We start from the raw sequence: 576,716 nt of genomic DNA, 5'->3' as shown, positions 1-576,716 counted from the left end.
AACATTAGAAACGACTTATTTAATTTTAGCTTGTCTTCCCCGAACACGGTTATTGTTTTTTCCGAGATTATCCAGAGGTTAAGGTGGTTGTGTTCCCCTTCTCTGAAATCTTTGGAAAAAATTAGGAAGAGGATCAACAGATCCCTAGCAAAGCTGTTGGAAAAAATAGGGGTTGGGTCCTTTAGGCATAAAGAATTGGAAGGAGGTACGGAGAGGGCTTGTATAGGGATGATGGTGTACACCTATCGGAGATAGGTTTAGATATTTTTAATGCAGACATGGTTGACTGTATTGAGATGGCCGCGTTGCGGGGTGTTGTGTGACAGAAGGGGTTAAATTTTCCCCCTTCTGTCTTTTGGAAGTGATGAGTTGAAATCTGAAGTTATTTATTATGCAGCCTGAGCCGTGGTGGCTGGGTTGTCACAAGTGTTATATATTTTATATTATATTTATCGAAGTTTTAAAACCAATAATAAACGGCCGCGGCCAAATTTTTGCCACAAGTACAGTTGTCTGCTGTTTTTTATTTATTTGATTTGTATAAGTACATAGTTTATAAAATACTGCCTACTGTCCCATGTAAGGAAAAAGGAAGGCTGAATAGCCCCTTTTTCCTCATGGGAAAGTGGCAGGATAGAGTTAGTCAGGTTCAGTCAATTTCCCCCCCCCCCTTTTTTCCTCAGGGAATAGAGAGTGTAGTAGAGTGAGTTATTCCTGAGGTAAAACACCTGGAGTGGGCGGTCCTTTAGCTATGCAGAGGTTAGAGCACCTATGAGAAGAGAGCAGCTGGAAGAATTCTCTAGAACCCTTGGGGACCCTATTTAAAGAAGGGATCGCCTCAGAGAGGGCTCATTCGCCTCAGAAGACTCGTCAGAGCAGTTCCCCAACCCCCCCTCCCTTGTCGCGGCTGTTGTTATGTGGTGGGTCACCTTTGCAGTTGCAAAGGGGGACGGTTTTTAAGTATATGTGGAAGTGATGAGTTGAAATCTGAAGTTATTTATTATGCAGCCTGAGCCGTGGTGGCTGGGTTGTCACAAGTGTTATATATTTTATATTATATTTATGAAAGTTTTAAAACCAATAATAAACGGCCACGGCCAAATTTTTGCCACAAGTACAGTTGTCTGCTGTTTTTTATTTATTTGTATAAGTACATAGTTTACAAAATACTGCCTACTGTCCCATTTATGCATTGTCACTTTGTTTATATGGAATTTGACACTATGCACGGTCACTTTTTTCAGAATGTGATATACATGAATTGATGTATTGAATTCATCTGGTATATAATGTCATTGCACTGTGCACTTTTTTTATTTATTTTATTTGCATAATTGATTAATTAATTTACATAATACTGAGATTTTTCAATAATTTATTGGGAGAGCGCTGTCCCCCCCCCCCCTTTTTTTGTCTACTTTTTTTGTCTACATTTTTAAACACGTGTTGTTTTAGGATTAGCTGCTCACTGAAATATTAATTTTATAAGTGATACTTTCACCAGTTAATTTATTATTTATTAGCACTGTGGTTCCTAGGCGCAGTCACGTGATTCCTAAAATCACCTTGTTTATTCCATAAAATACATTTTGACCGCACTCTAAGGTATAGAGCAGGGGTCTTCAAACTATGGCCCTCCGGTTGTTCAGGAACTACAATTCCCATCATGCCTACTCATGACTGTGAATGTCAGAGTTTTACAATGCCTCATGGGATGTGTAGTTCCGCAACAGCTGGAGGGCCATAGTTTGAGGATCCCTGGTAGAGGATAAAAGATAGTTAGTTCTGGTACAAGTCATTGAAAAGGTGAGAGTTCCCCAAAGAGGAGGGGATGTCTTTTGTTTCCTTTGTAAGAGGGAAATATTCTGGATTTTTAAACTCCAGACCAGAATACCAAAGGGGTTGAACTATGAGTGGGATGTTACACACTACTATGAATAGCGATATGATCGCTCTTCATCTCAGCTCAACCTTATCTCTGACAGTTTTTTTTTGGTATTTTGGTACTTTGTCCATGTACAGGAAATGTTTATATACAGTAGATGTCTCTATGCTGCGAAGTGAGATTGGATAGATATGGATGGAGTTATTTTGGGGTTTTCTATAAAGGAAAAATAATAATATTTTTTTCTTTCTTTATATAGAGAATTTATTCTTTTGTACATATACAGTTAGAAGGGTTCTTTGTGTTTTAACCAATTGGTCCTGCTAAATATTCTTGTTTGTCGCTGCTTCTTTTTTGTCTGTCCTCGATTGTTCCCCATAAGGATTTTTATTAGATTCATATTTATATGTTTTTTAATCCGTATTGGGGGTCAATTGAGGATATGCTAAGCCGCTATCTAAATGTCTACATCAGCTTCAGTTTGCACAGTTTGTGTTCTGTATTTTTCTACCATTAATATTCTTTACTCAATTTTTTTTTTTTAAGTTTTTCATTTTTCTGAATAGCAATTGTATATACCATATTTACCATTTTTTGTGCGACTGAGATGATTGATTCATCAGTAGGTCTATGGGTTTATTTTACACAATAGACGAGATGTGAATACATTTTTGTATTTCTTTACACTTTATTTGTACATTTGTATGCCCATATTCTAGTGATGAGTCTACCAAATTTCTGTATTTTGTGTACTATGTTTGTGTATTATGTTGTTATTAATATAACTGTTGTTTGTTATTTTGCTATAAGGATTGCCCCTGATCATCTATAGCAGGGGTGTCAAACTCAATTTCATCAGGGGCCGCAACAGCATTATCATTGCCCTCAAAAGGGCTGATTGTACCTGTAAGACTAGATGTCAAGAGCCCCCCCACCATCAGAAGTCAAGAGTACCTTCCCTTACATCACAGTGCACCCCCCTAACCTTGTGCCACTGCTGGGAAGAAGCTGGAGGTGTTGCTGGAAAGCAGGAAGTGCAGGGTCTGGAGGAGAAATGGAGGAGAGCTGGAGCTCTCCTGAAAATGCAGGAGAGGTGGGAGGGCTACATGAAATTCCCCGGAGGGCCGGGTTCCGCCCGTGGACCTTGTGTTTGAGACATATGGTTTATAGAAACCTATTGAATATGCTAAACAGTGTAATTTTGCACCCATTGTGTTCAGCTGATTTTATACTATTTAGGTGATACACCTAGAGGTGCATTTTAGGTTATGACTAAGAAAATTTAATTTGTGAAACGTCTCAACTGTTGTGGCTTGTCTGTATCGGTATTGTCATGATTCGTTTACAATAAGAATAAAGAGAAACATTTTATTCTCTATACCCTGGAGTGGGTCCTGCCAACCCTCTGGCACATCTGCACACATGTGGGCTTCACCATACATCTGGGCATGCGCAAAGACAGATAGCAAGGAAATGACAAAATGTCCTCAGTCTTTGCCCACATGCAGATAATACCCTACGCATGCAGAAATGTGCTCAGGGCACTTCTGGGACCCTTTGGCATATCTGCACATGCATCATAATTACAGCATAAGAAAGGGACGGCGGTATGAAGAACAGGAGCTTAAGATCCGCTTTAGGCCCCTTTCACACATGGAGTCCGCAGGCGGACTCCGTTTTTCTTAGCGGCAGATCGATCCGTCAATCCCCCGCTGAGCAGGTGGATGACAGCTGTGTCTCCGCGCTGTGTGCAGAGACACAGCTGTCAGGTCCTCATTCTTTTCTATGGGGGAATTGGATGGGAACGGACCGTCTGTCCGTTCTCATCCGATGGAAAATAGGGTTTCCATCCGTCTGGTTTTGACGGATTGGATCGGATCAGATATCAGCGGACATGTCTCCGCTGATATCCAATGCCCCATAGAGATGCCTAGGGCGTCCGTTCAGATCCGCCAAAAAAAACTGACAGGCGTATCTGAACGGACTCCATATGTGAAAGGGGCCTAAATGTTCATGGAGCTGAATTAAGCTATGCCTTTATATGTGCCTTTTTTAATGGAAAACACTATAATTTCTATTTGTGTGTCACAAGTGCAGAGACTAAAACGTATATTGCTCCTTTTATTTTTCTGAAAGCTAGGCAAGGCCAGTGCAGTATAGCAGTATATAGTCTATTATAGTGGCCCCAAACTGCTGAACAGATGGCCAGAAAATGCCCATATTTAGTCAGCTTTTGAAAAGGTCAGATGTTTTTTTTTTTTTTTTTCTTACGCTCTTTTAGTGAAAAGTCCCTTTTTAGACATCCCTCTCCTCCATCCTTTTGATATATATCTCCACGGATTCCTCTTTTCATGACTTTCCAGCAGTGCATAATTTCCTCTCTCTCTGTCACTTCAGTGTTTTGTAGACCTGTCATACTATATAATATATTATACCATACGCCGCTTTTGTCTGCCACAATATAATTGTATTCACCTTAACAGAAACGCATTGGAGACAAGCTTGGAATGTTACAGCTCATGTACAAGCCCATTAAATATACACATAATAATCCTTTGTGAAACTCAATCTGGCTTTTTTGAAATCGCAGCAGGAAGGTGCTCAACGTGGAGGGGAGACACATGCCGGAGAATGGAAGTCTTTCTTGGAATAATAAAAGTTGAAAAAAAGAAAAAAAGGTGAACAGCGATTTAACAGGAGATGCTGGTTACTATGGTGATGGAACTGTTTTCTATGTAAAGATAAGGAGCTGCTTTAAGCCAGTGCATTGTCACTCTGTGAATGTGAAGCTACTTATGGAGACGCTAAGATTTAGAGATGGAGAGACAAACTCTGAAACTCTCGACCTCTAGACCCCCCTACTGCCTCTTCCAGTTTGTTGTAATGGGACTCCTGCATATCGTTAAAGCTGAACTCCAGGCACAAAAACCTTAAAGTGATTGTACACGTTAGTTTAAGAGAAAAAAAAAAAATATCATACCTGCTCCGTGCAGTGGTTTTGTACAGCGTAGCCCCGATCCTTCCTCTTCTTGGTCCCCCCCCCTCTCCGACGCAGCTCCTGGCTCCCCCTTCTGCCGAGTGCCCCATAGCAAGCCGCTTACTATGGGAACACTTGTGCAGGCTCGCTCCCAAGCCGGCTAGGTGTGTCTATAAGAGCATGGCTTGACCCCGCCCCCCTGCTCCCTCCTCACTGGGTGTGACTGACAGCAGCCAATGGCTCCCACTGCTGTGTCTGAGCCTATGAGGAGGGAGAGACCCAAGAAAGCCACTTCTCTCTTCTCTTGGGCACAGTGCTGGATTGAGATCATGCTTAGGTAAGTATTTTGGGGCGGGGAGCTGCATACTGAAGGTTTTTGACCTTAATGCAATAAGATAAAAAGACCTTTAAAGCTTAACTCCACTTTTGTTGAGAAAAAAAACTTTTTCCTCTGGGTGATCTCTGTACATTACAAGGTCTTTAACAAACTTTGTTACAGATTCCTACCTTTTGTTATTCCGAATAAATCCATGTTTGTTCCTCTGTGCTGAATGGGTCTAATGGGAGTGCTTTCATAATTATCTGTCAGCTGTGGCAGCTGCAGGAACTCTAATGAGGAAATCTGCTGCATCCCTTTAGATGTGTTCCTATTGGAAGTATCTGTCATGTACCTGGGTGGTCCTTGAACTGGGAGGTTCCCTGTTCCATAGCTTGCAACCTTATCTGTTGTGCCACAAAGAAGCTCTGGAGTTTTTGCAGTGATTTTCCAGCCTGATGCTTTACCTTTGGACTCACTAGCTCCACCTGCTGCCAACTGTGAACAATGTACAATTTAACCAGCTGTGAACAATTTCCAATTTACTCAGCCTTCAAAATGCAGCACTTCCTGTTCCTCAATGCCCGTTTGTTTGTAATATCTTCCTGGGTGTGCTGCTTGCTCTTTGATAGACTTTCGTGTATGAACTTTTGCCTGTATTCTTGACCCCTCTTCAGCCTGCCGAATCTGTACTTCACCGCCAGCTTGTGTATGACTTCTGCCTGCCTGACCATTCTTTGGACTACGTTTGGATACCGCTTTGCCCGATCTGTTGCCAGCCTGATCCCTGACTACGTTTTCGACTGAATCCTCAGCACTCAAACTCCACTTCGGACTTTACCTAGCCGGTACCTAACAGTATCTCACCAAAAATGGCAGGGGATGCCAGAAATCTGACTTGTATCTTAGTGCAGACTTCTGGGAAAATTGGAGAGCCAATCACACAAGCAGGAAATTATGTATCTAGGGTGTGGTCAGTACACATTCTGTGTACAGAACACCTATAGGTAGCCATATTGCATTGCATTGCATTGCATTTCCAGAAAATGACAACAGCTGCAGATTGAAAATTACAATTACAAGATTTGTGTTGCAATTGTATAAGCTATATTGTTTTTTTTTATTTGCTATTTTTTCCCCACGAAAGTGGAGTTACCCTTTAAGCTTTCATGTGAATATATCCCTCTCTACCACAAAGTATAAAAATCCACTTTGTGAGTGCCAAATGCCTTTTCAAAATCAGGTATTATCTTGTAAAAGTAGCAGTGACATCATCACTGTGCCAGTGCAGAGAGCAGAGCTGTGGGAGGGACTTGGAAGGCCCCACCTACAGCAGACTGAATGCAGGTAACTACGGGAGGGAGGAGACAAGACCAGTCACCCTGCACAAAGAGAGAGAGCAGCAGTGATTGGTCTTTATTACAGGAAGCTCCTGTACAGAGGCCAAGTCTTACAATGGATTTCTGCATGTGGAAGAAATACGCAAAGCAAACCTAGATTCCAGTAGGACTACACAAGGCTTTTGTATTTGGACAATATTTTCTTATCCTGGAGTTTTGCTTTAAATACACTTATGTACAACATCATTATAGAAATGTTGTATTAGCTCACCATTCCCCAGATGTGATGGGTGCATTTTTTCAGTTTTTTTATGTTTTAATTTCACCCGGTGATCCGGGAACACACTTTCTGTCCTGTCTCTATGGAGGAGCATTGTCACCCTAGGACAGGATTTGTGTTATGACTGCAAAATATCTCCTTCTCTCCTTATCTCTATAATATAAGGGTGAATTTTGTTTCAGTTCATATAGGATAACTGGAGAGGCTGTTAACATTGTTTTAGATTTCAGTTAAGTAAACCAGATGTTAAAAGGACACAGAATTTCTGGCAGGATCAACAGGCATTGTTCTGTACTCAAAGAAGATGTACTTGGCCTGAAAATGAATGCAACCACCACAAATATTAAGTAATGCTACATATATTTATAGAGCAGCAACAATTTAGACAGCACTTTACATATTGTACAGTCACATTAGTTCCTGTCCTCCAGGAGCTCACAATCTAATGTCCTTATCTCACATGCATAGTTACACATACTAGGGCCAATTCCAACTGAAGACAATTAAATACCATCATGTCTTTGGAGTGTGGGAGCAAATCCACGCATGCACAAGGAGAGCATGCAAACTCCAAGCAGACAGCATCCTGGCTGGGATTTGAACCAAGGACCCCATTGCTGCAAGGTAGAAAGGCTAACTACCAATCCACTGTGCTACATCTAAGAAGTGGCAAGCTGCAATACATTATATTTTTGTTCTTTATCTTAGATGTATTTTAACTTCAAAACATTTCCAATTCTGTCCAAAAAGTCTTGTGATCCAAGCATCCCTGCTAGACAACACAGTTGGGTTCCTGACCTTACTTGGAGTTAAAGGGATATTAAAGTTTCCTTTTTTTTTTTCTTTAAAAATAAGAAACATGTCATACTTACCTGCTCTGTGAAGGGGTTTTGCACAGAGCAGCCTGGATCCTCCTCTTCTCAGGTCCCTCGCTGGCTCTCTTGCCCCTCCTTCCTGTCAAGTGCCCCCACAGCAAGCAACTTGCTATGGGGTCACCCGAGCTTCAGCTCAGTGTGTCCATTCCGACACATAGCCGTGGTTCTGCCCTGCCCCCTCTTTCCTAATTGGCTAACTGGCTTTGATTGACAGCATCGGGAGTCTGAGCCAATTAAGAGGGAGAGCCCCGGACGGCCGAGGCACTCGTGCACATCGCTGGATCGAGATGGGGCTCAGGTATTAGGGGAGTTGAGGGGGGGGGGGCTACTGCACACAGAAGGTTTTTGATAGAATATAATGCATTAAGATCAAAAACCTTCTGCCTTTAGAATCACTTTAAAGCAAAATTTAGCTGGCCATATACTATACAATCTGATTGTGCAATCTCTGTACAATCTTCTTTAGAGTTACCAAAACTATGAAATAGGAGGGAAAACCTGAACAATCTATTCTGTTTGTATCAAATCAAGCAGGCTCGTGCACTGCACAGTTGATGGTAGCTTTAAAGGAGATTGTACAATCAGATTGCTTATGCCTAATACAAACCACTAGTTTTTTTACGTTGAACAAAAAAAAACTGACAGCTCCGGTCAGAGCCTCTGTACTAACAATCTGATGTTAGTTCAATGATCTCCCCTGCTGTTCTAATAAATTCTGATGGGGGGCAGCCCCTTGCCAGAATACTCTAGTCAGCGCTCTCTGCCATTGGCTGAGAGCACTGGTCAGGAGTCGGTCAGCTGCTGGTTTTCAAGCAAGCTCGTCTAACAGAAGACAGCCAAACAGCCAGCTTCTGTCGGACCGGCTGCCATACACATGCGACGAATGTCGGCCATTTTGTTTTAAACAGGCCAATGCCGCCCAACATTCGGCCTGTATGTATAAGGCTTTACTGTATGGTCACCAGAAGGTTTGTACTAATATAAATAATAAGTAGAGGTAAAAAAGGACTTGTGGGTTTGACAATACAACACAAAAGGTTATCTATACATCTAGTACCACTAAAATGACATTCTTTCACTCTATATATGTTTTGCCTCAGCCATGGATGCAAATACACATATTATTTTTACCTTTTTATAAAGCAGGTCTATTCATATACCAGTACTAATAAACAGTTTTTTTTTTTTCGAAAGCCATCAAAATATCTGAAATTTCACTAAAAAGATAAGAGAAAAGGAGAAAGGAAAACCCATTAAAAAAACAATTAAAGTGGCTGTTAGCCATGCCAGAACCTTGCAACAACCCCCACTGCTATGTTAAATAGTGTCCCCAGTGCATTTTTTTTTTTTTTTTAAATGCCACTGTGGACCTGATTTCAGAGCACTCACGTGACCGGCCGTCTCTCTCGAGCTGAGAATCCCCTGCTGACGTCAGCCAGGAGGAGGAGTAGAGAGGAGAAAAGAGGCAGCCGGTCATGTGAGCGCCAATTGGCGCTCTCAAATCAGGTAGCAGTGGATGACGCAGTGGATGACAGAGGCACGTACACTGACCACGGTGTCAGGGCTTAGCAGCCATGATATACCGTGGTCAATTTACAGGGGGAGGGCATAGCCAGACAGGATCAGCCAGGTATTTCAGGTGATACAGGGGGCCAGATTATACAGCACAAGCACTTTGCTGTGTAACATGCTTTTAAGGGAACAGGATCCAATTTTTTTTTTTTTTTTTTAGGGTAATAAACACTTAAATAGGATTATTTCCCTTCACTGATATGTATGTGTGGATATATTGTAGGTTTAAAGTGGAATTTCGGGCTATGCCTAACTTCTCTTACAAATGCTCCCTCCTCCTTCTAACACATGGGTGTCCAACCTTTTGGCTTCTCTGGGCCACATTGAGTGTAGAGAAATTTTCTCGGGCTGCATATAAAATATATACTATAGTTAAGGTATATAAGTAATAAAACGCCGCTGCACCCTTCCTGCGCTGCTGCGCCCCCCCCCAGCACTAATTTAACACAACTAATGGATGATCTCCTCCGAGGCGGCATCTGCCTACAGTTAGTTGGAAGCTGCTGTGGCCGTGCCCCCAACTCAACTTCCTTCCTCCCCAGCAAAAACAAAATAAAAAATTGTCAGGGGGCAGTGGGCCGCATTGCCTGCGGTTCCGGGCCGCAGGTTGGACATGCTTGTTCTAACACCTATTCTGACTAATCTGCGTAAGAAAGATCTGTACAATATACCTACCTATATCCAGGCCAGTCCAGTGCAGTCACATATTCTCCCCTGTGTCAGCCAGCAGCAGCTGCAGGGGAAAGGAGAGAGCACTTAACCATGGCTGGTAATGCCTGTAGAATGGTGAAAGTCACCCATGGGCTCCTACAGCCCATTCATTTTTGGCGCTCCCTCCTCTCCCCTGCAGCCGCTGCTGGCTGACACAGGGGAGATCATGTGACCAGACTAGAGCAGCCTAAATATAGTAAGTATATAGATCTTTGGTACACAGGTTAGTCAGTATAGGTGTTAGAAAGTGGGAGGGAGCACTTTTAAAAGTAGTTAGGTTTTGACCAGAATTTTTCTTTAACAAATATCCTTTGCATATTGGCGAGGTGTGGTAGGAGGTTGTGCCTTTTGCCCGCCTATTTTTTTACCTAATAGTGTCCCTGTGACGGAAGTGTAGGTAAGACAGAACGCACATGGAGAGCAGGAGTGCCAACAAAGCCTTTTATTGAACGGTAGCGGGTATGTTCACAAAGAAAGGGCCAAACAAAGGTGCCCGGGGTCAGACCCAACGTGGGTAGGACAGAGTTGCAGATAAACGGGTTAGTCCATAACAAGGGGCTCCCAATAGAATGGGCAAAGTCCTGGCCAGCGAGGGATTGGGTCACACACAGATCAGGGCAAACAATGAGGTGACAAAGTTCAGGCAGAGTTCTGGTAGGCCCAGTGTTAATCCACTCACCAGCAGGCAGATACAGGATGAATCCAAAATCCAGGTTGTAGGAAGGGACAGGGTAAATCCAAAATTCAGGTTGTAGGAAGGTTTGAAGAGGCCCACAGGAACCAATAGGGGATTCTGTGTTCTCTGGCCGCAGCTCAGAGCCACACAGTCTTCCAAACAGCAGAGATGAACTACACACAGGAGAGACTCTCACTCAGCTAAATATATTAGGACTTGTGTCCCAGCAGGTGGGACAGGCAACTCCCAGCCTGGCGTCCAGTTGCCCCAGCAACCAGCCCCGCCCCCCTCTATTTGAGCCCACACAAGGAATGTGTTCATTGTCCACAGTGAGCATGAAGGCGGAGAAGCAGACATTCAGGCACCTTGCTGGGGAGGGGAGAGGGACAGCACAGTGGGGGGGGGGGGCAGGCAAAGGAGTGAGCAGCCAGGGGGGAGAAAAGAATCCCATGCTGGGGAAGATAGTAAAGTACTGGGGGTGCAGAAGAGAGGAAAAGAAGGGGGGGGGAAGTAGGATCCGTGACAGTCCCGCTTTCTCATCTCAAAAAAGTTGAGAAGTATGCTTGGAGTTCCACTTTAAAGGTACCTAAAATTTATTTTCACTTTTAAAGTAAATGTGGAGAACCCCCACCAAGTGTTTGTTATGTGTTTTCATTCACACAGCACCTTATGATAATCAAATATTTTTAACCTTTTTTACTTGCAAAAGTTTTTTATTTTGTAAGACATATGTAGATTAATAACATACAATCTCAGGAAATATTGCATAAGAAAGGTATACAATGTGTCATATACAGAGCCCACTCGGGAAGGGACTTTGTAATGAAAACAATGGCAACAATGCAATACGAGATAGGCATGGTTACTAAAACAGTATTACTAAAACTTCTGAGGATCAGAACAGAATCCCAGCCCGCAAGCAAAGCACAGAAAAATATAACCGTGGACCTCCATGTAAGTTACAAACGCCCTCTGTAAACCAGGAAGGGGAACCCCCCCCCCCCTGAATCTTATGAACTGGGGTTGCATATAATCACCCTCTGAAGATATAGGTCCTGAGAGAGGTAGATACCCTATAAGCCACAAGAAAGGAGGAAGTATGGAATATCCGAAAGGAAGAAAAGGAAAGGAAAAGAAGGAAAGAACACAAGAAGAGAAAGGGGATAGGAGAAAGGATGGAGATGCTGGAGTGGATGCAAGAAGGGATCGGGTGGAGAATATTTTTAACCTTTTTATTTGTATCTTTGGAGCAGGTTTATACATTAGAGTATAGAATTAGAATAGCTTCCAATGTCCAAATAGAGGACAGAGTGAGGGACAATTTTCTTTTATACTCCTCAACATACATGTACTGCCCAAGCCTTGATCTTTAACCCTTTGTTAGAACAGACAGTGTAAGCATCTGGTTTATAACTGATAATGAGATCTGCCAGCACAGTACAGGCAGGATTATTAATGGAAAACATAGCTCCACAGTCCCCTCCTTTACATTACATAGAAGGGAGAAGCTAAGTAAGATTGTGCAGTAAGTAATAAGATATGCAGACATTTTTAAATCTATCTTTTGAAGTGATGCTATGCGAATGGGGACATGTAACAGATATAATGTAGATGTTATCCCAATTTGGCTGCAAATATGGAAATACACTTTAAAAATAGAATAGAGATAACAAAATGTAAACTGCTTGTGGTTTGTTTTCAGCAGCTTTGCCTATGATGTAATCACACTAGATTATTACTGCAGGTCCATAGTTTTAATTGCTGGCAGTGTAGCAGCCTGTGCTACTGTTACTTTTGAGATAATTTTATCCGGATTTTATCCAGAGCCCTAGAGGATCCATCTATCCCTCTAGATTCAACGTTCCAGTTGAGGATAAAATGTGTAACCAGCCAAGCTGCCAGGAGGCATGCGATGAATGTTTGTCGTAGATACCGGTGCCCAGCCGATGAGACTGAATCCCAAAACAGTGTATGCTGTGAACGGGCACAGTGGTCACCTGCCTAAGGCCAGTGACATGACAAATTATGGAAAATGGAAGAGCGCAAGATTATCAGAGGATCCTGGAATATACTAGGCTATGTTTATATGTATTTCATTGCATTTATTATTATTTATAGTATTTTAATTTCTCCTTCCTCCCTTTGTATCACCCATTAACCTTTCTGTTTCTCTTTTAGATTTCACCGGCTCACCCCTACTGATAAACAAAGCAATCAGCATACTTCATGAAGGATGACTGCAAAGAAAAGTACTTAGAGCTCCAGGCAAACGGCTAAATGTGAAATATTATATGGGAGCTTTTTGAAATGTCAAAGGATTTGTATTTCTGTCCCCCCATTCCTGAGATTAGGGTTAGATTCATGTTATGCACGTGTACGCATTCCTAAACTCCCATGGAGCTGCACACAAAACACAATGCTTTGAAGAAAATGTGCTGAGTGCCATTAACTCTTAAAGTATAACTAAAGGCAAAACATTTTTTTTTTAGTTTTGGACAGTGAGGAGGGATTAGAGACCCTGTACATTTTTATTGTTGTCTGTGCCCCTGTTTAAAGAGGTTGTAAACCTTGGAAAGAAAAAAAAAAAAAAAGAAAACCCTCTAAGAAAAAGGCATAATACATTGCATACTAGCTCATTATGTAATACTTAAATAGGTGTGAGTACCTGCGCTCAGGAAAATCGGCACACTGAATCTATGTATGAGAATAAGCTGCTGCTGCTGATCAAAAAAAGGGGAAAACTTTTTTAGAGATGTGTGTGTGTATATATATATATATATATATATATATATATATATATATATGCAGGGCTTTTTTTCTCAAAGAATAGGTGCAGGCAGGGCCGTCTTTAAGGCAGGGCAAAAGGGGCAGCTGCCCTGGGCCCCATCATTGCTGTGGGGCCCAAAGCAGCTGCCTCATACTTGCCAACTATCTCTGTTTAAATTCCCTTAAAGTTTTAGTCCAATAACTGCCCAGCTCTGCCCTACTGCCATGTACAGATGACTCACCTGCAGACCCTGTGTTTACCTGTAAATAACCTGCAATGATATGTAAATTGTGTGGCATTAATATGTAAATAGCCGCGGACCAGCTGAATTGATATGTAAATAGAGGTAGCATTCATATGTATATCATGACTCCCCGAGGTCATATCCACCTTCGCTTCTGTTGAATGCTGCCCACTGGGGAGGTAAGTGCTTTGTGCCTCCGCTGTGTCCTCCCCTCTCAGTCCCCCACTCACTGGATAAAGGGGGTAAATGAGCCGGTAGTATCAATCCCTTCCTCAAATAGGGTGGATAGAAAGGGGGTGGTCTGACCATACACCAATACTTAATGCTGGCAGCAGTAGCGTGGCAATAGCGTAGGCTCCTGGATTCCTGGGTTAACCTAATTAGCTCCTCCCACGGGCATAGCCATTTAAAAGAGAATCTTCATAGTGTAGTATATTTAATGAAGCTTTATTGCGTACAATAAAATTACACTTACAATTACAATGTGAAAGTAATCGTCTATCTTCCTGGTGGTGGACGCCGGTCTCATCCTGTGCGTTCCAACCACCGGAACCGGAAATTTTGTCGTACATAGGAGCAACGGCTTGACGCGTTTCGCTCCTCCAATCAGAGCGTTCTCAAAAGTACCTGAGGATCTGTAGTGCAAAAATCTCCCTGCTTCTGCTTCATGCATTCTGAGGATCTGGGTCACTTTTGCCTCTCCTGCTGCTTCTTGAATATTAGCTAATCAGTCATCATCAGTCATGGAGGGAGAAGTTGGATGAGGGGGGAAGCTCCTTTTTTCTGGCGTTTTTTCGGGCGTATTTAAGGCAGTATTTCTGACGTTTTTTGCAGGTGTTTGGAGGCTGGCATTGACATCTAACAAACGCTTGTAATCTGCCAAAAAAGAAGCTCATGTACTTTTTTGAGCTTCAGGCAATTTGCTTCAGGCGACAAAACTCTCATATGGGAACAGGGGCCATTGAAATGAATGGGATTTTGCTTGTTGGGAGTTTTGAGACTTCAGAGATGAGCATTTTACAAGCTGAAAAACGCTTAGGTGTAAACAGGGCCTTAGGCATCTGTTTAATCTAATCTATTCTGCTTTCTGGGAATGAGTGGGATACTCCTCTGGCTAAACTAGGTACAAATGGGACACTTTGAAGAAAAATGCCTTTCAGCTCTGTCTTGACGCCGGCTGGATGCCGACCAATGTCCGCTGATGCCTGAAAAACACTGACTTGCTGTACTATACTTGAACTTGACTTCTGACACTCTGGTTAGCTCAAAAGTCCCGGACTGTACTGAGAACTGACTTCTGACTCTCTGGTTAGCTCAAAAGTCCCAAACACTGCTCCCTCCAGTCCTTCCTGACTGAGGTAGCTTCTGTAAACTGTTTCTGCTGCTGCAACTCTCAACACTGTACACTGCACGCTGTACACTTTAACACTTCAGGCCCCAATTGCTGGCACCCCCTCTGTACTTCAGGGTCCTCTCACTAGGCACCCCCTCTACACTTCAGGGTCCTCTCACTAGGCACCCCCTCTACACATCAGGGTCCTCTCACTAGGCACCCCTTCTACACTTCAGGGTCCTCTCACTAGGCACCCCCTCTACACTTCAGGGTCCTCTCACTAGGCACCCCTTATACACTTCAGGGTCCTCTCACTAGGCACCCCCTCTACATTTCAGGGTCCTCTCACTAGGCACCCCTTCTACACTTCAGGGTCCTCTCACTAGGCACCCTCTCTACACTTCAGGGTCCACACACTGGCACCCTCTTTGCTCTTCAGGGTCAATACTGGCTCCCCCTTTACACTTGCTCCTGCACCAGCTAGCTAGCTCCTGGATCCCTATGACCTTCACCGGAGTGGACCCCTCTCTCTAGGCAGACCCCCCAGGGGCACTCTGCAGTACTCACGAACTGGGAATGCTTTCCTGAAACTGGACCCCTCTCAGCTCTGTTGGTCCTCTGCACCGGATCCTCTCTGCAGCTCAGCTCAGCCTTCTGTCCCCTCTCACTAGGCAAGCCGCCTGGGACACCCGATTCCTCTGACAGGAGGAGAGACAGCCGCACTCTCCCTCCTGGGACTCTGCTTCCCACCAAAGATGCTGCGTCATGTGCTCCCCTCAAACTTATACCCACTCCCAGAATGCTGTGCGGCAGAATCTGCTGTTCTGGGGTAGATACAGGCCTGAGTGTGCCATTAGCTGGGTTTCCTCCACTGCCCAATGAGAACCCTCTCATGGAGCACAGTGGGAACACTCCCCAATCTCAACAGCCACACTTGGGAGACATGACAGCCCAGCTGAAAATCATTGCCCTGCTGATAAGCAGAGCAGACAAGGCTCACTATACTTTACCGAGCCCCTACATTGTAGGGTTCTACACATACTGATGTGATTTTTTTTTTTCTTCTAGTACTGAACATGATAAAATAATAAGGACAATATATAAACAATTTACGTTCCCTCTAACACAGATACAACTAGGGAACATTTGCTTCAAGCACAAACTGAATCTTCAGCAATTGTTAATTTGTTTTCCTATAAGGTGCAAAATGCAGGCAGCTGGTGTTGGAAGTGAAGGTTTATTGTATTTTGATAGATATATTTCTCTGCTGTGTGGTGTAATGATTGAATTACTTCCTGTAGTTCATAAAGCAATACTTATTGGTAAAGAAGGAAGGCTGGCAAGTAATGGGGTAAACGCTAGCTAGAGGGGTGCTCACAGCCGTATAATGTAATGTCTTCTATAAATCAGCATGGGATAAACAAGATGTAATTTGTGTTCCTCAACATCCAAGCTATCCACAATTTCAAGAGCAAAGTCAGACAATGTGCATAATTAATCCATCAACTGGTAATGTTATCCAGCAAGCTCTGCAATGGCCCTGAGTCAGAAAGTCCACTCAAATTTATTTTGAAGTGTATGTTTTGGGAAAAAACACATTCCAATCAATTTTAAAGCAGCAATATGGCTTGGTAATTTATATATTGGCTCCTTAAACTGTAAATAAACTCTAATAATGAATATACTGTATATATATATATATATATATGCCTTTTGTTAAAGCGATTGTAAAGTCTCATTTTTTTTCCTATAAAAATAACAAACATTTTATACCTACCTCCCCTGTGCAGTGGATTTACACAGAGCAGCACTCTTAGGGCTGGTTCACACTGGTCCAACATGTGCTCAGACTTCAAGAGCACAAGTCACATGACCTGTCAAAATCAATGCTTCCCTATGAGAGCTGTCCTAACTAGTCCGACGTGTTGGTCCGACTTTGAAAATGCCTCCTGCACTACTTTGGTCGGATTCAGGCACCATTTCAGCCCATTGATTTGAATGGAAGTCGGAATCAACATCTTAACTCATCCGACTTGTGGCATGCTCTAAGGATCTTTACTGGATCCCACGCCTAAAAACGGCATGAGGTCCCCACCCCGAGACCATACCAGATCCTTCAGGTTGGTATAGATTTTGAGGGAAAATGCCATGTAAAAAAAAAAAAACAGCGTGGTTCCCCCCCCCCCCATACCTGACACTTATCTGAGCATGCAGCCTACCAGGTCACATGCCCTCAACATAGGGGAGGTGGATGCTTTGGAGTGGGGTGTGGGGCTCTGCGCCCCCCACCCCAAAGCACCTTGTCCCTATGTTGATGAGGAAAAGGACCTCTTCACGACAACCCTGGGTGGTGGTTGTGGGGGTCTGCAGAGAGGGGGCTTATCAGAATCTGGAAGCCGCCGTTAACGAGGGGCCCCCAGATCCCGGCCCCTGTCCTATATGAATGAGTATAGAGTACATTTTACCCCTTCAACCCCCAAAAAAGCAGTGTAGTGTAAATAAAAACAAGAGAAGGTTTTGACAAGTCCTTTATTAAAAAGTAAGAATGTCCCCTGTCATAGCTCTAACATGCTTTCTTTCTCCGATCTTCTCCCTCAGGTGCTATGTTCTAACTCCAATCTACTCCCTCTGCTGCTGTTTTCTCCACCACTGCTGTCTTCTCCGCCGCCAACCCGACACTGGCTTCTGCCGTTGTGTCATCTCCCATGTCTGCCAGCTCTTATATAGTCATGGGGCATGGCCATTCATTGATGTCACCATAAGGCTCTGCCCCTTGTGAAGTCAGGTGATGGGCTGCATACTCGGATAAGGGTCTGGTATGGATTTTGGGTGCAGGAGGGGGGGCGGGGCTGAAGGAGGACATGGGGGGGGCAGAGGAGAAGCACACAGGTGGGGGCCGGAGGAGGAGCACACAGGCGGGGACGGAGGAGGAGCACACGGGGGGGGGGGGGGGCGGAGGAGGAGGACACGGGGGGGGGGGGTCAGGGGAGGAGGACACAGGGGAACAGGGAGTGATGATTGGTGCAGCGGTGGGGACAGTTGCAAGCACTGATCTCCCTGTATGGCTTTTCAGCTGACAGCTGCGGATGTGAGAGGAGGAGAAGCGGCTGCTAAATTGAAAGCTATACAGGGAGATCAGTGCTTGCAGCTGTCCCCCCCCCCCCAATGGACTGATCATCCTGACCATCAGCCAGGGACAGATCATCCATGGGTGCAGTGTGGGTCAAGGTGGCCCACCCTCCAGGGCCGTGTTTAGTGAACACCCTGGATGGATGATACGCCATTTTGCATTATATAACCTTTTTTTTCTTGGTTTAAGATAACGTAGCAAACAATAATCCTTGTAAGGAAAAATACCAGGTACATTTTGCACCGATGAATATTTTAGCAGTTCTCCCTCTTCCAGACATTCAAGAATAAAAAGTTCTGGTTGTCAGATGTGCCAAGTTTTTTTTTTTTCTAAGAAGTTGTTTTGACTTGGGGTAAACTTTGTGAGGACGGTGCATTATGATTCACACAAAGACTGTGTTTTTCTCCTTCCTCTGTGAATTTGGCTGTGGTCTTCATCTTCCAGTCTGATCTAATGCAACCAGACAGCAGCGTATTTCAGAGATGACTCATATTAATTGACACAGAGGCTCTCTCTTTATTTTCCTCCCTTTACCCAGAATTCGCACCAATTTACTGCTGTATCAGATGATGAAAGACGATAACTGATGGCAGCACAGGAGAAGGTGGAAGGGAAGATTTAAAAATATTAATTATAGTGGAAGTGCAGCATCAGTTTTCTAAATGTATTTTATGTACAGATCTCTATTTATGTAAAGGCCAATGCCTCTTAGAACTAAAGTTTAGTTGTTTACACGATGAACCCTGTGTTGGTATATTTTTTCTACGGGACTCCGTAGGTGAGATCTCTCCATGCACACTCTTGGTTTTAACCAACTACTGTGGCATTGCAAAGAATAATGATGCTGTCACACTTGCCATGAATGAAGTGTATGTTTTGTACTATTCAATTAAAGTTTGTATGAAAAAGAAAAACGGGAGGCTTGCAATTCACTGAATTGGACACCACACTGCTCCCTATAGCAGCCAAGATTGGACAGCTCCTGGAGCGGGAAAGCACTCTGACAGCTCTCTGTTCCCATGTGAATTTACTATGTGGCCTGGGTCCTAACAGACCAAGGACTGGTACTGATCTGCGGTCCGACGGGTTGTGGACCTGTGCTATATATCAAATAGAGGTCTACTCTGTACTCTGTATTTATACTCTACAGCAGTGTTTCTAAACCTTTTTTTAAGCCACCCTTTAAAACTATGGACCATCTCGAAGCACCCTCAAAAACTATGGACAGTCTTGAGGCACACTTTCAAATTAAGGACAGTCTTGAGGCACCCTTTCAAATTATGGACAGTCTTGAGGCACCCCATCCTAAAATGTAAATACTATTCTAATAGTTTTACATAATGCAGCAACATCCACACACATAGGAGACCCAACGTTAGAGGTGAAAACTAGTACTGACTAGTATTCCAATGTTTCTCTTCTTCCTCAGTTTTTCCCAATCACTCAGCTAATGTGACCCCAAAGCTGATGGAGAGGGGCATTGGAGGGTCAAACAAGGATGCTGTGCAGGCGACAGACGTCCTTCTTATCAACTGATGATGTCATTGGTCATTAGGAGGTTGGTAGCTAGAAGGACGTAATGGTGCACAATGAAAACATGTGGCTTTGTGTAACAAAAAGGCAGGCTTCATCCACCCTCCGCCTTGTATGCAATTTTTGGGCAATTTTTAGGCATTTTGCCAAGGCACACCTGAAGAAACATCAAGGTACCCCAGGGTGTCTAGGCACCCTGGTTGGAAAAGGCTGTTCTACAGCACTCCATCCTGTAGACTGTGCATAATAATTATATAAACACCATAGCACTCCACTCTGTATGCTGTATAATGTGTGTTCTTCATTGCTTACACTGCAATGTATGTAATACATTTTGTATATTATGTATGTAATATACTCCACACTACTCTATCCTCTTCACTGTGTTATATATACTTCAACCACTCTATTCAGTAGATTATGCTGTACAGTGTCTATATACTCCACAATGCTCCACTTTGTATAGTGGTATATCTTAAATATTTAATGCTGCTCTGCTCCACAACACCGTGCTGTACGTTACATTCTCCACACTGCTCCATTCTGTACATTTTGCTTTATGCTCTATGCTGCTTTCTCCTGTACACTATACCAGGGCTCAAAATTTGCCAGGCCTTAAGTGTTACTCGCCACCAGTTGCCCCACCCAACTCCTACCCTGCCCGCCCCTAATTCCGCCCCTAAACACGCCTTGATAAATTGTCTCATAGAATGACACTGTTAAATATTTTTGCATTATTGCAGAAGTTATAAAAGTAAATATTAATAACAACATTATCAGTGCCCATCAATGCAGCCTACCAGTGCCCATCAGTGCAGCAGCATCAATGAAGCTTATCAGTACGGCCTGATCAGTGCCCATCCGTGAAACCTCACCAGTGCCCATCAGTGAAACCTCCCCAGTGCCCATCAGTGAAACCTCCCCAGTGCCCATCAGTGAAGCCTCCCCAGTGCCCATCAATGCAGCCTCCCCAGTGCCCATCAATGCAGCCTCCCCTGTGCCCATCAATGCAGCCTCCCCTGTGCCCATCAATGCAGCCTCACCGTGCCCATCAATGCAGCTTCACCGTGCCCCTCAATGCAGCTTCACCGTGCCCCTCAATGCAGCTTCACCGTGCCCCTCAATGCAGCTTCACCGTGCCCATCAATGCAGCTTCACCCGTGCCCAGCAATGCAGCTTCACATGTGCCCATCAATGCAGCTTCACCCATGCCCATCAATGCAGCTTCACCCGTGCCCATCAATGCAGCTTTAACTGTGCCCACCAATGCAGCTTTAAAGTGGAGTTCCACCCTATTTTTATACTTACCTCCATCTTCTCGCTCCGGGTCACCTGAAAAATAAATGGATAATCGCATATTTTTTTTTTTTTTACTTACCTCGTAGCGAAGAAAATATACTTACCTTACTTCCTTCTTCCTCCTTCCTCGGCCGCGGCCCGTCGTCACTTCCTGGCTCTGCAATGATTCCTGGGAGCTGAACGTCATAGCTCCCAGGAATCATTGCGCCTGCACCGGCCCCGACGTCAGTTCCGGGTCGCGCGCGTCATCCCCTTCTAAACAGCTTCTGGGCATGCCCAGAAGCTGTGGAGGGGTGACGCGCGCGACCCGGAAGTGACGTCGGGGCCGGCGCAGAGCATCGTGGGACCACAGAAGGCGGAAGAAGACGCCGAAGAGGACGCGCTGGCTTCAAGCTGCCCACATCTGAGATGGCAGCGCTGGACAAGACGTTTGCAAGGTAAGTATTTCGTCTTGCAGGTAAGTGCAACCCGGGACAGATCAGAGGCTAGCCATTGTGGAATGCACTAGCCCTGACTGTCCCGGGGGTATTAAAAAAAAAAAAAACAAATCCTGGGTGGAACTCCGCTTTAACTGTGCCCACCAATGCAGCTTTAACTGTACCATCAATGCAGCTTTAACTGTGCCATCAATGCAGCTTTAACTGTGCCATCAATGCAGCTTTAACTGTGCCCAGTAATGCAGCTTTAATTGGGTCCAGTAATGCAGCTTTAATTGGGTCCAGTAATGCAGCTTTAATTGGGTCCAGTAATGCAGCTTCACTTGTGCCCATCAATCCACTTACCAGTGCAGGGGAAGAGAGAGGAGAGGAAGAGGAAATCTGGCCGGATAATCACAAAGCACGATCGTTCCGCTGTAACAGCTTTCATTGTAATTGCCGGGCGCTCAGACACACACAGTCCCGCCTCCTAGCCCGACTCCTTTGATAGACGTCACACGTCCTGGTTGGCCAGGTGTTCTGTCTATCAAAGAAGATAGGCTAGGAGGCGGGACTGTGTGTGTCTGAGCGCCCGGCAATTACAATGAAAGCTGTTACAGCGGAACGATCGTGCTTTGTGATTATCCGGCCAGATTTCCTCTTCCTCTCCTCTCTCTTCCCCTGCACTGGTAATTGCATTGACAGGCATGATCCCCGCTCGATGGACCATCGGCTTTCCTCTTCCCCTGAGCGGCACCCGGCCGGAGCAGCCCCACGCTCGCCATAAATAATTTTCCACTCGCAAAATGCTAGTAGGCGAGTGGAAAATTTGAGGGCTGCACTATACCATACATTATGTAATGTTCGCTGCTCCAGTGTGTACAATGTGTTATATAATATATACTTTAAAGCGGAGTTCCGGCCTCAGAAATGGTTTGGAGATAAAAATACCCCACGGGACAGTCAGGGCTAGTGCATTCCAGAATGGCTAGCCTCTGAACTGTCCCAGGTCGCACTTACCTTTTAGAAGAAATACTTACCTTGAAAATTTCTTGTCCAGCGCTGCCATCTCAGGTGTGGGCAGCTGAAGCCAGAGCGTCCTCTTCTGTGTCCTCTTCTGTGTCCTCTTCGTCCCAGAATGCCCTGCACCGGCCCCGCTCATCACTTCCGGTGCAGGCACATCATCCCTGCACAGCTTCTGGGCATGCCCAGAAGCTGTTTAGCAGGGAATGACGTGCCTGCAACGGAACTGACGAGTGGGGCTGGTGCAGGCACATTGACTCCTGGGAGCGTTGACGTTCAGCTCCCAGGAGTCAATGCAAGCAGAAAGTGACGGCGCAGGCCATGGCTGCAAAGGGAGGAAGCAGAAGGAATGTAAATATACTTTCTTCAAAAACAAGGTAAGTAAAGAAAAAAAAAATCGTCACTATCCATTTGTTTTTTAGGGGATTTAAAGTGAGCGGATGGCCCAAAGGTGTTTTTGAGGCCGGAACTCTGCTTTAACATGCTTCATCTTGAATATTGTACCTTATGCAATTTACTCTTTGCTGCTTCGTCTTGCACGCTGTGCTGTGCATTGTATACTCCATAATGCTTCACTCTGTAGGCTGTGCTATATGTTATATACCCATACGATTAGGTCTCTTTCACACATATGATCCGTTCAGTTCATCAGTTCAGTCACGTCAAAATGTATCAGTTTTTCATCCGTTTTTCATCCGTTTTTCATCCATTTTTCATGCATTTTTCATCCATTTTTTGTTACATCCACTACCAATGCAAAAACGGATGAAAAATGGACCGTTTCTCCGTTTACATCCGTTTTTATGACGGATGAAAAATAGGACATTCATCCGTTCGAAAAACTGACATTGACGGAAGCGGATGAAAAAGGATGTTAATGGATGATCATTCGTTGTCATCCGTTTTATATAGAAATGTACTGAAATCCATTTTTCATCCGTCAACGGATGGATGAAAAACGGACAAATGGACCGTATGTGTGAAAGGGGCCTTAATCATTAAACTATAATCACCAAGGCTGTAACTAGCATCAGGAAAAAGAAAGAGCAACACCGCTCCAGGTGGAAGTAATCATCTTTCTGATGACTGGGTGCTGGACCAGTCCGTGGTCTGACCATGTGATCCAAAGTAAAATGAAGGTGACTGCATTCCAGAATGCAAAGAATGGAAATACTTATTCCATAAAAATCATCAAGTGTCAAAAAATATTCATGATAACATCACGATACAGACAGAGAATGGCATGGTTGGCGCGTTTCACGAATTGCTTCGCTTAGTCATAACCTACAAGCACCAAATGAAATGTTTATCTTCGGCAGCCTAATTAGCCACCAAATATTTTCAGATTTATTGTGGCTATTTAAGAGTTAATTTCACAGGTGCTTTTAGGTTATGACTAAGCGAAGCAACTTGTGAAACGCATCAACAATGCCATTCTCTGTCTGTATCGTGATGTTATCGTGAATATGGTTAATGGTTTTTATAGAATAAATATTTTCATTCTTTACATTCTAGAGTGTGGTTACCTTTTGCATCATGTCATGCTGCCCTAGGAACATCTGAATATAGACTCCCCTTTTTTATTAGCTGCATCAAATATTTGATGTGATTATTTTTATTTTGTTATTTTAGTATAAACAAATGCTATTGAGGCATGGCGTTGGCGTTATATGCAGAATTACATTCAATTTTACAGAGCTCTAAACAAGAGATAGGAGAAATGATTTCAGAATTACAGAGCTATAAAGAGCCTTTTTACTACTCTTAACATCCTTTGCACCCATTCCATCTATACATCTATTGCTGAATTTAACTATAAATGTCCAGACATAGTCAGAAAATGGAAACAAAATAAGGAATAGCCCCTCCTCTGGCCTTACCACTCCAATGCCTTTTACCTATTCCACCATAGATAGTGGGGTAGTGCCAGCCTTGCCCCTGACATTATGGGACATCTTATGTAGCACTGCCTCCTTGAGGACTTCTGGACTATTCCCCCCTTTGATCCCCCTGGGTTACCGTTAGCAACTGCAGCATGCACATTTAACTCTTTACTCCTTGGCTCAGTCAATAAACACTCTAGGGGTTGTAGTTGTTTTTGTGTTTTTTATTTAATTTAGGGATGGGAGAAGAAAAGAGTGGGATACTCCAAATTAAACTATTCACAATGGATGAGGACTCCTGTCTGAAGATGCAACCAGGCTGCAGATCCACCTTGCCACTAGATAAATCAGGATTAAGTTTCTGTAAGATCACTTGTAAGGAAGACTATCTTCGGGATACGCGCCTAGTATCTCCTTTCACTCCACAGACTGACACCCGTCCTCTGACTATCCTACACCGGGGTTGCCCCCTCTCAGGTCAGGCCCATAGACACGATCCCCTTTACTCACGATACTGTTTTTCGAGTGTCTCCAGTGTCTAAACCCCTTCCAGTCAGCTCTTCTGGACCTCTGGGTTCAGCTCCTTTCCTACTGGTCCCCAGGCCGACTGCCTGTGACTACGTGCCACCAATGCAGAGGAGGAGACAGCCGCCACCCTCCCTCCGGGACTCTGCTCACCAGCCAAAGACCCTCCACACCCCAGAATGCACTGAGACCACCAGTCTGTGCCAATCACTGACACTGTATCAAAGCCTGTGTACCCATTGGTCAGGTTTCCTTCACTGTCCAATGTGCCTCCCCATTAAACCAGCACGGAACACTCCCTTGACCAAATGAATCACACACTGAGCACCATGAGCAGACGTAACTCACTGATCCTGCTCTCTGTTAAGCAGAAAGCAATATAGAATTTGCCTGCTGCTCCTCTGATAGGCAGATAGAGCCAAAATTATATTCACTGTCTAGCACCTACCTGCTACACTTAGTTAAAAGGTCTCTGTATATATAGACTGGCTGGAGTCTGCCTGGGGAGTTGGCCAGAAGAAGCAGTAAGGACTAAGGCAACAGAGATGTCATCTTTGAGGAACAAGCATCTAGAAAGTTCCCCCTAGGGAGGAAGCAAGGAAGGAGAGGTGTAGGACTAATGTGACTACTTTCATTCCTTGGGTATGGGATGTAGGACTCTGGGAAACCCCTAAAGGTATGGGCTGCTCCTTGACCCAACTCTCTTCTCTATTATCTATTTGCAGCTGAAGGAATGTGCCATCAATAATGGTGACTGAAAGTGTGTTAATATGCAATCTGTATCAACTGTGTTCCATTAAAAAAAGTTAAAAGGCTGTTGTTGTGTGGGCTCTTCCTTTTCTGAACGTTAAGATGGGAACATCTGAACATCTTCTGGAAATGAAAAGTTTGCTGAATGAGGCTGCTATTGGGATCCCTTGCCCTACAGCCCGAGGAAGGTATAGGACAGACTACTGTTGGGTGGGGCTGGTTAGGCCAGGACAGGGGCCTTCAGCATCACCTAAAACTATTTTTTACATTTTGTTTTTGGGTTCAGGTACAAGGTGATGGTATTTTGGGGGTACCAAATGGGGGTTGGGGTCTTAGGATATGGCTTCATGGACTTCCCAGGAGCATGAACCTGGTTGAGACCCCAAGTTGCTATCTTTGTTCCTATGTCACCACTAGCAGTGTTTGAAAAATATTTATTGATTTATAAATGGGATTGTAAATAAATTGTGTACAGTTCTTCTTTGAAATGGACTGAATACTTCAGTGTCTCCTTACTTATTTGTCAATAAATTCCTAATAAAAGATAAAGCAGTCTTACTATGAGTACTTCTCTGGCAATCAGCTTCTCGCTCCAGGAGCTGACGGAACAGACAGAAAATATAGCCGCTAAGTGAGATACAAGAGGACAGGACACTGTGTTTTGTTCTACCATAAGTCATCACTCTGATAATGTTCATCTCACAGAAAAAACTGCCAGTATCTGAGTTAGCAATGAGAGACTTTTATCATCTTCATCCAAGTCCCATCATTTAGCAGATGACATTACATTGCATTTCGTCACTTATACCTTTACAATGCTAAAGTGGTGCAATTAATCTGCCTAGCAGGATGTCTGCTTTCCTTTTTCTGCTACAGATGAAAGATTAAATTATACAGAACACCATTTTTTAAGGAGAAAGTCAAAATAAACAGATCAATTTACAGCTAAAATGCAAGTATAAGGATAGCTGCATAGCAAATGAATTCTCGGGAGTGGATGAGCAAGAAAGGGCCATCACATGCAATGGCAGAAAAACACTTTGTCCGAGCGTCCATAGCTACAGGGGGTGGGACAGTAAGCAATCGCTCAGAGAACTTGCAGTAGTGATTGGTCACCATTCCTATTCTAGGAACCACTGGGGAGAATTGTACTTTAGAGGGGTAGGCAGGTAGCTAAGAAAAGATAAATGCCTGAAATATACCACACCATTCAATATATACCTGGGGATCTGAACATGTCATATTTTCTTCTGTGTCCAGAGCTTAGCATTAGATTGCTAAACAACATAAACTTTACAGACTGGCGGTTATTGCATTTATATATTTTTTAAAGCAACTTGATATGAACTGGGGTTCTAATTTAGAGAAAATCTAAATTTTGTTTAATTATTATTAATATTATTATTTGATAAACATGAAAAATAAATTGGCTTGATGTAAATAATTGTACCAATATCTAAGTGTAGCATTGTCGCCATTGGGCCTGCTGTGTAATGACTTCATGGGCATCCTCTGATTACCTGCAGTCACTTAGGGACAGTTCACACTTCCATCCTTACTCCCAGTGGCTTTTTACTCAATAAACAGTCCAGGGGTTCTGGTTTTTGGTATTTATTGTGGAACTTTGATGGGAGAAAGGAATAGTGGGATACTCAAACTTGAACTATTTACAGTTGATAAAGACAACTCCACTTCTTCAGATGAGGGGCAGCAGCCTCCTCCCTCCGGGGCCCCTCTCCAGCTGAAAGACCCCAAGCACATGTGCTCTTTACATTTTTACAGTATCCCAGCATGCACTGAAGCACTTTTCTCAGCCAATCACCAGGGCTGTACTAAATGCCTGTGCATTAATTTGTCAGGTTTCCTCCCACTGTCCAATATGCCTCCCTATTGGACCAGTGTGAAACACTTCAGACAAACTGATTTGCACCTGAGCACAATGAGCAGACCTCACTAGCAGATCCTGCTCTCTGGTAGGCAGAGAACAATATAGATTTACTTGGCAATCTTTCTGGTAAGCAGAGAAGATCCAAAACTATACTCTCTCTCTAGCTCAAGAGGGCGCTACATCAGAATGTTTTTAAAAAAACTTGTATCATTTTTAAATACATAAGTATTTTGCTAATTAGACATACACAGCCTGCTGCATGCTTTGCAGTGCTACACAATGATTGTGCTTTATTGCTTTTTTCACAATGCAGATCATTAAGCTGTCCAACTCGTTGGAAATATTGCTCTTCCTGTGTGATATCTTTTTTGCAACAGTTTTTCAGAGAAAGAGAGAGAAAATAGAGATGGCGAGAGAGAGAGAAAGAGAAAGAAAAGAGAGAGGGAGAGAGAGAGAAAGAGAAAGAAAAGAGAGAGGGTGAGAGAGAGAAAGAGAAAGAAAGGAGACAGGGTGAGAGAGAGAGAGAGAGAGAGAGAGCAAAAGAAAGAGAGAGAGACAAAGGACGCAGAGAGAGAGAGAGCGTGAGAGAGAAAAAGAGAGATGCCAAGAGAAAAAGAGAGAGAACGCACAAGAGACAAGGAAAGAGAGAGAGCAATAGAGAGGGAGAGAGAAGTATAGAGAGAGAGAGAGAGAGGGAGATGGAAAGAGAAGGCGAGCTCCTTAAGAGCTCTCTCTAGTTTTTAACCAAGAACTCTATTTTTTTTTTTTTTTTATGAATTTAAAGAGAAGAGAAAGAGAAATTTTAAGAAAGAGAAAGTGAAATGGGGAGAGAAAGGGGGAGGGAGCTAAAGAGAAAGGGGAGAGAGAGAGAGAGAGAGAGAGGGGAAGAAAAGAGGAGAGAGAAAAAAGGGAGAAAGAAAGGTGGGGAGAGAAAGATAAAGAGAGAAAGTTAAAGGGAGAGAGGGGGCAAGAGAAAGAGAGAGACAGGGAGACAAAAGAGAGCGAGAGAGAGTGGGAGAGAGAGATAGAGAAAAAGGGAGATGACAAGAGAAAAGAGAGAGAATATGAGAGGAGAGAGAGAGCAATAGAGAGGGAGAGGAAAGAAAAGAGAGAGAGAGAGAGTTGGAAAGAGAAGGAGAGCTCCTTAAGAGCTCTATCTAGTTGTTAACCACTTTAATACAGGGCACTTCCCTCCCTTCCCGCCCAGGCATATTTTCCCCTTTTAGCGCTGTTGCATTTTGAATGACAATTGCGCGGTCATGCAACACTGTACTTACACCAAATTTATATCATTTTCCCCCCACAAATAGAGCTTTCTTTTGGTGGTATTTGATCACCTGTGCGATTTTTACTTTTTGCTAAACAAATAAAAAAAGACAGAAAAGTTTGAAAAAAAAAAAAAGTTTTTTTGTTTATGTTATACAATTTTGTAAATAAATAAGTTTTTTCCTGCACTGATGAGCACTGATGAGACTGCACTGACAGGCACTGATGAGGAGGCAATAATGGGGTGGCACTGATGGGGTGGCACTGATGGGGTGGCACTGATAGGCGGCACTGATAGGCGGCACTGATAGGCACTGATATGTGGCACTGATAGGTAGCACTGATATGCAGCATTGGTGGGCACTGATAGGCGGCACTGCTGGGCACTGATAGGCGGCATTGATGGGCACTGATAGGCGGCACTGATGGGCACTGATAGGTGGCACTGACGGGCACTAATGGGCACTGATAGGCAGCACTGGTGGGCACTGATGGGCACTGATGGGCGGCACTGATCGGCACTGACGGGCGGCACTGATCGGCACTAATGGGCACTGATAGGCGGCACTGGTGGGCAATAATGGGCACTGGTGGGCGACACTAAAGGATGGCAATGATGGGCACTTGTGGGCAGCACTGATAGGGAGGACACTGGTGGGCATCACTGATGGGGAGGGCAATGGGGGGCTCCCTGAGCCCTGATTGCCATCCCTGGTGGCCATAGTGGGCATCCCTGGGGTCATAGTGGGCATCCCTGGGGTCATAGTGGGCATCCCTGGTGGATCTAGTGGCATCCCCCCCCGAGAGTCTGCACTGGTAATCAATGATCTGATTACCAGTGCCGCCCCCCCCCCGTCAGGGGAGCCGCCGATCGGCGCTCCTTTACTCGTGCCTGTCAGGCACGAACTAAGGAAAGCCGATCAACGGCTGTTCCTGTTTTACTATGTGACCAGCCGTGATTGGACACGGCTGATCACATGGTAAAGAGCCTCCGTCAGAGGCTCTTTACCGAGATCGGAGATGCAGGGTGTCAGACTGACACCTCGCATCACCGATCGCCGCTCTGCGCGCCCCCGGGGGGCGCCCAGAGCGGTGTTATCCTGCCGCCGTCATATGACGTCCGGTCAGGATAACTCAACCACATTCCCGCCGTCAATTTGTAATAGGGCGGGTGGGAAGTGGTTAAACGAGAAATCAGTTTTTTTTTTAAATTAATTTAAAGAGAAAAGAAAGAGAATTTTAAAGAGAAAGAGAAAGGAGGAGAGAAAGAAAGAGAGATAGAGAGAGAGAAAGAGAGAGAGAGAAAAAGAGAGAAGGAGAGAGAAAAAAGGGAGAAAGAAAGGTGGGGAGAGAAAGTAAAAGGGAGAGAGGGAGGAAGAGAAAAAGAGAGCGAAAGTGAGAAAGAGTGTAAAAAAGAAGAGTGTGAGAAAAAGTTAGAAAGAGAGTGGAGATTGGAAAAGGAGGAAAAACGTATGATCTCATAAAGAGCTCATATTCGGAGAACAGCTGCAGCATGAAGGCGAATGGGAAAAGAACAGAGCACTTCCGACAGTCCCGTGGAGTCAGACAGGGCTATGTCCAACTCTTTTCACATGTTTTTACATCAATGAACTGGCTGTAGCTCTAGAATGACATTGAGGTGAAGTTCCTGCTGTATGCAGATGAACTCCTACTACCGTCACCAACAGAGTGAGGCCTACAAGACAGCCTGGAAGTGCTGGAGAAATACAGTGTGACATGGGTGCTACCTTAACCTAAAGAAAACAAAAAACATGATGTTCCAAAGAATGAACACAAAACAAATAAAGAGGCCCTCTTTTACCAAAGCTTGTTTCACTGTACTTCTCCTATGGATCACAGGAGTGCAGGAGTGCAGTTCCTCCACCCCAAACTCACTCATCCATGTCTTTATGGACCTTGCTTTGTGTACAGGTGTGCAGTCATGTTGGAACAGGAAGGGGCCATCCCTAAACTGTTTCCACAAAGCTGGGCGCATGAAATTGTCCAAAAAGACTTGGTATGCTGACGCCTAAACCCTCTTTCACAATGGGTCCTGACCTCAACCTTATGGAACACGTTTGGGATGAATTAGAGTGGAGACTGTGAGCCAGGCCCTCTCACCCAACATCAGTGCCTGACCTAACAAATGCGCTTCTGAGCAAATGCTCAAACATTCCCGTAGACACACTCCTAAACCTTGTGGACAGCCTTCCCAGAAGAGTTGAAGCTGTTATAGCTGTGTAGCAGTATCCCCGTAGGGCTTGCTGTATGATGACTTGTTGGGCCTCCTCTACCAGCAAACAATCACTTAGGGTACAGTTCACACAATTATCCTTACTCCCAATCGCTTGTTGCTCAAACAGCCCAGGGGTATTGGTTTTTAGTATATTTTGTGAAACTTGGATGGGAGAAAGAAATTGTGGGATACTCCAACTGGAATTATGTACGTTGGATAAGGACAACTCTCACTTGGCCTAACCAAGTTGTTTGTGGAAGCAGTCACACTGCTTAATCATACTGCCACTTGTATGGAATGAGTTAAGTCTCCTTGCTCTCTCCAGGAATAGACTTGGTGATCTACATTCTCTTCAGGACAGTGTTAATTTTGGCAGCAAATTTCAATTTAGTTTTAGTCTTAGTCTTAGGACTAAAATGGCATTTTAGTTTTAGTCCAATTTTAGTCTTCTGCAAGAGTTTTAGTTTTACTCATATTTAGTCGACTAAAACATCTTCCATTTTAGTAGACTAAAACGTCCTACATTTTAGGCGACTAAAACTCATTTTAGTCATCTAAATGGTCATGGTCAGGTCAGAGAGGATGCCTGTAATGCTGCTGGCTGCAGTCAGTGCAGTGAGTGCACACAGTGCTGCTCAGAGTGCTGGATGGGGGTCTCAGGTTTTAGGGTGGACTCTGGTCTGACTCTGAACTGAAGTTGTTGAACAGGATGGGCCGGGCGGGCCTCAGCGGCCTATTCGCACGCACACAGTCCTGGATGGATGGCGGAATCGGTTGCCAGTGGTGACAGGTGAGTGGTCTGAGGGGACTCAGGGAGGCAGTAATAGCTGGCCTGGCTGTTAACTCACAGTGGGTGCTCTGCTCTGGATGTGGTGGTGGCCGGGTGCCAGTGCCGTGTGATGAGTCGGGCCTGGCGCGTCTGGCTGTAGTGCTGCAGCTGCAGTGCTCTGGTGAGGTCAGGTGACTGGTCTTGAGTCAACTCTCTTGTAGTAGTCCACTCCTCACGTCGGACGTCACGGGGCATGCCACGCCAGATGCCACACAGGCGGAGCTCCGTGAAAACCGGAAGTTGGGTAAACGTCCCTGCCTCACATTCTCGTTTATTTTTTGTTCGTTAATGAAAACGGATTTGATTTTTGTCATAGTTGTTGTCATTTGACGAAAATGTGCTATACTTTGCGTCTCGTTTTTCGTCAGTTGAAAAATGCCGGTGACGAAAGCGGTGACGAAAAAGTTTTCGTTGACAAAATTAACACTGCTGTAAACTCCATTGGCTGTAATGTCATTGCAAATATTGCCTGAATATATTACCAACATTAAATATTAGGGAAAAATATAAGAAAAGCCTTTTTCTGTATTGTTTAGTTTTCAGCAGCTTAGTAGATGCCCCTTACTTATGCGTATGCGGTGGTGCAATAAATGTTTAAACTTTAATGTGCTATTGGAATTGTGTTGCCGATATAGAAATGGCCAGCAGAGGAGTGTTAATTTTGATGATGTCAATTTTTTATTTAGTTTTAGTTATAGTCTTATGACTAAAATGCCATTTTAGTTTTAGTCGTATTTTAGTCATCTGAATTGTTTTAGTTTTAGTCGTATTTTAGTCGACTAAAATTGTATTAATTTAGTCAACGAAAACGTTTTAGTCGGTTTTAGTCAACAAAATTAACACTGCTTCAGTACACTCTCCAGCACCCCCTTTACTGACACCTATCAAATGACTCTTCTAGCTGCAGGGGTGGCCCCCCTCAGGTCAGGCCCCTTGACACAAATCTGTACTCGCTGTAATGCAGAATCAGATCCTTTAGTGTCTCCCCTTCCAGTCAGCTTTACAGGACCTCCAGGTTCAGTTCCTCTATATCTCTTTAGGCCCTCAGGTCCACTACCTTAGGCAGCATGGCACCTCTGCAAAGGAGGCGGTAGCCACACCCTCCCTCCAGGACTCCACTATCCAGACAAAAGACCCAGTGCACATGTGCTCCTGGCATTTATGCAGTATCCCAGCATGCACCGAGCCACTTTCCCCTGCCAAATCACCAGGGCTGTATTAAATGCCTGTGCACTCATTTGTCAGGTTTCCTCCCACTGTCCAATATGCCTCCCTATTGGACAAGTGTGAAACACTCTGCAGACAGACTGAGTTGCACCTGAGCACATTGAGCAGACCTTATTAGCAGATCCTGCTCTCTGGTAGGCAGAGAACAATATCAGGGGCGGACTGACAACTCATGGGGCCCCCGGGCAATAAGAGATCATGGGCCCCCTGTGTCCCTGCCCACACTCAAGCCACACCCACACAAACCCCGCCTACATCTTGCACTGCCCACATTACATTTGTTCGTCACAGAATTTCTCTACACTATGTTCAAATAAATGTTTATTATAGAAAAAAAGAAAAATAAACTTACATTAAAAAAGTGCAACAATGGTACATTTCCAAAAATAAGGTTTTCATGAATTAACACAATATAACAGGTGTAACAAATGTGTTCTTAGCTGAAAAGTTTAATAAAAAAAGATACAAAAAAAATAAAAAGCGCTGACCAGCATGTTACAAAATTATGGCCCTAGAATTGCTCTCACTCCGACGTTCCTGACGATACCATACATATGTGCCGCCATTATTGTTTTCATGCGCGTGCTCGTCCTACATAACACCCTACCTGAATGTTCTTTACAGTCTTTTTTAACAATTTTTATTTATTTTATATAATTTCCACTGACCACCAATGTAAGGGGGCCATTCCTCCCATCGACCACCATTGTAAGGAATATTCTTACCACTGACCACCAATGTAAGGAGCATTCTTCTCACTGACCACCAATGTAAGGGGCATTCTTCCCACTGACCACCAATGTAGGGGACATTCTTCCCACTGACCACCAATGTAAGGGACATTCTTACCACTGACCACCAATGTAAGGGACATTCTTACCACTGACCACCAATGTAAGGGGCATTCTTCTCACTGACCACCAATGTAAGGGACATTCTTCCCACTGACCCTCAATGGAAGGAACATTCTTTCCACTGACCACCAATGTAAGGAGCATTCTTCCCACTGACCCCCAATGTAAGGAGCATTCTTCTCACTGACCACCAATGTAAGGAGCATTCTTCCCACTGACCACCAATGTAAGGGACATTCTTCTCACTGCTCACCAATGTAAGGGGCATTCTTCTCACTGACTACCAATGTAAGGGACATTCTTCCCACTGACCACCAATGTAAGGAGCATTCTTCTCACTGACCACCAATATAAGGAGCATTCCTCTCACTGACCACCAATATAAGGAACATTCTTCCTACTGTCCACCAATGTAAGGAGCATTCTTCCCGCTGACCACCAATGTAAGGAGCATTCTTCCCACTGACCACCAATGTAAGGAGCATTCTTCCCACTGACCACCAATGTAAGGAGCATTCTTCCCACTGACCCCCAATGTAAGGAGCATTCTTCTCACTGACCACCAATGTAAGGGGCATTCTTCTCACTGACTACCAATGTAAGGGACATTCTTCCCACTGACCACCAATGTAAGGAGCATTCTTCTCACTGACCACCAATGTAAGGGACATTCTTCCCACTGATCACCAATGTAAGGAACATTCTTCCCACTGACCCCCAATGTAAGGAGCATTCTTCTCACTGACCACCAATGTAAGGAGCATTCTTCCCACTGACCACCAATGTAAGGAGCATTCTTCTCACTGACCACCAATGTAAGGAGCATTCTTCTCACTGACCACCAATGTAAGGGGCATTCTTCTCACTGACTACCAATGTAAGGGACATTCTTCCCACTGACCACCAATGTAAGGGGCCTTCTTCTCACTGACCACCAATGTAAGGGACATTCTTCCCACTGACCACCAATGTAAGGAGCATTCTTCTCACTGACCACCAATATAAGGAGCATTCCTCTCACTGACCACCAATATAAGGAACATTCTTCCTACTGTCCACCAATGTAAGGGACATTCTTCCCGCTGACCACCAATGTAAGGGCCATTCTTCCCACTGACCACCAATCTAAGGGCCATTCTTCCCACTGACCACCAATGTAAGGGACATTCTTCTCACTGACCACCAATGTAAGGGACATTCTTTCCACTGTGGCCATGAGTGGCACTGGGCAAGAAGGAACACTCATTCAGCCTGGCTGGTAATTATAGACACACACTAAACTGTGTGATCAGGCCAGCCTTCAGACATTTTGAGGGCCCTTACACAGCTTTAGGCCTGCCCCCTGGGCCTGACCGCCGACTTTCCCTAGGGCCTGCCCACTTGCCATTCCCCTAAATTCACCCACTGGCCAAAGGTATACACAACATTTGCAGTTTGGGGGCAGTAAAGCCCCATATTTGATCCCTATTTTAACTCCCCCACCACACCCTCTTTAACTTCAGTGGCCAGGAGTGTACATATGTCGCAGTCGCAGCAGGGATTATACACACTGTCACACAGGTGTAGCGCCTGCCAAGTGTGACCTAATCAAGTGAATGGGGCCACTCTGCAAAGGCCCTGCAACTGTGTGCAATGCATGCAGTTTCTGCATGCTAGCGTTGGATCCAAAGAGGTAAAGCAGTTGGTGTGGAGGTGATAAAACTCCTCCTCACCACCTCCTTTACCCTCTCTTTCACTGTACTGCACAAGGTTGCAGAGCGCTTGCAGAGCAGCCCCACTCACTATAATGGGTCACACTTTGCAGGTGCTACACCTGTTAAGTGTGACAGGGCGAATAATTCCTGCTGTGGCATGTGTACACCCCTGGCCACTGCAGTTAAAGGGGGGTGCGGTTGGGGGTGGTAAAAACAGGGCTCAACTATGGGGTTTTACCGACTCCAATCTGCAAATGTAATCAAGTCCTTACTGTGTGAGATGGAGGGTGAGAGAGAGAGAGAAAGAAAGAAAAAGGGATGGAGGAAGAGAAAAATAAAAAAAGAATGGAGAGAGAGAACGAGAAAAAAAAAGGGATGAAGGGAGATACAAAGAAAGAGGGATGGAGGGCAAGAGAAAAAAAAGAGATGAAGAAAGAGGGATGGAGGGAGAGAACAATATAGGCATTAGGCACAGCTCTTGAATCTAGTGTTAGGATTTTATGTTGTGCAATTTGAAGAAGAGAGAGAGAGAGAAAGAGGGAAGGAGAGAGAGAGAGAGAGAAGGAGGGGGTAGAAAGAAAGAGGGAAGGAGAGAAAGAGGGGTGGAAAGAAAGGGGGAGGGGGGAGAGAGAGAGAGGAGGGGTGGAAAGAAAGAGGGAAGGAGAGAGAGAGAAGGGGGGGTGGAAAGAAAGAGGGAACGAGAGAGAGAGAGAAGGAGGGGTGGAAAGAAAGAGGGACAGGGGAGAGAGAGAGAGAGAGAAGGAGGGGGTGGAAAGAAAGAGGGAAGGAGAGAGAGGGGGGTGGAAATAAAGAGGGACGTGGGAGAGAGAAAAGGAGGGGGTGGAAAGAAAGAGGGAAGGAGAGAGAGAAGGAGGGGTGGAAAGAAAGAGGGAAGGAGAGAGAGAGAAGGAGGGGTGGAAAGAAAGAGGGAACGAGAGAGAGAGAGAGAAGGAGGGGTGGAAAGAAAGAGGGACAGGGGGGAGAGAGAGAGAGAGAGAAAGAGGGGGTGGAAAGAAAGAGGGAAGGATAGAGAGAGAGAGTGGGTGGAAAGAAAGAGGGACAGGGGAGAGAGAAAAGGAGGGGGTGGAAAGAAAGGGGGAAGGAGAGAGAGAAGGAGGGGTGGAAAGAAAGAGGGAAGGAGAGAGAGAGAGAGAGAGAGAGAGAGAGAAGGAGGGGTGGAAAGAAAGAGGGAAGGAGAGAGAGAAGGAGGGGTGGAAAGAAAGAGGGAAGGAGAGAGAGAGAGAGAGAGAGAGAGAGAAGGAGGGGTGGAAAGAAAGAGAGAAAGAGGGAAGGAGAGGAAAAAAAAAGGAATGAGAGAAAGAAAGAGAGAAGGAGAGAGAGAGAGAGAGAGAGAGAGGGAGGGGGTGGAAAGAAAGAGGGAAGGAGAGAGAGAAAGAAGGAGGGGTGGAAAGAATGAGAGAAAGAGGGAAGGAGAGAAAGAGAGAGAAGGAGGGCTGGGAAGAAAGAGGGAAGGAGAGAGAGAGAGAGAGAGAGAGAGAGAGAGAGAGGGGGGGTGAAAAGAAAGAGGGAAGGAGAGAGAGAGAGAGAGAGAGAGAGAGAGAGAGGGGGGTGGGAAGAAAGAAGGAAGGAGAGAGAGAGAGAGAGAGAGAGAGAGAGAGAGAGAGAGAGGGGGTGGGAAGGAAGGAGGGAGGGGGAGAGATAGATCTAGTGGCTCATCTACAAATCTCTGCAATTAATACATTGGCACAATTGTGGAAATGCAAGCATATCAAATTGTGAAGGTCACATTAAAAATGAAACATTACAAAAATAATTCAACATACTGTACTGTATATGGTTCACTGAAAATACACTTCTTGCCCTCTAGGTAAAAAACGAAGTGTCTGTTAGAAAGCAAAGTAGTTTTTGGGAAAAAAAAAAAGCAAAGTAGTTGAAGAACTTTTGTCACATTGTTGTATATGAATATTTTAGAAATATAGAAATCTTATTCTAGCCATACACAGTGTAGTTTTTTGTGAACACTGAACAGTGCTATCTCTGACATTTGCTGTGGGGAATGATCAGGCTGTGCACGTGTGATAGAACAGTCATAGTAAGTAGATGTAAACATGTCCCTTCTTATCTCAGAGGGAAGATGTTTGTCTTTAGATAAAATACAATCGTTTTGCTACATGCATTTTGGAACACAGCCACATTTACCTCAGAGAGAAGTATAAGCAAGATATAGAATGACAGATTATATCACCTCATGCAGCAGTTTGCCTCGGTCCTGCTCTGAGGTCTCCTGATGGCAGTCAGGCAGTTTCTCTCGGCCGCACAGTGAAGAGGAAGGGAGGGAGGTGGGTGGAGCCACACATTCCATATTAGGCACAGAGCAGGACGAGGAAGATCCTCCTCGCTCTGCATTCTGGGTCCTCTCCTCGCACGTCACTGGTTGCTAGATGCTAGGCGGCTGGCCAGCCTAGCAACCAGTCTAGCACACACTAAAGTTGCTACTGCAGCGTCCTGAGGGATCAGATGGGGAAAATTGCTACCCTGCGTGGGGCCCCCTGGACAACTTCCCAGCATGCCCATGCAGAAAGACAGCTCTGCCGGGCCCCCCCCTGACTGCGGGCCCTCGGGCAGTGACCGAAATGCCCGAATGGTCAGTCCGCCCCTGAACAATATAGATTTACCTGCAATCCCTCTGGTAAGCAGACAGGATTTAAAAACTATACTCTCTCTCTCTCTAGCACCCACCTAGGAAGGTGTTACATCTGCAAAGACTAAGACAAGGCAAGCGTCCAAATACTTTTGACCATATAGTGTACCTCGTGCCAGAAACCAGTCAATCAGGAGGTTTCAAGCCAGCCATTGAGGCCCTAAAAGACAAAGGCATGCAGAGCCTTATTTTCTATTAGGAGACAGCTGTACCACCCCACAGTTAGAGAACACAAACTCCCAGGTGTACAGCATTTAGGAACCAGTGCTGCAAAGCCTGCACCAGCATCCACCAACCCAGCAATTCCTGTCACCTCACTCCCAGGGACATATCCATAGTTACCAATGGATACAGGAAATTACCTAACTCTGTTACTAAGTGCTTGCTCTCTCTCTTTCTCTCTCAGGGGCCCCTCTACATCTCTCCTCTGACTGTCAGGCTAGGTCCCTAGGTATTCTGTGCCACAGGTCTGGTCACAAAATGCAGGGAGCCAGCTGCTAGTGAAGGGGACAAGCATAACACCCCTTCACTACCAGAGCAACCAGCACCCTACGCCAGTCACCCATTCCCTTGCTGGTTGGCTGCATTAAGCTAAAGACACATATATGGTTGTCCCTAGCAAATGCAATATAGCCTATACTAGACAGAAAACTACATGCTGGACTAAAATGTACTGTATCTACTCATTGGACATGCCATCCAATACACCACTTTAAAAGAAACTTCGGACCAGTAATTATACAGTTATTGATAACTTTTCTAAAGAAAGGCAACCTATATGAACAGTTCCTAGCAGGCGAATTCTTGTACAATGTGCTTTAGTGCTCATAGGGTAGTCATACCTTAATAACAGCAGAGAGTCCTTAGTGTCCATTAGAGTCTATGATTAGTAAATAATCCACAAGTGGTAGCCCAGAGTTCATATAGTCTATGTTTGGCAAAGATTCTTAAAAGGCAATCAGTCCATCATTGGTAGTTAAGAATCCTCAGGTTCCCAGTCCCTCAGGGAACCCAGAGGGGACCCCGGCATCATAACAGCCTACATCTTGTCAGTTTTTTCACCAGCTCTCTTTTGGGCACTGAAGGGCCACTTTTTATGCTGATTTGTGGAAAATGAGTGGAAAAAAATAGCCAATCAATGCCCCAGATCCACCACGCATCAACATTACAACAGTTTCACAAGAAAGACATCAGACTTGACCCAGATAACAGCAGTCAGCACTGAAAAAAACATTAACTCTTCTGTAGGCACCTACAGACAGGTAGTGTGTATTTGTAATTAAGGTGGTTGTAAAGTCTCCACAATAAACTCCTATGATAGGTTCTCTAATAGGACAATAGTAATGGCGGTGTGTTTGTTTTTCAGCAAAATAATCTCTAAATACCTTTTCTGTGCAGTCGCATGGTTTTCTTAGGTCTTTCTCCCAAGCAGGAGGACTCCAGTGGGAGGGGCCCAACACAGACCGTGGATGCTGCAGAGAGAGCAGGATGATGGAAAGTCAGTTCCCTGACAGGAACACAGGAACAGGAAGGATCACCCAGGTATTATACTATATGGAAAAGGATAAATAACATTGCAAAAAATTACTGGTACAAAAAAATATTATGGAAGGAAGCAAGGAAGGGTCAAAGGTAGGAAGGAAGGATCGATCAAAACAAGGTCCCCACATCTCTCCTCTATGCTGGAAAAGCCTAAGATAAAAAATAAAAAAAAAATTGATCTTAGGCTTTCCAGCGAAAAAAATAAAATAAACCAAAAAAAGGCAGTGTTTACATCTTCCAGCAGCGAAAGTGAAGTCATGGTGCCGCTTTCAGCCTCGGGTGGGGTCGTAGAGATGGCCAGGGACCGGTGTTCTGACGAAAAATCCAACTTACTTCCGGTGAGTGTACACCAGGAATAATTAGAGATTTTGACCAGTTGGTGTTTTCACAGAACACCAGCAGACTTTACACTGCAGTACACTCCGGTAGATGCTATAACTGGTGAAGATTGTTAGTCCGCCCGCTAGTTGTCGCCGCCTTGAAGGCGGCTATGTTTTTTGGTTATCAACAGGCGAACTAACAATCTCCACTAATTATAGCATCTACAGGAGTGTAAAGGCTGCCGGTGTTCTATGAAAACACCAACTGGCCGAAATCTCAAACTATTCCTGGTGTACAATCAGCGAAAATAATGTCATTGGAGTTCTCGGCAAGTTGGAGTTTTTGGCAGAACACTGGGATTCATTCTCCCACAGCCTGTAAAAGCAATAAGTGGCTAAACAGCCACTAAGATGACTTTTACATGTGAGGGAATCGCTGGCTGAAAAATAGATATCTGGATGATGCCTGTAGCTGCAGGCATCATTTTAATATCACTACTTAAAGCAGGGCTCCACCCAAAAGAAAAGTTTATCTGCCTTCTTCCCCATCCAGTGCCACATTCGGGAGGGAGCGGGTACCTAGCTTTGACAGGTACCCGCTCCCACTTCTGGATTCACCTGGAATTTCGGCCCCCTTTTCCTTCCTCTGCCGCCAGGCCATTTACAAACTGCAACGCGCTTTGCGCATGCGCAATAGGATAGGGAACTGGCTGTGAAGCTGCAAGACTTCACTGTCGGCTTCCCTTGCACCTGAAAGCTGATGGAAAAATTGGCTGGGGTGAAGACATCGCTGTATGCCTGGACAGGTAAGTGTCCTAATATTACAAGTCAGCAGCTTCAGTATTAGTAGCTGCTGACTTTTAATTTTTTCTGAAGGAGTCTGGACCTCTTCTTTAGTCCAGGACGTCATACAACCTCCACCTAAGAAAAAGTGGTTAACCCAAAAGACTGAGGACATCTGTTGGCAGAAAGAAAATACTGTGGGGGACAGGAGCTACCTTTTTGTTTAAAGTGGTTGTAAAGCCTAAACATTTTCTGCCCTAATGCATTCCTTGTATTAAGGTAAAAAATGTTTAGGTATCAGCATCCCCTCACCCCCAATTTTACTTACAGTATCTCACAAAAGTGAGTACACCCCTAAAATTTTTGTAAATATTTTATTATATTTATCTTTTCATGTGACAACATTGAAGAAATTACACTTTGCTACAATGTAAAGTAGTGAGTGTACAGCTTGTATAACAGTGTAAATTTGCTGTTCCCTCAAAATAACTCAACACACAGCCATTAATGTCTAAACCACTGGCAACAAAGTGAGTACACCCCTATGTGAATACGTCCAAATTGGGCCCAATTAGCCATTTTCCTTCCCCAGTGTCATGTGACTCGTTAGTGTTACAAGGTCTCAGGTGTGAATGGGGAGCAGGTGTGTTAAATTTGGTGTTATCGCTCCCACTCTCTCATACTGGTCACTAGAAGTTCAACATGGCACCTCGTGGCAAAGAACTCTCTGGGGATCTGAAAAAAAGATTTGTTGCTCTACATAAAGATGGCCTAGGCTATAAGAAGATTGCCAAGACCCTGAAACTGAGCTGAAGCACGGTGGCCAAGACCATACAGAGGTTTACCAGGACAGGTTCCACTCATGGTCGACCAAAGGAGTTGAGTGCACGAGCTCAGCATCATATCCAGAGATTTTCTTTGGGAAATAGACGTATGAGTGCTGCCAATATTGCTGCAGAGCTTGAAGGGGTGGGGAGGGGGAGGTTAGCTTGACAGTGCTCATACCATACACCGCACACTGCATCAAATTGGTCTGCATGGCTGTCGTCCCAGAAGGAAGCCTCTTCTAAAGATGATGCACAAGAAAACCTGAAAACAGTTTGCTGAAGACACACAGTTTAAGGACATTGATTACTAGAACCATCTCCTGTGGTCTGCTGGGACAAAGATAAACTTATTTGGTTCAGATGGTGTCAGGCATGTGTCGCAGCAACGAGGTGAGGAGTACAAAGACAAGTGTGTCTTGCCTACAGTCAAGCATGGTGGTGGGAGTATCATGGTCCGGCACTGGGGAGCTACAGTTCATTGAGGGAACCATGAATGCCAACATGTACTGTGACAAACTGAAGCAGAGCATGATCCCTTCCCTTCGGAAGACTGGGCCGCAGGGCAGTATTCCAACATGATAATGACCTCAAACACACCTCCAAGACGACTACTGCCTTGCTAAAGAAGCTGAGGATAAAGGTAATGGACTGGCTAAGCATATCTCCAGACCTAAACCTAAAACGAAAGATGGAGGAGCTCAAGGTCTCTAACATCTACCAGCTCTGTGATGTCGTCATGGAGGAGTGGAAGAGGACTCCATGCCCAAGAGGGTTAAGGCAGTGCTGAAAAATATTAGTGGCCACACAAAATATTGACACTTAAGGCCCAATTTGGACGTTTTCACTTAGGGGTGTACTCACTTTTGTTGCCAGTGGTTTAGACAATAATGGCTGTGTGTTGAGTTATTTTTAGGGGACAGCAAATTTACACTGTTATACAAGCTGTACACTCACTACTTTACATTGTAGCAAAGTGTAATTTCTTCAGTGTTGTCACATGAAAAGATATAATAAAATATTTACAAAAATGTGAGGGGTGTACTCACTTTTGTGAGATACTGTACCTGAGCCATCTTCTGAAGCTCTTCTCTCCCCTCACTTCCAGGTCTTGCTGGCTTTGCTGGGGCCATTGGCTCCCAGTGCTGTCAATCAAAGCCAGTGATGAGGGAGCAGGGGGTGGGGCTGAGTCCCACTGTCTGTGTCAATGGACACAGCAGCGAGGCTTGGGTGGGAGCACGCACGAATGCACCCATGGGAATTGGCTTCCCATGGGGGCACTGGACAGGAGAGGGGCCCGGAGTGCCTGTGGGGGACCCAAAAAGAGGAATTTCATAGCTGCTCTGTGCAATGCAATTGGTAAGTAAAGAAATGTTTACTAATTTATTTCTTTTTTAAATGTACCCTTACAATTCCTTTATAACCCTGCTGGAGGACAATTTAGAAAAGCAAATAAAATTAAAAATGGCCTGGTGTTGAAATTTCCAAGTCCTCTCTTGCAGGGACCATTTTTTAGATTTTTTTTCGTGTAACAAGCAACAGACTTGCTTTAATTATATTATATGCACATGTAAGAGAGAATATTTCAAAGTATCATATAAAGATGATTTAAAGGCAAAAACAACAGTAACATCAAAATGTTTTGGATCAGACCAATCGTCTGGTGAGTATCTGCCCCCTTCCTGATTTGGCCTATATAATCTGGTGCATGCACGAGAAGAACCGCACTGAAATGTGTTCAGGTAAGTGATACTTCCTTTATTGCTACTGTATACGTGGGGTTCTATAGGTGATCGGCTAGTGTCGTGGGCAAGTGCGTCATAAGCATAGCGTTATCTGATTGCTTGTAGCTTCTGATTGGTCATGTCCATGTAAGGTAAACTTCCTCCAAGATCTAGGTGTCATCATCTTGGGTGCAGTCCTGAACTGAGGAGCCATCTTAGTTACAGGAGCTTCACTCGATGGGAGGGGGAGCTGCTAGTGGCCATTTTGAGTAAGGAATAAAAATTTACATGCACATGTACATTTATTCACATGTACAAATATAGTACAAAAATAGACATAGAAAAATAGACATTTTACCTAATCCATCGCAAAAATACCTGTTCACTAGAAACAAAGGGGTATATTTAGTAAAGCTAGAGAGGGCAAAATGAGTCACAATTCTGCAGAGAAACCAATCAGCTTCCAAGTTTATTGCTAAAGCCTAATTAAACAAGCTGAGGTTAGAAGCTGATTGGTTTCTCTGCAGAATTGTGACACATTTTGCCTTCTCTAGCTTTACTAAATAAACCCCAAAGAGACCCTGTCGCCAAACCATTCCAACAACAATCTTTCCACAAATTATATGTGCAGTCAATGTATTTTATGCATGTTATTTATCTACAAATGCCTCCCTTGTGTAGACATCCAAAAGCCCTGAGACTTTTGCTGGGAGGCACAATCATGGATGTGATGCCAGCAGCCCCAGCAGACTCCGAGCTGTCACTCATGTGACACTGTAGTATTCCCCTTTACTCCCCCTCAGCAGAGATGTATAGTAACGAAGTAGAACTACTTAAGTACTGTACTTAAGTACCGAAATGCGGTATCTGTACTTTCCTAGAGTAGAATTTTTTTCTCCTACTTCTACTTTTACTTCACTACATTTTTTCGATAATTTCGATACTTCTACTCAAGTATTTTTTTTTTTGTGCTGCATCGTTACTCGTTACTTTTAAAAAAATTACCACTGCCAGAACAGTAGATGGCAGGTTACATAAAGCTCAAAAAAATGTGTATAATGTCATTTGTAAATCAGCGCATACGAAAATAAAGGCTGTGTATAATAAAAGCTGCTATACCAAATCTTTCCAATAAAAAGAAAATATGAAACAAACAAATAAATTGTGCTACAGCGCTTAAAGTGCATCAAGAAACTACTAACAAACACAACTTGGCTGTGCGAATAAAGTGCCTGTGCAATCGATATATCATCGTTGCCCCCAGTGCCCTGCCCACACTCCACACAGTATCAAAAATAAAGTGCTAAAGCCTAAATGCAGTGAAAATAATTATTCCCACAATGTAACAGTAAATTCAATTCATATAAAATATGACAATAAATCACAATAAAATAAGTTATGAAATAAGTTAGGTCAGGTGCGTGCAACAAGTTGAAGTGTGTAAACCTATCTATAACGAAAAGTCCATAAATGAATTCCAGTGTGCAAATCTAAAGTGTCACTTCACTTGTCAGATGCTTCCACCTCCTTCAGTGCTCGAGTGACCGACCAACACACTTAATGGTGGTGGCACTGGTGGATAGCGTCTGGGTGGCACTGGCACTGACTGCACTGGTTCAAAAAGCCATATATATTTAATTATTTCAATTCTCAATCCCATAGGTCCTCTCCTCATAAGATATTAATAACTTAAGATTAGGTGATGAACTTCTTGGCGGCCCTGGCAGGATGACGGGGACACCCGCCACTTCTGGAGCCGAGCCGCTGTGATTCTCCAACATGTGACAAAGTGACAGCCAGGAGATTTAGTGGCTAGTAGTGCTCAACAATATCGCTTTTATATATAAAAATGAAATAAAATATACTGACTCACAATTTAGTAGTAGGTAGCGTGTAGCAGTAGGCAGCACAACTCAATTCAATCAATCCCACAGCCTCGCTCGCGCCGCGGCCCGCGGAATCACTGTCATGATCATCAAGTTAAGACCGCACAGAAGGAGCCATGCTGCCGTCTTCCCGCTCGAGGTCTCTGCCTCTAGACGTGTTGTGTGTCACTCAGACTCCACCCCTTAGGGCCCTTACTGAGAGGAGTTGTGACACGGGCGGCAGGACCCGGAGCATTTTCTTCGTTATCTCATCTTCTTCTCTATGAGGTGAGTGAGGTGGACCGTGGAGAGGGCCTAATCCTTGCCATGGCAAATGTGCCATTTGAGAATCAAATAATCAATATAAAATATTAATATATTATATACACACGGGTCATGGGTGGCTTTTTTGAACCAAGAAGAGTGAGACTGACGGCTATGATGATTATCCGACCATCCATGGTCCATGGACCATAAGTGTTGTGTTGTGGTGTTGCCTGTGCTTCCTGCGGCCTGCCTCTGCCTGTGCGGCTCTGCCCGCACTGCAGTGGCCACTGGCAGTGGCACTTGACTTGAGCAAAGCAAATGAGCACTACTAGTGTGAAGGACAGGTGGTGGAAGCATGTTCTGACAAGTTCTTATAATGAAAATAATATAGACAGCTTTTTGAACCAGTTCAGTGCCAGTGCTACTAAGGTGAGAGGCAGAGAGAGAGGCTATCCAGTCCACCACTTTACTTGAGCAGATCACAGAAGAAAGGTGGAAGCATCTGACAGCAAGTGACAAGCACTTCTTAGATTGCACATTGGAATTCAGTTATGGACTTTTCGTTATAAAGTTTAGTTTACACCAGTGGCGGAGCTAGACTTTTAAAACAGGGGTGGCAAAGGGGTGGCAAGGTATTATTTTGGGGGGTCAATATACATGCGTGTGTGTATATGTGTGTGTATATGTATATATGTATATGTGTGTGTGTATATATATATATATATATATACACATACATACACACACACATATACACACACTTTTATAAATAAATTTAAACAAACATTCTAAGCGTTATTAAAACATTTTTAATTAAATAAACAATTATCAAAGTAAACATTATTCTTTTAAGGCCGCACACCGATCACAGGGCTCTGCTCTAAAGGGGGATCTATGGCATATATCCCCTTTACAGCAGGCCAGGGTGAGGTGAGGTCCTCTATATAGACCCCCCCCTTACAGCAGGCCAGGGTCCTCCCCCAGACAGTCCCTCTCAGTCTCCGCACCGACAGGATTGGGTTAGGGAGCTGAGCAGCCAGGGGCAGAAAGCAGCAGACACAGCGGCGGCAGCCATGGCAGAAGCACTGCACGAGGGTGATTAAGGTGTGCCTAGGCACACGCCTATGAGTAGGGCTGCACAATATTGCCCCCCATCAATGTAGGGACCAGCATGCCCCCCCCATCAATTGACGATGTAGTAACCAGCATCCCAACCCATCAATGTAGTGAATTCGCATCGCATTCGGACACAACTCACACAGGAACCTTTTTTGGGTCCGCAGCAGAATCTGATCTCATGGGTGTTCACACTATGCGATCCGATTCATGTCCAAACTGACAGTTCGCACTGCGATATGCCAACTGATCTGGGGGGGGGGTCATTAACTTTGTATTGACAGCCCCAGTGTTTCGCATATGGCAGTGTGAACTATCTTAGAGTTGAATGTGATGTGGGAACCCGCAGTGGATTTGCAGGGTTCCCGCATCGCATCTATGTGGACCGAGACTAATTGATTATGTTTTTGTAGGGGGGGGGAGTGCACTTTGTACAAAATGACTTTATTACCTCAGCTATGTACATGCTAATGAAACATTTAGTGCTGGTTCACACTGGTGCAATGGAAGACATTGCATGTGATTCGGGGGGGAACTGCTATGCAAATCACATGCAATGTCTTTGCGATGCGAATTCAGCCATACAGATTGTATGGCTGAATTTGCATCGCATTTGGACCAAAGTCATGCAGGACCCTTTTTTTGGTCTGAACCAACATCAGATTGCATGGGTGTTCACACCTAATGCGATCCGATTCCTGTCAGAATTGACAGTTCACACTGCGATATGTAAACTAATCTGGGGGTATCGTTACCTTTTGTATTGAACACTCCCAGTGATTCGCATATGGCAGTGTGAACTGCTTGCGAGTCGGGTGCAATGTGGGAACCCGCAGTGGATTTTCAGGAGGAGTTATGGTTTCCTTTCCAAGTGTCGGTTCACATTGCACATTGGTGCGATGCGGTAACCCTGCAAATCCACTGCGGGTTCCCGCATTGCACCCGACTCGCAGACAGTTCACACTGCCATATGCGAATCACTGTGGGTGTCAATACAAAGGTAACGATACCCCCAGATTAATTCACATATTGCAGTGCAAACTGTCAGTTCAGGCAGGAATGGAATCGCATAGGTGTGAACACCCACGCGATCTGATTCTGGGGCAGACCAAAAAAGGGTCTTGCATGACTTTGGTCCAAATGCAATGCAAATTCAGCCATGCAATCTGTACAATCTGTATGGCTGAATTCGCATTGCAAAGACATCGCATGTGATTTGCACAGCAGTGTGGTGCGAATCAAATGCAATGTCTTCCATCACACCAGTGTAAATCTAAGTGTCTGTAAAAAAAAAAAAAAGTTGAAGTCCTGGAAGCATTAGACATGCATTTGCATCTCTGTTTTCAGTCAACTTCGAACACCCCAATTCCTGCCAGTGACAAAAAAAGTTTTACACTGTCTGACCTGCTGCTGCTCTGGCTCTGCACACAGGTCAGGGTGGTTGGGGGATGGGTGGGTGGCTGGCTCCTCCGAGACCTCTTGTCCTCTTCCACTCTCTGCACTCTGTCTCAGTCTGCAGCATCCCCCGACGATCTCCTGGCTGTCCCCCACGGCATGGATGTGTGGCCCCGCCCCTCAGCTGAATTCTTCAGGGAGGAGAGGTGGCCGGAGCGCCTGTCACTATCCTCATCCCCACAGCTCCAATAAAGCACCATGATCCCGGCCAGCACCTGACTCCTCTCCTATAGCCGCATCCACTGCCGGCAAGGATCCATTCTTCACTGCATTATTGGAGCACAGATGTCCTCCATTCTGCAGTGCGAGCTGTGTGGGCACCTCCAGGGACAGACTGCTGAGCCTCTTATGGGGCCCCCCCTCTGACGCCGCACCGCACGAATGGTCAGTCCGCCCCTGCACACAGTCACAGAGAACTTGCTGCACAGCTCGTTCAGCTAATGTTATGAGCATAAGCGAGCGGGGTGGCAACAGGGGTGGCAAGGATGTCTTCTGGGGTGTCAATTGCCACCCCAGCTAGCCCTCTAGCTCCGCCACTGGTTTACACACTTAAACTTGCACCTAACTTATTCACAATCACAACTTGTTTTATTGTGGTATTGTCATATATATTTTATATGAATTACATTTACATTGTGGGAATAATTTGCACTGCATTTAGCACAGACATGCCACTTTATTTTTGATACTGTGGGCGATGATTTTGAATACAAGAAGAATATATGTATATATAATTGCAGGCACTTTATTAGCATTTTTAGCACAGCCACTTTGTTAGTAGTTTTTGATGCATTTTTCACTTTAAGCGTTGTAGGTTTGATGAAGCTGGCCTGGCACATCATCATCAATTGAGCAAATCAAATCAAACCGCGATTAAGAAGACTGCGCATGCTCCTGTTCTGCCTTTTGATCAGCTGAAAAGATGGACGAACCAAAAACACCACCTTCTACCCCTGGCCCTTCAACTTCAAGTGATCTGCCTGGCTGTGAGAGTGAGGAAGCTCAGGAAGGAGACCACCCCTGGCTTTAAAAGGTACATGCTTTAAAAGGGGAAGGGAGGGACATACTTTATCTGTTTTTTGTTTACAAAAAGTTACAGCCTAAGGAATTGTGATTGTCCTTTAGGTTAATCATTTGAATAAATAATTTGAAATAATAAAAAACAATATGATGTTCAAACTTTTGACTTCTTTCTTTAATAACTGCATAACACAGTACTTGTACTTCTACTTTCAGTACTTGAGTATAATTTTTTTTTCAAAACTACTGGTACTTTTTACTTTTAGTACTTAAGTAGCAAATTTTTTGAAAAAACTACTTGCAATACTTAAGTAAAAAAAATGTTGAATACTTTAGTACTTCTACTTAAGTAACTTTTTCTGCGAGCACTTCCACTTCTACTCAAGTCACTTTTTGATCGAGCACTTGTACTTTTACTCAAGTAGAATTTTTGAATACTTTATACAAGTCTGCCCCTCAGGCAGCTACATAAATCATGTGAAAAAAACATATGAAAAAGAAAAACATAAGTAATAATATTTTTAAGTTGTTGACAAGGGCTCTTTAACCGCTTCCGGACAGCCTACCGCATATATACTGCGGCAGGGTGGCCCAGCTGTGCAAAATCACATACATTGGACACAGCGGGAGCCAATCATCAGGTCCGGCAGCCGCGATGGCCGCCGGGATCCACTGATCGTTCGGAGGAAAGGCAGAACGGCGGTCTGCCTATATAAACAAGGCAGACTGCTGTTCTGTCAGAGAGTAAAAGAGAGATCTTTTGTTTCAGCCAAGCTGAAACGCATATCTCTCTTTTTGTCCAGTGCATCCACAACTCCCACAGTTAGAAAGCAATCCCTAGGAGCACACTTAATGCCTTAATCACCCCTGGTGTTACCCCTCCCCTACCAGTGTCATTTATACAGTGACAGTGCTTTTTTGTTTTTTAGCACTGATCACTGTATTGGTGTCACTGGTCCCCAAAAAGTGCCATTACTAGTAAAAACAATAAAAAAAAAAAGTCCATAAATCTATACCATAGTTTGCAGACACTATAATTTTTGCGCAAACCAATCAATATACACTTATTGGGATTTTTTTTTTTTTTTTTTACCAAAAATATGTAGCAGAATACATATTGGCCTAAATTTATAAAGAAATTAGATTTTTTTTTACATTTTTTATTGGGTATGTTTTATAGCAGAAAGTAAAGAATATTGTTTTTTTTTTTTTTTTTTTAATTGTCAGTTTTTTTTGTTTATAGCGCAAAAAAATAAAAACGGCAGAGGTGATCAAATACCACCAAAAGAAAGCTATATTTGTGGGGGAAAAAAAACATCAATTTTATTTGGGTACAGTGTGGCATGACCGCGCAATGGTCAGTTAAAGTAACGCAGTGCTGTATCACAAAAAATGGCCTGGTCAGGAAGGGGGTAAAACCTTCCAGGGCTGAAGTGGTTAAAATTCTTTCATTTCTTGTACAGTTCATTAGTTTTGTTGTAGCTATGTTCCAAGACTATCTATATTTCCTTTGTATCTGTTGATTTTATTTACTTTGCTCCGTACCTTTGGACATTGCACAGCCTCAATACTCATTTAAAGATTGCAGTGTTCAATCCTTTGTGCCAATACTTAGGAATTAAACATCTCTTGTATCTTTTGTACTTCTAATTTCCATTGTAATAGCTCTGCTACCTCCCATGGCAATCTCTGCAAATCCTCCTGTTATTGTGTTATCCTTCTTAAAACTGTAATGCTCCTCTGTTGCCTTTTGCTAAGATAGTTTCATTTTTCTTGTAGCCTCCCCAACATGAAAATTGTATTTTTACTCATTGCAGGAATTAAATACTTAAAGTTGGTAAAATATCGAAATTTTTTTTTATTTTAAGGCTGAGTTCACACTGAATTTGTAGCGGTTCGCAGCATGGAGTCTGGTGCGTCCCCGCTCACCGTTTCAGGTCTGAATTTTTGACTGAATTCGGACCTGAAATGGACCAGAAGATGCACAGGACTTTTCTGCAAGCCATTCCGCAGCCAACACGGACCTGTGTGAACCAGCTCCATTGAAAGCCAGGCACAGTCTCCTGTCATGCAAATTGGAATGCGGGGAAACCCACATCCATTTCGCAATAGCGTGAACCCAGCTTAATGCTTTGCGTACATTAAGGTACTATTTCTGCCCCCCCCCCCCAACCTTCCTGTCTCCTCTCCCAATCCAGCACTGTCCCAGATGCTGTCAGTCAAATCCAGTAAATAGGGAGCATGGGGCATGGGGGAGCCACTGGCATGGGTGCCACCTCAGCACACAGCTTGCTAAGGGGGTACTAAGACGAAAAAGGAGCCAACAGTGTCGGGGGAGAGTGGGGGGAGGAAGGGGCACCCGAAGAAGGTGTAAGGGACTGCTCTGTGCAATATCATTGCAAAGAGCAGGTAAGTATAACCTCTTTTTTCTTTTAATTAAATAAATGGCAATAACAGAATACTAGTGTGGTTGAGAAAATAACATTTCATTACATGGACTTTATCACTTTATCATTTTTTTGTGATTGAAAGATTCAAATTTGAGGGCTGGCCTACTGGAGTCCGCTTAAGCTGTTGAATTGTTAACTTGTGTGAAGTATGGTAAGCTGCTGAATTTGAATAGAAGTTTGAAATACAATAATTGAGAGAATATTATTGTTTTGATATTCTTTGAAGTATATTTTGACTTAAGTGTTGTTTTTTATTGTTTCAAGTATGGAAAGATGAATTTACTGCCCTTATTCCTGATGAAGCGATGTCTGTTAAATCAGTCCGCGAAACGCGTTGAATGAATGGGCTAAGCTCAACGTATATTCATCTACCTTTTCATGCATTTTTTGTGTATTTTATGTATTTACATGTCTGATTTTAATATGTAATTTTGTAATAAACATTTTGGTATTTTACTATTTATGCTTACCTTCTTACTGTGTATCCGATCCTACAAAGTCCCATTACCCAACATGATCGTAACTGCAGACTGGGACCAGTCGGCCAGCCCTCGAATTTGAATTTAGATTATAGGGATGTGGACTGGATACAGTGGACAGAACTGATTATCAACCTTTTTGTGATTGATAGATTTTGAGAAAAGCTATTTTAGTTGATTAAATGGTTGGGAAAAAAATCTGCCAATTCAGGAGTTATCGTGAATGTATACAGTACAGTAAATTCCTACTTCCTTCCAGCAAATGAAGCAGAAGACATTTATTACATTTTTTTTTTTTTACCTTGTGTTGAGAATTTTTTATTTTACAGAGGTCAGCAGCTCAAGCTAAACTGTGTACACATACTGAAATCCAACACTGGGGAACAAAAATTCAGCTCTGGCTGCAATACTTTTCCTCTCTGGCACTCTCCCCTACAATAGATCCTTTCCTCCACTAAATGTTTTTAGTCTTCTAGATTGATTACATAGTTGGTGAGGTTGAAAAAAGACACCAGTCCATCCAGCTCAACCTGTGGTGAATGTGTGTGTGTGCATTTGTTTATGTCGAAAATGCATTGTATATCCCTGTATGTTGTGATCATTAAGGTGCCCATCTAAGAGTTTTTTAAACAGCAATCCCTTCTGATACCACTGCTTGTGGAAAAGAATTCCATATCCTTACCGCTCTGACAGTAAAGAACTCTCTATGCAGTTTAAGGTTAAACCGCTTCCCTTCCAATTTCAGTGAATGGCCGCATGTCTTTTTAGATTCTCTTTCAGTTTCACAAAAGATTTTTCCCTATCCTAGGGTCAGCAGTATGGAATTTGTACATCGATACCATATCCCCTCCCAAGCGTCTTCTCTCCAGAGAGAATAAGTTCAATGCTTGTAGTCTTTCCCCATAGCTGAGATCCTCTAGTCCCTTTATTAGCTTTTTTGCCCTTCCCTGGACTCTCTCCAGTTCCAGCACATCCTTCTTGAGAACTGGTGCCCAGAACTGGACGGCATTATCAAGTAAATCCCCTTTTTAATGCGTGCCAATATTCCGTTGGCCTTGCTTGCAGCAGCTTGGCATTGCATGCCATTGCTAAGGCTGTTGTCTACTAGGACCCCCAGGTTTTTTTCCATCCTAGATTCCACCAGAGGTTCTCCCCCTAGTGAGTAACTTACTGTCGTATTTTTTGCACCCAAATGCATTACTTTGTAATATCAACAAATACTCAGATTGAGCCATTTATCCCATCCTCTATATCGTTAATGAAGAAATATAACAGATTTGGTCACAGGACAGATCCTTGGGAGACCCCACTTACCACACTGGACCCTTCTGAGTACTCGCTACTTATCCTTAAGTGAAGGGTCTATCTGCCCCCTTAAGGGGAGATACCATGGCACCTGCACTTACAAACAGTGATGCAAAGAGTGTCCCTGACAACAACACAAATAAATCAGCTATTAAAAAAAAAACTTTAAAAAATAAAAAAGAACAAAACTGACCACAAATCATTGTCGTTTACAAAGAATGTGTGTGGGTAGCCTTTTTGTTGATCATGGTCATTTATAGTACCAAGCTCAGAATTACACATCATAGTGTAAGGACACCAATTGCCCATCTGCACCTTTGTACTATTTGGTTCCCTGTCTTGCTCTGGCTGCTTGGTAAGAGGATGTGCAACCAACCTCCATATCCATAAAGAAAAAATAGCAGTATTTAGCACTTGCACTTTATTAACTGTGGATGTGAACAAAGTAATTTTCTTAATAGGCATCTTTGAGTGCCTGGAGGCCCTATTTTTCTCAATCATAGATGCTGGCATATGCATGGTACCGCAAAGAAGTGGGGCATAAGAAATGCTTTAGCAATAAGTGCGCTCTCTCACTTTTATTTGTTGACCTTTGGTCTGTGAGTGAGGGGCTATCAGCAAAAGTGTAGTGTCTCTGCCCTGAGCTGGCTAAATGTAGTATATAGCTCTGTTGAGCAGCAATTAATTCTTCAGGTCTGTTTATAGTTTCCCTAAGCCTGGTGGTCAATTACTCCTGTCTGCTGCTTGTGTTCCAGCAATAGTGTGGGAGGGTCAATCACTGGAGTTATGAATAGTTATATTACCTTTGGCAATCCCTGTGAGGTTGGCCCAGAAGGTGTGGCAGGAAAGAAGATAAATATTTGGGAGGATCTGATCCGAGCTCTCTTCCCTTGGGGTATCTCCCCTGGAAGGGAAAGCATTAGGGATGTGTTGCAGAGAAGCTATTGCTACTAGGCCTCTGCATGTGCCGAGGGCCTGAAGGAGACTTCCCTGAAGGAAACTTGCCTGTGGAAGCTTGGCTGGAGAAGGGTCCCTTTTGACTGTAGCACCAAGTATGGAGCTCCTCTTGAGGGTGTGATGCCAGATGTTGCTGCTTAAGGACTGTGACTGCTGCATAGAGTCTCGAATTCACTGGCTGTCCCCTCTTCAATCAATTTTATTTTTGAGGCTGCTACTACAGGGTCTAATACTACTGGAGCAGGATTTTTCAGGAAACGCTCCTCTAAGATTTATGTGCCTTTGTATATCCTTGACCCTCAACCCTCTTCCTTGCATTTTGTTCAAGATCTGCAAATCTTAAAAATACCTTAACACTGGAGCTTGAATTTGTTGGTGCACTTCTGGGTCTGAACACAGGGTGGGCAGCCTCTCAACAGGCCAGGGGGACCTGTATATTTCCTGCAGCATCTCTGGGAGTTATGGCTACACAATTAAGGTGGATTTGGGATCTGTGATATTGTTTTGCTATATATCTTTTACTTTGCTTGCTTGTCACTGCAAGCCACTGCTAGTCACTGCAAGCTGCTCTTTAACCACTTACCTACTGGGCACTTTTACCCCTTCTTGCCTATGCCAATTTTCAGATTTCAGCGCTGTCACACTTTGGATGACAATTCCATGGTCATGTGACACTGTACTCATATAACATTTTTATCTTTTTTTTTGCACAAATAGAACTTTCTTTTAGTGGTATTTAATCACCACTGGGTTTTTTATATTTTTTCTAAACAAACGAAAAAATACAGAAAAAACTTTTTTCAAAGTTTGTTATAACATTTTTCAAACAGGTAGTTTTTCTCCTCTGTCACTGATAAGTGGCACTGATGGGCACTGATGAGGCAGCACTGGTGTGCAGTGATTGGGCGGCACTGATGAGGCTGCACTGATAGGTGGCACTGAAGGGCACTGATAGTTGGCCCTGATAGGCAACATTATTAAGCAGCACTGATGGGCACTGATAGGTGTCATTGATGGGCAATGATAGGTGGCACTGATGGCCACTGATAGGCAGCACTGACGAGGAGGCACTTAAGAGCATTGATTGGCAGCACTAGTGGGCACTGTTGGGACTGCACTGATAATCAGGACACTGATAATCAGTGCCCTGACTATCAGTGTAGATGTCCCTTTAACATGAATAGGTTATCGGCTCTTTTATCCCTTCCTCACGCTGCCAGCCAATAACTGGTGTGTGTTTACATCCTTGCTAAGCTGACATTGGACATAGCTGATCAAGTGGTAAAGGGTAGCTGGGACTGGCCCTTTACCCTGATCTGTGAAGAACTCAGCGATCACAGAGCGCACCGCACATGTGCTCCCAGCGCGATCACAGGAGGATGTCCATGGACACCCTCCCGGAAAGTAAGCCCAAGCTGTAGCCCTCTTTTGGCTAGAGTGCGTGTGGGAAGGAGTTAAATAGGTCTTGTTCTACCTCTGCCTTTTTCCTCATTTCAGATTCTGTATGTAAGTGCCAACTAAACACAGCTACTGCCCACATCTCTCTTTTACTTAACCCAAAACTTTTAAGACTAAATTAAAAAAAAAAAAATCTGAGACTCTATCAACCAAGCTCTGTTCAAAAGAGAAGCATACCTAGCAAGCTCCCTTACAACAGACATCCAATGACTGTTTCTGGCCCAGGTAGGCAGGTTGCACACCCCCTTCTGAACAGCAGAAACATCTGCAACCTTAAATTTCCTAAACAGCTTACACATCATTTTTCTTAGCTCAAGGAACAGAAAATGCTACAGAAAAAAGGTCTGCTTCAATTGGACCTTAATTGCAAATCCCAGACGATCCCCAAATTGTTTTGCTTTGTATCTTTTAGTTCGCTTTGCAGTAAAGCAAGGAAGCATAAAATACATCTATGCTGTACAGTATATTATTATGCTTTACTAAACAAGAATGCTGTACTCACACAAACTACTTACAAAGTTAGGAAAACAATACACAACATACAGAGTATTACAAATATGCATACAATATACACATGCACAAGCTATCTAGCCTTCTTAGAAAACGAGTATGGACTATGTACGCGATAGGGATACACTAAAAGGTTTTTCCCTTCCCTGTACACGTTTGCCTGTTGCTTGTCGAGAACCCAACTTGTCTTCTAACAGAAGCTTGAGAATCCTGTTTTAACCCCAAACGTGCCATTTGTCCTTCCCTGTACTCGGTTGGATAAACTAAAATGTACTTAATTTGGGTTGCCAGTTGAGTGGGAGATTTACTAAAACTGGAGCACTCAATAGCTGGTGCAGATGTGCATAGTAGCTAATCAGATTCTAAGGTCAGCTTGTTCAATGAAGCTTTGACAATATAACCTGGAAGCTGACTGGCTTCTATGCAAAGCTGCACCAGAATCTCCCCCATAGTATCATTCCAGGCTCCCTCCTTTCACACACTTTCTTTGGTTTTATGGCCCCCCTTCCTTTGTTCTTCCTGGAATTGACTACAATGCCATCAGCAAGAAGCTTGGTGAGAAGGAGACAACTGTTGGAGCGATTAAATGGAAGAAACTCAAAATGACCATCAACCCCCTCGGTCTGGAGCTCCATGCAAGATTTTGCCTCATGCGGTAAGGATGATCATGAGAAAAGTGAGGGATCAGCCCAGAACAACACAGGAAGAGCTTGTGAATGATCTCAAGGCTATTGGGACCTCAGTCACTAAACAAACCATTGGTAACACAATACACAATGAATACCTGCAGTGCCCGCAAGGTCCCCCTCCTCAAAAAGGCACATGTACATGGCTTTCTGAAGTTTGCCAATGAACATCTAAATGATTCAGTGAAGGATTGGGAGAAAGTGCTGTGGTCAGATGAGACCAAAATTGAGCTCTTTGGCATTAACTCGACTGTGTTTGGAGGAAAAAAAAATCGAACTACTGTATGACCCTAACAACATTATCCCTACAGTCAAGCACTGAGGTGGAAGCATTATGCTTTGGGGCTGTTTCTCTGCTAAAGGTACAGGCCGACTTTTCCACATTGAGGGGGCCAAAGGACGGGGCCATGTTTTGTAAAACCCTGCATGAGAGCCTTCTTCCCTAAGCCAGAACACTGAAGATGGGTCGGGGATGGGTCTTCAAGCATTACACTGACCCAAAACATACCTCCAAGGCAACAAAGGAGTGGTTTAAGAAGAAGCTCATTAAGGTCATGGAGTGGCCTTACCAGTCTCCAGACCTTAATCCTATAGAAAATGTATTGGGGAGTAGGGATGATCGAACTTTTGAAAAGTTTGGTTCGGCCAGAACATCCGAACTTCCCGAAAAGATTTCAGAACCCCATTGAAATCAATGGGACCCGAACTTCGGTAATCAAAAAACATAATTTTTAAGCCCTAAAACCCAATAAATGCCCCTAAAAAGTCCCTAGGGTTCTGGGTCATGCCCCATTAACTATTAATCACACAAAAAAAAGTTCTTAAAAATTGTCATTTTTGATAAAAAAAGCCAATTATTGAAAAAAAAAAGAGAGATTTTTTGATTTTGATTTAGTATCTGGGGGGTCTAAAAAGTGTACATGTGAAATTTCAGCTCTGTAGAATGTCCAGAACCATGAAAAAAAAAAGATATTTTTTCAGTAGAACAGGGATGTGGGACCCTCCTTTTACACCTATATGCTCTTTTTTTTCTGGTTCTGGACATGCTACAGAGCTGAAACTTCACAGGTACACCTTTTAGACCCCCCAGACACTAAATCACACAAAAAAAAGTTCTTAAAAATTGTCATTTTTGATAAAAAAGCCAATTATTGAAAAATTAAAAAAAAAAAAAAAAAAAAGAGATTTTTTGATTTTTACTTTGGATTTCATATCTGGGGGTCTAAAAAGTGTACATGTGAAGTTTCAGCTCTGTAGCATGTCCAGAACCATAAAAAAAAGATTGTTTGTATTAGAACACTTTCAGCTCAGGGGGTTAGCTTCTCTTCTCGGTTTTCACACCTTGCCGGTTTCAAAGCAGGCATTTTTTTGGGTTCTTTGCAGTCAGGAAAAACATCTGAACTTGTGTATAGTGGTACTGTGCACAAGTTCTGATGTTTTGCCTGCCTCCAAAAACCCCCCCAAAATGCCAGCAAAAACACACCTGGGCATTTTTTTTTGACGCTAGCGTTTTTTTTGGCATTTTTTTGGGTTCTTTTGAGGCAGGCAAAACATCTGAACTTGTGTATAGTGGTATATATACACACATAATTATATGTATATAGACACCTAGCCATATATAGGTGTGATAGTAGCAGAAATATATTACTGTAAATGATTTCATTAGCGCAAGCATATATTTCTGCTACTATCACACCTATATATGTCTAGGGGTATATATACAGACATATATGTGTATATATACCCCCTATACACATGTTCAGATTTCATGTCTGACATCAAACATGTCCTCAAAAAAGCACTGGCAGTGGCAACCCCTGCAGCATGAAAAATGCTTGCTGGTGAGAAGCCATATTCCTGTCCCGAAGCAACTCAGAGAAATGATCATTTCTCTATAGCGGTCACCCTGCTATGGAAGGGTTTTGTCACCCTTCCATAGCAGTCACTGTCAGTTAACCCTACACTACACTACGGTCCCCTTACACTTAACACTTTCCCTACAGAAACTAAATTTTTGAAGCTAACTTAAGTGTAAAGGAGCACTCTAACTACACTAGATATCCCTTTCCTCACACTAATAAATGCTAAATTACACTTTTAAAGTAAAATTAACAGAATTGCTTCCACTCTCTTCCATGTCCAGTATAACAATGCTAGGAATATGGCGGGGGTTATCTTATATACTGGGGGGCGTATTCACTAATGATTGGTCTAGGGACCCCCTAGTCACTCCAATCACATTCCTAGCATTCTCCTGCCCCCTCAATTGGCTTTTGCTAATGGTTCTGGTCCTATCACGGGCTTTTAAAGCCCATTTCCTGAAGCATTGCATTTTGGTCGGTTCTGGTTGCCAAATTCCGAACTTTTTGGGCAAAAAGTTCTAAATTCGGCCGAACCTCGAACACCCAATGTTCGGGCCGAACCGATGGTGGACCCGAACCGTTCGATCATCCCTATTGGGGAGCTGAAATTTCGAGTTGCAAAGCAACAGCCAAGAAACCTTAAAGATTTAGAGAGGATCTGAAAAAGAATAATGGACCAAAATCCCTCCTAAGATTTGTGCAAACCTGCTCACCAACTGCAAGAAACGTCTTATCTCTGTGCTTGCCAACAAGGGTTTCTCCGCTAAATACTAAGTCATGTTTTGCTTGGGGATCAAATAGTTATTTTACTCACCGAACTATAACTCAATTTTTAACATTTGTATCATTTGTTTTTTTCTGGATTTTTGGTTGATATTCTGTCTCTATTATTTAAAATACACATATGCTAAAAATTATAGACCCTTCATTTCCTGTAGGTGTTAATTAACTGCAGCAGAGAAAAATCAGGTATCCTGACCTGGCAGACAGGGTTGTGCGGCAGAGAGCTGTATACCTTTCAGGACTGAAGGAACTGGCAAAAAAACCCTTTAGCAGATAAAACAGCTCCCATATACTGTATGTATTTTATCTGTGCGTTTATCTGTTTGCCTGGAGTTCAGCTTTAGAAGATAAGAAGTAAAGTGCGAAGACAAAACAGCACAGATATTGATGACGGCCAATGTGGGAAGGTTCTCACGCTTTGATTTTTTTGTTTCCAAGAAATAATTTCTGACCTGTTAAGCTTTCCCAGTGGGAGCCTTCGGGGACCCAGCGGCTGCGAGAGTTAACAGAACACAGAGGACTCTGGGATGAAGCTGAGACTGGCCCTGGATGTATTTTTAGATTCAGACAAGGTAATTCTTTCTGCAGAATTCTCCCGCTCCCCACAGTTCCAAATCCTAATAAGATCATACATTAAGGCTGCTGGATGTCTCCTCTTATTTCCATTTCCAGGGCTGGGGGTCTCATTATCAAACTAGAACACATAGACCTGTGAAAGATAAGGATTCCTTCCACTTGAGTTTTGTTATTTTAAGCATGGTAAGTGTGGCTCCCTGACAGCTGTGACGTGGGATTTAGGCTTTGACAGGCGGGCGTAAAACACAGGAGTTTACTACTGACACACATAAATGATCGGAAAGGAAACATGGGACCTGTCGTTGTTGACTTCTCCTTGGACGTACAGTATCTGACAAAAGTGAGTACACCCCTCACAGGTTTGTAAATGTTTTATTATATCTTTTCATGTGACAACACTGAAGAAATTACACTTTGCTACAATGTAAAGTAGTGAGTGTACAGCGTGTATAACAGTGTACATTTGCTGTCCCCTCAAAATAACTCAACACACAGCCACTAGTGTCTAAACCGCTGGCAACAAAAGTGAGTGCACCCCTAGGTGAACATGTCCGAATTGAGCTGAATTAGCCATTTTCCCTCCCCGGTGTCATGTGACTCATTAGTGTTAAAAGGTCTCAGGTGTGAATGGGGAGCAGGTGTGTTAAATTTGGTGTTATCGCTCTCACTCTCTCATATTGGTCACTGGAAGTGCAACATGGCACCTCACGGCAAATAACTCCCTGAGGATCTGAAAAAAATAATTGTTGCTCTACATAAAGATGGCCTAGGCTATAAGAAGATTGTCAATACCCTGAAACTGAGCTGCAGCATGGTGGCCAAGACCATACAGCCGTTAAAAACCAGGTTCCACTCAGAACAGGCCCCTCCATGGTCGACCAAAGGAGTTGAGTGCATGTGCTCAGCGTCATATCCAGAGGTTGTCTTTGCGAAATAGATGTATGAGTGCTGCCAGCATTGCTGCAGAGGTTGAAGGGGTGGGGGGGTCAGCCTGTCAGTGCTCAGACCATATGCTGTACACTGCATCGAATTGATCTACATGGCTGTCGTCCAAGAAGGAAGCGTCTTCTAAAGAAGATGCACAAGAAAGCCCGCAAACAGTTTAAGGACATGGATTACTGTAACCATGTCGGATTACTGTAACCATGTCCTGTGGTCTGCTGGGACCAAGATAAACTTATTTGGTTCAGATGGTGTCAAGCATGTGTGGTGGCAACCAGGTGAGGAGTACAAAGACAAGTGTGTCTTGTCTACAGTCAAACATGGTGTCATGGTCTGGGGCTGCATGAGTGCTCCCGGCACTGGGGAGCTACAGTTTATTGAGGGAACCATGAATGCCAACATGTACTGTGACATACTGAAACAGAGCATGATCCCCTCCCTTCAGAGACTAGGCCGTAGGGCAGTATTCCAACATGATAATGACCCCAAACACACCTCCAAGAAGACCACTGCCTTGCTAAAGAAGGTGAGGGTAAAGGTAATGGACTGGCCAAGCATGTCTCCAGACCTAAACCCTATTGAGCATCTGTAGGAAATCCTCAAACATGAGTCGGAGAAGCGCAAGGTCTCTAACATCCACTAGCTCCATGATGTTGTTATGGAGGAGTGGAAAAGGACTCCAGTGGCAACCTGTGAAGCTTTGGTGAACTACATGCCCAAGAAGGTTAAGGCAGTGCTGGAAAATAACGGTGGCCACATAAAATATTGAAACTTTGGGCCCACTTTGGACATTTCCACTTAGGGGTGTACTCACTTTTGTTGCTAGCGGTTTAGACATTAATGGCTGTGTGTTGAGTTATTTTGAGGGGACAACAAATTTACACTGTTATACAAGCTGTACACTCACTACTTTACTTTGTAGCAAAGTGTCATTTTTTCAGTGTTGTCACATGAAAAGATATAATAAGATATTTACAAAAATTTGAGGGATGTACTCACTTATGTGAGATACTGTAACTCATAGTTACATAGTTGGTGAGGTGGCAAAAAGACATCAGTCCATCCAGTTCAACCCATGATGTGTGTGTGTGTGTGTGCGTAAACTGTTACCGTACATCGTATACCCCTGTATCTTGTGGTCTTTAAGGTGCCCATCTAATAGTTTTTTGAAACTGTCAATGCTCCCTGCTGATACCACTGCTTGTGGAAGAGAATTCCACATCCTTACTGCTCTGACAATAAAGAACCCCTTACATAGTTTAAGGTCAAATCGCTTTTCTTCTAGTTTTAGTGAGTGGCCCCATGTCTTATTTTATTCCCTTTCTCTGAAAAGTTTGTTCCTTATACTAGGGTCGCCAGTACAGTATTTGTACATTGATATCATATCCCCTCTCAAGCGTATCTTCTCCAGAGAGAGGATAAGTTCAGTGCTTGTAGTCTTTCCTCATAGTTAATGTCCTCCATTCCCCTAATTATCTTTGTTGCCCTTCTCTGGACTTTCCCAGTTCCAGCACATCCTTTGCTAGGACCGGTGACGTCACTACGCTAAGGAAGCAGCGGCCATCTTCCGGGCTTCAAACCGATCTCTAACATCATTACAGATAAGCTGATTCACCATTCATTTTTGTGAGTGTTTTGGGCTTAAGTTTGTTAATACATTTCTGGTACTTAATTACTACACTATGAGCATATTTTTTGCCTTTGGGGATGACTACTGATCGTTCTACCCTGAGCATTTGTTATATGAAATCCCACTGATATACTGCTCTACCCTGAGAGTGCTAATTGGGAATATCTGGAGGAGTTTTTTTGGTGGATTCTATGAGAGCCTTATATTATCATCTGGATGGTAAGCGGCAGTGTGATTGGGGACACTCTTTTGGTGGTGGTGGCACTCCATACGACCAATCAGCTGGACCTTACTTGAATGGACTAGTATTCGGACTTTTAATAGCGCTGCATTTCCTTTCTATTATTGTTTTTATATATTTTATCCTACATATGTGCAGCAGCTGTTTTATATATACCTGTATTTGAACCTATGGTTTGGTATCAATTGCTATTGACCTAAGTGCAGCTTTCTTTTAGATATTCTGTTGGCTTGGCTTGCAACGGCTTGGCATTGCATGCCACTGCCAAGCCTGTTGTCCAATAGGACCCCCAGGTCCTTTTCCATCTTAGATTCACCCAGAGGTTCCCCCCCTAGCGAGTAACTTGCACTCGTATTCCTGACACCCAAATGCATTACCTTACATTTTTCAACATTACACCTCATCTGCCATGTAGTTGCCCACCCCATTATTTTGTTTAGGTCTGCTTGTAAGGTTACAACATCCTGTATAGATGATATTGGCCTACTTAGCTTTGTATCATCTGCAAATACCGAGATTGTGTTGGATATCCCATCCTCTAGGTCGTTTATGAATAAATTAAACAGGATTGGTCCCAGGACAGATCCTTAGGGGACCCCACTTTTCACACTCGCCCAATCCGAGTACTCCCCATTTATCACCACCCTCTGGACCCGCCCCTGGAGCAAGTTCGATATATTATATCAGGCTGCTTTCAGGGGATTCCACATCTGTAAATAACCCCAAAAGCAGAGACAAAACACTTCAATAACAACAAATCACAAAATGGCAACTTTATACTGGCTTGGTTATCTCTACCTAAATTGGCTCTATGAGCCCAGGCAGGAGAAGAGCAGAATAATGACTTTCTCAGACCTATCTCTTCCATCCCCTGACACCACAGGCTCAACTACAAACACTGTACCTAAATCAGTGCTTAGTGGCTTAACTCCCAAGTTAGACTACCCCGCACACACACTACATACACAGGGCAGGGCCCTGAGCATGCGTGTGCATGCCCATATGGCACCAGTAACTTCAGTACTTTGGAAGAAGGATGAGGCCTTGTATCTTAGGCTAGCCACTTTAGTTGGTGCACTTTAAACTCCTGCTTGGCAAAGTGAAAACTGTTGTATGCTGACAGTATCCGGATAGCGAGGCTAACACTGTGACTGCTTAGCAGGGCTTCAGCAAGTGAGGGCAAAGTGAAGTAACTTTGTCTGTGTCCCTTTTTCCTGTAAATGGGCAAGTGCCCTCTCACCAATCCTGCGGTCAAGGACCAAAATGAACGTCCTGGAACAGGCTTCTGGTAACCCGAATGGTCACCTCACCCTGGAACGCGTCATGCTGTCAGTGCAGGTGCACCTGGATTTGCACCTGGGATCCCCCTCTCTCAGTCTGGATGTCTTCAACTGGCCGTGGATGCCTGGAACAACAAGGTGGACTGACCCGGGAGGCAACAGCCCCCCCTGCATTCAGTCTCTTCTCCTGCCTCATGGTGACTCCCCTCTCCCCAGCAGACAAGAGGATGTCCCTGATCCGTTCCTTGCCAGAGAATCCTGGGGTGTGTAGTCCTGTCCCTATACAAGACTTTGGGGCTGTTTTTTGGTGGGTACTACATGCCACAGAATGCTTTGCTGCTGATGATGATTGGCTCCCTTCCCTCTGCCAATGAAGATGCAGGGGAAGGGGCAGAACAAACTGAGTCAGTGTCAGTGAGGAGAAGGAGAGGGGAGAAATCCCCCACAGAGGCTGACAGGCACTTTCTCCCCAGCTTGACATGGCCACGGGATTGTGAGGCATCCGCTACACTTGTAGTTGACCTATCTTTAGGTAGGCAATCCTACCTTCAGTCCATCATGGATGCTGCTGAAAGACTCATTCGTTTTACAACTGTTCAGTGTCCATTTCCCCCTTTATTTATTCACAAAGCTATGTCACGCAGTGATAGGGACACAAAATGATATCCTTTTCTCCAAAAATAATCTATATACTTTATAATTGATACAATCTATAACTACTTAAAGGCCTTGTAAATGAGCTAGAAGTGCAGAGAGTGAGCATACGAGTGCAGAGGCAGATCACACGGATGCGGGTTGTTTATTGAGATATTTGGATATGCAGAAGGGGATCCAAGATCACAGTATGATAAAGCTGGGGAGAATAAGCAGGATTCCAGGTGGGCAGCAATGAAGGGCAAAGTCCAGGGCTCCGGGGAGACAGAAAACAAAGTCACAGTAGCGATGTGGTACAGAGGGATACATGCAGTGGCACAGGGCAGCAATTCAGATTCAGTAGGGACATAAAACAGAGTCACGGGCAACAATATCGCTTTGAAGGATATGTCCAAGGAAATAGGGCAAACATCCTAACACTATGGGGACACAAAACACAATAGGCAGCAATATGACATAATATAAGCATGTGCAACTCCGTGCTTGGATTACAAATGTGTCAAAATAAATGAGAAACAAAGCAAAAGAGAGCCGCTACCACAGGTTTAAAGATGCACAACCTCCAACAGGCATAAATATACAATGTGCAGAGCTATTAAAAATGTGTGAAAACATTATATATATATATATATATATATATATATATATATATATATATATATTTAATAAGAAGTGACCAAAGATCAGCCTTTTCCAAAAAAAAAAAAGAAAATCAGTGCTGAAGTTGGAGTAAATGGGAGTGAAGTTAGAGGGAAGCCAGAGGTATTGGCATGATCACATCATTCACCACTTTTGGCTTTTAGTTTGAGCTCGCTGGCTCCTTGAGTTGGGATGTGCTCTCCCGTGGCCCCGGCAACCCAATGTTTGGCATTAGGTTGCATTGGAAACTGGCCCAGACCCCATCTGATACAGCTGCATCAGGAGTGTGGCTAGTGACAAGCTCTTTGTCTCCAGTAGGCACAGCGCTGGAAGAAGAGTGTGCTGTGCTCCTGGTGGGAGGAAGTGTGCGACTGGTGTGTGGTGGATCCATACTTGAGTGGTGTGGGGCAATGGGAGATGTGCAGGATTCATAGGGGGACAGGGTGCCCATGACAAGTCCTGTAATCTATTTTTTATAAAATGTTTTTTTACTGTGTTTTTCTGGTTCTGTGTAATGTTCTTGAGATTCTGAACCTCTCCTTTTTCCTCCCACTTCTGTTTATTTGATAAGAGTAGTGCATATTAATTGCAGACATGTGCACTGCTCTATGCACACCACAAATGCCATAGTCCACAGTTTATAGTCTGTAGACTATCTGGGGGGCAAGCAAGACTGGATGAGTATCTTCCTACTTACAGTGGAACCATGGAGAACAAATGTAGCCATCCTCTAAAAACAGGTCAGATCACAGTAGCAAAAAAAGGAGGCTGAAAGCAATAAAAGGTATTTTTTTGAGTTAATAGTATTTAGTGCCCTTAGTCAGGCAAATTTTTTGGCTCTGCTCTACTCAGTGGAGTGGTGATAGGTTTTTTTGGTCTGGGCAAGTTTTTCTAAGTTTGGTGCTTGATTAGGTTTCCAGAAGATAGAGTAGGAGGATCAACCACAGAGTTATGAATATTTATCAAATCTCAGCCAATTACTAGGAAGGGCACCCAGAAGTTGTCTGGAGAGATGTTAAATGTTTAGAAGTTCTGTTCAGATTGTTCTTCTCCTGGGGTGGCTGCCCCTAGGATGCAGACTGTGTACTGAGAGCTGATGTTTAGGCCAGCAGGTACTTGGCCTAAAGGAATCTGGCTTGAAAGTTATCTGCTGAAGGGCATTACCTATGATAGCTGACCTAAAGAGGAGTGTCATTTGGAAGCTGGAATGTGTGACACCCTCAGGCTTGGCCTTAGATTAGCTGGCTACTACCTCTTACCCCCAGCAAAGGTTGGAAAAAACAAGAATTATTTCTAAAAAATTTTTCTCCTGCTGATTTCTTCAAATGTTTTTGAGTGTTCTGCACACATACCGCTCTCCTGTACAAGTTTTCAGCAATAAATCCACAAAAAGACATCCACTAGACTGAGCCTACACGTGTCAGGGTGCTTGGAACTGTGTCTGGGCCTGGCAGCCGCTGTACTCTAGGAAGGGAGACTTGGTCATTCTCAGCGGCCCCTTCAGGGGACAGCACTACATGTGGGGGCTCGTCTGGGATATCCCAGTAGTATATGCTTCAATTGTTTATAGCAAACGACAAAAGACTAATAAGAGGATTAGTGATGATTTGTGGACTGTCCAGTTTGAGAATACAGGAGAGAGTTGTTCTAGTGCCTGATAGCTGAAACTGAATTTTGCAAGGAAAACAGTTGCCAGGGATGGGTGCATTTTCGACTGGGTAGTGAAGAGTTAACCTTTGGTTGCGGGTGGAAGTTTGCCATGAGAGATCTAGACTTGCCTGTACTGGCCTGCATCAGAGATGTTGTGTCAGAGACTACACTGGAGAAACAGGTGCTTTTGCTGTTACACCTGTGGCCTGTGTTGTGGAGGACCTGGAGGCTGCTGCAGAGAAAGTGATGAAGGGACTGACCCAAGGTCACCAAAATTTGCAGTAGAGCAGCTGAAAGGGGACATTAAGGAGTGGGACACTTCAGAGAGGTCTCAATTTTGAGTTTTCCTTGTCAGTGTCCCTGACAAGGAAAACAGGGGTGACAGATACCACGTGATCCTTTTGGCATACGATGCCGGCTGAAAGCTAGGGTAGAATGAATGTTAAATGAACACATACCATTTGCAAAACAACAGTGGAATGCAAACAAGGACAAAATAACATCAATTGCTGTGTACAATCCTAATTTCATTGGCTAAAAGTCCTAAATTCAAGGTGTCTATTCCACATAATTTTGTAAAGAATTGGAAGACAAAAATAAATATTTATTCAATGACTTGTTAGAGCAGATTAACAACATCTTTGAGCCATACAAGAACATTGTAATTAATTTCTACCATGCAAAGTTTAATGCCTTTATGAAGCCATTGGAACTTACTGTTTAACTGAAATTTGTTGCATAAGACAATAATGATAACTTAAATAATATACAAAAGAGTGAGCTATTTTCCATGTAGGATAAGCCGCCCAGCCACGCAGGGCCACTGGTAGGGGGGGACCACCAGCCCTCTTGTAGGGGACCCGAGCACACAGGGGGCCCACACAGGGAGGGGGATTAGTGATGGACAACAAATACAGAAATCTTTCTCCAGCACCTGAATCTGATCTCTTTCCCTCTCCCTGCTACCAGCTTTTATCTGTTGAGAAAGAGACAGTCATCTCTCACTAATCCCCCTCCCTGTGTGCCCCCCCCCCCCCTCCCAGCACTGGCTCTGATGTTAGCTCTGCTCCTGAGTTTATTTGTAACTTTGTTTCTTTCCCTCTGTCTCTCTGATCCCGGAGCTCCAACTGCCCAGCCTGTATATTTTTTTCATTTCATCTTCATTTTCATTTATTAACATAGTTTTTTTTTTTTAGATTTAGCAGGCATTATGTTGAATTTCTGTCTGATAATAGTGATTTTGTTGTAATTTTAGCTAAATATATCTTTCATATTTTCTTGGGGGGGGCCCTGCCACGTAGTCTGTACGGGGCCCCTGTGATTTCTAACAGCAGCCCTGCAGCCACACATGACCAGCACTGAGGAACCCATTGTGGGGATCAGGACGGAGGTTCTGTGAGATGACAAAGCTTTAACTGGCTGATTTTATTTATTGTTCTGGTAGGTGCATAGTGGTGGTGGATTCTACACACTGTGGATGCACTTTAAGTCTATTTAATTGGACCAAAAAGCACTTTCCTGTGGATTGCTATGAGGTGGATATCACAGTGTTCTATCCATGGATATTAGATCCACCTATAATTTAGGATTAGCTTCTTTTAGACACTTCAATACATGAACTTTTGCACTTTCATATTTATAGCGGATAAATTAGTATTGAACAAGTCACCAATTTTCTAGGTATATATATAATTCTATTGACATTAAATTTTCACCACATGTCGGTAACAACCCATGCAATCCATACATACAAAGAAACCAAAACAAAAAAGTTCAAAAATTAAGTTATGTGTAATAAAATGGAATGACACCGGGAAAAAGTATTGAATGCGTGAAGAAAAGGAGGTCCGAAAAGGCATGGAAAGCCAAGACACCAGCTGAAATCTATCAGTAATTAGAAAGCAATCCTGCCTCTTTTCAGTGCAAATTAATATCAGCTGGTTCAGTTTCATCCGATGCCTCTTTTAAAAGGTGCCTCATTACCAGGGTGTCACACAAGAAACATATTATGATGGGTAAAAGCAAAGGACTCTCAAGACCTTCGCAGCCTTATTGTTACAAAACATACTGATGGCATTGGTTACAGAAGTAGTTCTAAACTTCTGAATGTTCCAGTGAGCACTGTTGGGGAGAAAATCTGGAAGTGGAAAGAACATAATTTCAACATAAATCGCTAATGACAAATTATCAGAAGAGTTGTCAGAAGAGTTGTCCAAGAGCCAAGGACCACCTGTGGAGAGCTTCAGAAAGACCTGGAATTAGCATGTACAATTGTTTCAAAGAAAACAATAAGTAATGCATTCAACCACCATGACCTGTATGCACGCTCACCCGCAACACTCCATTGCTGAAGAAAAAGCATGTTGAAGCTCGTTTAAAATTTGCTGCACAACATTTAGACAAGCCTGTGAATTACTGGGAGAATAGTCTGGCCAGATTGAACCAAAATTTAATTCTTTGGATGCCATAATACATACCATGTTTGGAGGTCAAATGGCACTGCACATCACCCCAAAAAACCATACTAACAGTGAAGTTTGGAGGTGGGGACATCATAGTGTGAGGGTTTTTTTCAGCATACGGTACTGGCAAACTTCATGTCATTAAAGGAAGGATAAATGGAAAATGTACCAAGACATTCTTGATAAAAATCTACTGCCACCCACCTACCAGGATGATGAAGGTGAAACAAGGATGGACATTTTAGCAGGAAAATTGTCCTAAACACAAGGCCACGGAAACTCTCAATTGGTTTCAAAGAAAGATACCTGCTGGAGGGTATTGCCTACAGTAGCTGGCCTAAAGAGGGGATCCACTTTTCACAGAGCATTGTCATGTGGAAGCTGATATGGGAGCCAGCTGTCCTTGGACATTGTGAGTAAGACTTCGATTGTGGATCACAGCTTTGCATGTGGTTGGGGAAGTAACTGCCAGAGGTTGTTATAAGGAATGAGACTGCTCACATGGAGTTCTAGATTAGCTGGCAATTCCCTCCTACATCCATCAAAGGTTGCTAAAAGAGGATTCTGTTTAAATGTTTCTTCTAATGTTTTGGAGTACTCTACACACTTATCCCTCTCCAGTTCAAGTTTTCTGCAATAAATACACAAAAAGACATTCTCTAGACCAATAATGGCGAACCTTGGCACCCCAGATATGGTTGTGTGGTGTAAAAATAAGGTGGACACTATTGCTGCTGTGCCAGGAGAATGGTCTGCTGAACAGCCTATAGACCAGGGTGACGGCTGTTGCAGAGATTAACCCTCTCATAACAGAAGGTCCGAGTGAGTATGAGTGTGAATGCACAACAGAAAGTTTGCCCACAATGCATGAAGGAGTTGAGGATGTAGTGTGTCTTGTGAAGACAGACATGCTAAAAGAAATGTTAGGATCATGTAATGTACAGCCAGTGTATATCTTGCCGTCTTCTCCTGGCTCAGGAGAACTTGTACCACAGGGTACTGCTAATTGGAGTCTAATATTACAGGCTGTACGGTGCAAAGGTTGCCAAGAATGGGGTTATGTGATGCAATGTTTAGTGTTAATGCTGAAAGTTGTCTCACAGTGTGCTGGGTTGCTTTCTACTAATGCTGTTTGTGAAAAGCTTTCCGAAGCACTGTTGGACAGGTCATAGGTATTGGAAATTCCAGAGGTTACAGAAATGGTTAAAGAGATTGGTGTGGAAAAATGTGGTGAAAAAAGTTTGTAGGTAGGATAGTCACTATTGCAGTGTTGGTCAACAGGGTGCAATGTGCAACGTTGGTAAGGTCCCATAGGATAGAACTGCTTGCCTGTACGTTTTTCCTCCTTAGACACTGTCCTAGAAAACAAGGGGACAAGAGTTCCTGATGATATTGACAATAATGAGTTGTGGATTTCTGTGAAATTGGTTGCCAAGGGTAACCACACTGGTACTAGCGAATCTGAAAAACATAGGGTGCTGGTTAAGGTTGATACAGGTAGTGAAGGGGGTGGTTCCCTGCCAGATGTGATAGGAGTAGGCCCCCCTACAGTTTCAGAAAAGTAGTCCTGGGGATGGTAGGGATCAGTGGGACCCCCAAGGGTCAGGAAGAAGTGCTTGTGGAAGCATACCTAGAAAGAAATGTAGGTATAGTGCCTCTTTAGAAAGGTCAGACAGGTTTGGACCCCTGGGGGTGGTAGCTGGCACAGAGGTGCCAGTGTGAAGAGTTGGTATGTTTGTTTGTTTGTGTTGGTCTATCACATACAATTCCAATAAAATACATTTACATTTTTTGGTTGTAACATGAAAAAGTGTGGAAAATTTCAAGGGGTATGAATACTTTTTCAAGGCACTGTACATACTCCGAAACAGTCCCTTTAACATTTTTATCAGGAACAGTCTTACCACTACATCTGGTGTTTCTCTGGGTGTATCTCCCCACATAGCCACATGGTAAAATCACAAACACCCTGCTAGGTGTCACAGGCCTCTGGACACCCAAGCCCCTTTTGTAGGGACGTTGAGCCACCTCTTCACTGTAGCTCCACCACCAAGATGACACCGCATTCTCCCAGCAGAACTTTCTCAGCACTCTACAACTGGCTGTAGTAGTTTCTCAAAAAATTCTTTTGACGTACTATATCTTTAAGGCTTGCGACTAGTGATGAGCCGAACACCCCTGGGTTCGGTTTGCACCAGAACACTGCGAACAGAGGAAAAGTTTGTTTGAATAAACAAACCCCATTGAAGTCTATGGGACTCGAACCTCGAAAATCAAACGGCCTCATTTTGAAGGCTTAAATACAAGTTATTGCCCCAGAAAAGTGTATGGGGGTCTGGGTACTGACCTGGGGAACATGTAGCAATGCAAAAAAAGTTTTTAAAAACAATAGTTTTTAAAGGAGCAGTGATTTACTGATTTTAATAAGGCTTAAAGTTTATAATATAAAGATGAAAAATTCCTTCAAATATCGTGCCTGGGGGGTCCCCTGAATGTGCCTGTAAAGTAGTGCATCTCTATGATGTATGTAGCCTGCTGCAGCAATACTGACATTTCTAAAGCAAAAAATGTCATGTACAAATATACATACAAATTTCAAATCGCATGTACTTCTCATACGGGTGCAGAAAAATTGGGCCTTGTTTGTTGGTGGTGCCTGAACACTATAACCCCTCTCAGTTACTCTTGCTTGGCGCAGAAATGGGCCCTGCTGTTAAAAAATCCATACAAATTTGACATCACATGTACTTGTCATACAGGTGCCAAAAATTGGGCCTTTGCTGTTGGTGGTGCATGAACACCGTAACCAAGACCTTGCAGTTACTCTTGCTGGGTGCAGGACCTGCTGGTAAGAATTCCATACAAATTTGAAATTGCACATGCTATACACGTGCCAAAAATTAGGCCTTTGCCGTAGGTGGTGCCTGAGCACCGTAACCAAAGCCTCGCAGTTACTCTTGCTGGGTGCAGGAACGGGACCTACTGGTAAGAATTGCATACAAATTTAAAATTGCATGTGCTATACAAGTGCCAAAAATTGGGCCTTTGCGGTAGGTGGTGCCTGAACACCATAACCAAGGCTTCACAGTTACTCTTGCTGGGTGCAGGAATGGGATCTGCTGGTAAGAATTGCATACAAATTTGAAATTGCATGTGCTATACAAGTACCAAAAATTGGGTCTTTGCGGTAGGTGGTTCCTGAACACCGTAACCAAGGCCTCAAAATTAATCTTGCTGGGTGCAGGAACGGGACCTGCTGGTAAGAATTGCATACAAATTTGAAATTGCATGTGCTTGTCATACAGGTGCCACAAATTGGGCCTTTTCTGTTGGTGGTGCATGAACACCGTAACCAAGGCCTCGCAGTTACTCTTGCTGGGTGCAGGAACGGGACCTACTGGTAAGAATTGCATACAAATGTAAAATTGCATGTGCTATACAAGTGCCAAAAATTGGGCCTTTGCGGTAGGTGGTGCCTGAACACCATAACCAAGGCCTCGCAGTTACTCTTGCTGGGTGCAGGAATGGGATCTGCTGGTAAGAATTGCATACAAATTTGAAATTGCATGTGCTATACAAGTACCAAAAATTGGGTCTTTGCGGTAGGTGGTTCCTGAACACCGTAACCAAGGCCTCAAAATTAATCTTGCTGGGTGCAGGAACGGGACCTGCTGGTAAGAATTGCATACAAATTTGAAATTGCATGTGCTATGCAAGTGCCAAAAATTGGGCATTTGCGGTAGGTGGTGCCTGAACACCGTAACCAAAGCCTCGCAGTTACTCTTGCTGGGTGCAGGAACGGGACCTGCTGGTAAGAATTGCATACAAATTTGAAATTGCATGTGCTATGCAAGTGCCAAAAATTGGGCCTTTGCGGTAGGTGGTTCCTGAACACCGTAACCAAGGCCTCGAAGTTAATCTTGCTGGGTGCAGGAACGGGACCTGCTGGTAAGAATTGCATACAAATATGAAATTACATGTGCTATACAAGTGCCAAAAATTATGCCTTTGCCGTAGGTGGTGCCTGATCACCGTTACCATGGCCTCGCAGTTACTATTGCTGGGTGCAGGAACGGGACCTGCTGGTAAGAATTCCATGCAAATTTGAAATTGCATGTACTACACGGGTGCCTAAAATTGAGCCTTTGGTGTTGGTGGTGCCTGGACACCGTAACCCCTCACAGTTAGCAGGGCACAGGGACAGGGGCTGCTGTTAAAAATGACAAGTGCAGAAAAATTAGGCCTTGGGGGTTGGTAGTGACCTAAACCAAAAACATTTGCTAGCAGATAAAAGTTAGAGGAATAGGATAGGCAGCATATGCAGTCTTCAAGGGATGGCAGACCCCTAACAAATTCAATAGTTAATCAGCATCAGGGGCCTGATAGCTCTTGTTGATCCAGGAATGGTTAATTTTTATAAAAGTCAGCTGGTCAACAGAATCTGTGGACAGATGCACTCTTTTGTCCATCACAAAACCCCCAGCAGCACTGAACGTCCGTTCGGAAAGCACGCTGGAAGCAGGACAGGCCAGTAGCTCCATTGCATATTGAGCAAGTTCTGGCCAGTAGTCCATCCTCAAGACCCAGTAATCCAGTGGATGCGCAACTGGAAAGGTCTCCAAGTCTGCTCTTGCGCCTAGATAATCATGCACCATATGATGGAGACACTGGCGATGGTTGCTTAAACCTAACAGCCTTGGGTGCTGCTGAGGACAAAAGAACTGTTTAAAAGCATCGGTCAGCCAGCCGCCTTCTCCACCGCTCCTCCTTTGGCTGAACAATGCCTCATAAACACGTCTGGAGAATGTTGACCTCCCAGTGTCTGGAAAGGCGATACACAATTTTTTTTTCAAGGCCTCCTCAAGATGTATCATCCTCTGCTCCCTCTGCGAAGGCAGGATGAGCTCTGCAACTTTACCCTTGTAATGTGGATCAAGAAGAGTTGCAAACAGTAAGTATCCCTCTCCTTGATAGCACTAATCCAATCTGCTCTTGTGCCTAGATAATCATGTACCATATGATGGAGACGCTGTGGATGGTTGCTTAAACCTAACAGACCTGGGTGCTGCTAAGGACAAAAGAACTGTTTAGTTAAGGCATCGGTCAGTCGGCCGCCTTCTCCACCGCTCCTCCTTTGGCTGAACGATGCCTCAGAAACATGTCCGGAGAATGTTGACCTCCCAGTGTCTGGAAAGGCGGTACACAATTTTTTTTTCAAGGCCTCCTCAAGATATTTCATCCTTTGCGAAGGCAGGATGAGCTCTGCAACTTTACCCTTGTAATGTGGATCAGGAAGCATTGCCAACCAGTAATTATCCCTCTCGTTGATAGAATGAATCCTCGGGTCCTTTCGCAGGCTTTGCAGAATCAGGGAGTCCGTGCAAAGTAAGTTGGAGGAGGCATGAGCTTCTGAGTCCTTTGGGTCACTAAGGATGACATTGTCAGCAGGAGTAACCTCTCCCCAACCACGTACAACTCCTGGGGTTTCCGGAAAATCAAAACCATCCCTTGAAGACCGCTGTATGCTATCCTCTACATCCATGCTGCCAAAATCCTTGTCCTCCTCCTCCTCTTCCTCCTGTGTGTTTTGTGGCCCTGCAGGAATGATATCTGCATTAAGGGGGCTTTGTGAGGATAGGAAGTCCTCCTCTTCCTGCTGCTGTTCTGCCTCAAGTGCCCTGTCCATGATTCCATTCAGCGTGTGCTCCAACAGGTAGACTAGCGGGATAGTGTCACTGATGCATGCATCGTCCCGGCTCACCATCCTTGTGGCCTCCTCAAATGGTGACAGGACAATGCATGCATCCTTAATCAAAAGCCATTGGCGTGGCAAAAAAAAAGCCATGCTACCCTGACCCTGTCCTTGTGCCATACTCACACAGGTACTCATTGATGGCCCTCTGCTGCATGTGCAGCCGCTGCAGCATTGCCAACATTGAGTTCCACCTGGTGGGCATGTCACAAATGAGGCGGTTGGTGGGCAGGTTGAATTCCCGTTGAATGTAAGATAAGCGAGCACTGGCATTGAATGAACAGTGGAAATGGCTACAGACTTTCCTGGCCTGCTTTAGGAGATCTTGGAAGCCCGGGTATCTGCTCAAGAAACGCTGCAACACCAGATTCAGAACATTTGCCGAGCATAGAACATGTGTCAAGTGTCCCTGTCAGAGGGCGGAGAGAAGGTTGGTGCCATTATCGCATACAACCATTCCTGGCTCAAGCTGTCGTGGCGTCAACCATCTCTGAGCCTGCCCTTGCAGAGCTAACAGAATCTCTGCACCGGTGTGACTCCTATCCCCTAGACAGACCAATTGAAGCACAGCATGGCTTCTTTTAACCTGACTGCTTGCGTAGCCCCTTGAAGGCTTAGGGAGCACTGCTGCAGCAGAGGAGAATTGCGCAGAAGAGGACATGGAGGAGAGGGGGAGGTGGTGGAGTAGACAGATGTGGCAGAACCAGCACCAGCTTTTTGGAGGCGTGGTGGCAAAACCAGCTGCAATACTGAACCCTGTCCTGCATCCTTCCCAGCTGCCAGCAGAGTTACCCAGTGCGTCGTGAAAGAAATGTAACATCCCTGTCCATGCCTGCTGGACCAAGTGTCAGCAGTAATGTGCACCTTCCTGATGACCGTTTTGTCCAACGAGGCCAAAACACTACCTTCCACATGACGGTAGAGAGCCGGAATAGCCTTACGCGAAAAGAAATGCCTTTTTGGGACCTGCCACTGTGGTGCAGCACATTCCACAAATTTGCGAAATGGAGCCGAGTCTACCAGATGAAAAGGCAGCAACTGTAATGCTAGCAATTTGGCCAAGCTAGCATTAAGATGCTGAGCATGTGGATAGCTGGGACAGTAATTCTTTCTACGGTTCAGCAACTGGGGTAGTGAAATTTGCCTGCTGCTCAAATCAAGCAGCGGTGTACTGCTAGCAGATTGGGTGCAAGTCTCTGTGCCACTCATTGCTATTCCATCATCCCTCTCAATGCTGGTGTTTGAGAAGGCATGAGGTATAGTAGGGTTAGAGATCGCAGATGAGGAGCAAAGTGATGTATGCTTGTTTTGATCTGGTGCCTCTTTCAGGTGCTGTTGCCAATGAACTGCATGGCAGTACAACAACGCTGCGGTCTACTGCACAGGTGCTGATAAAAGCCCACAATAAATTAAATTTTTGGAGTTCGCAGGGATTTTGCAGCTTCTTGCATCTGTGGAGCTCTGTGCTGTGACACAATAGGTTGACTACTGCTATGGTGGCCCCTGGAGCACATCCTGCTTCGTTGGAGTTGTGCGTCCTCCTCATCCTCCTCCTCCTCCTCATCCTCCTCATCCCCCTCTTCCTCTTCCTCCTCTATCCTGTCAGGCACCCAAGCAAGTTATAAGAACTTCTAAAGCGCAGGCAGAAGAAAAACTAGCTCAGTCTATGAAAAAGGGGGATAAGACATTCTTCAGATATATAAATGAAAAAAGGAAATTAAAACAAGGAATAACTAAATTAAAAACAAAGGACGGAAGGTATGTAGAAGAGAATAAAGGGCTAGCCGACTGCCTTAATGAATACTTCTGTTCAGTTTTTACAGAAGAAAAAGAAGGAAAAGGACCTCCACTTGAAAGGATGACTGATGAATCGTTTGATGCATGTGTCTTTACAGAGGAAGACGTTCTAAGATTGTTGTCTAAAGTGAAGACAAATAAGTCACAGGGTCCTGATGAGATGCACCCAAAATTATTAAAAGAGCTTAGTGGTGAGCTGGCAAAACCATTAACAGATTTATTTAACCAATCATTAGTAACAGGAGTCGTCCCGGAAGATTGGAAATTGGCAAATGTCGTGCCCATTCACAAGAAAGGTAGTAGGGAGGAATCGAGCAACTATAGACCAGTGAGTCTGACATCAATAGTAGGCAAATTAATGGAAACCCTATTAAAGGATAGAATTGTGGAACATCTTAAATCCCATGGATTGCAAGATGAAAAACAACATGGGTTTACTTCAGGGAGATCATGTCAAACAAATCTTATAGATTTTTTTGACTGGGTGACTAAAATAATAGACGGTGGAGGTGCAGTAGACATTGCATATCTAGATTTTAGTAAGGCTTTTGACACTGTCCCACATAGAAGACTTATCAATAAACTACAGTCATTGAGCATGGACTCCCATATTGTTGAGTGGATTAGGCAGTGGCTGAGTGACAGACAACAGAGGGTTGTAGTCAATGGAGAACATTCAGAACAAGGTCATGTTACCAGTGGGGTACCTCAGGGATCTGTACTGGGACCAATTTTGTTTAATATCTTCATAAGTGATATTGCAAAAGGCCTCGATGGTAAGGTTTGTCTTTTTGCTGATGACACAAAGATATGTAACAGGGTTGATGTTCCTGGAGGGAAACGCCAAATGGAAAAGGATTTAGGAAAACTAGAAGAATGGTCAGAACTCTGGCAACTGAAATTTAATGTGGATAAGTGCAAGATAATGCACCTGGGGCGTAAAAACCCAAGGGCAGAATATAGAATATTTGACACAGTCCTGACCTCAGTATCTGAGGAAAGGGATTTAGGAGTAATTATTTCAGAAGACTTAAAGGTGGCAGGACAATGTAATAGAGCAGCACGAAATGCCAGCAGAATGCTTGGATGTATAGGGAGAGGTATAAGCAGTAGAAAGAGAGAAGTGCTTATGCCGCTGTACAGAACACTGGTGAGACCTCACTTGGAGTATTGTGCGCAGTACTGGAGGCCATATCTCCAGAAGGATATAGATACTCTAGAGAGAGTTCAGAGAAGAGCTACTAAACTAGTACATGGATTGCAGGAAAAAACTTACCAGGAAAGGTTAAAGGACCTTAACATGTATAGCTTGGAAGAAAGAAGAGACAGAGGGGATATGATAGAAACTTTTAAATACATAAAGGGAATCAACTCGGTAAAGGAGGAGAGCATATTTAAAAGAAGAAAAACTACCACAAGAGGACACCGTTTTAAACTAGAGGGGCAAAGGTTTAAAAGTAATATGAGGAAGTATTACTTTACTGAGAGAGTAGTGGATGCATGGAATAACCTTCCTGCAGAAGTGGTAGCTGCAAATACAGTGAAGGAGTTTAAGCATGCATGGGATAGGCATAAGGCTATCCTTCATATAAGATAGGGCCAGGGACTATTCATAGGATTCAGATATATTGGGCAGACTAGATGGGCCAAATGGTTCTTATCTGCCGACACATTCTATGTTTCAAGTAGAGTCAGTGACCTCATCATCCCCTCCCTCCATGTCACTGGAGCAAACTTGGCAATATGCTTCAGCTGTGGCAACATGACTGCTCCTGCAGCTCCCAGCTGCTACATCCTCACAGGCTTGGCCTTTGTCTGTCCCAACATGGACAGTATGGGGCCCTCACCGTTCCCTTCACACACTGACCCCATCAGGAGGGTAATGGGTCATACACACTATAAGATTTTCTGAAGACTTTTTCATTTAGACTTACCAAAACTATATAATATGAGGTCAAACCTAAACACTTTCAATTTGTATGCAATCTGGCAGGCCCTTGCACTACATAGAAAAGGTAAATCTGAAGGAAATCTAACCACAAAAGTTGGATAGTGTGTATCCAGCTGAAGACCTCTTACCTCTAATTCTGGCTCTAACATATACCCAGCATACACCTGAACCATTACTGTGTCTGTTTCCGAGAAAATCTGGCCTAGACCCAGGGCCGGCGCTACCTGTAAGGCGACCCAGGCAGTCGCCTAGGGCGCCAACTCAGCAGTTGCCTGGTCGCTTTTGAGATGTGTGTGAGTCTCAGGGCTGACACCAGGCTCCAGCATCGGAAATCTTCGTAGCGGTGATGCCGCGCATGCGCATTGGGTTTCCCCTGCCGATGACGTCAGCCGGCGGAGGAGATGGGGCGGGGGAGACCTAATGCGCGAGTCAGGAAGTTTGACTCAGCGCCCGGGGTAGGGAAATCTAAAAGAGGGAGCTGCTTGTGTTGCTAAGCACTGCTGCCGCCTGTCTAGGGAATCTGAGGCCTGCAACTGGGAGATCTGAGGAGACATGGGTGCCAGCAACAAGCCCCTGTGGCTGTGTATGCGGAGGAGCACCAGGGGTTCCAGATCATCCAGGTGAGGGGGCTGGGGGGGTCACATGACTGACATAGAACTACAACTCTCAGCGAGCCCCGAGCACGTCACACACCTTCGGGGGGGGGGGGGGGGATCCAATATGTTCTGATAAAGACTTCACTATTATAAATAGTTATAGGAGACTTACTCACTGTCTGAAGGGGTTTTAACCCCTCCACCACCGCTATCCATCATAGGTTTTCCCTGCACCACCGCTATCCTTCATCTTAGGCTCCCCTCCACCTCCGCTATCCTCCATTATAGGTTTTCCTGCACCACTGCTATCCTCCATCATAGGTTTTCCTGCACCACTGCTATCCTCCATCATAGGCTCTCCTCCAGCACCGCTATCCTTCATCATAGGCTCTCCTCCAGCACCGCTATCCTTCATCATAGGCTCTCCTCCAGCACCGCTATCCTCCATCATAGGCTCTCCTCCAGCACCACTATCCTTCATCATAGGCTCTCCTCCAGCACCGCTATCCTCCATCATAGGCTCTCCTCCAGCACCGCTATCATTCATCATAGGCTCACCTCCAGCACCGCTATCCTCCATCATAGGCTCTCCTCCAGCACCACTATCCATCATAGGCTCTCCTCCACCACCGCTATTTTTCCCCATAGACTCTCCTCCACCACCTCTATCCTTCATCATAGGCTCTCCTATGGATAGTGGTGCTGGAGGAGAGCCTATGATGAAGGAAAGAGGTGGGGGAGGCGAGCCTATGATGAATAGCGGTGGGGGAGGAGAGCCTCTGATGAAGGATAAAGGCCTAAGACAATCTTGCTTCCGAATACAAACAGGGAGCACAGGATGTTTCCCCACATTCACTAAACTAAGAGAAAAGGCTATTGCAAAGTGAAAAGTCTATTTTTCTTATCCAAGAGGTAAAAATATTTTTTCCCCCTAATAACAACACACAGTATATGATTAAAGAAAGAAAAATTTCCCTTCATATTGTAATTCTCTTCTCACATAGTGGGCCGGCAATTTTTATTTTGCCTAGGGCGCCAAAAATCCTTGCACCGGCCCTGCCTAGACCACCATTTTAAGCAGTGGCACGGGCTCGACCTGCTACAATATAGTGTATACAATATACAGTAGCAGTATTTTGTATATGATGCTGGACTCCTGTCGAAGGGTAAAAGCTTGTTTGAACCAAATGCCATGCTCATCCTTAGTTGTGCCAAATGATGTCCTACAGGTGTGCAGTAAGTCTCTTCCTTTTTATTTTTTTTTTATGGTGTCTATGAAGACACATTCTGTTCTGTAATTTCTGTCCTATCTCATCAATGTAACATCCTTGGTTGCACTTTTTGCATTAAATGAGGTACACACCCCCCTTTACTGGAGATGCAGTTGTTTGATGCTGTAATATTGAAGGTTCCTTTTCTGTCTGTGACACTTTTTAATGAAATGATTTGGCTGCACAGTTTGGAGCAATTATTGTTACAATGTCTGGTTCCTTTGTCTGCGCCCATGTAATCAGAATGAAGTTTTCTGCTGATTAATTTATGTCTGAAGTTGCCTGAAGGCCAGCATTGAGGGTTTGGTGGAATTTTCTTTCAGCATTACATCCTTTTTTTTTACAGTTTTCTTAACATTCTCCTAATGCCTTGTGTGTCAGTGCTGTTTGGTCCATAGAAGAAAGGAGTATACCCCAAAAGTTGTCCTAAAAATTTAACTGTGGGTGCAAATAAAAAGAGTATCACAAACAGTAGTCAATTATGCTGTTGCAAATGCTCTAACACGGCTACAATCAACCTAAGAATGACCTGCATGGAATTTTGAGCTGTATGATGAACATCAATGATAACTATATAAATGACAGCACAGTTAATAGGGATCTACCCAGAATTGAACAGATAGAAGGGACCTTTGGACCCTTTTTTTTTGGTTCAACCAAGTAACAAATATGGTCTTGCTGACCTTTGGCCTGTGAGTGAGCAGGTTATAAAGGGGGTCAAATATAACAATGTTAGGAACTATAAACCAGGTGGAGACAGAAAATTCAGTTAAAATCACACCTTTAATGAAATAGCAAAAAATAATACAGTACAGGAACGTATTCAAAAACTGAAGCCATGGTTTGGATGCCAGAGCGGGTAATCAGATGAGCCGGAGCCAGGAAGCCATAAATCAGCGGTGTAAGGGGCCAAAGCAGGAACAGGTATCGGAAGAGAAGTCAGCCAGGCCAAGTCATACACAGGAACACAGACAGATATCATTGACCATGCAAGGGTGAGGAGAGAATGAGCTAAGCAGCTTAACCAGTTCTGGACCGGAAGGATTTGCCCCCTTAATGACCAGGACATTTTTTGCTATTTGGCACTGCGTTACTTTAATGGACAATTTCACAGTCATGTGACACTGAACCTTAATAAAATTGATGACCTAGCTATTTTTCCTTACAAATAGAGCTTTCTTTTGGTGGTATTTGATCACTTGTGTGATTTTTATTTTTTGCGCTATAAACAAAAAAAAGAGAGCCAATTCTGAAAAAAAGCAATATTTTTCATATTTTTCACATTCTGCTATATAACATTCCCCCCCCCCCCATAAAAAATCGTAATGAGCGTCTTTTGATTGGTTTGCGCAAAAGTTCTCACGTCTACAAACTAGGGGAAAGATTTATGTCATTTTTATTTATTTTATTTTTTTTACTAGTAATGGCGGCGATTTGCGATTTTTAGCAGGACTGTGACATTGCGGCGGACAGATCGGACCCCTAACTGACATTTTTTACACTTTTGGAGGGACCAGTAACATTACTACAGTAATCAGTGCTGAAAATATGCACTGTTACTGTAATAATGTCACTGGCAGGGAAGGGGTTAACCTAGGGGTGATCAAAGGGTTAATTGTGAGCCTAGGGGAGTGTTTTCTAACTGTGGGAGGAGGGACTTGTGAAATGATCATAGAGACCTGTGATCCTATATAGAAGGATCACAGGCGCTCTGTGATCATTTCAGAGAGAACAACCCAGTAGGGATGATCGAATTTTTGAAAAGTTCGGTTTGGCCAGAACATCCGAACTACCCGAAAGTTCGGCCCGGATTTCAGAACCCCATTGAAATCAATGGGACCTGAACTTCGCTAATCAAAAAACACAATTTTAAAGCCCTAAAACCCAATAAATGCCCCTAAAAAGTGCCTAGGGTTCTGGGTCATGCCCCAGGGACTATTAATCACACAAAAAAAAGTTCTTAAAAATTGTCATTTTTGATAGAGAGCCAATTATTGAAAAAATTAAAAAAAAAAAAAAAAAAGACATTTTGGATTTAGTATCTGGGGGGTCTAAAAAGTGTACCTGTGAAGTTTCAGCTCTGTAGCATGTCCAGAACCAGAAAAATAGAGATTGTTTGTATTTTGTCACTTTCAGAGCACCAATATGGCTCCGCTCCCGTCAGCATTTTTTTTTTTTGCTGCAGGCGTTAATAGTGCTTTTTTGAGGACATGTTTGGAGTCAGGCATGACATCTGAACATGTCTATAGGGGTATATATACACATCCATGTCTGTATATATATACTACACCTGCGCATATATAGGTGTTAAAGGAGCAGAACACTATACTTGCGCTTATTAAATAATTTGAACTAATATGGCTAGGCTCCTAACACCTATATATGTGTAAATGTAAAATACATATCAGTGTGTGTGTATATATATACCCCTATACAGAAGTTCAGATATTTTGCCTGCCTCCAAAGAACCCAAAAGAATGCCCAAAAAAAACGTTAGCGCCAAAAAAAAAAATGCCCAGCTGTGTTGTTGCAGGCATTTTTTTGGGGTTTTTGGAGGCAGGCAAAACATCTGAACTTGTGTAGAGTGGCATATATACACACATACTTGCATGTATTTTTACACTTGCACATATATACAGTGGGTACGGAAATTATTCAGACCCCCTTAAATGTTTCACTCTTTGTTATATTGCAGCCATTTGCTAAAATCATTTAGGTTCATTCTTCTTCCTCATGAATGTACACATAGCACCCCATACTGACAGAAAAACACAGAATTGTTGACATTGTTGCAGATTTATTAAAAAAGAAAAACTGAAATATCACATGGTCCTAAGTATTCAGACCCTTTGCTCAGTATTTAGTAGAAGCCCCCTTTTGATCTAATACAGCCAGGAGTCTTTTTGGGAAAGATGCAACAAGTCTTTCACACCTGGATTTGGGGATCCTCTGCCATTCCTCCTTGCAGATCCTCTCCAGTTCTGTCAGGTTGGATGGTAAACGTTGGTGGACAGCCATTTTTAGGTCTCTCCAGAGATGCTCAATTGGGTTTAAGTCAGGGCTCTGGCTGGGCCATTCAAGAACAGTCACGGAGTTGTTGTGACAAGAAATGGAACAAGTGGCGCAAGCTGTTAGCACTACATAAAAACGATAGTCCATATAGTAGCACATCAAGGCTATGATAAAGTCTTAAGGTGAGATGAGGAAATAGTCTGGATGCTCAGGGCCAGCCTGTTGGGGAGCAGAAGCGATCTCCAAACATGCAACAAACAAAAGAGAAAACAGGCACCTCTGAGTTAAGACTGCGATTTAATATGGCAAACAAGTAATAAAAACTTACATCAAGGTAAGTATAAGTATAGAGTCCTTCCGGTGTCCATGTGGAGGCTGGGGCTTGGAGTCATCACTGTGGGTCTGTAATCTTCTCCTCTCTTCCTCTTCCTGTCCGACTTTGAAAAAGGAGCGCGCGCTGTTTCCCCCCACAGTGCGCATGCTCGGAAACGCGTCAGTCATTACGCCGGAAGATCCTGTGGACAAGCATCACGGCCACCGTGCGGCCCAAGCCTCCATCTCACTGCGGTTTCACCCTGCTGTCCAAGCCTCCATCTCACTGCTGTGACACCCTCCACTTCCTGCTGGTCAGGAAGAGGAAGAGAGGAGAAGATTACAGACCCACAGTGATGACTCCAAGCCCCAGCCTCCACATGGACACCGGAAGGACCCATCTTGTCTGCTTATACTTACCTTGATGTAAGTTTTTATTACTTGTTTGCCATATTAAATCGCAGTCTTAACTCAGAGGCGCCTGTTTTCTCTTTTGTTTGTTACGGAGTTGTTGTGAAGCCACTCCTTCGTTATTTTAGCTGTGTGCTTAGGGTCATTGTCTTGTTGGAAGGTAAACCTTCGGCCCAGTCTGAGGTCCAGAGCACTCTGGAGAAGTTTTTTGTCCAGGATATCCCTGTACTTGGCCGCATTCATCTTTCCCTCGATTGCAACCAGTCGTCCTGTCCCTGCAGCTGAAAAACACCCCCACAGCATGATGCTGCCACCACCATGCTTCACTGTTGGGACTGTATTGGACAGGTGATGAGCAGTGCCTGGTTTTCTCCACACATACCGCTTAGAATTAAGGCCAAAAAGTTCTATTTTGGTCTCATCAGACCAGAGAATCTTATTTCCATCTTGGAGTCCTTCAGGTGTTTTTTAGCAAACTCCATGCAGGCTTTCATGTGTCTTACACTGAGGAGAGGCTTCCGTCGGGCCACTCTGCCATAAAGCCCCGACTGGTGGAGGGCTGCAGTGATGGTTGACTTTCTACAACTTTCTCCCATCTCCTGACTGCATCTCTGGAGCTCAGCCACAGTGATCTTTGGGTTCTTCTTTACCTCTCTCACCAAGGCTCTTCTCCCCCGATAGCTCAGTTTGGCTGGACGGCCAGCTCTAGGAAGGGTTCTGGTCGTCCCAAACGTCTTCCATTTGAGGATTATGGAGGCCACTGTGCTCTTAGGAACCTTAAGTGCAGCAGAAATATTTTTGTAACCTTGGCCAGATCTGTGCCTTGCCACAATTCTGTCTCTGAGCTCTTCAGGCAGTTCCTTTGACCTCATGATTCTCATTTGCTCTGACATGCATTGTGATCTGGAAGGTCTTATATAGACAGGTGTGTGGCTTTCCTAATCAAGTCCAATCAGTATAATCAAACACAGCTGGACTCAAATGAAGGTGTAGAACCATCTCAAGGATGATCAGAAGAAATGGAAAGCACCTGAGTTAAATATATGAGTGTCACAGCAAAGGGTCTGAATACTTAGGACCATGTGATATTTCAGTTTTTCTTTTTTAATAAATCTGCAACAATGTCAACAATTCTGTGTTTTTCTGTCAGTATGGGGTGCTATGTGTACATTCATGAGGAAGAAGAATGAACCTAAATGATTTTAGCAAATGGCTGCAATATAACAAAGAGTGAAACATTTAAGGGGGTCTGAATACTTTCCGTACCCACTGTAGGTGTTGGGAGCGTAACCATATTAGTGCAATGAAATGATTTCATTAGCAAAAGTATAGTGTTCTGCTCCTTTAACACCTAAAAATGTGTATGGGTATATATACATATAAGTGTGTGTTTTTATATACCCCTATACAGAAGTTCAGATGTTTTGCCTGCCTCCAAAGAACCCAAAAAAATGCCCAAAAAAACGCTAGCGCCAAAAAAAATCTCCCAGGTTTGTTCTGGCAGGCATTTTTTTGGGCATTTTTTTGGGTTCTTTGGAGGCAGGCATGACATCTGAACTTCTGCATAGGGGTATATATACACACCTACACATATATAGGTGTGAAAGTAGCACAACACTATACTTTTGCTAATGAAATAATTTGCACTAATATGGCTAGGCTCCTAACACACCTATATATGTGTAAGTGTAATATACATATAAGTGTGTGTGTATATATATACCCCTATACAGAAGTTCAGCCTGTTTTGCCTGCCTCCAAAGAACCCAAAAAAAATGCCAGCGCCAAAAAAAAATGCCCAGGTTTGTTCTTGCAGGCATTTTTTTGGGCATTTTTTGGGGTTCTTTGGAGGCAGGCAAAACATTTGAACTTCTGTATAAGGGTATATATATACACACACACTGATATGTATATTACACTTACCCATATATAGGTGTTGGGAGCGTAACCAGCAAAAGTATAGTGTTCTGCTCCTTTAACACCTATCTATGTGCAGGTGTAGTATATATACAGACATGGGTGTGTATATATACCCCCTATAGACATGTTCAGATGTCATGCCTGACTCCAAACATGTCCTCAAAAAAGCACTAGCAACGCCTGCAGCATAAAGAATGCTGACGGGAGCGAAGCCATATTCCTGCAGCGAAAGTGACTTCAGAGAAACGATCTTTTCTCTATAGCGGTCACCCTGATATGGAAGGGTTTGCTCACCCTGGCATAGCAGTCACTGTCAGTTCACCCTACACTACATTACGGTCACCCTGGCACTTAACACTTTCCCTACAGAAACTGATTTTTTGCATCTAACTAAAGTGTAAAGGAGCACTCTAACTACACTAGATATCCCTTTCCTCACACTAATAAATGCTAAATGACACTTTTGAAGCACATTTAACAGAACTGCTTCCATTCTCTTCCATGTCCCTGTATTACAATGCTAGGAATTTGCCGGGGCTATCTTATATACTGGGGGGCGTATTCACTAATGATTGGTCTAGGGACCCCCTAGTCACTCCAATCACATTCCTAGCATTCTCCTGCCCCTCAATTGGCTTTTACTGATGGTTCTGGTCCAATCACGGGCTTTTAAAGCCCATTTCCTTAGCATTTTGGTCGGTTCTGGTTGCCGAATTCCGAACTTTTTGGGCAAAAAGTTCTAAATTCGGCCGAACCTCGAACAGCCAATGTTTGGGTCAAACTGATGGTCGACCCGAACCGTTCGATCATCCCTACAACCCAGCATCACTCCCACGAACCGACGTACCCCTACGTTGATTCACGCAGCCGAGCCAGACTGCCGCAGTATATTTGCGGCGAGCGGTCGGCAAGTGGTTAAAGAGGTTGTAAACCTCAGAAAAAAAAAAAAGAAACCCTGAAAGACAAAGGCATAATGCGTTAGTATGCATCCCATACTAGCTCATTATGAAATATTTACCTTGGAACGAAGCCCCTGCAGCACCACTCACTCACTCACCAGTGACACGGCTGACATGTTCAGCCATCTTACTTCCAGATTCGCGTCCTCTGGCTATCTGATTTACCGGAGCCGCCATGATGCCACTCCCGCACATGCGCGCAGAAGCGGCCATTCATGGCACACCGCTCTGAAGGAATGGCACGGGTGGCTGTTCATTTAGAACACATGCACCAGTGATGTCACTGGCTGCATGCAAAGTAAATGTCTCCTAAACAGTGCATGTTTAGGAGATATTTACAGCAGACTGGCAACTTTCAGCCCAGGGGGCAAGTATAAACCAGAGACCCTTGGTGCAGCGAATCTGCATCGTTCCCACTATCCCTCTACCCGGTCTCCTCCTGACCCCATTCCAGGCTGAAGCCCTGCTCCAGGTATTCTCTTTTCACCGGCTGAATCCGGGTTCCCAACCTGGCCAGCAGGGGGCAGTTGGGGGAGGAGCTTGGACAGCTCGGTTGAGGCTGGCCAGGGCAGGAGAGTCTCAAGTGGGGCGTGGAACCGGCCTCTGCTCAGACACAGTTTACACCATCTATGCTGGGGGGGAGGCCTGCGCTCTGTCCTTGTCTTCATCCCACACTCAGTAGGTCAGTGGTGAGGAATGTTTACTTCTCTTCACCAGGAATACTTTTGGCATGTCTGTGGCAGAAGCGGTGTAGCCTTTTTCCAGGACATCAGAGCGGCCCGGGGGGGGGAATTGCCCCCTGCCCCCTGGCCCAGTCCTCCCCTGGCCTTATCATAGGCTTACCTATAGATACAAGCGGCAGAGGAACCTTTATTTCCTCTTTAAATAGCCAAAAGGGGCTTGCTGTAGGCTGGGTTAATGAGGCAGAGTAATGGTAACCATGTGAGTCACTGTGGAAACAACTAATTAACAGACAGCTGAGCAGATCTGAGCACTGAAAGAAAAGAGCTGCCCATAAGTAGCAGAAGCCAGCCCTGACAAACACCTTATTCTCCAACCTCTTTTGTGTAATAGAGACGTAATCTACTTCAATAGATCAGGTATATCAGAAAATTCAGAGAAATTGACTCATAATCTCCTGTTCCCCTGTAAGCTTGTAATTGTGGATCCCTTAGTGGAGGTCAGAGAATTAGTAGAAATTTTGATGTTCTGAAAGATGGAGAACAGTTTCCACGGTAAACTGGTAAGCACTTCAAAAGTTATTTTTACAGTAGTGAGTGGAAAAACCTAACATTTTGATGAGGAATCCACAGTGGACATTCACTCACCAATAATTGGCCTTATTCATTTTGGGTGAATTGATCCACTCATCGTCAAATGTCCCATCAATCTTGGACAATCTATGCTACTTTAATTAGCGTGCTTCTGAAAGTACGAGGACATTTGACAGATTCCTAACAACCTATTTAAAACAAGCAATGTTAAATCAGAAAATTTCACAATGTGTCCGGGACTGAACTTTAATCTTTTATGAGTGCTCGTTGTTTTCCCCTCAAGCGGATGGAATAAATCCCATTCATTGTCATCTGCTAAAACACAGATCCCCTCTGGAACAAATTCATGGTTTCAATGTCGTCATCACGCTTGCTAAAAGGTGATCACCTGATGTTGTTCAATAATGGACAAGCTGATTGTGGCTTTAATCCACAGTAAACAGCATACCGGGCGGCTTTGCGCTGTTCATCTCTCCTTGTAATCCCATGTTTAATCATGTCTACCCAGACATGTTTATGAGAAAAGCTTATTATTTTGGGAAGCTTCCAGGTTCTGCACAGCACAGCACTTGATTTTGGGATAATAAAATCCAAACATATCAAGTAGTTTAAAAGTACTGAAGAAAAAAATATTTAAATATGTTTATAGTGCTAGGTTTCATGAGAAAAACAAAGTAAGTACACCTGTAGCACTCAAAAATACTTAAAGTCTCCTTTTTAAAAAGAAATAAAACATGTTATACTTACCTCCTCTGTGCAGTTGGTTTTGCACAGAGCAGCCTGGTTCCTCCTCTACTCGGGTCCCTCGTTGCTGCGCCTGGCCCCTCCCTATCGAGTGCCCCCACAGCAAGCAGCTTGCTATGCAGGCATCTGAGCTGAGCTGCAGCTGTGTCCATTACAGCTTTATTCCAAAATTGATTCAATCCATTATTTTCCTCAAAATTCTACAAACAATACCCCATAATCACAACGTGAAAGAAGTTTTGAAATCTTTGCAAAGTTATTAAAAATAAAAAAAAAACAACAAAAACCACATGTACATAAGTATTCACAGCCTTTGCTAAATTTTTTGTTGAAGCACCTTTGACACCAATTACAGCCTCAAGACTTTTTGAGTATGATGCTACAAGCTTGGCACACCTATTTTTGGGCAGTTTCTCCCATTCTTCTTTGGAGGACCTTTGAAGCTCCATCAGGTTGGATGGGGAGCGTCGGTGCACAGCCATTTTCAGATCTCCCCAGAGATGTTCAATTGGGTTCAAGTCTGGACTCTGGTCAGGCCACTCAAGGACATTCAAAGAGTTGTGCCGTAGCCACTCCTTTGTTATCTTGGCTGTGTGCTTAGGGTCGTTGTCCTGTTGGAAGATGAACCTCCGCCCCGGTCTGAGGTCTAGAGAACTTTGGAGCAGGTTTTCATCAAGGATGTCTCTGTACATTACTACATTTATCTTTCCCTCCATCCTGACTAGTCTCCCAGTTCCTTCCGCTCAAAAACATCCCCAAAGCATGATGCTGCCACCACCATGCTTCACTATAGAGATAGTATTGGCCAGGTGATAAGCGGTGCCTGGTTTCCTCCAGACATGATGTTTGCCATTCAGGCCAAGGAGTACAATCTTTGTTTTATCAGACCAGAGAATTTTGTTTCTCATGGTCTGAGAGTCCTTCAGGTGCCTTTTGGCAGACTCCAGGTGGGCTCTCACCATACAGGCCTGATTGGTGGAGTGCTGCAGAGATGGTTGTTCTACTGGAAGGTTCTCCTCTCTTCACACAGAAATGCTGGAGCTCTATCAGAGTGACCATCAGGTTCTTGGTCGCCTTCCTGACTTAAACCCTTCTCCCCCGATCGCTCAGTTTGGCTGGATAGCCCGCTCTAGGAAGAATCTTGGTGGTTCCAAAATTGTTCCATTTATGGATCATGGAGGCTACTGTGCTCATTGGGACCTTCAATGCTGCAGACATTTTTCCATTTTTCTGTAACCTTACCCAGATCTGTGCCTCGATACAATCCTGTCTCGGAGGTCTACAGACAATTCCTTGGACTTCATGAATTGGTTTGTGCTCTGACATGCACTGTTAACTGTGGGACCTTTTATAGACAGATGCGTGCCTTTCCAAATCATGTCCAATCAACTAAATTTACCACAGACGGACTCCAATCAAGTTGTAGAAACATCTTAAAGATGATCAGTGAAAACAGAATGCACCTGAGCTCAATTTTAAGTGTCATGGCAAAGGCTGTGAATTCTTATGTACATGTGATTTTTTTTTTTCGTTTTTTTATTTTTTATAAATTTGCAAAGATTTTAAACAAACTTCTTTCACGTTGTCATTATGGGGTATTGTTTGTAGAATTTTGCGGAAATTAATGAATCCTCTCTCCCAGAACAAATCCTCTACAAATATTATCCCCCAGCACAAATGATCTCCTCCATCAATACCTCCTCTCAGTGCAAATGATCCCCCCCCCCCCCAGTCTCCCCACCCAGCAAAAAATCTCTCCCATTCCCCCAGCACAAATCTTTATACCTTCCCCAGTCATTATGTCCCCCAGTACAATTTTCCTCTCCCTCCCTGAACTTACAAACTTCAAATACAGCGTGGTAAAATTTCGGCCAAGCTCCCTCTTACCTGTCAGAGCCGAGGAGGAGCCTGGAGGCAGCTTCCCAGGGCTCTAAATTCTAGCATTTGACCTGTAGCCGGCAGGGACACATGCTGGCTGCTGCAGAGCTGAGCAAACATGGTATTGGGGACCTGGGACACCCGCCTGGAAATGAGGAGCACCTGCCCTGGGCACCTGACCTGCCCTAGCAACACCCTTATCTATTCACATGTCATCTTCATATCAAAATCTGGTGTACTGCTTGGAGTTTTCTTTTAAATTTTGAGGAGCAGAGGATATTCTACTTCCTGCACAGCTAAAAAGTGTAGTCAGCATGTTTTGATTATGTAATGCCTACTTTCCTGGGCATATCCACCAAGTAGCTCTTTGAAGAGGCCTCTTCCTATAGTGGCAGGCAGTCCCCTCAATTTCCAGGCAATAGGGTCCGTAGTGCTTACCCAGTGTAGAGGAACAGTATTTTTCTGCAGGCCCTGGAGGCTGGAGCAAGAGCTCTTGAGACTGCAGCACAAGTGCCGCATGCTTCAATTGATGACCTTGAGAAACTTCCAGAGTAGGATCAAGATGCCCAAATTGGTTTAGCTCTTTAGGCAAATGTCTCTTATCTGCATTCATGTAAAGTGATTGTAAACGATCACCTTGTTTCAGTTCATTTTAAAATAGAAATGAAAGTCAAAACATTTTTGTATAGATATAAAAAAAATAATAAGAAATACCTCTTTTTAAAATAAACGATCACATTCCCTCTGTTCTCAGCTGCATAAAAGCTGGGGGAGGAAAATCAGCAGCAGCAGCACATTGGGCTTCCCAATGAAATGGCTGTGCAGTAAGGGGTCAGAACAAGTCTGATCATTGTAGGAGAGTACACTGAGTTCCCAGCATAGCTAGGGAACTGACAACATAGTACTCTCCTGGTTAGTGTGGTAAATTTTTAATAGGAAAGCAAGGCCCGAAGCGAAAAAAAAAAAAAAAAAATAGCGCAGGGCAGACATGACCATGTGAAGAGGGGAGAGGGGGCAGGTGTGGGTTAAAATAAATTGTTTTGATTTGGGGGTATTCAGGGATTGGTGTATCAAGTTTGGGAGGGGTTGAGGTACAGTTAGGAGGGGTGGCCCTTAAAATTTGGAGGTCAGTGGAAGTTCAACGGACGAAGGAAGAAGACGCTTGGTCACCCACCTTTTGCACTGCAGAGCATCTCACCTCGGCTTCTCTGGTTCGGCTGCGATGGCGGAGTTGGACGTTTTGCTGGAGCAAATCAAGGCCGCTGCCGCGGTGAAGGGGACTGAGTGGCTCCGGGCCCAGGTCTCCATGTTGATGAGGGTTCAGGACTCTGCCCAGGAACCAGAGGGGCTTGCGGTCCCGCGGGCTCGGCGGTCACGGCCTCCGGAGCGTTTTTCACCGGACCCTTCCCCTCGAGCTCAGCGTCATCCTAGGAGCCCCGACAGGGACCCTTCAGGGCCGCCGGCTAAGCGTGCCTCCGCTGCAGCCGTGCGCGCCTCTGGGAGGAATCCTCTGCAGGGACGGAGCTCTGGGGGTGGTGGGAGAAGGCGGCCTTCGGTCTCTCCCCGTCCCTCTCGCCGAGGAGCAACTGGACTGGCGGGCTCCCCTACTGGCGATGCTCCGGTCGGTGGGGAGCCTCGGCGTGGGAGTGGCTTCATGGCGGTCGGTGGCAGCAGGGATCGGCGGGACTCGGAGTCGGCCTCGGCTGTGCGCGGAGAGATGACGTGGCGGGGCAAGTCACGTGGCCGGGTCATCGAGAGTTCAGCTGGATCACGGAGGTCTCCGTCGGGCGGAGCTGGAGTAAGGGGGCGGGGACGCCTGTCGCTCGGCTCTACAGCTTCCGGGAGTGCGCCACCTGGTGGACGGATGCCAGCAGTGTCCGGGGACGATCGTTCGGAAGGCGAGGTGTCTGGATCGGATGCTGAAGAGGATGTCGGTGTTCGGTCGGCGACGAGGGAGGCTGGATCGGCGGCTGGGGGCGCCCCCCCCTGGGCAGACAGGTGAGGTCACAGTTCCTTCTCTGGCTTTGACTGATTTGGGGGGCTTGTTTGATGTGGGGGGTGGGAGTCCTGGGGTGGCTCGAGGGGGAGGGGCGTCCCGGCCGGTGGGGGTGGGGACCCCGGATGGGGGTGCTGATGGGGGCTTGGGGGGCTTCCTCCTGGGTCTACGGGACCTCTTGGGGCGTTTGGCCCCGGGGGCGGGGGCCGCTTGTCTCCTGCGGCGGCTTGGGTTCCTCCGGCGTGGGGCTCAGACACGGAGCCCGTGGGGGCCCCCGGGGCTGGCGGGGCCGTCTTCCGCGGGGCAAGTTGCGGGGTTGGCTGCGGCCCCCCAAGTTGTTGGTGCGCCTGCGGTGGCGGCAGTGACGGCTGGGGCTGCGGGGGACAAGACCGGGACGGCGAAGGAGGGGAAGGCGGACGCGGTTCGCCTGGACGATTCAGCAAAAGGTGAGGTATATGTTTGTTTTGAGGGCCCATTGGGGGCACATTTGAAACAGGAAGTCCGTGAGAAGATCTGGAAGGGTGAGTACGTGGAAATCTTCACGCTTTTGCCCCTCGAGAAGTTCAACCTGGACAGGGTTAAACCGGAGGAGCGCAAGAAGGAGGACGAGGAAGCGCGACGCTATCGGCTTATCCCACGGACGTTCACCAATTGGCTGCAGGCTTTTGCCATTCTGGCGGGCGTCATAGGGGAAAAGGCGCCGGAAAACTGCTCGGCCCTTTTCTGTTACATGGACGCTATAGGGGAGGCCTATCGGGTTTATGGGGGGTCGGCCTGGTTGCGGTACGACGAACAGTTCCGGCAGCGGAAGGCGGTTAGGCCGTCATTACGGTGGGACCACAAGGACATCAGCCTGTGGATGCGGCTCATGTCTTCTGCGAAGGCTCCGAATCAGTTTTTTCAAGGGGGGGGGCGGTGGTTCTGCGACCCCGGGACAGCCGGCCGCAAAGAAGAGGGGTTTCTGCTGGCAATTTAATGAGGGTTCCTGTAAATTCGGTGGCACCTGTCGCTTCAAACATGAATGCTCCGGTTGCGGAGGTTCCCATTCCTTGTCCCGGTGTTTTAAGTCCGGTAAGGGGCGGTCCGGAGAGCCTTCGCAAAAAGGGGACGACGCCGGTGAGGGTGGAAAGGCTGCGGCCTTTTCTAGATAGGTACCCCGATAGGGCGGCTGCCCGACTTCTGGGGGAGGGTTTTGCGGTGGGTTTTCGTATCCCTTGCTCTTTGGCCTCGGTGCCTCCGGTGGCAAGAAATTTGCGTTCGGCATTGCGCCACCCTTTGGTGGTGTCAGATAAGTTGAACAAGGAAGTGGCTCTCGGTCGCATGGCGGGCCCGTTCTCTGAGGTGCCGGTGCGAGACTTGGTGGTTTCGCCGTTGGGGGTGGTTCCCAAAAAGGAACCCAATAAGTTTTGCCTCATTCACCACGTCTCCTTCCCAAAGGGTGGGTCCGCGAATGACGCCATCGACCCGGATGCCTGTACGGTGTCTTACATTTCCTTTGACGCCGCGGTGGCCTGGGTGCGTCATTATGGGCGGGGGGGCCTTGATGGCCAAATCTGACATAGAGGCGGCGTTCAGGTTGCTCCCGGTTCACCCGGATAGTTTTCGGTTGCTGGGCTGCTGGTGGCAAGGGGCGTATTATGTGGATCGCTGCCTTCCTATGGGCTGCTCCATATCTTGCGTGTTGTTTGAGACCTTCAGTTCCTTTGTGGAGTGGGTGGTTCGGGATGTTTCCGGTGTGAATTCGGTGATCCACTATTTGGACGACTTTCTGTGTGTGGGCCCGCCCTCTTCCAACGGGTGTGCGATCCTGCTTGCCACTTTGCAGCAGGTGGCGGGGAGTTTCGGCATTCCTTTGGCCCCGGACAAGACGGTAGGCCCGACCACGGTGCTCAGCTTCCTGGGCATTGTCGTGGATTCGGAAGCCATGGAGTGTCACCTACCGGAGGATAAGTTGGGGGCTTTGAGAGCTGAAATTGAGGGGGTGCTGGGCTTGCGCAAAATTCGGTTGCGCAGCTTGCAGTCGTTGCTGGGTAAATTGAATTTTGCCTACCGCATTATGCCCATGGGCCGGGTTTTCTGCCGACGGCTGTCGGCGGCGACTTCGGGGGTGAAATTGCCCACTCACTTCGTCAGGCTCAACAAAGAACACAGGGATGACTTGCGTCTGTGGCACGGTTTTTTGGCCACGTACAATGGTAGATCCTTGTGGTTGGCCGGGCCGATTAGCAACTTCGATTTGGAGCTGTTTACCGATGCAGCTGGTTCGGCTGGGTACGGGGCTTTTCACCGGGGGGGCGTGGAGCGCCGCCCCTTGGCCGGGGGAGTGGCAGGTGGCGGGGCTGGTAAGCAACTTGGTTTTGCTGGAACTGTTCCCGGTGGTGGTGGCTCTGGAGATTTGGGGGGCGGAGTTCAGGAATTTGAAGGTTCGCCTCCATTGCGACAATCTCGGGGTGGTCCAGGTAATCAACCGCGCGTCGGCTTCTTCTCAGCCGGTGGTGCGCCTCCTCAGGTATTTGGTTTTGCGGTGTCTACAGTTGAATGTTTTCCTGTATGCTGTGCACATTCCGGGGGTTAAAAATGATATTGCTGACGCGCTGTCTCGGTTTCAGTGGGACAGGTTCCGGGAGTTGGCACCGGCAGCGGAGCAACGCGGAGTCCCGTGTCCGGAGTGGCTATGGGGGATTGCCTTGGGGTCCTCGCTGGATGGATCAGGAAGTCGGTGAGCGAGTCCACGTGGTCGGCGTATTGCAAGGTATGGTTGGAGTGGCTGGAGGTGTTACGGGTGGCATCGGTGGATCCCCTGGGTCCGGAGGTCAGGTGGGTGTTACTTTCTTTTGTTTCTGATCATTTTGAGAGGGGCTCGTCGGCTTCCGCTGTGGCACGCAAGTTGTCCGGCTTGGCCTTTCTGTTTAAATTTCTGGGTTGTCAGGACTTCACGAAGGACTTCTTGGTGAGACAGGCGTTGAAAGGCTATTCCAGGGCTCATCGGAGGAGGGACTCTAGGCGCCCGGTGTCCTTCGCTCTTTTACAGGACGTTTGCATGCAATTGGGGGTGCACTGCGCCTCGTGTTACGAGGTGGTGTTGTTTAAGGTGGCCTTTTCTCTCGCTTTTTTCTGGGCTTTCCGGATTGGGGAATTGGTCAGCTCCTCCCGGACGGTGCCGGGGGGCTTATTGGTTCAGGATGTCTCTGCAGGTCGGGAGGGGGTTACTATCCTCCTTCGCCGGTCCAAAACGGACCAGAGTGGCAAGGGGGTCCGTGTCCGGTTGTTCGCGGTGCCGTCTTCGCCGCTGTGCCCGGTGGGGGCGGTTCAGGCTTACTGGGCAATCCGCCCTCCGCGGCCCGGTTCATTTTTGATGCACGCGGACGGGTCGTCGTTTTCTCGTTTTCAATTCATATCGGTGTTCAGAAAGTGTGTGCGCTCTTTGGGTTTGGATGCCAGTAAGTTTGCATCTCATTCCTTTCGGATCGGGGCGGCCACGGAGGCTGCGCGCTGGGGGTTGAACGAGGATGCGGTAAAACGCATTGGGCGCTGGGAGTCTAGGAGGTTCTTGTTGTACGTACGTCCGCAGCTGTTGGTGTAATGTATGTGCGGGTGTTGGTTTTATCGCTGGGGGGGTGGGGGGCCCGGCTGGTTGTCTGATTATTGGTTGGTGTTTTTTGTCCCCTTTTCTTGTAGGTTTGGACCCCTGCCTCGTTTGGATCTTGGGACACTCGTATGTTTTCTGGGGGGCCCGGAGAGCTGATGTGCGTCCTAATGGTAGACAACTTGGTTTTTCTCGGCAGGAGGCTTGTGTCAGGTGGATGGGGGTGCCAGGGCTTACTTGGGGCAGGTTCCTTCCGGAAGTGCATCGTTTCGCCCGGTTAGACAGGCAGCCAGATGTTTTGGTGCTGCATGCCGGGGGCAACGATTTGGGGGCCAGGTCCGCGGGGGCCTTGATCAGGGACATCAAGTTGGATTTCCTGCGGCTGCGCACGGCTTTTCCGGCGCTGCTTATAGTTTGGTCGGATATGGTGGCCCGCACGTCCTGGCGCATGGCCAGGTCGGTCGCGCGGCTTAATAAGGCTCGGATTAAGTTGAACAAGGAAGTGGGGCGCTTTGTGTGTCGGAATGGTGGGTTGGTGGTTCGCCACTTGGAATTGGAAGTGGACACATGGCGGTATCTGCGGGGTGACGGAGTTCACCTCAATGCGGTGGGTATAGATTTGTGGGCTCTGGGATTGCAGGATGGGATCCAGCGAGCCTTGAGGGTTTGGAAGGGCACGCAAGGGTAAGGTGTCACCCTTGGGTGCTGGTGGAGTTTTGTTGGTCTTTGCTGGCGGGGGAGGTGAACAGTTTAGGATAAGGGTATGGTTGGGACTCATCGTTGGTATGGGTCCCTATGGTGCATTCCATTTAATGTCAGTTTAAATGGAATTCAAAATGGTGGCACTGCGGGGAGTGGTTTGTCCTCGAGCCGGTGACGCGGCTGGAGGCCTATCAGGGCACAGGTCCCGCAGTGCAGGATTTGGAATTATTTGGAGGTGCCTCAAAGACCAACAGGCTTAATGACTGATTTGTTTTATGTTTTTTAAGGAATGTTTTTTCTCCTTATGTTAATTTTAAGGTAAAAGGGTTAATAAAATGGCTGCTGTGGCCAATTAACTCCAAGCACGGTGTGGTCTCAATTATTTAGGTAAAGAGAAAGGTTTATGGGATGGGGGTGGAGCCTTTGGCGTTAAGCAGCCTAAGAGTTTGGGGGGACATCTATTCTACATTGGTCAAGCAGAGGGACTGACAGGGATACCAGGGATTTCACATACAGGAAGCAATACAATGAGAACAGGATACTTCCACATACAAGTAAATGGTACAGCAGGCACATATCAGGAATATGAAGTGTTGGGGTAACAACACTTTAAGTAATTACCTATTCTTGGAAATTCCTGTTTCTTCTGTGTCCTAAATTATTGACTGGAACCTGGACAATTGCAGATTGTCATACTGTGTTCTGCAAATACTACATTATTGGCCTGTCATATTGAGTATGGGCTCCTGTGAGGTCACTTGTCTGCTCTTTATTATAAATATACTGAAACAGAACTAGCCTAAACTCTATTCTCAGAAGCCAACAGCCCCTCCGCTGACACCCAAACTGGAGTATCTGTACGCTGACTTATTACCTTCATTTTCATGCTGTTACTGGATTTGCAGCAGCTATGTATCATGCTTGCCCAGGAGACAAGTGAGAGGCTTGTGAATTAATCATTAGAAAGGCTTCACAACAGGATACGTTGTTGTATCTGGGTGTACCTTTATGAATGTTCCTGCAAATGACACCAATGTCTAAGCAGAGGACTAAAAATACTTGTACCAGTTGAGTATCCAACTGCGCCTAATTGCTGAGAAAAAAAAGTCACTAAAGTTTTGTGGATAAATTGCCGTTGGAATTCTTAGAATAAATGAGGATTAGAATGAATTTACATTTCACAATTTTACAATGTGAAAGTGGGACATTTCAGCCCCATCCACTACCCAAAGGAACACATTTAAATGTAAAATGAAGCTTGGTCATGATCACTCCTGTCTACCTACTGATGGTTCTTCGGCACACGTTCTATGTAAAATGGAAGGCTAAGATCCTTTGCAATACTATTATTACAGTCTATATACTTCTGTCCTGGGAACAACCACACCCCTCGTTTCTTCTGCTGCTGTCAAAGGTAAGACAGCAACAAGTAAGGTGTGTAGCACCCTCCCAGATAGGCTGCTAGGAAAGTTAGGTAAATTTAGTCCTGTTTGGCTACCAGTTCTTGTCCAGTAGGGGACATTCCCTTCCAGGCAGCTCAGTGGAAAATCTACCTAAGTTTCCTGAGGTCCCAGCTTCTGTTGTGCTGGGGGGCCTACTTGCTAAGACCTACTACAGCTATACAAGGGATTTTCTTCTGGATGGTTCATTAAAGGAAGTCTTCAGATATTGGAGGGTAACATCCAAGTATCCAGGGACACTGTAAGTACAAATCTCTATGCAGGATCCTAGTGTCTACGCCTACTGCTGCAATTCCTTGTATATTAAGGCTAAAGTGTACCTGGCCTGGAACATTGCATATGGTTTCTCAGTGCTGTCCATAGCTGGGTGTGTCATTGTTGAAGGCACTGTTCCAGGGAATAGCTTAGGGTAAACAGTATCTTTTGCTACTGATCAGGGTTCTGGAGTATCCTACAGCTCCCTACATCCTATCCCAGTTATTCAGCAATACATTTAAAAGAAAAGCAACTCCTAGACTGTTTATTGAGCCTTGATAGTGACTGTTGCTGTGTGCCTGGCTGCTGCCGAACTGAACTGGAAAAGGAACTCGCAGCCTTTTCATAGGTGAGTGCTACAGGTGAAATATCCCACATGGAGTCACTGATGGCAATATAACTTGATTAATGTATTTACTATTCCGAAGTCTAATAAAGACAAAAAGGTTTTTGGGCTCAAGTTGGGCTTTAAAGTGTACAGTATGTCAGGATACTAGTGGAGAAACACGAGGTTGCAAGGGTATGGAATTCACAGCAGCAAACGTACTTTCAATAAAGTAACCGCCAGCACCTGAGTCTACCAACGCCTGAGTAACCACTGAACCCGCTGCCCAGGAGAGGACAACTACGATTAGCGGTTTATCGTTATGGGAAATCTGGGACGAGTGAATTCCACTTAAGATCTTCCCGACAGGACCTTAGGTGCAAGTGTTTCCCAGACGGGTAGGACAAGTTTTCAGGAGATGCCCACCAAGGCTGCAATACAGGCACTGGCCCTCCCTCCTCCTAAAGACCCGCTGGGCCTTGGAAAGGTGAGTGAATACCAGCTGTATGGGTTCACAGCCAGACGCACCATCCCCTGAAGGCGTGGAAGGTAAGGGAGGAATGGTTGGGAAAGAAAATGTAGAAGCCAATCTGGTAGGAGGCCTCCGCAGGCACTCCTTAAGCGTTGGTCTCTCCCTGAGCCTGGTATCAATCAAAATCGGGAAAGAAATGAGAGCCTCGACCTCATCAGGGAGATCCTTGGCCACAATCTCGTCCTTCAATGCATTGGAGAGCCCATGAGAGAAGACAGCCTCCAGACCCTTATTATTCCAGCCAACCTCTGCTGCCAGTGTACGAAATTCGATGGCATACTTACCATCGGTTCGTATACCCTGTTGAATGGACAGGAGCAGCTTAGCAGCAGAGGCAGAGAAAGCAGGCACATCAAAAACCCTATGAAAGGAGGCAACAAAACTCGGGTTATCGAGTTTCACAAGATTATCGTTCTCCTATAAGGGATTTGCCCAGGCCAAGTCCTTGTCTGAGAGCAACGAGATTAGGAAGCCCACCTTGGACCTATCAGAGGGAAACGCCTCAAAAACCATCTCAAAATAAATGCCTCCTTGGTTTATGAAGCCATGACACTGACTCAGTTCACCCCCTTAGCGCTGCGGGAGGGGGGCTGAACCAGTCCTCCCTCTGGTAACAGCGACTCCAGCTTCATCTGCAGGAGCAGGAGCAGCAGCCGGTGCAACAACAGGAGGAACCACCAGCCTAGCAGCATCAAGAGCAAGGTGTGCTGTGCATGCAAGTAACGTCTGCAACGCCTGAGCGAACTGACCCAAAAGGTGATCTTGTTGATCGAGTCTGGTAACCAGCATGGGGAGCGTAGGAGCAGCTGCATCGTCAGGATTCATAGCCCTTGTGTACTGTCAGGGTGCAGGAAACCAGACCACATGGGGATTCAGGTAAAATAAAGCAGTTTGTTGGGGAAAACAACAATAATTGCACAGCAAGAGTGAGGAAAAGAGAGCAGGAACAATCAGCATCATCAATGTGCGACACCCAGGCAGCAGGAAGTGATGATGCAATCAGAGTCTATAAGAGGCAGCAATCTACACATGTCCAAGGTGGCTGCGAACAGGAGGGCAAGGTAAAACCTTGACACTACCAGGATGAGTGTGTCTGATCATCTGGCCACGCTGCGAAAGCAGGAAGGATTCTATGGCGAAACAGCATCTTTAGTTAAGTATTCTTGTTGTATTTTCTAATATTATTACAGTTGCTATCTGTATCTGTTATTACCTAATTAAATGTTATCTTTATACGTTTTTGTGTGATTTCTCTTTGAGCAGCTCAAATACAACCCCAAAAACGTAAATTATCACATAACCATGATAAAATATTTGGTGTCAGAAGTGGGATTTTTGATTTTTGTGAACTAGAGATACGAATAATAGAGAGGGGTATGGCAGGATTGTGCTGGGTTCAATATTTCGTGTTTGTATTTTAAGCCATAATACATTCAGAAAGCGCAGAAAATGTTTCAATTGCTTAGCTGTGCTAAAAGAAAGATGCTAGTAGGTGATCGGCATGCAAACCCATTCTTATGTTGGATGAAACCCCATTGCACTTGCAAACCTTACCAATCAGTAAAGGATTTGTTTTGGTTTGATAAAATGGAGCGAAAGATTGATGTATAAGTGGAATGGTTGTATTGTCAGGAAGCTTAAATCTGTGATAGTAAAAAACATTGGACTCTGGGCTGCAGGCATTTTTACTGCAATTAGCTTTTTTGAGGTTTGGAAATGATGAGCTCAGATTGTGATTTCTGCAGAAACATAAAGTATGTCTGTACAGTATGTTCCAATCTAAACATTGAGCTTTTTATGTTGTTTTGTTTTTAGCTAGCTAATGTTAAGAAAATGTTACTTGTATGAAGGCATGATTAATACATGTTGTTTTGTCTGTGGTAAAGAAGCAACCAAAGCAAAAATATATAATTTTGACTTTGGAGGCAAATCATGTTTACATAAAATATAATTTTATTAGAAACATTTATAAAATAGTATATATTTTTTTCACATAATGTACATAAGTTTGTTGAAATATCAAATACAATCAATAAAATCAATTGCTATATAAGGTAGTACATTCAAACAACAAGATGTAAATTTCCAAAGACGCAATGCGTTTCACAGACAGTCTCCACTTCCTCAGGAGCTATCTATGGTAAATGTGACAATATTACCTGAATTAAAGACAAAGAAGCAATCTTATGGAGTCTTAAGTTTGAACAAGCAAGCATTGCCTGAGCTCTTTTGAGAAAACTGATTGTGGCTTCATTTGTGGGTAGTGATTTCAAGCAGTCGTCCACATAACAATTCTTGTCCACAAATTGTCTGACATCTGACCCATACTCTGACTCTCCAACTCTAGCAGAGTAAATAAGTAGCATAAATATCAACCGCAGGGGAAGGACTGTTGCCAAAAATGTGCACCCTCATGCGGTATTCTGTGATGTCTCCGGAGGGGTTGTTGTCCCTGAAACAAAGAAACCTCAGAAAGTTTTGGTGTTCTTCTTTAACAAAAAAGCAATGGAACATTTGTTGTATGTCTGCCATGAATGAAACTGAATCTTTGGGAAAGCGGAGATGTACTCCTAACAGTCTGTTGTTAAGGTCAGGACCAGAGAAAAGGACATCATTTAGGGAGACACCCTCATGCTTGGCGCTGGAGTTGAACACTACTCTGATCTGCCCTGGCTTCTTAGGGTGATAGACTCCAAATATGGGTAAGTACCAGCATTCCTCAGAGTCTTTGAGGTTTGTGGCCTAAAGGGAAGAAGTGCAACCCAGCTATTAGACTTGTATTTCTCTATGCTCTTTTCCATAACTTCCAGGAATATCCTCAATGGACATTGCTACCTGATTGTCTTCCTTTGCTCTCCTGAACACTGTGCATCCTAAGTCGTCTTGGTTACCGTCATAGGTATTGCTGTCACAGAGGGAACTTAGGAAAGGAAGAGGTACAGGGCTGCTATTTGGTAGTTTCTTTATGAGAATGTGATTTTGACAGGGCTGGAAAAGAGAAGGAGGACCACTCTCTAGTGTACTAGTGAGCAAGTTATTAACATATGTCGGTTTGTGTGCGCTCCCTAGACCCACCCAAGATCAAGTTTTTGGGCATATGGGGCATTGTGAGGACCATTGACCTGCTTTCTTGCTTTGTGGGCTTGTAAGATATCCCTCCCTAGGAGTAAGATTATCTGAGCCTGATCATCTATTTCTGGTATGATATGTGCTATGTGATTCAGGTGAGTCTGGTGAACTGCTGCGTCTGGTGTGGGAATCTCAGATCTGTTGTCTGGGATCTGATTGCACTCTATTATGGTCTGTAAGGGTAGGCGTGTCTTACCATCCATAGATTCAATTTGTAGGCCCTGTGTTGCTTAGGGCCAGAAGAAGTGGGATAAGACACTGGAAAAATGAAGTTGCTTGTCTGTCTATAAAATCCACAAACTCTCTAAAGGGTGGAAAAGGTACATTGTGTTTTCGTTTGTAGTTACATCCATGAGCAATCCATCTTTCGTGCAACTCAGGACATTTTTGTGCTAAGGAGTTAATACCTCTAGCAGAGTCAAGATAAGAAAGGCCAGGTAAGTCTCCTTCTGCTTTAGCAACTTGTAACTCTATACACAGGTCACTGAATTCTCTGAGTCTTTGGTAACCTCTACTATGTATTTTTGAGAAGTCCTCTATCCTTTTAAATAGTGTACTCACTAACGCCTCTGGTGAGCCATAACATCTATCCAGTCTGCTCCAGAGGTGTATAGTAACTAAGTAGAACTACTTCACTACTGTACTTAAGTACTGAAAGGCGGTATCTGTACTTTCCTAGAGTAGAATTGTTTTCTCCTACTTCCACTTTTACTTCACTACATTTTTTCAATGATTTCAATACTTCTACTCCAATATTTTTTTTTGTGCTGCATAGTTACTCGTTACTATTATAAAAATTACCACTGCCAGAACAGTAGATGGCAGGTTTCATGAAGCTCAAAACATGTGTATTATCAGCGCATACGAAAATAAATGCTACTGTATATATAAATAAAAACTGCATTTGAAATAATAAAAAACAATATAATGTTCAAACTTTTGACTTCTTTCTTTAATAACTACATAACACAGTACTGGTACTTTTACTTTCAGTACTTGAGTAGCATTTTTTTTTCAAAACTATTGGTACTTTCACTTTCAGTAATTGAGTAGCAAAATTAAAAAAAAAAACTACTTGCAATACTTAAGTACAAAAAATGTTGAATACTTTAGTACTTCTACTCAAGTCACTTTTTGATCGAGCACTTCCACTTCTACTCAAGTCACTTTTTGATCGAGCACTTGTACTTTTACTCAAGTATGGGTTTCGAGTACTTTATACAACTCTGGTCTGCTCCAGATGTTTGTAAGTCCTGTGGTTTATAATAATGTCTCTGATCCTTTTGGCATGCTCAGCAGAATCTTTGCCAAGCCACTTTATGAGGAAATCTATCTGTTCCCTGCAGGATAGATCTAGACCTTTGATGGCACTCTGGAAAAAAGATCGCCATGCCCTTTAATGCTGGGGTTGATCACTAAATTTGACAAGTCCTTGGCGGCTCGTACCAGCTTGCTGCATACTCCCTTGGAGTGAAAGCATGTGCTTGATGCTTGTATGAAGGCTGAGCACCTTGCTGCGTAGAAGGTTTGGTTGGAGCTGGATAACCTGGATCTCGGTCAGATTTTTCTTGCTTGTAGCACTGGGGTTCAAGGTCGGCTTCTTGCTGCTTTATTTGATGTGACTCACTGACGTCATGTTTGATTTCTTGCTGTGGAGTACTGCTTGGGTTGGAGTGCTGGTAGACATAATCTGAAGTGCGCTGCATGGAATCTTGGCGGTCCTCCTCTAGACCCAGTATGCTGCTACCTACTCTTGGCTCATCATAGACAGCTGCTTCTATTGCTTATGCTTCTGCAATGGCAGCAGCAGCAGCGTCTCGGTCCACTGCCAGCCTCTCCATGTTAGCTTCTAGGATAGCCTGCTGCATTTTCAGAGATGCCTCTTGCTGAGCTAGTTCAGCCTCCAGACATACTCTTTGTTGTTCTTTCTCTTGCTCCATGCGTACTCTCTCCTGCTCTCTCTTGTTCCACGCGTACTCTCTCTTGCTCTATGCATACTCTCTCCTTCTCTCTCTCTCTCTCTCTCTTGCTCCTGCCTCATCTTTTCTGCTTCAAGGTGAGCCTTTTCTTTTTTCATCTGCAACATTTGGTCTGCGAATGCGGCCATGGCCCTCGCTGGTTCGGCTTTTGAACGGGCGATTGCTGCTGCATTTGCGACAGATAACTTGGATGAGCTTGCTCGCGATCGTGTTTTGTAAGAAGGTGCTCCACTGTGAGACATGGCTGCGGGGGAGAAGCTGTCCTGCTGTGTAGAAACCGCTGTATTGTCGAGTGCATGACAGGGCGCATCTCTGTGTAGCCTGGCTGCTTGCTTTACCTGCTGAAGGCCTGTTTCATCTAAGGCTTCTGACTGTATGAATACTGCGTACAGTCTTCCAAAGTCAGTTTTTCTTCACCCCAGAGTTTAGCAAAAATGTCACTGTTCTGTCTCTAGGACAGAGAGCTAAACCTTCCTGCTCCATAAACTTCAGATACCATATTTCTTTTGATCTCAAATTTATTAGAACAAGCCGGGTGAAACTACAAATTGATAAAAATAAACATTAATCAGTACAATATTGCATACAATAAAGAAACAAAGATCTATAATAGAGGATGGGATATCATTTTTTAAGCTCTCTCAGGGGTGATGGCAAGAGATTGAGAAAACATGTCTTGCTGCCCTGCTGTAGCTTCTCAAAATGGTGTCTGATTAACTTCCTGTAGAACTTCTACCCATAATGCTCTGGTTCCTAACAACTTTATTAAACACATTCTGAGTTTACAATATTAAAGACAGTAGATGGCGCCTGCACTCTGCATATAACTAACTTGTGTGAATCAAGAAAAGCCAACATGTTATTTTAAACAACATAAACACAAGTTATCAGAATAGAAGTCTGGTGGACAGAACACCCCTCACATTTTTGTAAATATTTTATTATATCTTTTCATGTAACAACACTGAAGAAAGAACACTTTGCTACAATGTAAAGAAGTGAATGTACAGCTTGTATAACAGTGTAAATTTGCTGTCCCCTCAAAATACCTCAACACACAGCCAATAATGTCTAAAGCGACGCTGTAACCAAATAAACTTGATGTCCTTTTTCCCCACAAATAGAGCTTTCTTTTGGTGGTATTTGATCACCTCTGCAATTTTTTTTTTTTTTTTAACTATAAACAAAAAAAGAGTGACAATTAAAAAAACAAACAATATTTTTCACTTTCTGCTATATAACATTCCCAATTAATTTTTTTCATTATTTTAGGCCAATTTGTATTCTGCTACATATTTTTAGTAAAATAAATTCCATCAAGAGTACTTTGATTGGTTTGCGCAAAGGTTATCGTGTCTACAAACTAGGGGAAAGATTTACGTCATTTTTATTTATTTATTATATTTTTACTAGTAATGGCGGCGATCAGCAATTTTTATCGGGACTGCGACATTGGGGCGGACAGATCGGACACCTAACTGCCATTTTTGACACTTTTGGGAGGACCAGTGACATTACAAAAGTAATCGGTGCTAAAAATATGCACTGTTACTGTACTAATGACACCGGCAGGAAAGGGGTTAAAACCAGGGGCGATCAAAGGGTTAAATGTGTCCCTAGGGGGTTCTTTCTAACTGTGTGGGGGGATGGATTTATGCAATGAACACAGGAACCAGTGTTCCTAAATAGATGTAACACAGGATCCCTGTGTTCATTGCTGACAGAAAAGCATTCTGCCATGTTTACGATGGCAGACCGGCATTCTGTCTTCACGGGGAGCTATTGCGGGTTCCCGGTGGCAATCACAGCCTCCAGCCCAGCAGATCAGCTTCCCCTCTGGCCAATGGGCGTGAGCGCGCCTCCACAAGCTCTCAAAAGAAGCAAGGTACGGGTATGTCGTTTCGCGGGAACCTGCCGACCTGACGCCGTATATGTACAGACACTGGTCGGCAAGTGGTTAACAAAAAAAATGATTTGTAGCTGCAGTTTATGACTGCATGTGTATAGATGATCCCTTACATGTTCTGTGTGAGGAAGAAGAGAAGGACACAGAGCTTGCATTTTCCAGCTTTCCCCTCAAACCCTTAAAAAGATAGTGTCTGTGTAAAGCAGGACATTTTTTGAATTTCTAAGAAATTAGTTATATAACATGTAACACGTGATGTTCAAATGTGGGTGATGTAAGGGATTTTGTAAGGCAAAAGGAAATGTTTAAATATTTTTGAAAAATAAAATCTTTTTGTTAGTTTTTACTATATACTGTAACTCTAGGATCATTTGGAGCAAAGAAAGGAAAATGGCTTGAGGTCGACACTCTTTAAATTCCTGAAAAGCAGCGATAATTATTTCAATTAATTAAATGATTAGCTCTACATTCCAGCCTACTGGGTGTGGAAATGGAAGAAGGCACCACCCACAGATAAAACCATGTCGTACCCTTTTAATAGCAGCAATTTGAGTAAAGGCCAAGCTAAAATTATTTTACTTAAAGGGGAGATCCACCCAAAAGGGTTTGCTCGGCTTGTTCGCACCCTCCACTGCTACATTTGGCACTTTTTTGGGGGGAGCGGGTACTTGATTTTGACAGGCACTCGCTCTTACTTGCGCTGCATGGTGATCTATGACATATATGCCCCCCCCTCACTGCCTTCTGGGACCTGTTTGTGTCCCAGAACACGGAGGGACCATTCAGAAAGTGCAGCATGACTTGTGCATGCCTGAAGGCTTCTCTGATGGGAGAGCTGGAGCTGCTGATGTTTGAGGAGGACTTAGATTTTGTGGGGATAACAGAGACTTGGTTTGACAGCTCTCGTGATTGGATGGCGACCATTCAGGGGTATTCCCTTTATCGCAGGGATAGAGAAGGTAAAAAAGGGGGAGGGGTATGTCTGTATATTAAGAACAGTGTACAGGTAAATATGAGGGATGATATTAATAATGGAGCTATGGACGAGGCAGAATCCCTATGGGTAGAACTTAAAAAGGGAAGGCACTATAGGGAAGGTAATATTGGGCGTATGCTATAGGCCCCCCAACCAGAGGGAGGAGGGGGAGGCAGACCTCCTTTTACAGATAGGATTGGCAGCAAGGATGGGAAATGTCATTATAATGGGGGAGTTTATTTATCCAGATATAGACTGGGCAGAAGGAACCGCGCATTCAGCCAAGGCTCGGAACGCACCAACAAGAAACAATGTGGCACTTGACCTACTAATTACCAACAATACAGACCTGATCACAGATATAGAAATATGGGGCAACTTAGGAAACAGTGACCATAGGTCAATTCGTTTCAGTATTAATCATAGTAATAGGAAACACAAGGGTAATATAAGGACACTGAATTTCAAAAGAGCCAATTTCCCAAAACTGCACTCTTTGCTAGAAAATATCAAATGGGATAGAACCCTTGGAACAAAGAACACGGAGGAAAAATGGGAGTGCTTCAAGAGCATACTTAACAAAGGGATTGGCCAGGGCATTCCAAAGGGAAATACATTTAAAAGAGCAAAACTAAACCCTGGGTGGCTAAACTCCAACATAAAAATGCATATTAATACTGAAGAAAAGGCCTTCAAAAAATACAAGACTGAGGGGGTCATTGGCAGCATTCAAGCATTACAAAGAGTGTAATAAGAAATGTAAAGACGAAATCAAGGCGGCTAAAATAGAACACGAGACACATATAGCGGAAGAGAGTAAAAAGAACCCCAATAAATTATTTAAGTATATAAACAGTAAGAAAGCGAGGCCAGAACACATTGGCCCCATAAAAGACGACAAAGGAAATAAGGCAAAAGAAAAGGAATTGGCAGCACTCCAGGTTGAGTCAAAATCCAGATTTATTGACTGGACATCCAAATATGACAATCGTGACAAGGTAGACGAGTTTCACACACTGACTGTGTGCTTAATCATTAGTAATGATTAAGCACACAGTCAGTGTGTGAAACGCGTCTACCTTGTCACGATTGTCATATTTGGATGTCCAGTCAATAAATCTGGATTTTGACTCAACCTGGAGTGCTGCCAATTCCTTTTCTTTTATCAAGTTTTCACAGAGGCGAGCCGGGGCATGCACCGGTGTGAGTCATCAGGCAATCACACCACCTTGAGCAGTGAGTTCTTGTCTTTTCAAAGGAAATATGGCCACAGAAGACAGAGAAAAGGCGGAAGTGTTAAATCATTTCTTCTCTTCAGTCTTCACAAAAGAATCGGGGGGCTACACTAACCCAGCTTGTAAGGCTAAACTAGATAATACACCTCAGGAAGTACTGCCATGGCTAACAGAAGATAGACTTAGAACTAAAGTGGAGAAACTTAACATAAATAAATAACCGGGACCGGGTGGCTTGCACCCGAGGGATCTTAAAGAGCTTAGCCAGGGGATTGCCAGACCATTATTCTTGTTCTTTAAGGATAGTCTACAGGCGGGTATAGTGCCAGCTGATTGGAAAAAAGCCAATGTGGTACCAATATTTAAAAAAGGGCCGAGATATATCCCGGGTAACTATAGGCCGGTCAGCCTAACATCAGTAGTCTGCAAGATTTTGGAGGGGATGTTAAGGGACCACATACAAGACTTTAGTAATGAAAACGGTATTATCAGTAGTAATCAGCAAGGATTCATAAAAAATCGTTCTTGCCAAACCAATCTATTAACCCTCTACGATGAAGTGAGCTGCCACCTAGATAAAGGTAAGCCTGTGGATGTGGTGTATCTGGACTTTGCAAAGGCCTTTGACCCCGTTCCCCACAAAAGCTTACTGTACAAACTAAGGAAGGTAGGTATGGACCATAGGGTGAGTACCTGGATAGAGAACTGGCTCCAGGAAAGAGTCCAGAGGGTGGTGATTAATGGGGAGTACTCGGATTGGGCGGGTGTAGAAAGTGGGGTCCCCCAAGGTTGTGTCCTGGGGCCAATTCTGTTTAATTTATTCATAAATTATCTAGAGGAGGGGATATCTAGTACAATCTCAGTATTTGCGGATGATACTAAACTAAGCATGCCAATATCTTCTATGCAGGATGTGGAAACCTTACAAGCGGATCTGAACAAAATAATGGGGTGGGCAACTACATGGCAGATGAGGTTTAATGTTGAAAAATGTAAAGTAATGCACTTGGGCGTCAGAAACACGAAAGCAAGCTACTCACTGGGGGGGGGGAACCTCTGGGTGAGTCTAGGATGGAAAAGGACCTGGGGGTACTGGTAGACAACAGGCTTGGCAGTGGCATGCAATGCCAAGCCGCTGCAAGCAAAGCCAACAGAATACTAGCTTGTATAAAAAAGGGGATTCACTCCAGAAATAAAGAGATTATTCTCCAACTCTACAAGACTCTGGTCCGGCCACATCTGGAGTATGCTGTGCAGTTCTGGGCACCGGTCCTCAGGAAGGATGTGCTGGAACTGGAGAGAGTCCAGAGAAGGGCAACAAAAATTATTGGGGGAATGGAGGGCATCGGCTATGAGGAAAGACTACAAGCACTGAACTTATTTTCTCTGGAGAAGAGACGATTGAGCAAAATGTGCAAATACTGTACTTGCGACCCTAGCGTAAGGAACAAACTTTTCAGAGAAAGGGAATACAATAAGACACATGGCCACTCAATAAAACTAGAGGAAGAACGGTTTAACCTTAAAATACGTAAGGGGTTCTTCACTGTCAGAGCAGTAAGGATGTGGAATTCTCTTCCACAAACAGTCATATCAGCAGGGAGCATCGATAGTTTCAAAAAACTATTAGATGGGCACCTTAAAGACCACAACATACAGGGGTATACAATGTACGGTTAACAGCAAACACACACACACATCATAGGTTGAACTGGATAGACTGGTGTCTTTTTTTCGACCTCACAAACTATGTAACTATGTACAGTAACTGTTGATTTCCCTTGCCTGCAATGCTGGAGCCTGCACCCGAAGCGGATGAAGGAATCGGCTGGGGTGCTGACATTGCGGGATCCCTGGACAGGTAAGTGTCCTTATATTAAAAGTCAGCAGCTACAGCATAATTTTTGTTTCATATGGAGCTCTGCTTTAACAGCATAAAATTGGACAATAGTGAATGATTACACTGGAGATGAATATGTATATCTAATTTGTATTGTCCTTATTTTGTAATTGTAATGAAGTGTGTTATTCTGGAATAAAACACTTATGATTTTTAATTTTTCTCATTAATACAGAAGGAACCAGGTCTGTTTCTAGACGTTAAGAAATTTCCAAGATCTGTTAGTTGCAGTGGCGTCACTAGGGGGGGCCAGAGGGGCCATGCCTCCCTAACATTATACTTTGAACCCCCCCCCCTGTGCCCCCTAACAGGATCCCGGCCACCTCCTGCTTTGGGATGGCGGATGGGTTAGCCCAGATTGCGGGATCCCGACTGGCCATTCTCGAGCATCACTGTAAGGAGCAGAGCAGTCTGGCACTAGAGAAAGCGGAGCGGATGCTTCCTGTATAGTTCCAGCTCCTGTCACTGGCGGGGTGATACCATATGTACTCCTTGTGACAGAACCCCAGCATACACCTCACAAAGAGTAATGTTCCCTTAAAAGCCAGGGCCCATTAACAGTAGGCAAGAGGCTAGCCTGCAGTCCCCTCCAAAAGCCTTTGTCCAGGGTGAGTCTGTCATACTCCTCCTCTGCCTGTGCAAGGAGGGATACAGGAGGCAGCAGCTCTGCTCTCTACTGCAGCCGCATGCTTCCTCCAGCACTCTGTTGGTGTCCCAGTGGAGTCAGCAGTGCCCACCAGCAGTACCCACGAGCATTACCAGCCAGCAGTACCCACCAGCAGTACCCGCCAGCAGTGCCCGCCAGCAGTACCAGCCAGCAGTACTAGCCAGCAGTGCCCACCAGAAGTACCAGCCAGCAGTACCAGCCAGCAGTACCCACCAATACTAGGGGCAAACTGGCACCATTACTAGGCTTTATTACTGCATAAACTGGCACCATTACTAGAATTTAATATTGCATATACTGGCACCAATACCAGGGGCTAATACTGCATAAACTGGCACCAACACTAGGGGTTATTACTGCGTAAACTGGCACCAATACTAGGGGCTATTACTGCGTAAACTGGCACCGATTCTAGGAGCTATTATTGCATAAACTGGCACCAATACTAGGAGCTATTACTGCATAAACTGGCACCAATACTAGGGGTTATTACTGGGTAAACTGGCACAAATACCAGGAACTATTACTGCATAAACTGCCACCAATACTAGGGGCTATTACTGCATAAACTGGCACCAATACTAGGGGTTATTACTGTGTAAACTAGCACCAATACTACGGTCTATTACTGTGTAAACTGTCACCAATACTAGGGGCTATTACTGTGTAAACTGGCACCAATACTAGGGGCTATTACTGTGTAAACTGGCACCAATACTAGGGTCTATTACTGTGTAAACTGGCACCAATACTAGTGGCTATTTCTGTGTAAACTGGCACCAATACTAGGGGATATTACTGCATAAACTGGCACCAATACTAGGGGCTATTACTGTGTAAGCTGGCACCAATACTAGGGGATATTACTGCATAAACTGGCACCAATACTAGGGGATATTACTGCTTAAACTGGCACCAATACTAGGGGCTATTACTGCATAAACTGGTTGCTGAAATTGCTTTAAACTATAAAGAAAAGCTTTTGAGTCTTGTAAGCTTGTCTTTTAAGTGTTCGGTTAGTACAATAAAAAGGTATCATTGCATACCGCATTACTCTCATATTTTTTAACCTTATTTATATATATATATATATATACATACAGTATATACTTTTTTAGTTTTTTTCAGTGATATGATCTAGTGGTGAAAATTATGAGTGCCCCCCCAATTTTGACTGCGGTATCATATGTGCCCCCCATAGATTGTTCCTAGAGTCGCCACTGGTTAGTTAGGATTGAACAAGCGACTGAGATAGAAAAATCAGTATGGATTTGCTGATGTATAATCTTTATACACAAATGTGATGAATCTGTGAATGTCATTTCAACCAGGGTGAATTAATGACAACTTTTAATGGACGTTCTTTAATGAAAATCCACGTAGTAATAATTAATTATTTAAAGAATTGATATGAGCTCATTAATCTGGGTAATAGAGGGTGTGCTCATGAATCAAAAAAAAAAATTGCCATATGTTTTGTATTTTGTGGAAAGTGTTTTGTGTAACGTATGTTTGGTGCTAACCATTCATTTATTTCTAGGAGTGATACCACACTAAGACCTTAATATATGGCCGACTGAACAGAACTAAAGAAGAAGACCACAACTTTAATGGACAATTTGCGCTGTTTTTTTTTTATTATTGTTACATGTTTATGTGAAATATGTGAATGTAATGAAAGTCTCTGTTAGAACCGATTGTAAAATAGAGCAGCTAATGGGGATGGGCCGTACATCCCCCTGTTTGGTTCGCACCAGAACATCTCGAACAGGGAAAAAGTTCAAGCGATCTTATTATGTCCAGATTCCTGTGCTAAAAGCGGTACATTCTTTTGCATGGAAATCTGTTGTTTTACATTTTAAAACTCACCTTCCCCTGCGATCCCCCGCAGCCCTTCCCCACTACCATCCTCCCAGCCGATGCCGGCACCTGTCTTCTGGTTCCCTTCCCTGCGAGCATTGCACGCAGGGGGGTGGAACGGGCAACAATTTAAAAATTGTAAATACTCTAAATGACATGATACAAAGTTGTGATCCTAACGGATTACACTGTATCATGCCATTTGACCACAGGATTGCACCTGGTGACTTTTCCAGTGCCCTGCCTGTGCTTTTCCAGTTCTTTGTGCCTGGAAAATTGAGAATGACCATGGCATCCAAAAAGCGTTCTTTTTGCACAAAAGAGCTTTAAGACAAACTGGAAAATAGCGCCAGCGAAACGGAGTTACTTGAAGAACTGAGCGATAGCGATTTGTGGGATAATTCGTAATCAGGTACGGAAAGTGACGACAAGGACGATTCTGATGTCTCTTTCTGGCACATAGCTCTGTTGGAAATTCTGAAGAATCATTTGATATACTTCCCAAATTCCACAAGCTACAGTATGTGCTTCCTTAACCATACCAGGCCACATGCCCTCAACATGGGGGGTGGGTGCTTTGGGGCAAGGGGGGGGAGGGCCTCTTTCCGACAACCCTGGGCTGTGGTTGTTGTAGGCTGCGGGTGGGGACTTTAACAAGGGGGCCCCCAGATCCTGCCCCCTATATGAATGGGTATCGGGTACATCATACCTATCCCATTCACCAAAAAAGTGTAAAAAAATAAAAAACACAGTCCTTTATTAAAAAGAAAAAAGAAAAAAAACATAGTGTCGCTAGATGTAAATCCATCGTCAATCACAACACCCGCTACAAAATTGCAAAAAACGCTTTGCCGACGTGACATCATCTGACGTTAGAAGGGGCGGTGCCACCAAGGGATGTAGTCGGGTGGCCTCACCCCTTGCCTATAAAAGAACTGTCAAAGCTGAAGAGCAGACATATGGCGGGTAGCCTCTTAAGAGGCAAAGCGTTTTTCAATTTTTTCTTTTTTTCGGGTCCAGCAGGCGTCGTGATTGACGATGGATTTGCATCGAGGAACACTATTTATTTTTCTTTTTAATAAACGACTTGTAAAAAACTGTTTTTTACTTTTTTTACACTTTTTTTGTGAATGAGTAGGGGTACGATGTACCCAATACCCATTTGCATAAGGGTGGTCTGGGGGTCCCCTTATTAAAGGGGTTTCCAGATTCCGATAAGCCCCCCCCCACCCGCAGACCCCCACAACCACAGCTCAGGGTTCTCGGGAAGAGGCCCTTGTCCCCGTCAACATGGGAACAAGGTGCTTTGGGGGGCACCCTCCCCCATGTTGCTGGCAAGCAGCCTGGTATGGTTCAGGAGGGGGTGGCGCTTGATCATCCCCCCTTTCCTGACTTGCCAGGCTGCATGGCCAGATAATGGTCTGCTATGGATTTTTGGGGGGACCCCATGGCGTTTTTTTCTTTTTTTAAATTTTGGTGTGGAGTTCCCCTAAAATCTATACCAGATCCAAAGGGCCTTGTATGGATTTTGGGAGGGGCCCCACGCCGTTTTTTTCTAAATTCTGTCATAGGGTTCCCCATTAACATTTAAATATAGGGCACTTTCACCCCCTTCCTGCCCAGACCAATTTTAAACTTTCAGTGCTTATTGGTGTCTATGGGAAATCTTGGTCAGCTTGGCATGGCACTGCTCCCTATCTTTAACATTGGCATCTGTGGGAAATCTTGGTCAGCAAGACATGGCATGGCTCCCTATATTTAACATTGGCATCTATAGGAAATCTTTGTCAGCTTGACATGGCACAGTTTACGAAATATAAGTGACAGTGTGGCAGCACCTGAAAAGCCTTCTAAAATGGCAGATGGTTAAGTCTGACAAGTCTGTTTCTGACAGGTACACAGCATGTAGGACTACAGAAGCCAGAGTAGCAGAGCTGTGGCCACATAGCCCCCGCTCTCTCCCTCTCTATCTGTCTGTGCTCCATGCTCTGTGTCAAGTGTGCGCTGTGACAAGTGTCAAAACCTCAAATGTCATGTCAAACTGCTAAACTGACAGGAAATAGCTGAGATGTATGTCTTGCTTAGATAGAAAGAAAAGTTTAATTTCAGTACTTTTGTATATGCACTTGTGATGTGACTGTTGATAGATAAGTGATGTGTACGCCTATTTTCGGGACTTGTCAAATGGGCATTAGCCGGGCTAAGTCCCCTCGCTGCAGCGAATAAAAAAGGTTTTTATATTTTAAAAGTGGAGTATGCCTGTTCACTACACTGACTGCACTAAACTGTCTAAACACACTACCCACTAATTACCTGCCTAATCCCCATTAACACAGACTATTCACGGCTGCCATGTAAGCAGCAGCCTTTTATAGTGTAGGGCGTGGACTTAGCCTCTGAGCCATGATTGACTAAAGGCACTCTGCCCTTGACCAATCAGGGCTCTCACAGTACATAGTTTGAAATTGGGCCTATAGTCTGAGACAGATTAGTTAAGGCACAGAATAATGTAGCATTCAGGTGGTAGATGGGTGAGTGTCCTGTAAGTAGAGATGGGTGAACGGTTCGGCCCGAGCATGAGTTCGGACCAAACATTGGCTGTTCGCCAGTCCGATGAACACCCGAATTTTCGAGACGTTCGACCGTTTGTTTAGCCCGCCGAATGACCACAATTCACTGTGTCACCGCACAGTGCATTGGAAGCCCTGATTGGCTGAAGCAATGAAAGCTTTGCCCAATCAGGGCACAGAGCACTGTCAGAGCTATGATTGGAGAATAATGATGACTCTATCCAATCATGCACAGTGTTTGCATTACAGTGTTTGTACTGCACAGATTTGGTTTGCGCTGATAGTTTTTTTGTTTGCAATCATGGCTCATTGCCTTTACTCCTGCCCCACACTATAAAAGTATTGTTTCAATAGCAGCCATTTGTAGTGTGATATCGGCTTGGAGAGAGATAGGACAGGGCTCTAGTGCTACTAGAGAGTTATGGTGTGCTATAATGTGCTATTCTGATTCTATTGTCAGTGTAGAATATCAGTTTAGTGTGAATCCAGTGATAGTTCAGTCAGTGTGATTGTAGTGACCGTTCATTTTTACGTTAGTGTCAGTTTGTTTTCTCAGGGCAGGTTTAATGCAGCATAGTTCAGTGCGTTAGTGCACGTTTAACAAAGTAGATTTCTGTGCGCTACTGCACGTTTAATTCAGTATATTTCTGTGCATCACTGCACATTTACCACAGTATATTTCAGTGCATTACTGCTGGTTTAATGCAGTAAATTTCTGTGCATTACTGCACGTTTAATTCAGTATATTTCTGTGCGTTACTGCACATTTAACGCAGTATATTTCTGTGTATTAGTGCACATGTAAAACAGTATATTTCGGTGTGTTATGTGCCATTTAACGCAGTATATTTCAGTGTGTTATGTGCTGTTTACCGCAGTATATTTTAGTGCATTACCTGCCGTTTAAAGCTGTATATTTTAGTGAGTTAGTGCATGTTTAATGCAGTATAGGTCAGTACATTAGTGCACGTTTAACACAGTATATTTCAGTGCGCTAGTGCACATTCAACACATTATATTTCTGTGCGTTACTGCACAATTAACGCAGTATATTTCTGTGCGGTGCTGCGCGTTTAACGCAGTATATTGCAGTGTGTCCATGCAGTTTTAGTACAGTATATTGTAGTGTGTTGGTGGAGTGTGTCTTTCTAGTGAGTACTCAGGTTAAAGTGCACCACTTTCTATTAATTAAAGTGCAACTACGTACACATTTCCACATCTTCATTACATTTTGTTAATAAACATCTCCCCATCATGTCTGGGAGGCCAAAAAGGAGAAGAAGACATTCCCATGGCACTGTGAGGAAGCCATCATCGTATGTGTCCACAGGAAAAGGTGGACAGGGTCATTCCTTAGGCAGGGCATCAATTCCTCTGTTAAGTTATTTTTTCTGTGCTATCCAGCCACAGCATGCAGAGAAGGTGGTGGACTGGCTTACTAAACCATCCTCATCCACCTCATCCTCCATCACCCAAGCAGAGACTAGTGAGCAGTCCACTGCAGCTGCCAGAGTGGCTAAATCTGCCTCCTAGTCCATAGCTATTTTTGCCATAGCCCCAGCATCAGGCATGGAGGCGTCAGCTGAGTTGTTTTAAATACAGCAAAAGCTACTTGCTCCTTGAAGATGCACAGCCATTACTTGATTCAGATGTTGGCTCTGAGGTTAAGGAAGGTAGGAACACGAGCCTGCTCATGTTCTACAGAGAGAGGAGAACACTGGTACACAAATTGGCAGTTATGTTTCCCCAGCTGCAGCGTATTGCCAAGTTGAGGATGGAGGAGATAATGATGATAAGCTCACTGACGTGACTTGGGTGCCGGATAGAGCAGATGAGGAAAGTGAGGGTGAAGCACAACCCCAACAAGGCAGCCATCATGGAAGAGTAGAGAACAGCCACCCTATTCCATCACATTGTGAAGCTATTATCCCCAGGTCAGGGGCGTAACTACAGGGGTTGCAGGGGTTGCAATCGTTACCGGGCTCCATGCTCCAGGGGGCCCGGTAGCAAACCAGTGGGTGAACTTCCAGGATCGCAAAGGTCACACTTGCGACCAGACCCTGGCATTGCACCACTGTGGGGAAGCCCCAAGATTGCAGAAGTGGGCCCACAAGATTGCAGGAAGGGGGCCCACTGCAGAACTTGTGAAAGAATCCTGCTGCGGGACCGTAATAAAAGGCCATGCAACGAGTGTAAAGAGCCCCAGGATTAGTGGGAAGAGCCCTGGGCTGGAAGGTAAGGGCCCCGGCCAGGGGTCTGGGGGGCCCTTCATGGTTTCTTGCATCAGGGCCCTGAAGGTTCTAGTTACGCCTCTGCCCCAGGTCCACTTCTCGCAGCTCAGCTGTCTGGGCCTTTTTTAGCACATGTGCAGCCGATCGCACTGTTGTAATTTGCAAACATTGTCTCAAGCACATCTAGCAAGGCAAAAACGCCAGCCATTTGGGTATCACATGCTTGACAAGGCATTTAACCTCCCTCCACTCAGCCTGTAACTGTCCGCTTATCACTGTAAATCTGTGTTCAGCACTTATTGCTAGGTGGAACCATTCTGCCTTCCTTTTGGTTCCCTGAGGAATGTTTAATCAGCAGAACCACTAGACCACTCCCACTCTCTCTGAGGTAAAAGTTTTCTATGACTCAGATTTTATATACAGAGCAGGAAGATGACTGCTGAGAGGATTTCTAAATTATAAAGTTTTAGCACCCTTTGGTGAGCGGAGCGAGGTACGCAATAAGAGTGCATTATATATAAAGATGTATATGTTCTTAGACATAATTTGTGTCCATGCTGTTAGTTTAAATATGCTATAGATAATCCAAAGTATCCTGCATGTTGGCCATGTTTCTTTATATGTTTAATGTCATTTAGATATGTGTGCAGACAACTGTAACTTCACATTTGTAATTAACCTTGTAACCCCCTTTTTGGTGATAACTGTAAACAAATGTATTGTATGTCGTTTACAGTTTTCACGGTGCAACGGTGCTATGGTGCTATGGTGTTCATGGTGTTAAAGAGAATAACGTTCAACCCTCCTGCACACCTTTGATGCATAAGAATAAAAGTACTGCACCCGTCAGAAGCTCTCCTCTCGTTTTTTAATCAATGCCAAAGGGGCCGCTACAGTGAAAACTCGTCGCTGCGGTGGAGACCCGACGCTGAAGTAAAAACCCGCCACTGAAGTGAATCATCGGCTGCGTCGCAGTCTTCATCAAACTGTGAGTAAAGGCTTCCTAACGCCCCGCAGGACACATGCGGACGCCATCTTGGCAACAGAGACTTGGCTGAAAAGTAAACGTGTCACGTGGACTTTTAAATATAGCGGGCTCTTTATATGTGAACTGGAAGCCACCCTTAATTAGTATGCGAGCCAAATAATTAATATTTTTCTAAAACAGTGATTAAGTTATTATTTTTGTGTTTAGAGGCCTAGTGTCAGATTTAAAACAACGCTATCTTCCAAGTTCCTAATCCACTAAACTGCAGCTAGTTACGTAAAGGGTTAATTGTCTGGTTAGGAAGTGTCAGCAGTATATTCGTTTAAAACATTTTGTCGTACTGTATGCATTGTTTGCTAATCCTTAGTTACAAGTGTAAATGCCTGTTTTCTGTCATAGGCTTTAGTAGCAAGTTTGAGGCAACACTCATTCAAGTTAGGTTTCAGGCACACACACACTTGAAAGGCAAAGGCACACTAGAACAAAATGTTGTCACCTGCTGAAGAAACAGACAAGCCCACACAGTCACAACAGGTGCGGTCCAGCTCCAGAGAGCGAAGCCTAACAGAAAAGGGCAAAGAAATGCACGAAGAAACAGTTAAGAAAAATGAAAAGGCATTCAACAAGGTGTACAGCTCTTGGAAGGAGCTAGCAAAGGAATTTAGGACAAAGTTAAAGGATTTCTGCTCAACTGAAGATCTTAATACAAGATTGAAAGAGATTAAAGCCAAAGAAGCGTTAGTACACCAACAGTATGAGTCCATGTGCCGAAATAATTCCACTACCCCATACGTTGTTAAGAGAATGGATGCATGCGCCGCGTTAACGGCTGAAATCTGCAACCTCATCAGCAAGCGGCTAGAGAATGTAGATGAAATCTTTACCGATCAACTTGAGAAGGAAAAGGTGAGGATGGTGCTTAATAAGGAAGAGCATGAGTCAGTCTTTGGAAACTCAGAAACAGAAACTGTCCTCTCAGAGTCATTACCAGACTCCAACGCAAGCTCGAGAGCCACTTCCAGATCTAGCAAACGCGCAGACGCAGAAGCAGATCTTGCAGCCAAGATAGAACAGGCAAAGCTGAGCAAACTGGAGGCAGAAATTAAACTTAAGTTAGAAGAGAAAAAGACAAGACTGCAACAGCTACAAGCAGAAAATGAAGTCAAAGTAGCTGCAGCAAGGGTGAAAGCCTACCACTCCTTTGATAGTCTTGAAATTTATGAACAGGAGACAGACCACAAGGTGCAATACCTCTGCCAAAATAATAAACCTCAAACCTCTTTGAATCCAAAAGCTGTGCCATTTCAACCTTCAAATTCACCACTTGAGGTGTCAAGACCACAAGAAGAAGTTAATCTAACTACAGGACTTGCAAGTCTGCTCATCTCCAACCGTCTCCCTTTACCTGAACCAACTGTATTTACAGGTGATCCTTTGAAGTTCATAGATTGGAAGATATCCTTTATGGCACTGATTGATCAGAAACCACTCCCTGTGTGCGAAAAAATGCTGTACTTGAAGAGGTATCTCGGTGGTGAAGCTCATAAGGCAGTGGAAGGATTCTTCTATCGGAATTCAGAAGACGCTTATCTAGGTGCTTGGGGAATCCTACAGGACAGGTATGGAGGTCCATTCATAGTGCAAAGAGCTTTCAGAGAAAGGTTGGCTAAATGGCCAAAGATATCAGCAAACGACCCTGTAGCATTAAGAGAGTTTGCGGATTTCCTTCAAGGTTGTGTGGAGGCCATTCCTCATGTTAAAGTCCTAGCTATTCTAAATGATTGTGAAGAAAACCACAAGCTTCTCAAGAAACTGCCTGAATGGATCGTGCGCAGATGGAGTCGCATTGTTGTGGACGAGCTTGACAAGTCTCAAGAATATCCAACCTTTGCTCGCTTCACAGAGTTCCTGCAAAGGGAAGCCAAGATTGCATGCAACCCCATTGCCTCTCCCTTTCTCCTCAGTACCAAGACTACAGATGAGAGAATTCCCAAGAGAGCCCAAGCGCTCAACACAAGCACTCAAATGAAGCCCTCCACCTCCAACGTTCCAGAGATCTCAGCTTCAAGACCAAAACCACCTTGCCTAGTCTGCAAAGACGAAACGCACGGTGTCGCTAAATGTCCGACTTTTGCAGCAAAGACCATCGATGAAAAGAAGGCCTTCATTCATGAAAACTACCTCTGCTTTGGTTGCTTAAGAAAGGGCCACACTACAAAAAACTGCAAAGTAAGACACACGTGTAGCATATGCAGTCGACGTCATCCAACCTGTTTGCACATACAGAGAAACACTGAGCCTGTCAAAACATCAAACGATGATCCAGTAGGCATGGGAAATAAGGTAACGACAACGTTCCCAAAGTTATGTCCCATACTTTGACAAGACATACTTCTGCCACATCCTGCATTGTTCCAGTTCTGTTGTCAGCTATGGCAGAGCCTCAGAGGGAAATCCTCACTTATGCTTTACTTGACACGCAGAGTGATTCGACCTTTATTCTGGCAGACCTGGTATCGAAGTTAAGTGTGAGCACCAAGCCGTCACAGCTAAAGCTCAGCACAATGACAGCCGTTGACACAGTAATATCAAGCCAAATTGCTCATGGTCTGCAAGTGCGTGGCTTCAACTCTGAAGCTCAAGTCCAACTCCCTCAAGCCTATACGAGAGATTTCATTCCAGTAGATATGTCTCACATCCCCACTAAGGAGACTGCACTCCAGTGGTCACACCTCAAACACTTGGCAAACAAGTTACAGCCACTTCAAGACTGCGAAGTAGGACTGCTGATCGGTTACGACTAGTGTTGAGCGAACACGGACTGTATTATTCGTGTTCGTACCGAATAATTGGATTTTTTTTACCCGAACACGGACACGGACACTTTACTGTATGTTCGGGTAAAAATCCGTGTTCGGTCGTTTTATTTCCGGGTTTTGCATGCTTTGGCGCTCTTTTCATGGCGGGCTTTCAACAGCCAATCAACAATCGTTTAACTGGTGTGCCTTAAGCCATCCCAGCCATGCCTGCAAATGTCTTAGTAGCTGTGATTGGCCGTCTGAAGCATGTGACCAAGTCTTTATAAGTTCGAGGCAGCCGCCGCAGCAGCGTCATTCTGCTGCTTAGCTAAGGGATAGAGCACACATCAATGTGCTGGCTGCTGATTAGGGAAAGATAGGCAGGAAAAAACCATTTGTGTCCGGATAGAATTGAGGGACAGGTCGGAGTGTTTAGGCAGGGCGAGTTGTAGGCATTTTAGGGATAGAGTCTGCTGAATTATAGGGTCAGTGTCTTCTACAAACTACAATCGATATTGCTGTGTGGGGGGTGGGGTGAATCTGCACTCAATCCTGATCTACGATCTCTTCTCAATCCTGTTAGGGACAGAGTCTGCTGAATTTTAGGGAAACTGTGTTCTACAAACTACAATCGATATTGCTGTGTGGTGTGGGATTGGAGATAGGCAGGTGTCAGTGATCCACATCCATTTTTCTGTGTGTGAGCTGCAGTGAACACAATCTTTTTGGGCTGCAGTGAACACAATCTTTTTGGGCTGCAGTGAACACAATCTTTTTGGGGTGCAGTGAACAAAATCTTTTTGGGGTGCAGTGAACACAATCTTTTTGGGCTGCAGTGAACACAATCTTTTTGGGGTGCAGTGAACAAAATCTTTTTGGGGTGCAGTGAACACAATCCTTTTTGGTGTGCAGTGAACACAATCTTTGTGGGGTGCAGTGAACAAAATCCTTTGTGGGGTGCAGTGAACACAATCTTTTTGGGGTGCAGTGAACAAAATCCTTTTTGGGGTGCAGTGAACAACATCCTTTTTGGGGTGCAGTGAACACAATCTTTTTGGGGTGCAGTGAACAAAATCCTTTGTGGGGTGCAGTGAACACAATCTTTTTGGGGTGCAGTGAACACAATCTTTTTGGGGTGGAGTGAACAACATCCTTTTTGGGGTGCAGTGAACAAAATCCTTTTTGGGGTGCAGTGAACAAAATCATTTTTGGGGTGCAGTGAACACAATCTTTTTGGGGTGCAGTGAACACAATCTTTGTGGGGTGCAGTGAACACAATCTTTTTGGGGTGGAGTGAACAACATCCTTTTTGGGGTGCAGTGAACAACATCCTTTTTGGGGTGCAGTGAACACAATCTTTTTGGGGTGCAGTGAACACAATCTTTGTGGGGTACAGTGAACAGAATCTTTGTGGGGTGCAGTGAACACAATCTTTGGGGGGTACAGTGAACACAATCTTTTTGGGGTGCAGTGAACACAATCTTTGTGGGGTGCAGTGAACACAATCTTTTTGGGGTGGAGTGAACAAAATCATTTTTGGGGTGCAGTGAACAACATCCTTTTTGGGGTGCAGTGATCAAAATCCTTTTTGGGGTGCAGTGAACACAATCTTTTTGGGGTGCAGTGAACAAAATCCTTTGTGGGGTGCAGTGAACAGAATCTTTGTGGGGTGCAGTGAACACAATCTTTGGGGGGGTACAGTGAACACAATCTTTTTGGGGTGCAGTGAACACAATCTTTGTGGGGTACAGTGAACAGAATCTTTGTGGGGTGCAGTGAACACAATCTTTGGGGGGTACAGTGAACACAATCTTTTTGGGGTGCAGTGAACACAATCTTTGGGGGGTACAGTGAACACAATCTTTTTGGGGTGCAGTGAACACAATCTTTGTGGGGTGCAGTGAACACAATCTTTGGGGGGGTACAGTGAACACAATCTTTTTGGGGTGCAGTGAACAACATCCTTTTAGGGTGCAGTGAACACAATCTTTGTGGGGTGCAGTGAACAACATCCTTTTAGGGTGCAGTGAACACAATCTTTGTGGGGTACAGTGAACAGAATCTTTGTGGGGTGCAGTGAACACAATCTTTGGGGGGTACAGTGAACACAATCTTTGTGAGGTGCAGTGAACACAATCTTTGTGGGGTGCAGTGAACACAATCATTGTGGGGTGCAGTGAACTCAATCTTTGTGGGGTACAGTGAACACAATCTCATACTTCTGAAGATTTGAGGGTGCTGCCTGTTCCATACTCCCCCTACTCCTCATCTAGCCTTTTAGGGGTACAAACAATAGTAATTGGGGCCTAGTGTGGTTGTGTACGTGTGATATACATACACTTTTTTTGGATCATATTTTCTATTCCGCTATTTAATCAAAAACCTTTGGGGATCAGTTAAATTGGGGGATAGTCTGTGTTGGTACGTGTGAGAGAGATCCACCTTTCCAAGTTGTTGGGGTTCATCTCATACTTCTGAAGGTTTGAGGGTGCTGCCTGTTCCATACCCCCCCTACTCCTCATCTAGCCTTTTAGGGGTACAAACAATAGTAATTGGGGCCTAGTGTGGTTGTGTACGTGTGATATACATACACTTTTTTTGGATCATATTTTCTATTCCGCTATTTAATCAAAAACCTTTGGGGATCAGTTAAATTGGGGGATAGTCTGTGTTGGTACGTGTAAGAGAGATCCAACTTTCCAAGTTGTTGGGGTTCATCTCATACTTCTGAAGGTTTGAGGGTGCTGCCTGTTCCATACTCCCCCTACTCCTAGCCTTTTAGGGGTACAAACAATAGTAATTGGGGCCTAGTGTGGTTGTGTACGTGTGATATACATACACTTTTTTTGGATCATATTTTCTATTCCGCTATTTAATCAAAAACCTTTGGGGATCAGTTAAATTGGGGGATAGTCTGTGTTGGTACGTGTGAGAGAGATCCACCTTTCCAAGTTGTTGGGGTTCATCTCATACTTCTGAAGGTTTGAGGGTGCTGCCTGTTCCATACCCCCCCTACTCCTCATCTAGCCTTTTAGGGGTACAAACAATAGTAATTGGGGCCTAGTGTGGTTGTGTACGTGTGATATACATACACTTTTTTTGGATCATATTTTCTATTCCGCTATTTAATCAAAAACCTTTGGGGATCAGTTAAATTGGGGGATAGTCTGTGTTGGTACGTGTGAGAGAGATCCACCTTTCCAAGTTGTTGGGGTTCATCTCATACTTCTGAAGATTTGAGGGTGCTGCCTGTTCCATACCCCCCCTACTCCTCATCTAGCCTTTTAGGGGTACAAACAATAGTAATTGGGGCCTAGTGTGGTTGTGTACGTGTGATATACATACACTTTTTTTGGATCATATTTTCTATTCCGCTATTTAATCAAAAACCTTTGGGGATCAGTTAAATTGGGGGATAGTCTGTGTTGGTACGTGTGAGAGAGATCCACCTTTCCAAGTTTTTGGGGTTCATCTCATACTTCTGAAGATGTGAGGGTGCTGCCTGTTCCATACCCCCCCTACTCCTCATCTAGCCTTTTAGGGGTACAAACAATAGTAATTGGGGCCTAGTGTGGTTGTGTACGTGTGATATACATACACTTTTTTTGGATCATATTTTCTATTCCGCTATTTAATCAAAAACCTTTGGGGATCAGTTAAATTGGGGGATAGTCTGTGTTGGTACGTGTGAGAGAGATCCACCTTTCCAAGTTGTTGGGGTTCATCTCATACTTCTGAAGGTTTGAGGGTGCTGCCTGTTCCATACCCCCCCTACTCCTCATCTAGCCTTTTAGGGGTACAAACAATAGTAATTGGGGCCTAGTGTGGTTGTGTACGTGTGATATACATACACTTTTTTTGGATCATATTTTCTATTCCGCTATTTAATCAAAAACCTTTGGGGATCAGTTAAATTGGGGGATAGTCTGTGTTGGTACGTGTGAGAGAGATCCACCTTTCCAAGTTGTTGGGGTTCATCTCATACTTCTGAAGGTTTGAGGGTGCTGCCTGTTCCATACCCCCCCTACTCCTCATCTAGCCTTTTAGGGGTACAAACAATAGTAATTGGGGCCTAGTGTGGTTGTGTACGTGTGATATACATACACTTTTTTTGGATCATATTTTCTATTCCGCTATTTAATCAAAAACCTTTGGGGATCAGTTAAATTGGGGGATAGTCTGTGTTGGTACGTGTGAGAGAGATCCACCTTTCCAAGTTGTTGGGGTTCATCTCATACTTCTGAAGGTTTGAGGGTGCTGCCTGTTCCATACTCCCCCTACTCCTCATCTAGCCTTTTAGGGGTACAAACAATAGTAATTGGGGCCCAGTGTGGTTGTGTACGTGTGATATACATACACTTTTTTTGGATCATATTTTCTATTCCGCTATTTAATCAAAAACCTTTGGGGATCAGTTAAATTGGGGGATAGTCTGTGTTGGTACGTGTGAGAGAGATCCACCTTTCCAAGTTGTTGGGGTTCATCTCATACTTCTGAAGGTTTGAGGGTGCTGCCTGTTCCATACCCCCCCTACTCCTCATCTAGCCTTTTAGGGGTACAAACAATAGTAATTGGGGCCTAGTGTGGTTGTGTACGTGTGATATACATACACTTTTTTTGGATCATATTTTCTATTCCGCTATTTAATCAAAAACCTTTGGGGATCAGTTAAATTGGGGGATAGTCTGTGTTGGTACGTGTGAGAGAGATCCACCTTTCCAAGTTGTTGGGGTTCATCTCATACTTCTGAAGGTTTGAGGGTGCTGCCTGTTCCATACCCCCCCTACTCCTCATCTAGCCTTTTAGGGGTACAAACAATAGTAATTGGGGCCTAGTGTGGTTGTGTACGTGTGATATACATACACTTTTTTTGGATCATATTTTCTATTCCGCTATTTAATCAAAAACCTTTGGGGATCAGTTAAATTGGGGGATAGTCTGTGTTGGTACGTGTGAGAGAGATCCACCTTTCCAAGTTTTTGGGGTTCATCTCATACTTCTGAAGATTTGAGGGTGCTGCCTGTTCCATACCCCCCCTACTCCTCATCTAGCCTTTTAGGGGTACAAACAATAGTAATTGGGGCCTAGTGTGGTTGTGTACGTGTGATATACATACACTTTTTTTGGATCATATTTTCTATTCCGCTATTTAATCAAAAACCTTTGGGGATCAGTTAAATTGGGGGATAGTCTGTGTTGGTACGTGTGAGAGAGATCCACCTTTCCAAGTTGTTGGGGTTCATCTCATACTTCTGAAGGTTTGAGGGTGCTGCCTGTTCCATACCCCCCCTACTCCTCATCTAGCCTTTTAGGGGTACAAACAATAGTAATTGGGGCCTAGTGTGGTTGTGTACGTGTGATATACATACACTTTTTTTGGATCATATTTTCTATTCCGCTATTTAATCAAAAACCTTTGGGGATCAGTTAAATTGGGGGATAGTCTGTGTTGGTACGTGTGAGAGAGATCCACCTTTCCAAGTTGTTGGGGTTCATCTCATACTTCTGAAGGTTTGAGGGTGCTGCCTGTTCCATACTCCCCCTACTCCTCATCTAGCCTTTTAGGGGTACAAACAATAGTAATTGGGGCCTAGTGTGGTTGTGTACGTGTGATATACATACACTTTTTTTGGATCATATTTTCTATTCCGCTATTTAATCAAAAACCTTTGGGGATCAGTTAAATTGGGGGATAGTCTGTGTTGGTACGTGTGAGAGAGATCCACCTTTCCAAGTTTTTGGGGTTCATCTCATACTTCTGAAGATTTGAGGGTGCTGCCTGTTCCATACCCCCCCTACTCCTCATCTAGCCTTTTAGGGGTACAAACAATAGTAATTGGGGCCTAGTGTGGTTGTGTACGTGTGATATACATACACTTTTTTTGGATCATATTTTCTATTCCGCTATTTAATCAAAAACCTTTGGGGATCAGTTAAATTGGGGGATAGTCTGTGTTGGTACGTGTGAGAGAGATCCACCTTTCCAAGTTTTTGGGGTTCATCTCATACTTCTGAAGATTTGAGGGTGCTGCATGTTCCATACTCCTCTTCCTCATCCTCCCTTTAGGGTAGGAAAAAATTTAATCGGGCCTAGTCTGTGTTTGTACGTGTGAGATACACAGTTTTTTATCCTATTCCGCTATTCAATACACACCCTTTTGGTGTAAAAAACATTAAATTGCGGCATAGTTTGCATATTTGACATTTGCATATATTGTGCCTTGTTGCGCTGTTTTGGGTACTCCACCAACATGGCCAGTGGCAATGACGCCATTCTCAGCTTAACTATCCCACTTCTATGCCTCCTTGAAAAAACAATTTGGGCGATGATGGAAGAGGATGTGGCACAGGATGAGGAGGAGGAGGAGGAGGATGAAGAGGTAACATTTCAAAGGCTTTCAGGGCAGTCATTCGCAAGGGGCTCCGAGGGTGGGTTCCTGCACACACAAACGCCAGGGACACAATTGTCCAGCAGGGGCACAGTTCTGGAGGATGAGGAGGATGAGGAGGAGGAGGAGCTGGAGGAGGAGATGGAACCATGTTCACAGCAGGGTGGCACCCAGGCCAGCTCATGGCCATCACTGGTGCGTGGCTGGGGGGATACAGAGGACACGGACGATACACCTCCCACAGAGGACAGCCTTTCGTCGCCTCTGGGCAGCCTGGCACACATGAGCGATTACATGCTGCAGTGTCTCCACAACGACCGCCGAGTTGCCCACATTCTAACTTGTGCTGATTACTGGGTGGCCACGCTGCTGGATCCCCGTTACAAGGACAACGTACCGTCCTTAATTCACTCACTGGAGCGCGATCGCAAGATGCGCGAGTACAAGCGCACGCTGGTAGACGCCATGCTGCTGGCATTCCCATCTGACAGCGGGGCCACAGTGGAAGCACAAGGCAGAGGAGGAGGAGGAGGAGGTCGCCAACGCAACCAGGGCACCGCCAGCACCTCAGAAGGCAGGGTTAGCATGGCCGAAATGTGGAAAAGCTTTGTCAGCACGCCACAACAAACAGCAGCACCAGCAGCTCAGATGGAACGTCTTAGCAGGAGGCAGCATTTTACCAACATGGTGGAGCAGTATGTGTGCACACGCCTACATGTAGTGAATGACGGGTCTGCCCCCTTCAACTTCTGGGTCTCCAAATTGGGCACATGGCCTGAGCTTGCCCTTTACGCCTTGGAGGTGCTGGCGTGCCCTGCAGCCAGTGTATTATCTGAACGGGTATTTAGCACGGCTGGGGGCGTTATAACAGACAAGCGCAGCCGCCTGTCCAGAGACAATGTGGACAAGCTCACGTTCATTAAAATGAACCAGGCATGGATCCCACGGGACTTTTCCGTACCTTATGCAGAATAGCAATGGATACCGACCTTACCCACCCATTGTTCCATTTTTGCTCTTTCTCACTCTTTTGGGGTGTACCCTCATTTAAAATTTTTGAAAAGAAGCAGTGTTGGCTACCTCGTCCTCCTCCTCAGGGCCAGATTAATGTAGGGGCTATTGGAGCTGCAGCTCCAGGCCCCTACCTTTTATATAGGCCCCGGGTTGGCCATATTCACTGTTACCGCTCTTCTGTCACTTGTAAACACAGAAGTCTGGCTTCTATGCTCGCTTCCCCAGGCAGCACCCTCAGAACCTCCCCACACAGCGTGAAGGCCGGACAAGGAGGGACAGTTGGCGATGCATGGATGTGTTTATGGGCTTCAGAGACAGCATCCCATGTTGAATTAGGCATGCATGGCTGCACCCTTCCTCCTCTGGGTGCATGGCAAGGCACGGCCCTTAAGGCCCTTCAAAATCCTCAGCACCAAGCCCATGATGCTGTTAATCCGGCCCTGGTCCTCCTCCACCGCCGCTTCCACCTACACCGCCCATAGGTGTGCGCAGCCTATTGCATTAAGGTGTGCACCCCAAAGTTGAAATACACATGCATGTGTTTGCCAGCAGGGAGAGTAATGTATCGGGGCCATGTACCTGTAGGCAAGGAGAAATAGAGCAGAGCAGGTCCCAGGGAGATCTTTCCCATCTCCTCACTGGCAATGCTATGTGCCCTAGGTGATTAGGGTGTGCCCAGGCACACCCAGCACACCCTGTGCGCACGCCTATGTCACCGCCACATCCACCACCACCTCAACCTCCCTCCTACTCCATATGGGCCTCGTCCTTCAGAGATGAAGAAGAACATTGTTTTATTTTTCTGTTTTTTTTTGTTGTTTTAAGTTATTTCCCTATCCACATTTGTTTGCAGAGCACTTGCCATGCTCTTAATTACGTTTTGCTGCCATTTGCAGCACTCTAGCCCTTTCCTTTGGTGTTTTAGAGCCATTTTAGTGCCTTAAAGTTCGGGTCCCCATTGACTTCAATGGGGTTCGGTGTCCGGGAAAAGTTCGGTAAAAGTCCGGGACACGGACCCGGACTTTTTTTTAAAGTTCGGCCGAACCCGTCGAACACGGACATCTAGGTGTCCGCTCAACCCTAGTTACGACACAAAACCCAGCCGACCATGCATCCAGGGGTCTACATGTAGCAGATATCTCCCCCTCAAGTTGGTTATCTGGACCTAGTTTCCTTTGGAAATCTGAAGTGCACGCATCTTCAAGCTCTTTGGCAGAGCTAATTGTAGGCGACCCTGAAGTCAAGCCCATTACAACCCTTGCATCACAAGCCAGCGAACAAACTGATATTCTAAATCGTCTGAGCAGGTTCTCCAGTTGGTTAATGCTCATTAAGGTGATTGCAAGAATCAGGAGAATAAAAATGAAGACGCATCACTGCAGCAATCTTGTGTCTGTGGAAGAACGTAAGAAGGCCAGGGAGGTAGTGATAGGTTTAGTTCAACAGCAAGTTTTTCCCCAAGAGCTAAAAATTCTTCAAAGAGGAGATAGTTTTCCAAGTTCAAGCCCTCTTAGTTGCCTTGACCCCATTCTGGTTCAAGGACTTCTTCGTGTTGGTGGAAGGTTGTCAATATCAACTCTTAGTCAAGAAACAAAGCACCCAGTCATCCTCCCAAAAGAAGGGCACATTACCCAGTTAATCCTGTCCCACTATCATGCAGCCACTCATCACCAGGGCCGCAGCCAAACTCTAACAGAACTCAGAGCAAATGGGTTTTGGGTGCTTGGTGGAAGCAAGTCAGTTGCCAAGTTAATACATAAATGTGTACAGTGTCGAAAGCTCCAGCGTCCCACAGAGGAGCAGCGTATGTCAGAGCTCCCTGAAGAACGTGTAGAAGTTTCAGCTCCCTTTACATACTGTGGTATGGACTGTTTCGGTCCCTTTATCACCAAGCAAGGTCATAAGGAATACAAGAAGTATGGTCTCATCTTCACATGTTTCTCCTGCCGTGCAGTCCACATCGAAATGCTTGAAGATTTATCTACAGATTCCTTCATCAATGCCTTAAGGTGTTTCATCAGTTTAAGAGGAGCCGTTCGCCAACTTCACTGTGATCAAGGCACAAACTTCATAGGAGCAAAGAACGAACTTAAAGAAGCCCTGAAGCAATGTGACACCAAGGCACTAGAGACTTTCCTAGCTGATAAACAGTGTGAGTTTATCTTCAATGCTCCTTCCGCAAGTCATGCAGGTGGAGTCTGGGAACGTCAAATTAGAATCATTCGTAATGTACTAAATGCTACAACAGTCCAATGTTCAAGTAGACTAGACTATGCTTCTCTTAGAACATTATTTTATGAAGCCATGGCCATTGTTAACAGCCGTCCTTTAACTGTTGATGGAATCAATGACCCCAAGGCACCAGAACCTCTAACTCCAAACCACCTCATCCTGATGAAATCCAAGGTTGCATTACCTCCACCGGGGAAATTCGTAAAGGAAGATGTATATGCAGCTAAACGGTGGCGTAGAGTACAGTATTTAGCAGAACAATTTTGGAGTCGGTGGAAAAGGGAATACCTCATGAGTGTTTCCACAAGACAGAAATGGCACACACCTCGACGTAACCTCAAAGTAAATGACATTGTCATAATAAAAGAAGATATGTCTCCCAGATGCCAGTGGCAACTAGGACGTGTAATTGAAACTTCAATAGAAAAGGATGGTCTAGTTCGTCGAGTCAAGGTGTTAGTAGGTGACAGAAGATTGCAAGATAAGAAGGACTATGCATCCACACCTTCAATTATTGAACGTCCTATTCAAAAGCTAGTAGTCCTCATAGAAAGCAAATAAGTTCAGTTTTAGTGATACACAAGCATACCACCACACAAGACAGTAGCCAGTTACAGAGGTACCTATAAGCAAAATTGTGTACGATGTGCCATGTTTTATAGCGGCCATGGTTATGTTCTGTAAATTATGTATGACTCTTTAAGTTATGTTCATCATTACATAATTTGGTGGGAGTGTAACTGTCCGCTTATCACTGTAAATCTGTGTTTAGCACTTATTGCTAGGTGGAACCATTCTGCCTTCCTTTTGGTTCCCTGAGGAATGTTTAATCAGCAGAACCACTAGACCACTCCCACTCTCTCTGAGGTAAAAGTTTTCTATGACTCAGATTTTATATACAGAGCAGGAAGATGACTGCTGAGAGGATTTCTAAATTATAAAGTTTTAGCACCCTTTGGTGAGCGGAGCGAGGTACGCAATAAGAGTGCATTATATATAAAGATGTATATGTTCTTAGACATAATTTGTGTCCATGCTGTTAGTTTAAATATGCTATAGATAATCCAAAGTATCCTGCATGTTGGCCATGTTTCTTTATATGTTTAATGTCATTTAGATATATGTGCAGACAACTGTAATCCACCTTGTAACTTCACATTTGTAATTAACCTTGTAACCCCCTTTTTGGTGATAACTGTAAACAAATGTATTGTATGTCGTTTACAGTTTTCACGGTGCAACGGTGCTATGGTGCTATGGTGTTCATGGTGTTAAAGAGAATAACGTTCAACCCTCCTGCACACCTTTGATGCATAAGAATAAAAGTACTGCACCCGTCAGAAGCTCTCCTCTCGTTTTTTAATCGATGCCAAAGGGGCCGCTACACAGCCTGTTGGCAAAAGCACCTGAAAGCCACACAAAAGGGACGCAGTTTTGTTCCCCCTCCTTACCTCAGTCTACCCCCGCTATAATACCTAACCTCTCAGCAGCCTCCACTGACAGGGATGATGGTATAGCGCAGGGTGTCCCTGGTCCTTGTAGGAAAAATGGGGGTAAATACTAGGTGAAAATCACCTAGTAAAGGAGGGGATTAAGTATTCACTGACTCACCAATTAGGTGTGGTAATTGCCTAAATAAGATACAAACAAAAAAAGAAGGGACAACTGTATAGTACAGGCTGTGAAAGATAGGCAGTAAATTTACCCACGCAGTGTAGTGTACAAAAAGTTTATGGAAAAAATGTAAAAATTATATGGAATATGATCCATTTGAAAAAAATCCTACACCTTCCAACAATTAGACAATGACAAAACATACAAAATAAAAAATATTAAAAGCAATCCGAATGATAATCCAGTGTATTTGAACAAAGTTGCCTATTTGAAAATCAGCAAAGGTGTATGGAACCAGTCATATATTCAGTGCAGTTACTTCTATCATGAATGCTGGAATGAACCAGCAGGTTCTGAAGAAGTCCGCTGGTTGGTGGACAAAACGCGTCAACGGAGTGACGTCATCACACCCAGAAGTGTAATCAGTGTGTGTCCCCATGCCCATTGACACATGTAAAAGCATTAGGAAAATAGCCGGCCGGCTCTACCGGCATTGAATGATGGCAAGAAGGACAAAGGAACCATTTAGGTGATTAGTCATTACAGCTTGGCACTGGATTGCCATCAGCAACCTGGACAACCTGGAGAGATGCTGGAAACTGGAACCAGTATAGGAAGTTGAAGCAGGAAGCAGTAAGTAGATCTATACTCCAGCTATAACACTACAGCCTGCGGGTTTGCTTTAGTCTGCTCAGCTTGGCTCCCTTCCTGTCTGCTTGCATATATGTCTCTCATCCTTTATATGCATGATACATGCATTAACAGCTTGCTTTATATGCCTGTCTACTTGGCTGAATCTCTATATTCTTGTTGATGAACATCACGCACTGGAAAACCAGCATCTAAGTGGATGTCTGAAAAAAGTGTCAAACAGGAAAATAACTGTTTAATGATGACATTCAATTCCAACTGCTAACTGCCTCTTCAGGACAGTTTTAGCAGCCCTGCATTTTCATCCATACAGTATCAGCTACCTACTCTATACAATAAGCCTTATTTCCTTAATCCATTGAGGATGGAGCTATTTATTCAGTGAAATTTAGTTACCTATTGGGGACCTTACCTTATACGAATTGCTGGTTTATTCCAGCACTCATGATAGAATTAACTGCACTGAATATATGACTGGATCCATATACCGTTTGCTGATTTTTAAGAAGACAACTTGGTTCCAGTACACTTGATTATCAAACAGATTGCTCTTAATATTGTTGTTTTGTATGTTTTATCATTGTCTAATTGTTGGAAGGTGTAGGAATTTTTTCCAAATGGATCATATTCCATATAAATTCTAAATTTTTAAATAAACTTTTTTGTACCTTGCAGCACATCTACCAGTGGCACACCACCAGCTGTAGAGTATAGCTGGCAAATTTCGCTGCCCCATCTGCTGCAGTTATAAAACAACTACAGTCACTGCCACTTACATGAGCAGCTTCTAAATGCAAGCTTGTCAAAGCTGCTGGCTTTACAATGTCTGCCTTTCCATCTAGTGGATTCTGCCCCCTTCTGTGACTTTGCTGAATGTGCTGTAAGACAGTCGCTATTTCTTTTTACGTAAGGCTATTCCAGCTCTATACCATCACGTGGAAGGCAATGTTGTGGCATCGTTGGGCAAGGCAGTCTGCCGCAAAGTCCACGTTACTGCTGACATGTGATGCAGCAAGCATGGTCAGGGATACTATGTTTCATTCACAGCACACTGGGTAACTCTGCTTGCAATTTGGAAGGATGCAGGACAGAGCTCAGTGCTGCAGCTTGTTGTGCCACCTCATCTTCATACAGCTAATGGTGATGATGCGAGATTTGTCAGCTCTACCCCCTCCTCCTCCACCTCCATGCCCTCCTCTGCTGAATTGTCCTACGATGATGTCAATGAGTCAGGCTAAAAGGTGTCATACAGTGCTTCAGTTGGTGTGTCTAGGGGACAGGAACCCCACTGGAGTAGAGATTCTTGCAGCTCTGCAGGGGCATACCCAGAAGTGGTTCACGCCATGCCAGCTGGAGCCAGGAATAATGGTGTGCGATAATGGCACAAACCTCCTGTCCGCCCTTTAGACAGGGAAGGTTGACACATGTGCCTTGCCTGTCACATGTCCTCATTTTGGTGGTGCAGCATTCCTAAATAGGTACCCAGGGTTGGAAGATCTGCTAAAGCAGGCCAGAAGAGTCTGTAGCCATTTCAGGTGGTCAAACACAGCCAGTGCTTGGTTGGCTTAAATTCAGTAGGAATTCTACTTACTTGTAAACCGCCTGAATTGTGACATGCCTACCAGATGGAACTTGACTTTGGCAATGCTGCAGCGGCTGCACATGCAGCAGAGGGCAGTCAATGAGTATCCGTGTGAGTATGGCACAACGACATCCTCAGGCCGGCTCGGCTTTTTTTCCCCACGTCAATAGCTGCTGATAAAGGATGCATGCACTGTACTGTCACCATTTGAGGAGGTCACAAGGATGGTGAGCTGTGACAATGCATGCACCAGTGTCACAATCCCTGTTGTGTTCCAGCTGGAGCAGACTCTGCGTGGCATTATGGACAGGGCACTCGAGGCAGAGCAGCGGGAAGAAGAGGAGGGCTTCCTTTACTCTCAAGGCCGCTTTATGCAGACACCATTCTTTCTGTGCCACAGAACGCACACGAGTAAAGGGAGGAGGAGAATTCTGGCAGTTTTGTAGGCATTGAAGCAGAGGAAGACATGCGTCGAACATTAAGAGATGTTTTTCTATCCCCAAAACCCTTGGGAGTAGTACGTGGCTGGGAGGAGGCAGTTGCAGATACTGTAATCCTCAGTGAGCCCAATGAGTCTGCTTCTTATGCCTCCACAAACTTGCATGGGCTCCCTTATGCTTCAAAGCCTGCAAAAGGACCCAAAAATATGTGGCATCAAGGAGAAGGATCACTATTGGTTGGCAACCTTCCTTGACTACTGTTACAAGGGGAAAGTCTCAGAACTCATCCTGTCCCCACAGAGGGTGCAAAAGATTAAATTTCTTTAGGACACTTTAATGAGGAGTTTATCTAATGCTTTTCCTGACTCTGGTAGGTTACAGTCTCATGGAAAACGTAGTTTGAGGCTTCTGTTGGTCAAGAGAGAAGTGGTGGAGAAGGGGGCCGCCTAAGTGATGCATTTCACAATTTTTTTAGTCCTCGCCGCCCAGGGCTCTCAGGTTTTACATCAGCCTCTGCATCATATGAGGGACGATTAAGCTTTCCAGTTGATGATCCACTGGGTTACTGGGTCATAAGAATAGACTAGTTCTGGCCAGAACTTGCCCAGTATGCAATTGAGCTACTGTGCTGCGCTTCATCTGTAAATGAAAGAAGTTTGGAACCACCAGGACTCTTTCTAAAGTGGGCTGTCCGGCCAAACTGAGCAATCAGGGGAGAAGGGCCTTAGTGAGAGAGCTACAGCATTTCTCTGTTGGGAGAGGAGAACCTTCCATAAGAACAACCTTCTCTGCAGCACTCCACCAATCAGGCCTGTATGGTAGAGTGGCCAGACGAAAGCCACTGATCAGTAAAAGGCACATGGCTGCCCACCTGGAGTTTACCAAAAGGCACCTGAAGGACTCTGACCATGAGAAATGAAATTCTCTGGTCTGATTAAACAAAAATTTAACCTGGCCAATGCCATCTCTACAGTGAAGCATTGTTGTGGTAGCATCTTGCTGTGGGGATGTTTTTCAGCAGCAGGAACTTGAAGACTAGTCAGGATCGAGGGAAAGAATGAATGCAGCAATGTACAGAGACATCCTTGATGAAAACCTGCTATAGAGCACTCTGGACCTCAGACTTGGGCGAAGGTTCATCTTCCAACAGGACAACGACCCTAAGCACACAGCCAAGATAACAAAGGAGTGGCTATGGGACAACTCTGTGAATGTCCTTGAGTGGCCCAGCCAGAGCCCAGACTTGAACCCGATTTAACATCTCTGGAGAGATCTGAAAATGGCTGTGCATCAATTCTCCCCATCCAAGCTGATGAAGCTTGAGAGGTTCTGCAAAGAAGAAACTGGCCAAAAATAGGGTTGCCAAGCTTGTAGCATCATACTCAAAAAGACTTGAGGCTGTAATTGGTGCCAAAGGGGCTTCAACAAAGTATTGCACAAAGGCTGTGAATGCTTATGTGCTGTACATAATATTTTATTCCTTTTCAAATTTTTAATACATTTTCAAAGATTTCAAACAAAATTCTTTCCCATTGTCATTATGGGGTATTGTTTGTAGAATTTTGAGGAAAATAATACATTTAATCCATTTTGGAATAAGGCTGTAACATAACAAAATGTGGAAAAAGTGAAGCGCTGTGAATACTTTCTAGATGCACTGTATACATAGTACAGATGTGCCACTTTACAGGTAGACTAAGGGGACCTCCAAGGTACTATATTGAAAGGAATTTTTCATTTTTATTGATAATTCTTATTTTTATGCTTTCACTTTAAGCATCAGTAAATCAATGCTCATTTAAAAATGATGTTTTTCACAAACTTTTTTTCATTGATACATGTCCCCCATGACCACTGTATGCCCAATTGCTTTCATATTAGCCTTCAAAATGGGCACTTTTGCTTTTTACAGTTCGGATCTTATAGACTTCAATGGGGTTTATTTGGTTCGCACCAGAACTTTCGAACATCGCATAATTTGGGACCAAACGGGGGGTCGTTCGGCCCATCCCTACTTGTAGCTAGACGTGCAATTCGATTTGGTCAAAATAGAAATTCAGACAAAGTTTTGGTTATTTGGACAATCTCCAAATTAAATAGTAGCAATTTTTCCTTGAAATTCGTTAAAATCTGCTTTGTTTATTCATTTTTTAATGAATTCCAAATTTTCTGAACAATTCGAATTGGGATCAGTTGATAAATAAACTACTGATTCAAATTCTGTGCAAAGAATAGCTAGTTGTTGGGAAGCTGGCTGTTGTGTCCTCAATAACCGATGACTTATCAGCTGTCACGGGGCTTCCCCAATGACAGCTGTAATGTAAACAAAACAATGCCGGCAATAGAAAATTCTGAAAAGAACAGCGCCAAAATTAACAAAAAAAAATAAAAAATGGTGTGGGTTCCCCCCCCCCCAAAATCCAAACCAGACCCTTATCTAAGCATGCAGCCCAGCAGACCAGGAAAGGGGGATGAGCAAGCTCCCCCCTTCCTGAACCATACCAGGCCACATTCCCTCAACATGGGGGTGCTTTGGGGCGGGGAGGACCCAAAGGGCCTGGTATGGATTGATATGGTTCCCCACACTGTTTTTTTTTTAGAATTTTCTATTGCCAGCATTGTTTTCAGCTCTTATCAGGGAAGCCTGCTGACAGCTGATGAGTAGGGTTGAGCGGACACCTAGATGTCCGTGTTCGACGGGTTCGGCCGAACTTTAAAAAAAAGTCCGGGTCCGTGTCCCGGACTTTTACCGAACTTTTCCCGGACACCGAACCCCATTGAAGTCAATGGGGACCCGAACTTTAAGGCACTAAAATGGCTCTAAAACACCAAAGGAAAGGGCTAGAGTGCTGCAAATGGCAGCAAAACGTAATTAAGAGCATGGCAAGTGCTCTGCAAACAAATGTGGATAGGGAAATAACTTAAAACAACAAAAAAAAACAGAAAAATAAAACAATGTTCTTCTTCATCTCTGAAGGACGAGGCCCATATGGAGTAGGAGGGAGGTTGAGGTGGTGGTGGATGTGGCGGTGACATAGGCGTGCGCACAGGGTGTGCTGGGTGTGCCTGGGCACACCCTAATCACCTAGGGCACATAGCATTGCCAGTGAGGAGATGGGAAAGATCTCCCTGGGACCTGCTCTGCTCTATTTCTCCTTGCCTACAGGTACATGGCCCCGATACATTACTCTCCCTGCTGGCAAACACATGCATGTGTATTTCAACTTTGGGGTGCACACCTTAATGCAATAGGCTGCGCACACCTATGGGCGGTGTAGGTGGAAGCGGCGGTGGAGGAGGACCAGGGCCGGATTAACAGCATCATGGGCTTGGTGCTGAGGATTTTGAAGGGCCTTAAGGGCCGTGCCTTGCCATGCACCCAGAGGAGGAAGGGTGCAGCCATGCATGCCTAATTCAACATGGGATGCTGTCTCTGAAGCCCATAAACACATCCATGCATCGCCAACTGTCCCTCCTTGTCCGGCCTTCACGCTGTGTGGGGAGGTTCTGAGGGTGCTGCCTGGGGAAGCGAGCATAGAAGCCAGACTTCTGTGTTTACAAGTGACAGAAGAGCGGTAACAGTGAATATGGCCAACCCGGGGCCTATATAAAAGGTAGGGGCCTGGAGCTGCAGCTCCAATAGCCCCTACATTAATCTGGCCCTGAGGAGGAGGACGAGGTAGCCAACACTGCTTCTTTTCAAAAATTTTAAATGAGGGTACACCCCAAAAGAGTGAGAAAGAGCAAAAATGGAACAATGGGTGGGTAAGGTCGGTATCCATTGCTATTCTGCATAAGGTACGGAAAAGTCCCGTGGGATCCATGCCTGGTTCATTTTAATGAACGTGAGCTTGTCCACATTGTCTCTGGACAGGCGGCTGCGCTTGTCTGTTATAACGCCCCCAGCCGTGCTAAATACCCGTTCAGATAATACACTGGCTGCAGGGCACGCCAGCACCTCCAAGGCGTAAAGGGCAAGCTCAGGCCATGTGCCCAATTTGGAGACCCAGAAGTTGAAGGGGGCAGACCCGTCATTCACTACATGTAGGCGTGTGCACACATACTGCTCCACCATGTTGGTAAAATGCTGCCTCCTGCTAAGACGTTCCATCTGAGCTGCTGGTGCTGCTGTTTGTTGTGGCGTGCTGACAAAGCTTTTCCACATTTCGGCCATGCTAACCCTGCCTTCTGAGGTGCTGGCGGTGCCCTGGTTGCGTTGGCGACCTCCTCCTCCTCCTCCTCTGCCTTGTGCTTCCACTGTGGCCCCGCTGTCAGATGGGAATGCCAGCAGCATGGCGTCTACCAGCGTGCGCTTGTACTCGCGCATCTTGCGATCGCGCTCCAGTGAGTGAATTAAGGACGGTACGTTGTCCTTGTAACGGGGATCCAGCAGCGTGGCCACCCAGTAATCAGCACAAGTTAGAATGTGGGCAACTCGGCGGTCGTTGTGGAGACACTGCAGCATGTAATCGCTCATGTGTGCCAGGCTGCCCAGAGGCGACGAAAGGCTGTCCTCTGTGGGAGGTGTATCGTCCGTGTCCTCTGTATCCCCCCAGCCACGCACCAGTGATGGCCATGAGCTGGCCTGGGTGCCACCCTGCTGTGAACATGGTTCCATCTCCTCCTCCAGCTCCTCCTCCTCCTCATCCTCCTCATCCTCCAGAACTGTGCCCCTGCTGGACAATTGTGTCCCTGGCGTTTGTGTGTGCAGGAACCCACCCTCGGAGCCCCTTGCGAATGACTGCCCTGAAAGCCTTTGAAATGTTACCTCTTCATCCTCCTCCTCCTCCTCCTCATCCTGTGCCACATCCTCTTCCATCATCGCCCAAATTGTTTTTTCAAGGAGGCATAGAAGTGGGATAGTTAAGCTGAGAATGGCGTCATTGCCACTGGCCATGTTGGTGGAGTACCCAAAACAGCGCAACAAGGCACAATATATGCAAATGTCAAATATGCAAACTATGCCGCAATTTAATGTTTTTTACACCAAAAGGGTGTGTATTGAATAGCGGAATAGGATAAAAAACTGTGTATCTCACACGTACAAACACAGACTAGGCCCGATTAAATTTTTTCCTACCCTAAAGGGAGGATGAGGAAGAGGAGTATGGAACATGCAGCACCCTCAAATCTTCAGAAGTATGAGATGAACCCCAAAAACTTGGAAAGGTGGATCTCTCTCACACGTACCAACACAGACTATCCCCCAATTTAACTGATCCCCAAAGGTTTTTGATTAAATAGCGGAATAGAAAATATGATCCAAAAAAAGTGTATGTATATCACACGTACACAACCACACTAGGCCCCAATTACTATTGTTTGTACCCCTAAAAGGCTAGATGAGGAGTAGGGGGGGTATGGAACAGGCAGCACCCTCAAACCTTCAGAAGTATGAGATGAACCCCAACAACTTGGAAAGGTGGATCTCTCTCACACGTACCAACACTGACTATCCCCCAATTTAACTGATCCCCAAAGGTTTTTGATTAAATAGCGGAATAGAAAATATGATCCAAAAAAAGTGTATGTATATCACACGTACACAACCACACTAGGCCCCAATTACTATTGTTTGTACCCCTAAAAGGCTAGATGAGGAGTAGGGGGGGTATGGAACAGGCAGCACCCTCAAACCTTTAGAAGTATGAGATGAACCCCAACAACTTGGAAAGGTGGATCTCTCTCACACGTACCAACACAGACTATCCCCCAATTTAACTGATCCCCAAAGGTTTTTGATTAAATAGCGGAATAGAAAATATGATCCAAAAAAAGTGTATGTATATCACACGTACACAACCACACTAGGCCCCAATTACTATTGTTTGTACCCCTAAAAGGCTAGGAGTAGGGGGAGTATGGAACAGGCAGCACCCTCAAACCTTCAGAAGTATGAGATGAACCCCAACAACTTGGAAAGGTGGATCTCTCTCACACGTACCAACACAGACTATCCCCCAATTTAACTGATCCCCAAAGGTTTTTGATTAAATAGCGGAATAGAAAATATGATCCAAAAAAAGTGTATGTATATCACACGTACACAACCACACTAGGCCCCAATTACTATTGTTTGTACCCCTAAAAGGCTAGATGAGGAGTAGGGGGGGTATGGAACAGGCAGCACCCTCAAACCTTCAGAAGTATGAGATGAACCCCAACAACTTGGAAAGGTGGATCTCTCTCACACGTACCAACACAGACTATCCCCCAATTTAACTGATCCCCAAAGGTTTTTGATTAAATAGCGGAATAGAAAATATGATCCAAAAAAAGTGTATGTATATCACACGTACACAACCACACTAGGCCCCAATTACTATTGTTTGTACCCCTAAAAGGCTAGATGAGGAGTAGGGGGGGTATGGAACAGGCAGCACCCTCAAACCTTCAGAAGTATGAGATGAACCCCAACAACTTGGAAAGGTGGATCTCTCTCACACGTACCAACACAGACTATCCCCCAATTTAACTGATCCCCAAAGGTTTTTGATTAAATAGCGGAATAGAAAATATGATCCAAAAAAAGTGTATGTATATCACACGTACACAACCACACTAGGCCCCAATTACTATTGTTTGTACCCCTAAAAGGCTAGGAGTAGGGGGAGTATGGAACAGGCAGCACCCTCAAACCTTCAGAAGTATGAGATGAACCCCAACAACTTGGAAAGGTGGATCTCTCTCACACGTACCAACACAGACTATCCCCCAATTTAACTGATCCCCAAAGGTTTTTGATTAAATAGCGGAATAGAAAATATGATCCAAAAAAAGTGTATGTATATCACACGTACACAACCACACTAGGCCCCAATTACTATTGTTTGTACCCCTAAAAGGCTAGATGAGGAGTAGGGGGAGTATGGAACAGGCAGCACCCTCAAATCTTCAGAAGTATGAGATTGTGTTCACTGTACCCCACAAAGATTGAGTTCACTGCACCCCACAATGATTGTGTTCACTGCACCCCACAAAGATTGTGTTCACTGCACCTCACAAAGATTGTGTTCACTGTACCCCCCAAAGATTGTGTTCACTGCACCCCACAAAGATTCTGTTCACTGTACCCCACAAAGATTGTGTTCACTGCACCCTAAAAGGATGTTGTTCACTGCACCCCACAAAGATTGTGTTCACTGCACCCTAAAAGGATGTTGTTCACTGCACCCCAAAAAGATTGTGTTCACTGTACCCCCCCAAAGATTGTGTTCACTGCACCCCACAAAGATTGTGTTCACTGCACCCCAAAAAGATTGTGTTCACTGTACCCCCCAAAGATTGTGTTCACTGCACCCCAAAATGATTGTGTTCACTGTACCCCCCAAAGATTGTGTTCACTGCACCCCACAAAGATTCTGTTCACTGTACCCCACAAAGATTGTGTTCACTGCACCCCAAAAAGATTGTGTTCACTGTACCCCCCCAAAGATTGTGTTCACTGCACCCCACAAAGATTCTGTTCACTGCACCCCACAAAGGATTTTGTTCACTGCACCCCAAAAAGATTGTGTTCACTGCACCCCAAAAAGGATTTTGATCACTGCACCCCAAAAAGGATGTTGTTCACTGCACCCCAAAAATGATTTTGTTCACTCCACCCCAAAAAGATTGTGTTCACTGCACCCCACAAAGATTGTGTTCACTGCACCCCAAAAAGATTGTGTTCACTGTACCCCCCAAAGATTGTGTTCACTGCACCCCACAAAGATTCTGTTCACTGTACCCCACAAAGATTGTGTTCACTGCACCCCAAAAAGATTGTGTTCACTGCACCCCAAAAAGGATGTTGTTCACTGCACCCCAAAAAGGATGTTGTTCACTCCACCCCAAAAAGATTGTGTTCACTGCACCCCACAAAGATTGTGTTCACTGCACCCCAAAAAGATTGTGTTCACTGCACCCCAAAAATGATTTTGTTCACTGCACCCCAAAAAGGATTTTGTTCACTGCACCCCAAAAAGGATGTTGTTCACTCCACCCCAAAAAGATTGTGTTCACTGCACCCCAAAAAGATTGTGTTCACTGCACCCCACAAAGGATTTTGTTCACTGCACCCCAAAAAGATTGTGTTCACTGCACCCCAAAAAGGATGTTGTTCACTGCACCCCAAAAAGGATTTTGTTCACTGCACCCCAAAAAGATTGTGTTCACTGCACCCCACAAAGGATTTTGTTCACTGCACCCCACAAAGATTGTGTTCACTGCACACCAAAAAGGATTGTGTTCACTGCACCCCAAAAAGATTGTGTTCACTGCAGCCCAAAAAGATTGTGTTCACTGCAGCCCAAAAAGATTGTGTTCACTGCAGCTCACACACAGAAAAATGGATGTGGATCACTGACACCTGCCTATCTCCAATCCCACACCACACAGCAATATCGATTGTAGTTTGTAGAACACAGTTTCCCTAAAATTCAGCAGACTCTGTCCCTAACAGGATTGAGAAGAGATCGTAGATCAGGATTGAGTGCAGATTCACCCCACCCCCCACACAGCAATATCGATTGTAGTTTGTAGAAGACACTGACCCTATAATTCAGCAGACTCTATCCCTAAAATGCCTACAACTCGCCCTGCCTAAACACTCCGACCTGTCCCTCAATTCTATCCGGACACAAATGGTTTTTTCCTGCCTATCTTTCCCTAATCAGCAGCCAGCACGTTGATGTGTGCTCTGTCCCTGATATAAGCAGCATAATGACGCCGCTGCGGCTGCCTCGAACTTATAAAGACTTGGTCACATGCTTCAGACGGCCAATCACAGCTACTAAGACATTTGCAGGCATGGCTGGGATGGCTTAAGGCACACCAGTTAAACGATTGTTGATTGGCTGTTGAAAGCCCGCCATGAAAAGAGCGCCAAAGCATGCAAAACCCGGAAATAAAACGACCGAACACGGATTTTTACCCGAACATACAGTAAAGTGTCCGTGTTCGGGTACAAAAAATCCAATTATTCGGTACGAACACGAATAATACAGTCCGTGTTCGCTCAACACTACTGATGAGTCATTGGTTGTTAAGGACATGGCAGCTGGCTTCCCGGCCTGCTGCATAACAACCAGCTATTCTTCACACAGAATTCTAAATTGGTGGATCATTTTTTGACTAAACTAATTCTAAAACAAACCAAAATGAAATGAAATTAGTAACATAATAAATCTATATAAAAAATGAAACCAATTTTTTTGTTATGCACATGTCTACCTGTAACAATACTTAAGTACTTAAGCAGAGAGCTAATTTTTTCTTTTAGTGTTAAGCCAGGCCACTAGTGATCATTGATTTGCCTGTTCAAAAATCTATAATGGGCTATATGGGCACTGTTGTTACTTATGAAATGTTGGACTGACAGTCTTGGTGACAGCTACCTTGACGTCAACCATAAGCATGTTGAAGAAGGAGATAAATGCTTTTGACAGCAGAAAATGTCTATAAAGGCTTTGCCACTTATCAGCACGCATTGCAGATGAACTATTTGTGCAAGTTCCACCTGCTATGATGGTTACGTATCTCAACTGTCTGCACAAATGAGCTAAAGTTCCATTGGCCATGGTGGTCATCTATCTGCACATCTATGATTTGTTAACTGCAATAGTACGGAGAATAAAATTGACTTTGTATTCTACAGTTTTTTTAGTTCTACAGCATTGCAATTTGCTGTGTTGCAGCTGCAATCTGATCATCGGGTGTTTTATCTGCTGTCCATCACAGGACTTTGACAAGCTTCAATGCTTCCCAATTCCTGGAAAGGAAAGTTTGATGTTCATATCTGCTCCTGTACTTTTAAATTCTTGAAAGGAAAATGTTGGTGTTCTTTTGTTAGTCCAACACAATTCTGTTATATTTTTGAATTTTGGATATTTTTATATTTTCAGCTCTAACATAGCCAAAATGAGATTTAGATTTTCTGTGTAGGTAAATCAGACAGAGAATGTAGGTAGATACATACACTTCATATCCCCTATTTCCCTTTTAAGATAAATTTAACGGGGGGGGGGGGGGGGTTAACATAATCAGGTACTTTCTTTCTACTTTTGACATGTTGTATTTATGTACAGTCTGAGACATTATATGATATTTCATATAATTTTGCATATTTGATATTTCCTTAAAGTTGTCTCACAATATCTAAGAAAGCCTCCAAAGTCGAGGTGCCTTAGATGACTACATACCAAAGGAATGTTATTAAAACTGACCAAATCCTTTAAAGGCCATGTTGCTAGCAAGGGGGTTGGTTGCTTTATTACACACAAATCCTATATACTACAGCTATACTTTGGAATATTCAATTTCTACCAGGGCGAGCAAGTGCTTGGATCTGATCATCTGGCCATGCTGCAAAAGCAGGCCAGACACAGTGGCAAAACAGCATCTTTAGTTAAAGAGGAACTGCAATCTGCTCACATTATTTTAATAAAAACATCTTTGCCATTCTGAAGCTTCCCTCCAACCACTTTGCATATTTTTTTGTATATACTGTGATTCTGTACTTGCCAAATATGCTGCAGAAATTTTCCTCCACTAAATCTGGCTGCAGTCATTTTAACTGTGGGCAGCTGAAGCTGTTGACTGTTCACTTCCTGGATTTAAACAGACACACAGAGGCGCACACACATACACATATATACACACACATACACACACTGTAGAGAGGCTAACCCTGGCCACTGTGTGTGTTAGCAATCTACGCCTGGTTTTGATTAAGTTAGGCCTGCTGATTGCACACCTGTGGGCTGGGTTCATAATAATCCCAGGGTTAGCACTCAGAGCTCCCAGTTGGAGACAGCTGCACCTGAGGAGTCAGGAGGACTCCAACCGACACATACAAGGTCTGTGTATGGGAGTCAGGAGGGCTCCCACCATTCCTGAGAGAGAGAGAGGCCACAGTTGGCAGCCAGAGCGTACAGGTCTGCAGGAGGCAGATGTAGTCCGCAATAGCGCAGTATGAAGCTGATCCCAAGGAAGCTACAAGGGAGCTTGACAAAGGACACTTGTGTTGGTCTGAGGATCAGACCTTAAGCCTAGGCGTGATGCCTGAAGCAGCCGTGTAGCATGTGAGTAAGCCAGGAGGCTGAATTTAAGAAATATACAGTAATGGTGGAACCCCTGTGAGGGAAAATTGCTGTTTTGTGAACTTTCTTTATGCCTTTAAATAAAAGTGGGTTGCCGTGCCCTTAAAAATGCAGTCTGGACTGGCACTACTTCTTCAAATCGTATGCACCACTTGAGTTGAATCGCGCCGAAATGTTACAATTGGTGGAGGCAAGGCTGTCTTTAACACAGTGCAAAAGGGGCAGCTGCCCTGGGCCCAGTTATTGTCATGGGGCCCTAAGCAGCTTCCCCTTGAGCCTGCACTGCTCGCAAATAGTTGATAAGTGGATTCGGCAGGGCCCAAGAAAATGTTTGCCCAGGGTCCAATCATTATTAAAGACTGCCCTGGCAGGGCTGTCTTTAACACAGGGCAAAAGGGGCAGCTGCCATGGGCCCAGTCATTGTCATGTGGCCCTAAGCAGCTTCCCCTTGAGCCCACACTGCTCGCAAATAGTTGATAAGTGGATTCGGCAGGGCCCAAAAAAATGTTTGCCCAGGGTCAAATCATTATTAAAGACGGCCCTGGGTGGAGGAATGCTATGGGCACAGATGGCGGTGGTCCAGATCCTCACATGCCTGAAAACGTGAGTGTCAGAGACTGTCTGTATTGCTATTGCTGTGTGAGCAAAGAGTTGTGTGTTGTCTCATCCTTAAACAGTGAATATGTTTGTGCAAAAGTGTCTGCTGTTACCACTGGCAAAAGGAAACCTGTTTGGCCTGCAGTGGATGTTGGAGAGTCCAAGAAAGCTGCAATGTCACCCTATATCCATGTGGGGGCATCTGCAAAGTTGAATGTTGTTGCCCGTAGCAACAAAGTAAAGGTCAATCGTGAGACCTATGGTAGAGGTTGGAGTGATCCTGATGAGACTCCTAGCTGGTGGGCTCAAGAGGAACTGTTACAGCCAGTGGGAGAATGCTGGAGAAGGTTTGTGGGGAGAGTGCGGTCCCCCATGGCAACAATGGACGAAGTGTCATCTGGATGGAGGAGTTCCAGTGGAGAGAACTATAATGTCTGAGAATCTGTGATGCCTAGGTGGGCATCTGTTGTTTCACCCTGTGACCCCATGGGGAAATGCACCAGAAAAAAGGGCCACAGAGGAATGGTTCCTGCAGCAACGCATGCAAAGTGCAAAACACACTGCTTGGAATGGTAAGACTGGGTAAGAAAATACAATTTTCAGCCCACTAGGGGCGCCGGACCTACTGGTGACTATGGGGGGGGGGGGGTTTGCACCCCACGTGAGGCAGGCAGAGGCGCCGATTGGCGGCCTTCTGGGGGTCATCGGGGTGCAGAGCAATGCGCCCGACACTCCCCACTTTAGTGATGTCCTGGCTGTGATTGGTCCAGACTCCAGCCTGGACCAATCACACAAGAGGACATCCTGGGTGACGTGACGCGTGGGGGCGGTGCGTGCGTCAGTCACTCACCGTCCCGGTGTCACGTCATCACCTTCCTGCCCGCCGGCACCGTCAGACCAGAGGAGAGCCGACACGTGAGGAAGAAGACAGAAGAGGAGGGACTCGTTCGTTCGTCTCGTGTTCTTCTCGGCATCGGCAGCGTCTTCTGTGAGTAGTCCGACTCAGCAGTAGGGATGATCGAACGGTTCGGGTCCACCATCGGTTCGGCCCGAACATTGGGTGTTCGAGGTTCGGCCGAATTTAGAACTTTTTGCCCAAAAAGTTCGGAATTCGGCAACCAGAACCGACCAAAATGCAATGCTTCAAGAAATGGGCTTTAAAAGCCCGTGATTGGACCAGAACCATTAGCAAAAGCCAATTGAGGGGGCAGGAGAATGCTAGGAATGTGATTGGAGTGACTAGGGGGTCCCTAGACCAATCATTAGTGAATGCGCCCCCCAGTATATAAGATCGCCCCCGCCATATTCCTAGCATTATTATACTGGACATGGAAGAGAATGGAAGCAGTTCTGTTAATTTTACTTTAAAAGTGTCATTTAGCTATTTTTAGTGTGAGGAAAGGGATATCTAGTGTAGTTAGAGTGCTCCTTTACACTTAAGTTAGCTTCAAAAATGTAGTTTCTGTAGGGAAAGTGTTAAGTGTAAAGGGACCGTAGTGTAGTGTAGGGTTAACTGACAGTGACTGCTATGGAAGGGTGACAAAACCCTTCCATAGCAGGGTGACCGCTATAGAGAAATGATCATTTCTCTGAGTTGCTTCGGGACAGGCATATGGCTTCTCACCAGCAAGCATTTTTCATGCTGCAGGGGCTGCCACTGCCAGTGCTTTTTTGAGGACATGTTTGATGTCAGACATGACATCTGAACATGTGTATAGGGGGTATATATACACATATATGTCTGTATATATACCCCTAGACATATATAGGTGTGATAGTAGCAGAAATATATGCTTGCGCTAATTAAATCATTTACAGTAATATATTTTTGCTACTATCACACCTATATATGGCTAGGTGTCTATATACATATAATTATGTGTGTATATATACCACTATACACAAGTTCAGATGTTTTGCCTGCCTCAAAAGAACCCAAAAAAATGCCAAAAAAACACTAGCGTCAAAAAAAAAAAATGCCCAGGTGTGTTTTTGCTGCCATTTTTTGGGGGGTTTTGGAGGTAGGCAAAACATCTGAACTTGTGTATAGTGGTGTATATACACACATACATATATTTATATACACACCTAGACATATATAAGTGTGATAGTAGCAGAAATATATGCTTGCGCTAATGAAATCATTTACAGTAATATATTTCTGCTACTATCACACCTATATATGGCTAGGTGTCTATGTACATATAATTATGTGTGTATATATACCACTATACACAAGTTCAGATGTTTTTCCTGACTGCAAAGAACCCAAAAAAATGCCTGCTATTAAACCGGCAAGGTGTTACAGCAGCGAAGCCAACCTCCTGTGCTGAAAGTTTTCTAATACAAACAATCTTTTTTTTTATGGTTCTGGACATGCTACAGAGCTGAAACTTCACATGTACACTTTTTAGACCCCCCAGATACGAAATCCAAAGTAAAAATCAAAAAAATCTCTTTTTTTTTTTAATTTTTCAATAATTGGCTTTTTTATCAAAAATGACAATTTTTAAGAACTTTTTTTGTGTGATTTTGTGTCTGGGGGGTCTAAAAGGTGTACCTGTGAAGTTTCAGCTCTGTAGCATGTCCAGAACCAGAAAAAAAAGATCATATAGGTGTAAAAGGAGGGTCCCACATCCATGTTCTACTGAAAAATTATCTTTTTTTTCATGGTTCCGGACATGCTACAGAGCTGAAACTTCACATGTACACTTTTTAGACCCCCCAGATACTAAATCCAAAGTCAAAATCAAAAAATCTCTCTTTTTTTTTCAATAATTGGCTTTTTTATCAAAAATGACAATTTTTAAGAACTTTTTTTTGTGTGATTAATAGTTAATGGGGCATGACCCAGAACCCTAGGCACTTTTTAGGGGCATTTATTGGGTTTTAGGGCTTAAAAATGGTGTTTTTTGATTACCGAAGTTCGGGTCCCATTGATTTCAATGGGGTTCTGAAATCCGGGCCGAACTTTCGGGAAGTTCGGATGTTCTGGCCGAACCGAACTTTTCAAAAGTTCGATCATCCCTACTCAGCAGCAGCACGCGGTGACCACCTGTGAGTGAGGTAAGTGAAGTGATGCCTCAGGGGGGGGGGCCCGGCCAACACACTGCTTTGAAGGGGGCATGCACGCACTCTGGTCTCTGCATTGATGGGGGGGCACGGCAGACAAGCTGGTCACTGCATTGATGGGGCATGGGGGCACGGCATGCTGGTCACTGATGATGGGGGCATGGCAAGCTGGTCACTGCATTGATGGGGGGGGGGCACGGCAGACAAGCTGGTCACTGCATTGATGGGGCATGGGGGCATGGCAAGCTGGTCACTGATGATGGGGGCACGGCAAGCTGGTCACTGCATTGATGGGGGGGGGCACGGCAGACAAGCTGGTCACTGCATTGATGGGGCATGGGGGCACGGCAAGCTGGTCACTGATGATGGGGGCACGGCAAGCTGGTCACTGCATTGATGGGGGGGGCACGGCAGAAAAGCTGGTCACTGCATTGATGGGGCATGGGGGCATGGCAAGCTGGTCACTGATGATGGGGGCATGGCAAGCTGGTCACTGCATTGATGATGGGGGCACGGCAAGCTGGTCACTGCATTGATGATGGGATGGGGGCACGGCACGCTGGTCATGTCTAAGGCCTACATACACAGGGTATCTGTGGCCTATAAATATTAACAGCCTGTGTACAGTATATATCTGTGTTGGAGTTACTTCATGTGCAGACCTTTACTAATTTATGAGAATTCAGTGTGCAGGCTCTAAATTATTTTACTTTTTAAATGGCATTGCTTTTCATAGGACAATTACTCCTCTTCAGAATATTAACTTTCTGTTTTAATAATTTTACTGAGTTTAATACCATCTTATACCAGGCCGCTGTGTGCCATTTAATATTAATAAATATATAGTGCCAGGCCAGCAGCCTGCTTAGCAGTGAGTGTACACAATATAAGACAGTGCAGGCCAGGCCAATTACATTGTACATCAGGTAAAGTGCTATGCTAACTTAGCATAGCACTTTACTTGTGTACAATGTAATTGGCCTGGCCTGTACTGTCTTATACAGTATTGTGTACACTGCTAAGCAGGCTGCTGGCCTGGCTGGCACTATATATTTATTAATAGTAAATGGCACACAGACAGCGGCCTGGTATAAGATGGTTCCATCATGGTTATGGACTGGTGGCATGATGAGAAGTCCTTGTAGTAGTTCTGGCCTCATCCAGGACAGGGAAGGATGCCATTTTCCATTCCAGTTCACAATTTTGTGCCGGTCTATAACATGAAATACATTTACGTTTTTGGTGGTAAATAACATGACAAAATGTGGATTATTTTAAGGGGTAACTATAAATACTTTTTCAAGGCACTGTTCCTTGGTTACTGAACTTTAACACTTGTGTGACGTCAAAGTCACGCAATTTTTTACCGCATTTTTTGCCGCAAATTTTTCTTTTTGCACCCCCCCCCCAAAAAATTTTGAGCACCAGCCGCCACTGTGGCCAAGGGTAACCCCACAGGTGGTAGTGAACCTGAAACACAGATAGTGCTGGTTGAGTCAGATAGAGAGATCAGTGGGCCCCCAAAGGTCAGGAAGAAGTGCTTGTGGAAGCACAACCGGAAAAGGATGTGGGTGGAGTGCCCCTTTAGGAAGAAGGTCAGACAGGTTTGGACCCCCGGGGGTGGTAGTAGGCACAGATGTGCCAGTGTGAAAGGTGATGTGTTTCTTGCGCGAAACAAGGGGGGGGGATATGTAGAGAGGCAACCCCGGGTCACTGTGTGTGTTAGCAATCTACTCCTGGTTTTGATTAAGACAGCCCTGTGGATTGCACACCTGTGGGCTGGGTTCATAATATTCCCAGGGTTAGCACTTAGAGCTCCCAGTTGGAGACAGCTGCACCTGAGGAGTCAGGAGGACTCCAACCGACAGACACGAGGTCTGTGTATGGGAGTCAGGAGGGCTCCCACCATCCCTGAGAGACAGAGAGGCCGCAATTGGCAGCCAGAGTGTACAGGTCTGCAGGAGGCAAATGTAGTCCGCAATGGCGCAGTATGAAGCTGATCCCAAGGAAGCTACAAGGGAGCTTGACAAAGGACACTTGTGTTGGTCTGAGGATCAGACCTTAGGCCTAGGCGTGAGGCCTGAAGCAGCCGTGTAGCATGTGAGTAAGCCAGGAGGCTTTATTTAACAAATATACAGTAATGGTGGATCCCCTGCGAGTGAAAATTGCTGTTTTGTGAACTTTCTTTATGCCTTTAAATAAAAGTGGGTTGCCGTGCCCTTAAAAATGCAGTCTGGACTGGCACTACTTCTTCAAATCACATGCACCACTTGAGTTGAATGGCCCCGAAACGTTACAACACATATATACAGACAGACACACTCACATCACTGCTTGCCTGCACATTTCTCCTCTCTTCATGAATACACATGGATCTCTGCAGTCTCCTGTTATCTCCGCCCTCATCCAGCCCCCTCACGCTCTCCTTGGCTTTCCTATGACTAATTCCTCCTCCCTTTCTTGGCAAACTCTCACAACAGTTAAAGAGAGAGCTGTGCATGATGTGATTAGTCTAGGCTTTTTTCCAGACAAGAAAGAGGATGTGGGCTGTATAAGGTATTTACTGGCAGGAAAAAAAGTGTTTTACTATCCAAAGTTAAAACAACAATTGCAGAAGATTTATTAGATGTAAAGATGAAAAAAGGACTGATAAGCCACTTTAAGTATTCTTGTTATATTTTCTAATAATATTACATTGCTTATCTATATCTGTCATTACTTAATTTAAAGTTAGTGTTATATATATTTGTGTGATCTCTCTTTGCATATCTCGAATACAACCCCAAAAACGCAAACTATCATGTAACCGTGATAAAGTACCTTGCCATCGTTTATGCCAATTCTAGACACCAAATGTCATTTTATACCTAATCCTTTCTGTTAATCACTTTGTATGCTAAATTGTGTTACAATTGTCAACCCATTTTATGCTTGCCTTGTTACCAACCATATTGAGTGACAATATATTAAGTTTGCCTTTAGTACCTGGTTTTATTTGATATAGCTCTACTATTGGGTACTGAGTAGTACCTTTTAGTGATTTCTTGTGATATTGTATGTTTGCACATTCAACCAGGTGTGTTAAAGATGCTGAAGTTCTTGAGAAAGCCGAGGCAAAGAACAAAGGATCCATCCTATCCCAAGTGCTACATAATACACTGCTAAAAAAAATTAAAGGAACGCTTTTTTAATCAGAGTATAGCATCAAGTCAAATAAACTCCTGGGATATTGCTCTGGCCAGGTAAGTAGAAGAGTGGGCTCTTAATCAGTTTCAGCTGCTTTGGTGTTCATGAAACTTATGACAGGTGCACTAAATGGGCAACAATGAGACAACCTCCAAAACAGAAATGGTTTTACAGGTCAAGGCCACTGACCTTTTTTCTGACTGTTTTTCACTAGTTTTGCATTTGGCTAGAGTCCGTGTCACTACTGGTAGCATGAGGAGACACCTGGACACTATAGAGCAGTGATATTGAATTAAAATTTATGAAGGTCAATAACATTTTCTTCCACCCGAGGTCCAAATCATGTATTTGACACTCAATGGCACCTCTGCACAATGGCGAACGTGGCATGTTTTTATGGGTGCCACACCGCATGGTGCCACAGTACCATGCAGCTTGGTATGGCGCAATAAAAAAAACAAAAAAAAACATCAGGGACTTATTTTTCTGCGTTCCTTCTTAAAAGGCAGCTCACCGAAATGCGCCACCTACACGCGTTACGCAATAATGTGAACCTAGTCTCAGATCCTTCACAAACCTTTTTAATACATCAGTGTTTTCAGTCCCCCTGCACATCATCCCCCCTTCACGTTACAGTACTCACCCATTTTATTGCACCCCCTTTCACATAACTGTCCTCACCAATGCTATGCTGCCTGTAACATCGTTCAGCATGAGCGGCTTGGTGATGGTCTGGGGAGGCATATCCATGGAGGCATGTACAGACCTCTACAGGCTAGACAATGGCACCCTGACTGCCATTAGGTATCGGGATGAAATCCTTGCACCCATTGTCAGACCCTATGCTGGTGCAGTGGGTCCTGGGTTCCTCTTGGTGCACGACAATGTCCAGCCTCATGTGGCGAGAGTATGCATCCAGTTCGTAGAGGATAAAGGAATTGATACCATTGCATGGCCCCCGTGCTCGCCTGACCTTATAGAGCACCTCTGGGACATTATGTTTCGGTCCATCCAATGCCGCCAGGCTGCACAGGAGCTCAGTGATGCCCTGGTCCAGATCTGGGGTGAAAGACCCCAGGACACCATCTGTCATCTCATTTGGAGCATGCATACAAGCATGTGGGAGCCATACAAACTGAGTACCATCTTGAGTTGCTGCAATGAATTTTCAGCAAAATGGACTAGCCTTCTACATTATTTTTTCACGTTGATTTTTGGGTTGTCTTCTGTTTTCCCTTTGTGATCTGGCCAGTAACACACTTCCTGTATTATATAGACACCACTCTGGATGACACAGGGGGCAGATTTGGCAGCATTGTCAGTCTGGGGGGAGTATTAGACATACTACCAGATATAAATACAGTAACAAATTGAAGCTTAACTCCAACGAATACTTTATAGCCTATATACAGGAGTATTTAAAAAAATATGAATATCATCAAAAAAAAGAAATGTATTTCAGTTATTCAATTCAAAAAGTGAAACTCGTATATTATATAGATTTATTACACACAGAGTGATATATTTCAAGCATGTATTTCTTTTAATTTTGATGACTCATGGTGTCACACTTTAATAAGCTAATTCAAAACACCTGTAAAGGTTTCCTGAGCCTTTAAATGGCCTCTCAGTCTGGTTCAGTAGGTTACACATTCATGGGGAAGACTGCTGACTTGACAGTTGCCCAAAACACAGTCATTGACACCCTCCACAAGGAAAGTCACAAAAGATCATTGCTAAAGAGGCTGGCTGTTCACATAGTGCTGTATCCAAGCATATTAATGGACAGTTGAGTGAAAGGAAAAAGAGTGATTAAAAAAGGTGCGCAAGCAACAGGGATAACCGCAGCCTTGAGAGGATTGTGAAGCAAAGGCTATTAAAGAATTTGGGGGAGATTCACAAGGAGTGGAAAACCACTGGTATCAGTGCTTCAAGAGCCACCACACACAGATGTATCTAGGACATGGGCTACAACATGAGAGATTCACAAGGAGTGGACCACTGATATCAGTGCTTCAAGAGCCACCACACACAGATGTATCCAGGACATGGGCTACAACCGTAGTATTCCTTGTGTCAAGCCACTCCTGAACTAGAGACAACGTCAGAAGCATCTTACCTGGGCTAGGGAGAAAAAGGACAGGACTCAGTGGTCAGTAGTCAGCTCAGAAGTCCAAAGTCCTCTTTTCAGATGAAAGTAAATTTTGCATTTTATTTGTAAATCAAGGTCCCAGAGGCTGGAGAAAGAGTGGAGAGGTACAGAATTCAAGTTGCATGAGGTCCAGTATGAGGTTTCCACAGTCAGTGATGATTTGGGGAGACATGTCATCCGTTTTTTTCGTTGCCGATACTGATATTTCGCCGATCGCATATCGGTACCGGACAATATTGGCCGATATTTTCACACATGTAAAATTTTCCCAAAAAAACACAAATTTCGACACAAATCTCTTAACAAAAATGTTTATCTTTATCTATTAACATTTATAACATTAAGTGCTCGTTCTTCACACCTTAACTGCATAAAAACTGATAGGAAAACTTAAATTGCAAGGAGTTGGTCATTAGCATTTCACATCATCTGATTGTGCATTAATGTATAATAAAGTGCTGCAGTAGTGGACTCACTCACTGCAATATAAAAATTTTAATTCACTACTGCAGGAAAAAAACTAGGCAACAACAAAAGCTACACAATAAAATACACATACACACTGCACAACTGCTATAAAAAGAGCAAGGCAACAGCTACACATGTCACAGTGGATGGGACTGGACTGGACTTTGAGTCAGTGGAGGACTACCTCTGTTTGCAGTATGGAACTCACTGCAACTACTGCAGTGCAGTCCGTGCAATACTGCTAGAAGAAAAGCAAGGCAAGTAGGCAACAGCTACTGGAGTCAGTGGAGGACTATCTGCACTGCAGTATGGCACTCACTGCAACTACTGCAGTCAGTGCAATACTGCTAGAAGAAAGGTAAGGCAACAGCTACACAGTGGATTGGACTGTGTGTACTACCGCTGCAGTAGGGCACTCACTCACTGGAATACATTTAAATCACTACTGCACTACTGCAGTAGTGATTTAAACTTATTGCAGCAGTGAGTGGCGTTCTACTGCAGCGGTAGTCCACTGGCACTGACTCCAATCCACTGTCTATGTCTATTTTTTTTTTTTTTTTTCTATCACTTTTGCACTGACTGAAGCGCAGCGCAGTCAGTGCAAAACTGTTAGAAAAAAATAGATAGACACAAGCTAGACAGTGGATTGGACAGACTCAGTGGACTGGTGGACAGACACTACTATAGACTAGCTACACTTTCAAATCAATACTCCCAGTTAAGTAGAACAATATTATAGTGCAGAAAGCAGAACATTTCAGCATGTTCACCAGTTAAACGGCTTCTTTTCTTTTCATAAATTGCTGCCACTTCACTAAAAACACGCTCACTTGGTACTGAGGAAGGAGGAGCAGAAAGGTATCTTCTAGCATGAGGAGCAAGTCTTTTGTAACGTGCCTCATTTTCTTTCCACCACTGAAGAGGATCACTTCTTCTGTCAACTACTGGTTCCTTCAAATAGAGATGAAGTTCATCATCCAGGCTCATTATTGCGAATTCTGATGAATCCTCTGCATGAGGCTCCAATAAAACGCTGAACATTGCATCTATTTGACCACAATGAATTTTCTCTTCTGTCCGTTGTCTTTTGGGACATTTTTCTCCTGCATCTAGCTCTTCCACATCAGAAGCCTTCTCTTTGTTATAACTTTATAAGCAGCTACAGCAAACAGTTTTTTTTTCTTTTTGAGGTAAAGGTTTTACATAAATAAATAAAAGCTGAACATTTTAAGCACCCCTGCCATTGTTAAATGGTCTGCCTCATCTCTATAATTACAGGAGAGCTTTTCTGTTGAAAAACAACAGACTTACTGACTGGATCACCAGATGAAAATAGAAAAAAGGAAACCTAAAAAGAAAACTTACACAGCCATCACATTTAAAAGTTGGTAAGCTGCAATATAACAAATGTTTAATTTTGGGTTTAATACTGCTTTGATGCAAAGCCAAATTGCTTTGCAAATTTTTGCTGTTTGTCTAATTCTTGCAGTAAATGGATATGTGAAGAACGGAACAATTTGTTTTGTTTCATTTTTGAATAGACATTACCAATTTTATTTAGTTGATTCGTTTTGGAATTAGTGTAGTTTAGTTTCATTTATTAATTTTCTAATAAGTTCCAAATTTGTAGAACAATTTGTATTTGGATCGGTCAATAAATCATCAAACGATTCGAATTCTGTGTGAAGAATAGCTGGTTGTTAACCACTTGCCTACCGGGCACTTTCAACCCCTTCCTGCCCAGGCCAATTTTCAGCTTTCAGCGCTCTCACGCTTTGAATGACAATTGCACAGTCATGCTACACTATACCCATATGAAATTTTTATCATTTTTTTTTCACACAAATAGAGCTTTCTTTTGGTGGTATTTAATCCCCTCTGGGTTTTTTATTTCTTACAAAAAAAAAAAGAAAAAAGACAGAAAATTTTGAAAATAAAAAGTTTTTCTTATTTTCTGCAAGTAAATTTTGAAAATAAATAAATTTTTCTCCTTCACTGATGTGCGCTGATGAGGCGGCACTGATGGGCACTGATAGGCTGCACTGATGGGCACTGATGAGGTGGCACTTATGGGCACTGATGAGGTGGCACTTATGGGCACTGATGAGGAGGTACTAATATGCCGCACTGATGAGCACTGATAGGTGGCACTGATAGGCGGCACTGATGAGCACTGATAGGCGGTACTGATGAGCACTGAGAGGTGGCACTGCTGGGCACTGAGAGGCAGCACTGACGGCGGCACTGATGGGCACTGAGAGGCGGCACTGCTGGACACTGATGGGTGGCACTGATGGACACTGACGGGTGGCACTGATGAGCACTGATGGGCAGCACTGATGGGCAGCACCATCAGTGCCCACACTCAGTGCCCATAGTGCTGCTAGTCAGTGCCCACCAGTGCCTAGAAGAGCAGGCACTGATGGGCACTGACTGGCAGCACTATGGGCACTGATTGTGGGCACTGATGGGGGGCACTGATGGCGGGCACTGTGGGCACTGATGGTGGGCACTTATTGTATTTTATTTACCTCTTGTGTAATCCGGGCACTGGTGATCAGTGCCCTGATTACATTTTTCTGTGTCCCCTAGACGCTGATCGGCTCTGCTCTTCCTCACACGCAGTCTCTGTGAGAGGAAGGAGAGCTGGCGATGAGAGATGATCTCATATGTTTACATTTGAGATCATCTCTCATTCCACGGTCCGATCACGTGGTAAATGGCTGCTGTGATTGGCCATTCACCACGATCTGTGATTGGCTGTGTCCAAGGGACACGGCCGACACAGATTTTATCCCGATGCGCGCTCGCGGGAGCGCGCGGGGAGGCTGTCACTGGGAGGCCGTTTAAAGACGGCCTCCCGGAAATTAGAGCCCGCGCTGTAGCCGTCTTTCGGCTATAGTGCGGGCGGGAAGAAGTTAAGGAGCAGGCCGGGAAGCCGCCTTCCTCGTCCTTAACAACTGATGACTCCTCAGCTGTCAGCAGGCTTCTCCGCTGACAGCTAAAATGTAAACAAAAGAATGCTGGCAATGAAAAATGCAGAAAAAAACAATGTGCCCCCTCCCCCCCAATCCATACTGGGCCCTTCATGTCTGCTATGGATTTTAAGGGGAACCCACGCCAAACTTTAAAAAAAATCTTGTGGAGCCCCCCCCCCCCCAAAAATCTATAGCAGACCCTTATCTGAGCATGCAGGCCATTCTTGAGTTCTTTCTCAGAAAAAAAAAATGCAGCTGACTTGACTCCTCACACACTCTGAATGAAAAAGGGCTCTTAGAAGATGTAGCTCAGGAGGTGTACCTATGTCAACAGGAAGGGTTACGTGTGAGAGGGTGTCTATGGGTCAGATTAAGTTTAGGGATCAACGGGTGTGTACATTCAGTATTTGCATTTGTTCCTTATGCTGAAACTCCATCTTGAGAACTCCCAGGATCAGTTTTCTTTTTTTGTTGTTAATTTTTTATTAAGAGGTTTGTAAATTTTACAAAAAACAAGCATACAAATAAGAAAAAAACACAAAAATGCAAAATAAAAAAGAAAATACCATAAGCAGCATCATAATCCTGAGCAATTCGGACATACAAATCACGTTAAAACATACAGTGCCTTGAAAATCTATTCATACCCCTTGAAATTTTCCACGCTTTTTTCTTTCATGTTACAACCAAAAACGTGAATGTGATAGACCAACACAGAGTGGCACGTAATTGTAAAGTAGAAGGAAATCGATAAATGTTTTTCAAAATTTTTTACAAATAAATATCTGAAAAGCGCGGCATGCATTTTTATTCAGCCCCCCTGAGTCAATACTTTGTAGAACCACCTTTCCCTGAATTACAGCAGCAAGTCTTTTTTGGGTATGTCTCTACCAGCTTTGCACACCTAGAGAGTGACATTTTTGCCCATTCTTCTTTGCAAAATAGCTCAAACTCTGCCAGATTGGATGGAGAGCGTCTGTGAACAGCAATTTTCAAGTTTTGCCACAGATTCTCAATTGGGTTTAGGTCTGGACATTGACTGAGCCATTCTAACACATGAATATGCTTTGATCTAAACCATTCCATTGTACCTTTGGCTGTGTGTTTAGGGTCATTGTTCCGCTGGAAGGTGAACCTCTGCCTCAGACTTAAGTTTGTTTGCAGACTCTAACATATTTTCTTCTAAGATTGCCTTGTACAGTATTTAGCTCCATCTACCTTGCCATCAACTCTGACCAGCTTCCCTGTCCCTGCTGAAGAAAAGCATCCCCACTACATGATGCTGCCACCACCATGTTTCATGGTGGGGATGGCGTCTTCAGGGTGATGTGCGGTGTTAGTTTTCTGCCACATATCATTTTGCTTTTAGGGCAAAAAGCTCAACTTTGGTCTCATCTTATCAGAGCACCTTCTTCCACATGTTTGCTGTGTCCCCCACATGGCTTCTCGCAAACTGCTATTAGGACTTCTTATGGCTTTCTTTCAACAATGGCTTTCTTCTTGTCACTCTTCCATAAAGGCCAGATTTGTGGAGTGCACAAACTAATAGTTGCCCTACTGACAGATTCTCCCACCTGAACTGTGGATCCATGCAGCTCCTCCAGAGTTACCATGGGCCTCTTGGCTGCTTCTCTGATTATTGCTCTCCTTGCTCAGCCTGTCAGTTTAGGTGGACGGCCATGTCTTGGTAGGTTTGCAGTTGTGCCATACTCTTTCCATTTTCGAGTGATGGATTGAACAGTGCTCCGTGCGATGTTCTAAGCTTGGGATATTTTTTATAACCTAACCCTGCTTTAAACTTCTCCACAACTTTATCCCTGACCTGTCTGGGGTGTTCCCTGGCCTTCATGATGCTGTTTGTTCACTAAGGTTCTGTAACAAATCTCTGAGGGCTTCACAGAACAGTTGTATTTAAACTGAAATTAATATAACACATGTTGACTCTATTTACTAATTCGGTGACTTCTGAAGGGAATTGGTTCCACTAGATTTCAGTTAGGGGTATCAGAGTAAAGGGGTCTGAATGCAAATGCACACCACAAAAGTGTTGCGTTTATACTTTTGTTCAGTGTATGTAGAATGTACAATAATTGCAGAGCCCATATGTAACGCTCTGGGGTTTGATTTAGTGAACTGGATTTGCAGCTGCAGAATTTCCACTCAGTAGTCTTGTAGAGATGTGTTGAATCACCTTATCCAACTCTCCTGACTCATCATAGTGGCTCAGCCCGCTTCAGTATGCACATACAAAAACACTCAGATAAGATGTTGCTGGAGTGATAGATATCTATGCAATAGTATTGAGGTGATATACTGAAGGAATAGGCTTGAGTAGTGATAGCAATTAATGATAGGCACTCAGGTAGTAATGTTGCAGGAGCGATAGCAGATGGTGATAGATAGTATGCAGGAGGGTTAGCAATCATGTACAAGTAACAGGTGGTAGGGGATAGCAGATAAAGTGTACAGGAGATGCTAAGTTAATGCAAGGATATAAGTTACAGGTGGTAGTAGGCTCAAGAGCTAGCAATCTAGGTAACGATGCAGGTGATAGATATTGTAGTGCATATATCCTAGAGTTTAGCAACAGTTCTTAATATGCAAGAATAGATAGCATGTGACTTGATAGGAAGGGATCCCCTGCGGGGTACTTATCACTAGCTGGTAAGCGAGGTAAAGGATCAGGTAGCGAGGTAAAGGATCAGGTAGCGAGGCTTCGGTCAATCCAGGTATAGGAAGATAGCTGGAGGATTCGGCAGCGTCAGATAGGGATGTATAACGAGCAGTTGCACGAACACCTTGTGAGTGCACACCGGCGGTTGAAATAGCCGCGCAGAGCGGCGCCTAGTGATGACGTCATCAGATGTTAAAGAGACATGCAGCTATATGCGTTCCACCTACCTGAATGGTGGAACGCAATGCGGAAGTAAGAGGCTAGAAAGGTATTGAAAGTACCAGGATCTTACACCATATTGTTTTGATGAGATTCGTTTGGCCCACCATGGATAAAGGTCATTTGGATCAGGCCTTACTTTTCATTTGAAACCTATTCAAAAGGGGTTGTAGATTGTATTTTAGATAATCTTCTACCTGAGACTAAACCCAATCCTCGAGGTATTTAGGATCTTTTTTATTCAGATCTGAATACCTATGTATCGAAAAGTTGTAACTTACTCTGAGCTGTTGACTGATATTTAGACTGTCCTGTTAATATGATCAGACATAGCTATCCTTAATGGAAAATACCCCAATTGCCAGATTACCAGTCCAGGTCTGGCTACAATAACTGCATTTTTCTGATCCTTTTCTTGTATAGATGATGATGTCTTTTTAAAAACAGACTTGTGTTTATCTCTCCTTTAGGTTCTACTGGATCATTGACTAAACCTTCTTCTGAACATTTCCTGGTCCAGAATAAAAACGTGCCTAGGTGTGATCCAGACATTGTTCCCAGTCTATAAGTTGACGTTTTGCAGCCATTACACTAATGTTTTGAGTGGCTAATGTTTTGAATGGTGACTGCTTGTATGTTTCAGTAAGTTTTGGACTTCTCATTACTAATATAATTGCACAAATTACAAACACACTAGCTGAATAAAAGAGGGAACAAAAACCAAAATCTCCTTTCCAGCTGGTCCGTAACATTTTCTATAGACACACTAATAGCGGAGTAATATAAATTAGCTGCTGAAATAATTCATTTTTACCTTGGTGGTCTGCTGGGCTGCAGCTGTCCAAGACTGGAAATACCTCCATTCCTTAGTCATTTATTTGTAGTTTTAGAAACACATCACATTAATAACATATACAGTCATTACTGAACCTGTTTCAGGGCCTCACACTTGCTGAAAGAAGAACCCAGACGCCTCATTATTAAAGTAGAAAAAAAAAATACATTCCAACTGAAGATTTAGTTTAATTCACCAATAATCTTCAATACATTAAAACAAAAGATGTGCAATGTATTCCCATTCCTTTTCTTTAGAATGCCATAGCCTGAGAAGAAAAGCCTGGCCCTTGCCAGCATGGTGCTGAGAAGAACCCTTGCTCTCTGCATAAAAGCAGTGGTCTGCAGAGGTCTGACCAGGGCCGATCCTAGGGTCACAGGCACCTGGGTGCAGAAATTTTTCTGGCGCCACCACATGGGCGTGGTCATCTTACTAACTCCTCCCCTTTACATGTTTCTATGGCAATGGCTCAAACACAGAGATGCTCCCCCAAGAAGTCTTTCCTTACCCCGGGACCCTCCCACAATCTCTTAACAATAAACAAATTGCAGTAAGAGAAGCAGAGTACTCTAATGGGAACTGGAGGGGGGTCTCTCTAATGGACACAGAGAGGGCATCTGTTAGAGAGTCTGTTAGACAGAGCCCCCAGACAGGAAATGGTAAGAGACTGCAGACTTGATACAAGAGATGGTCAGAGACTGCGGATATGATACAAGAGATCAATGCATTGATGCAGCCTCATCAGTGCCCACCAAATGCAGCCTCATCAGTGCCCATCAAATGCAGTCTACCAGAGCCCACCAAATGCAGCCTACCAGAGCCCACCAAATGCAGCCTACCAGAGCCCACCAAATGCAGATTACCAGAGCCCACCAAATGCAGCTTACCAGAGCCTACTAAATGTAGCTTACCAGTGCCCACCAAATGCAGCATACCAGTGCCCACCAAATGCAGCATACCAGTGCCCACCAAATGCAGCTTACCAGAGCCCACTAAATGTAGCTTACCAATGCCCACTAAATTCAGAATACCAGTGCCCACCAAATGCAGATTACCAGTGCCCACCAAATGCAGCTTACCAGAACCCACTAAATGTAGCTTACCAGTGCCCAACAAATGCAGCATACCAATGCCCACCAAATGCAGCATACCAGTGCCCACCAAATGCAGCTTACCAGAGCCCACTAAATGCAGATTACCAGTGCCCACCAAATGCAGCTTACCAGAGCCCACCAAATGCAGCCTACCAGTGCCCACCAAATGCAGCCTACCAGTGCCCACCAAATGCAGCTTACCAGAGCCCACCAAATGCAGCTTACCAGTGCCCACCAAATGCAGATTACCAGTGCCCACCAAATGCAGATTACCAGTGCCCACCAAGTGCAGCCTACCAGTGCCCACCAAGTGCAAGCCTACAAGTGCCCACCAAATGGGGGTTAAGAGCACTGAGGGGGGGGGGATAAGAGCAATGGGGGGGGGGGGGTTAAGGGCACTAAGGGGGGGTTAAGAGTACTGAGGGGGTAGGAGCACTGAAGGGGAGGTTAAGGGCACTGGGGGGGGGGGGCTGGAGAGCACTGGGGGGCCAGCAAAAGAAGTTGTATAGGCGGGGGATGGGGCAGCTGCATATAGATGAATTGACCTTTCCCTATTCTTCCTGCAGCTGCTGAGAGGGGAGAATCAGACATTCCGCGGCTGCAGGAAGACTAGGGAAAGATGAATTCCTCCATATGCAGCTGCCCCATCCCCCGACGTGCCCTACTGTCAGGCTATATGGGGCACATCCCCTCACACATGGAAATGCAATTATTTAGTACATATAAACTGCTAAATACCTTTTCTCATCAGCAGTATATAATATATACACTGCTCAAAAAAAATTAAAAGGAACACTTTTTAATCAGAGTATAGAATCAAGTCAATTAAACTCTTGGGATATTGATCTGGTCAGTAAAGTAGCAGAGGGGATTGTTAATCACATTTCAGCTGTTTTGGTGTTAATGAAATTAACAACAAGGGCACCAGATGGGCAACAATGAGACAACCCTCAAAACAGAATGGTTTTACAGTTGGAGTCCACTAAAAAATTTTTCCTACTCATCTTTAATGACTGTTTTTTACTAGTTTTGCATTTGGCTAGGGTCAGTGTCACTAAAGGTAGCATGAGGCAGCACCTGGACCCTATAGAGGTTGCACAGGCATTCCAACTCCTCCAGGATGGCGTCAATACATGCTATTACCAGAAGGTTTGCTGTATCTCCCAGCATAGTCTCACAAGCATGGAGGAGATTCCAGGAGACAGTCAGTTACTCTAGGAGAGCTGGACAGGGCTGTAGAAGGTCCTTAACCCATCAGCAGAACCGGTATCTGCTTCTTTGTGCAAGGAGAAAGAGGTTCAGCACTTCCAGAGCCCTACAAAATGACCTCCCTTAGAGGACCCTGTGCTCACTGCCCAGCACCATGGAGCTCAATTAACATTTGCCATTGAACACCAGAATTGGCAGGTCTGCCACTGGTCCCCTGTGCTTGTTCATCAGTGATGGTCTGGGGAGCCATATGCATGAAGGGATGCACAGACCTCTATGGGCTACACAATGGCACTCTGACTGCCATTAGATATTGAAATCTTTGGACCCATTGTCAGACACTACGCTGCAATCAAGTATTAAATGCAGATAAACGCAAAACTCAAAAGACATATAACTTTCAAACACCACCTAGGATTTGTGATACATATCCAATAAGAGGGGAGATTCCATGTAAAAGAGAACGTGGAGCCAACAAACGTCCCTATAGGATGTGCTGTTTTATGCGATACACTTTTTATATGTTGTATTTTCATGTGTTTTTATTATTTTGTCTTTAATAAATTTATATTTTTTATGATTTGTTTTTCTTTTGTTGTTTTTGGGCAAATGAAAATCCTGATCTGCCTCGCCTACAGGGTTTTCCCTGTGAGACATGGTTTATTTCTAGATGTAACCCTATTACAGTACTCCCTTTCCTCAGCATTTTGCACCAGGCAAAGCCTCAGCTATTGACCACTGGTCCCAAAATGGTTGCTGGGACTGGAAGTTTGTGTGGCTAGCCTATGTTGCTAGCTATTGGCTTAGATCAGGGGTCTCCAAACTTTCTAAACAAAGGGCCAGTTTACTGTCCTTCAGACTTTAGGGGGGCCAGACTGTGGCTATTGGGATTAGGAAATGTCCTGGAATGAGTGGGAGTAAACAATGTCCTATCTTTGGTATTAGGGTAATTATTTGTGCCCCATCATTGGTGTCAGTGGGAGGAAAAGTGCCCCATCTTTGGTGTCAGTGGGAGGAATAGTGCCCCATCATTGGTATCAGTGGAAGAATTAGTGCCCCATCATTGGTATCAGTGGAAGGAATAGTGTCCCATCATTAGTGTCAGTGGGAGGAATAGTGACCCATCATTGGTATCAGTGGGAGAAATAGTACCCCATTATTGGTGTCAGTGAAAGGAATAGTGCCCCATTGTTGGTGTCAGTGCACAAATTATTGCTCAATCATTGATGTTAGTGGGAGGAATAGTGCCCCCGGGCCACAGTTTGGAGACCACTGGCTTAGATAACCCTATTAAAGTCCTCCCATCCCTCAGAATTTTGCAACAGTCAAAGCCTCAGCTATTGGCCACTTGTCCCAAAAAGGTACCCTAAATTCTTTGTTTTGATTGTCTTTTGGCTATTTTACTGTTCTGTAATTGTGCTTTCATTTTAATATGTAGCTGGAGTTTCCCATTACCCACAGAAATCTGTACATCAAATATGTGGCTGTTTCTGAACACAGACATCCCAAGCTACCCGCGACTTGCGGGAGTATCCGGCCTTTGGCCGGCGGCTCACGGACACCCGCAAGTGCCGTGCAATCTCCCGCCTGCCGCGGGAGACTTAGGATGTCTGTGTCAGTGACAGAGCCACCAGCAGTAACTGCCAGCAGTACCCACCAGCAGTAACCGCACCAGCATTACCCGCCAGCAGTTACCGCCAGCAGTAACCTCCAGCAGTACCCGCCAGTAGTAACTGCACCAGCAGTACCCGCCAGCAGTATCCGCCAGCAGTTACCACCAGCAGTAACTGCCAGCAGTACCCGCCAGTAGTAACCTCCAGCATTACCCACCAGCAGTACCTGCCAGTAGTAACTGCACCAGAAATACCCGCCAGCAGTAACCGCCAGCATTACCTGCCAGCAGTAACCGCCAGCATTAACCGCCAGCAGTAACTACCAGCATTACCCGCCAGCAGTAACCGCCAGTAGTAACCTCCAGCATTACCCGCCAGCAGTAACCGCCAGCAGTAACCGCCAGCAGTAACTGCCAGCAGTAACCGCACCAGCAGTACCCGCCAGCAGCAACCGCCAGCAGTCTGCAAAGTAAGTAGAAAAGGTATGTGCATTAGCGTGTGTAAATTGTTGCAATATGTTTTTTAATAACTAGCTGTGTTTTGTCATAATATGTCATGTCCTTGTTCATACATGTATGAATAAGGACATGACATTTTCTGGCTGCCTAAGTCATATATGCTAGAGGTGCAACTAGCTCCCAGCACATAACTGTAAATATCCCAGCATCTGCAGTGTTTCTGACTCCTACCCCCATTGACCACTTCAAATCACTGAAGTGGTCATGGTGGCTAGAGTGTTACTTTAACCTCTCTCAGAAGAAGTAAACCTCTGTATACTGATTGCATTTCATTTGACCATCCTCTAGTTGTGTTAAATTAGTGCAGGGGCGCGGCGTGGGGCGTGGTGGGGATTGTCACCTCCCTGAAATTAGTTTTTGCAGGTTGGGATGCCTGTGAACAGCCACATAGACTGTGGCCTAGATAGACAGGGCTTACAGAGGCAGAACCCAGTCATCCATTACACATGTAAAACATGAATTATTACAGTAGGTTCCAGCCTGCCAGCCTGTCCAATACTTTTTGGTTCTTGTTGTTGGAGGCACGGCACAGTCATTGTGATTTCCTCGGTGCATTGTGTTCTTCCAATTCACCCACTCTGTACACCTAGATTTGAGCTCCTAGCACAGTAGGGTGACCATCTGTCCAGTTTTTCTAGTGACTAGGTTTAGGTGTAGTGACACAGATTGGACAAACTGTCTTTTACGGTCTCTCCACCTCCAGACTTGGCATGCCTTGTGTGACATCTGAGAGCTTGTTAGTGCAATACTAAGGTCAATGTCACACTAATGATACTACTGATGGTGACAACTCGCCAGTGGCAGGATTGCTGTACATTTTACTATTATCATACAGAAGAACATGCAACTAAAATGAAGTGAATAAAAACCACAAGCTAAAAATCATCTGAATGATTGATAAGCTGTTGAATGTGGTAGAATTGTTTTTGATCATTTCTGGTTAATCAAATATTTTTTGTCATTTTTTTAGTTATTTTTAAAAAAATTTAAAGTTAGCAGCTACAAAAACTGCAGCTGCTGATTTTTAATAATAGGACACTCACCGGTCCCAGGATCCAGCGACTTCCTCACCCGGCTGATTTATTCACTCGTCTTCTGTCTCCGCCACCAGCTAACTAACCGTGGGCTGCCAGCTGTGGCTGCTTGCGAATGTGCGAGCTGCACCATATTGTGAATGCGTGAGCTGCACTATGTTATCTGATTGGTCCCGCAGCTTTCTGGAACCTGTGATGTGTCTCAGAAGGCTGCGGGGAAGGAGGGGGGCCGGACTTCCGCTCAGATCATCACAAGGATTTGACCAAAAGTGGGGGAGTAGATACCTGTTATAACCCCCCCCCCCCCAAAAAATAATAATAATAATAATAATTTAAGTGCTATATGTGAAGGAGGGGTGGTAAAGAGGAGGAAGAGAAGAACTTTCCCTTTTGGGTGAAGTTCCACCTTAGTATTTTCAGTTGATTGCAAAGTGTGGAATAGTACTGTGTATGTTGCATCTTTTGACATTTTAATCAATCATAAATCATTTGTTTGCAGTCACTCATACCTAAATTGATCACTTTTTACTACATGTAGACAGCCAGGGGGGTGGTAGGGTGGAGGTAAAAGCAGGCAGTTGAGCCACAGTCCTGCCACCTCCTGACTACCCTTCTAAACAAAGCAATGCAGCCGTTTAGGGCAGTACCCATGCCACAACCACAAAGCTTTTCTTCAAAGCCATGATAAAAGTTAAATCGAATGCCATATTAGGCAGACAGTACCACTGCGAGCGCAAGCCTTTCAAGTTAATGCATGCTGTTGTGGAACAACATTTTGAGGGCTGAAGCAGGCAGTGAGGAGGCTACATTTTGGCTTATCATCACCTGTCAAACGCCCTCTGAATAGAACCCCCCCCCCCCCCCCAGACTGCTCTTTAAATGGGCAGCAATGTACGAATGTGAATGAACCCTAGGAGAGCATTATTCTTTGTCACTAGGTTAACCAGGCAAATGGAGGGAGAGCAAGAAGTAAATATCTGACCCAGCTTGTAGGAAATCTGCTGGGATCTAAATGTTTGAATCTATTTGGTTGTAAAGGGTGACATTTCAGGCCCACTTTCCCCTTTTCTTTTGTCTTCCTTAACCTTCCTGTTCAGCCTTTGTTATGTCTGCTTATAACCCTGTTATCTGGGTGGACCATAGAGCTGGAAAAGGAAGATAGAAAAAAGAATGCCAATTTCAAAGTGAAAAGCAATACTGTACACTTTATGATTCTAACATCTGAACTTGATTCAAAATAAACAGCCAGACACTCCCAATCTAATCAGTCATTTTGTGTTTATTTAAAGGGAACACAAGGAAGCCAGACAGGATGCTTTGATCATTCAGCTAGCTGAGTGCTGGGCTGACATTTTTCATGGACTCCCTCCATCGACCTATCACGCGATACATCTAAGACCGAGGTCTTTTAGAGAGCAGAGCGCACAGGCAGGGGGATGAGGAAAACATTTGCTGAGCAAATGAATGGAATCTATCGCTTCCTGATACAGACTTGGGTTGTAGTGAACCATGTTTACCAGCACAATCTAGCTCAAACCGTTGGGCTCCAGACTCCAGGCTTGCTCTAGAGTAGTGATGGGCAACTTAGATGATATAAGGGGGCTTTAGTGCAGCCCATGGCATCATGGCATCATCAAAATTGTTTAATTGTTGGAATACATTGTTAATGTATTTTGTGCAACAACTATATCAGCCAGTAGATGGCAGTATTTATAAGTTTGTAGCTGCTTTATGGTAAACTATGTTTTTCTCTATAAAATAAAGTTTCCTGTTTGCAGCTAAGCAGCAAAGGCATTCTATCAGAATACTGCTACCTATCAGATTCTGCAACGGGAAGTGATGTTCGGACGAGAACAACTTAGTGCGCATGTGCCATGCGTTCCAACGTGGCCACTATGCATTCCAATAAGTTTCCTAATGTGACAGAACACAAAGCAGCGGCGTACATCTTCTTACACCCACGCAAGCCTTGAATTTTACATTTATTTTTGCAGTAAACTCTCCTTATATACCAAATCCCAATATAAAATGTATATTATTATGGTATTCTAGTAAATATAGCGATAAACCTGCAGGTAGAAGGTGGCGACGGCCATCTTGGTACACCCCGCACTGCTCAGCGACAACTGAATAATTAATGAAATAGACTATTTCACTTGGTTGCGGTAAAATAGTGTATTTCAGTATATAAGGTGAGGGGGGCTGTATATTGTAAAGGGTTCCATGGTGGGGGGGCTGTATAATGTAAAGAGTTCCATGGGGGGCTGTATGAATGTAAATGGTTGAATGGGGGGGGCTGTATGAGTGTAAAGGGGTCCATAGTGGGGCTGTATAATGTAAAGGGTTCCATGGGGGGCTGTATGAATGTAAAGGGGTCCATGAGGCAGCTGTATGAATGTAAAGGGTTCCATGGGGGGGCTTTATGAATGTAAAGGGGTCCATAGGGGGGCTGAATAATATAAAGGGTTCAATGAGGGGGAAGCTGTATAATGTAAAGGGTTCCATGGGGGGGGGGCTGTGTAATGTAAAAGGGGCCATGGGGGAGCTGAGGTGTGGGGGGGGGTTGTGTAATGTAAAGGGGTCAATAGGTGTGGGGGGGGGCTGTGTAATGTAAAGGGGTCCAGAGGTGCAAGGGCTGTATAATGTAAAGGGATACAGAGGTGCTGCGGCTGTAAATTGTAAAGGGGTCCAGAGGTGCAGCAGCTGTGAATTGTAAAGGGGTCCAGAGGTATGGGGCAGTGTAATGTGTAGGGGTCCAGAAGTCTGGGGGGTGTGTAATGTGAAGGGGTCCAGAGGTAGGGGGGCTGTGTGATGTGAAGGGGTCCAGAGGTACAGCGGCTGTGTAATGTAAAGGGAGTCTTCCTACATTTTACCCACAGTTATAGCTGCAGTCCTATAGATTTCTATTAGATTATGTGTTTTTTTCTGCATTTTCTGAAAGTGCACCAGTCCCGCATGCTGCATCTTTGGCGCACTTTCAGAAAACAGGAAAATTATTTTTTGGGGGGAGGGGGGGGGCTGACACCATGTTTTACTGCACCAGGTGACACCAACCCTAGTGACACCACTGGCAGTTACATGTATTTCTGTTTGGTGCCTCAGGTCAGTCAGCGCTGTTTTTGCAGAGGAGGAGGAGGAGGAGGAGGGGGGGCTGGCCTCCGGGGGGGAGCAGAGGGAGGAGGATTCTTTCAGGTTTCGGGCCACAGTGTGCGGAGGCCCTACATGTGACGTCACTTGACGACCCCTCAATGTGTTGTATGTTGACTGCCCACCCAAAGGAGGGGGGGGGTGTGTGCCAGATATAGGATCCATCCCGGGTGCAAAATGCTCTAGGTATGCCTCTGCACCCACCCAGACACCCAGAGAAAAGCTAAGAACCCAGTCATAGCCCGCTAGGGCAGATAAGAGCAAGATACAGCACTAGAAAGAAGACTGCAAAAGAATAAAAAAACAAGGAGGTTTAGAAGACCTAGACGATCCGTGGGAAGAAAACTCCTCAGAGGACGAAGATACTAGAGAAGTAATACCAAGTCAATCTGAACCCTTCAAAAAGAAATCACACAAATTCCCGTCTTTGAATCAAAACCCTGCGATAGCACTCTTCATTAAACAGACTACCAAAGACATCGAAAAAATGAGGGACGATCAACGTCACAGCAACTTAACCCTTGGACAACGGAGAGCTCTAAAAAACCTCAAATCCAATGAGGATATTGTTATCAAACCATCCGATAAAGGAGGTAACGTTGTAGTTATGGACAAACAACAATATAAAGCAATGTGCCAGAAAATATTAGACAACATAGCATGCTACAAGAGAATCTCACCTGTCCTGATCAACAGATATAATGAAGAATTTTATTTAAAAGTAGACAGAGCTCTTAACGAGGGAGTTATTTCAAAAACACTATGGGAATTCATTCGCATAGCTCATCCCCGTACACCCACCCTGTATGCACTTCCAAAAGTGCACAAGAATTTGGAAGATCCCCCTGGCCGACCGATCGTGTCAGGAAACGGTAACATCACTGAGGCAGTCAGTCAAGTCATTGACGCATACCTGAAGCCACATGTCCAAAATTTGGCATCTTATACAAAGGACACCATCCACCTACTGCAAACTCTGGAAGGAATGGTTGTTCCAGCCAACGCGTATCTTTTAACCATAGACGTTGAGTCATTGTATAATAACATACCTCATGACAAAGGACTTACCGTAGTACAACATGTTCTCCGCCAAGAAAGCCTGCATGACATACCGTTTCAAGATTTCATAATTAAAATGCTTGAGTATATACTCACCCGTAATTACTTTTCCTTTGACGGCTCGTATTACTTACAGATATGCGGTGTTGCGATGGGGACAAGCTGTGCCCCATCGTACGCAAACTTGTATTTAGGTATGTGGGAGCAGGAGTTTTTGGCATCTAAAAACAACGCACATCTTTGCAAGTATATCTCGCTATGGCAGAGATACATAGACGATTTGTTCATCGTATGGGACGGTCCGGAAATCCTCATTGAAGAATGTCTAAACAAAATGAACAATAACACCTACAATTTATACTTCACCAGCTCACATAGCAACCAGGAGGTTACCTTCTTGGACACTACTATAATGAAGGACACAGATGGCCAATTCTACACGAAATTATTTAGGAAAACAACCGCCGGCAATACCATACTGCATGCGGAAAGTTTCCATCCGACTCCTCTCAAACAATCCATCCCCCACAGCCAATATTTACGTATCAAACGGAATAGTTCCAAGTATGAAGACTTTCAAAAAGACGCCGATGCTCTCACTACACGCCTACTAAAGAGAGGATATACAAAATCCTGCCTTAAACGGGCATTCAACCGTGTCAGAACGTTGGATCGACAAGACCTACTATACAAACCTTCAACCCAACGTAAACAACAAAATACAAACGAGACGAGAGTAATTCTCACCTTCTCGAGCCAACATCAACAAGTGAGAAAAATACTTGATAAAAACTGGTCCATACTTAGGGAAGATGACCTACTTAAGACCTTGGTGCCACCCAAACCTCTCGTAACCTATAGGAAAGCAGGTTCTATCCATAACTCGCTCGTACACAGCGAATTTAAAGAGTGTTACCACAAAGACCCCTGCAAACAGAAAGGCACCTTCCCTTGTGGAAGCTGCATGCAGTGCAAAGTAATACCCAGAAGTGTCTCAAAAATTCTCCCCAACGGGGACATTTTTGAGCCGAGGCACTTTGCTAATTGTCGTACCAAAGGAGTGGTATACATGATGAACTGCCAGTGTGGAGCCTTTTATATAGGCAAAACACGGCAAGAGTTTGGCCGTCGAGTCAACAAGCATGTTGAAACCATGTCTATGGGTAATTTCCATCTCCCTCTTGGAAGACATATGACCCAAACACATGGCAATAAAATGCCCAAAATCTCTTTTTTTGCACTAGATAGAGTCCATATCCCCCCTCGTGGGGGAGATTGGAACAAAATCCTATTACAACGAGAAATGCGGTGGATCCAACGTTTGCATGCCACCTCCTTCCCAGGATTAAATGAGAATGAGAGCTACCGGGCATTCCTGGAAGGCTTCTCATCAGGAAAAACCGACTAAAAACCTTCATTGTTCCATATATTTTTATTTCTATTTTTATCTTTATCATTTTTTATTTATCATTATATTATTATTTTTCATGTTTTTTATTTTATTTTCATTTTATTTTTTATTCTATATTATTTTTCTATTTTTATCCTTTATTTTTGATTTATTTTTCCCGCATTTCACACATTGCGGGGAACCATAACCCATTCCTTTCTTTTGGGTCAAATCCATTCCCATTCCTGCCCCGAACCTATTTTTTCCCCCATTGCCTCTCAGTGCATGATTGCTCCTTACTATCCAGGAGGATTCTCCTTTATTCTTGCCTAAATTGCTTCGTTGACCTTATAATAAAGAATTTAATGATTTTTAAATACATGTAGACATGTTCAAATGTTATTGTGTCCTAGATCTTCGGTGATTCTTAGACCCATGTTTGTGGGAGGAAGATCGGGTCCTTACTGCCCATCCAGCCCCTTGTACCCGGCACGGCAAGCCCCCCCTGGTTCCCTCCAGGGGGGGCACATTCTGGGAGTCAAAGCAAGATCTGATGCTTTCGCATCCACCCAGCACACGCTGGGACAGTTCGGCTCCAACCCCCGTGTCGGCGGCATCTGAATATGTATCCACCGCGTCATCTCACTGACAGGCTGCGCGCGCAGCCTGTGGCACGCACACAGTACGTGCGGCCGCAGTCAATGACCTAACATCGGCGTCGCCCGGCGCTTCATTGCGCATGCGCGACTTACATATAAAGACGGCCGGGGATCCACAGGACTTCACTCCGCTCCAACCAGCGAGGAGTGAACGTCCGAAGCCAGCGGTCTGCACCTGCCTAGACTCTTCAGCCTCCTACTGCTCCCTCAGGATACCAAGTAAGCCACGCTACAGCGCCACCTGTTGGCCATTTCTAACACATTCTTTACATACTAAAACTAGTTATTTTTCTCTCCTCCTGTCAGACAGAGTTTCATACATCTGTGGCAGAGGACAAGCATTTACAAAGTAAGTTGCCAAATTGTGGCACAGCGCCACCTGCTGGCCAATCCCAAATACTACCTATATTATATTAAAATGATGTATTCTTTCTGCCAGACAGAGATTCAGTGACCCTGCATCCTCAGTAAGAGGGTCAGTTCCTCCTACTGATCTCGGAATCTGTCAAATCCAAGGACCTCTCCTTTAAAACTTCCAGTAAGCCAACACACTCATCATACCGACTATTTATTACATCATTATTTCGGAAATCCCCTTTTTCCCTTCCCTTATTGCAAATTATTATTTTTCACATAGGATTATATGCTTACACCTTTGGGACCAATCGGAGGACACCAGTGTCTTTTATCCCTTTCTCTAAACGTAAGTGTTGCTTCATACCTACCGTACTTCCAGGCCTCTTTTCTGTACACGCCAACCTTATATACTGAAATTTTATCCACTCTCCTTGGGAAACCAGGAGTATTTGTGGTTACACATAGAAGCTTGGGGTTTGCTACACACCCCAGGACCCTATTCATCCCTAAGAGGCATTATTCGTATACTTGAGGTAATTTTGGAAATCCAATTTTATTAGCTTAAACATGGCACTAAACAACACATGCCTGCATAAAACCAACCTTCCCCCTTCTTCAGACCAATAGGCCCAAGGATCCAGTAACAAGCCTGGGGGGCACAGGACCTGAACCTCTCTTCCCCCCACTTCCCCATGGGCACAGATGTTCCTGAAGTCTAGGTACACAAAAAGAAAAGACGATGTTTATTTGTTTGTTTTGATATATTTCTCACAACAAGTCACTAATTTTTTGTATTTTTCACTTTTTCACTTTATAGAAAATGGTGATGTTTTTTCCTTGACAAAGGCAATATATGCCGAAACGCGTCGGAACCCTAGTTCTACAACCAGGAATCACCATTTAATAAGTAAAATGGTTCATAAATTGTCTATTGTGTAATACCCATTACCTATGCAACCAATGTTATTCTTTTGTTGTTTTTTTACTTTTATATGTAAACCTTTCTTAATAAAATGAATAATAATTAACCTTGCCTATAAAATCCCACCTTCTCTTTTTTGGCCTGAGGAACCAAACTTCTTTTTCGAAGAACCCAGTCATAGCCCGCTAGGGCAGATAAGAGCAAGATACAGCACTAGAAAGAAGACTGCAAAAGAATAAAAAAACACAGCAACACAGCTGCAACAAAGCTTTCATTTGCAAATCTGACAAACCAGAACTACCAGTCTTGGAAATTGAAAATGAAAATGCTGCTAATTAGAGAAGGTACGTGGAAATATTTAAATTAAGTCAGGCCAGAACACCCTTAAAATGAGTAAAGAAAGATCAAAAAGTTCAGTGCCCAATCTCTCCTAATGTAGCACTACCCCTGAAGGAGCTGCTGGTAACTGGCTCTCCTACTTCTGCACAGCCAGGCAACACGCATTCTTCGCTTGCATCCAGACACAATAAGTCAATCCCTTGGCTTTGTTTTTATGTTTTATTAGGGGTAACAACTTGGATGGGTGAAGGGATTTATGGGATACCCATCTCAAATCAGGAACAACAACAGGGGACAACTTTCTTCCTCTGTACAAAAAGATTCCAGACTGCTTTACCTGCTAGCTCAGTGGGGATCGCTCCATAGATCCCCGCTGAGCAGGCAGATGACAGGTCTGTCTCTGCTCTGTGGGGAGATCAGATGAAAACAGAAAGCATGTCAGTTTTTATCCGATCCCATCCGATCCAACCCACTGGAGGGATGGCAAACGTATCGCCATCCGTCTTTTTTCATCGGATCCTGTCAAATCAGATGCCAGACAGGTGTCAGCGGACGCGTGTCCGCTGACGTGCGCCTCCCCATAGAGGAGAATGGGTGGCCTGATCAGGTCCTGAAAAACAGGCAGGCAAACCTGATCGGTCTGGTTGTGTGAAAGGAGCCTAACACACTAGAGGGCATTACACTTGCATATATGATGATCAAATCATGCATATATGTAAGTGTGAAACTGCTAAAGATCTGTGGGAAGGATTACAAAAGGTGCATGAAAGAGCTAATCTCAGCAATAAACTGTATTTGATTGGAACACTATACCAAACCAAGCTGATGGAAGACCAGGATATGCAGGATTACACAAGACACACCTTGAAAGTGGTTTTACGTCTAAGAGGTATAGGAGAATAAATGATTTTCATATCTTAGCACTATTACTCATTGGTTTGCCAGAAAGTTATGAAATGCTTGTCGTAGCACTTGATGCACGTCCAGATGATGAACTGATATGGGAATATGTTATGGGCAAGCTTGTGAAAGCATTAATAGTGACAGTGCTTGTGTTGCAGAGTCTGCTTTAAAGACAATAAAAGGAATAAAAACAGTAACATGCAACAAGGAAAACATGAGTGTTTTGTGTGCAAGAAACAAGGTCATTTAAAAGCAGATTGCAGAATCTGGAAAGCTAGAATGCGAAAACAAACTAAACTACAAAAGGCCAAAAGTGTGAAGGAAGATAATGAATATGTTTTTCAATCCAAAGTTGCACCTCATCTTTGCAGGCATGGTGTGTTGATTCAGGAGCTACGAGTCACATGACAGAAGTTTCTTTATTCACCTTGACCAGAGTAAAACAGAAAAAAAACACCACAGCTAATGGGCAGATCATGGAATCAGAAGGAATAGTAGAGGGTTTTCTTTACTGTCCTATTTTCCAGAGTTTCACCAGAAAAATACCTGTGAAAAATGTCCCTGTTCTTAAAGTGACAATCAAAGATGACAACTGTGCCATCACAAAAGGGGATACCTTACTTGCAAAGGCTAAAATTACAGATGAACTTTATCAGCTGAACTGCAACGAGGTGGTTAATGTTGCCAAGGAGGAACAATCAAACAGCATTCACACATGGCACAGACAACTTGGGCACAGAAGTCCTGACATAAATAAATTAACTGGGAATGACAATGCAATTGGAATAAAAATTAGTCCATGTGATCAAACAATGAAATGCACCAGCTTTATAAAAGTAAAAATGACAAGCCAAGCAAAGTCTATGTGTTCATCCCAAAAGAAAAAAGTACAAAATTGGATGCTTACGTAAAGGAAGGTGTACTTGTGCGGTACAGACAAGTAACACAAACCAGGTAACCATTAGTATAAGTGTAATTGTTGATGACACTTCAGTGTCTTCAACATTTCATGAACTTACACAAACACTTCAAACTGAGGGAAATTTCACATCAGAAATAGGAATTAACGCAGACAATTCAAATGCTGGAAAAGTTGAAACCAGGCTACAAGAGGCTTTAATCAGGAAATCCGCCAGAGGCGATAAAGGCATCCCAGCCAAAAGTCTGTCCTATGTTGCTCGCTTAGCATTAAAACCAGAGCCAGATTCATGGGATAAGATGCAAGGACTTCCAACTCATGAGAAACAACAGTGGATCAGATGCTTTGACGATATTGTTAATGTATTTTGTGCACCAACTAAATAGTCTGGTAGATGGCAGTGTTAAAAGGTTGTAGCTGCGGTATAGTAAACTTTATGTCTTTTCTCTGTATAGTAATTTTTTTCTGTTGCCTCTTTGCAGTTAAGCACCCATGGGGACTGTGCACTGTCTGTCTGGGCTGTAGTAATGGTTCAGAAAGTGGTTGAAAACTGAACATACTGCATGCTTGGAGATTAGGTGCTTTGCATTCAAAGACACTCAGAGACATGAGACATTATAAGAGGCTGCTAAAAATCACTTTTAATTACAGTTTATTTAAAAATCATTGATCCCTACAGCCCCTAAAAAATACTGGCATCATATTTTATTCTCAGCAAGACCTAAATGTTAGAACTGAAAACAAAAATTCATGGGGTAAATGTGAGTCTTCCATTGGTAAGTATGTACTTTTTCATTTAAGAAGACTGAATCTTTAGGTCCTTGCATAAACTTTGTAATGACTGGTTCTCTTCAACCAACAAGACCTGCTTCACATTTCCATCAATTATACTTCTGGTGTCAAATCTTAGAGCCAGTCCAAACTTTTTACTGCAGCAACCAGCCCATCTTTATTGGTTTGTCTCCTACCCAATAAAATGCATCAGCGTCTGGAAACATGTTGAAAGGGTTGTATGGTAACTTTACAAGAGAAATTTTGGACATCCATATGCCTGTAATATTCCTCTAACCTGGCCTTTTGGAAAAACACCTTACAGCCAAGTTTTCTTTCAAGAACTCTGCTAGGCACACAAACCACTTCATTTTTTTTTTTTTTGCTCAAAAACGAACTGCTTAGCTTTAACAATATTCCTCTGCTGTAACTGTCAGGTAAAATTACAGAAATTTGAATTATTGTTACTCTGTGTATCACCATCCTTCTTACCATGCCATGGCTGAGCAGGAAAAAAAAAACACATTTTCTTGGATGAAAAAAATGAAATTTCTGCTCAAAACACCAGCCAGAGCAGTTGTACCACATATGGGTGGTACACAGTGGGCAAAAAGATAAATGCTCATGTGCTATGTCCTATCAATTTGCTGAATGACAGCTTTTGTGCTCTGAATTTTGTATTTGAGGAACCATCTACCATGGTGTGATGCACATTCAGGCTTTTAAGAACTAATACAAGATAGGGTTTGATAAAAATTAAAAAGGTTCTGGTTTATTGAACCCCTTCACCCCGACTTAACGCAAATATGCGTCCTTCGGCTTCAAGGGGTTGTATCGGGGTGATGCCTTCAGCTGCAAGCATCACTCCGGTACCTTTTTTTAGAACCGATATTCGGCTTTCTTATTATAACAACCAATGGGGCTAATCAACTATTAGGCCATTATCACAAGCAGTGGGAGGGGATGACCCCCCCCCCCCCTCCCGTAGAATGCATGAAAGTAATAAACCTCGAGCCTTTAGAAAAAATTTTCTCAACTCCAGTCCTCAACAGTACCCCCAAGAGGTCATGTTTTCAGGATTTCCCTCAGTTGAAACGGCTGTGGTAATTACTAAGGCAGCGAATGATCGAATCACCTGTGCAAAATAATGGAAAGCCTGAAAGCATGACCTGTTGGGGGTACTTGAGGACTGGAGTTGAGAAACATTGCTTTAGAACCACTTTAAGTAAATTAAATTTTCCCAAAAGAGAAGTCATTTCAAAGAACACATAATCACTATATACAAATTAGTACTGTCAAGCTGGTAAAGACTTGTTTAACCTTAGGTCCTTGATGAGGATATGTGGTCACAATTGAAGACTGACAGAAAGAAGAGTTAATCGGAAAATGTTGAGAGGGATCTTTACAGTTACAGCACCAAAAAGGTACAAGACATAGGATTCCAGATTACCATGGCCATTAAGCCTCCAAACATTCCTCAGTCATAATCAGGAGGGCTCAGAAGTGTACCATGATTAGCTTACCAGGCAGGGCGATTTTAGATATGCATCTTTATCTGATGTTCAGGTTCAATTCTTTGTCACATGCCAGCAGACTTTTTCCTTCAATGGGTGTACAGTGCCAGACAGGACCATACAGTGAAGATCTCTGGAGTGGGGCTGAAGATAAGTACTTACCGTGTTTCCCCGAAAATAGAACCTACCCCGAAAAAAAGACCTATCTCTGTTTCCTAAGATGGCCGCAATATAAGTCCTACCCCTAAAATAAGCCCTAGTAAAAGTCCTTGTAAATTCATGTAATCCACATTGTAAAAGGATTATTTAATGTCCAGTGTTTGTCTTTATGTAACATGATTGTAGAAAATACCTTATTTACAGCGCTGCTTGGTGCTCATGGGACCCGCCGGAGCTCTCCTCCTCTCCTCCCGGCTGACATCAGTGGCCCCTCCCTCTGCAGTGCTCGGAGGAGGGCTGACATCAGCAGATCCTCCCTCTACAGTGCTAAAGAGCAGAGCTGACATCAATGGCCCTCCCTCTGCAGTGCTCAGAGCAGAGCTGATATCAGAGGCCCCTCCCTCTGCAGTGCTCAAAGCAGAGCTGACATCAGCGGCCCCTCTCTCTGCAATGCTCAGAGCAGAGTTAACATCAACGGCCCCTCCCTCTGCAGTGATCGGAGCAGGGCTGACATCAGCGGCCCCTCCTTCTGCAGTGCTCAGAGCAGGGTTGACATCAGCGGCCCCTCCCTCTGCAGTACTCAGAGCAGAGCTGACATCAGCAGCCCCTCCCTCTGCAGTGATCGGAGCAGGACTGACATCAGCGTCCCCTCCCTTTGCAGTGCTCAGAGCAGGGCTGACATCAGTGCCCCCTCCCTCTGCTGTGATCAGAGCACAGCTGACCTCAACGGGGATCTTGACATCTCGTTTGGCAATGCTTGGAGCGGGGAAGAAGAGCTCCGCCGGGTCATGTGAGCGCCAAGCAGCGCTGTAAATAAGGTATTTTCTACAATGTTACATAAAGACACACACACTGGACATCATATAATCCATTTATGGAGGGGATTAACTGCTTTTACAAGGACTTTAACTGGGGTTTATTTTGGGGATTACGGAGATGCTGACTCCTAAGCTGACAGGGAGGGAGAGGGGGAGAGAAGAAAATAAGCCCTAATGCATTTTTTGTAGCCAAAATAAATATAAGACCCAGTATTATTTTTGGGGAAACACAGTAGTTAGGTTGCTTCAATTTAGGGGGGTTGGGGAAACCTTAATAAAAGGGACTAATTCGCTAAAAACAGTGTTTTATGGAGTTCTCTGGTAAAGCTGATACAAAAAAAAAAAATAATGCAGCTCTATAATCATTAGTACATCAATCATTTTTATTTTTTACATACAAGCAGTGTAAGTACCTGAATGTGACCTGATATCAGCCTCCATGTACAGCTAGGCTGGTGTGTCAGAGGAAGAATCAATACAAGAATCCAATCAGTAGCATGCCAATAGAAGGAAAGAGCAGAGTGTCCAAGTGATGAGCTCATCACTGTGCTGCTTCTCCTTTCACTGTCCAGTCACAGGCTTGGGGCTGGTGCAGGATGGCCTGTATTCAGAGAAAGTGCATTTAATGATGTCACCATCAGACTGAGTACATCTGGTGAGGGAAATCTCTGCCATGAAGATTCATTTTGCAGCAAAAGCTGTTTTTTTTTTTTTGATTGGCTTATAATTTTTATTTTGGGCTTTACTTCTGTTTTAATATCATTTATGTACTGACTATTTAATTTTTGCACTAGGAATAAAAAAAGAAAAATCCTTACAAGCTTGGAAGTCTGTTGCAATGTTTACTGAGAGCTCAGTGCGAGTATCATTTTCTTGTCATCTGTCATCCCAAGGATTGAACTGACAAGCCCTTTTTTCCATCTGGAAGAATACTCATTCTCTTTTTTATAATGAAAATGCTCTCTCTGCAGCCAATTTGACTTTGCCTTTTTTTACATTTTTTTTAATTCTCAAGTCTTTTCTAATAAAATGGAGCTAAAATAAAATAGTGAAGGAAATGTGTTAGACTAGAAAGTGGCATGTTTAGCTTTGCTTGGTGACATATGGGGCTTGTGCTATGATTCCTTCCACTCATAGAAGGGGGAGATGGGAAAGGGTTGGGATGCTTTTTAAAAGGAAACTCTGGAGTGTTTGAAAGTAACTAAAAACCCAAATGAATGACAATATATTTGCTAAAGCATTGTGTATCATAAACAATTACCTTTTTTTTTTTTTTTTTAAATACCGTTTTCACCATTTATTCTTTCTTTGTCAAATCTTAGTTTTTCTGATCTCCTGCAAGCTCTTTGCAGCCTCTTCATGTCCATACCTCTGTAATATGTACTAAAAGGCCGACTGTAGTGTCCATTTGAAGCCTATGTCATAGGGTGTCATCACAGAAGCACAGTTGCGAGACAGGGATAGAGTGTTGTTGTCACCCTATAACAGGAAATGCTTGTTCCTGGCAGGATTGCCAGGTGTTATTTTAATAAATGCTGCAGATTTAAAATAACTAACAATGACGTTTAAATTTTGCAATGTGAAAGTGATATTCAAAAAAAGATATTTTTTTCTCCCTTTTCAAATTTTGCTGAAATACCTTATAGGGTATGCTTTACCCCGATTTTGCTAGGTGTTCCTTTGTGTCTGTATAAGTTGGTCCTCCTAGCGCTGGCAGGGATCTACAGATTGAGGGTGATTTTTTTCCTATGTAAGGTTCTATGGAGCTACCCTTCCATGCACTATCCCTGCTCGTACCTGCAGACGCTGCATGGGTCCATAGAGTTATCTGGGTGACAAACCACTCCCGATCCCCCCCCCCCCTCTCCTCTCTCTTTCTATGTGCATGCGTTGTTCCTTCTGAACAGTGCACATGAGATAGTCAAGGCATGCGCTTTTCTTCTGGAAGTTTGAAGAATACCTGATACCAGGAGCATGCAGTGCTGTGCAGATAGTTTGGCGAGTGTATATGCTGTACACACATACCCTGCTAATATTGCATAGAACAGTGCTTAACCCCTTCTCATCTAAGGGTAAAACAAATCTAAATGCCTAAGCACAATTTTGCAACTTTGATATGTGTTAGAAAAACCGTTCATATCATCATAACTACTTTGTGCCTTGTTATACCTTGTTTTTTTTTCAGGACAAATTGGGCTTCCATTTGGTAGTAAATAGTTATTATTATTATTATATAGGATTTATATAGCGCTGACAGTTTATGCAGCGTTGTACAACTTGAGGGTAGACAGTACAAAATACAATACACTAGGAACCAGAGGGCTGGATATCTCCTAAATATTTTTTTTATTATCAAAGTAAAACTGGCCCAAAATAGTAAAAAAAAACATTTTTTTTTTAAATTTAGCTGTATATTTCTTGTTACTACAGTAACCTACCAACAAGGAACAACCCAAAATCACTTCGCCTGCTCCTGACGATCACAAGGATACCACAAATGTCTATGTTTTTTGTTGTTTGTATCCGTAATCCAGCCTAGAAGCAATAGTGCACATCTTTATTTATGTAGCAGGTTTTCCAGGCCTGTGGCCTGATGTGGGTCTGCCATTGTTACCGGTTACCTCTCTAGCCCATGTGAGCTGTGACCCAGGGTGTGAGAACTGAGACATGGACAACTCCGGCATCTTTGTTTGGTTGTTTTATTGTATTCGCCCGTTAGCGCTGCCTTGACGCCAGCCAACGCTAGCCAATGCTCACTGACGCTTTAAACACACTGAAGCTCTGAAACTGGTGCTGGAACCTCGACTTTAAGTCCAGAAGATCCAGGACTGTAGAACATTGAACGTCTGACACTGCTTGCACTACAAAGTCACTGACTACTCTCTCCAGCCTTGCACTGGCTTGAAGTAGTTTATTGTGAATTCCTGTATGACTGAAACTCTCAACTGATGCACTCACACTGTGCACTAACTCTTCAGGGCCCAAACTGCAGGCACCCCCTTTACACTTCAGGGTCCTCAACCTAGGTACCCCCTCTATCACTTCAGGGTCCTCTGACCAGGTACCCCCTTTCCAGCTAGCTGATACTTGGATACTAGAACCTTCTCCGGAGTGGTCCCCACTGACACTAGGCAGACCCCCATTGGGCAATCCTCAGTACTCACGACCTGTGTAGGCTTTCCTGGGACTGGACCCCTTTCGCTCTCCGCTGGTTCTGGGCACACCGGATCCCCCTCAGCTCAACTCGGCACTCTCTGGATTCTTAGGCAGCACCCGAGACATCCACTTCCTCTGACAGGAGGAGAGACAGCCGTCCTCTCCCTCCTGGGACTCTGCTTCCCGCCAAAAGACCATAGACACACACAGCGTGGCTCTGCTCCCTTCTAATTGAATTTGATTAGCAGCAACAGGGGCCAATGGCTCAGAAGAGCAATTCAAATTAGATTATAAATAGAAAATAACTGTTTTACAGCTCCCAAAAAAAATCTTTATTGAACATCTAATGTGTATTTTTTGTGCATTAATATGGTGTAGATGGCGGAAAAGATGATTGACACTAGCTTTCATTTTGTTCAGATGGCATCTGCATTCAATGTACAGTCACTGTACTAATGACACTGGCTGGAGAGGGGTTAAACAGCTAGGACGATCACCCTGTTAACTGTGTGCCTAGCCAGTGTTTGTGTGTACTGTGTGCTGCTTTTACTAGGGGAAGTAATGGATTCTAGTCTCTACTTTGCAGGAACACAGAATCCATCGCTTTCCCCCTGTGAGATACACCTTGTTTACATAGGCATATCTCAGTCCTCTGTGTATTACTGATAATCAGCGGGTGCCGGGGAACATTGAGTGCCGGACAACTGCAGAAATGGCCTACCAGTGGAACATGCATGCCCACTGGAATATATATATACGCGAACCGGGGCACAGCTGCCGCCCTGTAGCTCTTTAGCAGTATAACTGCTATGGGGTGGACGGCAAGTAGATAAACAGGACACTTTAATGTCACTAACAGAAAGCAGCAAAGTTTCAGGGCCACAAAGGGCCTTTTTCTCAGGCAGCAGTGACAGCGACTGGCAATACCCACCTAAGAAAGAGACTGTTAGTGGCCTCGAAACGTCACTGCTTTCTTTTGTTAACATTAAAGTGTCCTGTCTGTATATCTAAACATTGCATGTCGAAGCACATAAAAACACACATGACGCATGCCAACGCTAACAAAAAAATGCAGCACTACACCCATGCATGGATCTAAATGGGCACCTTTAAAAAGTTATTGTTCTATTCGTTATTATAGAATTTTTATACTATTTAAAAAATATATATATATACAATGTGGATGTATACATACCAGGATTAAACGTTTCCCATTTTTGTGTATTTTATAAAGTGTAACATTTGGCATCCTATTCTCCGTGCCTAATATTAATTACAGCGAAGGACGTGCAGTCATAGTTTGCCCAGCACGTCTGCTATCACCATACAGCTAATCCTGTTTTTCAGCCACTAACATCTGGAAGGGTTTAAGACGACTACTCGTAGGTTTTCCTGCTTTGAAAACTTCTCCTCTTCAGTCAGTCCAGGATTTCCCGGCCAAAACAATTTCACTTTCTCAGACAGATGGCTGCACTTGTGAGCCTTCCCCTGGCTCCACATCAAGACTCTGAACACCTACCATGTTTTCCTCTTTCCTTGAAAGTTCTCTAATACATTCCCTGAGTAGTTCTTTCTGTACACATTAATGCAATCTGCTGGCCTGGATTTGTCGGATATCTAGGCATGGGCCTAAGGGAGCAAAGCTGTTTTGTGGATGAGCCTATTTACAAAGCTGGACAAAACTATTTTGATTTTACAGCATTTAGGCTTTTTTTTTTTTTTTTTTTTTAAAGGGACCCTGTCACCAGACCATTCATTTCAGCAGAAAAATTCTCGTAAAATTAGATGTGTATTTAACATATTTTATTCATGTGATTTAAACCCAAAGCCCTGAGACTGCTGCTGGGTGCCATCTTGGTTGTGATTTCAGCAACACCAACAGGCTCAGAACTTTAGAACTCTATAGTATTTCCCTTAACTCATCCCTGGCAGCTACATAAAAGCTTGTGTAGTGAGGTGAGGGGGCATGGAGTTGCTGGGCCAGCTTGGAGAGTTATCAGCCACCCGCAGCAGAAGAGAGGGCTATGGCATGCAAGAAGGGAGGGGGCCCCTGCTAGGTAAATTACTCTTCCTGAAGTAGTCAAATGCCCTAGACAGTTGATAGACACATTGCAAGTGAATGCAAAAAACATTTATGGCTCTTTCTCGGCCCACAGCACAAGATGGCGGACTCTAAGGCCAAAGCTAAGGCTCCACCAAAGGCCAAGGCGGCACCAAGGGGCAAAGCAAAGGCCCAAGCACAGATCAAGAAGATACCTTCAGAACGAGCTAAAGGTGGCCTTTTAGGATTCTACAAGAACTTGAGTGGTGGATTCAAGCCTTCAAGTCATGTTCTGGTTCTAGATGGAAGGACATCTCCTTGGTCGTCTCGCTGCTATAGTTGCTAATCAAGTTTTGCTTGGACATAAAGTGGTTGTTGTCAGATGTGACAGTATCAGCAATTCTGGAAACTTTTACCGCAACAAACTCAAATACCTTGCTCTCCTGCATAAAAAGTATAAACCCAAGCCCTTCCTGTGAGCCATACCACTTTAGAGTACCTAGCCGCATCTTCTGAAGGACTGTAAGAGGTATGCTGCCAGACAAGACTAAGGGAGGACAGGCTGCTCTGGAGCAACTGAAGGTCTTCGATGGTATCCCACCTCCTTAAAATAAACGGAAGCATATGGTGGGCAAACACTTAATTCTGCAAGATTAGCGCCCCTTTCACCCTGGGCGGACTCTGTCAAGCGGATCCACCTGCTTAGCCGGGGATCTCTCCGCTGATCTCCTCTAAGCAGGCGGATGACAGGACCGCTCTGCTCATGCAGAGCAGACTTGGACATGGCCCCGCTTTTTTTATGGGGTGGTCAGATAGAATCGGACTGCCTGTCCGTTTCCATCTGATTGTCTTCCAATCCGATCTTCTAGAGCCAGTGGTGCTCAACATTCCTAATCCCCCGACCCTTTAATACAGTTCCTCATGTTGTGGTGACCCCAACCATAAAATTATTTTTGTTGCTATTTCATAACTGTAATTTTGCTACTGTTATGAATCTTAATGTAAATATCTGGTATGCAGGATGTATTTTCATTGTTACAAATTGAACATAATAAAAGCATAGTGATTAATCACAAAAACAATATGTAATTATATATATATTTTTATATTATATATTATAATATATTATTATTATAACAATAGCTTTAATAAAACAAAAGATGATACATGGCAAAGTTCAGTCAACACAGTTCCCTATGATTTACCATTCTCTGTGTTATTATTATTTCAGTTACTTATATAGCACTGTCAATTTACGCAGCGCTTTACATATACATTACACATTCGTCCCTGCCCTCAAGGAGCTTACAATCTAAGGTCCCTAACTCACATTGATCGTAGGGCCAATTTTATACAGGATCCAATTTACCTACCAGCATGTCTTTGGGGTGTGGGAGGAAACCCACGCAGGCACAGGGAGAACATGCAAACTCCAGGCAGGTAGTGTCGTGGTTGGGATTTGAACCAGCGACCCTCTTGCTGCTAGGTGAATGTGCTAACCACTACAGCACTGTGCTGTGTTGTTTTTTTTTTTTACATACCTGTTACTATCACAAGGGGTCAGTATTCACACCAACCCCAGCTGAATATAAAAAGACCGATCAGCATCCAGATTAAAATCCCATTGTACAGATATTTTTTTTTTTTTTACAGTAGTTCATGATTTTATAGTACATGATTTTACATTTACCCAGTAACTATAATTCATGAAATGTAATTTTACCTCCAATACTGCTGCTTTCTAAACAGTAGCTGCTCTCTACACTGGTCCGCATAAGTACATTATGGCGCCAACCCTGTTACATACACCTGTATTTGTACGGGGTGTATGCAGAGTTGTATAAAGTACTCGAAACCCATACTTGAGTAAAAGTACAAGTGCTCGATCAAAAAGTGACTTAAGTAGAAGTGGAAAAAAATTCTACTCTAGGAAAGTACAGATACCGCCTTTCGGTACTTAAGTACAGTAGTGAAGTAGTTCTACTTAGTTACTATACATCTCTGGGTGTATGTGATGGGGTTGGCGCGATGATGTCATCACGCCGGGTACTCGTATATGGGCGTATCTGCATGTGGGCGGACCCGCCTGGAGATGGATGGAGAAGCGGTGTCTCGGTTCCTAAGACCATCGGAAATATGAAGCCGCGACCCACAGGTTGAGAACTGCTGTTTTTTAGACAGATGGGGAATGGATTCTCAGCCATCTGTTTTTGGCGGATCGGATGCAGGTGGGTATAAACGGACAAATGTCCGTGTACATCCACCTCCCCATAGAGAACAATGCATGGTCTAATCGGGTGCGCCTGAAAATTGGACAGGTGGACCCAATCCGTCTGTAAAAGGGGTCTTAGAGTGGTTATAAAGGTAAAATGGCTTTTTATCTTAATGCATCAAGATAACAAAATACCTTCTGGGTGCAGCAGTCCGCATCCTTCTTACCTGAGCCCCATCTTCATCCAGAGATGTTGCATGAGAGACTTGTATATTAAAAAAGAATAGCGCGCAAATGCAAAAGAAATTACTACCAAATCTGAAGACAATCCATAAATAAAAATGGGGATTTGGTCCCACCATATGGCAATATCGTGCTCAAGCCCACTACTGCGTCAAAGTACCCCATTATCAGTGGGAGAGACTTGGCTGTCCTGGACTCTCTCTCCTGATTAGTTGAGACAAAGCAGCCGGCACCATTGGCTCCCGCTCCTTTCACTCAGAGTCAGTGAGGCAATGAGGGGAGAGAGGGGGTGGGGCCGAGAAGCTCCGTGTCTGAATGGACACACAGAGCAGTGGCTCGGCTCAGGTACCTCCATAGCAAGTTGCTTGCTGTGTGGGCACTGTTCAGGAGGGAGGGGCCAGAAGCGCCAGCGAGGAACCCAAGAAAAGTAGGATTGGGGCTGTTCTGTGCAAAACCACTGCACAGAGCAGGTACGTATAACATGTTTGTTATTTTTAACCCAAAAAAAACCCAAGACTTTAGTATCACTTTAAGCATAAGAAGGCACACAGACAGTAGTGAACAAATCTGTCCCTCAATAAATAAGAAAATATCCAAAATATAGACTGAAGTCCATATGCTGTGGGGAGTATGGTAATCTCAAAGCGAAAGCACTGAAAAGGTGTAGAATTCCAGGCAAGCTGGAGTGGAGGAGAAGGGGTGGGGGTGGGATGAGAAGGGTTAGGGTGAAAATGGGGCTTAATCATGTTAGATTAGACAGGGCCTTTAGGTGTGGGGAACAGCAAGGGGGGTGGAAGGAGTTATATGGTAGGTAGCCTGGTAATCCTCTCTGCCCACCTACCCCTATGCCTTTGCCTTACTGCCATAGTGAATACAGCAGTTGTCCGGATACATGTACAGCTGACAAAAAGAGGTACAAATGTCCAAATAGAGATAGTCTTGGCTAAACAATGGTTCAAAAGAAAGTAGCTATAAGACAGGCATATTCCGCAGTGGTTTAAAAGTGGGTCCAGGACCAGATTTTGGTGAATCTGGAAAGAATGCCTAGTGTGATCAAGACCAATTCTTCTATTTCTGCTATTTTGCTAATCCTCAGGAACCAATTCTGGACCATTGGGATGTGAGTGGAGCCCCAAAGCTTGGCTGCATTCATCAAATTCTTTGCTAGAGATTTGAAGTACGCTCTCCAAGAGAAAGAAGTGTGATGCAGGAGGAATTGGGCAGTTATGTAATTGTTAAAACATTGTAAGGTGTAAGCAACTAAAGATGACTTGCAGTCCATTTTATAGCAGAGCTCAAAGAGTGGGGGAGGGGGGGAGCACAATGAGCTTTCAAGTGTGCTGTGTAACCTAGGGGGTTACTCCTCCAAATTGTATAAAAAGCCAGTTTGATCCTCTCTTCTCTGAGCCTCCCCTTCCTCCATTGTCCCCTAACCATCTCCTTATAAGACAGAGCCTTTGGAGTCACTCTGCACATGCTCAGTTTGGTGTGTATTGCTAGAGAGAATATTTTTTCTTGGGAGGGTGCATGTAGTTAGCACAGGGCCAATTAGCACTGTTCAGACAGAGGGTCAGGGGGTCCTGCAGCTTCATAAAACAGTAAGAGTAGAATGAAAACTCCTCCTACAAGCTTTAACCAGACACTGATAGAAGTCACAAGACTGCTTTATACTGCTGATAAGAAAAGGTATGTAACAGTTTATATTTACTAAAATAATTGTATTTCCATGTTTTGTGTACTGTGAGAGATCAGATGTAGTGAATGCGGGGTCCTGGGTCAAGTAACACTTTAAAATGATATTAAAGGCAATTTTTTATATATTTTTTTAAATAACAAACATGGTATACTTACCTGCTCTGTGGAGTGGTTTTGCACAGAGCAGCCCTTATCCTCCACTCCTCCACTGGTGCTTCTGGCCTCTCCCACCTACCGAGTGCCCCCACAGCAAGCTGCTCTGCTTGTCCATTCACACAGAGCAGCTGCCCCCTCTCTCTCCTCATTGGCTCACTGGCTGTTATTAACAGCAGTGGGAGCCAATGTCTTCCGCTGCTGTCTCAGCCAAAGTGGGGGCCCAGGCTCTTGTGCACATCACTGGATCGCGATGCTGCTCTGGTAAGTATTGGGAGGGGGGGGGGGGGGGGGAACTGCTGAAAGGTAAAAAAAACCTGAGCCTTTAGAACCACTTTAAGTCTGCTCATCTGGCTGCTAGACCATGCTGTGCTGGCAGAGCTGTGTAAATCTCTGTATGTCAGATTTAGAAACACAAATCCATTGGCAGGTAAAACAGCCTCTATAGTTATATGTATCTCATCTGTATATTTAGCTGTCTCAGCTTTCATTTAATTCTATTAAAGCGTTCTGATTTCTGCTAGTAATGTTTTAGAATAACATTTAAGTAGGATGCTATGTTATTCTTCTTTTAATTTTGAAACAGATTTGGTTTGATTTATTACAATTTATAAGATCTGTACACATTGTCACACTTTATAAATAGCTGGGAACATATATTGACACATCTTGCGAGTGAAACAAAGTATGTCTGAACTTCCATCTCAAGTGACAAAATATGAATATGGAGGAGCAACTGTATGAAATGTTATCGGCTTGTCAGAAGGGAGAATAACAGTCTGCTCGTTAGTTCAGAGAGAGGAGAGTGGGAGATCTGGTTAAAACTAATTGACTCTCAGAAGAATGAGATATAGCACATCTGGAACAGAACCCAGACCAAACAGCTAAACTAAAGTTGAAATACATGTACGTGAAATGTTTTAACTGCCAAAAAATTGCAGTTTAGCCATTTTTGTGATTTAGACACTCCTACCACACGGCATAGCCACCGCTTTCCCTGTTACAGTTAAGGGAAGCAGCTAAATACAGGGATGTAATACATACTGTATAAGGAAATTGTTTTACCTCCAAAAAGATTTGTATTTGTGTCTATCCAGTTCTAAGATGTTCACAGCTGTGCCACTCAGCGCAGTCCTAGCTGTCCTAGCTGGCTAATGTTCAGCAAAATAGGCATCAACCCCTCTAGGGTAAAATGATATCCAGCTATGATCTTCAATCTTCAATAGTGACTTATAGATACTCCATATATGGGAAACAAAAGGAAATTCCAATAGTGCAATAACGTTTAACATAAATTTATTAGAACCAAAATAAAAAGCCTACAAATATTGCACTCACATTATGCGCAGTGTAAAATTGCATATAATATATAGCGTATAATCAGCAGTGTCTCATCCGACTGATGTTAACTCTGGTTTTGCTGGAACGTCACTTCAGGTGCTGTGTATTGCATCACTTCTGGTTGCTGTACAGCCACGCCCCAATGTGTTTCGTCATTACGACTTTGTTCTAGGATCCCTGGATGCCCCATCCTGGGGGTTGATGCCCCTTTTGCAGAGCATGAGAATGTGAGGCAATCGTCTTTGGTGAGTTGTGATACCCTATGGGGGAGTGTTGACACGACCTTCACGTGGTGTGGTGGAGAGAACTCTAGCAAGACCATTTCATCACAGACACATTTTATTTTATATATGGACTCACTTTTACTGGATTTTATTTACTTACTGAGCTCACTGGGTGATATTATATCACTATTCGTTTGGCATGTGCCTATAATGTTCTGGTATAGTGCCACTATTTACCGTGTATATATGTGTGTTCATATTTTTACTGTGGTAAATATGCTGATACTTAACTCATTGATGTCAAGCTCACACGTGAAGGTGGGCTTTCTTTGGAGGCACCACACTTACACACTCCTTCGTTTTTGCTGGAAGGCCATTCTATAGAGCAGGGATCTTCAAACTACAGCCCTCTGGCTGTTGCAGAACTACATGCCCCATGAGGCATTGTAAAACTCTGACATTCACAGACATGATTTATCATTATGGGAATTGTAGTTTCGGAACAACTGGAAGGCCATAGTTTGGAGACCCCTGCTATAGAGCAATCCCAGCCCAGAGATCAAGCTTTCACTAACAGCTCCAGGGCTCGTATTATAGCTCAACTTGTGATTGGTTATCACAATTATCATTATCACCTTGCAACCATAACCCACCCCTATACTCTGTTTCTTCACTGAATGGCGAAAAGGAAAGACTGGAGATTGGCAAAGCATAGAAACGTAGGTATAAAAAAAGGTTTTATATCTAGTGTCAGCGTTAAAACATATCTATGGTCAAAATGTACAATCATATATAGCCCTGAGGCCATGGCACTTCCTGCACACTGTCACATGGACAGGGCTGTCAATACTAATGCTGCTGCTGTCACCCACACAGTTTCTCTCCCTCTCCCCGGCTGCCAGTGAGCAGAAGAACGGCCATGTGGGCAGAGGAGGAGAGAGAGGACAGAAAACATTTTGCAAGGGCTGTATTTGCAGACTCCACCCACTGTTCAGGATACATGGGACACGGTGATTGGGCGCAGTAAAGCCCACTGTTGTGCCCAAAACTTCAACTCGCCAAAATCTCCAACTGCTTCACTTCCGGTGACTCTACAGCAGCAATAATTGGGTATTTTGACGAGTTGCTGTTTTACAGAACACCAGCAGCATATACACTTTGGTACAGGATGAGTTGAGTGATTTTACAGAACAGCAAGTGGGAAAAAAGTTGTCGTCGCCTTAGTGGTGGCCATTTTGTTAGTAGCGGATGGGCTAACAATGTATACGCTGCCGGTGTTCTGTGAAAACAGTAACTCTTCAAAATCTTCAATTATTGCTGCTGTAGAGTCATAGGAAGTGACATGGTTGGAGATTTCGGTGAGTTGGAATTTTTGGCAAAACGGCCACGCCCCCTTCAGGACTCCTAGGAGGAGCAAAGATTTGAGTGGGGGAAGTAGTCCGCTGAGAGACTGGATTCAGTGTTGTAGATCTGTGTGGGACTACAAGGCCCAGAAGCTGAGTGCTAGAGAGAGAAGAAAAAAGAAGCAGAAGCCAGTGCTCGGGGCAGTCTCAACGGGAATGTGATAGTTGACTACTGGTTTGCCGCAGTATCAGGGAAGGAGAAACTAGACTACTCCTATGAGTAAACCCTATGGGTGGGGCAAAATCTGTTGGGGATGTGTCCTGGAAGGAGTCACGCTGAAAATGCTTTTACTTTCCTTTACATCTGGGCTGCCTCCTGGAGTGTAGCATTTAATTTTCCTATTCCCCTTGTATTTACACAAAGCCTGGATGGCGTCTCATAACGTCATCATCTACAACCAATATGAGTCACCACAGTATTACAGGACCACTGCCTGGAGCAGTGCCCAAAGTCTAGGGTTTTTGGTCACCCAGAGACTAGGTTGCCACATCTGCACATAGGTCACAGATGCCAGAGAGCCTTACTCACCAGTTTGGTGATAGATCGTCAAAGCCAGGTCCTGAGTCACCACTGACAATGCTGGTTCCACCAAATCATCGCTAATATCATTAGGTCTTAATGCTTGAGGGGTGTCGTAATCATACACTGCATATGCTGCAGGCCACAGATTCCCAGCCTATCTCTTAAAGTGACAGTGTTACCCCCCAACTTGGGATATGTACTTACGCCTGTACTGTGGGATCTGCTTTTACTTGAGCCTTCCAACGCATAAAATTTGGGTCCAAATGGTTAAAGTACATTGGCCGGATGGAGTTGGTTTGGGGAGACTGAAGGACCATTAGCTTCCAGTACTACCCCCTTGGTTAGAACCTCCCTAGTTTCAGGGTTCAGATGAAGAGATTTTTTTTTTAATTTGTAGGGTTAAGACAATATATTAACTTCTATGTTATTGCCTTTCTGCATTGTTGGGAATATTTCCCATATAAATCCTTCTTTTGTAGCCTTGGTGTGTCAGAGGGTGTGGCATTGCTGGAAAGGTCATTGTCATTTAGAATCAGAGGACCCAAACATTAGGGGTAAGCACTACACATGTTTTCATTTCCACATTGCCAATCATTTCTAGCATTTCTTTTATTACTCTGAATAATCTTGAAGTCTGTAAACTTACTTTGGGAACATCCCCACACATTTACTTTCTTGAATTCTGTGGCACTAACTATGTCCTGTAAGCACTGCTGAAGTCACATATTTCACAGAGCCTGCCTTCCAGACTACAGAGGTGCTGAGAGGAGGAGCAACAGGAGGAAGAGTCAGTACAGGAATCACTGCTTGCAGGCAGCAAGGTACCATTGGATATATCGTTCTTAGAAATGGAAACAGCAGAGAAGAAGCTGCAAAGGAATCCAGGAAGTTGTGAAAAGAGAACATGCAGAACTCGTAGCATGAAAGGAGATTTTTCAAGTAAGATGATATTGGATTGTCAAATCTAACTATAGTTTGTATTGCTATTTTAATACTGATGATATAAGATGACGGTGTGTGCTGTGACTAGGATTTGGCAAACGGTTCGGCCCGAGCATAAGTCCGGGCCCAACATTGGCTGTTCATCTGTTCGACGAACACCCAAGTTATCGGGACTTTTAACCGTTTTTTCAGCCCACTGAATGACCACAATGCACTGTGCCACCGCACAGTGCATTGGAAGCCCTGATTGGCTTAAACAATGAAAGTGTTGCCCAATCAGGGTACAGAGCATTGTCAGATTCATGATTGGAGAAAAGAATGATGACTCTATCCAATCTTGACTCATTGCTCTTAGGCCCACTCCACACTATGAAAGTATTCTTTCAATACCGGCCATTTGTAGTGTAATATCGGCATGGATAGAACTGGACTCTGTTCAGTGCTACTAGAGAGTTAGAGTGCTATAGTGTGCTATTGTGATTCTATTGTCAGTGTAGAATATCAGTTTAGTGTGAATCTAGTGATAGTTCAGTCAGTGTGAGTGTATGACCATTCATTTTTACTTAAGTGTTACTTTAGTGTGAATCTAGTGATTTAGTTTAGTCAGTATGAGTGTAGTGACCTGACCATTCATTTTTACTTTAGTGTCAGTTTGTTTTGTCAGGGCAGGTTTACTGCATTATAGTTCAGTGCAATACTGCACGTTTAACGCAGTATATTTCTTTGCGTTACATGCCGTTTAACGCAGTATATTTCAGTGTGGTATGTGGCATTTAATGGAGTATATTTCTATGCGTTAGTGCACATTTAATGCAGTATATTTCAGTGCGTTACTGCAGTTTAATGCAGTATATTTCTGTGCGTTAGTGCACGTTTAATGCAATATATTTCTGTGCGTTATTGCATGTTTAACGCAGTACATTTCAGTGCGTTCCTGCACGTTTAATGCAGTAGGTTTCTGTGCGTTACTGCATGTTTAACGCAGTATATTTCTGTGCGTTACTGCACATTTAATGCAGTATATTTTTGTGCGTTAGTGCATGTTTCACGCAGTGTATTTCTGTGTGTTACTGCACATTTAACGCAGTATATTTCAGTGTGTTACGTGCCGTTTAACGCAGTATATTTCAGTGCGTTAGTGCATGTTTAATGCAGTATATTTCTGTGTGTTACTGCATGTTTAACTCAGTATATTTTTCTGGATTAGTGCACAATTAATGCAGTATATTTATGTGCATTATTGCATGTTTAATGCAGTATATTTTTAATGCGTTACATGCCGCTTACCGCAGTATATTTCTGTGCGTAAGTGCACGTTTAACGCAGTATATTTCTGTGCGTTCCTGCAAGTTTAACTCAGTATATTTTGGTGCGTTAGTGCATGTTTAACGCAGTATATTTCGGTACATTAGTGCATATTAAAGGCAGTATATTTCAGTGGGTTACATGCCGTTTAGCGCAATATATTTCAGTGCTTTAGTGCACGTTTAACGCAGTATATTTCAGTGCTTTGCTGCACATTTAACGCAGTATATTTCTGTGTGCTACTGCACGTTTAATGCAGTATATTTCAGTGCGTTACTGTATTTTTAACGCAGTATGTTTCTGTGCATTAGTGCACATTTAATGCAGTATATTTCCGTGCGTTGGTGCAGTTTTACTGTTGTAGTGTGTCGGTGGAGTGTGTCTGTGTGAGGACTCAGGTTAAAGTGCACCAAACACCACTTTCTATTGATTTAAGTGCATCCACATACATATTTCCACATCTTGATTACATTTTGTTAACCACTTGCCGACCAGTCACGTTGACTGTACTGCGGCAAAGTGGCTCGATTCCGTCCAGTGACGTAGACCTACGTCGCTGGACTCCTCCCCCTGTAGGCGGCGCTTGCGCGCCGCCGGAGGCACACTCCCGCTGTTTTCAGTCACAGCGGGAGTCAGGCCAGGGGAGGAGCGGCGGCGATCGCCGATGCTCTTCCCCGATCGTCGGGGAATCGAGTTTGGAGATCCGTCCGCTTGTGTAAACAGAGTGGGCGGATCTCCTAAGTGACAAGGAGTGACAGATTGCAGTGTTTAGCATAGCTGAACATGTGATCTGTCCCTGTGTCACTCAGTCACCACCCCCCACACACGTTAGTAAGCACCAGGCATACATTAACCCCTCCCTCTCCAATAAAGTTAACCCCTTCCCTGCCAGTGTCATTTTTACAGTAACAGTGCATATTTATAGCACTGATTACTGTAGAAATGTCACTGGTACCCCCAAAAGTGTCAAAAATGTCAGTCAAGGGTCCGATCTGTCCGCCGCAATGTCGCAGTCCCGCAAAAAAAAACGCAGATCGCCGCCATTACGCGTTAAAAAAACCCTACCAAAAATGACAGAAATCTTTCCCTTAGTTAGTAAATGCAATAACTTTTGCGCAAACCAATCAAAATACGCTTATTGTGATTTTTTTTACCAAACATAGGTAGCAGAAAACAAATTGGCCAAAAATTTAAAAGAAATTAGATTTTTACATTTTTTTTGGGGGGGAATTTCATATAAAAAAATGTTAAAAATATTGTTATTTTTTCAAAATAAATGCTCTTTTTTTTGTTTATAGCGCAAAAAGTAAAAATCGCACAGGTGATCAAATACCACCAAAAGAAAGCTCTGTTTGTGGGAAAAAAAGGACGTAAATTTCGTTTGGTTACGGCGTCGCACGACCGTGAAATTGTCAGTTAAAGTCGCCCAGCGCCGAATCGCAAAAAGTGGCCTGGACGTAAGACAGCAAAATCCTGCAGTGGTAAAGTGGTTAATAAGCACCTTCCCATCGTGTCTGGGAGGCCAACAAGGAGAGGCAGACATTCACATGGCACTGTGAGGGGGCCAGCAGCGTATGTGTCCACAGGCAAAGGTGGACATGGTCAGTCCTCAGGCAGGGCATCATTTCCCTTTGTTTAGTGATGTTGCCCGTGCTATCCAGCCACAGCATGTAGAGGAGATGGTAGACTGGCTAAGTAAACCATCCCAATCCTCCATCACCCAGTTTGCAGTCCACTGTAGCTGTCAGAGTGGCTAAATCTGCCTCTTAGTCCACAGCTATTCTTGCCATAGCCCTAGCATCAGGCATGGAGGAGTCAGCTGAGTAATTTGAACACAGCATCAGCTACTTGCTCCTTGACGATGCACAACCATTACTTGATTCCGATGTTGGTTCTGCGGTTGAGGAAGGTAGGAACATGAGCCTACAGAGAGGGGAGAACACTGGTACACAAATTGGCAGTCAGGTTCCCCCAGCTGTAGCATATTGTCAAGTTGTCTCCAGTGGTAATGAGGATGGAGGAGATGATGAGGTCACTGATGCGACATGGGTGCCGGATAAAGCAGAGGAGGAAAGTGAGGGCGAGGCACAGCCCCAACAAGGCAACCATCTTGGAAGAGTAGAAAGCAGCCACCCTATTCCATTACATTGTGGAGTTATCTTCTGGCACCCTTCCCACTGCTCAGCTGTCTGGTCCTTTTTTAGCATATGTGCATCTGATTACACTGTTGCAATTTGCAAACTTTGTCTCAAGCACATCAAGCATGGCAAAAACACCAGCCATTTGGGTATCACATGCTTGACAAGGCATTTAACATCCAAACCACCCGTTGGCAAGAGCACCTGAAAACCACACAAAAGGGACACAATTCTGTTCCTCCTCCTCAGTCTACTCCCACTATACCTCATGACCTCTCAGCAGCTTCCACTGACAGGGATGATGGTATAACGCAGGGTGTCCCAGGTCCTTGCAGCACATCTGCCAGTAGCACACCACCAGCTGTGACTATAACCGGCCAATTTCTCTGCCCCATCTGCTGCAGTGAAAAAAAAATACAGTCACTGCCATCCACATGCCTAGCGTCTAACTGCAAGCTTGACAATGCTGCTGGCCTTTTATGTAAGGCCATTCTAGCTTTGTATCATCACGTGGAAGGCAATGGTGTGGCATCGTTGGGCAAGACAGTCAGCCGCAAAGTCCACGTTACTGCTGACATGTGGTCCAGCAAGCATGGTCAGGGATACTATATTTCCTTCACAGAACACTGAGTTACACTGCTTGCAATTCGGAAGGATGCTGGACAGGGCTCAGTGTTGCAGCTTGTTTGCCGCAATGTCTCCATACAGCTAGAAGTGATGATGCGAGATTTGTCAGTTCTTCCCCCTCCTCCTCCTCCTCCATACCCTCCTTTGCTGAATTTCCCACGAACAACAAGTACCCCCTAAGCATTCAAGGGGCTATTCAATGAGTCAGGCTAAAAGGTGCCATGCAGTGCTTCAGTTGGTGTGTCTAGGGGACAGGAACCACATCAGAGCAGAGATTCTTGCAGTTCTGCAGGGGCAGGCCCAGAGGTGGTTCACGCCATGCCTGCTAGAGCCAGGAATGGTGGTGTGTGATAATGGCAAAAACTCCTCTCCGCCCTTAGACAGGGAAAGTTGACACATGTGCCATGCCTGGCACATGTCCTCAATTTAGGTGGTGAAGCGTTTACTAAATAGGTACCCAAGGTTGGAAGATCTGCTAAAGCAGAACAGAAGAGCCTGTAGCCATTTCAGGCTGTCATACATAGCCAGTGCTCGGTTCGCTGAAATTCAGCGGGAATTGCACCTGCCCGTAAAACGCCTGATTTGTGACATGCCCCCCAGGTGGAACTCGACTTTGGCAATGCTGCAGCAGCTGCACATGAAGCAGAGGGCCGCCAACGAGTACCTGTGTGAGTATGGCATTTCATGGCCTCCGAAACTGTGATAGGTAGTGAGGAGTGAAATCAACAATTTACGCCCTTAGAAAGCCTAAAGATAGTGATTGGTTTTCTGGGTCTTATACGCAGATAGACTGCCAAAGAGTCTCACACATGTGGTATCACCATACTCAGGAGAAGAAGCAGAATGTATTTTGGGGTGTCATTCCACATATACTCATGGCATGTGTGGGCAATATATAATTTAAGGAACAAGTGTGTGTAAAAAATAAAAAAATAATAATTTTCCCAAAACTTGCGGCAAAATATAAATATTCCATGGACTCAACATGCCTCTCAGCAAATAGCTTAGGGTGTCTACTTTCCGAACAGGGATCATTTGGGGGGGTTTTGTGCTATCTTGCTATCTTAACATTTCATGGCCTCCGAAACTGTGATAGGTAGTGAGGAGTGAAATCAACAATTTACACCCTTAGAAAGCCTAAAGACAGTGATTGGTTTATGGGGTCCTGTATGCGACTAGAAAAAGTATCACACATGGGGTATCCCCATACTCAGATGAAGCAGCAGAATGTTTTTTGGGTTGGATTTAACATATACCCATGGCATGAGTGAGCAATATTTAATTTCAATGACACCTTTGTGTAAAAATGACAATTTTTGTCACTTTTCAAACACCTGTGACAAAAAAATGCAATATTCAATGGGCTCAACACACCTCTCAGGAAATTCTTTGGGGTGCCTACTTTCCAAAAAGGGGTAATTTGGGGTGGTTTTGTACTGCCCTGCCATTGTAGCACTTCAAGAAATGAGATAGGCAGTCAAAAAATAAAAGCTGCGTAAATTTCAGTATATACACCATAGTTTGTAGACACTATAACTTTTGCGCAAATCAATAAACATTGGCTTATTGAGATTTTTTTTTAACAAAGACATGTAGCTAAATACAATTTGGCCTTAATGTATGACAAAAATTGAGTTTATTGGATATTTTTATAAGAAAAACAGAAAATGTAGTTTGTTTCTCAAAATGTTTGTTTTTTTTTCATTTAAAATCGCAAAAAATAAAAACCGCAGAGGTGATCAAATACCACCAAAAGAAAAGCTCTCTTTGTGGGAAAAAATGACATAAATTTTGTTTGGGTACAGCATTGCGTGGCTGCAATTACCAGTTAAAATCACGCAGTGCCAAAATGCAAAAAATGGCCTGGTCATTTAGGGGGTAAAACCTTCCGGTCTAGAAATGGTTAAGTGGCTGCAAAGAGTTGAGGTTTATTTTACATTCCATAATGAAGGCTGAAGGAGTTAAGTTTAACCCTCCTTTATGACTTTCTTTCTTTCTTTCTTTCTTTCTTTCTTTCTTTCTTTCTTTCTTTCTTTCTTTCTTTCTTTCTTTCTTTCTTTCTTTCTTTCTTTCTTTCTTTCTTTCTTTCTTTCTTTCTTTCTTTCTTTCTTTCTGCAACACAAGGGAGGAAGGGGTAGGGAACTCAGAACATCCCTATTGACTTGCTGTCCCACTGACTCCATCCATTTTCCCGCAGCAAACCTTTCCAAATGAAACAGCATCTCCATTAGCAAAAGAAGCCTCAGTGATCCTCTTGATTCTTTCCCAGGCTCTCTGCTAGTTCCTCGTCCTCAGGATCTCCAGTGGCAGAGTCACCACTGGTACTCCCTCTCTGGCATTACTTCTCCTTCCAGACTTCTGTCCTCTGTGAGGCTCCCTGATCCCACGACCTCCCGCAGCAGGAACACACTAGACAGGCAGACTTTTTCTGCTCCAAGGCATTTGCACCAAGCACATGAAAAGGTGTTCTAGACCCAAGGCTGAGTCACACAGCTTAGAGTTTTTTGTTTTTGTTCTGTGCCTGTGTCCAAGTCAGTGTCTATATGTCTAGTGTATCGCTTCTCGGCCTTTTGGCTAAGATCAAGCGTAGTATCTGTTCTTATCAGTGTTGGAATGGAACCTGAAGGTTAGTATCGGTGGTGGCCGAAGTTAACCGGGGCGCTCTGGGCGTAACTGGAGGACCGGAGTAGGCCAAACCAGAGAAAGCCGGATGGTTCCAATGCCTTCCTGATTTGAATGGGTCCGCCCCTACCAGTTTGAAGGGAGCAAGAGGGCTGGTTCGTCGTGGAGGCCAGTCTGTATTGCTCCTGGATGTAATTGGTGAGGAATTAGGATGGCGGTGGGAGGGCCTTTCCTCCTGGGTTGAATCTGGCCTTGCAAAAGGCTTGTCCCCAGTTGAAGGTAGGCTCACCCTAAGCTGTCCACGTTCCAAACCTCCTGGTAGGTAAGGGCTACACTCGGTCTGGTCATTGGGCCGGGGTAGAAAAAGCCCGTAGTGTATGTGCCCCTGGGGTGGCAGCCCAGGGGTGCCTTAATTCTCACTGGTGAGGGGCAGCTCGCCTTGAGTTTTTCGGCACCATGGTCACTGCACCTACGCACACTTTTTTAAGCACCTGCCTCTTGGGCAAGGCCTTTTGGCTTCGACCAGAGGAATTTTTATTCCGGCCGGAAGGCCTGCCTTTGTTTTTCACTTAGGCACTAATTCACCTCTCCACTTCCACTCCCCCACTTTTTTGTTTGTGTGTGTTTTTTCATTGTAGTTTGTCACTTTTCTATCACCTTTTTTTTCACCTGCACGACTTGTAGGGTGTGGGTCCTCGGGCCCTACCTTGAGTCTTGGGAGGGGGTGGATATGGCCTTTTGGCTTGGTCCGCCCTCTCTCATGGGGTCTCCCTTCGGGGGAGCCCCACTTAGTACTCGGTGGGGGCTGTTTCGGCAGTCCCCCTGAAGAACGGGGTCAGTCTGGTTTCGGCCAGACAGACCATGAGTACCTTAAATCCCTGTCAGGAGTCTTGCGCCCCGGGGGATCGAGGTTCGGGTCCTACCTCTTCGGAGGGAAGACCATTTGTTTGCACACCCTGTGCACTTTTTGTGTTCCTCACGTTTGTGTGTGTGCACTTTTTTATGCACCGGGTGAAGTCTTTTGAGTGTGTTTCACACGCTACGGGCTTTAAAAAAAAAAAAAAAAATATGTCTAGTGTATCATTTCTCCCTTTAGTTCAGTTTAGTTTAGGTTATGTTGGTTATACGATCCATTTTGTATGTCCCCAAAAATGTTAAAATCGTTATAGGTAAAGACATAAGTGAAGAGTCAGTTGTTTGAACAAACAAGCAAAAACAGCCTGTTCCTTTAAGAACTAAAAGAGTGGCGGATGTTAGCTGTGGCTGAGACACCGTGATAAGGAACAACCGGTGAGCCGCCCCAATGTCCAGACAAAGCTACGCTACTCCTAAGCGAAACACGTTGATGTCACAAGCGTCACATGACGCCACCTCCAACATGTCTAAGATAGGGAGTAAACCCAAGCCAGGGAAGGTGAAGCGGCATCTGAAGCTGGGGAACCACTTGTCTACATTTGCAGGTTTAACAAAGCGGAACTCATGCAGGAATTGCCATTTGAGAACATAACCTGCCAACAATGCAGTGAGTGGTCCCAAAACAGCAACCGGCAAGGGTAATGTAAAATTTACCTTCTATGATCCTGGAGTAAGGACTTTTACCTTGAAGTAAGTAACTGCGTGACGGGGATACCAGCGTGAACAGTGACACGATAGTCTGCATGGAACTTGCGGTTAGTATAAGCTGAAAGCAGCACAGTATGCCTAGTTCCTATCTACCTCATCCTTGCATGCATATGGTAGCATGAGCTGATACATGTTCTAAAAGTGATAAATGAGTGAAGTGGCTCGCCTTTGAACTATCGGCTACTCTATTGAGGCCATTTCCAACTGGGTCAGTTTACCCCAGTATATACCACTCTAGCTTCCGGGAGGGGATGATGGTAAACGGTATAATTAAAAAGCAGTGTAACAGGAACCAACACCAGCCTGTTCTGGTCTTTCCACTGCACGTCATCTTTGGAACTGTGTGACACCCTATTGGAACTTTGACATCTCACATTGCATGGACTACAGTTGAGGCAACTTGCCCCCATTAGAGCCCAGCATTAGTTTATAGCTTCCCCTCCAGTTGCTCAAAAAAAAAAAAAAACATTTACTAATATTATTTTTGTAATTGTTAAAAAGGCTATATTGCCGTGGTTGAACCACGTGTGTATGAAACTTTCGGCGTCCGGACGATTGTTTGTTATACATGTTACATGTTTTATGGTCACTGTTTTTGTTTTATTTGTGTGGCTTGTTTGTCATGTCCACAGGTCCACAACTTGTTTAGTAGTCACTGTGAATACCAAGGTGGTTACCTAATAAGCCTCTCATTGAATTCAATACATGAGGAAGCTTAGCATGTTTTTTGTAATAAGTATTAAAAAATGAAATTTGTTAACCCAACCACTGCACTCTGTGTCACTCATATAGCCATCTTTTTTCCTCTATCTTCCCTAATAGAGGGTGTGTAGTTTATTTGCTGGGGCTTTTGGCTAGAATTACACTACCCTAATTGGTAGGCGGTGTATTGGGCATTTATAGCATTGACTATTTGATTAGTAGCCTTGTTTTTCATTTGGTTTTCTATATGAGTCGCATACAGTAGCTTCATACCACATACCCTCTCCAGGTTGCAGTCTGGGGGAAGTGAGAGTTCACAAGGTCCCCCAGCATGCACCAGTGGCAGTAAACATGCTACTGGTTGACCAGGGAAAATTTAATATATATAAAAAAGTGGTGTCTCACTCTTTTACCAGATGTACCAGTGAGACCTACTGAAAGCAGGGAGAAACATCAGCAACACAAAATTTAGAAGAAAACCAAATGAGTAAACAATAAAAACAGGTTAGGCTGTCCACCAACTAGCAATACTAAATTTAGATTGTCACCCTGCTTAGGGAAGGGTGGTTACACATACATTTTAAAGCTGTACTTCAGGCAGATATAAAAGACCCCAATGAATGAAGCTCTGTAACCATTAATACATTATTATATGTATTTCTAAAATGCAAGCAGTGTAAAGCGGAAAAAGCAGTACAAGGATCCAATCAGTTTATGTGCTAACAAGAATCATGCTGATAAGAGGAAAGAACAGAGTGACATAAAAATGAGTTCACTGTGCTGCCTCTCCTTTTGCTGTCCAGTTACTTCCAGGATGACTTGGGCTCAGAGAAAGTGGGTTGAAAGATGCTGGACACCAGCCAGAACACTTAACATCAGAAAAAGTAATTGTGAATATTGCAGAAAAAGTTAGTTTTGCTATTTTATCTTTTAAAAGGATACTCAATTTAATTTTGATATTTTTTGCTAAAGTTCTGCTTTAAAGGGCGCCCTCAAAGACCAGCCTGACCTTTTTCAGATGATTGGGTAGAGTCCGGCCACCAGAATAAGAAACACTTATAATTGGTGCAGTTTTTTCTTTTAGTAATACTTGTGAGTCTGTTCTCAATTAAACTCCAAATTCAGAGAAAAAAAGACACTGTGCTGTAAATGTTTCTATTCTGATACTGTAAAAGCCAAGGTAGAATTGTCATCAGGTAGATTAAATACTCTCTCCTTGGTAACCGAGAACTTTAGGTTTTCATGCAGTGTGAACAAAATTATTATTATGGCAACCAATCAGAAACCATCACTGACAATGCTCCTCTCTTGTAAACCTAAATGTAGTTGGCTCTTTTAGCTTACATCACTTTGTACAGCCCTGCTTCTGTTAATTAGCTTATTAGCTAGATAGATGGTCATGCATTTTAATGTTATATCTTGGGGTTTGTGAAGCTTTTCCCTACTCCAATAGTACAAAAATCAGAATGCAACTGTCAATTCTAAATGGTATATTTAATGGCGGGTAATTTCTGGCAGATGATCACTCAGACTGTCAGCGTATCCTGGAAAGTGTACCAGCCTAATGAGGAATTACATGCCCATTTTGTAGCCAAGTGGACATGATCCATACACACTGATCCCACTGCCCAGTGGCTTGCAGCGACATAACCAGATCATTATGTGCTGCTTTATCTAAGCAAGGGAGGGGACCAGGAGGAGTGCAAAGTACTGTACCCATAGTAAAGGATCAGTAATCAGTTCCCACCTGCTGTAATGTAATGAAAAGGGGGGGGGGGTTGGTCTCGAGGCCCCCCTTGCCTTTTCCTCATGGGTTTGTGGAGGCTGCAGTTTTAAGCCCCCCCAAGTGTAGGATATTGAGGTTCTCTGATAGGTCAGCAGAGTCAGGTGACCCTAGAAACATTCCACAATCTTGGGGGTCATTCAGGATAGGTCAATTAAGGTCACCTGACCTATGGAAGGTTCTGGAATTTCAGGGGTCCCCTATAAAAAGGGGTTCCAGGCTCAAGTCATTGCCAGTCAACAGAAGGAATCAACCAGGACAGCTCGTGGCAAAAGGACTATAATACATTTGTCCTGGGTAATCCTTCTGGCGACATGAAGACCTTAATCTGGCAGCTTTTGGAGCTGACAGGAGAATACCTCTCCATTTACCTTAGAATACCTTAGAATTTCCCCAATTGGTATAATTCCAAAGAAAGAACCCAATAAATACAGACTGATAAAAGACCTGTCTTTTCCATATGGCAGCTCTTTGCATGACTAAATAGACCCGGAATTGATATCAGTATCTTATTCATCTTTTGAGGATGCAGTTTATAAACTAAGAATATTGGAAGGGGGAGCTTTGTTAGGAAAGGCAGATATAAAGTCAGCTTTCAGGCTCCTTCCAATTCATCCAGAAGGTTTTAACTCATTGGGCATTTATTTTAATAATAAATATTATGTTGATAAATGCTTGCCAATGGGATGCTCTTTAGCATGAAATTACTTTGAGAAATTTTCCACATTCATAGAATGGGTAGTTTCAAAAGAAACCAGTTCCAGATTTATTTTAAATTATTTAGATGACTTCCTATTCATGGGTACAGCACATTCACAAGAATGTATTATGCTACCTAATACTGTTTCTGCTATCTGTGATTATTTTGGAATACCAATGGCACAAGAGAAAACAGTGAGCCCAGTAACATACCTTGAATTTCTGGGTAAAACCATAGATACGATAAAGATGGAATTTAGAAAAAATCAAGAAAATTACACAGTTGCTACGCACGTTTATTAGAAAGAAAAAAAGTAACCCTTAAAGAGATACAGACTGTACTAGGTCTTTTGGCTTTCGCAACTAGGATTCTACCAATAGAAAGGGTTTTTTTCAAGAAGAATGTATACCATTATACCAGGTTTAAAGAATCCTTCCTCTCATGTTCGCCTGAAAAATGAGGTAAAAGAAGATATGTTAGTCTGGCTGAATTTTCTAGAACACTTTAATGGTAGAGCGATTTGGCAAGACGAATTCGAAATGAATAAAGCGTTTCGCCTTTTCACAGATTCATCACGGTCGCAAGGTTTTGCGGCCATTTGGAAAAAAACATTGGTGTGCAGCTAAATGGCCAAAAGCATGGATTTATAAGGGCATCTGTAAAAATATTGTCAAAAGGAGGGTGCAACAAATATTGTGACACTAGCAGCGCTACAGAATAAATCCCATGAATGGTAAAATTGTCTAAAACATCATGGCTAAAAATGGTTGGTCAACGAACAATAAAATATAAAAGCTAAAAGCTAAAATATTGTGCTATTGGAACTTTTCCCAATTATAGTATCTGTGGAAATTTGGGGTGATCTATCTAGAAATAGAAGGTTGTTGGCAAGTACCGATAATAAAGGGATATTATTTGCAATAAATTGTCTCTCATCAAAGTCACAACCAGTTATTAAGCTTTTGAGATATGTGGTTTTTAAAAGTTTGTCTTTATATATTTGGATTAAAGCTCGTTATGTTCCAGGAAAAGAGAATCAGTTGGCAGACTCGCTTTCTCACTTCCAGATGGATCGCTTCTTTACCATGATTCCAGAAGCAGATTTATGTGGAGTACCATGCCCTCGTCTTTTGTGGGAGCTGATTTAGTGTCTGATAACATTCAACAATCCACTGTATATTCGTCCTAAGCGATTTGTTTGATATTTGCAGATCGCCCCTTTATAGCTTGGATTCTCGGTCACTCATACATATTCTGGGCTCAGAAGAGGGCATCAGTTAGAAGTTATTCAATAAACCTAAGTCTGAATCCTGCATTATTTCAGGTGTTTGGGAGTGACGAGAGAGGAGTGATTTGCAATTTTAATTGAGTCGTTTATTTGATCATTGCCCTCAACCTGATGTTCTATGGGGTAATGATATTGGCCAATTGATAACTTTAGATCTGATATTTTATCTGATAATTTTCAGCAAACCCTGAAGCAATTACATATAATATCTCCTAGTACAGTGATTGTATTCTCGGAGATTATACAATGACTTCGTTGGCTTGATTTATTCCTATTGTGACCTTTCAGAAAAGTATGAAATTGTATTAATAGGAATCAACAAAAATTTTTAGTACATCGAGTAGGATTTTCTTTTTATAGATTTGAATTTGGAGGGAGGGTTGCCAGAGCTTTACCGGGACGACGGCATACACCTGCCTGACATAGGTCTAGATATCCTCAACCTTAATTTTCAGTTTTGCATTAAAAAGGCCGCGGGCTGGGGTTTAGGCACCAGGTGAAATGTTATTACATCCCGCCTGCCATTTGGAGAAAACTGATAACCTTTGTTTAAAGTAAAGGATTTTAGGCTCAAGCCATAGTGGCAGGGCCATGTTTTATCTTAGATATACAGTATATAAGAGTCATAAATGCTTTGTGTGATTATTCTGGTTATGCTGGAGCTTGTGATCCTCCTCTGTGGTTGTATCTTGTATCCAGTAGTGGTATCTCACAGAGGTATATATTTCTCACATGATGCATATATGAGAAAGACAATAGAGGGAATCCATATAGCGTAATTCTATTTATTGTAAAAATGTTTAAATTAGTTACACTTACAGTTACAAGAATACAAGCAAATTGCCAAACTGGAAGTAGCGCACCAGCCATTGGTGATTGGTAGCTGCTTTTATATTCTAAATCCCTCCTTCTACACTCGCTCTACTTCTTGTTAGATACTTCCTGTCACTAATGATGTAATTTCCGCTTCCTCCTGTGGCCAACTTGTGGCCACATCTTAGGTGTACTTGGCTTCGTATAATTAAAATTCACTTAATCTCTATATTACCATACCCTAAACAGTGTAACGGTGGGTTTAAATGTATTCTATTTAATCAACACATCTGTATGTTCCCCCAAAATATCCTCGTATATAAAACAGTAAACGATTATTCCCATAAACTAAAACAATGTTATTTAAAATTGAACCCCCTAGTGGTATTCATTGATAATACAACTATCCTACCAGGGGTGTCCAAACTATGGCCCTCGAGCTGTTCAGGAACTACAATTCCCATGAGGCATTGTAAATTTCTGACATTCAGAGACATAACCAGGCATGATGGGAATTGTAGTTCCTGAACAGCTGGAGGGCCATAGTTTGGACACAGCTGCGTATAAACCATATATATTTATGCATATTACCCATGGTTATAAATATAATCTTTATAGCCCAATACATATATGAACTTATTTACCCAATGTAAACATATATGATACCTCTTATACAATAATACAATTTTGTTAAAGCAATTGTATAAAAATGAAATGTTAAAGATGTAAAATAAAGCAATTTACATCTATTTCAACATTTAACCCGCAAGGGGCCATCATTTCTAACTGGTAAATCCCCTTGGAATCATTTTGAGAGACAGCTTTTTTCATATTTGTCCCACGCCAAAGTCTTTCTATTTTATCTATGCGACAATATTTTACTTGTAAAGGATCTTTATGGTGGCAAATTCTGAAATGTTTAGAAAGGCTGTGTTGGGGGAAACCCTTTTTTATGTTATTAACATGCTCCCTCCCTTAACCTGACCCTTAACTCTATCGTTGTTTTGCCTACATATTGTAGGCCACAACTACATGCTAGAAGATAAATAACTACTGCTTGTAATAAACCTCTTTATTTCATACCTTTGTCCTGTACTGTTAGATTGAAAGTTGATGATTTTTTTATTATTTTTTTTGCAGGTTCTACATGCTAGACATCTCCCACAACCAAAACAATACTACCTGGTCCAAGAACGTAACTACTTTTTTTGATGGATCTGGTATACTTTTAACTAGTTTATATCTTAGAGTTGTCAGCCATCTATAGACAAATTTGGGTTGTTTTGGGAGCACTTTGACTAACGTTTGGTCTGTTTGCCTCAATGGGCCAATTTTTCTTCACTGCTTTCTCTGTTGGTCTATACTGTATTAATGTCTACTAAAATGAATCCGTAATTCAAATTTTTCTGAAGTTTCGTTTTAATAAATCTTCATAGTTCTTGCTTATTCTTTAACTTTCTCTAATGTTTGTCTTGTATAGTCCTTTTCCAAAAACCTTTCTACTAATATTTCAGTTTATTTCTCAAAATCCTGATCTTGGCCACAATTCCTTTTTATGTGCATTATTTGACCCTTTGGAATAGCACTCAATCATTAAGGGTGATGTCCACTTTTGACTGGAATTTAACCATTCCGGTTCATGTCCTTAAAATGTGAGCGTGTGCATATTCTATTCCCATGTCTGTATATTCCCAGATCCAGATAGTATACCATTTTAGTGCTATAATTCCCTGAGAATGTGATGTCATACTTATTTATATTTATTTAAAAAATGCCAACAATGTGTCTTTAGATCCCTCCCACACTACAACACATCATCTATATACCTTATGTATATTCTCAGCTCCCAGGTTTCCTGTATATGTCTTCTGCCTCCCATTTACTCAGAAATATGTTGGCTACCATAGGGGCATATTTAGCCCTCATAGCACCTCCCTTTTTCTGTGTATAGAAGTATTTATACACACCGATCAGCCATAACATTATGACCACCTACCTAATATTGAGTATGACCCCTTTTGCTAAAACAGCCATGACCCTTTGAGGCATGGACACCAAAGTAACATCCACATGAATGGCAGGACCCAAGGTTTCCCAGTAGAACATTGCCCAAAGCATCACACTGCCTCTGCCAACTTGCCTTCTTAGACTGCATCCTGGTGCCATCTCTTCCCCAGGTAAGTGACGCACATGCACCTGGCCATCCACATGATGTAAAAGAAAACATGATTCATCAGACCAGGTCATCTTCTTCCATTGCTCCGTAGTCCAGTTCTGATGTTCATGTGACCATTGTAGAAGCTTTTGGCTGTGGACATGGGTCACCATGGGCTTCACAGCTCCAGACAAAACAAACTGAGATTCCCATTTTTTCTGATTTTACCACATCAACTTCATGGACAGCATTTTCACTTGCTGCCTAATAAATCCCACCAATTTGCAGATTCTATTGTAATGAGATATTCCCTTACCTTTACCTGTCAGTGGTCATAATGTTATGGCTGATCTGTGTATATACTGCTGATGTAGTGCACAGCTCATGGGGGAGGTGCACTTAGGTACTTTCACCTTGGGTGATTAATGGACCTTGTCCCAGCACTATTACAAAGAAAAAAAAAAAAAAAAATATATATATATATATATATATATATATATATATATATATATATATATAAACAGCGCTAACTCATAAAAATGAAGCAGCTAGCACACTCAACTGACAAGTGTTAAAAACCAAATAAAATAAAAATAATGTGCAGTGCTAAGAAAAAAATATACTAAATAAAGATGTATATTAAATCAAATATGGTTAATACTGGTGATGTGTGTGATCCACAGAGGACATCAGATCCCAACACCGACAGGAAAGAAAACGAATTGCGCTCACCGGAACAAATGGACCCAACTTGCCATGTGACAAAAGGGTCAGATAGGCTCATACAATGCTTCTATATGGGACTCTTTTCACATAATTTTGTTCTGTGCAACCCTCTTGTCAAAGAACTGCTTAAGATGGTGCTCAGAGCCTCTAAACATGAAGGTTAATCACAGACAATGTTTGGCCAGATCAGGCAACAAATTCTATTGGAGAGCCCCATTCCAGTCACTGTTCTGGGGGAACAGTTGATTGGAAAGATTAAATAAAAATACCTGCCCCTGTTACTGTAGTTTAGGGTCTCCTCTTCATCCCCTTTGTGACAGCACTGAGCGATAAGGCCAGAGGATGGCTGGCTTATGTATGCACATTACGATCAGCCCATCCCCCGAATAGGTCATTGATGATGAGACGCATCAGGAGTGGCCTGTTCATGACAACATCATGCACGCTTTGCCATTGTTCATGGCTCTGCATCTATACGAGTCGCCAGCTTGCTGGAGTCTTAAACTGGATTGATTTGCATTGATTACAAGTTACTTAGAGGTTACACACTGGGATCCGCTGCTGAGTGACAACTGCTTTTTATTAGATGCTGGCTCCTCATGCTTTATCACATGCGTTTATGAACATTATAGCTTATGGTCCAACACACTTGGTAAGAGGTGCACGCCGAGTGTTTATGCCTGGTGGTGGATCCTTTTCTCATCTTCATTGCACATTGCACCTTCTGGATGATCAGATGCCACCCAGGACTGTTTATAATTAACATCAATTTTATACATATTGTTTTGTGGCTCTGCATTGTGCAAACTCCTTTTTATGCACGATCACTTTTGCACGTTTGCACTTTATATGTTGATTTGTTTATTTGTTTGATATTATTTAGCAGCTCTGCTTATAATTTTTATATTATTGTTCATGAGCTGGTATCACAGTTGTTTAAGTGGATGCTTGCTATTTCACAGTTTTATGACCTAGCGTGAATTGTAAGGAATTTAATGCACATCACAATGTCCTTTAAGATTAATAGAATAAAGTATGCTGTCAGTCTCTGGGGGAAAAAAGGGCTAAATCATAATAAAGGGTTAGAACCTTTGTTCAATTTTAGGGCCCTTTACCCCTGTGCATGCATGTTAACATAGACATTATCATACATTGTGGTGCCCTTCACTGAGGCAGCCCAGTGCTGGGACAAGGACTTTTAGCATCCGAATTGATAAGGCAAAAGTCCGCCACCCACATGACATGTGAATCACTTCAGCAGTGTAGGTTGCAAGTCCTGCCCTTTTTGTACCCCCTAATGTTGAAGTGGCCGAGCTGGTCTCCTCTTTTCCGTACCCCTCAACCTAGTTCATTTTGGAAGAGTTAACAGCGCACCTGAACACATTGAAAAAATACACTTGCAGTGGTTACCAACACAAACACTTCCTACCAGCTTGGCTGGGTCTTCAAAGCAGTTATGAGCGGAGAATGCTTATATCTACCTTGTGTTTACCATTAAATAAAAGCCTCTATAGTTGGTAATACATTATTTAACTCCTCTAACATAAAAGGGCAACATTGTTCTTGGTCTGAGCTGTGTAGCAATTACAGTACATCCACAAGTCCTCTCCAACCAGTAAAAGCATATACATACTTGTTTCTCTCTTTCTCTGTAAACTCATTTTCCTGGCTCAATTTGCTGCGCTTGTATGGTATGTTCTGGGATGCTGGAATGGGTATAAAAGGATTTCTCTTCTTTAAAGTGCTGCCTTTTCATCACACATAATAGCCAATATATGTGTATTCCCATATCTCTGGTAGCTTTTTCCTTCTGAAGCCAGTGTTTGTAGAATAAAAGGAGAAATGACATTGATTTATTCTCTACACTGTCATGTTTTAGCGTCTGTCATCGAGATGGCATCCAAGAGGGTGCTCTATCTTTTTTTTTTTTTGGCTGAAAAGATATACTCTGGTCAAACATGAAAATGTGCTATTTAAATGGACCCAAGGTGCAAAACTTGCTTGGTAATTAGCCCCAAATTTCTATTTCACCAAAGTCTTATTGGACTATCAACATTTAAGGGAGGATTAAAATATTGTGCACTGCATGTGAGGGGCAGACCCTGGCATATGCAAAATGAGCAAGCTAAAATTGTAAATTTGTAGTCATCAGAAGAGTATCTGCTTATATTGGTGACCAGAAGGGTAAGAGCATTTTTTCCCACCACCAATGTTAGTGACATTCTTCATACTAACTACCAATGATCACCAATGTAAGGGCAGGCCCCCTTACATCTCCCAGCACCCGAGCACCAAAAGCCAGATCCTTGAATTGTCACATAGTGGATGGCTAAAGACCATACAAATTCTGATTTTAAGAAAGCTGGCATTTGCACAAGATCTTTGGAGATTCCATCAGGAGCAACATAGCAAATTAAAAGTATATTGTAGCAATTTGTGTTGCCATTTATTCAACACTGCCTTACTTTTTGTATTAGCCAGCACATGTACTCTTTAAGCGTAGCCCATGTTAATAGGTGAATCTTTTTGAAAAAAGTAAGTTTACTACGTATAAAAATAAAAAAAAACAAACGCTATGCATTTGTAATAAATACATATCAAAATCCAGATGTCGATGACTCTTCTCAAATGTGCTTCAGAAACCAGTGATATGCAAATATATGGCAAATCTTGGGTAAATCTGCCATAGCGAACCCTTAGAAAAAGGCAACTAGATATCTTTGCAGGCAGGGACAGCAGGAATAGTAAATAGTAAGAAATTAGTCATGGCGGTGGGGCTAAATAGAGGGAGCAGAGTGGGAGTGGGCTGATGATGACAGTATGTTCTCCTTCCTTCACAGGCATAAACATAAGCACTGGAGGTAGCTGAGCTAGTGGCATTGGAATAGAAGTAGCAGCACTTGCAGCTGTAATAACCAGACCCTTGATCTTGGAGGGGCCCAGGCAAAGACTAAGTTCCTTCCTGGAGAACCAATTGAAATGGGACTATGTGACCCAAACATCAGGTCAGCACAACACTATGGATGAAAAATGTGGCAGTGTGAAACCAGGCTATGTCCCTAGGAGCATAGCCTATGGCAGGGGCACTCCAAAATATGCACTGGACCCATGCTTCTGGACCCATAACTACTTCCTTAAACCACAAGCGTTCACGTTTAAGCATCCACCAAAAAAAAAAAAAAAGAACCTCTTCAGACACTTGAATCCTGCCTGTATGTCTTACCATCAGTCAAGGGTTCATGCCACCTTTATACGAGACCACACATTATTTTGGCTTAGTTATCTCTGACAAAATCAAACAACATTTTCTTTGTTCTATCAAAAGGAATATTTAATCAAATTTGAAAGATGACAACTGTGACTTTTTGCCACATACAAACATCTTTATGGTTATGTTTCTTTATTCAACACTTTGAACAGAGCTAACCTAAGGACGTCATGTAACTCTTATTTGTACTAAGGAGAAAATTTGACCCTCATGTATAGAAGTGTCAGAAGAAAAGTCTGATTTGCCCAAAGCCATCAGTTAACTTCCCCCTTTTATGTTTCTAGGAGAGGTTGTTAAAGGAAAAGGAAGAAACAGATGCTATAAAGAGCAACGCAGTTTTCTTTCAGACTCTTTTACATGCAAGGACCTGTGTTGTGTGATTTTGATGTTTGTGTCTGTAAGTCACTTATGAGTTCAATTAAATTTTATGCCAGTTTATACCTTTGGAAAATGTGCTTCAAGACTTCAGGTTTGAAGATTGATAAGGAGGTCAAATACAAAGTGATCATTCTGCATGTAGCTCGATAGTAGGTATTTCTTATGGTTTCTTACATATGCATATAGAAAATGTCTAAATGCATATTTAGGACAGTCCATTTCAAATAGATTTTAGTCCCTCAGTCACATGATATATGATGCTAGCAACCTCTCTTTTCCAGTAAGATCCAAGGAACACTGTATCACTAATAACCCCAACTACTCTGGAACCTTCCTCCCGAAGATAAGCTCCAACCACATCAATCTACTGTTCCACTATCCAGTGAGAGTATCTCCATGGCCAATAGGAGCCCTCTTATTGGATAGTGATATTCTTCGTTTTTACAGAAGCCAAGATCAAATTATATACCGTATGTTGGTTTGAATTTTTTAACATCAGACACACAGTCCCTTCTGGAAAATGCGATGTAAACAGATTATCAGACTCAACTTGACTCTGAGAGCAGGGTTCTGGGTACAATGCCAGCATGTTATGTCACCCATCTGTCCGTGTATATATTGCAGTGTAATTCATTACAACCCATTAGATGCTTGACAGTCTATAGGTAGGTAAAGGTTAATTTATTGAGGTCATGGCATACCTAGAAGAAGTTGGATGCAGCTAGAATGTGACCCATTGCTACTAGAGACAGTCTGTGTTATAGTACATCAAATTATTCAACTGCCTCTATGTTAGATCTAAATAATAAATGTGATTTTGCAAAACTGGAGACTTTTTCAAAATGTGTGTTCATTTGGAGTGGGATCTTCTTGAATCAAGAAAAGCTTAAGGATAAACCTCACCAAATAATATATATATTTTTTTTTTAGTGAAGGGGCAGAGCCTAATACTCTTCTTGGTCTTCACAGCTGTCCAGGACCCTGGACAGCAATAAAGACTAGGTGAGAAACATCATCTATCCCTTACATATTCATCACAGGAAAAACCTAGCCTCTCAGCTGAACTATATATGTAGCTGGCCTCTAATTTCTCTATATATTCATATAGAAAATCTACAAGAGGGCACATAATGCAGTATTTCTATTCCGTGTATCCTTAAGTAGATTGTCGTAGGATCTGAGGTTGGTAACAGGAATGGGTTGCCTGAAAAGCCAAGCTTGGTCACATCGGTGCTATGGGTATGTGGAGATCTACCTGACAACAGTAGATCTGGCAGGGCATTAAACTCACTACATAGGGAAAGCCGTTTGGGTGGAGCTGCCTATATAAAATCCTGTTTTTTGCAATTATTAGTTTGAGAGGTGGGGTCTATAAGTATACTCTACATGCACCAATTTGTACTGTGCCCAAAAATACTTGATATTTGCTCAACCTCAAAAAGAACTTCTTAATCTTTTTAACCAAGGTACCCTCTTCAGCGTCAGCCAAGTTGTCAGATACCTGTCTTAAATTTTCTTTGTTTCAATGTAAATTATATTTATGAATTTCTAAACTCTGCACAAAGAGACATTATGAAAATGTTTTTTTTTTTTCAATTAAGACAATCCTACTTCAGTAATTAATTGACAAATAAAGCCCCCTATTATTTATGAACTGGTAAAAAGGTCATCTGAGCCTCCCTCCAAGAACCACATTCCCCTGTTCTGAGGTGTAAGCTCACTTCTACAGGGCTGAGGGGGAGTTCTAGTGGATTTGACACTCTCTCATTTAACCAATTTATAGATTGGGAAATTTACCCCTGGCTGGATGAAAGCAAAAGGGAACGAATGCCTTGAAGGCAGCTTTAGTGAACAGGTAAAAATTTCCAAGGACGGACAATAAATGGAAGGGGAAACTGTTGATCTGCCCTATTGGTTGAAGCCTATTAGACCTCTTTTGTACATCTTGAAGTGACTTGACAGCTTCATATACACTTGGTTGGCAACCACTAGTGTAGAGAAATTAGATACCAACCAAGCCAACCTTACATGAATGTCTGGGTAGATACAGATTTCAAGTCTTGTTTGCATTTCATTTTAATATTAAAGGTCCACTCCAAACAACATAAAATTCAGTAGGAATAGCTAGGCAGCCAATGTTCAGCAAAAAAGCCAATGATAAACCTAATGTTTCAGCCTTTGGCCCCAAAGGCCTGCTTGTGAAACTGGCATTTCTGTGTATGCTGTGTATGTTTTAAACCACACTATCCAATGCAAACTGTGTGATCTGAGCCAAAAGTAGACCAACCAACTTTAATGAATAGAATCAAGAAGTTTGGAAAATTTGTTATGAAAATATCTGCAAGTTTTGTTCCAAATGAACGTAACCTGACCCTATGTACTGTATTTTACTGATCATTTTAGCCTTGACTTGAGTTCTCCTTTAAAGTGAATACATGTCGGACTGCCCTATACAAGGACACTTTTAGTGAATTCTGGCTCCTGAAATACAATTATTTCCAGCATGCTGGTAGAAGGCTGTGGCAGATGCCACAGACTTTGGATGCGCTTGTCATTACCTGTAGATATTCCAGTGATTGTAAGCAAATTTTAAATCTTTGTAGAAAAGCATAAAAAAACACAAAGCTCTTCTTAATGCATATACTTGCGTGGAAAACATAAAAAAAAATCTCATTTACTTTCACCAGAAGTAAATCTGATGACAATGAGTCATAATACACAAGTGGTGCTAATATATTTATAATCTCCATGAAAATATATGTATATAAACAGCAAGTTGTATAGGAACACTTATGTATTATAACAATATTGAGTTCCCTACTTTATATTATAAACATTTACTAAGTCACCTGTATGTGTTCTACAAAAGTACTTGACGTGTGACATCATAAAGTAACATAACTCCTCACTGGCTCTTAAAGAAAGAAAATCCAATTAAAAATAAGTCACATAATTAGTCTACCTTTAACTGCACATTCCAAATGTGCCCCTCCCTCTGCAGCAACTTGTCAAATGTAACTGTAGAGTAGGGCACAGAGGTGGTCCATTGTAATTATCTCTGATACTACCAATAGCCATGAGTCTGGAAAGGCCAAGGAGTCCTTGGGGTTGAATACCAGCCGAAGCCCTGCCATTAGTGGGTCAAGGGATGTTGGGCATATCAGAGGGAGTTGGTTACTGGGAAAGCATTACTTGAAGTTTCTCTGTGAGTGGACCAAGCCGGATCATCATTTAGGCAGTTTGGCCCCATTCATTTAGCCTACCCTTGGATGGAAAATGTGGGAGTAGCACGAAGACTTTATGCATCTTCTGGAACTACTTGCATCTCCCTGTCATTGGATGCTGAACTCTGTGACACCCATTTGTAGGTGACAGGTCTCTTGTCTCTCTATATAGGAAATATTTCTCTGTACTATGCTGAACCCTTAATGCTGAGTGATGCCACCGTCAGGGGATGGCTGAATTGTGTAAATATACTTGCTCTTACTGATTCAGTAAACCATTAAAAAAGGCAATCCTGCGTTGGACTCCTTCTTCCCCTATATGGGGACATCTCCTGGAAACAAAACTTGTGCCCAAGTAGCAGAGCGGGGTTTGTTGGTGTTATGCTTTAAGCATGTGTGCAGAGGGCTGTCAACAGCCAGTCAAGCTAGGACTGGTCACCCGGTAGCTGTCCCCACATACAAGGGAGAGTATGTTGGTTCACCTGGGAGGCCCCATGTCCAAGATATGCTGCTAAGACAAGGTAACTATCCCTGGGTCTAGGTGAGAACAAGCTAAAGAGAAGACATGCTTCCCTGCTACACAACATAACCACATCCTCCAGATGTCACTAAGAGTTGGTTTTAGTCGGGCCTGTGTATTTGGCTCTCCCATCATGCTTTGCAATCTGGCGCATAAGCTGCAAAGAGCAATAACCTTACTTGATACTTATGTTGGGCTAAAGACACAAGTAGCTACTACTGTTTGGGCGTCACTTTTTCCAACCAGGGTTCCACCAGAGGTTGCCAAGGGTTCCTTGAGCAATCATGGATTGATATTCCTGCTGACTGCTTAGTTGTGTGGCCAACCTCACTTGGCAGAGCCAGCAGCATGGGACCAGCGAAGCCTCTCTGGCAAGTGTATACTATTGCCAATTATCTTTTTATCTGTCTGTAGGGGGGGACTTCATCACTAACCACCAAAGTAAGAAAAATAAGTAGGAAGGATCTTTCAAACTGCCCACCAAAGTAAGGAAGCCCTTTCCGCTTGACCACCAATGTAAGGGTGCACAAATTTCAATGCAATGAAGCACATCACCGCCAACCAGTAATGTAAAGCTGCATGACATTGAAAATGTTCTCCACTGACCACCAATGCTACAGGTTTCATTGCTACAGGTTTCATTGCTACAGGTTTTGAAGGGATGCTACAGTTTCCATTGTCTGCGAATATTTCTTGTTCATTATCATTATTAGTTTTGTTTCATGCTGAAAATAATTTTGTGGTATATAGTGGGCAATTTTTACTATATTGACAACTCACCGATGATGCTAATGAAACGTGAGCTGCAGATACAATTTTTAGCAGAGGTTTGCAAGGGCTTTACGAAGCCTTCCAGCTCATGCACCTGATTACAAAGCAAGATGGGAGAGGATACAAGCACTGTGCTGGCCCTGCGCAGGGTGGACAGCATATATCCAAGTCTTTCTTGCATTTCAGGTGTGCAGTTATATTAGGAGTGTTGCTTCCGAGGGAGGGGGGAGGTTGAATATAAACCTCCCCATATTACATAGCTTTTTTGCTGTAAAGACTGTGACACTTTTTTTAACTTGTAGTTTATTAACATTTTTAGTACCATATAAAGGTAAATGTTCTTATTCTTTGTGTCACAGTCCTGCCTCTTGACATATGCCCAAACTCTTTGTGAAGCTGAACTCCAAGCAGGTATAAATATAACACCAACAATTTATGGATTCATTAGGAGAGAGAGGAAGAGAGAGTGGGCTTCATCAGTTTACTGCTGCTCTTTCACTTTCCAATTACAGGCTGGGGGCAGGCTCTCTATGTAGTGTACTTGGAGGTCCAGCGTGTGGAATATACAGTTAAATATGTGTCACAAGACTGGCTGCACAGTAGAGAAAGGGGAAATATCATCTGAGTATTGCTGCCTTGTTCACTGTCAAATTGCAGGCTAACGGAAGGTCTTAAATGTGCTGTAATAAAGACTACGGAGCAATGTGTAAGGAGGTCTACAGTCTAGGAACTGCCCCTGTTGTCTGTCAGGGAATGGCAGATTACAAGGCTGCACAGAATCACAAATCCTTTGGTAGGTAGGAAAGTTTACATTGTACTTTGAAGATCTGTGCATTTAGCAATCTGCCCAGATTTCAGATTTATACCTACAATAATAAATTGTAAGAGCTGCAGTGTAAGAAACACTCAGTGAGACTACAGTGCCTTTCATTCCTGCTTTTTTCCTCCATTTTTATTGTACCACCCAGTGCAATCACTTATTCTTTCTGCCCAATTGAGAATTGCAGCTGGTGTGCAGAAAAACATAGCCATCCTTTATGATGGTATTATGAAATGTTCATAATTCTCTATTATCTGAAAATGCTCTCTTTTACCCGGAGTTCTTCTTTAACATAATCTACTTTATACATTACTACCTCATTATATATACCTTTTCTGTAAAGCACAGAGGCCAGCCCATACATATTGTCACACATAGACTAGATACTTGACACTGAATCCACATAGAAGGCAGGGAGTCTACGCCCACCATTGCTTTTATTGAATGGTCCCATTTTCTTCTTTCTCCTCCGCTTTGAGACCACCCATATTCCTTGTCAACAGTCCAATTAAAAAATAATCTTCTCACACTAGAAATAAAAATATTGCTTACAAACAGCTAAGAAAGTACGCGCAGATGACCATTAAAGTCCATCTCACTGAAGCGCCTTTAGCGCAGTTCCAGAAATGTCATTCCACTTTTAGTCCTTCTTGTGCCACAGTTGGCGTTCTCATCACACACTCTTCACCTGGGTGATAATCTTCTCCTGTTCTTAGGCACTGGAGTTATTCTACAAGAGAAGGGAAGAGAAGAGGTCATTAGAGGTTTATTGATTGCTGGTTATAGAATGCATTGAGGAAAGCACTCCGTACACTTGTGCACTAACAGCCAAGGTTATCGGCCAAAATAAAATAGAGCTTCCTACAAAATTGGATAACCTGAATCAGTTTCTTATAAGGAAAAAATACTGTTGAGGTTAAAGAATAAGCACACCTTTGTGAAAAGTTAACTGGTATGTTGTTCCGCATACCCATTTGAGTCACTGGGCTACAGTGCCTAGGGCACTATGGGTGGATTATGGTAGACATAAACCCTGTCTCATTAAGCGAGCAGAAATGGATTCCATTGGCCAGAACAGAATGCTTGGTGATTGTAGCAGTATTAGTGCTATTGTAACAAGAACAATTGACTACTGTCCTTGATACTTGGACCTTGAAGAAGGGGGTAGACCCCGAAAGCTTGTCCTAAAAATTTGGATGTTAGTGCAATTAAAAAAGTATCAAGCACACTACTCAACTGTCCTTATTGGCCAGAATATCAGCTTATTCTGGGCATTGGAATGCATTATCGTTAAAGCAGTCAAACGGCCTAAATGCATCTAACATGTTTAGGTACATAGGTAAACGCTCCTCTTCTAATACGACTGTAAATGCATACAATATGTGCATGGACACATAGGCTACCATGAAGGGTGCTTTTACAGGCTGAAAAAAACCACCAAATGCCTGTAAAGTGGCATTTTTGAAGTCAAGTGTGCATGAAGAGGAAGCTGATAATACAAGGTGACCATGCATTAGAACAATTGGGAGAGAGAGAAAGAGCATTGTTACCTTATAGGAGGAAGTGCTAAGTACCTTCATGGATTCCTCCTCAGATTATTAAGGAGGTTCCTTGAGCAGTAAGCAGTGGTGAATTTATTTCCCACTGCCCGCCAATGCAAGAGGAAAAATTTCCACTGACTACCAGTGTAAGGCATCATTCCTGTACTGAAAAGTGATTATAATGTCTTCCTTGTTTTGATTTTTTTTTTAAATAAACATGTTATACTTACCTGCTCTGTGGGGCCCAGAACTGCCTTTTATGGGGTCCCTCGCTGGTGCTCTTGGCTCCTCCTCTTCTTTGTGAGCCCCCATAACAACCTAAAGACTCACTCCAAAGCTGCACTGCTTGCATCCATAGACACAGACAGCATGTCTTGGCCCTGCCCCTGCTCCCTTATCACAGGATTTGACTGACAGTAGCAGGAGCCAATGGCTCCCACTGCTTTCAGCCAAGGCTATGAGAGTGGGGAGAAGGAAAGGCAAAGCGCTGGTTTGAGTGAGGATTAAAGTAATTATTGGGCATACTACTACCCAAACAGTTTTTTACTTTCATGCAGGGAATGTGTGAAGGTAACAAATATAAACTTTTTTAGGTTTTAAAAGCACTTTAATGTTAGGCAACACCACAGTTTTCACTATGTACATTTTTTATCATACCATTATTAATTTCATTTTAAGATTCTTACTGAAAGTAATTTTGTTGTATACAGCAAGTGGTGTTAAAAAAAATTCTGCTCTGGGTGCCAATGACAACACATTCTTTGTTCTCCTATTTAAAACTTTCTACAACTTAGTGATCCCACAAATGTACCGTGAGCTGTGGGTAGTTTTGGCAGGGGTTTCTGAGATGAAAAATGATTTCAAGGCTACATAGGCTAGAATATCACTTTTGAGTGGACTGCCTCTTTAAGTGGAGAGCTTTATGGTTCACATTTGGACTCACTGACATAACCCACTGGTAATCCGGTCTAGTAAAGGTTCAGGTATAATAAAGATAAATTAAAATTGGAGTATTTAAAAAGTCAAATACCACTTAGTTTAATTTTGAAGCCAATTGAAAACTCCTGAGAACGTAAGCGTTTTATCCTGCAGCATATACAACTTTGCATTATGCAACAATTTCTCTATTTGGTGAAATGCTTTTTATTATTCTCCTATTTTATTTACATCTCAGTCACATAAAAGGCACTGCCTTCCCTCTCTGTACTCATTTAAAATTCTGTTTCATGGCAAGCGAGTAGTGAGGGACCAGACACCAAATGCAGGAATCAAAATGATTAAATGAAGTCACAAAATTGTCTTTCCACAAAAAAAAAAAAGGGGGGGGGGGCTTTCAGAGCAGCATAAACCTAAATTGAAAAATACTTCAATGTATTTTTATTTTTTATTGTTATTGAAAATGCACATTATATATGAATTTATTATTATATTAGTATTTCTGTAAGTATGTCATTGTCTGCAGCAATGGTGCCAAATATCACTGTTATGTTATTGTGATAGGCCACTGGGAACTTCAGATCTGCATACTTGTTCCAGGTCTAAAATATGCACTGTTACTGTAATAATGGCAGGGAAGGGGTTAACTTTATTGGTGATCAAGGGGTTAAATATATGCCTGGTGCTTACTGACGTGTGTGGGGGGAGGGGACTGTGTGACACAGGCACAGATCGCAGGTTCAGCTATGCTGAATCCTGTAATCTGTCCCTGCCTGTCACATAGGAGATCCGCCCGCTTTGTTTACACAAGCGGGTGGATTTCCTCACTCGATCCCCGATGATCGGGGGTAAGAGCGGCGGTGATCACCGCCTCTCCTCCCCTGGCCTGACTCCCGCTATGTTTGAATAAAGCGGGAGCGAGCGTCTGGCGTCGCGTGCGCATCACCCACAAGGGGAGGAGTCCAGCGAGGTAGGTCTACGTCGCTGGATGGAATCGAGCCACTTTGCCGCAGTACGCTCCATGTGAGCGGTCGGCAAGTGGTTAATTTACATCATGCTGCCCTAAGTATATATAAATTATAATATCTTTTTGTAAAGGCCCCATGTCTTTGTTTTAATTATTCTCCCCTTTGTTGTGTACTCAGGGCCCTCACCAAGTTCTGTAAGGTTATATACAGTAGCTACATAGTTAATCCGGTTGAAAAAGGACACAAGTCCATTCAGTTCAACCAATAAAAGGGATTTTTGTTTTTTACACAATCCTATATACACAATCCTATACAGTTGAAGGCAAAAAACCCCAGTAAAGCATGATCCAATTTTCTCCACTGGGGGGATCCTTCCTGGTCCCCCAAGAGGTAATCGAATATTCCCTGGATCAACTTTACGTAAAAATTATAGTATCCAGTTATAATATGTGTTTCTCAGAAAGAATCCAGGCCTTTCTTAAAATAATGTACTGAGCTGGCAAGAAACATCTCTTGAGGGAGTCTATTCCACATTTTCACAGCTCTTACTGTGAAGAAGCCTTTCCGTATTTGGAGATTAAATCTCTTCTCTTCTAGACATAAAGAGTGCTCCCTTGCCCTCTGTGATGACCTTAAAGTGAATAAATCAACACCAAGTTCACTATATGGACCCCTTATGTATTTATACATGTTAATCATATCCCCCCTTAATCTCTTCTTCTTAAGAGAGAATAAATTCAGTTCCTCTAATCTTTTCTCATAGCTGAGCTCCTCCATGCCTCTTATCAGTTTGGTTGCCCTTCTCTGCACTTTCTCCAGTTCTCTGATATCCTTTTTGTGAACCGGTGACCAAAACTGAACTGCATATTCCAGATGAGGTCTTACTAATGATTTGCATAGGGTTAAAATGATCTCTCTCTCTCTGGACTGGAGTCCATGCTTCTCCTAGTACAGTATACCTTATTTGTCACATAGTTGCCTAATTATTCCATGCATTGAGGTCGGCTTGTAAGTTGGAGACATCCTGTAAGGATGTTATTCCACTGCATAGCTTGGTGTAATCTCTAAAGACTGAATTGGTACTTTTTATATCAGACCCTATATCATTTATAAATATATTAAAAAGTAAGGGGCCCAACGCTGTACCTTGGGGTAAACCACTGATAACCTTAGACCATTCAGAGTAAGAATCATTAACCACTACTTCTAAGCCTGCAGACTTTACCTTTCACATTAGCCGTGTGTGGGGAACTATGTCAAACACTTTGGCAAAACCTCCTCATAAAATAAAATGAGGTTAGTCTGACAACTTCTTTCTTACATGAATCCATGCTATCTGTTACTTAGAATATTTTTTTCCAGCAAGAACTCATTTATATGGTCTTTTATGAAACTCTCCAGTATCTTCCCAACTATATAAATTAAACAAACAGGTCTATAGTTGCAGTTCCTTAAAAAAAGTATTCATATCCCTTCAAATTTTCCACATTTTGTCATGTTACAACCAAAAATGTAAATGTATTTTATTGGAATTTTATGTGATAGACCAACACAAAGTGGTACATAATTGTGAAGTGGAAGGAAAATGATAAATGGTTTTCAGCATTTTTTGCAAATAAATATGTGAAAAATGTGGTGTGCATTTGTATTCAGCACCCCCTAACAGGTTTTCTTGCAAGATTGCCCTGTATTTGGCTCCATCAATCTTCCCATCAACTCTGACCAGCTCCCCTGTCCTTGCTGAAGAAAAGCATCACCACAACATGATGCTGCCACCACCATGTATCACAGTAGGGATGGTGTGTTCAGGGGGATGTGCAGTGTTAGTTTTCCGCCACACATAGCGTTTTGCTTAAGACCAAAAAGTTCAATTTTGGTCACATCTGACTGGAGCACCTTCTTCCACGTTCCACTTGCTGTGTCCCCCACATGGCTTCTCAAAAACTGCAAATGGAACTTCTTATGGCTTCCTTTCAACAACTGCTTTTCTCTTGCCACTCTTCCATAAATGCCAGATTTGTGGAGTGAATGACTAATAGTTGTCCTGTGGACAGATTCTCCCACCTGAGCTGTGGATCTCGGCAGCTCCTCCAGACTTACCATGGGCCCCTAGGCTGCTTCTCTGATTAATGCCTGGCCTGACAGTTTAGGTGGGCGGCCATGACTTGTTAGGTTTGCAGTTGTGCCATACTCTTTCCATTTTCAGATGATGGATTGAACAGTGCTCCGTGAGATGTTCAAAGCTTGGGATATTCTTTTATGCCCTAACCATGCATTAAACTTCTCCACAACATTATCCCTGACCTGTCTGGTATGTTCCTTGGCCTTCATAATGCTGTTTGTTTACTAAGATTCTCTAACAAACCTCTGAGGGCTTCACTGAACTTCTGTATTTATACTGAGATTAAATTACATACAAGTAGACTCTATTTACCAATTAGGTGACTTCTGAAGACAACTGGTTCCACTAGATTTTAGTTAGGGGTATCAGAGTAAAGGGGGGCAGAGTACAAATGCACACCACACTGATCACATATTTATTTGTCAAAAATGTTAAAAACCATTTATCATACCATATATTATTTTTAAATATAGGCACCACATTAGCCTTATGCCAATCCAGTGGTACTATTCCAGTAACTAAAGGAGTTTTGAAGTCAGGAAGGTTTTTTTTTTTTTTTATCTTAATGCATTCTATGCATTAAGATAAAAAGCCTTCTGTGTGTGTAGCAGCCCCCCCAGGCACCCCTAATACTTATCTGTGCCCCCTCTCTATCTAGTGATGTCTATGAGTCCCTCGCCATCCTGGGACTCTCCCTCCTGATTGGCTGAGATACAGCTGCAGCGCCATTGGCTCTCACGGCTGTCAATCAAAGTCAGTGAGCCAATCAGAAGAGAGAGGGGACGGGGCCGAACAGCAGCTCAATCTCTGAATGGACAAACGGAGCTGCAGCTCGGCTCATGTGCCCCCATAGCAAGCTGATCACTATGATCATCATAGATCATCTGATATTTACCCCAAGGAGCCACCAGTGCGTCTGTGGCGTCGACCAGAAGATCCCACGACCTGGCTACAAACATCTGAACCTTCTCGAGAAGCAAACAGGTCTACATCAGGTGTTCCCCACTGTACACACAGGAGGTGAAACACCTCCGGGTACAGGGACCACTCCCCCTGATCCAACACCTGACGACTCAGGTAATCCGCCTGACAATTTTCCACACCTGGGATGTGCACTGCAGAAAGGGCTGGAACAAACTTTTCTGCCCAGTTCAGGATCTCGGCCACATCCCAGGTCGCCAAGACACTCTTGGTGCCCCCTTGATGATTGATGTAAGCCAAGGCCGAGGCATTGTCCGATTGAATCCGGACTGGACAACCCTCTAAACAATTTGCCCAGTTACTCAGGCAAAGCTTTATCGCTCTGAGTTCCAGAATATAGATCAGAAGTCTGGACTCTTCTACTATCCAAGACCCCTGGACACACAGCTTCCCCAGCACTCCTCCCCAGATGGACAGGCTGGCATCTGTAGTTACCACAGTCCAATACAGAGGGAGGAAGGACATATAGTGCTAACAAGTGAAGCCACCATAATAGAGCAGTCCTAGTGTTGTGACTCAACGGAATCATAGTGTCCAAGGACTTTGTTCCATCTGACAAGAATCTCCCTTTGTAAGGGTCTTGTGTGGAACTGAGCAAACGGAACCACCTTTAAGGTTGATACCATTAGACCCAAAGCCCTCATGCAAGTCCGCAGAGAGGACAGATTGCTGGTTAACAGCAAACGAATCGCCCCCTGCAACTTTTGCAGCTTGTCCAGGGGAAGAAAAACCCTCGCCAAAGTGAGTCTAGAGTCAGGCCCAGATAATCCAGTTTTAAGGAAGGTACCAGGACAGATTTTTTAAATTGATGTTCCAACCGAACATCAAGTCCGTACAGTGATAGTCAAGTCGCCCAACAGGGCTGAATGTGAGTCTGCTCCTAAAAGGAGATTGTCCTGGTACCCCAGTACCGTAATCCCCAGTTGTCACAGTAATGCCAACACCGAAGCCAACACTTTCGCGAAGACCCTGGGGGCAGAGGCAAGACCAAAGGGTGACGCCACAAATTGATAATGCTCTTCTCCTACAGTGAAGCGAAGAAAACGCTGGTGTCTTGCGTAAAAAGGGATGTGTAGATATGCGTCCTGTGTAGAGACGCCACTACCATGCGAAAACTTCTGTATCTGCACAAAGCACTTTAGAACCTTGAGGTCCAGGATTAGACATACTTTGCCTTCTTTCCTGGGCACAGTGAACAGGTTTGAATAGAACCCCTGAAAGCGCTCCCGAGAAGGAACTGGCACAATCACCCCTTTTGCGACAGCAGATCTTGTACCGTCTCTCGTAGATCCCTTAATCGGTCAAGAGATAGGCGTAGATTGGACGAGAATAACCTGTCCGACGGTCGAGACCAGAATTAGATCTTATAACCCGATCGGATCAGTTTGTGGACCCATTTGTCCTGAATCAAGGAAATCCATGGTTCCGGAAAGAAGCGAAGACGTCCCCCCACCCCAGAAACACGTGAGGGCGTCCCTTCATGCAGACAAGGATTTGTCCACAGATCCAGAATGGCCTGTTCTCGGCTTACCCAACCATGTCTTCTTGGAACCCCCAGAAGACCTGAATGGCTTAGCTCCTTTCTCCTGCGACCCGGAGGTACGAAAGGGCAATAAATGAGCAATAAATAAATGCCCCCGTCTATTACGCGGTGCCTTGCCCTTGGTAAATTGGGGTAGAAGAGTACTCTTCCCACCCGTAAGGTCTTTGATCAACTCATCCAGGGAGTATCCAAACAACCTGTCCCCCATAAAGGGAAGGACAGAAAGAGCCTTTTTGGAACCCTGGTCCACAGACCAGCTTTTTATCCCCACTGCTGACACTCTGGCTACCATTGGACGTGCATCCAGCGACGCACCCCATATATATATATATATAGAAGGGCTTGGACCATTTGGTCTGTTAGCTCTATCAGGCTCGGTGAGAGCTGCTCCGTTTCCAAGCCACCTTTTAGCAACTTTAAGTGATGTGAGTATCTGCCAAATATAAAGTGCAAAGTGTATATTTGCAATAACCAATAAATGTTCATCAACAGTAAATAATAATAATAGATGAGATAAATATGTGAATATAAATAATGTAAATTGTCCTTATATTCATCAAAAACCCTTGTGGTAATAAAGTGCCTGTGCTAATAAACAAATATGCTGACAATCAAATAGATAATAAATAAATAAATAGTTCTTGTGAATAAAGTGCTTGTGCTTCAAATTGATTGTGCAGATCACTCCGTGCTCCCCTCTTGTGTCCCCACTCACCGGACAAACCAGATGATAGATCTTCCTTTTAGCAACTTTGCCCAGTCTGTAATGGTCTGTGACATCAGAGTGATCACAAAGACCGGTTTTAGTATTGAGCCCGCTAATATATGCAAATGGCGGGTCAGAGACTCAATCCGTCTATCTACGGGATCTGTAAATGCCGGGCACTCCTCCACCGGAACCACAGTAAAATTGTTTAATCTGGAAACTGGATGATCCACCTTTGGGGGTACGGTCCATCTAGCGGATACCGTGTCCGCGATGGGGTAGCGCCTTTTAAAGTGCTTAGCACCACCAAAATTTGTTTGATGCGCCCCCACTGTTCATTGACAATGTTGTCAAAAAGTTCCGGACAGGGAAAAACCTTGCACGACTTCTGGGATTTGCGGGTGCCAAAATACACCTGCATCCCTGACGCTGTAGAATCATCCGCCATTTTTAAGGTTTCCTGCATTGACACTATAAGTGCATCCACCAGCGCGCTTTCTCAGGTGCTGACGAGGATATATCCTCGTATATAGGATATATATTTCAGTAAAAGCAGACAGGGGCTGTGACCCGGTGGGTCCTGCAACCCCACTGAGGGGGTCTGTAGGTGAGATTGGATCTGTTTTTTTGCAGCCCCAGAACCAAAACGGCTGCACCAGCGGTACCACAAGTCTCAGCCCTAGCACAGCCTGCAGCAGGGTGAGTGAGAAATACCTACAGGGACCCCAGTAACATACCACCAAAAAGATATGGAGGGATACAGAAACGTTCTGTGCAGAGAGAAAATATGATCTGAGACAGGAACAGGAAAAACCTGGGTCATGAGCTAGTCATACTAGCTTCTCCCTTGCTGTCCAGCTAACGCATACTCCAAGAAAATGGCCGCCTCATGCATTCCTATGGAGAAACTACCAAAACATGGCCTCATGGCCTGTCTCAGCCATCTGGACCTCCCCTCCACATTGGCTAAGACACAGCAGCGGCGCCATTGGCTCCTGCTTCTATCAATCAAAGTCAGTTAGCTAATGAGGAGAGAAGGGAGCGGGGCCAAACTGCAACTGCAACCGTGTCTGAATGGATACACAGAGCTGTTACTTGGCTCGGGTGCCTCCATAGCAAGCTGCTTGCTGTGGGGGCATTCAAAGGGAGGGAGGGAGGGGCCAGGAGAGCTGAAGAGGGACCTGAGAAGAGGAGGATCCAGGCTGCTCTGTGCAAAACCACTGCACAGAGGAGGTAAGTATAACATGTTTGTTATTTTTATTGAAAATAAACAAGACTTTACAATCACTTTAACCCCTTCTTTGCTGCACTGCACATGGGACCTGCTTGGCAGCTGCTACACCCACCAACTATGACAAGGCAAGTAACTCCTGCTGTGACTGCGACATGTGTACACCACTGGCCACTGCAGTTGGGGGGAGGGGTGGTAAAAATATGTCTTACAAAATGTAAATTTATTCTTACTGTTCTGAGCCCCCTATAAGGCTGCTTTGACACTGATGTGCTGCGGTTTACCTGCACCGCGGGTGCAGGTCAGTGCATCTGCAACCTTCCTGGGTTAGCTGTGCTTTGCCATAGACTTCTAGTATATCCTGCAGGTGTGGTGCACTTCCTGAAAGTGCAGCAAAACTCCTGCATTCAGAAAGTGCACCAAACCCGCAGAATATAATTAAAGTCTATGGCTAAGCACAGCAAACCCGCAGGAAAGCTGCAGGTACACTGCATTGGACCCACGGTGTGGGTAACCGTAGCGCATCAGTGTGAAAGCAGACCTATACTATTATGCCCAGTGTATTGCTTCACACTGACCTGAAGACCTCTTCTTTCCTGCTACTGGCACCTCTCTGGAGACCGCTAAGAGGTTAAATGCAGTTGGAATCACTCTGCATGGGACAGGAGCCAGCACTACAGAGGAGGTATTGGTTTTTGCGGCTCCTGATCTCAACTACAGCTCCAACATTACAAGTAGTACCTCTGCATTGCACTCTGTTTAATGCTCTGGAATGGCGGGTCAGCAAGCCCAGACCGTGATCCATCAGTCACTTGCCTGATGAAGGGGCCCCTTGCGTGGCCCTGAAATGTTGCTACATATCTATTATGTGACCACAGAATAAAGCTTTGGACCCTTTTGAGGAATCCTTAGTGTGCTGATGGCATTTCTTCAATTTGAGTATTCACGGATTCCAATCTATGGTCATTAGAGCACCCAGCATCACTGAACTGCTAGTTATCTTAAATGTGTGCGTGAGGAATATTGCGTTTCTGTCATTCACCTGGCCCCAATCTACTGGTTGCTGACCCCCCGCCTACATGCTTAGACCAGACTTTTTTGCTAATAATATATCTGAAGAATTTTTGGGGGGTTTGTCCTACTTTTTTCAGTAATCTGTCGAATTTTTGCATCCTTGATTTCCTTTTTACATATTCTGTTATATTCTGTGTAACATTTAAACAATGATAGTGTTCCTTCATTTTTATATTTTTAAAAACCCTTTTCTTATTAATTATAGCTTTTTTAACTTTGGCCATGAGCCACATAGGTTTTATCTTTAGCCTTTTAAACATATTGTCCATGGTAATATATTTTGCAGTGAGTTCACATTCAGTCTTTTTGATAAACTACCATTTCTGTTCTATGTTCATCTATGCAAATATTTCCTCCCAGTCTAAGTCTTGGAGAGCAGCCCTCAACCTTGGAAAATGTGCTCTCTTAAAGTTGAGTGTTTTTATACTTCCAGTATGCGTTTGTTGCATACAGCTAACATTAAATGAAACCATTTTATGGTCACTGCCCCCCAGATGTTCTTTAATATGAACATTAGTAATAAGCTCTGCATGGTTTAGGATTACCAGGTCCTGCTGAGCAGAGCATCATTTCTAGTCGAGACCTCTATGACTGTACTATAAAATTGTCTTGTACCAGGTTTAAACATTTTTGCCCTTAAACTGTCCCTGCAGTACCATTACTCCATTCAATATCAGGGTAGTTAAATGACCCATTATTATCACTGTCCCAGCCCTTGCAGCCCTTTCCATCTGGGCAAGCAACACCTCCGCCTCCAGTCTCCACCCCCTTTTTAACACTGGGAGGTGTATAACAAACTCCAGTGATTAATTTTGAACTACGCACACCCATGTACATTTCCACCCACAATGCTTTAGCCTCACCACACTCTCCATCAACTAGGTCCTCTTTCACACTTGCTTTAAGATCACTTCTCACACAGAGACAAACACCACCGCCTTTCCTTTTTACTCTGTCTGTCTGAAAGAGTGCATAGCCAGAATTATTAATTACCTAGTCCTGTGCAGAATGAAGCCAAAATTCAGCAATATCAATTAAATCATAGTTCTCTTTATGCAAGTTTCCAACTAATCTATTTTGCTTGGCAGACTTCTGGCATTGGTGAACAAACACTTTAATTCATTATCACATTTTGCGCTTGTGCTTTGGATATCTTTTTTAGTACTATAATTTCAAATGGTTGATGAATGTTGATTTCTGTGGGTGATCTGTACATTCAGGCAGCCCTTATTGTTTTGAACAAATTAGCTGTTGGGATCATCCTAACATGATGCTGTGTGCCATTTAAATCACAGAAACCTCCCCTCTTTGAGCATGCAATCGTGATTTTTGCTCACAGGGCTGAGAAATGCCTAGGTCAGGAGAAGTTGACTCTACATTAGAGAGTTGGAAACCTTGGCAAGTACCAGAAATTATATATATATATATATATATATATATATATATATATATACACACACACACAGTATCTCACAAATGTGAGTACACCCCTCACATTTTGTAAATATTTTATTATATCTTTTCATGTGTCAACACTGAAGAAATTACACTTTGCTACAATGTAAAGTAGTGAGCGTACATCTTGTATAACAGTGTAAATTTTCTGTCCCCTCAAAATAACTCAACACAAAAGTGAGTACACCCCTAAGTCAAAATGTTCAAATTGGGCCCAAAGTGTCAATATTTTGTGTGGCCACCATTATTTCCCAGCCCTGCCTTAACCCTCTTGGGCGTGGAGTTCACCTGAGCTTCACAGGTTGCCACTGGAGTCCTCTTCCACTCCTCTATGATGACATCATGGAGCTGGTGGATGTTAGAGACCTTGCGCTCCTCCACCTTTCTTTTGAGGATGCCTCAATAGGGTTTAGATCTGGAGACATGCTAAAGGCCCGTACACACGTACCGATCGTCGGCATACAAACGTCGGTGGACGAAGGATCTGCCGATTGTACGCGTGTTAGTATGGTGCCTCCGACAGATGTCTGCGCACAATCTGCGGACAAAAGTCTTTCTTGCAAACATGAAAATTTTTGTATGCCGACACCAGAACGGACGATTGTTCGCCTGTCAGTACACAATTCGGCCGACAGACCGCAGATTTGCAAGACTGGGCATGCTCAGAAAATAGAAAACACAGGGAAAGTTAACCATTACATGACATCACTTCTGCAATCGGCGGACAAAATTCTTGTGCTGTCCTTGTGCTGTCTTTGCACTTTTCAGCAGACACCGACATCCCGGGGAGAAAAGAGGAACATTTGTATGCCGACCATCGGTACGTGTGTACGGGGCTTAAGCCAGTCCATCACCTTTACCTTCCGCTTTTTTTTTTAGCAAGGCAGTGGTTGTTTTGGAGGTGTGTTTGGGGTCGTTATCATGTTGGAATATTGCCCTGCTGCCCAGTCTCTGAAGGGAGGGGGATCATGCTCTGCGTCAGTATGTCACAGTAAATGCTGGCATTCATGGTTCCCTCATTGAACGGTAGCTCCCCAGTGCCGACAGCACTCATGCAGCCCCAGACCATGGCACTCCCACCACCACCATGCTTGACTGTAGGTAAGCCACACTTGTCTTTGTACTCCTCATCTGGATGCCGCCACACATGCTTGACACCATCTGAACCAATTACGTTTATCTTGGTCTCATCAGACCACAGGACATGGTTCCAGCAATCCATGTCCTTAGTCTACTTGTCTTCAGCAAACTGTGCAAACTGTTTTCGGGCCTTCTTGTGCATCATCTTTAGAAGAGGCTTCCATCTGGGACGACAGCCATGCAGACCAATTTGATGTCTGGTCTGAGCACTGACAGACTGATCCCCCCCCCCCCCAACCCTTTAACCTCTAACATGTTGACTTTGTAACACTATCGAGTCACATGACACCGGAGAGGAAAAATGGCTAATTGGGCCCAATTTTAAACATTTCGGCTTTTCTCTGTGTATTCACTTTTGTTGCCAGTGGTTTAGACATTAATGGATGTGTGTTGAGTTATTTTGGGGGAAGGGGGGCAGCAAATTTACACTGTTATACAAGCTGTACACTCACTACTTTACACTGTAGCAAAGTGTCATTTCTTCAGTGTTGTCACATGAAAAGGTATAATAAAATATTTACAAAAATGTGAGGGGTGTACTCACTTTTGTGAGATACTGTGTGTGTATATACAGTATCTCACAAAAATGAGTACACCCCTCACATTTTTGTAAATATTTTATTTTATCTTTTCATGTGACAACACTGAAGAAATGACACTTTGCTACAATGTAAAGTCGTTAGTGTACAGCTTGTATAACAGTGTAAATTTTCTGTCCCCTCAAAATAACTTAGCACACAGCCATTAATGTCTAAAGCAGTGGCAACAAAAGTGAGTACACCCCTAAGTTAAAATGTCCAAATTGGGCCCAATTAGCCATTTTTCCTCCCCGGTGTCATGTGACTTGTTAGTGTTACAAGGTCTCAGGTATGAATGGGGAGCAGGTGTGTTAAATTTGGTGTTATTACTCCCACTCTCTCATACTGGAAGTTCAACATGGCACCTCATGGCAAAGAACTCTCTGAGGATCTGAAAAAATGAATTGTTGCTCTACATAAAGATGGCCTAGGCTATAAGAAGATTTCCAAGACCCTGAAACTGAGCTGCAGCATGGTGGTCAAGACCAAACAGCGGTTTGCCCGGACAGGTTCCACTCAGAACAGGCCTCGCCATGGTCGACCAAAGAAGTTAAGTGCACATGCTCAGCGTCATATCCAGAGGTTGTCTTTGGGAAATAGACCATTGCTGCAGAGTTTAAAGGGGTGGTGGGTCAGCCTGCCAGTGCTCAGACCATAACCTGCACACTGCATCAAAGTGGTCTGCATGGTTGTCATCCCAGAAGGAAGTCTCTTCTAAAAAAAGATGCACAAGAAAGCCTGCAAACAGTTTGCTGAAGACAAGCAGACTAAGGACATTATTACTGGAACCATGTCCTGGGGTCTGATGAGACCAAGATAAAACGTATTTTATTCAGATGGTGTCAAGCCTGTGTGGTGAGGTGACAAGCAGGTGAGGAGTACAAAAGACAAGTGTGTCTTGCCTACGGTCAAGCATGGTGGTGGGAGTATCATGGTCTGGGGCTGCATGAGTGCTGCCGGCAATGGGGAGCTACAGTTCATTGAGGGAACCATGAATGCTAACATGTACTGTGACATACTGAAGCAGAGCATGATCCACACCCTTCTGAGACTGGGCCGCAGGGCAGTATTCCAGTATGATAAAGAAGCTGAGGGTAAAGGTGATGGACTGGCCAAGCATGTCTCCAGACCTAAACCCTATTGAGCATCTGTGGGGCATCCTCAAATGGAAGATGGAAGAGTGCAAGGCCTCTAACATCCACCATCTCCCTGATGTCATCATTGAGGGGACAGCAAATTTACATTGTCATACAAGCTGTACACTCACTACTTTACATTGTAGCAAAGTGTAATTTCTTCAGCGTTGTCACATGAAAAGATATAATAAAATAATTACAAAAATGTGAGTGGTGTACATATTATGTTTATTATTATATACAGCATTATGTTTATTATTATATACAGTATATTATATATATATATATATTTTTTTTTTTTGGAAAATTTTCTTTCTAAAAAAAAAAAAAAAACATAAAAAAATTAGGCTAACAAAGTCTGCTTTTTTTGCCACAAAAACAGGTCTAAGATAGGCAAAAGAAGCTATCATAGCCTCTAGGGCCCATTAAAAACCCTTAAAGCTGAATTCCGGGCACAAAGCATGAATTTAGATATATTCTTCAATAACAATAAAAAATTATAAATCCACTCTGTGTGTGTACCTGGCTTTTGTAAAAGTACAAGTGACATCATCATTGTGCTGTACATTGCCTGTGCAGAGGGCAGAGCTGTGGGAGGGACCCGGCAGGCTCCACCCACTACAGGCTGCCTGCAGAAACTGCAGGAGGGGGGTGGAGACAAGACCAGTAACCCTGCACAAAGAAAGGGAACAGCAGTGACCAGTCTGTTTTATAGGAAGCTCCTGCACAGATGCAAAGTGTAGGAGCTTAATGTTGAATTAGTGGGTAGATCTGGAAACACAAAAAGGACACTAAGCTTTAAAGAGACTCTGTTACTAGACCATATATTCCAGCATATATTTCCCATAAGGTTGCGTGTGCATTGAACATATTTTATGCATGTTATTTACCCATACAAACCTCCTTTGTGTAGGCATCCAAAAGCCCTGAGAAGGCCACTATCTTGGATGTGGTCTGGGCAGCCCAAGCAGACCCCGAGCTGTCACTCAAATGACACTCCACCCTACTACATGTAGGGAGGTGATAAGAAGGGCAGAAGAGCTGGGTCAGCACAGTCAGTAAACAGACCGTCCTAGAAGAAGTGAGGGCTATGATATGCAATGGGAGGGAGGGGGCTGTGCTGGCCAAACGACAAGTTATTTTTTGAGCAAATTCACATTCCATTCAGGCAAATAAAAAAAGAAACACAGTGCACAGAAGCACTTACATTTCTTAAGTTGGTGTTAAGGTCTCTTTAAGTAAAAAAAAACATAAGGGTCTTGTATTTAGACAATATTTGTCTGGTCTGGAGTACCAAAACCAACATAATTTGGCCTTCCCCATTGACTCTAATGTATTTTGCATGGAAATGGCAAAACTTTCTGATTTTACCCCAGGGATTTTTTTGCTGATGTTCAGTAAATGCTAACCAGAACACCTCCTTTAGCAATAAGTCGGACCCCGATTTCATTTTCAAACATAAAAAGCAGAAATTACATTTGAAATTGGTGTCTTGGTTGGAATGGGCAACAAGATTTTTTTCCCATTGTGTATTTTTCAAACACCATAGCCAACGTCATTTATGTCAAAGACTCAGCCCAGCCAAAGCTCATACTTCCATGTTTAGTAGTAGCTGCCTGAACTACCTCCTGGCTTTTTACTCTTTCAGTAGTGAAATGCATTGTAAAAACAAATGGGCCCCAAAAAAATGAAAGGAATTAGGGGATGATTTAGTCCACTATCTACTGTCCATCAGAGAAAAAATGAAATTTGAACAAACTGACCCTTTACATTTTTTTATTCCCCTAACTGCTGTTATAGCTCCGCACTGCCTTTGGCCGTTACATGCTGTGAACTCTTTGAAGCCATCATTGTATCATTTATATTATGTGTTTTGTGCGTGCCGCAAGATTATATGCCGGTTTGAATCACGTGTAAAATGTATCCCCCTGAATAATTTTCATTTTTTTCTGAAGAATAAAAACATGCCCTAGATAATTCCTCAGTGGCTCCCTCGCCTTCCTTCCCGGTTTAATTATTGCAGATCAAATAGGTTTCCTCCCTTGAAGATTTCTTTAGACAAGTTCTTGCATATAATCCATTATTCACCGAAAAACCATTAACACCCTCTTCTTCTCCCCAGACCTTTAAAATGGGTGAAAACCTGTGAATGCCAAATTCTCTGAAACTAATAATACAAAGAAAAGGACAAATTAGTTGTGCTGTCATAGAAAAAGTATCTGCTAAAACTGTATATACTGTAATACTGAAAAATATTTACTTTTAGGTAGTAAAAGGAGCGTCAATAATGTGCAAAGCCCATAGCAACAAAAGCGCAATTAGAGCCACTATAGCGATTGCTATGGAGCTCAAAAGCAAAAGGGGCCCAGGACTGTCTGGCTTATGTAGGTAGCAATAGCGTGGAGACATAAATTGAGCATACTATATGTATGGTTGCCAAAATTCACAAAAAAATTTGGGAGCAACACCTTTCCTGCAGTTCCTTGCATATTGGGACATTCTGACATGGGGGGGGAGGGGTAATTTATGAAACAGGGTGAAAGAGGTATACTTTATTAATATGCACTTGAAGTAATCTTAAAATGATCAGTGGATCCAGAGACAGAAGACTGAAGTTGCAAATGAACCTTAAATTTGCCTGTATTTGGCCCCACCTTCCAGCCTACCTATCAGTCAGTAAAGCCACTGTTGACAGGAGCAGCTAATATACAAACTTTTTGCATTTAGGTGGGGCTGCTTTTTGGCTCTAATTTTACCATCTGCATTCCAGCTGTAGTTTGTACCTTACTCAAAAATTCCCTTGTTGCATGTAGTTCTTTGGGGTTACAGCAGGCGAAATTAACATATTTGTCAAGCAATGCACCTAAAATAAAAATTTAGGCATGGGTGAGCAACTCCTATATTATATTGTAATCACCCCTGCTAAAATCTTTAGTATCCCCTAAGTTAAAATGGACCTTGCTTTTCCAATCCAAAATGTAATCAAATATCTTGTGGTAAATGTCATGGGAAAAACAGATTATATTGTCAAAAAATATTGGGACGCCTGCCTTTACCCGCACATGAAGTTTAATGGCATCCCAGTCTTAGTCTGTAGGGTTCAATATTGAGTTGGCCAACCCTTTGCAGCTATAACAGCTTCAACTCTTCTGGAAAGGCTGTCCACAAGGTTTTTGATATTGTACAAGAAGGCCTGGCTCACAGTCTCTGCTCTAATTCATCCCAAAGCAGTGGCGGCTGGTGCTCAAAATTTTTGGGGGGGCGCAAACAGAAAAATGTAATAGGCATTGCTTTGCGGCAAAAAACGCTGTAAAAAATTGCGTGACTTTGAGGTCGCAAAAGTGTGAAAGGGGCCTTCAGTAATTAAGGTATAGTGTGCCCCCTTTCAATGCAGAGAGACCAGCGTGCCCCCTTTCAATGCAGAGAGACCAGCGTGCCCCCTTTCAATGCAGAGAGACCAGCGTGCCCCCTTTCAATGCACAGTGACCAGCGTGCCCCCTATTAATGCACAGTGACCAGCGTGCCCCCTATTAATGCACAGTGACCAGCGTACATGCCCCCTTCAATGCAGTGACCAGCGTACATGCCCCCTTCAATGCAGTGACCAGCGTACATGCCCCCTTCAATGCAGAGATCAGCATACATGCCCCCAATGCAGAGACCAGCATACATGCCCCCTTCAATGCAGAGATCAGCGTACATGCCCCCAATGCAGTGACCAGCGTACATGCCCCCAATGCAGTGACCAGCGTGCGTGCCCCCTTCAATGCAATGACCAGCGTGCGTGCCCCCAATGTAGTGACCAGTATACATGCCCCCAATACAGTGACCAGTATACATGCCCCCAATGCAGTGACCAGTATACATGCCCCCAATGCAGTGACCAGTATTCATGTCCCCAATGCAGAGATCAGCGTGCGTGCCTCCAATGCAGTGACCAGTATACATGCCCCCAATGCAGTGACCAGTATACATGTCCCCAATGCAGTGACCAGTATACATGTCCCCAATGCAGTGACCAGCATACATGTCCCCAATGCAGAGATCAGCGTGCGTGCCTCCAATGCAGTGACCGGTATACATGTCCCCAATGCAGTGACCAGTATACATGTCCCCAATGCAGAGATCAGCATGCGTGCCTCCAATGCAGTGACCAGTATACATGCCCCCAATGCAGTGACCAGCATACATGTCCCCAATGCAGAGATCAGCGTGCGTGCCTCCAATGTAGTGACCAGTATACATGTCCGGAATGCAGTGACCAGTATACATGTCCCCAATGCAGAGATCAGCGTGCATGACTGGTCTGTTGGTTAGGTTTTGCTCAACTTAGGGCAGGGGATTGATTGCTTTGCTTACCTGGCTGTTAGGAAGAGGCTCCAGTCCAGAAATTAGTCTGGGAGGAGGCAGGTAAGTCTGGGCCGAGACCGAGAGAGGATCAGACGAACGTTCCGAACTTCCGGTCCGGTCCTCCGAGGCTCCGACGGTCGGACACACTCGGTCACTCCAGGTCAGGTCACCAGGCAGCGGTCTCACAAGCAGCTTCTTGCCGAATGAATGACGACTGCGTGCGAACTGAATGCTTGCTGATACGCTGCGGCGGTATAACGAGTCCATCCGTCCACTCCACATGCGGCTCTCTCGTCTCAGTCCGCGCCGGCGGGCGGGAAGGACGTGACGCCCTCATGCGTCACGTCACTACAGGACCTTCCCGGGATGTCCTCCTGTGATTGGTCCAGGCTGGAGTCTGGACCAATCACAGCCAGGAGTCCAGTAAAGTGGGGAGTGTCGGGGCGCATTGCTCTGCGCGCCAATGACCCCCAGAAGGCCGCCTCTGTCTGCCTCACATGGGAGGCAAAACCCCACCCCCCCCATACCCACCACTAGGTCCGGCGCCCGTAGTGTGATAAAAATTGTCATTTTTTTTAACCTTTTTTTTTTCATTTTTTTCGGGGGGGGGGGGGGGGGCCCTGCGCCCCCTATCGGCTGGCCGCCACTGTCCCAAAGGTGTTCTATCGGGTTGAGGACAGGACTCTGTGCAGCCCAGTCAATTTTCTCCACCCCAAACATGCACATCCGTGTCTTTATGGACCTTGCTTTGTGTACTGGTCCTAATCATTTGGTGGAGGAGGGAATATAGCTTGGGGTTGTTGTTCAGGGGTTGGGCTTGGCCCCTAAGTTCCAGTGAAGGGAACTTTTAAGGTGTCAGCATACCAAGATATTTTGGATTATTTCATGCTCCCAACTTTGTGAGAAAAGTTTGGGGATGGCACCTTCCTGTTCCAGCATGACTGCGCACCAGTGCACAAAGCAAGGTCCATAAAGACATGGATAAATGAGCTTGGGGTGGAGGAACTTGACTGGCCTGCACAGAATCCTGACCTCAACCTGATAGAAAACCTTTGGGATGAATTAGAGCGCAGACTGCGAGCCAGGCCTTCATGTCCAACATCAGTGCCTGACCCCACAAATGCGTTTCTGGAAGAATGGTCAAACATTCCCATAGACGCACTACTAAACCTTGTGGACAGCCTTCCCAGAAGAGCTGAAGCTGTTATAGCTGCAAAGTGTGGGCCAACTCAATATTGAACCCTACAGACTAAGACAGGGATGCCACTAAAGTTCTTGTGTAAAGGCCGGCATCCCAATACTTTTGACAATATAGTGTATATAGTTATGACACCATGCACACTGGTAATGTCCTATCTTCAACAATTGTTTTGGTAGCCTGTTTCTCACTCCCTGCTACCATCTTCTTTTTGCCGTCATCAGTTGTTTCTTCCTGGTCTTTGGTGATCCCTAATGACACAACACCAGATCTTGCACATGTGCAGACTGGTGCCAAGTTCTGTGTGTAAGTCCGTATACAAAAATGTAATTGCTGCCAGCAATGATGACGTAAGTGCTGTCATCTAGGCAGGAGAGAAATATTGCGATGCCTCTTGCGATGTGGGACATGGAAGCTCCTAGAGGCCGCAGGCTTTCTTTGTATGCCTCATCCTGCCTAGGCGAAAAACCAGGAAGCATCAAGAAGGGGGGTTGGGCACAGATCAGATGAGGAAAAAATGTATTTATAGGGGAAACAAATGATAAAAGTGTCAGAGATTTTGTTAGGGAAGGGGAGGAGGAATCACAGAGGATGATGTGCATTTTATGCTGAAGAGTTTGCTTTAAAACTTAACTCTAGGTAGATTTAAAAAACACAAATAATGCAACTCTGGAAAAGTTAATCTTTGAAAGGCAAGCATTATACTGTAAGTATCTAAATGTGACCTGTACTGCAGGGTTGTAGTGTGGGAAGAAGAAGCAGCACATGGAGACAATCAATTAATATGCTGACAAGGAGCATGCTGATAGCAGGGGAGAGCAGAGTGACAGAAGGATGAGATCATCACCGTGCTGCTTCTTCTTGTACTGTCCGGTTACAGGCTGGGGTTGGGGAATAGAATGATCTGGACGTAGTAAGTGGGTAAGTAAGTGGGTTGAATGATGCTATCTAAGGGACATCTAACGGCATACAAAAAGTACTGCAGGCGAACCTTTTGGATGGAATGTGAGTATTTCTGCAAAATATGGCTTTGTTATTTTAGCTTTTAAAGTGTTATTCATTTTTGGGCTGGTGGTCTGCTTTAAGGCTAGCTAAACACCTTTAACCCCTTGCTGACTGCAGCACGACTATTTACGTCGGCAGTCAGCCCCTCACAGGCAGAGTGACGTAGTACTATGTCGCTAGCCTCTGAGGGCGCTCGCTCCCTCTCCCGCACGGTCACGGACCCTCCCGCGCGTGTGACAGGCGGACCCGATGTCCGCCGGTCACTCGGCGATCGTCGGTGCAGAGGGAGAAAGGCAGGCGGCTTGTGTAAACAAGCCGCCTGTCATTCTCCCCTGGGTAGAAACAGTGATCATACGGTTCTACTATGTAGGACCGTTGATCACTGTTCCTACACCTCAAGCCACAGCCAATCACAGTTAGAATCACGCCCCTAGGGACACACATAACCCCTCCCTCTCAAAAAAAGTTAACCCCTTCACTGCCAGTGTAATTTTACAGTAACAGTGCATATGTATAGCACTGATTACTGTAGAAATGTCACTGGTAACCCCAAAAGTGTCAAAAATGTCAGTCAAGGGTCCGATCTGTCCGCCGCAATGTCGCAGTACCGCAAAAAAAAAAAAAAATCGCAGATCGCCGCCATTATGCGTTTAGAAAAAAACAACAAAAATGACAAAAATCTTTCCCTTTGTTAGTAAACGCGATAACTTTTGCGCAAACCAATCAAAATACGCTTTTTGCAATTTTTTTTTTACCAAACATATGTAGCATAAAACAAATTGCCCAAGAAAAAAAGTATAAAATGTTGATTTTTACATTTTTTTGGGGGGAATTTCATATAAAAAAATGTGAAAAATATAATTATTTTTGCAAAATTGATGCTCTTTTTTTGTTTATAGCGCATGATCAAAAAAATCGCACAGGTGATCAAATACCACCAAAAGAAAGCTCTGTTTGTGGGGAAAAAAAAAAAGACGTCAATTTCGTTTGGGTACAGCGTCGCACGACCGCGCAATTGCCTGTTAAAGTTACGCAGTCCCGAATCGCAAAATAGGCCCTGGTCAGGAAGGGGGTAAAATCTTCCGGGGCTTAAGTGGTTAAGTTGCAAGTGCAGCTGCTCCAGAGCTTAGTAAATGAGCTGAAGCTCTGCTGACTTTCATCATCCAATCATGTCCAAGCAAAAAATGCAGTTTTTGTTTTCCTTGCTGGTGATTGGGTATTCTTTGCAAAGTGAAGCATAACCTCATTTGCTAAGCTCTGGAGCAACTGCACTTGGTGACAAGCACAAGAAGTCACAGCATTAATAATATTAATAATTTCTAACCCCCCCACTAATAAAAAATGTGTTTTTATTTTTGTCAGTGTCAGTCACAATTCCTGTCCTGGGAGGAAGTGAGGGGAAGTTTCCCCTATACGGACACAAATTGCAATGAATTATAAAGCCATTAAAAGCTTTGCCAGAAATGACATACAAGCAGTTACTAGTGAGGCAAAAGCTTGCATGGGCAAGTCTTACCATTCACAGATTCCCCAGTGCCAGCCAAAGGATCTGTAGCAAGGTTTCCAGGCCTGTGGCCTGATGTGGGTCTGCCATTGTTACCGGTTACCTCTCCAGCCCATGTGAGCTGCGACCCTGGGTGTGAGAACTGAGACATGGACAACTCCGGCATCTTTGTTTGGTTGTTTTATTGTAGTTTTAGGGGATGGGAGAAGGGAATGAGTGGGATACTTCGCTGGCTCGACTATGTACAATTCTGGGACTTTTATAGCAAAAATGCCCGTTAGCGCTGTCTTGATGCCAGCTGACGCTAGCCAATGCTTACTGACGCTTTGAACACACTGTATCTCTGAAAGCTGTGCTGGAACTCCGACTTAAGTCCAGAAGATCCAGGACTGTGGAACATTGAACATCTGACATGCTGGTAGGTTAATTGGATCCTGTATAAAAAAAAGAAAAATTGGCCCTACTGTGTATGAATGTGAGTTAGGGACCTTAGATTGTAAGCTCCTTGAGGGCAGGGACTGATGTGAATGTGCAATGTATATGTAAAGCGATGCGTAAATTGACAGCGCTATATAAGTACCTGAAATAAATAAATAAATCTGACACTGCTTGCACTGCAACGTCACTGAATATTCTCTCCAGCCTTGCCCTGGCTTGAGGTAACTTGCTGTGAATTCCTGTATGGCTGCAACTCTCAACTGATGCACTCACACTGTGCATTAACTCTTCAGGGCCCAAACTGCAGGCGTCCCCTTTGCCACTTCAGGGTCCTCAAACTAGGTACCCCCTCTATCACTTCAGGGTCCTCTGACTAGGTACCCCCTTTACAGCTAACTGACACTTGGATCCCAGATCCTTCTCCGGAGTGGTCCCCACTGACTCTAGGCAGACCCCCATGGGCAATCCTCAGTACTCACGACCTGTGTAGGTTTTCCTGGGACTGGACCCCTCTCACTCTCCGCTCGGCACACCGGATCCCCCTCAGCTCAACTCAGCACTCTCTGGATTCTTAGGCAGCACCCGAGACAGGCTTCCTCTGACAGGAGGAGAGACAGCCGTTCTCTCCCTCCTGGGACTCTGCTTCCCACCAAAGATGCTGAGTCACGCACCTCCCTCAAACTTATACCCACTCCCAGAATCCTTTGCGGCAGAATCTGCCTTCTGGGGTAGTTACAAGCCTGAATGTATCCCTGATTGGGTTTCCTCCACTGACCTATGAGAAGCCTCTCACAGAGCCAGAAGGGAGACTCCCCCCTCAGCAGACACACCTGGAATCCATGACACCCTACCAAAAAGAAATCATGGCCCTGCTGTTAGGCAGACAAGGCCCACTATACATTTACCAAGCACCTACCTGTAGGGTGCTACAGATCCAAGGAATGGGCAGCAGGGTTCATGAAAGGACCACTTATCTTTGTGTAAGAGCAGTGGTGTCCCTAGAGCAGTCCAACATGCCCCCCACTGTATGCACATTGCTGGTAGGTCTCATGGATGCGTTTGATTGTCTTTGCAAATTAAACCTGGTTGAAGGCGGTTGAAATTGCTTAAAGATTGCCAGCAATAAATTGGCTATTCACGTGGCAATTTTCAATCAACTTTAACCTCTTTTTAGCCACTGGGAGTTACATATATGATCACAAATAATCAAAGATAAATAAGCAATCTACCACCTACAAGTTTGATTGACCATCAGAATTCAGTTGTTTGTAAAAACCAAACTGGGAAATAAATTTACAGTTTAAAGAGTTTGTAAACCCATGAAACTTTTTTTTTTTTTCACTCTGAAAGAGAAACACATAATGAGCTAGTATGCATCGCATACTAGCTCATTATGAAATACTTACCTTAGAACGAGCCCCCGCCGTGCCGCTCGCTTACCTGTATGACGGGCGACATGTCCAGTCGCCCGCCTTCTGGGATCGCGGCATCCGGCCATCTGATTGCCCGGAGCCGCGGTGACGTCACTCCTGCGCACGCGCGCGGGAGCCGACGGTCACGGCACGGGGCTCTGAAGAAACGGCACCAACGGCCGTTCCTTCAGAGCGCATGCGCCACTGACTGCATGTAAGGTAAATATCTCCTAAACTGTACATGTTTAGGAGATATTTACAGTACCTATAGGTAAGCCTTAATATAGGCTTACCTATAGGTACAAGTTGTAGAGGAGGGTTTACTTCCTCTTTAAATACAGTTAATTAAAAGAATGAATAGAAAACAAAGAAAAACAACAGGAATTTCAGAAAAAGTATTCAGAATTCGTTGATCCCATCTCAAACAAAATCACATATTGCTTTGCTCTTTTAACAAAAAATGGAATCTAAAGTTTCATCTATTTTTGTTTTGGATTTAATATGTAAAGCATAAAAACATTTGGTCATGGCCACATGGTCAGGATAAATGGGGAGGGTGAATCTCCCCAATCAGAGCACAGACAGCAAATAAAGCCCCGTACACACGTACTGAATGTCGGCCGAACTGTCGGTTGAAAAGTGCTAAAGACTGCACACAAATTTTGTCGGCCAACAACAGCCGACTGCAGAAGTGATGTCATGTGATGTTTAACTTTCCGTGTGTTTTTTCTTTTCTGAGCATGCCCAGTCTTGCTAATCTGCTGTTTGTCAGCTGAATTCTGTACTGACTGGCGAACAATCGGCCGTTCTGGCGACGGCCAACAAAAATTTTAAAGTCTGCACGCCAGATTCTGTTCGGCCGAAAATTCGCTGTCGGTTGTCGGAAGCATCATACTAACAAGCCGACAATCGGCCGATCGTTCGGCGGCCAAATATTTACGGCCGACAATCGCTACGTGTGTACGGGCCTTAGTCAGATGTTTGCCCAGCATCTTTCAACCAACTTCCTGTGAGCCCAGGAAGGTCTTGACCCCTGGGGGTATGTCCTCAAGCTCCTGTGGGTCCACACAATGAATTTGCATCACATCATTGCCTGCCACCTTTCTCTGTAGCATCCAGGACCTGCCCATTACTAAAAGAAAGTGAAGAAGACCCTTACAAAAAGGTTGGTATACTTTTTATTAGGGAGGTGGGTAATTGTTTGCAGACTGAAATGGGAGAGTGTTCTTAGACTGTGGGGGAGTTTTCTTGGGACTTGGGGGTATTTTTTGACTTGGAGTTGAGTTTTTTTTTACTGAGGGTGTGAGGAGGGGTTTTGTTGGGGGGGTGTTTATTGGGGAATTTGGGTTTTTGCTGAAGGGGGTGAACAAGGTTTTCTTGGGGATGAAATATTGGTGCTGACAGGGTGAAGAATGAAAGGTTTTCTGGAGGAGAAGAGGTTTCCTTGAGAGGAAAAAGAGCTGTTCTGAGGATATGATTTTTTTTCTTGGAGACTGGTGTTTTGTGGGGATGGATCCATACTCCTGACCCATGTTTAATAACTACTCCTAACCCCTGTACTCTGTACATTAAATACTCCTGACCCCTGCACTTTGTACTTTACATAGTACTGGCCCCTTCACTTTGTACAATACACACTCCATACTTCTGCATTCTGTAAATTACATACTACTGACTCATGCACTAAATCTGTGACATACTTCTGACTCATGTACTTAGTGCATTATGTACTCTTGACTCATGCAAGCTGTGTGTTGCATACCCTCAACCTCTGCACTCTGTGAGCTACATACTCCTGACCCCTACATACTCTATACCCCTGTATGCTGTACATTACAAATCCCATTCTCCTGCATGCTGTAAATTATATGCTCCTGACTCCTGGATCGAGTGCATTATGTGATATTGAACCCTGTACTCTATATGCTATGTTATACATGGCATACTTTATATTTCATGAGTATAAAGACTGTGGCATATTAGCAAGTAGGCTTAGGTTCTATTTAACCATGCCTCTTTGAGCCCCCCCCCCCCCCACCACTGTTAGCACAAGGTGACCACATCCACTATTCATTGCAGTGCAGTAGGCACGCTGCATCATTGCTCCAGGGTGCCCAAGGTCACAATCCTAGGGGCCTCAGTCAGAGGTTACTAATTTCTTTGCCACGGTCTTGGCACTGGGACATGCAACTAGGCACTAGAAAGATGTGGAGTTTATTTTTACAAGGAGATAATATACTGTATTTATTATAGATATATATTTGTGCCTTTTCTTTAGATTAAAAGCACAAAGGCCCTCTATGTCTGTTTTAAGCACAACGGTCATCTGAAACTTTACTCTGCTAATCAACATGTGTACTTATGTAACTGTCTAATTATACTGTCTGCCATACTGCGTCTTGTAAAGCTGACAAACCTCCCAGCAGGGAGAGTATACTGAAGAGAGATAGCTTAACAATGTGAAAATGTGTTTTTCTACCCAATTATAGCCCTATGAGAACTCATCGTACTTTATTGTATACCCAATTTATAGGTCACAGATGGCAATCCTATTGTCCACAGCTATTGACTAGACAGGCCAAAAGGATGACTAATCACAGATATGGCATTTACTTAAAGGGTAATGTCAAAAATGAAATTTTTCCTATTAATAGTATATTAAATATCTTTATCTTTGATATTATTCATTTTCTACCTAGCTGTTTGTCTAGCTTAGAAAGTCATAAGAAGCTAGACAGACAGCTTCTTCCTGTTCTTCACCAATAACGCTATTCCCCTTTATCTGAATTTGCTAAGTTGTCTTTCACTTCCTGGAAAGGTTGTCGGTCTATCTTAGACAGGCATACCTAGACCTGCCTAGCCCCACCCCCACCCCCATCCCACCTATCCTTCACAGAACATAATCTCCTCATCTCCTCCTGTCTTCATATCCTCGTTTAGGCTAGCAAATTTTCCCAAGAGAGAGAGATATAAGGTACAAAGGAACATTTTTTTAAAGTTTAGAAGGATACAGATCCATTCTTATTTCTCATTACATGTAAATAATGAGTTTTAGGCTCTGTTTTTACTAGTGCGACACGTCATGTGACTTTTGACACAAAGTCGCATGACAAGCCACAGCCTATTGATTTCAATGGCACCCGTTGCCATCTATGCCACTTTGAAAATCAGCGACTTTGAAAAGGTGCCTGCACTACTTTAATGCCACTTTGATCCAGAGAGTGTAAAGTTCGATCAAAGCTGCACTCAAAGTTGCACTCCAAATCGCCCTATTTATGAGTTGCACTAGTGGAAATGCAGCCACTAGGCTAAAGTGTGACTTTGGAGTCCGACTTTAGTGCTTTGATCCCACTTTACACTTTCTGGATCAAAGTTGCATCAAAATAGTGCAGGTGCCTTTTCAAAGTCGCATAGATGGGAACGGGTGCCATTGAAATCAGTGGGCTGTGACTTGGCATGTGACTTTGTGTGCCCAAAGTCACATGACAAGTCACACTAGTGGAAACGGAGCTTTAGTCTATGTTTCCACTATTGTGATTTAGAGTGCAGCTTTGATGCGACTTTGATCCAACTTTACATTCTCTGGATCAAGGTCGCATCAAAAGTTGCATCACAGTAGTGCAGGTACCTTTTCAAAGTTGATGATTTTCAAAGTCACATAGGGACGGGTGCCATTGATTAGTCATACTAGTGTAAATGTAGACTTAGTGTGGATGCCTATACTATGATGATTGTAGACTGTGAGCTGAGACCCCAGAGCACTTCCAACTACACTGACAGTCCCCTGTCCCCCCCCTTCCCCTGTGTCCAGCTTCCTTCTCCTATGTTAGTCTTCATTTAAAGCCCAGCACAGCTATACTGTAAATGTGCACCTCCCCCACCTCCTGTGTCCCGTGTGAATTATTTCTTCATTTTCTTATGAATTTGGATGTTCCATGCATCCTTATTGATAAGAGAACACTGGGCGGGAACCTATAATCAGCTCCTCCCATTCTGTATACGCCCATTGGCTACACAGGAACAGTGTCCCTTCCTTGAAGTGATGTCACAGGCTTTCAGTAGCCACACCCACTTGCTGAGTTTGGACTCCGCTATAAATCATTTCAATGTTAAAAATCTATTTCTACCAATCAGTCTATGTGGTAGGACATACCGTATCTCATTGCTTTCAGCAATGGCTTCAAGAGGACCTCTACGCTTAGAAATATCATTTTTTTATCAATTGGTCTTTCATTATTGAAATTTTCTGAGATATTTTATATGTTAAAAATGGCAGTTTGAATTGCTAACCTTTTCTAGACATGGTTGATCTGACTCTCAGGGAAAAACTTGACTTGCCTTGTGTAGTTTATAACTATCAGTGCATATACTTCTGTTCTACATTGGCCTTCCTTTAGCTACCTTCTTCCGTATCTAACAATTCTTGGTTGGGCACCCCCCCCCCAAAAAAAATGCCCAGTCTTTCCAGGTATAGGGGAGTATGTGGCCTTCTCTCTTTACTTCCAGGATACAATTCTTGGCTTGAGTAACCACCGGTACCAAGAGCTTACAGTTATTAGACCCAGTTCTCCAACTGTGCCCTTCAATATTTAAAGTTGTATTCAATGTAAAAAAAACATTGACAGGTAATATTTTTGGTCTCTTCTGTCCTAAACCCTTCTCCCTTACCTGTCAGCATTTGTGTGCACTGAGTCCCGCAGCTCAGCATACATTTACATGCACATGCATGAGAGTAACATCCATCGCGGCCCTGCAATTCAAGCAACCAAAGACTTGGAACCCGGAAGGAAGACTGGGAGAAGATTACAGCACCTGCAACCAATGGGAGCGCTGATAACACAATGCTGGAGGGGATCACTAGCCAGGTAAGTTTGCCATTATGTGCTGTGAATTCTAGCACAATATGAATAAAAGATCACAGGGCTCAATTTGTTTTATTTATTTTTTGCAGAGGTTTAATTTCACTTTCATTTATTTTCTGGAGATATATGGTTTGTGGGAGGTGGGGCAATGCATTAAAGTGAACCTGTGCTTTTCCCTTCTTACTCAAAGGTTTACTTTACCAGAAAATTTTAATCTTTTTTCAGTTTTATTCCTGTGAACCTGATTAACTTAATCCTGAACCTCAGGCAAGTATAACACTGTTTAATCCTATTATGAATTTAATAAAGATCACTACACATATTTTAAATATAGTTAATATTAGGATTTGCGTCTGTCTTTATGTTAGATTCCAGTAGAGCCCCGCACCAGTCTCATCTTAAGAGCATTAAAGGGCCCCGGGCAATGCAGTGCACTGGGGCCAGGGGAGGACTGGGCCAGGGGGCAGGGGGGCAATTGCCCCCTGGGCTGCTCTGATGTCCTGTAAAAAGGCTGCACCGCTTCTGCCACAGACATGCCTAAAGGATTCCTGGTGAAGAGAAGTTAAAAGTCCCCGCCACTGACCTACTGAGTGCAGGTTGAAGACAGGACAGAGCGCAGGCCTCCCTCCCCAGCATAGATGGTTTACACTGTCTGAGCAGAGGCCGATTCCATGCCTTTCCATACTGGAGACTCTCCTCCCCTGGCCAGCCCCAACCGAGCTGTTCCAGTTCCCCCGAACCGCCCCCTGCTGGCCAGGTTGGGAACCCAGATTCAGCCTGTAAATAGAGAGTACCTGGAGCAGGGCTTCAGCCTGGAATGAGGGTCAGGAGGAGGACTGGAAGAGAGGGACTCGGAGGGGGGCCGAGTCACTGCACCGTGGGCCTCTGGTTTGTACTTGCCCCCTCGGCTGAAAGTTGCCAGTCTGCCCCTGACTGGGGACCTGCCTAAACAATCACCCACGAGAATAAAAATGCAAATTATCGATAAGGCGATATTTATTGGTACAGCAGTGCCAGGCTAATGACAGCTTCCAAGTTTGGCGGCTGGGTCCGGTGAACATACACACGGATGGGAGTCAGGCTCGACTGTCCTGTGTGTGCCTGTTCCCACGGAGGCGGACAGGCATTCCTGCAGTTGCGGGCTCCCCCTCCACGGCCCAAGCGGCCTGACAACAGCGCAGGGTCGACAGGCGCTTGCCACCTGCTAAGTTCGGTGGTGGGATGCACAAGGGAGTCAGGGCTAATGCTTGGCTTTGGCAGGGTTGCTGGTCAGGTCCGGCCCCTGGGCCACTGCCCAGCGTGCCCATTTGGTAAGACAGCCCTGCCCTGCACAGCAAGACCAAATTGAAAAAGGACGAAGTCAGTACTGTGAGTCAGTCTGGCACTGAAAAAGGACAAAGCCAGTACTGTGAGTCAGCCTGGCTCGGTTGCATTGCACAGTGCTGTCAGTCCAATGAAAACGAAAACATTTTAGCAGGGGAGAGAGCAGAGTTACAATGACCGCTTATTAGCGCTGATGCTGCAACACTTTTAAACCAGGTGGCCAAGATATTTGCTGCATTTCAGCCACCACATCTGGACTGAAAACCTGAAATATATTATTTTTTTAGTTTTTTTGGGGTAGGATACGCTTTTATAATAGGCTTTCTTTTTTCAACACTGCTAATGTATTTGTTTATATTACTTTATTACACTTCATCATATTTATATTGCATGCATGTTATATTGGAGCTTAGCTGTTTGATTTATCATTTACTTTAGATATTATGGTTCACATTAAATATTATCATTACTCCTTGTGCTGCCTACCTGAATAAACTTTAAGGAACTTTTACATTTACAGTAAATGTGACCCATTATTATCTGCTACATTTAACAAGGTAGGAAACTGCATGCTCCATTCGTGCCCACGTGACTTGGTTATACAAGAGCAATGTACTTTATTGAGGTGAGTTTAATACATTTTGAAAATATGCTGCATAGTGTAGGGGCTTTGTCTCTTTTTCACAATTTTTCTATGCAGCCCTGTGGCTTTTTGCTGACCATTCTGTATTGTGAAACCTTCCACTCAAAGCTGCCTGCATTCAATGCTTCCAAGGCATTGCAAAGTATGAAGTATAAATGTGAAAGTTCCCGCTGATACAAAGTTACAGTGTCTGTACTGAGACTCAGTTGCGCGAATGTTCATCCAGAGTATTTTTTGCCCCAAATATGCTATTGTATGCTGGTGTGTTTGAGCATGACAATGGGGGAAAAACAAAGACAGTTTGATTTTCAATGAACTTTGATTGCTAAATTTTTTACCTAGACCGTGACACACCTCCAAAGTTGAAAATTCAGACAAACATCTAAATAAACAGATAACAAACATACAATGGAACTGTATTTGTGTTCATTCCATTCCTGAGATTTGCAGGGCCCTCTCACTAAGAACAGCCAAGCCGATGACACCACTTTCTTGGTTACAGTTATAGACTGTACATGGGATAGAATGGTGCCTTGTCTCTACCCCCAGTCTGCTGACTGGACAGTGAAGGAGCAATAGGAGACTGGTAAGATCATCTGTCTGCTCAATCTTCTCTCCACTACTGTTAGCATGTTCATTGCCATTACATGTGTATGCTGCACACCTGATTGGCTCCCACCACGGCCCTACCTCTCCCAGTGGTGCTTTATAGAGGCTGATACAAAATCATATCCTGGCACTTACACTAGTGGCATTTAAAAAGTAAATGTAGTAATCTATTATTGAATACCTAGCTGCAAAGAAGCATATTTATACCCAAGAACAAAAAAAATGATTTCATTCTTTTTCTTTTTTTTTCACATCTTTCCCGTTATTTAAACCCAGTAATCCTGCCATTAACACAATTCCCTTCCTGGGTGACAACCATACTAAATAGAATTGACACCCAATGAAAAGGAGTTGGTTACAACCACATAACAGCAAGTTAGGTCTACATAACACATTTTTCTCTTCTCCACAACAGGGTGGGGGAGGGGGGGGGGTTTAGTGTATGGATAGCTGGGAACAGGGGCAGACTGGCAACTTTCAGCCCAGGGGGCAAGTACAAACCAGAGGCCTATGGTGCAGTGACTCAGCCCCCCTCTTCAAGTCCTCCTCCTGACCCCCATTCCAGGCTGAAGCCCTGCTCCAGGTACTTTCTACTCACCAGCTGAATCCGGGTTACCAACCTGGCCAGCAGGGGGGCGGTTGGGGGGAGCTGGGACAGCTCGGTTGGGGCTGGCCAGGGGAAGAGAGTCTCCAGTGGGGCATGGAACCGGCCTCTGCTCAGACAGTTTACACCATCCATGCTGGGGGGGGCCTGCACTCTGTCCTTGTCTTCAACCCGCACTTATTACTTCTCTTCACCAGGAACCCTTTAGGCATGTATCTGGCAGTAGCGGTGCAGCCTTTTTACAGGACATCAGAGTGGCCCAGGGGGCAATTGCCCCCCTGCCCCCTGGCCCAGTCCTCCCCTGGCTGGGAACAATGCTAACAGATAACCATCAGTACCAGAAGTTTCTGGGTGGATGAACAGCCCATTTTTTGCACATATAGATATGATAAAACACTTACATTGGTGTTTTAACAGACCAAAGGGGAGCAAATAAGAGAAATGTTTTGCTAAATTTGACATAACCCTAAAGTGGTTGTAAACCTCTGAAAGTATATAGTGTGTACTTGCCTCAGTCAATAGCACTTAGTGTGGATCCTGTCTGCCCTCTCCTTCCTACCTATGGGTAATTTTTGTCAATTTTTCCAGACACCAGAAAATCCTTGGAGACACCCCACCCTCCTCTAGCACACAGCAGGCGATTGACAGCCTCAGCTGTGCATGTTTCCCAGTGAGATTGTGTAGAGGGATGTGTGTCTACTCCTTTCACTCAGGTCTCAGATTACACTTCTGGAAGCTGAGAAATATCATCAAAACTGTGTACTATGGAAGGTTGTGGAGGACACGATGCACATAAACAGGTACAACTTACGTAGGAAGATTGAATTCATCACTATGTATCACCTGAGTATAGCCAGATTGATTATCACTTTAATTTGTGTCTCCTATATCTGACTGATATTCAGTTTTCATTTTTCTTTTATTATTCAGCAACCAAAAATGCTGCAACTTTATTATAACAGTGAAAGAGACCTGGAAACCTTGTACATGCAGTGAATCTCATTTACTCAAGGTCATGTTTTTACACCTCACATTACAGATGAGTAAACAAGCTTCAATAATAACAATAGCTGCCGTCTTTTCGTATCTCTGTGCCATAGTCTGAGTGGAGCTTTTATCGTTGTCAGCTACAAAATAAAAGGATAAAAGCCTGTTCATGTCCCTAAGGTCTATACACCAGTGCTCTGCATTCTCACTGTGCTTTTTTATTCTCTGTGCAAACTTGACCCCTTGGAAATAACCACTCCTGTATTATATTTAATTGATTCAATATGCATGAACATAAAAGCTTTGTCTGTCAACTAAACATCATGATAATGTTTCTACTGTTGCAATAAAGAAGGAGAGAGATGTTTAAACGTGGGATAAAGTCAAGCAAGGACACAGTGAAAACTATTATCACTGGGTATGGCTGATTCTGTTCACGGTGCTAAGTAACTAAAGCTTAACACAGCTTACAATACGATTAAATCTCCTTTAGATCTACAACTGTGTAGCTCAAGGGCCTGCCTAATTGGATACAAAATGATTGGCTAGATTATGCAGGCCCTTATATTGCAAATGAATGAAGTGTATTGGGGTGCGATAAACAACAATAAATCCAAACATGCGAATAAAAAATTAAAGCATATGACAGAACATAAATAAAGATGTTCGTGAATAATCAATAAGTGCATAAACACAAAAGTTCATAAGTGTCCATAGATGGGTGATGATATAAATGCAAATTGGTGAAAAACTGTAACTTGATTCCACATCCAAAGTGTATCCACCACCAAGTGAAATTTCTCCTTACTGAACGGAAAAAGGATAAGGTGCAAATATTAAACTCATGTGCTGAACAAAATTCAATCTCCGTAGTGAACAGGCAATCACCTCGTGCAAAACACCTGGGTTAGCCTCTTACCAGATGGCAATCAATATACGCTTGTATCCACAAAGACACTGCCTTCCCCTTCTCTTAAGATCCACAGAATCTGTCACAACAGCTACGCTGACGATTTCAGCTCCACCATATAACAGAAGGAACAGAGGACTGATAGTGTATTACCCTTTTAGATTTATTAAAACAAGCGGTATTGCACTTACAATTAGGATGTCTTGAAAATCAGCATAAGAAAAATATGTGCCAGAAATTCCTGAAGAGGCTTGCGTCAGGCTGCAGCACGGACCGCAAGTATCTGTGTGACGTGTACGCCTCCTAATCTGACCGGTTTCTTCCGATTGGACTTCGACTGAGACACCAAGCAATGAATACCGGGAGCAGCTTCAACACACTATCAGCGCACCCATCCCCCCCTACCTTATATTGCAAAGCTTTGGTTAATATAAACATAATTGTAAAAAGATTTTATGGTCAGATTATAACATGTATGGTGAGCCTAGGGCACTATGAAGCCGCCCCCCTTCTCCTTTGCCTTTCTTGATGATAAGCCTAGCACAATGTCCCAAGTGTATTTTTGTGGCTACTGCTGCCAGTAAAAACACAATGGGACATACACTGTCAACAAATTTACATGGATAACCAGTTTCCAGTGATTACTAAAAATACTTCAAAGGCATTTTAGAAAATTGTGCACTTCCAACCCATTGGTAACAATCTAGGGAAGGCCCAATTCTGTTCCAGCATGACTGTGCCCCTGTGTATAAAGGCAGCTCTTATAAGACATGGTTTGATGAGTCTAGTTTGGGGGAACACAAGAGCTCTGACCTGAACCCTACAGAATACCTTCAGAATGCAGATCGATATTCAGATCCTATTATCCAACATCAGTACCTGACCTTACAAATGTTTTTTTCTTGTTCACACAAACACACTCTAAACTCTGGTAAAGACTTCTCCCAGAAGAGTAGAGGCTGCCAACTCAATATAAAGGGCCATGATTTTTGAATGGGATGTCCAACATACTTGAGTGTAATGGTCAGGTGTCCACAAACTTTGGGCCATATAGTATAATTTATAAATTATATTGATGATCATGTGCATCCTTTTAAACAGCCTGCACAAAAACTCCAGGATTCTCCAACTAAACATTGTTTTTGTTGCCAGGACCTTATGCTGTTTTCAAAATTTTAATTCCAGGATTCTCTAACTTTTTTGCTTAGAACAGGGGTGTCCAACCTGCAGCCCTCCAGATGTTGCAGGACTACATCTCCCATACTCCCTTGCCAGCCTATTAGCTGACAGAATATTATGGAAGATGTAGTCCTGCAACATCTGGAGGGCAACAGGTTGGACACCTCTGGCTTAGAACTTCTTTTCCGGCACTGTTAAACCCTGATGAAGAGGCCTCTTGTAACCAATGAAACATGTTGGCTATTTCTAGACATACTGTATTACGAATAATGTTTATGTAGATTTTCAACAATATCAGAATGCTGTTCTAATAAAAACTTCAAGAAGATACATGCAGAACACATCATATACAGTATCTACTCCTCTTGCAAAGAAACCCCCCTTGCATATTAAAGGTGTTACACTGTAAAAAATCGCAACATCAGATTGTAAGAGAAAATGACAGGTAGGTCGTGGTGGCTCTGCCCAGCCCAACAAGCTATCACCAACAACAAAGTAGGACTTCTGACAAAGCCTTTCTTTTAAAGGTACAGGCCAGCTACAATTGAAAATTAAGCCATAGGATACCTACAAGGAGCACCACCTGCTTGCTCAGTGCTTTTATTTTTATTCAGGCATTGCACACATCCTTGAACATCTGCTCGTGATACTGGAATACCTTCTTCGTTGCCTCACACACATAGAGCCCTCTGTAAAAATGACAGTTCTAAGGTGTCTTTCAAAAACACTAATCAGATATAAACCCGACTTGGAAGTGTAAATGTGACTGATGATGCAGGGGGCAGAGAAATAGGATGTTGCACAGCTCCGCTTCAAGAAGTACAATCCAAGGGCAATCCTACTCAGCTTATGAGGTGGTCTGTGTGTGCTGTAACTGTAAAGAAATATGCTTAACCTCCCTGGCGGTGATCCCGAGCGTGACTCGGGGTTGATTTTTTCTATCAGGAGCGGTAACCCCGAGTCAAGCTCAGAGTGGATGTGCAGAGAGCGCAGCGGTGTCTCTTACCTTCTCCTGGCGATCCAGCGATGATCTCTCATTGCTGCGACCGCCAGCCGAGAGTCCCGCCGCTCCTCCGTCCTCCGTCGGTGTGATGACTTCCTAGTTCCGTTCCCTGCAGCAGCAATGCTGCATGGGAGCGGAAGTAGGGAGGGAAATTAAAAAAAAAAAAAAACGTTGCACAAAACACAAACACATAACACATTTTATATTATATATATATATATATATATATAAAAATATATATATATATATATACACCGGTATATATATGCATATATATATATATATATATATATATATATATATATATATATATGCACACACACACACACACACACATATATATAAAATTATATTATTGATTCAATTATAATTCATGCGTTATATATTACAAATATATAAATATATATATATATATATATGTGTGTATATAGATATATATATATATATATATATATATATATATATATATATATATATATATATATCTATATATATCTATATATATACACACACACACACACATATATATATAATATATAATGCATGAATTATAATCTAATCAATAATATAATTTTATTATATATATTATATATTAAATAATAAAATTATATTATTGATTTGATTATAATTCATGTGTTTGTGTTTCAAATTTATCACATCTGGGATGTCTACTAGACTCTTGTTTTGGTCAGGTTTAAGTCAGTAATTACTAAGAATTGTAGGCCTATAATACATAACGTCAAATTTCCATTAAAAGAATTGTACCGCTTTTGGTATGTAATTCCTGACAGAATCATACCGCCAGGGAGGTTAAGGCAAACACAGAGAATGTTTAGATTTTACAATATCTGTAGTGTGAGCTAAAATGCATAAGTAGTACAATTAGTTGTTTCTTCTTTTGTCTGGAATTGCTCCCAATGTTTTGGATATAGTGGTTAGCACTTCCTCCTAGCAGCAAAAGGGCCGTTGGTTCCAACCATGGCATTACCTGCCTGGAGTTTTGCATGTTCTTCCTGTGCCTGTGTGGGTTTCCTCTGGGTACACCAGTTTCCCCCCCACCCTCCAAAGACATGCTGATAGGTTAACTGTCTCCTATCTAAAAATTTGCCCTAATATGTATATGTAGGAATGGGAGTTGGGGTCCTTAGGTTGTAAGTGCTTTGAGGGCAGGGACTGGTGTAAATGTACCATATACACTATATAGTCAAAAAATGAACAAAGATTATTTTCCTAAGGATTTTCATTCAAAATTCTACTAATCTAAAACCAGTTTAACAGACTATATTTTTTATTACTATTATTATTTGTTTATTTTTTATTTCAGGTACTTATATAGCACTGTCAATTTACGTAGCGCTTCACATATACACTATATTGTCAAAAGTGCTGGGACACTTTCCTTTACACGCACATGAACTTTAATGCTATCCCAGTTTTAGTCCGTAGGGTTCATTATTGAGTTGATCCACCCTTTGCAGCTATAACAGCTTCAACTCTTCTGGGAAGGCTGTCCACAAGGTTTAGGAGTGTGTCTATGGGAATGTTTGACCATTCTTTCTGGTTCTGGCCTGGCTCGCAGTTTCCGCTCCAGCAGTCTCCGCTCAAACATTTCCATAAACACACTCTTAAACCTTGTGGACAGCCTTCACAGAAGAGTTAAAGCTGTTATAGCTACAAAGGGTGGACCAACTCAATATTGAACCCTACGGACTAAGACTGGGATGCCATTAAAGTTCATGTGCGTGTAAAGGCAGGCGTCCCAATACTTCTGATAATGTAGTGTATACGTGAAGCGCTGTGTAAATTGACAGTGCTATATAAGTACCTGAAATAAAAAAAAAAAACAATAATAATAATAATAATAAAAAATATAATCTGTTAAGCTGGCTATAGATGGGTAGAATTTTGAATAAAAATCCATAGGAAAATATTGTTTGTTCATTTTCCTAATCATTGGTGGGTCAACGTGATGTTCATTTTTGACCACAGTGCTGAGAAAATTAGAAGAAGCAGGATGGAATATTTTTTTTGAACAAAGAAACTTCTAATAGTATATGTGTTTTTTTATTCTGTAAAGTCCATTTATTCCAAAATCGAATGTTAAAAGCGTACAAAATCTTTCAAACAATTTTAGAATGTTCAAATCGTACAAATTGTCCTAAGACTTTTCCAAATAATTTTTTTTCTAAAATTCTATCCAGCCTAAGGGTTAAAAGCAAGGTTTTTGATGCTAAGTCCCGGTTGGGTAGATTTCACCTAGCATTCTGACCTGTTGGTACAGCAGAAAGGGAGTGGAAATTGTGCAAAAGTGGACACAGAAAGCAAAGAAAACCTGTTGGCGAAGCCTGTCTTGTACCAGTCCACTATTCTTCCACATGCAACCATTGTAGACTTGATGAAGGATGAACTTAGAACTTGAAAAGGGTTGGCTTGTACCCCTTGTACCCCTGCATTTTTATGATGCCAAAAATATTTTTGGATTCCAAAACTATTCATGTGGTACTCCTGCATCTCCTACAACCCTTGAACTCCCATTATTGCACAAATTTGAAGCCCTCTCTAACATGTTAGAGAGGTGCTGAAGCAAAGTCATAGCACTACACATACCAGGATCCATTCCACCACGCACATCCGAATTGCGTTTGAATTCAGAGTTTCTCACTCCTACAAAGAACCCAGCAACATAATTCTTCACAGAGGTTCTAATCTTTTCACCTTGTATCAAAAAAAAAGGGAACACAGTTTGGCCCAACACTAGCAAATAATTTCTTCAACCTAACAGCCTGTACACACAACATTCTTATAAGGCAAGCACCAGAGTGGAAAAATTTCAAGTTTGCTCCTGTCATTAAAGAGAACAGTTGTCTTACCAGGCTGTAGAAGTCTGAAAGGACATCATTGTTGGGCTAACAGTTTCTCCTTTTAATGTGTGTACCGCATGTGACATCTGAGTCTGTGCTTGGCAAGGCTCCTGTGTTGTCTTGTCCCACCGCCTCTGTCCTTGCCTCATCCATTTGGCTTGGATCCCCCACCTTGCAAGGTATAGCTTGCAAATGTCATAGTTCATTGCAGAATAATACAGCAGATCCAGGACCAGCAGGACCACCACGAAAAATCCATACACCCAGACACCAACCAGGGCACTGTAGTTGCTGCGGGAAATAAGAAATGTTAATTAGGAGCAGTTTTCAAACATGTTCCACAAGAAAAAAAACAAGTGACCTTGAACTAGAGGGACAGCTGTAAAATTTTGGATTTCCCATTACTTTCTCCATCAGGGACAAAGGTCACCATGATGAATGAAGAGGGTGAATCTCTCCTGTAGGGACGAGTGTAATTGATTTTTTATTCCCTCTAAATTTCAACAAAAAGTGTGAGCTTTTGGAGATATCTTACTATTATAAGAATGCATTAGAGTCAATGGGAAAGGTGATTTTGTTTTTTTAAAGGTGCAATGGGTATGAAATGGCTCCCTAGGGTTACAAGCTCCTTTCAACAAACAGCCCCTAATTAAGCCCTTTTGCATTTATGTTTTTGTTTTTTTACAAGAAAATAACAGACAGCAAAATTTAACAATAAAACAAATGTAAAACAATAGCCCCCAAATACTGATAAGACCTCATGCACACAGGGCGTTATAAAAAATTAGCTTCAAAGCCACTACCAACGTCAGGAGAAAGCAGCTGTAAAAACACGCTTTTAGTAGCTTGTTCCATTGGCATTAATGTGCATTTAGCCACGTTAGCTTTTAGCAGCGTTTCTTTGCTTCTATTCAAAATCAATGGTTGCTTATGAGAGCCGTCTTTGATCCGATTTTTAGAACATTCATTTTAATAGAAGTCGCATCCAAGTCAGATCATCATGATCCGACTTGTGGTGCGACTTGTGCTCTGAGGATCTTAACCACTTAAGCCCCGGAAGATTTTACCCCCATTCCGACCAGGGGGTATTTTGCGATTCGGCACTGCGTGACTTTAACGGAGAATTGCGCGGTCGTGCGACGCTGTACCTAAACGAATTTGGCGTCCTTTTTTTCCCACAAACAGAGCTTTCTTTTGGCGGTATTTGATCACCTGTGTGATTTTTTGATCACGCGCTATAAACAAAAAAAGAGCGTCCATTTTGCAAAAATAGCAATATTTTTCCCTTTTTTTTATATGAAATTCCCCCCACAAAAAATGTAAAAATCAAAATTTTTTACAATTTTCGGCCAATTTGTTTTATGCTACCTATGTTTGGTAAAAAAAATCGCAAAAAGCGTATTTTGATTGGTCTGCGCAAAAGTTATTGCGTTTACTAACTAAGGGAAAGATTTTTGTCATTTTTGTTGTTTTTTTTTTTAACGCGTAATGGCGGCGATCTGCGATTTTTTTTGCGGTACTGCGACATTGCGGCGGACAGATCGGACCCTTGACTGACATTTTTGACACTTTTGGGGTTACCAGTGACATTTCTACAGTAATCAGTGCTATACATATGCACTGTTACTGTAAAAATACACTGGTAGTGAAGGGGTTAACTTTATTTGAGAGGGAGGGGCTGTGTGTGTCCCTAGGGGCGTGATTCTAACTGTGATTGGCTGGGGCTTCAGCTGTATGCAGAGTGATCAACGGATCTACATAGTAGATCCAGATGATCAGCTCTCATACAGCGAGGAGAATGACAGGTGGCTTGTTTACACAAGCTGCCTGACTTTCTCCCTCTCCCCCGCCGATCGCAGAGTGGCCGGCGGACATCGGGTCCGCCGGTCACACGCGCGGGGGGGTCCGTGACCACTCGGGAGCGGGAGCGCGCCTCCGGGGGCGCGCGCTCGCTCCCTAGACCCTCACAAGCTAGTGACGTAGCCCTACGTCACTTTGCCTGTGAGGGGCTGACCGCCGACGTAGATAGTCGTGCGGCGGTTGGCAAGTGGTTAAAGGGGAACCTCCCCCCCAAATCTATACCAGACCCTTAAGGATCTGAGCATGCAGCCTGGCAGGTCAGGAAAGAAGGGGATGAACAAGTGCCCCCCCTGTCCTGGACTATACCAGGCCACACGTCCTTAACATGGGGTGGGTGCTTTGGGGTGCCCACCCCAAAGCACCTTGTCCCCATGTTGATGGGGACAAGGGCCTATATCAGTTGTGGATATTTTTAACTGATTCATGACAAATGTTCCCATACATGTGTAAAAAAATCTCTCACCCACAGGTGGTTCTGTGTAAAGATGGCTGCCGCATATCCAATTGACTATGTGGTTTTGGGGGGAAGTGCAACCATGTCTTGCTGACATCACTAACAAAACAACCTGTGAGCGGTCAACAGGAAAATATACATCCCCCTTTGTGGTCTCTGGTTTGCAGTACTATAACTAGAGTGTCTAGCATAGGGGAAGGGAGGTTCGTTTTGAGATGGATAGCTGTTTGGAGCTGTAAAGAGATGCAGCCAGGACCTCATCGTCCTGTTTCAGATATCGAGTGCAAGCTGTTGCCGGAGTTAAGTATTATTTGACCTTTCTTTAGGATATTGGGAATAGGAGTGCATGTTTGAGTCTTGTTAATGTTTATGGTAACTTTCATGTGCAAGAAGCTTTATGTATTTTGATGTCCAGTAAAGTTTTGTTTTATACTTTTTTATCAAAACTTCTCTGGGTGTGTCTGTTCATTTTAAATATTTACCAGATATTTCAGTGGCTGTCCAGTAAACCTTCATTATAAATTTTGTTGTTCCCACATTTGATACAGGGCCTCTTCCCAACAACCCTGGGCGGTGGTTGTGGGGGTCTGCGGCAGGGGGCTTATCCGAATCTGGAAGCCCCCTTTAACAAGGGGGCCCCCAGAGCCCGATTGACGCGGCTTAACTCTGCATGCAGCATTAAGCCCCGTTAGCAGCCTTTAGCAGCGTCAGGCGTTTTCCCAGCTGTAACGCTGGTCCTCAGACCGCGCTGGCCCTGGGTTTTTTTGCAGCTTGAAAATGCCTATGCCACTTACAGCTTTAAAATGCCTGGGTGTGAATGAGGCCATAGAATAACATGGAGGAGCGTTTTTAAGCTGCAAAAAAAAAAAAAACACCGACGCTCCTAAAAGCGGCTGTAAATACTCCCTGTGAGCATGAGACCTAAGATGTACAAAAAAGAAAAAAAAACATACATACCATAAACACTACATGAAATAAACTAAACTGCCCTACTGCAAAGTTTTTAAAAAAATTCACCTAAGAAACTCAGTGAGAGAAATAGGGAGTTTTTGCTTTGAAAGTTTTTACTGTAAAGTTTCAACGGTGGCAAATTAGGTAATTTCAACAGTAATTTTGCTTTGCTAAATCACTTGGCTTATACTTTTTTTTGTAATCAATGTTTATTGGGTTTCAAGAAACAGACACAAGAATTATAAACCAGCAATGCACTACCATGAACCAACAGATAATCAGTACTTGCGATGAGGATACGCAGATCCGAAAATCATTAAGACATCTGGAGCAGTCTTCCAAAGGCAAAATGAGACGCTCCCAATAATATAAAGGCATGTAGACAGTGCATAATCAGAACAATTCAGATAAAAATAAAAACATATAAAAGAGAAAACTGAAAAGGAAGTTAAAAAACCCAAAGGGGAGGTTTGCAAATGAAGAGGACTACAATAGGGGGATCTGAATGTCAGGTGTTAGAAGTCAAGTATGTCAAGCAACAGGACCACAAAGCATATCAGAAGATCGCTGATTGTGTTCAGAGTCTGTCGAGTGAATGAGGTTGAAGATATATGAATACAGAGGGGACAACTAGGCACCTGACATCTCATGTGACTGATTAGTACATCAATCCAACCCAAATTTCTTTAAATTTGTCATGATAATTTTTAACATCATGAATCCAGCCTTCATGATGTTGTTCACCTCCATGTTCCACTCAGAGACCATGAGAAAGACAGCCTGCTTCCAATACCTGGGGATTAAGCTTTTTGCCGCATTCGGGATTAGACTTTACGCCGCATTCAGTAAGAGCCGTGTAACACTATTTTTGTATGATTTAAAGCAGGGGTCTCCAAACTTTATGTCCTTCAAGCTTTGGGGGGGGGGGGGGGGCAATGGTGCCCCATAATTGGTGTCAGTTGGTGGATAAGTGGATAAACACCCCAGGGGCCAGATAAAGGCAAGTAAAGGGCCGGTGGGAGTAGAAAATATCCAGACATCAGAGCCCCATTTTTGGTTTTAATGGTAGGACTAGTGCCCTATTTTTGATATCATTGAGAAGAATAGTGCCCTATTGATGGTGTCAGTAGGGGGAATGGTGCCCCATCATTGGTGTCAGTTGGTGGATAAGTGGATAAACACCCCAGGGGCCAGATAAAGGCAAGTAAAGGTCCACATCCGGCCCCAGTTTGGAGACCACTCATTTAAAGAAAGAGGGTATGTCTTGGAAAAGGAACGGCAATAGGGTACATAGGATCGGTTTAAGGGTGGTCTTCTGTATCCAGGGATCATACCATCACGACCACCATATATGAAAAAATGTGCCCTTCTGATTACAGCCCCTCCAGCACTTAAGAGTCTGACCCAGGGAACATTTGTGCCAAATAAGAGGGTGTCCTATATCATATAGACAGAAATTTCTAGGATGATTCTTGAACTCAAGTACTGTGTATGTAGGAGACATGGGTAAGTCTCATAAGCCTATGAAGTTTGAAGGCAGGAAATTTGACATTGAGAGACAGTTCACACCACACGCAGTTCAGTGTGTCTTTTTTTCCTGCAAAAAAAACACATGGAAAGTACAGCTATATGGTTTCTAATGGCATAGTTCACACCAGTGCAGTCAGTTCCAGGGCTTTCCAGTTCCAGACAAAAAGTAGAACATACTGCATTTTTCCTGCACTGGAACGCAGTAAAACACATCAAAAATGCACCAGAATGCACTGGAACGCATCAAAAATACACCGGACCTTAGTACAGTGGGAAAAAAATAGAGAGAAAGGAAAGCACCCGGAATGCATCCGAAAACGCATCAAAAATGCATTAAAAACACGCATGCAGAAACGCATCCAGAACGGATCTGGAGTGTGCTTTTGTAATGTGAACCAGGCCTTAGTTCTTTCTCCCATTCTTGGATAAAATAGGGGGTACTTGTAGATTGGGTCCCTAGTACAAGTTTATACAAATGGGATGTTCCATACAGAAAGACCCAAACAAGACCAGGTCAGTGGCAGCTCGCAGCTTGCAAATTTACCAGTTGGCAATATCTCCATGAGTCCTTTAGGAAGGCCCTATAGGACTGTCTCTGTGTCTCTAAGGGTACAAACTTGGATTGAACAAAAGCAAAACGTTAAAGCTAGGGTTACACTTTGTAATTGTTGTTTAATATAAAGTTTTTCTGCAACTTGCAATGTACAATTAACAATATTTTATTTTGTTGAGTTTAACATACCGAGGGTGATGGCAGCCCTGGTAAAATCATATCTGTTAACAGATCTTTCACATAGAGTAACGTTTTCCTTTTAGTAACACTGGCTCTTTAAATATTTGGTTCCCAGATGTGTAGCTGAGTCATAAAACATATAACCGTGACACGGAAGAAATGCTCACTCATAACAATTCCCACTACACAGCGGAATTTGCAGAAGGCTCATTACATATTATCATAGCTCAGAAAATGAAGCTTTTATGGAAGGGGAAAGGTATTTAGAAGGCTCTGGAGAACAAAAAACGTTACCATAGTATATGTTGGTGTTGAATTATTTGACCGCGAGGAATGCTTCTCTATGCTGTATAGATTGTGAATAATATGCATAACATTGAGACATACTGCTGCGAGGCTTCAGGAACATCAGGAATATAAAGATTCCTTTGTAAAGTGGTTTTAAACCCAAATCCTAAAGTGTATTATATTGCAGCTTACCAATCATTAGATGTTGGCCAGTGACACACCTTCTATATTTGAGTGCTCCCACTCTGAATAAAGGAGCACAGGGGACACCTTTGGACAGCAGCATTGTCAGCCTGGGGGAGGATAGTGTTAGATGTACAGGCAGATTTAAATACACTAACAAATTGAAGCTCTACTCCAGCTCACACCTTACAAGTAGTTACAGCAACAGTTTTTTTCCTTTTTGGGATAAAAGTTTTACATATATTAAAAAAAAACAAAAAACTGATCATTGTAACAACATCTGTCAGTGGTAAACGGTTTGCCCCATCCTTGTAAATTGATACATCTGGAAGAGAGCTTGCTCTTTTTAAAAACAACAGAATTACTGGCTGGATCACCAGATGACAATAGAAGAAAGAAAGCCTACAAAAGAAAATGAATGCATACATCACGTCTACAAATTGGTAAGATGCAATACAATAAATGTTTGCTTAGTGAAAATCTACTTAAGTTGAAAGAAATGTAAAAAAAGGAATTCAGACAAATCATCAATACAATCTTCAGGAATTTAAGGTGGAACTAAACTATTTCAATCTAAATCAACTAATTGTAATCTTTATGATGCTATATTAGTAAATATATATACACTCATCGGCCACTTTATTAGGTACACCTTGCTAGTACTGAGTTTTACTCTTTGCCTTTATTCTTAGAGGCATAGATTCAACAAGGTGTGGGAAACATTCCTCAGAGATTTTGGACCAAACTGACCTGATAGCATCACAGAGTTGCTGCAGATTTGTCCGCTGCACATCCATGATGCAAATCTCCCATTCCATCACGTCCCAAAGGTGCTCTATTGGATTGAGATCTGATGACTGTGGAGGCCATTCGAGTACAGTGAATTCATTGTCATGTTCAAGAAACCAGTTTGGGATGATTTGAGCTTTGAGACCTGGTGCATTACACTGCTGGAAGTAGCCATCAGAAGTTGGGTACATTGTAGTCATAAAGGGATGGAAACAATACTCAGGTAGGCGTGGAGTTTAAACTATCATCAATTGGTACTAAGGGGTCCAAAGTGGGCCAAGAAATTATCCCCCACACCATTACATATCCAGCCTGAAACGTTGATACAAGGCAGGAGGGATCCGTGCTTTAATGTTGTTTACACCAAATTCTAAATCTACCATTTGAATGTTTCAGCTGAAATTGAGACCCATCAGACCAGGCAAGGTTTTTCCAATCTTCTATTGTCCAATTTTGGTGAGCCTGTTTGAATTGTAGCCTCAGTTTCCTGTTCTTAGCTGACAGGAGTGACACCCAGTGTGGTCTTCTGCTGCTGTAGCCCATCTGCTTCAGGGTTCAATGTGTTGTGCGTTCAGAGATGATATATGATACTGTTGCCTTTCTATCATCTCAAACCAGTCTGCCCATTCTCCTCTGACCTCTGACTTCAACAAAGTATTTTCGTCCACACAACTGCAGCTCACTGGATATTTTCTCTTTTTTGGACCATTCTCTGTAAATCCTAGACATGGTTGTGCGTGAAAATCCCAGTAGATCAGCAGTTTTTTGAAATATTCAGACCAGCCCATCTGGCAAAAAAAACAACCATGCCCCGTTCAAAGTCAGCTAAATCCCCTTTCTTCCCCATTCTGATGCTTGTATATGTATATACACTGCACAAACAAAATGGACTGGGTAATGTGTTAGGAACGAAAGGATGCCACATCGTTTAATGGAAATTAAAATTATCATCCTACAGAGGGATGAATTCAAAGACGCCGAAAATCAAAGTGAAAAAATGATGCAGCAGGCTAGTTCATTTTGCTGAAATTTCATTGCAGCAACTTTAAAATGGTACTCAGTGGTTTGTATGGTCCCCACATGCTTGTATGCATGCCTGACAACATTGGGGCATGCTTCTAATGAGACGACGGATGGCGTCCTGGGGTATTTCCTCCCAGATCTGGACCAGGGCATCACTGAGCTCCTGAACAGACTGAGGTGCAACCTGGCGGCATTGGATGGACTGAAACATAATATCCCAGAGGTGTTCTATTGGATTTAGGTCAGGCGAGCGTGGGGGCCATTCAAATGGTATAAATTCCTTCATCCTCCAGGAACTGGTTGCATACTCTCGCCACATGAGGCCCAACATTGACGTGTACCAGGAAGAAACCAGGACCCACTGCGCCAGCGTAAGGTCTGACAATGGGTCCAAGGATTTCATTCCGATGTCTAATGGCAGTCAGGGAGCCATTGTCAAGCCTGTAGAGGCCTGTGCGTCACTCCATAGATATGCCTCCCCAGACCATCACTGACCCACCACCAAGCCGGTCATGCTGAAGGATATTATAGGCAGCATAATGTTCTCCCCGGCTTCTCCAGACCCTTTCACGTCTGTCACATGTGCTCAGGGTGAACCTGCTCTCATCTGTGAAAAGCACAGGGCGCCAGTGGCGGAACTGACAATTCTGGTGTTCATCCTGTTCCGTCTTCACAAAGGAGAAGATACCGGTCCTGCTGATGGGTTAAGGACCTTTTACAACCCTGTACAGCTCTCCTAGATTAACTGCCTGTCTCCTGGAATCTCCTCCATGCTCTTAAGGACCTTCTGGCAATGGCACTTATTGATGTGCCATCCTTGAGGAGTTGGACTGCCTGTGCAAACTCTATAGGGTCCAGGTTTTGCCTCATGCTACCAGTAGTGACACTGACCGTAGCCAAATGCAAAACTAGTGAAAAACAGTCAGAAAAGGTGAGTAGGGAAAAAAAATGTAATTGACCTCCACCTGTAAAACCATTCCTGTTTTGGAGTTAGTCTCATTGTTGCCCATCTAGTGGACCTCTTGTTAATTTCATTAACACCAAAGCAGCTAAAACTGATTACCAACCTCCTCTGCTACCTAACTGACCAGATCAATATCCCAGGAGTTTAACTGACCTGATGCTATACTCTGATAAAAAGTGTTTCTTTCATTTTTTGAGCAGTGTATATATACATGCTCTCCCTGTGCCTGCGTAGGTTTCCTCCAGGTAATCCGGTTTCCTCCCACATTTCAAACACATACTAGTAGGTTAATTGCCTCCTGTCTAAATTGGCCCTATTATGTGTATGTATAAATGTGAGTTAGGGACCTTAGATTCTAAGCTTCTTGAGGGCAGGGACCGATGTGAATGTACAATATATGTATGTAAAGCGCTGCATAAATTGACTGTGCTATATAGGTACCTGTACTAAATATTATTAGTCACGTCGATGGTGCTATTTTTTGTGTTTTTATTTTGACTATTTAGACTTTAATATACACAGTTAAGATTTTAATTGTAATTTTTAATAAATAAAAATTACAATTAAAATCTTAACTGTGTATATTAAAGTCTAAATAGTCAAAATAAAAACACAAAAAATAGCACCATCGACGTGACTAATAATGTGCTGTGTTCCTTGAGCTGCTGGCTCCTGGTTTCATTGAAATTTTCCTCCATCAAACCCCCACCCCCACCACTATCTTTTGGTGCAGCAGGGGTTAATAGAACTAAAAGAGCACAGGGGACACAGTACAGTAATAGTAAGTCGTTACCTTATGCTGATTTTTCTGTTTTTTACTTTGACTACACTTAACCTTTAATATTATAAAACAGTTTACCTATTTATAATGTTCAATGTTTTAAACAGCACACATTGCTCATTGCATAGACATTTCTCCATCTAGCAGTGCATTGCAGCACATGCTTTTAGATTGTAAGCTCTAACGTGCAGGGCCCCCTGAACTGTATTGTAACTTCTTAACCACTTGCCGACCGCCGCACGACTATCTACGTCGGCGGTCAGCCCCTCACAGGCAAAGTGACGTAGGTCTACGTCACTAGCTTGTGAGGGTCTAGGGAGCGAGCGCGCGCCCCCGGAGGCGCGCTCCCGCTCCCGAGTGGTCACGGACCCCCCCCCCGCGCGTGTGACCGGCGGACCCGATGTCCGCCGGCCACTCTGCGATCGGCGGGGGAGAGGGAGAAAGTCAGGCAGCTTGTGTAAACAAGCTGCCTGTCATTCTCCTCACTGTATGAGAGCTGATCACATGGATCTACTATGTAGATCCGTTGATCACTCCGCATACAGCTGAAGCCCCAGCCAATCACAGTTAGAATCACGCCCCTAGGGACACACACAGCCCCTCCCTCTCAAATAAAGTTAACCCCTTCACTACCAGTGTATTTTTACAGTAACAGTGCATATGTATAGCACTGATTACTGTAGAAATGTCACTGGTAACCCCAAAAGTGTCAAAAATGTCAGTCAAGGGTCCGATCTGTCCGCCGCAATGTCGCAGTACCGCAAAAAAAATCGCAGATCGCCGCCATTACGCGTTAAAAAACAAAAAAACAAAAATGACAAAAATCTTTCCCTTAGTTAGTAAACGCAATAACTTTTGCGCAGACCAATCAAAATACGCTTTTTGTGATTTTGTTTACCAAACATAGGTAGCATAAAACAAATTGGCCGAAAATTTTAAAAAATTTTGATTTTTACATTTTTTTGGGGGGGGGGGGGGGAAAAAGGGAAAAATATTGCTATTTTTGCAAAATGGACGCTCTTTTTTTGTTTATAGCGCGTGATCAAAAAATCGCACAGGTGATCAAATACCGCCAAAAGAAAGCTCTGTTTGTGGGAAAAAAAGGACGCCAAATTAGTTTAGGTACAGCGTCGCACGACCGCGCAATTCTCCGTTAAAGTCATGCAGTGCCGAATCGCAAAATACCCCCTGGTCAGAATGGGGGTAAAATCTTCCGGGGCTTAAGTGGTTAAGTTGTTTCCTGGCTTCTAGCCTAGGCCAAAATAATGCCATACATCCCGGGACCTTTTTTTCTTCTTTTATCTGTGGAAGACGAGGAGGGGCTCTCTTCAGTGGAGTACACACTGTAAGAAAATCGGCCAAATCGAAACCGATGAATAAAAATTTGTATGAAAATTCTCGTACAACAAAGGGGTTTTTTTTTGTTGTTTATTTTTTCTGATCATGGGCTGTCTTTTTTTTCTGATTTCTATTGTACAAAAACGGTACACATTAAATGAAAATCGTTCATTCTGTTACCATACAAGAAACATTTTGGAGTTTGTCCCTTCGAGAATTTTCGTACAGAAAGTCAGAATCGGCAGTCGAAAGTTGCGTACACCGTATATGAAAATCGTAGGAAAGTTCTTTGGACGAAAATTCTCGCTCGCTTTTCCTATAGTGTGAACGAGCCTTTAGCTAAGTACACCCTCCGACATGCATGCCTGTACTAAGGGAAGATGGATTCCAGGGAGTAAATGATACATGAATCATCTGCTCTTACTCAAGATGGTCACAGCTAGAAGTGCTGGGGGGATTTTCAAAGTGGTTTCTCGACAAAATAAAGCATGGAGACATGGTCGGTGGGTTAGTTTGCTCTGAATATTAAAAATGAATTAAACAGCGTTTTCTGTTTGTGGTGCTAGGATACAGTTTAGTTCCACTTTAAAATATGTAAAAGCCTAAGCGCCGGTTCACATTACCGCGACGCTACTTGCAGGGGCGACCTCCGAGATCGCAGTGCGAGCAGCGCGCCGCGACCTCGGAGCAGCCGCTACGGACTTCATAACATTGAAGTCTATGGCGGTCGCCTCCTGGTCGCCCCAAAGAAGCTCCGGACCCTTTTTCTAGGTCGGAGCGACTTGTGTCGCTCCTATTAGAACGGGTCCGCAGCTTCCCTATGGGAGGCGACCTGCGGCGACCTGTGAGGCGACCAGGTCGCCTCACAGGTCGCCCCAGTGTGAACCGGCACTAACAATGAGCTTGTTTTGGGTGCTCCCTTTGGTCTGTTGGGATTTACTGTATATAGAAATGCACAAAATAAAAGCTGGATCATCAAGAGGAAACATTTTTTTTCCTTAAAGGTACAGCAACACAAAAATTAGTTAGTAACTAGCAAAAAGCAGAAAAGTGCACATGGACAGTGCAAAATACAAAGGGAAGCTCAGCACATCTAATATCTGCCTTTAATTTACTTTATTAGACATGTTTTCACTAATGCATATGATAAGGTTGTAAGGCAGTTTGTCTACAGGAGTTTGGTTTAGTTAGTGGCTGGCCCAGGCTGGGGGGGGGGGGGGGGAAGAGTTAATGTGTGTGCTATAGTTCCTGGGTTTTTTGGATCCTTCCTAACTACCAGTAGTATAAATATGGGGAAGGCTGGGTTCGGGGCCAATCGGAGAGGCCACATGAGGAAGGACATGCCGGGACTACTGTAAGGAGGGACTGCTGCGCCTCGCATTCTGCAGGAGGTACTGGGGTTTCCGGAGAACAACTAAGACCTGGAGAACGTCAATATGGACTTCTATATTTTAGAGGTATGCCTGGCAGCCAGATAGAGGTAGATATGGACACTAGGACATTGCTGTTCAATGTCGGACTGTACTAGGAAGCATTTCAGTGAAGTTGCATTAACTATACTACAATTGGTCTGAAGTTATTCAAGGGGTGCATGTTGGTTCTAGTGTATGAAAAGAACCTGGGTTAGTAAGGCACATGTAGGGTTTGAAGCGCTACTGCTACAAACGGTCTCTTAACAAGAGGAGCAGTACAGTTGCTATGGGCAACCAAGCATTAGTTCAAGTTAAAATGCAACCAGTCGTTAGGCATGGTACCTGGTGAATGTAACCAGGGGGGCAATGTTCTGGCTCACTCCCTAGCGGTCGATTTCCAGTAGCAACCAGAACTGAACCCACGTTACAGAGAACCATTACCTGGTCACATGGGTACAAGAGAGAAGGAGTGAAGTGCACAGGGAGTAAGGACTGGTGAAGATGGAGCAGGTGACATAGGACTGCACTTTTTAGAGGGACTCTGTACTTTTATTACTGCACACAGTGATACGGCTCATCTCTAAGCTGGGGAAGTGCCTTAATGTTAGACTTTCACATGACCACAGTCTCCGCCTGGTCCTGGGCATTGGTGAGCACTCTCACGGAGAAGGGTACCCCCATATGTAGGGCAAGTTGGCTCCGCCCACAAGGTGGATTAAAGACAGATACTACTAAAAGTGCATAGATGTGATTAAGCCAATACATGGATTTTGAAGACCAAACAGAACTGCTTAAAAATCACCCGTCCGCCCCAAACACACAGATGACATTACAAAGCAATTTAAATCTGGCTTTATGTTTTACAAGTTTGTTTTAACACAACATGTCACAATAAATGCCGGAGTCAGTTCTGTTCTTAATTGCTTTAATATAACAGTTTTTACATCTACAGTGGCAAAGTTGGTACAGTAATTTGTTTTGTCGGTCATGGTCACAGTCAATGTGAAAACCGCCAATTAAACGCAAAGCTAAAACAAACAGCCATTCTCAGTGAATACAATCTACAAGAATGTATTCATCTCCCAGCCTGTGGCTTCTCCATCTGCTCCTTGTAAATAGCATCTGTCTTTCATATGAGACGGTTTTCACGGCTGATAGGCCAGAGCCAAGCTTCCATCGCTGAAAATGTGCGCCGACATGTCTTAGTAAGGCTGGCCATAGATGGAACGATTTTCTTTCCTGCAACTCGTATTGCACGGGTTGCAGAGAAAAAAAAATGCTCAATTCCCCCATCAACACCTTCCATGGAGCCACAGTGATTATTGCTAGCGACTATAAATGTCACCAGCAATAATCACATGTAAAATCCGACAGGCTGGTTGTACCCAAGTTGATTGATCGACCAACTTGGGTACATTTAGCCTGCCCGTACATGGTTCTAATCTTGGCTGGTTCCTGCTGAACTGAACACGATTCAAACAGTCTATGGCCAGCTTTACACTTATTGCACAAATGGTTCTTACCAATAGAGCCCTGTACCTAGCAACTCTTGGTTTTCCTCTTCAGAATCCCAACTGCTTTAAATCCGTTTTTTATATCCAGTCATTTATATGGGCTTATGAGTGTGATAGGGTCATGTAAGAAATGATATCAGTATATTAACATATCTGTGAAGGTTCTCATTTATCTATCCAGGTCATGTTATAATAGCAGTACTTAGTCACACTCATCTGTACTTGTTCTGTAATATTGAAAACATTTCATAGCTTTGCATAAGCCACTTCTTCAGTTCCAATGAGTGGCAGGAAGATACCCCAGCATTTTTGTCTATACTAGTAGCACAGATAACTTGATCTAGTCACAATGGAATGTGTCAAGGCAGATGTTGATTGTCCAAGAGCAGGATAGGATGTGTGAAAGCCCCTGTTCTAGTTCCATAATCCCATCCCCGAAGCAAGCAGAGAAATAGAACAAACAGATTTACTAAAGGTTCTTAACTTCGGAAGGGAATTTACCTTTAGCTTAGTGAATGTGGTGAAATATCACTTGGTAAAGAATACCACATCTACAATCACATGCAAAGAAAATAAAAAAATGCTTGTACATGATTGGATGATAGAAGCTAAGTGGTCTGGTCTGGCTGCATCTTAAGTATGCCATCCAGTTCTGGGCACCGGTCCTCAGGAAGGATGTGCTGGAACTGGAGAGAGTCCAGAGAAGTGCAACAAATCTAATAAAGGGACTGGAGGATCTCAGCTTTGAGGAACGACTACAAGCATTGAATTTATTCTCCCTGGAGAGGAGACGCTTTAAAGGGGATATAATATCGATGTACAAATACCATACTGGTGACCTTAACATAGGGAAAAAATGTTTCTGTGAAAGGGAATTTAAAATGACACATGTCCATTCACTGAAATTGAAAGAGAAGCGGTTTAACTGTCAGAGCGGTAAGGATGTGGAATTCTCTTCCACAAGCAGTGGTATCAGCAGAGAGCATCGATAGTATAAAAAAACTATTAGATGGGCACCTTAACGATTACAACATACAGAGATATACAATGTGCTATTGATATAAACACACGCACACTTACACACCACAGGTTGAAGTGGATGGACTGGAGTCTTTTTTCAACCTTACCAACTATGTAAACGTATTTGCCTTTAGTAAATCAACCCCATGGAGTAATAGAATCATCCAGTATGTAGCAAAATCTTGGAAGGGTCTTTATCAAACATTATTACCCTGTGTTCTGAAGGCCATCAATACACGGAGACAGAAGCTTGTATATCCAAAACCTAGCACCCAAAGGCAAGCAAAGTAACTTGGTATATGCAGTGCAGTGTAGTGAAGAATACAAAAATCTGGCTATTGCAGAGACATTTCTGAACGAATGGCCTATCATAGAAGGGTAAATTCTACAGACCAAGACTCAACGGTTTTCCATTTAAGGAAAATGGACAGTCTTTTAAAGACAGTGAGTTGTACATTTTTGACAGAGAGAACAACTGGTTTGCAAGATGTATGCAAGAAGCCGTCTATGTCAAACTATAACAACCATCCCTGAACAGGGGTGGAGGCATTCGGCACCATATGTCTTCCACATAAAATACCCTGGTGATTTGACAACAATTCTTCAGGTATGGAAATAAAAGGATTAACACCAGTGCAGACTGACCCCATGTAGCTAGACCCGGGTCCTTCCACAAAATGGTGAATGGATTGAGGTGAATGTGCTACCTGTGTGAATATAAATGTTGAGTTGTCTTCCTGACACCCATTAGAACTGAAGAAGGGGCTTAGAGAAGCTACAAAATGTCTTTAACATTACAGAACACGTCCAGTTGAATGTGACTGACTACCATTAGCAAGTATATTGAAATAGTTTCTATTTATAATCTCTAATTATAAAACTATATTGCAGTAGATTTGCTCATTATTTATACAGTTCTTCCTGCAATGTAGAGATTTACTTGTCCAAACTTAAAATGCAGAATTATATAAAACCTTCATATTGGCTTTGACCTATGTTTATATAACTCATGTTCCCAAATACCCAAATACTTAAAGCGGAAATTAAAGGTATTAATTCTCACTTTTCCAACCATTCCAGCATTTTCGACCTATCTGCCGATTTTAAGCCATCCTCATTGGCTGGTGCAGGATGATGTCACTTCTGCACATGTGCAGGAGCTAGTCATTCCAGCATATAGAGATTGGGGAGAATGCAGTAAGCTTCAGTTTACATTGCAGGAGCAGGCAGGTAAGTCTATTTAATTGCAGAAGAGACATTGGGATTAAATTACTAAAACTGGAGCGTGCAAAATCTGGTGCAGATTTGCACAGAAACCAATCAGCTTCCAGTTTATTTTATTTTTTTTAACTTAATTGAACAAGCTCATTGGCTGCCATGCGCAGCTGCAGAGATTTTGCATTCTGCAGTTTTAGTAAATAAACCCCATTGCATTTCTCTTCTGCAATAAAAAGCAATCCTGCTCACAGTATGTAGTTCTGCTTTGATGTGCATGTACACACTAATCTTTATAATATACTATTAAAAGCATTTTGTTATATCTGTTTGATAAGGGCAAAAAATCCCATCAGAAATTTTGTCAACTGAAAACTTGCTTTGCTCGCTGCCTGTGCTGCACTTAGTTCCCTCTGTAGGCTACAGAACACTAACCCCTCTGGGAGTAGAGGTTGTTATGGAAAAGAGGTATAGAGGACGTGTTCTGTAGTCATGCCCTAAGCTTTGGGTTACTAAGCTGCTCTTTCAATGATCTAGTATGTTGAGTAAGTGCTGTCACCCTAGAACTAGGTGTTTCTTAACCCTTTTTCAAGGCACCCTTTAAAATGATGGACAGTCTTGAGGCACCCCATTCTAAAATGTTAAAAAAAAAAATTGTTGTAATAAATTTACACAAGGACACCCACATGTGGTGATTTATTCTTCCAAAGCAAATACACTTTTTCAAACTGGTTCTGACTAGTATTCCAATGTTTCTCTTCTCCCTCAATTTCTCTCCATCAGTCAGCTACTGTCACCCCAGTGCTGAGAGAGAGAAGCAGAGAAGGGTCAAACAAGGATGCTGTGTGGGCAACAGACATCCTTCTTATTAACTGATGACGTTGGTTACATATAGTTACACAGTTACATAGTTTGTGAGGTTGAAAAAAGACATCAGTCCATCCAGTTCAACCTATGATGTGTGTGTGTTTGCTGTTAACCATACATTGTATACCCCTGTATGTTGTGGTCTTTAAGGTGCCCAGCTAATAGTTTTTAAACTATCAATGCTCCCTGCCGATACGACTGCTTGTGGAAGAGAATTCCACATCTTTACTGCTCTGACAGTAAAGAACCCCTTACGTATTTTAAGCTTAAACCGTTTTCCCTCAAGTTTTATTGAGTGGCCCCCGTGTCTTATTGTATTCCCTTTCTCTGAAAAGTTTGTTCCTTATGCTAGGGTCATCACCAGTACAGTATTTGTACATTGATATCATATCCCCCCTCAAACCTCTCTTCTCCAGAGAGAATACGTTCAATGCTTGCAGTCTTTCCTCATAGCTGATGTCCTCCATTCCCCTAATTATTTTTGTTGCCCTTCTCTGGACTCTCTCCAGTTCCAGCACATCCTTCCTGAGGACCGGTGCCAAGAACTGGACAGCATACTCCAGATGTGGCCGGACCAGAGTCTTGTAGAGCGGGAGAATAAACTCTTTATTTCTGGAGTGAATCCCCTTTTTTATATATCCCAGTACTCTGTTGGCTTTCCTTGCAGCAGCTTGGCATTGCATGCCACTGCTAAGCCTGTTGTCTACCAGTACCCCCAGGTCCTTTTCCATCCTAGACTCACCCAGAAGTTTCCCCCCTAGCGAGTAGCTTGCTTTCGCATTACTGATGCCCAGGTGCATTATTTTCATTTTCATTCGATCCTATCTGATCATATCCTCCAGACAGATGGAAAAAAGGTTTCCATCCCTCTGGATTTCACAAACAGGATCAGATCGGAGAGCAGCAGGTGTCAAGGGAGATGTCAGCGCTGACATCCGCTGCTCCAAAGGGGTGCATGGAGCATCCGATCAGGTCCGCCTGAAAAGCTGACAGGCGGACCGGATCGGAAAGCCCGTGTGAAAGGGGCCTAATGGTGCATAATGAAACCCATGGCTTTGTGTAACTAAAAGGCAGGCTTCATCCACCTGCTGGCTTGTATACAATTTTTGATCAATTTTTAGGCATTTTGCCAAGGCACCCCTGAAGAAACCTCAAGGCACCCTTGTTGGAAAAGGCTGCCCTAGAACATGAACGTGTGTTACTGGCAGGATTACTAGGTGCAAAAAAGGAAAAGATGTCTAAACAAAGAAAACAAATTCAGCCACCAGATACAAGTACTAGTAAGCTGCAATACTGTATATTATATTTTGTTCTTAGGTTTAGTTATATCCTTTAACTCCTGCCTAGACAAAGTGCCTGAACCGGAACCAAAGGACATTTTTTTAATGACTAAAGGGGGAGCTTTCCTGAAAAAAAGGTTTTGTTTCTGTATATATTGATACATCAGAAATGTATTCCTGCAGACTTGTCACAATAATGCTCTGCACTGGAAACTACAGGTTCACTTTACATTCCCCAGATGGGAGTCAGTCCCTAAAGGGTTACTTCCTACTCAAGGGGAGATGAAAGCGGAATCCCAGCAAACAGCTTCTCGGGGACCCGTCTTCTGATTCTTCCTTGTTATTTAGGCTCCACACAGTTGCCATGGAGATGGCCTAATGGATGGATTATAGATTTATTTATAAATGGTATTAATTGGATTCCAGAATTGAAATGGAAATGAGAGACTGCACGTCCAGGCGAGGTACCACTCTTCCTTCATCTGCATATGAAGCAGCCGCCATCCAGACACAGCTGAGGGACTTTCTGTCAGAAGTATTGTCATGCAGAACAATGGGCCAGAGCAGTCGTTTGATCTATAACCTTTTCATCTTAATGTCTTTTTCTCTGCCCTGTTCTGGCTCTCTGCTTCCCAAACTTATAAAGACAAGACATACTGCTGTTAAAGTGACAGCCATTAGAAACACACCTTTGTGCCTACTTCCTCCAGGGAGGATGTCCACCCCAAATTGCACACATTTTGTTGATGCTGAAGAACTGAAGTAGATTTATAATCTGTATTAATGATTTCTTCAAGAAGAAAAGTCAGTAAACCATTTGAAAGAATCTAAATCCCCATACCAGAGCAGACATGTCAGCCCCGTATGAGATTGTCGCCCACGTGGATTCTGCCCTGTCTTTAGCCTGACTGCAGTGCTGATAACTCTTTTTGGACTGCTGGAGGAGGGTAAAATAGTCTATTAGGCCCCCTTCACACTTTGCATAGCCTGCTCGCGATTTTGTGTGGGTGATTTTCATGTGAAGCCAAGTATCATGCATAGGGAAGCCTATTCACTTCAATGGGCTGCCCTATGCGTGTTTTGACAGCCATAAGAAACTCCTGCTCCTTTTTTTGCGACATGCTTCACGTGATTTTAAAGTCACGTTTTGACGCAATTGCAGCATGATTTTGTCTCTCAACAATCGTGGCAAAATTGCACTGCATTTGGGGTGCCATTCAAAGAGAATAAAAAGAAAAGGGGACGAATGGCCTCTTTTATTTATGGGGAAGTGGCAGGTGAGGATAGCTTAGAGTAAGGAATAGGCTGAGTTAGTGTTTAGGCAGATTAGAGCCTGTCAGATGAGAAGAAAGCTGATTGGCTATAGGGGTTAGTTAGTTTACCCAGTATCCAGGGAGAATAAGTCCCTTACCAGTTTGAGCCGGGTTTTTTCCCGCCTAGATGAGTTGAATCTGATTGGTCAGAAGAGTTCAAGTGGTCCTATTTAACGGGCCTCCTCACAGATGAATCGTCACGTCGCCAGTCAACAGGAGAAGGAAGAAGTCAGCCCAGCGGTTCCCAGACGGAAGGAGCGGTCGGTGCAGCGGCGGTCTAGGAGGGTCATCGTCGGGTGTCAGCGACTTTCCCTTTCGTTGCGGTACCAGCCCAGCGTCATCGGGTGGAAGAACGGAAGCTTCCGGAGCGGTCCTGGCTGAAGACAGAAGAGGAGAAGACAGGCGTTTCAACTTACCTCAGGAGCGATGAGCCTCATGAGAAGACTGATCGAGCGGGCGGGTGAGGCTGGAGGCGAAGATTGGGTCCGGCGGTGTCTCGAGCTGCCGCTCGTCGCGGACTCCGGTAGAGCGGCGGGAGAAGATGGAGCGGGACCGGCATCGAGAGCGGCCGCCGGAAGTGAAGTCGGACGGGGATCGGCTGACGTAACGGTCCCGGACGGAAGAGCGTCATCCTCGGCGACGACGGGCGGAGAAGACGTCACGGGAAGCGGTGTGAGCAGGCGCGTCACACCCGGAAGAGCCGGCCAGGGGATCGGGCCGGTGAAGAGGCGGCGCAATCCGCGCCATCGTTTCTCCCCTCCGGTGGAGGTCCGAAGAGCCGGGAGGGGCAGCGGAGCATCGCCGAGGAGCGGCCAAGCGGGAAGACCTGCTCCGGGTGACGGAGCGAGGGCCCAGTCGGCGGTGGCAAGATCGGTCGGCGGGACGAGGAGCTCGGAGGGGATCGCGCCGGCAAGATCAGGTGAGGAGATCTTCGTGGAGAATGTGGTAGCCCCCTCCCTGGTCACTAGGCCCCCCCGAACATTACACACGGAACCGGAACACACCACCAGGGGCGCTGTTGCTCAGGACAGCGCACCCCTGCCTGCCATGTCAGGATTATTACAGGCTTTCCTGAAGGACTTTAAGTCCTTATTAGAAACCAGCACAGGTGCTGGGTCGAGTACCCCTGCTACTGTGCTGCCATCCCCAGCTGCCATGTCTGCCCCCACTACTACTATATCGGGCGACATGGTGGCTCCCCAGCCTGCTCCTTCACCTAGGGATGTATGGATTCCCCCAATGGGCAATTTGGAGGTTGAACCTCATAGGCCCCAGAGTTTACATTCCGATATGTCAGCTTCTTACCTCCTAGCTAAAGCGCAGAATCTGCCGGAGACTTCCCTTAGGGAAACTCTCACCTGTGAGGTGTCCCCGTTAGGTTTCCACTTATCTGAGTCCGTTAAGGAGAGGATCTGGCAGGGACATTTTATGGATATGTTGTCACTATTACCTTCCGCTAAAGATTTTGTTGCTAGGGCAGATAAGAAGGACGATGATGAGAGGAGGCGCCCTATTTCCAAGTCTTTCAACAACTGGTTGCAGGGCTTTTTTATTTTTTCGTCGGTTATGTGCGAACGTTTCCCTGCTAAAAGCGTCGGGTTGTTTCAGCATGCCGATATTATACTGGAAGCGTACAAAAATTTCGGCGGAACCTCCTGGTTTCAGTACGACGTGGCGTTTCGCCAAAAGCTGGCGGTGCAGCCCGCTATGAAGTGGGGAGTAAAGGATGTCAGCCTTTGGCTGGACCTTTTTCTCCCACAAAGGTCAATTTTTCCCAGGCAGCCCTTTCCGAGCCAGCAGCCCCAAGCCTCCTCCTCAGGTTTGCAGTTTAGAAAAGGAGTGTGCTTTAACTTCAATGAATCCGTCTGCAAGTGGCCGGGTTCATGCAAGTACAGGCACGAATGCGCTTTTTGCTCTGGGGCCCACCCCATCGCAAAGTGCTTTAAGAGGCAAGGGGGTCAGGCCACGGGTGTTCTGCACAAAGGCGGTAACCCCAGTGAGCCTCACCGCCATGCTCCCGTGGCTTCAGCGTTACCCCGACAGGGCGAAAGCCAACCTCCTCACTGAGGGTTTTACAGATGGTTTTCCCCTGCCCAAGTTTTTCGGTCAGGGTTGTAGGTTGGTGGACAATCTTAGGTCTGTTGAGGGTTTGGAATCAGTCGTGGAGGAAAAGGTGAGTAAGGAAATTGAATTGGGTAGATTCGCTGGCCCTTTCTCGGTCCCCCCCTTTAGGAATTTTAGGATCTCCCCTTTGGGCATTGTCCAAAAGAAGGAGCCTAATACTTACAGGCTTATTCATCATTTGTCGTTTCCTTTCGGGGATTCTTTAAATGATGAGATAAGCGAGGATTTAGCTACGGTCCAGTATTCCTCATTTGACGATGCCCTAGTGAAATTAAGGGGCCTAGGGAGGGGGGTTTTGATGGCCAAGGCTGACATTAAATCGGCCTTTCGTCTGCTGCCGGTACACCCGGACGCATTTAATTCCCTGGGGTTTTTCTTTTCGGGCAATTTTTATTTTGACAGATGTCTCCCTATGGGATGTTCATTGTCATGTTTTTATTTCGAATGTTTCGCAACCTTTTTGGAATGGGTCGTTTCAACATTTTGTGATTCGACCGACATCGTTCACTATTTGGACGATTTTTTGTTCTTGGGGCGGGCGGGATCTACAGACTGCTTGCGCTTACTGGATGGTTTTGTACAGTTGTGCGAGCTTTTTGGGATCCCGTTGGCTCATGAGAAAACGGCGTTGCCGGCTACCTGCATTCAATTTTTAGGTATCACCATCGACTCAGAGGTAATGGAGTTTAGGCTCCCGCGAGAGAAAGTGTCTAAACTCAAACATTGTCTATTGTCTCTGATCCGGAGACGTAAGGTTCGTCTTAAGGAGATGCAGTCCTTGCTTGGTTTGCTGGCATTTGCTTCCAGGGTCATTCCCCTGGGTAAGCTATTTTCCAGGAAGCTGTATGCGACGATTGCGGGTCTCAAGTCGCCCAATTCTCATGTGAGGTTAACTCAGGAGGTCAGGGAAGATATGTTAGTGTGGTTCCAGTTTTTGTCGGATTTCAATGGCAAAAGTGTTTGGCAGGAGGAATTCATCCTGGACAAGGATTTTTGCCTTTTTACGGATTCAGCGGGTTCGGTTGGCTTCGCCGCCATTTGGCGCACACACTGGTGCGCCGACCGCTGGTGTCCGCGATGGGTTCAGTTGGGTTTCACACGTAACAGTGTTCTTCTGGAGCTCTTTCCAATTGTGGTGGCCCTGGAAGTCTGGGGCCATCACTTTCGGAACAGGAGATTGATGGTTAGGACGGATAACAGGGGGGTGATGTTTGCTATCAATTGTTTATCTTCAAAATCCCCTCCTGTTATTGCGTTATTGCGTTATCTTGTGTCTAAATGTTTGTCCTTTAATATTTGGATTAAGGCGACTTTCGTCCCGGGCAGAGATAATGGTTTGGCGGATGCTTTGTCTCGCTTACAGATGGAACGCTTTTTTACGCTGTTTCCGGAAGCGGACGAGCTGAGCTGTCATTACCCGAGCCACCTGTGGTACATAGTTTAGATTTGGTGGCAAGGAATGTATTGCGCTCTTTGGCTCCGTCGACCATGGCAGGATACCAATCTGCATGGTCTCTATGGGTGTCGCATCTTCAGTCATCGGGTGTATCCCCGGATAGTTTTTCGGAACATTTGGTGCTGTCATTTCTAAATTTATTGTTCCATAGAGGGTATGCGTGGTCTCACGTGAACAAAATTTTGGCCGGAGTATCGTTTTTTGTTAAGTTACGGAATTTCCCTTCATGTGTTTCATTTTTTACGGTGCGTCAAGCCATGAAGGGATATCGAAAGGCGACTTTTTTGCCCGATTCCAGGAAGCCTGTCACTGTCTCACTTTTGGTGAATTTGTGTTCAATTACGTCGTCCGTTTGCTTTTCTTATTATGAGTCGGTCCTTTTTCAGGCGGCTTTTTCGTTGATGTTTTTTGCGGCACTAAGAATTTCTGAGCTAGTGCCGACTAATAGGACGTTTAGTTCCGGTCTTTTTGTCTCGGACGCAATTTTATCTGACATGGCCTGTAGCATTTTGATACGTTTCTCTAAGACGGATCAGTTGGGTGTTGGGAAGCGTGTCGAATTGCACAGGTTCCGCAACTCGTCAGTATGTCCGGTGCGTTTACTGCAAAAATTTTTGGCTATTAGAGCGGACGGTTCCGTATTCTTGTTCAATCATCAGGATGGTAGGCCATTAACTGGCTATCAATTTAATGCTGTTTTTAAGAAGTGTCTCGTTCAGTTGGGGCTGGATAAGGAAAGGTTGACTTCCCATTCCTTTCGTATCGGTGCCGCTACTGAAGCTGCGAGATTGGGTCTTGATGATCAATTTGTTAAAAAGTTGGGTAGATGGAAGTCGGATGTTTTTCAATCTTATATCCGCCCTGACACTGTTTGTTAAAATTTTCAGGACGATGCCTAACCATATGGATCATCGGACACTCTTTCGTGCACTGGGCTCGTGCACGAGCCAGAAGACGTTCCTACGGTGAAAACCTTGGCTTAGATCCCAATTTTTATAGGATTCAGTGGTTTAGCAAGAGAGGAATGCTGTGGTCGGAATTTCGTCCCGAAATTTTTAGACTTCTGCAGTTTCTTCCCCCCCCGGATATACTGGTAGTACACCTTGGGGGGAATGATGTAGGTAGAGCTAGGACTTTGGATCTGATTTTTGCAATCCGGGATGACCTACAATTGTTAAAGTTGTCGTTTCCTTTTATGACAGTGGTTTTTTCGGAGGTCATCCCGAGACTTGCCTGGTTCAAGCACTGTTACTTGAGACCATTTGAAAAAATTCGTAAGCGCGTCAACAGGGCTCTGGAAAAGCTGCTGCGGGTCGTCGGGATTTTATCTTTTAGGCATAGGGAGTTGGAGGGTGGTACTAGTGGGCTGTACAGGTTTGATGACACCCACTTATCAGATATTGGCCTTGATACTTTTAATGCCAACCTGAGTACTAGTATTGAAGAGGCCGCGTGTTGGGGGTGTGCCAGGCGGGTGTGAGCCGCCTGCCTGTTGGATGTTTTGATATATTTATTTGTTAATGGCAACCTGGGTCGTTGGGACCGGGTTGTTTTTCTATACTGCTGTTTTATTCAAGTTTAAAAAGATTTATCGATCTTTATGTGTGAAATAATAAACGGCCGCGGCCTCTTTAATTCCAAAGTTGAAGTCTGAAGGTGTCTTATTTAATATTTTAAGATAAGGTTAAGAAATCCTGCCTACTGCCCCATAAAAAGAAAAGGGGACGAATGGCCTCTTTTATTTATGGGGAAGTGGCAGGTGAGGATAGCTTAGAGTAAGGAATAGGCTGAGTTAGTGTTTAGGCAGATTAGAGCCTGTCAGATGAGAAGAAAGCTGATTGGCTATAGGGGTTAGTTAGTTTACCCAGTATCCAGGGAGAATAAGTCCCTTACCAGTTTGAGCCGGGTTTTTTCCCGCCTAGATGAGTTGAATCTGATTGGTCAGAAGAGTTCAAGTGGTCCTATTTAACGGGCCTCCTCACAGATGAATCGTCACGTCGCCAGTCAACAGGAGAAGGAAGAAGTCAGCCCAGCGGTTCCCCCCCCCACCCCCCCCTGTTTTTGTTTGTCGCGGTCAGTTTGTTATTTTAGGGTCACCTTCGGTCACAGCGAAGGGGGACGTTATTTTGTATTTGTGTTTGGATGTTTTGATATATTTATTTGTTAATGGCAACCTGGGTCGTTGGGACCGGGTTGTTTTTCTATACTGCTGTTTTATTCAAGTTTAAAAAGATTTATCGATCTTTATGTGTGAAATAATAAACGGCCGCGGCCTCTTTAATTCCAAAGTTGAAGTCTGAAGGTGTCTTATTTAATATTTTAAGATAAGGTTAAGAAATCCTGCCTACTGCCCCATTTGGCACCCAAATGCATGTTGCATGCTTTGCACCAATTGCTGTGCAATTTGGAATAATAGAGGTAAGGAGGGGAGGGGGGGGGGGGGGTTGGGGGTTCTGAAGCCGTAACACACTTCCTGTCCTAGGGTGGCAATGCTGCTCCTCTATAAATACAGTAATGGTGCATTGTTGCTCCAGGACAGGAAGTGTTTTACTGACAGGATCACCAGGTATAAATGAAGGAAACAAAACCTAGAACAAGAAAACAAATGCAGTCTCCATATTTGAGGACTGGTAAACTGCAATATATAAGGATTTTTTACTACGGCTTACCTGTAAAATCTATTTCTTGGAGTACATCACGGGACACAGAGCCATATTCATTACCATATGGGTTATACGCCACCTTAGAAGAGGGGAGGGACCTCTGTGTCCCATGATGTACTCCAAGAAAAGGATTTTATAGATAAGCTGTAGTAAAAAATCCATATTTCTTTTTCGTACATCACGAGACACAGAGCCATATTCATTACCCTGTGGGACGTCCCATAGCAATGCATCTGAGGGGAGGGGGGACACCATAAATACCACCATCAGACCACAAAAGATCTACACAGCTGCCTGCAGAACTCTGTGGCCAACAGTAGACTCCTCACGGGTCCTAACATCCACTCGATAGAAACGAGTGAACATATGCACTGATGACCAAGTCGCGGCTTTGCAAATCTGAGCCATATAAGCTTGATGGTGAACTGCCCAAGAGGCACCTACTCCGCTGGTAGAGTGTGCCTTCACAGGAAAAGGTGGAACCTTCCCTTTCAAACCATACGCATTGATAATAACCTGGCAAATCCAATGAGAAATCATACACTTAGATGCTGCCTGCCCTTTCCTTGGCCCTTCTGGTAGCACGAACAAAAGATCCGTCTTATGAACTTGAGCCAACCTTTCCAAATAAATCTTAAGTGCCTGTACTACATTAAGAGAATGTAATAACTTTTCCTCCTCTGTTTGAGGATCTGGAAAAAAGGAAGGCAGTATAATGTCCTGATTCAAATGAAAAGCAGACACCACCTTGGGAAAAAAACCTGGGTGTGGACAGAAAATCACCCTATCTTGATGTAAAATCAAGAATGGCTCTTTACAAGAAAGAGCTGCTAGTTCCGATACTCTTCAGGCTGAAGTTATCGCAATCATAAAGACCAGTTTTCTGGTTAGAAGAACCAGGAGAATATGCCATGGGCTCAAAGGGCTGTTTCTGTAAAACTGCCAGCACCAAATTTAGATCCCAAGGACACAATGGTGGCTTCACTGGTGGAAGCATACGTAACATCCATTGGACGAAGGTTTGAACCAAGAAATGCGAAGTGATCGCTTTCTGGAAAAAGCCGACAAGGATGAAGGCTAATTTCATATCTACCCCTACTTGCAAGAAGGCTAGAATTCTCCCGATAATATACTTAAAGGAATGCCATTTTCTGACTTCACACCTGGTATTGTAAGATTTCCAGACTCTTTAATAAATGCTTCTAGAGACTGGTTTTCTAGCATTTATCAAGGTAGAAACTGCAGGGCCAGATATACCCCTCTCTTTCAAAATCAAGGCTTTAATAGCCAAGCAGTAGGTCCAGATGCAGTGGAAGGACCCAAGGCCTTGCCACTGCCAATGTATGAATTTGTGCATACCAAACCCTCCTCTGCCATGTTGGAGCTACCAGGATTACTGGTTTCTCCTCTAGCTGGATTCTGCATAACAGGCACGGTAGCAGCTGAACCGGAGGAAAGGCATAGATCAGGGAAAACTCCTCCCAAAGAGTCACCAAAGCATCCACTCCGACTGCGAGTGGATCCCTGGTCCTGGACACAAATCTCTTTAACTTGTTGTTGAACCTGGATGCCAACAGATCTACATCTGGGACCCCCCAGAGTAGGTAGATCTGTTAACAACTCAGAAAGTCTGCCTGCCAGTTTTCTATTCCTGGAATGAAAAGAAAAGGGGACGAATGGCCTCTTTTATTCATGGGGTAGTGGCAGCTGAGGATAGCTTAGGAGAAGGAATAGGCAGAATTAAGTTGTCAGGCAGCTTAGAGCCTGTCAGACTTTGCTGTAAGCTGATTGGCTATAGGGTTTAGTTAGTGTATTTGAGTATCTAGGGAGAATAAGCCCCTAACCTGTTTGAGCCGGTTTCTCCCGCCTGCGAAGTTCAAGTTGATTGGCTGAAGGGGTTCAAGAGGACCCATTTAAGGGTCCCCTCACAGATGAGTCGTCACTCCGTCGGTCAAGCAGAGAAGAGGAAGACAGCCCAGCGGTTCCCCTCCCACCCCCCCCCCTTTTTTTGTTTGCCGCGGTCAGGTTGTTATTTTAGGGTCACCTTCGGTCACGACGAAGGGGGACGTTTGTTGTATTTTTAAGTTGGATGTGTCGATGTATTTAGTTGATTAATGACAACCTGGGTCGTTGGGACCGGGTTTGTTCTATACTGCTGTTATTAAAGTTTAAAAGATTTATCGATCTTTAATGTGTAAAATAATAAACGGCCGCGGCCTCTTTCATTCCAATTTAAGTCTGAAGGTGTCTTATTTAATAGTTACAAGTAAGTTTAACCTCCCTGGCGGTATGATTCTTTTGGATTTTAGGTGCTGAAAGCGGTACCATTATTTTAGGTGCTGAAAGCATGTAATTCTTGTGAATGAGCAGCCCAAACCAACTGTATACATTTATTATACATATTATATATATATATATGTATGTATACATATATTATGTATACATATATTATATATATATATATATACGTATATATATATATATATATATATATATATAATGTATACAGTTGGTTTGGGCTGCTCATTCACAAGAATTACGTGTGTATATATATATATATATATATACATACATACATACATATATATATATATATATATATATATATATATATATATATATATATATATATATATATACATATATATATATATATATATATATATATATACATATATATGTATATATATATATATATATATATATAATATGTGTGTGTATATATATATATATGTATATGTGTATATATATACGTATATATATATATATACTGTATATATATATATATATACATATATTTACATAAAAAGTACAGTAAAACTGCAGGAAAGGGCACTGGGGGGCAATGTAATGTGATTTTATTTTATTTTGAACGATATCAGTGTGTTTGGTGCATTTTACATTCGAATTTGCCGCCGGTTCCACCCCCCGGCGGACGTCACGTCGCCGGAGACGGAAGCCGGGGCTCGCAGACGATCGGGAGGAAGCTCCGCCGCCGCACACCGCTCGCAGTCTTCGCTGGATCCCGGAGAAAAGGTAAGTAAAACCTCCTCCAGCATCCAGCGATCTTCTTAGCGCAATACCGAGTGTGACTCGGGGTTACCGCTTTTGGCACTAAAATCTTACCCCGAGTCACACTCGGGAATACCGCTAGGAAGGTTAAGGAAATCCTGCCTACTACCCCATGAAAACCGCTGACAGGCATGGAACAAACTTCTTTGCCCAGGATATGATGCTATCCAACTCTTTCTGGGCTGACTGACTTTTGGTGCCTCCCTCATGGTTGATATAAGCCACAGCTGTGGCATTGTCAGATTGTACCCTGACAGGGTGACCCTGAAGTCTGGGCATCCAGTACTTTAAAGCCTGACAGACTGCTCGTATTCCCAAGATATTGATGGGGAGATGTTTCTCTACTCAAGACCACTTCCCTTGGACAGTGGCTTCCTCCAGAACCGCTCCCCAACCGGAGAGACTGGCATCTGTAGTCACTACTTTCAAGATTACTGGAAGAAAGAATTTCCCTTTTATCAAATTTTGGTACCAGAGAAATTCTTGACTGAACGAACTGACTCCATGCAAAAAGTACGAATGTTCAGAAACTGGTTCAGAGCTTTGAGATCAAGAATAGGTCTCAAATTTCCACTCAACTTGGGAACTACAAAAAGGTTTAAGTAAAAACCCCTGAATCTTTCGTCCTCCGGAACCTCTGTAATCACTCTTTCGGACCTTAACTGGTCCAGAGCCAGAAAGAGAGATCTTCTTTTTAGAGGATCTGCAGGTATGTTTGACTTTACAAACTGAGGATGCAGGAACACCCGAAATTCCAGTTTGTATCCCTGCAAGATGGTGGAAATAACCCAGTTGTCCTTAATTATTTCTACCCAGACCTTTGAGAACCGTAGCAGCCTTCCCCCCACCCGACTAAATGGTAGGCTTGGAGGCAGACTTGGGCCCAGGGTTTCTTTTGCCCTTGCCCTGAAGGCTTGGTTCTACCAGATGGTTGGGGCAGTCGCAACTGCCTGGGATTAGAAGCACCAGGAATGTGAGAGCTGGGAATCTTAGAAGAAGGACGTTTTCTTTTCCTCTTAACAGGTAGCAACGCACTCTCCACCCCCCCCCAAAATCCTTTGGATATACTTATCCAGATCATCACCAAATAGGCAGCCTCCGTGAAAGGGAAAGCCAGCCAGCAACTTTTTACATGGTAATTCCGCAGACCAGCTTTTTAGTCAAAGGATTCTGAGCATATGCACTGTTAAAAGAGTAAACCGTGACATCTGCTGTATGGAGTCTTTAAGAGCATCCACTGCAAAACATAAAGTGCGAGGTAGATCTGTCAAACCTTCCACAGACTCTCCTTGAGAAGGAACCGTCCTGGACATTTGCTTGATACAGTCTTTTAAAGACTGACAAACTCCAATAGTTGCCATTGCTTGTTATATCGCAGACCCTGCAACAGCAAAGGAGGCTTTTAGTAGAGATTCCAACTTCTAATCAGCTGGATCTTTAAAAACCTGGGCATTATCCACAGTACAAGTTAAACTTTTGTTAACTGAAAAAATCTATTAGTGAATTTCTCCTCCATAGGATACAATAGTGAAAGCCTTTTAGGAGGAACAAAAATCATATCATGATGATTCCAATCAGCATTTATTACCTGCGCCAAGAGCGGATGTAAGGGAAAACCTGAGGACTATGAGGAGGGGGCAATGAGTCTAGCGAGGAAAAGACAGAATTAACAATCTCTGGGTTTGAGAGGATATGACTCTTCAGATCCGGACTCCCATGAAGTGGATTCAGATTGACCTTCTATAGGGTCCTACACAGCTGCTTCTTCCACATCCTCTGCCCATTCCTCCTGAACTGATTCAGGTGGGGGCACAGGTGAGGGGGATCTATCATGTTTCCTCCCTCCTTGTGATGCTGCAATCATGTCAGCAATCTTACCCTAATGGCTGGCTAAAGCCGATGCCAAATCGTCCTTAGTGATGTAGGTTGCGACAGAAGCACTAAGAGTAGCTACAATGCCTGACATCTGGCTCAGATAGGCTAATTGCCTCTGACTCTTCAGGGGGAGTAGACACAAAGGAAGCATGGCTAGGACCTTCAAGGCCTGATGGTGGCATCACAGTGCCCTTCCAGCTGTGACCCCCCCCCAACCCTTTTTCAGGCGGACATTGCTCTTAGGAAAGACAAACTTGAGGTATTAACTTTTAGTGTACTCATGGCTTGTGCCAAGTTATACAGCATATCACACACAGCACTGACTATCCCAAAGATACAGAACCTGTCTTGTGCCAGTAAACATACACCACAGTGACTCACGCAACCCAGCTGCTGCTGCTGCTGCTGCTGCTGTGCGATCCCTGCAGCCTCTGACAGAGGCTTGCACACTGACACTCCTGTTTCAGAATTGTTGTACTGTGTATGCGCAAAGTGCTACGTGGCGTCTACATGCACACCAATCGCGTCCCGCGGGCGCATTCGCGCCAAGGCAAAACAACATAGGGTGAAAGCAGCTTAGGCAGACAGGTGCTTTGACACAGCTGATACTTTTTTAGGTGATCAGCACAGGGTGAAAACAGACTGTTTAAACTAACAAAGTATGCTTTTATAATAGCTGATACCCCTGCTGTTTTCTCAAAGAGAAATGTTTAAACCACAAGGTGCTTATACATAGCTGATGCACCTACTGTTTTGCACATGGAGAGCAAATACATGTTTAAACAAACAAGATGTAGTATGACACTGCTGATACACCCACTGCTTTGCACATAAAAGGCAAAATATGTTTAAACAAACAAGGTGGGCTTTAACATAGCTAATACACCCATTGTCTCTTGCTGAGACCACTTGGTACCCAGTATCTGTTATCTTTTAAGGGAACAGTGCATAAAAAATATTTTTACAAATATTTTTTAAAGTGCACTTACCAGTCCCTCTGTAGGATTCTGTCTTGTAACAAGAATCCAATTTTCACCCTTCACGGTGAGCTTTGTCACTTGCCGACCTTCAAAGACTGGGTCCACTTGTTTTTGAGGGGCCATTCCCTTGGACCTGTAGAGCACCCTGCTGGAGCGCCTTTGGGATTGGTTTTACCAAGGGTCCGGATCCCAGGGTCCAGTGCCTAAGAAGGACAACGTTACAGGCAAAACCTCGTATCTGCGTTCCCGGGGCTCAGCTACCATACTTTTAGTCTTTACATTTTTTTGGATGGATCTGATTGCTAACCCCTTAGATTCAGAGATCTTTGATCAGGGTATGTAGAATAATCTTCTTTCATCTTCTTTGAGAAAACATAAAAAATAGTGAAGAGTCTCTCCCCTGTGACCATCACCTTTTAGACACTGGCGAAAAAAACTGAGGTACTTTCTGTGTAGGAGGGGTTACATAGGGGGACTTCCTGTCTGATTGGTTGCCAGTGTTCATTCACCTGAAGGTGGCATATAACCCATATGGTTATGAATATGTGTCCCGTGATGTACAAAAAAGAAAATACATCTTTGTTATTTGGTTTAGATACACTTTGACACTTTGAGTTTCCTTCATGCAATCCCGACAGCCTCTTTGAACATATTGTAGTACAAATGGAAATTGAAGGGCCACATCAATGCTAAGTGGTCCAGATACAACTTTATACCAATAAAAGTCAAGTGAACAATCTAAAAAATAAACAACTTATTTCAAGAGTCCAAAAATGTCCCCTTCATCAGGTCTTGATTGAACACAGTGTAAATGGACTAGAAGTGAGTTGGACTTTTAGTGGTATTTCTTAAAGTGTGATTACAAGCATAGGTCATGTCAGCAGCTTCTTTGAGAGGTAAGGCTGCACTACAATCTACACTGGAGACTTGTCCTTTGTCCACCTAAGGAGAACAAGAGCTATAGACAAGTCAACAATACTTACCTTCATTTTTCTCTACTTTAACCACTTGCCGACCGCCGCACGACTATCTACGTCGGCGGTCAGCCCCTCACAGGCAAACTAACGTAGGGCTACGTTGCTTGCTTGTGAGGGTCTAGGGAGCGAGCGCGCGCCCCCGGGGGCGCGCTCCCGCTCCCGCGTGGTCACGGACCCCCCCGCGCGTGTGACCAGCGGACCCGATGTCCGCCAGTCACTCGGCGATCGGCGGGGGAGAGGGAGAATGTCAGGCAGCTTGTGTAAACAAACTGCCTGTCATTGTCCTCGCTGCAAAGACACTGATAAAACGGATCTGGTATGTAGATCCGTTGATCAGTGTCCTTACAGCTAGAGCCACAGCCAATCACAGTAGAAACCACGCCCCTAGGGACACACACAGCCCCTCCCTTCCAAATAAAGTTAACCCCTTCACTACCAGTGTATTTTTACAGTAACAGTGCATATGTATAGCACTGATTACTGTAGAAATGTCACTGGTAACCCCAAAAGTGTCAAAAATGTCAGTCAAGGGTCCGATCTGTCCGCCGCAATGTCGCAGTACCGCAAAAAAAATCGCAGATCGCCGCCATTACGCGTTAAAAAAAAAAACAACAAAAATGACAAAAATCTTTCCCTTTGTTAGTAAACGCGATAACTTTTGCGCAAACCAATCAAAATACGCTTTTTGCGATTTTTTTTACCAAACATAGGTAGCATAAAACAAATTGGCCGAAAATTTTTAAAAATTTTGATTTTTACATTTTTTTTGGGGGGAATTTCATATAAAAAAATGTGAAAAATATTGCTATTTTTGCAAAATTGACGCTCTTTTTTTGTTTATAGCGCGTGATCAAAAAATCGCACAGGTGATCAAATACCACCAAAAGAAAGCTCTGTTTGTGGGAAAAAAAGGACGTCAAATTCGTTTAGGTACAGCGTCGCACGACCGCGCAATTGTGCGTTAAATTCACGCAGTGCCGAATCGCAAAATACCCCCTGGTCGGAATGGGGGTAAAATCTTCCGGGGCTTAAGTGGTTAATCGTCATCACATGTCCAATGCTGTAGAATTGGTCACAGGCTTTTTGTTCAAAGTGTTGCTTGGACTTCATGTAAAACTGCTGAGTGGCTGTTCTGGTTCCAATACACAAACCTAAGCCCCACTGGATAAAATTTGGTGCTGATTGCTATAGTTTTAGTCAGTGACATGACCAGTGATACCATTTTATAGAATATGTGAACCCTTTTTAAAATAACCTATTCAGTTTAAATTAGAAATGCAAAGCAACACATTTGTATATTTACAGTACTGTGCAAATGTTTGTTAGGCATTTGTAAAAAACATGCTGTAAAAAAGGAATGCTTTCAGAAATAAAAGTGTTAATAGTTTATTTTTTATTAATTACCTAAATGGAAAGTAACTGAACAGAAGAGGAATCCAAATCGAATCAATATTTGGTGTGACCATCCTTTGCCTTTAACCGGTGCCCGGCCCATTGTACAATGACAGCTGGGCGGGACCAGTCTTGTTCTGGGAGGCCATCTAGCTGCACATGCAAGCCCTTGGGGGCGTGCAACGTGGCAATCAGTGGTGAGCTGTGCCCCTTTAGGCACAGAGCATCACCGATCAGGGTAAAGAGACAATGACGTTGGCTCTTTACTATGTGATCTGCTGTGTCCAATCACAGGTGATTATATGTAAACAAATGCCGATTATTACTCAGCGCTGTCACTGAGGAAGGGAAAGCTGGTAAACGGCTTTCCTGTGATAGGGCACATTTACTGTATCATCATTATCATTGATCATCAGTGCCAAACAGTGTCCTTCAGTGCAGCATATCAGTGCCCATCAATGCAACATATCAACATATCAGCTCAGCATATCAGTGCCCATCAGTGCAGCATATCAGTGCCCATCATTGCAGCATATCAGTGCCCATCAGTACAGCCTCATCAGCTCACATCAGTAAAGAAGAACAATTACTTATTTGCTAAATTTTCCAGCAGAAACGAAGAAAAGGATTTTTTTTTTTCTTCAAACTTTTCAGCCTATTTTATTTTGTTTAGCAAAAAAAAAATCTAGTGGGGATTAAATAACACCAAAAGAAACCTCTATCTGTCTCAAAAAAATGGTAAAAATTTCATTTGGGTACAGTGTTTTATGACTGCGCAATTGTCATTCAAAGTGCAACAGCGCTGAAAACTGAAAATTGCCCTGGGCAGGAAGGGGGGTAAAAGTGTCCAGTATTGAGGTGGTTTAACCACTTCAATACCGGGCACTTTTACCCCTCCCCGCCCAGGCCAATTTATAGTTTTTAGCGCTTTTGCATTTTGAATGACAATTGCGCGGTCATGCAACACTGTACCTAAACCAAATTTATGTAATTTTTTCCCCACAAATAGAGCTTTATTTTGGTGTTATTTGATCACCGCAAGGTTTTTTCTTTTTTGCTAAACAAATAAAAAAAGACTGAAAAGTTTGAAAAAAAAAAAGTTTTTTGTTTATGTTATACAATTTTGTAAATAGATGTTTTTTCCTGCACTGATGAGCACTGATGAGGCCGCAGTAACAGACACTGTTGAGGAGGCACTGATAGGGTGGCACTGATGGGGTGACACTAATATGCGGCACTGATAGGCAGCACTGATATGCAGTACTGATGGGCACTGATATGTGGCACTGATAGGCGGCACTGAAAATTGGCTAATTGGGCCTAATTTGGACATTTTCACTTAGGGTGTACTCACTTTTGTTGCCAGCAATGGTGGCTGTGTTGAGTTGTTTTGAGGGGACAGCAAATTTACACTGTTATACAAGCTGTACACTCACTACTTTACATTGTAGCAAAGTGTAATTTTTTCAGATTTGTTACATGAAATGATATAATAAAATATTTACAAAAATGTGAGGGGTGTACTCACTTTTGTGAGATACTGTATATATATATTTATTTATATATATATATATATATAGCCGAGACCATCAATCCCAAACATCGCATGCACGTCGAGCACGGAACGTCCCTGAGGGACCTGACTTCTTCCTGAAGAGTCCTGAGCTTGTCGTCCGGTAGGAAGACCCTCGCCTGGACCGATTCCAGAATCATTCCCAGGTAGGGAAGACAAACTGACGGGCACAGCGTCGATTTTGGAAAGTTTATCGTCCAACCAAACTCCTGCAGAGTCTGCATCGTGACGGACAGGTCCCTCACCAGACCCTGCCTGGTCGCAGACGAACCAGAATGTCATCCAGATACCCCAGGACAGAGATGCCCTGGGCTCTCAACAAAGCCAGAACCAGTGCAAGCTCCTTGGTGAACACCCGTGGAGCCGAAGCGAGACCAAAAGGTAGCGCCACGAATTGGTAATGATCCTCCGCAATGGCGAATCGAAGGTACCTCTGGTGACCCTCGAAAATTGGAACATGAAGGTACGCATCCTTCAAGTCGATGGAGGCCATGAATTCCCCCGGAACCAGGGCAGCCACCACCGACCGCAGGGATTCCATGCGGAACTTGCGAACCCGCACAAAGCGGTTCAGAGCCTTTAAGTCCAGAATTGGACGCACCTTGCCCTCCTTCCTGGGCACGGTGAACAGATTGGAATAGAACCCCCGAATTCTGTCCCGATGAGGCACCGGAACCACCACTCCCTGAGCTCGCAGGTCCCGCACCGCCAGGTGCAGATCCCGCAACCGCTCCGGAGACAGTTGAAGATTTGAGGGAAAAAATCTGCTCGCCGGCCGAGAGAGAAACTCGATCTTGTAGCCAGATTGAACGATTTCCTGAACCCACCTGTCCCGAACACGGGCCATCCAGGGTTGAAGAATACCGAGCAAACGTCCCCCCACCCCAGAACTGGGTGAGGGCGTCCCTTCAGGCTGCATTGTTATGGGCAGCGGATCCGGACTGGCCGGACTTCTGCTTACCTGTCCACGGCTTCTTTTGGGAGCCTTGACCTTTGAAGGGCTTGCCCTTATAGTGCGACCGAAAGGCACGAAAGGACCCCTGAGAGGGCCAAAAAGAAGCATGCTTTTCACCCGGAGCAACCTTAGCCTTGTGGGATTGGGGTAAGAGCGTGCTCTTACCACCCGTGATCCCTTTTATCAGCGCATCCAAGGGTTCGCCAAAAAGGCGAGATCCCGTATAGGGTAGATTAGTTAAGGTTTTGCGCGAAGATTTGGTCCACAGACCAACACTTCAGCCAAATCAGGCGGCGTGACAACACCGCCACACTGTGCACACGTGCAGCCAACGGGATTATATCCAAGTCCGCATCACACGAATACATGACACCCTGATGGATTTGATCTACCATAGCCAGCGTCGCTGGAGGGGCAGAGTCAGCCACCAGGACGCGCCTAAGTACCTGCGTCCAATCCGCGACAGCCTGAGCTGCCATAAGAGAAGCAAAAATAGCTGTCAGCATGGAACCGGTAACCGAATAAGTATGACGGGCAAGTGACTCCAGCCTTCTGTCCGTGGCATCCCGGAACACCGGGGTATCCTCAGCAGGAATCGCAGTGGACTTATTCAAAACCGCCACCGCGTGATCCACCGGAGGTGGCACACACCAACGTTCATCAGTAGCGGGTGAGAAAGGATAACGCAGCTTGAACCTACTTGGCACAGCAAAAGGCTTCCGTATATTGCGCCATTGTTCACTAACAGCGCGCTGAAAATCCTCAGTGCAAGGAAAAAACCTGCGATGATTTGCGTCTTCGCTGCGTCCCATAAGAGGCCAGGACAGCAGGAGGACAAGGCTCATCCTGCAAACGCAGTGTTTGTTTGATAGAAGCAACCAAGTCATCCATGAGTGCAAGCTCTTCAGACGAGCCAGGGGGGGAATTATCAACCCCTTCAACCTCAGCCTCCACTTCAGACCCTACAAGGTCCAGGGACGAACGGGACCCCTATAAGGAGACCCCAGCCATAGCAGCCCCATCACCATCACCCTCTGAATCAGAGGAAATTGAAACTCTGGGCCGTTTTGTGGATTGAGCAGCCACAAGCATTTGCACCTGAGCAGCAAGGTTAGCCACAACAGTAGCCAAATCACCCCCCTCGGGGGAAGCGCCAGCAGTCCCCTGGCCCCCCACTAAGGTGAGAGGAAATTTGCTTTCCTGAGAATCCATGCCCCCAAAAGTGTGTTAGGAAGAAGAGGAGTACTGCCCCTTTAACAGCGCGGCAAGCGCAGCCCACCGCACACAAGCACACACCGACCCCCACAGGGATAAACACAAAACTTAGGAATACAGGGATAAGGAATATAAACCTGGAGAGACCACTCAGCTGCTGCACCGATCGCTGTTGCTCAGGGAAAGGAAGTGAGGAAACACAGACCGCTCCTATAAAGCCTATGGAAGGCTCCACAAACATGGCCGCCGGTGAGGGACTAGCAAAGGCAGAGCATGCAGCGCTGACATGCGGCCCGGGCGATCGGCGCCAAAATGGCGGCGCTTGGCGCCAAAAACGCCGCTCCTATCACACAGATATGGCCAGCACACGCCTGCAGCTATAATAAAAATGGCGGACCGCCGTAGCGGCCGCCGCATGTATGCACCAACATGTATAACATCATGTCCTATAATCATACAGCATGTCACACAGACAATCACAGTATTGACACTGAACAGTGTACAACAGCCCCCCTCCTTGCAGCCCACAGCAGCATTAAACCAGACAGGGAGCCCAACAGTGTGAACAGGCATGCAGGGTTACACAGTCCCAGACTGACACCCACTACACATACAGGTCCCCACACAAAGTACACTTACCTCCTGAATGGCGTGGGGAACCCGCACAAGCGATCAAGCCACTGCACACGTGACAGGGAGAGTCGCAGCCAGGACGCAGTAGAACTGCGGTGCGAAACCACATGGCGTCCAGTGAGGTAGCCACCTCACCATAGCATCCCTGCAGCGAACAGGGATGGGTCGTTCACATATGCCAGGAAAAATACCTGACTGAACGCTCAATGGCAGGCTGGGAAGCCACTGGCCCACAACCTGCGATCAGGGGGGCCAGCCCGAGACCCAGCCCGCACGATCCTCTTCATCAGAAGAACTAACTAATGCTGACAAAAGTAACAGCTAGGTAAAGAAAGAGATAAAAAACTCAAATAAAATCAAAAAAAGAAGATAAAGGCTGAGACAAAATGTCCCAGCATAGAAACATCCAGCCACTCCTGAAAGCTAGACAAAGAAACTGAGGTATGGATACAGGAAGTAGGAGGGTATTGACTGAGGGGACCACCCCCTGGGGGTGGGATATGTTAAAAGCTTTAATATTGACATATTCTGTTGCCTAGCTACTCCTACGGAGCAAAGTCAAATACCCCATTGTGACGAATATGAAGAGGCGGCGACTGTCGGAGGACGTAAGAGAAATACTTTTTTTTTGTAAGTGATCATATAATCTCTGCTCTCAGCTCCATAAGGGGCTTACAGAGATGGAGGTGGAGATTGCACGGTGGCGGGTCAGCAGGAGGCAGAGAGCGTAGCAATACACTGATTTTCCCAGAAGTGTGTGTGTGGAGGTGGAGGGGGGGGGGGGGTCAGCACAAATCTTGGCCATTAGAGGACAGGACAGGCAAGAAAACTGACCACGCTGGGATGGATGTACTCTCATGCCTAGCATGGTCAGTTTGCAATAGGAAAGCAGGGAACTGGTTAGGTCAACAGTTTTTTCACACAAAGGAAGTAATGCAAAGAGACCAGGAAACTTTTATCACAAGTACACAGTACAACAGGCACATATCAGGAAGGTATAATATTCACTTTATTCTAAAATGGTGCAGAGATTAGCATTGGCGTAATGTATGGTATCAGTGCCATTCTCTGCATCACTATACTGTGAGTGCAGGGCAAGGTTTCTCAACCTATTCTCCAACTTTAAACGGGTAAGCAGTCCAGCTCACTAGCGTGGAGCTGGGCATAGAATGGGCCTAGTGGGCCACTTCTGGTGGAGGGGGAAGCAAGGTGGGAAGGGAACAGACTGTCTCTAGTGCACCCCAGCTCTGCAGTGATGAAGATCCCTCAGAGGGCAGGTTCATGACCCCGTGCTCTCACTGGAGGTTCCCAGTCTTCCAAGTTAAATGATGCTGGGTATCATACAACCCAGGAAGTTGAGAATTTAGTGGTGAAAAGAAATAACTGTGGGGGACAGTATCAGGGAGGAGGTGAGTATTGCAGCCAGAGCTGCTCTTTTGATTTAAAACCTCCTGGGTGAAATTATTAATACATTTTAGCCTGGAGTTGGGCTTTAATAAAAATGTATGTAATTTTTGTATTCAGTCGTGCTAAAATGTCCTTTACTGGGAAAACCTTAACTCAGTAATATGGCAGAATGTCCACATCACTTTGACCATGCTGTGCTTAAAAATGACAAAGAGTACTTGTCCTGCTTCACTTACTTGTGCATGTATCCATCTGTGCCCAGGGTGAGGTTCAAATGCATGACGCTGTGGAACTCCGTCTCATTGCAGCAGTATTTGAAGACGGTGTTGTTATGGTGGCAGCACAGGATGTAGGACTTGTTGTCTGAAAGGCGCGGGCAGTGAAACCCGAAGTGATATCGTCCTTTACTGTCTGTATAAGGCTCACAGACGCGGAAATGGGCAGAGGAGGCTGTGGGAGATATAAGTGTTGTTAAAAAAATGGGAAAAAAAAATATGTATGCCCAACATTTTATCAGAAGTCAATTTTAATTGGATTTATGGACAGCCCAGCCCACACTGCAACTGGAATCATGGCGCCAACTGAAGTTTTTTTTTAGCTAAGTTTAATTAATTGAAAGACACAATTTTGTAGTCAATTAGAGGCCAATAGGATAACTGTAGGTAATTGTACACGAAGATCATAAGGGTGAGTTTTACAACCATCAAGGCTAGTCTGATGCCAGGTGCAGAGTATCTGGATTTCTTTTCAAATGCAGAGGGACCAGGAAGTTGTTTTTCAGCTTAACAGATGAGACCAAGTTCACCAAAATTCCTGCTATCATCTTTTAAAGTGGTTGTAAATCTCAAACATTAAATATGAACACAGCACATTCTTCTATAGTGTGTACTTGTCTCAATTAGGAACACTCTGGGGGAGATTTACTAAAACGGTAACATCTGAAGAATCTGGTGCAGCTGTGCATAGTGGCCAATCAGCTTCTAACTTCAGCTTGTTAAATAAGGATTTGACAATAAAACTTGGAAGCGGATTTTGCACCCTCCAGTAAATAAGTAAATAACACTCTTAATGTAATTTCAGTCTGCTGCTTCATTTCTCTGCTATCAGCATTAATCACTTTTAACTAGTTTTCCTGACACCAAGAGAAAAATGGTGACAGGGGAGGGAGCTCCAGCAGATTGACAGCCCCATCTATTTTTCTGTGTGCTGTTTGTGTGTATGCGTGTGTGTGTGTGTGTGTGTGTGTGTGTATGGGGGGGGGGGGGGGGGGGGGGTCCCTTCTCTCCAATCAGCTTCCAAAGCTCTCCTTACTGAGCTCTGCAGAGTGTAATTTCAGCTCAGCACCCCCTGTTTTAAGTCAGTCTCCAAGGTGCTTTAAAAAATTCTGAACTTTGATTGGATGTAGAGAAGAGAATACTGCAGATAAACAGGTACAACATATGTAGGAGGATTTGCTTCATCTCTGTGCATCACCTGAGGCCAGTCACTTCACTGGGTATATGTAAAGGTTTACAACCAATCAATTTAAGCCGGATAACAACTTGCCATAGCATATAGCAGTGGTTCTCAAATCCGGTCCTCGGGACCCACTAACAGGCCAGATTTTAAGTATTACCTTGGGGGATGCAGACTAGAATACTGCAATCACTGAGAAGCAAATGAGATCACCTGTGATGTAATTTAGTTATCTTGCAAACCTGGCCTGTTGGTGGGTCCCGAGGACCGGATTTGAGAACCACTGGCATATAGCACTATAGATTCGCTGTGCCTCATCCTGAGAACTGTGTGATCTTGACAGTGTTTGTTTTCAGCCACCAGTGGGGGACACAGTGGTAATAGAGGTAACATGTTGTTTAGCTATTGCTTGATAAGGCAAATAGCGTCATTTACTATATTCCTACATATATTACTATAATTCCTGACTGCTGGAGTTTTGGGTGTTCTCAGCCACCTCTTTATGTTCCAGGGCCTCCTGTTTCATTACCCCAGCCCTCATAATGGCCACACCAGGTGCTCGGTCTCACAAACTCAGCACAGAGATCTCACCAGTAGAGTCCCCAGAGCCCCGGAGATAGAAGAAACCTTTGGGTGGTTTAATTCTACAACATATACCAAAAACTAAAATATACATTTTGGAAGGGTTGACCCTTTAAAGCTGGGGTCTCCAAACTATGGCCCTCCAGTTGCTCAGAAACTACAATTCCCATCATGTATAGTCATGTCTGTGAATGACAGAGTTTTAAAATGCCTCATGGGATGTGTAGTTCTGCAACAGCTGGAGGGCCGTAGTTTGAGGATCCCTGCTTTAAAGTGTTACTAAACCAAAGTCCCTGCATTTACTATATCTGGTCTCCTTCAGTACAAAGAACATGGAAATGCGATTATTTTAGTAAAACTAAACTGCTAAATACCTTTTCTCATCAGCAGTATATAGCAGTCTTATGACTTCTATCAGTGTCTGGTTAAAGATTGTAGGGGGGGTTATTCTCCTCTGACTGTCCTGTGAGACTGCAGGACTCCTGACTCTGTCTGGACAGTGCTGATTGGCCCTGTGCCGATCACATGCAGCCTCCCAAAAAAAAAAAAAAAAAAACCCTCTAGCAATACACACCAAACTGAGCATATGCAGGCTGACTCCATAGACTCTGTACTATCAGGAGATGGATTGGGGCAGTGGAAAAAGGACAGTCACTTCATTGGGTATTTGTAAAGGTTTACAACCACTTCAAGCTGGATAACAACTTGCCATAGCATATAGCACTATAAATAAGCTGTGCCTCATCTTGAGAACTGTGTGATTGTTTTCAGCCACCAATGGGGGACATAGAGGTAATAGAGGTAACATGTTGTTTAGCTTTTTGCTTGATAAGGCAAATAGCGTCATTTCCTATATAACTCCTGACTTTTGAGAAGCAATGGTTAAAAAAGGCTTCTTAACAACAAATTCCCCAATATGAGATGAAAGAGAAATCAAATTGAAAGAGATTTTTTTTTTGTGCACTTTAACTATTCAAATGGCCATTGCCAATATCAAGAACTTGTGTCAGTCACAAGTAAACTGCGAGCACAGGAACAATGCATGAATTATAGCATTAATGCCCACCCATAATGTAAGTACCCACAAAGTACTTACATTATGGGTGGGCATGTACATATACTCCAACACTTATATAAAAGGCCTTAGAAGTGACAAAAACAATTCCAATGATGTGTGATATCTTCAGGGGAGTGCATATACCCTAGCACTTACATAAGATCCTCAGAAGCTTACCTGCCCTCCACATTCACAATCAGGCTATTATTAAAGCAGAACTCCATGTGCATACTTGACCATTATGGACCTAAATTCCTGCATTGATATTCATAAAAATGCCCCCTTTCCCTCAAACATGCCATGCAACCATTAGTCAATGCACTAAAGCTCCAGGGGTTGTCATCACTGGGATTGTATGAATAGCCACACGAGAAGGCGTTATCTTCTTGGTATACCTGCATAATTAGTTGGAGGTTTTACAGTACTGTTGTTACAGTTTTAGAGTTATATGGTTTTATTCATTGCTTACGGAAGCTCTTTTACTTATTGGGACTTATAGTGATATCATTCCTTTGTCATATTGCAATAGCTGGCCGCTATCCTTGATTACCTACTACAAATACAATGCAGAAAATCCTTTAAAATTTACACTGTGTTCTGCAAAGATAATATGCAAAATGACCCAGAAGTTCATCCAGATTCCACACAGCCGGTAAGCATGTGCCTGTAAGACTGGCGGGCAGCCACAGAAGATATCTGGCCTGAGTTTTAGCTGCAGCTCACATATCCTGCTTGGGGATGTTTGATGTGGTCACATCAGTAGATCAACTACCAGTAGCACATTGGTCACAGACCATACAAAGACAGGAAAGTGTAATAAGAGAACACATTGGGATGCATCTATAAAGGTGCATCCATTAGGGGTGGCTAGTGTGTTAATTAGACAATTAAAAGGCTTACCATTTCATTAAACCTTCAGTCCATTAAAGAGCAATATGCACAATATAGGTTTAGACCTGGCTTTTTACGTGTCTTTAATAATTGCATTTCCCTCACTCCATACAAGTCATCCTGTTAGGTTTATATATCTCCCAACTGTCCCTGATTTCGAGGGACTGTCCCTGATTTGGAACAAAGTCCCTTTGTCCCTCATTCCTCCTCATTTGTCCCTCATTTTGGTCTAAACTATATAATTGAATATAAAATGCACTTTTTATCTTTCAAAAAGTGTTTCCCAGTGCTAAACCTTTCATCCAGTTTCATAATTGCTGCATCTTTACATTTCAGAAGCTATTTTAAAGGAATAGTAGCGTTAAAAAAAAAGTACTTGTTTTTCTTGAAAAAAAAAAAAAAAAAAAAAAGCACTTGTGGGTTTAACCAATCATTTTTTCAGTACAATTCTCCTTTAAGGGGGTGTGGCAGGGGGTGTGTCCTATGCCTACATACTTTTACTAGTTGGGGTCCCTCATTCCCATCTCAGAAAGTTGGGAGGTGTGGGTTTACTCAGACATAGAGGGTCAGCTCTACGAATAAGCCTAATCAGGTTGAAATGCATCAAGAGGGGGTGGCTTAGGGTGGAGACTGTGTTGGAAATTGGTTGCACTGAATAAACCTTTTACCTTAAAATTACTTTTTATAGAGTGCGGTTCTAAATTTTACTCTTGCTACTGTACATTCGTTAAAGTGATTGTAAAGTCTTGTGTTTTTTTAATCAAAATAACAAATATATTATATTTACCTCTATGCAGTTGCTGTTTTCCACAGAGTGGCCTGGAACCTCCTCTTCTTGGGTCCATCTTTGGTGCTCCTGGCCCCTCCCTCCTGTTGAGTGCCCCCACAGCAAGCACCTTGTTATGGGAGCACCCAAGCTGAGCTGCAGCTTCATGTATCCATTCAGACACAGGGCCCCGGTTCAGATCCCACCCCCTCTCTATCCTGATTGGCTAACTGAGTTTAGTTGACAGTAGTGGGAGCCAATGGCACCACTGCTGTGTCTCAGTCAATCAGGAGGGAGAGTCCTGGATTGCCTAGGCACTAGTGATCATCGCTGGATAGAGAGCGGACTCAGAATGCATTAAGATAAAGAAAAAACCTTCTGCCTTCACAACCCCTTTAGGCTGAATGAGCTCTTTACTGACTGACACCAGAAGCAGTGGAGGGCCTGAGAAGCGAGTTTGGAGCGATGTAATCTCTTTTTTCTTAAAATTCTCACAGTGAGATTTCTCTGCCATAATTCTTGACTGCTGGAGTTTTGGGTGTTCTCACCCACCTCTGTGTGTCCCAGGGTCTCCTGTTGCATTTCCCCGGCCCTCATAATGGCCACAGCAGGTGTTCAGACTCACAAACTCAGCACAGAGATCTCCCCAATAGAGTCCCCAGAGGCAGGGCTGGTGCAAAGATTTTTGACACCCTAGGCAAAACCTCATTTTGCTGCCCCTGGCTCCACCCCCTTTTCCCTGCTCCTGATTCCACCCCCTTTGCCCTGCCCATGTGTATAGCAAAAAAACCTAGACATGAGGCCCCAGTCACACCCATCAGCTTAAGATGACCAAATTTCCAAATTCCCCCCCCCCCCACTTCCCAAAAAAGATGATTTCAAAACCCTTGCCGAAGATGGAATCTATATCATAGAGCGCTAGGAGGAAGTGATGTAATTTTATAGCAGTGATCCCAAACCCTTTTGGCATGGGAGACTGGTTTCGTAGAAGAAAATTTTGCCAAGGACTGGGGGGGGGGGGGGGAATGTAGTCTCAAGGTTGACGGGGAATTCAGCGGCTGTGATTTGTTGGGCGAATGGCTGGAGTTAGAACTTAAATCATCTCAACACCATGTTGATACGGTGTCAGGATCATTGAAGTGCATTATTTTTATTATTACATTGTAATATATAATAAAATAGTACATACAGTTTTTTGGTGGAAAGCACCTATGACCTGCGCTCGGAGTGGTGTAAACTTTAGTCCACCTTATTGAGGTATTAGGAGTATTTCTGTAGCTGTGAAAAACGTCAACCCAGGAAAAATGCTACGGCCTTGCTGCCCCTTACACGACCAGGGAAGTCTGGAAACACTGTAACAACAAACAAACACAAGGGCGCACCGGCCTAGTGCATTATCATTTAGATGGTTTATTAAAAAAATAAGATTAAAATTACTCACAAACGAGTTCTTTTTAAAAGCATGTGACAAAAGTAATGCAGTCCTCAGTAAAAGTATCCGAGGATGTGTAGTCCCTTAGATTCTTGAAGGGTACAGTAGGCTCTAAGGAAGAGGCTAGGCCTCAAAACGCGTTAGCTTTCAAGAATCTAAGGGACTACACATCCTCGGATACCTTTACTGAGGACTGCGTTCCTTTTGTCACATGCTTTTAACAAGAACTCGTTTGTGAGTAATTTTAATCTTATTTTTTAAATAAACCATCTAAATGATAATGCACTAGGCCGGTGCGCCCTTGTGTTTGTTTGTTGTTACTATATAATAAAATAGTTCAATGCACCATAATGCAGAATCAGTGGGAGCCCTGAGCTTGTCACTTGCCACCAAATGCAGCGTGCCACCATCGCCTGCCACCAGATGCAGCTTGTCCCTTGCCACCATCGTCTGCCAACAGATGCAGCTTGTCATTTGCCACCATCGCCTGCCACCAGACGCAGCTTGTCATTTGCCACAGTGGCCTGCTACCAGATGCAGCATGCCACTGTGACCTACCACCAGATGCAGCATGTCACTTGCCACTGTCGCCTGCCACCAGATGCAGCGTGTCACTTACCACTGTCGCCTTCCACCAGATGCAGCGTGTCACTTGCCACTGTCGCCAGATGCAGCGTGTCACTTGCCCCTGTCGCCTGCCACCAGATGCAGCGTGTCACTTGCCACCGTCGCCTGCCACCAGATGCAGTGTGTCACTTGCCACTGTCGCCAGATGCAGCGTGTCACTTGACCCTGTCGCCTGCCACCAGATGCAGCGTGTCACTTGCCACTGTCGCCTGTCGCCAGATGCAGCATGTCACTTGCCCCTGTCGTCTGCTGCCAGATGCAGTGTGTCACTTGCTACCCACAGCTGGCCACCAGATGCAGCATGTCACTTGCCACCATCGCCTGCCACCAGATGCAGTGTGTCACTTGCTGCCAGATGAAGCGTGTCACTAGCCACTGTCCCCTGCTTCCAGATGCAGCGTGTCACTTGCCACCGTTGCCTGCCACCAGATGCAGCGTGTCACTTGCCACTGTCACCAGATGCAGAGTGTAAATTGACACCTGCAGCCAACCAACAGATGCAGCGTGTCACTTGCCACCCACAGCCTGCCACAAGATGCAGTGTGCTACTTGCCATCCTCTCTTCAGCTAGGCATGCAGGAGGCTGCAGTTTCCCCCAGTCCTCGGTACTATACGTCCCACGATCCTCTCTGCTTTTTATTTATTTCTTTTTTCCCATGGCCCATAGGAGAAGGAGAGGGAATACAGATAGTGGGTGACTGTTCTGGCAAGTGCTGCTCCTGAGTACACATCAGCATGAGGAGGAGGAGAGGGAGGGGGGGAATGAAGAGCCTGCAGCTGCTCTCTCCACAGTGTTAGGCACAGCCACTCAAATCTTCTGCATTCTGCTCCCCGCTGCTGACAGGAGGAGGGAGATTGGGCAGGAAACATACAGCCCTCTTCTGACAGCAGCAGCTTGAGGGGGGCCGGTGGAGGAGGCAGCACAGTTTCTCCTTGCCAATGGGGAGAGCAAGTGGGAGGGGGATCCATGGCACCCGCAACTTAGCGAGACATCTCTGCCCATAGCAACACTACTGAGTGCTGCGCCTGACTGATGTGCACTCTAGGCTGGCACCTGCCACAGGTAGAAGAAACCTTTGGGTGGTTCAATTCTACAACATCTACCAAAAACTAAAATATAAGTTTTGGGTGGGTTGACCCAAAGTGTTACTAAACCCAGGACCCTGCATTTACTGTATCTGGTCAGCTACAGTACACAGAACATGGAAGTGCATTTATTTGCGTAAATATCAACTGCTAAATACCTTTTCTCATCAGCAGTTTATAGCAGTGTTGTGACTTCTATCAGTGTCTGATTAATGCTTGTAGTAGGACTGTCCTATAAGGCTAAAGGTCCCCTGACTTTCTGTTTGGACAGTGCTGATTGGCCCTGTGTCGATCCCAAGAAAAAAAAAAAACTCTCTAGCAATAAACACCAAACTGAGCATGTGCTGAGTATACCCAAGTCTCTGTACTATTAGGAGATGAATTGGGAACAGTGGAAGAAGTGGAGGATCAGGAAAGACAGGATCAAACAGCCTTTTTACAGAATACGGAGGAATAACCCCTTAGGTTCCACAGTGAGTATAAGAAGCATGCTTTACTGCATATACAGACTAATTTTACTGTTGAGGGTTAGTAACAATTTAAAATCTATCTCAGCCCAAAAACAAAAATGTAATAAATAACAGCCTACAGTGCTTGGATGTAGTGGCTGCATTAAGCCCAATTGACATGGATGTATATATCTTTCTGCGTTCTAGGACAAGCACCTGCATCCCTGTCAGACTGGGATCAGTGGTTGTGTAGATCCAGTAGACATGAATAGGATTGCCTGCACAGGGCTGCATGGAGTACCTGTGCTGTGCATCCCTTGCAGGCAAAATAGTCCTTTGCACAGGTTAAGTCAATTTTCTGCAAAAGAAATACTTATTGATCCTGCCAAAATGCTAAGTCCTTGCCACTTCCTGTAAGCTGAGAAGACCGCACACACACACTCACACTCTTATCTTTTTTTTCTTTAAACTACTAGTCCCATCTATCCACCATGTTATAGAGATGAAAAATGCCCTACATTTTTTGAAGTTAAGTCTGTGAGGCAACCATGGCCTCTTTCCATATATACCAGAAAAAAAGTATGTGTAGACATTATGCAAATAATATCCCACTATTTCCTAGCAATCTAACAACTATGTTTTAGGTCAGTAAAGAAAACTAAAGCACTGACTGTACAAGATAGGTGCGTTTTAGCTGTCAGCTCTTTAAAGTGGCTGGAAAGGTAAAAGTTTTTTTTTTACCGTATTGCATTTGTAGCACACCCACTTAGGAGCTGCAACTGGGATCCCCCGGCATAGCCAGGCACACTGAATTTGCACAGTCACTCAAAGTCAGAGAACAGTCTGCAACTTTGTTTTTTTTTTTTTTTTGTTTTATTGAGAGTAATGAACTTGGATGGGGATAAAGGCTATTATGGGATGCCCACTTGACTTCAAACAACTTAATGGTCGCTTATCCTATATACAATCTATATACGGCTCCATCCTCTTCCTCCAGCACACACATGCTTGGTTCCCAGCTGTGTCCCTAAAAAAAAAAAAAAAAGCATTTGTAGCAATGACCCATTACAGGCAGGGAGTTGCAGCCCCTATAGTTGTAGATTGTTGGAGTGACACAGCTAACACATTTCCAGCACTTCCTCCCACGGTCACTGATCCCAGCACCACCTCTTAAGTCACTGCCAGCCCACCTGGCTACAGCTGCTGTTTCACTAGCCCTTCTGGCTAACTTCTCCAGAGTCCTCCCAGACTGACACTCTCTCCACAGTCTTCCCAGACTGAACATTCACCAGCCCACCTGGCAAACTTCTCAGGAGATCACACGAATGCGTTGACCTGCTTCTGCTTTCCTCACACCTGCTCTTTGCCTCCAGGAAAGGATTCCTCCATGTATTGTAGAGGAGGGTCCCTCTAGCACCCGAGCCCTAAGCCAAAGGTCACCCCCCACAGACTAGGGGGCACCCTCGAGAGCCACCGACAGCCTTCTCAGCACTCCATCTCCATGTTCCACCCACCTGCCTGCCCCTGGCTCATGCCTATTTATGAGGTGCCTACCCCCTTCCAGACCCTTTTGCTGGGGATTGGTCGAGGACCTCATAAACATGCTAAGCAGCTCCTCCTAATCTCCACTCACTGCATCTGGAAGCTTCTCCAAGGTTCCAGAAACAGGGGGAGGCACCAGAGGAACTGCTTGCTGAGTCATCCAGCCTCCCTCAGTCATTCAACCCTGACCCAGATTCAACCCAGGCCTGGCTCTCAGACAGACCAATTTTCCTACACTAACAACCCTATACACATCTAGCACACTAGCTAGGGGGTGCTACACATTCTATGCATCAAGGTAAAAGACCTTTAAAGCACAGCTCCCCTGCAGCCCCCTCTAAATACTGTCCTAAGTCCAATCTCAGTGCAGCTCTGTGCACTCTACAGCAGCTCTTCTCCCTGCTCCCAACTCTCATTAGCTTGGCTGACAGCCATTGGCTCCTGATGTTGTCATGTAAAACCTGTGAGCAGGGGGCGGGGTCGAGCTGGGCTAATTGTCTAAATAGACTTAAACTGCCTGACTCCGGAGCTAGCCCACAAGAGTTCCCCCATGGTTAGCGGCTTCCTTTGGGGGCAATCTGCAGGGGGCAGCAGCCAGGAGCACTGGCGGGGGGGCCGAAAAGAGGAGAATCGAGGATACTCTCTGCAAAACCTTTTCACAGAGCAGGTAAGTATAACATGTTTTTTATTTTAATTTAAAAAAAATTGAATCTTTATTATCACTTTAATTAATTTCCACCACTGTCTAAAAAGGGTATCGTTCAACGATTGTCCTTCAGAACACTTCACGTCCTTACAAAGGCTTCATTTTTTTTTATTTATTACTAGGGGATCATTTGATGAGCTGTTTGATCATTTAGAAATCCTGTAGGTTACAATGTATTTTCAGTCTGAAATAGACCAATGCTGAATAAAACATTGGAAGTTAATGTGGTATGAAGTCATACTGTATTCCATCCATCAAACAAAGCAATCTTTGGAACGCAGCAAGAAGGTAACCTTACTACAAAATTAGAAGCCTTCAGAGCTGGAGTTTCTAGGAAAAAAGCCAAAGCAAGCCAAGCTGTATGTAGGTTAGTGTATTATTAAGTCATAGAGAAGAAAAAAAAAAACCTTTTTTCTCTGGTGTGAACCGTTTAATTGACTGAATCATAATTAAAATAAAAATGCCGCTTCTTCCTCTCCACCAGAATTAATTCAGCCTCCGACGTCTGCTCCATTTCATGCATTTCCCATTTGGATAAGGCAAAGTGGAGGACATGAAAAAAAGGAATCTTGTCAGGGTATTTTCAGAAACAAAGCCAGTATGTTCCAATAGTGCTCGTGGAATGATGTTCCTTTGTGTTGTTTCCTTAGAAGGAAAATGTCAAAATTGCCTCTTTCATGAGGCTTTTGGCTTTGTTGAGAAAAAAAGAAAGAACATTTCAGCTACTCTGGACCGTACTGAATAGCACGTCAAAGATAATGCCAATGATGTATGCTGGTACTTATTACTTGTGATGCCATCACCCTATAGAGCAATCATAAAAGTGATTAAAGTGAAACTATAATGGTTTATGGTTATTATTTTAAAATGGGCTCAAACTCAAAAAGTGAAAAATTGTGATCCTATAGGGCACAGGTGTCAAACACAAGGCCTGCGGGCCGAATGCGGCCCCCAGGCCATTTCATGTGGCCCTTGCACCCCTCCTGCAGCTGCAACAGCCCCCTTGTCTCTGCCCCCACCTTGTCTCTGTAGTGGGCAGCAGGGAGGACAGAACTCCTTCGCCAGATCCTGCACTCCTCTGTGCAGCTGCAGAAAGGCTTGTCTTTGCCCCCCCCCCCCGCAGCAGAGAGGAGGGCAGAACTCCTCCCACAGATCCTGCCTCTCTCTGTTTAGCCGCAACACCACTTTGCCTCTGCCTCCCCTGGTCTCAGCATTCAGCAGACTCTGGAAGCTGACTCCAGCCCTCCTCTGGTTCTCCTCCAGGCCCTGCACTTCTTCCCAGATCCACCAGCATCTTATTCCTGGCAGCAGAATAAGGTAAGGGAGTGCATTGTGATGTAAGGAAGGGTGGGTGACTCTTGGCTTCTGATGGTGGGGGGGGGGCTCTTGACATCTCATGTAAGGGTGTAAGGGGAGGGAGGGGTGTTGTGCTCTGAACATCTAATCCTACAGATATAACCGGCCCTTTGAGGGCAGCCATAATGCTGATGCAGCCCGCAATGAAATTGAGTTTGACACCTTTGCTATAGGGCATGCCTTGAAATATTAGTTGCACCTAAGCAGTTCCCTAAAAAAATGAACTTGTCTTCTGGTGCCTAGGCATCCTAGTGCCATAGCTGTATATCTGCATCTAAGACACTGCTGCCTCTGAATGGTAGTCTCAGGAGATTTAGATTACTGTTTTGCTTATTGTTCTCTTTGCAGGAGAGGAAGTTGCACCTAAGGACCTGTAGTGCAAGGATCTCCCTTCTTCTGCTTCATCCATTCTGTGATCTGTGCTTCCTCCACCTCTCTAGCTGCTTCTTGATCAGTACCCTACAGGTCATCAGGGGGGTCAGCATTTACATAAGGAACTGAAGCCCTGTCACTGCATACAGGCACAGTGTAAAACAAGGCAAGGTAAGTCAGTATTGGGGAAAAGATCAGCGGCAGGGAGTCTACAGGCAACTCTGGTGACATCCTTTGCCCTCTGCCTGTTTTTTTTGTCACAGAAGCATACCTCCTAACTTTTTGAGATAGGAACGAGGGACACTTATTAGCCAAAGCAGGTAGGCATAGAACACACCCCCTGCCATGCCCACTCTAAAGGAGAATTATACATAAAAAATGATTTGGTAAACCCACTAGTGCTTTTTCTTTACCACTACTATTCCTTTTTACTGGCTTGAAATTTACAAATGCAGCAATTTAGAAATTGGATGAAAGGTTTAGCATTGGGAAAACCTTTTGAAAGATAGAAAGTGCATTTTATATAAAATGAGGGCCAAATGAGGAGGAAAGAGAGACAGAGGGACTTTGTTCCAAATCAGGAACAGTCCCTCAAAATCAGGGACAATTGGAAACTATGCAGAAGTATAGTCGTATAGTCCCATTTAAGTGCAGAACAATGCATGGTAGGTCTGTAATGGCAAAGAGATCAGCTGCAGGGAGCCTACAGACAATACTGTAAGCTAGTCATTTGCCCCCTGCCTGCCTTTTTTGGCAAAAAGTATAGGTCCTCTTCAACCTTTAAAGCTTGTTATTTCATTCTGTCTTAAAGCGGTAGTAAATCGGGACAGTTTAACAAAAAAAGAAAAAAAAAAAACACCTGTAAGGCAATTGAATATTGTGCTAGTATGCATCGCATACTAGCACATTATAAAATAGTTACCTTGGAACGAAGCCCTCCAGTGGTACGCTGTCATCCCTGACAGGGCTTCCATCTTCCCCTTGTTTTTCTTCTGCCTTTGCGGGCTCCAGCTGTATGAGTGGCTGCAGCCGCGATGACGTCACTCCCCTAATTGCTTCAGCTCTGTGTGCTTCACAGCCTAGAGCCCATTTGCTTTTTACACCTCCTTCCTAACATGTTATTATCCTGCACTGGTATAAAGGACAAGACCATCACTGCACAGAACACTGTGGCTCTCCCAGTCCCATGTCCTTTCTAATTTAGTGACAGTTACATTTTTTTTAAAGCAATTAACAAGCAGCTAAGCATAAAGCAGGTCAGAGGGAGGATTGGGACAGCAATACACTGCCTGGTTCTTGGGAAATAATTAAAAAAATAGTTCCTACAGAGAACTTTTTATGAGGCTCCTGACTGGCTCCTTTTGCTGCTTATCCCTTCCAGTCTGAGCTCTGCTGTACGGGGCCTGAAGATGCTGATACCACATCAAATTCAGGTATTTTATACTGCTTGCTTCAAAACACAGTTAAATGATATATCAATTAATATAGAGCTGTAAAAGTTTGTCTCTTTTAATATGATTGGTTGCAGAGTGTATCTAAGTCACACATGACATATAGTAATCAAAATATGGAATTGCAAATTCACATCAAAAATTCCTTTTAAGTTAATGTTTCAATAGTAAAAGGGGTGTGCGCTGAAAAGCCACTTTAGTTTGCCAGTAAACGGATGTAATTGAGTCTGGCTATGCCACACATCTCTTTGTACATGAGACATTTATATGTCAAGTGTAATGGGATTCAACATCTGTGGATGTGAAGGTTAATCCTGAACAGCAAAGAGGACCAGTTGACACAAGAGTCTTAGAGTAGGAACTGACACGCTATTATTATGTTGTCAGTAAAGCCCCCGGAGTGTGGAATGACATAGTAGAGGTTGTATCATAGACAGTTGTAATAAGTTCTTCATGGTCCACATGTCTTAAAGAGCCCTGCACACAATGATACATAGCATATGCTCCCTTTCTCCTAGTTTGCCTTTACTGGGTTTAAGAAATCGGTATATACTCTTAATCACAGGACAATGCAGAAAGCAGTTATACATCTTATACCTGAATGGAGATAGAAAGAACAGTGGGCCGATTTTTAACCATTTGTGGATAATAGCCTTTTTTTTCTCCGTATGGCATAGGGACCTTTTTATTTTAGATGAAGCAGAATTCCCAGCATAGATGTTGGCTGTGGGTCCCCCTAGGTCACTGGGTGCAACAAAAGTACCTTTGAACATGTTTCTCTAAGTGTGAGCACTGAGACAAGAACCAGTCCAGTATCTTTGGGTTTTTAGGTTTATTTAGGAACTTGAATGGGAGAAGGGATGAGTGGGATACTCCTGCAATTGAACTATACACAGCTTGACGGGGACTCTGAATAAATGCTGCTTGACGCTGATTAGCGCTGGCCAGGGCCATCTTACCGAATGGGCACACTGGGCAGTTGCCCATGGGCCCCACTTGCCTGGGGGGCCCCATCTGCCCAGCGACCCAGCCCCAGCCAAGCATTGGTCACGATTCCTGTGTGCATCTCGCCACCAAAGTTAGCAATTGGCAAGCGCCTGTCAGCCCTGCGCTGATGTCAGGCCACTTGGGCCGTGGAGGGGGTGCCCACAACTGCAAGAATGCCTGTCCGCCTCCACAGAAACAGGCACACATAGGACAGTCGAGTCTGACTTCCGCCCGTCTGTGTGCTCACTGGACCCAGCCGCCCAACTTGGAAGCTGTCATTAGCCTGGCACTGCTGTACCAATAAATATAGTGTTATCAATAATTTGCATTTTTATTTTCGTGGGTGATTGTGTAAGCAGGGCCCCAGTGCACTGCATTGCCGGGGGCCCATAATGCTCTTAAGATGGCACTGGCGCTGGCTTGATGCTGGTTAACGCTGGCCGAATGGCAGTTAACGCTGACTTGATGCTGTAACTTCCCTTTTTACTACGGAAGACACTTTTAGCTCTCTGAGGTACTCTCGCCTGAGGTAGCTACTTGTACACCTTTGCTGCACTGCTGAACGCTTCAGGGCCCACACTGGTGCCCCCTTTCACTTCCCTATCTTCAGGGCTTTGAACACTTGGCACCCCCTTTAACTGCCAATACTACTGGTTAGCTGGCTTCTGGATCCCCTTGACCTTCTGGAGTGGTTCCCCTTTCCTAGGCAGACCCCAGCAGCTCCACTCGGTCAGCAACACTCTGGATCCTCTCTGCAGCACAGCTCAACCTCTGGTCCCCTTAGGCCGACTGCTTCGACCACTTTCACTCTCTGACAGGAGGAGAGACAGCCGTCACCTCCTCCTGGGACTTATGCTCCCGCCAAAAGACGCTCTGTCACATGCTCCCCATAGATTTATATCCAATCCCAGGGTGCATTGCGGTAAGCCCCGCCCACTGAGACAGTCATAAACCCTAGTGCACTATTGGCTAGGTTTCCTCCACTGACCAACACGATCCCTCATTGGATACAGTTGGGAGACTCTCCAGACTCAACAGACACACCTGGAAACATGTGACAGCTAGCTAACAATTCAGGCCCCCCTGATAAGCAGACAGGGCCACATTTACATTTTCCTAGCACCTACCTAGGAGGGTGCTACATAGAGATATGTTGATTTTACAATAAATTATTATTATTATTTTTTTTTGTGTGTCTGCCCTTATGCTGCCAGAAGTAAGTGCTAACCACTTAGCCACTGTGCTGTCTAAAAGATGTTAAGAACTGCAAGAGGTTTTCCATTGCTACTATATCACGTTTATATTCTCATAAATCACCACAGAAGAGCTGTACATGCTTGTACATTAGAGTAGTTGCCATATAGTGCCCCTACTTTATTAAATCCCACCCATGACTACCAAGTCTAGATACAGCTTTAAAAGGAACTACACTCCCCTGCCTTATTTTTATTCCCCTCTTACCTGTTTTTCAGCGGTGTCCTTTACATACTCACCTAACCAGCAAATCCAGCATTTCCTGTACTATCCACTGCCCAGGTCCCTCAGCATGGGTCCCATTGACACCATTGGGAGCCTGGCTGCCTGTTCCAGGTTGTTGTAGCCTGCCACTAATGACAGGTGCCAGGCCAGCCCACAGGTGCTACTCCTGCAGTTTCCTGGAATATGTTACTGGGATATCCCCAGAGGTTGTGGGAGCAGAGACATGCCATTACACCCTAGGCAGGTAACATTTTTAAAAATGTTAAAAAAAAATAGGGATTTTGCAGGGAACAAAACCACCTTTTTGGAGTGAAGGTCAGCAAGACTAATGCCAACATTGAGGACACAGCATTGAAGCAATCAGATTCTCGGAAGCAAACTAGAGGTCCCAAGTTGCTACCTGAGACAACATACCAGGAATTGGTATGATAAAAGTCATCAGAAAATTTTAAAAGCAGCTCCTATATCATATCATCAGTTAGGATTTACCTTTTGAAGACATCACCAGGAGAAGCAAGATAAGACCGTTGAGAAAGCGGCTGGCCCAGCTAGTCATCCTTTTGTTCTCATCTGTCCACTAGAGAATCACCTGGGAAGAAATGAATACCGCACCTTCAGTATATATACAGTATCATAACACTAACACACACACGTATATATATATATATATATATATATATATATATATATATATTATATATCATGAGCTTTTAAATAGCAATTAACCATTTGTTCTACATTTTATCTACAATTTAAAACATATACAGTATGTTGTGGCGACAGCAGCCTTTCACTGTCTCTTGGGTTATGCCTCAAATAGCGTTTTAATGTACAGGCAGTGACTTGACGGTTACAGTTTCAAAGTGGTCAGATACAACACTGGCAACTTGTCCACAGGTAAGAAACATAACAATAAAACATAGCTTGCACATATCTACACCAACGAAAATCCAAACCCAAATCCTCTTCTACCAGAGAAGTAGACTTTGTTTTCAGATCCTCCAAAGAAGTCATTCTTGTAATAGGTGCACATTCCTTGGCCTCCCTGGGGAATATGACAGTAATGTTGGAAGGCGGCTGCCTTCTCAATAAAGAATATATATATATATATATATATATATATATATATATATATATATATATATATATATATATATATATATACTGTATACACTATATTACCAAGAGTATTGAGACATCTGCCTTTACACACACATGATTTTTAATGGCATCCCAGTCTTAGTCGATAGGGTTCAATATTGAGTTGTCCCACCCTTTGTAGCTATAACAGCTTCAACTCTTCTGGGAAGGCTGTCCACAAGGTTTAGGAGTGTGTCTATGGGAATGTTTGACGCATTTGTGAGGTCAGGCACTGATGTGGACAAAAAGGCCTAGTCCCAGTCTCTGTTCTAATTCGTCCCAAAGGTGTTCTATCGGGTTGAGGTCAGGACTCCGTGCAGGCCAGTCAAGTTTCTCCACTCCAAACTCATCCATGTCTTTATGGACTTTGCTTCATGTACTGGTCCATAGCACAGGAGGAGGGGGGATTATGGTGTGGGGTTGTTTTTCAGAGGTTGGGCTTGGCCCCTTAGTTCCAGTGAAGGGAACTCTTAAGGCGTCAGCATACCAAGACATTTTGGACAATTTCATGCTCCAAACTTTGTGGGAACAGTTTGGGGATGGCACCTTCCTGTTCCAACATGAGGAAGTTGACTGGCCTGCACAGAGTCCTGACCTCAACCCGACAGAACACCTTTGGGATAAATTAGAGAGGAGAGTGCGAGCCAGGCTTTCTCTCCAACATCAGTGCCTGACTTTACATATTTGCTTTTGAAGAATAGTCAAACATTCCCATAGACACACAAGAAGAGTTGAAGCTGTTATAGCTGCAAAGGGTGGGCCAACTCAATATTGAACCCTACGGACTAAGACTGGGATGCCATTAAAGCTCATGTGCATGTAAAGGCAGGTGTCCCAATACTTTTGGTAATATAGTGTACATATACAGTATATACAGTATATATATATATATATATATATATATCTTAATGCAAAAAAATATATATCTGAGTTTCAGTTCATAAAAAAACTTTAGTTGTGGTATGAAAATTCCGAAGGCTCATAATTAAATTGGTAACACATGTATGTAGCTCATAAATAGGCAACAATAACAACTTACACCACAAAACTGCTGAAGTTATAGGGTCTTCCAGGCATAACTACTGCTACTGCTAGAAGAACATAAATTATGCTGCAAAAACATTGTAAAATATTTTCAAGCTGTTTGTTACAATGTAAAGTGTAGATTGTAGGGAAGCAGTTTAAGGTTACAATTCCACTAGTGCGACTCCAAAGCCGCCCGATTTAGAGTGCGGCTTTACAGTGTGACTTTGATGCAACTTTGAGTGCAATTTTGATCTGACTCAAAGTTGCATAAAAAGTCGCAACAAAATAGTGCAGGCACCTTTTCAAAGTCGCACAACTTTAGATTGGAACGGTTGCCATCGAAATCAATGCGCTGTGACTTGTCATTTGACATGACAAGTCGCACTAGTGGAAATGAAGCCTAAGGATGAATTTTTCTCCTGAGTGCTGAAAACACAATTCCAAAGTCAAACTACAGCTAAATTGCTAAGAATTTGCTATAATGTGTCCAGAGAGATTTTCATAAACCAAGCAAAGTCAGAGATAATTTTTCTTTTTCTTTTAGATAAAGTATTGGAGGGTCTAAGCTCATCATTTTTTTTTTTTTTGGGGGGGGGGGTTCAGTTTTGTCCTGGAGATACAACAGGGAGGATATTAAATCTCCCCAAAGGAAAGTCCTCTTTTAGACAGTTGTCACTGGAAAAGGTGTCCTTAACTATTTGCCGCCCGCCCACCGTCAAATAACAGCGAATCAGTGCCACTCTCGTTCTAGGAGGACGTCATATGATGGTGCCCCAGAGCGGCTGCTCCCGCGCACCCGCCTGAGCGCGGTGATTGCTGCCACGCCGTGTTCCTAGGACACGGCGCAACCCCGATCTTGGTAAAGAGCCAATGACGTGGCTCTTTACCCATGTGATCGGCTGTGTCCAATCACAGCCAGTTACATGTAAATGAGGAAGTGCCGTTTATCGGCGCTCCTCGCCTCACACTGTCAGAGTGTGTGTTGAGGAGAGCCGATCAGCGGCTCCTCCTCAAAGGGGAGTCCAGGACAGGTAATCAGAGCACTGATCATCAGTGTCTTGATTACAGTAAAGAAAAAACAGTGCCCATCAGTGACACCAATCAGTGCCCATCAGTGACCCCAATCAGTGCCCACCAGTGCCCATCAGTGCCTGCTCATCTGTGCTGCCCATCAGTGACACCTGTCAGTGCCGGCTCAGTGTCGCTCATCAGTGCCACATATTAGTGCCCATCAGTGCCACCTATCAGTGCCCATCAGTGTGGCATATTAGTGCCGCCTCATTAGTGCCACCTCATCAGTGCCCATAAGTGCCACCTCATCAGTGCCACCTCATCAGCGCACATCAGTGAAGGAGAAAAATCACTTATTTACAAAAGTTACTGACAGAAATTAAGATTTTTTTTTCAGAATATGTAAAAAATAAAAAACCCAGCAGTGATTAAATACCACCAAAAGAAAGCTCTATTTGTGTGAAAAAAAATTATAAGAATGTAATTTAGGTACAGCATTGCATGACCGCGCAATTGTCATTCAAAGTGTGACAGCGCTGAAAGCTGAAAATTGCCTGGGCAGGAATGGGGTGAAAGTGCCCAGTATTGAAGTGGTTAATGGAAATGTTTCCTGTATTCCAGCTATAAAAGTTTGGATCTCTCCAGTTTAGACAGAGTCAGCAATACAAACCTGTCAGAGACTAGAAACCTTTTACACTTTATCTGAAAAAAAAAAATGGTTGCAGATACATCCTAATGTCTGTCCTCCATACATAAGAATGGATGAGAAGATTCTCATTTTTTAATTTTTTTTTCCCATGCCTACTCCTCCAGACTAACATCAGCCCATCAAGACATTTTGATGTGTTCATCACTTCTCCCATGAGTCAGACAACTGCTTGCATCAGGGATGAGGGCTCTTAAAGTAAAACTTTGTTTTCCTTTTGGATTTGTATAACCTCTGCCAGTTTTTTTTCTTAACCATCTGTGTCCTTTTGAAGAGTTTTAAATTCACTTCCTGTCCCACAGACAAAACAGGAAGTGAGGGGAAATCTATCCAAAGTGAGGAATCCCAGGTTGTCACCAGAACTATTTTTATAGTTGGAAGATATACCCTGTATTACTGTTCTGGTGACAACCCCATATTTGGGATTTTCTCTGTGATGTTTTAAGGGAGCTATATACAGCATTCCCACCAGTCATGCTCATCATGTCATCTGCTTTCATTGCACAGAAAAAAGCAGAGACCCAGTGATAAAACCAAGCGTCTAAAATAAGGTATGTAATGAAAATAGAAACGTTTTTTTTTTTTAAATGTCATTAGCATGTTGATGAAGGGGGAAAGGAGGAACCAGGGGATGCAAAATCTAAGCAGATTAAAACGTCAGCTTTAATGGGAGTTATTTGTTTTGCGCAGCATTATGAGTGCACAACCTAAGGCCCCTTTCACACGGAGCGGACCGTATTGCGATCCGCTCCGGTACTTTTTTTTTTCACGGACACGGATGACATTTGTGTCATCCGGTCCGTATGTCCGCATATCATCCCATCCGTTTGCGGATGATATACGGACATAATTCATGTGTATGGGATTGCGGATGTCAGCGGATGGCACCGCTGACATCAGATTTTGCGTCCTTTCCGTTTTTTAAAGGAACAAAAATAGGGTTCTGTTCCGTTCCAAAAAACGGAACAGAACTGAAAGGACGAAAATCGGATGTCAGCGGATGGTCATCCGCTGACATCCGCAATCCCATTGACATGCATTATGTCAGTATATCACCCGCAAACGGATGGGGTGATATAGGGACATACGGAACGCCGTGTGAAAGGGGCCTAACACTACACAGAAGAACCAAGAATACAGTCGAGAGAACTGCATCCATCATAGGATAGTAGCCATATCTTTAACAAGAAAACAAGTGTGGTATATGTAGCAGGGGGCCAAATAATCCTGACATTTTTCTGGTCTTTTGACCTTTAAGGCAAGTGGGCATATGACGTCGCTTCGGTCCTCCAAGGCCATAGAGTTGAGTGGAGGGCCATCTTGCCATAACTCAACTTCCTGCCTGGGACTGGAACGGTGTAACGTTAGAAAACCATACCTCGTTAGAATTCCATACCCACGTCACTTCCTGTCCGAAACAGTTGAGCAGCGTAGCAGTGCGCATGCTCAGAGCTCCGGATACATCATTGAACAGCTGAGAAGTTGACAAGTGCGCATGCTCGGAGGGTATGGATTTATGGCAGTAGTGTGTGTAATGTTACACTTGCCGCGGTTACATTATGACAGCTCGGCTCCAACATGAGTCATCTGCACTACTATCCCTGTCACTTCCCTGATCTCGGCTACTAAATGTAAAAGCGGCGGCGGGTGTATGAAATGTAAATGACGGAGATCTCGGCTCCGTGATCCGCTTTTATATTTATTAGCCGACATCAGGGAAGTGACAGGGGTAGGAGCGGAGATGACTCATGTTGCAGAGGAGCTGTTTTAATGTAACCGCGGCAAGTGTAACATTACACACACTACTGTGATAAATCCATACCCTCCGTAGGTGCACCGGAAGTGACGAGGGTATGGTTTTCTCACGGGTATGGTTTTTTCACGGAACACCGGAGCAGATAATTTCCCTGGTACCGAGGGCTACGGTAAGCTGGAAAAATGACCAGGAAGTGGCGGGTGGGGGGTGGGCCTATAAAAGTAATCCCGTGGCGAATCCACAGCTGGGACCACTTTTATGTGAAAGAGGACTGTGTATAAAAATACCAGTGATATGGCAGCTATCTGCTGACGTCAAAGTACCGACGTAAATAAGCGGCAGGCGGTCCGGAAGTGGGTAAAGTGAATACCATTGATTAGCAAATTACAATGGCAGCTGAAAGTGGGTGGGATATATTAGGCAGCAAGGCAACATGTTGTCCTAGAAGTTGATATGTGCAGGAAAAAATGGGCAAGTGTAAGGATTTGAGCAACTTTGACAAGGGCCAAATTGTATTAGCTAGACTACTGGGTCAGAACAACTCCAAAACTGCAGCTCTTGCAGAATATGAAAATAAAAGGAGTTCATATGCTCCCATTGCTGACCTCCTAACTTCTCACTTCATTTGCTACAAACTTGTTCTGGGTCAGAAACTCTAAGTATTGATGACAGCCAAGCATGCAAAGACGGCAATCAGTAGTTTCAGCATATGTTTCTCTCCCTAAACAGCATACTGTATGTCTCTCTTAGCATCTGTCACTCTTTGCTGCATGGGCAAGGTGACAGGGTCTCTTTAAGAATAGATTGGCTCCCATCCTTGGCCATCAACTCTTACCTATAATTAATGCAGTGTTTTTCTCTGATACGATAGTCTAATCATTTCAAGATTTTTCTCTTACAATGTGAAAAGTACAATGTAAAAAATCTTTTGATATGAGAAGATTGAGAATTTTTCAGGCACAGTGCCTTATTTAAGTCTTTATTTTACAAAATACGGGAGTCACACAACAGAGTGACTCATTGTTTAATAACACTGGATTCATCCAGAAAATGTCCTTGGGCGGATTGCAAAACAAGTCGACTACAAAATTGTTCCATGTTTATTGACAGAAAACAGCTATTACTTGCAGTGCATATGGAAAAATCTCACAGTTATGCCAATATCGACTATATACGCCATTTTGCCCATGGCTGCTTTTTTGTCTTAAAACTCAAAGTGGAACTATTTTCTTTTGTTTGTTTACATTCTTTTTCATACGGGTCTAATGTGTGGCTTTTCATAGCTCGTTTAAACAGACATCCCAAACTGCAAAAACTCATTTCAGCGAGGTGGCACTCCATTCCCCCCAATTTAACACAACTAGAGGATGATCAAATGAAATGCAATCAGTATACAGAGGTTTACTTCTTCTGAGAGATATTAAAGTAAGTCATTTAAAGTATCAGTCATTTGAAGTGGTCATGGTGGTAGGAGTCAGAAACACTGCGCATGCTGGGATATTTACAATTATGTGGTGGGGCTATTTGCACCCCTAGCACATGTGACTTACTGCTGGTGGGTACTGCTGGCTGGTACTGCTGGCGGGTACTGCTGGCTGGTACTGCTGGTGGGTACTGCTGGCAGGTACTGATGGCGGGTACTGCTGGTGGGTACTGTAGGCTGGTACTGATGGCGATGGTGGTTACTGCTGGCTGGTACTGCTTGTGGGTACTGTTGGCTGGTACTGCTGGCTGGTACTGTTGGTTGGTACTGCTGGTGGGTACTATTGGCTGGTGGGTACTATTGGCTGGTACTGCTGGCTCCTCTGAGACACAAACGGAGTGTGACATGAGCAGCACTGGAGGAATCATGAAGCAGCAGTAGAGAGCAGAGCCAAAGCTTCCTGTATTCCTCCTGTCACAGGCGCAGTAATATTGATATCACTCCGCCTGTGACAGGACCTGGAACTATACGGCAAGCATCGGCTCCGCTTCTTCACTGTAAGGGCTGCTGCAGCTGACAGCCAGGAAATCGCACAGCACTTGCGGGTGTCAGGGAGCCACAGCCCAAATGTGGAAGACTCCCGCACCTCACGGGAGACTTGGGATGTCTGGTTTAAAATCCTAAACTGGTTACAAAGACCTAAGGTTTGAGTGCATTAAGGTAAAGAATCTTCCAGTATCAGTTCCCCCCAAATACTTACAGTACCTTGTTCCTCTTTCAATCCAGCGCTGTGCCCGGGAGCAGCATTGCTGCTCTCTCTCTCTCTCTCCTCCCAGGACTCAAGGTCATCAGCAGGCACCATTGGCTTCTGCTGCTTTCAATTATTTCCTTTGGGGAAGGATCAGGGGCAGGGCAAGCCATGTTATGTGTGTCTATGGACACACAGAGCCCGGCTCGGGAGTGAGCTGGCACATCTGCTATGTACAAGCTATGGTGGCAGATACAGAAGATGAGGAGCCAGGAGGTGCTAGCAGGGGACCCCAGAAGCCGCTCTGTGCTATACATTTACACACAGCAGGTGGGTATAACGTGTTTATTATTTTAAAGGCAGCAGTCTCAAATCCCTTCACTGCCCCCATTATTTTACAGTGGCAGTCCTAAATAGAGACTTTCCAGCTTGCGGCACAACTACAGTAAGTGCATTCAAGTGCTAGCAGGCTGAGAGTGATCATAGCTGGGGCAGATAACTGACCAGTTAAAAGAGAAATATGGATTTGAAAATGGATTTGAAAAAAAAATAGACATTTATACTCACCTAGGTGGATGCAGCATTGATCCAATGCTACATCTGTCCCCCGCCAGCTTTGCAGTGAGATCAACCACCCCCTCCACTCCACTGTCAGTCACCGACTCTCTGCTCTGCCCCTCCAGCGCTCACTGAAACACTGAGCTGAGCAGAGGGCGGGAGAGGCTGGCTCAGGCTCTCAGCAGCTCACTGAAAGGCTGAGACAGCTGCCGGTCCAGGCATCTGGGTGGATCCAATCATAAGGTCAGGATGTTTTCAGAGCTCTGTGACATCAGTCGGCAGCGGACTTTAGCCTGCCTGTTATAATGGAAAGATGCACTGTTCAAAGTATCTGTTGTAATGATTCTGACCTGAAATAAATGTCTGTGAAACTCACTGTCATGCCAGGAAGGAATATACCAGTTTAAAATTTGGTACCTTTGTTCAAAGAGGCAGGGATTTCATTTTTTAATTAGAGAATTTAGAGATTTAGCTTAATGATTTTAAAATATTATTTTTAAGAAAAGAAAACCAAAAGGGTGCAAGACAAAATTTATAGAAAATAGATCAAATGTGTATTGCATCTAAATGGTTTTACGACAACCAATTTTAAGTCTCTGGCTTAAAGTGACATTAAAGTTTCAATAAAAAAAAAAAGAAAATAACAAAATGTTATACTTACCTGCCCTATTTAGGTCTTTTGCACAGAGCAGCCCTGATTCTCCTCTTTTCGGTCCCCAACTGACGCTTCTGGCTCCTCTTCTTCAGCCAATGTCCCCAATAGCAATCCAACTGATCTGAGGGTACTCGTGTGTGCTCAATCCTGAGCCCCGCTCTGGGCATCCATATGACACACAGAGCCACAGCTAGGCCCTGCCCCTGCTCTCTCCTCATTGGCTCACTGGCTGTGATTGACTGTAGCAGGAGCCAATGGCTCCCGCTGCTGTCTCAGCCAATAAGGAATGAGAGACCCGGGAGATGTTCAGCTCCCGTGCACATCGCTGGATCGAGAGGAGGCTCGGGTGAGTATTGGGGGGGGGGGTCCCTCTGCACACAGAAGGTATTTTACCTTTATGCATAGAATGCATGAAGGTAAGAATCCTTGAGCCTTTAAAACCACTTTAATGAAGATTTAAAGCCACTATTATTGCTCTTTCTTTCCAGACTTCTTCCAGCTTACGACAGGGCTTAATTAGAAGTCTTTTTAGGCTGTGAAGATCCTGGCTAAGCGGGATTTCTGATTGGGGGTCATCAGAAATCCTCTATATTGAGCTGTTTCAGCGGGATTTACACTGTTCTGCTTGTGTCTGGAACTGACTTTTAAAGTAACTGTAAGGCTTCGAGTTTTTTCTATGGGGACACTCATGCAGCTCCGCTTTCACTCCGCTCTCTATGGGGACATTCGTGCAGCGGGACTCACTCCCGCCCCCCCATTACTGGCTTTGATTGACAGCAGCGGGAGCTAATGGCTCTTACTGCCTTAACCACTTCCGCACTACTCACTAGAGCTCTACTGCGGCAAAGTGGCTCGATAACGTCTGGCGACGTAGACCTACGTCACCAGACATGCCCCTCTCTCGGCGGCGCTCGCGCTGCCGGAGGCTCGCTCCCGCTGTATTCAGTCACAGCGGAAGTCGGGCCAGGGGAGGAGCGTCGGCGATCGCCGCTGTTCTTCCCTGATCGTCAGGGAATCGAGTGTGGAGATCCGCCTGCTTGTGTAAACACAAGCGGGCGGATCTCCTAAGTGACAGGCAGGGTCAGATTGCAGGGTTCAGCATAGCTGAACATGCGATCTGTCCTTGTGTCACATAGTCCCCTCCCCCCACACACATCAGTAAGCACCAGGCATACATTAACCCCTTGATCACCAATAAAAATTAACCCCTTCCCTGCCAGTGTAATTTTTACAGTAACAGTGCATATTTATAGCACTGATTACTGTGGTAATGTCACTGGTACCCCCAAAAGTGTCAAAAATGTCAGTCAAGGGTCCGATCTGTCCGCCGCAATGTCGCAGTCTCGCAAAAAAAATCGCAGATCGCCGCCATTACTCGTTAAAAAAAACACCAAAAATTACAGAAATCTTTCCCTTAGTTAGTAAACGCAATAACTTTTGCGCAAACCAATCAAAATACGCTTATTGCGATTTTTTTTACCAAACATAGGTAGCAGAAAACAAATTGGCCAAAAATTTTAAAAAATTTAGATTTTTAAATTTTTTGGGGGGGAATTTCATATAAAAAAATGTGAAAAATATTGTTATTTTTTCAAAATTTACGCTTTTTTTGTTTATAGCGCAAAAAGTAAAAATCGAACAGGTGATCAAATACCACCAAAAGAAAGCTCTGTTTGTGGGAAAAAAAGGACGTAAATTTTGTTTGGGTACGACCGCGCAATTGTCAGTTAAAGTCGCACAGTGCCGAATCGCAAAAAGTGGCCCAGACATAAGACAGCAAAATCCTCCGGTGGTAAAGTGGTTAATAAAAGCAAGTGAGACAAGGAAGTGATGGGAAAAAAGAGATGCAGATGTGCACAGCCCTGGATCAAATGAGGTCTCAGGTAAGTAAAAAGGGAGGGGGGTTGGAGGGGGATACTAATGACTAAACATGTAAAAAATGTAAGATTTACAGCTACTTTAAGTCAGCAGGTGGGAATTCAGAGCTGAAGGTTCTCCTTCTAGCTAACAATTGTAGTTCAATGCAACTGTTTCTGGCAATCCCTACTCCTTCTGGCTGATATTGCCTCTCTTCAGTGTAACACCCAAGTCCTTAAATTGTATGTATAGCCAAAACCTTTTTTTTTTTGTTATGTACAGAGCTAAAATCTGTCAGTTTATTTTTTCTGTTTGTGTCTCATTGGGAAGATTTCCCATCACTTTATCAGTGTCACTGGGATAAGGTGAAAGAGCTGGTGGAGTCCAGTGCACGCGATGGGTCACTGGCTCAGAAATGCTGTACAGAAAGAGAAGTGTGTGTATAAATGCTGAATCCACATGACCAGTGACGCAATGCGTCGGACATAATTTTCGGTTTTGGTGGAAACAGGAAGTTTGGTGAAAGGTTCCGCTGTAGCTGTAATTTCATGCATACATACACTGAATTAGTGTCTTATTTTAATCTGAGTGCATTTTTAAAAATAAAGACAAAGCTTTATATATTAAAACAGTTTCACACTGTTGGCAGTCCTTTTTCATTTTTAACAACACTGCCAGCCATTGCGAGGAAGGATAATCACTTAAAGGGACCCTCACACAAGTGAATCTGTAGAAAAAAATGCTTACTACTTATAGTGTTACTAAACCCAGGGCCCTGCATTCACTATATCTGGTCTCCCACAGTACACAGAACATGGAAATGCAATGATTTTGGTAAATATAAACTGCTAAATACCTTTTCTCGTCAGCAGTATAGAGCAGTCTTGTGACTTCTATCAGTGCCTGGTTAAAGCTTGCAGGAGAAGTTTTCATACTGCACTGGCTGCCCTATCAGGATGCAGGACCCCTAGCCCTCTGTCTTGACAGTGCTAATTGGCCCTGTCCTGATCACATGCACTCTCCCAAGAAAAAAAATACTCTCTAGCAATACACGCCAAACTGAGCATGTGCAGCCTGACTCCAGAAACCCTGACTTATCCAGACATGTTTTGGAGACAGTGCAAGAAGAGGAGGACCTGTGCATACAGGATCAAACATCATTTTTACACAATGCAGAGGAATAACCCCTTAGGTTCCACAGTGAGTATAAAAAGAGCAGTAACCTCCTAAGTAGGTGCTAGAAGAGAGAATATAATTTTTGGATCTTTTCTGCTTTTCCAGAGAGATTGCCAGGTACATTTATATTGCTCTCTGCCTACCAGAAGAGCAGGATCTGCTAGTGAGGTCTGCTCATGGTTCTCAGGTGCAGCTCAATTTGTCTGAAGTGTTTCACACTGGTCCAATAGGGAGGCATCTTGCACAATGGGAGGAAATCTGACAAATTAGTGCACAGGCATTTAGTACAGCCCTGGGGATTGGCAGAGGAAAGTGCATCTGTGCATGCTGGGATGCTGTATAAAGGGCACATGTGCTCGGGGTCTTTCAGCTGAAGAGCTGGGTCCCGGAGGTAGGTGGTGGCTGCCCCTCCTCTGTAGAAGCTGCCATGTGACCTCAGGTGGTCGACCTGAGGGCCTGAGAGTCAGAGAGGAGCTGAACCCGGAGGTCCTGCAAAGCTGACTGGAAGGGAGACACTGGAGAGAATCTTATTCTGCCTACAGTGAGTACAGATCTGTGTCATTGGGTCTGTCCTGAGAGGGCCACCCCTTCTGCCAGAAGAGTCAGTGGATGGGTGTCAGTTAAGGGGATACTAGAGAGTGTCCTGAAAATAATGTAGTTGCATCGAGTCTGCTGCTAGAGTGCGCAAGAGGACCTAATTCTACCATACAAGTGGCAGTAAGTAGTGTGTCTGCTTCCACAAATTACCTGGTAAGGCCAAGTGAGAGTTGTCCTTATCTACTGTAAATAGTTCAAGTTTGAGTATCCCACTATTCCCTTCTCCCATCCAAGTTCCACAATAAATATAAAATCATTGAGTAACGAGCCACTGGAAGTAAGGATGGCTGTTTCAAATGTCCCTTAGTAACTGTTTGCAGGTAATCAGAGAAGGCCCAAAAAGTCATCACACAGCAAGCCTTACGGGGACAGTGCTACACAAGCATGCTTTACTGCATATACTAACTGATTTTACTGTTGCTGGTTTCCTAACACTTTAAAGAATAAGCCTCCCTATAGTGTTCCAGGTATTGCCAACCCACTATGAAAAATAAAAAAAGGAATAAAACTGCAGAGGATGCCAAGAATAGGAATAAATGATAAAAGCTGGCTGGGCACTATGGGCATTAAATACAGTCTTGTCCTCTCCTTTATATTAATCAGCCCCTGTACTCTGTACAAAGCCTTTTACTAATACTTTAAAGAATAAGCCTCCCCATAGTGTTCCAGGTATTGCCAACCCACTATGATAAATAAAAAAAAGGAATAAAACTGCAGAGGATGCCAAGAATAGGAATAAATGATAAAAGCTGGCTGGGCACTATGGGCAATAAATGCAGACTTGTCCTCTACTTTTTATTAATCAGCTCCTGTACTCTGTACAAAGCCTTGCTCTGGCACTGGGGATGCTGATGCCACATGCAGTCTGTTATCTCTCCGTCTGGCAGATTTTTATCCCCTGGAGGGGCTTCAGGAGACAGTGGCAAACTAACACCAAATGTCAAAGGAAATAAAGTCACATGTACTGCACAGGACACAGCGGAAAGGGCTGAATACTAAATCTCAGCTTTTTCATAGTACAGGAGCCGAAGAACACTGCGAGTACGCAGTGCTATCTATCTATCTATCTATCTATCTATCTATCTATCTATCTATCTATCTATCTATCTATCTATCTATCTATCTATCTATCTATCTATCTATCTATCTATCTATCTATCTATCTATCTATCTATCTATCTATCTATCTACTCTCTGCCAGGAGTCTTTTGTCTATTCTCAAGAATATTTATCTCTTGAATTTTGCCACTTATTTTCTTCCATGCATACAGGCATGTCCTCGAACACCTACATCCTTAAGGCTAGGTTCTCACTATACAGGTGCAATGGCAAGTGCATTTCTGAGTGTTTTACATGCGTTCCCAGGTGTCACTTGTAGGGCAGCTGATTCATTTCAATAGGCTGCCCCATTCATGAGAAATGCAGAAAAGACCTTTTTCCAAAATCGCACAGTGCCGCACCATATGTTGCTGCATGTTTGCTAAAGGGCAGAGCATTTTTGTGCATGTTGTGAAAGTGCATGACTTGTGCACATTTCTGAAGTGCACAAGGTGTAATTCACATTCTGGTTATCTCTCAACTCAACTACTGCAACTCCTTCCTTTTTGGTCCAACTTTACATAGGTTATCTTCCCTTCAGTGTACCATGAATGCTGCTGCCAGGCTTATCCACCTTTATGAACCACTCTGTGTCTGCCATCCCTCTCTGCCAATCCCTCCATTGGCTTTCACTTACCCAACAAATAAAATCCAAAATACTAAAAATAACCTACAAAGCCATCAACAACTCCCCCAGTTACATCACTAACCAAGTCTCAGAATACCAACCAAACCCTCCTCTTGGGTCCCCACAAGACTTTCTACTCTTCAGCTCCGTTATCACCTTCCCCCATGCTCGCTTCCATGACTTCTCCAGAGCCTCTCCTATCTTCTGGAACTCCTTACCAAAATCTGTTTGACTATCTCCTGCTGTATCCACCTTTATGCAATCCCTGAAAACCCATCTCTTTCGAGAAGCCTATACTGCTACCTAGTAATAAACTGTACTTTTAATTTCTCCTTCAGCTCATCCTCCACAGTTATTACCTTTTGTATCACTTTACCAAATGTTTTAATCCTCATGCTGCTAGCATTAGTAAATAGATAGGAAAGTATACTATATTTATTTGTTTTAAAGAGGAAGGAAAGTCTGCTATTTTTTTTCTTTTTTTTTTTACCTGCAAAGTAAAGGCATAATGTGCTAGAATGCATTGCATACTAGCACATTATGAGACACTTACCTGCAAACGAAGCCCTCCTTGTTCCCGCTGGAGGCCACATCCATCTTCGACCATCTTCCTTTCCGGGTCTGCGGACTTCAGCTGTCCTACTGGACTGAGCCACGTGACGTCACCCCTGTGCATTGAAACGAGAACCGCCAGTCATGGCACAGGGCTGTGAAGCAAGGCCTCATTGACGCAGTATACAGTAAATATCTCCTAAATGGTGCAAGTTTAGGAGATATTTACAGTACCTATAGGTAGTCCTTATTATAGGCTTACCTATAGCTACAATGATTATCGGGACGTTTACAACCACTTTAAACCTTTTTTTCAAATTTCTTCAGTTCCTTCCTGGTTTCCAGGTCTAGGAAAATTATATCATACATCCCAGGAGTCTTCAGGAGGAAAGGAGGGGTTTGCTCAGTTAAGCACATCCCCCTGCCTGCATGCCTGAATTAAGAGCAGATGGATTCCAGGAAGTAAATGCTACATGAGTCATTTGCCCTTACTCAAGATGGCCACAACCAGAAATGCTAGGGGAGGTTTTTAAAAGTGATTTCGCAGCAAAATAAAGCATGGAGACATGGGTGGATGGAGGAGTCTTCTTTGAATATTAAAAATGAAGTAAATTTTGTTTTTGGTTTGTGGTGCCCAGATGCACAAGGTGTAATTCACATTCTGGTTATCTCTCAACTCAACTACTGCAACTCCTTCCTTATTGGCCCATCTTTACATAGGTTATCCTCCCTTCAGTGTACCATAAATGCTACTGCCAGGCTTATCCACCTTATAAACCGCTCAGTGTCTGCCATCCCTCTCTGCCAATCCTTTCATTGGCTTCCGCTTACCCAACAAACAAAATCCGAAATACTATCAATACCCTACAAAGCCTACCACAACTCTGCCCCAAGCTGAGCTACTGGCCGGAGCCGCCAGACGTCTCCCCTGTGCATACAAACGGAATCCAAGAGTCACGGCACAGGGCTCTGAAGAAACGGCAAGGCCTCATCAGCACAGTATATAGTAAATATCTCCTGAACGGTGCAAGTTTAGGAGATATTTACAGTACCTATAGGTAATCCTTATTATAGACTTACCAATAGGTACAATCAGTATCGGGAAGTTTACAACCACTTTAAAAATATGGGAACAAGAATGGGGCATATATTGGGACTTTATGGGTACCGTCTAAGACCAATATGGGTGATATCACACCATTACAGACAACGTATTTATCCTATGCTCTACCTTGATCTCCATGTCTGTTTGAAAACTGACTATTTCATATACATGGGTTTGGATGCCTAATATTTTGTGATACGTATATTGGTCCAAGTGCTCATCACTTGGCTTCCACGTATACGTAACTAAACTATACATATTGTATTGTGTTGAAATGTATATGTTGTGTTTTAATATAATGTTTGTTTAATTACTCTACAGCTATCCTCTTGAGCATCCCTCTGTACCCCTGAAGAAGCGGTTCAAACTGCGAAACATGTAGGGTAGCGGGCTGGGGTTCACCTTCGGAAATACCAGATTGGCACCGGTATTGTCTGGCCCAACAGTGTTTCCTAGTGACGCCGTTTACAAAGATATGAGGATATACATATGCTGATTTCATGTATTGATTGAATGTATTGTATTGAGTCGTTCCCCCTGTCTCTTTTTATGTCGTTTGATGTAAATTATTATTTTTTTCATATTAAAGCAACTTTTTTTAAATACGTTGTCTGTAATGGTGTGATATCACCCACATTGGTCTTAGACGGTACCCATAAAGTCCCAATATATGCCCCATTCTTGTTCCCATATTTTTGAATTACATGGGATGTGGTACCTGTATAAATGATATATTGGTAAACACAAGCTATTTTTTGATTGTACAACCACTTTAAACCTTTTTTTTTTCACATTTCTTCAGTTCCTTCCTGGTTTCCAGGTCTAGGAAAATTATATCATACATCCCAGGAGTCTTCAGGAGGAAAGGAGGGGTTTTCTCAGCTAAGCACATCCTCCTGCCTGCATGGCTGAACTAAGGGCAGATGGATTTCAGGAAGTAAATTATATGAATCATTTGCACTTACTCAAGATGGCCACAGCCAGAAATGCTAGAGGATGTTTTTTAAAGTGATTTCCCAGCAAAATAAAGCATGGAGACATGGGTGGATGGAGGAGTTTTCTTTGAATATTAAAAATGAAGTAAATAGTGATTTTGGTTTGTGATGCCCAGATGCAGCGTAGTTCCACTTGAACCACCTTCTTAGTTCTAATGCAGGGGTCTTCAAACTATGGCCCTCCAGTTGTTCGAGAACTACAATTCCCATCATGCCTAGTCATGTCTGTAAATGTCATAGTTTTACAATGCCTCATGGGATGTGTAGTACCGCAACAGCTGGAGGGCCATAGTTTGAGGATCCCTGTTCTAATGAGTAGGGCCTTCTGTTACCTCTTGTATTAAACTGTATTGTATCTTTATTGTCTCCCAATTTTTGTAAGGCGCTGCACAAACTGTTGGCACTATATAAATCCTGTATAATAATAATAACCTAGCTTAAAAAGCGGAGTTCCAGCCACAGAATCTTTTTTTTTTTTTTTAATATCCCCCAAACAGTGACCCTTAGACCTCTATACATCCGCTAATCCTGGTTCATACATTGTAATAATATGTTTGCAAGCATGAAATCTTACTGTATAAAAATTCTTGTGAGCGCTGCCATCTTTGTCCTGGATCGCCGAGTCCGTTGTGGGGAAATGCCTGCCCTGCTTCCTGGTTGTAGTGGGCGGAGGCCGGTGAATCCAGCACGAAATCCCGCGCATACCCAGTACTATGTACTGTGGAGTACTGTGCTCCGCCTAACATTGCGTCATTTCCTGTTTGGAAATCACGCGATGAGAGGAGCGGACGGCCGCCTTTGTCACCGCCCATTGCATCCTAGGAGCCACGAGTAAGAGCTCCCAGGACGCAATGCGGGACAGGAAGTGAGGGCTGGGCCGCGGCAGGAGGAAGTGGATGGTAAGATGAGTATATTATCCTCTCTAAAAAGGTAAGTAAAAAAATAAAAATGCCAGGAATATCCAATTCGGGCTCAGGAAAGGATAAGGAAGCACATGCCATAATATCGACAGGCATGATTTTGGGGCTGGAACTCCGCTTTAAGCAAGTTCTGCAGCGCATTATAACTTGTAATGAACTTTGACAGGTTGCAGGGCTGGAGGCTGCACCTGTGCCTCCTGGATACCCGAAAAAGCCCATATTGGACGCAGAGTCGCAGACAGACTAAATGCCCAGTATGCATGTGGCCTTAATATAATCCTACACATGCTAGCCGCACTGCCTCCAATGACTTTTATTCCTGAGATGACGCTGAAGGCCTGTATTGCATTACAGATATTTTGCTACATTGTTTGTTTGTGTTCTCACAGATAAAATATCATCTTCGTACTTTATTCCGCAGCTGGATGGATGATGTGCCCCGTCAGCAGCCTGCACTGTATCTTTTAGATTTTGGAGCCAGGCATCTGTTCTCTGGTCAGAGGTAAGCTAAACAGACACAGGAATTTTATTAAAGATGATCTAGACGAGATTTCAGCAAAGATGACGTTAATAACCTCCAGTGTGTATTTTCCAAAATTCTCTTCAAAAAGTTGTTTTTTTGAACTAGATCTATTGTGCTTATTTTTTGCCAGTAATTCAGAACACAGTTTTAGAGACACTGAATGAACACATTTAGTTTTGCATGATTTGCATTGTTTGTGTGGTTTCCTATGTTTAAACATAGTTAAACCTAAAAATAAAAATGTAAATTTTCGTAGCTTACCCCCAATTGAACATGGTGTCAATAGCCTTTTCTCGCATTAAGCTTGCATTGTTGTTTAAAGGGTAATTCCACTTTCGTGAGGAAAAAAATAGCAAATAAAGAAAAAACAATATAGCGTATACAATTGTGACAAAAATCATATTGTAATTGAATGCTATTAAAAATTACCTTTCATTTTCAATCTGCAGCTGTTGTAATTTTCTGAAAATGCAATGCAATATGGCTACCTGGAGGTGTTCTGTACACAGAATGTGAACTGACCACACAACAGAAACATCATTTCCTGCTTGTGTGATTGGCTCAACAATTTTCCCAGAAGTCTGCCTAAGATACAAGTCAGATTTCTGACATCCCCTGCATCAAACATTTATTTTTTGTTGAGATACTCCCAATAGGAACATGTCTAAAGGGATGCAGGTCCAGCAGCTTTCCTCATTAGAGCCCTGCAGCTGCCACAGCTGACAGATAATTACGAAACCACACACATTTGACCCACTTAGCACACAGGAACAAACAATGATTTCTTCAGAATAACAAAAGGTAGGAATCTGCAACAACGTTTGTTACAATCCTTGTAATGTACAGAGATACAGAGATCAGAGGGCAATGTGTTTTTCTCAACAAAAGTGGAGTTATGCTTTAAGCCTAGTGATCCTGCCAGTAAATATCCGTCAAAACATGCTTCCTGCTTTAGGGTGACAACTCTTACTCAGTGTGGCTCTATGCTGAAGGGTGTTGTCACCCTGTGCTAAGACCTGCCCACACTGGGGTAGCACTCACTGCTCAATTAGGGTCCTGGACTGGCTGTTCCATTGCAGGAACTGACATTAACCTGCCGTTAGGAGCATGGAGCACAATTAAGACAGTTCTTGAGCATCCAGTTTGAATAAGGTAAGTTTACTTGGATAAGAAAAAAAAAAAATCTTTTCCCCTTCTGCACAACAGTCTGCCACTCCCTTTTTTTGGGAGTTAAAGGCAGGGCCACTAATAAGGCAGTACAGCCAGCTCTCCTGTACTGGGCCCATAGCCCATCGGTTCAAAAGTGGGGCTCGGGCACCTGCTGAGCAGGAGATCCGGCTGTACTGCAGACACCAATCCTCTTCTGCCTTCCCTTGCAGCGCTGCCAACTTCTCCTCTTCTTTCTCCCTCCCTTCCATCTGCTGCCTGGGCCCCCCTGTGTGCCCCTTTCCTCCCCAGCGCTTCCGGCTTCCCTCCTCTCCTGCCTCCAGCTGCTGCGGGCACACAGGGATGTTTCAGGATGAAGAGCAGTGAAAGGGGCCAGTAAATATTTAGTCATTTACTGGCTCCCTCCATTCCTGAATGAACACAGCAAGCGATCTGTACCAATCACTCTTGTGTCCATTCATCACTGAAGCATAGTAAACTGTGTTTAGTATCCTTCAGTTTTGGAATGAGCAGGAAGCCCCAGAGTGCTTCTGTAGGGGGTCAGGCCCTTGAATGACTAAACTCCATTACACTGTACTTCTATTGAGAAATTCCAACAGACTGTCATGCATCTTTCAGCCACAAGATGTCACTGTTGTTGTTAATGAGAATAAGCCACAGTTGAGGGAGCAGGAAGTTCCTGGGACGGTGTGGTGTTCGTCTCTATGGTTGTGCTGAGCTGAGGAAAGGTACTGCATGCTGTGGCCTTGAGAGGGGATATAGACTGTATAATCCAGGGACAGAGCAACAGGATCTTGCCAGAGGAGACAGAGCTGAACTGTGGTACTACGGACTGCAGCTGAGAACCAGAGAAAGAGAGGAGAGAACATCCCAGAGCACCTCAAGCAAGTTACAGAGCAAGGGGCCAGACTGCAGTGACCTCCACGTGACAGAACAAGATAAACAACCTGCAAAGAAACCCAGACCAGTGCATAAGAGACTGCAGCTACAGACAGCAAGGGACAGATCCAGAGACCTGACTGCATCCACCATCACAGAGACTGAGATAAAGCAGCTGTACCTACAGAACTGTGAGTGTGCACCGGTGCCAACCTGTGGCAGGGCATAGAGCAGGTTTCTGTAGACAGAGCGTTGCAGCAACGTGTCCTGGTTAGCGGGAATCAGATAGGATCATATAGCAGAGTAGCCTGTATTTCTGTGTGTGCGTTGGCGGGAGCGCCATTTTAAGTATCACGTTGCCGTTAACTTTGCTGTAAACCTATGTAATCTGTTATTACTGTTAACATAATTCTCCGGCCATTATACTCTGTTGGTTAATAAAGCCGGTATCTGCTTCAGCCTCTCTGTCTGCTGTACCGTACTTGAATTCTGCATTGCAGTCCCCTACTCCTCTGACCGCTACACTTCCAATTCATTCAACTGTGCGGCTGAGGCTATGGAGAAAGGGACTGATAAATCTATGTGCCCAGTAACTTTAGGCTGGGGTAAAGGGGCCCTGTCAGATAGGCTGTATGGGGCCCCTGATTTCTAACAGCAGCCCTAATTACTTTAAAGCAAACCTGTCACAACAGAAGCATGGAGATTGTTATTGCCAACTTCTCCTTTAATAGGCTAGTTGCCTGGCTGTCACATCCTCTTGCTTTGAAACTTTGAGCTACTTCCTTGCAACAAGTAACTTCTAACTTAGAGGTACTTCCTTGCAAAAATGAACTTCTAACTTTTCTCTGACTTTTCTAATCTGCATAGTTCCAGGGCAGTGACTACAAATGTATTGAAGTCGGGGGTTAACATTATAGGCAACTGGTATTTTTAGAAGGAGGTTGCAATGATAGCCACCATGTTGTCTCATTACAGATTCATGTTTAAAGTGGCCACAAACATTAGCGGATGATCAGACATGCCAGGACAATGTAATCATCGGTAGGACAAAAAATCTGAAGAAGACACAGAAGTCCACAATGTTGTCTACTCTGCCGCATTTGTATGTTGTAAGTGGAAAATGGGATGTGGCAAAGAGCAGAGTACTGCCTGGTACACACAATGAGATTATTAGACGAATGATCGTCTGTTTTTTTTTTTCTTTTTATGCATGCTAATCTCATCGAAAATGAAGAATTTACAAAAGTGAGCAAATATCTCGCATGACACAATAAAAATTCATGTAATGTGTTTTAGTGTATTTGTATTGTTTTTTTGAACGACAACTGTACTGATTAAATGAAAGTCGTACAATCTGGTATCATACTAGAAAAATTTGCGTTCTTGTCCAATCGGATAATATCGGATGAACTGTCGTGATCGGCTCTCGAACGCTGTGTACTAATGATCAGATTATCGTATAATCACTTTGAAAGCGGTATTTTTCGTATGATTTTCTGATTATATGTAGGGGCCATAAAGGCTGCTGAATTATCAGGAGAATAAAGATTTCTAAATAGCTCGGTCACTAGGATCTCTAATCTGTGGCCAGCTGGCAGGCAAGCTCTGGGGTAATCTACAGACATGAAAAAGACATCTCACTTTTTGGTATTGTTACATTTTATTGTCTAGTGTAATTTTGCTTTGCGTGACACCTCAGCATATATAAAGGATATTGTGAATTTACCTAAAAGATACAGCAAAACAATCTAGCGTACCTTAAAATACATGTAAACTCTATGATGTTGCTGATGTTAGTATTTAACTATAAAACAAAGTAACACAACCCACATAACTGTCCCTACTTTGTAGATTTTGGAACCAAGTCCCTCCATTCCTCTATCCTCCTCTTTGGTTCCCATTTTTTGATCTGATGTATAGAACGAAATGTACAACAGAAAGAAATGTACAATTTAAAAGTGTTATAATGCAGTAAACTGTACATCAAACCACTAAGTTATTGAATTTGTTCATTTGAAAAGCCAACGTAAAGAAAAAAGTGAAAAACTCACAAAAAAAAGAAAAAAACTCTCCTATGCTCCCCATTGCCCCCTGTAGTCATTTAAAACCAATGGAATATTCAGGTGACTGATGTTTGCTAGAGAATTTGGAATGAATGTCTGAACCAATGTGTAACATTCAATACTGATATTCTGTCATGAGGATGACACTGCCGTCTAACAGCTGACAGCACGTCTAATCAATGATTTCCTTCTGGCCGGAGCTGTCAGTGGATGTATTCCTGTATTTGACTGAGTGAGTTGGCAAGGCTTACCAATGTGATAATGCATTGTTTGAAATGTATTCAGTCAGTATACCTATTTGCCCATTAACTTATGGCAAAATTTCACTATTTGAAAATATCCAACTTAGTATGCCTTAAGAAAGAACTGCAGTCTTTTTTTATTTAAATCTATTTAATCCAGGCTAGAAGTCATTGAAGCCTAGATGCCTAGTCAGAACTTAGCAATGTCTGTATGCAATGGTAAAGTTGAGCTTTCCTTCTTAACGCTATGGTTGGGGGACCCCCTAGTATCCTTTATGTTGCTGTGTTGATTTCCTCAGAGGATATACAGACACCAGTGGTGTATTTAGGTTTTGGGCTGCCCTAGGCCTGACTAAACTTGTGCACCCCCTAATTTAAATATGACACACCCCTTCCTGTAAAGGCCACACCTCTTCCTTTTATGACCCGCCCTGTCATCTGTAAACCACAGACCATAACCACAGTCTATCAGTGCCCATCAGTGTAGCTTCATCAGTTCCCATAAGGTTAGCCTCATCAGTGCCCATCATCATACCATACCATATCATACCAGGAGGTAACAGTGTGACCACTTTATGGGGGTGCCAGACTGATTTGCCTCCTGGACCCTGCCCTCCAGCCCAATTTGCCCTGTAAGACTGGCACTATACTAAAAGTGTAGCGCAAGCCGGCAGTGACCCCTTTAAGTGCGGGAGGCTGTTTTTTTTTTTTCTTGTGCGTGGTGCAGCTTTTTTGCTGCCCCCTGCAAAGTGCTGCCCTAGGCCTGGGCCTTGTTGGCCTAGGCCAAGATACAGCACTGACAGACACATTTGGAATTCCACTGCATCAGGCTAAAAGGATGGCAAGCCCCTGTTTGGGGCTTCATTTCCTTTTTTTTAGTGTTCCAGGTACCTCACTGTTCTGAACACTGAGATTGGTGGAGGGAAATGCGTATGTGTTTTATGTGAGACTGATATGCAGTCATATCGATATCAATAACTTTTTTGGATACTGTGATTATTATATACAAATCTATACTGAGATGAATTGATAATGAGATGAAAAGCACTAGTTCATCCCAAAGATGTTCTGTCGGGTTGAGGTCAGGACTCTGTGCAGGCCAGTCAAGTTCCTTCACTCCAAACTCGCTCATCCATGTCTTTACGGACCTTGCTTTGTGCACTGGTGCTCAATCATGTTGGTATAGGAAGGGGCCATCCCCAAACTGTTCCCACAAAGTTGGGAGCATGAAATTGTCCAAAACGTGTCTTGGTATGCTGACGCCTTACGAGTTCCCTTCACAGGAACTAAGGGGCCAAGCCCAACCCCTGAAAAATAACTCCACCCCACAAAATGATTTGGATCAGTGCACAAAGCAAGATCCATAAAGACATGGATGATTGAGTTTGGGGTGGAGGAACCTGACTGGCCTGCACCTCAACCCGACAGAACACCTTTGGGATGAATTAGAGCGGAGACTGCAAGCCAGGCCTTCTTGTCCAACATCAGTCCTTTCCCTCACAAATGCGTTGCTAGAAGAATGGTCAAACATTCCCATAGACACACTCCTAAATCTTGTGGATGGCCTTTCCAGAAGAGTTGAAGCTGTTATACTGTAGCTGCAAAAAAAATATACATCCCAAAGGTGTTCTATTGGGTTGAGGTCAAGTTTCTCCACTGCATACTCGCTTATCCATGACTTTATGAACCTTGATTTGTGCACTGATCCAAATCATTTGGTGGAGAGAGAAGTATGATGTGGGGTTGTTTTTCAGGGGTTGGGCTTGACCCTTAGTTCGTGTGAAGCGAACGCGTAAGCCGTCAGCATACCAAGACATTTTGGACAATTTTATGCTCTCAATTTTGTGAAAACAGTTTGAGGATGGCCAGTCAAGTTCCTCCACCCCAAAATTGCTCACCCATGTCTTTATAAACCTTGCTTTGTGCGCTGGTGCGCAGTCATGTTGGAATAGGAACGGCCAACCCCAAACTGTTCCCACAAAGTTGGGAGCATGAAATTGTCCAAAATGTCCTGGTATGCTGACGCCTTATGAGTTTGCTTCACAGAAAGCAAAACAACCCCACACCTAATTCTCTCTCCTCCAAATGATTTGGACCAGTACACAATGCAAGGTCCATAAAGACATGGATGAGCGAGTTTGAGGTGGAGGAACTTGACTGGCCTGCACAGAGTCCTGACCTCAACCCGATAGAACACCTTTGGGATGAATTAGAGTGCAGACTGCAAGCCAGGCCTTCTCCCCAACATCAGTGCCTGACCTCACAAATGCGCTTCTAGAAGAATGGTCAAACATTCCCATAGACACACTCCTAAACCTTGTGGACAGCCTTCCCAGAGGAGTTGAAGCTGTTATAGCTGCAAAGGGTGAGCCAACCAGAGATGTATAGTAACAAAGTAGAACTACTTAAGTACTGTACTTAAGTACCGAAATGCGGTATCTGTACTTTCCTAGAGTAGAATTTTTTTCTCCTACTTCTACTTTTACTTCACTACATTTTTTCGATGATTTCGATACTTCTACTCAAGTATTTTTTTTTTTGTGCTGCATAGTTACTCGTTACTTTTAAAAAAATTACCACTGCCAGAACAGTAGATGGCAGGTTGCATAAAGCTCAAAAAAATGTGTATAATGTCATTTGTAAATCAGCGCATACGAAAACAAAGGCTGTGTATAATAAAAGCTGCTATACCAAATCTTTCCAATAAAAAGAAAATATGAAACAAACAAATAAATGGTGCTACAGCGCTTAAAGTGCATCAAGAAACTACTAACAAACACAGGTTAATCATTTGAATAAATCATTTGAAATAATAAAAACCAATATGATGTTCAAACTTTTGACTTCTTTCTTTAATAACTACATGACACAGTACTTGTACTTCTACTTTCAGTACTTGAGTAGAATTTTTTTTTCAAAACTACTGGTACTTTTTACTTTTAGTACTTAAGTAGCAAATTTTTTGAAAAAACTACTTGCAATACTTAAGTAAAAAAAATGTTGAATACTTTAGTACTTCTACTTAAGTAACTTTTTCTGCGAGCACTTCCACTTCTACTCAAGTCACTTTTTGATCGAGCACTTGTACTTTTACTCAAGTAGAAATTTCGAGTACTTTATACAAGTCTGGAGCCAACCCAATATTGAACCCTACGGACTAAGACTGGGATGCCATTAAAGTTCATCTGCATGTAAAGGCATGCGTTCCAATACTTTTGGTAAAATACTGTATGTAGCTTTATGATAACATGTGAGTACAGGTCTGCTTTAGGCTTTATGGTTTCACTACAGTGCACTGTTTAAAATATTCTACTCTGTATTCCAAGAAAGACCTGGAAGAATCTGGATTATTTTTAGTGGCACATGCATCAGAGTTAAATATAAAACTGGAAATGACATTGGTCTCTCTCGAGGGAGTCTGAATGACGAGTGACTTTCCAGAGTATTAATGGACAATCTCCAGGTTGGCTCTGTAATTGATTGATTACCAAACTATTTAATGGAGGCATTTTAATGATCTCGCTGAATCTGGAGGAAAGTCATTTACATGTTATAATAAAGTGCAAACCTCGATTTTCATAAATGAATATTACTATACTAGCAGTTACTATTCTGAGAATTTAAAGGAAACCTGAACTGCTGGACTCCTGAAAAAGCTACCTGTCTATACAGCTTTTCTGACAGGAAGGTAAAATAAATCCTCCCAGTAGATACAGAGACAGCAATAAAAACTTGACAGAGGCTCTAAAAGTTCCTCTGCTTCTACAACCTATTTTAATGGAATTAAATATTTTGGGTGAAGTTGACCTTTAAAGCTGAACTCTGGAATCAGCAAATATATTCCATAATGCTGGAGGTGGACCCTTCATTCATCTGACTATCCTCCATTTATATATCTTCTATGAATGGAGTTGCTGAGTGGAAAAGGCTGGTATAGCCGGTAACACTTGATGAGTGTCACTCACAGCTTTTTCAGTTCTATCAGCCCTGCTGCCCCCGCAGAAGAAGTCAACCTATGACGAAACTAGTCGGGTGGTTCCAGACGTGACGCAGCCATGCCCCCAACATTCAGTCCGAGCTTCCCGTGTATCTGCGGGACGCCGCAGCCTTGTTTATCCTGATACATGCTGATTTGTCCTTTTATCTAGTAAGTGCAATCTTTTAATAAACAGTGTCATATTTTTAACCGCTTGCCGACTGCGCACAGTATATTTACTGCGGCAGTCGGCCCCGGCCAGGCAGAGTGACGTAGGTCTACGTCGCTCGCCTGTCACTCCTTCCAGAGCCAATAGCGGGCGGGCGCGCGCCCGCCGAGGCGCGCGCCCGCCTCGGCTCGTTCACGGAGGAGTGCGGGAGTGTGACTGGCGGACCCGATGTCCGCCGGTCACACTACGATCGCCGCTACAGCGGGAGAAAGACAGAGCGGCTTGTGTAAACAAGCCACCTGTCAGTTCTCCCTGTGTAAAAGTGAAGATCAAACAGTTCTACTATGTAGAACTGTTGATCTTTGTTTTTACACTAGTAGACATGTCCCTACACAGTTAGAATCACCCCCCTAGGACACACTTAACCCCTCCCTGTCCAATACTGTTAACCCCTTCCCTGCCAGTGTCATTTTTGCAGTAACAGTGCATATATATAGCACTGATTACTGCAGTAATGTCACTGGTACCCCCAAAAGTGTCAAAAATGTCAGTCAATGGTCCGATCTGTCCGCCGCAATGTCGCAGTACCGCAAAAAAAATCGCAGATCGCCGCCATTACTCGTTAAAAAAAAAAACACCAAAAATGACAAAAATCTTTCCCTTTGTTAGTAAACGCGATAACTTTTGCGCAAACCAATCAAAATACGCTTTTTGCGATTTTTTTTACCAAACATAGGTAGCGTAAAACAAATTGGCCGAAAATTTTAAAAAATTTTGATTTTTACATTTTTTTTTGGGGGAATTTCATATAAAAAAAAGTGAAAAATATTGTTGTTTTTGCAAAAATTACGCTCTTTTTTTGTTTATAGCGCGTGATCAAAATATCGCACAGGTGATCAAATACCACCAAAAGAAAGCTCTGTTTGTGGGAAAAAAAGGACGTGAAATTCGTTTAGGTACAGCGTCGCACGACCGCGCGATTGTCCGTTAAAGTCACGCAGTAAAAAATCGCAAAATAACCCCTGGTCTTTTAGCAGGAAAATCCTCCGGTGGTAAAGTGGTTAAACGGTATCATGCTATGTGCCCCTTTCTTTTCTCCTTGGCCCACACATAGGCTATATTCTCATGAGAAACTCCCTATCCTACCATCATTGGAGCCTGGTGCCTTATACATGAGAAGTGTGTTCCTGACGAATCTTTTGCCTATGGTATCTGCCTGTCTGTGATTGCCTATATGCCTGAAGACCTTAAGGGTCTGGTAAGCAGCTCACTGTATTAATTACTCACGGGTGATACAAGGATCGTCTTATTGGATTTTACTGGGACTATTTTGCTATCTTCCTCAAATCTTTTTGAGCACAATTCCTTTCTATTGGAATATTTTCACTATTGAACTTTTTCATATGTTATTTATGAGAGATTTTTTCACTGCTTTTTGTTGAGTGATATCTATAATAATTGAGCGTTATTATTTACATTTTTTGGTTTCACACGCTAATTGTACATGTATTAGCGCTACACAATTTGTATATTTATAGCCCTGCTGCACTGCAAGCTTACAGCGGCAGGGGTAGGGGCAGACAGAAGATGAAGATTTCAAAGCCCTTTGGGCTGATTATTGCTTTTTTAACCACTTCAATACTGGGCACTTTCACCGCCTTCCTGCTCTGGCCAATTTTCAGCGTTCAGCGCTGTCACACTTTGAATGACAATTGCGCGGTCATGCAGCACTGTACCCATATGACATTTTTATCATTTTTTTGTGACAGATAGAGCTTTCTTTTGGTGAGCACCACTGGGTTTTCTATTTTTTGCTAATCAAACGAAAAAAGACTGAAGATTTAAAAAAACGAAAACACTTTTTCTTAGTTTCTGTTATAAAACTTTGCAAATAAGTAATTTTTCTGATGCGCGCTGATGAGGCTGCACTGATGGGCACTGGTGAGGAGGCAATGATGGGCACTCATAGGCTGCACCAATGGGCACTGATGAGGAAACACTGACAAGGCTGCGCTGATGAGGCTGCACTGATAAGGAGTCACTGACAAGGCTGTGCTGATGAGGCTGCACTGATTGGCACTGGTGAGGCTGCACTAATGGGCACTGGTGAGGCTGCACTGATGGGCACTGGTGAGGCTGCACTGATGGACACTGATAAGCTGCACTGATGGGCACTGATGAGGCTGCACTGATAATCAGGTCACTGTGTAAATTTGCCCTGTCAGCTTTGCCGGTTATCAGCTCTCCTTTCCTCACACAGTGACAGCACAAAAGGAAAGGAATGCCAATAACCAGCAAGTTTTTTTACATGTGATAAGCTCTGTTTCTGTGATCCAAAGGACACAGCGGTAACAGAGCAAGCCAGATGCATGTCCCAGGGGGTGTGCGAGAGGCGCGATCTGGGAGGATGTTCATGGATGTCCTCCCAGAATAAGAGAGCCATGCTTTTGTCTATGGCGCAGTATTGAGGTGGTTAATTTTGACTAAGCCTAAAGTGATTGTAAATGCTAATTTTTTTTCTATTAAAAATAATAAACATGTTATACTTACCTGCTCTGTGTAATGGTTTTGCACAGAGCAGCCCTGATACTCCTCTTCTGTGGTCCCTCGCTGACACTCCTGCCTCTTTCTTCACAGGATTTAGCTTACAGCAGCAGGAGCCATTGCCCAAGTCCCTGTGAGAAGCGGAATAAAGGGCACAGTGCTGGATCGCTGGCAGACAGAGGTAAGTGTTTAGAGAAGGGAGGAGGGAAATAGTTACTGGGGTGTTTTTTTACCTTAATGCAGGGAAAAGGCTTAAGAACCACTTAAGCTGCCCATAAATGGATCAAAATTTGGCCAGTTCAGCAGAGACCAGCTGAATTTCAATCTATCTATGGTCGTTCCCACTCAACAAAAGTCGATCTAATGACTGTAATGCCTCGTACACACGCACTGATTGTTGGCCGACTGATCGGCCGTCTTTTGTCCAGTGTTGTTGTGTTGGTTGGAATGTGCCTAGACTGCACACAAATTTTTTCGGCCAACAACAACCAACTTCAGAAGTGATGTCATGTGCTGGTTTACTTTCCGTGTGTTTTTTCTTCTCTGAGCATGCCCAGTCTTGCTCATCTGATTTTTGTCTGCCGAAATCTGTACTGACTGACGAACAATCGGCCGTTCTGTTGACGGCCAACAAAAATTTTATAGCATGCACACCAGATTTTGTTCGGCCGAAAAGTCGCAGTCGGTTGTCGGAAGCATCATACTAACAAGCCGACAATCTGCCGATCGGACGTTGGCCAAAAATTCACGGCCAACAATCGGTGCGTGTGTACGAGGCTTTAAAAAACATTTGTTGGTCAGTGGCTGCAGCTGCTGATCATTGTATTCTGACAGCAGAGGAGTCCCACAGTCAAATAATTATGACACAGCTGGGAGAATTCTTGCATCCACCCCGCGTGTGTGGATGGAAGAATCCGTTAATTTTTTTCAATCAGCCCACTGAACCGTCTATTGCCAGCCTTTAAAAGTGTTAGCAGGAGCTTGGCTTTAAAGCGGAGTTCCACCCTAAAAAAACTTTTCACCGTCTGCTAGCTTACACAAACCTAAAAAAGAATTGGATAATTAAATTTTTTTTTGTTTCACTTACCTTGTTTTTAATGAAAATATACTTACCTTCCTTCTTCTTCCTCCTTCTGCGGCCACTTGCATTGATTCCTGGGAGATGAGCGCCTGCACTGGAGTCATTTGTCACTTCCGGGGCAGGCGCATCATTACCTGCTGAACAGCTTCTGGGCATGCCCAGAAGCTGTGCAGGGATGACGCACCTGCCCCAGAAGTGACGAGCAGGGCATTTTGGGACTTCGACGTCACGGAAGAGGACTCGAAGAGGGACGATCCGGCTTCAGCTGCCCACACCTGAGATGGCAGCGCTGGACAAGACATTTTCAAGGTAAGTATTTCTTCTTACAGGTAAGTGAACAGGGGACAGTTCAGAGGCTATCGTTGCTTAAATGCACTAGCCCTGACTGTCCCGGGGGTATTTCTAGGTAAACATTTTTTTTTTGCCTGGAACTCCGCTAGTCACATCCAGATAAATCTGCTAGTTCACTCTCTCCGGATTGACAATGCTGCTGTCCAAAGATGCCTATGTTGCTCCTCCGGTGCATTGGAGATACCCTATGTTAGGAAGTATGTTGCCACTGCCAGCCAGATCACCAGGTGAAAATACAGGAAAAAAAACGTCTTAAAAAAAAAAAAAGGAAGCAGACACCACATTTAAAGGTTGGTAAGCTTCAATCCAAGAACTAATAGCAGTCATACCATAATAGGTAAACTTTAACCACTTTAGCACTGGAAGGTTTTACCCCCTTAATGACCAGGCCATATTTTTGCGATACGGCACTGCGTTGATTTAAATGACAATTGCGCGGCCGTGTGAAGCTGTACCCAAATAAAATTTATGTCTTTTTTTTCCCACAAATAGAGCTTTCTTTTGGTGGTATTTGATCACCTCGGCGGTTTTTATTTTTTGCACTATAAAAAAAGAACCACAATTTTGAAAAAAAAAAAAAAAATGTTTTACTTTCTGCTATAAAACATTCCCAATAAAAAAAAATAAAAAATCGAATTGTTTTTCATCAATTTTGGCCAACATGTATTCTGCTACATATTTTGGTAAAAAAAAAAAAAAACAACCCAATAAGTGTATATTGATTGGTTTGTACAAAAGTTATCAAGTCTACAAACTATGGGATATTTTTATGGCATTTTTATTTATTAATTTTTTTTACTAGCAATGGCAGCGATCGGCGATTTTTAGCTGGACTTTAGCGGACAAATCAGACAGCTAACTGACACTTTTTAGGGACCAGTGACACCAATCAGTGCTAAAAAAATGCGCTGTTACCGTATCAATGACACTGGCAGGGAAGGAGTTAACACTAGGGGCAATTAAGGGGTTAAATGTGCTCCTAGGGAGTGCTTTCTAACTGTGGGGGGAGTGAATATATTTGAGTGTGTGTGTGCTGATTATCCTTGATCTTTACTCCCTATGTATTTTGCTTTTAACATGCTGCTATTTCATAGCTATATATATTTGGAATTGCAATTTGTACAGATGGATGTTTATATTCATATGTTGATCTATATGTCTTTTTCTAAATTATATTCTTGTATCTATAGTGGTGTTAATTCAACTATTTTGGATCCTGAAGAAGCCTCTACGTCCGGGTGAAATGCGTAGATCACGAATGACCCACATCTGCTTTAATTGTTTGTGCTTAGTGAGACACACCATGTGGAATAACGTATTGTCAAATGTTATCTGTTTTTAACATATGGTATACTAATAAAATGTATTTTTTTTTTAATATTGTATATGTTTTTGCCTGGCACTTTAAAATCCCTCTATTTTCCCATCGCTATTTCTCTTAAGGGAGAAAGAAGGGTGGGTTTTCTCCTCTAGAGGAAAAGAGAGATCTGTGTTTTAGCTTAAATGAAACACAAGATCTCTCTTTTCCTCCCTGACAGAACAGTGGTCTGCCTTGTTTACATAGGCAGACCGTCTTTCTGTCATTCCGCCGAACAATCAATGGGTCCCGGCGGACATCATGGCCACCGGACCCGCTGATTGGCTCCTGCTGTGCCCAATCACAGCAGGAGCGGCGCGCACATGCCCCCGAAAACCCGTGTACAAAATCACGTACATGTACGTGATTTTTCACAGCCGGGCTGGAGGCAGACGGTCTGGAAGTGGTTAAAGTGAAATGAGCCCCGGTTCACACTTATGCGAAGCGGGAAGGCTGCGAATTCGCAGCCTGTTCCCGCATCGCAAACGCACCGCTGGCAGTTCACACTGCCATATGCGATATGCTGGGGGTGTCAATGTAATCTTAACGACACCCCCAGTTTGATCGCATATCGCAGTGCGATCTTGCAGTTCGCACAGGATCGGATCGCACAAGTGTGAACCACTGTGCGATCCGATCCTGATGCGGCTGCAAAAAAGGGTCCTGTGCGTCTTTGCTGCGGGTGCGGTGCGAATTCAGCCATACAAAGTGTATGGCTAAACTCGCACCGCACAGCCGATCACATGTAATGAAGGAGCAGTGCGCTCCGACATTACATGCGATCGCCGCAGCCGCACTAGTGTGAACTGGCACTAAAGGGAGAAAAAAAAAGATGTCCTACTCACCAGCTTTGTGCAGTGGTTTTGCAAAGGGCAGCCCCAATCCTTCGCCAGTGCTCCTGGTCCCTCCATCCTGATCCTGGCACCCAAGCAGGCTCGATCCTGAGCCACTGTTCTGCATGTCCATTCACACACAGAGCCGCAACTCAGCCCCGCCTCCTCTCTCTCCTCATTGGCTCACTGGCAGGGAGAGCCACTGTCTGAGCCAATGAGGAGGGAGAGTCTCTCGTGCACAGCACTAGAGGAAGAAATCAGGCTCAGATACACTATCTAACAAAAGTGAGTACACCCCTCACATTTTTGTAAATATTTTATTATATCTTTTCATGTGACAACACTGAAGAAATTACACTTTGCTACAATGTAAAGTAGCGTACAGCTTGTATTACAGTGTAAATTTGCTGTACCCTCAAAATTACTCAACACACAACCATTAATGTCTAAACCACTGGCAACAAAAGTGAGTAAACCCCTAAGTGAAAATGTCCAAATTGGGCTCAATTAGCCATTTTCCCTCCCCGGTGTCATGTGACTCGTTAGTGTTACAAGGTCTCAGGTGTGAATGGGGAGCAGGTGTGTTAAATTTGGTGTTATCGCTCTCACTCTCTCATACTGGTCACTGAAAGTTCAACATGGCACCTCATTGGAAAGAACTCTCTGAGGATCTGAAAAAATTGAATTGTTGCTCTACATAAAGATGGCCTAGGTTATAAGAAGATTGCCAAGACACTGAAACTGAGCAGAGCAGGGTTCAGACCAGCAATTGTTCTGTATGGCTGTCATCCCAGAAGGAAGCCTATTCTAAAGATGATGCACAAGAAAGCCCGCAGTTTGCTGAAGACAAGCAAACTAAGAAAATGGATTACTATTTACTGGAACCATGTCCTGTGGTCTGATGAGACCAAAATAAACCTATTTGGTTCAGATGGTGTCAAGCATGTGTGGCGGCAACCAGGTGAGGAGTACAAAGACAAGTGTGTCTTGCCTACAGTCAAGCATGGTGGTGGGAGTGTCATGGTCTGGGGCTGCATGAGTGCTGCTGGCACTGGGGAGCTACAGTTCACTGAGGGAACCATGAATGCCAACATGTACTGTGACATACTGAAGCAGAGCATGATCACCTCCCTTTGGAGACTGGGCCGCAGGGCACTATTCCAACATAACGACCCCAAACAAACCTCCAAGACGACCACTGCCTTGCTAAAGAAGCTGAGTGTAAAGGTGATGGACAGGCCAAGCATGTCTCCAGACCTAAACCTTATTGAGCATCTGTGGGGCATTCTCAAATGGAAGGTGGAGGAGCGCAAGGTCTCTAACATCCACCAGCTCCGTGAAGTCATCATGGAGGAGTGGAAGAGGACTCCAGTGGCAACCTGTGAGGCTCTGGTGAACTCCATGCCCAAGAGGGTTAAGGCAGCGCTGGAAAATAATGGTGGTCATACAAAACATTGACACTTTGGGTCCAATTTGGACATTTCCACTTCGGGGTGTACTCACTTTTATTGCCAGCAGTTTAGACATTAAGGCTACATTCACATGTGGGCGTAGGGGATCGATCCAGAAATCATTGCAAAAAAAGAGGTACAAGAGCTTCTTTTGTGCGTCACACGATTTTGTTTGCGCGATGTTACCGCGATTCGGCAGGCGGAAATCGCGGCAACATCGCACACCTTTTGGGGTACCGTTGCAAATCACGGGCATCGCACAGGCGTCCCACGATTTGCAATGATTTCTGGATCGCGGGCAGAATCGCGGTGATTCTGCCCACAATGCGCTATGCCCACATGAGAACGTACACTTATGGCTGTGTGTTGAGTTTTTTGTAGGGGACAGCACATTTACACTGTTATACAAGCTGTACACTCACTACTTTACATTGTAGCAAAGTGTTAATTACAAAAATGAGAGGGTTTACTCACTTTTGTGAGATACTGTAAGTATGGGGGGCTGCTGCACAGAGAAGATTTAGATCCACATTAAGCTTGATAAGTAAAAATTAGGTCCCACAAAAGCTTTTCGATAGTTTCTAAAAGCAGGGCGGTAAAAACTTCTAAATAAATCTGACAATATGTGACTTTACATATCTAAACATTACAATTCGCCCTGACAGCGACACATAAATGATCACTGAATGCCTATAGACATATTTTGGATACCCTTCATATCTCTCTGAAGTAGTTCTATTGAAATACAATCATCTCTGTTCTTTCGCAGATACAGCCTGTGAAACTCTCAGGAATGCCATACATTCTCCCAATCTTCCCATGTGAAGTTCCCATACAATACTTAATCCGTAGTATGATCGTCTGATAATTATCTTGTAAATAGGAATTTCTCCTGAAGAATACTGCACATTCTTCACACATTATTTCCTAATTACCGTGGGAAAATATTTGCAGGGCTGACTTTACTTTGACAACAACTCCATTACAGCTGCCTACTTTTAAAACCCAACTTCAGGCAGAATACAGCCCAACAAACTATTAAAGCTGTATATTGACTACAAAAATATTAAAGCATCAAAAATATTAAACTCCAGGCAAACAGATAAATAAACAGATAAAAAAAGATATATTTACGCTGTTTTTCATGCCAAAGGATTTGCATTTTTGTTCACTCATCACAGCTCTGCCACACAGCACAGTCCTGTCTGGCAGGGCAAGAGAACTGGTTTTCTGTGCTGCAGCTAAAGTGGTTGTAAAGGTTCAAGGCTTTTTATTTTCATGCATTCTATGCATGAAGGTAAAAAACCTTCTGTGTGCAGCAGCCCCCCCCCCCCCCAAATACTTAGCTAAGCCCCCTCTTGATCCAGCGATGTCCACGAGAGCCTTGCCTCTCCGGGGGGACTCGTACTCCTGATTGGCATTTGGCAACAGCAGGGGCCAAGATCTAGTGTAGTATCTGTTCATATTAGTAATGCTGTGCTGTCATTCTGGCCTGACCAAGGCTTGAGTGTGTGGCTGTGTATCCCTGCTGTAGTGATGGGGCCTTGGAAGGTTAATAGTGGCTGGGACAGAAATCACAGGCAGTGGGACATGGGAGTAATCCCCCCAGGAAAACTGGAAGAGGCCAATACCTCCTGATTTGAGTGGATCTACCTTGTGGGCTGGGGAGGCAGAGAGTCCACAGTGTATGTGCCCCCTGGTTTTGGTTGCCCTAGGGGTGCTCTTAGTAACACTTGGGTGTGGGATCCCACTGTGTGAACAGGCACATGATTACAGTCGCCAAATGCATATTTTCTGCAGTGCGCCTTTTAGGCAGCTGTCAGTCACAGACAGTGATCTAATCAGGAGATGGAGGGGGAGGGGCCGAGACATGGCTTTGTGTGTGAATGGGCACCTGCTTGGGTGCCCCCACAGCAAGCTGCTTGCTGTGGGGGCACCCGGAAGGAGGGAGGGGCCAGAAGTGTCGGCGAGGGACCTGAGAAGGTTAGGATCTTGGCTGCTCTGTGCAAAACCAACTGCACAGAGCAGGAAAGCTATTCAAAAACAAAAAACAAGGCTTTAATATCACTTTAAACTAACACTTACAGGTCTTGTGCCTTACCCAACCTGTGACTGGACAGTGAAAAGAAGAAGCAGCAGACTGATAAGCTCATCTCTCTCACAACCAATTTGCTCCTTGTGCTGGTTCTCAAAGCCTGAGCTTTGCTGAAACAGGGGTTGCAAGGGACTGATACCAGTTGAAATTCAGGAACTTGAACAGTGGCGGCCGGTGTGTTGGGGGCGCAGGGGTGCCGCCCCCCTATCCATGCATCCGGCCCCCTAATCTGCATGCCGGACACATGGAGTTCAATCTGATTTTTTTAGTCACCTGATTAGAGCCAGAGGCGCTAATAGGCTTCAGAAGAGGGTGGACCCGGGGCGCCCCGAGCCCACCTATTGTGTGACAGTAGCGAATGCAATTTCGCTATTGTCAAACAGATCCTCCTCCATGCCAATCAGAAAGTGGGTCAGAGACCCACTCCTGATTGGCTGAAAAGCCAACGCATGCCATTGGCCGAGGAGGAGGCGGGAGGACTCGAGGAGATGCCGGGGGACTGAGGAGAAGCTGCCGCTACAGGTAAGTCTCTCTGCATTGATGGAGGCATGGCACGCTGGTCACTGCATTGATGGGGGCACAGCACGCTGGTCACTGCATTGAAGGGGGCACGGCACGCTGGTCACTGCATTGAAGGGGGCACGGCACACTGGTAACTGCATTTATGGGGGTACGGCACGCTGGTCACTGCATTGAAGGGGGCACGGCATGCTGGTCACTGCATTGAAGGGGGCACGGCACGCTGGTCACTGCATTGATGGGGTACATGCTGGTCACTGCATTGAATGGGGGCATGCTGTGGTAACTCTGCATTGAATGGGGGCACGCTGTAGAAACTCTGCATTGAATGGGGGCACACTGTAGTAACTCTGCATTGAATGGGGGCACGCTGTAGTAACTCTGCATTGAATGGGGGCACGCTGTAGTAACTCTGCATTGATGGGGCACACTATACTTTGATTACTGCAGGCCCCTTTCACACTTTTGTGACCTCAAAGTCAAATTGCATGACTTTTTTGCCGCAAAGCAATGCCTATTCGATTTTTTTCTGTTTGCGCCATTCCAGCTCATTCTGGTGTCCCTTTGATAAGCTTTTAACACCTATGGGAGCAGAAAAGAACTGCGATCACGTGACCACTGTGGCGGCAAAATGCACCTTGCACCCTGTGCAAAGCTGCATTCCATTTTGCACACTCCAGTTTTAGTTAATAACCCCCTCAATGACCTCATGTACAATGCTGGCCTGCTGGTCCTGCATCATACAGGATGAGGCCAGAGAGCTGCAACAGGCTGTGCAGCAGAGTGAAGCGACTTCAGGGGAGTGGTCGTGCAGCATGGAGGGAGCCTGTGGAAGTGAGGAATAAGGTAATTATATCACCTTATTCATTACCCTCTAGGCAAATTAGCAGTAAACCCTTGCAGTATGGCGGGGGACCTACTTCAAAGGTAAAGTTTTTTTCGCCAAAGTTCAGTTTTAGGTGCCAAAATCTGTTTTGTCATCTGCCTCCTTTATTTGCCGCAATACAGGAGTGTAAAAAAAAATAAAATAAATAAAAACACCAAAAGTTCACCAATCATCTGTCGGAGACATAATTGCTTTGCATGATGTTGTAGCATATACCTGTATATATAGATACATGAAAATATTGTCAATATTTCAGCGGGTGACAGGTGATTGGTGCATTTTTTGTAATCCTTTATTTTTTTCTTATTTATAAGGTAATGATTGAAATAAAACTATAGTCTTTTATTCAACATCATCTAAACTCTTAAAGCCAAGTTTCCTTTTTTTTGGTTTATGCCACATATGTGTGGGTTATGGAGTTTGCTCATGGGTGAGTCAGTGGGACTGTCTCATTGTGTCTTTGTGGCACATAATCATGGCTGGCATGTGTGAGATATAAGTACATAGTGCGTACGCCCCTTATGGTCTCTTCTTTTGAACCCTGCGTCACTGTTGAGTCATTTAGTGGCAAAAAATGTTTTAGGAAGGAACAACGGAGAGTGGCAGGGGATGCATGCATTCGACAATACCAGATATTTAGAATGCTGAAGACTTTAAAGGTGGAAGATGATGATGTTCTGACTTTCCGATCACCAGAATAGTGAGTATTCAAAGTCTTCTATTGCAGGGAGCTCTTCTTCAGAATTCTCGGGGGAAGTCACCTTAAGAGAGGGAAATATACATCTGAACTACGTCTTCTTTTCCTATCTCTTACTGATGAACTTTGCTGTCATGTAATTGGGTAACATGGCTAAAAATAAAATCAGGTTACTGAATATGCGGACTGACCCAGTTTAACTACATGTGTCTTGATAAATTCCAGTCTTACAATACCTGGGGGCCCAGCTGCCACTTTTGCTATCACATCCTGTGACGTCAGTAGCAGATCCAAAGTTGGCAGCAGAGTACCCATTTATCTGAGGCTATCAGTTGCTAAAGTAGGGCAGTAGACAGAACTATTACATCATGGCTGATATAGGAGGCTGTTTTGGGAACTTGTGTCTGAAAAATCTATGTTTATGGTGTCTTGTTCTAGAAACTATAATCACACCTTCAGTATGTAGGTTTGAAACTGAAACAAAATGTCTTATGATACAGTGGGAGAATTTCCTGCTCTGATCCTTCTAGAGATGTGCTGTACAGCCTGTACTGGAAAAGAGTAGGATGATGCGTAGTTTATGAGGGTACAAGATATCAAGTATACATTTTCTGACACCTACAGCAAGAAAAATAGGAAGAAGCACTCCAGTCATAGATGCAAACCCCTATAATTAAGAAGAGGTTAAATTGTCCCAGTCCAAGACACAGAAGTTCCATCATGCAAATCTCTAGCACCACTCCTTCTTTTGCACCTCATTTCCTTATAGAAATTATAGAATGAAAAAAAAAAAACCAACAAGAGATACTTACTTTCTTGCAAAACAGCTGCCCTGGACTCCCCCAACCGCTGGTCACATGACTAGGTATTGGTTTTGTTATCTCAGCTGAATAGGCCTGGTGGACTGACCCTCCCCTCCCTCCCTACTCGTCTTCAGTGATCATGTGATTAGTGCCTAGGCATTTGTCTCCTTTGGTAGATATTTTGAAATATGCTAATTTAAGATGGAAGATGTGTGGTGGATTGTTATTTGCCATAGATCTACTTTAATTAACATCTATGTCAAACATATTGTGCCAAATATAATAAAAAAAAAAAAAAACAGTTTTTTCAGTTTAGCCAACATAATTGTCTAAAATCTGGAGTGGCTCCTCTGTAAAATGATGAACCTATGCTTTGCAATGCAGAAAATGCTGCATGGGTCATGTGCCAGCGCTGGGGGACAAGAGTGGTAGGCCTACCCCTTCATAGGCTATCCCCTCTTCAGTCCATCATGAATGCTGCTGCCAGGCTTATCCACCTTACCAACCACTCAGTGTCTGCCACCCCTCTCTGCCAATCCCTACACTGCCTCCCGATAGCCCAGCGAATTAAATTCAAAATACTAAACATAACATACAAAGCCATTCACAACTCTGCCCCAAGCTACATCACCAACCTTGTCTCCAAATATCACCCAAACTGTCCTCTCCGCTCCTCTCAAGACCTCCTACTCTCAAGCTCCCTTGTCTCCTCCTCTCATGCTCGTCTCCAGGATTTCTCCAGGGCGTCTCCCATCCTCTGGAACGCTCTACCTCAACCTGTACGGCTATCTCCTATTCTAGCTGCTTTCAGGCGATCCCTGAAAACTCATCTCTTCAGGGAAGCCTATCACACCGCCAACTAATCTTCCATCAGCTCATTCCCTACTGTTACAACCTCTTGTACCACCTGCCCCACCCTATTAGATTGTAAGCTTTTCTGAACAGGGCCCTCTTAATCCTCTTGTATTTTATTGTATTGTAACTGTATTGTCTCCCTCTAACATTGTAAAGCGCTGCGTAAACTGCTGGCGCTATAGAAATCCTGAATAATAATAATAATTCCCCAAGAACCCATGTAAGAAAAAGCGGCATGAGTCACATAATATGGAAGTCATGAATGTTTTTCTTTACACCTGGTGGCTAAATGGAGTGGTGAAGGAATGGAGTTACAGGAAGTATCAGCTGATGGAGGAGCCGCATGTAAAGTCAAGCTGTTGCTTTACCATGCATGGGTCATGTGCCAGCGCTGGGGGACATGAGTGGCCATTCCCCAAGCACCCATGTAAGAAAAAGCGGCATGAGTCACATAATATGGAAGTCATGAATGTTTTTCTTTACACCTGGTGGCTAAATGGAGTGGTGAAGGAATGAAGTTACGGGAAGTATCAGCTGATGGAGGAGCCGCATGTAAATCAAGCTGTTTCTTTACCATGCATGGGCATTGATGGATGTATTGTAAAATCTTAGATGAGAACCTTCTTCCACCAGCCAGAACACTGAAGATGGGTCATGGATGGGCTTTTAGCATGGCAATGACCCAAAACATACTGCCAAGGACACATAGGAGTGGCTCAAGGAAAAGCACATTGAGGCCATGGAGTGGCCTAGTCAGTCTCCAGACCTTAATCCTATAGAAAACTTATAGAGAGAGCTGAAACTTCTAGTTGCCAAGCGACCGCCAAGAAACCTTAAGGATTTAGAGATCTGTAAAGAAGAGTGGACCAAAATCTCTCCAGAGATGTGTGCAAACCTGGTCACCAACAGCAAGAAACGTCTTACCTCTGTGCTTGCCAACAAGGGTTTCTCCACCAAGTACTAATGTTTTGCTTGGGGATCATATACTTATTTTACTCACTGAACTGCAACTCAATTTTTAACATTGGTATGTGTTTTTTTCTGGATTATTGGTTGATATTCTGTCTCTATTATTTAAAATACACCTATGATAAAAATTATAGACCCTTCATTTCTTTGTAAGTGGGCAAAATTACAAAATCTGCTGGACCTGACCTGTGTACAACATTTGTAAACTTAGCCAAGGACTGAAAAGTAGATGAAGACATTGTCATGGGGAGTACTGTGAGAAGTACTTAGCATGCATTCGCTTACCATGATAAAAAATATCTAAAGATAGGTCCACTTTAAAAAGTGAGGAACAAAATCTATAATTCAGATTTTCTTCCACTTGACTAGAGATGCCCTTTAATGATGAATGTGTGCAATTTCCACACCTAGCCTAGCACAGAGTCCATCTTCTAGAATTTCTTCTGTGACTGGTAAAGACCCAACTTTTCGCAATGCAAGACTGAAATGACACAACGGCAATTAATAATGAGAAACGACAGGGGAGCAAGACACACCGCTGTGGAGCATAAATCTTATTAAGCCACGAAAACTGCATTAAAAGTCCAACTAACTTTTCAGATTTAAAATACCAGATGAAAAAAAAAAGGCCAAAGCGGAAAGAAATAATAAAAGGAAGGTTGGAGAGAAGATGGAGACCGCGGCGTGAAAAGATTAATTATAATGACACAATGGGAGAAAAGTGAAGATCAGAAGAGGGCTAAGAACTCGGATAAGAGGGAGACGTGTTCTAGGAGTTCACAAAGAACATTTCAATAAATGGATTTCTTAAAGTTGCACTTTGGTCTAACAAGATATTTTTTTTTTTTTTGGCATTTAGTTGACTTGTGAGGCAAAGTCTACCTGCTCCTGGCATTCTTCTTCTGCCACTGGCTGCCCTTTCCTTTAAGCCCCTATGGTCACTAGTTCCTTTACATTCTGAAAATTTCTCAATCCAAACTTGATAATTAAAGTACTTGTAAACCCAAGAACAAAAATGTAATATGTTGCAGCTTACTAGTTCTTAGATGAGGTGATATCATTTGTTTACTTTTTCTGGGCCTTTTTCCCCTTTTTGACCGCATTCACATTGATCCGATTTGGACCGCGACTTGTCAACCTGACAAGTCGCGGTCGGCCACGCTCCCATTGTGTAGTACAGGAGCCGTTCTAATAGGAGTGACACAAGTCGCTCCGACTTAGAAAAAGGGTATTGTACTACTTCGGGGCGACCTGGAGGCGTCTTGCATAGACATTCATTTCATGAAGTCCGTGCAAGTCGCACCGAAGTCGCGCTGCACGCGACTTCACAGATCGCCCCCTAAGTCGGAGCGACGTAGTGTAAAATGAGCCATATTTTCACCTGGTGTTCCTGCCAGCAACACACTTCATGTCCTAGAATGACAACACTCAATCACTGTACATTATCTATGGGGGCGATGTCACCCTAGGACAGGAAGTGTGTTAGGATTTCAGAACACCACCCTTCTCCTTATCTACATAACACAGCGGGGGTGCTATAGTCAACACAGATAGCGGAGAACGTTGCTAAGTGATAACCACACAGGCAGACAGCACACAAAGGTATCATCAGCTGACAATATTTCTGGCAGGATCAACACGTATTTATTGCATTTATTAACCACTACCCATCCGCGCTGCAGCCTATATACGGCTGCAGCGCGGACTCGAATTTTCGGGAGGCCGTTTTGAAACGGCCTCCCAGTGACACGCCCCCAGCGCGCTCCCGCGAGCACGCTGCGGGGAAAATCTGTGTCGGCCGTGTCCCTTGGACACGGCCGATCACAGATCGTGGTGAATGGCCAATCACAGCGGCCATTCACCACGTGATCTGGCCGTCCAATGAGCGATGATCTCATATGTAAACATATGAGATCATCTCTCATCGCCGGCGCTCCTTGTGAGGCTCCGTATGAGGAAGGAGGGGGAGCCTCACAGCGCCGGGGACACAGAAGAATGTAATCAGGGCACTGATCACCAGTGCCCTGATTACACAAGGTAAAAACACACACACAGTGCCCCCCATCAGTGCCCACAGTGCCCGCCATCAGTGCCCCCCATCAATGCCCACAATCAGTGCCCATAGTGCTGCTAGTCAGTGCCCATCAGTGCATGCTCATCTAGGCACTGATGAGCACTGACTGGCAGCACTATGGGCACTGAGTGTGGGCACTGATGGTGCTGCCCATCAGTGCCGCTCATCAGTGCCACCCGTCAGTGTCCAGTGCCATCCGCCAGTGCCCATCAGTGCCGCCTATCAGTGCCCATCAGTGCCGCCTCTCAGTGCCGCCTCTCAGTGCCCAGCAGTGCCACCTGTCAGTGCCCAGCAGTGCCACCTCTCAGTGCCCAGCAGTGCCGCCTATCAGTGCCCAGCAGTGCCGCCTATCAGTGCTCATCAGTGCTGACTCTCAGTGCCGCCTATCAGTGCCGCCTATCAGTGCTCATCAGTGCGGCATATTAGTACCTCCTCATCAGTGCCCATAAGTGCCACCTCATCAGTGCCCATAAGTGCCACCTCATCAGTGCCCATCAGTGCAGCCTATCAGTGCCCATCAGTGCCGCCTCATCAGCGCACATCAGTGAAGGAGAAAAATTTATTATCAAAATTTACTCGCAGAAAATAAGAAAAACTTTTTTTTTTTTTCAAAATTTTTTGTCTTTATTCTTTTTTTTTGTAAAAAATAAAAAACCCAGAGATGATTAAATACCACCAAAAGAAAGCTCTATTTGTGTGAAAAAAATGATAAAAATTTCAAATGGGTACAGTGTAGCATGACCGCGCAATTGTCATTCAAAGTGTGACAGCGCTGAAAGCTGAAAATTGGCCTGGATGGGAAGGGGGTAAAAGTGCACAGAAGGCAAGTAGTTAAACAGATAAAAAAAATAAAACACTTTTTAAATGTTTTGGTTTTCTTTTTCTTTTTGACAAGAAAGGAAGGATTAGTACCCCGTTTTGTCTTACCTGCTACCTGGACTTTGTTAGTAAGATCTCCCTATTTCACTAAGACCCCATTCAGATTATTGTGCTGCACTGATAAACACGTGTTCACCCACGTTATATGGAGTGGGAGGATTTGCCCCTGCACCGGTATTTTCCCCCTTATCGACCAGGCCATTTTTTGTGATTGGGCACTGCATTACTTTAACAGACAATTGCGCGGTCGGACAATGCTGTACCGATATAAAATGTATGCCCTTTTTCCCCACAAATAGAGATTTCTTTTGGTGGTATTTGATCACCTGTGCAATTTTTATTTTTTGCGCTATAAACAAAAAAATAGGGACAATTCTGAAAAAAAAAAAAAAAAGAAAAAAAAACAATATTTTTTCACATTCTGCTATATAACATAAATTTTTCATCCTTTTAGGCCAATTTGTATTCTGCTACATATTTTTGGTAAAAAAACTTGCAATAGCGTATTTTGACAATGACAGGGAAGGATTTAAACCAGTGATGATCAAATAGTTAAGTGTGGGCCTTGGGGAGTGTTTTCTAACTGTATGAGGGGAGATACTTGTAAAATGAACACAGAGACCTGTGATCATATATAGGAGGATCATAGGCGCTCTGTGATCATTTCAGAGAGAACAACGGTCTGCTGTGTTTACAACAGCTGACTGTCGGTCTCTCTCAGTGTGGAGCGATCGCGGGTGCCCCAGGGGCAATCGGTGCCGCCGGCCCCGTGGATCAGCATCCCCGCTGTTTATTGGGGGGGGTTTGCGCCGCCGGTGGCGTGCACTTGACCCCCATGGCCGCTACTGCAAACCGACGTATCCATACGTTGGTTCGCGCAGCCAAGCCAGCCTGCTGCAGTATATTTGCGATGGGCGGTCGGCAAGCAGATAAAAGAGACTGCCGACGCGCTGAAAAACAGACCTGCGTGACAGCCTGTTACTGTACATTGGGGCTCTGAGCAATGCAGTTGCATTGCTTTAATGTGTTGGGGTGTGACTGAAACTGCATTGCACCACAACATACTAATACTGGCCATACACTATACGGAAAATCATTCAAACTCATTTTCAAACAATGAACAATCAGCCGTGAGAGCAAACGATTTTCCCATCATGTAACGACCGAATTTTGATCGATAAATCGTAGGACATAAATTAATCTGTTCTTTGTTCGTTTTGTCACTTATACAAACGGACGAAAAAACACATTAAGGCTTCATATACACGGGACATTTGACAGCTAGTAATCGACCAGCCGTTTTGCCGCGTGTACATGCCGTGTTTAGAAGTGTTTTTACATTGTAAAATGGTCAGAAATGTGTACCCCATTGAAAACACCTATAAACGAAATGCTTATAAACTTGAGGTACCGCGTTTAGATGCGTTTGCATGCTGTTACAAGCATTTGGCGTTTCAAATGCCAATAAACTTCTGTCTGAACACATTTTTATGCTTTCAAAAAAAATGCAACTAAACTCAACTGCCTCTAAACGAGTATAAGCGTCTCAGTGTACATGGACAGATAAGATAACATAGAGGAGAGTTCAGGGGCTGCTGAAAAAAATGCCCAACCGCTCCTAAAGTCCATTTATCAGCGGCAGTGTACATGAGGCATAAATGAGTTGTAAAGTCAGAAGGTTTATTTATCTTAATGCATTCTATACATTAAAGTGGAGTTCCACCCAAAAGTGGAACTTCTGTTGATCTGCTTTCTCCCCCCCTCCGGTGCCACATTTGGCACCTTTCAGGGGGAAGGGGGGAACGGGTACCTGTTTTTGAGAGGTATCCTTCCCCACTTCTGGGAGACAGCGCCGCAGCGCCATCCCTTGGAAGTTCCATCCCCTTTATCCTTCCCCCACCACCGAGCCAATGAGAATGCGCAGCGTGCTTTACGCATGCGCAGTAGGGAACCAGCTGTGAAGCCAAAAGGCTTTATTGCCGGTTTCCACTAGAGTGAATGGGGCGGCAGCACCCGGCAGCCGATCCAAAAATCAAATTATTGATTTGTGCCCAATACTGGCTGAAAAATTAACTGTCCAAATTTCGTCAATTTTCAAACTATTTTTCGTCTAGTGTATGGGCACCATAAGAGTTCGATCATTCATACAGCAGACCTTGCTGCCCCTCTGAAAAGACAGTAAGGAGGTGATATGTCTCTTCCTCACTGTCTGTTTTTTTTTTTTTTTAAATCAGAAAACATCTTTATTGAGAGAAAATCACAGCATCACATGAAAACTGCAATACACTGTACAGGCATAGCAACATAAAATCACCATCACCTCAGAAAGAATAGTGTGCATAACAAGTACATCACAACCCCGCCTTGAAGCAGACAACCCCCAACAACAGCGCCTGAAACAGTATCATTATCACGGCCCTCCAATCCACTCCCAACGTAACTAGCAATCATCCACCGGCAACCCCAACCCATATTTACACGTTTAAGACAGTAAACGGTCCATGATGAGGTCCGTAGGGGCCATTCCCGGACAATTCAACCAAGCACCCCATATTTTAGAGAATTTTTGTGAAGATCCCCTATGTTGGTAAATAACCTTTTCCATTCTAAGGGTGCCCCCGATTTGCTCTAGCCACATCCGAAAGGTCGGAGGCTCAGGTGCAGTCCATAGTCGCAATATAAGTAAGCGAGCCTGAAACAGGGCACGAGAGGCCGCCTCCCTCAGATGTCTGTCCTCCACTTGTTGGTCCAGAATGCCCAGAATGCAGTGTTTAGGGTCCCCAGGCACATCTATCCCCAGGGTACTATTAATAGCAGAGCGCACCTCAGTCCAGTACCTGTCACTGTCTGTTTTTACCCTGTAAATGCAGCACAAGCCCATACACGAATGCTGCCCATACATGCACAGAATTTTGACCGTTTGCAGACTGATGATTTTATTAGTCGGTCGAAAGCAAATTGGCCACTAACTGACAGAATAAACTTGTTTACATGATCGTTTCCATTGTCGTAATGATCTTCTGATAACGATAAAAACATATATATATATATATCGAACGTTCGCCCAAACGAAGGAAATTACATTTGTAACCTGGAATATTTTCATTTCAATTATAACATACACGTATACACTTCCCTTGACACGGTAAAAGTGTTCACACTCCGATCCTTTGACATTAGCCGGGCCCGCAGTCAAAATCATCGGTAAAGTTGCATTCACTAATGGCATGATTGTCGAACGATCTTTCCAAAAACGGCCAGTTTCGGCTGAAATTCTGTGCTTGTATGGCTAGAATAAGGCCTCATGCACACAGAGCGTTAAATAAAATGAGCTGCAAAGCCAGTACCGACTCCAGGAAAAAGCGGCTGTAAAAACGTGATTTTAGAAATGTTTTGCATTGGCATTAATGCGCGTTTAGCCACATTAGCGTTTAGCAGTGTTTCTCTGCCCTTTTCCACTCCCAAATCCAATTACTACAGCTTAAAAACACCTGATGTGTCTTAACGCTGTATACAGCCTGAAAAGCCATGTCAGACATTTTTGCAGCTGTAACGCTGCTGCTCCAAAACATACTGGCCCTGGGGGTTTTTTTGCAGCTTGAAAACGCCTATGCCACTTACAGCTCCTAAAAGCCTGTGTGTGCATGGACTCAAAGAATAACATACATACATAGTTACATAGTAGGTGAGGTTGAATAAAGACAATAGTCCATCCAGTTCAACCTGAGTAGGTGTGTGTGGCTGTAATCATCTCACACCCCTGAATGTTCTGATCCTTGAGATGTAAGTCTAAAGCCCCGTACACACGTACCGATGGTCGGCTTACAAATGTTCCTCTTTTCTCCCCGGGATGTCGGTGTCTGCTGAAAAGTGCAAAGACAGCACAAGAACAGCACAAGAATTTTGTCCGCCGACTGCAGAAGTGATGTCATGTAATGGTTAACTTTCCCTGTGTTTTCTATTTTCTGAGCATGCCCAGTCTTGCAAATCTGCGGTCTGTCGGCCGAATTGTGTACTGACAGGCGAACAATCGTCCGTTCTGGTGTCGGCATACAAATATTTTCATGTTTGCACGAAAGACTTTTGTCCGCGGATTGTGCGCAGACATCTGTCGGAGGCACCATACTAACACGCGTACAATCGGCAGATCCTTCGTCCACCGACGTTTGTATGCCGACGATCGGTACGTGTGTACGGGCCTTAAGAGTCTTTTGAAAGCCACCATACTTCCCGCAGAAACCACCTCTTGTAGTAGAGAATTCCACAATTTTGTAGCCCTAACAGTAAAGAACCCCCCACGTTGCCTGAGGTTAAAACACTTCTCCTCTAATCGCATTGTATGCCCTCGAGTCCTCATACAATCCCTTTGACTGAATAGCTGTTTTTCTATGCCGAGATCACCATTGAGATATTTATAAATTGCTATCATGTCCCCTCTCAGGCGTCTCTTCTCCAGGGAGAATAAATCAAGCGATTGCAGACGCTCTTCATAATTAAGGTCTTTCAATCCCCTAATTAGTTTAGTTGCCCTTTTCTGGACTCTCTCCAGCTCCAACACATGGAAAGGCGTTTTTAAGCTTTAAAATAAAAATGCCTGACGCCCCTAGGAGCAGCGGTAAAAACGTCCACTGTGCATGAGGCTTTAAAAAATGGGTGGCTTTGTGCGGTAGTACCATCCACCGAATGCCGCTGCCATTTAATGCTTGCTGCAACATGTGTACAACTCTGAGCAACTGCATTGCACCTCTTTTGGTAGACTTACAGAGGGCAGTAAAACTCGCCTGCTTTTACCACCCCCTGGCCACCCATGTGAACAAGCCTTATTACATTGGTAGAAATGGACCTTACTATAATGATGACAACAGTTACAATAGATAGAAAGTAGAGGAAATCTGCCACAGGGATACAGAAGTGTTAGACTGAAATAGAATGCGCTTAGTAAGTAGCTAAAAGGAGATTGAGCGGCACTGAGATACGAAAAAAAAAAAAAAAAAAAGCAATGTAGCACCCTGCCCTAGGCTGGATAAATCGAGTTTATGGCTTTGCTGTACTTAGCTCTGTCTCTGGAAGAAGCTTACAGAGATAGAGAAGAAGGTTAGCCACTGGAGGGCCTGGTAAGAGGTTTTCTCTCCTGGGGCCTCTGGCCTTGGGAAGCAGACTGTGCTACTGAAGATCTGCTGCCGTCTAGCCTCAGCAATTGCTTGGCTGAAGATATTGAAGGAACTTGCCATACATTATACAATTTTCTTTAGATTTACCGTCAACTATGTAGTACAAAGACCTGCCCTATAAGATACAATTGAAAGTGTTGTTTAGTTTTGACCTCCTATTATATGGTTTTTGGTAAATCTAACAGAAAATTGTGCAAGAACATTGAACACTGCCTGTGAAGGCCATATGGATTAGGGATCCCTTTCACTGAAGAGTGTCTCAGGGAGGGAATGTGGTTGGGGAGCTGTCTCTGGACATTGTGAGAAGGAGCCTTAACTACTTGCCGACTGCCTGCCGCAGATATACGGCGGCAGGCTAACTCAGCTGCGCGAACCACCATACCTGTATGGCGGTTCGCTGGAACGCTCCTGGGGGTGCACGCGCCCCGCCAGAGATGCGCTTCCACCCCCATTAGCCAGCGGGGAAGCTGGCTCACGGGGCCAGCAGCCACGACTGCCACTGGGTACCCGCGATCTTTCCCCGTGGAGAGAGAACGTTGGTCAGCTGTTGTAAACACAGCAGACCGTTGTTCTCTCAGGAATCAGCAAAGAGCTCCTGTGTTCCTCCTATTTAGAATCACAGGTCTCTGTGTTGATTCCACAAGCCCATCCCCTTCACAGTTTGAAAACACCCCCTAGGCATACCTTTAACCCTTTGATTGCCCCCTGAGTTAACCCCTTCTCTGTCAGTGTCATTATTACAGTAACTGCATATTTTTAGCACTGATTACAATAGTAATGTCACTGGTCCCCACAAAAATTTCAAAAATGTCAGTTAGGGGTCCGATCTGTCCGTCGCAATGTCGCAGTCCTGCTAAAAAACGCAGATCGCCACCATTACTAGATAAAATTAATAAATAAATAAAAATTATATAAATCTTTCCCCTAGCTTGTAGACGCGATAACTTTTGTGCAAACTGATCAAAATACACTTATTTGGATTTTTTTTACCAAAAATATGTAGCAGAATACAAATTGGCCTACAAGGACAAAAAAATTAGATTTTTACATTTTTTGGGGGGGAATGGTATATAGCAGAATGTGAAAAATATATATTTTTTTCATAATTTCCACTCTTTTTTGTATATAGCGCAAAAAATAAAAATCGTAGAGGTGATCAAATACCACCAAAAGAAAGCTCTATTTGTGGGAAAAACAGGACATAAATTGTATTTGGGTACAGCGTCGCACAACCGCGCAATTGTCCGTTAAAGTAACGCAGTGCCGAATCGCAAAAAATGGCCTGGTCATTAAGGGGGAAGTGGTTAACTAGATCTCTGGTGTTGCTTGTGCTTTGAGGGTCGGATGGCAGAAGTTAGAAAAAATGGGCTGTGACTGCTCGTACAGAGTGTCAGACTAGCTGGCTGTGCCCTCTACCCCCAGCAATACTTATGGCTGCTACAGGAGAACTTTGCTTGAGAAATTTTCCTCTGGTACCACATAGTTGCCAACATTTGAAAAAAATTTCCAGGGACATTTTGCAGCAAAGCTATCAATTACCACACCCACTTCCCTGAAGCTCCGCCCACTCTGCATAATTAATCTCCACCTACTTATCATCAGATTAAAGGGTCTACTCAATAAAGAGAGAATTACAGGAAATTGAAAAGGGAATTTTAAACCTAAGGCCAAAGTAGCAGAGTTGGAATAATTCTCCCATTCAGCTGCACTACTTCTGCCTAAAGTTTAAAATTCTCATCACAATTACCTGCAATTCTTAAGTGTCAAATGTGCTCAGGTGTGACCATACAAAAAATGTAATATGTAAATATAAATAAAGTGCAAGGTGTAAATAAGTATGATAAAACCTAATTATACCATCTGGTATAATTAGGTTTTAATGGCGCCAGTCGGCGCCATTACGTAACTGCGCATGCACTCGCCCGGCCGAGCTTGTACGGAAAGGCACATGTGCAGTTACGATGTCGGCCCGCAACCATTTTTGTTAGGGCACCAGCTGCCTGTAATGGGCATTTATGGGCAGCCCGACTGATGGGCGTTTGCAGATACAATGTAAATTACACAGGACAGGCTCCTATTTGCCGGGACTGTCCCTGCAAAAACAGGACAGTTGGCAAGTATGGGTACCAGTGTGTGTTTTGGAGAATCTTGTACCCTCATTCCTCGCTCCTGTTTATGTTTTACAATAAACTTCAAAAGACACCCCTATACTGAGCCTGTGTTATCAGCGTGCTCTGGAACTGGTACCTCTGCTGGTAGCCTCTGAACAGGTAATTGTTATTTCAGGGATCACAATCTCAGTGAGAACTTACAATCACCTGTAGTTTGCCTTGTATACAAAAGAACAGGAAAATTCAAGCAAGTAAATTGTTGTATTTCTGTCTTTGAGCATACACTTTCTTTTAACCATCCCAGGCCAGTGTTCCTGTGCTGGGCACATTTTCAAGTCCACTTGCCAATGTGCAGCTACTTCTTTATCCCTGCTGTTTGTGAAATGGTAAATAGCTATTACACTCTTCAGAGATCTTTGAGAAGGCTTAGCACCATACCCTGCAATCAGATGAATGGGTGCAAGGAGACAAAGCTGCCATATTCCTTCCTGCCAACAAGACGACAGGATCGCAGTTAACTCCTTTACTGCTGCAGACCTGCATTGGCAGACTTGGAGCAATGCTAAGCCCCAGATTCATAATGTACAATAAGTGCTCTGTGTGTACAGGTACACCTCAGCCTACCTATTAGGAATACTGTCTGTGAGGAAGGCAAAATCTGTAAGTACTAATAAACAGCATAATATCACCATGTCAGGTGCTAAAAATTGCAACTCACTTCATTAACTCCAGGCAATTTTTTCGTTTAGTGGGGCTTTACCCGCATTGCAAGGGTTAACTGCTCGTTAGGTCAAAGGGTGACAAGTAAGCTATATACACACCTGATCCTCCGTTCCAGTAGCAAACGGTGCTCCCCTGCGATCCAACAGTGGACTGTTCCTGACGTCTCCATGTTAAGATCAGGTCTATGGGCGCGATGACGTCAGGAACAGTCAACCACACCAGTGTGCTGGGAGGAACGGAGGATTAGGTTTGTCTATCTCCGCTCTCCAATCCCCTAGACAAAATCGAGTGGTTATCTGTGCAGGGAAAAACTAATTTGCTCAGCGTTCAGCTTTACATCTGTGCAGAGTCTCCTGTCCCTGGTTCAAATCTCAATCAGGACACTATCTGCATGGAGCCTGCATTTCTTAGCTCTGGTGTCTGCATACATTTTCTTTTTTCACGCTATGTATAATTTTTGCAAAGACAGAAAAATACCCATAGATCCTGCCAGAAATCCAGTGTCTTGTAACTTCCTGTACACTGAACTGAAATCTCAAAGCAATGCTATCAGCCTTCCCAGCCTTCTCTTGTGAACCACCTATGTTGTGAAAATGAGGAGTGTTAATGGTTAAAATTAGGAAAACGGGCTTTAGGGACAAAACTGTTCCTCCATAGATTGTAATAAAGGCACTTGGACGTGTACATTCTTTTTCTTGGGTTTAAAAACATTTCAACGGTAGTATCCCCTGACTACAAAAAAAAACCCTGCAAGACAATGGCCTAATGTGCTAGTATGCATTGCATACCTTGCATTGCATACCTTAGAACGAAGCCCCCACACAGTCGCCTGGGCACCGTTAAGGGAGCTGTCATGTTCCCTCTGCGTCTCTTCCGGGTTCACCGGCGCTGTGAGTGGCTGGAGCCGCGATGACGTCACTCCCGCGCATGCGTGCGGGAGTTCACTTTCCGGCAAGGAGCCAGCAAGGAGCTCTGAAGGTCCGCCGGATCTTCAGAGAGCATGCGCCGCTGGTGTCAGCGGCTGCATGCAGGGTGAATATCTCCTAAACCGTGCAGGTTTAGGAGATAATAATTTGACCTACAGGTAAGCCTTATTATAGGCTTAACTGTAGGTAAAGTTAAAAAGCGGAGTATACTACCGCTTTAAGGGCCCATATAGACTATTGCATTGCAGAAATATTTGCACATGGAAGGAGTTGTGTTTTTTTTTTAACCAGACTAACTATGTAATATTTAGGGTTTCCCCAATACGGATACTGATATCACTAAGCACTTGCACGAGTATCGGTACTCATGTAAATGCACCAATACCTCAGATCGATACTTTCAGGCTCTGTTCTTTCAGCTGTCAGCGGGATTCCCCCACTGGAAGCTAATATGTTAAAAAAAAAAAGCCAGCAATTATCAGCTGTTAAGGAGTGGGGCTGCCTTGTCCTTAAAGCGGAGTTCCGGGCACAGATGTCATTTTTCAGTAAACATACCCCCGGGACAGTCAGGGCTAGCACATTCCACAATGGCTAGCCTCTGATCTGTCCCAGTTCGCACTTACCTTTTTGAAGAAATACTTACTTATAAAATTTCTTCCACAGCGTTTCCATCTCTCTTGTGGGTAGCTGAAGCCGGCGCGGTCCTCTTCTGCGTCTTCTTCCGCGTCTTCTTCTGCCAGAATGCGCCGCACCGGCCCCTCTCGTCACTTCCGGTGCGGCGCCGCATTCCTAAACAGCTTCTGGGCATGCCCAGAAGCTGTTTAGCAGGGGAATGCGGTTTCGCCCGGAAATGACGTGCGGGGCCGGTGCCGTCGCATTGATTCCTGGGAGCTATGACGTTCAGCTCCCAGGAATCATCGCGAGGCAGGAAGTGACGGGGTGAGCCGCGGCTCCGAGGGAGGAAGTACCCTGAGGTGAGTATTTACGATCTACAATTACAAGGTGAGTTTTAAAAAAAAACAAACCTAACTATCCAATTCCTTTTCAGGTTATCCAGAACTAGCGGACGGGCACAAAAAAAAAACATCGATTTTGTGTCCGGAACTCCACTTTAACAATGGATGACTCATTCAGTGGGGTTCCCCTGTTGGCAGCTGAAGTGTTAAAGAAGTCCGGCAATTGGATATGTAAAAAAAAATAAATAAAAGCAGGTAACGTTTATCAACAACATTGTTCAGCCGCTAAAAACACTATGATAAAAATAAACTTTTTTTGTTTGTATCTTTCTGTTTCTTCATCTAAAGATCAAAGGGATAAACTTCAATTTGCAGATGAAGTCAGTTTTAAGGAACTTTTCAAGTAAAAAAAACCCTTAATTTACTCTAATCAGCCTTAATTAACTCCTTCATTTATTTAATATTTTTCTGCTGACTTTTTTTGTTCACTTCCATATAACTAATTAAAACTTTTTTTCTTGCTTGCTTTATTCGTTAATATTTTTACACTGTTAACCAATATTTTTACGTTTCACGCTAAAAAAAGTGCAAAATGTAAAAAAAAATAATTGTATTTAATTTGTAAATAACCTTTCAATGCTTTGTACCCTTGCTGACTGCTGAAGCCTAAACAAAACAGTTGCGATAGGTATCGGTAATTGGTATCGGCAAGTAGTTATTATTTCAGAAGACTTAAAGGTGGGAAGACAATGTAATAGAGCAGCACGAAATGCCAGCAGAATGCTTGGATGTATAGGGAGAGGTATAAGCAGTAGAAAGAGAGAAGTGCTTATGCCGCTGTACAGAACACTGGTGAGACCTCACTTGGAGTATTGTGCGCAGTACTGGAGGACATATCTCCAGAAGGATATAGATACTCTAGAGAGAGTTCAGAGAAGAGCTACTAAACTAGTACATGGATTGCAGGAAAAAACTTACCAGGAAAGGTTAAAGGACCTTAACATGTATAGCTTGGAAGAAAGAAGAGACAGAGGGGATATGATAGAAACTTTTAAATACATAAAGGGAATCAACTCGGTAAAGGAGGAGAGCATATTTAAAAGAAGAAAAACTACCACAAGAGGACACAGTTTTAAATTAGAGGGGCAAAGGTTTAAAAGTAATATGAGGAAGTATTACTTTACTGAGAGAGTAGTGGATGCATGGAATAACCTTCCTGCAGAAGTGGTAGCTGCAAATACAGTGAAGGAGTTTAAGCATGCATGGGATAGGCATAAGGCTATCCTTCATATAAGATAGGGCCAGGGACTATTCATAGGATTCAGATATATTGGGCAGACTAGATGGGCCAAATGGTTCTTATCTGCCGACACATTCTATGTTTCTATGTTTCTAAAAAAAAAGTATTGGTACTCTTTGTAAGAAAAAAAAAAATGGTATTGGTGCATCCCTAGTAACATTACATGTATTGCTGTATTGCATTGGTATTCATTTTAAATGGCACCCCAATGCACTAGGGCAATGTATATGTGTCACAGACCATTGCAGCACATCACAACGCAGGACAACACACTGTAGTGCATTTCAATGTGTTACAATATTGACACATAGGATTTTTGGGATGTTTTGGTGCATTAGCAGCTTATTATTTTCAATAGGCTTCCTTTAGGCAACACACATTAACTTGCGACATATTGTATGTTAGCGCACCCCAAAAATTAAATGGACCCTTAAAATTTTATGTAATAGCTTTTAGCAAAGCAGATGCAGAATGACAGATCTGTGACATACCTTATGGGAAAAAACAGGACAACCAATATCTTACAGTATTATGGTTTTGGAACTTAGGAATTCTTTTTGAAACTAGAGTTAAAAATCACAGCGTTCCTTCAAATTGGTCTCGAGGAACACTCTGGGAAAGATAGGATTTCATCTTATAAAAGTGTTTTTATGAGCAAGACAAAAATCCGAAACGTATAGATAGGATTGCAAAAAAATCATAGAGAGAGAGTGACCTTCTCTACAAATGAAAGCAAGCAAAGCTTGAAAAGTTTCTGCGTGCCATTTACTACTGATCCTAAATCTGCAGACAGAGTGGGCATGGCCTCTTCCTACTATGATTCTGCGCTATTCTTTTCTGTAAGGAATCCAAGTATCTGACCAGGGATCAGTATGATGTCAGTAAGGACAAACTGAAGCTGAATTCCAGGCAGATAGTAAAAAAGAGCAATTAAAGTAATCCAAGGAAATTACTTTTAATGTACTTTTACTTTAAACATAAGTACTTCAATCTGTCTTGACATCAGCCTATGTAGTCCCCAGCACAGCAGCAGGGAAGGGAAACCCTCTGAACCAATCAGAACACTTCTTCTGTGTACGTGCGCAGGCAGGGTATATGCTGATAGAATCATGACTCACATGAGTGCTGATGCTTCTGTTTTTTCTGTCTGGCAGGGAAATATCACAAACTGAATTGATCCACAGGTGCATCTCATAAAGTTAGAATATCATCAAAAAGTTCATTTATTTCAGTAATGCAATTCAAAAAGTGAAACTCATATATTTTCTATAGATGTATTACATACAGAGTGATATATTTCAAGCATTTCTTTCTTTTAATTTTGATGATTATGGCTTACAGCTAGGGACAACCCAAGATTCAGTATCTCAGAAAATTAGAATATTACATAAGACCAATAAAAAAAAAAATAATAATAATTTTTAATATAGAAATGTTGGCTTACTGGAAAGTATGTCCATGTACAGTATAGTATGCACTCAATACTTGGTTGGGGCTCTTTTTGCATGAATTACTGCATCAATGCGGCGTGGCACGGAGGTGTTATGGAAGCCCAGGTTGCTTTGATAGCGACCTTCAGCTCCTCTGCATTATTGGGTCTGGTGTCTCTCGTCTTCCTCTTGACCAGGGCCGTTTGAAGGAATTTGGGGGCCCCAAGCAAAATGGACATGGAGGCCCCCCGCACACACGCAAAGCCTACAGGAACCACAGCATAGCCATACAGTTTAAGTTCACCCACACTTTATATAAATAAAAAATGAGTACAGTGCAAATACTGCTTGAAAAAATATTTGAAATTTGTACATTCTCAACAATTGAACATTTGCAAAAAACACTACTGTACCATAAAATCAAATATACATTAAAAAGTGCACAATAACTATTGCGAGAATGCGAGAAGGACTGACAGATTTGGGGCAGTGAGGGAGGGAAAGCAGTAATTGAGGCGGGCACTGATATAGTAATGGAGGGCTATGAAGGAGGGCAGTAGAAGGCAAGGCAGACTGGTATCCACTAAGATCTCTGATCATCTTATACAGCTTTATATTTTTCATTAAACTTAAGTGACCCCTATACAACAAGTTGCCAGATATTATCGCCCCTCCCGTTCCCCCACCACGTGCCCTAGATGATACCAGGGGGGGGACTTTTTTCTTATGCTATGGGACTATCCAGCTGTCTGTTAACAGGTAGGTATTGTTCCCAATTGGACAATTGGTCCACGAAAAAATGGAGTGACAGACTGTCAGTGTGATCATATCTGTCGCTGGCCTGGTCCGGTCCACAAGTGTGAGGAGAATGTGATGACTCGTGGTGTGTCTCTCTCTGGTGAAGTTTGCGGGCCTGGTGGGGTGGCGCCACTCCCGTGAGCGCTTTAGGCCGCCTAGGCTGGGGCGGGGCTGGTGCGCACTGCGCAGATGCACGCCGCCATGCACTCTCCCCCTAGCGAGCCAGCGCCGCGTGACGTCATGCCGCTCCTCCGCTGTGCGCCCGCCCGCCGGCCTGTCACAGGCAGCCTGTGTGTTGTGAGGCCGGCCTGTGTGTGTGAGGCGCGGCCGCAGCGTTTGTGTTTTGGGTTTTTGGGATAATGTCAGTCTGTGTCTTGGGTCTTGGGGCCCCAGACCAGCTCGGGGGCCCCAAGCAATTGCTTGTTTTGCCTGCCTTGACGCGACGGGCCTGCTCTTGACAATACCCTACAGACTCTCTATGGGGTTTAGGTCAGGTGAGTTTGCTGGCCAATCAAGCACAGTGATATCATGATCATTAAACCAGGTATTGGTACTTTTGTCAGTGTGAACAGGTGCTAAATCCTGCTGGAAAATGAAATCAGCATCTCCATGAAGCTGGTCAGCAGAGTTCCCTCAAAGTGCTCTAGAATTTCCTGGTAGAGGGCTGCGCTGACTTTGGACTTGATAAAACACAGTGGACCAACACCAGCAGATGACATGGCTCCCCAAATCATCACTGACTGTGGAAACTTCACACTGGACCTCATACAACTTGGATTCCGTGCCTTTACACTTTTCCTCCAGACTCTGGGACCTTCATTTCCAAATGAAATGCAAAATTTTCCACAGTCAGTGATGATTTGGGGAGCCATGTCATCTGCTGGTGTTGGTCCACTGTGTTTTATCAAGTCCAAAGTCAGCGCAGTCCTCTAGCAGGAAATTCTAGAGCACTTCATGCTTCCCTCTGCTGACCGGCTTTATGGAGATGCTGATTTCATTTTCTAGGAGGAAAATGGTGTACATGGTGTACAAAATAGAAGAAGAAATGTGGTGATTGATCACAGGATTGTGATGAAATATAACACGTGGATTGTTTTTATTTTGTTCAACGCTTTCACATTCATTGATTTTATGCAGGTGACAGCTCCGTCTCCGCTCTGTGTGCGGAGATGAAGCAGACAGATCCCCGCTGCCCTCTATGGGGGAATCAGATGAGAGCAGACCGCCTGTCCGTTCTCATCCAAACCCATCAGATCCGCTGGACGGATGGAAAATAGGGTTTCATGGACAGGATCGGAATCGGATCGGATAGCAGCGGGTATCAGCGGAGATGTCTCTGCTGACATCCACTGCCTCATAGGGATGCATGGAGGATCTGATTAGATCCACCTAAAAAACTGACAGGCGGATTTGATCGGATCGTTCGTGTGAAAGGACCACCAGATAAAAATAAAGGATAAATAAGCCTAAAAAATAAAACAGCCACCACCGCTCCAATGTATCACATTTTTGTTTAAGTTTAGATACACTTTAGGGCTCTTTCACACGGTCCGCCTCCGTAGGTGGATCCGTGTTGCTCAGCGGGGATCGATCCGCGATCCCCGCTGAGCCAGCGGATGACAGCTCCGTCTCTGCTTGCAGAGTGGAGAGGGAGGTGTCTCAGCTCCCGCTGCCCTTTATGGGGGATCGGATGAGAGCGGACCGCTTGTCCGCTCTCATCCGATCCGATCCGATTACTGAACGGATGGAAAAATAGGGTTTCCATCCGTCCAGATTTCACGCACAGGATCGGATGCGGATGGCAGCAGGTGTCAGCGGAGGTGTCTCCGCTGACATCCGCTGTCCCATAGAGCTGCATGGAGGATCCGATCAGATCCGCCTAAAAAACTGACAGGCGGATCTGATCGGACCGCCCGTGTGAAAGAGCCCTTAAACTTTATAAATAAAATAGGAAATAAAATGAACCTGAAGCTATGATAATTTCCCTTTACTCCTCCTATAGCAGGAAGAATGACCTCCTCTACCCTGTTTAACATTCTGGAAAAAAAAAAAAGGCTTCTGTGTAAAAAAAATTTCCTTCCCAGAGAAAAGAGACCGGCTTCAAGATTTCCTAATGACAGCCTCACTTCAGTATTAAACACTTCCAGCAGTAAAATATATATTTAAGCAGCGGGGGAAAATATACTGACGACGTCTATTATACTATAAATAGATCTTTCCTCTCACTTCCATGAAATTCATAATTCCAACATCCGGAGTGCGTTCTGATTAACTCCAGTCTGCTTGTTAAGCCTTTTCCTGATTTTCCTATTTCCAAATATATTCCGCACATGGAGAAATCTGAGTCTCATTCGGAGAAGTTTCTGATTTGATAATGTTACCATAGAAAAGTAACGTATCATTTTAGTAAGAGGAGTTGTTAAAAATCACAGAATACAAAACAACTAAAAAAAAAATAAAATAAAATACATATAATGGGAGGTTTATTACCTGCAAAAGGATTTGTACTTCTGTCCATCCAGTCCTGAGATTTAAACTGCTCTTCTACTGCCTCTTAAAGTGGTTGTAATCCTCTGAATTGGAAAATGAACAAAGTCTATTCCTCTATAGTGTGTACTAGTCCTAATCCAAATCACTTAGTGGGATTTCTTTCTGCTCTCTCTTCCCTCTTCTAGCTAAATCATAGTTGCCAACATTTAAAAAAAATTTCCAGGGACACTTTGCAGCACAGCTACCAGTTACCACACCCACTTCCCGGAAGCCCCGCCCACTCTGCATAATCAATCTCGCCTATTTATCAGATTACAGAGTCTACTCAATATAGAGAGAATTACAGGAGATTAAAAAAGGGAATTTCAAACTTAAGGCCACAGTAGCAGAGTTGGAATAAGTCTCCCATTCAGCTGCACTACTTCTGCGTAACATTTATGGGCAGCCCGATTAACAGGCGCTTCCAGGGACAATATAAATTACCTGGGACAGGCAATTTGCAGGGACTGTCCCTGGAAAAAAGGGACAGTTGGCAAGTATGCTAAATGAGTCACTTCTGACAGGTTATCCCCACACTACAGAATCCCCTCTAGCACACGGCATTTGACTGACAGCCTCAGCTGTGCAAGTTTTCCTATTAGACTCTGTAGAGTGTTGTGTGTACATTCCCTCCACTCAGGTTTCAGATTACACTTAGCTCCCCGCCATGCAGTGTGTGATGTCAGATCCCGGCCCCTTGCCTTTTGGAGTGAAGGAATGCTGTGTAAAATGTGTGCTTTGGGATGCTGTAAAGGAGAGAACTTGCAGATGAACAGGTACAACGTCTGCAGGAGGATTTGTTTCATTTCTGTGTATCATCTGAGGCTAGTCATTTCAGTGGGTATGTGGAAGGGTTTACAACCAGTTTAAAGTAAAACTATGGGCAACATTTATCTTTACATTTTAGATATGGGAGGGTTATAATATAACCAGGGGCAGGCTGGCAACTTTCAGCCCAGGGGGCAAGTACAAACCAGAGGCCTATGGTGCAGAGACTCAGCCCCCCTCACACTCTCCCTCTTCCTATCCTCCTTCTGATCCCCATTCCAGGCTGAAGCCCTGCTCCAGGTACTCTCTACTCACTGGCTGAATCCGGGGTCCCAACCTGGGCAGCAGGGGGTGGTTGGGGGAGCTGGGGGAGCTCAGTTGGGGCTGACTAGGGGAGGAGAGTTTCAAGTGGGTCATGGAACCAGCCTCTGCTCAGACACAGTTTACACCATCCATGCCGGGGAAGGAGGCCTGTGCTCTGTCCTTGTCTTCATCCCACACTCAGTAGGTCAGTGGCAGAGACTTTTTACTTTTCTTCACCAGGAATCCTTTAGGCATGTCTGTGGCAGAAGCAGTGCAGCCTTCTTACAGGACATCAGAGCAGACCAGGGGGCAATTGCCCCCCTGCCCCCTGGCCCAGTCCTCCCCTGAATATAACCCAACTGAGGTTTTTTTTTTTCATTATCTGTATCCTATTGAGGAGATTTCCTTTCACTTCCTGTCCCATAGCCAAACAGAAAGTGAGAGGAAATCCCTGCAAATAAAGGGAATTCATTGGAGACACACACTGGGTCACCAGAACTAGTGTCCCTATTGGAAGATTAGCCCTCATTTTATTGTTCTGGGGACAACCCAAAATGTGGGATTTTATTTTACTTTTACTGTCAATGATAATGGTAAATAGAGAGGGTGAGTCTCCTTAACAGAGGCACAGACAGCAATAAAAACCCGACAGGTGTTCTAATCCCTCGCCACTCTATCCAAAACTAAGAAAACGTTTTTCCTTTAGTTATGCACAAGGGATGTTTACATTGCTTGTGACAGCAATAAAAGTGATCCGATTTTTTTTTTTTTAAACCTGTGCTAAAATTGAAATAAATAAATAGGAAAAAAAAATATTTTTTTTAGCCGTCTCCGTCGCCGTGAGCTCACGCAGGAAAGAAAAGGTATACAGAAGTCACGCCGCAAATAAAATCGCTGTTCAAACCACACATGTGAGGTATCGCTGTGATCGCCAGAGCAAGAGCAATAATTTTAAAAAAAAAAGAGCTACACTCTAACTCTAAACTGCCTATGGAGATTTTTATTGACCGTAATTTGTCGCCAGTCCGCGGGTGTGCGCAATTTAAACCGTAACATGTTGGGTATCTATTTACTCAGCGTTACATCATCTTTCACAATATACAAAAAATGGGCTAACTTTACTGTTTAGTTTTTTTAAATGCAATTTTTCAAAAAAAAAAAAATGGCGTTTGAAAGACTGCTGTGAAAATACTGTGTGACAAAAAATATTACAATGACCGCCATTTTATTCTCCAGAGTCTTTGCTAGAAATATATATATATATACTATTTTGAGGTTCTAAGTAGTTTTCTAGCAAAAAATACTAACTTGTGAACAAAATGTGTCAAAAATGGGCTTGGGGCTAAAGTGGTTAAGTGACATAGGTCTTGCCCCTCCCCCAGCCAGTTTAAGAAGAAACTGCACAATAATAAGCTCACCTCTCTGCTCTCTCCTCCTATCAGCATGTTCCCCCGCATTGCAGCACGGCTGATGGCCTTTTTCTACAGCTGACCCCTCTCCCAGTCTGAGCGGGAGAGTCTGCAAGGGACTGATACCAAGTTAAAGTCAGCTGCTTGCATTCAAAAAATGAATATAGCTTATCAAACCCAGAAAACAAATGTTGATTATTTATCAGCTTACCAGTTCTTAGATGTGGTGGCTGCTTTCATTTTCTTATTTTAGGACTTTTTCTTTTATGTTAATTTGATAATTGTGAGAATAATACACTTCCTGTCCCTGGCTGGCAGTGCCCATTCCTTCATTATAGAGGGAGCCACAGTTGCCACCCAGGATGGTGTACAAAGCCTGTATTCGCCCCCACTACACGGGAATGGAGAAATTAGTAGGGCACATAAAGTAGACAATTCAGTTTGGTGCTTTCAGTTCAGCTCATAGGAAGTGACAAGGACGCATTTTTGGAAAGATCAACAACGGGTATTTTCTGTACGTGTTAAAAAGAAAAAAAGAATACGAATGCAGCCACCTCGTCTAAGAATTGTGAAACTTCAATATGTTCCATTTTTATTCTTGGGTTTATCTTTTAAAGTACGTATTAATGAATAAAGAGCTTCATTCTTTTATGTCTTTTCTATCTGCCTGGAGTTCAATATTTATATCATTTATTATTTGATCATAAGACTTCTCTCTGGTTTCAGAAGTGTTCAGCCATGAAAGGTTTAGGAGGAATGGTTACACATGCAAGTCCTAATTTTATGCAGTTTTTGCATGTCTAGGAATAATATTAAAACCATGTTTACTGAAGTTCTTTTTATACTATATAAATGTCTGGTTAAAGCAGAACTTTATCCATAACAATTTGATCAAATATAATGTTCTTTATCAAAGGAATTTACAGTCCAAAACAGTAATTGGGCTACAAAAATGAGTGTGTGCTGTAAATTGCCTCCAGCATTGTTCCTGTTTCTTCTTGCTGGATTCTGCCATTTTGCTGAAGCTCAGAGCCCCTGAGCAGAAGTAAATCATAAAACTGAACTAAATCCATTGATTTCATGGTTTCAAATCAGTTTCATTCCTGGAATGCTGAGATTGCTAACTGTACCATTTGCTTGTGTCCTCAATCAAACTGTCAAACCATCAAATGATTGGTGTCATAACTGATCACATGTGCAACACCATAGCCGTTGCAGATCTAACAGAATAGGAGGGTTTAACCGGTTCTGGACCGGAAGCATTTGCCCCCTTAATGACCAGGACATTTTTTGAAACTCTGCACTGCTTTATTTTAACAGACATTTGCACGGTCATGCGACACTGTACCCAAATAAAATTGATGTCCTTTTTTTCCCTACAAATAGAGCTTTCTTTTGGTGGTATTTGATCACGTCTGCAATTTTTATTTTTTGCGCTATAAACAAAAAAAGAGCGACAATTCTGAAAAAAAAAAAACAATAATTTTCACTTTCTGCTATAAAACATTACCCAAAAAAAAATTTTAAATCAAAATTTTTTAACATTTTAGACCAATTTGTTTTCTGATATATATTTTTGGTATAGAAAAAATCACAATAAGCGTATTTTGATTGGTTTGCGCAAAAGTTATCGCGTCTACTAACTACAGGAAAGATTTATTGTTTTTTTTTTTTTTTAACTAGTAATGGCAGGGATCTTCGATTTTTAGCGGGACTGCGACATTGCGGCGGACAGATCGGACCCCTAACTAACATTTTTGACACTTTTGGCGGGACCAGTAACATTACTACAGTAATCAGTGCTAAAAATATGCACTGTTACTGTAATAATGACACTGGCAGGGAAGGGGTTAACCCTGTGGGTGATCAAGGGGTTAAATGTGAGCCTAGGGGAGTGATTCTAACTGTGGGGGGGCGTGGCTTTTGAAATGATCACAGAGACATGTGATCCTATATAGAGGGATAACAGGCACTGTGATCATTCCAGAGAGAAGAACGGTCAGCTGTGTTTACAACAGCTGACCGTCTTTCTCTCTCAGCGGGGAGGGATTGCAGGTAGCAGACGGCAAACAGAGCCGCCTGCCCCGTGCATCAGAGTCCTCGCGCCGATGGTGGTGTGCGTTCGCCCCCTAGCTGCAGGAGCGCGACCGACATAGACAGTGGCGGCTGGTGCTCAAAATTTTTGGGGGGGGCGCAAAAAGAAAAATGTAATAGGTATTGCTTCGCGTCAAAAAACGCAGTAAAAAATTGCAGTCATGGTACAGGCATGGCATAGGTGATGGTATAGGCATGGCATAGGTGATGGTACAGGCATGGCACAGGTGATGGTATAGGCATGGCACAGATATGGTATAGGCATGTCACAGGTCATGGTACAGGAGATGGTATATGCCCCCTTTCAATGCAGTGACCAGCGTACATGCCCCCTTTCAATGTAGAGACCAGTGTACATGCCCCCTTCAATGCAGAGTTCAGCGTGCGTGCCCCCTTCAATGCAATGAACATTGTGCTGTGCCCCCTTCAATGCAATGAACACTGTGCTATGCCCCCTTCAATGCAATAAACACTGTGCTGTGCCCCCACAATGCAGAGTTCAGCGTGCATGCCCCCTTCAATGCAACTGTGCTGTGCCCCCTTCAATGCAATGAACAATGTGCTGTGCCCCCTTCAATGCAATAAACACTGTGCTGTGCCCCCTTCAATGCAATAAACACTGTTCTGTGCCCCCTTCAATGCAATGAACACTGTGCTATGCCCCCTTCAATGCAATGAACACTGTGCTGTGCCCCAACAATGCAGAGTTCAGCGTGCATGCCCCCTTCAATGCAATAAACACTGTGCTGTGCCCCCTTCAATGCAATAAACACTGTGCTGTGCCCCCTTCAATGCATTAAACACTGTACTGTGCCCCCTTCAATGCAATAAACACTGTGCTGTGCCCCCTTCAATGCAATGAACACTGTGCTATGCCCCCTTCAATGCAATAAACACTGTGCTGTGCCCCCTTCAATGCAATGAACACTGTGCTGTGCCCCCACAATGCAATGAACACTGTGCTGTGCCCCCTTCAATGCAATAAACACTGTGCTGTGCCCCCTTCAATGCAATAAACACTGTGCCCCCTTCAATGCAATGAACTCTGTGCTGTGCCCCAACAATGCAGAGTTCAGCGTGCATGCCCCCTTCAATGCAACTGTGCTGTGCCCCCTTCAATGCAATGAACACTGTGCTGTGCCCCCACAATGCAGAGTTCAGCGTGCATGCCCCCTTCAATGCAACTGTGCTGTGCCCCCTTCAATGCAATAAACACTTTACAGAGTTCAGCGTGCGAGCCCCTTTCAATGCAGAGCACCACAGCATTGTCCCCAATCACTGCAGAGCGCCACAGCATTGTCCCCAATCACTGCAGAGCGCCACAGCATTGTCCCCAATCACTGCAGAGCGCCACAGCATTGTCCCCAATGATTGCAGAGTGCCACAGCATTGTACCCCAATGATTGCAGAGCGCCACAGCATTGTCCCCCAATGATTGCAGAGCGCCACAGCATTGTCCCCCAATGATTGCAGAGTGCCCACAGCATTGTACCCCAATGGTTGCAGAGCGCCACAGCATTGTCCCCCAATGATTGCAGAGCGCCACAGCATTGTCCCCCAATGATTGCAGAGCGCCACAGCATTGTCCCCCAATGATTGCAGAGTGCCAGCATTGTCCCCCAATGATTGCAGAGCGCCACAGCTTTGTCCCCCAATTATTGCAGAGTGCCAGCATTGCCCCCCAATGATTGCAGAGCGCCACAGCTTTGTCCCCCAATGATTGCAGAGTGCCAGCATTGTCCCCCAATGATTGCAGAGCGCCAGCATTGTCCCCCAATGATTGCAGAGTGCCAGCATTGTCCCCCAATGATTGCAGAGTGCAAGCATTGTCCCCCAATGATTGCAGAGCGCCAGCTTTGTCCCCCAATGATTGCAGAGTGCCAGCATTGTCCCCCAATGTTTGCAGAGTGCCAGCATTGTCCCCCAATGATTGCAGAGCGCCAGCATTGTCCCCCAATGATTGCAGAGTGCCAGCATTGTCCCCCAATAATTGCAGAGTGCCAGCATTGTCCCCCAATGATTGCAGAGCGCCAGCTTTGTCCCCCAATGATTGCAGAGTGCCAGCATTGTCCCCCAATGTTTGCAGAGTGCCAGCATTGTCCCCCAATGATTGCAGAGCGCCAGCATTGTCCCCAATGATTGCAGAGTGCCAGCATTGTCCCCCAATGATTGCAGAGTGCCAGCATTGTCCCCCAATGATTGCAGAGTGCCAGCATTGTACCCCAATCGATGCAGAGACCAGCGTGCGTGCTCCCTTCAAACTTACCTGGCGGCGGCGCGGCTCAGCTTCTTCCTCTTCTGCGGTGGGTCCTTCTCCCTCATCTCGGCGGTGGGAACCGGCGGGCGGCCTGCTCCATTCAAACTTACCTGGCGGCGGCGCGGCTCAGCTTCTTCCTCCTCTTCTGCGGCGGGTCCTTCTCCCTCGTCTCGGCGGCGGGAACCGGCGGGTGGCCTCTCCTTTTCTCTGAGCGGCGGTGACGGTGAGTGACTGACGCACGCACCGGCACCGCCCCCATTGCGACGTCAGCGATATCCTGGATGATGATTGGTCCAGGCTGTAGACTGGACCAATCACAGCCAGGATATCAGAAAGTGGGGGTGTCCAATCGCAAAGACTTGCGCCCAGGATACCCCCCTACCCCCCAGAAGGCAGCCAATCGGCACCTCTTCTGGGACGTAACCCCACCCCCCCCCCCCCCCAGCCACCAGTTCCTTCAGGCGAGGCCGGCGAACCCAATTTTTTTTTTTTGTACAACTTTGTTCGTTTTGTTTTTTTTGTTTTTTTTTTTTTTAGGGGTAGGGGGGCGGTGCCCTGGCGCCCCCTATGCATGGGCCGCCACTGGACATAGAGCTATGTCGGTTCGCGCAGGAGGGGCTGCCTGCCGCAGTAAAACTGCGATGGGCGGTCCGGAAGCGGTTAATTCCTCTCTTAAGCTGTCAACAGATCGGTCCCTATCTTAAAGTGCCTAAAAAAGGAGAGCAACTGAGCATGTGCAAAGCAGGCTGAGACATTAATGGATTTTAAACTTGCCGACAAATCACGTACCTGTACATTATTGGCTTCAAGTGGTTGTACCCGAGTGTTGGCACTTTGAATACTTTCAAGTGCAGAGGAGGGGACCCCCGATCCCTCCATAAAGAGTACCTGTCACTGCCTATTACTGTCACAAGGGATGTTTACATTTACTGTGACAGCAATAAAAGTGATAAAAAAAAAATGTATAGGGACAGTGTAAAATAAAAAAATAAAAAAAATTAATAGGAAAATTCCCCATCCCTCCGTGCTCACGCGCATATATAAGTCAAGGCCGCAAATGTAAACAGTGTTTAAACCCCACATGTGAGATATCGTCATGATCATTAGAGCGAGAGCAATAATTCTAGTGTACCTCCTCTGTAACTCTAAAAAGGTATCTGTTAAACCTTTTTAAAGCATAGCCTACGGAGATTTTTAAGTACCGTAGTTTGTCGCCATTCCACAAGCGTGCGCAATTTTTAAGCAACATATTAGGTATCTAGTATTTACTCGGCATAACATCATATTTCACATTATACAAAAAAATTGGGCTAACTTTACTGTTTTTTTTTTTTTATTAATTGAAGTGAATTTTTTCCCCCAAAAAAATTGTGTTTAAAAGGTCGCTACACAAATACAGTGAGACATAAAATAATGCGACGACCACCATTTTATTCTCTAGGGTCTTTGCTAAAAAAATATGCATAATGTTAGGGGGCGTTAAGTAATTTTCTAGAGAAAAAAATAAAGATTTTTACTGGTCCTCAAGTGGTTAAACAGTTTAGACACCTATTGTTCACATGTTAGCGTAGCGGACCGCGGGCAGAATCGCTACGCTAACATGTGAAATCATTGCAAATCGCGGGACACCTGTGCGTTGCCGTTGATTTGCAATGGCACCCCACCCCAAATGCTGAGCTTCTTTGGGGCGTCATGCGACCCGCGATTTTGTTTGCGCGATGTTACCGCGATTCGGCAGGTGGAAATCGCGGCAACATCTCACAGCGTTTGGGGTGCCATTGCAAATCAACGGCAACGCACAGGCGTCCCGCGATTTGCAATGATTTCCGGATCGCGGGCAGAATCGCGGTGATCCTGCCCGCCATCCGCTACGCTAACATGTGAACATAGCCTTAATGTTTTACCTAGCTATGCCTGCAAAAGGGGCAAGCATAAAGCATACCTACCAACTTTCTAAGATGGGAACGAGGGACACCTATTAGCAAAAGTATGTAGGCATAGAACACACCCCCTGCCACGCCCCCTTAAAGGAGAATTTTACAAAAACAAATGATTGATTAAACCCACAAGTGCTTTTATACCAGTACTATTCCTTTATAGTATTAGTATTATATGGAATTTACAAATGCAGCAGTTTAGAAATTGGATGAAAGGTTTAGCACTGGGAAACATTTTTTGATAGATAAAAAGTGCATTTTATTTACAACGATATAGATGAGATCAAAATGAGGGTCAAATGAGGAGGAAAGAGGAACAGGGGGACTTTGTTCCAAATCAGGGACAGTCCCTCAAAATCGGGGGCAGTTGGGAGTTATGCTGAAGTGATCAACAGGACTTCATTTTCTGACTAAGGTTCCACCTAAAAAGGTTGTATTTATGTTAAAGAGGAAGTAAACCCTCCTCTGACACGTTTACCTATAGGGGATCCTATGATAAGGCTTACCTATAAGTACTGTAAATATCTCCTAAACATGCACCGTTTAGGAGATATTTACCTTACATGCAGCCAGTGACATCACTGGCGCATGCGCTCTGAAGAAACATCCGCTCGTGCCGTTCCTTCAGAGCCCCGTGCTGTGACCGCCGACTCCTGCGCGCGTGCGCGGGAGTGACGTTACCGGAAGACGGGCGACATGTCCAGAGGTGAGCGGGCGGCACGGCGGGGGCTCGTTCTAAGGTAAGTATTTGATAATGAGCTAGTATGTGATGCATACTAGCTCATTATGTCTTTCTCTTTCCGGGTGAAAAAAAAAGAAAAACTTTTTTTCGGTTTACAACCTCTTTAATAGACCAGTGCCTAGGGCAACAGGGGAAGGGGGGCAGCAACAAGCCCCCAATGTTAAAAATTGTTGAAAGATTTACTTACTTGATTATTTTTTTTGTAGGATAACGGGGGCGCAGGGGGTGTTGAGAGGAATTGCAAGACTCTTTAAAGCTCTGGAGATATGAAACCATTTCTCTTTACATTGTTGGTGTGTACAGTTAAACATTCTCTTTTTACAGTATTTATCTTAATACGACCCTGAGTTTGAATTCAGACAGGGCCTAATGGAGTTTTTTTTACAAATTTGGACAAAAGTGCAATAACTGCAATTATGTGTAAATACATTCCGTTTACTCGCTGAGATCTTCGCAATGTGTTTTCCCTCCCAACAGCCATAGTAATTAGATTTTGGTTCCAAGAATCTCATAGCAGTTCCCCAGAAAGAAAAATAAGGTGACATATACTTTAGTGCCGGTTCACACTACCGCGGCACGACTTCGTGGGCGACCTGTGAAGTCGCGTGCACCGTGACTTCGGCGCGACTTGCACGGACTTCATATAATGAATGTCAATGCAAGTCGCTCCGATGTCGCCCCGAAGTAGTACAGGAACTGTTTTCTAAGTCGGAGCAACTTGAGTCGCTCCTATTAGAACGGTTCCCATAGCACTGCATGGACCGCGACTTGTCAGGCTGACCAGTCGCCTGACAAGTCGCGGTGGTGTGAATGGGCACTTATAGCAGTGTTTTTCAACCTTTTTTTAGTTAAGGCACCCTTTAAAGTTTTGCACAATCATGAGGCATCCCATTCTAAAATATAAAGAACTAAACAAATAGTTTTACACAATGTAGCGGCATCCATAAACATAGAACACCCAACATTGGAGGTGCTTTGTTCTTACAAAGCAATATACCTTTGCACACTGGTCTGGTACTGACTAGTATTCCAGCATTTCTCTTCATCATTCAGCTAACATGACCCCAGTGCTTATGGAGTGGGACAGAGGAAGGGCAAACGAGGATGCTGTGCAGGCACCTGACATCCTCCTTATCAACCAATGGCATCATTAGTTGTTAGGATGCCAGCGATTGGCCCGCACTGTGCCCAAGGCTCTATTGCTGCACAATGAAAATCTATACCTTTGTGTAACAAAATGGCAGGCTTGATGCAACCACTGGCTTGTACATCATTTTTGAACAATTTGGGGCAATTTTTACCAAGACACCCCTGAGGATTCCTGAAGGCAATGGGGACTTGGGGACTAAAAACATAAACGCAAACGCGTTAGAAGGGAAACCTCGGGGGGAATCAAGAATGGAGAAAGATCTGGGAGTCTTAGTAGAAGATAGACTAGGCAATAGCATACAATGTCAAGCTGCAGCTGCCAAAGCCGGCAGAATATTGGCATGCATAAGCAAGGGGATATATTCCAGAGATAAATCTATAATCCTACCACTTTATAAAACTCTGGTCCGATCGCATCTGGAGTATTCTGTCCAGTTCTGGTCACCGATCCTCAGAAAGGATGTGCTGGAACTGGAAAGAGTCCAAAGAAGGGCAACTAAGTTAGTTAGGGGATTGGACCTAAATTATGAGGAGCCTTTACAAGCGCTTGATTTATTCTCTCTAGAGAAGAGACGCCTGGGAGGGGAAAAGTTATCGATTTACAAATACCTCAATGGTGATCTCAGCAAAGAATAAAAACAATTCAGTCGCAAGGAAGGTAAGAGGACACGAGGCCATACAATGCGATTAGAGGAGAAGCAGTTTAACCTCAGGCTACGTAGGGGATTTTTTTACAGTAAGGTTAATAAGATTGTGGAACTCTCTTCCACAAAGGGTGGTAACTGCGGGGAGTATGGCTACTTTTAAAAGACTCTTAGGCATACATCTCCAAGATCAAAAGATTCAGGGATATGGGAAATGAATTCGTCCACACACACCTACACAGGTTGAACTCGATGGACTGTTGTCTTTATTCAACCTCAACTACTATATAACTATGAAACTATGTAATCCCTGAGGAACCCCAAAGGCACCCTGGTTGAAAAAGCCTGCTTTATAACCTTTTTTTCAGGAATGAGATGCCAGTTTAGATATGACACAATTATTGTAAGTCCTGCTAACTGTGCAGTTCTTGGTTGTATTCACAAATGTCTGACACCGATCAGCACCTGCTGCAAACCTCTCTCTTTGTGACCTCTTTGTAAAATGCTTCCTCCTGGCTGCAGTGGACTGATAGCATCATCTCAGCCTAAGTCAGGGGGTCTCCAAACTTTCCAAACAAAGGGCCAGTTTACTAACCTTCAAACTTTAGGGGGAGCAGGACTCCCAGTGGGAGTAAAAAATGCTTTGGTATTGGAGGAAGTAAACAACGCCATAGGTTTGATGATCAGTGGGAGTAAAAAAATGACATCTTTGGTGTTAGTGGGAGGAATAATGCTCCATTATTGGTGTCAGTGGGAGGACTAGTGCCCCATCATTGGTTTCAGTGGGAGGATTAGTGCTCCATTATTGGTGTCAGTGGGAGAACTAGTGCCCCATCATTGGTTTCAGTGGGAGGATTAGTGCTCCATTATTGGTGTCAGTGGGAGAACTAGTGCCCCATCATTGGTTTCAGTGGGAAGATTAGTACCCCATCATTCAGTGGAAGTGATAGTGCCTTGTATCAGTGGAAGGAATAGTCTCCCAAGGGCCAGCTAAAAGTAAGCAAAGGGCCATATCTGGCCCGTGGGCTGCAGTTTGGAGACCCCTGGCCTAGGTGAAGAAACTGCATTGGAGTTCAGGAATTGCTGTGGAAAATCTGCTTCATGCCCACGCATGTTCAGTAACTTCAAATAGACTTGAATGGGCCATATCCATCCCACTAGAAGAAGGTACTATTCAAGTTTTTGGGACGTTACTGTTGCAGGCATGGGCAGTGTGGGATAGGAGGTTAGAAATAATTTAGAACCCACCAGAAAGAGGTAAGTAGGCACCTGGGATATTGTTTTTTTATTCTGAAGTGAACCTGCAGTGATGGTTAATCAAACATTACACTTCCAATAATTTTGGATTTCAGATTTTAGCTTTTATAATATGTGAATCATGAATTACAAAAGTGCGCTAATATCAAACAAAAAGAACAAAAATGTTCATATATGGTGTCTGCTGGAATCAGCAGCTGAAACAAAAGTCTTTGAATCCAAAAAAATTTCTTCCAAAAAAAGAAACAGTTTTGTGAGGATTAGGGAGTGACGAAAGGTGGGTGTAGCCTCTTCCCAAACGATAATCCAAGATAAGTGACTTCAAAAACTTATATATATGTGATGACACCCATGTGATAGGAGGGGACTCTTACCACAATAAAGAGAGATGTAAGCATATACTGTGCTTATCCAAGAGTCCAAACGGTTAGCTGAATGGTGCGGAATCTCGAATGGAGTGGATCAACCATCAACTTCCAAATTATAGGGGATCTATAGGCTTCCAAACATGGGCATATCGCCACAGAGATCGTGCCCAAAAAAGAAGAGGGGACTATAGTGCATTACCTCCAATTTTTATTAAAGAAAGAAGTAGAGTAACACTTACAAAGTCCAGATGGGTAAACAGCATATACAGGTATAGTCACGGACGTCTGCAGTACTATCCGAGACTGTTAGCAGCACGGCTAGCTCCCCCCCGACGCGTTTCCACTGAAGAGTCGGCTTCTGGTAAGCACAGTATATGCTTACATCTCTCTTTAATGTGGTAAGAGTCCCCTCCTATCACTGGGTGTCATCACATATATATAAGTTTTTGAAGTCACTTATCTTGGATTATCGTTTGGGAAGAGGCTACACCCACCTTTCGTCACTCCCTAATCCTCACAAAACTGTTTCTTTTTTTGGAAGAAATTTTTTTGGATTCAAAGACTTTTGTTTCAGCTGCTGATTCCAGCAGACACCATATATGAAAATTTTTGTTCTTTTTGTTTGATATTAGCGCACTTTTGTAATTCATGATTCACATGGTACAACTTTTTCATATTTATCTTTTTTCAGTGCTGCTTTCACAATTTATTTCACTTTAAGGTTCGCGCACCTTTTTTTTGATTCACAGCTTTTATAATAAACAAAAACCAAAGCAGGTGACAAAAAGAACACAGCTTTCCAAAAGAGTGCCATCCCGCACCAAGAGTGGCCTGTTTTCCAGATACAGCCCAGCCGTAAAGGCCAGATACGAAGAGACAATCACGTAGTGATTTGTAGGGAAGCTCGTCACCGGACGCCAAGGGATTTCAGAACTGTATATCATTCCAATTACATCTTCATTGTCAATTTATGCAGAGTAACAGCAACAGACAAGGAAGCACTGGAAAAACAAAACGACTGCATTTGGAAGTTCACCAGCTGTCAGAATATTCATCGGCTTATTAAGTAACGTGGAATCAACAACATGTTCAAAATATTAAACGCTGCCAGATCCAGTTGTGTGTTTTTTTTTTCATCTTTGTGATTTTTAGTCTTTAAATATTTTCAATCTGTACATATTAACAGAACAAGCAAAGCTAGTAAAGGACATTGAACTGAATTTATCATTAAAATTCACATATGCCATGGATAGAGAGGGTACGTACCACAAGTCAGATAACTATTTTTAGTAAAAAAAAAAAAAAAAAGATGATTTCTGGCTCCTTTATGTGAATTATAGCCTAGGCAAAAATCACAGGGTGTCTGGCTACTAGGAGCATTGTCGGTGTTGGACCTTATTAACTACCTCAATACTGGGCACTTAAACCCCCTTCCTTCCCAGACCAATTTTCAGCTTTTAGCGCTGTTGCATTTTGAATGACAATTGCGCGGTCATGCAACACTGTACCTAAACCAAATTTATGTTATTTTTTCCCCACAAATAGAGCTTTCTTTTGGTGGTATTTGATCACCGCCAGGTTTTTTCTTTTTTGGTGCACAAATAAAAAAAGACCGAAAAGTTTGAAAAAAAAAAAAAGTTTTTTTGTTTAGGTTATAAAATTTTGTAAATAGATACGTTTTTTCCTGCACTGATGAGCACTGATGACGCCGCACTGACAGGCACTGATGAGGAGACACTGATGGGGTGGCACTGATGGGGTGGCACTGAAATGCAGCACTGATGGGCACTGATAGGTAGCACTGATATGCAGCACTGATGGGCACTGATATGTGGCACTGATAGATAGCACTGATATGCAGCATTGGTGGGCACTGATAGGCAGCGCTGATGGGCACCGATAGGCAGCACTGATGGGCACTGATGGGCAGCACTGATGGGCACTGATAGGCGGCACTGATGGGCACTGATGGGTGGCACTGATGGGTGGCACTGATCGGCACTGATGGGGGGCACTGATGGGCACTGATAGGCAGCACTGGTGGGCAATAATGGGCACTGGTGGGCGGCACTGATAGATGGCAATAACGGGGACAGGTGGGCAGCACTGATAGATGGCATTGGTGGGCAGCACTGATAGGGGGGCACCACTGGCAGGCTCTCTGAGCCCTGTTTGCCATCCCTGGTGGACATGGTGGGCATCCCTGGTGGTCATGGGTGGGCATCCCTGGTAGCTCTAGTGGCATCCCCTCCCCCCAGGGCTGCACTGGTAATCAATCATCTGATTACCAGCACAGACCCCCCCTGTGATCAGTTAGTAATTAGAAATACTCACTGATCACCCCGGCTGCAGAATCGATCCTCTGATCTTCTCCTCACTGACAGGATCTGTCAGGAGGAGAAGAGATCGAAGCCGTTACAACGGCTGTATTGACATTACATGACGGCTGTGATTGGTCACAGCCGTCATTTGATCAGGAGGGCCTATCACAGGGCCCTCCTGCCGAGTCTCGTTGCTCTGTGTCCTAGGGACACAGGCACATCGAGGCACGCGCAGCGGCGCGATCTCTCTCCTTCTGAAGGACGTTCCGGAACGTCCATTCAGAAGGACGAGACTCCCACCCGGCCGTATATGTACTATGGCCCGGGTGGGAGGTGGTTAAAGACTGCTAAGTTTTAGTCAGAAAGAACTGGCCTGTCTGGTAAACTTGGACTGAGATTAAAAAACATTGATATCATTATTAATACATGAATCATATTAATGAATGCCTCTTGACCCTTGTAGGAAAAGAGAGCTTTGACTGATGGGGGAATGGCCAGGAGTTGGTATTAAGCAGGAGGCTATATGGGACAAAAGGATGGGACGGAGCCTTGGGTATGGGGATGGGCCTGAGCTCAGTTAAGAGGACCTTCCCAGGGAGTTCTGGGTTTTTTGAGAAGAATCGCGGAGAAGAGCTGACCACCCCCCTCCCCCGCCCTGTTTTTCGGTCAGTCTGTCACAGCTTTCGTGGTTGTTTTTGACCTTGCCAGCAGCTAAACTTCCAGTAATGGGTTACGCCCTTGTTTGTAAATTGAGGGTAGGCTGTCTGTCAGGCACTGATGGTAAGGACAGACTCTTTCCCCTTTTTGGAAGTTAAGTTAATGACTAAAAGTGCTCACAGTACAACTGTGACTGGCACTGGTCTAGACGTGTACTGGTTTGTTATTAGAAACTAAATAAAAGCTGTGGCCTTGCCCTTTCCAATTTAATCGTGGTAAGCGTGGTTTTTTATATGGGGAGGGGGCAAGGGGTGTGTTGGTTACTAAGTTAACTTTGTTTCTGGGCCTATGCGCCTCAGCAGTCAAGTGTATGTAAATCCTCACCTTGTAAAACAACCCTTTTAGTTTGAAATAGAAATGAAAGGTAAAACATTTGTGTATACATAAAAACATTATAAATACCTTTTTTTTTCTCCTTTTTTTATATGTATCTCAGATGCATAAGAGCTGGGGGAGTGGAAACAGCAGAACACTAGTCTTCCCAGTGAATGGTTGTGGGGGGGGGGGGTTGTAATGTCAGGGCAAGTCTGTTCACTAAAGGAGGGCATACTGAGTTCTCATAGCTAGAGGACTGACCATGGTGTGCTCTCCTGCTTGGTGTGGTCAGGTGGTCAGTTTTTAATAGGAAAGCAAAGGGACTGGCAGGAGCACCAGGGATTTCACATAAAGGAAGAAATGCAAAGAGAACAGGATACTTTATCATACAAGTACATGGTACAACAGGCACATATCAGGAATGTGAAATGCTGGGTTGACATATTCTTTAATACTAGCTGCATATACAGTATTCACCCCCACTGCTGATGTCTATAGCTGAAGAAGAGAAGTGCTCATACACAGTTTCTAATTCATTCATATATTCATGACTGTCGGATGTATTGGAGCTTCATAAATAATGTGTTTATAGAACCCTTTAGAAAGGGGTTTTATTCTTTAAAATTGGAATACCGTATGTTGTAATTGGCATATGTTGTATGGACATTTTAGATGTAAATCGATTTTTGGATATTTCTTTCATTTTGAGCTTGCAATCCACTTGTATACTGGATAGATAGATAGATAGATAGATAGATAGATAGATAGATAGATAGATAGATAGATAGATAGATAGATAGATAGATAGATAGATAGATAGATAGATAGATAGATAGATAGATGGATAGATGGATAGATGGATAGATAGATAGATAGATAGATAGATAGATAGATAGATAGATAGATAGATAGATAGATAGATAGATAGATAGATAGATAGATAGATAGATAGATAGATAGATAGATAGATCATTTCACAGGCAGGGAGAATTAAATAAATACCGGTAGATTGAATTGGAAAATAAAGGTACACGATGTGGCAACATATCTGTAATCCAACACAGGCTTGCAACCTCTTTTCAAGAATAACAGACTTTGGAGGCAGTGCGGCTGCTATGTAGAGGATTAGGTAAAGTACACCAGCAACCACACTACAAGGCAAGGTTACCCAACTCTAGGCTTTAGAGAGGTAGAGAGATAGATAAATAAATAGAAAAAAGAAAATAGATTCATAGGGAGATAACAGATAATATATTCTCAAATTCCTCCATGTAGGAAACCTGGGGCATTCAAACAACATAGAATTCAGTCCACATGCCATGCGGATAAGTGGGTCATCTGCACAGCCAGGGGGATATTCATATCAAGCAATGCATGGCAATACAAAACATACATTAATTTCAGTGACGTCTAAAAATGTATAAAAACAGAAACAGAGCATCAGAGATTTGGTCAGTTAAAATATTAGGATATGTTTTAGAATTAAAGAACATCCTTTGTGGAAAAAGAATATAGATTTAAAGTGTTACTAAACCCACAACAGAAAAGTCAGTCTGTATATGCAGTAAAGCATACTTGTTATACTCACTGTGGATTCTAAGGGGTCAATGATAGGTATTATGTAAAAGGGTTGTTTGATCCTGTCTTCTATGGTCCTCCCCTTCTTCTACATTCCGCAATCCATCTACTGATAGAACATTTTGCATATGTTCAGTTTGGTGTGTATTGCTAGAGAATTTTTTTTTTTTTTGGAAGGGTGCATATTTTCAGCACAGGGCCAATTAGCACTGTCCGGGCAGAGGGGCCAGGGGTTCTGCAGCCTCATAGAACAGTCAGAGTAGAATGAAAACTCCTCCTACAAGCTTTAACCAGAGACTGATAGAAGACAAAAGACTGCTATATAATTCTGATTAGAAAAGGTATTTAGAAATGTATATTTATTAACATAATTACGATTCCATGGTCTGCGTACTGTGGGTGACCAGATATAGTGAATGCAGGGTCCTGGGTTTAGCAACACTTTAAGTTTAGGACAGCAAAATTAACCACTTTACCCCCACTCACATTGCTGCTACTGCGGCAATGTGGCTCGTTATCGTCCAGCGATGTAGACCTACGTCGCTGGACTCCTCCCCTTGTGGGCGGCGCACGCACGCCGCCGGAGGCTCGCACCCGCTGTTTTCAGTCACAGCGGGAGTCGGGCCAGGGGAGGAGCGGTGGCGATCACCGCTGCTCTTCCCCGATCGTCGGGGAATCGAGTCTGGAGATCCGCCCGCTTGTGTAAATAAAGCGGGCGGATCTCCTAAGTGACAGGCAGGGTCAGATTGCAGGGTTCAGCATAGCTGAACCTGCGATCTGTCCCTGTGTCACACAGTCACCTCCCCCCCCACATGTCAGTAAGCACCAGGCATACATTAACCCCTCCCTCTCCAATAAAATTAACCCCTTCCCTGCCAGTGTAATTTTTACAGTAACAGTGCATATGTATAGCACTGATTACTGTAGTAATGTCACTGGTACCCCCAAAAGTGTAAAAAATGTCAGTCAAGGGTCCGATCTGTCCGCCGCAATGTCGCAGTCCCGCAAAAAAAATTGCAGATCGCCGCCATTACTCGTTAAAAAAAAAAAAACACCAAAAATGACAGAAATCTTTCCCTTAGTTAGTAAACGCAATAACTTTTGCGCAAACCAATCAAAATACGCTTATTGCGATTTTTTTTTACCAAAAATATGTAGCAGAAAACAAATTGGCCAAAAATGATAAAAAATTTTGATTTTTACATTTTTTGGGGGGGAATTTCATATAAAAAAATGTGAAAAATATTATTTTTTCAAAATTTTCACTCTTTTTTTGTTTATAGCGCAAAAAGTAAAAATCGCACAGGTGATCAAATACCACCAAAAGAAAGCTCTGTTTGTGGGGAAAAAAGGACGTAAATTTCGTTTGGGTACGGCATTGCGCAATTGTCAGTTAAATTTGCACAGTGCAGAATCGCAAAAAGTGGCCCAGACGTAAGACAGCAAAACCCTCCGGTGGTAAAGTGGTTAAATGGTAGTAGAGGGTTTGCAATTGCTCCTTGCTTTACCCCATTGCTTTCCCATATTACGTATGGGCTCAAACAAAGATCCAAGAATGTATGTTCCTACACATTGTATTGCTATATATTATAAAATGAATGCCCAAATTAGGATTAAGCAAATCAGAGACTCTGGACACAATAAACAGAACCAAATGTTAGGATATTTGAAGCTGAGGTGATGTTGTGTGAGTCACATGGGTGCCAGCCAGGAAGCCAAGATTGGGGAGGGCTTTCTCATAAACTGATGGCCTTCTTGGGCCCTTTGTAAAATAACAATACCACATGAGCATATCAGTGAATATCAGTAAAGGTTCCAATTTGTGATATAGCTAATATCAGTTAGTCACACTTTATTAGACTTGTTGAGTAATGGTGAAGACATTCCACCAGTCATCTTATTCCAACCATGATGATGTACTGAGAAGTGTGAAGACAAATATTGATTGTTTAAGTGCATAATGGGAGATGTGAACATTTTTCTAATAAAGTAACAAACAAAATATGACAGGGTGAGTTACTTGTATGGCTGTATATGGTGGGAAATGTTCCCAAGACCTATTAGAACTTGGAAGAGCAGTAAAACCTCATCTACATTACAGAACAAGTCCACCTTAATGTGACCAACTACTGTTAGTGACACAGTAAGTAGATTAGATAAGGTAGGAGCCAGCAAAACATCCAGGCAATTGCAACCCCACATTTATTTTAGGGAAAAGTTTACTTCAAAGCCTTTCTCCCGGCAAAGTTGGCGCCCTTAGTTCCTCAAAACCATTACAACTTTTTTTTTTAACTATGTGAAAACTGGTATTCCACCACCACCAACCTGTCCTGTTGCTGCTCTTGTTGTGACATCATCACCTGGAGCCTTCAGGACCTTTAAAGACCCTGCTGATGGACAGCCAATGGGGGTTAGCGACATGGGCCCACAGAAAGGAACTCCACTCTGAAGTTCAGCAGGTTGAAGAGTCTTGACCTCATGCGGCTTAAGATTTAGGTGAGAATTTGGGCCATTCATGTATATATTTATTTATTTTTTTAATCTAAGATTAGCAAGAAGGGGGAAGGGGGTTAGTGTTTGGAGGAAGTGGAGTTAATCCAAAATTCAACATTATTTGCCAAGTTCCCAGTTCTAAATCAGCGGGTCTTAACCAGGGCTCTGTGGACTCTAATGCCTCATACACACGCATCGATTATTGGCCGGGAATTTTCGGCCAACGTCCAATTGGCCGATTTTCGGCTTGTTAGTATGATGCTTTCGACAACCGACTCCGACTCTTCGGCCGAAAAAATCTGGTGTGCAGGCTATAAAATTTTTGTTGGCCGTCAGCAAAACGGCCGATTTTCCGTCAGTCAGTACAGATTTCAGCAGACAAAAATCCGATGAGCAAGACTCGGCATGCTCAGAGAAGAAAAAACACACGGAAAGTAAACCAGCACATGACATCACTTCTGAAGTTGATTTTTGTTGGCCGAGAAAATTCGTGTGCAGTCTAGGCACATTCCAACCAACAAAACACAACTCTGGACAAAAGTCGGCCGATAATCGTTGCGTGTGTACGAGGCATTAGGGTCCCTTCAGAGGTTGCTAGGTGTTCTTTGAGTTTTGGGTGATTGATCTTCTGCAGGACACCAATGATCTTTTTAGCTGTCTGTAAGGGTGGCATTCGGACCACAACTGTAGGGGTGCATTCTTTTCAATGAACAGCAATGTAATGAGTATTCTTCCCACTGATTCCCAATGAATTGGTATTAGCAGGGGTGCCCCAAGACCCGAAGATCCTTTGATGTAAAAAAAAAGTTCAAAAAGACTGCTCTAAATGCTAATGCCACTGCAGTACAGCTAGGATAAATATTATTATTTTTTCCCTTTGTATTTCATGGCCGGTTTACACCTGAATCATACAGATTCCTGTGCTCAGTGAGGTGCAATTATCAGCCCATTCGTTTGAATTGGCTGAAATCACATTGGATTGCACCAAAAGTAGTGCATGCCCTACTTTAAAAAAAAAAAAAAATGCACTGCACCAGGTTGCATGGTACTGCGGTACCATGCGATCTTGTGCATGTGAACACACTGTGTTTGCAATCTGCTTTTGGGGTGTCATTAGGGTTAAATGACGCCCGCAGCAGATCGCACACTCAATGCGTTTTGAGCGTGGCGCATAAAACCCGCGTTCCGTGTGCATTTCCTGCACCATATTCAAAACGCACTGGATGTTCTGGTAATATAAATACTTGTAATTCTAAACATTCTAAACTAATAAGACTTAATATTGAAAGATAAGTTCACCTTTGGGAACATGTTACATGTTCCACTCGTTCTTAGGATAGAACATGTAACCTACAGTGGGAAAAATAATTTTTTGATCCCCTGTAGGTTTTGTCAGTTTGCCCACTTACAAAGAAATTAAGGATCTATCATTTTTTTTTTTTATCATAGGTGTATTTTAAATGATTGAAACATATCGGCCAAAAATCCAGAAAAAAAACACATAAAACAAATGCTATAAAAAAAGTTGCAGTTCAGTAAGTAAAATAAGTATTTGATGCCCAAACAAAACATGACTTAGTACTTGGTGGAGAAACCCTTGTTGGTAAGATGTTCGTAACCAGGTTTGCACACATCTCAGAAGGGATTTGGGTCCACTCTTTTTTACAGATCTTCTCTAAATCTTTAAGGTTTCGAAGTTTCATCTCCCTCCATAAATTTTCTATAGGATTAAGATCTGGAGCCTGGCTAAGCCACTCCATGACCTTAATGGGCTTCTTTTTGAGCCACTCCTTTGTTGCCTTGGCTTGGTAGTACACCTATGATAAAAATGATAGACCCTAGACGGATGCCGGTGGGAGAGGGACCCGCCCCTGGGACTCACCATTGCACTCCCAATCCTTTTGCTTCTTTTCTAGAGTCTGATCCAGCGACAATTCTTGTATGTCATGCATTTGAGACGACTTCTATTCTTCAATATTAACTATATCTTATAGCACACAGTCTTGCTTGTTTTGCATATGTCGTGCCACATTTATGTTTAGTGCTTGTTATACCCTCCTCAAGATGTCGATCTGTCAATTGTGAATTTTCATGCTTGTGTTGTATGCCTTTCTTGCTAAATAAAGAATTTACAAAAAATAAAAAATGATAGACCCTTAATTTCTTTGTAAGTGGGCAAATTTACCAATATCAGGTTATAGATAGGTATATCTATCTAGTTACAAACAGCGCCACCACTGCTTACCTAGTATAAATAATCAAACTAGAATTAACTGAAATAAACTGAAATAAAACTACCCTAAATGTTGCTAGCTGAACAATCTACAGTGATTTCACAACACTATAATGTAAGACTTAAACAAAAATAGTGCAGCGAAACTGAATTAATGTCCAAACAAAACAATTGTGAAAGTCCAATAATCCTAATTCAGATTATATTGTGAAAAATACAGTGTTTAAAAATAAATAGAAATTAAAATAAATTCAGTGCCCCCCCCCCCCCCAAAACAGTGATCCTCTAATACTTCCTTTCCTGCAATAATCAGTGCACCTCCACACACTGGGTGAAAAACCTGCTCAGTACAAGCCAGTAACAACAGGCTCCTCTATATTGATCATTCGAACCAGCTCGGATGGCCTCCTCTCTTCACTCCAAAGATCCCACTCGATTCCCACTTTCCAATGTACTCAAATTCCGCAAATGGATTACATGTAACAGAAAGGTGGATACATAGTGCTTCCCGTTTTACAACTTTATTAAAAAGCCCCCAATAAAATCCACTTACAAGAATAACAAATCAAGCCAAGCCCATGACGTCATGCCGCCACCGCCACTGCAGAGAGTGATGAGCCAGCTGATGTAATCTGTACAAGCGCTTTTTATTTGTTATTCTTGTAAGTAGATTTTATTGGTTTTTTTTTAATAAAGTTGTAGAGTGGAATCTTTGGAGTGAAGAGAGGAGGCCACCCGAGCTGGTCTGAATGATTAATATACTGTGGATGTGTCTGTTGTTACTTGCTTGAAGTGAGCAGGTTTTTTACCCGGTGTGTGGAGGTGCACTGAGTATTAAGGGAAAGTAAGTGACAGAAGATCACTGTTTGTGGGGAGCACTGAATTTAATTTTTTCTTTAGTTATTTTTAAAGACTGTATTTTGCACAATATAATCTGAATGAGGAATTCCCAATACTGCAGCCGCTCCCTAAACCCTGCACTCCCTGTAACAGGAGGCTGGGGATCCTCTCCCCATACTTTTTGTCACTATTTGAAAAGAGTGTGGCTCTACCCACACTGCTGCGTCATTTATTTACAGATTCCTGTGAATCAATGAACTACAAGTACTGGCAGCCTTTGTGGCTGACAGCTTGCAGTTCTACCAGTTTTCTGTTAAATGCTCTAGTAGTTCATTGAGTCTTTATGTCTTTCTGAAACTGCCTTCTCATACGATGTACAGGCAGACAGCTTACACTGTCAGTGTGTAGCAGTCCTGCACGGCAACTGTGATCTGCTGATCCCGGGTGCAATGCTTTCCAGGCTTCTACAAATAAAATAAAAAAATAGTAAAGGCACATTTTTTTATCTGCAAAAATATATATATTTTTTAAAGTGAACTTATCCTTTAAATTACTAAAAATGGCTAATATCAAAGGTGGCCAAAAGAAACACTCCTCCAAACCCTGGTTGGGATTCACAGCTGTCCTAGATAAAGATCTATCCTTCAAGGCTGGAACGATTTACAAATATTACGTCAGGTTCTTTAACAAGGCTTTTATAGGAATCTCTGCACTGAATATTTATGGAAGGCTCACAGAGAAAATGCCTTTCGCTTTAAGAACGCATTACAAAAAGTGTTCTGTAAAATGTACTCCAAGTACTTTGGAACTCTCTAAACTGAGGAATCAATCTGACTTTTCTTTGTCTCCGCTACATTTGTAAACCAGTCAGCTATAAAAACATCAGTGACCTTAAACTACACTGGAAACTCTTTATCCTTTCAGGACTTTTCCAATCTCTCTGTCATTCAGTACAAGACAATATTTATCACTTGTAAAGGCTAAGCAGGAACACTTGGAACATTCATGCTAAAGGGATCCTCTAGCCAAATAGCTAAATACCCCAATGAAAACATAGATAAGGAACTCGGTTTTACAGGGCCAAAGAGTTGTAAAGTAAGGAGCACGTTCTTGATAATAAAATACCCTTCTTGTGTTTAAAGCAGGGTTTCTCAACAAGGGTTCCTCCAGAGGTTGCTGGGGGTTCCTTGAGCAATGAGCAATTTCTGCCTCTCAGATAAGTTCCCCTGACATCATTCATCATTTAAGCTATCTGTAGGGGATAATTCTTCCTAATAACCACAAGTGTAAGGAGCATTCTTCCCACTGACCATCACACTTATGTATCATGAGTTGCAGATATAGCATTTTAAGCAGGGGTTCCCTGAAACCAGAATTGTATTTCAAGGGTTCCTCTGAGTTGAAAAGGTTGAGAAAGATTGGTTTAAAGGGTGACATTTGCAGAGTGTCCACTTTGAGAGATCCCGTGGCACTGCCCCATCCCTTTACCATTCTAATGATGCCCATCCTGGGTTCACTCCCACTTTTAAGTCTAGTTAAGTACCTCCACCTCTCACCCATCAGCATACGCAACAAGCAGTACTGCTGCAAACCTGATTTCAAATTTTGATGTAATGTCTCTACTTGCATGGTGTTCTTGATAAAGAAAGCTCCATCTCACAGATGCCATGATCTGTGCTGGAGTGACCTATTGCCAAGCCTGCTTCCATGGGAGATGAGGGTGTGCCTATTCTCTGATTTCCATAATATGAATATGCACCGTGGAGGGGTATATTGTCAGAATTAATAATACATTAATAATATCTCGATGTGCCTCCATTATGTCAGAATGTTTATACTGCTCTGAATATAACAGTGTCTATTTATGGTTAATAATAAGCAAAGTTCTGTGCGAAAGGAGAATCTCAACTTATTCCATAAATCAATATGTAGCGAATTCTTTTTATTGATTAATTTATTTTTAAAAGCATATACCAATCTTAGTGAAAACAGTCTACAGTATGGAATATATAAAAGTTTTATTCACGAGACATGTAATCACGATAAATGATCAAACTTGAGATGACACAAAAAGATATAACTTTACAAAAATACAAACTTCAAACAAAAACTGCAATGTGATGTGTAGCTCAATAATGAAAGTGAAACTGAAACAAAGTTAAAGTGAAACGAAAGCAAGATTACCATTTCCCCAGATGTAGTAGAAACCATATTTAAGTATACTATACAATCAGACCACAATTGTCTGCACAATCACACGGCCGAAAGTCATTCCACTGCAGATGGAGTGAGAATAAGCCATGCAAAACGGAAGACTAAATTCGCAATAATGCGCTAAATCTGATATTAATAAAAATGTTATAAAAACAAAAATCATCTCTTTAGAGAAAAATCTACATATGGTTTATACGGCTGGGATTGTACTTTGGTTACCTTTTAAATATGAAATGTAAAACATTTAAGGAAGTACATAAACAATATTGAATAATAATCAAATAAACAGCAAGGCATATTTACCATATTTAAAATGGCCGCTAGCTTAGAATAGTTGTTACCACGTTCCTTAAGATGGCTGCTTTTCCAAGATGGTGGCCAATTAGGGAGGAGTTTCGCTTGGCGTCCCTCAAAGGTTCAGATACATGGCAGAGCGAAATGGAGTCTGTGTAGATGAGTTTATGTATGATTGTAGTAGCGTGTATGTTGTAAGTGTGATGTATATTGGGCAAAATGTGATGTGTCATGTGTCTCTCTCATCTGGGCTTTTATATGGTATAGAACAAAGGACTATTAAAATTTCCATAAGTTAAACCCAGAGGGAGTAACATGATCATCATTGGTTGGAACATCTTATTCATTAACTGGTGATGTCATAGGGTGACACCTCTTGGCCAACCAGTATATTAAAATTAAATAAAGATTTCTCCATTTAAGACTATTATAAAACAACATAAAATGTAACCATGCTCTCATCTATGACATGTCCATTTCATATCCACCAGGCATCTGAATAAGGAATTAATCTCGATAACACCATTCTAATATTTAATATATCTTATTTAAAATATATTGGATTTTACTTTTTAACCCAAGACTTCAATTAGTAGCAGTCAGCAAAAATGGCAGTATTGCATTGCTCTTTATGTTCAGTTCGTAGCAATATTTATCTTCAAATAAACTTCAAACTTTATATTGACCAATAGCTTACAATCCAGACCTTCTGGAGTCTAGCAAGGTCAAACAAAATTTTATGATGCTTTCTACATCTTACAATTTACAAATGTTTACTGAAGCCTGTCTTGACATAAAGAGATGATTCATCAAAATCAGTAAATTTAGAAGTTAGCAAAATATGAAACAATTATAATATATAACGGTCTTCTACATATCTATGTATGCTAGTTATATATATATATTTCAGTGTTAATACTCCTTTACATATAAGATATAACGTATCTGTAAATCCTATTTTTAAATGGGTTTAAACACAGAAAAATACTGACTAATTTTATGATCCCACACAAACAGGATTACCTTGGTATATTGTCAGCTAGTCTTTATCTTAAAGAAAGTCAACAGACTATTTATTTATTACCTTAGGTCAACACAGCATGTCTGGGGTAAAACCTGTTTAAGAATTTCCTGAACAGGCACTTTTAAAGGAGATTTAACCTTTCAGTAACCTAACAAAAATGGACGCCACTGCTTCATTTCTATGTAAAATAAAACATAACATTTCCTTTTTTTTCTTATTAAATTTTACCTCCCCAAATAACCCTGACAATATCATATTATCTAATGGTCCCCTGCTCTACTACAGAACTGCATTTTTATAGTTGTTTCATTGGCTACAGGTTCACTTTGATGTAATTATTCTAACAACGGCTGGTGTTTTATAAATGTATATTTATACTTAGTAATAACTACATATAGTATAATATACTGTACATAATAGCAGTTATTTTTGCTCATGCTTATTTCCTGCTTAGTATTAATGCCTGGAGACTGAGCTATAACACACTTCCTTCCCTCTGAAAGTCTACCAGTCAGGCTTGACTGCCTGAAAGCAATGTACTCCCAGTGTACTCCCAGTTTACTCCCAGTTCATAACAAATACAGAGTGCACCAACATTTTGTGATATCTTAAATAAAACTTTAATATAAAAAAGTACTTGGCAAAAGTGCATATAACATAAAATCCATCCAATGTCATACACGCTCTACTAACTGGATATAAAGATATTCAACTACTGATGCATTCTAAAGCTGGCCATACACTAGTGGATTTTTAAATAAATGTATGTATGAACATTCTCAGCAGTACATTTGATGACACGACGAATGTCATTTAAAAAACATTTGCTTTTATCATTAAATTTTGGAGCAAACTGACTTTCTCGAATGCAATCCATATTCGCTGTTAGAAATTAATTTGTTTAGAAAGATTTTCCATCCCACTCCTTTAAATTTTCTTATCACTGCGGTCAAACAAATGCTAAATTGGACCCACTAATAATAAGAAAATCGAACAAGCGTTCTTAAAATTAAAAATTCTATTAGTGTATGGCCAACTTTAGGGTGGTTGAGATTTCATCTCAACATTTCCTAAATCGAGATGGGTTTGGGCGTGTTTGGGATGCCACCTGCCCGATCCCGCCAGGATCCTGCCAGGAAGCCGACACTGCACATGGCCAATCACAAGCAGTGAGACATTTCCCGACCTGTGCAGCTGCGGACCAGGAAATGTCTCACTGCCTGTGCTTAGCAGTGGGCAGTGTTGGCTTCCTGGCAGGATCCTGGCGGAATCGGGCAGGTGGGATCCTGAACACGCCTGAGCCCTTTCCTAAACAGGGAAGCTGAGTGATTGTAGTAAAATATATTAATCCTCAGGAATCGGATTCTCCAAATGTGTAGACATAATGTTCATCTCAAGCTTATTAACAGAAACAATATTCCATTCAGTTACCTATGACTGATAACAGGATGGACCCCGTATCTGCTCTTGTTTTCTTGCTCTTCTTCCTCCAGTATCAGTAGTGCAGCTGCTGCACATACGAGGAAACTGTTCTTAGCAGACATCTTCCAAAAACGCAGGAGAGCACACGGAAACTTGACCTCATACAAAGCACACCAACACTACCCACAAAACCAGAAAGAGGAGGATCCCATTATGCAGATGTAAAACGTGCTTTTCATTGGCCACTTGAAAGAACGCCTGCCTCAAAACGCCTGCACATAAAACACTAAAAATGCTGTAAAAACGCTGAAAAAAGCCCAAACAAAGTGCTCGAAAATGCCAGTAAATCGCTACACTCCTGTGTGAATGGAGGACTCCGTTTTGCTCAGCAGGGGATCAATCCACAGATCCCCACTGAGCAGGCAGATTACAGGTCTATCTCCGCTTATTTTGCAGAGACAGACCTGTCAGATCCATGCTCTCCTCTATGGGACAGGCGGTCCGTTTTCATTCAATCCCATCTGACCCAATCCTCCAGACAGAAGGAAAATAGGGTTTCCATCTGTCCAGGATCGGATCAGATAGCAGCGGGTGCCAGTGGACATGTCCCCGCTGACATCCACTGCTCCATAGGAGTTCATGGAGCATCTGATCAGGTCCGCCTGAAAAACTGACAGGTGGACCGGATCGGAAAGCCCGTGTGAAAGAGGCCTTAAGCTTGCCTTACACAGATACATTTTTTTGATCAGCCAGCCAGAAGGTTGATTGAAAAAACCTGAACAGATTTCCCCATCCACACAAGCAAGGTGGATAGAGGAACCTTCCCTTCCTTGTTATTGTATTCTGACAGCAGAGACCCTCTGCTGTCAGAATACACTGATCAGCACTGCAGCCAATTGGCTGCAAGCACTGATAGAACAGAAATGTACCAACAGACCTGTTCAAGAGGAGTCGATCATTATATCAGCTCCTCTACAATGGGAACTGCCAAAGATGGATCGAAATTCGGCCAGCTTTACTTTGCTGCTGCAGCAATTTAGCAAGGATGCTGATTACATTATCTGGCTTACAAAATCAAGCTGAATCTACAACAGAAATATGGACATACGAGTATCCCACTTCAAGCATGTAAAAGGGGAACAATGGCTTTCTAAATGCTGAGATCACTCTCTGAATATACATTAATATTACAGGCATTTATAAACCACTGACAATTTACACAGTTCTTTACTTATGTGTATACACATCAGTCCCAACCCACAAAGAGCCTACAATCTAAAGTCCCTATCTCACGTGCATTAGGACACAAACCAGGGTTAATTGAAATGCCAGCATGGCTTTGTAGTGTAGGAGGAAAGCCTCTCAAGCACAGGGAGAACATGCAAACTCCATGCAGATAGTGTCCTTACCGGAATTTGAACCAAGGATGCCAGTGTTGCAAGGCAGGCATGCTAACCACTAAGGCACTGAGCTGCATAACTGTGTCACTTTAAAGTCATTATGTCCCTCCAGTATGTATGTTTGCAGAACGCTGGTCAAAGCTTGGATGAAAACAAATAACATTTTGTACACAGCTGCTAGCACTCCGCCTGAGTGACATGTCATTTAGGAATAATAAGACAAGGGAGGTGGAGGATGAATTGTCTGCGCTCGGCTTCTGTCAAGCACAGCTGAAAGGCTGATGTCCCTGGCGCCTGTTCAAGCGAAATGTCTTTTCAGTGGGGATGAATAGGTGGGGAAGTATTTACCGCCATTCTCTGTTGTAAATAGAACAAGGTGGCCAAAACATAGAGGAAAATAAAAACAGAAGAGGTAGATCCGGAATGCCACCATCTTGTTTTAGCCTGTGGTGCGGTAGGGCCACTGACAGAAATAGGTCAGGAGCCACCCTGTACTATAATCTTAAACACTGAGACAATGGAGTACACACTGTGATTACCATAAATAAACTAGAAAACTACTTTCTAATTCCTAACCACTTTAGCATTAAGTTATCCACTTCTGGGCCAGCATTGTACCCATCCGGCTCTCTTGTAAAAGCAATCCTAGCAGCTAACTAGCCACTGGACTGCATTTACAAGCAGTGGGAGGGGATATCCCCCTCTCCCCCCTGCAGCCTTCCGCTGCTTTTTTGGGCTCTCCCTTTCCACCAAGAGACCCGAGTGCATTCGCTGGGGGATCAAAAAAAGCCAAGCAAATACAAGTTTGGCTTTCATTGGCTCTCCGCTATAGTAACCTGAAAGCGATAACCTGAAATCACTTCCGGTTTACCCAAAGTCAATGGCCCCGTTTTAAAAAAATCAAATGCATTTAAAAACGTTTGGTGTTTTGAATGCTTTTAAGGGCTTTGGGATGGATGGAGGGATTTGGTCTTGCAGACCCCAGATTTTTCCATAAAGAGTAGCTGTCACATGCCTATTGCTGTCCCAAAGATGTTTACATTTCTTGTGACAGCAATAAAAGTGCTAAACAAAATATGAAAGCAACAGTGTAAAAATAGAAAAAATAAAATAAATTGTTAATTAAAAGTGTCCCCGACCCCGTGTTTGGACGCAAAAGCAAACGCATGTGTTGGTCCCGCACACATGCAAATAGCGACCGTCCCACACATCACATCACCATGACCGCAAACATCTGCTCATGGGCTGCAATTCTAGCACCAGATCTCCTCTGTAAATCGAATGTGGTAACCTGTAAAGGCTTTTAAAGCGCCCCCCTATAGTAAAAGTTACGTTTGTCGCTGTTGCTCGGGCGCATGCAATTTGTAAGCATGACATGTGTGGTATCTATTTACTCCCCGTAACATCAATGGGTTTTATATATTTTTTTTTTTTTGCATTTACTTTTCAAGAATTTTTATTGAATATTTTCCATACAACAATTAACAGACAAACACAAAACAATAATGGTGAGTATACCATGGTACAGGGTATTTCTTACAGAACAATAACAAATGCCAAAGGTGTAAAATCAGAACCAGAAGCAAGTAAAACAACATTATGGTAATCAACAGGATGGAACAAAATAGATACTTTGAGTCCACGTTGACCAGTCTTGGTGGAATTTTGGGCCTCTAAGGTTTTTTTTTTTCATTTAAAATAAAAGTGTATTGTTTTCCCAAAAATGTTTTGTCGTGGAAACACTGTGTGACATAACAAATTAAAAAATCAACTAATTTATTCTCTAGGGCCTCTGCTTTAAAAAAAATATAGTGTTTTGGGGGTTCTAAGTAATTTTCTAGCAAACAATACTGATTGTTACATGTAACCAAAAAGTGCTAGAAAAGGCCTGGTCTGGAATTATATGTAAATATGCGCAGACTATGCCACAGCTGTACTTCTTAAGCTGAACTTACACGCACCGAAATTTAACATGTTCAGCAGGAACCAGGCGAATTTAGACCTATGTATGGTAGTTCCTGTTCCTGAGAAACCAATCTATTGAGTGACTTCTCATGAACTGGCTTGTAAGAAAAACTGATCAGTGTATTCTGATGGCGGGGAAGACCTTCTATCGGAATAAGACACAGATGGGAGGACTTCCCCATCCACCTCGAGTGTGTGGATATGGAAATAAGTTTAGTCATTTTGATTCAACCGGCCTGCTGAACAGTTTTTGGTCAGCTTCAGCACTGGGATTTCCCTTGGAGAAATCAGTCCAGAAAGTAATTGCACTAATATAATATGCCTATCTGATGCTTGATCAAGTGGTGGGTAACCTTTTTAATGAAGGGGCTCAGCCTTGTCTCCAGCCAGTGCAGGCTGGTCCCCCTTTCCCTTTGAAGGATATATACTGTATACTGGGGTTGGAGCTGGTATAGTATTGGTGTATAAGAAGAGAAGAACCATGGAGAGCTCCAATAGATGGTGGTAAGGGAGGAACATGTCTTCTTCTCAGCAGGCCCCAGCCTTATCCAGTTGTTTGGGAGAATGCTTTTGTGAGTATAGCCTATAGCAAAGACACAAACTAATAGTGGCCATACACACTTCGATAAATGATCGATTTCTTTTCCAATCAATCTCTCCTGGTAGGAATGATCGATCAATAGTTGACAACCTATTTAATCAATATGACACACAGGGAAGTAGATTTCAATTGATAATTGGAAAATTTGATAGCAAGTTCTCAATCGCATCTCTGTTTTCACCTTGCAATCCCATACCCGAAACATGGTTAAATTAATGAACAAAGCATCTACTGCCGATGATGCAATATAATTGATAATTTTTCTGCCCTAGCCGATCGACTGAGATCCAAATGAAGGTTAAATTGATTAGAAGGAAATCCCCGTCACTGTGATCCCCATGATTGGGCCTTGCTGTGTGTGAAACAGGTTGGGAGCATGGCTTTGGGTGGGAGTAAGCAGTGTGCTGTCATTTCAATAAATGTTGGCCATCTTCGGTGTGCAGCCTGTTATTTGGATTGTGGATTACAGTGGACCAAGAGAGGGCTCAAGGGCCCCGACACCTGGCTGTTTGCAGGAAACTGAATAGGATACAGGCTCACTGTGAGCTGTAAAAGGGGTTGGGTTCGCCAAGTTGAAGAAAAGTTATGCCTGTTCCGTCGTTTGCTAAATCTAATAATTTTCACCAGAACGCACATCAATCAGATAATAAAACAGATGTGTGTCTGTATGGTCACCATTAGATCACTGGTGACCAGGTATATCAGCACAGGACAATTTGATTCTATGGAAGAGATGTTAAAGCAGAAATTCACCCAGGGATATTCATATTTCCCTAGAATCCAAACCTCCCTCTGCTCGTCTTTAACACCACCATCGTTAATTATCTGGGGCATGAGCAAATGTGTAGCAGGACTCTGCCAAGAATAGGTGCCAAAAGCCACCAGTCCCATGTAAAATGTAACATTGGCAGAATCTCAGTGATGAAAACACATAATCCACATATTATACATCGCGTTTTAGAATTTCCATTTCTGATATAAAGGATAGCCTATTGGTGAGTATGAAAATTATTTTGAAATTTGAGTTTGGAAACTGAAACTCTTGAGGTTTGGATTGTGCCGTGTCCAATTTTATGCACTATAACATATCTTCTCATTGTTTTTCATTTTTGTGAGCAAAGACCAGTTTTTTAGGGGCCAGCTCAGTTCTTGGCCAAATATACAGTTCTACTCCTGCAAGCAATTCCTATATAGTATGGTTTCTATTACACGTTGGTATAGGCATCACCCAATTTACCTAAAGAGAACTCACCTTGTTTAGTCCCCAAGTACTAATAAAATGCATCTTACTACGAGTCAGCGAATCCCCTCCACATAAACAATGGATGCAGAAGGGAACCAGCAGTTTTGTGGTTCAAGTAACACTAGATGTCTGAGATCTCCACTGCTTCTAATATTTGGACAATATATCAGATTTGACGCCTTCATTGGCTCTAAACACTTGGAAAGGAAAACTATGAAATTGGCAGATGCAAAATGAAATATTTGGTTTGGGTTCGTTTTTGAGGAAAAGGACTAATGGAAGGGAAAAAAATTGTTATTAAATTGAAGAGATCTGAATAAATACTTGTTAAACAGCAGGGATGTCCAATGTTCTAATTTCAAATGTTAAGAGCAATTTTTGAATGTGTTCATATACTGTATGCATGTTTTAGCTGCTGCCTGTAATTTGTAAAGGATCAAATATCTCTGCAAACTACTTTTTCCTTAAACTGGTTTTATACACTAGAAGAATTTTATGTGAAAATGTTCATTTTAAGAACATTCTTTTGATTTTCTAATTGTTAGTGGAGTCAAACTGACGTGTGTTTTAGACCACAGTGAACTAAAAATTCAAAAGGAGCAAGATGGAAAATTCTGCTCAAATAAACAAATCTCAAACAACAAAAGTGGTTTTCATTTGGGAAAGTCCCATTCATTCCAAACTCGATTTGTTAAAAGCAAACTTTTTTTAAACTACGAGTAAAATTCCTCAAGTCATCTAATGTAATGATGGGAATTTTCACTCAAATGTTCATATGAATATTCCTAGGAATGTGTGTTTGCAAATCTACTAGTGTGCGGTCAGCAAGTCTGGTGGTGGTTTTCTTCAACAAAATAAATGTGTCAGGTCAAGATTTGCTGTTTTACAACCGTTTGGCTATTTATGCTGTATTTTATTGAAATGCACAATAGTTATAAAGAAGTATGCAGAGGTTTTGCCAACATAACATTTGCAGGTAAAGTATATCTCTAGTTTTGAATAGAATAGGGAATGGTTAGAACCTCTGCCAGTTTTTCATTTGCTGTCAGTGTCCCGTTGGGAAGATTTACTTTCTCTTGCTGTCCGGGATATACAACAGGAACTGAGAGGAAATTTATGCCCTTCAATCCCATTTGAACAGATGTCCAAATTGGAAAGTTTTCCCTATCTCCTGTTTTGTTGACAGCCATAAGATCTTGAATCACCCATCACTTCCTGTCCTGGTGACAGTGGTGGAAGGGACAAAAAGAGAAGGTTATTTTGGGAATGCTGATAAAGATTCTAACCTTTTCCCACTTCATCCATAACTAAAAAAATGTTTTGGAGTAGTCATAGTTAACTCCAAAAGACATAAGATTTGGTGAGGTATTTCTGTGTCACCTGACTACCATTACAACTGTCATCTGTGTGTGCTGGCACCCTTTTTTTCAATATATCTGCTTTGCATTGTATTTTTTCCTGATGCTATAAATAAAATAAAGAATCCAAACAAAATGTAACATTTTAAAGTGCCCCGTCTCCTTGTGCTCACACGGAGACGTGAACCATACGTAGGTCAGCTCTGCATTTGTAAACAGCATTCAAACCATACATGTGAGGTATCACTGTGATCGTTTAAAGCGTCGCCTATGGAGATTTAGTTTGGCGCCATTCCACAAGTGTGCGCACTTTTAAAGCATGATATGGGTATCTATTAACTCGGCATAACATCGTCTTTCACATTATGCCAGAAACAAATCGAGGAAAACATTGTGTTTTGTTTTAATTTATTTATGTGTTTTTTTTTTTTGCATTTGAAAAATCTGCTGTGCAAATACTGTGTGACATAAAGAATTGCAACGACCGCCATTTTATTCCCAAGGGTCTCAGAAAAAAAGTATATATATATATATATATATATATATATATATATATATATATATATAAATATATATATAAAATGTTTGGGGGTTCTGAGTAATTTTCTAGCATAATGACTGGCTGCTGAACTCTGGCACTACTCATCCTGAGGAGATTTCGAGATGCTTTTTCCAGAAACTGAGGGTTCTACTTGCTATGGATTGAGCCAGCTTGGTGGTCAGTAGTAACCTGCAACATGGTCATCCAGCCAGGGAGTGCATTAGACACCATGATGTCAGACTAGAAGTCACTCTTAACTGATTCCTTTGCTTCTGTAACTCCACTAGAACCTCCACTCTTATTGCATGTCATAGCATTTAATAAATTGTAGCTGGTGAGTGACTGTTTGCTGTTCTTGGATTGACCCTTTTGCTCATGCTGCTTATTTGACCTCTCCTGAACTTCCTGCTGTGACTTTCAGTTGTCTCTGTATTCTATGTTTTGTCTCTGACACACTACTCTGGATTCACTGCTAATGACCTTTGGCACAGCTCCCAACTTCGATTGTGTCTCTTCCCTTGGTGCCGCCTGGCTGGTTTTTTACTCCTGCTTACTACACAACTCATGTATCAAAAGCCCTGCTTTCTCGGGTTTAACTCCAGGCTTTTTGACCACCAGAGCTTGCACTTGCCTGTCCCCTCTAGGCAACGGACACCCTGACAAGTTATTTTTTAATCAAAACCCAAAAACTGTCTCATATATTGCAGCTTACCAGTCTTTAGATGCATTGGCTTCCTTTTTTAGGCTTTTTATCTTTATTTTTACCTGTTGATCCTACAAATATTGTGCTCCCAATCCTTGGGTGGCTACAATTATTTCTCCACCGTATCTATGGAAGGAGTGACAATTGCCACCTAGCCTGGACTTCAAACATGTCTACCTTTGTTTATTTCTATGACGGAAGGGATCAGTAGAACAGAAGAAGATAACTTTTTTATGCTTCCAGTTCATGTCACAGAAAGAACATTTCTGGTAAGATTAACCGGTATTTTCTGTACTTTCTAAAAAAAGGGAAAATAGTGCAGTCTCCACATCGAAGGACTGGTGAACTGCAATATATTACATTTTTGTTCTTTGGTTTAGTTATCTAGGCCATACACATGAAGTTTACCATAAGTGGGCAGATAGAGCTTACTATAGTGTGGTATGGCCATCTGAGATGTACTAAGGCATTAAAAGCCCTAGCAAAGGTAGCAGCTTTACCCACCCCCAAGGACTGCAATAGACACAGAAAAATCACCCAACTTGTCTGTACTGCTATGGCCTGTCCCATCAGAAACCAACTGTCTACAAGTCCACCCTCCCTACTAAAGTGACCAGCAGGTGCACAGCAGTGCCGGTGTTCTGCTGAAAACTCCAACTCACCAAAATCTCCAACCACGTAACTTCTGGTGACTCTCCAGCAGCAGTAATTGCAGATTTTGACAACTTGGCTGTTTTTACAGAACACAAGAAGTGTATACAGTACTGTAAGGAGCAAAAAAGTGGTCGTCACCTTTGAGGCAGCCATATTGTTGGTTATTAGCAGGCAGACTAACAATGCCCACTCATTATATCGTGTACCATACTGCATACACTGCCGGTGTTCTGTAAAAACAGGCAAGTCGTCAAAATCTGCAATCATTGCTGCTGGAGAGTCACCGGAAGAACACCAGGATTAAGATCATCCAGTGCCCAGGACAAAGATGGCAAATTGCGACCCCCTCCCTTCACTATGCGTGAGCTTATGAGGAGAAGGTGGAGAGAGAGCACAGCCCACACCTCCTCCCAGCTCTCTCCTCCTCTTCTTGCTGCTTCCAGCTCTGGGCTGACAGAAGTAGTGATGCCACTGTCACTACTCCTGTCAGCCTTATTGTTGAAGAACTTGCGGTGCCTACATTCCTATAATTCATGCTGCGCCCAGGGCAGCCGCTCCTTCTGCTTACCCCTTCTCCCCACCCTGGTGCACAGTTTTGGCCACTTGCACTATACCCCTGGTCTACTGCAGGAGCCTGACAATTGTAACTATGCCCCATAGAAATCAATGGGGCCCTAGACTCCTAACTAGGTTGCCTTGTGGATGAGCCAGCTCTGGTTGCCATGCTTTCAGAGTTTTAGCTAATGCCCTTTCCTTACAAAGTTTAAATTTAAAAGATAGGCACCCATACCTAAAGGGACTAAATTATGCAGAAAACAAATGCCAGATATAAACAGTTTTACAGATAAATGTGTTTATTTCTAATTAAAAAAAAAATCAGACACTATAAAAAAAAAAAAAAAAGCCACCCACAATAACTCCAGGCTGCAGGACTCAAACATACATTTAATGGTATAGAAAGAAAAGATGACAGCAGATTGCATTAGCAAGACAATATGTTCTCCTAAAAGCAAAACATTAATTCTTGATCTTGTTCCATTAAGAGGATGGATAGCTTTTGGGACTCTAAGCTTCTCTCTCTCCGCCGACTAATGTTGTACAAGGATCAATAATATATATCTTTACCATGTGCAGCCTCAATCGATGTGTCTAACAATTGCCAACATACAGCTCACTGGTTCTATCTGAGCAAGCACTTCTATTTTCTCCCTTTGTTATATTGACTTGTTCAAACAATCTGCTATAATGGATAGAGTGCTTCCTGAAAATTGAAGTCCTGAGGGCAATGAAATGGTATATAATGCTGTTTTTGGCCTTTTCTCAAAATGTTTAAGAGAAACCATAAAATGCATAGACATTAGATCCTCTGGAATTATGACATTAATTTGGGAACTATGGGATGGCAGGTTACATGTTCAGAATGCTATAAAAAAAGGGAAGTCTCTACCATAACTTTTGGGACATGCTAAGATAATTCTGTTCTATAGACAGTCTTTACATAAGTCAGTGCTTTTCAAGAATGCTCTGGTGTGGGAGCATCTGTCTTAAGGGATGGAATGCAGCCTGATCAGTCTGTGCCCAAACAAGGAGGTTTCCAGAAAGGACGACATATACCTGCTATTTCCCTGCTCACCTGGAACCCCTCTCTACCATTATTACTGTCCCTGATAGACAGGTGACCTGTCCCTACACTACCCATGTGCAAATTGCACGCCATGCCCGGGTGCCAGGGTCTTAAATAGACTCTGCCTGACCCAAGATGGCCAGCAGAGTCACATGGGTGGCAGCATTCAATTGAATAGCTCACCCAGTGACCCAGGCAACCATAGAGAAAGCATGTTCCTCTTGACTTCCTCACCCTCTGCATTGTCGCTGCCGTTAAGCTCCACCTGCATCGGAGAAAGTAGACTGCACCTGCCTATACTATGATAACCTGGGCTCAGAGAAAGTGATTTAAATGATGCTGACCATTAAATTGAGGACATCTAGCAGCAGAAGAAAAGTTCAGTGGAGGAAATCTCTGGACTGAAGGTGAATATTGCAGCAAAAGCTGTTTTTTTTTTTATCTTTTAACAAACTATTCAATTCAATATTTTTCTTTTTGCTGAAGTCCTGTTTAAAAGCCAACTCTACATTTCACACCATGTTTCGTGAAATATGGGAAGCATGCACAGCCGCCCCCCCCCCCCCCCCCCACACACACACACACACACACACACTCACACTCACACACACTCACAGGGGAGCAGTGTTCTCCTCCTTGCTGGCTCCTGCCATATTTGAAACTGTGAATAAAAAAAAAAAAAAAAAAAAGAATTACATGTTTGTTCTGCCCCTATGACAGAGGGACTGTAGTTCTCAAAGAAGCACAAGTATGGTGACGTCACCACGCTTGTAGTTCATTGATACTTCCTCCAGCTCTGTAGCTTAAGACCATAAAGGAGCAGGGGCTGCGGGAAGTGTATTGCACCCACAATCCACTGAACGCAGTTGAAATGCTTTCCAGTCTCAAATGATGTGCTAATTCTCATAAGTGCATTTATTTTTTTCTTTGCAAAAGGTGTAATTCTGCTTTAAATTGGACCTCTTTGTAACTACTAGTCAGCCTGAACAGATTCTTCATGTGTCTCCATATACAACAACAGCAACAGTATAACTTTTCAAAAAGCTACTTCTTATTAAGGAAAAAGCCATTCTTGAGCTCCGGTCAGTGACTTTGCCCAGGCTGAAATGATGTCATCACTCTGCTGCAGACAGACAGGAGGAAACATCTCCTCAGTCTCCTCTCCCAGTGATGAGACTCCAGTCAGTGACTTTGTCCAGGCTGAGAAATCATCACTCTGCTGCAGACAGACATGAGGAAGCATGCCCTCAGTCTCCTCTCCCAGTGATATGACTCCATTCGGTGACTTTGCCCAGGCTGAGATGATGTCATCACTCTGCGGCAGACAGACAGGAGGAAGCATGTCCTCAGTCTCCTCTCCCAGTGATGAGACTCCAGTCAGTGACTTTGTCCAGGCTGAGATATCATCACTCTGCTGCAGACAGACAGGAGGAAGCATTTCCTCAGTCTCCTCTCCCAGTGATGAGACTCCAGTCAGTGACTTTGCCCAGGCTGAGATATCATCACACTGCTGCAGACAGACAGGAGGATGCATTTCCTCAGTCTCCTCTCTCAGTGACGAGACTCCAGTCAGTAACTTTGCCCAGGCTGAGAAGATATCATCACTCTGCTGCAGACAGACAGGAGAAAGCATTTCCTCAGTCTCCTCTCCCAGTGATGAGACTCCAGTCAGTGATTTTGCCCAGGCTGAGATTATGTCATCACTCTGCTGCAGACAGACAGGAGGAAACATGTCTTCAGTCTCCTTTCCCAGTGACGAGACTCCAGTCAGTAACTTTGCCCAGGCTGAGATATCATCACTCTGCTGCAGACAGACAGGAGGAAGCATGTCCTCAGTCTCCTTTCCCAGTGATCAGACTCCAGTCAGTGACTTTGCCCAGGCTGAGATATCATCACTTTGCTGCAGACAGACAGGAGGAAGCATGTCCTCAGTCTCCTTTCCCAGTGATGAGACTCCAGTCAGTGACTTTGCCCATGCTGAGATATCATCACTCTGCTGCAGACAGACAGGAGGAAGTATGTCCTCAGTCTCCTCTCTCAGTGATGAGACTCCAGTCAGTGCCTTTGCCCAGGCTGAGATATCATCACTCTGCTGCAGACAGACAGGAGGAAGCATGTCCTCAGTCTCCTTTCCCAGTGATGAGACTCCAGTCAGTGACTTTGCCCAGGCTGAGATATCATCACTCTGCTGCAGACAGACAGGAGGAAGCATTCCTCACTCTCCTCTCTCAGTGATGAGGCTCCAGTCAGTGCCTTTGCCCAGGCAGAGATGATGTCATCACTCTGCGGCAGACAGACAGGAGGAAGCATTTCCTCAGTCTCCTCTCTCAGTGATGAGACTCCAGTCAGTGCCTTTGCCCAGGCAGAGATGATGTCATCACTCTGCTGCAGACAGACAGGAGGAAGCATTCCTCACTCTCCTCTCTCAGTGATGAGGCTCCAGTCAGTGCCTTTGCCCAGGCAGAGATGATGTCATCACTCTGCTGCAGACAGACAGGAGGAAGCATGTCCTCAGTCTCCTCTCTGAGTGACGAGACTCCAGTCAGTAACTTTGCCCAGGCTGAGATATCATCACTCTGCTGCAGACAGACAGGAGGAAGCATGTCCTCAGTCTCCTCTCCCAGTGATCAGACTCCAGTCAGTAACTTTGCCCAGGCTGAGATATCATCACTCTGCTGCAGACAGACAGGAGGAAGCATGTCCTCAGTCTCCTCTCCCAGTGATGAGACTCCAGTCAGTGACTTTGCCCAGGCTGAGATATCATCACTCTGCTGCAGACAGACAGGAGGAAGCATGTCCTCAGTCTCCTCTCCCAGTGATGAGACTCCAGTCAGTAACTTTGCCCAGGCTGAGATATCATCACTCTGCTGCAGACAGACAGGAGGAAGCATGTCCTCAGTCTCCTTTCCCAGTGATGAGACTCCAGTCAGTGACTTTGCCCAGGCTGAGATATCATCACTCTGCTGCAGACAGACAGGAGGAAGCATGTCCTCAGTCTCCTCTCCCAGTGATCAGACTCCAGTCAGTAACTTTGCCCAGGCTGAGATATCATCACTCTGCTGCAGACAGACAGGAGGAAGCATGTCCTCAGTCTCCTCTCCCAGTGATGAGACTGCAACATTGTAACTGTAAGTGAAAGGTAGGTTGCAGCAATGGCAGATCTGTGTCTATATGCATATACATTCAGTTGTTTGCACCGAGTTTTACTGTATCCATAAATCCTACTTTGCCTGACAAATGAGACCTGAAATATCTATATGATCTGACACTTGAATGTAACTTTGAGTAGTGTCACTCGGAATTCTGTTGTATTTGTAATATTTTCTGCTGACTAATATGAACGTGTAAAAGGTTTCCTTAAGGCACAATTATTTTCCTCTTCACTTAGAACAGAATCTGCTTGCTGTGGTGTTCTGTGACTCCTGATGGATACATGTTGGTCTGCCATGAAGGTGTCATTGAGATTCTTATTAGGATCTTTTTATGAAGCCTCCTGGACTTGATTTGTTTCTTGATGTTGTCATTTTCACTAAGAAAAATTGACTGGATGAGTAATCAGTGCTGTTACAGCAACATACATGAGTACTGCTTACTGCAGTGTCTTCCTTTTCAATAGTTAGAGACCCTGTCACCAGATCATTTATTTCAACAAAAATCTTTCCATAAGATTATACCTGTATTTAAAGGCTAAGTTCACTTTTTGTAAAAAAAAAAAAAATGTGTATATTTTTTTTTTATTATTACCATGGAGTCTGCAGAGCATTGCAACCACAATCAGTAAAGCTGTCTGCCCGTACCTCCCATATGGGCAGATAGTTACTGAAGGGCAGGAAAAATCAATTAACTACGGAGGCGATCACTATTTAGAATGTTCCCCAGTGGCGGCTGGTGCATATGGGGCGCAGGGGCGCCGCCCGCCCTATCCATGCGTCCGGCCCCCTAGTATACATGCAGGATGCCGGGCGCATGGTGTTCAACGGGGCTTTTTTTTTTAACCATGTGATTAGAGCCAGAGGCTCTCACAGGCTAAAAAAAGAGGGTGGGCTTGGGGCGCAGAGCAGTGCGCTCCGAGCCCACCCAGTTGTGTGAGAATAGCGAAATAAAATTTGCTTTCGTCACACGAATCCTCCTTCTGGCCAATCAGGAAGCGGGTTTTGAGACCCGTTTCCCGATTGGCCCGAAAGGAGAAGCCATGCCATTGAGCATAGAGGAGGAGGGAGGAGACACAGAAGACAGGGGGAAGAAGCCACTGCAGCCTGCTGCTGCATCCAGGCAGGTGAATGAGGGGGGGTCCTGTTCTGTCTCCTGTCTCTCCTGTCCTGTCTCTCCTGTCTCGCTGTGGTCCGGGGGGGGGGGGGGGGGTACGGTGTGCGGTGGCCTGGTGTGGTCTGAGGGGTGGGGGTATGGTGCAGTCCGTCTGCCGCCCCCCCCTGGCCCATGGAGCACCAGCCGCCACTGACATTCACCATTGAGAACTACAAGCCATCTTCTGTGGTGGCTGATGGAACTTGTAGTTCATTCATTAACAGAACTCAAAGAACTGTAAAAAAAAATGACTCGGCTGTTTGGGCAGAGCTCCGCATAGCTGCGCAGTTTTTAAATTGTGACAGCGGGTGTGGAGAGAGGATGCATAATTTACATGTTACACTTTGAATTCAGGTGTATCATATAACATGGGACTAAAGGTAAACCTATTCTTTTAAGAGTAACTGAGAAAAAAAAAACATTTCCCTCTGGGTGATCTCTGTACAGGAAGGATTTTAACAAAAATTTCTTGCAGATTCCTTCCTTTTGTTATTCTGAATAAATCTCTGTGTTTGTGTCCAAAAGGGAAAGTGAGTCTAATGGGAGTGGTTTCATAATTACCAACCAGCTGTGCACCTGCAGGGCTCTAATGAGGAAAGCTGCAGGGTCTGCATCCCTTTAGACCTGATTTCCTATTGGAAGTATCTCACCAAAAATGACATTTTTGTTGCAGTTGATGCCTGAAATCTGACTGGTAACTTAGTGCAGACTTCTGGGAAAATTGGTGAGCCAATCACACAAGCAGGAAATTATGTTTCTGGGGTGTGGTCAGTACACATTCTGTGTACTGAACAGCTACAGGTAGCCATATTGCATTGCATTTTCAGAAATTCAGAGTTACAGATTGAAAAGAAAAGGTAATTTTTAATAACATTCAATTACAATATGACTTGTGTTCCATTTGTATACACTATAATATTTCTTCTTTATTTCCTTTTTTTTCTCCCCACAAAGGTGGAGTTACCCTTTAGCCTAGGTTTACACTGTTGCGAATTGAATATGGGTTTCCCCGCATCCAATTTGCATGACAGGAGACTGTGCCCGGCTCTCAATGGAGCAGGTTCACACAGCTTCATGTGGAATGCGGAGAGGCTTGCAGAAAAGTCCTGTGTGTCTTCTGGTCTGTTTCAGGTCTGAATTCAGTCAGAAATTCGGACCTAATTCGGACCTGAAGCGTTGCACAGGGACGCTGCGAGCCTCTCCGAATTCAGTGTGAACCCAGCCTTACGTATTTTATGCATGTTATTTAATGTATGTTTGTAAAAGCCTCCTTTGTATAGACATTACAAAAGCCCTAAGACCGCATTCACATTAATCCGACTTGGACCGCGACTTGTCAGCCTGACAAGTCGTGGTCTGTCACGCTCCCATTGTGTAGTACAGGAGCCGTTCTAATAGGAGCGACACAAGTCGCTCCGACTTAGAAAAAGGGTCCTGTACTACTTCGGGGCGACCTGGAGGCGACTTGCATAGACATTCATTTTATGAAGTCCGTGCAAGTCGCGCCGAAGTCGCGCTGCACGCGACTTCACAGGTTGCCCCCTAAGTCGGAGCGACATAGTGTGAACCGAGCCTAAGACTGATGCTGGGTGCACATCAGGGATATGATGTCAGTATTGCCTTTACTCCTCCCACAGCTAGTACATAAACAGTAATGTAGGGGGGGGGGGGTGGAGGAGCTAGGCCAGCACAGAGAGTAATTAGAAACTCTCAGGAGAGGAGATGGTGTGTAAGGGCAAGGGAAGGGGGATGTGCTAGTAAACTGACTCTTTATGGAGTAATCAAATTTTTTGAGGCACACTGCAAGAAAATAAAAAACGTATTTCCATAACGCACTGAGGCATGGACTCCATTAGATCTTTGAAGGTATGCTGTGTTATCGGGCACAAAGTAGTAGAAGATTTAAGTCATGTTTATTGTGAGATGAGGTCTCCATGGATTGGACTTGATTTCCAGCACAGATGCCCAACTGGATTGAGATCTAGAGAATTTGGAGGCCAATTAAAGACTTTTAACTCATCGTCGTGCTCCTCAAACTATTCTTAAATTCATCAGATCAGGCTATCTTCCTGCTCTGTGGTCCAGTTCTGATGCTCCAATGTCCTTGAGCTGTTTACCCGGGTCATCATGGGTACCCTGACCGATCTGCGAATACATAGCCCCATATGCAACAAACTGAAATGTACTGTGTGTTCTGACACACTTCCAAATAAACTAGCCTCGACATTTTAACCTTATAAATGTCCCAGTGTTTGTATAGGCCCCTCACCCCCCCCCCCCCCCCCCCCATATCCCTGAGTCCTAGTAGGAAATTGGAGTACTTGGAGGAAACCCACACAGAGAAAACATGCAAACATAATGTTCTAGACAGGATATTTTTTTGTTTGTTTGTTTGTATTGTAGAACATATCCTAATTCCATTAATAGATTGAAAATTGATGACATGCTAGAAGAGAGCAAAAAAAAAAAAATCTCCAGTTCCTAGCTGTGCGTGTTCAGTAGCATACCACATAGCATATTGGGCAGCACAGTGGTTAGCAATTACGCCTTGCAGCACTGGGATCCTTGGTTTGAATTTCGTCTAGTACACTACCTGAATGGAATTTTTATGTTCTCTGGTTTCCTCCCACACGCCAAAGACATGCTGGTGGTTTGTTGGCTCCTATCTAAATTAGACCTCAGTATGTATATACAGATTGGCTATACGTTTGCTTTCACATACAGCATTCTGGTCCCATGCTGAGTAGTTGGTGAGGGTTGAGGAAAGACCTGGCGACCTACCTTGTAAAAAAATTTGCCAAGAAAATTCTATGGGAAATGGCTCTCAAACGTATTAGACATTGCCCAGAGAGCTGACCCAAAAAATTGCAAATACTGTATTTTCTGGCGTATAAGACTACTTTTGAACCTCAAAAAAATCCCCCAAAAATGGGGGGGTCGTCTTATACGCTGAGTATAATATCTCCAAGGTAACCTAAGTATAAGTATTACCGGTAGATGTAATCTCTCAAGATGCTGGCTGTGTGGGAATCCTGTACTGGTATACCGTATGTACCGTAGCTTCAGCTACATACAGTGTACCGCGCTGAGCCAATCAGGGAGATCGATGTATTCTATTATTGAATGCAAAGCCTGCTCGGATTGGCGGAGTAACATCAGCCCGCCTCTCTGACTCTGCCAATCCGAGCAGGCTTTGTATTCAATAATAGAATACATCGCTCACTGTGATTGGTTCAGTGCGGTATACTGTATGTAGCCGAAGCTACGGTACATACGGTATACCGGTACAGGATTCCCGCACAGCCAGCGTCTTGAGATTACATCTACTGGTAATACTTAGGGTACCTTGGAGATATTATGAGATATTACATGTATTACAGTACTAGGGGTACCTTGGAGATCTATGAGAAATCTGATGTTTTTCAATGGTGTTGCCTTGCTGCGGAAGGGGGGTAGTCTTATATGGCAAGTATATCCCAAAACCTATGTTTTAACTTGAAAAGTTAAAATACGGTAATTGGTTAGGACTGGACTGATATCACACACACGTAACATAGATACTTCATGCTGAGATATGAAATTGAATTCCCCTTTAAGCTTAGCCCCTATGAGTCAGAAATGGGCATCACTCACTATAGTAAAGACCGTTGAGGGTCTAGTCCTCTTTAAGCTTGGAAAGCAATGTTGTATACTAAAGTGCTATGAGATGAGACAGATGAAGTACATCTTCCACCTGCATATTTTGCTGAATCTGTTTTCCAATTGTGTTTTGCTGATTTGGGACCTTGGAGATTCCCATAACATAAGCATTTCCCGTCATCTGTATGGCTCCCTGTGATTCCTGATGTCAGGGAACTCTAAAATTGCCAGCAGGGATGCTACGCATGGAACACAGGCTCAAGGTAACATCTTCTGGAATGTGCCTCACATCTGCGTTTCTGGCGTCAGCTTACACACTCTGATTATTTCTTCCCCGCAGTTTGCAGAAAGTTTGGTTATGTAAAAAGTATCACACGCAGGAAAACACTGACTCCGAGCCCAGACATCTGTTATTTGAGGAGTATGAAGGCTCACACATCCCGCCACACCTCCCAACTTTCTGAGATGAGAAAGTGAGACACCTTTTAGCACAATATGTAAAGGTGAAGAACACCCTTCGTCAATGATTTGGTTATGGGGACCATGAGGATGGAATATGCTGAAAAGTTTGGGTTACATTTTCTTTGCGCGCTACTTCAATTCAGTGTTAATTTCAAAGAGGAAAGTATTTTCATCATAGTTTTCGTCAGCTGTATGTTTTCAGTGGCGAAAAACTAAATGAAAACAAAATTAGAATGAAGTCAATTGATGAAAACTATGATGAAAATCAATTCCAATTATCATTTAGTCTACTAAAATCTCCAGTACGTTATAGTCGAATAAAATCCAATGGGTTTATATTGTAATGCATTATTTAAGCATTTCTCTAGAATTTCCAAACGCAATATATACTCAAGGAGTACAAATCTAATAACATGTTTTTATCGTATTAAGTATATGGTATTAAGGTTTGAACATGCACTACAGACACAGATTTAGCCGTTGTGATTTATAGCAGCTTTATAAATAAAGCCATGTTTCATGAGCAAACAAAAATGCAAATTTAAAATATAAAAAAATAAATTAATAAACTAAATTGTGATTGTCTGTAATGCCAGGCTGCAAGTGAAGATGGGGGAAGTAAATGGGAGTGAAGGAGTGCACAGGGCAGGCTGTGTTATACTTTGGGAATGGGGAGGTGACCTGCAAGTGGGGATGGGGAAGTAAATGGGAGTGAGGGAGTGCACAGGGCAGGGTGCATTATACTTTATGGATGAAGAGGTGACCTGTAAGTGGGGATGGGGGAAGTAAATGGGAGTGAGGGAGTGCACAGGGCAGGGTGCATTATACTTTATGGATGAAGAGGTGACCTGTAAGTGGGGATGGGGGAAGTAAATGGGAGTGAGGGAGTGCACAGGGCAGGGTGCATTATAATTTATGGATGAAGAGGTGACCTGTAAGTGGGGATGGGGAAGTAAATGGGAGTGAGGGAGTGCACAGGGCAGGGTGCATTATACTTTATGGATGAAGAGGTGACCTGTAAGGGGGGAAGGGGAAGTAAATGGGAATGAGGGAGTGCACAGGGCAGGGTGCGTTATACTTTATGGATGAAGAGGTGACCTGTAAGTGGGGATGGGAAGATAATGGGAGTAAGGGAGTGCACAGGGCAGGATGTGTTATACTTTGGGGATGGGGAGGTGACCTGCAAGTGGGAATGGGGAAGATAATGGGAGAGAGGGGGTGCACAGGGCAGGGTGCATTATAATTTATGGATGAAGAGGTGACCTGTAAGGGGGGAAGTAAATGGGAATGAGGGAGTTCACAGGGCAGGGTGCGTTATACTTTATGGATGAAGAGGTGACCTGTAAGTGGGAATGAAGAAATAAATGGGAGTGAGGGAGTGCACAGGGCAGGGTGCATTTTACTTTGGGGATGGGGAGGGGACCTGCAAGTGGGGATGGGGTAGTAAATGTGAGTGAGGGAGTGCATAGGGCAGATAACTGGTTGATCTAGGGAGGCTGTTATTTTATATAGATAAAAAGGATATGGTGTGCTGTTGAAAGATAAAGTAATAAACCATTGCTCTGGAAAAATGCCATATAAATACAACAAAAAAACTTTCATATCTTATATCCCATATGATATTCAGTGAAAATATGTGCTTAGTGATAAACACACACATACAGTAAAAACTATGATAAACTTCCTTATAAAACCTCTATAGTTAAAAAATCCACTTCAATGACAAAATGCATTTAGAGGTGTCTAGTGATGGCATTTTGACACACAGTTGTCTCTCTATGGATAGACACAACGTTTCATGTTTCATATTTCAATTATAAATTTTGTCCCTGAAGTGGACTTTCTACCCCTTTCTGTTTGAGGCTTGTAAATTGCAAATTTTAATTAAACATGTTTGAGATACAAAAAAAAAAAAAAAAAAAAAAAAAACCTCTCAAAATCCTAAACCCATTCCTTTCTATTAAAAAAAAAAAACAGAACATCAGGGTCACCACTCACTTGGAAATATTTTTTGTTGACTGAGGGGGAGGGCGGGGGGGCATAGAAAAATTAAACTAAGCTGGAGTTCTACTTTAAATTGCACGTAGAGGCCAATTTTTTTTGTTGTTTTATTCATTTATTTATTTTTTATTTTGTATAGATAAGGAAAATATTATCCCCTTTGTTAAGTTTTAATGCTGCATAGATTCACCCTTTCTCTTTGTCCTGGTGACCTTTGTCACCGACACAGAAGGTGATGGTAAATCCAAAAATATGGAGTTGTCATCAGAGGTTAGAGAAAATCCGTTCACTTTGGGGAGCTTTCCTCTCACTTCCTGTTGTGTCTCCAACACAGGAAGTGAAAGGAACTTAGTTCTATCAAAAACAAAGAAAAACATACATTTTGGCTATACATACAGTTTAAGGCCCCTTTCACACGGGCTTTCCGATCCGGTCCGCTGTCAGTTTTTCAGGTTGACCTGATCGGATCCTCCATGCACCCCAATGGAGCAGCGGATGTCAGCAGAGCCATGTCCGCTGACACCCGCTGCCAACTGATCTGATCCTGTCCGTGAAATCCGGACGGATAAAAACTCTATTTTCTATCCGTCCAGATGAAAATGAACAGGCGGTCCGTTTTCATCTGATCTCCCATAGAGGAGAGCGGGGATCTGACAGGTCTGTCTCTGCAAAGTAAGCGGAGACGGAGCTGTCATCCGCCTGCTCGACGGGGATCGGTGGACAGAATCCGTCGGGCGCAAGGGGCCTAAGAGCTCATGCAAACAGGACATTTGAATTTCTGCCCTGAATGCCTTTTACTTCTGGCAAGAAAAAGCAACTTAAAAAAACATCTAAAGCTACGTATTGCACAGGTGTTTAGACACGTGTAGAGTTTATGGATTGCATCATCAGCCATAATATTATTTTATGCCAGTCTTTTAAATGAATGAAATCTCAATCGCTATATATGTCTAGGCACTTTTCGAAGCGTTTTTCCAGCCTGTAAATACTCTTCCTCTAATATACCTACAAACCCTTATATGTGCATAGACACATACACTTTATTAGTACACCTTGCTGGTACCAGGTTGGACCCTCTTTTGCCTTCAGAACTGCCTTCATTCTTCATGGCATAGATTCAATAAGGTGCTGGAAATTTTGGTCCATGTCCACATGATAACATTACGCAGTTGCTGCAGATTTGTCGGCTGCACATCTATGATGCGAATCTCCTCTTCCACTACATCCCAAAGGTGCTCTATTAGATTGAGATCTGGTGAGTGTGGAGGCCATTGGAGTGCAGTGACCTCACTGTCATGTTCAAGAAACCAGTGGTGAGAGGATTTGAGCTTTGTGACATGGGGCATTATCCTGCTGGAAGGAGCCATCAGAAGATTGGTATACTGTAGTCATAAAGAGATGGACATGGTCAGCAACAATATTTAGGTAGGCATTTAAACAACGCTCAGTTGGTACTAAAGGGTCCAAAGTGTGCCAAGATAATGTCCCCCATAGCAATACACCATCACCAACCTGAACATTGATACAAGGCAGGATGGATCCATGCTTTCATGTTTTTTACGCCAAATTCTGACCCTACCATCTGATGTGGCAGCTGAAATCAAGACTCATCAGACCAGGCAACGTTTTTCCAATTTTCTATTGTCCAATTGTGAGCCTGTGTAAATTTTAGCCTCAGTTTCCTGTTCTTAGCTGACAGGAGTGGCACCCAGTGTGGTTTTCTGCTGCTGTAGCCCATCTGCTTTAAGATTCAATGTGTTGTGCATTCAGAGATGGTATTCTGCATACCTTGGTTGCAATGAGTGCTTATTTGAGTTACTGTTGTCTTTCTATCATCTGGAACCAGTCTGCCCATTCTCCTCTGACCTCTGAAATCAACAAGGCATTTTTCTCCACACAACTACTACTCACTGGACATTTTCTCTTTTTCAGGCCATTCTCTGTAAACCCTAGAGATGGTTGTGCATAAAAATCCCAGTAAATCAGGATTTTTTGAAATACTCAGACCAGCCCGTCTGGCACCAACAACCATGCCACGTTCAAAGTCACTTAAAACCCCTTTCTTCCCCATTCTGATGCTCAATTTGACCTTCAGCAAGTAGTCTTCACCACGTCTAGATGCCTAAATGCACTGAGTTGCTGCCATGTGATTGGCTGATTAGCAGTTCGGGTTACCAAGCAATTAATAAGGTGTGCCTAATAAAGTGGCCGGTAAGTGTAGGTTACATGTATAGGTAGGTGCATTTACACGCAGAAACAAAAAAGCCAAACGCCTGTAAAAGTGGTATTTTTTTAAGCCCAATGTGCAGACATCTGACAAAAAGAGCTAGCCAATCGCATGAGCAGGGGAATGAAATATCTGGAAAGTATACAGAGTACTTTTGCCATGGTTGCAAAGAACAGAAATTCACATTTTTTCCGTTGCTGGCTTTAGAATTTTATTAACATTAAATGAGAAAATGACCTGTGCAGCAATTGTATATAACAATGTGTTTGCAAAGGCGCAGATATATTTTTAAAGCTAGAACACAATGATAAAACCGTAATTGCGTGCTGTAAGCTAGAGCTGAGGAGCCAGAAATTCTATCATTAGCAGCCATTACAGGGAAACTTGTCTTGAAAGCGGAGGCACTATGATCTGAGATCACAGCTGACTCCCGGTAAGTCCCGCGCAGCAGCCGCCACGGCTACCAGGGAACTACAAAGGTAACAAAGTTTCAGCGGGAACAATGAAGAAAGAATTTTCTTTAGATAATTGGCTATGATCGGATTTCATACAGTAAGCACAATGTGCTGGAGAAGTCTTCTGGATACACAGCCGAAAGGCTTGGATCTAAAAAAATAGCTGATCATGTCAAATATAAATAAAGGGTACAGCATTGGCTCCGGCAAATCTCAATACATATCAAACCCAAGGGACCCCGATCTGTTCATCTCAAGGCAAGATGGAAAAACAATTGCCAAGGCAGTTATGCTTTCTAGGACAAATGAAGGGCCCATTTGCTTCTTTGTAGTGCGGAAATACGCATTACGTAACATGTTAATGTGCATTGCGTTAAAGCAGGCCGTTCATAATGAATACACTGCCAACACAACCTACCGTGATTAAAAAAAGCACAGTACCCTTTTTTATAACACAACAGACCACAATGCACTACCATGGATGGCACCACAATGCAGGGATACATGGAATGATTGAATATGTGCTTCCATTTACCATTAAATTAAAATTTTTTTTTTTGACAGGGTGAGGAAAGGTTAGCACTTTATCATGTTTTCTTGACAATCTATGTTCCCGTTATGGGGGCTGGAAGTGATTAAAAATGTCTCCAACGGGGACACAAACTACAAAAAAAACCTATTATTTCTAGCAAAATTGGGAAAGGTTAGAACCTTTTTTCATACTGTTATCATGGGGGCAAAAAGCAATGTCAAATCTCACCAAAGGACAGCAAAAAAAATTGACAGATATTTATTCTTCCAAAATCAACCCCCTCTTCCCTTCCCGCCACCACCACTAAAGCAATGTTTTGGCTGGGATTTCGAGGCTTGGAGCAGTGTTTTAAATAAGGCATCATAGCTAGAATATGAAGGTTTTCATTGTTCTTACACCCCCCCCCCCCCCCACCCCCCTCCCGTTCCTCACCACCCCCATGGGCTTACACATATTTACTTTCTCCATTCTAGAGGATATCTTGAAATCTTGAATCTTGTAAGTGTTGAAAGTTCCTATTCTGACAAACTACCAGTCCCTGTATTTCCGAGTACACTGATCTTGGTAGGCCAGTAACTTATTAATGGTACTAAAATACAGCTTTCTGAATAGCGGTGGCCTCTATTATATAAATATTCTTTACGCAGCAAACCTCCCCCTCTACTTCATATGAGGTGCGTGTTACTGTTGATCTTTTTGGATACTTGGTGTGTCCCCACATCTGTCTTTGCCCTTTCTGCATGCTGGTTCTGGCCCTGGGATCCTAGACACTGTGTGAAGTTACATTTCATTTATTTTTGTTTTATTCATTCACATGGTGAATATACTGTTTGTAAATGAATTTTGTTTTGATTTATACATTCATTGATATGTTTCCATTTATATAGAATATGCAAAAGAAAGTAAGCTCCTGAAGAAGTGAAATATCACGAAACATGTTGAGCTTTTATACTGCATTACAAATCTGCGACGGGATACTACCATGTTTTGCTATCTAACTGGCCTTAACCCTGAACTGGCGATCAGAGCTGGTTAAAAAATATTTTTTGGTGTTGTTCATATTGCAATTTTATTAATGTATACATGTGTTTTTATGTAAACTATTATGATTAAAATTTAAATTTTTTAGTACTGGTGCCTATATCCATATTTCCCACTCCATATACACGTACTTTTGGGTTGGACTTCAGCCTCTTGTCAAAAACAATGCGCATTATATGCACTCAGTTGTGTCTGTATTAGGAACACTTATCCAGCAGGCAGGACCATTAATTGTGGCACCAATTTAAAGAGGACCTGTACTCAAAAAGTGAAGATTTTGTATCTTAAAGCGGACCTTCAGTAATTTTTTCCATCTATTAAATCTTCTGCCCTTGTTGTTTTAAATTTGGATAATAAAACATTTTTTTCTGCCAGGAAATACTGTATACAGCCTAATTCCTCTTTCTTGTCTGGTAATTAGCCTAGGCAAATGACATCATGCACAGCTCTCTCTCTCACTCTTGTGAGAGTTTGCTAACAAGGGAGATGGGATGAGTCATAGGAGAGCCAAGGAGAGCTGCAGAGCTGGAGGGAGCTCATGCATCAGGGATGGGGGATCCTCTTCCTACAAAGTGCAGCCTGGAAAGTCCGTACGTTAGTCTGGATGATAACTTAGATGAGGAAATGGAAACCAACAAGATGGTGGAGAGCTTCCTGTGGGATGCAGAGTAGACCAGAAGTGATGTCATCTGGAATTTCAGGGCGAAGCAATGCATTTCAAGGCCGCCCAAGCCTCTTTCTCAAGCTAACCTGGTTGATAATCAGATTGCCCACTGCTGTTCTTTTTATCTGTTTGCCTAGTGATACTTAAGTCTCCTCAGAGGTGCTGCATTGAGATCAGCGCAAAGCTATCCTGAACACTCCAGCTGGACTCCATGAAATTTTTGTTGTTCTGCATAGACCTTTATTTACACACAACACTTATTGTTCCATATACCCCATTATTACTATGGGAAAATGATCAGCTGCAGGGAGACCACAGGCAATACTGTTGACCAGACCTTTATGCTTTTATGCATTATGCTTGCCTTTTTGGACACCGCTTCTTTCATAAGAATCATTAAAGCTTAACTCCAATTAGCCCATACATTAGTATCAGTTTTGTGGGCCTCCCTCCCATGCAGCAAAAATCAGTTCAAAGCTTATTTACAGTAGTCTAGTGGTGGTATAAAAGTAGAGCAATAAAAATGTCATTTCTCACTTCCCTGACAGCCGCCGGCGCCCTCCTCCACTCACAGTATGTGACTGCACTGGCCGGGTTCTCAATATCCTCACCTACAATGCAGGACTGCTGATCCTGCATTATACATGATGATGTAGGAAAGGGCGTGACTGCATGGCGGTTGAAAAGTGGCTTCAGGGACTAGTCATACCGCGGGGAGGATTCCTATGCAAGTTTTTCTGCTTGTTCTAAACTCCTTGGACTAAATAAGCATTTAACCCAGGGCTTCTCAACCAGGGTTCCGTAGAACCCTAGGGTTCCTCCAGAGGTTGGTAGGAGTTCCTTGAGCAATGAGCAATTTTTACCTCTAAGTTAAGTTCCCATTGACACCTTTGATCATTTTAGCTATCTGTAAGTGACTAATTCTTCCCAATGACCATTATAATAATGCATTATAAGTTGTAGTTATAATCGTTTTTATCAGGGGTTCCCTGAGACAGGATAGTTATTTTAAGGGGTTTCTCCATGTTAAAAAGGTTGAGAAAGCCTGATTAAACCTTACTGTGTGGGTGGTGGGGAGGCCCGGAGTTTTGCTTTAAATGTTCCTTACAGCAGTACTAAACCCAAAAAGAAATTCAAATTTTTAGATGTGGTGCCTTCGTTATTATATTTCTTTAGGTTTTTTTTATTTTTACCTGGTGATCCGGCCAGTAAGTGTGATATATTTCAGCTTCCTTTACCAGACTAAGCTGTCCAGCAAAGCTGGTAGTTAGTGTTGAGGCAAATCATTTAACACCTACAGGGGAGCTGATGTTGGTCAGCTTTTATTGATTTCTGTAAAAACTTTTTCCCAAAGGAAAAAAATATATTGTTGTAACTGCTTAAAAAGTGCTAGCTGATGTTGGGCTTTAAATTGTTAGTCATCCTTTAAGAGTCGGTTCACACTATGGCGACACGACATTCGGGGCGACTTAATGAAGTCGCCGTGCACCGCGACTGACAAGTCACCTGACAAGTCAGAACAGTGTGAACCCGGCACTTAGTGCCGGTTCACACCAGTACGACTTGTCAGGCGACTTGTCAGCCTGACAAGTCGCGGACCGTCGCGGTCCATTGTGTAGTACAGGAACGGTTCTAATAGGAGCAACACAAGTCGCTCCGACTTAGAAAAAGGGTCCTGTACTACTTTGGGGCGACCTGGAGCGACTTGCATAGATATTAATTTTATGAAGTCCGTGCAAGTCGCGCCAAAGTCGCGGTGCACGCGACTTCACAGGTTGCCCCCGAAGTCGTGCAGCTGCAGTGTGAACCGGCACTTAAGGTGCATTTAAATCTATTTATCCAGTTAATACCACCTTCTGCACTGATTGACAATGCTGCTGTCCAAAGGTGTTTCTGTTGCTCCTCTATCCAGAGTGGGGACATCACCAGGGGAAAATAAAGGAAAAAAGCCTAAAAAAGGAAAACGAATGCAACCACCACAAATAAGCATTGTACATACAGGTAAGCTGTAATATATTTTTTTGGGGTTTCATTTCTCTTTAAGGATTATGGTCATATACTGACTCGATAGCATCACAGTAAAGTAACATAGTAACAGAGTTAGTCAGGTTGTAAAATGACATAAGGTCATGAAGTTCAACCCATAATAGAAAATCTCTACAAACAGAACCCTACAGTATACTAAAGTTGATCTACAGCAGGGGTGTCAAAATCATTTTATTCGAGGCCCGCACCAGCAATATGATTGCCCTCAAAAGGGACGGTTGTATCTGTAAGACTAGGTGTCCAGAGCATCCCCTACCCATACATAAGACGTCAGGAGCCTCCCCACCATCAGAAGTGGAGTCCCCCACCCTCCCTTACATTACAGTGCACCACCCTTAACTTAGCTAGATGCAGTGTTGGAAAGCAGAAAGTACAGGGTCTGGAGGAGGGCTGCAGTTCTTCTGCCGCTGCAGGAGATGTGCAAGGGCCAGTTGAAATGGCCCGGAGGGCCGGATTCGGCCCTCGGGCCTTGTGTTTGACACATGTGATCTACAGGAAGGCAAAAAAAAAAAAAAAACACCTAGAATGTAATCAGTAATATATTGTATATTATAGCTTCAAAACATGAAGCCTATTTAAATGGACTATAAAATAAACTGAACAGTAACTTTTGGTTCTATCACACGAGGACCCGCTGACAATGGAGGCAGCTCTGTGCATGTCTTGGCGGTAATCGATATATAGTTCCAGACATGGGTTTTTAAGTCTTTGGTCTATTAATGTCATTGATCTGTCCAGCTTGTAAGTGTCCTGCTGACAACGAGAACCGGCAGCAATTAATGTTAACTGCTGTATACACAGAAATGCATTGCCTCATTTTTCTTTTTCTTTTTTTTTTTTATTGTCCCTGTTACATGGATTAAAATAACTATTATGCGGGAGGCTAATCCTTTGAATTAGAACAGGGGAAAAATAAATTACAATTTTTTTTTCTCTGCTCTGCTGTGCAGTAATTAGCAAATTTTAAGTCATTATGGAAAAGATGTAAGTGACATTTAAAGCTCTCAAAATAAATAAATAAATAAAACAGAGGAGAATTTTAAAAGCATTTTGAGTTATTTTATGTGCTCTAGATAATTCTGCCATCTGGTTCCTTATTTTACCCCTTTTTGCAGGCTTGATTTACTCTACCGTCTATTATCAGTATTAAGGAGCATCTCAAAAAACAAGTACAGTAGCTTATCTTGATGTGAGTTTAATAAACTTTGAAGCTAGATTTAACACGTTTTTCAGGACTACAGCCTCTTGTCACATAATTCATGTTGCCCCATTTCTGGCAGCTACTATAGGTGTTGCTCAGGGCCATGGAACACATGATCTGCTTTTTTATAGGCTTGGATGCAAGGCAGTTGATACTGGCCTCTATAGGGATGAGCAAAAGGAAGGGGCAGGTACCCAAAATTAAGGTCAGGATGAGAATTAGAATCACCAAGCCAGTAAATTGTGCTCCAGTTTATGTGCATAATATCCATAAAAGGTTCTACAAAAAATGTAACTATCAGCTACCAATGTGCAGGTACTACTACACTGCTTCAAAAGCATTGCAGGAATCCTTCTGTACACTATCATAGCAGAATGTGTATATTATTATAGTAATCTCATGGTCTCTGTACAGTAGACAGCAGTTAGTCTCTGTACATAGAAAGGAATATAGGTGTATATAGAATTTATATAGGTGTACTGTGCTATTACTGCCTGTATACATTAATATAGTGTTATTACTCACTTTTTATAGTACACTAATATACATGCCTCTATACTGGTACGCATGTAGCCCCTGGACACGTGTATAAGATATTTATTTACTACTATAGTGATATCAGTGTCTCTTTAAATTAGTACAGAAAAACTTCTATAACTCCCTAAATTGTAGTCCCTATACACTGTCTCTATACACTAGTCCTAATAAACTGTCCCATACTCAATCCTTATACTCTGTCCCAATACTCTTTCATTTTACCCTAGTCCTAATACTCTGTCTCTATACTCTAGTCCCTATACTCTGTCTTTATACCCTAGTCCTAATACAGTGTCTCTATACCCTAGTCCTAATACTGTATCTCTATATTCGAGCCCCTATACTTTTTTTTATACCCTAGTCCTAATGCTGTGTCTCTATACTCTAGTCCCTATACTCTGTCTTTATACCCTAGTCCTAATACTGTGTCTCTATACTCTATTCCCTATACTCTGTCTTTATACCCTGGTCCTAATACTGTGTCTCTATACTTTAGTCCCTATACTGTGTCTTTATACCCTAGTCCTAGTACTGTGTCTCTATACCCTAGTCCCTATACTCTGTCTTTATACCCTAGTCCTAATACTGTGTCTCTGTACCCTAGTCCTAATACTTTTTCTCTATACTCTAGTCCCTATATTTTGTCTTTATACCCTAGTCCTAATGCTGTGTCTCTATACTCTAGTCCCTATACTCTGTCTTTATACCCTAGTCCTAGTACTGTGTCTCTATACTCTATTCCCTATACTCTGTCTTTATACCCTGGTCCTAATACTGTGTCTCTATACTTTAGTCCCTATACTGTGTCTTTATACCCTAGTCCTAGTACTGTGTCTCTATACTCTATTCCCTATACTCTGTCTTTATACCCTAGTCCTAATACTTTTTCTCTATACTCTAGTCCCTATATTTTGTCTTTATACCCTAGTCCTAATACTGTTTCTCTATACTCTAGTCCCTATACTTTGTCTTTATACCCTAGTCCTAATACTGTTTCTCTATGCTATAGCGGCTATACTCTGTCTTTATACTCTAGTCCCTATACTGTGTCCCTTTACTCTAGTTCCTATACTCTGTCCTAATACTCCAGTCCTTATACCTTGTCCCAATACTCTTTCCTTATAACCTAGTCATAATACTGTTTCTCTCTATACTCTAGTGCAGCGGTCCTTCAAAATGTGGCCCGATGGCCAGATGCTGCCACTTGCTAGTCCTTATCTGACCCTTGGGTCACTATTCCTCCCAATGATATAAGGGCACTATTCCTCCCACAGACACCAATGATAAGGCACTATTCCTCCCACTGAAACCAGCAATGGGGTACTATTCCTTCCACTGACACCAATAATGGGGCACAATTCTTCCCACTGACACCAATGATGGGGCACTATTCCTTCCATCGATACCAATGTTGGGGCACTATTTTTCCCACTGATACCAATGAAGGGGCACAATTACTCGCACTGACATGAATGATGGGGCACTATTCCTTCCATTGAAACGAATGATGGGGCACTTATTCCTTTCACTGATACCAATGATGGGGCACTATTGCTTTCACTGACACCAGTAATGGGGCACCATTTCTCCCACTGACACCAATAATGGGGCACTATTTCTCCCACTGAAACCAGCAATGTGGTACTATTCCTCCCACTGACACCAATGATGGGGCACTATTCCTTCCACTCATACTAATATTGGTGCATAAATCCTAATCCCATTGACCACCAACCCTGAGGCCATGTTTATTCTCACCGATGCTGGGTCCGGGAAATTTTCTGGCCACAATCCTATCCCCCATAGGACAGTAAACTGGCCCTTCGTTTAAAAAGTTTGGAGACCTTTGCTCTAGTTCCTATACTCTGTCCCAATACTATGTCCATATACTCTAGTGCGTATACTGTGTCTCTATATGCTAGTTCCTATACTCTGCCTCTATACTCTAGTCCCCATTCTCTATCCCAATAAGCTTTCCTTATATCCTGCTCCTAGTCTCTATACTCTAGTCGGTATACTCTAGTCGGTATAGTATGTCTCTATACTCTAGTCCCCATACTCTATTCCTTATTATAACAGTATATTATTATATAAAAATTGTATATAGTAGTAATGCTGTTTAGGGAAAAACCCTGCCAGGTTTTTTTTTCTTTCTGATGTCTGTGAACCATTGAGGAAATTTTCATTTTCCTTCACTTCCTGTCCCAGAGACACCAGAGAAAGTGAGAGGAAATCTCTCAAAGTAAGGCTAATTCCCATTTTATACATTTGTCCACAGAACAGGTGTCCTCATTAGAAGATTTCCCCTCACCTCTTGTTTTGGGGACAACTAAAAAATTGTGGATTTCACACACTTTCTAAGTGACAAAGGTGTCCAGTACATATAGAGGGTTAAATCTCTCTAATGGGGACACATACAATAAAAACTCAGCAGAGAGTCTAACCCTTCTCCACTGTATCCAAAAGTTGTGAAAACATTTTTTTTCCCTGGAGATACCTTTCAATGTCTCCATATATTGGTATAACAGTCTCAATGCACTAGTATAGTCACTGTCTTTAGACTAATATAGAATGACACCTTCTGCAAACTAGTGATAATAACATTATAAAAAACAGAGCACAATCTGGATTTTCTACGTTTACTCAAAAGAACAGCCAGGTGTAACGATAATCTAAGCTTTAATTAGACAGAAAGTGTTCACGTGTTACAGATGTATGCCGTAGTGTGAGTATAAGGAGGCGATGAAATCAGTGATGGGGCTAATGGTGGGTTGCCATGGAAACACCACTAATCAACTAATCAAGTCATCAACTAAATTAAAGCGTACTTGTCTACACGCAGTCTTCAGTTCTGAAAAGAAAAAAGAAAAAAAGATCCCTAAAAGTGCTCTTACAGTAACATAGAAGCTGCACTCACAAAAACACTGATAAACATGAGAACACAGGGTACTTTTTATATACAGTATCTCACAAAAGTGAGTACACCCCTCACATTTTTGTGAATATTTTATTATATCTTTTCATGTGGCAACACTGAGGAAATAAAACTTTGCTACAATGTAAAGTAGTGAGTGTACAGCTTGTATAACAGTATAAATTTGCTGTCCCCTCAAAATAACTCAACACACAGCCATTAATGTCTAAATCGCTGGCAACAAAAGTGAGTACACCCCTATATGAAAATGTAAAAATTTGGTCCAATAAACCATTTTCCCTCCCCGATGTCATGTGACTCAGGGGGAGATTTACTAAAGCTGGCGCACTCAAAATCTAGTGCAGCTGTGCATGGTAGCCAATCAGCTTCTAACTTCTGCTTGTTCAATTAGGCTTTGACAATAAAACCTGGAAGCTTATTGGTCTCTATGGAAAGCTGCACCAGATTTTGAACACTCCAATTTTAATAAATAACCCCCACTGTGTTACAAGGTCTCAGGTGTGAATGGGGAGCAGATGTGTTAAATTTGGTGTTATTGCTCTCACTCCCTCATACTGGTCATTGGAAGTTCAACATGGCACCTCATGGCAAAAAACTCTCTGAGAATCTGAAAAAAATAATTGTTGCTCTACATAAAGATGGCCTAGGCTATAAAAAGATTGCCAAGACCCTGAAACTGAGCTGCAGCATTGTGGCAAAGAACATACAGCAGTTTAACAGGACAGGTTCCACTCAGAACAGGCCTTGTTATGGTCGACCAAAAAAGTTTAGTGTGCGTGCTCAGCGTCATATCCAGAGGTTGTCTTTGTGAAATAGACGTATAAGTGCTGCCAGCATTGCTGCAGAGGTTAATGGGGTGGGGGGTCAGCCTGTCAGTGCGCAGACCATACACCGCACACTGCATCAAATTGGTCTGCATGGCTGTCGTCCCAGAAGGAAGCCTCTTCTAAAGATGATGCATAAGAAAGCCTGCAAACAGTTTGCTGAAGACAAGCAGACTAAGGACATGGATTACTGGAACCATGTCATGTGGTCTGATGAGACCCCAGATAAACTTATTTAGTTCAGATGGTGTCAAGCGTGTGTGGCGGCAACCAGATGAGGAGTACAAAGGCAAGTGCGTCTTACCTACAGTCAAGCATGGTGGTGGGAGTGTCATGGTCTGGGGCTGCACGAGTGCTGCTGGAACTGGGGAGCTACAGTTCATTGAGGGAACCATGAATGCCAACATGTACTGTGACATACTGAAGCAGAGCATGATCCCCTCTCTTAAGAGACTGGGCCGCAGGGCAGTATTCCAACATGATAACGACCCCAAACACACCTACAAGATGACCACTGCCTTTCTAAAGAAGCTGAGGGTAAAGGTGATGGACTGGCCAACAACACATACTAGCACATTATGGCTTTGACTTGCAGGGAGAAAGTTATTATTTTTGTTTATTTACAGTAAGTTTACTATCGCTTTATTGATGCAGACTTCTTTAGTAGGGTGACCAGATGTCCCCCCCAGGCACAGTCCCCAGACTGAGGACACCATCCAAGGAACAAGTCTGTCCCCGGTGTTGTCCCCAAATTCAGGGCCAGACTAACGTAGACAGGGCATTCCATGCTGGCTGAGAAACAGCCTGGTGGCTCGGATGCCAACGCCCCTGCTGGACGATCCCACTACCGCTCCTGCTGCTGTTCAGGGGAGGAGAGGCAGAGTCAAAAATTGGCTGTGTGGAAGGCTGAGACTGGGTGGTGAGCAGATGAGGGGGGGGGGGGGTGTCTGTTTGTACACAGGTGAGGGTAGCGGGGATGAAGGGGTCAGAGCTGATGCAGCTACATGGAGAGATGGAGAGTTTAGCTGTTGTGGGAGAAGGGCTAAGAGGTGACTGCAGAGATAATCTGTGAGAGAAGGGTGCAGAGGTGAGCTATGGATGTGGGGGGCAGAAGTTTCCTCTGTGCATAGCAATCCTCTGAACCCTGCACTCTATCCCTAACACCCTCCTGTGCATTATGCAGTCCTGTGCCCATCGCTGTGTGTATTATGTAGTTCTGTGCCCAGCGCTCTGTGTATTATGCAGTCCTGTGCCCAGCCTCTGTGCAATATGCAGCCTGTGCCCAGCGCTCTGTGCAATATGCAGTCCTGTGCCCAGTGGTCTGTATTATGCAATCCTGTGCCCAGCGCTCTGTGTATTATGCAGTCCTGTGCCCAGCGCTCTGTGCAATATGCAGTCCTGTGCCCAGTGGTCTGTATTATGCAATCCTGTGCCCAGCGCTCTGTGTATTATGCAGTCCTGTGCCCAGTGCTCTGTGTATTATGCAGTCCTGTGCCCAGCGCTCTGTGTATAATGCAGTCCTGTGCCCAGCGCTCTGTGTATCACGTAGTCCTGTGCCCAGCACTCTGTGTAATATGCAGTCCTGTGCCATTTCTCAATGAAAAAAAAAAAAAGATGTCCCTGGATTTCTTTTTAAAAACTTGGTCACCTTATTCTTTAGAAAGCTATGGCCCTGTGTTGACAGGCTTTTATTTGCATACTAGAAGCTAGTCAAATGCAGGTCAGAAAGAGGACAACTGCAGGTCACATGCATCTGTCAATAAATTCTGAATGATCTCAGAAACATCTCAAACTGGTGTCAAACTGCTGCCATTGACACAAGCCCAAACCCTATCCACGCAGATCCTAAAGGTCATCCAGTTAGAGAACTCACATATACTTTAAAGCAGGCCATACACGATGCAAATTTCGAACGATTTATCGTGCGATAAACGCAAGTGGCACTCGTGTACATCATGCGAGTGTACCATCAATGTGATCCGAAAATCGTACTTCCAAACACTATTTTTTGTGCCCTTTTAACCACACCTCTACTGGACACACCCCCTACTGTTCTGCGTTTTGTTAGGTGAAATCATACAACCCCCCCATTAATGATACGAAATTTGGCCAATTTTCGCAAAAAAACCCAACATGTTGGATATGTGAATTTTTGCTGTCATACGAAAATCGCATGTTTCACATACCACACTAACAATACGAAAATCATTTGAATTCACTGACAATTTAGATTTTCGGACGATGTATGGCCTGCTTAAGTCTGCCAGGGGGTTTTGCTCAGAGCCAGATTGCAGAAAGCCTTTCAGGTGAGTGTGGAGTTTAGGAAGAGTGAGCTCTGCTAACTGAAGAGCTCTAGATCTGACTCAGTGTGCATGTCAGACTACTGCAGAGACCATTGCTCTAAGGCAGAGCACAGCAGTCTTTCTCTGCAGACCACTGGTGGGACACAGGCTCTTTTAGGCAGCAGGAGCTGATTTATAAACAAAATCAATAGCATGACTTTACATTTTGGAATCTGTTTATAGAAAAAATTGCTGTGCCTAAGTATCAGTGTCTCAGCATTTGCACAAAAGTCACAAATAATACCCAAATTATTTGTAATATGTGTAAAATGCCAATATCTATTTATTCCCTTTCATAAAATGTAACATTCCCTAACATTCCATCCAAAAAGAAATTAGCTTTAGTGACATTCACCCAATACAGAAAATAGCCTAACACTATAGGCTAAAGGCTCGTACACACTATAGGAAAATCGGGCTAACATTTTTGTCTGAGGAGCTTTCGTACGATTTTCAACAGCCGATTCCAGCTTTTTGTACGAAAATTCCCAAAAGGACAAACTCCAAAATGTTTCTCGTATGGGAACAGAACAAAGAATTTTTGTTTAATGTGTACCATTTTCAGATGATTTTTATACAAGGACAATCAGAAAAGAAAGACTGCGGATGATCAGAAACAATAAACAACAACCAAAAAAAAGCCTTTGTCATACAAGAATTTTTATACAAATTTTCGTTCATCGGTTCCAATTTGAAACAAGGAAAATTGGACGATTGTTCATCCGATTTTCTTATAGTGTATACCCCACATAAGAACATTTGACCAGAAGAGGAAATATTGCAAGGGAGACCTCTGCAATGTGTATGAAATTTCCTGTGTTCTCTAGGGATGAGCTGCAAGTTTGTTCGTTATTTAGAATGTTCAGTAAACTGGCAAACTAATAGGTGTTCAGCGAGAAAACCTCACGCTGCAGTGGAAAGTGAAATATTTAGCAGCGGTATTACTACTACCACTGTTAAATGTAACACCTTCATACTCAGGCTTCTGGTTGTCAGGAGCCGGCACAACCAGTGGTCCAAATCAAATTTTTGATAACTAGACCTCTTATTGTTTTCTGGATTGGTTATCCCATAGTATCCCAATTTTCTTTAGAACCCAGTGGCAACTGCGCCTAATGAAATAAATCCCTCTCTTTCCTTCTCATACACTCTCTCTCCTCTTTCTCTATTCTGATATTTTTGGAAAATTCACTCGGCAAGTTCAGCACAACATTTTGAAATCAATCACATCTATAAGAACAAGTATCGCTCCTCGAAGAGTACTTAACTTTCAAGAAGCCGTTCATAAAAACTGTCTCATTTGCCCCGTGGCATGGAAATTCAAACTTATATTCTTGAGCTGTCATGTTCCCGGGCACTTTTGGATATGATTTTTGCTGTGGGGCAATATAGACAGTGCTTGAGTCAGACACTCTAATAAATTATTCTTTCTTTATATAAAACCTATAGGAGGCATCCAGAATGCTGGTAGAACAATAATTTGTGACAACTCAACCATTAATGACATACTAAAGACAAGTACATAGACCTTGGAGAACGGTGAGGTAAGAGGTGATATAACAAGCAGTGACATTCTAATGGAACAAGGCCTTTATGATATAAGGATTTCATGAAGACCAAAACTTTCTGCAGCTGTTATCTGGAGCTTGGGTCTCTCCGGGTCACTGAAGAGAGCCAAGCACTAATAAAGCTAATACTATGAGCCTGTCACAGGTGAAGATAATGACAATAGCGGAAAAAGATTCTCTCTTCTTCAGATTGCAGAACATCATTCGATCCAGTCCTAAATTAATGTATATCTGAGTTTTATAGCTGTATTCCTTTTATAGCATTACATTCTAGTGAAGCAGGGTCCCCTGTCAATTTTGACACCTAAGTGCTATTTTTAAAGGATAGGTACTTTTTTTTAAAATCAAACTTACAGTAGCCCAGGCATCTTTTTGACATAAAAACTGGTGAGCATTAATTCTTTAATGGGAAAGTATAATGGTTTCATTTTACATATATACATTTTTTTTAAACAAGTTTTTATTGCCATATGAATACCGAAAATACAGTTCACCAATGCATGATCATATAGTTTGATACATCCATTTCATGAAAAGAAGAGGTATTCCATGAACAGTATATCACAAAAGCGAGTACAACCCTCACATTTTTGTAAATATTTTATCATATCTTTTCATGTGACAACACTGAGAGCCCATTCACACTAGCGCGACTTGTGAGGCAACTTGTGTTGCCCCAGGTAGCTTGACATAACAAAAGCAATGTTAATCAATCAGTGCCGTCTTAATTGGCACTACTGAAGTTGCTCCGACTTCAGAAAAGGTCCTGTACTACTTTGAAGCGACCTGTGATCCGACTGTCCCATATACTTCAATGGGAGTCGCCTCCTTATCTTAATTGACACGACTTGTTATCAGACTTTCCAGGAAGAAGAAAGAGATTAGCCAGGCATTCCCCACAGACAAAGTCGCCTGTCTCTTCAAAGTAGTGCACAAGTCTCTTCCAAATCTCTTCCAAGTCTCTTCCAAGTCTCTAAACAAGTCTCTTCAAGTCACGGGGCGACTTTCTGGTAGTGGTAGTGTGAACCAGCTCTGAAGAAATGACACTTTGCTACAATGTAAAGTAGTGAGTGTACAGCTTGTATAACAGTGTAAATTTGCTGTCCCCTCAAAACAACTCAACACACAGCCAATAATGTCTAAACCGCTGGCAACAAAAGTGAGTACACCCCTAAGTGAAAATTTCGAAATTGGGCCCAATAAACCATTTTCCCTCCCCGGTGTCATGTGACTCGTTAGTGTTACAAGGTCTCAGGTGTGAATGGGGAGCAGGTGTGTTAAATTTGGTGTTATCGCTCTCACTCTCTCATACTGTTCAATGGAAGTTCAACATAGCACCTCATGGCACAGAACTGAGGATCTGAAAAAAAGAATTGTTGCTCTATATAAAGATGACCTAGGCTATAGGAAGATTGCCAAGACCCTGAAAAGGAGCTGCAGCACGGTGGCCAAGAACATACAGCAGTTTAACAGGACAGGTTTCACTCAGAACAGGCCTCGCTATTGTTGACCAAAGCAGTTGAGCGCACGTGCCCAGTGTCATATCCAGGTTGTCTTTGAAAAATAGACGTATCAGTGGTGCCAGCATTGCTGCAGAGGTTGAAGGGGTGGGGGGTCTGCCTGTCAGTGCGCAGACCATACGCCGCACAATGCATCAAGTTGGTCTGCATGGCTGTCGTCCCAGAAGGAAGCCTCTTCTAAAGATGATGCACAATAAAAACAGTTTGCTGAAGACAAGCAGACTAGGGACATGGATTACTGGAACCATGGCCTGTGGTCCGATGAGACCAAGATAAACTTATTTGGTTCAGATGGTGTCAAGCGTGTGTCACGGGAACCAGATGATGAGTACAAAGATAAGTGTGTCTTGCCTACAGTAAAGCATGGTGGTGGGAGTGTCATGGTCTGGGGCTGCATGAGTGCTGCCGGCACTGGGGAGCTACATTTCTTTGAGGGAACCATGAATGCCAACATGTACTGTGACATACTGAAGCAGAGCATGATCCCCTCCCTTCGGAGACTGTGCTGCAGGGCAGTATTCCAACATAACGACCCCAAATAAACCTCCAAGATGACCACTGCCTTTCTAAAGAAGCTGAGGGTAAAGGTAATGGACTGGCCAAGCATGTCTCCAGACCTAAACCCTATTGAGCATCTGTGGGGCATTCTCAAACGGAAGGTGGAGGAGCGCAAGGTCTCTAACATCCACCAGCTCCGTGATGTTGTCATGGAGGAGTGGAAGAGGACTCCAGTGGCAACCTGTGAAGCTCTGGTGAATTCCATGCCCAAGAGGGTTAAGGCAGTGCTGAAAAATAATGGTGGCCACACAAAATATTGACACTTTGGGCTCAATTTGAACATGTTCACTTAGGGGTGTATTCACTTTTGTTGCCAGCAGTTTAGACATTAAGAGTCCGTTCACACTATGGCAACACGACTTTGGGGGCGACTAGTGAAGTTGCCGTGCACTGCGACTTCGGCGTGACTTGCACGGACTTCACATAATGGAAGTCAATGCAAGTCGCTCCGACTTCGGTCAAAAGTAGTGCAGGAACCTTTTTCGACTTGAGTCGCTCCTATTAGAACGGTTCCCATAGCACAGAATAGAGCATGACTTGTCAGGGGACCAAGTCGCCTGACAAGTCGCGGTATTGTGAACCGGCAGTAATGGTGTGTTGAGTTAATTTGAGGGGACAGCAAATTTACACTGTTATACAAGTTGTACACTCACTACTTTACATTGTAGCAAAGTGTCATTTCTTCAGTGTTGTCACATGAAAAGATATAATAAAATATTTACTAAAATGTGAAGGGTGTACTCAATTTTGTGAGATACTGTATATATACACAGATTAGTTTATCTACATACTGCATATGTCTTTTGTAGTTATCACAGAAAGGAGAGTCAGACCTATGTCTATCTGCCGGTTCACACTATAGCGTGTGCGGCGATCGCATGTAATATCGGAGCGCACTGCTCCTTCATTACATGCGATTGGATGTGCAGTGTGAATTCAGCCATACACTTTGTATGGCTAAATTCGCACTGCACACGCACAAAAGTCGCACATGACCCTTTTTTTCAGCCGCATCAGGATCGGATCGCACAGTGGCTATTGGGATATGGCACTGCGATATGCGATCAAACTGGGGGTGTCGTTAACATTTAATTGACACCCCCTGCGTATCGCATATGGCAGTGTGAACTGCCAGATGTGCGTTTGCGATGCAGGAACAGGCTGCGAATTCGCAGCCTTCCCGCATCGCACAAGTGTGACCCGGCACTAACTCTTCTAAAGCCCAAAAACAAAACAAACAGAACTAAAATAAAATAAAAAAGAAAACAAAACAGGGAAGGTAGCTCCCCACCTTCCAAACCTGTTATAGTGCACGAAGCTCATGCCTCTCATGATCATATGCTGTATAGTCTGTTCAACTGTGCCATATTGTTACATCTCTGTATGACAGACAATAAAACTATAGTGTAGTACTTATAAAGAAAACCTGTTTCAGTTTAACCTTCTATGTCTACATATTTTTATTTTATGTTTTTAAATGTGTGCTTTTAATATCTGTTTTTTTTTTTTTTTTTTTTACTCACTAAAAGGCCACATATTGGTCGTGGACACCTGGCCATCACACCTGCCTATTGTAGAGCAAGACATGGGGTTGAGGCACATGGGACTTTCATGGTACGTTATAGACAACAATACACCAGATCAATATATATATATATATTTTTTTAAATATACAAAATTTATTATAACAGTAAAAGTTTAAAAAGTTCCCTGTTGTGTATAGGGAATACACCTAAACATGACATTTGAAAAATAGCCTGAAATATGGCACAACAATACAAAAGATCACACTTCCACATTCAGACATTGGTTACTGAGTGGGGTATCCTCCAAACAGGGGGCCCCCCAATCAATAAACTTTAGATCTCTTGAATGAAACTCTATATGTTTGGTGGGGAAACCGCTTCTTCAGGAGGGATATTGATAATAGGTGTGATCTGGAAAAGTGAAAAATAATAATATACACATAGATAGAACATAGCATTACATAACATGAGCAACAAAAGTGTCAAAGGATTGACACAGAACTAAAATTAATATTGATTCTCATATAACTGCTCCCTCCCCAAGTGGAGCCATATCCACTATAGGCCACAATATCAACCAATGGAAACCAATCAACGAAAATATTGATCCAGTGTATTGTTGTCTTTAACGTACCATGAAAGTCCCAAGTGCCTAAACCCCACGTCATAGGACATAGGTACATTTTTGTAATTTTGAATACATATGTAGCACACACTTTATATCACATCTACCTATATGACATATAGTGTGCAGATACCCCTCCAAATGATTGAGGTCAGGCATTTCCAATAAAGGGTACTGTTAATGCTACAACAAAGACATTTTAGACAGTTGTGTTCTTCAACATTGAAGTAACAGTTTGTTGAAGGCCCATTTCTGTTCCAACATGAATGTGCCCCTGTGTACAAAGCCAGCTTCATAAAGTCATGGTCTAATCAATATGGTGTGGATGATCTCAAGTGTCCTGCACAGAGCCGTGACCTCAACACCACTGTAAATCTTTGGGATGAATTGGAATGCCATCTGTGAGCCATGTCTTTTTCCTCCAAAATCAATAACTGTTCTTAGAAATGGGTACAAATTCCCACAGACACACTCCAAAATCTTGTGGAAAGCCTTACTAGATGAATGGAGGCTGTAAAAGCCACAGAGTGAATGAGTGTGACAACTTCATGTTAGTGCCCATGATTTTGGAATTGGATGTCCAACAAGCTCATGGAGGAGTTATAGCCAGGTGACTTTTGGCCATGTAATAAATATACATATTATACATATTAAATATACATATTAAAGTGTCACTAAACCCACATCATAAAAAACTATCAATAAATGCTGTATTACATGCTGTCCATACTCACTATGAGATTAAGTTTCTGTATTCTGCAAAAAAACTGGTTGATTTCTGCTGCTCTCTATCTGCACCTTCTGTTCATGTCCCCAATTCAGTTAGAGCCTTTGCAGCTGTTATGAAAACTCTGCACATGCTCAATTTTCAGTGAGTTTCCATGCTGAGCATTTCCCCTTATCACATCTGAGCAGGCCATGTAACTATAGAGTCACACATGTGGGCGTATACACAGTGGTAAATGACAGCCCACCTACTCCCTCCTCCTCTATGCCCATTAACCAGCTAAACACAATAGGGGTGGGATATTACATGTAGATTAATGGAGGCTTTACCTTCCCTTTTTTTTTAAGACACAAGCTGGAGGGGCGTAACACAATCTGTGACTGGCAGAAATCCACCCACACCATGTTATTTCCACAAACTATTAAAGATTTCATTTCAAATCTATAATTGTATGCCAAATAAAAAATAGTTTCTTGATATTAATTATTTATTTTTACTCTGTATTCCAAAGGTTGTTTTTTTATTTTGAACATGTGACCAGTAGAAGAGAACTAGAAGCTGTTCCTGCTTATGTTTATCTTCAGACAGGCTGGGAAAGATCTGGGTCATGTGGCAGCTGTATATTGATTCGAAATAAAAAATAGTTTCTTGATATTAATTATTTATTTTTACTCTGTATTCCAAAATTTGTTTTTTTATTTGTTTTTTTATTTTGAACATGTGACCAGTAGAAGAGGACTAGAAGCTGCTCCTGCTTATGTTTCCCTTCAGACAGGCTGGGAGAGATCTGGGTCATGTGGCAGCTGTATATTGATTCGGAAAAAGGTACTAAGATTTTTTTTTTAATTAAAATAATTACAGTGATATCATCCACATACAGAAATAGAAGAGACAATGTAAATTAAACAGTGTGTGTTTGATATTACTTTAATGAGCACCGCTGGAGTTGACTCTTTTCAGACACTCTGTCTCTCACTGAATTATCGCTAAAAACTGAACCATGTGGAGGGTCTTGTCACTATTTTGACTCATTCACTTGTGTGTGCAGGTTTCACTTGACCTACCAAGCTCTCTAAATAACAGTGGGCTCCATTCACAATATGAACTCACATGAGTAATGGTAAATACCACAAGAAAAGGCGTTAAATCCATTAAAAGACGGAAAAAAATAATTAAATGCATGCGGAAAATGAGTAGTGTTCCAGGCATGCGGTATTTGTGTAATGTGTACTAGTTGTTAAGGAGCAGACGGCTGCCCACATCCTTAACTTTCAGTAAACAACATGGTTGTTAAGGAGCGGGCGGCTGCCGCGTCCTTGACAACTAATGAGTCATCAGCTGTCAGCGGGGTTCCCCACTAACAGCTGAAAGTAAAAAAAAAAAATTCCGGCAATAAAAAAATCAGAAAAAAAATGGTGTTGGTTCACCCCCAAATCCATACCTTTCAGGTCTAGTATGGATTTTGAAGTGAACCACAACGTCAAAATTTTAAAAAAATACTCCAAAAATCATGCCGGACCCTTAACCGTGCATGCAACCTGGCAGGTCAGGAAAGGGAGGGGACAATCGAGCGGCCGCCCGCTCTATTTATTAATGTAAATAAATGCGCCAGCTAGTGCCATGCATTAAATTACCACATGTTTTCACTTCTAAAATACCTCAAAACTTCATAAAATAACTCATGCAGTATTTTAGTAGCATTTTTGTGAATTTACATTTACAGCATATTTTAGTCACATCTAGGATTCTTTTGCTAAAGGAAATATGCAGATTGCCACTGCTGACTTACTTCTGTAAGTATTTGTTTCCTAACTGTCATGCTGATTTAGTGGCTTCAGTACTTTTTGGGTCACTGACCTGGACAAATATGCAGATCTAAAATATGATCGTGCTCTGACTTCAGTTAATGCATGCATGTTCCAGGTCAGTGACTCAGAAAGTCAGAGCCAGCCAGAGGCAATAACTGGGTTAGGATATAATGTGTTCTCCTTGTTATCTTACAATTGCAATCAGTCTAAAGCTGTCCATAAGCAAGAAATAGTCAATCTAGCTTTTTTTCATCATTCACGTGTAGTGAATGTAATCTCATTTCCATGGAGTGAGACAGATGTCCTCTTGCAAACCTCTCTCCTGGGAAGGGGCATGGCAATCCAAAAGTTAGAAAGCCGGTTCCAATGACTGCTCGTTCCTCTGTCATAGGCAGCAAAGGCATAATTTGCCTGTCGCTTTTTCCCTTAAACCTACCCTTTCAACATCAACAACTGTCTGCATGGCAATGAAGGTCGGATCCTGCACTCTAATGAACTTGGGGCAAAATCCACACATTTTCCTTGTATTATAATTTGTCTGCTTGTAAGATACAGGTCAAATACAAAATGACCACCTTCTGTGCATGCCATTTATGATTTATCCAGTGGGACACTGACTTCACGTTTTCCCTGGAATTAAGAAGTATAGCTTGGTCACTGATCTACCCCAGCCCAAGATTGGACAATGAAAGACCAGCAGCACATTGAAAAGGTCATCTATGTGCTTTCTCTTGTCTGTGAGCTTTGAGTGTTAGATTGACAGCATTGTTTAACCACTTAAGCCCCGGAAGATTTTACCCCCTTCCTGACCAGGGCCTATTTTGCGATTCGGCACTGCGTGACTTTAACGGACAATTGCGCGGTCGTGCGACGCTGTACCTAAATTTGACGTCCTTTTTTCCCCACAAACAGAGCTTTCTTTTGGTGGTATTTGATCACCTGTGCGATTTTTACTTTTTGCGCTATAAACAAAAAAAGAGCGTCAATTTTGCAAAAATAACAATATTTTTTACATTTTTTTATATGAAATTCCCCCCCAAAAAAATGTAAAAATCAAATTTTTTTAACATTTTTGGCCAATTTGTTTTATGCTACCTATGTTTGGTAAAAAAAATCGCAAAAAGCGTATTTTGATTGGTTTGCGCAAAAGTTATCGTGTTTACTAACTAAGGGAAAGATTTTTGTAATTTTTGTTGTTTTTTTTTTAACGCGTAATGGCGGCGATCTGCGATTTTTTTTGTGGTACTGCGACATTGGGGCGGACAGATCGGACCCTTGACTGACATTTTTGACACTTTTGGGGTTACCAGTGACATTTCTGCAGTAATCAGTGCTATACATATGCACTGTTACTGTAAAATGACACTGGTAGTGAAGGGGTTAACTTTTTTGAGAGGGAGGGGCTATGTGTGTCCCTAGGGGCGTGATTCTAACAGTGATTGGCTGTGGCTAGAGGTGTAGGAACAGTGATCAACGGTCCTACATAGTAGAACCGTATGATCACCGTTCTTACACCGGGGAGAATGACAGGCGGCTTGTTTACATTGGCCGCCTGCCTTTCTCTCGCTGTACCGGACGATCCCGAGTGCCCGGCGGACATCGGGTCCGCCGGGCACACGCGCGGAGTGGCCCGTGACCACGCGCGAGCGGGAGTGTGCCTCCGGGGCCGCACGCTCCCTAGACCCTCACAGGCTAGCGACGTAGCCCTATGTCGCTCTGCCTGTGAGGAGCTGACCGCCGCAGTAAATAGTCGTGCGGCGGTCGGCAAGTGGTTAATTCAGTAGAAGTTGATTGGCTCAGATCATGGCCCCCTTCTCTACATATTCTACTGTAAAGGAGAATCCAGGATGCTAACATAAAGAGAGAACAAGGTACTCTTTGAAAATATATTTAAAGTGGAAATAATGCCTATCTCTAAGGGCAGCCATACATGGATAAAAATTTGGCCGGTTCAGTAAGGACCAGCTGAATTTTGATCCATGTATGGACAGGCTGGTAGTGCAGAAGTTGATCTTCCAATCAGCCTGTCGGTTTTTTCTAAAAAATTCAGTGCCACCGGCTATAGCCCGCAGCACTAATCTGTGTATTTTAATGGCAGAGTCAGATCACAAAAGCTTAGAAAAAGCGTGTCAATGGGAGAATCGGTCAGTTTTTTTTTTTCATTTAACGAACGAAAACAAAAAATAATAATGTATGGCCAGCTTGAGGTGGTTGTTACCACAAAAATGTATTTCACTGCCAGCCCGTCTATTATAACGAGGCATATCACACTAAAACAAAGTTTGTAAATACCATTTTACAGCTATCTTCAGGCCCGTCACGTGACTCCTGGCCGGTCTCCCACTCTGATCCAGGGCTACTGTGGGAGGGGCCAAGATCTCCCTCTGACATCAGCCATGGCCGCTCAGCCCCTCCCGCAGTAGCCCTGGATCAGAGTAAGTCACGTGACCGGTCTGAAGATAGCTGTAAAACAGTATTTACAAGCTTCGTTTTAGAAAACATTTATATTGTGTGATATGTCTCATTAAAATAGAGAGGCTGGCAGTGACAGTTTGAAATCTTTTATTTTTTAATAATGGCAGCAGGAGGTGGTGGTGGTGGTGGTGGTGGTGGGGGGGGGGGGGGTCAGAGACACAGACACACACAGCTGACAGGCAGGGAGAGAGGGGATGAGGGGGACAGAGGAAAGCTGCGGATGACAGAGTCACGCAAACTGACCACGGTGGTCAGGGCTCAGCAGCCATGATTGCCGTGGTCAGCTCACAGAGGGGGACACAGGAAATGGCAGGATCAGCCAGGTTTTTACAGTTTAGAGAAGGACAGATTAGACAGCAGAAGCATTGTGCTGTTTATTCTGATATAAGGGAACAGAATCTCTTTTTTCTTTTTTTTTTAGGGTTACAAAAACTTTAACTGTCCTTTAAAAATTGGGTTTCTTTTTTTTAGAAATGAACTAGCAAGGCCTAATTGAACGGCAAAGAAAACCTAAAAAAGTATAAAAAATCAAATGCCACTGTAAAAAAATAAACTTACATTTCTTAAACAGTTCAAACAGTAGAGCAGTGGACAGTGTCAGAGCAGCAGAAGATCATGTCAGTAGGGCAGTGGGTGATGTCAGTAGAACAGTTGATGTGTCAGTAGGACAGAGGTTGGTGTCAATAGGGCAGTGGACAGTGTCAGTCAATAGGGCAGTGGGTGGTGTCAGTCAGTAGAGCAGTGGACGGTGTCAGTAGAGCAGTAGGAGGCTGGTGTCAGTAGGGCAGTGGAGGTTGTCAGTAGTTTATTTTTTTATTTTTTTTAAACAGCCCTGTTGGGGGGTTTTGGTGAAATTTCAGGTGTCTCACTTTTGAGACAGAGGAAATGATTGAGGGCACAGTTCGAAATCTTCATCTCTGCATTCTCAGCTGCACAGAATAAAGATCAGAGCTCTGCTCAGTCTCCCTGTTCAGTCACAAACTGAAGCATAGTAAATTCAGTTTACGGTACCGATCACTCACTTTGTCCATTCATAAAAGGAATGGGCTGGTAAATTAAATGATCCCCCTCAGCAGCTGGCGGGAGATGAGAGAAGGGGAAGTTAGCAGTGCTGCGGGAGGACCAGTAGAGCACACAGGAAGGCCCGGTCAGCAAAGGGATATCTCAGCCTAGGCAAATGCAACCCTCACTGTTGCTAGTGTAGGCAAGTTTAGTTTGGCTCACCTGTAGGCAGAGAAGCATGGGTTAATTTTGTTTAGGAGGCTGTGCAGTGCTTCAAAGGCTGTGGTTCTTTTACCTCCCCTTGTCTTTTGGAACTCCCTGGATAGTTCTAGAACTTAGAGGGGGGAAGAACAGAGGCAGCATCCTGAATATTTATGGCGTTTCCACCAATCCCTAGGGAGGAAGGGCCCAGGAGTTGGGGAAACAACCCATAAATACTCAAGAGCCTGACAGTCTGGGAGCTGAGTCCAGGGTCCAGTCTTCTGGGGCAGAAGAAAGAGAGAGATAGAGAAGTGGGAAGTGTCAAGCCTTCATTCAGCCTAGTCTCAGCTAGGCTTAGCTGCAGACTTAAAGTAGAACCAGAGTCAGCCTGTTCAGCAGCTTTCTGGATTCTAGGAGCTACCTGAAGGGACTGAGAGAGTACATTCCAGCCATCACACCCAAAGCCACAGACAGGATAGTGTACTGCAAAACCTCACATGTCTGGGACCAGGGTGACCGCTTTAATGCAGCTCAAGGCAGCCAGGAGCACCCCAATTTCTCTAGCTTGGGTCAAGAGCAGCGGGGTGCCGTGACATATAGCCAGGAACTGCATCCACAACTCTCACTTTTGGAACTTTTTTCTTGTTATTCCAGCTACACCATCACTCCCACTGGTGAGCAGCTCAGTTTGAAGTTAGTTCATAGCAACCAGAGACTTTAGCAGGTCAACTGTTTGTTTGAGGTTTGGAGTTCTTCAGTTCTTGGCATCTCATGTATCTCTAATCCCCATCCAAGTTCATCATTCTACAATTAACCTTAAAACCAAATCCCATAGACTGATTATTGAGCCACTGGAGAGAGTGTGAAAAAAATCCCTTTTGCTTGGCTGTGGGTGCTGTGTGGGGGAAAAGGCCCAAAATGCAGCCTCCCTTTCAGGAGTAACGCTACATGTACAACATAATTTCAAGTGACAAAATTATGTTTACATTCAAGTGTCAGATTTTTTAAATATCTTTTAGGTTTATATTGTCAAGCAAAGTAGGAAAATTGGTTAAAGGAAAACTCAGTGTAAAACAGTGTTAATTTTGGCAGCAAATTTCAATTTAGTTTTAGTCTTAGTCTTAGGACTAAAATGGCATTTTAGTTTTAGTCCCATTTTGGTCTTCTGCAAGTGTTTTAGTTTTAGTCGTATTTAGTCGACTAAAACTCCAGTATATTTTAGTCGACTAAAATGTAGGGCGTTTTAGTCGACTAAAACTCATTTTAGTCATCTATAATCAAATGGGTGTAGTTCAATTGTAATTTGTAATGCATTATTTAAGCATTTCTCTACAATTTCCAAACTCATTATATACTACTGCTGGTCCTGGAGTGAAAAATCTAATATGTTATTATTTATGCTTTGAGCATGCACCAGTGTTAATTTTTGGCAGCAAATTTCGATTTAGTTTTAGTTATAGTCTTTTGACTAAAATGCCATTTTAGTTTTAGTCGTATTTTAGTCTTAAGACTAAAATGCCATTCTAGTTTTAGTCGTATTTTAGTCATCTGAATTGTGTTAGACGACGAAAACGTTTTAGTCGGCTTTAGTCGACGAAATTAACACTGGTGTAAAAAAGTGTACAGGTGAGTAAATCTACTTGGGTTGAGTTCCCAAACAGTTTCAGGAAGCTGGCACACTCCATTGCCCTCTATGGGTGAAGGAAGAGCAGGGTGTGGCAAATCTTGTTATTCAGTTTTGGCTATTTGACAGGCTAATAAACTTGCTATCTTCAAAGATGTGGGAGACAAGGCACGGCCACAAGGGACATGTACCAAATCCAGAAATAATAAAAAGAAAAATAACTGTCAGTTCTCCCTAAAAGATCCAACGCACACAATATGACAACTGTGAGCCAACCCATTTGTATAAAAGGTGCTGCTTTATCCATTTCTTATCCTTAATCCTTCTCTTTAGAGGTTGCTCCTCATTTCTGGTTGCAGGCCAAATTTTTGGGCCAAAAGTTTGCAATTCACAAACTTCCAGGATCCCGGGGATTTGTCACTTACCCATGGGAGTGGCAAATCTATTAAAGACTATGTAGCACCCTTCTAGATAGGTGCTAGGTAGGTAAAGCCTAGATGCTCCTTCTGCTTATCAGGGGAGCCTGATTGTTAGTTAGACCTGCTCATGTGTTCCATGTGTGATTCGTGTGGGCTGAGGGAGTGTCCCCACTGTATCCAATGGAGAGGTACGTTGGACAGTGGAGGAAACCCAGCCAATGATACACAGGCTTAGAAACTGTCCCATGGGTTTGGCACAGAAAGTGGTGCACCATGGGATAGGGTATAAAAGCCTGGAGCACATGAGGCAAGAGGTCTTTGGGCAGGAAGCCAGGTCCCGGAAGGAAAGTTACGGCTGTCTCTCCTTCTGGAGTTATGGATGGTGGTCACAGGCAGTCGGCCTGGTGAACCAGACAGTGTGGCTGAACCCAGAGGTCCTGGAGATGCTGACTGAAGGAGTTTGGGCTGAAGTAAATCTGGAAAAACAGTGTCCATGAGTACAGAGGAACTTGCCCAGGGGACTGCCCGGGAAGGGGACCACTCCGGAGTGTAGAGTCAGTGGACGGGTGTCAGCACACAGAGAGAGAGAGTGAAAGGGGGTGCCAAGTTTAAAGTCCAGAAGAATAATCAAGCAGGAACACTTAAAATACCTTCACCTTAGTGGCAGGGTGAAGCAGCGGCCTTGTCGCACTCTAAAGTCAGTTGTCCTCAATATTGTGAGTAGTTGTCAGTTGGAGTATCCCACTCATCCCTTCTCCTATCCAAGTTCTCAATAAAAACACAAAAACAACATCCCCTGGACTGATCATTGACAGAGCCAAGGACTTAAAGTACTATTTGTCTGCTATCCGTTGCTAAGGGTAACCCAGGGGAATCCAGAAAGTGTTATATCAAGCAGCCCCCTAGGGGGCAGTGCTACAACTATAGGCTCAATTCAGAAAACTAACACACCCAAGTATAATGAGATTTAAAAATGACAGTCACATGGCTAAAATAACAACCTTCCTGCTTGTGGTAAAGCATTATATGCTGAGCCTTATCTCTTTATTTAAAAAGACCTCCTACAATGAGGACTCATCCCAACAAAATCTGGTTATCATATTATCTCCCATTATTACAGGCTTGCTCCCACGAATGGCAAAAAAAATAAGTAATTTGTCTGATTTTCCAACTCTTGTATGCGCCTCGATGCGTATCCCTGCTTACAAATATTTACAAAACAGCCAGCTTCTGCAGTAAATTTGCCTTAATGAACCGTTATGTAACATTTCTTAAGGAGAGAAAAAAAAAATCGAGGTAGCAGGAAGAAATCACGAAACGCTGTAACATTTGCCGTTGCGTCTAAGCTAAGATTGGGTTTGTATGACAAATTTGGCTGTAGGCGCGTGTTATTAGTCTGTGTGGCATCTGTCCTGGCTTGTTGCTGTTTATCGAGCTGTTTTGTGCTGTGTGATGGAGACTTGTGTAGGTTCATCGAACTGGTCTATTAGCTGTTTGTTTTTAATGCCTTAGGGTGGATTTAGACCGTCAGTCTGTTTGCACAACATGTGCAGGACTGACAGCCAGCAATTGGCGGTATGGAACTCCGCGCACATGGTCAGCGTCATAAGGCTATCCAGACTAACAATCTTGCCAATGTGTTAAAGGAAACGACTTTTGATTTATTATGATTCTTTTTTATTTATTTATTTATTTTTGTTAAGCTTACACATTTATATATCCAAGTTTTCCACACTCACACTCAGAATTGCCTTTAGGTGATAATAAAGTCTTGTTTTTTTTTTTAGTTAAAAATAACAAACATGTTATACTTAGTCCCCGTTCACACTGGGGCGACCTGTGAGGCGACCTGGTCGCCTCACAGGTCGCCGTAGGTCGCCTTCCATAGGGAAGCTGCGGACCCGTTCTAATAGGAGCGACACAAGTCGCTCCGATTTAGAAAAAGGTACCGGAGCTTCTTTGGGGCGACCCGGAGCGACCGTCATAGACTTCAATGTTATGAAGTCCGTGCCGGCCGCTCCAAGGTCGCGGCGCGCTGCTCGCACCGCGACCTCGGAGGTCGCCCCGGGAAGTCGGATCGCCCCAATGTGAACGGGGCCTTACCTCCTCTGTACAGTGGTTTTGCGCAGAGCAGCCCGGATCTCTCTCTTCTTGGGTCCCTCTTCAGGGTTCCTGGCCCTTTCCTCCTTTTGAGTGCCCCCACACCAAGAAGCTTGCTATGGGGGCACCCAAGCCGAGCCACAGCTCCCTGTGTCCATTCAGACACAGATCCTTGCCCGGCACTGCCCCGTTTCTCTCCTCATTGGCTGACTGACTTTGATTGACAGCAGTAGGAGTCTATGGCGCCACACTGCTGTCTCAGCCAATGAGGAGGGAAGTCACGGCCGTCCGAGACACTCCTGCAAAATCTCTGGATCTAGATGGACCTCAGGTAAGTCTTTGAGGGGCTGAGGGGGGCTTCTGCACACAGAAGGCTTTTTATCTTAAATCATAGAATGCATTTTAATAAAAAAACCTTCTGCCTTTGCAACCACTTTAATTCTTCGTGGCATTGATTCAACAAGGTGTTGGAAACATTCCTCAGAGATTTTGGTCCATATTGACATGATAGCATCACGCAGTTGCTGCAGATTTGTTGGCTGCACATCCATGATGTGAATCCCCCATTCCACCACATCCCAAAGGTGCTCTATTAGATTGGAGATCTGGGGACTGTGGAGGCCATTGGAGTACAGTGACCTCATTGTCATGTTCAAGAAACCAGTGGTGAGATGATTGGAGCTTTGTGACATGGGGCATTATCCTGTTGGAAGTAGCCATCAGAAGATGGGAACGCTGTAGTCATAAAGGTATAGGTGTGGTCAGGAGCAATACTCAGGTACTCAGGTAGGCGGTGGTGTTTAAATGATGTTCAATGGGTACTAAGGGGCCCAAAGTGTGCCAAGAAAATATCCCCCACACCATTACACCACCAGCCTGAACCGTTATCACAAGGCTGGATGGATCCATGCTTTCATCTTGTTTACAATGAATTCTGATGGTTTTCCAATCTTCTATTGCCCAATTTTGGTGAGCCTGTGCAATTTATAGCCTCAGTTTCCTGTTCTTAACTGACAGGAGTGGCAACCAGTTTGGTCTTCTGCTGCTATCACCCATCTGCTTCAAGGTTCAGTGTGTTGTGCCTTCAGAGATGGTATTCTGCATACCTTGGTTGTAAAGATTGGTTATTTGAGTTACTGTTGCCTTTCTATCATCTTGAACCAGTGTTTCCATTCTCCTATGACCTCAACTAGGCTTTTCCCTCTACACAAGTGCTGCTCACTGAATATTTTCTCTTTTTCAAACCATTCTCTGTAAACCCTAGAGATGGTTGTACATGAAATACCCAATAGATCAGCATTTATTGAAAAACTCAGACCAGCCTATCTGGCACCAACAAACATGCCATGCTAAAATTCACTTAAATCCCCTTTATTCCCCATTCTGATGCTCCGTTTGAACTTCAGCAAGTTGTCTTCACCACGTCTAGATGCCTAAATGTATTGAGTTGCTGCCATGTGATTGGCTGATTAGCAGTTTGTGTTACCAAGCAATTGAACAGGTTTACCTAATAAAGTGGCTAGTGAGTATATATTTGCATGAAAGTCTCTGTTTAAAAGGTTTATTCTAAAAATGAATACATTTATTCATTTTAGAAATGTTTTAAAATACATTTTTTAAAAGTGTAAATTGAGATAACACAAATAGCATAAAAAGGCTAAACAAATATTTTATTCATACGGGTTGAAAATATCAAATGTATACATTAAAAAGCACTTGCTACAGCACATGTCAAGAATAAACTTGTGATATAACATTACATATCTCCCCATATACAGGTGTCCAATTACCACCACTGTTACCTTTTATTGCCAAGTATTCAGATTACTCAACAGAAATACAGTTAATATCCTATGCTATCAGTTAACCATAGTAAATAGTGGAAAAATAATTATCCCTCGACGCGTTTCACACTATTATGCTTCCCTAGGAGATATGGGATAAATATCAGAAGTAACAAACCAGATGTCTGAAAGATGAAATACTGTAGCTGTCAGGTAAAAAATCACCCCAAGGGGGAGGATCGTAAAGGATATATAATCAAGGCAACCAAGAAACACGTACTCACTGTCATATTCATACATATCTTTCCTTCCTGGATCTGTGAATTTTTAGACTCTAATAATTACTGGAATCCCAGGGATATGTATAGTATTTCATCCCTGAAAAATTCTAATAGACGTCAGATCACATAGGTAAATTATGTAGATCTTAAACTGTATGCTACCCCAACAAATGTCTGTGTTACCATGTATTTTTATTAAAAAGTATCCAGCCCACTTTGCATTCATTCCTTTGTGTGAAATACGTAGTAAACCTGCTTTCCTATTTCATATTGACCATGCCAAGCATAGAAGCACATCCATCCCAGCATGGTCAGTTTCTACTTTGGATTCTACTTTGGAGCACAGCCTGCCTGTACTCCAGTGGTCAGACTTATGCTGACATGACCGCTGCACAGCTACTCACTGGGTAGATCAGCGCACTGCTGCTTCTCTGCCTCCTTTTGACAACCCCCCCCAGTTTCAACCCCCAGCTCTCCAAACCCCTTTATGCAGCTGAGAACAGAGGTTATGTGATCATTTATAAAAAATGAAGTTCACATGTCCATGGAGTCTAAATGTCCACTCTAAGAGAGGTCACATTTTGCTATCATGTCCTTGCAAAGCACAAGCTTGGTCTTGCACCATAATGGAGCATCTTATCAATAGAAATACGTTGTCCTGGATGGCAGACTAGAAAGAGGGAAGACCCTAAAAGGACTTGAACAGGAGTCTGAGTACCCTCATTATGTGGATGGATGCACTTGGGTAGGGTGTTTCCTGAAGAAACAGTTTGCGAAACATGTTGAAGCCTCAGCTCACCTGTTGTCATGTGAAGACGCCTATACCCTACAGTCAAGAAAAGATTTGTAACACATATACTGATAATTTAATGAACATTAAAGTGTTTGTTAACCTAAAAAAAAAGAAAAAAAAAATTTGGATCCTGTTCCACTAAAGCATTTTATACAGCACAGTGCTTGCGCTGTCTTTTGGCCCCCTGTATCACCTGTAATACCTGGCTGATCCTGCCTGGCTATACCCTCCCCCCTGTAAACTGACCACAGTGTATCATGGCTGGTGAGCCCTGACACTGTGGTCAGTGTACGTTCTCCGTCATCCACAGTCCTGCTCTCTGCTCTCCTCTGTCCTCCTCCCCCCTCCATCCCTGCCTGTCAGCTCATACCAGTGCTGCCCCCTCCCCTCTTGCTGGTATCATAACTTATTGTTGTTACTACTATCCCCCCATTATAATAAATGCTGTGCCCCACTGTAGGTGTTTTCTAAAAAATCCGCCGATAGATACCTTATTTTATTGTGCCGTTCCGCCGTCCCTCTCCTCTCCTCCTCCCGCCTGATGTCAGAAAGGGATTCTTAGCCCCATCCGCTTTGCTGTCAGACCTTAAGAGGAGAGAGATGGCCAGCCATGCGACTGCTGATAGGCGCTATAAAATATATATTTTGGGCGGATTTTTTAGAAAACACATACAGTGGGGCACAGCATTTATTATAACAGAGGGGATTGTAGTAAGAACAATAAGTTATAATACCAGCAGGAGGGGAGGCTGACAGGCAGGGAGGGAGGGGTAGTAAAGGTTCTGTAAAATCCGGTATAGGGTTGATATACAGTAGGTGCAGTCTAGGTTTGGAATAAGAGCTTTATAGAGTGCGGTATGGGTGCTGTATGGATTGGATATATTTGGTGTCCTGCCCTGAGCAGCTCAGTCCCTGCCAGCAGTATCAGCAATGGGCAATAGCCCTCTCATTAGTCCCTGAAATACCGATCACTATAGAAGTGGAGACCACTTGGTCTCCTCCGAAAAGCCTCTGGTGATCAGTGGTAGGAAACAGAGGGTGAGTGGACACTCAAGTGTCCAGTGCAGGTACAAAGATGTGGGCAGTGCTGAGATGCACCTGAGTGTCCTCATTCCTAGATCTCTGCTGGCATGGTCTCCCACTAGCAGGTGAATATTCAGACAAAAGTGCTCTCTCTCTAACTCCCTAGGTGCCAAGAAGAAGAACTTTCCATGGCAGTTTAATCAAAATAATCTCTCCCCGCCTCCTGATGCACAGTGCCCGTTGGGATCTGTAGTGTAACCATTATAGCATAGTCATTATGTCTGCTGTCTCAAACTACAACTCCCAGCATTCTAAGCGCTCTGCATAGAAGTCAATGGGCTTGCTTGGCTTTAGCTCTCCCCCCATTGGTCAGAGAAGGATGGTGCAGCATAACATCAGTATCTCAGTAGAGGGAGAGAAGAATAAAGGGCAATACTTCCATCTCCATATTGCTGTAGGCCAGCATCTGGCTACATATATTAGCCTCCATATTTAGTTTTAATAAGTTGAGTAGGCTGGCTCTCAGGGTGGTGGGACACAGATAAGAACCCCCCATCTGACATCCGCTACTCTGTCATTTGCCTGTCTTGATGCTGATAACATGCAATGTCCCCCAGCTTCAGAGATGTTATTCATAAACCTTATGCACACTCAGTGGCAGGGAACGACATGCGTTATCACCATTCAGTCAGGCAGCGGAAATGGCAGAAACTATCAGACCAGTGGGGGCCTCTCAGCTCCAACTCCCAGCTCTGAGAGTTATCCTCAGACAAACAATACAATAGAAAGTATACATCTTACATAAGTAATACTGTACATTCAATAGCTTTAAGACTTAAAGTATAGACAAAACGTTTTTTTCATTTTGAATAAAGCAAGTGAGCGTTAAGACCCCGGTCAGATTTTTTTTTTGCCATCTGTGTCACATTGGGGAGATTTCCCTTCACTTCCTGTTCCATAGCCAAACAGGAAGTGAGAGGAAATCCCTGCAAATTAAGGAAATTCCTGGGGAAACCCCAGGTCACCAGAAGTAATGTCACCATTAGAAGATTATACCCTTATTGCCTTTCTGGGGACAACCCAAAAACTGGGATTTTTTACTTTAACATTCAATGATAATGGTAAACAGGATGAATAGAGAGGGGGAATCTCTTTAACGGGGGCATAGACAGCAATAAAAACTGTCAAGCCTTCTTTTCCCTCTCCATTCTATTCAAAGCTAAAAAAAAAAAAAGTTTTACCTTTATTTATACTTTATTGTTCAAATTATTCCTGTAAATGGTTATTATAATTATAATAATAAAAATATATATATCTATTTGGGATGCTGCATAAGTAAAAATTGAACATGCCATTCCTGGTCAGAAACAGATCAATGTGCAAATCATAAATGTCTGTATTACAAAATTGACTGAACTGAGTTACTAATCATTTGTTAGCACATCTTTAAAATCTTTATACAGCCTCTCCCCCCCCCCCCAATATGTATAAGTGGAAACGTATTGCTTTTGGTTTTAAACTACTACACTGTCTGTAATCTTCCTCTGCTAGAAATGACTCTGAGATAGCTGAGATGAGATGGATGTGACCATTATCGGGGGAAAACAACCTTGCATTATATACAGACTAGTCTTTTGTTTTAGGATGTGCTGGAGTCACATATAATGTTTTCCAATCATGCTTAATAAGGAAATTTTGAAATCAGAGGGACAGCAATGAAATAATAATTTGTTTCATCATTTTATTTTTCCACAAAGTATCACAACAATCTTGAATCTTATCTACCACTTATTTTACTTGTATAATTTTTTCCAAAAAGAGCTTTTTATTCGTATTTTAAGGCTTGGCTGATGTACACTGAGTGGCCAGCAGGTAGCGCCCTTCAGCATGACATTTTCCCTGCTGGACATTCAGCTTTCATGGATGAAGAGTGAATCGGTAGAAAGTGGAAAAACAAAACTTCTTTCTACATTATTATTATTATATTATTATACAGGATTTATATAGCGCCAACAGTTTGCGCATCGCTTTACAATGTGAGGGAAGACAATACAGTTACAATACAGTTCAAAACAGGAGGGACTAGAGGGCCCTGCTCGTTAGAGCTTACAATCTAGAAGTACAGTGGTATATCATAGTATATTAAGGGGAAACTCCATCTTTGTGGGAAAAAAAGCAAACACAAAAAAAATGATCTAGCGTTTACAACTGCGACAAAAGTCATATTGTAATTGAATGTTTTTAAAAATTACCTTTCCTTTTACATCTGCAGCTTTCTGTAATTTTCTGTAAAATGCAATGCAACACAGGAATCTGGAGCCATTCTGTACACAGATGGTGTACAGAATGTCCCCCCCCCCCCCCAGAAATATAATTACCTGCATGTTTGTTTGGCTTACTGATTTTCTGCACTAAGACTGCTCAAGTCATGTTTTGGGCATTCCCTGCAACAAAAATGTCATTTTTGGAGAGATACTCCCAAAAAGAAATCAGGTCTAAAGGGTAGATTCAGAACCTGCCGATTTCCTCATTAGAACCTTGCAAGTGCAGCAGCTGATTGATAATTATAAAATCCCTCCCATTTACATTCAACATTGCATATGGACACAGATAAACAAAAGGTAAGAATCTGCAACAACGTTTGCTAAAATCCTTGCAATGTACAGAGATCACCCAGAGGGCAATATTTTTTTTTCTCAACAAAAGTGGAGTTACTCTTTAAAGTATGCCGAAACCCAAAATATCAGCAAGCATCGTAGCAACCAATGGGTTGGTAAAAGGCACTCAGTTACCATAATGTAGTAGCACACCTACAAAGTTGGCTACACTCAGACCACAACCTGAAATGGCGCGGATTCCTTTTGGTAAGCACGCTCTGTGATGTCAGCCAATATGGCATCCCAGAGTACAAAACTAGCAAATGTTTGTAGTTATAGGAAGAAACCTGAGAAATGTCATATTCCCTAAAAAAATATTACATTGGAGGACACAGGCAATTACTGAATTAGGAGACAAAATCTTTATTATATATATATATGGCTTCACGTTCCCTCCCTCTGTTCTCTATCCGTCTCCTTTTCCCCATTCTCTGTCTGTCCGGCTTTCCATTCGCTCTAGCTCCTTCTCCTCCCTGCCTTTTTTTTTTTCTCTCTTCCTCTCCTAGCTTTCTCTTTCTTTATTTCTCTATGTACCTTTTCACTCTCTTTTTTTTTTTATACCTCTTTCTCTGCCCCCTCGTTCTCTCTCTTCCCTCCTCTCTTTACAACCCCTTTTCTCTCTCCCCCCTTACTCCTCTTTTACTCTCTACCCCCTTTCTATTTTTCTCTCCCACCCACTCTTTCCTCTCCTCCTTTCTCCCTCTTTTTTTTGCACCCCCCCTTTCTCTCCCCACTTTAGCTCTCTCCTCTCCCCCCCTTCTTTCACTCCCCTCTCTATTTACTCTCCCCCCCCTCTCTCTCTCTGCCCCCCATCTCATGTCTCCCCCCCTCAACTCTCCCTCCCCCTTCTTTCTCCTTTCTCTGTCTCTCCCCCTCCCATTCCCCCCTCTCACTTTCTCTCTTCCTCCCCTTTTCTCTCTCTCTTTTCTCTATTTCCCCCCTCTCACCTTCTCTGTCTCTCACTGTAATCTTTTTTTCTCCCTCTTTTTGTCTCTCTTTTTATTTTTTTCTCTCTTTCTTTCGTCTCGCTCTCTCTCTCTTTTTTTTTTTTATTTATTTATTTCAGGTACTTATATAGTGCCGTCAATTTATGCAGCACATTACATATACCGTATATTGTACATTTACATCAGTCTTTCTTTCTTTTTTTTTCTCTTTCTTTCTTTCTTTCTTTCTTTCTTTCTTTCTTTCTCTCTGTCATTGTTATTAAATTGGCATATTTTACTTTTACTTCTTGTGGATGGGAGCTTATCTATTTATTTATCTACTAATCTATCCAGCGTATCTATCTATCTTCATGTAGGCAGTGTATCTATAGATAGGTGGATAGATAGATAGATAGATAGATAGATAGATAGATAGATAGATAGATAGATAGATAGATAGATAGATAGATAGATAGATAGATAGATAGATAGGTAGGTAGGTAGATAGATAGATAGATAGATAGATAGATAGATAGATAGATAGATAGATAGATAGATAGATAGATAGATAGATAGATAGATAGATAGATAGATAGATAGATAGATAGATAGATAGATAGATAGATAGATAGATAGATAGATAGATAGATAGATAGATAGATAGATAGATAGATAGATAGGCTCTTGGTTATAAGAAGAACAAGTAACATCAAAAGGGAAACACAAAGAGAAACAAAAGACAATGTATATTGGGAGAGGTGTGTTGGGAGGTGCAGGCACAGTGCTGGATCTCTGGATGAAACTAGAACACAAGTCGGCTGGTGATGTTCAGAAGGTGCCTCTGGCAGCAGTCTTGTGTCTAATCAGAGGATGCCATGTTCTGTTATAAAACACTGCCTACATGTACACTACATAGTGCTCAGAAATATCTATCTATCTATCTATCTATCTATCTATCTATCTATCTATCTATCTATCTATCTATCTATCTATCTATCTATCTATCTATCTATCTATCTATCTATCTATCTATCTATCTATCTATCCCTTTATTTCTTTTGATAATCCAACTTTCAGAAAGGAACACAATGAAATCTTTCTGATAGTTTCTGAGGTCTTAAATGAAAATGGAGGAGATGAAACCCGCTGGTCCCCACCCAGAAGGAGAAATATTTTCCTTTAGATGGAATGTTTTGTATTGTATGCACAGTATTTGTTTACTAAGTTCCAGGAAAATAAAAAAAAAAAAAATAAAAAAAAAAATTGGAAACTATTTGTTAATTCTTGTTTAATATTATTTCTACATAACATAATATTCATTTTTTCCAGCCAGGAGGTTGACTAATGTACATGTTTCCTAGGCTAACCTTAAAGGAGAACTCCAACCAAAAGTAACAATATTGAAATGGACAACCCATAAAAGATAAAATAAAATATACAGTTTTTGCTGCACTTCAGTACCAAGATGTCCTTGCAGTACTTTTTTTCTTCCACTAGATGTCCTCGGTCTAATGTCCAGCATCATTTAACCCTCTTCCTCTGATCCCAGGTCATCCTGGACCAGCCTGTGATTGGACAGTGAAAGGAGAAACAGCGCAGTGATGAGCTCATCACTGTCACTCAGTTTTCCACTTCTATTAGCTTCTTGTCAGCAAATGAACAGATTGGCTGCTTGTGCTGCTTCTCTCTCTTCCAGTCTAAGCTCTGATATACTGGGACCGAAAGAGACTGATACTGAATCAAATGCATGTAGTTACATTGCTTATATTTAAAAATACGTTCAATGGTGTATTAATAACTACAGAAATGGATTCATTTATGTCTTTTATAAATGTCTAGAGTTCAACTTTAACTGCTTTACTGTGCAGCTCTATCCTGTTTGCCACAAAGTCCTGCACTTTGAGATACATCATAAATTCTAGGCACAATTCACTAAGCTATAATGATCGTTATTTGCAATAGCAACATTTCATTTAAGGAATACAAGCATAATATGGCTGAAAATACCCACCATTATGGTATATAACTGGGAGTTTATTTAAAAATTAAATTGGCTGGAGGAATGTCACACACATTTGTGCAGGCTACATGAATTTTGACTTTCATTTCCATAATAGATTCTATCCTATGATCATCAGCTCCATCTAGTGGCTAATATGCATTATAGTTTTCTGAGATTCCTCAGTGAGAAATTATACCACTTTTTGGCCACTAGATGGAGCTAACAATCATAGGAATTAATCTATTACAGAAATTACAGACAAAAGTTGTGCATCCTGCACAAATGTGTGTGACATTCATCTAACAAATGTTTTAAATTTGTTTACATTTATATTCAATACAACTTAGTGAATTAAAGCCGAGTTCCAGCCTGTATTAAAAATAAAAAATAAAAGTCAGCAGCTACAAATACTGTAGCTGCTGACTTTTAATATAAGGACACTTACCTGTCCAGGTATACCACGATGTCCGCACCCCTAGCCATTCCTCCCATCAGCTGCGGGGGTAGGTGCTGGCATCCTTACGATGGGGAAACAGAAAGTGAAGTCTTGCGGCTTCACAGCCTGCTTCCTACTGTGCATGAGCGAGTCGTGCTGCGCATTCTGAATGGTCCTGAATTCTTCTGGGACCTGTGTGTGTCTCCCAGAAGGCAGCGAGGGGAAGGAGGAGGGGCTGTAAATGACGTAGGTCACCGCAGCAACCTTACACGGAAGTGGGAGCGGGTACTTCTTTTGCCAGGGAGCCAAATGTGGCACCGGGGTGGGGGGGGGGGTGCAGATAAGCGGAGGTTCCACTTTTGGATTGAACTCCGCTTTACTACATGTTACATGCTACATGTTATTTGTCATAACTACAGACGTTATACTGTATGCCAGTTATTATGTAACCAGGCTCCTGTAAAATAATTAATAAGGTTGGGCAAAACTGTTGGAAAGTATATTTAGGCTCGGCTTCCCTGTAATCATAAAAAGGAGTAACACCGCTCAGGTGGGTCTGTATCCACAGTCCATGGTGGTTGCTGAACCCCGGCTCACCACCGCAAACAAAGTATATGAAGGAATTGGTTTGTGACACCTTGACTCTGATTACATCCCCTTCCTGACTTTTCTACCCCAGTATACTCATATACAGTATATAAAATAGAAACTTAAACAGACCCTGGCACTGGACCATTCATTCCAAAAACAATTTCCCCATAAGATTATATGTACATTTAACTTATGTTAGGCACGTTTTTACCTATAAATCCTCAATATGTAGACATCCAGAAAGGGTAGGAGCTGGGCAGCATAGACAGAAATTAGGAGAGGAGTATGACAGGCAAGAAAGGAGGGGGCTGTGTTAAGGGACCGACTCTTCTGTAGTAGTCAAGTCAAGTCAAGTTCATAGACACATTGCAAGTGGATAAAACATTATTTATGGCAAGGAAAAACAGTGGAAGAACTTAAAATACTTACCTTTTCTGTGCATTTACCTGCAGAATTTGGTGTCATGGTTAGCTATCCAAAACCCTGGTCCCCTGAACGTCACTCACCTATTCCCTGCCTGGCAGGGCATTCTATAATTTGTAGCTGCTCAACAAATGGTTGATCACAGGGAATATGAAGGAATTGGTCGCATGCCAACAGGAAACTTAAAAGAGAAGTTCTTTATTCGTGCATACACAGGTACAAGGTACAGCAGAATGAAAATGGTAGACGCGTTTCACCATGCTTGTTCACTAGTAGTGAACAAGCACGTTGAATTTGTGTGAAACGCGTCTACCATTTCCATTCTGCTCTATCTTGTACCTGTATATGCACGAATAAAAGACTTTTTCTCTTTTAAGTTTCCTGTTGGCATGCGACCAATTCCTTCATATTCCCTGTGATCAACCATTTGTTGAGCAGCTACAAATTATAGAATGCCCTGCCAGGCAGGGAATAGGTGAGTGACGTTCAGGAGGCCAGGGTTTTGGATAGCTAACCATGACACCAAATTCTGCAGGTAAATGCACAGAAAAGGTAAGTATTTTTAAGTTCTTCCACTGTTTTTCCTTGCCATAAATAATGTTTTATCCACTTGCAATGTGTCTATGAACTTGCTAGTAGACTTTTCTACAGAAGAGTCTGTCCCTTAACACAGCCCCCTCCTTTCTTGCCTGTCATACTCCTCTCCTAATTTCTGTCTATGCTGCCCAGCTCCTACCCTTTTTTGGATGTCTACATATTGAGGCTTTTATAGGTAAAAAATGCCTAATTTAAGTTAAATGTACATAAAATCTTATGGGAAAATTATTTTTGGAATGAATGGTCCAGTGCCAGGGTCTGTTTAAGTTTTTATTTTATATATTGTATATGAGTTTACTGGGGTAGAGAAGTCAGGAAGGGGGTGTAATCAGAGTAAAGGTGTCACAAACTAATATTTCTTGAGTTCCTGAATGTTTTCCATTTTTACATGTTTACTGAAATTTTCAATTTTCAAATAAAGAAAAGTTACAGTTTACTTTTGCAATGTTACAATGCTTATGTAGCAACAATAAAGAGAAACAAAAATAATTAGTATAAGAGCCGGTTCACATAGAGGCGACACGACTCCTTACTACTTCGGGGGCGACTTGTGCATAACCGTGCACCACGACTTCGGAGCGACTTGCAGGGACTTCACATAATGGAAGTCTATGCAAGTCGCTCCTAGGTCGCCCCAAAATAGTACAGGACCCTTTTTCTAAGTCAGAGCGACTTGTGTCGCTCCTATTAGAACGGGTCCTGTAGCGGTCAATGGACCGCGAGGTAGCGCGACTTGTCAGGCTGACAAGTCGCCTGACAAGTCGCGCTAGTGTGAATGGGCTCTAGAAGTAATATATGGTTAAGAGAAAAGATTAGGGCTGGTTCACAGCAGAATGCGATACGGGAAAGGCATGTCCTGTGCACATTTCCTGCATCACAGGCCAATGTTCTGTCTTTGTTATCTGCATGCGGATGCCAATGTATTTTTATGGGCACGCTAAACACAGATCTCAAACACAAAGCGTATGTGGGCACCAAATCGCATGGTACCGCAGAATGCTTTGGTGCAGTGGATTTTTAAAAGTTGCGCAAGCACTACTTTTCCTGCGATTCCACTGCAGTTTGCAGCCCTTTCAAAATGAATGCACTGTCAAAACGCACGGCATGGGAATGTGCAGAAATCGCATGGGAACACAAGGGTTTTAGCCTGCACATTCCTGAGGGATCCCAGTGTGAACTGGCCCTTGGGGGGGGAAAAAGGGGGAAAAGATCAAACAGGTAGGAACACCCAAAAAAATATTTCTAATTTGCTTTTAACTCATGAACTGATTACGGCAGAAGAGCAGAAATGCTGAGAGCGAGGGAGAGATAGAGAAGCCAGTAAGTGACTCAGACCACTGGGCACCTCCTATAACTGAAATATATACCTTTGACTTTTATGGCCCCCCCTAATATGCAGACCTGCACATCCATCCTGATCAGACATACTGTAGAGTGCAAGGCAAGAGGGCTGGCAGGTCAGGCATGTTACTTGTCATTCTTTAGAAACTGGGTACCTGTAGGCTATATAACTCCTAGATCCCCAACACTCCCGATCCCATCCAGCACACTTCCCTGTTTTTCTTTCTAATGGCAACATTAGAATTTCCATTAAGCCCCCTCTGCTCAGGGAGCGAGTTGACCAGAGCATTGTTGAGGGGTCAGAACGCTGGGGAGCTGGGCTTCTACATTGTGATAGCTATGGCCTGATTCTCTTGTGGTCCAATGAGGCTGAATGCTCTACCGAGTAGGACACATGTTCTGGGCCCTACTATGCTTTAAGGCACAGGTGTCAAACACAAGGCCCACGGGCCGAATGCGGCCCCCCAGGCCATTTCATGTGGCCCTCGCACCTCTCCTGCAGCTGCGACACCACCCTTGTCTCTGCCCCCACCTTCTGTAGTCGGCAGCAGAGAGAACAGAACTCCTTTGCCAGATCCTGCACTCCCCTGTGCTGCTGCAGAAAGGTTCATCTTTGCCCACTCCCCTTCTCAGCAGTCTGCAGCAGAGAGGAGGGCAGAACTCCTGCAGATCCTGCACCTCTCTATGAAGCCGCAACACCACCTTGCCTTTGCCTCCCCTGGTCTCAGCATTCAGCAGACTCTGGAGGCTGACTCCAGCCCTCCTCTGGTTCTCCTCCAGACCCAGCACTTCTTCCCAAATCCACCCGTATCTTCTTCCTTGCAGCAGCACAAGGTAAAGGGTGCGTTGTGATGTAAGGAAGGGTGGGTGACTTGAGTTCTGATGGTGGGGGGGTTCTTGAAATCCCGTGTAAGGGGGGTGGGGTGCTCTGGACATCTAATCCTACAGATATAACTGGCCCTTCGAGGGCAACCATAATTCTGATGCGGCCCGCAATGAAATTTAGTTTGACACCCCTGCTTTAAGGGATGAGTGCCAGGAGCATAGATAGAGCATTCAGCCTTGTCCAGTTACAGCAGCCTTTCTCAACCTTTTCAACACAGAGGAACCCTAGAAAAAAATTTCCAGTCTTGGGTATTCCCTGCTAAAAATTTAAAATCTACAACTCATGACACATTAGTGTGACAGTCAGTGGGAAGAATGCTCCTTACTCTTGTCATCATTGGGAAGAATTACCCCCTTACAGATAGCTAAAAGGAACAATGGTGTCATTGGAAACTTATCTGAGAGGAAGACATTGCCCATTGCTCAAAGAACCCCTGGCAACCTCAGGAGGAACCCTGGTTGAGAAGCCCTGAGTTACAGTGTATTTCAGCCTGCCATAGACTTTGACAGGCTGTAGACAGCGGCGGTGGGCACTGCACCTGTGCCTCCAGGGTACACTAAAACTCCAGGATTGCACACTCAGGGGCTGGATGTCCCCTGTGTAAGGGAGCCTAAGATGGATATAAATCTGTCACAACACTGTCAGAACTGTTGTAATCATCTCTCATGTGAAGCGATGGAGTTTCAGTGCCGGTTCACACTGGGGCGACCTGTGAGGCGACCTGGTCGCCTCACAGGTCGCCGCAGGTTGCCTCCCATAGGGAAGCTGCGGACCCGTTCTAATAGGAGCGACACAAGTCGCTCCGACCTAGAAAAAGGGTCCGGAGCTTCTTTGGGGCGACCAGGAGGCGACCGCCATAGACTTCAATGTTATGAAGTCTGTGGCGGCCGCTCCGAGGTCGCAGCGCGCTGCTCGCACCGCGATCTCGGAGGTCGCCCCTGCAAGTAGCGTCACGGTAATGTGAACCGGCGCTTAGAGGCACGAAAGCTATTTGGAGAAGTTTGGAGTGTAAAGAAAATGTATCAATTATCAGTACCAGAGGAACTTTCCTACAAATGTTGTCGCTGAATTGCCCCAAAATTGTGACACAATAAATACATGTGCAATACAATCAATGATTTGCTCCAACATAGAAGAGTTTTTGTTTAGCTCCACTTCTCTTATCACTGATACAGCAGATTTTATTGATGAATCTGTTACAATAATAGCATCACCCAGTTAAAGTGCGGTAAAAAAGAACTATGTTGTCACACACATCAGTACTAACAATAAAAAAGTCCCCAGGTTTTAATGAATTTGGCTGAAGGCTTCCCACCACATTCATACCACCAGAAATATTGTGCGAATGCCTTACTGAATCGCCCAAACAGTATCTTGCTTGCACTTGTTGCAAAGGAAAAGCAGACAAACCAGTAATGCTTAATGGTCACATTTTCATGCATTTTACAGACACCTACAATGACCATACAAGCAGAGAAAAAAATTTTTTTTTTTTTTTTTTCCTTTTTACTTTTTTTTTTTATAGTCTTACTCAGACATTTATATAATTATGATGTACAGTAGAAAACAGCAAGAACTTAACCAGAGGAAATAAGATATTTTTTTCTCCAATTCTGTCTGAAATATACAGTAAATGAATCGCCAAGATAAACTGATCAATATACAACAGTGCTAAAAAGGAGGATGCAGGGATGGGGAAGGAAGAGGGACACATAAGAACTAAGTGCTGCTTTTGTCTTTACAGTACACATACACGTGCGTTCAGCTGATATGAGCGTGCAGGTCTATGCCATGATTATTGGATGAACTCAGTGGACATCGTATTTGTTTTTTTCAACTGAACTATGTACCTGTACAGCGAGTAAATTCTTCAAATGCTCTTTATCTAGTTATCTAGATTTCTAAGTGATACCCTGAATAGTTTACAAAGGACAAGGGCTGGGAAGCAAATTGATGATGTGAGGGTACATACCTCATGCCTCAGATCCCTATTACCAACAATTTGAGATGTAAAAAAAGGATGCCCAAAGCATGCAGGCAAAGCACACACCCCTGCCACACCTTCAGCCCCGTGATCAGCAAAGAATTTAGTACTCAAAAAATGATTGGTTAAACAAATTCTCTTTTTCACACCTACTTTTCCTTTATAATGGCATCTCAAAGCAGCAACTGCAAAGATAGTTTTGGTAGTTAAATAATCTATTTTTATAGAAGTCAAGCCAAAAAGAAAAACAACTAAGACTACATGCATGCGGGACGCCTAACTGCTGTGCGTGCGATCCCTGCGTTTTAGGGTGCTGCCCGCAACCTGCAGAGGCTGCCTGGTTCCAGGGCCAACAAGACAGATATTCACACGTTGTGATACTCCTAATACGGAACGGTTACTCCCTTTTCACAGTATATGACCCTCTGTCATCATATTTTCCTATTTTCTACAGGTTGATAACAATTATCCACACAATACAAGTGAGGTCTTATTTTGGAGTGGTCTTTGCTGAGCTACTTTTGATCATCGTGGTGCCCCGGTGGTCCTCCAGGGCAGCTACTATACTTTTCTTCTAAATTTGCCTTCAACTGGCTCACTGGAACTGGGCATTCCTTTTAACGGTAATATTTACCGCTTTTTAAACGACAGATCGTTCCAAATCTCCTGTGAGGACTTCTAGGGCACATTAAGTGTTTTGGAACTCTGGTTGACCCCTGAAGAAGGGTTTTTGACACCCAAAACGCGTAGGGTCTTTTTTCCGGTTCAATCCACCATGTGCACCTGAGCGTCTTCAGTGTGGACTGGTATATGATCTGTCATTGCATGCAATTTTTATGTGCCCCCCCCCCCCCATGTTAATGTTATTATTTCTGTATGTAATTTGTATAATAATTTTTGTTTTTGCTATTCGTTTAATAAAATTGACTATTTTAACCTTGATATACAGTGTCTAGTGGCATTCATAGTCCCACACCATTGGGGATTCTTTCTTGTATACATATTGATTGGGATGATGGCCACTAGCACTGGGTAGTGCCACTAGCACTGGGTACTAGGTGTCTCCTCTGCCAAAGTCGATAAGAGGCTGAAATATGCTGCGATTTGGCGCTGAATGCTATACCAAACAGTAAACAAGTTTAGGGCCCTATGTATTCAAGAACAATGCATGGTATTCTGCTTTTTAGACATTGCTCCCTGAACGCATAGGGCCCTAAAAATCGCATTCAACCCTATCCAGCCGCAGCATGTTGCAACTTGCCATAGACTTTGATGGACTGCAAGGAGCATGGCTGGGTGCTGCACCTGTGCTTCCCGGGAGCACTGAACTGATGGGATTGCACATGCAGATAGATTTCTCATTCCTCCATCAATGTGGAGCTTTACTATAGATATGTCTTATAGGTGGTGTGCTGGTACAGCATGCTGGGATTTGTAGTTTCTCAACAGATTGCATAATTCAAAGTCTAATAACATGCTGACTCCCGTTCTTTATGCACATCTTGCTAAGTTAAGTAGGGCATGATGAACCTTGTGGCTTCTCCGCAGGTGCAGTTGTGTGGCTCCCATTTCTCCATTAACCTGGAGCCTGCACACAGATGGTGGTTAATGTGTGACATACTGGAGCTGTTAAGGTGTGCTGAGACTTATAGTCCACCGTCCAAAGCCAATAAATTGCTAATACTCTGGCTGTCTTTAGCCTGTCATCCTAATAGCACAAGTATGCTTCCTAGATATAATAGATAAAAGACATGGGATGACATGAATGATCTGACTTGTAGTTCACAAAGAGTTCAAGTGCATCGAGTTACCTAAAGCTGAACGCACATGTTACAAACTGTTCTGATCCTTTGGATTTAGCAGCATCTGTGTAATGCAAGGGCCTGTCTGACTATATGCAAATTCAATGGGTTGTTTAGGCAGGCCCTCGTATTTTACAGATTTGGTAAATCTAAATGAGATTGTACAGAGACTGTGCCATCGGATAGCAATAGGCACGGCCAGCTTTAAGGAAATTGTACTATATTGTGCAGCAGAAACAATGCACATCCCATTCCTGGTTGAGTCTCAGACTTAAATATAGATAACAGCCATGAATTATAACTTTTTGAGATAGGCAAAGGACACCACCTTGGTACACCCCAATCACAGGGCCATAATTCCATAAACCCACTGGAGCTCTTTCTGCCACTACTTTACCTTAATGCTAACATTTACTAAATGACTGGCATTGTAAAACTGAAAGCTGGGTGAGAAGTATAGAGAACTAGAAATCCTTTTGACAGGTAGAAAGTACATTTTAAAAGGGATAGCCATGGAGGCAGGAGTGACAGAGAATATTCCAAAAGAGAGACTGTCCTTAAAATCGTGAACACTGGAAGCTCTGCCATATACTGGGTAATATAAGAACAGGAAAATGTAAAATAAATGCAAATCTATGTAGTTATTATGGATATGGAAGCTTTCAGGTTGAGCCATTGATCCATCGGTTAGACCTGACCCATTGTCTATGTGTATCACCCCCACCTTTTTAAGTCCCGGTGCTAATGTGACCCTTTTGTGGAAGGTCTACTTCTGATGTACCATTGTGTTCTAAGCTTCATTAAACCCAGCAGAACCAGTGGCAAGTTTGACAAATTTACAATGCCAAAAATGGAAAATCATATTTGAGGTTCTGGATAACAGATGGGTACAAGTACAGTGGTGGCATGTTAAGACTTGTAGTCTTTTGACAAACACAGGCTTAAAGTAATCTCCTGCTTATCCGATATCCAGCAGATCAGTCCAGGACTGCACTGGTTATAGGTGTCTGATGTGATGCACTATAAGGACCATGGCATGCTGTGACCTATAGTTTTTTATGGTTGCATGAATCTCTGACACGCCCTTCAACCCCTTTTTCTCAATTCACTACCTGTAGAATAAACTGTAATGGGTCCCACTAGATGTTCTGTATAGCACAAAGCGGTGGCCATGATGTGACCTGTAGTTCCTCAACACATGGTTGTAATAAACAGTCGAAATTATTTTCCTGGAGACACCAGTTCAAACCTGTAGAAAAAACTGTATAGGTTCTACTAGATGCTCTATAAAGCATAATGTAGTGGTCATGCTGTGACTTGTAGTTCCTCAGGACATTGAGGCTTTATGGTTGCAATAAACAGTTATAGTCCAACTCCTATTCCTGGGGATACCAAATCAAACCTGTAGAATAAACTGCATAGGTCCTAATAGATGCTTTATAAGGCATAATGTAGCAGCCATGCTGTGACTTGTGGTTCTTCAGCACATTAAAGATTTATGGTTGCAATAGACAGATAAAGTCCATATTCTATTCCTGGAGAAACCAGATCAAACATGTATAATAAACTGTATGGGTCCTACGAGATGCTATATAAAGCATAAGGTAGTGGCCAGGCTGTGACTTGTAGTTCCTCAGCACATTGAGGATTTAAAACAATAAACAGTAAATAAAGCAATAAACAGTTGAAGTCAAAATCCTATTCCAGAGACACCAGATCAAACCTGTAGAATAAACTGTATAGGTCCTAATAGATACTATATAAAGCATAAGGTAACAGCCATGCTGTGACTTGTAGTTCCTCAGCACATTGAGGATTTAGGGTTGCAATAAACAGTTAAAGTCACAATCAAATCCTCTTACTAGAGACATCAGATCAAACCTGTAGAATAAACTATATAGGTCCTACTAGATACTCTATAAAGCATAAGGTAACAGCCATGCTGTGACTTGTAGTTCCTCAGCACATTGAGCATTTATGGTTGCAATAAACAGTTAAAGCCAAAATCAAATCCTCTAACTAGAGACATCAGATTAAAATCTGTAGAATAAACTGTATAGGCCCTACTAGATACTCTATAAAGCATAAGGTAACAGCCATGCTGTGACTTGTAGTTCCTCAGCACATTGAGGATTTAGGGTTGCAATAAACAGTTAAAGTCACAATCAAATCCTCTAACTAGAGACATCAGATTAAAATCTGTAGAATAAACTGTATAGGCCCTACTAGATACTCTATAAAGCATAAGGTAACAGCCATGCTGTGACTTGTAGTTCCTCAGCACATTGAGGATTTAGGGTTGCAATAAACAGTTAAAGTCACAATCAAATCCTCTTACTAGAGACATCAGATCAAACCTGTAGAATAAACTATATAGGTCCTACTAGATACTCTATAAAGCATAAGGTAACAGCCATGCTGTGACTTGTAGTTCCTCAGCACATTGAGCATTTATGGTTGCAATAAACAGTTTTAGTCTAACTCCCATACCTCCAGACACCAAATCAGACCTGTAGCTGTCTGGACACAGATCACAATATTACCTAGGGGGTCCTAATGGCAGAACACAGTGGGACTTGTAGTTCCAAGCAGTGTAAAAAAAAAACGAAATTTCTTATACCCCAACTCCCATTCCTCCATCAGTCTGAACCATATGAAATCATTGCTCTCAACATTTGTAACCCTAATGCTGGTCCTAATCATTTCCAGGGACACTTTCCTGCTGAGAGCCCAAATTCCAGCCACATGTGTATGATACTTGGAAAAAAAAATAGGGACCCTGGAAGATTTTCCAGGGACAAATACTTCCTTCCAAACCCTAGAAATCAGAGATAACAGATAGCACAGATCCAGAAGTGTCAACTCACCTTTGAGCTGGGGAACCCTGACCTGCTAGGCAAAGGCATTCTTGGCCAAATCCAGTATGCCAAGATAGGCTCATGAGCCAAAGCATAGCCAGCGATCAGAAAGGGGTTTATTCCTTCCCATGCCAGGGGTGCCCAGGGGCAGATCTTCCAGTCATCTAATGGGGATCAGAGCAGATGGGTGACTTGGAATGTGCTGTCAGTCTTGTACGATTGTCAGAAGCATTCCAGGAAAGTGAGGATCTCTTCCTCTGGCAGCACAAGTGTTCGGTGTTGGCTGTATTGGAGAATACAAAGTATCCAGCTGTCAGTGGGACTGTCCCCTCTGTCTTCTCATTGTCCCCTCTGTCTTCTCATTGTCCCCTCCGTCCTCTCATTGTCTCCTCCGCTGTGGGTGGATGTGTGTCGGTGTGCTCGGTACTCCTCCCGGATCTCTTCTATTCTCAGCTCATCCACTACCGACAAGCGGAGAGGTCAAGCGGCGCCGTTCTCTCTCTTCTAACGAGCGACTCTCCCGGTGACAGCTCCGATTTGAAGGATCTGGGCAATTACTGAGTCTCTTTAGCTGCCAGATTCCCTCCCAGCCCCCCTCCTAACACACAACTCCCCCTTTTTAAGGAAGCTGCTTTCATTTCCCACATTTCAGGTGGAGCTGCCTCTGCTTTTCTGTCATTTTCTGGCTGTGGGTGACATGGGTACCTCTGGAGGATGCAGGACTTCCAGGACCACCTGTCAATCAATTATCATTAGCTATGGAGAAAGAGCAAGGAGTCTTTTTTTTTTTTTTTTTTTTGGAGTTGGATGGTCAGTCCAGGCAGTATTAATATTTTGTCATGTGCTGGAAATCTCTATTGTGAGATTGATGCCAAAGGAGCTTACCATCTAACACGCGCTGTCAGCTTGGTGTACATCTGTTTAGGACAAGGGGTCCCAAATACTCCTGTGAATACAGTGCTTCCAGAAAGTATTCACAGAATTTCACTTTTTCCACATTTTGTTACGTTACAGCCTTATTACAAAATGGATTAAGTGCCGGTTCACACTTGTGCGATGCGGGAAGGCTGCGAATTCGCAGCCTGTTCCCGCATCGCATCCGCACATCTGGCAGTTCACACTGCTATATGCGATACGCAGGGGGTGTCAATTAAATGTTAACGACACCCCCAGTTTGATCACATATCGCAGTGCGATCTGACACCACTGTGCAATCCGATCCTGATGCGGCTGAAAAAAAGGGTCCTGTGCGTCTTTTGTGCGGGTGCAGTGCGAATTTCAGCCATACAAAGTGTATGGCTGAATTCGCATCCGCACAGGAGATCGCATGTAATGAAGGAGCAGTGCGCTCCGAATTACATGCAATCAGCGCACCCGCAGAAGTGTGAACCGGCACTAAATGCATTATTTATTCTCAAAATTCTACAAACAATATCCCATAATCACAACATGAAGGAAGTTTGTTTAAAATCTTTGCACATTTATTGAAAATAAAAAAAAAATGAATAAAAAAAAAAAAAACTCACATACATAAGTATTCACAGCCTCTGTCCTGATACTCAAAATTGAGCTCAGGTTGCATCCTGTTTCCACTGATCACCCTTGAGATGTTTCTACAACTTGACTGGAGTCCACCTGTAGTAAATTCTGTTGATTGGACATGATTTGGAAAAGAACACACCTGTCTATATAAGGTCCTACAGTTAACAGTGCGTGTCAGAGCACAAATCAAGCCATGGAGCCCAAGGAATTGTCTGTAGACCTCCAAGACAGGATTTTATTGAGGCACAGATCTGGGGAAGGGTACAGACAGAGGTGGGGGACTCGAGTCATATGACTTGACTTAAGTCAGACTTAAGTCACCAGTTTGAGGACTTAAGACTTGCTTGACTAAAATTAATAAAAGACTCGACTTGACTTTGACTTGGTATTCATGACTTGAGACTTGACTTTGACTTGAGACATATGACTCGAAATGACTTTAGTTTTTTAAGTTAATAAATATTTGCATTTTCTCAAGATGTGTTAAAGCAAAATGAATGCATACATTTATCATTTTAGTATAATGGCTATCTCTATTACAATAATTATCGTTACACCTTTTCTTTTATATCTTATTTATCCTATAATCCTGTACTTTTTCCCACTTTTTTCCATTTCCCTCCCCTACCCACCCTAAAACAAAAAAAAAAAAAAAATATATATTTATTTTAATCTAAACCCCTTTGATCCACGGCTGTCGATTAGGAGAACTCGTCTTCACCTCAAATCTATTCCTCCTCCCTTACCTTATAACAAATTGTTTCCCTCCTCAGAAACCATAAAATGATTCCATGGATCCCAAATTTTCTTGTATTTCTCCTGTCTATTTTGTGCAGAAGCAATTAACTCTTCCATTCTTCTAATTTCTTCTACTCTATTTGTCCATTCTGCTAGTGAGGGTGGTTGTATTTTTTTCCAGTTACCTGGGATGCATGCTTTAGCCGCATTAACCAGGTAGGGAATAACAGAGCTTTCATATCTCCTTACCGGTATGTCTGATAAGTTTAACAAAAAAAATGCCGGGTTTTCTTCTATTTTATATTCCGTAAATTTCTGTATAATATTCCTAACCCCTCTCCAGAATGGTCTTATATCAGAACAGGTCCAGAAGATATGATAAACAGTGCCTATTTCTTTTCTGCATCTCCAACAATTATTTGTTTCCCTCGGAAACCAAGCATGCATTTTCTTGGGTGTAATGTACCATCTTGTTATAACCTTATAATTCAGCTCCTGAATCTTCGTACATCTAGCTGTCTTAAAGGCAAGTTTCACTATCCTCTGGACCTGCTCCTCCGACAAATCCCTCTCCAGATCTCTTGCCCACTTTTCCACCCATGGGAGCTGCGGTTGTTCCTCTGGGTTTATTAACATGTCATAGCTAATCGATAGTGTACGCAACATATTTCCTGATTTTACGCAATAATTTTCAAATCTTGTTAATATTCTACCAAAGCTACTCGGGTTTGATATTGAGGCCAGATAATGATGTAATTGGACCGCTTGCCAGAAGGGTATATCAAATGGTCCATTTCTATCAGCCAGTTGATTAACTGTGGGCCATTTGTTTTGTATTAGAAAAGACGAGGCTTGTTCCTGCTTCCTTTCCCTCAATGTTGAAAACTGTCTAGTATCTAGGCCCGGGATGAACTGAGGGTTCCCCAGAATCGGGAACAAAGGTGATTCTTTCCCTGTCAACTTATTATATGTGTTTGATTGTGTACATACTCGAAGTGTGTTTCCAATTATTGGGTGTTGTTTCAGACCTTTAGGCAGTGATTCGTAGCACCACATAGCTCTTTTCAGGTCTACTTCCGTTTGGGCCTGTTCGATTTGTACCCATACTTTGTTTTCCGATTGATGCCACCAATCTAATATTCTGCTCACCTGTGCTGCCTGATAATATATGTAAACGTCAGGAAATGCCAACCCACCCCTCTTCTTTGGTAAGGTTAAAGTTCTACGTGCTATTCTGGGTTTTTTACGGGACCATATATATTTCAGAAATAGGGAATGTGTTGCCTTAAAAAAGGCCCTTGGAATTTTCACCGGTAATGCTCTTATCAGGTAAAGGAATTTTGGTAAGATCGTCATCTTCACCAGATTACATTTACCGAACCAGGAATGGAGACCTCCCTGCCACTGTTCCAATAGCTTCCTAGTCATTTTCAACAAAGGTGGGAAATTTAAGTCATAGGCTTGTGATATTTTTGCCGGTATATATGTCCCTAAATACTTTACTGCTTCCTCCTTCCATTTAAAGCCGAAGTTGCTTTTCAATAGGTTAATTTGGGATACAGGCATCCCCACCCCCATCGCTTCTGATTTCCCATAATTAATTTTCAAATAAGACATGGTCCTAAATTTTTTGAATTCCTGTATCAGGTTCGGCAGCGAAATACCGGGGCTAGACAGAGAAAATAATAGGTCATCTGCGTAAGCCGCTATCTTATATTGTCTCCCCTTTAACTCTACACCTTTAATATTTTGATTTAGTCTGACCCTACACAAGAAAGGCTCTACTGTCAAAGCAAATAACAGGGGCGACAGTGGACACCCCTGTCTTGTACCATTCCTTATTGGGAAAGCATCTGACAGAAGCCCGTTGACTTTCACCCTTGCCGTTGGTTCTGTGTATACTCTAGCTATTCTATCCAACATGACCTCTCCTAATCCGATGTATCCGAGCACCGAGAACAAAAAGGGCCATCCCACCCGATCAAATGCCTTCTCAGCGTCCGTGCTCAGGACTACACAGGGTATTTCTTTTTCCTTCACTACTTGTATTAAGTTCAATATTCTTGTAGTATTGTCTCTTGCTTCCCTCGATCTTATGAAGCCTACCTGGTCAAGCTGAACTATACTTGGGAGGATGCTTGCTAGTCTATTTGCTAAAATTTTAGTATACAGCTTTAGGTCTACATTTAATAAGGATATAGGCCTGTAGCTGCTACATTGTGTAGGGTCCTTACCTTCTTTTAATATTAGTGAAATGTGAGCTGTAAGAGTATCCCTGGGCAGGTTACCCTCTATATCTACTGCGTTATACAATTTTTCCATATAGGGACCTAAGATGTGAATCAAAGTCTGGAAATAGCATGTTGTCAGGCCATCAGGTCCGGGTGCCTTCCCTTGTTTCATTGTTTTTAGTGTTTGCTGTATCTCCTCTATAGTGATCCTCGTCTCTAAATACTCTCGATCTTCCTCCTTTAATTTAGGTAATTGCGATTGTGCTAAGTAACTTTCCATATCTTCTTGCCTAGGCGACGTTTCTTTTAAATTGTATAACGCAGAATAGTAGTTTTCAAATTCCTCTAATATTTGTGCTGGCAGTGATTTCTTAATGCCTTTAGCTGTAGTAATGTGGGGTATATATGACCTTGATTTCTGCCTTTGAATGGATCTAGCCAGCGCTTTTCCACATTTGTTACCGGATTCATAGTTTAGCTTATGCCCTTTTTGTATTGCGGCCTTCGCTTTATACTGCAAAAGGTCTGTTATTTGCCTTCTGACTAACTTTAATTCTGCTATTGTTTTATCTGCAGTGCTTTGTTTATGCTCTATCTCTAAAATTCTGAGTTTTTCCAAAAGTTGTGACAGCTGTTTATTCCTTTCCCTCTTAATGCGTGCTCCATGTTTAATAAAAATGCCTCTAACTACTGTCTTGTGCGTCTCCCATAACGTTCCTATACTACAGCTAGGCCGATCGTTTATCTCGAAAAAGACTTTCATCTCTTCCTCTACTTCTTTTAATATCTCCTCTCTCTGTAGCAAGCTCTCATTTAGCCTCCACACATTCCCCCTCTGAGTAGGGTTTGTTCCTAGGCTATATATTAACGTTATAGGTGCATGATCAGACCACGTAATGCTTTCTATTCCAGTTTCTTTCACCGCCTGAAGCTGGCCATGAGGTATAAAGAAAAAGTCTATTCTGGAATAATTCCTGTGTGGTGTCGAGTAAAATGTGTAGTCCTTTTCAGCTGGATGTTGTAGGCGCCAGACCTCAATCAGTTGGGCATCATATAAAGCCTTTAAAATCCTTTTATTCATTCCCCCTGTAAGTGTTGAGGACCCTGATGAAGTATCCATTTTTGGTGACATTGGTACATTAAAGTCCCCACCTATAATTAATTGGCCCTCTGTAAAACTTACCAATTCCCCTAAAGTTCTGGATATAAACCTGTCTTGTCGGTTATTCGGAGCATACACCGTTGCCATTGTTACTTGTATATCGCCAATTCGTCCTTTAACAAATAGAAACCTCCCCTCAGGGTCCTGAACACTATCTTGCGGGGTCCATGGGATCTCGTTTGCTATTAGTATAGACACCCCCCGTGACTTCGATTTTGAATACGTGGAATGATATACATATGGGAAGTGTTTATTTTTTAAAAAGGGTAATTTATCTGTCCTAAAGTGTGTCTCCTGTATAAATGCAACACTGGTGCGTAGACGTCTTAACTCTGCTACTAGCATATGTCTTTTCTCTGGTACATTTAGCCCTTTGACGTTATATGAGACAATTTTTAAATCCTCCATCGACAGCCGTGGATAAAAAAAAAAAAAAAAAAAAAAAAAAAAAAAAAAAAAAAAACCCCTCCCTCTCCCTCAGATGACGTGTAAGAGAGACCGGTCTTACACTAAAGGCCGCTTCTCTCTCCCGTCACCTTGGATAAATATTTTATCCCTATTTCACACGGCACTTTATAGGTGCCACCTGTGTGACTTTCTCCGTGGGTCTATATGCCCCGGAGTGTTTCTCTGCGGGCTCTCTCGCGCCCCCTCCCGCTCAATCTATCTTCAACCTTTCAATTTATGAAGCCCAAGCCGGATTCCTTTCTCTCTAAGTATAACAGCCCCTAACTTCAACATAATGATGCAAAAAAAATAGTTACAACGTGGGAGGGGGGGGGGGGGGGAAGAAGAGAAGAGAGGAGAAAGCCAAAAAAAAAAAAAAAAGAAAAAAAAAAAATTTTTTCTCTTTGCTCTCTCCTCTTCCTCCCTCTCCCCCCTCCTGGCTATGGTAGGCAGCGGGCGAGGACACTTAAATATATCTTCCCTCACCCCCCGCTCCCACATGCTTCCTCCTCCCCCTTTTCTAGGCCCCAACTCCAGAGAGACAGCAAATTCTATACCAGACACATGTGGTAAAGTCTGATTGCGGGTGAGTTTGTATCAGTCTGTGAATCACAAGCAGGCAGCGAGCATTCTGTTCTTTGTCTTGCTGCGATCCTTCTGTCCTCAGGAGTAGGACTTGTCAGATGTAAAGTGCGTTTAGCAGCTTGGCTTAATGTGCTTGGCTTAAGTACAGCTGTGTGTCACCTCTGATGAGAGCAGGCTGTGCACCGGGGGTCCCATGTGCATGGGTGTGCGCAGGGGGTATTTTAGGTGTGTCTGGGCACATCCTAATCACTATGTGCGTTGCCGATTCCCCCTACCTCCCGGGCCCCCCCCCCTCGCAGTGCTGCTGCCTCCCCCCCGGCTGCTACGGGGGATGTTTCAGGGTGGACAGCAGGGGAAGGGGCTAGTTAATAGTTCCTTTTCTAAATGAACACACTCGCTCACTGTGTCCATTCATAATGGAAGCATAGTAAACTGTATTTACTATGCTTCAGTTTGTGAATAAACAGGAAGCCACTCACCCATTCATTCACTGCCCATGCAGCTGAGACTGCAGAGAAAGGCATGTGTGTTTGAGTTTTGGGGTGCACACCTATGCCCATGTGTTTTTTTTTTTTTACTGCTGCCTGCCCCAGTGATGCCCCCAAGTAATCAACTGCTGCTCCTGACATGTTCTTGCCCTGATCATGTTTCTGGATTTGAAAATGATAAAAATACCTACAGCCTTAGTCACATCACTTACCTGTAATGAAGTATGTCTCATGATGTGCAGGCAGCTAGGAAAATCACTACAAGGATGCCTGTCCTCTTCCTGTCTCTGTGCTGCAATGGTTAACAACTTCAGGCCTTCAGGCAGAACAATGGTACAATAAATATTATATTCGGGCACAGGAAAAAGTCAATACAGTCCCAGCAGCTGGAAAACAAAGCCCCCCCTGGGCAGATGAAACATATAAAACAGGACCAGCGCTTTTCCTAAAGCTCCCAATGTCCAATGTAAGTATTTTGACATGTTTTAGCTTACATGGTTGTGATTAAAGCTTAGTTGGCTGAAACGCGTCAGCTTACTGTACCTGTGTACTGTACACTGTGGTTTCCTGATTCAAAGCAAGATTTTAGAGCAATATCGGGCATGCCTATCATCTTCCTGGATCATTACTATGAGATGGGCGGCCGTGGATCAGGCACCTGTGAGCTCTGTTGATGGTGGATTAAATGGGTAGTAGCACTGCACATTTTGTTTGCACCAATGCAGTAGATATTTTATGCTCTGACCAGAAAAAAAGGCCCTTGATATTACATATGGGTTAAATAAAGCCTGTTGTGAATCATCAAGCAAATGTGCTGTGCATCCAATTTCTCCTCAAGACATGCATTGTATCCAAGGACCAAATAAAACAAAAAATATAGTGTAGTACATCTAAAAAAATGTCTAAATTCAAAAATGATTCTTTAGGTGCTCACATTATTTTAATAACGCCTTGTACTTGAACCTGTATTGAAGTAGGTCTCATGCTGTGCAGGTAGCTAAATCCTGGAAAATCTTCACTGTAGGGATGCCGGTCCTCATCCTGTCACTGGGCTGCAATGGTTAACAGCTTTAAGCCTTACATGGTCCGACATAGACACTCCCCCTCCTTCCTCCTCCTTCACTTAGAAAACTTCTTTGATTGGGAGAGAGTCTGATCAGCCATTCACAGATGGTGTTATAGGCAGTGTAACTGCATGGTTCCCATGCGGGTGCGTTTTGTCATAGAGTTTGAGAACCGTTTTCCTGTTGAGCAATGAGCACTGCCCCTTTGAGTACTGCTGGATTTTTCACCTTAGGATACCCCTGGATTACCATTAGCAACTGCAGCATGCACAATTTAACTCTTTACTCTCTGGCTCAGTCAATGAACAGTCTAGGGGTTGTAGTTGTTTTTGTGGTTTTATTTAAATTCGGGATGGGAGAAGGGAAGAGTGGGATACACCAACTTGAACTATTCACAATAGGTGAGGACTCCTGTCTGAAGATGCAGCCAGACTGCTGATTCCCCTTGCCACTTAGATGAATTTAGGATTACTTGTTAGAATGAATTATCTTTGGGATACACACCTAGTACCCCCTTTCACTTGACCTGCTGACACCTGTCTTCTAACTATCCTACACCGGGGTGGCCCCCCTCAGGTCAGTCTCCTAGACACGATCCCTTGTACTCACTATACTGTTTTTCGAGGGTCTCCAGTATCTCCACCCCCTCAGTAAGCTCTCATGGACCTCTGGGTTCAGTTCCTTCCTTCTGGCCCCCAGGCCAATAGCCTGTGATCGCGTGTCATTCCGTGGTACTCCGGTTTCCTCCCACACTCCAAAGACATGCTGGTAGGCTAGTTGGATCCTGTATAAAAAAAAATTGGCCCTACTGTGTATGTATGTGAGTTAGGGACCTTAGATTGTAAGCTCCTTGAGGGCAGGGACTGATGTGAATGTACAATGTATATGTAAAGCACTGCATAAATGGATAGCGCTATATAAGTACCTAAAATAATAATACAGAAGAGGAGGCAGCCGCCACCCTTCCTCCGGAACTCTGCTCACCAGCCAAAGACCCCTCAGCTCATGTGCTCCTGGCTTTTATACCACACCCCACAATGCACTGAGACAATCAGTCTGTGCCAATCTCTGCCTTTGTACCCATTGGTCAGTTTTCCTCCACTGTCTAATATGCCTCCCTATTGGACCAATGTGAAACACACTGAGCACCATGAGCAGACCTAACTCACAGATCCTGTTCTCTGATAGGCAGAAAGCAATATAAATTGGCCTGCTGCTCCACTGATAGGCAGACAGAGGCAAAAACTATACTATCTCACTAGCACCTACCTAGGAGGGTGCTACACTTGCATTTCCCACAGGTACATCAACCCATTCAAATGAATAGACAGCTGTGCCTGCGCAAGCGCAGCACACAGGAAATGGAAATATGTGAACCTAGCCTAAAGGTACACTCTATTTGAAATTAAACAATTAAACTTTGAGATGTCTACATAGAGGACATAATATCTGTTCAGAATTTCTGTTTTTCATCCAGGGACTGGCAAACATGCTGTGAATGTGATTATTGGTACAAGAAGTTAAATAGCACAGGCTTCAGGAAGTATACTCCCAGTGACCATGTGAAGTGCCCTCTGGATTTTGGTTGCAGTAAATTGCAGAAGAGAATGGTTAAAGTAGAACTATAGGCAAAACTTTTTTCCAGTTTGGACAAAGCAGGGGGGGGGGTTATAACCCCTGTCAGAATGTGTCCCATTCCGGAAATATCACTTCACTTCCTGTCCCATAGATACACCAAAAGTGAGGGGAAAACCCTGCAAATTAAGGAAATTTCTTGGGGCCCCCAGGTCACTAGAACTTCCCCATTGCAAGAAATCCCCCCTATTACATTTCTGGGGCAACCCACAATTTGGGATATTTTTTTTACTTTCACTTTCAATGGTAATAGTAAACAGAACAAATAGAGATGGCGAATCTACTACCGGGGACACAGACAGCAGTAAAAACTGACAGATGTTCTATTCCATCTCCACTCTATCCAAAACTAAAAAAAAAAGTAATGCCATTAGTTATACTTTGAGGTAAATTCGGCAAACTCTCTGACATTAGCACAGCTACAGTAATTGCTGGATATAATTGTCAGCTCACTGTTCCACATGTTTCCCAGAATTGGTTCCAGTAACAGCTGTCAAAAAGAAGATTTCCCTCACTTTGGAGAGATTTATTCTTACTTTCTGTTGTGCCAACAAGACAGGTAATGAAGACAAAGTTCTCCAATAGAGCACAGAAAGCCTAAACATGGGTTTTAGCTAGTCCCCAATGAATCCAAAAATAAAAATGGCTTTTGCAATATAATTTGAGGGGTGTATTTACAAAAAAGAAAATCACAGATCTTTTCAGTCTGCAAAACTACATGTACATTCGTTCTGTGCGAATGCTGGCAAACTTGAATGCTATTGAGCTATTTTCTCGTCAGGTCCGATGTTTTTCATTGAAAGGTTTAGCTGAATCAGGAAAACACTGCATTATGGCCACTAGATGGAGCTAATGAACAAAGGAAAACTATTTTCTATGATCGTCAGCTCCATCTAGAGGCCATAATGGAGTATTTTCCTGATTTTTGTAATAATCATTGAATTCACACATTTTCAAAATCAACAAACTTTTCAGGAACAGTCTTCACGTCCTGGGACCCTCCTTGGAAAGTTGAGATGACAGCTATGTATCAGCTCCCAGGGCCCAAGGTCCCAGCTACAAGGGCAATGTATGAGGACACATTGAGTCTGGAAATGAATACAGAATATACCAGCTTTTGCTGCATTAGTGTATATAAGAACGGAAGGGCCAGGAGAAGTTATGTATACAACTACTGTAATCTTATAAATGAGAGACATGCTAATTCCAAAAAACTGATCCTATGTGAAAAGGCATTCTGGGCCACTCACCTCTGACACTGTACATCTCATGCCGTATATATACTACAACGGAATGCAGTATACAGTTCTAAAGCCTGGCTTTTGCTATTTCTTTTTTCTCAGGAAAGACTTATTAGTGAGGTAAAGCAGCAATTGCTAACTTTTCAAATCCCACCTGAACTTTGAGTTTAAATCAATTTAATATATTCCAGGTGCATCAAAACTAAGTCCCCATACACACTGATGTGGTGCAAGGTTCACTGCGATTCCTGTGCCTTTTCTGCACCGCTTTACAATTGCACTGCATTCATGCGAACCTCAGCGGACGTCAATATTAAGTTAACCAAAGAAAAGAAAAAGGGTATATATGATTTGCCACATCAAGAATGTCCAGTTGCCTCCATCCCTAAGGGCTCTTTCACACGGCCGCTCCGCTTGTCCGCAAATCATCCTATTTTTTTGCGGATGATTTGCGGACATAATGTAAGTCAATGGCATTGCGGATGTCAGCGGAATACCATCCGCTGACATCCGATTTTCCTCCTTTCAGTTCTGTTCCGTTTTTTGGAACGGAACAGAACCCTATTTTTCCTCCGTGTAAAAAACGGAAAGGAAGGAAAATCGGATGTCAGCGGTGTCATCCGCTGACATCCGCAATGCCCATAGACTTACATTATGTCCGCATATCATCCGCAAACGGATGGGATGATATGCGGGCATACGGAGCGGATGACACAAATGTCATCCGCTCCGTGAAAAAAAAAAAAAAAGTCCCGCAGCGGACACAAACAGCGGAGCGGCCGTCTGAAAGAGCCCTAAGTGTAAATATATGGACAAGGGACAAAAAAAAAAACAAAGAAAACTCCCAGCTCTACTTACCGACCAGTCTGCAACCAACTGAATTAAATGCAGGGAGTCCAGTGTGCCCTTAAGGAGGGGTGGGCTACCTCCAGGCTCACCTGCCCTCTGCCTATCCATTATAATGCATGTGCTTCTACTACGGAGGCTATCAAAACTTAGAGTTAGAACTGCAGATAATACTGGAGTGCCATGAAGTTGCTCTGCAGCTTACACATGTATTTGCAAATGTGTGCAAACTAAACAGTTTTTAATGCAAACTGTTAGAAAGGTTAATTTGGTTGGTTGCAGACTGGTCGGTAAGTAGAGTTGGGAATTTTCTTTGGTTTTGTTTGACATGAGTCGCCTCCTCATGTGCTCTTTGCTGCAAAGGTCAGATATAGATGTGGGCAGTGGGCATTTGTTTGTAACATTAAGTTACCCACACCCCAAAAACAGTTTGCAAAATGCAATGGAATTAGTTGATTCCAGTGCGAAAAAAAAAAAGGTGCGGTGCGATTTGCAGTGCAACTTGAGCTATACAAAATGAAAGGCTCAAATCGCACTGCAAAGAATTGCATGTGATTTGAACAGGAATGTGATGCTATTCCTGTCCAGAGCACATGCAGTTTCCTGCACCACAATAGTGTGAACTGGGACTAAAAGTGTGCAAGTCTTTTATTTTAAAGCAGGCACAGTTTGTGTAAAAAAGCCTGTCCTCTGCCAGCATACTGCTGCAGGGAAGAACCTTTCCTCTCTGTGTGGAAGCAGTGGTCTCTCTGCAGAGGTACATAACACCCCCTGCTGGGTCAGGGCTTGTATGATAAGCTTTACTTACAAATGTTAGTATTCAGTTATATTATGTACATTTAGGAAAGAATCCAGGCCTATTTCAAAGCAATCTACTGTGCTGGCCAGAACCACCTCTGGAGGGAGTCTATTCCACATTTTCACAGCTCTTACTGTGAAGAAACCTTTCCCTAATAGGAGATTAAGGTCCCTTTCTCATGGGGGGGGATCTGCTCGACGGACTTCGCTAGCTCAGTGGGGATCACTCAAATGATCCCCGCTGAGCAGGCGGATGACAGAGATGGACCTGTCAGAGTCCCGCTCTCCTCTATGGGGAGATCGGATGAAAACGGACAGCATGTCCGTCTAAAAAAACGGACAGGCGGACCTAATCGGTCTTCACTTTTCCTCTAGGTGTAAAGAGTGCCCCCTTGTCCTCTGTGATGACCCTCAAGTTCACTATATGGACCCCTTATGTATTTATACATGTTGATCGTATCCCCCCTTAATCTCCTTTTCACAAGAGAGAATAAATTCAGTTCCTCTAATCTTTTCTCATAGCTGAGCTCCTCCATGCCTCTTATCAGTTTGGTTGCTCTTCTCTGCTCTTTCTCCAGTTACCAGATATCCTTTTTGAGAACTGGTGCCCAAAACTGAACTGCATATTCCAGATGAGGTATTATGTCTGAAAACGTGTCGGAGGCACTTCAGGTCCCGGCCGCCTGGATGATGTTGTCATCAGGCGATTCCCTTGAACTCCTGGGATATCTGTGTCATCTATCCTAGGAGTCGAAGGGAATCACCTGATTCTCTTTTGATTGACAGGTTGCCTTAACAATGGGGCAGGAACTTCCACGGCCGCCGCCATTGCTACTGCAACCTGCAATCAACAAACTGTGCGGCGCATTGTCACTACTGCGCTGATGCAAGATCAGGAGGTGCATGCTCGGTAGCCAGCTGCACCTAATCCCGGAAATAAATGAGAGCGGGCTTGAGATGCCCAGAACTGCAATGGCCCCTGCCTGCTTCTGAGATCAGAAAATTTTTTACAGATTAAAAAAAAAAAAACAACACATAATTATAGTTGGGACAGTATCCAAATAGTAATGTACAAATCATGGGGGTGCTTTTAGAAAAAAAAAACTGATTACGGTGACTCGAGCTCCGCTTTAAATTTGAATTGATAATTTCAGACCAGCGCAGCTCAACCCACCTTGTGTGGACAAGTCCTCAGACCCATAGCTCTGAAAAGCTCACAATCAGTGCCAGGACAAGGTCATCCAGTGCCCAGGGCAAGGATAACAAATTGCACCCCCCACACCTCCTGTCATTATGTGCAAGCTTCTGAGGAGGAGGGGGAGAGAGAACACAGTCCGCACCTCCTCCCGGCTCTCTCCTCCTCTCTTTGCTGCTTTAACCACTTGCCGACCGCCGCACGACTATCTACGTGGGCGGTCAGCCCCTCACAGGCAAAGTGACGTAGGTCTACGTCGCTCGCCTGTGAGGGTTTAGGGAGCGAGCGCGCGCCGCCGGAGGCGCGCTCCCGCTCCCGCGTGGTCACGGACCCCCCCGCGCGCGTGACCGGCGGACCCGATCGCCGCCGGCCACTCTGCGATCGGCGGGGGAGAGGGAGAAAGTCAGGCAGCTTGTGTAAACAAGCTGCCTGTCATTCTCCTCTCTGTATGAGAGCTGATCACATGGATCTACTATGTAGATCCATTGATCACTCTGCATACAGTTGAAGCCCCAGCCAATCACAGTTAGAATCACGCCCCTAGGGACACACACAGCCCCTCCCTCTGAAATAAAGTTAACCCCTTCACTACCAGTGTATTTTTACAGTAACAGTGCATATATATAGCACTGATTACTGTAGAAATGTCACTGGTAACCCCAAAAGTGTCAAAAATGTCAGTCAAGGGTCCGATCTGTCCGCCGCATTGTCGCAGTACCGCAAAAAAAATCGCAGATCGCCGCCATTACGCGTTAAAAAAAAAAACAACAAAAATGACAAAAATCTTTCCCTTTGTTAGTAAACGCAATAACTTTTGCGCAAACCAATCAAAATACGCTTTTTGCGATTTTTTTTACCAAACATAGGTAGCATAAAACAAATTGGCCGAAAATATTAAAAAATTTTGATTTTTACATTTATTTTTGGGGGAATTTCATATAAAAAAAAGGGAAAAATATTGCTATTTTTGCAAAATTTACGCTCTTTTTTTGTTTATAGCGCGTGATCAAAAAATCGCACAGGTGATCAAATACCGCCAAAAGAAAGCTCTGTTTGTGGGAAAAAAAGGACGCCAAATTCGTTTAGGTACAGCGTCGCACGACCGCGCAATTGTCCGTTAAAGTCACGCAGTGCCGAATCGCAAAATACCCCCTGGTCAGGAAGGGGGTAAAATCTTCCGGGGCTTAAGTGGTTAAGAGCTGGGCTGACAAAGTATCAATGCTGCTGTCACTACTCCTGACAGTCTTTTAATAGATGCAACTTGTGGAGCCCCCCAGCCCACCCCAACAATACATGCTATGCCCAGGGCAGCCTTCCCTTCTGCCGACCCCTTGCCCCAGCCCTGCTTACAATCTTCGCTAATTGGAGAGCTTTGTCTCTGATCAGCAGGGGTGCATAAGAACTCCACGGAGATACTGCTGCTTCCATACAAGGGTCCTTCTCTGCAGCATGCTGGCAGGGTACAAGCTTCTCAACTCATGCTAAAATAAAACAAACTGTAAGTCTTTGCACACTCTATGCACAGGAATTGATCAAACTCACAGGAATTTAAGATTTTTTTGTTATACATATTGAACAGAAATAACAAAACCCTTTTGATGGTATATTAACAGACCAGAAGGAAGCGAATAAGGAAAGTTCATTGTTAGGGTTTCCATTCATACATATGCCAGGGGCTCTCTGTCATTAGTGTTAGTCCGGAGTTCTGCTTTATAAATAAGTAAACAGGCATTTCTCCAGGCTTGTGCAGGGTTCACTCCGAGGTGGATTCAGTCTTTTATCCTATCTGTTTATTCCATCTGCTTATAGAAAGGTCAGTTTAATTAGCAAACTAAACAGTCTATTTTTACTCAGGGACAATCTGGATGGGAAGGCATTTACAGCAATAATTGAGGTTCGAAGTACAGTCAAATAAATAACCCCTGTGCAGAGATCTGATCTAAAACATGCCTCCCGATTGAGAACGTTAACTTTGACCACGCTGGGCAGGAATGCAAACAAAATCCCATTATGACCCCTCCCCCCCCCCCCCGATAATGAAGTAATGGCGCAAGGAGCACAGCAACCAATCACAATTTACTAGTCAAAACCAGACTTGTAGATGAATCCTGATTGGTTGCTTTAGGTCATGCACTTTTTACACAACACATGGTACTCCCCTGAAAATTCCTTTACCTTGCAGAAGGACAGTGCCACCTGTATTCAGGCATCACGGAGGGTCACCATCTACTTTCTGGACTGAGATTCTGGCTTAAAGATGACACAGTCATATAAATTAACTGAGCCCCCTCTCGATCCAGTGATGTCCACGAGAGCATTGCCTCTCCGGAGGCTTGCACTCCTAATTAGCTTCTGCCATTGATGCCCGCTGCTGTCAATCACAGCCAATGAGCCAATCAGGAAACGGAGGGGCTGACAAGAATGGACACACAGAGCCATGGGTTGGGAGGTTGGAAGAGCACCTGCTTGGATGCCCCAATAGCAAACTGCTATGTGAAAGTGATTCGCCCACTGTTTAAAAAAAAAAAATAGGGTTATGACAGCTATCTGCTACCATAACCACTGTATATAACGTCAAAGTAATGACGTATATATACAGTGGGCGGTCCAGAACAGTGATGCTATACACACAATACAGTAACACATCAAGAATTCATGCAATCTTTAACCACTTTAAGACCGTAAGATTTTGCTGCTCAATGACCAGGCCACTTTTTTCAACTTGGCACTGCGTGACTTTAACTGACAATTGCACGGTCATGCAATGCTGTACCCAAACAAATTTATGTCCTTTTTTCTGACAAACAGAACTGACATTTTTTGGGGGACCAATGACATTACTATAGTAATCAGTGCTAAAAATATGCACTGTTACTATAATAATGACACTAGCAGGGAAGGGGTTAACCCAGGGGCGATCAAAGGGTTAAATGTATGCCTGGGGGGGTTTTCTAACTGTGAGGGGGGATGGGCTTATGGAATCAACACAGAGACCTGTGTTCCTAAATAGGAGGAACACAGGCACTCTGTATTGATTCCCGAGAGAACAACGGTCTGCCGTGTTTACAACAGCAGACCGATGTTCTGTCTCCACGGTAAGTGATCGCGGGTGCCCGGCAGCAATCAAGCAACCACTAGCCACATGAATCAGCTTCCCTACTGGTAAATGAGGGTGCTCGCACGCCTCCAGTGGCACGCCTCCGGCGGCACGCGCGCGCCCCCAGGATCGCTCCCACGGATCGCTGTACAGGTATGGCGATTCCCGCAGCCGGGCTAGCTTGCCGCAGTATATATGCAGCGTGCGTTCGGCAATTGGTTAAACAGTTCCGAAAATTCTCTGCCCTGGTTATATATCCCATGCACGCACTGTCCGATTTGCTGATGCAAAGACATGCCCGGAGCTTGAAGGAACTGATAAGCATAGGACATACATGAAGGGTGGAAGGAAAACCAGGCAGTAGGGGGTTACATTAGGTGTTGGTATATGAGAGGTCAGGACGCTTACCTTATTGGCAGAGCAGACGAAGTGATGGGGAGGAGCAGGAGAGAGAGTAGTTGGAGGGGAGGAGTGAAGGGGCTTCACTTTCAGACTGGAGATCATAGGAGAAACGCCCCTCCCGCCCACCCTGGTGATGCCGTTTTCTGTCGTTCTGCTAAGGAGGTTGGACGTTGGTGGTTGGGGTCCTTGGCGAGGGTCCAAAGCATGGTGTCGAACGCTTAAAATGGTGGGACCCATCTCAGGTATGGAGTCCTATGGTTGGTCTGGTTCAGTCTAGATCGACCGAGTAGTGTAAGGTGGTAAGGGTCTGGGGTCAGTTAGGATAGTCCTCGAGGCGGTGTTTTGGCGGCTGGAGAAAGGACCTAACTTAATGGTACCACAGACTCCAAAGTTGTGGGAGATGGTATCATCAAGGATCTGCAACCATTCTTTGATCTGGATTGGTTTAAATCTTTATGATGTTCTGATATTTATGGTTTTGGTTAATAAAAGGCCAAACCGGCCATTTAATCCCGATGCTGAGTTAGTGTTGTCATTTGAAGGTAAAGGGGAAGGGGGTGGTGTTGGGTAGTGATCCGGGTAATACGGTTAAACAAGTGGGATCTGAGCTACCCTAGTCATGGACCAATATACAGTAAGCAAAAAGCCAATAAGCCGTTAAGAAAACTTCTTCTGTATTGTCTTTATTCTGGAATCACCCTTTAACCTTTACAGCAGGTATGAAGTGCTCTCTTACAGAGCAGTATAAATAAGCATGCTGGATGGAAACTGCTTTCATAGATGTAAAATCCTTGTTGTTTCCACCATACCGACTGTGGTTACAGCCTATCAGTTGTGTCATGGACGCCTAGGAACTAAACCTGTTATTTATTTTACTAGTATTTTTCTGGTGTTCCTTTTCTTTTTTCAGAATAACCTTATATTTATAATAATCACTCTGTATTGCTGTTTTTACCAACGCACTGATATTTTTGGCAGCAACATATGTTCCCCGTGGCACATTCCCCCATCGAAGGTGTTAACTCTGCCCTCTTGGAAGAAGCTTCCTTGGAAACGACGACATGTGCTTGTTGACACTCCGCTATCTATTTCAGAAACCGCCCAATCAGTGACACCCTTTGACGGTTTAAGAGGAGAACGGGTGTTATTTCTGTGTCGCCTATTTTTAGCTCAGACATGATAACAATGTAATTGATAAAGAAATGGATTGTGCTAGGTTTAGAAATATCTCATCTCATCTACTCCGGATTGTGCAACAGTGTTTCAAATTCATTGATAAAGCTGACAGCAGAATTTATTTTCTGATAAAATGTGGATACACTTGTCACACGCTGTCACTCTCTTATAGAAGATTTTTAATGGATGGGGGAGGGGTCTCATGTAAAAACAGCGAGAAACAGGATTTGTGTCGACACACATGCTGGAGCAGGTTTTACAAGGAGTAATAGGACAGCGATACTAGCAACAGTGATTATTAATGAGATTTTTTATTTCTCATGACATTTTGGTGAAATGTTGCCATTTTCCCCTTCACCCTTCCCCTGTCATGCTGCTGGATGCAAAGACAGGAACATTATGGTTGCAATTTGGGGTTTGCACGGGGATGTTGGCCCTTTTATTGCCCTCATGTGACCCCGCTGGTTTCCTAAATGACTATTGGCCAATCCCCAAAGCTGAAACAGTAGGGTGTCTCTTGTAAAAAAAATAAAGCCACACTTATGCGAAACAAACATTCAAACAATGATAAATAAAGTCCACGTGAATAAGTGAGTGAAGAAATCTTCTTAAAGTGTCATCAAGGGATTAACACCATCAGTGAATTAAGTTCCTCCAGTGAAAAATTCCACCTCTAGTAGAGGCGCTTACCAGATCTTATTGTCCCTCCATCTCTACAAGAAGTAGTCATATCCATCTATGGGACATTGCAGACACAGTTACACTCATATGAACAATGGTTGCCACTGCTTATCTCCCCACCAGCCATACCAGATACCGTGGATCGTAGAGAAAATGGAAAGGAAGCCCCGATAGTGTAAAATCGTCAAATGATTTATTAAAAAGGAATTAAATTGCACTTACACAGATCAATGTAAAACATGCCAAACTGTATACAGTCTTTGCCAGCAAAACAATCAGCACATGTTTCCAGGATCTGTATATGACTTCAGCATGCAGCACAGCCCTACATGTTTCGTTACAAATTACGTCTTCTGGAGCACGAGAAACATGCACGTAATTTTTCACATCAAAAATGCTCCCACCTCCTGGGAGGCCTCCCACTGAATGCCTGCTCTGCACTTTGACATGTCTTATATGGGTAAGGGAGGGCACCTGGCCACATCACCCGGTGGCACCGCCCTGACATGGTCAGGTGGCCCTGCCCCTTACCTATATAAGAAATGTCAAAGTGCAGAGCAGGAATTCGGCAGGAGGCCTCCTAGGATGATGGAGTGGTTTCTATTTTTTCTATTTTTTAGGTCGGCGGCCGGCGTGATTGACGATGGATTTACATTGAGGGACACTATTTTTTTTTTTTAATAAAGGAATTGTCAAAGGGGACTTCCAGATTCCAATAAGCTTTACCCAATCATGTGCAGCACTCAGTGCATGGCAGGGTGTTTGTTGGGACGAATACTCGGCAAACACCCTGCAAATTCAGGTGTTCAGTGAAAGTCTGAACAGGTAAATGTTCAGACCGAAGTCATGCTCAGGCCAAACCATTCACCCATCCCTAGTCCCTACTAGTGTTGACCTACTCATGCTGTCCTCTCTCTTACACCCGTGCCTCCAGGAAGGGTTTCCTCTATGTGTTGTGGCAGGATCCTTTCAGCACCCAAACCCTGGCCCAAGGCAAGCCATTCCCCAGACTAGGGGTTACCCCTGAGGACCACCGACAGCCTCCTCAGGACCATATCTCCATCTTCCACCCAACTGCCTCTGCTGGCATGGCCCATGACTATTTATGAAGTAAACTCTGCCCCCCTGCCAGCCCGCTCATAGCAATTGGCTAAGGTCTCATCAATATTCCAGTCAGCTCCTCCTCATCTCCTGCCATCTAGCTCTAGAACATTCCCCAATGTTCCAGAATCAGGGGGAGGCACCAGAGGAGCTGTCAGGATGAGTCACCCAGCCCTAAGTCACTGAACCCTGTCCCAGATTCAACAGCTTAGGCTTAGCCTTGAGCTAACTACTTTCCACCAATACTAACAAATCCTACACTAACTCTAGCACACACTAGAGGGTGCCACACTTGTAAAGTGTTAGCTGGAGTTTGGCTTCAATTTGTTAGTGTATCTAAATATGCTAGTATATCCAACTCTCCCCTCCCTCCAGCCTGACAATGCTCGCTGTACAAATGTGCCCCCTGTTCTCCTTCATCCAGAGTGGATGCACTCTAATACAAGAGATGTGTTACTGACCAGATCTTCAGGTGAAAACTGAGGGAAAAAAAATGAAAAAAAAAAAAGGAATGCAGCCACCACATCTAATGATTGGTAAGAAGCAATTTATTACATTTTAGGTTTTGGGTTTAATACCACTTTCCCAGCAGCTGGGTGACAACCCACTGAGCACTCCTTTCTCACTAACTAAAAACATACTTCTGTAGGCAACCTGCCTAAATATAGGTATTTTTAAAGTGGTTCTTCACTCTATAAAATTTAAGTCAGCAGAGACAAATGCTATAACTGTGACTTTTAAAAAAAGGACACTTACCAGTCCAGGGATCCAATATCGTCCTCACCCGGGCAAGTTCTTCACTAGTCTATGGCTTCACAAAGCTGGCTTTCTACTGTGCTTGCGCGAGCAGCAATGAGCTTTGTGAAAGCTGTGGGAAAAGAGAGGGGGGCCAAATCCCCCTTAACCACTTGCCTACTGCCGCACGACTATTTAGGTCGGCAGTCAGCCCCTCACAGGCAGAGTGACGTAGTACTACGTCGCTAGCCTTTGAGGGTCTAGGGAGCGAGCGCACGCCCCCGGAGGCACGCTCCCGCTCCCGCGTGGTCACGGACCCCCCGCGCGTGTGACCGGCGGACCCTAAGTTCGCCGGTCACTCGGCGATCGTCGGGGGAGAGGGAGAAAGGCAGGCGGCTGATGTAAACAAGCCGCCTGTCATTCTCCCCTGTGTAGGAATAGTGATCATACGGTTCTACTATGTAGGACCATTGATCACTGTTCCTACACCTCAAGCCACAGCCAATCACAGTTAGAATCACGCCCCTAGGGACACACATAACCCCTCCCTCTCAAAAAAAGTTAACCCCTTCACTGCCAGTGTAATTTTACAGTAACAGTGCATATGTATAGCACTGATTACTGTAGAAATGTCACTGGTAACCCCAAAAGTGTCAAAAATGTCAGTCAAGGGTCCGATCTGTCCGCCGCAATGTTGCAGTACCGCAAAAAAAAAATCGCAGATCGCCGCCATTACGCGTTAAAAAAAAAAAACAACAAAAATTACAAAAATATTTCCCTTTGTTAGTAAACGCGATAACTTTTGCGCAAACCAATCAAAATACGCTTTTTGCGATTTTTTTTACCAAACATATGTAGCATAAAACAAATTGGCTGAAAATGTTAAAAAATTTTGATTTTTACATTTTTTGGGGGGGGAATTTCATATAAAAAAATTTGAAAAATATTGTTATTTTTGCAAAATTGACGCTCTTTTTTTGTTTATAGCGCATGATCAAAAAATCGCACAGGTGATCAAATACCACCAAAAGAAAGCTCTGTTTGTGGGAAAAAAAAGGACATCAATTCCATTTGGGTACAGTGTCGCACGACCGCGCAATTGTCCGTTAAAATCACGCAGTGCCGAATCGCAAAATAGGCCCTGGTCAGGAAGGGGGTAAAATCTTCCAGGGCTTAAGTGGTTAAGCCTAGGAGATCTGAGTGGAAGTGGGAGTGAGTACTTTTGAAAACTACAGGAAGTACCCACCCCATCCACTCCAAAAAAAAAAATGATACGCTAAATGAAGTAGAGGAAGAGGGAGGAGGACTCTAAGAGGTGTGGAATGCATTTTTATTCAGTCCCCCTGAGTCAATATTTTGTAGAACCACCATTCGCTGCAATTACAGCTGCACATTTTTTTGGATATGTCCAGGGGAGGACTGGGCCAGGAAGCAAGGGGGCAATTGCCCCCTGGGCCACTCTGATGCCCTGTAAAAAGGCTGCACCGCTTCTGCCACAGACATGCCTAAAGGATTCCTGCTGAAGAGAAGTAAAAAGTCCCCCTTGCTGACCTACTGAGTGCAGGATGAAGACAAAGACAGAGGGCAGCAACCCCCCCCCCCCCCAGCATGGATGGTGTAAACTCTGTCCGAGCAGAGGCCAGTTCCATGCCAAACTGGAGACTCTAACCCGGCCAGCCCCAACTGAGGTGTCCCAGCTCCCCCCCACCCTTCCCCTGCTGGCCATGTCGGAAACCTGGATTTGGCCGGTGGTTAGCGAGTACCTAGGATGGAGCTTCAGCTTGGAATGGGGGTCAGAAGGAGGCCAGGAAGAGGGAGAGTGGGAGGGGGGCCGAGTCGCTGCACCATGGACCTCTGGATTGTACTTGCCCCCTGGGCTGAAAGTTGCCAGTCAGTACCTAGGTATGTCTCTCCCAGTTTTGCACATCAAGAGAGTGAAATGTTTGCCTGTTCTTCTTTGCAAAATAGCTCAAGCTCTGTAAGATTGGATGGAGAGTGTCTGTGAACAGCAATTTTCAAGTCTTGCCACAGATTCTTAATTGGATTTAGGTCTGGACTTTGACTGGGCCATTCTAACACATGAATATGCTTTGATCTAAACCATTCCATTGTAGCTCTGGCTGTATGTTTAGGGCCGTTGCTCTGCTGGAAGGTGAATCTTCGCCACAGTCTCAAGTCTTTTGCAGACTCTAACAGGTTTGGTTCTAAGATTGCCCTGTATTTGGCTTCATCTATATTCCCATAATTAACTCTGACTAGCTTGCCTGTCCCTGCTGAAGAAAAGTATCCCCACAACACTATGCTTCCACCAACATGTTTCACGATACGGATGTTGTGTTCAGGGTAATGTGCAATGTTAGTTTTCCGCCACAGATAGCGCTTTGCTTTTAGGCGAAAAAGTTTAATTTTGGTCTCATCTGACCAGAGCACCTTCTTCCACATGTTTGCTGTGTCCCACACTTTCCCAAACTGCAAACAGGACTTCTGGCTTTCTTTCAACAATGGCTTTTTTCTTGCCACTCTTCCATAAAGGCCAGATTTTTGAAGTGCACGACTAATAGTTGTCCTGTGGACAGATTTTCCCATCTGAGCTGTGGATCTCTGCAGCTCCTCCAGAGTTACCATTGGCTGCTTCTCTAATTAATGCCCGGCTCATCAGTTTAGGTGGACGGCCATGTCTTGGTAGGCTTGCAATTTTGCCATACTCTTTCCATTTTTGAATGATGGAATGAACAGTGCTCTGTGAGATGTTCAAAGCTTGGGATATTTTTGTATAACCTAACCCTGCTTTAAACTTCTCCACAACTTTATCCCTGACTGGTCTGGTGTGTTCCTTGGCCTTCACAATGCTGTTTTTTTCACTAAGGTTCTCTAGGGCTTCACAGAACAGCTGTATTTATACTGAGATTAAATTACACACAGGTGGACTCTATTTAATAATTAGGTGACGGGGGCGTGGCTTGGTCCCGATCTAAGATGGCCGGTTAGTGCCGAGCTCCTGCACCTCGAGGCCTGATCCCCACGCAGCGTAGCCGACTCACACCCTGCCGAATCATCTCAACATGGGGAGTACCTCCCGAAGCAACTCCGCCACCCGTTCCCGGACTCCGCGGGAGCCGGAGACACAGCTGAGCCGCGGTATCCCCGAACTCTTCAGATCCCAGGCGGGGACCTCACAGAGGCCTACTCCCTCCTCCACTCCACGCTCTCGTTCCCGCTCCCACTCCCCGAGCAGACTATCGTCCGGCGCCGGAGCCCGATCTCCTACCATGGACACCCCGCCTCCGCCGCCCTCTCTCTCCTTTCAGGATCTTCAGCTGGTGGCAGCGGACATCAAGGCGGACATCAAGGCCGCCCTGTCGGCGGTAATAGTGGAGCTCCGAAGCGAAGTCCAGGCTGTGTCTTTGCGGGTGGAGGAGGTGGAAGTTACCACAGCGCGCCATGATGCCTCCCTCTGCCATGTCCAGCAGGTGACAGAATCGCATGCCTCCCTGCTGAGGGACTTAAACTGGCATGTAGAGGACCTAGATAATCGGGGGAGGCGGAGGAACCTCCGTGTCCGCGGAATCCCCAAAAGTGTGGAGCACCAGAACCTCCCTAGAGCGGTCACCTCCATCTTCAACGACCTCTTGGGCAGACCCCCGGACACCCCGGTTGCCCTGGAACGTATTCATAGAGCCCTGAGGCCAAGGGGGAGAGATACCGACCCCCCAAGAGACGTGGTTTGTTGTCTCGTGAACTTCCAATTAAAAGAGGATGTCCTCCGGAACGCGCGAATTCGCCGCCATATTCCTTTTTTAGGGGGCAGAGATCAAGTTGTTTCAAGACCTGTCCAACATAACCCTGCAACGGAGGAGAGAGCTGCGCCCGCTGTTGGATGTGCTACGATCTAGAGCCATAGTCTACAGGTGGAAGTTCCCCTTTGGGCTCTCTGCTACCTCCCAAGGCCGTACTGCCCTCCTCTGTGTCCCGGAGGACCTGGAACACTTTTGCTCCACTCTGGACATCCCCTATACTGAGCTACCGGATTGGTACAGTGAATTTCGCCTGTCTCCCCTTCGCAGAGCCACCTCCATGGAAGGGATACAACCGGCGGGGAACTATAGCATTAGACTCCGCAGAGCCTACCCTGTCTCTCCCCCCCCTGGCCGAGAGGACGAAGCACCTAGAAATGGCAGCCCTATCGCGTCTCCTGATCACAGGAGGGCGCGCCATACGCCTTAACTGAGGAACTCTGTACCGGTGAGTGCTGTCGTGTCCTTGCAGCTACTGACTTCTATTTGACTGCCCTTTCCCCCTGTTTTCATGGACATGGACTGATCGTGAACCCCTGACTTGCCACCCCTCCTGATTTTGTGCTCTCTTGGTGCCATCTCCATGCCCGGTCTGCCTCTTCTGCTGTCCACCCTGGATCTACGACAGCCGCCAGTCTCGACGCCTGAATGCCCTTTCTGACGGTTCTTATGAACTTCCTCCTGCACTTGTTTCTATCCGCTGGATTGGGGGCCCCCTGCTATGGTCCGTGGCCCTGCTCCCCCTCCCCCCCCAGGCTTGCCCGGGGCTGTACTGCCGCCCGCTCCCCTCTCCTGTGAAGGACATCCATGCATCGGTTTGAGGACTAACGGCTTGGACGCTACCCGGTCTCATCCCTCCACGCCCACTGCTCTTGGGACTCAAGACCCCCGCTACAGGAATGCCCTTGGTGATGATTATCCCTGTTTATGCTTTAACTTAGGAATGTTTCTTTACATGGGGTTATGACTTGTGGGGTTGTTTCTACTGTACTTTTCTTTTTGTTGTTCCCCATGCTACACAGCCTTGCGTGCTTGCCGGGGGTGAGTGGGGGGGGGGGGGGCCTGGGGATTTCCCGCGCCCGGCGGCTGGCTCATCGCGCTGCGTGTATGAGTGGGTCACTCCTGCGCACCGTGTGGGTTCTCCCGGGGCCCCCCCTCCCTCCCTCGTCGCTGGGGGTGCTGGGGGCGGGCGGAGTGGGCTACGGGCCCGGTATTTGATTTGTATGGACTTGTGGTGGGGGGGCCTACGTGTCGGGCGGGGGCGGCTGTGTCCCTGCCTTCCTGCTAGGGGCCGCGAATTACCGTGGTGGCTTGGCGGGGGGGCGGGGCGCAGTTCGGTCCAACCCCTTCACTCTCTACACACGGTTCTTCATGCAGCTGCTTAGGTCTTCTCTGACCGGCTCTGTGGTCTTCATTGCTGATCTTGGCTGCCAATAATAGATGGAGGTGGATTGGATATGTTCCATGATCCATGTTCACTTGTTTATTTATTTATTTTTGAACATTGTTTTTGTTCACTTCTCCTTTTCTTTTGGCCCTTTTTAGCCGTACCCCCATCTGTTGCTGGACAGCACTCGCCGGTATAGTAGGTTATGGTTAACCCTTGTTCTAATGTTTCTCTGACTTGCTCAGGTCTGTTATATTGCACGCCCACTGCCATTACGTTGCGTGCCCAGGGGCCGCCCTGATGCCTAGACGGAATGTGTTCTCATTGCTTTATTGGGCTTCCTCATCCCTTTACACTGAACCTTCCTATTGGTAGCTACACTGTGGATTCCTGCCGCCCTTATCCCCCCTCCCCTCCCTTCCCCTCCCCCCCTTCTCTCCCTTCCCCCCTTCTTTCCCTTCCCCCCCTCCTCCCCCTTCTTTCCCCCTCCCCTCCCCCTTTCCCCCCCTCTCCCCCCTTTCTCCCCTCCCATCCTCTACCTTCCCCTGTATCTACCTTCCCCCCCCTTCTTTTCCCCTCCCCTTCTCCCCCTCCCCCCTCCCCTTTTCCCTCCCCCCCTTTCCCTCCCCATCCTCTCCCCCTTTATCTACCTTCCCTATCCCCCCCCTTTTTTACCCCCCCTCCCCCCCTCCTTTCTCTCGTCCTACCTTTTCCCCCCCCCTTATTTTTGTTTTTCCTTTCCTCTCCCTCCCTCCTCACTCCCCCCTCCTCCTCTCCCATTTCCCCCCCTGAGGCTGCCTGACGCCCGAGGCGTCATCTCCCTACTCCATGCGCCCGGCTTGACCCTCCCCAACTATGCCCTTACCCTATGGCCCATTCCCTCGCTGCTCTACACTCCCCTCTTGAGTTTGCCTACTGCCGCCTCCAAGACCACTGTCTACCTCCTATCCCCTGGTGTCTGCCCACCGGTCCCCGCTCCTGGTCCTTCCCCCGTTTGCCTGGGCTCTCCTGTTTAATTACTCCAGTCTACCTCTCCCCACTCCATCCAATTTCTTGCTGTGATTCGGCTACCCTTTACAGCTTCCAATGGCCCTACAGGTGCTTGGTGCTGACTTCCATTTTCGGTCTCCCTACCTTCCACTCTCCCCAACGGTAGAGGAATTACCCTCTCCCGACTGACATCCGCTATCTTCCCCCCTACTCTCCCCTTTTCTTGTCAGGTGCCGTAGCAGGTCTACTAACACCCGCGGATTTACTACCTTACCCTTTCGACCTTCCTGACCCTCCCTCTCCTTAACCCCCCCCCCCCCCGGTTTTTTTTTTTTTATATACTTGCTTGTCTGTTTGCTGTTTGTCTTCATCGATTGTCCGCCGTCCTCCCCGTTGTCCGTCCTTGTGCCTGTCCCCCCTCTGGAGTCTTGCAAGATGCCTCGTCCCCATTCGGCCCGCTCTGACACCCAAACTTTAAAAAACGTATCCTTGAATGTTAAGGGCCTTAATACGCCCCAAAAGCGCTCTTCGATCTTGATGCATTTGCGTAGGCTCCGGGCGGATGTGGTCCTCCTTCAGGAGACCCACTTTCGCTCGGACTCCGTACCTCGATGCTATAATAAATATTACCCCACTGTATTTCATGCCCCTTCACCTAACTCACGTACCAAAGGGGTTTCGATCCTTGTGGCTAAATCGTTGCCACTATCCATTACGGACTCTCTAGCAGACCCCGATGGCCGCTATCTCTTTCTGAAGGGTTCTCTCCACGATTTTCAGATTACCTTGGCTGCAGTATACAGCCCGAACTCCTCCCAAGTCACTTTCTTTAGGAAAGTCACTTCGGAGCTGATCCCGTTTCAGAGGGGAGCTCTGATTCTTGGGGGTGAGGGCTCTGAAACAGATACGACTGAGTTTGCAGTCCCTGCAACTCCACGACTCTTGGCGCACCCTGCATGCAAGGGACAAAGATTATACCTTTTTCTCTCCGCTCCATTGTAAGTACTCTCGAATAGATTACCTGTTCCTCTCCCAGGCGGCTCTTCCGTACCTCACACATTCTTCCATCGAACCGGCTGTCTTATCGGATCACAGCCCGGTCACTATGACCTTATCGCTACCTCTCTGTACTCTTCGCGACCGTGTATGGCGGCTTGACTCCTCTCTACTGACAGACGCGGCTAGACTTACTGAAATACGTTCTACCCTTCAGGATTACTTTCGTGACAATGCTACCCCCGACACTTCCCCGCTGATTCAATGGTCTGCCCACAAATGCGTGATCAGAGGCAAGCTCATGGCCCTCTCCTCGGCCCTGCGGAAGCAACGGGAAGCGACCGTCGCAGACTTTTTATCCCGAATCTCTGCACTGGAACGGACGCACAAGCAGTCCTTGGCACAGAATGCCCTCGCGGCTCTCACGGAGGCTCGCGAGGGCCTTCAAGCCGAATTGGACAGGAGGACACGCAGGAGCTTCCTCTTGTCGCAGAATCTTTTATACGAATACGGCAACAAAAGCGGCCGTCTTCTCGCTCGGGCCTTACACGCTAGGAAGGCCAAAATGGTGGTTCACCACCTCCACTCCCCTTCTGGGACGAAGGTGACGAACAACCGCGATATTGCGGGGGAATTTGAACGCTTCTACCGTCAGCTCTATAACCTGCCTGGAGCGGACTCATCATCCTCCCCAAATCCGGCTACTAGACCCCGTGTCCTCGCAGATTTTCTGGCCCAGAACTTGCCTCGAGCGGTTTCCCAGGATTTTAGCTCCACCCTGGATGCTCCTATTTCTCCACTTGAATGGACTACTGCCCTTAAGCAAATGAAACCCAACAAAAGTCCTGGACCCGATGGTCTCCCGGTCGCGTATTATAAGTCCTTCCCCGATGTCTTGTCCCCCCCCTTTTTGTACTCACCCTGGAGCCCTTCCTCAATAGCATCAGAAACAATGCGACCATTTGCGGCGTGCGTTTCGCGGGGGCAGAATATAAGGTGGCCGCCTACGCGGACGACCTCCTCCTATTCCTTACGGAACCCGTTACCTCCCTCCCCGCGGTTATGAAGGAATTCCGACAATTTACTCTTTTGTCCAATCTCAAATAAATTTTTCAAAATCCTCCGCCTTGAATGTGACGCTACCCCCGTCGGCAGTACAACACTGTCGGGACAACTTCCCTTTCGTTTGGCAAAGAGACTCGATAACGTATTTGGGGGTTCAGCTCCCCTCCGACCTTCGCCGTCTGTTTATCCGCAACTTCCCCCCGATTCTTGCCCACATCAAGACCGACTTTTCCGCCTGGACCAAGCTCCCAATATCTTGGTTCGGACGAGCGGCGGTTCTCAAGATGAACATCTTGCCCAGGATACTCTATGTCCTTCAAACCGTCCCGGTGTCTATCCCGAAACCATTTTTCCGCACCTACAAACAATTGACGACGGACTTCCTCTGGCAACACAAGCGACCTCGCATTCACTATGAACTTTTGTCCCTACCTAAACATAAAGGGGGCATTGGGCTCCCTGACATCCGCAAATACCACATTGCCTGTCATCTCACCAGAATCGTTGACTGGAATGTCCATAAAACCTTTAAAGATTGGGTCACCATCGAAGATGGTTTTACTTCTCTTGACCTGGCATCGATTCCGTGGATCAAGACGTCCTTGGTTCCGCCTGATCTGCTGCAGCATCCTCTGATCAGTTCGACACTCCGTACCTTTCGACGGGCGTGTAAAACGACGGCTGTTTCGGCGCCTTTGGGCCCTATGACCCCAATCAGATTAAACCCTGATTTCCCTTTGGGAATGTCCCGCACTTACCTTGCGGAGCACTGGCCTGATGCTCGTTTGCGTATCCACCACCTCAGTGATGGCAGGCAGCTCTACCCGGTCGCTTCTATTGCTCGGAAGACCAACTGCCCCCCTATCCCGCCTTGGGCCTTTCTTCTCCTGAGCCACTTTGTTTCGTCCTTCACTCGCAGATTTCCGTGTACGGACTCTCCGTCCCCATTTGATGATCTTTGCCAACAAGAGGGCCCCCTTCGCAAACTGGTTTTGATCACTCATTCTCTTCTCTTTTCGCAATCCGGTCAAGCTGTACGTAAAAGGTGCGCCGCCTGGGAAGAGGAATTATCCTGCTCGTTCTCGGAAGAGGACTGGGAACAAATCTTTATCAAGAATCATAAGTGCTCCAGGAATGTGTCTACTCAAGAGAATGGATACAAACTTGTATCCCGGTGGTACCGTACCCCGACGGTTCTGCATAAGATTTTCCCTTCTATCCCCCCCACTTGTTGGAGGTGCTCCTCTGATGCTGGATCCCTTCTCCATGTTTTCTGGTCTTGCCCGCAATTGTCCTCCTTCTGGAGGGAAGTGCATAGGATAACCACACAGGTTACCACGTATGCTTTGGAATTCACACCAGCTCAATTCCTTCTACATCATACCCCTGCCTCACACGCCTCTTACACGAAGTCCTTGGCGGTTCACATGCTCAACGCGGCCCGGCAATGTATCCCAGTGTTATGGAACTCCCCGCTACCCCCGACTATCAAACAATGGCTTTGCAGGGTGTCCAATATAGCGGAGATGGAAGAACTTATTCATATAGCCCATGACACTCCTGCCACATATCACAAAAAATGGGCTTGCTGGCTGCACTTTATCAGCACCCCGGAATTTTCTACGCTCAGCCGTTGACCGCAGTGCCATTTCCTGCTGACCCCTTCCTGATTCTGGCCTCTCTTGCTACCACCTGCCTTGCCTGTGTTTACTTCTCCCCCCCCCCCCCCCCCTGGTGTTGTGGTGTGTATTCGTTTTGTGTGTGTCTGTTGGCCCTCCCACACCCCCCCCTTTTTTTTTTCCCTTTCTCTCTTCCCCCTACCCCTCCCCCCATTTCCCTCCCTCCTACTCACCCCCTGCCATGCGATACCCCCCCCCCCCCTTGTCCTCTATGCTCTCTGCTAGTTGGCTGTGCCAATTAGCGAGCACTCCCCACACTTCCTGCGAACGTCTTGACATATTATGCCTTGTAGCTTCATTCCCCCCTCCCACCTACTCCCCCCTCCTGAGTGTGTTTGTTAACTCCTGTATAGTGGGAGGACGTTGAGTTTGGTCCTCTCTATAAGTGTCACTTGCTTCTTGTAGCTCCTTATGGCCTTCTCCGAAGTGCCTCCATATGCCCAGCCTGTGTCCCTTGCTATGCCCTGCTCCATTGGGGCAGCTCAAGGTGTCTTTTGCTTATTACACTTGTTGAGGTGATTTTCCCCTCACCTACTGTTTATAAACTGTTATGCATCTGTCGTTTTTCTGTATTGTACATTTTATATTGGAATGTGCTATTCTCAAGTGTATTATGTATTTTTTTGCTTTTGTATGGCGTTCATTTCATGTAATGCTCTTTACTTATTTTTCAATAAATTGTTTTGAAAAAAAAAAAATAATTAGGTGACTTCTGAAGGCAATTGGTTCCACTAGATTTTAGTTAGGGTTATCAGAGTAAAGGGGAATGAACACAAATGTACGCCACACCTTTCACATATTTATTTGTAAAATATTTTGAAAACCATTTATCATTTTCCTTCCACTTCACAGTTGTATTCCACTTTGTGTCGGTCTATCACATAAAATCCCAATAACATACATTTAAGTTTTTGGTTGCAACGTGACAAAATGTGGAAAATTTCAAGGGGTATGAATACTTTTTAAAGGCACTGTAAAAGATCTGTGTACAGTACTTACCTATTTTTACCTATTTTTAATCTGCTACGGTCCAGTCACATGACCCCACAGCTCCTCTGTGTAAGTGAGCAGCTGATTTAGGGTTGATAAAGGAGCGCTGTCAACAGCTGGGCTATGTGAGCCTATGGGTGACGTTGCGGCTCCGGAAAATCACAACCATTGTCGAGCGCTCCCTTGCACAGGACTGCAGGATCGCATGACCTGACCCGAGTGGACTTAAAATAGGTAAGCGCACTAATCTTTTTATACAGGTTTGGTAGGATAGGTAAGGAGGGGAGAGGGAACAATTTTAAGAACAGTTAAGAACTGTGGGTGGAACAGTGATGTAGTGGTTAGCACTTTCACCTAGCAGCAAGAGGGTCACTGGTTCAAATCCCAACCACGACACTACCTGCCTGGAGTTTGCATGTTCTCCCTGTGCCTGCGGTACTCCGGTTTCCTCCCACACTCCAAAGACATGCTGGTAGGTTAATTGGATCCTGTATAAAAAAAATTGTCCCTACTGTGTATGTATGTGAGTTAGGGACCTTAGATTGTAAGCTCCTTGAGGGCAGGGACTGATGTGAATGTACAATGTATATGTAAAGCGCTTCGTAAATTGACAGCACTATATATAAGAAGACAGCAGATATACAAGTAAAACTTATGAAGCAGGATTTGTTTCATCTCTGTGTATCATCTGAGGATATTCACTGCATTGGGTATATGTGAGGGTTTACAACCACTTTAACTTCTTGTGGACTAAGCACCGTACTTCTATCGCGGCAGGTCTGCTCTGTCCCGCGAAATGACATACCTGTACGTCGTTTCGTGGGACAGCTAGTGGGGGCGTGTGTCACAGGGGGAGCCAATCAGCAGGTCCGGTGGATGCGATGTCTGCCGGGCCCCAGCGATCACTCCCCTGTGGAGACAGAATGGCATTCTGCCGATGTAAACACAGCAGACCGCTGTTCTGTCAGTGATGAACACAAGAATCCTGTCTTCCTCCTATTTAGGAACACGGTTCTCTGTGTTCATCCAGCAAGTCCATCCCCCACACAGTTAGAAAGCACCCCCTAGAGACACATTTAACCCTAGAGACACATTTAACCCTCTGATCGCCCCTGGTGTTAACCCCTTCTCTGCCAGTGGCATTAGTACAGTAACAGTGCACTAATGCACTAATTACTGTAGTAATGTCACTGGTCCCCCCAAAAGTGTCGAAAAGGCCAGTTAGGTGTCTGATCTGTCCGCCGCAATCTCGCAGTCCCGCTAAAAATCGCTGATTGCAACCATTACTAGTAAAAAATAAATAAATAAATAAAAATGATATAAATCTTTCCCCCGGTTTGTAGATGTGATAACTTTTGCACAAACCAAACAATATACACACTTATTGCGATTTATTTTACCAAAAATTTGTAGTAGAATGCAAATTGGCCTAAAATGATGAAGAAAATAGATTTTTATTTTTTTTTTTTATTGGAAATGTTTTATAGTAGAAAATAAAAAATAAAAATATAGATTTTCTGGATTTTCGCTCTTTTTTTGTTTATAGCGCAAAAAATAAAAATCACACAGGTAAGCAAATACCACCAAAAGAAAGCTCTATTTGTGGGAGAAAAAGGACATCAATTTTTTTTGGGTACAGTGTCGCAGGACTGTGCAATTGTCAGTTAAAATAGCACAGTGCCGTAATGCAAAAAATGGCCTGGTCATTAAGGGGGTAAAACCTTCTGGTCCAGAAGTGGTTAAGCATTGGAAAATACTTGAGTGACAGCTCTGAGTATGCCGGGGATGCTGACATTGCATCCAAGATGGCGCCACCCAGGAGCAGTCCCAGGGCTTTTGAATGTCTACCCAAAGGAGCCTTTTAAAGGCAAACAACACACATGAAAAACATTAAATGCACCTATAATCTAATAGAAGGTCTAGAAATGTGGCCTCTTCAAAATGCACTGGAGACAATTTTGAGCTACATTTATTTGCTAGGTATAGGTGACAGGTACTCTTGAGACAGAAGTGAAGCAGTTTTGATGTTACATTAATTTGGTTAAAAATTGCTTTCACCCAGAAAAACGTTTTTTTTTTTTTTTTTTTCCTGTCTGCTTTTTTTTACTACAAGGTCCGTGGGAAGCATTGTCTGTTTTATAACAAACCGAACACAGACACTTCACACAGACGGATTCTGGTGGGGTGAAAACTGTATGACTTCCTAGCCTAGTCCCTGGGTATAAACTGTCTGAGAGACTCTGGAATAAAATATACATATGAATTCAAACAACTACATATGCATCATTGTACTAATATTTCTAACCTTCATAATAACTTTAGCCAACTTTTATATAACCCAAAAAATTAAAGATGCAGAACTGAAGGTGATAGAAATTATGATGTAAACCGGTAAACCGGTCTCAAGTCTGGACAATTTGAATAAAGCAGATACAAAAAATACGTAATTACAGATTTTATTCAGGAAACTACACGTAAAAAAAAATAGCAATACAGGCAACTGAAGTTATAAGCCGATTCTTACTTGTCCTTCAAAAATTGGGCCTCCTGGACCTCCCTATTGGTCCTTTTACATGATGTACAACTTCACTGGCCAATGAGGATGTCTTGGGAGATAGGTGGCAGCAAGTCATGAGTTACACATAACTACTAAGTCCAGAGACTGAAGTTATTTTAAAATACAGTTTTCAATGTAGGTAATGTTTAGTTTGAATTGCTCAGGTATATCTATAAACTACAATGGGTAAAGAAAAAAAATCACGTTTTGTTGCTTTGCATCCTGAAATGAAGACAGGCAGTTTTTGCTTTATCCAGCTCAGCTGTTTTTGCTAGTGCAACTTATAAAATCCAAGTGAAAGATATAACACCAATATGTCAGAATAAAATAAAAAAAAAGTTGGAAAAAGGATCACCCCCTTGTGTCAGCCTTTTAGTCTGTTGGAATATGTCTCTACTAACTTTGCACATCTAAACTTTGCAATATTTTCACATTCTTCTTTGCAGAACTGCTGACGTTCAGATAAATGTGATGGTGACTGTTTGTGGACTGCAGTCTTTAACTCATTCCACAGATTTTCAATGGGGTTTAAGTCTTGGCTCTGACTAAGTCATGGAAGGACATTCACCTTTTTCTCCTTCAACCGTTGTGTGGTCTATTTTGCTGGCTGTGTGCCTTGGGTCGTTGTCATGTTGGAAGGTAAACCCTTTTCCCATTGACAACCTTCTGGCAGAGGTTAGCAGATTTTTTTCAAGAATTTGATGGTATTTTGCCCCATTAATTTTTCCTTCTATCCTGACAAGTGCTCCAGTCCCTGCTGCAGAGAAACACCCCCATAACAGGATATTACCACTTCCATGCTTTACTGTAGGAGTGGTGTTAGTTGGATGGGGAGCTGAATTGGATTTCTACCAGACATATCGTTTGGTGTTGAGGCCAAATAATTAAATTTTAGTCTCATCTGACCATAACACCTTTTTCTATGTGGCCTCTTTAAGGTGTGTTTAAGGTGGTCAGATGAGACTAATATTGAATGGAACAATATGTCTGGCAGAAATCCAATACAGCTCACCATCCAAATAACACCATTCCTACAGGAAAGCATGGAGGTGGTAATATCTTGTTATGGGGGTGTTTCTCTGCAGCAGGGACTGGAGCACTTATCAGGATAGAAGGGAAAATTAATGGGTCAAAATAGGCCGAATTCTTGAGGAAAATCTGCCGCTCTCTGCCAGAAAGTTGTCAGTGGGAAAAAGGTTTACCTTCCAACATGAGAATGACTCAAAGCACACAGCAAAAATGACCATGCAGTGATTGAAGGATAAAAATGTGAATGTCCTTGCATGGCTTAGTCAGAGCCCAGACTTAATTCACATTGAAAATCTGTGGAATGACTTGAAGAATGAAGTCCACAAACAATCACCAACAAATTTTACTGAACTTAAGCAGTTCTGCAAAGAAGAGTGGGCAAATATTGCAAAGTCTAGATGTGCAAAGTTAGTAGAGACATATCCCAACAGACTAAAGGCTGTAATTAAAACAAAATGTGGTTCAGCAAAATACTGACAGAAGGGGGGGGGGGATCCTTTTTCCAACTCAGTAATTCTGCTTTTGAATTTGTTTTATTTTTTCTGACATGTTGGTGTTATATCTTTCACTTGGATGTTATTTGTTGCACTGAGTAAATACATCTGGATAAAACAAAAACTGTGTCTGTCTTCATTAGAGGCAGCAAAGCAACAACATGTGATTCTTTTCTATACCCACTGTATAGAAACTCTAGTCATGTTACCATACACCGTGACTGAATAGACATAAAGCTAACCAATATTATCTCAGCAGTCCTAATTGACCTTTGAGAAACTTTCCTACATTAATAAATTCCTCAGAAATCACAATATGCAGATTCGGTATGATTTAAAAAAAGACCACATGCTCACTTGGGGGCAAAGACTTTTCTGAACTGTTTAGTATGCTTGAGTACATTTCTGACACATTACTGTATAAAGCAACTGTACGGTTTTAAAAAAAAAAATACGAAACTAACTTTTCTTATTAAAAGGCAATACTTAAAGCCATATTAAACCCAAAAGCAACCATTTATTATATTGCAGCTTAACAAGGCTTAGATGTGATGGCTGCATTCACTTTCATTTTTAGGCTTTCTTATTTTTTTTTACCTAGTGATTCAGCCAGTAAATCTGGCCATACATGATTCAGTTTTTCTCATTCAGCCAGCGGGCTGAACGAACAAAAGTTGAAACAATTTTCTCATCCACACGAGGTGGATAGGGGAATCCTCCCCTCTGCGATATTCTATTCTGATTGTGGGGAGACCCATTCACTGTCATAATACACAGATCAGAGCTGCAGCCATTGGCTGATAGAGTGGCTTTTAGTCAACAGGGCAAATTAACAGAAACTGATCGGTAGATGTATTCAACTGCATAGAAATGTGGCCGCTCACTGCTGAACCAGCCAAATTTCAATCCATCTATGGATGAGGAGGTGGGGCGGAGGCGGGGCAGAGCACGCAGTACATCTCATCTCCTGTGTAATAATGCGAGATTTCAGGCCCTGAGATACATCCCAGCACACCTTGTGAATCGCCGAATGACGTAATCGCCGACCGGACCCGGAAGTGAGGAGAGGATGAATAAAGCAGAATATAAGGTATTTACTAGCAAAAAAAAAGTTTCCATTGGTAAAAGTCGTTTTAAAGGCGATTACATACATCTAAAGTTACTAAAATGGGTGGAACTCCACTTTAAGTCAGCAGCAAGAGTACTTGTAGCTGCTGACTTTCACTACTTAGATAGCAGAGTTAGGTTCCTCTTTAAAATGAAAAAAAAAAAAAAAAATATGAGAGGGTAGGATCACTTTAAGCAGAGATTACGCTCATTCCTTGATGATTATAACAGGAATCTTTATAAATCTGCATGTGACAAAATCATAAAACATATGAGAGGATACAGCAAGCGTATCAAATGCAAACTACTCATCAAAAATAGTTTTCCAGTAAATGTTACAATAATAATAATGATAGAATGCATACTTACTGGAAGAAGGCTCCCTTTAATATGAGTTTTATGCATGCCTTTGCAGCAACATTCCGCACATTTCTCATATGTGTGTTTTATCTGTACAGCAGTCTCTGGTCACATGACTCTGTACTGGTTAGCTTATTATTTTTCTGTTTACCACTTCTGGACCGGAAGATTTTCCCCCTTATTGACCAGACCATTTTTTGCGATTCGGCACTGCATCATTTTAATGGCCAGTTGCGCAGTCATGCGATGCTGTACCCAAATAAAATTGATGTCCTTTTTTCCCCACAAATAGCGCTTTCTTTTGGTGGTATTTGATCACCTCTGTGATTTTTATTTTTTGCACTATAAACAAAAAAATAAGTGACATATCTGGAAAACAAAACAATATTTTTCACTTTCTGCTATTTAACATTTGCAAAAAAAAAAATTATAAAATCAAATTTTTGCATCCTGTTAGACCAATTTGTATTCTGCTTCATATTTTTGGTAAAAAAAATCCCAATAAGCGTATTTTGATTGGTTTGCGCAAAAGTTATCGCGTCTACAAACTAGGGGAAAGATTTATGTAATTTTAATTTTTTTTTATATTTTGTACTAGTAATAACGGCGATCAGCGATTTTTAGTGGGATTGCGACATTGTGACAGATAGACCAGACCCCTAACATTTTTTTTTTACACTTTTGGGGGGACCAGTGACATTACTACAGTAATCAGTGCTAGAAATATGCACTGTTACTGTACTAATGACACTGGCAGGGAAGGGGTTAACCCAGGGGTGATCAAAAGGTTAAATGTAAGCCTAGGGGGTGTTTTCTAAATGTGAGGGGGATGGGCTTGTGACATCAACACAGAGACCAGTGATCCTAAATTAGGATGACCAGACGTCCCCGTTTTCTGGGAACAGTCCCCGGACTGAGGACACTGTCCCCGGACCAAGTCTGTCCCCGGTTTTGTCCCCGGATTCAGGGCCAGATTAACGTAGAAAGGGCATCCCATTATGTAATCCTGTGCCCAGTGCTCTGTGTATTATGTAGTCGTGAGCCCAGCGCTCTGTCTAATATGCAGTCCTGTACCCAGCACTCTGTGTATTATGAAGTCCTGAACCCAGCGATCTGTGTATTATGTAGTCCTAAACCCAGCGCTCTTTATATTATGTAGTCCTGTACCCAGCGCTCTGTTTATTATGTAGTCCTAAACCCTGCGCTCTTTATATTATGTAGTCCTGTACCCAGCGCTCTGTGTATTATGCAGTCCTGAACCCAGCTCTCTGTGTAATAGGTAGTCCTGTACCCAGCGCTCTTTGTATTATGTAGTCCTGTGCCCAGCGCTCTGTGTATTATGCAGTCCTGAACCCAGCTCTCTGTGTATTATGCAGTCCTGTACCCAGCGCTCTTTGTATTATGTAGTCCTGTGCCCAGCGCTCTGTGTATTATGTAGTCCTGTGCCCAATTCTCTGTTTATTATGCAGTTCTGGGCCCAGCGCTCTGTGTATTATGTAGTCTTGTGCCATTTGCAAAAAAATAAAAAATATGTTCCCGGATTTCAATTCACTTCCTAAATAGGAAGAACACAGGAGCTCTGTATTTATAGCAGAGAGAACAACTGTCTGCTGTGTTTACAACAGCAGGCCGCCGTTCTCTCTCTACGGGGAGTGTTTGCGGGTGCCCGGTGCCCCTTCTGTTGCTTTCTTCAGGCAACCTTTAGAGTGGGGACCGACAGGTGAATCGTGACCACGGCTCTTCCTCCCCCACACCCTCTGCTGCTCCCGAGCGGGAAGAGGGAGGCAGCATAGTGCTGGATAGAGGGTGGGGGCGGGAGCTGCCTTAGTGATTAGTTACGGACCTAGCAACCAATCACCAGAGGAAACTTTAGAGGGGGGGGGGGGGTGATGTGAAGGGGGCAGAGGACACTGCATTTTGGGGGGGTAAAGAACACTTTTTATTAGGAGTTTATATATTTTTTTTTCTAAGGGCACCGCCTGGTACCCCCAAGGAATCTTTGCTTTTCTCTATGTTGTCCAGGTAGATCTCAACCTCTTAACAGTTGCCTACCCATGCTGTAGAGGGTGGGGTCTGCCGGGATCCTCCCATAGTTCTGCACACTGCACAGGCTATGTAGTAAAGAGCAGTGATGATGTCACTGCTACTTTTATAGGTTAATATCATGGATTGCAAGGGCATTTCTTGCACACAAAGTCAATTTATATATTTTTGGCTACTGCAATATATCTAATATAACTTTCTGTGTCCAAAGTGCTGCTTTAGGAGACAACACTTAGTGAAACAGGCAGAGCTGAGAAAATCCCGGAACCCCACGTAACTGTCAGCCTGACTGTTTAAAGTAATTTGATGGGCAGCTGTATCTCAGCTTTAAAAAAAACTGATGCCCAGGGCTGGCTGTCTCAGTTATCTTTATTCATTTGAAGGCCTAAATTTAGTTTTGACTGGAACGTATATTTAAATGTGTTAGTACCGCTAAAGGGAAATTGCTCCAGGCTTCTACCATTAATATGTAACACGTTTCCTAATTGTTAAAAAGAGCAAAACTATGTTTTTTCCTTCTATTGTTGCGCTCTCCTAGGTACAGTAGGTGCTACAGTGAGTGTATATATATTTTTTTTCTCTGCTCAACAGGGAGACAGCTAGGGAAATGTATTTGCTGTCTGCTTAACAGAGAGCTGTGATTGATTGGTAGAGTCTGCTCAGTGTGCTCTGGTGCTGCTTATGCTGTCTTGAAAGTTTCACACTGGTCTGGGAGCTATGGGATTTACTGGACAGTGGGAGGAAACCTTACAGATGAGAGCATGGATGTCTATACAGCCCCGACCAATTAGAAGGGGGTGTGCCTTAAGGCATGCTGGGTAACTGTATTTATATCTGAAGAGCGCAGGGGCTCCGGGTCTTCGGCTACCAAGAGAGGTCCAGGAGTGGAGGGGGCTGCTGCCCCTCCTCAGCGCAGGCTGCTATGTGGCCCCAGGTGGGTGACCTGAGGGCCTGAAACATTGAAGCTGCAACCCATGGTTCTTGTGGTGGCTGACTGAGGGAGGATGTCCGCAGATCCTGTCTGGTACTACTGAGGAAGGCTGCTGCTGGTGCTTTAGGAGCCTTGTGCTGTTGAATCCCCCTCCTGGTGCTAGAAGTCAGTTGCTTGGTGCAAGCTAAAAGGGACACTGGCTAGTGTCTTGAAGAGACAAAGTTCACTGAGTTCCTTCAGCTACTTGTTCATTCTGTCCAGCTGCTGTATGGTCCTATAGATAATCTGCTATACAGAGAGAATTGTCCTCATCGTTGAATAGTTAATTTGGAGTATTCTAATTCTCTTTGTTCTTCAAATAAAACGCGAAAACAAATCCCCTAGACTGGTCATTGGAGATACCAAGAAGAGTGTGTGCTCCTGGCTGTGTGAAAATAGCCTGTAAATGGCTGTGGATTAATCAGTGGGAGATCCGGGCACAAAAATTCAAGCGGCTCCTGCAGGGGTAGCGCTACACAATTATTTTGTTACACATAGAAATATATAGTATATTCTATGTAAATGTTTATTTTATTATTTGTGCATACTATAAGCAAATTTAGCTTGTGAATTTATTTTTTTTGGTAACCTACCCACCTTCCTTTCTTCCTAGTTAGGTGTCAGTATAAGATTCGTAGGTAAATTTAGTCATTTTTGGGCCCTGCTGTAGCCAGTGGAGCTGATTGATTATTTTGGTCGGCTCAGGCTTGCCTGTCTCCCCCTGTCTTTCCAGAAATCATTGGAACATAGTGGGTAGAGAGAGTAGAGTCTGAGTTGGTCCAGTATACAGTCTCAGCTAATCCCTGATTGGGAGAATGACCAGCAGGGGGTTGAGAGGGCATATAGGGTGTGAAGCATAGAGCAGCAGGGTCCTTTGCCTGCTGGAGAGTGACCCAGCCTGAAAGTGGTGTTAACCCTCCAAAGGCTCTGAGAAGCAATAAGTCCTATATGATTCTGGCTCACCAGGGAGCTGAAGAACCACCCCCAAGTCATAGGAACATCCAAGCAACATCCATAGAGAAGCTTATCAGGGTACTCATGGTGCAGTGTCAGCTAAAACTGGAGGAGGCATCCACATATCCAGTGACACAATGAGTATACCTTAGAGAAATCCTGGGAGAGAGACTGTTGCCATTGTGCCAATGTGCCATTTTTGCTAGAGGGACTGTTCCAGACCTGCTGCCAGGGTTGTTTCTATGGTGGGAGCCCCCCTGTGCTGAGTTGTTGCTACTTTCTGTGTAGAAAACCTTTTTCTACTACAGATACCCATTTTCTAGATAGTATCCTCATTCAAGTTTGTTCGTTTTGGGTATCCCAAGGTGTTTCCCAATCCCTGTCCCAGTTCTACAAAACAAATAAAAACCACAAAAAGACTCTATCTGCCTGATCACTATCTGAAGGACTGAGTGGGACTTTGTGCACCTGGCTGAGAATACCCTGTGACTGGCTGTTTGCACCATTTTAGGATTAGAACCTGGGTTAAACAGTGGTACCAGTAAGGAGGTCTGTTCTGCACTTCTCTTCCTTCTTTCTTTTCTTTTCAAAGTCAAAAAGTTAAACTGGCTATTTAACAGCTCCTCTCATCTCTAGTCCATTGTAAAAAAAAAAAGTCCTCCACTAAACTGTATCTCAAAACTGACACTTCTGGGATTCTTGATTTTCTGTATCCCCCACCACTACTTAAAAGAGAAGTAAAGTTTTTTTTTTTAATCATACACACCTAGGTGGGGCTGTAGCATTAGTCCCCTGCCGAGCGATCAAAGGCTGCCAGTCACTTGGTTCTCAGAGCTCCATAAGCAGAGAGCTGGTGACTGTCAGCCACCAGCTCTTTGCTAGTAACACCCCCCTGCCCCCCCCCACATTCTCTGGAGTGCTGGGCTTTGGAGGGGGAGGGAACAGCTGGCCCAGGCTCTCAGCAGCTGCTAGGAGGCTGAGCCGGGGGCTGGTCCAGGCACGTGGGCGGATCCCGAATGTATTGTCACAATCTTTCCCCAGCCTGGACCGCCTCTGTGACGTCAGCCGATAGCGGGCTTCAGCCTGCGGTCTGCGGAAAACAGGTCACAGGAGTGCAGAATGAACTTCACTCCTGCGATCCACAAGAGAAGTACAGCCAAACGAGCTTTGGCTGTACTTTTCCTTTAATGGTTTCTCAATCACTACAGAACCTAGTAGTAAGGTGAAGATCAAGATGGTGAAATCATTAGGTGTGGTAGGGGACACAGGAGATGACAGCTGTGGGAATGTTGGTTTTTGGGAAAGACACTTTAAAGAGGTTGTAAACCCACTTCACAAACTTTTACCTATAGGTAAGCCTATATTAAGGCTTACCTATAGGTGCTATAAATATCTCCTAAACATGCACCGTTTAGGAGATATTTAGAGTGCATACTGCCGATGACGTCATCGGCGCATGCGTTCTGAAGGAACGGCCACCCGTGCCGTTCCTTCAGAGCCCAGTGCCGTGAACGGCGGCTCCCGCGCGCACGCGCGGGAGTGATGTAATCATGCCTTCGGCCAGTCAGATGGCCGGAGGACGCGAACCAGGAAGCAGGACGGCCGGACATGTCGTCCGTCCTGTCGCTGAGGGGGCGGCACGGCGGGGGCTTCGTTTTAAGGTAAGTACTTCATAATGAGCTAGTATGCGATGCATACTAGCTCATTATGCCTTTCTCTTTACAGGGCTTTTTTTTTCTCTTTTTTTTTAAGTGACTTTACTTCCTCTTTAACGTAGGAGAAGGTTCCTGTACAACAGAGTGGCATTTTGCAGAGCAGGCAGCAGTAGAAGTAATTGTGAGGTAATACTGACTTGCATTCCATACATATTTTCAATTAAAGAAAGACAGCCTGAAATCAAGCAGATTCTGCTGTGCTCTTTCTGCATGATGCCGTGTAGCACCAATATAATTTTTGTGAGATAAGATTTTATAAACAGTAAAATGAAAAATAAAAAAAATAGCTTAAACTGTGCTTAGGAAAAAACAAAGTAAAATTCATCCAAAAGTTGCTGAAGTTTCTGCCACCCACACAATGAAGCAAATCTCAGCCCAATGACATCACAAACACCATTTCTCACTTGACCACAGCTCCATATTGAATGCAGCATTTGTTAAAAGACTGAAACTAGAGCTTTGGGTGCAACATTACATTTTATTAATTTTGTTTTGTTCAAGGCAAGAATATGTTTCTAATTTTACTTTCCTAGACTTGAGATCACATGGTTCATCCAACAGTCGCCGCCCCTTTCTGACTGTGCTGCTGCTGTATTCTATTTCCATAATCAGTCATTTTGCTACACTGTGTTACATAATTGAATTAGTCACAAAAATAGGCCCTTTACTGTGATTGCAAATTGCAATCACATATTTTTTAGGACCGCTCACGGTTGTATGTTCAATTAGTATATTATGGCTCTTAAAAAAATAACTTAATATAATGTAGGGCATTAGTCAGTCCAACTAACCATATTTGGTAAAATGATTACAATTATATGTATTAGGAAGCAGAAATTCGCACCTCGCAATCCTTTTATTATGCTCTGTGCAGTTTCCCCAACACCTCTTTTAGTATTGGAAATCGTCTGGAATTGGAAGCTGTGTCTTTCACATGAATACTAATTCTCAGCAAAAATAAGCATGTGAAATGTCAAGTCTCAGCACTAGATGGCAACACACTAGAGAACTGAGTTTTAACTGCATGTACATGTTAAAGCGGAGTTCAACCCTGGGAATACTTTTTTTAATAAAAATACCCCCGGGACAGTCAGGGCTAGGGTTGCCACCTCATCCCTTTAAAACAGAACACATATTAATTACACAGGTTCTGTGGCTGATTAAGGTGGTAATTAAACTCACTTGGAGCCTTCTCTGCATTAAATTAGCCCCAGAACCTGTGTAGTTAATTTGTGTTCTGTTTTAAAGGGATGAGGTGGCAACTCTAGTCAGGGCTAGTACATTCCACAATGGCTAGCCTCTGATCTGTCCCGGGTTGCACTTACCTTTTAGGACAAATACTTACCTTGAAAAAGTATTGTCCAGCGCTGCCATCTCAGGTGTGGGCAGCTTGAAGCCAGCGCGATCCTCTTCTGCGTCCTCTTCCGTCTTCTTCGGTCCCACGATGCACTGCACCGGCCCTGCCGTCACTTCCGGTGCGCGCGCGTCATCCCTCCACAGCTTCTGGGCATGCCCAGAAGCTGTTTAGAAGGGAATGACACGCACGCCCCGGAACTGACGTCGGGGCCGGTGAAAGCGCAATGATTCCTGGGAGCGATGACTTTCAGCTCCCAGGAATCATTGAAAGCCAGGAAGTGACGACGGGCCATGGCCGCCGAGGGGAGGAAGAAGGATGTAAGGTAAGTATATTTTCTTCTCTACAAGGCAAGTAAAAAAAAAAAAAAATGTGATTATCCATTTGTTTTTCAGGTGACCCAGAGCGAAAAGATGGAGGTAAGTATAATTTTAGGGTGGAACTCCACTTTAAAGAGACCCTGTCACCAACTTAAAGAATTGTCTAAAAAATCAAGTATTTAAAATGTTGACTTGCAGTGTTGTTTCTTTCCATTTTATTTATTCACTCGCAAAGTACCTCTAAACTTTTTAGAAAAATTAACTAGTCAATTCCTTAGCACAACCCTCTTGAACCCAATCCTTTTTCTGGCAGTGTCTAAATACTCTCTGTGATGGCCCAGCTCCTCCACCACTCCCATCACATTCATACATAATCTTAGCTGCCAAGGGAGGAGTGAAGTGGAATTCTATAGAGTGTGACTGGGGCTGCTGACATCACAAACAAGATGGCGCCACTCAGCTGCAGTCTCAGAACATTTGGATGTCTACAAAAGAGAAGCTTTTACAGGCACATAACATGCATAAAATATATTAAATAAACATATAATTTAATGGTTTAAATACACCTATAGAGGTGTACAGAGCCGCGCTCATCTAAAGTGCACTAAGTGTAGTGTTTTAATATAGTGAACCATTAACGGGTAATAGTATGTATATTAAAAATAAATCACTAATAACAATTGATATGAATATAAATATAAAGTGCATTAACAGTGGTGAATATAAAGTGCAACAACAATAAGTGAAATAAATCACATATAAAGTCCCATGCACAGTAAAATAAATATAAAGTGCAGCAGCAATAAGTGAAAAAAATTGCATATAGAGTCCCATGCACCAACAGACTTCAGTGCAGTCTACAAAGGATTCTTCCACACACAACCAGATCTTCAATCCCTTCACCACATGGACACCCAATGTGTGAAAAGGCTTACCAGAAATCACTGACCCCTTAGTTATAGGGGGTCAGTGTAAGCAGAATGATATTCATCAAAGCCAATATTCCAGAGTAGATTAGAGCCCTCCTGGAGGATTCACCTTGCAATCGCCAGTATAATCTGTATTGTCTAAGGCAGCCACAGCGACAGCAACCTCTACTAAATCACAAACTAAAGTCAATGCAGCTACAACAGTAAAAGTTGCAGATCCTTTACCTGAAAAACCTGCAAGCAAGGATAACCCCCACCCAGTTCAAGGAACGTGGGGCTGGCTAAGGATTCTGAAGTTATATATTATACTGGCGATTGCAAGGTGGATCCTCCAGGAGGAGTAGGAATGTTATATAGCAGAATGTGAAAAATATTGTTTTTTTCTGAATTGTCGCTCTTTTTTTGTTTATAGCGCAAAAAATAAAAATTGCACAGGTGCACAAATACCACCAAAAGAAAGCTCTATTTGTGGGAAAAAAAAGAACATCAATTTTATTTAGGTACAGCATCGCACGACCGCGCAATTGTCTGTTAAAATAATGCAGTGCTAAATTGCAAAATATGACCTTGTCATTAAGGGGGCAAATCTTTCCGGTCCAGAAGTGGTTAATTTGAGGGTATGTACATCCAAATCCGAGGAAGGGTTTAGGAATTACAGCTCTTAAGAATAGCCATTCCCCCTTTTTCAAGAGACCAAAAGCATAACTCCCAACTGTCCCTGATTTCGAGGGAGTGTCCCTGATTTGAAACAAAGTCCCCCAGTCCCTCTTTCCTTCTCATTTGTCCCACATTTTGGTCTGATCTATATAGTTGTATATAAAAAGCACTATTTATCTTTCAAAAAGTGTTTCCCAGTGCTAAACTTTTCATCCAATTTCTAAATTGCTGTATTTGTAAATTCCAAAAGCCAATATAAAGCAATAAAATAATAAAGCAGGTGCGCTAAACAAATGTTGCTGAAATCAAACAAACGACAAAGAAAAAAAACAAAATCAATGGTTATGTGTGATACTAGATCAAAGGTATGTCTCCTCAATGGGATACTATAACCATAGTGCAAAACACAGCAGGGTGAATAATCTAATTAAGCAACTAATATCATGAATTGATGTGAGCCAGAAACCATGACAAACTAAAGTCCAACTGTGCAAAACGTGCAAAAGTCCAAATAAAATGTCCGTGGTCCAAACCAAACACAATCAATGGAGTTCCAAGTGAAAAATCCCAAGGAAACTAGATGTGCTGAGTATCCCACCATCAATTATGGACTGGCTCCTTACCAGAGTTATAAATTAAAGGGCGTGTATGTGACCAGATCCAAAATGAGAAATCACATGCTGGGGAGAGGGAAAAAGAAAATATCTTCCCGCACCTTCCTTCTCAGGGAGGGGGAGGGTAAGCCTCTTACCAGAAAAAAGCGCTGTGAGGGCTTTGGATATTACTTGGCTAGAAGTGGGTTTCCTCCTCTCCTCCAGGTATGAAGGTGGAACGGTCCCTCTGGCAATTTTATGGTTGATACAGATCCTCGCAGTATAACATGAAGGACAAGAGGAACTGATAGTGCATTATCCTCAGACCATTTTTTTTGAATAAAAAGAGTACACTTACAAGAAGTATCAAGTCTGAGACACCAAAGATCACTTCCAAGAGGTTCCTATAGTCCGCGGCTGCCTGCAGCGCTGACCGCGGCGATGAGTGTGACGATGCGGTGCCTCCTCTCTCTGCACTATGGTTATAGTATCCCATTGAGGAGACATACCTTTGATCTAGTATCACACATAACCATTGATTTTGTTTTTTTTCTTTGTCATTTGTTTGATTTCAGCAACATTTGTTTAGCGCACCTGCTTTATTATTTCATTTCAATATTCCTTATTTTGAATCTAAGGTTGCGGCTTTACATATCACCTATTTATCAGCGCACTTTCACATTTTACAAATATAAAGCAATAGCAGTGATAAAAAAAGTACTTGTGAGAGTAACAAATCATTTTGTTTGTTTATTTCTCCTTTAAGGGGGTGTGGCAGGGGGCGTACCTTACGCCTACATACTTTTGCTAATAGGTGTCCCTCATTCCCATCTCAAAAAGTTGGGAGGTATGCAAAAGTAATTGGACAATTGAATCAAAAGCTTTTTCATGGCCAGGTGTGGGCTACTCCTTCATTATTTCTTCATTAATTAGGCAGGTAAAAGGTCGGGAGTTGATTCTAAGTCTAGTATTTGCATTTGGAAGCTATTGCTGTGAACCTACATCATGTGTTCAAAGAATCTGTCCATGCAAGTGAAACAGGCCATTGTAAGACTTCAAAAACAAACATAGAAAGGCCTGGATGTCCATGGAAGACAACAGTGGTGGATGATGGCAGGATCCTCTCTATGGTAAATAAAAACCCATTCACAAAATCAGGACAAGTGAAGGACACTCTCCAGGAGGTTGGTGTATCATTGTCAAAGTCTACAATCAAGAGAAGACTTCACGAGAGCAAATACAGAGCGTTCACCACAAGGTGCAAACCATTCATAATACAAAAATAAATAAACAGCGCAGGCATAAAATAAACGAAAAAACTATTTTGTGCACAAGGCTGCAAACAATCAGTGCCAAACACAAAAACACCTGTGAAATCTAAAGAAAAATAATATTGCTGCGCCAAGTAAAACATCAATCATTAGAGATAAATATAAATGTTTAGTGTTCAAAATAATACCACAATTACTCTAAATCAGTCCATATACTGTGATACCAAGTGATAAATAAATAATTATGAGCCGTGATTTTAAATCAATATTAATTGTTCCAAATCACAATGAAAAATAGTGTCCATAAACGTGACTAAAGGTGCTGCATGCTTCACTCCAAATGCTCCAAGTGACTAGTGACAGATTAGCAGCTCACCTTAGGGAAAGACTCCTAAGAGTCAATACACACTCTGGAAAAATCCCAATAGCCTGGTTCGCCTTCCAATCACCGCCTCCTGATACTCTCTCCGGGTGTATACAGCATCGGTGTGGAAATAAAAACAAGATCTAGTGCTCTCTGCTTTGTAGGGCTATTTATTATGCAAAAACAATGAAATCGCACTTACCTTTTAAAGCACTTAAAGTAGTGCGGACTGTCAGGACATCAAACACTGCCTGTGGTCTCTGGGAATCGGCGTGATGACGTGCAGGCTCCTCCCCCATACGCGTTGCGTCATAGACTTCGTCAGCGGAGTGGGTTCACCACGAGGTGCAAACCATTCATAAGCCTGAAGAATAGAAAAGCCAGATTAGACTTTGCCAAAAAAAACATCTAAAAAACCTAGACTGGTTCTGGAAAAGCATTCTTTGGACGGATGAAACTAAGATTATTCTGTACCAGAATGTTGGGAAGAAAAAAGTGTGGACAAGGCTTGGAACAGCTCATGACCCAAAGCACACAATGTCATCTGTAAAACATAGTGGAGGCAGTGTGATGGCATAGGCATGCATGGCTTCCAGTGGCACTGGGTTATTGGTTTTTATTGATGATGTGACAGAAGACAGAAGCAGCCGGATGAATTCTGCAGTGTTTAGTGATATACTGTCAGCCCAGATTCAGCCAAATACAGCAAAGTTGATTGGACGGTGCTTCACAGAACAGATGGACAATGATCCAAAACACAACCCAGGAGCTTTTGAAGGAAAATAAGTGGAATATTCTCAGTTTTTATAGCACATATCACAAATATTATAAAAGATCTGATTATATCATATATACATATACACTGATTCTACTTTCATAGTTATTTTTTCATAGAATATTTGGTCACTATGTGTGGTTACTAGAGTTGAGCGGACACCTGGATGTCCGTGTTCGGCGGAACTTTAAAAAAAAGTCCGGGTCCGTGTCCCGGACTTTTGCCGAACTTTTCCCAGACACCGAACCCCATTGAAGTCAATGGGGACCCAAACTTTCAGGCACTAAAATGGCTCTAAAACACCAATGGAAAGGGCTAGAGTGCTGCAAATGGCAGCAAAACGTAGTTAAGAGCATGGCAAGTGCTCTGCAAACAAATGTGGATAGGGAAATAACTTAAAACAACAAAAAAAAAAACAGAAAAATAAAACAATGTTCTTCATCTCTGAAGGACGAGGCCCATATGGAGTAGGAGGGAGGTTGAGGTGGTGGTGGATGTGGCGGTGTCATAGGCGTGTGCACAGGGTGTGCCGGGTGTACCTGGGCACACCCTAATCACCTAGGGCACATAGCATTATCGCTCTGTTTGCCAGTGAGGAGATGGGAAAGATCTCCCTCGGACCTGCTCTGCTCTATTTCTCTTTGCCAGCAGGGAGAGTAATGTATCTGGGCCATGTACATGTAGGCAAACACATGCATGTGCATTTAAACTTTGGGGTGCACACCCTAATGCAATAGGCTGCGCACACCTATGGGCGGTGTAGGTGGAAACGGCGGTGGAGGAGGACCAGGGCAGGATTAAGAGCATCATGGGCTTGGTGCTGAGGATTTTGAAGGGCCTTAAGGGCCGTGCCTTGGCATGCACCCAGAGGAGGAAGGGTGCAGCCATGCATGCCTAATTCAACATGGGATGCTGTCTCTGAAGCCCATAAACACATCCATGCATCGGCAACTGTCCCTCCTTGTCCGGCCTTAGTGCTGTGTGGGGAGGTTCTGAGGGAGCTGCCTGGGGAAGCGAGCATAGAAGCCAGACTTCTGTGTTTACAAGTGACAGAAGAGCGGTAACAGTGAATATGGCCAACCCGGGGCCTATATAAAGGTAGGGGCCTGGAGCTGCAGCTCCAATAGCCCCTACGTTAATCTGGCCCTGAGGAGGACGAGGTAGCCAACACTGCTTCTTTTCACAAATTTTAAATGAGGGTACACCCCAAAAGAGTGAGAAAGAGCAAAAATAGAACAATGGCTGGGTAAGGTCGGTATCCATCGCTATTCTGCACAAGGTACAGAAAAGTCCCGTGGGATCCATGCCTGGTTCATTTTAATGAACGTGAGCTTGTCCACATTGTCTCTGGACAGGCGGCTGCGCTTGTCTGTGATAACGCCCCCAGCCGTGCTAAATACCCATTCAGATAATACACTGGCTGCAGGGCACGCCAGCACCTCCAAGGCGTAAAGGGCAAGCTCAGGCCATGTGCCCAATTTGGAGACCCAGAAGTTGAAGGGGGCAGACCCGTCATTCACTACATGTAGGCGTGTGCACACATACTGCTCCACCATGTTGGTAAAATGCTGCCTCCTGCTAAGACGTTCCATATGAGCTGCTGGTGCTGCTGTTTGTTGTGGCGTGCTGACAAAGCTTTTCCACATTTCGGCCATGCTAACCCTGCCTTCTGAGGTGCTGGCGGTGCCCTGGTTGCGTTGGCGACCTCTTCCTCCTCCTCCTCCTCTGCCTTGTGCTTCCACTGTGGCCCCGCTGTCAGGTGGGAATGCCAGCAGCATCGCGTCTATCAGCGTGCGCTTGTACTCGCGCATCTTGCGATCGCGCTCCAGTGAGTGAATTAAGGACGGTATGTTGTCCTTGTAACGGGGATCCAGCAGCGTGGCCACCCAGTAATCAGCACAAGTTAGAATGTGGGCAACTCGGCGGTCGTTGTAGAGACACTGCAGCATGTAATCGCTCATGTGTGCCAGGCTGCCCAGAGGCAACGAAAGGCTGTCCTCTGTGGGAGGTGTACCGTCCGTGTCCTCTGTATCCCCCCAGCCACGCACCAGTGATGGCCATGAGCTGGCCTGGGTGCCACCCTGCTGTGAACATGGTTCCATCTCCTCCTCCAGCTCCTCCTCCTCATCCTCCTCATCCTCCAGAACTGTGCCCCTGCTGGACAATTGTTTCCCTGGCGTTTGTGTGTGCAGGAACCCACCCTCGGAGCCCCTTGTGAATGACTGCCCTGAAAGCCTTGGAAATGTTACCTCTTCTTCCTCCTTCTCCTCCTCCTCCTCATCCTGTGCCACATCCTCTTCCATCATCGCCCGAATTGTTTTTTGAAGGAGGCATAGAAGTGGGATAGTTAAGCTGAGAACAGCGTCATCGGCACTGGCCATGTTGGTGGAGTACTCAAAACAGCGCAACAAGGAACACAGGTCTCGCATGGAGGCCCAGTTATTGGTGGTGAAGTGGTGCTGTTCCGCAGAGCGACTCACGCGTGCGTGCTGCAGCTGAAACTCCACTATGGCCTGCTGCTGCTCGCACAGTCTTTCCAGCACGTGCAAGGTGGAGTTCCACCTTGTGGGCACGTCACATATGAGGCGGTGAGCGGGAAGGCTGAAGTTACGCTGCAGCGCTGACAGGCGAACAGCAGCAGGGTGAGAACGCCGAAAGTGCACACAGACGGCCCGCACTTTCTGCAGCAGCTCTGACATATCGGGGTAGTTTTTAAGGAACCTCTGCACCACCAAATTCAGCACATGCGCCAGGCAAGGGATGTGCGTCAAACCGGCTAGGCCCAGAGCTGCTATGAGATTTCGCCCGTTATCGCACACCACCAGGCCGGGCTTGAGGCTCGCTGGCAGCAACCACTCATTTGTCTGCTGTTCCATGCTCCTCCACAACTCTTGCGCGGTGTGTGGTTTTTCCCCCAAACAGGCAAGTTTTAAAACTGCCTGCTGTCGTTTACCCCTGGCCGTGCTGAAGTTGGTGGTGAAGGTGTTATGCTGTCCGGATGAGGAGGCGGTAGAGGATGAGGAAGCGGAGTAGGAGGAGTTAGGAACAGGAGGCAAACTGAAGCGCCCTGCAATCCTCGGTGGTGGAAGGACATGCGCCAAATTGCTATCCGCCTCAGGCCCATCCGCCACTGCATTTACCCAGTGTGCCGTTAGGGAGATATAACGCCCCTGACCGTGCTTACTGGTCCACGTATCGGTAGTTAGGTGGACCTTGCCACAGATGGCGTTGCGCAGTGCAGACCTGATTTTTTCCCCCACTTGGTTGGGCAGGGAAGGGATGGCTTGCCTGGAAAAGTAGTGGTGGCTGGGCACGACGTACTGTGGGACAGCCACCGACATAAGGTTTTTAAAACTGTGCGTCTCCACCAGATGGAATGACAGCATTTCAAAGGCCAAGAATTTTGAAATGCTGGCATTCAGGGCCAGGGATCGCGGGTGGGTAGGGGGGTACTTCCTCTTCCTCTCAAGTGTTTGGGAGATGGAAAGCTGAACGCTTCCACAGGACATTGTGGAGATGGTTGGTGACCCAGGTGGTGGTGTTGCTGACAGATCCTCTTTTTGCGGGGTGGCAGGTGCCGGTATCACTACAGATGTGGCTGGAGCGGCCGAGACTGCAGCAGAAGAGGAAGCAGGATGAGCCAGAGATGTTTCTTGGTTTTGAAGGTGTCTACTCCACTGCAGCTCGTGCTTTGCACTTAGATGCCTGATCATGCAGGTTGTGCTCAGGTTGAGAAGGTTTATGCCTCGCTTCAGGCTCTGATTGCACAGGGTGCAAACCACTTGTGTCCTGTCATCAGCACATTTTCTAAAGAACTCCCACGCTAGAGAACTCCTTTGAGCTGACTTTGGTGCGCTCGTTCCCTTGCTGTGTTGGGCAGTAGCAGGCGTAGTGTCTAGGGCACGGCCGCTCCGCTTCTGCACCCTGCTCCCTCTTCTGCTGTGCTGGTGGCTCTGTGCGACCACCGCCTCTTCCTCCAAACTACTCAGGTCACCTGCATGACGTTCATTCCATGTATGGTCGAGGACCTCTTTGTCCTTCACATCATCTTCCACCCAGTCTTCACCCCTGCCCTCCTTGTCGGTCTCCACAATTCTGAACGCCGCAGCAGTTGGCACCTGCGTTTCGCCATCATCGGAGACGTGCTGCGATGGTCCTTGCATGTACTCATCTTGAGAAATAAGTGGTTGGGCATCGCTGCATTTAATCTCTTCCACTTCTGGGGCAGGGCTAGGTGGATGGCCCTGGGAAATCCTGCTGACAGAGTCCTCAAAAAGAAGAAGAGACTGCTGTATGGCTTGGGGCTCAGACTGCTTGCCTGATTTGCAAGGGGGTGAGGTGAAAGACGGTTGGACATCGGCTGCAGGTGCCAACTCTGACCTTTCTGCAGTAGACTGGGTGGGAGACAATGTGAAGGAACTGGAGGCACTGTCAGCAGCAAACCAATCTACTATCGCCTCTCTGTGTTCTGGCCTCATCACTTCTAGAGGCGTATGATGCCCTACCAAATACTGATGCAGGTTCTGTCGCCTACTAACACTTGGGGAAGGTGTTTCACTTGTGCGTGTAGCTGGCACAGATCGACCACGTCCTCTCCTTGCAACAGGAGCTCTACCAGCAGCACCACGACCCAGGCCATGGCCCCTATTTGACGGTCTCCTCATATTTCTGTAATTTAAGATCTTGCCCTAGAAAGGTGTTTATTGAATAGCGGAACAAAACAACAACAGTATCGCACGGGTGTATCTCACAGTCAAATATGCAAACTATGCCGCAATGTAATGTTTTTTACCCCAAAAGGGTGTGTATTGAATAGCGGAATAGGATAAAAAACGGTGTATCTCACACGTACAAACACAGACTAGGCCCCGATTAAAATTTTTTGTGTACCTTAAAGGGAGGATGAGGAAGAGGAGTAGGAGGAGTTGGGAACAGGAGGCAAACTGAAGCACCATGCAATCCTTGGCGGGGGAAGGAGATGCGCCAAACAAATTTAAAAGGTGTATCTCACACGTACCGATACAGACTATGCCGTAATTTATTTTTTTTACACTCCAAAAGGGTGTATATTGAATAGCGGAATAGGAAAAATTTTATAATACGGTGTATCTCACACGTACAAACACAGACTAGGCCCCGATTACAATTTTTGGTACCCTAAAGGCAGGATGAGGAAGAGGAGTAGGAGGAGTTGGGAACAGGAGGCAAACTGAAGCGCCATGCAATCCTTGGCGGGGGAAGGAGATGCGCCAAACAAATTTAAAAGGTGTATCTCACACGTACCGATACAGACTATGCCGTAATTTAATTTTTTACACTCCAAAAGGGTGTATATTGAATAGCGGAATAGGAAAAATTTTATAATACGGTGTATCTCACACGTACAAACACAGACTAGGCCCCGATTACAATTTTTTGTACCCTAAAGGCAGGATAAGGAAGAGGAGTAGGAGGAGTTGGGAACAGGAGGCAAACTGAAGCGCCCTGCAATACTCGGCGGTAGAAGGAGATGCGCCAAACAAATTTAAAAAGGTGTATCTCACATGTACCGATACAGACTATTCCGCAATTTAATTTTTTACACTCAAACAGGGTGTATATTGAATAGCGGAATAGGACAAATTTTACAAAACGGTGTATCTCACACGTACAAACACAAACTAGGCCCCGATTACAATTTTTTCTACCCTAAAGGCAGGATGAGGAGTAGGAGGAGTTCGAAACAGGCAGGAGGCAGACTGAAGCACCCTCAAATCCTCGGCAGTATGAGATGCGCCCAAAAAATTGGAAAGGTGTATCTCACACGTACCGACACAGACTATCACGCAATTTAATTGTTTATACCCAAAGGTTTTGATTAAATAGCGGAATAGAAAATATGATCAAAAAAAGTGTATGTATCTCACACGTACAGAACCACACTAGGCCCCAATTACTATTGTTTGTACCCCTAAAAGGCTGGATGAGGAGTAGGAGGAGTTTGGAACAGGCAGCACCCTCAAATCTTCAGAAGTATGAGATGAACCCCAAAAACTTGGAAAGGTGGATCTCACACGTACCAACACAGACTATCCCGCAATTTAACTGTTCCCCAAAGGTTTTTATTGAATAGCGGAATAGAAAATATGATCAAAAAAAGTGTATGTATCTCACACGTAGAAAACCACACTAGGCCCCAATTACTATTGTTTGTACCCCTAAAGGCAGGATGAGGAGTAGGAGGAGTTTGGAACAGGCAGCACCCTCAAATCTTCAGAAGTATGAGATGAACCCCAAAAACTTGGAAAGGTGGATCTCACACGTACCAACACAGACTATCCCGCAATTTAATTGTTCCCCAAAGGTTTTTATTGAATAGCGGAATAGAAAATATGATCAAAAAAAGTGTATGTATCTCACACGTACAAAACCACACTAGGCCCCAATTACTAATGTTTGTACCCCTAAAGGCAGGATGAGGAGTAGGAGGAGTTTGGAACAGGCAGCACCCTCAAATCTTCAGAAGTATGAGATGAACCCCAAAAACTTGGAAAGGTGGATCTCACACGTACCAACACAGACTATCCCGCAATTTAATTGATCCCCAAAGGTTTTTATTGAATAGCGGAATAGAAAATATGATCAAAAAAAGTGTATGTATCTCACACGTACAAAACCACACTAGGCCCCAATTACTATTGTTTGTACCCCTAAAGGCAGGATGAGGAGTAGGAGGAGTTTGGAACAGGCAGCACCCTCAAAACTTCAGAAGTATGAGACGAACCCCAAAAATTTGGAAAGGTGGATCTCACACGTACCAACACAGACTATCCCGCAATTTAACTGTTCCCCAAAGGTTTTTATTGAATAGCGGAATAGAGAATATGATCAAAAAAAGTGTATGTATCTCACACGTACAAAACCACACTAGGCCCCAATTACTATTGTTTGTACCCCTAAAAGGCTGGAGGAGGAGTAGGAGGAGTTTGGAACAGGCAGCACCCTCAAATCTTCAGAAGTATGAGATGAACCCCAAAAACTTGGAAAGGTGGATCTCACACGTACCAACACAGACTATCCCGCAATTTAATTGTTCCCCAAAGGTTTTTATTGAATAGCGGAATAGAAAATATGATCAAAAAAAGTGTATGTATCTCACACGTACAAAACCACACTAGGCCCCAATTACTATTGTTTGTACCCCTAAAGGCAGGATGAGGAGTAGGAGGAGTTTGGAACAGGCAGCACCCTCAAATCTTCAGAAGTATGAGATGAACCCCAAAAACTTGGAAAGGTGGATCTCACACGTACCAACACAGACTATCCCGCAATTTAATTGATCCCCAAAGGTTTTTATTGAATAGCGGAATAGAAAATATGATCAAAAAAAGTGTATGTATCTCACACGTACAAAACCACACTAGGCCCCAATTACTATTGTTTGTACCCCTAAAGGCAGGATGAGGAGTAGGAGGAGTTTGGAACAGGCAGCACCCTCAAAACTTCAGAAGTATGAGACGAACCCCAAAAATTTGGAAAGGTGGATCTCACACGTACCAACACAGACTATCCCGCAATTTAACTGTTCCCCAAAGGTTTTTATTGAATAGCGGAATAGAGAATATGATCAAAAAAAGTGTATGTATCTCACACGTACAAAACCACACTAGGCCCCAATTACTATTGTTTGTACCCCTAAAAGGCTGGAGGAGGAGTAGGAGGAGTTTGGAACAGGCAGCACCCTCAAATCTTCAGAAGTATGAGATGAACCCCAAAAACTTGGAAAGGTGGATCTCACATGTACCAACACAGACTATCCCGCAATTTAGTTGATCCCCAAAGGTTTTTATTGAATAGCGGAATAGAAAATATGATCAAAAAAAGTGTATGTATCTCACACGTACAAAACCACACTAGGCCCCAATTACTATTGTTTGTACCCCTAAAAGGTTGGATGAGGAGTAGGAGGAGTTTGGAACAGGCAGCACCCTCAAATCTTCAGAAGTATGAGATGAACCCCAAAAACTTGGAAAGGTGGATCTCACACGTACCAACACAGACTATCCCGCAATTTAACTGTTCCCCAAAGGTTTTTATTGAATAGCGGAATAGAAAATATGATCAAAAAAAGTGTATGTATCTCACACGTACAAAACCACACTAGGCCCCAATTACTATTGTTTGTACCCCTAAAAGGCTGGATGAGGAGTAGGAGGAGTTTGGAACAGGCAGCACCCTCAAATCTTCAGAAGTATGAGATGAACCCCAAAAACTTGGAAAGGTGGATCTCACACGTACCAACACAGACTATCCCGCAATTTAATTGATCCCCAAAGGTTTTTTATCGAATAGCGGAATAGAAAATATGATCAAAAAAAGTGTATGTATCTCACACGTACAAAACCACACTAGGCCCCAATTACTATTGTTTGTACCCCTAAAAGGTTGGATGAGGAGTAGGAGGAGTTTGGAACAGGCAGCACCCTCAAATCTTCAGAAGTATGAGATGAACCCCAAAAACTTGGAAAGGTGGATCTCACACGTACCAACACAGACTATCCCGCAATTTAATTGATCGCCAAAGGTTTTTATGGAATAGCGGAATAGAAAATATGATCAAAAAAAGTGTATGTATCTCACACGTACAAAACCACACTAGGCCCCAATTACTATTGTTTGTACCCCTAAAGGCAGGATGAGGAGTAGGAGGAGTTTGGAACAGGCAGCACCCTCAAATCTTCAGAAGTATGAGATGAACCCCAAAAACTTGGAAAGGTGTATCTCACACGTACCAACACAGACTATCCCGCAATTTAATTGATCCCCAAAGGTTTTTATTGAATAGCGGAATAGAAAATATGATAAAAAAAAGTGTATGTATCTCACACGTACAAAACCACACTAGGCCCCAATTACTATTGTTTGTACCCCTAAAGGCAGGATGAGGAGTAGGAGGAGTTTGGAACAGGCAGCACCCTCAAATCTTCAGAAGTATGAGATGAACCCCAAAAACTTGGAAAGGTGGATCTCTCACGTACCAACACAGACTATCCCGCAATTTAATTGTTCCCCAAAGGTTTTTATTGAATAGCGGAATAGAAAATATGATCAAAAAAAGTGTATGTATCTCACACGTACAAAACCACACTATGCCCCAATTACTATTGTTTGTACCCCTAAAGGCAGGATGAGGAGTAGGAGGAGTTTGGAACAGGCAGCACCCTCAAATCTTCAGAAGTATGAGATGAACCCCAAAAACTTGGAAAGGTGGATCTCACACGTACCAACACAGACTATCCCGCAATTTAATTGATCCCCAAAGGTTTTTATTGAATAGCGGAATAGAAAATATGATCAAAAAAAGTGTATGTATCTCACACGTACAAAACCACACTAGGCCCCAATTACTATTGTTTGTACCCCTAAAGGCAGGATGAGGAGTAGGAGGAGTTTGGAACAGGCAGCACCCTCAAATCTTCAGAAGTATGAGATGAACCCCAAAAACTTGGAAAGGTGGATCTCACACGTACCAACACAGACTATCCCGCAATTTAACTGTTCCCCAAAGGTTTTTATTGAATAGCGGAATAGAAAATATGATCAAAAAAAGTGTATGTATCTCACACGTACAAAACCACACTAGGCCCCAATTACTATTGTTTGTACCCCTAAAAGGCTGGATGAGGAGTAGGAGGAGTTTGGAACAGGCAGCACCCTCAAATCTTCAGAAGTATGAGATGAACCCCAAAAACTTGGAAAGGTGGATCTCACATGTACCAACACAGACTATCCCGCAATTTAATTGATCCCCAAAGGTTTTTATCGAATAGCGGAATAGAAAATATGATCAAAAAAAGTGTATGTATCTCACACGTACAAAACCACACTAGGCCCCAATTACTATTGTTTGTACCCCTAAAAGGTTGGATGAGGAGTAGGAGGAGTTTGGAACAGGCAGCACCCTCAAATCTTCAGAAGTATGAGATGAACCCCAAAAACTTGGAAAGGTGGATCTCACACGTATCAACACAGACTATCCCGCAATTTAATTAATCCCCAAAGGTTTTTATTGAATAGCGGAATAGAAAATATGATCAAAAAAAGTGTATGTATCTCACACGTACAAAACCACACTAGGCCCCAATTACTATTGTTTGTACCCCTAAAAGGCTGGATGAGGAGTAGGAGGAGTTTGGAACAGGCAGCACCCTCAAATCTTCAGAAGTATGAGATGAACCCCAAAAACTTGGAAAGGTGGATCTCACACGTACCAACACAGACTATCCCGCAATTTAATTAATCCCCAAAGGTTTTTATTGAATAGCGGAATAGAAAATATGATCAAAAAAAGTGTATGTATCTCACACGTACAAAACCACACTAGGCCCCAATTACTATTGTTTGTACCCCTAAAAGGTTGGATGAGGAGTAGGAGGAGTTTGGAACAGGCAGCACCCTCAAATCTTCAGAAGTATGAGATGAACCCCAAAAACTTGGAAAGGTGGATCTCACACGTACCAACACAGACTATCCCGCAATTTAATTAATCCCCAAAGGTTTTTATTGAATAGCGGAATAGAAAATATGATCAAAAAAAGTGTATGTATCTCATACGTACAAAACCACACTAGGCCCCAATTACTATTGTTTGTACCCCTAAAAGGCTGGATGAGGAGTAGGAGGAGTTTGGAACAGGCAGCACCATCAAATCTTCAGAAGTATGAGATGAACCCCAAAAACTTGGAAAGGTGGATCTCACACGTACCAACACAGACTATCCCACAATTTAATTAATCCCCAAAGGTTTTTATTGAATAGCGGAATAGAAAATATGATCAAAAAAAGTGTATGTATCTCACACGTACAAAACCACACTAGGCCCCAATTACTATTGTTTGTACCCCTAAAAGGCTGGATGAGGAGTAGGAGGAGTTTGGAACAGACAGCACCCTCAAATCTTCAGAAGTATGAGATGAACCCCAAAAACTTGGAAAGGTGGATCTCACACGTACCAACACAGACTATCCCACAATTTAATTAATCCCCAAAGGTTTTTATTGAATAGCGGAATAGAAAATATGATCAAAAAAAGTGTATGTATCTCACACGTACAAAACCACGCTAGGCCCCAATTACTATTGTTTGTACCCTTAACCACTTGCCGACTGCCTAACGCCGATCTACGTCGGCAGTCAGCCCCTCACAGGCAAAGTGACGTAGGGCTACGTCACTAGCTTGTGAGGGTCTAGGGAGCGAGCGCGCGCCCCCGGAGGCGCGCGCCCGCTCCCGCGTGGTCACGGACCCCCCCGCGCGTGTGACCGGCGGACCCGATGTCCGCCGGTCACTCGGCGATCGGCGGGGGAGAGGGAGAATGTCAGGCAGCTTGTGTAAACAAGCCACCTGTCATTCTCCTTGCTGTTAGGATACTGATCACTCGGATCTAGTATGTAGATCCGTTGATCAGTGTCCATACAGCTCAAGCCCCAGCCAATCACAGTAGAAAGCACGCCCCTAGGGATACACACAGCCCCTCCCTCCCAAATAAAGTTAACCCCTTCACTACCAGTGTATTTTTACAGTAACAGTGCATATATATAGCACTGATTACTGTAGAAATGTCACTGGTAACCCCAAAAAGGGTCAAAAATGTCAGTCAAGGGTCCGATCTGTCCGCCCCAATGTCGCAGTACCGCAAAAAAAATCGCAGATCGCCGCCATTACACGTTAAAAAAAAAACAACAAAAATGACAGAAATCTTTCCCTTTGTTAGTAAACGCGATAACTTTTGCGCAAACCAATCAAAATACGCTTTTTGCGATTTTTTTTACGAAACATAGGTAGCATAAAACAAATTGGCCGAAAAAGTAAAAAAAATTTGATTTTTTAATTTTTTTTTTGGGGAATTTCATATAAAAAAATGTGAAAAATATTGCTATTTTTGTAAAATTGACGCTCTTTTTTTGTTTATAGCGCGTGATCAAAAAATCGCACAGGTGATCAAATACCACCAAAAGAAAGCTCTGTTTGTGGGAAAAAAAGGACGCCAAATTCGTTTAGGTACAGCGTCGCACGACCGCGCAATAGTCCGTTAAAATCACGCAGTGCCGAATCGCAAAATACCCCCTGGTCGGAATGGGGGTAAAATCTTCCGGGGCTTAAGTGGTTAAAAGGCTGGATGAGGAGTAGGAGGAGTTTGGAACAGGCAGCACCCTCAAATCTTCAGAAGTATGAGATGAACCCCAAGAACTTGGAAAGGTGGATCTCACACGTACCAACACAGACTATCCCGCAATTTAATTGATCCCCACAAGGTTTTTATTGAATAGCGGAATAGAAAATATGATCAAAAAAAGTGTATGTATCTTACACGTACAAAACCACACTAGGCCCCAATTACTATTGTTTGTACCCCTAAAAGGCTGGATGAGGAGTAGGAGGAGTTTGGAACAGGTAGCACCCTCAAATCTTCAGAAGTATGAGATGAACCCCAAAAACCCCAAATATCATTCAGCTCTGCTGCAGGCCACAATTTAATTTTTTTTAACCCAAGGCTGTATATTGAATAGTGGAATAGAAAAAAGTGTATGATTTTTGAAACCACTCAATAATAGCACATGTGAACTGAACACTGAACACAGCAGTGTATGATCAGTCAGCACAGCACAGCTGAAGGAAAAACGCTGCACACAGTGCCTGATAGAAAAATACTTTTCTCCCTCCTCCTCAGTGGGCAAAAAAAATTGTGTTCACTGCACCCCACACACAGCAAAATCGATGTGGACCACTGACACCTGCCTATCTCCAGCCTCTCCCTAAATGGATTGATAAGATCGTAGATTGGTCACTGCAAACCCCTCCCACACAGCAAAATCGATCATAGAAAACTGACCCTAAAAATCAGCAGCAGCCTCTCCCTAAAAGGATTGATAAGATCGTAGATCGGTCACTGCAAACCCCTCCCACACAGCAAAATCGATCGTAGAAAACTGACCCTAAAAATCAGCAGCAGCCTCTCCCTAAAAGGATTGATAAGATCGTAGATCGGTCACTGCAAACCCCTCCCACACAGCAAAATCGATCGTAGAAAACTGACCCTAAAAATCAGCAGCAGCCTCTCCCTAAAATGCCTACAACTCGCCCTGCCTAACACACTCCGACCTGTCCCTCAATTCTATGCGGACACAAATGAGTTTTGCCTGCCTGTCTGTCCCTAATCAGCAGCCAGCATGTATGTGTGCTCTGTCCCTGAACTAGTACACAGCAGAATGACGCCGCACGGCGCTGGCTGGAACTTATAAAGACTTGGTCACATGCTTCAGATGGCCAATCACAGCTTCTAATACATTTGTAGGCATGGCTGGGATGGCTTAAGGCACACCAGTTAAACGCTTGTTGATTGGCTGTTGAAAGCCCGCCATGAAAAGCGCGCCAATGCATGCAAAACCCGGAAATAAAATGACCGAACACGGATTTTTACCCGAATATACAGTAAAGTTTTCGGGTCCGTGTTCGGGTAACAAAAAAACAATTATTCGGTACGAACACGAATAATACAGTCCGTGTTCGCTCAACCCTAGTGGTTACAACTGTTTAAACCATTGGTGTCCGTTTCTGCCTCCTCTATGGGGTCCCTCCTATTCTAGGACCAGTTGGCTTATACCCTCCTTAGCCCCGGATCAGACTTTTACCTCATTGTGCACTCTTTCCTGCATGGTCACTGGGTTTATCCCAGTCTTTTCTTTTTTACATGTAAGGAATAGGATTTTAAGTTTTTGATTTTTCTAAGGGAGTGAGTTGGTGCATTCTCTTTATACATATGAGATTTATCCTATTGTAAAATTAGTTTACATTTACAGACAATTTTACACAAGCTCCTGAAGAGTAGATATAAGTTCCACAAAATGCGTAGAGCCACTAAGATTTGAAGACATAATTATTTGGATAGTGACCATGTACTATTTATGAGATATATACATATACTCTTTTTATGATATTTATTTATTTGTTATTATATATAACTATTTATTATTACAAAATGAGTTGTCTATATGCATGGTAAGATACATTTTTTACAATCCTTTTTATGTCAGTTTTGCATTCATATATGTCTGTATTTTTATCTGAATACTTGATTTCCTTTTTTTGTTATATGTTTGTGTTCATCATGTAACATTTAATAAATCAACATTTTGAGACTTCACTTTATTTGGTTATTTAAGTTAGCAATCTACCTCATTTAGCCCCCGTTCACATAGGGGCGATGCTACTTCGCACCGCGACCTCCGAGGTCGCGGTGCGAGCAGCGCGCCGCTACCTCGGAGCGGCCGCCACGGACTTCATAACATTGAAGTCTATGGCGGTCGCCTCCGGGTCGCCCCAAAGAAGCTCCGGACCCTTTTTCTAGGTCGGAGCGACTTGTGTCGCTCCTATTAGAACGGGTCCGCAGCTTCCCTATGGGAGGCGACCTGCGGCGACCTGTGAGGCGACCAGGTCGCCTCAAAGGTCGCCCTAGTGTGAACCGGCACTTAAAGTCCCATGACCATGATTCCTTTCTTTTGTTTACAGTATAAACAAAGTTTACTGAAAGCTCAGAATAACAAAATGAAATTAGTCTGGATTTCCAAAATTTGAATTGAAATTAGAATCGAATAAACATATTTCGAAAAACAAAGTGTGTGAATTATTAGAGTAGCATTTCAAAATAATGCTGCTTTTGTTAAGCCAAAGATGATTTAAAGAGTCATTGTAATCAATTGAAGAATATTTTTCATTTGTTTGTTCACTTTGCCGCATTTGAATCTAAAAAAAATCTAGAATTTTCGGTTCAACCGATTTGAAATTTATCGATTTTCAAAAGTTTTGAATCAAACAAAATCGGTAAACTCAAAGAAAATTTGAAAAAGACACAGCGAATTCTGAATATGAATTTTGAATACAAATCTCAAATACGATATGAACGAATCAACCGAATTTAACAAAACCAAATAACTAGATTAACAAATCTAAACAAAACTAAACACATTTTATCATCATGCACATGTCTAATTCGCAGTAAAAAGAAAAAAGAAAAATGAAAACTGCGATACCTGCTAAAGTACTATTGAACCCTTGTTTTTAAAAAAAAAGATTTTCTCTATGTCTTTATTATCATGAATAATTTCATTACTTTTCAAATACTTGGTTTTTGAAGGTTAAATGTACCTCTCTGATTCTTCATATTGCTGCATCTTGTGGTGCTGCACTTCCCCTAACTTCCAGTTGGGGAGCACTCATCCAGTCTTGCCCTATGCACACACGCGGTCCAGAACAGGGATGGTACTGACTATCACATTCACGTTGGCAGAGAAGTAGGCGTATCACAATTCTTCTTCAGGATCAGGCTGACTGTGTCAATAGGAATCCCACAACGAATGTAAAAATTTGAAAAAAAGGGATTTATTAAAAAAATTATAGGACGACAATGGTAGCAATGATAATAAATACTCTGTAAAGTAAACATTTGTGCCTATGTGATATTCACTTTTTTAAATTGTGTTAATAACTTTTAGTACTTACCTTTAGGCTCTGTTCTTACTAGTGCGATTTCATATGTGACCCCCTCTGGGACCCTGCTCTCCAGCTTAAAGACCCAGAGCACATGTGCCCTTGTCATTTATACAGTATCCCAGCATGCACCTAGGCACTTTCCTCTGCCAATCACCAGGGCTGTATTAAATGCCTGTGTACTCATTTGTTAGGTCCCCCCCCCCCCCCCCCGCTGTCCAATATGCCTCCCTATTGGACCAGTGCCAAACACTTTAGACAAGCTGAGCAGAACCTGAGCACCATGAGCAGACCTCACTAGCAAATCCTGCTCTCTTTTTAGAATTGATCCAAAATAAATAAATAAATAAATAAAAGCACCCCCCATCCCTCTGTGCTCGCGTGCAGAAGCGAATGCATACTTGGGATTGTGTATTCATCTATGAACAGTGTTCGCTTGTGAGGTGTCACCGTGAACGTTGGCGCAAGAGCAATAATTCTAGAGCTAGACTTCCTCTGTGACACTAAACAAGAAAACTGTAAAAAGTTTTAAAGCCTCGCCTATGTGGATTTTTAAGCATCGTAGTTTGTCGTCATTCCACGAGTGTGCGCAATTTTAAAGCGTGACATGTTAGATATATATTTACTTGGCGTAACATCTTTTATACTTTTTAAAAAATTGGGTTATATATTGTGTTTTTTCACATTAACCACTTGCCAACTGACAGGGGTAAATATACTGCAGAAGGCCCGCTCTGTCACGTGAAACAACGTACCCGTATTCCTAAATGAGAGGAACACGAACCCTGTGTTCATAATTGACAGAACAGCTGTCTGCCGTGTTTACAATGACAGACCGCCATTCTGTCTCCACGGGGAGTGATCGCGGCTGCCCGGCAGCAATCGTGCCCACCGGACCCATGAATTGGCTTCCCCTGTGATGAAATCAATATACACTTATTGGGATTTTTTTAACAAAAATATGTAGCAGAATACAAATTGGCCTAAAATGATGAAACAAATTAGACTTTGAATTTTTTTTTTTTGGGGGGGGGGGGGGGTGGGAATGTTATATAGCAGAAAGTAAAAAGCATTGTTGTTTTTTTTTATTTCAGAATTGTCGTTTTTTTTAGTTTAAGCGCAAAAAATAAAAAAATCGCACTGGTGATGAAATACCAGCAAAAGAAAGCTTTATTTGTAGGGAAAAAAATACATAGATTTTTTTTAGTGTACAGCATTGCATGACCGCGCAATTGTCAGTTAAAGCAGTGCCATATCGCAAAAAATGGCCTGGTCATTAAGGAGGTAAATCCTTCCGGTTCAGAAGTGGTTAAAGTGTATTTTTTCCCAAAAATATGTGTTTAAAAAACGTGTGACATAAAATATTGCAACGATTGCCATTTTATTCTCTAGTAGGGTCTCTGCTAATAAAAAAAAAAAAAAAAATATATATATATATATATATATATATATACACACTATATAAATATATATATATATATATATATATATATATATATATATATATATATATATATATTATATAATGTTTGGGGGATCCAAGTAATTTTCTGGCAAAAAATACTGATTTCAACTTATAAACAAAAAGTGCCAGAAAAGGCTTGGTCAGCAAGTGGATAAAATTTAAAAATCGCAATTCTGTCCCTTTCGCTCACCCCATAATATGATCGCAGAACATTCAGTCACCAGCTGTAAAATGCAAAACAATATTTTCCAAACATTTCCTTCTAATAGCTCCCTGGAGATGTTTTCATATTGCCTCCTGCACTGACAGCACAATTAAGATAAGAACCTTCCCACATGAAAACAGTTAATAAAACTTGTCGTCTCCTTCCGATGAGGTCTCAGAAATACATTTTCAGCTCCTTCGACAATGCCACAAATGTATCTTCTGTTGGAACAGCAAAACAGGAAAACTGTCATAATCGGCCTTGTGATCTGATTATCACCTCGTACTGAGGAGGCTTGACAAGTTCTCTAGACCTCGCTCTTGCCAAACGCAGAGACTGACTGTGCAAAATGAAGCTGCTCAAACAATTTATTATATTCTACAGCCATGGGGATAGAGCGCCAACCCTGATTTACTACATAGAAAGTTATTGTATTTACTATGAAGGTATTCAAGCTAAACTCCAGGTAGTTCAAAAGTAAATATTAATATAGCTTTGTATTCCTAATACAAAGATGCCAGCAACAAAACGTGTTTATTAATACATTCATGTGTTTTTTTTAATGCAAGCAATGTAAATAGCTTCACTTGTGTTGGTATTAGCCTCTTACAATCCTCTGTACAGCAGAATTTAGAGTGAAAGATCGAAAAGCAGCTCAAGCAACCACTCAGATGTGCTGCAATATTTATGTTTTCAAAGGGCGTGCTGGTAGGAGGAGACAGCAGAGTAACGGAGGGATGAGCTCACAATTGTGATGAGAGAAACAAGCAAAGTTTGGTTCACTAGATGTTCTACAGAAGCTGGAAAAAAATCTACTAACTAATAGTGGCAATGCTCGTTGAAGTCTATGGGAGCAAAATGTTGTTTTTCTTGTCCTTTTTAAAAGGCCAATTTGAAAGCCTGTGTTAAATTTTAGGGCGTAGATAGCTGAGTACTCACATGGGTGAAATGTACCAATGCAAAAAATGTTTTTAAAAATACTCAAATTATTCACTACCGCGAGAAGATCCTCCATAATACTCTCCACCCTTACAAATCCTTTTTTCTCAGCTTCAGCATTTTTGTTCCATGCCTTAGATCTTGCTTCCTGAATTTCCACATTACTCTCTACTTCTGAAGATCCTGCTTTATGAGCCTCCAATTTATTCACCACCCCAAAAGTTCCTGCTTCCTAAGCTCCCACATTACAATCCTTCCTTATGAAACTGCTTCATAGGATTCCATATTACTCTCTGCCCCTGAAGATCCTGCTTCATGACCTTCCACATTACTCTCTGCCCCTGAAAATCCTGCTTCATGAGCTTCTATATTGCTTTCTGCCCTTAAAGATCCTACTTCATGAGCTTCCATATTGGTCTCTGCCCTAAAGATACTGCTTCATGAGCTTATATATTACTCTCTGCCCTTGAAGATTCTGCTTCATGAGCTTCCATTCTACTTTCTGCCATTGAAGATCCTGTCTCATGAGCTTCCATATTACTTTCTGCTATTGAAAATCCTGTCTCATGAGCTTCCATAGTATTCTCTGCCCTTGAAGAACCTGCTTAATTAGCTTCCGTATCACTTTCTACCCTTGAAGATCCTGCTTTTTTTTGCCTTGATGCTGACATTTTAAAGTGCAGTTTAAAACACCCAGAAAATCACAGCCAATCAATTTATCTTTGGCTGTGGTTGGTGGAACTGGTCATACTCTGGGAAAACCTGCTACAAGAGCAATAAGAGTATTTGGGAAATCAATGGTAGCAGCAAAGAGGAGATTTCTAAATTGTAAGAAAGTATGATTGTTCCTTTTATGGTGAGGGTCTTCAAACTTTTTATACAAAGGGCCAGTTTACAGTCCTTCCGGCTTTAGGAGGGCCAACATTCGGCCAGTGGGAGTAGAAAATGTCCTGGTGTCACTGGGAATAAACAATGGCCCATCATTGGTTTTAGTGGGAGGAATAGGACCTCATTGTTGGCATGTGTGAGAGCAATAATGCCCCATCTATGGTGTCAGTGGGAGAAATTGTGCCCCATCGATGGTGACAGTTGGAGGAAAATTTTCCCAAGGCCTGGATAAAGGCAAGCAAAGAGCTGTATCTGGCCTCCGGGCCACAGTTTGAAAACCACTGCTCTAGGTAAAAAATAGGAAAGGCGTTGTTGAACTGTATATGTACAGTGTAGATGCATATGATCTTTTTCTTTTTATGTCACATATGCATTAATATTCTTCTCATTTATCTCATTTATTGCATTTCTTGTGACTTTAGAGCACAAATTACCTTTCAACTGATCACGAAGAGTTCTGTGTCTCTGTACAGTTTATCTACTGTAGAATGCGTTGCAATTATTCCGTGCACTTATACCACTGGCATACCCATAATACTCGCAAGCAAAATAGTGAAACTAATTGAGGTCCACATTTTGTTTTCAATGAATGTTCTGCAGTTCGGAAAACCTTGTAATCGTTGAGCATATTTGAGAAACGCTAGTAAATGAAAAGAGCTGGCCAAGGTTTACAGACCTTGCAAGAGGTCAAAATTGCATTGTAGGTAATATTGGCTTTTATGAGAAGTAATATCTTGGTAGATTCTTGAGTATTTAAATCTGTAGAGTGTTAAAGGTGACCTCCAAGGAGGTATATGATGGTTCATCGTTCATTTGACCTACACAGACAATGCTAAGTGAATATTTAGCTAACAAGCCTAACTTTACACAGCAATGGCCAATAACCAGAAGTAACCAATCTATTTTCAATACTGGTCTTAGTAGAGTAAAATAAAAGTGAAAACTATAAAAAAATAAATAAAATAATATATTACATGTTATTTCCAGGGAAGTAAGCACTGAGAGGAAAAATGTGTGTGGGAAGAATGTGTGTGGGAAACAATTAAGAGAGCTATGGGTACTATTCCCAAAGTAAATATACAGCAATATATTGACTAATAAAAATTCATTTTTTCAGTAAATTTTAGGTTATTTTGTATATTGCTGTATATTTCATGTGGATATTACCTAACGCTCTCTTAATTATTTGCAGTGTTATTCATATTACATTTTGCCAGTCCTTAGATATGGTAGCTGCATTTGTTTTCTTTTTCTAGGATTTTACCTTTATTTTCACCTGGTGATCCTGCTAGTAGCACACCTCCTGTCCTAGGGTGACAGCATTCACTTGCTGTGCTGTATTTATGGGGGAACATCTTTGTCAGCCTAGGAAAGGAAGTGTGTTACTGGTAGAATCACCAGGAAATGACAGAAAAAAAAGCAGGGATTCCTTCCTTTTCTTCGCTTTACTGTACATCCTTTACATCCTTCTTTCCTTCCCTTCCCTTCTTCATTTTCTTGTTTCATAACTTTCATTTCCTGTTTTCTTCTCCCCCTCTCTCTTCTCCTCTTTCTGTATGTGCATGACAGAAGAGTCATCAGTGAGAGAAACAAACATGCAGTTAGCTTGCTACGCCCATTCAGCCAGCAATAATCAAAAACTTCTTAGAAAACATTAAAAAAACTATTTTTAAACATATAATTATTGACTAAGGGGTTTCCTTAAGCCTCGTACACACGCAACGAATTTCCGCCGACCGGTCGTCCGTCTTTTGTCCAGAGTCATGTCTGTTGGTTGGAATGTGCTCTAGACTGCACACGAATTTTCCCGCACGACAGAATTCTACTTCAGAAGTGATGTCATGTGTTGGATTGCTTTGTATGTGTTCTTTCATCTCTGAGCATGCCTAGACTTGCACATAAAATTTTTCCCCATCGAAATCTGTACTAATGAGACGAAAGTCGGACGTGTTTTGATGGTCGACAAAAGTTTTATAGCCTGCACACCAGGATTTTTTTGTCCGAAAAGTCGGAGTCGGTTGTCGGAAGCACCATACTAACAAGCCGAAAATCGGCAGATCGAACAAAATTTCCCGGCCGAATTTCTACTCGTGTGTACGGGGCTTTACACATGTATGAACTTGTAACAAAACTTTTCAGAACATAGAAAACAGATATTTTTTATAACTTGAATCAGCTTCCAAAATTGCTTAGTTTGAGATTTGTACAAATTTTAAAAATTTCCTGAATCTTTGGAAGATGAACGTGGTTTATCTTGGCATCGTGTTCATACTGTATGTAATGGCTGACTTTGCATCTGACTATTCCAAGTGACAACAGCATGCAGAGAACATGTCAGGCATGTGTCATGTGACTTCCCAAGGGGATCACATGACATTCTAGGCCTCAGTAGTCTGTCTTCAAGCTCCTCTTAGTGTTTCACATATTCCCAAATGGGGAAGAAGAAAATGTTACAAGCAGGAGCTCGGGAGACTGAAGTGTCTGGACAGAGTGAAGGTTGGATGATTGCTGGTAATGTGCCATTGGATCTGGTGCAACTCAATGAATATATGATTGCTGCCAAAACATAATGGGGGACATTTATCAGTAATGTTACTGTCATTGTGTCTGCAAATGTGCTGCATTTTGTGCATCTGTTCAGAGACTTATCAAAATGTCGCAGTAGAATGTAATAAATGTGTCTCAGTCTTATCAATATTTGTCTAAATTCAGCCCTCTGCACATGTTCAGGAAAGTGTACTCATCAATTCTTAATTTAGTAACAGATCAGGGTTCTAATTCCACTACAAACTAATTTAGAGTACTTGTCACAAATTTGCAATTTCTTTCCTTTTTTTCTATTTCCTTTCCACATCTTTTTATTCACTTCCTTTTTTTTTTTTTTTTATTTCCTTCTTTGCTTACTTTTGTTTCCTTTTGTAGCCCTTTCTTTCATTTGCTTTCTTTGCTTTCCTTCCTATTCTCCTGACTAGTGTCGCCAACCCCCGATTACTTTTTTTACTGACAAAACATAAAAGATCTACTGACGGAGCACATTTTTTACTGACAACCTGAAATATGACAAAAACTCCTATTCTAAACTAAGGCCATCAATAGGCTAAATTCACCATAAGGCTGAAATACATTTCCACCTAAATTCACCATAAATTCACCATGTGGCCAGCCTTACACAGTACTACAGTATCTCACAAAAGTGTGTACACCCCGCACATTTTTGTAAATATTTTATTATATCTTTTCATGTGACAACACTGAAGAAATGACACTTTTGTACAATGTATAGTAGTGAGTGTACAGCTTGTATAACAGTGTCAATTTGCTGTCCCCTCAAAATAACCCAACACACAGCCATTAACGTCTAAACTGCTGGCAACAAAAGTGAGTACACCCCTAAGTGGAAACGTCCAAATTGGGCCCAAAGTGTCAACATTTTGTGTGGTCACCATTATTTACCAGCACTGCCTTAACCCTCTTGGGCATGGAGTTCACCAGAGCTTCACAGGTTGCCATTGGACTCCTCTTCCACTCGTCCATGATGACATCACGGAGCTGGTGGATGTTAGAGACCTTGCCCCTTTACGTCCTCCTGTTTCAGAGTACCACCTTATGTCTTCTTCTTCCAGAGTGCCCTCTTATGTCCTCCTCTTCCAGAGTGCCCCGTCATATCCTCCTCTTCCAGAAGTTCCTGGCCGCGACCAGCATGCAAATGGCATTGGCAGTAAAACACTTAAAAAAAAAACCCTGTGAGCGACACTAAACTGTGCTTGCGCAGTTTCGGGGACAGCCGATTAGTAAACTGCCAAGCTCGGCCTCTACTCATGCGATGGGGGGTGTGAATATAAGCCACACCCCACTGACCGATTTCGAGGCAGAGCCCAGCAGTTCTCTGATTGGCTGTCTCCAGAACTGTGCATGCCTGTTCAGAGTCTCACTGACCAGGACATTATTTACAGGCACTTTTGTGCTGTTCACCGACATTAACGAACAGCAGAAAAGTGCCCCTTTTTTACAAGCCACCTGTAAATTTATGGACAGTTGGCAAAATTGTCTTTTCCTCTCTAATGTTCTTCTTTTTCTTCTCTTTCCTTTTCCTTGTTTTTCTTCCCCCTTTCCATTCCTTACCTTTCTCATTCACTTTTTCATTACTTTAATTTCCTTTCCTGCACATTTTTTTTTTTTTTACCTATCTCCCCTCTCCTTTTCTTCTAGTTGTGGGCAGGGCTTAAGGTAACCTAGAGGGAACACTGTGGAACTGCACTCTCTAATGCATAAACCATTTGCAGGAGCTGTAGCCATGTGAAATCAACAATGCTCCGGACTTAGAAGCGAACAGAGCACTTGCACAGGTAACACTTTGTAATCCATGGCCATACTCCTTACACTGTTGAAGCTAAAGCGCTTTAGACACCGCTTCTCTTGGAGTACACCTATTCCTTTAGGTGTGCAGCATTTCTGAGCTGGTACCACAGAGCTTGTACTGGTCTCCACCAACTCCGCAGTCCCACCCCACTCCCAATGACAATGTTCTGTATGTTACTATTGGATCCAGGAAAAGCACTTCTCCATTACTTCATACTTGTTTTCCTCCCAAGGCCTCTCTACATCACCTGTGTCTCCCAGGCTAGGTCCCTAAGTCATCACAAGTTTGGTCCCAGTATGTGGGAAACCGGTCGCTAGTGAAGTGGCCAAGCGTAGCACCCATTCACTACCAGAGCATCTGTCATCTCTGCCATGTCACTGTTTACTGGCTGGTTGGGTGCTTTAGCAAATGACACAAATATAGTAGTCATTAGCAACAGCAATAAAGTCTCCTCTGGACAGCATTCTGCTCATTAGACCCCTGTACTGTATCTTCCTAAATCTTTCCACTCCCCTGTTGTAAGCTCTGTTCTTTTGATGCGCCTTACATGTACCAATTTAGAGACTTCAGTCATGTAATTTATATGAACAATAAAGATCTTTTACAGAGGTAGTTGCAGGTAATAAGTAAACTGTTCTCAAAGACATTTTCCACATACTTTCCTGTATAAAGTTCCCTATTGCTTCTGAATTGTGCTCCATGAGGTAGTCATACCTTAGGCAGATGGCTAAATCCATAAGTGTTTTTCTCAAGGCAAGTGTCCACGATAGGCAGTAAATCCACAAGAGGTAGCAATAATGCATAACAGAGTCCAGTTAGGGTAACACAAGTCCATGTAACTCCATAGGTTTCAGGTAGCACTGGGAACCCCCGACAGGGCTCCCCCAAGGGGTGGTTCAGTCTGAGAGAGTGACACCTACTACATTGTGCAGACTTACCTCTCAACCCCTCCCAAGGGCACTAGATGGTATGACCTGCAAGGGGGGAGGGGGGCAACCTTCCTGAATGGGGTGGGAAAAGCTGTCCAGCAGTGTTAATACTCTCTTCTCTTCTCCCTTTCATTTCCCTATACTTTCATTTCCTTCTCTTTTTTCGTCTTATGTCTTTCTTTCTTTACTTTTTTTTCCTTTTGTATTGCTTTCTTTCATCTGCTTCCTTTGATTTTTGTCCTATTCTCCTTGCCTCTCCTACCTAATAATTCCCTTACTTTTCTTTTCTTTTGGTTCTTTTTCTTTTCCTCTTTACCATTTTCCCCCCTCTCCTGCTGTTCCCTTTCCCCTTTCCATACCTTCATTTTCTTATTTCATTCTTTCGTTATTTCCTCCCCCCCCCCCCCGCTCTCCTTTCGCCATCCTTCCATGTGTTCTTCCATCTATCCTGCCGTTTGAGGTTTTGAGTTCAATTCCAACTATTCAATAACAATATTTCTCTATGTGGAGAACATACACACATATTTTCCTATGATAACGATCCAATCCTTGATAACAGACTTTTTTTTGCCTATATGTTTACCTGCTCATCTCTGTCAATAATTCAGCATGATGTGTTATTATGCATTGGTGTAGGAAGGGCATGCTTAGATATTAAATCACCACATACAGTATATTCATAGTTGATATTGCTTGGAGATATTTCTCTTCTGTAGGCTTAACTTGAGCAATACAGGAGATGTCAGTCAGGAGCCGAGACAAGCTGAATTCAGAATAAAACAACCAACTGGAAATTTAAAGTGTATTTAAACCAATGAACTTTTCATGTTTGCTCTCATTTGGTCTGGTAAATATACCAATAAAAGTGTTATATTTATTTGATAAGTTACATTGTTCCCAGATTTCTCTGTCGACTATAGAACACCTTCCCAGTGATAGAGAAAAAAGTTGAAGGTAGGTGCTCTTTAGTCCTAATGAAGTCAATCTGTGTGCAGGGCTGATCATGGGACCTTTTGCCTCTCTCCACTACCTTTCTTGCGATCTAACTGTAATGTAACTGTCCAGCATTAGTGCGACGAGCCAGAACCACAGGGGCGACACGTGAGGTGCACGGTGGGCCGATGAGAGACAGCAATAATACAGTTCATCGGTTTACTCACGGTTAGCAGAAAGCCTCCCTGGGCTGGTCGCACAGTGAAGAGGAAGACAGCACGAAATCCTCCGGGGCACGCTCTGTGATAGGGAAACGCCAGCCAAGATGGTGGTTGAGGTGCCCGTGATGACAGTGGGGTTTAGAGTGCTTGTGGTGGCTGGGTCCCTAGGTGGTATTTGTCGTGACGCCAGTACCGTTAATGGTGGTACAACCAGTTGTAATAGCAATAGTGAAGAATGAGGTAGACAGTGGTAGGATACAACTCACAACTTTTACTGTGACTGGTTTTGATTGCAGCATAAACATTCAGTTAGAATACAGTCTCTGGGTAAATAGAGGAATTTTGCAGATCCACTGTTAATAGGCTTTAGTAATTCTGGACTCAGGCTGTGGTTCAGTATAATGCTTACTTGTTTGTGATCCCTTTTGAATCCAGTGACATTGGTGAGCTTGCCAGTGGCTAAGGAATCCTTCACCTTTATTCTCAAAGGTCAGTTGCTGCCGTTTGGTGGCTTTTACCCTTTGATTTTAGCAGTTCCAATGTGTCCCTTCTTAGGACTGACCTTCACTAACCTCTACATGGTGCCTCTCTCCCTGTACACTCACTTCCTGAACTGACCAACTGACCACAGATAAACCTGAGCTGGGATAGATATCCCAAAGTGGTGCTATCCCCATCTTGTGGTGGGAAGTATGAAGCACACTTGACCAGCCTATGAACAGGGATTAACAAATGTCAAATGCAAAATGACATGCAATACAGCGATGACAAAGAAATAATACATTTGCAGTTCCCACGTGTCCTGAGTGGGACGCTGCATACCCCCATGGTAAAACGTGTGTCGACCTCGACACATTTTTGACTCGATGTTGTGTCTTCCTGTAAGATATAAGAGAAAGGGAAAAGCATGCATGCATAGGAAATAACAACATAACCCCATTCTTGTACTTCTTGTATCTGCAAGTAAAATGGGTTAGGTAAACATATCTCAGGCAACAACGAAATGTGTCAAAAAGGGGTGTAGTTTTTCCTCTGAAGACTGGTGATGTATGGCAAAACCAGAATAGTCCATGATGAGATGGAAAAAGGAAAAACAAAACAAAAATAACATCTCAGGAGGCTCACAGGGTATGAGTCCATTCCCTGGGCACAGGAAAAAGTCAACAGAAGAATATCACGGAGGCTCAGGTACGTGAAAGTCTATCTCCGGGTGCAAGCTTGAACGTTGCAAAACAGTAGGTAAGTAGTCCTTTTAAAAAGTCCTTTAAAGGAAATAAACATGTCATCACAAGTAAGTCTTCTTCTCACTCTGGAACTTCAGACGATGTAAGGATGCATTCAACGATGAGATGGCAGGGCTGGTAGTTGTCTTCTTGGCTGCTGGTGTAGGAAATCCTTAAAACGGACAGGTGGTTGTCCTCTTGTAGTCCTGTCGGATCTTCGTAGCGGCTGAGTTTCTACAGGCCTTGTTTCAAGGGAACTTGGTATCTCTTGAGCTGTAGTAGACACTTCTTGAGATAGCTCCTCTGGTTGAAGTGCGGTTGTATTGGTCTTGGCAAGCACTAAGATATTGAGCCATGGTGTAAGGAACCACTGTAAAGGATCAGAGTCTAATAATGCTTTTCCAAAAGACTGTAGTGGATTCTCTGAATCAGATGATTTTGTAGGCTCTGGTTCTATAGATTTTGTTTCCTCTTGGACAGCTTCTTGTTGAAGAGTTTCTTCTTGAGTACTTTCCTTGAGACATAACTTAAGGCGATTGCGATGTACTACACGTGATTTGTTCTCTTTAGCGATCTCATAAGTATGAGTTTCTGGATTGAGAATAGCTGTAATTGTGTAAGGTTCTCTCTCCCATTTGCTATCTAACTTGCTGGTGCGATAGTCGTTTTTTAACCATACATGGTCACCAATTTTGAGAGGTTCTGCTTTGGCAGATTGGTTATAATCTTTTTGTTGCTTTTCATGAGCATGTTCCATGCGATGTTGAACAATTTCTTGTGCATCAATTAGACGTCTTTGGTGTTCACTCACCCAATCAGTCTTTGGTAGAGGGTTGATTGCATCAGGCACTTGTACGCCCAAAGTATGGTCAGCAGGTAGTTTACCTTGTCGGCCAAACATGAGATAGTAAGGTGTATACCCAGTAGAACAGTGAATGGTGTTATTGTAGGTGTACATCAATTGAGGCAATAGAGTAGGCCAATCACTTCTTGTAGTAGGTGGTACTGCTCTTAACATCTCAATTAAAGTTTGGTTCATTTTCTCACAGAGTCCATTCCCTTGGGCGTGGTAGGCTGTGGTCCTGATTTTCTGACAATTGTGAAGTGTACACAGTTCTTTGAAGAGTTGCGACTCAAAGGCAGATCCCTGATCTGTAAGGATTCTTTCTGGGCATCCATATGGCAATAGGAAATGTTTCCAGAAAGCATCTGCAGTTGTCTTAGCGGTCAAGTCCTTGACAGGTACGGCTACAACAAATTTGGTATAATGATCAATGATGGTCATGGTGTATTTGTAACCTGAGCGACTTGGTTCCAGCTTCACATGGTCAATTGCAACTATTTCTAGTGGTGTTCTGCTTACAATGGGATGTAAGGGTGCTTTTTGGTCATGTTTTTCATTTCTTCCAACAGCACAGGTGGAACATTCTCGACACCACTTTTCAATGTCTCCTCTCATCCCAATCCAATAGAATCTTCTACGGATGGTGGCTTCTGTCTTCTGCACGCCAAAGTGTTCTGATTGGTCATGATACATTTCAAGAATGATTCTTGCATCTCGGCGTGGTATTAAGATTTGGTATAGACGATCCCAGGTAATTGGGTCTAAAGTTCTTCTTAATAGTAGGCCATTCTGTAGGAAGAGATGTTTTCTGTGTCTCCAAAGTTTTGACAATTCTGGATCAGCATTTCTTCTGCAAATTCTTTCAGGTGTTCTTCCGCTGGTGAAGAAATCTTGCAGTTCTCCCAACACTCTGCTTTCATTTTGCAGCTTGATCCACCTTTCTTTGTCCACTTGGGATCTTGGATCCACTTGTTGTTGAAGGTTAAGAACTTTTCTTCCTTTGATGGTGATAATGTCTTGTTGGGCAAAATTTTTGTAAAAAGCTGGCATTTCTACCTCTTCCCAAACATCTTCCTGTGTAGTAGGGTCTTCTTGGGTAGGCAGACGAGATAATGCATCCGCATTTTCATTGGCTTTTCCTGTTCTGTATTTTATGGTGAAATCGTAGTTAGCTAGGCGTGAGGCCCATCTTTGTTCCAATGCTCCCAATTTAGCGGTATTAAGATGTGCTAGTGGGTTGTTATCTGTGAAGGCCACAAATGGTGTTGCGGCAAGGTAATCTTTAAATTTTTCTGTAACAGCCCACACGAGTGCGAGGAATTCCAATTTGAAGGAACTATAGTTTTGGTCATTTCTTTCAGTACCTCTAAGAGATCCACTAGCGTAGGAAATAACTCTTTCTTTTCCTTCTTGTACTTGCGACAGGACAGCTCCCAGACCTTTCTTACTAGCATCTGTGTAAAGATGAAATGGCTGCTGGTAATCTGGATAGCCTAGGATTGGTGGTTCTGTTAACTTCTTCTTCAGGAGCTGGAAGGCAATTTCTCTTTCTGTGTTCCATTCAACTGGTATTGGAGACTTTTGGTACCTCTTAGGATGTCCTCTAAGAAGTTCTAGTATTGGCCCCGCAACTTGGGCAAAATGAGGAATAAAGCGTCTGTAGTATCCTGCGAAACTGAGAAAACTCCTCACTTCTTTCACTGTAGTAGGAGTAGGCCAATTTCGGACTGCGGCTATCTTCTCTGGATCCGGTTTAACACCTTCAGAGCTTACAATATGCCCTAAGTATTTGACTTCTGACTTCAGTAGATAGCACTTAGATGGTTTGACTTTGAGTCCATGTTTAATGAGGACTTGAAAAACTTCGGCCAAATGTTTCAAGTGATCTTCATAAGATTTGGAGTAGATGATGACATCGTCTAAGTACAACAGGACGGTTTCAAAATTTTTGTGTCCTAAACAACGCTCCATTAATCTTTGAAAAGTTCCGGGCGCATTGCAAAGTCCAAAAGGCATGCAGTTGAACTCAAATAGGCCCATAGGAGTGGTAAATGCAGTCTTCTCCCGATCTTCAGGTGCCATTGGTACTTGCCAGTATCCACTGGTTAAATCAAGGGTAGAGAAGTAGGCTGAAGATCCTAAAGCTGTCAAAGATTCCTCTATGCGTGGTAAAGGGTAAGCATCCTTGTGGGTGATTTGGTTAATTTTTCTGTAATCCACACAGAATCTGATGTTACCATCCTTTTTATGGACAAGGACTAGAGGTGCAGCCCATGGACTATGGCTGTCTCTAATGACATTGGAGTCCTTCATCTCTTGGATCATTTGCTTTACGGATTGGTACATAGTTGGTGGTATAGGCCGATATCTTTCCTTGATCGGTGGGTGTGAACCTGTAGGGATGGAGTGCTTGATGATATCCACTTCTCCATAGTCTGTAGAATGCTTACTGAAGGCACGGTGAAGCTCCTTCACAATTTTTAGTACTCCTTCAATTTGGTTTGCTGGTGTGGAAGCATCTCCCACATGAAGTTCTTTCCACCAGGATGTGTTCACATGTTGGTCCTGTGGGTTCTGTCTCTTGGTAATTTCCTCTGTGGTAGCTGTACCCACACTGATGACATCTTGAAAAGTGACTTGGATTAGCTGTGCGATAGGACGGTGTTTTGTTAGTGTTACACTGCTATCACTCAAGTTTAGGAGTCGTATAGGCACTTTACCTTCAGAGACGGTTATTAGGCTCCTTGCAGCTCTAACTAGAGGATAGTCTTCCAAAACAACAGGCTCTACCAGGGCTTGGTAGTCTTGACCTTGAATTCCGACTACAGCTCGGCACCACAAGAGAGTTTCGGTGTTGGGTTTGAGGATCACAGGTTGCTTATCCCGGATGCGGGCACAGCAAATTTCTCCTTTTTCGTTGGTGAATCTCTGTTGCGCATTTAGTACACGGATGGTTTGTTGGATCACCTTCTTAGAATCAGGAGAGGCAGTAGGCACTAACTGGTGCAAGGCTTCTAGCATCTCAACATAACAGTTCCTGAGGACATTCATTCCTAGGACTATTGGAGGGTTAGGGTTATTGTCTCTGACTCATACCACAATAAGGCCTTGTCGAGGAAGTGTAGTTCCTCCTACTTGAATGGTAGGTTCCCAATAACCATGGACTGGTATGGGTTTGCCGTTACTGGCTATGAGACTCAGCCAGGATTCTGGAGGCTGGGTAAGCTGATTTTGATCCCAGTATTTTTCAAAGGCTGCTTGTTGAATGGTGGTGACTTGGGATCCGGTGTCAACTAGGGCAACAAAAGGAACTCCATTTATTTGAAGTGTCACTTCAGGACGGGATCCAACGTATCTTGGCATCCAGTGGGGATCTTCTGGACCTATTGGTTTACCTCCCGAGGGGTGGTCCTTGGCCTCGGGGGTTTCCCGTTTAACTGCCAGCAGGTTGCTTCTGTATGGCCTGGTTTGTCACAGTATGTGCAGATTGGCCGCTTAGGGGTACTAGTGCGGTAAGGGGGCGTCCGCCAGAATTTCTGGAATAAGTCTCTCTATAATTAGAGGGGAAGAGTCTTCTGGACACAGGTTTCTCATCCTCTAGCATTAATGGTTTCTCCCATTGTTCCAACTTTTGGTGGACTTTCTCCAGACTTTTAGTCAGGAAATGGACTTGCTCAGTCAAGGCGGCAACTGCGTCAGTAAATGGAGCTTGGGTTGCCTGACTGACTATAGGTAAAGACTTTACAGGGGTAACCAGCTGTGATACAGGCACTTCAACAGATCTAACAGGTTCTGTTGGTGGGCTTATTCCCAGTATGCTGATAGCTAATTCTTTGAAATCTAAGAAGGTAGCTCTTGGATGTTGGGCGGCTAACATTCTTAGCTGGCTCTTTAGATTGTCTGTATTGACGCCTTCAATAAATTGTTCTTTCAGGGTTTTGTCCTGATTCTCTGCCTCACGGGGGTCTACTTGGACAACAGCTCTAAGGGCTTCCTGCAAAGATAATGCAAAGTCTCTGAGTGACTCACCAGATTGCTGTTTCTTGCTGAAGAACCTCATCTTGACCTCTGACATGGTTCTGGGTTCAAAGGTGGTGTAGAGACGTTCAAAAATCTGCTCCATGGTCTTTCTCTCTGAGCTCGGCCAAGATTTCACTTCTCTGAGCGCAGCTCCTTCCAATTGCGCAAGAAGAATCTCCATCTGTTGCTCTGAGGATACAGGGTACAATCTGAACACAGCAAGAATTTTTTCTTTAAGTCCCTTAAAGTATGAATTTCTCCAGAATATCGTGGGAACCAGGGGGCCCCAAAATAATAAGGCATGGTTAAAGGCATTAAGCTTGGTGCTGCAGCGGTTGGTATTGTACTGGGACTGACTGCGGCTGATGCAGGGGGTCCGCTGAGGTCAGGCTGCACGTCATCTTCCTGCACAGACATGGTGACAGCAGGTGAATTATAGTTAGATAAGTCAAATGCGTTTTTAGACACTTTTTGTGCGGCGTTGCTATGGGCGACCGCTGTCTTGCGGGTGTATGGCCCTTTAAGAATTTAATGTCGGCTGAATACAATGCTGCAGCAATGTTGATTTTGGGTCTCTGGCAGAGTTCCTGCTATTAGTGCTCCTTATAGTTAGTAGAGGCAGCTGACAGGTTGCGATTACTGCTCGGACGGCAAGCAATGTGATTATTTTCTCTTCTTTTGCTCGCATGCGAAGTCTCGCGACTTCTGGGGCGTGCGTTTGTCACACTCTCCTCCCAGGATTGACACAGCAAAGGTAAGACGGGCTGGCCGGACAATTTTGCATAAATGGGTGGCACCAAAATTTCCCGCTCTTCAGGGGGTGTCACTAACTTATCCACAGTGATGGCGCAGAAATTTTTGAACAAGAAGGTCTCCGGCAGCCATTTTAAGTGAATAGAAACAGTCAATTCAAACACAGCAAGCAGTTTTGTTGACACACAAACGTCTGATTTCCTCTCTTTGGATGCTGCGATTTTTATGCTGATAACTGGGATAACAATTCCATGCGACTTTGAAACAGTTTAAACAGTTCTGTGGCCCCACACAGTGTGCAATAAGTAAACAGTCTCTCAATAAAGCAAAGGGGCTTATTCTGATGCGACAGTCTTTTAGATAAGGCGCAGGGGTTAATATCCTGTTCGTGACGCCAAATTTTTATGCGACGAGCCAGAACCACAGGGGCGACACGTGAGGTGCAGGGTGGGCCGATGAGAGACAGCAATAATACAGTTCATCGGTTTACTCACGGTTAGCAGAAAGCCTCCCTGGGCTGGTCGCACAGTGAAGCGGAAGACAGCACGAAATCCTCCGGGGCACGCTCTGTGATAGGGAAACGCCAGCCAAGATGGTGGTTGAGGTGCCCGTGATGACAGTGGGGTTTAGAGTGCTTGTGGTGGCTGGGTCCCTAGGTGGTATTTGTCGTGACGCCAGTACCGTTAATGGTGGTACAACCAGTTGTAATAGCAATAGTGAAGAATGAGGTAGACAGTGGTAGGATACAACTCACAACTTTTACTGTGACTGGTTTTGATTGCAGCATAAATATCCAGTTAGAATACAGTCTCTGGGTAAATAGAGGAATTTTGCAGATCCACTGTTAATAGGCTTTAGTAATTCTGGACTCAGGCTGTGGTTCAGTATAATGCTTACTTGTTTGTGATCCCTTTTGAATCCAGTGACATTGGTGAGCTTCCCAGTGGCTAAGGAATCCTTCACCTTTATTCTCAAAGGTCAGTTGCTGCCGTTTGGTGGCTTTTACCCTTTGATTTTAGCAGTTCCAATGTGTCCCTTCTTAGGACTGACCTTCACTAACCTCTACATGGTGCCTCTCTCCCTGTACACTCACTTCCTGAACTGACCAACTGACCACAGATAAACCTGAGCTGGGATAGATATCCCAAAGTGGTGCTATCCCCATCTTGTGGTGGGAAGTATGAAGCACACTTGACCAGCCTATGAACAGGGATTAACAAATGTCAAATGCAAAATGACATGCAATACAGCGATGACAAAGAAATAATACATTTGCAGTTCCCACGTGTCCTGAGTGGGACGCTGCATTAGCATCTACATATATCTGACAAATGAGTTTTAGGTACACCTTGGTGCTAGATTGAAGGGACTTAAAATAATGCTCCAGAAGGATGTGCACCCTGCTATCACATTCTAAGCTGTGCAACTTCCCTCTCATGCTCTGTGTGGGTGGGGCTACATTACAGTCATAGCTCAAACCCAAAAATATAGTATATTTCAGATTACTAAACCTTAACAAATCAAATCTGGACTCCAGCTCAAACTTCTTAAGCAAATACAACAAAAGATTTTTGTTTTCCTTTGGGATGAAGTTTTTACACAAGTAAACAAAAGCTGGCCATTGTACGCACCCCTGTCAGTGTTAAATGATTTGTCCTTACCCTCTAACTGACACTTTTGCTGGATATCTTGGTCTGTTAAAAGAAGTTGAAAAACAACAGGCCCTTTCACACAGAGCGGACCGTATTGCGATCCGCTCCGGCACTTTTTTTTTTTTTTTACGGACACGGATGACACTTGTGTCATGCAGTCCGTATGTCTGCATATCATCCCATCCGTTTGCGGATGATATACGGACATAATGTATGTCTATGGGATTGCGGATGTCAGCGGATGACACAGCTGACATCCGATTTTGCGTCCTTTCCATTTTTTTTAAACGAAAGAAAAATAGGGTTCTGTTCCGTTCCAAAAAAACGCTGACATCCGCAATCCCATTGACATGCATTATGTCCGTATACCACCCACAAACGGATGGGGTGATATACGGACATACGGAACGCCAGTGTGAAAGAGGCCTTACTGGCTGGCTCACCAGGTAAAAATAAAGACAAAGAAGCCTAAACAAAAAAAAAAAAACAACAAATGAAGCATCTAAGAATTGGTAAAATGCAAAATAAATGTTTTATAGCAACTCGCTAGTATCTTATGTTTATTGTTCTTTATTAAGGAACTATATATTTTTTGTTTTTAGCCCCTTACTCTGGACCAACTTTTTTTTAATTCACACACATGCTCAAATGCAAATTTTCTATATGAAAATGTTCTTAAAACTACTGTATGTGTATATTTCCTATAAGTAGTTTACCTGAAGGATAAAACATTAGAACTGCAGGCCATAATGCTGCATGATATCTAGTAACTATTAATCAAATTTAGTAAAAAATACACTTAAATTAATTTTGTTTCACACAATCACAATATAATCTCAATATTTGCAACTAAACATAAAACATGAGACTGCATTAGGTTAATAATTACAAAAATACCAAAAAAGTCAAGCCTCAAAAATGTGTGCACTCGGACTATCTCTGGAATCTGAGGGGCCACGCTATCTGAGGAGATAGGACCCCGGCGGGCTACACCTTTTCTGCCTAAGTCCCGGTTCACACTTGTGCGATGCGGGAAGGCTGCGAATTCGCAGCCTGTACCCGCATCGCACCCGCACATCTGGCAGTTCACACTGCCATATGCGATATGCAGGGGGTGTCAATTAAATGTTAACGACACCCCAGTTTGATCGCATATCGCAGTGCGATCTGACAGTTTGCACAGGATTGGATCGCACAAGTGTGAACCACTGTGCGATCCGATCCTGATGCGGATAAAAAAAAGGGTCATGTGCGAGTTTGGTGCGGATACAGTGCGAATTCAGCCATACAAAGTGTATGGCTGAATTTGCATCCGCACATCCGATCGCATGTAATGAAAGAGCAGTGCGCTCCCAATTACATGCGATCGCCGCACTCGCAATAGTGTGAACTGGCCCTAAGGCCTCTTTCACACGGCCGCTCAGTTTTTTTTCTTCCGCTCCGGTGCTTTTTTTTTTTTTGTTGCACAGACACGGATGACACTTGTGTCATCTGCTCCGTATATCCGCATATCATCCCATCCATTTGCGGATGATATACGGACATAATGTATGTCTATGGGCATTGCGGATGTCAGCGGATGACACCGCTGACATCAGATTTTGCATCCGTTCCGTTTTTTAAATGGAACAAAAATAGGGTTCTGTTCCGTTCCAAAAAACGGAAAACAGAACTGAAAGGACAAAAATCGGATGTCAGCGGATGGTATTCCGCTGACATCCGCAATCCCATAGACATTCATTATGTCCATAAATCACCCGCAAACGGATGGGGTGATTTACGGACATACGGAACGTCCGTGTGAAAGGGCCCTTAGGGGATAAGACCCACATTGGCCATACCGCCCAGAGGAGCCGAGGGATAGGATCTGAGGACCATAGGAGACCATACACATTACAGAGTACAGGCTTGTAACCCCTGCAGGGGTGACTACCTCTGGAATGTGCGGTCCTGGGAGTGAGGGGAGCATCGTTGACCCACCACACCGGCCACACTTGGAAAGCTTTGTGTACCTGCACTAAAGTCACCTTTTGTTGTGATACAACACGGAGTTACACCTTTTTATCCTTGCACTATAGCACCTTCATGTGCGATTTGGACTATTTAAGGACATTACTACATGCAACTCATGTCTGAGGATTGCATTCTGTTTTTGTACAAATTGGACACTTTATTTTGAGCACTTTTGGTTGTGCGATTTGTATTTACCTCCTTTTTTGCATTTATGCTTATGCGACTTTGGACTACAAATCGCATTTATTATTCTTAACAAGGGTTAGTTCCTTGTGGAATAATTTTATATTTTCTTTAATTAGCATTTTTAGTTTATATTTATTTCTGATTTTTTACCCTAACTTTCACACCCTTTGGGCCTTTTTATTAGTCGCTGTCACTTCATAGCACTTTTTATGTGTGATCTAAATTTGCTTTAGAACATTTTCTGCAATTTTTGCTGATGCGATTTTGGGATAATCGCACCAAATTTTTGCAACAATTAATTGCTTGTTGATCAACTGATTCTCACTCAGCACCTTATGCTTTTACTTGTTCATTTGGTTTAGTTTACCCCACACACCTTGGAGGGCTTTTTTGCCTATTTCGGTATTTCTTCTACAGGGTCACTGAAGCACTTCTTTCTAAAAAAAAATAAATAAATAATAAAAAATAAATAAATAAAAGAAATAAAAAAAAAAAAAAATAAAACGTTTTTTTGATTTTAGCTTTATCATTTTTAGTGGTGACTTTCATCACCACTCTAGCAGCACCTGTCACACAGTCACTTTACACAGTTTTCATTTGCACCATTATTATATATTAATATATTATATAATATTATATATATTTTTATATGTTCTTGATATCTAGTATTTATTACCAAATCAATTTTCACTGTATGTTTAGTTTATAGTGTCTGGTTCTTAACACTGTGATCACATTTATTTATACTGTTGGATTGTATCGTTCACCTACATTATATCTGCATTTTACACCTTTAGTAGGCAGAGCCATTTACCTCTCCCCCAATTACTTTATATTCTACTACATACCCTATCGATTATAGTTAGGAGGTAGGCTGCAGCCATTATTTTTTAAAATTTCTTCTTTTTTTCATAAGCGCGGATTTTTACTTACTCTTTCAAAAATGTGTGCGTTCGTAAAACAGATGAACTACAATAACCAAAATTATCTATGGGCTCTTTCATATGAAGGGTCCCATCAGGTCCGCCTCCCCGTTTTTCAGGCAGATCTGACCAGATTGTCAATTCCCCCCTTTGTGCCCGTTGGTGTGAACAGACTTGTGTCCGTTAACTACCACCTTCTTCCGATCCGGTTCACAAAAGAAAGGGATTTGTCCTCCTCCATCTGAGCGGATCGAATCGGAGGCCAGTCATGTGTAAACAGACAGTAAATCTGTTTACTTGCAGCAAACAAAAGAGCAGAGCAGGCTCTGTTGTGTTTGCTCTGCTGAAACTGAGCAGACATGAACCCGTCATCTGCCAACTGTGCTTTGATTAGCAGTCAGATCCCCTGCTCATCAAAAATGAGTCTGTCCCAAGTGAAAGGGGTCTATAGGGGTTTGGGGCTCATTAAAGCTCATCAATTTAGACCTAAAGTGTATCTAAGTTCCCCAAAAATTATTTTAAATATTGCAGTTTACCAGTTCACAGGTATTGTGGATGCATTGCTTTCCTTTTTAAGGCTTTTTCCCTTAATCGTTAGCTTGTGATCCTGTGGATAAAACACCTGGATGGTTACACTAATTCCTTCACCGTATCAATGGAGGGAGCCATTATTGTTATCCAGGCTATAGTTGCCTTTTACAGATGGTCTGAACACCAAGCCCCCCCCCCCCCCCCTCAGTTCGGTTCATACCAGAACTCTTGAACATCGCAATAGTTCGGACCCAAACCTCAAACCCTATTAAAGTCTATGGGATCCAAACTTGAAAAATAAACAGTGCCCATTTTAAAGGCTTATATGAATGTTATTGGCCATGAAAAGGGTATGGGGGCCCAGGTACTGCCCTGCGGGACATGTATCAATGCCAAAATGTTTTTTTAAAAAGATAATTTTAAAGGAGCAATGATTTAAATGATGCTTACAGTGAAACAATAAAAATGAAAAGTTCCTTTAAATATAGTGCATGGGGGGTCCCCTTAGTCTGCCTGTAAAGTGGCACATCTGTACCATGCATAGAACCTGCTGCAGCAAAACTGCCATTTACAAAGAAAAAAAAAGACATTTAAATTGATTTTTCCCTACAAGCTTTCTTTATTTAGTAAACAATGGCTGTACAATAAGGCCACAATTTAGTGCACTCGGAACAAGATTAGAGATTTTTTGAATAAAACCTGGTGTCTCTTTGGCAGACTTTGGATGGAAATAACAATGTTTTGCACCACAGTGAGTAAGCCTTATGTGGCGAAGCCAAAACATAGTACACTAAGGCCAAGATTAACAATTTTTTCTATCTAAAGTCTGGTTTCTCTTGCAGACGTTTGATAAAAGTAACAGGTGCGTAAAAATATGTCTTTGGGTGTTGGTGGTGCCTTCACACCGTAACCTTCTATAGGTACTCTTGATGAAACCATGAATTGGCCTTGCTGTAAAAAAAAAAAAAAAAATGAAAGTTGACGCCCTGTTAAACAGTTGTGGAAAAATTGGTCTTTGGGTGTTGGTGGTGCCTTCATCCTGTAACCTTCTAGAGGTATCCTTGATAAAAGCAAGAATTGGCCTTGCTGTAAAAAAAATGAAAGTTGACGCCCATGTCAAACAGTTGTGGAAAAATTGGTCTTTGGTTGTTGGTTGTGCCTTCATCCTGTAACCTTCTAGGTACACAGGATACAAGCAAGAATTGGCCTTGATGTAAACAATTTAAATTTGATGCACCTGTCAAACAGGTGCAGAAAAATTGGTCTTTGGGTGTTAATTGTGCCCATGAAACCTATACCAAGAAATTACCTCAAGATAAAATCAACACCCCCAAAGCTAGGCAGCCTAGACAGTCTTGCAGAAATTCAAGATCCCAATAACACTTAGTCAGCAACATCACCATCAGGGGCTTGATAGCTGCTGCTAATCCAGGACTGATTCATTTTGACATATGTCAGCCGGGCAGCGGAATCTGTCGACAGACGTGCTCTTTTATCTGTCACAAAACCTTCGGCAGCACTAAATGCCTTCTTGGAAAGCATGCTGGATGCAGGGCAGCCCAGCAGCTCAATAGCATACAGGGTAAGTTCTGGTCAGTGGTCTATTCTCATGACCCAGAAACCCAGTGGATCGTTTAGTGTAAAGCTCTCCATGTCTGTTTTTCGCCCCTAGATAATCTTACACCATATGATGCAGACGTTGCCAATGGGATCTTGAAGCTGACAGCCCTGGGCGCCGAGGACTAAAAATTTTAAAATGCATCACTGAGACGGCCCTCCTCTCAACCGCTCCTCTTTTGACCAACAGAAGCCCCAAAACTATTTTTCCTGTGAGACTGTAACCTACTGGAGTCTGGAAAGGTGTTACATAAACTCCACTTAGGTGTCCTCAAGCTATTTCATCCTGTGCTCGTTCCTTGAGGGCAGGATGAGTTTTGAGACTTTCCCCCTGTAACATTGGTCATGGAGGGTTGCCAACCAATAATGATCCTTCTCCTTTCGCAGGCTTAAAAGAATAAATAAGGGAGCCCATGCACCGCAAGTTTGTGGAGGCATGAGAGGGTTCTCGGGGTCACTGAGGATTATGGTATTTGGAACTGCCTCATACTACTCTAAAGGTTTCACATATGTCTTCCTCTACTTTTGTGACTCCAAAACTGCCACCAGTATCCTCCTCTTCCCTCTCCTGTTGTTTGTTCTGTGGCATCGCAAGAATTGTGTCTGCATAAAGAGGGCCTTGAGAGGAAAGGAAGTCCTCCTCTTCCTCTTGCTGCTCTGCCTTGAGTGCTCTGTCCATAACGCCACGCAGAGTATGCTCCAGCAGAAATACAAGAGGGATTGTGTCACTGATACATGCATTGTCACGGCTCAACATTCTTGTCACCTCCTCAAATGGTCACAGTACAGTGCATGTATCCTTTATCAGCAGCCATTGGCTTGGGGAAAAAAAGCTGAGCTGCTCTGAGCCTGTCCTTGTGCCATACTCACACAGGTACTCATTGATGGCCCTTTGCTGCATGTGTAGCTGCTGCAGCATTGCAAAAGTTGAGTTTCACCCGGTGGGCATGTCCCAAATCAGACGGTTTATGGGCAGGTAGATATCTTGCCAAATTTCAGCCAACCAAACACCAGCTGTGTATGACCGCCTGAAATGGCTACAGACTCTTCTGGCCTGCCTTAGAAGATCTTGCAAATCTGGGCACCTGTTTAGGAAACGCTACACGACAAAATTGCGGACATGTGCCATGCATGGCACGTGTCAACTTTCCCTGTCGAAGGGCAGACAGAAGGTTAGTGCCAATATCGCACGCCACCATTCCTGGCTCAAGCTTCCGTGGCATAAACCACCTCTGGGCCTCTCTTCTACACAAACCAGCTGAAGCACTGCATGGTGTCTTTTAGCCTGACTCGTTAAATGGCCCCGTGAGCGCTTAGGGGGTACTAGTGCTTCATAGGACATTTCAGCAGAGGAGGGCATGTAGGAGAAGGAGGAGGGGGTGGAGCTGACAGATCTTGCATCACCACCACCAGCTGTATGGAGACGAGGCGGCAAAACAAGCTCCAGCACTGAGCCCTGTCCTCTATCCTTCCTAGTAACAAGCAGAGTTACCCAGTGTGCTATGAACTAAATATATTGTCCCTGACCATGCTTGCTGGACCACATAACAGCAGTAACATGGACCTTGCTGCTGACTGCCTTGCCCAACGATGCCAAAACATTTCCTTCCACGTGATGGTGGAGAACTGGAATGGCCTTACGTGCATAGAAATAGCGACTGGGAACCTGCCATAATGGTAGAGCACATTTTGCAACTTCACAGAAGGGGGCAGAATCCACCAGATAGAAAGGCACGAGTTTTGAAGCCAGCATTTTGGACAAGCTGGAATTTAAACGCTGGGCATTGGCGGTGGCAGGGAGTATATTTTTTTTTCCACGCAGCAGCTGGGGCAGATACATTTGCCTGCTATACTCTACAGCTGGTGCTGTGCTGCTGGCAGATGTGTTGCAAAGACCTGTGACAGCCTTTGTTATACCATTATCCCTGTCAGTGGAGGCTGCTGAGAGGTCATGAGATACAGTGGGGGTAAACATGAAAGGTGAGAAGTGAGGAGGAGAAGACTCGTGTTCCTTCGTGTGTGGCTTTCAGGTGCTCTTGCCAATGGGCTGAGTAGTGGGAGGTTAAATTCCTTATCAAACATGTGGTACCCAAATGGCTGGTGTTTTTGCCACGCTCGATCTGCTTGCGGCCGAGATTGTGAATTGCAACAGTGCAATCGGCCGCAAATGTTCTAAGAAAGGCTCACACAGCTGAGCTGTGGGAAGTGGGCTGGAAGATAACAGCTCCACAATCCGATGGAATTGGGTTGCTGCTCTCTACTCTTCCATAATTGCTGCCTCTGGAGGACATCCTGCCTCGTTGGGGTTGTTTCTTCCCCTCACTTTCCTGCTCTGCTCTATCCGGCACCCAAGTCACGTCAGTGACCTCATCATCATCATCCCCTCCATCCTCATCGTCACTGAAGCCAACTTGGCAATATGCTGCGGCTGGGGGAACATGACTACCAATTTGTTGTTTATCTCCCTTTCTCTACCTCAGAACCAACATCAGTATCAAGTAATGTCTGTGCATTCTCAAGAAGCAAGTGGCTGACGCTGTGTTCAAATAATTCAGCTGACTCCTCCATGCCTGATGCTGCAGCTATGGCAGGAATAGCTATGGACAAGGAGGCAGCCGCTCTGGCAGCTGCGGTGGACTGCGCACTAGTGTCACCTTGGGCCATAGAGGATGGGGAGGATAAGGATGGTTTAGTAAGCCAGTATACCACCTTCTTTGCATGCTGTGGCTGGATAGTACTGGCAACATCACTACACAGAGACAAATGTGTCCTGCCTGAGGACGGACCACGTCCACCTTTGCCTGTGGACACAGACACTTCTGGTCCCATCATAGTGGCATGGGAACATCTGCCTCTCCTTGTTGGCCTCCCAGACATGATGTGGGGGCGCTTATTACCCAAATTTAAAAGAAACTGGGAAATGTGTAATTGTATGCACTTTATTGAATGAAAAGTGGCGTTTGGCGCACTTTAAATTGAAGACTGATGCTGACAGAAATGTAAAATCTGTAAAAAAATAAAAATAAATAAAGAAGGGGGAACACCAGCGTTACAGTCAGAAAAACTGCGGTTGACAATTTAAAAAAAGGGGGCAGGCAGGGAAAAAAAAACATGCAGCAAAAAAATAAAATAAAAAAGGGATATACAGCACTGTATACAGCACTAAATTATATGTAATGCTGTGTTAAACACTGTACTACACTAACACACTACACTGACACTACACTATACTGACACACTATACTGACACACTACACTATAGTGACACACTATACTAACACTACACTCAGAGTCACAAAAAGTGAATACACTAACTCGCTAGTAGCAAACAAAGCCCTCTTCTATCTATCACCACTCCAACAACACACTGCAAAAGCTTCTTATGGGAAGGAACCTTTTATAGTATGGGGTGGGACTATGAGCACTGAGCCATGATTGAACAAAGTCATCATCTCTTTGTCCAATCAGGGCTCTGACAGTGCTCTGTGCCCTAACTGGCAAAGTTTTTTACCTGACCAGCGGTCAGGTGCAAGACTTCATCCAACTAGGACCCTGGAATGCACTGGGCAGCTCGCAGTGCATTGTGGGGCGCTCGGCGGGGGCGAAATTCCCGCTGAGTGCTCCCCAAATTTGGGTGTTCACCGAATGAGCGAACAGGCGAAGTTTCAGCAGAACTTTTGCTTAGCCCGAACTGTTTGCCCAACACTACTGCCTTGGGGTCTATTAGTTTATAAAGTAAAAAAAAAAACTATTGTTCACATTGTGTTTTGATCTCAGACAAGTGACAAGGACATTTCACTTCTGGCAAGTTTAACAGGTATTTTCTGTACTTGCTGTAAAAGTTCTTACCAAGAAAAAAGAAGAATAAAGCAGCCACCACAACTAAGGACTAGTAAGCTGTCATATATTACAATTTTGTTTTCTGAGTTTAGATACTTTTAAAATGATGGCTCTGGCCATCTGATTACTCTTACTCTGGCATACATAGGGATAGACAATATAATGAAGATTAGTTGCCCTATAGGGAATACATATATAAAGGATAGCACACTTAGGCCATAAGGGCCGAGGAGGGGATAAATAAATATATTTAAAGGATAATTGTGGCTAAATAGAACTCTGAAAAATCTTCTTTTTGCCTACAAAAAGTTACAATTCAATTCTTGAATGTGCGTAGGCACCCTTGTGTTTGCAGTGTGAAATCATTTAAAGTCTTACTAAAACCATGACCCTGCATTCACTATATCTGGTCTGGCACAGTACACAGAACATGGAAATGCCATTATTTTTGTAAATATAAACTGCTAAATACCTTTTCTCATCACCAGTATATAGCAGTTTTATGATTTTTATCAGTGTCTGGTTAAAGCTTGTAGCAGGAGTTTTTATTCTCCTTTGACTGTCCTATGAGGCTACAGGACCCCTGACCCTCTTTCTTGACAGTGCTGATTGGCCCTGTGCTGATCATATGCACCCTCCAAAAAACTCTGTGGCAATACACACCAAACTGAGCATGTGCAGAGTGCCTCCAAGGCTCTGTTCTATCAGCAGATGGATTGGGTACAGTAAAGGAAGGGGAAGATCAGATTAGACAGGATCAATTAGCCTTTTTACACATTGCAGAGGATTAACCCCTTAGGCTCCACAGTGTATATAACAAACATGCTTTACTGCTTATACTGACTGATTTTACTGTTGTGGGTTTAGTAACACTTTAAGGCATATTCCCCTTTCTGTAGTTTGGTATTATATGAGCACATGGGAACAGTCATATTTTCTCATGTCAAATAAATACAGCACTTCCTACTTACAAGCACAGCACAGTGATTGTTTTTTACTGCTCCACTCATTTGAATGCAATTCTATGGCCAGATCTGGCACATAATGATACATGAAAGCCAATGCTATATTAAGACGTCCTATCTTGTAATTGATGTTATCTGAGCAGTCATTTATCCAGGGTGCTTTTTGCATTGATATACAGATGACCACTAGGTGAATAATTTACAGATCTATATGTGAAATATAATCCTGAAATTATGGAACAGTGACCATGCAAAAAAAAAAAAAAATTGTATTCAGGGAAACTTTGCAAAATGAAATGCAATAGTCTGCTTTTAAGAGTAAACTCTTAAAAGCAGAGTTTTCCCACACAAAATCAAAACGCTTTCAACGGGGTATAGTAGGCACCTGTGAATAAGAGTCTATACAGTTATGATGATGAATAAATGGAATACAATTTGGCACTCCAGATATAAAGAGAACACTTTTCAAAAGCCCCTATGTCAGTAGTGACTTGAATATATACAACATGTTATTAGAGAAAAAGCACTTATGCCAGCAGCTTAGCAAGCTTTTGTCCTATCACATTTTACAGAGCTTGGAATAAAGGTAAAACTCATAATGACACTCCACTGATCAGCTATACATTAATATGTCAGGAATTCAGTTTCAAAGGCACTATGCAATAATTTACCACTATACCAAGGCACACTAATATATTTATATTGAGATCAGGTGTTTCTAGTGAAAAGTAATGTTAAAGGATATGTTCACTTTTAAAAAAATAAAATAATAAATGTACATAAAAAATGTACATTTATTATTTTTCGTTGCAGGAGCCTGACAAGCATTGCACTTGCAATCAGCAGATCGCTGATGCCATTCAGGTCTCCTGCACACTGTCATTGGGACATGCATTGTGCGAGTGGCAAGATAGGGAAAGGAAACTATTTGTGATGGGCAGTGCATAGCACAGGGAAGGATTCCTGTTGAGTAGGAATATCACAGGGAAGGCTACCTATTGTGAGACACTAAAAGTTTGACACCTTTATTACTAGATAGCCCTGTAAAAGTGTCAAAGACTGGTGGGCGGGGCCTACTTCATCCTGCACACGGGGGTACCTTTCGCACGGAGTGCGTTTATCATTGACCAGGATCAGGCGGAGACTGCAGTCATGTTAAAAATCTAACATCAAGACAGTTCCCCGACTTAGAAAGAAGAGCCTTCATTGTGTTCAGAAATAAAGTACCCAGAGTTCCTCTGAAAAGTGCTGTCCAATGTCACTACACACTGTAACTTGTATGTTTGCTTTAGGAGGAGGGATGTGATGAGCCTGCGCCCTCTTCACCAGTCCAGTGTACATCTGTCACATCTCTCCCAGTAACAGATTGGTGTCCCACCGAGCACATAGCATGGACCTCATGCAGGCTCATATTAACTCCTTTACTTCCCCTTACCTCGTGGCCAGGCCATAGATCTCTGTAACACAGGTTTAGATCTGGTTGCTATTGGATACTGTCTGCTAGGGAGGGAGCCAGACACCGACCCCCTTGCTACCAGAGGACCTGTCACCTTACCAGATACCATGCAATGACTGGCTGCTTAGGAGTTTATTTACTAAAGCTAGAGGGGGCAACAGCTTGTTTAATTAGGCCTTATCAATAAAACCTGGAGCTGATTGGTTTCTCTGCAGAATTGTGACTAATTTTGCCATCTCTAGCTTTAGTAAATAAACCCCTTAAGCCTCGTACACATGCAACGAATTTCCGCCGACCGATCGCCCATCTTTTGTCCAGAGTGCGTGTCCATTGGTTAGAATGTGCTCTAGACTGCACACGAATTTTCCCGTACGACAGAATTCTGCTTCAGAAGTGATTTCATGTGTTGGATTGCTTTCTATGTGTTCTTTCATCTCTGAGCATGCCTAGTCTTGCTCATAAGATTTTTCCCCATCTAAATCTGTACTAACCAGATGAAAATTGGACGTGTGTTGACAGAGGACAAACATTTTAATGCCTGCACATCAGGATTTTGTCAGCTGAAAAGTCGGAGTCGGCTGTCGAAAGCACCATACTAACAACCCGAAAATCGGCAGATTGGTCGTCGGACGAAATTTCCCGGCCAAATTTCTTATCCTGTGTACGGGGCTTTAGTGTCTTGAACTTGCAGCTGGATACTCTTAGCAACTGCATTTCTCATCCTTGTCTTGCCAAGTTAACACTTATGTAGTAGCTGAGCTTCATATCCCTTTGTGCTATGCAGACTCTGTTTTTTTTAGAAATGCCAGAACCCACATGCACCCCTTTGAATAACTTCACACCAGGTATAGAACAGTTAATATAACTTTAATATAAACATTACAGGAAAAACTTTGACATAACTGTCCAGTATGAACAATGTCCAAATCCCAACTCTAACTACAGTTGTGTAGCTGCCCATGTATACCACCATGAAGTGACAGTCCAGGCTTATATTCTCCATGGCTTGGATTTCCCCCAGAAACTCCGGTGCCTTCAATGGACTGCAAGGCGCAGTGGTCCTGATACCACAAGCCGAGAGTGGGAACAGAACCAATCAAGACCCCTGGACCTCAGCCTCCCTCTTTTTATAGCACAGGTGGGCTGACTGGGACCAAAAGGCCAGGGAACTGAGCACACATAATGTAACTTAACCCTTTCCCCCAGCCTGGGCAAGCAGCTAAGTGACTGAACCAGCATAACCACAACCTGCTTACAGACTTGCTTGCTGTTGTCACCGCCAACTTGCTCAAAACCAATACAAAGTTTCTCAGTGATCCCTAACATTTGCTCAGTTTTGTGTAGTTCCTCTTACGTTGGGTACCTGATTTAGGCCCCCCCCCCTCTCACACACACACACACACACACACATATACAAAGACATTTTCAACAATTGTGCTCTTCCAACCTTGTGGCAATGGTTTGGTGAAGACCCTTTCCTGTCCCAGCATGACTGTGCCCAAAGCCAGTTTCACAGAGACATGGTTGCACAAGTTTGGTGTGAAGGATCACAAGGGGCCTGCAAAGAGCCCTGACCTCAACCCTACTGAATACCTTCTGAATTGCAACACTGAATGTGAACCAGGCCTTCTCATATAGCCGTAGGCAAATCTGTCCAGGTTTTCGATTCACCAAGGGTTCGGCAAATCTTGTTCAAAATTCTTCAAACTCAAACTTAGGAGCAAATCCCATTGATGTCTATAAGGAAGGAACTGGCCATATCTAGGGCTAATAGGCAAACTACTGTAAAACAAATAAAAAGAAAAGGGAAGCTGGACACTGCCATGGAGGACATGGAAAAAAAAAAGAAAACTAAAATACTGTACTGCAAGGAGACGGTCTTTTTTGCTGGTTTGAAAGACAATATTGAAAATACTCAAATCCTTTAAAAACATGTTTGGGCATTCCTTAATGTTGTATGTAGAGTTACTAACAGTCTTGATGACAGTGTACCCTAATATTGTATGCATATTTGGCTATGGAACTGATTGTTTTATTTTATAATTAGCTTGGCTTGCATACAGCAGCAGCACCTGGATATGATCCATTTCAGTTTTAAAAAAATGCTTTTTCAGGTTACTTTAGCAGTGACACATTGTTTTTAATCAAATAGTAATAGACCTGCTTTGGCTGACAAATAGAATAGACTTGCTTGTAGTTCATTCTGGTCATTCTGCCTGTTCTTGTTATCCCTGATGTAAAACTTTCCTGCCCCTGGCCAATTTCTACCAAGCTCTCATGAAAACATAATAAAACCTAAGTGCCGGTTCATGTTGGTGCGATGCAGGAACCCTGCGAATCCACTGCGGAATCCCGCATCACACCAGACTCGCAGGCAGTTCACACTGCCATATGCGAACTGCTGGGAGTGTCAATACAAAGTTAATGACACCCCCAGATTAGTTTGCATATCGCGGTGTGAACTGTCAATTCGGACACAAATTGGATCGTATTGGTGTGAACACCCATGCGATCTGATTCTGGTGCGGACCAAAAAAAGGGGTCCTGCATGACTTTGGTCTGACTGCGATGTGAATTCAGCCATACAATCTGTATGGCTAAATTCGCATTGCACAGACATTGGTGCGGTGTGAATCACATGCTATGTACTTTTGAGCTGCAATGTTAATCTTGATCTATTGGTGGTTTGACAGCTCCAAATCTAATGCTGTGATATATTTAGAAGCTGCATTTTTGGGGTCTTTGTCAGACCTAGATAATTTGGTCTACAGGGGGGTGAAGACCTATGAGGAGGTTCTGGGCCTAACGCGTACTACATGGAGGGTATGGGTAGCTGCCTGAGGTTGCTTCTTGTGTCTGAACCAGTGGTCATCTGCCCAACCGCTGTGGGATAATCCTTCCCTTCTGCATTTCTACACTATTCCAGATCCCCAGGTTTGTGCGCGTTATTGAGTTAAAACTCTGGTAGATATCATGCCCTTGGATGGCCTCCTACCATTTACTCAACTCTCCTGCAAATTTTACCTTCCAGCCTGGAAGCAGTTTATTATTCTTAATTGCATCACACTGCTAAAGCTCAGTTTTCTCAGTTTCCTTCTCTCCAGGCTGATCCTATTGAGGAGCTG

General features: G+C 43.6%; 1 protein-coding gene and 3 pseudogenes across 5 annotated transcripts; 3 read left to right on the top strand and 1 right to left on the bottom strand.

Moving 5' to 3' along the window:
• The first annotated feature begins 70,870 nt into the window (after window positions 1-70,870).
• Window positions 70,871-96,267, top strand: LOC309552749 (annotated as a pseudogene). The gene is made up of 4 exons: window positions 70,871-70,910; window positions 71,022-71,168; window positions 88,806-88,887; window positions 95,744-96,267. The product of its transcript is annotated as an uncharacterized misc_RNA (transcript).
• A 786-nt stretch (window positions 96,268-97,053) lies between these two features.
• Window positions 97,054-97,818, top strand: LOC309552748 (annotated as a pseudogene). The gene is made up of 2 exons: window positions 97,054-97,058; window positions 97,223-97,818. The product of its transcript is annotated as an uncharacterized misc_RNA (transcript).
• Window positions 97,819-187,553: 89,735 nt separating this feature from the next.
• On the top strand, window positions 187,554-188,109 carry LOC309554657 (large ribosomal subunit protein uL13-like; annotated as a pseudogene). The gene has a single exon. The product of its transcript is annotated as a large ribosomal subunit protein uL13-like (transcript).
• A 33,658-nt stretch (window positions 188,110-221,767) lies between these two features.
• Window positions 221,768-478,830, bottom strand: SHISAL1 (shisa like 1; the record flags this gene model as incomplete). Of its 2 annotated transcripts, XM_082253282.1 has the most annotated exons (5): window positions 478,559-478,830; window positions 318,515-318,614; window positions 302,024-302,237; window positions 261,960-262,241; window positions 221,768-222,381 (listed from the first exon to the last, which is right to left on the bottom strand). In XM_082253282.1, coding segments are annotated over exons 2-5 (564 nt in total). In that variant the 5' UTR covers window positions 318,582-318,614; window positions 478,559-478,830. The 2 variants fall into 2 exon arrangements, with proteins under 2 accessions (XP_082109408.1, XP_082109407.1); XM_082253281.1 differs by lacking the exon at window positions 221,768-222,381 and having other exon boundaries at window positions 261,956-262,241.
• Window positions 478,831-576,716: the final 97,886 nt, after the last annotated feature.

Source organism: Pelophylax lessonae (genome assembly GCF_965119305.1).
Source record: "Pelophylax lessonae genome assembly, chromosome: 4".
Taxonomy (NCBI): domain Eukaryota; kingdom Metazoa; phylum Chordata; class Amphibia; order Anura; family Ranidae; genus Pelophylax; species Pelophylax lessonae.
The sequence above is the reverse complement of the archived record's forward strand: the minus strand, read 5'-3'. Positions and strand labels throughout refer to the sequence as shown.